Genomic DNA, 575,000 nt, shown 5'->3' with positions numbered 1-575,000 from the left:
TACAGGAACATCTGTGCCGAGTATAACCTAGAAGTCCCGAGGTCAAAATGGGAGATGCCCCCAAGGGTGGTGGAGAATGACCGAGCTAAGATCCTGTGGGACTTCCAGATACAGACGGACAAAATGGTGGTGGCTAACCAACCGGACATAGTGGTGGTAGACAGACAGAAGAAGACGGCCGTAGTGATCGATGTAGCGGTTCCGAATGACAGCAATATCAGGAAGAAGGAACACGAGAAGCTGGAGAAATACCAAGGGCTCAGAGAAGAGCTCGAGAGGATGTGGAGGGTGAAGGTAACGGTGGTCCCCGTGGTAATCGGAGCACTAGGTGCGGTGACTCCCAAGCTAGGCGAGTGGCTCCAGCAGATCCCGGGAATAACATCGGAGATCTCTGTCCAGAAGAGCGCAGTCCTGGGAACAGCTAAGATACTGCGCAGGACCCTCAAGCTCCCAGGCCTCTGGTAGAGGACCCGAGCTTGAAGGATAAACCGCCCGCAGGGGCGCGCTGGGTGTTTTTTTTTTTTGTATGTGTATATATATATATATATGTGTATATATATATATATATATGTCTCAACGCTGTTTCTCAATAATATTAAAAACCTAAAAACTATTGTTGTGGAAGATAGAAGTCACTGTGACAGCCCTCTGACTGTGGAGGACGTTTGTAATCCTATTTCTGCACTTAAGGCCAACAAATCTCCCGGCACAGATGGTTTAACTGCAGAGTTTTATGAATCATTTTCTAATCTCCTGGCTCCGTTCTTACTGCAGCTTTTCATAGGAAGTGTAGAGAATAACATCCTCCCTCCTACTCTTACTCAGGGTCTCATAACACTTATTCCAAAGCCAAACAAAGACTTACTTCTTATTGATAATTGGAGACCCATCTGTCTGCTCAATGATGACTATGAGATTAAGGCTTTAGTACTTGCTAACAGAATGAAAGAGTTCTTGGACACAATTATCGATGAGACACAATCAGGCTTTATGAGAAACAGACACCTTTCTAAGAACATGAGACTGGTTTTAGATCTACTTGATTACTCTGATTTGGTATCTGACTATAGCTTCATTCTCTTCCTGGATTTTTAAAAGGCTTTTGATACAATTGAACATCAATTTATTTTCCACTCTTTGGAAAAATTTGGCATTTTTCTGTAAAGCTATCAAAACCTTGTACACGAATGGCAATAGCTCAATTAAAATGATTAAGACTCCACCCCGAGATTTGACCTGTTATACAAGGAATCAGCACAGCTGATAAGGAGCTCATCATCAGCCAGCTAGCTGATGACACCACACTCTTCTTGAAGAATGCAAATCAAATCCGTCCAGCCCTTAGTGTTATTAGTGATTTCTCTGAGGCATGTTAATACTTTTAGCTATTTTATATCCATAAATCAATGGCGTGTCCAGCGGGGTGGCCTGGGGGGGCACAGGCCACCCCCCCAACCAGACTGGCCACCCCAGGTGCCACCCCAAAGGTAAAACAATAAAATTCAATCAAATATCAAATGTACGATTATGTTTTCACGGTGAAGCTCAGATATCCGAGTCTAAGTGAATGCAGCATCGGCTTCTGCGCTATGCGCATCACGTTAGCAAAGGTAGGTGAGCCAAGCACGAAGGACAACACTGCAGGAAACAATTTTTCGGTGAAAGAAAATGAGGACAGAATAAATGTCCCGGTAAGTAATATTAAGTTTGTTGAGTTTAGTAAACTTCAGTGAAATTAGAATCCCAAGGAAAAAAATAACTTAAAGAATTTTTGCAGCCGTCGAATATTTCAGACAGTATGCTACTGAGGGCAGCTAACATAAGAGTTATGAGTTATAAGATGCAGGTCGATGTGTAAAAATAACTCAGTTGTTTGGTGGTGGCTATGGCAGGGCTTCCACAGAGGCCAGCAGGGAAGGGGAGGCAGGAGGAGAGCCCCGAGGCGGCCACCAGTCCGAGTGTCAGGTGAACTGAACTTCAGGTAAGAAGTTATGACCTGCAGTCTATCTGGGTCAGATATAAACTAAGTTTAGGTGGAGTTTATTTTCGTTGTGCTGACTTTTTACCCTCAGTTGCAATAACTCGTACTGCGTTCTAGCCAGCTTGATGGAGTTTTTATACAGCTGGGTGGGTGCTATGATGTTACTGATAGTGAACTTTATTTTATTCATGCCAACGGCTCCTTAAAAAAATGGAATGGTCCCTCATTCAGAGAAAATATTACACGTTTCGTATTGAGCTGAGAAGAGACGCAGTTTGTCCCGGACTTTAGCTAGAATGGAAAAAGACACAAAGCTGGAGTTATTCTGTCTTTACGCTGCACAGCTGCCTCTTCTTCTCTCATTCTCTCACCCTCTCTCTCCTGCTGCTACTTCAATCATGAAACTGATCAATGATCAGCTGATCGGCTTTTCTCTCTCATTTATTTATCGCCCACTTTGCTGGTCATGATGTCGGTTTGTGTATATGTGGTGAGAGGGAAACATGAAGATGAAACCAGGAGATGTCCTTACTGAATCATCAGAGCTGAACAGGTGATGGAGAAACAGGTTTACCTTTTAGGTCACATGAATGAGTTGAAGGGAAGTTATGAACTGTTTCTGAGAGACAAACAACACCAGGATCCTTTTCTATGTAGCTGACAGCTGGTAACTGTGCAGGGGTGGATCTAGCAAATTTTTGCCAGGGGGCAGGTAGGGCATTAACAGGGAAAGGGGGCACAAAGAAATACTTTTCTTTCTTATTCTCATTTAAAATATCTAGCTTTTATTAAATAATTATCTAAATCTTACAACCAAAGTTTTTATCTGACGTAAAATGTATAGAAATCATACATATACCAACAAAACTGTACATCACTGTCACAACAGCATTTGTTTTCATTCAAAGGCTTTATGGCTTTAATACCTGGTGGGCCGGACTCTAGTCAAAATGCCCGATTTTCTGTACCGGTCCAGCCCTGCAGGTTAATACTGGCAGTGTCACCATGCCAGCTGACTGTATTTCATCATCAGCCAGTGCTGTTCTTTATCAATATTACCAAAGTTTACCATAAGGAAGCAAAGAAAGTATTTACTTGCTTTCAGGTTTTATTCAAATATTAGTCTTTTCAGTTGTTTCCCCACTTTTTCCCTGTTTCAAAATCAAACACCAGTTTGTGAGAAGATTATCTTCTTTTTTTTAACAGGCAGATAAAGTTTTGCATTGGCATTGGCTAATTTGTCAATTGTTTGCTACAAATGTTCGTATTTTAATATTAAAAAATGTTTTTGCCCAAAACATATGTGCACTATATGTCAGTAAAAACACTGCAAATATTGCTGTCCTTGAATGCTGAGTAAACACTGACAAAGCACTGATTGTATCTCTTGTACTTTATCAACGCAGTATCTAAAAACTTTGCACCGGAGTGGTTAAAATCTCATTCTAATAAGAGTTAAAAGCGCATTCGGTTATTAGGTTTACAGGATTATTGAATTATGGTTAATGGTTGGTAGAATTTTTTTTTAAACATTATCTGCCAATTACATCTGCCACCCTTCTCCAAATCTGTGCCCCTACCTGGCCCCCCCAACAAAAATTTTCTAGACACGCCACTGCCATGAATGTAAGTTTATTAATAAAACACCATATTTCTGCCGTTTTATAAGGATATGAATTGTACATACAATCAATTTCAGACTCAACCAACAAAAAGCCTCTCAGAACATTATTTATATTGTAACAGTTGCTATTGTAATGCAGTGTATCACCACATGGCGGCGCCTCCTGTCTCACAACTGGTGTCACCCCCTTTTTGTTCTTCTTCGCACTCCTCCTGTAATGGATGCTCCCGTGTGTACGCGGACTAGTGTGCTCTTTAGTAATGTGTGGTAGAGGTAGCACTTTTATTTGTGATATTGTAAATAAATGAGTACTTTTTGGAAAGTCAGAAGCTGTTGCTCATTCGCTATCCACCTGCACACCTCCGCGGCTGGCTTCATCTCCACTGCACGTTACAACTGGCGCCCGAACTTTTTCCCCTTGGACTTCAGACGATTTTTGCATCCCGCCGAGTAGAGCTGGGCGATATATCGAGTTTTTAAAACATATCGATATATTTTTATACGAGATATAAGATGTGACAATATCCTTTATATCGATATAGTCTATGTTACGTTATAACTATAGTTGTGGAGCCGCAAGTTTGCCTCTCTTTCGTCCACTTTTGTCTCTACGCAACGTTACTCCGCCTCGCCTTCACTGAAGACAACTCCCCCTCCTCCCCCATTGCTTCACGTGCAGGCAGCGACAAGATGGACACGGCAAATCTCCGTTAACGAGTTACTGCGCATCGACCAGTGAGTGGGGCTGGACGGCGTCAACGTGTTAACGAGCTAACCGCGCTAACCCTAAAATCCTTGCATTTTCTCAAAAGTTGACAGCGCACCTTATGTATGAATTCTGGTTGTGTTTGATGGCCGTGAACCGATTTTATGTGGTACACAGTGCTCAGCAATCTGTCAAAAATGTTTTATTACGACTTTGGTAAACTACGGTGCTGCACCGCTTGATAGTTTGTCGGCGCATTACGGCTACCGAGGAGCCTTCGCGGAGTGATACGTACTGTGCTTCAACGTAATATTACCCTACTGTGTATAAGGACCATAAATGGCACCTGTTCAGAGACGTGGTTACGAAGAGGATTTCAAACTCAATGCTGTCAGTCACAGAGTAGAAGTTGGGAACAGAGCAGCTGTGAAATCTGTCTTTGTTACTATGCTCAGCGTCTTTTAGTTTACATTTTGACTGCACAATTGTGAGCTTTTTGTTATGCACAAAAACAACATTGTTTTCTTTTATTTATGGAGCATTATTATTTAATAAATGCTCATAATTTATTTTTGAGTAAATTTTATGTACATCTGCTCTATGTTAATAAAAGTGCCTGTGTGACATCTGGGACACAGCTTTGACTAAGAACTCTCATTTTGTTCTTACTTTATGGCTTTTAAAAAAAAATATCGAGATATGAATTTTGGGTCATATCGCCCAGCCCTACCGCCGAGGATTCTTCTCTTCTAGCACGTGAACTGTCTCGGAAATCCCCCCAGTTTTGCGGACGCTCAGACGTTTTCTCCAGCCATGGCCGCAGCCTCAGCTCAGGTGGGACCCGACTAATTTCTGGATACCGTGGTGTGCCGCTGCTCCGCTTAGGAGAAAGAAAAAGAGAGAAGCTGACTCCGCGACGCGAATGGACTCCGTGGATTTGTTATTTGTTGTTGGTTTCGTCTTCTAAGGATTAATTCTTCTGTGGAGAGCCTGGACATGAACATTTCTGCTGGCTTTTCATTCCCCTTTCCCTCTGCTGAGACTGACTGTAGCACATGTAAGTGATAGCTTGGCCGACTACAACCGTTGGTGCTGGTCTTCGGCTCAGTATAACGAAACGACTTAAAACTAATCTTGCATTGAGCTCTAGTGTTGCAGACATGCTATTGTAATAACATGGTTCTGATCACTCCAGTCTAATTTCAGTTGTTGGGCGAAATTTTATATGTGGTTTTTCTAAATTTAATCTTGAACGCATTTTTGCAGTTTTGTCTTTCTAGTCTGACCTAACTGACTCTTTTACTGCTATATCAATAACTGCGCTGTGCCCTGGAGCGGCTTAATTTTTTTGAAATCGCAATGGCACACTGCCCAGACGACTCTGACTCAGACATGGAACTTACCTCGTTACCTATGATAGGTTTGTAGCTTGAACCCATCCGCTGGAACGTTGGAGACAATATAATTACACTGCAAAGCAAGACACAAGTAGGCAAGCTTCTTCATGTTTCTCGTGCACGGGAGAAAACCGGACAAAGCGCCGTCCCTTCGCTTAACCCCAGTTGCTCTCGTCCGTTCTCCCGTACCACTGTTCTTTTATTGAGGTTACATGAATATGCATAAGTTCATTAACATATGACGTCTACATACAAACAAAGAGTACCTTGCCTGTGTATGTGGGTGTGTGTGTGTGTATGTGGGTGTGTGATTTGTGTGTGTGTGAGAGATCTGTGTGGGGTCAAGATGTGACCCTATGTAGACTCTGGTGCTAGCTGGTGCCAGGACGTCTGGGTCCATCTAACAAAAGGCTCTTATACTTAAACAGATATACGTGTGCTTGCTATACCATAAATCAAAGATAAACTCTCCTAGGGAGTGTGATCCATGCCAGGACACTGTGCAGAGGAATGTATGCACCCCCCTCTACACAGAGTTAATACAGACCTCTTTTAGGATGAGACATCCTTTCAATCTACCAATGATTATATACTTCTAAGCATATATGAGTAAATGTTTCTAAGCATAAATGACAATCAACAATACAAAATCTAACATTCCCCCCTTATTGACGTTTATGCTTGAAAAGTCCCCAGTTACGAATACCTCATGTCTGACAGGTTCAATGCAAACATTGTTATATTCAGCATATGTCAAATCACCCTAAATTACTGAAAAAATACACAGTTTAACAAATGTATTAGCGGTTATCCCTAGGGATGGGTACCGGTGTCCGGTGCCATGATGGCACCGGTTCTGACATAAACGGTAGTAACCAGACCGAAAAGCAGCGCACATTTCGGTGCTTTATTTCGGTGCTTTTTTTTCCTGAGCTGTGATACACTTCTAGCCAATCATTTTACGTTTCCGAGGATAGTAGGCGGGTCCAGGTACGTACGTTCTTTTATGCAGAGCTACAGATTAAAAATGCCCAAGGCAAAGCGGTCAAAAGTCTGGCTGTACTTCACAGCAAAATATGCAAACTCAGCAGCAACAAGTGCTTTAAGCTGATACTGTGATACTGTCAAAGGAAGTAACACCTCGAATCCGATGAAACACCTGGCGACGCATAGCGTTTTTTTTTTTTAAAAGCCGAGAAATGCGCCGTATTGGATGGCAGCAGCAGCCGTTCTTCTCTGCGTGAGTAGCTTAATGTTGTTCGTGTGTAATTTACATTGAGTAGGCTAACCACGTTATTACATTAATGCATGTAAGGTGAACTAGCAAACATCATCATAGCTACATGCGGCTGTCTTCTTGTTTGATGGCAGATGCTCCCTTCACCCTGGCCAAAAAAGCTAAAACGACCAAAGAAAAAGTGGAAAACAGCTAAATATGAGAGGTTTTTGGACAAAGTTTGTATTTTTTCCATTGTTTAAGCACTGCTTCCAGCTAAGAGTGATACCATATATGCCCCATAGCTGCAGAAAAGGCTAACATTGTTATCTTTTTACAAAAAACCAGCTGAATATGAGAGGTTTTTGGACCAATTTTGTGTTCTCCATTCTTTAAGCACCGGTTCGAGCACCGTTTGAGCACCGGCACCGTTTCAAAAGTACCGATTTGGCACCGGTATTGGATAAAACCTAAACGATACCCATCCCTAGTTATCCCATTCAGTGATCTCATCTCATGGCAAACTGCATCCTACAAGCAAACAAAGAAATTGTTAATTTAATAGTGAAAATAAGAAAGTAACATTTTCAAAACCATCTCAGCTTGGTGGTGTTTTCTCTGGGTGTGCAAATCACATGTCTCTCTGCAGAGTGGTTTGAGTTCTGCAGGGCGTCATGAATGTCTCTTCCAGTTGTTTCCATCACTGTCCATAGGACCAGAGTCCGAATGTATGTAGAATAAACATTCAAACATACTAGTTAGTTTTGTTGTTTGTCAACATGGGTCTCAGCTATTTCCAAAGCTGCAGACCTCTCAGCACTCTAGTTTTATGGCCTCTACCAACCCCCATCACCTCATTCAAGCCTTCGTCCTGTGAGGGGGATATTTATGACTCCTTCATTGTCCACGCTCTGCAGAGAAACACCTCTGTGGAAAGGGTGCAGGGTTCCGTTATCTTACTGCTGTTGTGATCCCAGCAGTCTTCAGGGTATCATCGTATTCACAGTACAGTGGCACAGCATTAGGTGATGTTCATAGGAAACTGCTGTCATCACCACCATAGCTTCTGGTTCCTGTGCTTTTCACAGAATCATGATGTCATCCTCGAACTCCTTCTGCGCTGTCGATGGAGCCTGGCACGCTCCCGTCATCCCTCGAGTTTTCCTGTCCCAACGCTGCTGAAGATGATCTCTGATCCTCTTGAAGTCTCTCTCCTGGCCTCAGCTCCCATCCTGTGGACGATCCTCTCAGGCACTCCTTCTCGTCATGGATAGTCCTGATTTTGGGCCTGCTGGATCTGTCTCAAAACACTCAGCTTCTCTGCCTTCCTCCTGGTTCAGCTGATTCAGCTGTCACGCCTGGCACTTGGTTGCCCTAGAGTTGATCAGAGGCTGGAGGTTGAAGTGCGAGCTTACCCTACGGGGGCTCAATCAGCACTCCCCCCTCACCACCGAAACAACCAAGTGTGAGATTTCTCTATTGTGCTGTCTTGAGGGTGCTGGGGTTTCCTGGGACCTCGACCTCTTTGCAGTGGCTCTGATAAATCCAGGAGGGTCTCTCCGCTATTTTGCAGGCAGTTTCATGGTCCTTGCTGTGGCTCCAAGGTCTGATCTCATGCTGGGCCCCAAACAGCTTGACCTTTGTCCTCAACCACTGCCTGGGCTATGCCTGGAATGTTTCTCGCTTCTCACTGCTGCACCTGTATTTCAGAAAGATTTCTATTTGGAGAGCATGTCAACAATCATCAAACCACATTCTTTAGTTCAGTGAACTTCACTAATAGGCCATCAAAGCCTCATCTGAACATGGGTGCACCACTTGCATAGATTTAATACTTGTAAATAAACAGCTAATCACACAAATCACTGCAACAATAATAGTAAACATTGTTTAATGTTAATTCTGGACCCCACTTCTTGACGCATGGACAACCATGCGTCAACTCACCAAACCAGGATCCCTGTCTTAAAAACTGGCTCCACCAGGAGCCTGCATACAATAAAATCAACTTCACTCTTATAAACAATATATCAGAAGAGTAATAAGCATTCAACATCAGCAAGACAAGTGTCATGTGCAGGTTTTCTCAAATCGGGAAACTACAATTATTTCCCTAATTTGCCTCAGACATGGATCATCCCATGTGCTCAGTTAACATTAATGTAATCAGTGACTTCTCTTAAGCAAAGTCACTCCACTCATATATCCCTATGGGCTCAAAGTGGCCAGCTAAGAGCCCATATTCAACTTTCCCAGAAACACAGTAACCTCATATTTGTTTTACTCATGGCACTTGTCCGCTTCTGCCAAATCCTCCACAGCATTCTCAAAGAAACAAACATTAGCAATACACATTGACTGTGGTCAGACGGAGGTCAGACACAGGTCAACAGGTTCCAGAGGTACCATAAAAACACCATAAAGGTAGCCAACCCTAGCTGTGGAAAGAATGACAGTCACATATAAACCCAGAAATCCTGTAGTAGGAAAACATTAACTAATCCTCTTATAAATCACATGATCAAACACATGATTAATCATCTGCTGTAAAAAGAAATGTAAATGTTAGCGCTGCGCAGGTGTGTACACTTTCTCACAGTAATGTCTGTGAGCAACACAAGTTAGTGAATGACACACACATAGTAAATTCACAGACAGAAAAAATGGCATTTAAAAGATTAAATCGTCATGCAACTGCGAATGTTGCTGTCATCTTTCTGCTCCTGTAACAAAAAAAAACACATAAATTCATCCACCTTTTTGTCCTGTCTAGGTGGAGGTTAACCTTGAGTCGTGGTCATGTCCTGTCAGCTTTTACCAGTCAGTCAGTTTGTTCTTTATTTCCATTCATTCATTCATTCTTTGCTGATAGTGGAACCTGTCGTCGCATTTAGTTTCCACTTCCAGCAAAATGACGTCATTTCAAAAAGAAAAAGAACTTCTAGATCGGATTACCTTGCTGAATCCGGTTTAGGCTGGGACATTCATTTAATAATTGGCCCAAATAAGTGGCTTTCTCCTGAGCCCATTTTAATGTGGAGAAACCTCACTTGTAACGGCGTTCTCGACAGGTCGTATAGCACTTTTAATTTCTGACGTGCAGATCTGCTTAAAGAAAAGAAATAGACAAACAAAATCAGTGCCTGTTCAAAAGATAAAATGAAAAATAACAGATTATCAAACAAAACTTTCAGTGCACTGTGAAAGTATCAAAATAAAAAGGCCTTGTTAAGTCATGACACAAACTCCTCATCTCAGGAGGGTAAATCATACCATTAGCATGGTTCATCATACCATCATACTAATCGGCAGGCTCGACTTCACAACAGAAGAAAAATCATCAGCTAGATTCACTCCAAGCCAACCATCAGCTGCACAACACACAACATAACCCTAATGTCTTATTAGCTATGAGTTTAATCACCAGGTCTGTGCTCTTCACTCATTTAGGCCACAGATCTATTGTATTCAATTTTCCTTTTCCCTTCATCATAAAACATGTGACATGCTGTCATGCACTTCATAAAAGAAGTTTGTTCTGACATATTCAGAGTTGTGTATCTAGATACAGAATTCACTCGCACATCAAAGCAGGAAACTCAGTGTTTTAGAGTCTCCACTCAACACAACAACTCCAACACATCTCATTCACTCGTGCTAGAATTCAGTCACCTTTCATTAATCTAAAACCGATCAACTAATTTGCATATCAGCTATTAACCCACTAAGTTGACAGGACAACAGGAAAGCATGTTCAAAATAGTATCACAAAAGACAATTCCCCTCATACAGTAAATCACTTGCTGCATCAATCAAGCAGGAAGCTTCTCCCAATTTACCATTTTAACACTAAATTTATTGTCTGATCACTGGTTAGTCAAACCAGGATCTTTTTTTTCCCCACAAAGGTTAAATTGTTGTCCTGCAACCTAGAGAGTCAAATTTTTTTTTTTTTTTTTTAAGGATAAATTCAGTATTTGATAACAAGTGTCTGCTAAATTGACACTATTTTACACTGATGAATGATAACAAGCTAATTTTCATTGCATGGGTGTTTGTGTTATTAGGCAGGTCTAATGCATGTCTGTGGAGCTGCATATCCAGCAGAGCATCTTCTTAAAAGCTGCCTTTCCTACACACTTCTCTGCTATTATTTAATCATTTCTTAACTAATGTGCTATGAGTCTTCATGAGTCATTTTGTGTTTGGAATTGTTAGTAGGGTTAATTCATGTTCTGCTTGTTTGTGTGATTTTGTATGTTTCTATTTGTTTCAGACTCCTTCACAATTTTCCCACTTAAGCAGTCAGTTTTCTTTTCCCCAGGTTTGCTAACCCAAATTTTGATTTCCCACATTTAATAACAGCATTCCTCTGTGTTTCCACTTACTCTCACTCTGTTGTCATCTCACTCTTTCAACAGTCCACAGCCGGCAGTTCTCCTTCAGCTTTGTCCTGTGTTCCACTGTCTCTTCTTGCCATTTTACTCCACAGGTGGCAAATGTCAAACTCCAACAGTCTCCTCAGTTCTCCTCAAAAGTTTTCTTCACATGCATAGTGAAGTTGCAGCTTGTTGGAAACACAGTGCCATTCATCCGATCAGTCAGGATGATGGGTTTGCTCTTCTTCTCTGGTGATGTTTGTCCACATTGCTGCTGCTCGCTGGGACTTTTTGTTCAGGACTTTGCTGCTGTCTCTTTATCTGCCATGTTATTGCTCTTTGGAGCTGCATTCCTTGTCTTCAGGGAGGTGTGAGCTTGCTTGTGAGGTTGAGAAACACATGGTGCTGTAAATAAGTCAGCCAGAAACTTGGCCTGAACGTTTCCAATGATGTTAAACTATAACTTTCTTCCGACCGCTGCATGTGGAAAATTGATTCAGGTCTGCTTTTCACCTGAAAGTGACAAACTAAGACATGTTCATTATTATCATCACTGCTTAATCAACACATCTCTCTCCCTCTCTCTCTCTCTGTGTTTGTGTGAACAATCCTTTCTTAAAAGCAGAAAATGACATTGTAGTTGTTTTTCGGCTGATCAACACGAAACCTTTTTCCTATGATTATTTTTTTTCGTCTACAATGTAATTTGTCTCTTTTTCACTCTTTTTTTTTTTCCTTTACAATAGCTTGTGATCCGCAAAATCACCGCTCTCACTCACAATCAGAGGCAATTACTTTTGCACAGTGCACAAAAACACTGTGATGTCAGACACATTCACACTCACTTTGTCATCTGCATAAATAAATCATATGGCTGGAGATATGTGCCATGATGATCCATAGGCATGATCACATGTTTATTTAATTATTTTCAACCCAACAAAACAAATAAACAAAAACATGATGCTGATGCTATGAACACTCCACACACAAGAGTCAAGATGCAGGAAAACTGCTCATGGAAACGCTGCACACTCCAGTTATCATATGTCTGTGAAGGTTCTCAGTCATCCAGGTCATCGTAGTCAAAGGAGCTTGCAAAGAAAAGCGTCTGGACTTCTTTAAGTTGCTTGAAGACGTTTCACCTCTCATCCGAGAAGCTTCTTCAGTTCTAAGGTCAAATGGTGGAGAGTCCCAGATATAAACCTAGTGGGAGTGACCCCCCACAGAGGGACAAAAGGACCCCCTGATGATCCTCTAATCGCCTGAGCCAAGGTGTGAAATTGGGTGTGGGACCCAATCAGCCAGAGTTTCGGGTGTGTTAACACACACCCAGGAGTTGTTTGCTCAAACACTCTAAGAAATATCTGTGCTGTTAACACAGTTTCATGCTTCAAGAGACACTCTTTAAAGCCTCGTGCTTTGGCACAAACAGCTGGCTTTTCTTTTTCCCTCTTTTCAATGGCTTCCATCGTCAGCACTACATCAACGAAGAGGCCATCATCTGGTTTTCCAAAATGTCCAAAGATTTTCTGGAGGGCATCATGCTTGGCCCACCACCATGTCTCACCTATTGGACTGAGGCGTCTGTGTCTTGTGTTTTCGGTTTGTTTCTCCCACAGATTAACCCTGTGATAGGACTCCTTGATGAACACAGCTATGTCATTAAGTAAATTAAAGAGTGATCCACTTTCAATGACACTTTGTGTTATTATTTATTACTAGAGCTACACTAATAAAGCAAAGAGGAGGGGGAAGTAATAAATATGAAATAATGTATTTATGATGATTCCATTTGTTTCACTATCCACTCTGTGCAGGGCAAAGCTTATTACATGTTTAAACTGTAGAGATACAATCATTTTACTGCTGTAACATCCAAATGTTGTCTTATTTAAAATATAAATCTAATATAATCTGCTTCTTAATGTATGTTCTTTAAAATACAGCGTGTGTTTTTAATATATTATAATTATAATAATGCATAATTATGTGGACATGCATATTAGATCGTTTTTAGTGAAATATAATCCCTCCAGAAAGGCAGGAAAAGCCCGGAAACTTACTTTAAAACTAAATATGTTCCCTAAAACGGTGACAGAGCTACAGACCCATGACAGCCTTACAGAGGTAGCCAGCAGCTGTGACCAGCACTATCTGTGCAGTTAATAAAAGAACAGGTAATGTTTGTCGCGCTGTTGCACACACAGCACACTCGTTTGTTTCAGTTCGTCAGTTGCAACAAGACAGCTTACCAACGTGTATGTAATAAGCTAATACTCCTGGGTGCTACACACTACAGTGTGCGCTGTACACCTACTTACTGGTTGTGTCGCATCAGTCTGTGTCTCTGAGTTAACTTGTGTTTCTCCTACAGCTCCGGATTGCTAAAAATGCGCGTGCTCTTTGTGAGCTCGTTCCCGGCTCGTAACCACCGCGTTCTGCCGTCAAGGGCGACCATTGGTTAAATGTGATCATGTGACTGATGCAAGCCAGATCCTTTTATTTAGCAAAACTGTGATTAATAGTTAAATATTATTGTTGAGGGGCACAGACAGGACTCCGCACGCACACACACATTAAAAAAATAATAATAATAATTTTTAAAAAAAAAGTTGCCTCAACAAAAGGGCACCTTGGGCACCCATCAGGAAAGGGGCGGGTGCTCAAGCCCCTCTAGCCCCCCCCTCTGCACGTGCCTGCTGTTAGGTTAATTGTGCTGATCCTCGGGTTGGGGGATTTGTGTTTGTACTGGAGCGCAAAATTCAAACCAATGGAAGATGGACAACAAAAGTTCAAAGCCATCAGGTGCTCAGGTTAGAAAAAAGAGAAAAGATGCAGGTAAGCAGACGTGTGATTGGATAATGGCAGCTCATCCTGAACCAATCAGACTAAACTCCAAACAATACATTATGTTACAGATTTTAATATTAATTAGTCATTGTTACTTGTTGATTTGTCCTTTTCTCATTGTGTGACGAATTATGACAACTGTTTGGTAGCTGTTATTGTCTCTCTCTCTCTCTTCATGTGTGTTTCTCTGGTGAAACAATAGTTTTGTGTTAATGTTAGGGCTGCACGATTTTGCATAAAATGAGAATCACGATTTTTTGGCTTAGAATTGAGATCATGATTCTCTCATAACAATAAATAAACATAAAACAACAAATGTCTCACGTTTTGTTGTTGCAGCAAAATGTTGTCCTGCTTGAAATTCCGTCTCCACCGTTGCTCGACGCTGTGTGTACAGAGCAGGTAGTGCGACAATAGAAAAATAGTTGCGGGACGGCACTGTGTAGCGTTTGTCTAGGGTGTTGATCGTTTTCCTAAATCCCTCGTTTTGCACAGTGTTGATGGAGCCATATCTTTGGTCAGGTGATAAGTGATAGCCTCCGTAATGTCTTTGTGCCTGCGGGAGTTCGACGTGTATAGGGAAGCGCTGTATAAGGTTCCCGTTATTGATGTTTGGGTGGTTGACCGGGACGGATTTTCTCCTGTCACTTTCTCGTCATCCCTGACGTGATCTCCGTTGTTGTTTCCCTGCTAATTTTAGCATCACACGGCACAGCTTCTGTATCACGTGGTATAAGGCTCCGCCCTTGTCATTTGTTGAGCAGGAAGAGTGAGCGCTTGTTTTCATGCAGAGTACGTCCCGGATCAAAATGTGAAGTTTTACAAATCACCACTTCTTTAGTGAATATCATTTCAGTCTCAGACAATCTCGTTTCTCTTACAGAGGTTGAATGCACCTTCTGCGGATGGCGGTACCACACAGTGTGCGTGGACTTCCCCTGCACAGAAGGCAACTACAAATGCTGTGAATGCTAAATAAAGAGAAACAAATGATCCCTGTTGTCTTTGCTTGATGATTGGTTTGAGTCTTGACAATCCACATTGCTGGCGTTGCATCTTTCAATGGCAGCAATGGCACGTATCAGTGCTCAAACCTTTTGTGTTTGTTTCCAACAAGTTGCCCACCTCGGGAAACAAAAATGTGTTCTTTTACTTGTCAGATGAACATATGAGACACTTTGACTCTTCAGTGCAGTGTGGAGCCTAACAAAGATCTGTTTTGTGTCCCAGCTGATCAGCAGGAGGAGGAGAGTCTGACGGAGCAGCAGAGGAACATTTTCAGCTCCTTGGACTCAGCTCAGCCACTACAGAGGAAACGATGAGCTCAACACAGAAGGTGACAGACAGAGCAGGACCATATGACCAAAGATATTTATCACCATATACATTTGAACATTTGCCATAACGATGTAGCTGACGATAGAATTGACACCAGACAAAATACTTTACAGCTGCACAACTTTATTAAAAACCCATCAATGTATTTTCACTGAAACAAGCAGCTGTTGTTTATGTGCATTAAAGTTATATAAAAATGTAACAGTGCAAATGCAAATTCCTCGCTGACAGTTTAACCAAAAGGCGTTTCCAGTGGAAACTGGCCGACACATCCTGAGCATAACCATGTATAATATCCACTAAACTTCAGAAGAGGTTATACAGTCGTGGCCAAAAGCTTTGAGAATTGCATAAATATTGGAACCTGGAGAAGTTGCTGCTTAAGTTTTTATAATAGCATTTTGCCTGCACTCCAGAATGTTATGAGGAGTGATCAGATGAACTGCATCGTCCTTCTTTGCCATGAAAACGAACTTAATCCCCAAAAAGCCTTACCGCTGCATTTCATTGCTGTCATCAAAGGACCTGCTGAGACCATTTCAGTGATCGTCTTCTTAACTCAGGTGAGAATGTTGGCGAGCACGAGGCTGGAGATCATCATGGCTGTATCCCAATTCAGGTTCTGCAGCTTTAAAGTCCTCAAGGGCCGCGTACTCAAAGACCGCTAAGGCCGAAGTGCGAGGCTCGTAGGCTCGTGAAATGGGACGTCTAGCCTCCATCGCGCTGCCCAGGTTGCCTAGCAACCATGATACTAACAGCTGGAAACGTTTCATACAGCTTTGTTTGACAGAAATGAAGGAGAACATATTTAGTTCATTTGTTTCTACATGAGCTCTGTGTGATTTGATGAGTATCTGAGGCTGAGACCACAGGACTGTGAAACATGATTGTTGGGCTTCATTTCTGTGCTGAATAGTCGTTTAAGATTAGCTGTAAATAACAATTAGCTGCTGTTGTTCATGAGACTAAAGTCATCTCACTGTGGTAATGTAAATATAATATGGCCAATATTATAGTTATTATATTAATCACTTCACTCACAGACAAGTATCTGTGACAGTGTGTATACAGATGTATCATATTTAATAGACAAATATTGTTCCTTCAGTATGTTGGCATTATTACATTTGGCTCAATGCTTACATATATGTGTAAAAAGCAAATGTAGGAGCTGTGATAACTGTGTCTGATAGAATGAAGAGTAGACTGATATATGAAATATTCCTTTATTGGGTGAGAAAATCAGACCATGTCATAACTGCTTTAAGTCACACAGAATAGATATCAGAGCCTTAAACAGGCTGACTTCTGCTAAATGGGTCAAACTGGGCAGAAAGTCTACAAACACATAACATCCTTATAGAATATGATGTAACACTATAGATCAACTTAGCTCAGAATATATAAAGCATATAAACAGTTACAGCAATATGATGCAACAAACACAGCAGCTACTGATCCAAAATACTCAAAGCTTCATAGAACTGAAACAAACATTTATTTTTAGCTCCATTCTGCTGCTGATACAGACTTTAGGTTTCTGAACATTAAATTTATTGCTGCCTTTCATAGTGTGTAACTTGAAGGCCCTGAGTACTTTCTCCCACACTGGAAACGCTGGGATGATCACATTATTTGAACATTACCTAATAAGACTGATTCAGCACAGACAGTTATGTTAAACTTTCCTAGCAGTCCTTCACAAACAGGGAACAGTCTGTCTATTCTCTCCATCTGTCAGCTGCTGCTGGCTCTTCCTCTTCCTCACACACTGCTGAGTTTGTCCTGGTGGATCATCAGGGCTGCAAAGCCTCACAGATGATGTGCAGCAGTGGCTCCCTCAGTCTGTCCTCACTCTGGACACTTGCAGTCGTCACACATGGAAATCAAATGTGTGATAAGCTGCAGGATTCAAACACAAGTGTAACTTATAAACACATGTTCATACTTTTATTCTACAATCAGAGAGAAAGAAACAGAGAGAGAGTGCAGGACAGACAGACAGGTGACAGTCTCAGGTGTACACACTGCTACACAACAGCACCAGAGAAGCAGGATTTAGTGTTTGTGTTATTACGAGTGTAAACAAGAAGAGTTCCAGATGGTGCAGTGGACACATGTGTGACTGCTGTGATTAAAGCATCTTTCTTTCAGCTTAACGAGTGAACCGTCAGCTCGTTCAAACACACGTTAAAGTGCGTTTGGCTCGACACCACCGAACAGAGGCAGCAATATAACACAGCTCACATTAACAGTGCAGTGGATCCTGCTTGTGCCGTGATGTTCAGGACTGCAAACCGAGCAGCATCAGCTTGTTGTGTTTGTGGATATATGACTGACTTTAATTATCCACAAAATCATCACATTCTCTGTCAGATGAAGGTCGACTATTGAACAGCGTATATTTTAAAGGCTTTAAAACCAAGTTAACGCTGAAAGTACAAACATCACTAATGTCACATAACTCTGCCGACAATGGCTATGAAATGCTCTTTGTGTATCACTTCTTCATTATGAAAGATGTCATTAATGCACTAGTAACACACACCACATTTATTCTGCTCAGCTGCAGTATCCAGATGAAATACATCATCATATTACAGTTTTCAACAAGCTGCAATTTAGTAAATGCTCGAGTTAAAAGTAACGTTTTGTAAAACTGTTACATTTAGAGCAACTTTTAAGTGGAATAAGTTGCCTTAAAAAATTAGAGAATTATTCAAAACTTCAATGAAGACTTAAAATAAAAAATAGTGTGTGTGTGTGTGTGTGTGTGTGTGTGTGTGAATTCTTTGAATCTTTGGGCTGAAGGAAGGACAATACTCGGTGTATAAATGCTCAATCAACAATCATTTATTTCCATACAATTCAACAGTCAGAGCATTACAACGTCCGGACGGGAGAGATGCTACCAGAGGGTCAGGCACATGTCTCAAAATGGTGACGGGTTGCTCAGCTTTTTATAGTCTCTAGTGGCCCCCAGCTAGTCGTAAAAGCCAAAACATCACATTTTTTCTCTGTTACAGCGCCTAAGTTATGACCTCGGCAGTTGTTTCTCTGCTTTCTGTAAGGTGGGGGTGTGGAATGTGGTCTATCTATCTCCCCTGTCTTTAGACACAGAGTCTCCTGCTTACAACCTTCTCTTCATGATTCAACAATTAAGCATGTCAAGAAAACAGTGTAACACATTCCCAGCAGATCAAGGATACAGAGTGATGCACATTTATCTAATGAACTAATATGTGAATATGTTCTGTTAACTCAAAAGTATAATGAGAACTACACTACATACAGCTGACACACTCTATATTAAAGGGTATAATGTGATCTACAGCAGTATTCTAATTCAACTACTTTGATTACATATATAAGGTAACATATAATAACAGAATAATCTAATAGTACACAATCAGGAGGGATGGGCATGATTTTAGTGTTTGAACAGTCATGAATTATCTTTAACAGCAGGTTGGATGTAATGTGTTAGAACTACCAGCAGGTGGGGATAAGAGACCTTTAAGGTGTTTGGTGCCACGCTCCACCTTCAGGTTTAAAACTAGTGTTAATGGAGTTTGAAGGTTGAGTTTGTTCCACGACTGCATTTCACTCACTGCCTCTGTTTGTATCTCTGTCACTGCAGGACCAACATGGAGCCAGAAGTCAGCGCTCTCAGGAGGCCGACAAACCTCACAGAAGAAAGGGAGAGAAAAAACACACCTGTGACGAGTGTGGGATGGGTTTTACTGTGAGGGCTTCACTAAAACGGCATCAGGTCATCCACACTGGAGAGAGACCGTTCAGCTGTGACTTGTGTGGAAAGTCTTTTTCCTTCAAGGGTTCCCTAAAAAAACACCAACTCATCCACAGTGGAGTTAAAGCGTACAGCTGTGATCAGTGTGGCAGAGCTTTTACTCACAGTAGCAACTTACAGAGGCATCTAGTTACCCACTCTGGAATTAAGCCATACAGCTGTGACGAGTGTGGGAAGGAGTTTACTGAGAAGGCTAAACTAAAACAGCATCAGGTCATCCACACTGGAGAGAGACCGTTCAGCTGTGACTTGTGTGGAAAGTCTTTTTCCTTGAAGGGTTCCCTAAAAACACACCAACTCATCCACAGTGGAGTTAAAGCGTACAGCTGTGATCAGTGTGGCAGAGCTTTTACTCACAGTAGCAACTTACAGAGGCATCTAGTTACCCACTCTGGAATTAAGCCATACAGCTGTGATCAGTGTGGCAGAGCTTTTACTCACAGTAGAAACTTACAGAGTCATCTAGTTACCCACTCTGGAATTAAGCCATACAGCTGTGACGAGTGTGGGATGGAGTTTACTCTGAAGGCTTCACTAAAACAGCATCAGGTCATCCACACTGGAGAGAGACCGTTCAGCTGTGACTTGTGTGGAAAGTCTTTTTCCTTGAAGGGTTCCCTAAAAACACACCAACTCATCCACAGTGGAGTTAAAGCGTACAGCTGTGATCAGTGTGGCAGAGCTTTTACTCGCAGTAGCAGCTTGCAGAGTCATCTAGTTACCCACTCTGGAATTAAGCCATACAGCTGTGACATCTGTGGAAAAACTTTCAGCCAGAGAGGGTACCGAAATACACACCTACGCATTCACACCAGACATGATGTGTACTGCTGTGAACAGTGTGGCAAATACTTTACAAAATACGCACACTTACAACAACACATATTTACCCACACTGAGGAGAGACCTTATCGATGTGACCTGTGTGAGAAGACTTTTAAATGTCCACATCACTTGAGACGACACCAACAGATCCACACCAGAAAGAGACTCTACAAGTGCAGCTACTGTGAGAGAAGCTTCTCACAGTCACATAGTCGTAACATTCATGAACGTGCACACATGGAAGGAAACTACAGCTGTGATCAGTGTGACAAGAGCTTCAGGAATCTCAGTTCATACTCTGCACACAAACGATCCCACGTTACTAATAAACTGTTTCACTGTTACCAATGTGCCCAAACATTCACCTCATTGTCTGCTCTGTGCAAACATCAGCGCGATCACTCAGGGCTGAAATCACTCCCATCACTGGATCACAGTGAATCTGAAGACACAGAAAGATCCTCTGGTTTCTGTGTCGGACTCAAAAAGCTTGAGATCAGGCTCCACAGAGTTCAGATAGAATCATTTAAACTTGTGTTGAACTGAACTGGTTGCTGGGCTGAACTTCTACATAATACAGATCTACATGGGATCTTCTTTTGTTTTTTACTGAGTCAGTTTTGTCCTTTTTTCTCTGTCCTGGTTTTGCTCGTCTGTAAATGATTGAAACTCAGTCAAATAGTTCATTGTTCTCCAGCAAAACGTTTTGGAAACTCATGTTTAACCTTTAAAATGACACACTGCAAAAGCAACATATGCAAATTCACATACACAAACAGAAAATGCATTAACCTTATAAAGACAAGACAAGCTCATGGAGTTTAATGCATAGACACTGATTAAACCTGGCTAAGAACATAAACATATGCAATGAAGAACAGCTTGCTATTTTGTATGAATGATACAATGGTGTGAATGTTTAATAAAATGCATTTGAGTTTGTAATTGAGGAATAGAAGAAGCCATATGACAAAGGGAGTGAGTTATGTAAACAAAAAGTGATTAAAGTAGTTTTAAAAGAGTGACTTAGGAGTGCTCTCTCGTACTGAGTGATCAAAACCAGTGATCACTGTAGAAAGCTTCCGACCCCCAATTAATTGACCGAGCTCCAACTCTTTAATAAGCACAGATATGCATTGTGTATAAAATAGTCATAACTGCTTAAGGCCTTCTTAAAGCTATCTGTTACATTGTTAAAGCCTCGTCTTAGCCTGCTGCTCAAAATAACTTTCACTTCTGCAAAACTCTCCAAGCCTGTTTCCTGTCCTGTTACTTTTAGCCTTTCTGAAAGACACACTGTTTAAACCTCTAAACACAATATAAACTCCAGATTATATTATTAATGCAATGGTAATAATGATGATAATTTAACAATAGCAGTAAAATAATTTCCCTGCTCCACAACCATGAGAACAAAGGTTTTCAGTTCTTTCAAACAGAGTCTTGGAGATGTTTGATGTTTCTGTTTTTTCTACATAAAGGAATAAACTATTTTTCTTGCTTCATGTAGTGTGGAAGTTTTTAATGTTTCTTCATCTGTGATGTTCTTGAATGTGTTCACGTGAAGATGGTATAAATAAACTGTTGTCAGAGATTTACAGTTATCAAACAGTTAGGTGAATAAACAACACTGAGACACTTGGAGACGGTTAACGTGCTGCACGGGTGAGGGCTCAGAGAGGACTCACACCGAGCTGCAGTAGTCGTTTATTATTTATAGCAGGGTGAAACAAGCATAGCAGTTTCCTCTAATTTTGCATATATGTGTGTGTGTGCGTGTGTGTCTAAGTTCGTATAAATATCATAGGGTGAACTTCCTCTTTCTATAAACAGAGCGAGTAGTACATTTTGTTCTTTTCCTATTAAGAGTAAAATATGAACATGTACTTTAATGCAACATAAAACTCATAAAAGCGTTTCTTCTTTAACATCCCCTCCTGATGTTAATATTTTTCACTTAATCATACTTTATTATCAGCCAACAATCACTTGCTTATAACATTTTCAATTGTAGCATCATTCAGTATGTGTGTGTGTGTTTCTATACTAAATCTTCTTCATCCGGTTCATCTTCTAGTGGCAGTCCAACATAGGTAATTACTGTGGCCTGTACCATTTTGTCAATCATGGATCTTATGCATGGTAGGATACATGTAGAAAACAAGCATAATAATAGAAGCAGAACTCCTATCAGTACGAGTCCTTTTATCACGAGGGTCTTCCAGCTGCCACTCAGCAGCCAGGTCAGCCAGTCCTCATTGTTCGTGACATAGTCTTGTTGCTGCACATTACTCAGTTGTCGCAACTTGTCTAGGGCGGTGGTCATGGTCAAGGAGTGCACGTTGTCCGGGATATAGGTGCAACAAGTGGTGTTGAATAAGACACAGAGGCCCCCTCTCTCAGCGAGAATCATGTCCAGGGCGACCCTGTGTTGCATCACCACTATTCTGATCGCGTCGATTTCCTCATTCTGAGCCTTATTTATCTTTGTTGAGCTGTTCAGGAAAAGTCCAAATCGGTAGTCAAGAGTCTCAATTCTTAACGTGTTTTTTCCAGTTCCGACCCATGGGAACAGTGAGTGCAGGACCTTCTGTCCGGTGGTCCACAACTTGAACTCCGCTGGTACATCACTGCCCCAGATTGGGTCATGGGGTTGCACGTCATCAGTGTTCCTCTTGCGTCGTGGTTAGTTCTGATGACATGGTTGACCATAACATACTATTGGCGAGACTAGAGCACACTGTAGGCATCAAGGGCGCTGCCTTGGATTGGTTTAAATCTTATCTCTCCGATCGGCTCTCTTCGGTTCACTTGGCCACCTCCTCCTCCTCCGCTGTACCTGTTTGCTGTGGTGTCCCCCAGGGATCTGTGCTAGGCCCTACCCTGTTCTCACTGTATATGCTTCCTTTAAGTGTCATTTTTGAGAAATACTACATTGCCTTTCACTATTATGCTGATGACATCCAGATCTATTTTGAGCTGAATGATGATCTAGCTATGTCCGTGAGTAACTTTCGAGAGTGCATGTGTGAGGTCAAGCAATGGCTTCTGGCAAATTTTCTTAACCTTAACGATAAGAAAACTGAAATTATGATCTTTGGCAGTGACGCTCTTCGTGCCAAACTTCATGATGCTTTTGGTTTTCTCACTAGTTCTTTCCCTGACACTGTTAGGAATCTGGGTGTGCTACTTGACAGCTCATTTAAACTTGATAAACAAGTATCTGCTGTCGTCAGATCTAGTTTCTACCAACTTCGCCTTATTTCCAGGGCCAAACACTACATCCCGCACAATGACTTGGAAAAGCTTATCCATGCCTTTGTTACGTCAAGACTAGATTACTGTAATTCACTTTATTATGGTCTCCACTCTACCCTTTTACGCAGAGTCCGGTACAAGAAAAGCTCACAACTAAGACAAAGCTGCTCCTGCAAGGAAAGCTCACTGTTATGCATGCAAGGTGATCAGCTCTAGGTGAGAAGACATTTAAATCTCACACTTGTTCTGCTGCATTTTTGAAGCTCAATTCCAGGAACAGATCGCAGGGTTCATTTTTATATACACTGCAACTGCCATGAGGACAGGGCCATTTTTTTGTTGTTGTTTGTTTTTCCTTTTGCTCTGTGCAGCATTTTGGCAGCATTTTTAAATTTCTCTTTGTATTTTTTCTTTCTTTTACTAGTGAAGAGATGTAGCGTGAACAGTCTAAATATCCCATATGGGTCGTGTGAAATGGTGTTTTCAGTTTCATTCAGTTGAAGTAAAGAACGTTGAATATTTCTAAGTGTGCTGTTTTGAACCAACATGTCACAGTATGATCAGTGCTGTAATTTTTGACAGTCACTGTATCAATGTTATTTTTGCATCTCTTGAATAAAGGTTTTGACCTGCAAGTGCTAATTTCTTTAGTTATTGGGGTAAAATGGGTAATGTTAATAGGAAGGTGTTTGCCAATTCAGTAACCTAATTTAATGTTAATGGAAACTAACATTATCTCAAATTGTTTAGTTATAATTGTTGTTTAACTGAATCTTGATTTTTGATCTTGATTTGTTCTTTGCCAACATTTTTCAAAAGAAACAGTCTAATTTCTTTGCTGTGATTGATTCCAGAGAACACGGAAGAACTGACATTATTTAACTGTTGATTTATGTAGATTCAGTGGAGGAGTAATGTCAGTTTAATTCTTTACCTACTGTCAATGCAGTGAAATTAGACATTTTGTTTTGAAAGGTTACTGGTGGATGCCAGCAACCATCTTGGAAGAGAACAATATAATCTGTTATAAGGCCTCCATTTGAAAATTGTGTATTTGATACTAGAATATAATAGCAAAATGTAATTTGAAGATAACATGTAGTATTTAAGTGACCAAGTAGTATTGGGTAAAAGTTATTGAATGGTGTTGGGATAAAGTGAGAAAATTGTGAAGGATTAAAATATTCCAAGAGCTCAAATTACTTCATCAAAACATGTTTAAGTCAAATTTTATCAACACAAATTGCACAGGCTTATTGAACTTGAATAAATTGTGTTAATTTAACTCAATTGTTTAAGTTGCTGCCAAAGCAAAACATCTGTGTGCAACAAATGTCCACCATTGAATTAAGTAAATCCAACAACATATTTTTTTCAGTGTAGTTTGGACTTTATGATTTCTGTAACTGGAAAATATTATTTTGTTTAAAGACAGAAGTGACCGCATAGTTGCAACATCAAAGGGAAATATTAATTAATTAGCATCAAGTATATTTGTTGCTTAAGCGTTTGCACTATAACTTAAGTAGGATTATAACTTTTAAGGAAGGAAAGATTTCAGATATTTAGTTCACTGCTTCAGTTATTTTATATGAAATTAAAACATTTACGTTGGTCAAATATGATGCTCTAAATCAAATAAAAGTTTGAAAATAAATGATGTATTTTTAAATGCTGCAACAAATGTTCACAAAAAGTAACTATAATTAAAACCAGTTAAACAAAATCAAATGTTTGAATCTTGCTTAACCAAATGCCAGGCTGGAGAGCTGAACCTAAAGTATACGTAGAAAGATTTCAACACCTGAGCAGTTTTTAATGTTTTTATCACATATAAATGTCACAGCAGTGGGTCCTGGCCCAATGCTTTGTGTTTTTGGTTTTCTTTGACTCTTGTTTTTCTTGGTTTTTGTTCTTCTTATTTATCAGGCTCTCAGTAATCTTAGTTCTCCCTCCCTCAGTGTTCATTTCAGCCTGTGTTTAGTTTCTGTTCCCGTGTCCCACGTTTCATCGTTTCATGTCGAGTCAGCCCTGTCTCTCTGTTTCCTGTGTCTCCCCAGTCAGCCCCGCCTCCCTCGGGCACTCATGTGTGATACAGAGTAATAAACCTGACTACATTTGCTACACTCTCTTTATTACCTGTTACTTTAAAATTCATACACTAATTATGTCTGCCCATCTCTCTAATGTGAAGGTCAAAGGTCAACATCCCAGTGACATAAGAATAATCCCAAAGGGGCAAAGGCAGCGGTTAATTTAGCATATTTAGCATTAAGGGTACTGCAAGGATATACTTTTACTTATTGTGGCAGGGGTGTGGTCTCTGGCCTGCTGCAGTGGAGGCTGGTGGCGGGACGTTGGACGGCACAGGTGAGGGTGATGGAGCTCATGACTCTCCCCTTTATAGTGACGGAGGAGACTGGCGTGGGGGAAGCGTGTAGTGGAGGAAGCCGAGGAGAGAGCTGGTTTCTGGCTACAAAGACGGCGTCAAACCAGAAAAGATTGCTTGTGGTCAAATAATGTGTAATAATAATGAAATAAATAGGCCATTGGGAAAAACGGGATTTTGAAATAAAGACTGACTTTGAAAAAAAGGACATTTTGGATTAAAAATGGCTGGGAATAAATAAAATGCCTCAGGAATAATCTCTGTTATTGTGAAAAATAATGATCATGAAATAATATTTCACAATAATAAGTAAATTTACCGTATTTTCACGACCATAAGACACACTGTGCTAAAAGGCGCAGTCTCAGTTATGTGTGCCATTACTGTATTTAACACACACATAAGGCACATTGGATCATAGGGCGCATACAAGTACCATATGCGTATTTAAAAATAAAGCGGGAGCAAACCTGAGTTCGGTACCTTACTCACATTTTTATTACCAGTAATCGTCATCATCAACAACACACAAGCATACAAGTGTGCGTATTTAAAAATAAAGCAGGAGCAAAACAAAGTTTGGTACTCACATTTTTATCATCAATCAAACCCATCGAAGTCCTCATCCTCTGTGTCTGAATTGAACAGCTGCGCTAAATCTCCATCAAACATGCCAGGTTCACCTTCTTCACTGTCAGAGTCACTTTCCGTGCCGTGCGGCTCCTCGGAAATGATGCCGGCTTTTGCGAAAGCTCGAACAACAGTGCCAGCAGCCATGTTAGCCCAAGCATCTACAATCCATTGGCAAATTGTGGCGTAACTCGCCCGGCGCTGCCTTCCACTCTTGGTGAAACTGTGGTCTCCATCGGTCATCCATCGCTGGATGTGTTTGTCGCCGATGTGTTTGCTGCAGTAGGAGCGGAAGATGGCCAGCCGGGGTAGCGGTCATGTCCGGTTGGGGGCTCTGTTGGCTCTCAGGTGACTGTTTCCTCGCGGCTGCGTGCAGCGGGGCTAGGGGAGGGTCTGTGCTGACGGACGTGGGTTACTGACCTGGTAGCCTGGCTGCCCCTGGGTGGGTCCAGGATGGGCGTGAGGTTCTGGGGGCGCTCCGTCTCCGGGCTGGGGCCCGGGCCGGGCCTCGGGGGCTTGGGTCCTGGTTGGTGTGTTGCCGGGGTTGTGGGCGGGTGGGTGCATGGGGGCCCAGCCCTGGAGCAGGGTGCCGCCGGTGCGTCGAGCCACCTGGGGGGCTCTTCAACTGGTGGGGGAGATGGTCACATCTGCAGGAGCTTTCCTCTCTTCAGGGACTCTCTCTGCAGGAGGGGGAGATACAGGAGAGGTGGAGGAAGATCTCAGCCTGGGCGTTTACTGTCTTATGTAGTCTGGAAGATGAGTGGATGGTGGGGTGGGTGCAGTTTTCTCTGTGGTGGGGTTGGGTCAACTGTCCCGGGCTCTGTGGGGCCGGGAGGCGCTGCTGCACTGGGCCCCAGTCTGGATGGGCCTGGGCCCTCTTTCTCTGGCGGGTCGCGGAGTATGGGGGTGCCTACTGGGGTCAGCGGGGGAGCTGGCCCCAGGGAGGGGTTACCTGCCCCTCCCTTCCTTCCCTCCCCATCTCCAGCTGCCTCCCTCTTCCCGTTCCACCACAACCACCCACACATGCAGGGCCTTGGAGTAGGGGTATGTCACCAGGGTGCAGAGGAGGCTACCCCCCCCCCCCCCCTCTGTCCCCTTCCGGCTGCCTCTGCCTCAATTTTATCCCACAACTTAGACATTCACATTATTCACACTCTCATTACACATACATATAGGACCTTAGGGGTGGGCACAATCACGGAGTCCATATTACCATCAGGGTGTACACCTCACCCCTGGCGTCGTTGCCCACCTCTCAATTTTAAATACACTTAGACATTGAGGGCTATCAGGAGGGACTATGCGCTTACCTGCTGCTCTCTGGCAGGTAGCTCCATGCCCTCCTGGGTTTTAATTGCACCTTAGAACACACATGCATCAACACTACAATGAGCGGGTGGAGGGAGGTTTGGAGTCTTCTCCCACCCCCATTCTCTGCGGCCTGCTGGACCGGGAGGGCTAGGAGGAGTTGGCCGTCCGACTGCGGTCTGGAGTGTGGGGCCTCCCTGCTGCTACGGAGTCGGGGTGGTCTGCCTCTCCCCACCGCAGGGAAAAGGGTAACACCACCTGGGTCTGGGTGCAGTTCCCCCCTCCAGGGGCAATGGTACCTAGACCCGGTTTGTAGAGTATGCTTGGGGAGTGTGATCGTGTGTACAGCGTCTCTTTATGTCTGTCTCCACGTTGGTTGAGTGTGGAGTGAGTGCACATGAGAGCATGAGGGGGGGAATGGATGTTTGTGTCTGTGTGTGCCTGTATGTCTGTGTCTATATGTCAGGTTGGGTATCAGACACCACCTCTCTGGGGACACCTCGGGCCCTCCAAGGTTTGGAGGCCTATCTCCACCCACCACCACTTCCCCTGCCGGTGGCGGACTCCCTCAGGTGTCGGTGCGTTGGTGGTTCTTTGTGTCTGGGGATGGGCGCCCAGGTACACACCGGCTCACTCCTTGGCGGCCGCTTATCGGGGCCTGGAACCTGGGGCTCGCTCGGACCACTTCGGAGGTGGGGTGCCCCCGGCCTCTCGGCCTGGGGCTCGGTCACTCAGGCACAGCTGGCTGCCGGCGGAGCTCACGGGCGCCTCACTGCAACTCCCCCTGGCTTCTGCTCCGCGGCTGCTGAGTGAACCCTCATCTGGGACTCTCCTCAGCTCTTGCTGGGACAGTGGCGCGGCTGCCCCTCTGTTTGTTTTCCATGGTCTCTTGTGTTCTGGGGGCCTCTGGATGTCTGGAGTTTTGATCTCCTCCATACCTGCTTCATACCCTGGAGGACGGGGCTGTGGCCCCCCCCACACTCCCTAGCAGATCGTTACATGGAGAAACCTTTGGAATACAAGCACGCTGATCCACACAGGTATGCACACGGGTGTTCACTGCTCGTAGACTTAAATTACACCTTTCTTGGCTACTACTTCGAAGCACATCTGTCCTGCGTGCTGCACAACAACATTGAATATTTAGTATATACTGCTGTTTACACTTAGCTAGATTAATGCGATGGTGTTGTGTTTAGTATGTTGCTTTGTTTTTTTTGTCTTCTATTCTTCTCTCAACAGGTGATCCAGGAGATTTTTATTTTTTTTCTCCCCCCCTTTCTCACTGTCCCTCTCCCCTTCTGTTTTTCCTTTCCTTCCTCTTCCTTTCTCCCTTTCCTATCCCTCACTGATGTCTGTCCCGTCTGTAACATCTGAAAATAAAATATAATAAATAATAAAAACAAAGATCGACCAAATGGACCAATACAGCAATGCCACGAAGATCCATTTGGCAAAGTAAATCCATTGGGTATCCTTGTTGGTCTTCAAACAACAATTCTGATGGCTAAAGAACCAAATGGGACAGGCAAAAAAAAAAGAGGAAAAAAAAAAAAAGAGTAAGGCGATGCTGAATGATAGGCTATAGGCGAATTGCTAACTAGAACAACAATACGTCGTTCAAGTGGAACAGCGAAGCGCAATTACGAAAGCCAAGGGGTTGTCACATGATTTGGAAGGCATTGTGGGCATTGTAGGCTTGGCCAATCAGAGCCAGCAGATTTTATTACACGGGCAGAAATATTGCCGTTCAGCGCCTTCGTAACTTGAATTTTTCGTGACATGGGGTATTCGTAAGTCGGGGTTCCCCTGTATACATAAAAAAAGATCAAAAGTATACAGATAAATCGTTTCCCAAAGTGAAAATACTCATCTATAGATGAAAATTTAAAGCTAAAGTTATTTACTGTCTACAGACAAGTTTCCTTCTAAGTGCATAACAACATTTAAAAACATATCAAGTTGTAACAATCACGTGAGAGTCCAGCAGCAGGTGGAATAAAGAGTCTTGCTTAACAGCTCTAACAAAGGGATTTACAGCTCCTCAGGTCACACATGTTGAAAAGACCACATAGATTATACAGCAACATGCATTTGAAACATTGCAATGAACAGTTATGTTTCTACTTAATAAAGCCTGGAAAACACAAACACTTATGCAACATCAAATAAGGCTTTTAAAACATGTATCATGTATAATGGTAAATATACTGCTGGCTTTTTCTAATCTAATTCATAAACAATTAATGTCACTGATGTTAATGAAGAGCATGTGTCTCCAGTGTCAGCCTGCATGATTTCCTTGTTAATGCTTGGGTGAAAAACAGCATATTCCTTGTCTTTTTTTTTTTTTTTTACAACAAATGCGTAAAGCAGTGTACACAATCATTAACCCAAGCTTTACCGGCAAGCAGGTTTTCATTGAGGAGATCATGTTTTACACAATCAGTAAATGCAGAGGCTGGGATTACAGCGACAGTTCTTTCATGATAATGGTTTGTATAAAGATTAGATATGGCGGTAAGACTATCCTACTCTTTGAGCAGAGGGAAATTACAAGAGCAATGCGCTCCCCCCCCCCCCCCCCCCCTCTCATTTACCCTCTATCTAGCTGTAATTTTTTTTCATTTAATTTTAATAATTGACAGACATTCTGATACACGGTGTTCATTCTTCATTGGTTTTTGGTACTAATGTAAAAAGAAGAAAAAGAGAAAAAAAAAGAAAAAAAAAAGGAAGATGGCCAGCTTTTCCTTATAATCCGCTGGAAGTTGCTGCGCTACCGTAGTCCTGGTCCGGATGGAAAAATGGCACCATTTCATAAAAAGTGAAAGTGAAACTGCTTTTAGCCGAATGGTGACCGTCGAAACGCTTCTCCCGCTCGTTCTTTGCTCGATGACCGCCTTATGTCCGCGGAAACTCAGCTGCGTATTCTTGACCTGTCGGAGCTTGTTTTCCAGCTTCCTCCACTTGCGAACCATCGATTCATTAATCTTAAATTCTCTCGCCGCTGCTCGATTTCCATGTTCCTCCGCGTAGCTGATGGCCTTCAGTTTAAACTGTGCTTCGTAAGCGTGTCTCTTTGCCATTTTCAGGGTTGTTAAAACAACGGTGTCCTGCATAACGCACATACCTGTTCTTTTATATAGGTATGTGCAATAAAGTCAACGCACACCCTTTAGCGTTCTCATGGTGTTCTCTTTTTTTTTTTTTTTTTTTTTTTTTTAAGTTAACATGTTCTTTATTTCTTTTTTTCTTTTTTTTTTTGGCCTGTCCCGTTTGGCTCTTTTGCCATCAGAATTGTTGTCTAAAGGCAAAGAAAGATGCCCAACGGATTTACTTTACCAAACTGACCATCCCAGCCTTGCCGTAATGGTCCATTTGATTCACCTTTTATTGTTTATTTTATTTTCACTTACTGAATACGGGACAGACTTGACTGGGGGAAAGAAGGGGAGAAAGAAAGAGGGAAAGAGAAACAGCTGAGAAGAGGGACGGGGGAGAAGGGCAAAAGACAAAAACCAACAGAACGGGCAGAGAAAAAAAATGCATATATCAATCACCTGGATCACCTGCTGAGAAAGAAAAAAGAAAGCAAGCAGAAGAGAACAAGAGTAATAGAATAAACAACATCACAATGATATATGGGAATATGACAGTAAATACTAAATGTTAAACATTATTGTGCAGCACATAAGATCAACAGAACACAGTGTGCTTTGAGGTAGGAGCCAAAAAGGGTGTAGTTTGTGGGTGTGATCACCCGTGTGTACACCTGTGAGCATGGACGCGCTTGTTTTTTGTTTTTTAAAAGGTTCCTTCATGTAATAATCTGCTAGAGGGTGTGGGGGGGCCACAGCCCCGTCCTCCAGGGCGTGAAGCAGGTGTGGAGGAGATCAAAACTCCAGACATCCAGAGGCCCTCAGAACACAAGAGACCAAGGAAGACCCACAGAGGGGCAGCTGCGCCACTGTCCCGGAAAGAGCTGAGGAGAGTCCCAGATGAGGGCTCACTCAGCAGCCGCGGAGCAGAAGCCAGGGGGAGTTGCAGTGACGCGCCCGTGAGCTCCGCCGGCAGCCAGCTGCGCCTGAGTGACCGAGCCCCAGGCCGAGAGGCCGGGGGCACCCCACCTCCGAAGTGGCCCGAGCGAGCCCCAGGCTCCAGGCCCCGATAAGCGGCCGCCAAGGAGTGAGCCGGTGTGTACCTGGACGCCCATCCCCGGACACAAAGAACCACCAACGCACCGATGTCTGAGGGGGTCCGCCACTGGCAGGGGAAGTGGTGGTAGGGGGAGATAGGCCTCCAAACCTTGGAGGGCCTGAGATGTCCCCAGAGAGGTGGCGCCTGACACCCAACCTGACATATAGACACAGACATACAGGCACACACAGATACATGGTGTTCTCTACTACGTCCTCCTTACAATACAAAGGGCGCACTGCACTATAGGGCGCGCCGTACTTTTTGAAGAAAATCTAAGACTTTTAAGTGCGCCTTATGGTCGTGAAAATACGGTATATAGCAGAATGCAATATATTTCACAATAATGAGCTTTTTTTCAAAATGTGTTCAATTATTTCACAATATCATTCTCACATTACATATCTGTGTCTTATTTATTCACATAGTTATTTATTTCATCATGACTTATTTATTTATTTATTTAATTTTGAACACTTTGGAGTTCCATATGGTTGTAGTGGGCTTGTAATGTAAATGTGGTCTGATTAAATGTGACATTAATGCTGACGCTGCATAAACCTGATAAAACAGTTCTATTAGTGGGTCTGTGTGATCAGCATCAGTGGGTGAAGGTGAAGCCTTGACTAGTAGAACGTCATGTTGGTGTTTAACAACACATGAGCCAACATCAGACTCCGAGCGCTACGATGCTAAAGATCAGAAGATCCAGTGTGACATCATCGTTACCTGGCAACAGTAGCCCTCATCTGACTTTATTGGAGGATATTTACACCAGCAACACGGTTTAGTTTGATATGACGGATTAACAACATGCTGTGATATCCAGTTCATCTGTAATAGATACTGGATCTAATCAGTCAGCAGATATCTGATCAGCTTATTTATAATTATACTAGAAACAAATACAACTGTGTTGGTGATTCATGCAAACTTGCATATCAGCCTTTGAAGGTTTTGTAGTATTGAGAACAAAGAGGTTGTGTTAGGGCTGAAAAGCCCGACTTGTTCTCCTCTGCAGGTCATCAAATGCACCACAGAAGTTTGTATTTGCACAGCCTGTATATGTTTGATGGCTTTATTATTCTCTGTTCAAAGACAGTAAATATGGAAAATGTCTCATGTAGTATCAGCTTCATTTAAAATGACTGCAAACATTTAGAGAACATGTGCTGCTGTTTGTCCTACATTTCAACACTGAATGAACCCTTAAAACGTGATGGCAGCTGGCAGGTTGGAGTTCACATGAAATATCGGCTGTATGAAGACTGGAAATATAGATGATAAAAACATGCAGCCAAACATTTGTGGACATGAATAAACTATCTGATCCAAAAAGCAGGAAGTGACACAGCTAGAAAGTGTGTAACAGCTGAAGTCAAATGTAATGCAGAGTTGAATCTGCACTTGGATCCATCTGTGAAAGGTCCACATGTAGGGATCACATGAGTCCTGATGTTTGTCAGTCAGCTTGATAACTCCATCTACTGTGGGCTACATATACTGGACTGGTAGCTCCACAGTGTTGGAAAGAAACTATTAAATGTGCAAAGTTTAAAATCAGAGGCTCTTCTAACACAGGAGCCATGTTGAGTTTAGATCACAGCCGACCACCGGCAGTCTGAAATGGAATGAAGCCCATTGACAGCCAGCAGGTCTAAACAGGAACGCACCCATTTGTATGTGTGGCAATGATGTGGCTGCAGCTGACACAGGATTGGTTCAAACTAAACATCAGACACATTTCACAGAGTTCACAAATAAACTCACGTTTTTATTTTTGAAGATGATCATAAAGTAGAATTTATGGTCCAGTAGAAACAGCAGGAGGTTTGAGCCCTTCTGATGGCAAGGCAAGTTTATTTGTATAGCACAATTCCACAACAAGGTGATTCAAAGTGCTTTACAGAGACATTAGAAACAAAAACAAATAAAAAGCATGATTTAAAATTGATTAAAACAAGCAAACAAACTAACTAATTAACAAACAAACAAACAAACAAAACAGTATATAAAATCAAAACAGATCAGAACAGTAGATAAAATCAGTAGTTAAATGTAAGTTTTGAAATTTAAGCTTAAAAGTGTGGATTTGGTGCTTTATTCAAATGCAGCTGAGAACAGGTGAGTCTTCAACCTGGATTTAAATAAACTGAGTGTTTCAGCTTATCTGAGGCTTTCTGGGAGTTTGTTCCAGATATAAGGAGCATAAAAGCTGAATGCAGCTTCTCCGTGTCTGGTTCTGACTCTGGGAACTGATAAAAGACCGGATCCAGATGACCTGAGGGATCTGGAAGGTTCATACTGGGTCAGGAGGTCATTGATGTATTTTGGTCCTAAACCATTCAGAGCTTTATAGACCAGCATCAGAACTTTAAAGTCTATCCTCTGACGGACAGGCAGCCAGTGTAAAGACCTCAGAGCTGGACTGATGTGGTCCACTTTTTTGGTCTTAGTGAGGACTCGAGCAGCAGAGTTCTGAATGAGCTGTAGTTGTCTGACTGATGTTTTAGGTAGACCTGTAAAGATGCTGTTACAGTAGTCAAGCCTACTAAAGATGAATGCATGGACTAGTTTTTCCAGGTCCTGTTGAGACATCAGATCTTTTATCCTTGAAATATTCTTGAGGCGATAGTAAGCTGATTTTGTTATTGTCTTAATGTGTTTTTCTAAGTTTAGGTCTGCATCCATCACTACACCCAAATTTCTCACCTGGTTTGTGGTTTTTAGATGTATAGATTGAAGTTCTCTGGTGACCTGTAATCGTTTTTCTTTGGCGCCAAAGACTATTACCTCAGTTTTGTTTTGTTTAGCTGGAGAAAATTGTACGGGGCCTCGGTCTCCTGGTGACATTGTGATATATATTTGTGTGTCATCTGCATAGCTATGACAGTTTATTTTGTTGTTCTTTATAATCTGTGCCAGTGGGAGCATGTAAATGTTAAACAGAAAGGGTCCCAAGATGGAACCTTGGGGAACTCCACATGTGATACTTGTCTGCTCAGATGTGAAGTTACCTGTTGATACAAAGTATTTCCTGTTTTCTAAGTATGTTTTGAACCAGTTTAGTACAGTTCCTGAAAGACCTGTCCAGTTCTCCAGTCGTTTGAGTAATATGTTGTGGTCAACTGTATCAAATGCTGCACTGAGATCCAGTAAAACTAAAACTGACATTTTTCCACTGTCTGTATTCAGACATATGTCATTAAACAGCAGAAACAGGATTTGGAGGAAGATGTTAATAGATTAGAAAGAATTGTACACTGTGAATCAATGCAAGTCTTTCTATATAGACAGATCTGTAATAATCCCTCAGGTAGGTTCCTCTGGGACAGTCACAGATAGAGACACCAATTCTGACATCCTTTGAAAGCCTGACTTTGAATTTTCATCACTCGTCATGCACACAGATGTTAATTCTACATATTCCTGGTACTGAACTCTAAATCAATATGAAGAAAATGTTCCTGCTAATCTGCATCTATGTTGATATCAAATCCTTTTCCAGCACATGGATAAATCTCTATAAATCTTTCAGTCTGATCAGAATGGGCACAGTGTTGTTATTGCAGCTCCCTGATGTTTGAAAAGCTAAATGTCCATTTTAAAGTGCTCGTGTGTAGGATTGTGTTTCCTTCCTTTGTGCAGTTCTTACAGTAAACATGTTTGAATGTTTCCTGTTCATGTCATGACAAGTCATGTCAAGTCATGATGAAGAGATTGATTAGTCAGTCACAGTGTAAAGAGTCCTCCTGCCTGCATCGCTCGCCAGTATAAACAGACCTTTGCTCCTGGAAAACAAATATATCAAAGTCATGTTGTCCAAGAAATGCATTTTATCTCACCAGTGAATCAAAGAAAGTCTGTATAGTTTCTGAGAGTGAGAGGTGAACGTCAGACAGTTCTTAGAAAATGTAGTTTCTCTTTAAGCTTTTAACGTCTCTTTTACCCCCATTTGTCTAAAACTACTTGACAGCCCTTCATGTCAGAGGTTTATTATCTGTGCAGGATGGAGCACATGGTCTCAGTCAGGCTGGACACGATCACTCCTACAGGAAGTAAATGTGATTTTATTTCACCTGTGAAATGATGAAAAACAGCAGAATAGCTCACGCTAACAAACGGGTGTTGAAATGTTTCATTTTCTGCTGTTTCACAGGTCAAAAAGGGCATCGAACCAAACTGAAGCTGAGCTGCTGCTGCTGTTGTAGTGCAGCATCTGCTGTGTGCTTCATCAGAGAACCTTCTGTACACAGCAGACAGAGGCTGCTGGCTGAAGTCCATCTGCTAGAGAGCTTTAAACACTGGTTATTGAAGTGGCTTTGATGATACTGATACACAGTCTTTGCTGCTGTCACAGGACAGGGATCCACCAGGGAGTAGTTGTCAGGATAAAGAGCCTTCGCTTCTCTAAATATAAACTGGATACTTGTAGGAAACTTTGGGAAGCAGCATTTTTCCTCATATCGTCTAAACTGAAGTTAGCTCAGGTGCTTCTTCCATACTTGCTCTGCAGAAAGCCAAAGAGTTTGGAGCTCTGCAAACATATGCAGCACAGCTGGATGTTTGTAACTTTGGTCACCTCTGTATCATCCCTCAGATTCTTTCTGCACAGCTTTGAAACCATGACAGCACGAGTGATGCTGAGGAGACGTCCAGTTTAAACAGACCTTTATTCCTGGAACACAAACACATGAAGTGATGCTGCTAAAGAAGAACATTTAATCGCACTAATGAATCAAGCATCTGTCTGTTTGTCTGTCAGTCTGTCCACAGTTCCTCTGATCGACTTCAGACTTGGTGGGTATTTTGTTTTTGCAGCGGTCAAAGTCGATCAGCGTGTTGCTTTGTCTGCTGTAAATCTGCCTGTACAAAGGGAAACATGCATGTTTTTAGATGCAAACTCACAACATGGCTGCATTTTTGTGATTATGTGTATTTTATATTGATTTATTCTATTATGTTTTGTATATGAATCTTTACAAGTGTGTCGATACAGAGGCTTGATTAAAACAAAGGTCTCAGCTGTGCTGTTAGGGATGCTCTCATATTTGTTTCAAATGTAATAAATCAAAGGATTTCAGGCTTTTCATCCTTTTTATTTGTTTGGTTCTAACAGCAGCTGGATAAAAACATGCAGGTGATGAATATAATTGTGTGATATTATGAGCATTGTGAATAAAGAAAGAGCAGAGATAGTAAAAAGGAAACAGGTGATGGACATGAGATTTTCAGAACAAAAGCTCCTCAGTGAGACGATCACCTGGACACAAGGTCAGGCAGCTGGGACTCATCTAGAGAGCAAAATGGAAAAGTGATCTGTGCAGAACATCACTGTTGATTGCAGTTATTTACATCAGATTTCTTCTCTGAGATAAGAGCACCATTTGTGGGAAAGATGACAGTATTTCCAGGCTGGATGCTGTTTGCAGGGAGAACTGAATGAAAGTCTCCTGCACCTCAGCGCTGAGGTCCACACCTGTGAACACAGATGAGGTCAATCTGCTGCAGCACATAGAGCTTTACTGATCAGCAGGTTCAAAGGATTCAGCAGAGCGTAGAGTCAGAGCTAAATGCCACATCACCATAGAGTTTGTTAACAACAGCTTTCTTTGCCCTTTGTCTCGATGGACTGAATCAGGGATACTCGTCATACTTCACCTCAACCACGTCACTGAGAGACCCCAGCCTGACACAGCAGCAGAGATGATGAAAGCAGAAACAGCAAACAGATGCTTCAGTTGTGTTTCTCTCTGTGTGTGCGCTCACGCCCACTTGTGTGTGTGAACTTTCCACGTACCTCAGCTTGTTTCTCCAACATGAGCCATCAGGGCTGAAAAACATCACTAACACATGAATTCTTTCTCTTTTTGTTATCACCTGTGATCATGTGTCTTATGTTTCTGTCATTCACCAGTTCTTGTATAGTTACGTGTAACTAGACTTCTGTGGGACGTAAATGATTGTTTTGTATGCAGATCTGTACAAAGGATGTAAACACTTGATGGTAAATGGTAAATGGCCTGTATTTATATAGCGCTTTTACTAGTCCCTAAGGACCCCAAAGCGCTTTACATATCCAGTCATCCACCCATTCACGCACACATTCACACACTGGTGATGGCAAGCTACATTGTAGCCACAGCCACCCTGGGGCACACTGACAGAGGCGAGGCTGCCGGACACTGGCGCCACCGGGCCCTCTGACCACCACCAGTGATTACAAAGGAGATCTCAGCTGTGTTGTTATGGATGGACTTCAACGTATTTGTTAAAAAAGAGAATAAAGCAAAGTGTTTTAGCTGTTTGGGAGTTTTTGTTTGATTCGATTCAGTTTTATTTCTATGGAGTCAAATAATAAGAAAGGCTCTAGAACAGCCCTGAGTTTGTCCAGGTGACACTCCTCTGAAGAACAAAGACAAAGAGGAAGAAGGGGATTCGTTTTCAAGTCTTGTTTCTTTCAAAATAAAAGCTGAAATGTTTTGGAAGCATGATAATATTTTCAGCCAGGATGCCGTCTCCAAGGAGACCTGCACCTCAGCGCTGAGCTCCACATCACGCCCTGTGAAAGCACAGATATAAATCTGCTGCAGTGAGAAGAACTTTACCCAACACAAGTGTAGAAGTAGACATTTGACTTTACCTACAACCTGTTAACAACAAAGCTTTCATTGCCTCTGTTGTTGATGTCATGTAGGACTAATCATACTTCACATCAGCCATGCACACGTCAGAGGATCTCCAGGCTTTCAGTAATAAAGCCAAGCAGATGATGTGAACATAGCAATAGTAAAACATGCATCATAATCAGCTGTATGTGTCGACTATGTGGCACCTCAGTCTTGTTGGCATGAAGAAAAGTTGTGTAACATGTAGCATAAGGGCTGCAAAGACATCATGTAGACAGCAGTCGTCTGTTAGTCGTAACGTATCTCCTGTTAAAGAGTTAAATGTGCGTTCTCCATCTCTGTCCTCTCACAGCTCGCCGTACACCAACTCCAGCTGTGGTAACCATGGCTGTGCCCATCAACACGCTGAAGCTGAGACGCCACCCGTCACTATGGCGACTCCAATAGGGTTACCTGTCAGCTGTGGACGCATGAAAGGAAAACAGCAGAAACACAGACATGTTTACTGGAACATTTCCTATTGACAGCTTTATGGAAAAGTGGGTTTAAACACTTTTCTATGTTTTATTTTGTTTATTTATGGATTTATTGTGAAAGGAATTTCAAAGTTTTAATTTGACCTTTCCCCTGTTTTTCATACAGACTGGAGACGAATGGATGGTGCTTTCTTTGTTTGTCTAAAGATAATGAATAAAACTCTACACACATCTTAAACCACCCTCCTTTCTATATATTGTGTTATATAAATGGAAAGTATATAAGACACAAACTGAGCTTATATGATACTAAGGACCCTGGAGGTCAGTCCACCTTTATAATTCAGCACAGCCTGGAGTCTCTTAGTCAAGCTTGTTTGTGTTTTCTGTGAGGAAGTTTTCAGCAGCAGCTCTTTTCTTGGATGTTGGTTCCCTTTGTTTCCATCCTCTGTTAAGATGTTTCAGTAATGTTGAGGTCTGGGGAGGCCAATCCATGGCTGACGTCCTGTGATGCTGCATTAGCAGTTTGTTCATAGTGAAAAATGAAGCCACTGCCAATCAGACATTTGCACAGTGGATCAACTTCTGATGGTACTGTCCTGAATTCCACACCTATAATATGTTTGCACATCCTGATGAATATGTGCAGCTGATTTTCAGTCCAGTTCCTGTGTGACAGACGCCAGTCTTTCTGCCTGTGTCCTTCCTTAACAATAGAGCCATCCTTCCACTGAGACTGTTTCTGATGAGGCTTCACTGAGCAGTAGATGGATCCCTCAGCTCATCTAATCGTCCTATTTCTAACACATGACTGTCAGAAACTGTTAATCTGCTGCAGCTCTTTAACTCCTCCACTTCTTTTTTTGTAATCTCTTAGTTTCCTCATCTTTTAAGGTGGCACTGCACACCAGATCCAAAGTCAACATGCTGTTATATAATGGAGTTGAACCTGTAATGGAGTTTGATTTAAACCAATCAGCAATTAAGTGAATGATGATGAGCAAAGATGGTGGAGGTGGTGGATGAAGACCCGGACAGCTGTGGTTGGCTCCTCGTATAGAGCAGAGTGAGGTTGTGTTTGCACATTATTATAAAACCATGTTCACCATATATTTTAGCTGCAGACAATAACATGATTTCTTTGCTGTGGTGATTTTATTCCACTTTGGTAAAATGGGAAACCATCATTTCTTGCTGTAATTCACACATTATTCCAAGAGCCTCAACACAAGCCTTGTAGTCCGACCATATATAGACAAATCAATAGTTGTGTTTGTAACAGCTCATGAACATGAATCGTTCCACATTACTTTAAAATCATTGTAAACTAAACTGGAATAAATGAGTGTTTATATATAGTTTTGTCTCAGCTGTTCATACACAGTGTTTCAGTTCTTATCAGAGTCCCACCGTCTCACTGTGGTGAACCTTTAGCTCTGTTGTAAGCGTGTTGTTAGACCAGGTTTCCCTCATTTAAAAATAATCTCTCATTAGAAATGGACATGATGTCTAAGACATAGAAATGCTTATTATGGGTTCACTTGATGTCACTGAAAAGATGCACATGGGTAACGTGCAGGCCATCCAGCTCCGAGGTTTATCTCCTCACCTCGAGTCTGCGACACTCGCTCCGTGTCCTCTCAGATAAGGGCGCGCACATTTCTGCACCATCTTCTAAATTACAAAGAGCGATTCACAAAACAGAAGCTCACAAAACACTCATCACAAACCAAAAATGGCTCCACTGAGCGTCAAACTGTCACCAGAATTTACTGATAATCTAAAGACTCACAGAACTCATTTTGTCTCATTGTGTCTTAGTTTGAGACATAAGTGCATGATCATAATACTGTGTAGTTAGATGAGACAGAGCTGATGCTTGCTCTTAATTATCCTCTTCGTGTTTCCCGAGCCTCAGCAGTGGAAGCTACCATGGATAGAAAGACTATGACTCATCTTAAATCTCAAATCTTTGTCTCCAAAGAGCTGCTGATGTGTCCGATATGATCCACAAGCTTAAACTAGGATTATAAGTGTGTGCAGTGATGTGTGTGAAACCTCTGAGGACTCACACGTGTGTGCTTCAGCCCACACACACATATGAAGCACTGCGACCTCACACAGAAGTGTTTTACACATCCAACCTGAATCCTGATCATTTCTACAGTTTATTAAGTTCAGCTTCACCTGAACATCAGTGATGAAGCTGCTCTGACTCCATCACAGCTCACAGCTGTTGGAATGAGTCAAACAATGAAGAAGGTTCAGAAACAGCTGATGATTTTACAGAAACATGATGCAAACATGAGGATGGACACGTGATTTTTTATTAACAGACACTGTTTATGTTTCACTGTGCATGACGTCATCAACACTGACACCAGGGGGCGCTCATCACCAGCCTGAGGAAGTGTGATAATGGGGGGAGACGCAGTGTTGTGTGTACTGCAGTCGGACAGAAGGAAAAACTTCCTCCTGAAAACATTTTCATCCTTCCCAAAAGTGTTTGAGTCAAATGTTACAAATATATAAATACAATAAAACACAGGGTCTTACATAAAATTAGTGATGCAGTTGTGCACTGAGCACCTTTCCAATGTTCCTTCCTCAGATGAGTCCAGCTGCTGAACACATTAACATCTGTATGTAAATGTAGCCGAGAACCAACCTGAGCACTGCTGGGAAAATACAAAGGCAACCATCAAAGTGCTGTATTATCTTATTTATTCTGAATGTTGACTTAGATCCACACCACGATTTATGAAACTATAGAACTAAAATAACAACAATCGTCTGCTTCTTTAAAATTTCTTTCATTACATCAAACCAGTGAAAACTGAAGAAAACAAAGAGCTGTTAGCATGTTCAGACCAACTTTGAGACAGAGACTGTAAAGTTCTGCACTTTAAATCCTGCCTGTGTTCCTGCAAATGATTCACACTGAAAGTATCTTAGTTTAGTATTGAGTGAGCCACAAAGCAGCCTGATAGCTTTAAAACAGTAAAAGTAAATGAAATTGACAGTTTCAGTGTAGCTGGACCTATTATTGGGGGGTCATGGCCCCCGTAACCCCGCCTGGTCCTGAGGTCAAATCCACCATCTTTGTTTCAGAGCTTCATGTTCTCCCGTGTTTGTGTGCGTCCTCTCCGGTACTCCGGCTTCCTCCCACAGTCCAAACACATGCAGTTAGTGGGGTCAGGTTAGCTGTGAGTGGTTGTGTCTCTGTGTTATTCCACCTTAATAAATGACTTCCTGTTAGCATGAAGTGCTTCTGTAGGACTGATGTCATTTTCATGGTTGGATCATTTAAATGAAGCTGGACTCAGATGCAGTAAATAAGCTGATTGATCATTAATGAATAAAGCTGGTCAAACACATCACGTTCATGTGATTGTGTGTTGTAGTATTGATCCCAATGCTGGTATCAGTCCTGGATCAATAACACTGGATGGATGCGTTCAGCATGGAGCCCTGAGCTGTGTTACAGACAAACATGGAAACTGACAGGTCTGTGTCATTCACAGTCTGTAACACTTCTAAACAACAGAGGCTGACCCAAGTGCCTCAGAGCCAGGCACGCTCACATCACAGCTTTCTAAATAAGCCAGTTTCAAAATAAGAGCTGAAAGCTGTGTTTGCTTGTGTTAGCTCATTATTGTGGAGACTAACATTCAGTGATCATGTGTTCAGACTCATAATGATTACTCTCAGAAATCCTGATCTTTGTATTTACTGTGTGTTGGATCAATAACTGAGATTCATGGTATCACACAGCTGTGCTGCTGCTGATGTCAGCACATCTGGAACAATAATAATAATAATAATAATGGATACTTTATTGATCCCCATGGGGAAATTACTTGTTTTTCTCTGCATTTGACCCATTCACTCAGTGAAGCAGTGGGCAGCCCACTAAGCAGGTGCCCGGGGAGCAGTGTGTAGGGACGGTACCTTGCTCAGGGGTACCTCAGGGTAGCCGTTAAGTGGATTCGAACCGCCGACCTTCCGATCATGGGGCGACCACTTTACCTACTGAGCTATCCCTGCCCAAATACGAGGTATCTGCTACCAGACTGAGCAGGACGTGAGACCTGTGGACTGTTTAAAGCTGTCCCTCCACAGCTCACTCAGACCTGATCCACACCTCAGTGATATTCTCTGACTTCCTCAGTAGAGACAGAAACCATTCAGATCTGGGACCATCAGCTGACTGATGATGTCACACAGACTGTGTTTTTCAGGAACAGTGATTCTGATGTGAGCCTGCTAGCTGACAGCAGACCTGATGAAAGCACATGTTCACATCTGTGAGGACAGACTGGACTCTTTGACTGCACCTTGGTTCTCCTCAGAGGTCTGTACAGGAGCATGTCCACCCCCACTGAAGATCTCAGTCACTGTGAAACATAGAAAGCTGCTTGTGTGGCCTCTGCCTCACATGTAGATACAGCTACAGGTTTCTCTGTCAGTCAGACTGAAACAGTGTCCTGATGCTGCATCATTCAGCTCTGTGCCCCAGTCAGCATCACTGGGAGCTACCAGTGTTTCTGCCCTTTTCCTGTAACACTACACTCAGCACAGGCTCAGCTGGTATCCAGTGTTGGACTTTGGCTTCAGCTGCTGTGATAGATCCTCTAACATAGATCAGCTCTGCTACATGTTGTTAGATAAGTGCAGCTGCTGTCATGTCCTGATGTTTCTCTGGCTCAGCAGCTTCTCCATCAGAGGTTCACATGGAGCTGATCCAGTATCTCCAGTAACTGTGTTCTGTGCCTCACTGGTTCATCCTTCTGTCTGTGTGACGTCAGTCAGATGTTGAAGTTAAACTCTGTAATCTTCACTGTGTCACAGAGTTCAGTGAGTCCCGTTATTCACAGTATCAATCAGATCATCAGAGAACAGCTGATCAGCAATCAGTGGTGCCAACAGCGCCTCCTGTGGTGAGAGGATGCAATAATGCAATGTAGCATTTTTCCACTCAACACTTGCAGTCATGGAAACTGTCTGTTGGATCTGTGTGACGTTGCTTTCTTGGTTAGAGTTCCTCACAAATGTCCAGATGATTCTTCTAATGAGGCGTCGACCATGTTTGCAGCTCTTTGGAAGAAAACGTCGCCCTTTGCCATCCTTACTTTTCTTTGACTTCTTCAAATGCAGCTGAACTCCAGCTGGTATTTTCTTGGACTTTGCAGCTGTTTCTGCTCATCAGTTCATTCCTGCAAACCTCTGAAGCTGAACAACAATGATGCTGCATTGCTGGCTGATCCCAAAAGGTTGATTCTGTTCATCTGGACGTTTTCAGAAACGTTTGCTCACTGATCAGGTGACTTCTTCAGTCTCAGCTGACTGCAGCTTTACAAGCTTACAAACAGCACATTTGCACAATGACTGAAAGCAGCAGCACCTGATATATATGATACTAATATAATACATATACATATATAATCCATACTAATGATGAAGGAACTGAGCTCACAGTCCATTGTTCATTCAGTGAACTACTCAGTTTATTTTGGGCCTCAGAAATGCTCACTCTGTTTGTACATCACTGTCAGCAATAGACTCATTCTGCTGTGTGGACAGGAACACATGTGACATCACTTCCTGTTTGTTTGTGACTGAAGAAGTTTACAAGGAATCATTTAGAAGAGTTTCAAACATCAACTGATTGAATCCATGAATCTGAAAACGTGTTTGTGAGTGAAAGAGACAGACATGTACAGACTGAACTATCTGTTCAACAGTCAGAGTGTTTCTGTAACAGGAGACACTCTTTACACTCCACTCAGCACAGGGACACTGAGGCACCAGGAGACCAGAACCTAAACCCAGGATAAAGAGTTTGAGTGAATGTGGTGTTGAAGGTGTGGAGGTGGATCAGAGTGTCAGAGGAGACTCTGTAGAAGGACAGAGTGCCAGCAGGACAGTCCACATACACTGCTGCTCTGTTAGAGACAGAGGAGGAGGAGGAGGAGGAGGAGGTGGGTGTTAGTATCTTATTGTGCCAGACAGAACAAGGACCATCATCAGAGCATATCAGACTCCAGGACTGATCATTTCCTCCAAACAAACAGTCAGCACTGCCTCCTTTCCTTCTGATGCTTCTGTAACTCACTGATATATAAACGTCTCCTCTCCACTCGACCTCCCAGTAACAGCGACCAGTCAGACCATTTCTACACAGCAGCTGTTCATAAACATCAAATCTGTCTGGATGATCAGGATATGACTGAACCTCCTCCACACGTGTCACCTTCCTGTTGTTGTCAGACAGTTGGAGCTTTGTGTTCACTGTGTTTGTGTCGATTGTGAGTTGACAGGAATCTGATGGAGAGAACAAACACAATCCAGCTGCAGTTATTGATCCATCATCTGTTCATTGATTGACACTTTGATGATGACTCCTGACATGATGAAGATGGTTGAATGTGTGCTGCTTTGTTTTCATGAATCCCATTAAAAACACACTTACACTTCCTCAGACCTGGTCTCAACCATCGGACTCCAGCAGGCTCCACCCTGAAAGGAGGAGGGGGGTCAGAGCAGCACAGTCAGCATGCACACATGGACATTACATGGCTCTCACACACACACTGTTACACACTGAGCTCAAAGCTCGGCTCCACTGTTTTATTCAAAGAAATCTACATTTATTTATCAGCACATTTAAAAACAGCTTGAGCCAAAGTGCTGCACAGAGTAGAGAGAAAATAGGAAACATACACAGTAATGACTATAAAGACTGGTCAGGATTGAAAGCTACAGAGTACAAATGTGTTTCCAACCGGCTTTTAAAAATGTCCAGTGTTGGTGACGACCTGATGTGAAGGGCGACTGTTCCAGAGTTTGGCTGCAGCCATCGATAAAGCTCACCTCTGTTTTTACGTCTAGTTCTGGTCAGAAGCTGCTTATCTGCAGACCTGAGGGCTCCACTTGGATTCTTTTGTTAAAGAGAGATAAGATGGAGCCAATCCATTCACAGATTTAAAGACAACCAGATCTGGAAGTGGATTCTACCACGTACTGGTAACCAGTGGAAAAAGCTGGTGATGGGTCGTCTAGCACAGACCCACCGCTGGAACCAGACAATTGATGAGGGAGAGAACTGTGACAGCGCCGTTCCTTCACTTGACCTCAGTCGCTCTCGTCTGCTCCCTCGTAACACTGCTCTTTATTGAGCTTACATGAATATGCACAAGTTCATTATGACGTCTTACACAGGTATGAACAAAGAGTACCAGTCTGTGCATAGTGTGTGTGTGTGTGTGTCTGTGTGTGTGTGTGTCTGTGTGTCTGTGTGTGTGTGTGTGTGTGTGTCTGTGTGTGTGTGTGTGTGTCTGTGTCTGTGTGTGTGTGTGTCTGTGTGTGCGTGTGTGTCTGTGTCTGTGTGTGTGTCTGTGTCTGTGTGTGCGTGTGTGTGTGTGTCTGTGTCTGTGTGTGTGTCTGTGTCTGTGTGTGTCTGTGTCTGTGTCTGTGTGTGTGTCTGTGTCTGTCTGTGTGTGTGTGTGTGTGTCTGTGTGTCTGTGTGTGTGTGTGTCTGTGTGTGTGTGTGTGTGTGTCTGTGTGTGCGTGTGTGTGTGTGTCTGTGTCTGTGTCTGTGTCTGTGTCTGTGTGTGCGTGTGTGTGTGTGTCTGTGTCTGTGTGTGTGTCTGTGTCTGTCTGTGTGTGTGTGTGTGTGTGTGTCTGTGTCTGTGTGTGTCTGTGTGTGTGTGTGTCTGTGTCTGTGTGTGTGTGTGTGTGTGTCTGTGTGTGCGTGTGTGTCTGTGTCTGTGTGTGTGTCTGTGTCTGTGTGTGTGTGTGTGTGTGTGTGTGTGTGTGTGTGTTCCAGATGTGACCCTGTGACCCCAAAGCTGGTGCTAAGAGTCCAGCGGTCCCCCTAACAAAGGGCTCTTATACTTAACCAGACACAGAGTAGGTGTCCTCCTACACCAGGGGTCTCAAACTCGTGGCCCGTGGGCCAATTGCGGCCCGCAGGACGATAGTTTTTGGCCCCACCTTAATATGAAAATGTAATGTTAGTTTGATAATGTATGACACTTTACAGTGTTGTGGGCGGAGCTGAATTAACCCACCAATCAGGGTGGGATATGGATCTCAGGGGACACCAGCCGGGCTTGATGCAAGCAGGGAAACATTTCTCAGTGAGTCAAAGTTCCAGCAGCGTTGCCCTGGAGTGTTTCTTTCTTTCTTGTGCCTGGCTGGCTTCCTCCTTTCTATTGGGCAAACGCCGACATTCGCCCCAGCGCGCTGCGTTCACAACACTTCAAAAAAAGTTGTTTTTTTAAGTTGCTGCCCAGCGGGACATTATACGTATATAGATTTATACACACGTCAGTGGGATTTAAAGTTATTTTTCCACAGAGAGAGATCTCATATTAACTCTCACAGTGATGCGTAGGCGGCGGGATAAAAGAAAAGTCATGAACTCAATGCAGCCCAATTTAGTCTGCAGTCACATAGCAACACCTGTTCATCGGCAACAACAGTCCCCGGTAACCCGGACTAATTATAGGGTCGCACCGTAATTTGTGGCTCCATGTTTTTATTTGCATCACTGCGTTTGCATTGCAGCAAACATGAACATTACATATATTTCAATATAATGTAAAAGCAGTCAAAACAACTAACATCAGAAACAGCTGATGTTATTTGTTATATGTCACGGTGTCATTTCCGCTTCTTTCTCCTGTAACAACAGCCCGGCGCCGTGAGCAGTCGTCTTTTTTGCGCTCGCTATCCCTGCACTTTCTACCATCTGCAAACGCCACGGTGTTCGTGTCGTCATGAAAGACATGAACATCGAGCGTAAAAACAAAGGAGACTGCTACCGGCTTTTTATCTGCCGATCGCCGTGCTACGGTTGCAAGAAAAAGAAGCAGAGATGACGTTCTCTACGCGTTGAGACTCACAGTAATTCCAATGCATGGCCAGACCACCGCTCAGCAGATATTTACAAGCTGTGTGATGCCATTGAGAATGTTGGTTTGCCATGGAAGAGGTTTGTTGGAATAACAACAGATGGAGCGCCATCAATGACAGGGAGGAAACATGGACTGGTGGCACAAAACAAACTGGAAGAGGAAGGCGTGGAGGAGGCCATTGCTCTGCACTGCATCATCCATCAGCAGGTCCTTTGCAGCAAATGCCTGAAGTTTGACAATGTGATGTCTATTGTTGTGAAATGCATCAACCAAATCAGATCCAGGGGCTTAAAGCACCGAAGGTTCTGAGCTTTTTTAGAGGAAATGGAGTCAGAATATGGGGATGTGCTCAACTTCACTGAGGTACGTTGGCTCAGCAGGGGAAATGTATTAAAGAGACTTTTTGAGTTGAGAGCAGAAGTGAAGCCTTCATGGAGAAGGATGGAGTTAGTGTTCCTGTGCTAACTGATCCCAAATGGCTCATGGACTCAGCTTTTCTTGTTGATATGACACATGAGCTTAATGTACTGAACAAGACGTTACAAGGCCAGGGGCAACTTGTCAGTGCTGCCTATGACAACGTGAGAGCATTCTCCACAAAACTGGCGCTCTGGAAAGCTCAGCTCTCTCAGACAAACCTTTGCCATTTCCCAGCATGCAAGGCACTCGTGGATGCAGGCACACCATTCAGTGCTGACGAGTATGTTGATGTCATTTTGAGGCTACAGGAAGAATTTGATCACAGATTTGCTGACTTCAAGACACACAGAGCCACCTTTCAAATGTTTGCGGACCCCTTCTCCTTTGATGTGCAAGATGCCCCTTCTGTGCTTCAAATGGAGCTCATTGAGCTGCAGTGCAACTCTGAACTCAAAGCAACGTTCAGGGAGGTGAGTGGAAAAGCAGACAAGCTTGGACAATTTTTGAGAGACTTGAGCCCTAGTTTCCCTCGGCTTTCCCGAATGTTCAAGCGGACCATGTGCCTTTTTGGTAGCACATACTTGTGCCAAAAGCTCTTCTCCACTTTGAACTTCAATAAGTCCAAGTACAGGTCCAGACTTACGGATGATCATCTTCAAGACATACTGAGGGTCGCAACTGCTTCCTCCCTCAGGCCAAATCTGGCTCGGCTATGCGAGAGGAAACGCTGCCAGGTCTCTAGCAGCAAGGAGTAGGCAAGAGAAGCCATGTTCAGAAGAACAGTTCATTTTCTACAGTGTTCCATTCATGTTCAGAAGAAGGTTATAGAACTGTTAATACAGACATTTCAATCTAAATACAGCAGATATAGAAGACTGAAAAAAACACATAAGTTCACTGACTAAAAATATCTTATTATTATTTTATTTATGTATTACAGATTGATTTATTTTCTTATTAATTCTTAATTTGTTAATTTATTTTTCATATTTTCTGTTAAAAAATAAAAATAAAGAGATTTGAGAAGATTGGAATTTTTTTAACCATGCCTTTCTTGTGGAAAACCTAATGCAGCCCAGCCTCACCCAGACTCTGCCTGCAGCGGCCCCCAGCTAAATTGAGTTTGAGACCTCTGTCCTACACCATAAATCAGTAAGAGAGGGTACGACCTCTCTCATGGCCCCAAGTGGTGTGTACATGCCAGAGCACTCTGGAAGGCATACAGAGTCTTTACAGACTACTAAGGATCAAACCTCTATCATCATGCAATCGATTATACAACTCTAAGCATATATGAGTAAATATTTCTAAGCATAAATGACAGTCAACAATATAAACCTTACAGCTGGTTGTAATAACAGAATTCATTTGTTTCTCAAATGAGAAAGAGCTATCGAGAAACACTCCTAAATCTTTAGTTCTGAACTTTTCCAGTGGGGCAAGGTCAACATTATCTGCTAATGCAAAATTGGCTACTCTTATTAACTAATGCTAATTTGACGTGAATTAGCATTATGCACTAATGCTAACACTTACTTTTTTAACAATGTGAGTAGCTAATGCTAACACTATTTCCCTTAACTTTATAACAATGGGAACGGCTAATGCTAACACTCTTTTTCCTAGCATTACAACATCTGAGCTGCTAATGCTAAGTAGGTCGCCATTAGCACCTACGTCTAATTTAAGGCAAATACGCATTAGAACCTAATGCTCATATCGTTTTCCTTTGCTTTATAGCAATGTGAGCAGCTACTGCTAAATAGCATTAGCTAATAACAGCAGTCTAATTTAATGCAAGTTAGCATCATTTGAGTTATAACGATGTGAGGATTTAATGCTAAGTATGCTGCCATTAGTGGCTAATTCTAATTAGGGGTGAATAATTATTACCAGCTAATGCTAATATCGTTTTCTCTTCCCTTTTAACAATGTGAGCAGCTAGTGCTAGGTAGGCTGAAGCTAGCAGCTAATGCTAAAGCTAAAGATAATTTGATGTGAATTAGCATTACATTAGTGAGGAGTTAATGCTAAGTAGACTGCCATTAGTAGGTAATGCTAATTCTAGGTGAATAGGAATTGGCAGCTAATGCTAATACTATATTTTCTTGCTTTAACCCTTTAAAACTGGTCAGAGTGGGCACACTCCGTTTTGCGCAACTATTTTTAAATCCCGGTAGCACTGTAACCACGTGAGCTAGCGCAATAATTTTTTTTGCATATGAAACCTGAGGAGTTGTACTTACATCTTATGCCATCAGCTTGTCCTAGGTTACAGTTTCCTTCCACATATGCTTAGGACTCATATTGCACTGCTGGAAATAGTTTATTTTGATGCATATGCTGTTATTTTGCAAATTTGCAGTATAATATTCATTTTTGTTTTTCCTGCAGTATATAAAAATTGGTGTATTTCAAAAATAAAACTATGAAGGCACTCAAAATAATTTTCCTGTGGTAGGAAACTACCCAGATAGCAAGGAGACATTGAACAGATGTTGATTTTCCATCTGAACCATCAGAATCGTCAGGATTGAAATGTCAACACAAAACCAATGTTGAAACAACATTGAAATACTGATGAAACCTGACACTGACATTGAAATAACATTGATTCACTGTTGTTCTGTCATCGTTGATTGTTGATCTATTTATAGTTGACAAGGTGACAACAATCACGTTGAAAAACCATCGATTTATGGTTGAGCGGGAAATTAAAGCTGCTACCACTTGGACTATTCCGCAGCACCCCTCTCAGTGGTACATCCCTCCAGGTAACCATTGTCTTGTACAGTAGAGCGGGACATTAGATTTACTCTCAGCGGAATTGACCGGAGAAGGCATCAGTTCATGCACTGCACTGGCCTGCACCACGATTAGTATAAGGTAAGAATGAATGACTTTTGTTCTATTCGTTATTTCCACGGTTGCATTTGAATAACAGTAAAAAAAAAAAAAAAACTTGTTAATGTAAAGTTTCGGATAAAATGTGGGAGCCCGAAATTGTGTCTACTTTCATCTTACAATCTGGCAACAAATAAATTGCATTGCAAACAAAGTCTATCAACAAAGAAAACATTTTCGTTTCATACTTTTCCGTTATATTCCCTTACAAAGCTTATGTAGCAAGTACATAAGCTAAAATAATTTAAGTTGGTTATGAATAGTTGGGCTAATTCAGAAGATATCAGATTCGGCTCTAGGAGGTGAGTGAAGTACAATAAACGTACAACCACAGATATTGTGATTACAATTGTTATTTATAGTGAAAATAAAGTGCAATTACCAAACACCAATATTTACAAAATCTGCAGACAAGGAAAAATAAAACAATTCAAGCTTGTAAAATATCCGCTGCACGGCAGTGCAGGAACCTCGTCCAACCTCTGGCAACAATGTCCATAAAGTTTATTTCATGAGTGATATAAGTCCAACGCGTATGACAGTCTAGACAGGTTGAAATTTGAAGTAGGATGATCAGCACTAAGATTCCAAAGCTGAAATCTCAGAAGTGAGATTTAGGGGACTAAACCAAGAGGGGAGAGTGTAGGCCGCAGCAGCCTCCTACCAGACCGCAGGAAGTTGTAGCTGGGGTTCTGGCTCGTTGGGCCTAGCTCGCCATCCAAAGTAGTGGTGTCGCTGTGGTCTCTCCAGGGCACCACTAGCCTGCACATTCACTACGTGCGATGTCACAATCGAGCCCCACGCATCTACCCACGGCGGTATCAAAATACTGTTGCTTCCATCCGCTAACGCCTCTCCCCCGCGTCGTCTCGAGGCGACAACCCGGAAGGCATATATCGGTGCCTCGCGAATGTGATTGGTCACAACAGGCATGTGCAGACACGCGCCATGACGCGTCGCGATGCCTTCACGGGCACGCTCCCAATTGGAATTTAAAATTTCGGCTTAGTTATAGATGCAGCTCTTTTTATGTGGGTTACATCCTCCCCGCCTTAACCCATGCACGTCCCGTCGCATGTTAAACGCTAGACAACGTGAACAGACGAAGGACGGCTAGCATTATGGCCCAATGCATCGGAAAGACTATGCAACATCGTTTGAACAACGGAAATCAGAGGATTGCCACGAGTGAAATAGTGAAGTCGGTCAGGTGGTGCTCTTTGTCGTTGTGAACGTCTTAGCCCGTCACCTATGTCAGTGTCCTGCTCAATAACACTAGACTCTGCAGGAGAATCTTCAACAGCAACGACAGGAATGTCGACAAGTATGTCTCCATTTCCAAGTAAATTTTCAGGTAAGCCATTTCTGTTGTCAGGGTGACTTTCACCAAGTTCAAGTAGGATGTCTTCCACATCAGAGTCAGATTGCTCACCACCAGACTCCACTGCTGGAGGAAGAACACTGGACACAGAGGCTGGTTCCCCTTGCACTTCCACTTCAACTGAAGGATCCAAAATCAGTGGTCCTAGGCTCCCACTGTCAGATGAATCTGGAAATTGATTCTGTTTTTCCACAGTGAAGTGCAACGTTGGAGGATTAACATACAATGAAACCAAGCTTCCTGTGTCCTCATCCTCAACCAGAGGTTCTGTGAGGGAATTTAAATCCGGGTTCTGCTGCCGAGTTCTTGGTCTGTGCGGAAGCGATTGCTCTGGTGATTCCAAGTTAACCTCACTGCCCGTGAGGAGGCCGCATGGAAGGAGGAGGTCGCGGTGAAGGGTCCGCATAGGTCCATCGCTGTTCTCAGGTTTTACCTTGTAAACCGGGAGGTCCCCAGCCCGATGGACAACCACATAAACTTCTTCCTCCCATTTATCTGAAAGTTTATGCTTCCCTCGAAGGCGGACATTCCTCACAAGCACACGATCACCTGGTTCCAATGCTGATGATATCACACGATTGTCAAAGCGTTTCTTATTTCGGTCGGCAGCCTTTGTAGCGTTACTGGAGGCAATACTGAAACTTTCCTCCAATCTCGATTTGAGTGACTTAATGTACTGTGAGTGACTCTTTTGCTGGGATTCCCGCAGTGGCAGATTGAACGCCAGGTCCACAGGTAGACGAGGTGTTCTACCGAACATGAGTTCGTAAGGAGTAAACCCTGTAACCTCGTTCCTGGTACAATTATAGGCGTGAACCAGCGGTTTCACATGCTCTTTCCACCTTGTTTTTTGTTTTGTCTCCAAGGTCCCCAACATTGCCAGCAACGTCCTGTTAAATCGCTCCACTGGATTTCCCCTCGGATGGTAAGGGGTTGTACGGCTCTTCTGAATGCCTGCAAACTCACACAATTCTTTTACTAGTCTTGACTCAAAATCTTGCCCTTGGTCGGTATGAATTCGCTCAGGAATGCCATAATAAATGATATAATTCTCCCATAAACACTTCGCCACAGTTCTTGCCTTTTGATTGGGTGTTGGAATGGCAACAGCGAATTTAGTGAAATGGTCAGTCAGGACTAAGATATCACGAGTGCCACTAGTGTCAGGCTCAAGAGCAAGAAAATCCATACACAAAAGCTCAAGGGGTCGAGATGTTTTTATGCTGACAAGTGGAGCAGCTTTTTCCGGCAGGGCTTTTCGGCGCACACAGCGGCCACAAGTCTTAATCTTCTGCTCAACATCCTTTGCCATTTTAGGCCAGTAGAATCTCGTACGGACAAGGTCAAGTGTACGTTCAATCCCCATATGGCCCATATCCTCATGGAGGCTTTTCAGGACTGATGGTCGCAACTCCTCTGGAAGGACAAGCTGGTATGAAAGGTCTCCATTGTCCCGTCTCCTCCTGTACAGGACTCCATCCACCAGCTCCAACCTGGACCATTCTCTGAGCAGGAACGGAAGTTCAGGGAGCTCAGCTCTAGCTGTTGGTGGAACCCTCTCCCCCGTCTCAAGCTGGTGAATAAGCTCTCGAATGCAGGGATCTGAGTGTTGTTTCTCTTTGATGTTAAGAGTAGGAACGACAGGCAGCCGATGACAGTCCTCGGAACAGTAACTGTCAGGGATGGTATCCATTTGAACTGACAAAGACTCGACAAGTGTGAAGCCAACCTCACCGCAGTCACCCGGCCGTGTGGCTCTGACCAAATGACTTTGGCAGATTGCTCTCACAGTCTCTTCTGGAAGGACATCAGAATCAGCTGTGTGTTGAGAAATGAACTGACGAATGAGTTCATGGTCATTAGAAACTTCATCACTGGAGCAGGAGTAGGGTCGCCGCGAAAGCGCATCAGCGTCACAATTCTGTTTGCCAGCTCTGTACAGAAGTTTAAAGGAGTACGTTGACAATGCAGCCAACCAACGGTGTCCAGTAGCGTCCAGTTTAGCTGTTGTCAAAACGTAGGTCAGTGGATTACTGTCCGTCACCACTGTAAAATCTGCCCCGTACAGGTAATCTTGGAATTTCTCGGTCACACTCCACTTAAGGGCGAGGAATTCCAGCTTGTGGGCTGCATAACGGCTCTCACTCTGCGACAATCCGCGGCTAGCATAAGCTATGACCCGGAGTTTCTCCTCTTGCTCTTGATACAACACTGCTCCAAGTCCGGTCACACTCGCATCGGTGTGCAGAATGTATGAACGAGACGGGTCTGCAAACCCAAGAACCGGAGCAGTTGTAAGCTTCTCAATCAAGGTTTCAAATGCAACTTGACATTTGGTATCCCACCTCTCCCCGAAGGGTTGGTTTGGCCTGTAGGTGGGTATCTTGTGAGCTTTCAGAGTCTTTGATCTTTGAACTGGAGAATATCCACGAGTCAGGTCATTGAGAGGTTTGGCAATGACGGAATAGTCTTTTATAAACCGGCGGTAATAACCAGCGAAACCCAGAAAAGATCTTAATTGTTTCAGAGTCTGGGGAACCGGCCATGTCTTGATGGTCTCTATCTTCTCAGGATCTGTTTGAACTCCTTCCTCAGAGACAATATGACCCAAGTACTTTACAGACTTTTGGAAGAATCGACATTTCTCCGGTGCCAGTTTCAGCCCATATTCCTTCAACCGGTTCAGGACTCTCAGCAGCCTTCGTTCGTGTTCCTCAAGAGTGTCCGAATAGATGATTAAGTCATCCAGGAAAACGAGCACTTCCTTTAGGTGAAGGTCCCCCATGCATCGCTCCATCAAGCGCTGAAAGGTGCTTGGGGCGTTGGTAACACCTTGAGGCATTTGGTTAAACTCCCAGAACCCAAGAGGAGTCACAAAAGCAGTCTTTGCCTTGTCTTCCTCCTCCATCTGGATCTGGTAGTAACCGGACTTCAGGTCGAGCACTGAAAACCACTTAGAACCAGTGAGTGCTGAAAAGGATTCCTCCAAATTAGGTAAGGGGTATGCATCCTTGATGGTTTGAAGGTTTAGTTTCCGGTAGTCTATGCACAGCCGGACCTCACCGTTCTTCTTCCTGACCACCACGATAGGCGAAGCAAAAGGAGACGATGATTCCCTTATAATGCCGGCTTCCAGGAGCTCACGCAGGTGACGGCGGACAGCTTCGAAATCTTGTGGATGGATTGGCCGGGCACGTTGCTTGAATGGTGTATTGTCATGGAGTGGAATATGATGTTTGACAGCTGATGTACATCCAAAATCCAAGTCATGATGTGAAAAGACCTCCGAGATGTCATTCAGCTTGCCTATGACTCGCGTCCTCCATTCAGGTGACAGTGGAGAATCACCAAAATCAAAATTCAGGCTGGTGGTAGTGTTCCTGACTGGAAGATGGGTCACGCGATGTTCAGACAAGATGCAGTGGTAGGTTTCCAAATCCGCAATGACACTGTGAGGTGGAATGAAGGTATCTTGCTCCGACTCATTTGTAATAACCACAGGAACCTTGTATGGAGAAAGAGCTGGGAAGTTGATGAGACAACTGCTGACACACAACCCCCCAGGTAAGGTGGAAGCAGGATGCTGTAGGAGAACACTCTGGCTAAACAACGGGGTGGAAACTTTGGCAGAGCCCTGGATGACAATAGTGCGGCCGGCCGGAACACGCACTGGAGCTTTGCTTAGTAGCCTCACATTCCCAATGCTGCCATTCTCCTTCTGCTTGTGTGACAGCTGTAGTGTTTTCAACACCGCTCTGTACCCATGAGTGCTAGGCTGATAGCTCGGATGCTGGTTAAGATGCTGTTCATACAGGGGTTCCAGGGTGTTCATCCCAATTAGCACAGTAGCGGGGACGTCAGGGTGTACGTCCGGAACAACTAGAGCCAATGTTGTTACTTCATATTCTTCACCAACAAAATCTCTGGGGAACTTGACGGAAACCTCAATGTATCCAAGATATGGAATGGTTTGACCCGCAGCACCTTCCACCTGGAGAAGATCATGGAGTGGTTGAATTTGTTGGTCATGAAGATGATTGTTGTAAAAGGATACAGGTATTGTAGTAACCTGTGATCCTGTATCAAGCAGGCATTTCTGTGGATGGCCTGCTAGGGTCACCTCTGTTGTGCATCTTGACCCAACTAACCCATGAGGTAACATTGTAGTTGCCTTCGGACAAGTGTGTAGGTCTACACAGTGAACAATTTCCTCCTTGTTCCTTTCCTCCTTTGCGGGACAATGTGGGTCCTGCACAGTTCCTGTACGTCCCATTACAGAAACTGTATCTAGTTTAAATGTCCAGTTGATGAATTCCGCTTCTGCCATTTTGGTTTCTTTTCACTGAACTGTTTGCGTTTTGCATTGACCAATGTGGGATTGGGTCTGTTCTCACACTGTGGTCTAATGTGTCCATCTTCCCCACACCTGAAACAGAAACCAGGCTTGGGGTTAGATGATATATTCCCCTGTGTATCCGTTCTTTGCTTCGGGTGCTGCTTTGGAACAAGAGTACAGGACTGGTGAGACTGGGAGGCAGTTAAGGCGGCAAGTTGCTTTTGTATCTCCGCCATCTGCTGGGTGAGAGTGGACAACGCAGCACAGACCCCCTTTTCTTCTTCTACTGCGAACTGAGCTTGAGCTGCAACTCTGTGTCTTGGTGTTCCCAAATGTTGCTTCATCCTCAGAGTTTTGCTAGCTTCTCTGTCTTCTTCAGTTCTTAATAGGAGTAACAGTTCTGCAAAAGAAGGTGGGTTGGATTTTCTCTGCTTCAGCTGAAGCTCAGAGATAAGATTGCTATCCCAACATCCCCTACAGAATTGGCTGAGCAGGTGCCTGTTCACTTCACTCTGCTTGACTCCTCCCCGCTTGACAGCTAAACTCAGGGCCACCTGAAGTCGCTGTAGGTAGCCGGATGGCTTCTCACCCGAGTTCTGCAGCGTGTCCATGAACTTCGCATAAAGTTCTTCCCCGTCCTGTACAATTCCATAAGCAGAATCAAGATGTTGAATATAAGTCTCTGCTGGTAGGTCGGGGTTAAGGTGCTTGATTATGTCCGCTGCAGGTGGTAAAAGACTATCAAGGATGTGTCTGGATCTTCGCAGTTCTGAAATGGCTGGATCCTTTAAGATGAGATCCACTCCAGAGCGCCATGTATCATAGTCCACCTCATGCTGTGGGTGTGGTAGTCTCCCAGAAAACATGCGCAGCTTATGGGATGAGCGTATGTTTACATCTTCGCTCTTTACTATATGCTCCACAACATACCTCTGTACTTCAGGTGGATTCAACTCAGCCGCAGACATACTGATAGAATGTCCTTCTGTTGTTGTAGGATGTAGGGCAGCTGAAGAAGTGACAGGGCTAGCCATGTTGTGGGTTTGTCGATCCGGAATGGCAGCCATTTTGTGTTCAGATGCGGCAGTGCATTCCTGCTTGAGCCCTTCTGGTTTTCCTGGGCGCAATTCTGAAACAGCTCCATTTATTTGGGTCATTAGTTCTTGGAGAACTTCAGCAAAATCCTGACCAGACAGTTTTGCTACTTGTTTTAAGTCAGCTAAATAAGTCTTAGTCTTTGTGCACCCGACAGTAGCCGCATAGATTTTAGACAAGCTTTTTATATGATATTCATTATTTAAGGGCTTAAATGTATACGGCAGAATCGGACCCAATAAATCAAAAACAGACCCCGTTTTAAACTCAACAACGAGCATATTATTAAACTCAGAGCCGGGTGAGTTTATTGGCACGGAGCGTTCAATAGCACCATACTGGAGAAGAAAATCTTCAACCTCCTCAACCACATATGCGGGGACGCCACTGACCAACACCGCGTTTGGTATTTTAACACCTAATGACTCCAACAAGTCCATGTTCATAGTAATATGGTGAGATAGTGAGACTGAATGTACACAACAATATTATACTTGACACAACCTCCTGGCTGGCTCGCCACTAATTTGTCTTATGTAGCAAGTACATAAGCTAAAATAATTTAAGTTGGTTATGAATAGTTGGGCTAATTCAGAAGATATCAGATTCGGCTCTAGGAGGTGAGTGAAGTACAATAAACGTACAACCACAGATATTGTGATTACAATTGTTATTTATAGTGAAAATAAAGTGCAATTACCAAACACCAATATTTACAAAATCTGCAGACAAGGAAAAATAAAACAATTCAAGCTTGTAAAATATCCGCTGCACGGCAGTGCAGGAACCTCGTCCAACCTCTGGCAACAATGTCCATAAAGTTTATTTCATGAGTGATATAAGTCCAACGCGTATGACAGTCTAGACAGGTTGAAATTTGAAGTAGGATGATCAGCACTAAGATTCCAAAGCTGAAATCTCAGAAGTGAGATTTAGGGGACTAAACCAAGAGGGGAGAGTGTAGGCCGCAGCAGCCTCCTACCAGACCGCAGGAAGTTGTAGCTGGGGTTCTGGCTCGTTGGGCCTAGCTCGCCATCCAAAGTAGTGGTGTCGCTGTGGTCTCTCCAGGGCACCACTAGCCTGCACATTCACTACGTGCGATGTCACATACGAGCCCCACGCATCTACCCACGGCGGTATCAAAATACTGTTGCTTCCATCCGCTAACGCCTCTCCCCCGCGTCGTCTCGAGGCGACAACCCGGAAGGCATATATCGGTGCCTCGCGAATGTGATTGGTCACAACAGGCATGTGCAGACACGCGCCATGACGCGTCGCGATGCCTTCACGGGCACGCTCCCAATTGGAATTTAAAATTTCGGCTTAGTTATAGATGCAGCTCTTTTTATGTGGGTTACACTAGCTTTAACGCTTCGAGGGTTCCTTTGTTCTTGCCGTCGCCTCGGCGCTTGACCCAGACTTTCGCTCTGTAGTTGCTTTTTAGCATAGTACTACAAAAAATTGTAAATCTGTGATATATGATTGATAAACGTAAAGGTAACTGTATAAATATGTTCAATGACTTTGTTACTTTTAATGATTGGAGAGCACCCGCTTCGATTCGCACTCAATTCAAACTTTACGCTGCACGCTCACCTAACTTTACGCTGCACGCTCACCTAACTTGCGTTTGCACCTTTTGTCCACACGTAAACTGCGTTTAGCATTTACGTGTGGACGAGGAAGACTGAGAAAACGCAGCGTCAAAGGTGTGCGCCTATTTTGACGCCACACTGTGCGCCAAGTTTTTGTCTCGGTGCCATGAATTCCTACAATGGCAGACTTAGACAAAATACTGTTAATTTTATTATCTTCAGTGTTTAAATGCTTACATATACGGGTTTGCTTGTAATTGTTGCCTATATACATTTTAAGCTATTATTTATTATTTAGTTCAATCAATAGATCAAGTTTTGTAGTGACTATGAAATATATTGTAATTATCTGTTTCCTGTTTATCCTAGACAGGGCAAAAAAGGACTCCAAATTTAAAAAAAAAGATAAAAATGAAAGACTGGTGCATTGTGCAGTTTAGCACTGGTGGTACAGAAATAGTCCCTAGATCATGGATAAATGGGGAGAAATTGTCATGGCCTCCATACCCTCCGTGAGACACATTCAGGATCCACGACGCAGTAAAGAGGAGAGTTCATCCTGGTGCAACATGGCTCACCTATGCACCAGTCCGACTTCTAATAAGCCATGGTGGGTATCATCTGGATTGGTGTTGTATAAATGTAACAATAACAAGTTTTTCGTGTCCTAATTTATGTCTGGCCATACATTGTGTTTGTACTTCCAGACACATTTCACGAAGCAGAACGCAGTCTTCAGAAATATCTAAGTGAACACTGTGATACGTCTGACCTTCAGTCCGAAGCTGAAACTCAGACCAGTCATAAAAGAAAGCACAAGTAAAACTTTTTTTATTTCACAAACATATCTTTGATTGCTAAGAATTTATGATCTTGTCTTTTATACATATCTGTGGTGCTTGCATACTGCAATATCACCACATAATATAGTCCAAAAAGTGGAAGCTTGTAAACTTTTTATAAATGCAAAGCCGTGTACACTTGTGCACTTCAAAAATTCCTTGTATACTGTACCTTCTTGCACATCTCCGTTTCCTGTGTGTGTTGTTATAAATCAAACTGTAACTTTAGGAAAAAATATTCCAAAAGCACATTTGTAATTACTTATGACCGTTTTCAACTTTTTTTCTTTAGACCAAATCCCCTGTACACATATAGTGACTCAGAGGATGAGCAGCCCACAAAAAAAATGGTTTCCCCAGGCCCCTCGAGTGAAAATACCAGGTAATAAAATACTGTCTAGTGTCTTTGTACATATCTGTGTGTGACACAAGGAAACGTTTGACAAGTTGTCTGTATTCTTAAATACTTTAAAAAAAAAAGCATCTTTTTCTGTCAGACCTGACGAGAGCTGTTAACGAACTCCGTGAGGAGGTCAGAGCCATCCGCAATACCGGCTGCAATGAATCGGTAGATGCTGGGGTACTGCCTCTGGATTTGCCCTTGCACAACATTGAGGAGCTAAACAATGCAGAGGCAGCTCTTCAATCACAAGAGGCAAATAAGGCAATGGTAAGTATATAAAGGTTATGTACACTTTGTAACTATAAAGTGTAATAGCTGTCAGATGTGATTTAAATACATAACAACGGCCTGTTGGTTAAACACACAAGCACTTGCATACACATTTAAGACATGAGACACGCTAATTCCATCTCTTAAAATGTGTCTATAGGTGAGACGCTTTGCCTTGATTGGAGCCTGACGCAGCAGTTAGGGGCAAACTCTATGTCCGAGTTTGTCTTTGCACAAGCAGTGCAGAAATGGCTCCGATACGCCCCAGATCATTTGGGTGGTGCAGGACGCACATCATGCAAAAAATTACAAACTTCTGTGAATCATATAAACGTAAATCGGAAACTGTCTTTTAATAAAGTATTTAGCAAACGAAACATGCCTATTGACCTTTTTTTGTTTATTTTTTTCTCTGTTACATCACATGCAATGCTTTCTTATTTTAGGATATTAATATTGACATGATACATTGTGAGACATTTGGGGTTTTTTTTTATAAAGGGTGTCCAATTTAAGGAATAAGTACAATTATGTGTTTAGGTGGTTGAAGTATTGATGGAAACATGCAGTAGTTTAGTATTGGTTAAAATACCTATAAAGAAAGGTAGATTTCCAGTCATGATTTAACTGTTTTAATAAAAAGCAACTGTGCGAAAGAGGCGGAAAATCAACACCATAGCTCAACAGTGTTTCAATATCAGAATCTGACATTGTTTCAATGTCAGCAGTATTAGAAAATATAACGTTGAATCAACGTCAGGTTTCAACATTGATTCAACATCAAAACCTGACGTTGTTTCAACATTAAAAAAGGGTGCAAGAGTGACGTTAGGTCAACGTCACACTTCAACGTTGGTTCAATGACACAGCCTGATATTGACTCAACATTGTTTCAATGTTTCCTTGCTATCTGGGTATTTTGTGCAACTTTTTTGTATTTACAGTTTTGAGGGAAAAGCCTCTTAAATTTCTCTAACTAGAAATATATGTTAAAAAAAACAAAAACGATTTTCAATTTTTTTGTAGTTTATTGCACTTTTTTGCAATTTATGTAATTACTATGCACTTAATACATACATATTATTAAAATTTAGGCTGTAATGGTTGTATTGATGTATAGCAACTTGAAATGCTCCCAAAAATGGCTCTACAGCATGTAAAAATATAATACAAGCTCTGGTGGACTTGGTTCTATGGTAGGTCTTAAAGGGTTAAATCAATATCTTTATCTGGGCTGCAGAAGTGATAGGGTAACAGGGGCAGGGTACAGACTGGACAGGTCGCTATCATACAGAGACAAACAACCATTTGCACTTCAACACCTTTGGGTAATTTAGAATAACCAGCCCTTACAACTGCATGACTTTTAACTGTGAAGGAAACCAGAGTACACAGAGAGAACCCACTGCAAACTTCACCTCATTGCGGATTCGAACCCAGGACCTTCTTGCTCTGAGGTAACAGCACGAACCACCATGGCATTAATCTGTCAATACAGACTTAACAAAAGTAGGAAAGCTATGCTTGATGATGCTTTATGTTGTTGTCCTTGACAAGTTAAACCATACGAAATAGTAACAGCATACACGTGGTGTGGTTGTCTGCCTCTTGTAACCCCACTGATTTTCCTGTGGTTTGACATCTAATGTGATCTTGTGGATTTCGTGAGCTGACTCAAAAAAGTGAAATTGGGTGGTTGTTACATGCACAAGATCCAAACTTGTAATTTGAACTAAATAATTCCATGTTTCTATGGTGAACGTAATTGAATTATGTAGCATCTACATGAAATTCAGCAACGTAATTTGTTCTTGTTGAGATGACATCATACAATCTAGTAAGAGTGGCTGGATCCAGGCAACTAACCACTCTTACTCATCTCATCTGCATGTAACAACCACCCAATTTCATTTTTTTGAGTGTGCAAGTCTGCAAATTTCTTTATTAAATCATAAGATTCTTAAATTCATCAAGTCTCTCTCTGCCTGGGTCCTCGTCACAAAACATGACATCACTGTTTTGTACATTTTAACACAATTTAATCCCACATTTGTGAAAGAAAAGCAAAACACTTTTTTGAGAAGTCTGTAACAAAACCATCAAATCTGATAAAGGTTATTTAAATGATGCTCATAGTGAGTAAGAAGTAAACTGAGTGCATGTTTTGGACAGAGATTCACTTTTAATGTGTATGTATAATATAATACAGATACATAAAAAACACTCCCAAAACAGAATAAATTATTACAAAATATTAATAAAAACCTATTAAAATGGAGGCAACTTTGCCTGTGGTAGAATGTATATAATGTATGAAAAAATCTTTACTGCAGATACTAATTTAACTAATTTAATAATACTAATTTTGTGTTGTAAGATTTATGAGTTTCATGATTTCATAGTGGTACTTGGGAGAGCTTGACATTTTTCTCAGGTGGTACACACTGTAAAAAGTTTGAGAAACACTGAAAAGTGTTTCTCTGCTGCATAAGTCAGTATGCAGCAGTCAAACAGACACCTGGACGGTCCAAAAGTTGGCCTACCTGTTACTGGCTGAGGTTTTAGTGGAGTTGTGGCTGAACCACATAAAAATATATCATTAATTTTAATCTCCCCAATCAATGATCATGTTATGTTGGAATGTTGTTAAAGAGGGTCAAAAATGTTTCAACCCAGTTTGTTTTGCAGATTCTGTATAGCAGCTTTAATATAGGGAGGACACAACTTCCTGATTGTATGAATAAAATCAGGATTTTTCTCTTTGTCAGTTTAATAGTTTCTGTTGTGCTTGTCACTGTTCCCTGTCTGTTTTCTTACCTGGTTCTTCCTGACCTTGTACTTTCTCCTCATGTTCCCTCTTTCCTCTCTCCCTCTTTGGACTGACAATCATACACAAATAGATTGGATTCAATTAGATGAAAAAATTACATTAATATGAAAAAAAAAATTATTAAGATCACTAACAAAAAGTCCTCTCTCAGTCTACTTTCAACCAAAAGGCAAATAACCAAACCACATGAACATCTAATAAAAGATATAAAATATTGAAACACTGATCCAACATTATCCTTTATTGACGGATCATTTGTTCTTACACTTTTACCTGAATGTGGCTCCTGTTTTTGAAAAAACGTCCTTATATCCATTATGAACCTGTCTGTCTCTCTCTACACAAAAACACACACACAACAGCAGTTATAAGGTTAATGGGCATTCAGTCAGTTAGCTAGTTAGTATCCATTTCAAACAGGACAGTGGCAACAACAGCAGGCTGCGGACAATTTTAAGTTTTAGATTTTAAATAGGCTGTATACATTTCAATGGGAGCAACAGGACAGTCAGATGTCGCTGAATTTACTACAGAGCAGGACGGATTGTAGGGTAGCTAACATTGTTGGAAAACACTTTTTCAACACTGCAGGTTACCTGGTGTAAGGTTTTTCAGCTAAAAAGAAACATGACTCCTATCTAACTACATAAAGAGTAACTGAAGGTTAAATGCTGCTAATACGTCCTGTTTTAATCCAGGCACTCCACCTCCGCTCCGCTGCGTCTCAGCTACCATCGCTCTGGCAGCAACGACCCTAGAGCCAGAGTGGGGGAGAGCTGGAACAAACCATTTTGGGAGGGGGGAGGGGTTATCTATACTTTTGTTGTTAAAATGTTCCGTCTCAACCAAGTACTCTATGCTTTTTATATTTTTAGTAGTGTGTCACACAAACAGCAAATATTGATAAAAAAAAAAAAAGTAAGAAATCTTTGGGGGTGCTTTGATTCATTTTTGGGGGTGCTGAAGCACCCCCAAAAATGGGCTAAAATCGCCCCTGCTTGCATGCAAGGGCAGCCACAGAGCACTCACACTTGGAGTGAGGGCTCCGGGACTCGCACTCTGCCACTGCCCTGGTCTTTATTTATACACAAGAAGAGTAATACAACAGTGAATATGTTTGTTCAGTGGAATGTTGATGCGTGAGCATGTGCGGATATGGGTGTGTGTGTGTGCCAGGAGAGGCTCCTCTACCTGGTACAAAGTGAAACTGCTCATTAAGCTCTTATCTAGCAGGTACTGCTCCTTCCCTGCATGATAACGGGTCACAGTGAATCAAAAACAGTCTGAGTTATAAAGAGGTCATCATGCAGTATTCTATCATATGCAAACTTATATTATTAAAAGATTATACTGACTACAATTTTCTATTGACAACAAGGAAATTCTTTGTATATTTCATAAATCAGAGAAAGAGGTAAGAGGGCAGAAATGTTACGGTAGCAGGCTCGGGTGTGTACAGCATAGAAAGAGGAGGAGGATGCCCCCGTTTATTACCCGTCTAATTACGTGGGAATAAACTTCAGCTCATCTTTATTTTGTCTTAATAAGTAAATTCTCTCATTTTTTTCCTTCCCCTGAAGTGTAAATTTTTCTCCATCTGCCGCACACACGATATAACCAAAATGACATTAACTGTATGATTAGCTGTAGTTTTGATGCTGACAGAAAGGTGTGTGTGAAGAATATTAACGGCAGTGAGAACATTAAGAGAACAGTTTGATGTTAGTGACATCATCAACATGGATCATCTGCAGTTTTATTAACAGCACTCGCGTGCTCGTTTTATTTAATTATCTATCTATAACAGCGTGTCAACAGACTCCTGTCTCGTGTTATCGTAAATACATAAATGAATAAATAAACAATAATTTTAAGGGCGGAGTATTCATATTCAAGTACTGAATAGTACTGACCGGGTTTATTTCCTGTGCCTGATCGTCTTCTGTTATTCTGAGCCCAGTTCTTAACGTTCTTTAGTGTTTCACAGTCTGTTGCTGAGTGACGTGAAACTTGTTCGTTACTTTCAAAACTTTTCCCCCGGCGGAGTTCGTGAGGCACGCAGTGAAGTTTAGGGTGTGTCGGGAGGATACAGATCCTTGAATCCGGGGAAAACCACAACTTAGCACCGGAGTGACATCATCGGTGTCGGAATGTGAAAGTTCTTTCTTTTCTCAACATAGAGAGAACAGGAGGAGAGAGTGATGGAGCTTGTTGGGTTTAAATTCCCACTCTGTACATTCCAAGGAAACCACTCGACACAAAGAACAGACGGACACTCCAGCTGAGTTTTACTTGCAGCAAGGGGAGAAAGAAGCAAAGGTGTTTACAATCCTCCGTTCCTAGCACATCTCCGACTTCTTCTCCCCGCTCTGCTCTTTTTATTATGTGGTGGCAGATTTCTTTTCTCATGTATTAATCACATATTTAATCATATCACATTAGTTATAGTAATATCACTTTCTAACTTTACTATAGTAAGAGCACTCCTGTCACTAGTTTACATGCATGTGGAAAGTTACCACAGAGAGGCCATTGTAATGGGAGAAGTTAAACAGATAGTGAGACTCCTTCTGCTTAATAGGGATGTAAATCCTCAGAAAACAAGGTCATAAATCTCTCTGTGAGGGAGGAAGTATAGCCCCCCTGAGAGGGGCCAACATGTGAGTTTGTGGAATGTTCTTTGTCTGTGTGTCTGTATATAAGATGTAAGGGCGGTGGCCACAATTCAGAGATGGTCCTGGTGTTTCACTGGGATGCTCTCTCCACATTGCAATGTGTTTATTAAACCCACTTAAATCAAGCTCACTTAGTGTGTTGCAGGTTATTGTTAAAATTTCCATAACAATTATCTTAAAAGAAACACAAGCACATATTGTCTGCTTCCCTGACCTTGCCTGATAGTGTGTGTGTGTGTGTGTGTGTGTGTGTGTGTGTGTGTGTGTGTGTGTGTGTGTGTGTGTGTGTGTCCGCCCTAACATTCCCTCACTCTACAGTTCCAATAGTGAAAATTCCGGAACCTTCCCCCCTCTGTATGAAAGGGCCTCTCTTTACAGAAAGCAGCTGGGAGGTTGGAGGGAGTGGTCTTTGTTTTACAGAGCAGAGTGACGTCATCTCCCTCCATCACAGGGAGGACAGGACTCTGCAGGATCACTGATCCACCTCAACACAGAGACAAACTACAGCATTTCATCCATTTACACACAGCTTCATCAACACTAACTCCACACACTCAGCTTACCAGTGATTATAGTAATAGTAATAGGTCATAGTAATGTGTCATCTCAAACCCCATTGCTGTCATGTTTTCTGACCAGTTCATAGTGGAGCTGTTGTAACAGCTGGACACACATTCTGTCATGTTATCTTCACCTAGTATAGCTACATTGGGTAGCTGTGCTGTGCTGGATCATTGGTGTCTCTCTCCCCTCCCTCCAGGACATTTACAGCACCCGTCTCACTAAAAAAAGCCCTTTGCATAGCGGCTGATCCCACGCACCCAATGCAAAGCTTCTTCAAGCTGCTGCCGTCGGGGAGGAGACTGCGGAGTCTCCAGGCCAGGACCAGCAGGCTGAAGGACAGCTTCATCCATCAGGCTGTCAGGAAGCTTAACTCCCTCCCGATTCTGCCCCCTCTCCCCTCTCTCCTCCACGGTCTCACTGAACTCTGTCACACACACACAAACACACACACTCTCTGACTCACTCACTGGCCTGCACCAGTTACCAGTCACTTTGTGGAGCATTGGACTGCCATTACCTCACAAGACTTTGTTGTTACACTTTCTCTTACCGTACACTACTAAATCGCCATTTGCACTATTTGCCTATTTGCACTACTCTGCCTGGTTTACACTCAATGTCACTTACCCATTATATTGTATATTGTATAGCTTTCTTGTTATATGTAAAATTGTATTTATTTAAATTTTTACTTTTTAATTATTTTACTTGCATTTTTAATCACTTTTATATTTAAATATATTTAAATGTTCATTTGCTATTTATCTAGGGATTGAGAGTAACGCAATTTCTATTCTCTGTATGTCCTGTACATGTGGCAGAATCGACAAATAAAGTTGACTTTGACTTTGACTTTGACTTTGATACATATTATGCACTCTTTAACTGTAATACTTTTCACTGTACAGTTCCAGCTGGATGGAGACTCTCCATGACCACTGGTGTCAGTTTTGAATACACACATTTGGGTAAATTTTGGTAACAGTAGTGTTTTTAATGATTTGGGGAAATAAACTGCACATGGCACACTTGTGTCTGTGGTTTGGGATGCCTTATTACTCCTATAACCTACAGTTGTTTGCAAGTGTTAAGTTTGTATTCACTCACTGATTTTGGTTTCTAGGTGACTGGGGTGTGGATGTTGGCTCCAGGCAGAGCCAAGAGTTAGACCCACTTAACATGACATTAATATTAATTTCATTCTCTAACACAGGGTTTGCAGGGCTGGAGCGAATTTACTCAGGAGGAGAAGCCCTGATGTTGTCTGAGAAATGATCTAACTAATCTTTTCCTTTTTGTTATTCTCCTAGTTCTGATGAGTTGACTCATGGGAGAGAACATGTGTCAAAAGGAGGGATTCCAGAATAAACATGAAACAATGTTTTTCAAACGTTGTTTCAAAAACAATGTTTTTCATTAGTTTTTTATGATGTTTTTGTCTGTGGCTTTTTACTGTGATTTGTTGGATTAACAGTTCATGTACAGGTATTAATCTTATACAGGTGGTACACCCATGTTCAAATGAGGTTTTGATAACCTATAAGCAGTGATGGGAATAACGGCATTACTAACGGCGTTACTTTTTTCAGTAACGAGTAATCTAACTAATTACTATTTCTATCGTTACAACGCCATTACAGTTACTAACAAGAAAACGCGGTCCGTTACTATTTTTAAACAAACAGACAGTTGAAGCTGTGTTCAGCTTACCGCATCTTATATCAGTTGCACGGAAGTAGCTGTAAGTAATCTGGACGCTACAGCTTTAAGCAGCTGCGCGCTCCCGCGGGCGGTAATCACGATCGCTGTCTGGAGCACAACACCTGGAGCTAAGGGAGCAAAACAATCGCATGAGTGCTGCTGTTTGACTGAAGAAGGATAAAGTAGTCGCCGTTTTTTCCTGGGTTAGGGTTACTGCTGTCTCCAGGTAGAAAAAGGAGTGATACACCTGCTGCTGTCAGACCTGCAGGTATCAGGCTGTGATGTTCTCCTTTATAGTGGACAGATCTTTTTTTTTTCGGAGTGGCACAAATAATTTGTGTGGTATCTTATTGTGCCACCCAAGAGGGATCAGTGAATGAATGCAGATGACACCTGATTAAACAGTCAGGCAGTTTTGCCTGAAGTAGTTCTGTGTGTTTTTGAGTTAAGGTGGTCGTTGGTGTGAAGTTAATAATCATTTTATTAATGATATGCAATCACATGACTCTCCGAACATCACAAACTCTGTTAGAGTCCTGAACATGAGTAAAAGTGATTGGAGTAATTATAGCATGCAAGCTCTACAGCAACTTGTGCGCATTTTGTACGGTAGCTAGACTGATTTTCTAGCATGTCAGTTCCTGATGCGTAGGTGCATTAGGTCCTCATTGTCTGAGTAAACATAGTAACACAGTTGTGAGTTCTTTTGACATGTGTACTCAACTTTGACACATTGTTTAACACCCTAAAGGTAAGATTTTGAGTTCATCACATTTCATTGAGGGATTTTGATAGGTCTCAAACATGCTGGAAGCACCTAAAGAAGGACGTTGTTCTTCCAGAGGTAAATGTGGTTGTTTTGGTTTCCCACTGATGTGGGGTCAGTAAAGATCTTTTACACCTTTTAAATGGGCTGATGGCCCTACAACAGTGCAGAGTACAGTACACTGCATAGATAGAGAGGAAAGATCTATCACTCTGTTGTAAATTTAGCTCAGAAGTGTTTTACATATGTTGGCTGTGTGGAAATTCGTAGCTACTTCTGGATTTTACTCTAGAACTCGAGAAGCACTAACATTAGTGTTAGTTTATGTTTGTGGTATTCACTTACCTATAGGTACAAATATAGTCACTGTCCTTTATGGGAAACATCTGGACAGGCCAAAGAAAATGGCACAAAGGAGTGTGTGTGATGTTTGGTGAGGCATGTGTGCCTCAATCCCTAATAACACAGGGGATGAGGGGTTTGTTTTTTTTTTGTTTTTACAGGAACAGTTAATACATTGGGAAACATGGGTTGATGGATGTAATGATAAAGTGGGAAAATATATCACACACTGAAAAACTTCCTTATGTAAATAACAGGTTCTTGTGAAAGAGCACCTTTATGTAACTAAGGTTGAAGTTTTCTTTGCAAATGAACAACCAAGGCTTTTTCATTTTTGTATATGGTCTCATATTGTGTTTTCTTTTATGATATAACTGCCATCCTTCGAACAAAGGGTGGAGACCCAAATGGAGAGAAGATGACCATTGAATATGAATTTGTTGGTTCCTTCTGACTATAGGGAGGATGCACATTGTGAATTCCTTTAGTACACAAATCTCCATATGTTTTTATGTGATTCTTAATTAATTATTTTAAATTCTTAATTGTGGTATCACAAAGGGTGGAATGTGGTGGCAGATTTATTTTCTCATGTATTAATCACATATATAATCATATCACATTAGTTACAGTAATATCACTTCCTCACTTTACTATAGTATGAGCACTACTGTCACTAGTTTGGAATGTTAACACGGTGAGGCCATTGTAATGGAGGGTGTCCCAAATTCTTTTATTTGAGGATGAGAACAAAGAAACACTGGTCTTGTACAATGATTTTATTGAACACACGCGTGGGGAGATGTACGTGGGGCGCGTGGGGCGGCCAAGGAGAAAACAAGGTTATAATTCTCTCTGTTTGTTTTTTTGGTCCTTGGCTGACACTTGGTCTTCGCTCGCTCTGCTGTAGAGTATCACTTCCTGTTTCTGCTCAAACAAAGTGGTGTTTCTGAGTAGCTTATCTGCTTAGAAATTTAATTAAAAACTTTTAAATACATTCTTTTTTCATAGTATAATCTTCACGTGCTTCATCTGAAGCACCCTTTCTGTGTGATCACTACCTAATTCATAGCCAAAGTATTCACTCACTGTCTCTGTACACTGTTTCGCTAGCTTAGCTTAGCTCGTAGTCGACTCGTTAGCACCATGGCTACTTCACCTGTCCCTCCTGCACTTTCTTGCTCATTGTGTCAGATGTTTAGTTACTCCTCAGCCTCCTTTAGCAGTAATGATACCTGTAACAAATGTAGCATATTTGCAGCTCTGGAGGCCAGGATTACTGAATTGGAGACTCGGCTTCGCACCCTTCATTCACCTGTAGCTAGCCAGGCCCCTGTAGCTGGTGCAGCCGAAGATAGCGTAGGCCCCACTAGCTGTTCCCCGGCAGACCCCAAGCAGCTGGGGAAAGAGGGCGGCTGGGTGACGGTGAGGAGGAAGCATAGTCCTAAACAGAAGTCCCAGGTACACCACCATCATGTGTCTAACCATTTTTCCCCACTTGGCGACACACCCACCGGGGGTCAAACCCTGGTAATTGGTGATTCTGTTCTCAGACATGTGAAGCTAGAACCGGCAACCATAGTCAGTTGTCTTCCAGGGGACAGAGCAGGCGACATTGAAGGAAATTTAAAACTGCTGGCTAAGGGTAAACGTAAATACAGTAAGATCATAATTCACGTCGGCAGTAATGACACCCGGTTACGCCAATCAGAGGTCACTAAAATCAATATTGAATCGGTGTGTAACTTTGCCAAAACAATGTCGGACTTTGTAGTTTTCTCTGGGCCCCTCCCCAATCAGACCAGGAGTGACATGTTTAGCCGCATGTTCTCCTTAAATTGCTGGCTGTCTGAGTGGTGTCCCAGAAACGATGTGGGCTTCATAGATAATTGGCAAACCTTCTGGAGGAAACCTGGTCTTGTTAGGAGAGACGGCATCAATCCCACTTTGGATGGAGCAGTTCTCATTTCTAGAAATATGGACAAATTTATTAAACCCCCCAAAATATGTCTATCCAGAGTTGAGACCAGGAAGCAGAGTTGCAGTCTTACACGCCTCTCTGCAGCTTCTCTCCTCCTGTTACCCCCCCAAAAACCCATCTCCATTGAGACCGTGTCAGCTCCCAAACAGACAAAAAACAAACTAAAAAATCACAAAGAAAGAACAATACAGTATCCACATCTGAACCAAAGAGTAAAACAGTGAAATGTGGATTATTAAATATTAGGTCTCTCTCCTCCAAGTCTCTGTTAGTACATGACTTAATAATTGATCAACAAATCGATTTACTCTGCCTTACAGAAACCTGGTTGCAGCAGGATGATTATGTTAGTTTAAATGAATCAACACCCCCGAGTCATTCTAACTAGCAGAAACCTCGAAGCACAGGCCGAGGGGGCCGTGTGGCAGCAATTTTCCACACCAGCCTATTAATTAACGAAAGACCAAGACAGACTTTTAATTCATTTGAAAGCCTGATGCTTAGCCTTGTCCACCCCAGCTGTAAAACTCAGAAACCAGTCTTACTTGTTATCATATATCGCCCACCTGGGCCTTACACAGAGTTTCTCTCTGATTTCTCAGACTTTTTATCTGATTTAGTGCTCAGCTCACTAAAAATGACAGCCTCAACATGGCATTTAACCTGTTATTAGACTCAATTGGCTTCTCTCAAAATGTAAAAGAACCCACCCACCACTTTAATCACACTCTAGATCTTGTTTTAATATATGACACAGAAACTGAACATTTAACAGTGTTTCCTGAAAACCCTCTCCTGTCTAGGGATGGGTATTGTTTAGGTTTTATCCAATACCAGTACCAAACCGGTACTTTTGAAACGGTGCCGGTACTTAAACAGTGCTCAAACTGGTGATTAAAGAATGGAGAACACACACTTTGTCCAAAAACCTCTCATGTTCAGCTGTTTTTTTGTAAAAAGATAACAATGTTAGCCTTTTCTGCAGCTATAGGGCATATATGGTATCACTCTTGGCTGGAAGCAGTGCTTAAACAATGGAAAAAACACAAACTTTGTCCAAAAACCTCTCATGTTTAACTGTTTTCCACTTTTTCTTTGGTCGTTTTAGCTTTTTTGGCCAGGGTGAAGGGAGTATCTGCCATCAAACAAGAAGACAGCTGCATGTAGCTATGATGATGTTTGCTAGTTCACCTTACATGCATTAATGTAATAACGTGGTTAGCCTACTCAACGTAAATTACACACGAACAACATTAAGCTACTCACGCAGAGGAGAACGGCTGCTGCTGACATCATCATCCGTCATCATTTCTGCTACACTGGCAGGGCTAGGGGCCAGGACTCTCCTCTTCGGGTTTTTGGGGGATGTCGCTAACCGGATACCGGTACCCATCCCTACTCCTGTCTGATCATTTCCTGATAACATTTACAATAGTTGATTACACAGCAGTGGAGAGTAGACTTTATCACAGTAGATGTCTTTCTGAAAGTGCTGTAACTAAGTTTAAGAATATAATCCACCCACTGTTATCATCTTCAATGCGCTGTACCAACATAGAGCAGAGCAGCTATCTGAACGCTACTCCAACAGAGGTCGATTATCTTGTTAATAATTTTACCTCCTCACTACGTACGACTCTGGATACTGTAGCTCCTGTGAAAACTAAGGTCTCAAATCAGAAGTACCTGACTCCGTGGTATAATTCTCAAACACGTAGCCTAAAGTAGATAACTTGAAAGCTGGAGAGGAAATGGCGTGTCACCAATTTAGAGGATCATCATTTAGCTTGGAGAAATAGTTTGCTGCTTTATAAGAAAGCCCTCTGCAAAGCCAGAACATCTTACTATTCGTCACTGATTGAAGAAAATAGGAACAACCCCAGGTTTCTCTTCAGCACTGTAGCCAGGCTGACAAAAAGTCAGAGCTCTACTGAGCCAACAATCCCTTTAACGTTAACTAGTAATGACTTCATGAACTTCTTCACAAATAAAATTTCAATCATTATCAAAAAATTGCCAATAATCATCCAACAGATTTAATATTATCTATAGCTACTTTTAGTACCATTGATATTCATTTAGACTCTTTGTCTCCAATTGATCTTTCTGAGTTGACTTCAATAATTACTTCCTCCAAACCATCAACGTGTCTTGTCCTGCCATTAATTAATTCTTCAATCTTAAATATGATCAACCTATCTCTAATAATCGGCTATGTACCACAGGCCTTCAAGCTGGCTGTAGTTAAACCTTTACTCAAAAAGCATCTCTAGACCCAGCAGTCTTAGCTAATTATAGGCCAATCTCCAACCTTCCTTTCATATCAAACATCCTTGAAAGAGTAGTTGTCAAACAGCTAACAGATCATCTGCAGAGGAATGGCTTATTTGAAGAGTTTCAGTCAGGTTTCAGAGCTCATCACAGGACAGAAACAGCTTTAGTGAAGGTTACAAATGATCTTCTTATGGCCTCTGACAGTGGACTCATCTCTTTGCTTGTCCTGCTAGACCTCAGTGCAGCGTTCGATACTGTTGACCATAATATCCTATTAGAGTGATTAGAACATGCTGTAGGTATTACAGGTACTGTGCTGCAGTGGTTTGTATCATATCCATTTAATAGACTCCAATTTGTACATGTAAATGGAGAGTCCTCTTCACACACTAAGGTCAACTATGGAGTTCCACAGGGTTCAGTGCTAGGACCAATTCTGTTTACATTATACATGCTTCCCTTAGGCAGCATCATTAGAAGACATAGCATACATTTACACTGCTATGCTGATGACACCCAGCTCTATCTGTCCATGAAGCCAGATAACACACAACAATTAGTTAAACTGCAGGAATGTCTTAAAGACATAAAGACCTGGATGGCCGCTAACTTTCTGCTTCTTAATTCAGATAAAACTGAGGTTATTGTACTCGGCCCTGAAAATCTTAGAAATATGGTATCTAACCAGATTCTTACTCTGGATGGCATTACCTTGGCCTCCAGTAATGCTGTGAGGAACCTTGGAGTCATTTTTGACCAGGACATGTCCTTCAGCGCACATATTAAACAAATATGTAATACTGCGTTCTTCCATTTGCGCAACATCTCTAAATTAGAAATATCCTGTCTCAGAGTGACGCTGAAAAACTAGTTCATGCATTTATTACTTCCAGGCTGGACTACTGTAATTCATTATTGTCAGGATGTCCTAAAAACTCCCTGAAAAGTCTTCAGCTAATCCAAAATGCTGCAGCAAGAGTCCTGACAGGGTCTAGAAAGAGAGAGCAGATTTCTCCTGTTTTGGCTTCCCTTCATGGGCTTCCTGTTAAATCCAGAATTAAATTCAAAATCCTGCTCCTCACATACAAGGTCTTAAATAATCAGGCCCCATCTTATCTTAATGACCTTGTAGTACCATATCACCCTATTAGAGTACTTCGCTCTCGCACTGCAAGCCTACTTGCTGTTCCTAGAGTATTTAAAAGTAGAATGGGAGGGAGAGCCTTCAGTTTTCAGGCCCTTCTTCTGTGGAACCAGCTTCCAGTTTGGATTCAGGAGACAGACACTATCTCTACTTTTAAGATTAGGCTTCAAACTTTCCTTTTTGCTAAAGCATATAGTTAGGGCTGGACCAGGTGACCCTGAATCCTCCCTTAGTTATGCTGCAATAGATGTAGGCTGCCGGGGATTCCCTTGATGCATTGAGTTTTTCCTTTCCAGTCACCTTTCTCACTCAGTATGTGTTAATAGACCTCTCTGCATTGAATCATATCTGTGATTAATCTCCGTCTCTCTTCCACAGCATGTCTTTATCCTGTCTTCCTTCTCTCACCCCAACCGGTAGCAGCAGATGGCCCCGCCCCTCCCTGAGCCTGTTTCTGCCGGAGGTTTCTTCCTGTTAAAAGGGAGTTTTTCCTTCCCACTGTCGCCAAAGTGCTTGCTCATAGGGGGTCATATGATTGTTGGGTTTTTCTCTGTATCTACTGTACAATATAAAGCACCTTGAGACAACCTTTGTTGTGATTTGGTGTTATATAAATAAAACTGAATTGGATTTAATTGAATTAAGAGTTTTCGGAATGTTTTTTGTCTGTGCGTCTGTAAATAAGATGCAAAGGCGATGGCCACAATTCAGAGATGGTCCTGGTGTTTCACTGGGATGTTCTCTCCAGATTGCAATGTGTTTGAAATCCACTTCAAATCAAGCTCACTGGGTGTGTTGCAGGTTATTGTTAAATTTTCCACAACAATTATCTTGGTTAAAGAAACACAAGCACATATTGTCTGCTTCCCTGACCTTGCCTGATAGTGTGTGTGTGTGTGTGGGGGGGGGGGGGGGGGGGGGGGGTGTCTGTGAGTGGGGTAAAGCCTTGAGCATGTGAGTCTATATCTAACTGTTTTCTTCCCTCCTGTTTTTGATTTATTTTCTCATAGTCCCAATAGTGAATGTTCCAGAACCTTCCCCCTTGCATATGAAGGGGCTGTTATTAAGCCATCCACTCGGGTAATTTGCAGTCTTCACTTTCTCAATGCTCTTTCTCCTGCAGGAATGCTTCCTTCTCTTCCATGTGCCCTGTAATAGCTTACAGTGGAGATAAGGCGGACAAGTAGTGCCCTAGCACAAGGTATAAGGCATCAACCACACACTGAACAGTTTCCTCGCATGGGGTCATAGTAAGGTGTCATCTCAAACTCCATTGCTGTCATGTTTTCTGACCAGTTCATAGTGCAAATGTTGTAACAGCTGGACACACATTCTGTCATGTTATCTTCACCTAGTATAGCTACATTGGGTAGCTGTGCTGACATACATATTATGCACTCTCTAACTGTAATACTTCTCACTGTATAGTTTGCATACTTGGAAGTATGCAAACTATACAATGAGAAGTATTACAGTTAAAGACTCACCCATTCTGCTCTAAGGGGATTAGAAACTTCTCTTTCCTGCTTCCCATCTAAATGGCTGTCGTCACGTGGACCCCACCCTGACCCTATAGGGATTTGGAGTTGACGTCATGCCGCAGTGCATTGTGGGATCGCGGCGCTATGTCAGAAGGCAACAAATCAAAACAAACACACTGTGTTGGAAGCAGGACTGTCAGAACCATGCTTAAAATCAGCGCAAAAGACAAAGGGCTGTATCACGACTGATTGTGCCCAGACGCCAAGAGACAGTACTTGGAAAAAATAGTGTGCATCGGTAATGTGGACCCGTATGAAAAAAGGCAGTGGAGTGAAAACCCAGACAGCCTACCGCCTTTGTCCTATCCCAATATCTTCACGTTCCTTGTCTGTGGATTCAGCGCATACACGGCGAATCATTTTCGTAATTATAAATCCCTGGAGGCGCACATTTAATTCACAAACGGTTGAGTACAAGATTTGGCCGTTTTTAAGCCTCCACGTTGTGAGTACGTTGACCATATGACCAAGATACAGCCAGAGGTTGCACATAACATTGACTTCTCCTCAGCACCTGCCCCAAAATTTGCTCTAGATGAATGATTCACGATTGATGCCAGCTGTGCGTTGCCATGTAAATAGTTTGCATTTCATGTGTATGTACTTGCTAAGTACATGTGAACAGATCGTGAATAAAAAAAAAAATAAACATACTTTTTTTCTGTTTTATTGAATCCACTTTACAGAAAGTACAATTATTTACAATGAACTGTACATGCAACACAGCAGTTTTATGAATATTCAACAAGAGCAAGTTTCATTTGGCCCTGGTTTGACAACCACACTGGGGCACATATTCACCAAAACACAGCACACCTTAACAATCTTATCAAGCAGTGTTGTGTCTTCACCCTCACATGATATGAGTAATCGGATTGGCATTGTAGTGTGTAGCATTTTGAGCACAAACTACCTATTACTCGCTCAACATGAATTCTCAGGTGGGCAATTGCTCTCGTTTGGGGATGGCAGAGAACTCAATATCCGCTCGTCTGACCGATGCAATCCGAGCCTGACGTCTTCGTTTAGTATTATCAGATACACGAGATCCCTCCCGTTGCCTCCAGGAGGGGAAACGATGAAAAGACAGCCCATTTTCCAGCTTCTTGCCTTCCCTATTGTGTGATCTACCATTCCAACGGACAACACAGCAAGTACGAACCATAGCTGACGCTCCCGTGTGCTTTGCTTGGCCTACTGTCATGGAGGGAGGGACGTTGCCCCCCTCCCATGACATCACCCTCCAAAACCCTATAGTGAGTAATGTTACCAACGAAAGCAAGACCCAAAAATCACACGTCTCCCCGCCATTCTAAATGAGCCTGTGGATCAGTTGTTTTATTCACCAGTTTGAGACCGGAACGACACTAAAAGTCGCTCGCCGTTTGTAGCCGGACTTCCACCACTACCCTGTTTCGGCCGGGGAATTCTTTGACTACCTTACAATGGCTCAGGTGAACCCACGTCGGTCATTCAGCCATTTTCAAAGCTGTTGGGGTGGCCAGTAGAACCTAGAATGGTCCCTTCCACCGGGAGTTGGTCCAATGCTTCCTCTTAATCACTTTGATGAGCACCCGGCTCCCGACAGTCAGCTTTGGTACCTGTGAACACACAGCAGAACAAGGCAGCTTGTTTGCTTCAACCACTTCTTTTGTCCTTAATATTTTGCACATCTAGGGTTTGCAGTTTTTGCCTGTTGCTCATCCTGGCTCAACGCTAGAAGAGTAAACTGTCTACCATGAACTATTTCAAAAGGGGTCCACCTGCTGTAGTGGGTGTTATTCTCATGTAAAGTTTCAGAGCTTCTCTGAGAAGCAGCAAACAGCTAGATACACACTCATTTGCTCAAGACTGTGCCCCACTCATAGTGGAGACATAGTACCAGACACCTGCTGACGCGCTATTACACAATCTATATGCTGTCCTAGAAAACAAGTCAAAAAAACTCAAAACCTATTCACCCTGAAAGAGGTGGTACCAGGAGTAGGTGTGGTGGTGTGTTTGTCTAAAATAAAGCAAACACAATCATTAAGTTGTCGTCACATTGTGAATGTTGAAAGCTGCAGAAACACAGACAGGTGAGTGTGTCACCTGTGACAGTGATCCAGCTGGATGGAGACTCTCCATGACCGCTGATGTCACACTTGTAGAGGCCTTCATCAGACCTGGAAACATGCTGGATGGTCATGTGACCTGTAGGCTGCTTCCTGATGAGGGAGCCATCTTTATAGAAAGCAGCTGGGAGGTTGGAGGGAGTGGTCTTTGTTTTACAGAGCAGAGTGACGTCATCTCCCTCCATCACAGGGAGGACAGGACTCTGCAGGATCACTGATCCACCTCAACACAGAGACAAACTACAGCATTTCATCCATTTACACACAGCTTCATCAACACTAACTCCACACACTCAGCTTACCAGTGACTGTCAGGTTAACCATGTTACTGATGGGACCCTCTCTGGACTCACACCAGTAAACTCCACTGTCCTGTGTTAAGATGTAGCTCATGTTACAGGAACAATTACCTGAAGTAGCTTTTTTTCACCATTCAGCTTCACACTGAGTCCGCTGTGAGGATTAAAAAAGCGAACAAAGAAAACTTTTGGCCTGTTCTACTTTTGTGAACACTGATGTATGTAATTACTTTTCATTTCATTTCTGTTTTATTCCTGAGCTCCATTGTGAGACATGAACCCAATCAGGTCATATCAGTGAGCATTTATCAGGTTTAAACTGTGACAGAAGAAGGTTACTGACCTTGGTTTGTTGTGCAGCTCAGCAGTGAGATCAGAACTAAAGAGAAATGACACTCAGGTTAATTTGAAGTGAACATAAAGAACAACTCCACACAAACAGCTGACAAACACACAAACTCATCTCTCTCTGATTTATCTGCTCATTTTCTATTTGATTCCAGTGGGTGTGGGAGCTTGACAGGGAAACTGTGGTAGGCCAAGGGTACTGAAACAGAAGGAAAGGGTGGTCAGAGATGTCCAGTGAAAGGTTCAGTAATCAAACTGTGTTGCCTTATTTGCACGCAGATGGAGAGAAGCAAGAGGGGAGCGTGTGAGGCAGTGGTCCGGTTGAGTCCAGTGTGCTACGCTGGAGAGCAGAGAGGCAGGCAGGTGAGAGTGACAAGATCATCAGGGCTTTGTTACTGACAGCAGCAGTACAGTGGAGATCAGCATCCAATTAAGTGAGTACAGCGAGGTTTGAGAGGTGGTTTCCATGAACCTACTAACAAACAGAAGATCAAGGTAAGTACAAACAGTATGATAGAGAAGGGAGATGTGAGGCCGCAAACTAACATGGGTTACCCAACAACTTGGCAAAGACTAGTCGTGAGCAGTGGTCTTTTATACTGCCAGTATGATTGCCATGAGGTGGCAATCGAGAAAGGAGAGATGAGTACTTCACCCAGAGGAGGAGAGCAGATGCTGTGGAAAATTACCATGATACACCCTATTTCTTTTACTCTCTGTTTTTCAGCTCCATCTTTTCACCACTTCATTCACCACACCAAATTCTGCTCTACAAGCTGCGTAGAAGTTAGCTATAAAGTGTTTCTAGCAGCTGGTGTCATACTTGCTAGGCAAACTGAGCAGCAAGTCTCAGGCTAGACCATCCCATTTAACAGCCTTTTTGTTTTATTATATGATATAATACTTGTTCTGAAGGCAGGACTGTGTTGCAGTTTTTAGCCTCACCACTAGAGAGTGCGGCCATTTTGTGAGTAATGTTGTACTGTTCATGGAGGCAGTGTTAATGCAGAGTTATGCTTGGGAGTATTTGTGGGTACTTTGAGGGTGTGTATCCTTAAGACTGGTGATTTACAGGATATTTCTTGTTTAAGAATGTTAGCCTCTCTGGTTTATCGCTCTCGACATCTTCTGTCTGTACATTTCACTCACGCTAAGTTATTGCTAAACTAATTTAAGTTTGGCTAGGCCAAGCTAAGTATTGTTTTGAGCTGGTGATTTTATAATGTGTATTTGCCTTCTTTTTCTCTATTTAGCATCATAAGCAAGTGGGGCTCAAAATTTGAGTGATAGAAAGATATTTGTTTTGTTATTACCAAACACGGTTAATTCTATAAGCCTAGTAATAAGGTCTACAGGATAAGTATGTGGCTTTAATATTTTATGTAGTGATTCTTGTTGTCTACATTGGATTGTAATAATAATCAAAGTGTTTTTATTGAGTTTTCAGAAAGCATATCATTCATACAGAAAAGCTCGAACTCAAGTCCTACCACACAGTGCAAGACAGAACTATACCCAGACAGAAGAAGAAAAAAAAAAAAGGGGGGGGGGGAGTTGCCAGTTATGGAGTGGACGGAAACTCATCTTCAAAATAGGAAATGAAAGGCTGCCAGACCTTAAAGAATTTCTTGGTGTTGCCCTGTATAGTAAATCTGAGATGTTCTAATTTGAGGTGTGCCATCACCTCCTCCACCCAGCGTTTATGGGATGGCGGTGTTGCCTTTATCCAGTTAAATAGAATCAATCTCCTTGCCAGCAATGAGGCGAATGCTATTGCCTTCCTCTGAGAGGCTGTTAGTTGAGTTTCCCTCGGTGCCACACCAAAGATGGCTGTCAGAGGCATTGGTTCTATATCCTTATTAGAAATGAATGAGAATGTTCTAAAGATGTTAGCCCAAAAGTCTTTCAGCCTGGAACAAGACCAGAACATGTGGCATAAGTTGGCTGGCACCTGTTTACATCTGGGGCAGGTCGGATCGGCCCCCTGGTACATTCTTGCCAGTTTCTCCCTTGCCAAATGGAGTCTGTGCAACACCTTGAACTGTATCAATCCGTGTCTCACACATATAGAAACAGAGTGTACTAGATCTAAAGCCCCCCCCCCCAGTCAACCTCTGAAATGTCCAGCTCCAATTCTTCCTCCCATTTCCGTCTTACATTGTCCAGGGAGGGGGAAGCCACATTCTGAATACGTGCATATAGCGTGGAGATTGTCCCCTTAGCAGTCGGATCTGTGTCCATCAACTCGTCTATCCATCCGCTTTGTGGAAGCTCAAGGGAGGGGCTGAATGACTTTTTCACAAAGTCCCGAACCTGGAAATATCTAAAGTAATTAGTCTTGGAGGAGATTCCATAGTCCTTTTCCAGTTGAGCAGCAGACATAAAAGTACCATTTTTAAAAAGATCTTTGACACATTCCACCCCAGCTCTATGCCATTCCCTAAAGGCTGTTCCCCCGAGGGCTGGGGGAAACAAGTGATTTCCATAGATGGGAGCAGACAGGAGGGCGGTTCTGTTTTTAAAATGTGATCTAAATTGAGTCCAAATTTTCAGAGAATGAGATACCACCGGGTTGTTTGTGTAAAGATGTTTGCTCAAGGGTAGAGGAGCGCAGACCAGGGAGCGCAGGGACACTGGACTAGAAACATACCTTTCCATATGTACCCATATTAGGGTTTCATCCTCATCTAACTCTTTGACCCAAAATAACAACTTATGTATATTAGCAGCAAAATAATAGTGCATATAGTTCGGCAGAGCCAGGCCTCCCTCTTCTTTCTGTCTCTCAAGAAACTCCCGTCTTATTCTGGGGACAGTTTTTTTCCAAATAAAGGCAGACGTACATTTGTTCAATTCCTTAAAAAATGATTTAGGAATGAAAATCGGTATCGTCTGAAATAAATAGAGGAGCCGCGGCAGTATATTCATTTTAACAGAATTTACCTTCCCTGCTAATGATAAGGGGAGCGATGTCCACCTTTCCATATCTAATTTCGCTTTGTCCAGTGCAACTTTAAAGTTATAGTGGACTATAAGTATATAAGTAAATCTTTATACTTACTAGTTACATTAACACCTAAATATGTGAATCTATCCTTATGTATTGCAAAGGGATAGGCCCAGAAAGAAAGTTTCCTCGCCTGTTTATTAATGGGGAAAAGAACACTTTTGTCTAAATTAATTTTATAGCCCGACACCCTCCCAAAATCTTTGATAATACCAAGGGCCACCGGGATACTAGTGGCAGGGTTTGACAGAAAAAGGAGGAGATCGTCAGTATATAAGGACAGCCTATGGTTTTGTGTCCCCCTTTGTATCCCTACCAATCCAGCAGCCTGTCTCAGCATCATCGCAAGGGGTTCAATTGCCACATCAAAGAGCAGGGGTGACAGAGGGCACCCCTGCCTTGTTCCTCGGAATAGAGAGAAGGGTTCAGATATGATATTATTCGTTCTCACCATAGCCTGGGGGCTCGAATAAATTATTTTAATCCACGAGCAAAATGTTGGACCAAAGCCGAATCTTTCGAGGGCCGTAAATAGATAGTAATACTCTATTCTATCAAAGGCTTTGTGGGCATCTAAGGATATCACAATCTCTGGCATAATGTTATCTCCAGCAGTATATACTACATTGAACAGACGGCGGAGATTGCTGGAGAGTTGTCTACCTGCAACAAACCCTGTCTGATCAGGATGTATTATCTTACTTATGACAAGTTCAATTCTAGCTGCCAGTACCTTGGTCAGTATTTTATAATCACATCCAAGTAAACTTACTGGGTGATATGACTCACATTTAAGTGGGTCCTTATTCTTCTTAAGGAGTACAGAGATCAAGGCCTGTGACATTGTTTGGGGCAGAGCTTTTTTATCAAGAATTTCCTGAAATATTCTGCAAAGTAAGGGAATCAGTGCGGGAGCAAATGTCCTATAAAACTCACTTGGGTACCCATCAGGGCCCGGCGCTTTTCCTGTCTTCATACCCCGAATTGCTTTGTCTATCTCCATGACAGATATGGGTCCCTCTAACCTATCTCTATCTGCTGCCTCTAGTGGTGGTATTTCAAGGTTTTCAAAAAAATTCTTCACTCGGTCCCTATCATTTATTTCTGAGGTATACAAGTCCTCATAAAAAGATTTAAATTGATTGTTAATCCCCTTCTGATCTATAATTTTATTACCCACATTGTCTCCTATCTCTACTATCATACCAGCAGCTGCTGATTGTTTCAGCTGGTAGCTCAGGAGTTTGCCGGCGCGCTCACCATACTCATAGAGATCTTGTCTCGACCTAAGATATAAATCCTCCTCGCGCTGACTTGTCAGAATGTCATATTCAGTCTGGAGCAAAATCCTTTTTCTATGCAGCTCCGCAGATGGAGTCAAAGAATTTGCCCGGTCAACTTCTTTTATTGCTGTCATTAATTCTGTGGTACGTTTCATTCTTCTTTTCCTTTCACCAGCACTGTATGAAATAATTTGTCTGCGTACGTACGCTTTTAATGATTCCCATAAAATGCCACTGCTTATATCAGGAGTATAATTAACCCTTTAAGACCTACCATAGAACCAAGTCCGCCAGAGCTTATATTATATTTTTACATGCTGTGGAGCCATTTTTGGGAGCATTTCAAGTTGCTATACATCAATACAACCATTATAGCCCAGATTTTAATAATATGTATTCATTAAGTGCATAGTAATTACATAAATTGCAAAAAAGTGCAATAAACTACAAAAAAATTGAAAATCGTTTTTGATTTTTTAACATATATTTGTAGTTAGAGAAATTTAAGAGGCTTATCCCTCAAAACTGTAAATACAAAAAAGTTGCACAAAATAGTTTCCCACCACAGGAAATTTATTTTGAGTGTCTTCATAGTTTTATTTTTGAAATACACCAATTTTTATACACTGCAGGAAAAACGAAAATAAATATTATACTGCAAATTTGCAAAAAGGCAGCATATGCATCAAAATAAACTATTTCCAGCAGTGCAATATGAGTCCTAAACATCCCAGAAACGACACAGAAAGTCATAAAGTCAAAGATAACTTTTAAAAAGAGCAGTATAGGCCCTGAGGCCCTGATCGCAAAAAAGACTACATTTCCGCGAAAATGACGTCACTTCCGGTTTCGGCCAGGTAATGGCGGAAATGCAAAAGTTCGCGCTGACGTCTATTCCAACGTAGGAAGTGTTTTGAACAGCTGATCGGACCGGCAAAGCGTGTTTCTGGAATATTATGTTTTTGTTCCTGCAAGCGCTTTTTATGCAGTTTTTGCAAAGCTTTATGTGGAAGGAAACCGTGACCTAGGACAAGCTGATGGCACAATATGTAAGTACAACTCCTCCGGTTTCATATGCAAAAAAAATTTTTGCGCTAGCTTACGTGGTTGCAGTGCTACCGGGATTTAAAAATAGTTACGCATAACAGAGCGTTCCCGCTCCGATCGGCTCTAAAGGGTTAAGATCCAAAAAAAAAACTATTTGCGAATTGATGAATTCTTTAAAATCATCATCAGCCAACAATCTACTATTAAGACGCCACATCCTCTGAGGTGGTGTATAGTCAGGGAATTTAAGTTTCAGTGTGACCGGGCTATAGTCAGATAGTACTATACCAGGGTATTCTACATGCATTACCATTGGGGTCAATTTCTTGTCTAACAAAAGATAGTCGATTCTAGTATAAGTTAGGTGTGGCGGGGAATAAAAGGAGTACTGTCTAACAGTCGGATTTGCATATCTCCATGGATCGAATATACCATATGTTTCACAAAAGGAGTTAACGCATTGAGCAGATTTACTTAGCACACCAGGTGTTGGGCTAGAGCGGTCCAGAGTTAAATCTAGGACACAATTCAAGTCTCCCCCCAAAATCAAATTATGTGTGTCCAAGTTAGGTAGTAACGAAAACAAATCCTTAAAAAATTGAACATTATCCCAATTGGGTGCGTATATATTTGCCAACACTACTGGCATATTGAATAATTTCCCAGCTACAATAACATATCGACCATGTTTGTCTTTTATGGCGGTTGTTTCTATGAATTGTACATTCCTGTGTATAAGGATGGCCACTCCTCGACTCTTACTATCAAAATTTGAATGATAGATCTGGTTGAAACCCCCCCTACACAGTTTAAGGTGGTCCCTGTTTAAGAAATGTGTCTCTTGCAAATATACTATCTCTGCTCCCTGGTCTCTTAAATATGAAAAAACAGAAAAAATAAAGGGACGGTGTCTGGGAAAAAATGGGGAAACAACACACACACATACACAAGTAACACACAACACATTGCATATATGAATACGAACCCAAACACAGTGCTCATCAACAAGCACTCTCGTGGCCAACCGGTCCACCCTCTCCTACACACCAAGCCTACCGTGTGCGGCTCCGTGCAAAATATCCCATGGTTCTAAAAATATAATATCACCCTCTAAGCTACCCACCTCCTAAAAAGAGGGGGAAAGAAAAAAAAAACAGTCGGGGGAACTTGTAGCAAAGAGATCTTTGAAAATAAAATCCAGTAATACAAAAATAACATGTAAGTAGTATAAAGCAATTTCTTAAACAAAATATTCAAATATAAAACAATAAGATGAGGTGGTACTTCACCAATATTGCAAAATCCAATCACCAATATCTTTCCTGAGACATTTAAGTCCTTACACCAGTGTAGCCCTTATACGTAGCCAAGCTCAGACCAGCCCATATATTTCACCCGGGAGTCAGCGTCTTCTTGATGAACTCCATGGCGTCTTTTGGGGTCTCGAAGGTTTTCGTTTGTCCCCCTTCTGGTGTAATCACCAGCGTTGCCGGATAACGGAGCCCATATCTGACCCCCCCGTAGGTACGCAGGAGGCTCCTTGCTTCTTTGAAGGCTGCTCTCTTGTTTACTTCCTGGGTGTAGTCTGGGAAGATATGAATCCGTCCACTCCGACCTTCCGGCGTTCTCTCCATTTCCCTCACCTTCTTCAGTATCTCCTCCTTCTCTATATAGTAGTGGCATCTCACCACGAACGCTCTCGGTGGAGCCCCGGCTCCGTCTCGTCTCGCGCCGAGTGTTCGGTGTGCCCAGTCAAGCGTCGGTGTCACCGATAGCCCCAGTTTTTCTTTCAGCAGTCCAGCTATGAACTCCGACGGCGTCTTGCCCGTCTCAGCCCCTTCTCTTACCCCCACGATGCGTATGTTGTTGCGTCGTGATCTCGCCTCGAGATCTTCACTACGTCTCCTCAGCGTCAGCATCTCCTTCTCCAATTCTTTCAGTTTCGTCTCCATGCTGGTTATACTGTCAGACTGGTCGTTCAGCGTGTCATCCACTTCTTTTTTCCGCGCTTCCATCTCGTTAGCCAGACTGACGGACGTCTCGCTTATCAGTCTCACCTCCTCACGTAGCAACTCAAACTGAGCTTTAGTGTTATCTTCCACACTCTTAGCCCACTTTTCCATCTCGGCTTTTGACTCTTTTCTTCCTTTTTCTACTTCCTCCTTTCATCTCATGATCTCGGTTTTTGTCTCCTCTCTGTATTTTGTAATCTCAGCATTCGTTTTTTTGATCTCGGACATCATGTCTTGAGCCCACTGAGGCATGTTGTCGGCGTGTGCTGGGTTAGCAGTGGCCTTGCTAGCTGCGGCGGCAGGGTTGCTATCCGCATGCAACTTTTCTATGCCGGCACGGGTCTGTCGGTTGGACATTTTCGGTCATAAATTGCTCCGTGAGCACCCTCGTTCACTCCACAGCACGAATTGTATTAACCGAGCTTCCTCAAAATGGTAACGAACTGGCGATATCACTATTTTGACTACTTTTACACGGAGCCTCCGCACGCACGTCTTCACACGGCAAAGCACATCCGGAAGTCCTACATTGGATTGTAGTTTGTGTTCTGTTTGTTCATTCTGTTTTGTAGAACCACACACAAACCCACAGTAAATATTCCACTGAATCTGCCATTTGACAGCTGAACGACTATCACCTGGCCTTGTCATTTGCTGTAGGGTTATATTGACATTTGACCTGTGCACACCCTGCAATCGCCACCATAGAAAACTGAACCTGCTATCAGAAATCATAACAACAAATTGGTCCTTCAAGCCGGATAGAGGTGATTACAGAGTCAAGATGGGTTATGGCACCCAGAGAGCAGATGCAGGTCCACGGAGGGCTGTGCGACCACCAGGATGGATGACTTAGTATGAAGGCTACACACAGCTACACACTGCCATGTTGGAGCAGCATCAGACTAGAGAGGGATACGCCAAGATGTGGCCCTCACCCAGACACCTGGTTCTATCAGAGCTGCAAGACAGACACCAGTGTCATCCAGCATTCTTGAAGAGTTCATAAACATTGTGCAACAACTGCAGGAGGACAACAGGCAACTTCAGCTGATGGTAGGAGACATGAAGAGGCAGATAGGTCATAATGTCACCACGCTGGAATCCACTCGCCAACATTCTGCCCAGCAACCAAGGGGCTACGTTTCCGCTGATGATACTCGGGTCTCCACACCTCTAACTACCCAGCGTTTTCCCCTCAGACAAATGCAGCACAAAATATCCTCCATGCAGGATGCAGTTGAAGAATGGTCAGTGCCACCACCTCCAGTTTTCCTCCAGAGAGATCATCCTAATCTGCCAGAGGTACAGTCTGTTCCACCTCCACCACTACCACCGAGAGACAGCAGAAGCATGAAAAGAGATAAGAGATCCACTAAAAGGAGTACCACTATGCTGCTTGGCGTAACGCACAATGCTGCCCCCGAAAGGTCCTCAGCCATAATCCCTTCCACTTCTGAAGTCCAAGACAAGCCCACAACTTATTGTCCGTATTTTAATAACACTCTGCATTTCCTAAATCAATGTGTCAACTTCAAGATGCTGTCTAAGGAGCAGAAATACATTTGGATTAAGTCCAACAATCTCTACTGGCACCTAGAGGCCCTGCATGAGGTGAATCACAGACCTGCAGCACCCAATCTACCAATGGAAGTCGCTGAGCTGGGAAGTAAACCATCTACTGATGTGCTTTATCGGAACCAGCATGCTGGTGATTCTTAAGATAATTAAAGTGCTACTGCAGAATGGTGAAGACACCCTGGAGACATTCGCAATATTAGATGATGGATCAGAGAGGATGATTCTTCGGTAACAGACAGTTAAGGTGGGCAGCCAAACATCAAAGACCATCTTAGTGAGCACAGGCTCTCCTCAGGGGTGTGTCCTGAGCCAGCTGCTGTTTAGCCTGCTCACACATGACTGTACGGCCAGATTCAGCACTAACCACATTGTGAAGTCTGCAGACGACACAACTGTGGTTGGTCTCATCACTGACAATGACGAGTCTGCCTATAGAATGGACGTGGAGCAGCTTGGAGTGTGGTGCAGATCCCACAATCTCACCATCAATGTGGACAAAACAAAAGAGATGGTGATCGATTTCAGGAAGGCTGGTAGAGATCACCACACAGACCTCACCATAGATGGTGCTGCTGTGGAGAGGGTCAGCAGTGTTAAGTTTCTTGGTGTGCACCTTGCTGATGACCTGTGATTCTCCATTAACACCACAGCAGTTATCAAAAAAGCACAAAAGCGTCTCCACTCCCTCAGGAGTCTCAGGAAAGCAGGACTCTCCACACTTCATCTCACAACTTTCTACAGAAGCACAACTGAAAACATCCTGACGCAAAGTTTTACAGCTTGGTTTGGCAGCTGCAAGTCTTACGAGAATCGTCGACTTAATAGGATTGTTAAGACTGCCAACAGGTTTGTTGGTGCCCCGCTCTCATCAATGGAGGAGATCTACAAACAGCGCTGCACACGCAGAGCTATCTCCATCACCAGAGACTCCCACCACCCCTCTTATGGCCTGTTCTCACTCCTGCCGTCTGGCAAGAGGTACAGGAGCATCAGCTGCAGAACCACCAGGAGGGTGGAAGGGTTCTTTGCACAAGCTGTGAGACTGATAAATGGACTGTGCCCCCTCCCCACCCACACAGCCACACAGCCATCCACACAGCTACACTCTAAGATCAACAAGCAGACGGTGTTGCCCCTATCTACACACACACTCACACACACATACAATGCACTCCCCAGATACACACACTACCTAATTTTTCCATCCCCTTCTGTGAAAGGACCGCTGCTATGTACCTGAACGAATGTGACTGGAGTTTGTTTTAGAACTTAGATTTTATGCTATCTATGCCTTTTTCAAACTCAATCGTTTAAACTGTTATTCTATTTAAACTGTATTTATTCTTTTTAAACTGCATTGTTTATTGTACTGTAGAGGCTGGTGAGAAACAATATTTCATTTCAGGCTGGGTACGAAATGACAATAAACTTCTTGAGTTTTGATTCTTCTCCCTTAGGCCACTCAAAAACTGCAGCTACAGGACACCGGAGAGAGTCTTTCTTTATGTATGGTGAGACAAGGACTGAGAACATTGCCTGGTGCCTCAGTGACAGTCAAAGTCTCCCCTGCCAGCCAACCATCCAGAGCATTCACCATTGAGAGAGACTTCACCGCTGATGATCAAGGTTTGGCTGAACATTCATACCCTGCGAACGCACTTCAGCAGAAATACAGACACTTAAGAACGCTTCCCTTACAGCCCTTCAAAAATGCCCAGCCACTCCTGATCGGCTCTGACTGTCCTCACCTAGTAACGCCCATCAAACGTTTGCACTTAGGCCTACCTGGAGGACCAGCTGCAGTCAAGACTAGACTTGGTTGGGCACAACAAGGATCAGTCCACTCCCTTAAGCTCTCTGCTAAACCGCAACAATGCCTCTTCCTTTCAACTGCCTCTCCTCAATCAGAGCTTCATAGTCAAGTAGAAAGGCTTTGGCAACTCAACACTGCCATATCTAAGTGAGAAACTAGTGACACGGTCTCGGAGGGAAGAGAAAGCTATGGGACAACAAGACTGCATATCGAAGGAGTAAACAGAAATTCAACCCCCCCTTCTGCGCATCAGTGATATACCTACACTCAGGGTGCTGCCTGAAGCAGTGCTCCCCACCTGGTGACACACAACAGAAAGAACCATGTAATGTTTAATTGCTCATTCACCTACAGGGATCAGAACCTCAATGAGCTGCTGTTACCAGGCCCAAACCTGGGGACCTCTCTTCTTGGTGTGCTCCTAGGCTTCAGAGAATGATCCATCGCAGTTAGCAGTGACATCAAGGAGATGTTCCACCTGGTGAGACTACTGCCCTAAGACTGGCCACTACTTTTTTTTTCTTTTGCCTGTCCTGTTTGGGTTTTTTTTTAGCCACCAGAATTGATGTCTGAAAGCCAACAAAGATACCCAACGGATTTACTTTGCCAAGTGGATCAGCACAGCCTTGCCGTTTTGGTCCATTTGATCAACCTTTGTTGTTACTATTTATTTCATTTCATTTGTTTCGAACAAGACAGACATGGCTGGGGGATAGGACAGGAAGGAAGAAAGAGGAAGGAACAGAAAAAACAGAGGGGAAGAGGGACAGTGAAAAAGGACACTTTTAAAAGTAAAAATCTCCTGGATCGCCTGTTGAGAGAAAAGGAAAAAGAGAAAACAAGCAAAAAAAAAAAAAAGAGAGAGAGCAACATAATAAACACAGCACCATTGCATTAATCTAGCTAACTGTAAGTTATGGGACAAAAGCTGTGAGTGGGATGATCCACTGTTACCGAGTGACCTGCTCCCTCATAGAACGAATGGGAAGGTGAGCTGCAGCATCTGGACAACATCAGTCTACAACGTTGTCATGTAAGCCCAGAGCTGGACAAATCCGACAGCAGGCACATCTTTTGCGATGCATCTCAACAGGAATATGGGAGTGTTGCATACCCAAGGACAGAAAATGCTCCTGGAATGGTGGAAGTTGCTTTCCTGACTGCCTGCTCTAGGGTGGCTCTGAAACAAAAGTTGTCCATGTCACATCTGGAACTATGTGCGGCCTTGACTGGAGCTCAACTTACTAGCCTCCTGACCAAAGAGCTCACCTTGCCACTATGTAGAGTGGTGTTATGGACAGACTCTGCCACTGTCCTAACATGGATTCAGTCAGATTCCTTTCATTTCAAGGTGTTCGTGGGAACTTGGATAGCTGAGAACCAGGAACTAACGAACAACCAGCCTTGGCGTTATTTGACAAAATCTGAAAATCCAGCAGATGATCTAACTAGGGGTAAAAGGCTACAAGACCTCACGGTCCAGTCCCAGTGGGCATGTGGACCCCTGTTTTTGCAGCTACATCAAGACCAGTGGCTCTATTGGTCACACAATATGCAGACTTTGCTGAGGAGCAGCTTTCACATCTCCCTCTCTGCCTGGGCAGAGCTCCGACTGAGCTCCCGTAGGCTCCCTTGGCCTACGCACCTGTTGGCGTTTTGCTGCTAATCATGGGACCTCCTTAAGGCTAAGATGCTAACTTACTCGCTGCTGGAATATTGAGTAACTCATCCATACATTCATTTATTTTGTCTTGAGTGACCCCACATTATATTTTCATTCTTTCAGATGAATTACCTAAATACTGCACATACTGAAACCTATTGTCAGAGATATATTCCTCAAACTGCAGGATAAACAGACACTCACTCAAGAACGAGATCGCACAGCGCTCTTTGCTGCACTTGCCGCAAGAGAAGTAGCTGCCTCTGAACATCTTCAACTAGCTTCCCTCTGCAAGCTGCTTTTATTGGTTACACTAATGAATATGCATTTTACAACTACACAGGACATTCTTAAGCAGGCATATCTAAACAACATCAGTGTCTGTTTTCTGTGTTTGTGTGTGTGTGTGTGGGGGGGGGGGGGTGCACACGTGAGTGTGGGTGTTTCTGCGTGACTTCCTGCTCCACAAGGGTCAACTCCCCTCACCCAGTTTATGGCTTAATTCCTGTAGCGGTCCACTATACACAAGCACAGTCGAGGTCATAAAGGGCAGGAAGTTAAACATCCTCACTATACCATTCGACGAGCTGGGGAGGGGAACAGAAACAAAGGAATGTCTCTGATAGTGCTGTTTAGGACAAGGCTTACAACTTGAAGCACAACTATGACAACATTTAATGAAATCACTCTAACACCTATTATCTAAGTAACTGCTTAACCAGTTCAAGATGGAAATCTTGAAAGTCAAGACTGAACATTGCAGTGTCAAAAGCTTTTTTTTTTTTAAAAATCAATGAATACCCCATAGCACATTTATTGTTATGTGCTGCTAATGAAATGTCTTCAGTAGTACTCATTAATGCTATAGCTTTTGACCTGTTTCGTCGAAATCCATACTGACTGTTAAGTCTAATTGTTGAATGTTGTCATTGTGGTTCTTAAATTTGTAAAGTCTTAGTTCAAACTGTTGGATCAAGACATTCCTTTGTCCCCCTCTCCAGCCTCTCGGGGTTCTGGGGGGAGGCTGAAGTGTTTTATCACAGACACATCCCTTGTGAAGATTCTGTTTGATGTTTGGTAACCTCCCTGCCCTTTTTATGGCTCTACTGTGTTGTGTATGGTGAACCAATATAGGAATTGAACTATATATTGGGTGTGGGGGAGATTACCCCCTTTATGACCAAGGATGTTGTGATCAGAGACACACACACACACACACACGTTCTTGCACATTGTCATGAAATCAATATCCTTAGTATCCTTATTTTCCTATTATATTGTTTTATGTACTTTAATAATGAAGATTTGTAGAGCAAGGCCACTTATGACTCACAAACTAAGTGCTCAGCCAGACTGAAAAACAGGAAGTTTTAGTGCACAGGCATATTAATAGATAAGACACAGAAAAATTGAGCAGTTTTGTAGGAATGGGGTCTAATAGACACGTTGATGGTTTGGAGGAAGTAATTATTGAAGTTAACTCAAAAAGATCAATTGGAGAAAAAGAGTCTAACTTAACATCAATGGTACTAAAAGTAGCTGTAGATAATATTATATCTGTGGAATGATTATTGGTAATTTTTTCTCTAATGATAAAAATTGTATTTTTGAAGAAGTTCATGAAGTCATTACTAGTTAACGTTAAAGGGATTGTTGGCTCAGTAGAGCTCTGACTGTTTGTCAGCCTGGCTACAGTGCTGAAGAGAAACCTGGGGTTGTTCTTATTTTCTTCAATCAGTGATGAATAGTAAGATGTTCTGGCTTTCCGGAGGGCTTTCTTATAAAGCAGCAAACTATTTCTCCAGGCTAAATGATGATCCTCTAAATTTGTGACACGCCATTTCCTCTCCAGCTTTCAAGTCATCTGCTTTAGGGTACGTGTTTGAGAATTATACCACGGAGTCAGGTACTTCTGATTAGAGACCTTAGTTTTCACAGGAGCTACAGTATCCAGAGTCGTACGTAGTGAGGAGGTGAAATTATTAACAAGATAATCGACCTCTGGTGGTGGGTGGGTTCTTTTACATTTTGAGAGAAGCCAATTGAGTCTAATAACAGATTAAATGCCATGTTGAGGCTGTCATTTTTAGCATCTACATGGATGTTAAAATCACCCACAATAATTATTTTATCTGAGCTGAGCACTAAATCAGATAAAAAGTCTGAGAAATCAGAGAGAAACTCTGTGTAAGGCCCAGGTGGACGATAGATAATAACAAGTAAGACTGGTTTCTGAGTTTTACAGCTGGGGTGGACAAGGCAAAGCATCAGGCTATCAAATGAATTAAAAGTCTGTCTTAGTCTTTTGTTAATTAATAGGCTGGTGTGAAAAATTGCTGCCACACCGCCCCCTCGGCCTGTGCTTCGAGGTTTCTGGTAGTTAGTTTCTGGTAGACTCGGGGGTGTTGATTCATTTAAACTAACATACTCATCCTGCTGCAACCAGGTTTCTGTAAGGCAGAGTAAATCAATTTGTTGATCAATTATTAAGTCATGTACTAACAGAGACTTGGAGGAGAGAGACCTAATATTTAATAATCCACATTTCACTGTTTTACTCTTTGGTTCAGATGTGGATACTGTATTGTTCTTTCTTTGTGATTTATGTTTAAGTTGTTTGTTGCTGGTTTTTAGTTTGTTTTTTGTCTGTTTGGAAGCTGACACAGTCTCTATGGAGATGGGTTTTTGGGGGGGTAGCAGGAGGAGAGAAGCTGCAGAGAGGCGTGTAAGACTGCAACTCTGCTTCCTGGTCCCAACTCTGGATAGTCATATTTTGGGGGGTTTTGGCTTATTCGCTTTAATGCTGATTTTAACTGTTGTCAAGCTCACATCTGCAGGAGCTTTCCTCTCTTCAGGGACTCTCTCTGCAGGAGGGGGAGATACAGGAGAGGTGGAGGAAGATCTCAGCCTGGGCGTTTACTGTCTTATGTAGTCTGGAAGATGAGTGGATGGTGGGGTGGGTGCAGTTTTCTCTGTGGTGGGGTTGGGTCAACTGTCCCGGGCTCTGTGGGGCCGGGAGGCGCTGCTGCACTGGGCCCCGGTCTGGATGGGCCTGGGCCCCCTTTCCCTGGTGGGTCGCGGAGTGTGGGAGTGCCTACTGGGGTCAGCGGGGGAGCTGGCCCCAGGGAGGGGTTACCTGCCCCTCCCTTCCTTCCCTCCCCATCTCCAGCTGCCTCCCTCTTCCCGCTCCACCACAACCACCCACACATGCAGGGCCTTGGAGTAGGGGTATGTCACCAGGGTGCAGAGGAGGCTACACCCCCCCCCCCCCCCTCTGTCCCCTTCCGGCTGCCTCTGCCTCAATTTTATCCCACAACTTAGACATTCACATTACTCACACTCTCATTACACATACATATAGGATCTTGCTGCTACGAAGTCGGGGTGGTCTGCCTCTCCCCACCGCAGGGAAAAGGGTAACACCACCTGGGTCTGGGTGCAATTCCCCCCTCCAGGGGCAAGGGCACCTAGACCCGGTTTGTAGAGTACGCTTGGGGAGTGTGATCGTGTGTACAGCGTCTCTTTATGTCTGTCTCCACGTTGGTTGAGTGTGGAGTGAGTGTGAGTGTGGATGTTTGTGTCTGTGTGTGCCTGTATGTCTGTGTCTATATGTCAGGTTGGGTATCAGACACCACCTCTCTGGGGACATCTCAGGCCCTCCAAGGTTTGGAGGCCTATCTCCACCCACCACCACTTCCCCTGCCAGTGGCGGACTCCCTCAGGTGTCGGTGCGTTGGTGGTTCTTTGTGTCCGGGGATGGGCGTCCAGGCACACACCGGCTCACTCCTTGGCGGCCGCTTGTCGGGGCCTGGAACCTGGGGCTCGCTCGGGCCACTTCGGAGGTGGGGTGCCCCCGGCCTCTCGGCCTGGGGCTCGGTCACTCGGGCACAGCTGGCTGCCGGCGGAGCTCACGGGCGCGTCACTGCAACTCCCCCCTGCTTCTGCTCCGCGGCTGCTGGGTGAACCCTCATCTGGGACTCTCCTCAGCTCTTACTGGGACAGTGGCGCGGCTGCCCCTCTGTTGGTCTTCCATGGTCTCTTGTGTTCTGGGGGCCTCTGGATGTCTGGAGTTTTGATCTCCTCCATACCTGCTTCATACCCTGGAGGACGGGGCTGTGGCCCCCCCACACCCTCTAGCAGATCATTACATGGAGAAACCTTTGGAATACAAGCGCGCTGATCCACACAGGTATGCACACGGGTGTTCACTGCTCGTAGACCCAAATTACACCTTTCTTGGCTGCTACTTCGAAGCACATCTGTCCTGCGTGCTGCACAACAACATTGAATATTTAGTATTTACTGCTGTTTACACTTAGCTAGATTAATGCGATGGTGTTGTGTTTAGTATGTTGCTTTGTTTTTTTTGTTTTTTTGCTTGTTTTCTATTCTTCTCTCAACAGGTGATCCAGGAGATTTTTATTTTTTTTCTCCCCCCCTTTCTCACTGTCCCTCTCCCCTTCTGTTTTTCCTTTCCTTCCTCTTCCTTTCTCCCTTTCCTACCCCTCACTCATGTCTGTCCCGTCTGTAACATCTGAAAATAAAATATAATAAATAATAAAAACAAAGATCGACCAAATGGACCAATACGGCAATGCCACGATGATCCATTTGGCTAAGTAAATCCATTGGGTATCCTTGTTGGGCTTCAGACAACAATTCTGATGGCTAAAGAACCAAATGGGACAGGCAAAAATAAAAAAAATAAAAAAAATAAAAAATAACTGTTGTCAAGCTCTGTTTTGTAATTTTAACTTATTTTATGTATTTTATGACTACAGTTCCTTTTATTAATTGTGTTTTTTGTAAGGTGACCTTGGGTTTCTGAAAGGCGCCCTCAAATAAAATGTATTATTATTATTATTATTATTATTATTATTATTATTATTGTTAATAAAATTGTCCATATTTCTAGAAATGAGAGCTGCTCCATCCAAAGTGGGATGGATGCCGTCTCTCCTAACAAGACCAGGTTTCCTCCAGAAGGTTTGCCAATTATCTATGAAGCCCACATCGTTTCTGGGACACCACTCAGACAGCCAGCAATTTAAGGAGAACATGCGGCTGAACATGTCACTCCTGGTCTAAGTCCAGGACCCTGGGCCTAAGCAAACGGCCCGAACAACTGAACCTGGGAGGGAGAGAACAGGCAGAGGAAGCTCCATCCTGTGAACGAGGCTGGTGAAGGCAAGCAGGAAGGCAGGAGGAAGCTCAAACGGCAGTGGTCGGGGGGTAGTCCTGGGGGGAAAACCAGAGTCTGTTAAACCCATCGAAAGAGGGCGGCCATGGCGAGGGGCCTAGGCTGGCACTACATGACTGTCCGGAAGAACATGTGCAGGTTTAAATCTGTCAACCTACACAGTCTCCCTACGACCCCCAAAATCCAAAAAAAAAAATGTTTCTGGCCCGGTTCAATAACCCTAAATGGGCCGTCATACAGCGGCCGCAGCGGTGTTCTGTGGGCATCGTGTCTGACAAAAACAAACTTATCAGTCTCTAAAGTCTTTGGAACAAAAGTGTCAGGCAGGCAATGGTGCACCGGACCAGAAACCCAAAGCGAGTGCAATAGCGGGTTGAGGGATAGCACCGATGGATCGAAGCAGGGGGGAGGGTTCTCGGGCATGAATTCTCCAGGCATGCGGAGGGGTCAACCAAACACTAGTTCCAATAAAAGTCACAGTCATGAAAGCAAACAGTCGCTAACCTTTCACCGAAGGTTTTGATGGGGGAGCCATTAGCCGCAGTTAGCAGTGACCCACAGCCCTCAGCTAGCCTGTCCGAGCCAGCCAGGGGAAGAAGGCTCTTCTGTGAGCCAGAGTCCACCAGGAAACGCCTCCCTGAGCATGAGACCTTTATGAAAAGCAGCCTTTCCTTTTCACCAGCGGTCGCGGCTTCTACAGAGCACTGGTGGGCCTGTTTCCGTGGGTCTGGAAACTGCAAGGCGGCAGACAGCGCCGTGCCTTCGCTCCAAAATGCTGGTGATAAAAACAAAGCCCTTTTCCGCGGTGCCACGGTGCAGCGATTCCAGCCACCGTGGACGAGTCGGAGGGCCCCTGGAGCATCGGTGAGGGGGCGGGGGAAAACGCTGGTGAGTCCGGGACAATCGCCTGGATGCCGAAACTCCTGGTAGCCAGGAGGATGCGATCCGGCTCTTCCACAAGGGAGCGGTAATCCTTCGTGGCCAATAGCGGGGAGTTGGCAAGTCCAACAGCTGTCGGAGGAAGAGGTGGGTGAAGAGGAATCCTCCATCATCCGCGGCCATTAAGGACAGCATGCTCTCCATGACCTCAAAAGGAGTTGCTCAGCCCGCTCAGCATCAGAGAGGGAGTAACGCTGCAGCAACAGCGCCTTGAGGGCGGTGTATTTGCCTTGGGCTGGGGGGTCCTGGAGGAGAGTCATCAAGCGGTGGGTGGACAGAGGATCAAGTGAAGCCACCACATGGTGGTATTTGGTATCATCGGCTGAAACTCCACGAAGAGCAAACTAAGCTTCTACGTGCACGAACCATGAAGGAGGGTCATGAAGCCAAAAATCCAGCAATTTAAGTGCCACAGCAAACGCAGCCATTGGCAGAGGTGGAAGTCCGGCAGCAGCCGATGCTTCCAGGCCGGAGCTGGCTTTGTCTTCGAACCTTAGCATGTTCGCCACAGGGGTCTATGTAAAAACGACAGGAGAGGTCTCAGTGTCTCACTCCAACTTTATTAACTGAACCAGCAGAACTTCACATACAGAAAGCACCAAAATCTCCACCCCAGCACTTCCCTTCAACTTGGGTGTGAGTGGAGCCACCTGGTGGTCCACCAAAATATGAAATATTCCTTTATTGGGTGAGTGTCAATGGAAAATTGTACTTAGTAGTCAGTATAAGCTTTTAATGATATAAGTTTGCATATGATAGAATACTGTATGTTGACCTTTTGATGACTTAGACTGCTGTCCACTACAAGACTGTGTTATAAATTCTTTTCTACAGCTGAACAAGCTGTTATTATTTCACTCCTGCCAGGAAGAGGAGAGCTGGACACTCTTATCTTCACTCCCTACGCACTAACATTCCTCTGCCTATGAATAGGCGTATTCACTGCTGTATGGGCACCAGTGACTATAAATGCACAAATAAAGAAGTACACCGTGTGATTCTCATTTGAGACTTCACCCATGTACATGTGTTTAAGTATTTTGTCTCACTGTGTTTCTGTTTACAATTGGCAGATTTCTGTTTGGGATTTTTCCCTTAACAGTGAGAAAATCAGACCATGTCATAACTGCTTTAAGTCATACAGAATAGATATCAGAGCCTTAAACAGGCTGACTTCTGCTAAATGGGCAGAAAGTATACAAGAAGAAGAATCCTGCTTCTGCCGTGATATTCAGGACTGCAAACCGAACAGCATCACTGACTTTCAGCTTGTTGTGTTTGTGGATATATGACTGACTTTAATTATCCATAAAATCATCACATTCTCTGTAAGATTAATGTCAACTATTGAACTGCTATTGAACTAGCCAGAGTCAACCCACAGACCAGCACCAAAGACATACAGCATCATCTTGCAGCAGATTGAGTCACTGTGCATCGTTCAACCATTCGGTTCACTTTACACAAGGAGATGCTGTATGCGAGAGTGATGCAGAGGAAGCCTTTTCTCCGCCCACAGCACAAACAGAGCTTGAGGTTTGCTAAAGCACATTTGGACAAGCCAGCTTCATTCTGGAATAAGGTGCTGTGGACTGATGAAACTAAAATTAAGTTATTTGGGCATAACAAGGGGCGTTATGCATGGAGGAAAAAGAACACAGCATTCCAAGAAAAACAGCTGCTACCTACAGTAAAATATGGTGGTGGTTCCATCATGCTGTGGGGCTGTGTGGCCAGTGCAGGGACTGGGAATCTTGTCGAGGGACACATGGATTCCACTCAGTATCAGCAGATTCTGGAGACCAATGTCCAAGAATCAGTGACAAAGCTGAAGCTGCGCCTGGGCTGGATCTTTCACCAAGACAATGACCTGAAACACTGCTCAAAATCCACTAAGGCATTCATGCAGAGGAACAAGTACAATGTTCTGGAATGGTCATCTCAGTCCCCAGACCTGAATATTGTTGAAAATCTGTGGTGTGAGTTAAAGAGAGCTATCCATGCTCGGAAGCCATCAAACCTGAATGAACTAGAGATGTTTTGTAAAGAGGAATGGTCCAAAATACCTTCAACCACAATCCAGACTCTCATTGGAACCTACAGGAAGTGTTTAGAGGCTATAATTAAACGGTGGATCTACTAAATACACACACACACACACACACACACACACACACACACACACACACACACACACACATACATATCTATTAGGGCTGTCAGTCGATTAAAAATATTTAGTCGCGATTAATCGCATATTTATCAATAGTTAACTCAAGAGTAATCACAAATTAATCACAGATTTTCTTAAGATCTGTTCGAAAGAAACTAACAGGATACTCTTCGTGTTTCTAATACCCTTAACAGTATGGGAGTGAACAAATACACTTGCTTTATGCAAATATGTTTATTTTTATTGAAACAATTCAAAACAATGAAAAATCACGATGTAACTATTTAATTTACCATTAGACACTTAAGGCTTACAAAACATATTCTCATCTAAGTGGGATGAAAACAGGGAGACGCGATACACATTAAAAATAAAAATACAATAAATAAAATGCATATGTAACTGTGGGGAATGTAATACATAACCCTATAAAGTGCAGTTAGGCTATACCTTAATACTTCCAGTGTCTTTGAAAAAAAGAGTTTGGCTATACAGTGGGGCAAAAAAGTATTTAGTCAGCCACCGATTGTGCAAGTTCCCCCACTTAAAATGATGACAGAGGTCAGTAATTTGCACCAGAGGTACACTTCAACTGTGAGAGACAGAATGTGAAAAAAAATCCATGAATTCACATGGTAGGATTTGTAAAGAATTTATCCGTAAATCAGGGTGGAAAATAAGTATTTGGTCACCTCAAACATGGAAGATCTCTGGCTCTCACAGACCTGTAACGTCTTCTGTAAGACGCTTTTCTGTCCCCCACTCGTTACCTGTATGAATGGCACCTGTTTGAACTCATCATCTGTATAAAAGACACCTGTCCACAGCCTCAAACAGTCAGACTCCAAACTCCGCCATGGCCAAGACCAAAGAGCTCTCGAAGGACACCAGGAAAAGTATTGTAGACCTGCACCAGACTGGGAAGAGTGAATCTACAATAGGCAAGCAGCTTGGTGTGAAAAAATCAACTGTGGGAGCAATCATCAGAAAATGGAAGACATACAAGACCACTGATAATCTCCCTCGATCTGGGGCTCCACGCAAGATCTCATCCCGTGGGGTCAAAATGATCATGAGAACGGTGAGCAAAGATCCCAGAACCACACGGGGGGACCTGGTGAATGACCTGCAGAGAGCTGGGACCAAAGTAACAAAGGTCACCATCAGTAACACACTACAACGGCAGGGAATCAAATCCCGCAGTGCCAGACGTGTTCCGCTGCTGAAGCCAGTGCATGTCCAGGCCCGTCTGAAGTTTGCCAGAGAGCACATGGATGATACAGCAGAGGATTGGGAGAATGTCATGTGGTCAGATGAAACCAAAGTAGAACTTTTTGGTATAAACTCAACTCGTCGTGTTTGGAGGAAGAAGAATACTGAGTTGCATCCCAAGAACACCATACCTACTGTGAAGCATGGGGGTGGAAACATCATGCTATGGGACTGTTTTTCTGCCAAGGGGACAGGACGACTGATCCGTGTTAAGGACAGAATGAATGGGGCCATGTATCGTGAGATTTTGAGCCAAAACCTCCTTCCATCAGTGAGAACTTTGAAGATGAAACGAGGCTGGGTCTTCCAACATGACAATGATCCAAAACACACCGCCCGGGCAACAAAGGAGTGGCTCCGTAAGAAGCATTTGAAAGTCCTGGAGTGGCCTAGCCAGTCTCCAGACCTCAACCCCATAGAAAATCTGTGGCGGGAGTTGAAAGTCCGTGTTGCTCAGCGACAGCCCCAAAACATCACTGCTCTCGAGAAGATCTGCATGGAGGAATGGGCCAAAATACCAGCTACTGTGTGTGCAAACCTGGTAAAGACCTATAGTAAACGTTTGACCTCTGTTATTGCCAACAAAGGTTATGTTACAAAGTATTCTTTACAAATCCTACCATGTGAATTCATGGATTTTTTTTTCACATTCTGTCTCTCACATTTGACGTGTACCTCTGGTGCAAATTACTGACCTCTGTCATCATTTTAGGTGTGGGCACTTGCACAATCGGTGGCTGACTAAATACTTTTTTGCCCCACTGTACTTCTTGTTGCTCTCCAGTTGTATTTAGCAGAGGCTGAGCAACGCAACCTCCTTCCTTTGTCTGTTTTCTTAACAAAACATGAACATGGAAACACCACAAAGGAGAAAGGGGGAAAAAAAGAACTAAAAACATACAGAGCATGGGTTGTCCCTATTACTTTTGTTTCTTTGCACTGAACCAGTTGCTCAAACAGACAAGCATTTTGACATTTTCAGATTACAGGGCAGCTCGCTCCTTCTGAACAACATGCCCAGAAAGTGAAAATAACCTCTCACATGGTATGGATGTGTCAGGTGCTGCCAAGTACTTGCATGCAAGGTAGGCCATCTCAGTTTGTGCCTCTTATTGCTTGGACCACCATTTCTGGGGACAGTCCTCAATGTCAATAGTCGGCTCTGCCCTGTATCGCTCCACACATTTCTCATTACAGTCCTCCTCTTCATCAGATGACGAGTCTGAGGCAAGCATGAGAGCTGATCTTTTCTTAGATGGCTCATATGTTGCTAGTTGTTCAGGCTGTGAAGGCCTCTCCCTCTCCCTCAGCAACGCACTGATCAAGCGCCACACCTCAGCCCTGTCAGGTCTGCTCAGACACTTAAGATCCTTAAACCTAGGATCCAGTGCTGTTGCAACCCTGAGCCACACGATTTTAGTTTTTTCCTTTTGCTTCTCCATTTCTGCTTTCAAGGTCTCCTTGAACTTAACCATGTAAGCTGGGTCATCCTCGGAGACCTCCATCACTCGCGACTGGTGACACAAAGCTGGCAGCACCACTGAGCAGGAAACAAACTTCTCCCCTCAGAGAAATACACTTTATTAAGAATTTGTTACATTCACTCACATAAGGTTGAAATCCAGGGTACTGTTCCATCTTGTTGATACGTCCTGCATAAGTGACTCTTTCCTATGAAAATGTGCAATTTGCTGTTGTTCGCGCTCCAGTGCGTTTGGTGAGCTATGCTTGAAATGGCCTATGACCTTTCTGCATTTTGCCAATGCGCTGTTAAATGGACTGTTCTGTACAGAAACAGTGATGGCTCGATGGAGGCTGTATGGAGGCTGCAAGGCATGTGCTAAAATGGCAGCTGCCTGGCTGCTGCAACCATGTTGCGTGCACTGTCAGTGGTCAGCGTGCTGACTTTATGTTCAATTCCCCACTGTCTTACCTGCATAAAGTGCTCGGCGCACATGTCAGCGATCTGCCTCTCCTCCGTCTTCATAACTGTCAAAGCATGCGACTGAAGTTCCCACTCTGGTGAAAAATAATGCGCTTGTAACAGTCACAATGGTGTGGTGTCTCTTTAAGACAACTCAAGTCGAGGGTTAATGTTGTCATCAGTATGCGCCACTGCCCTCTCTCTGCTAAGCACTTCTGGATGGATGCAAACTGCATTTCGTTGCCCTGTACCTGTGCATGTGCAATGACAATAAAGTTGAATTCTAATTCTAATTCTAATTCTGATTGTGTGGACATGTGCTTGCACGCTAGAGCATGAGGAGGGACGGATTTTATGTTTTACCTCCCCAGACACCTTTCTTTTGCAACATTATGGGTTGTACAAACACTCTGCGCTATGTTTGTTAAGCTGCAGTCGTTCAACCGGGCTTATATGGTTGACAAAGAGAACGTGTATTAAAGAACACACTGTGGAATTTCCGATGCCAGCGTGAGTGTGTATTCTTTTGACTAGCCTGCTAAGTGTTTTGCCGCCTCCTCTCAACCACTAAACGCAACCCGACGTTACATGCTGTTACCCCAAGGTAACTGTGATTACTTAGAGAAGTCCAATAGTCTCCGGTGAGTGCAACTGTGTTGGTCTGCTCCAAAGCCTCAACTTTGGATTTCTCATATTCATACAAGTTGTGTATGTTGGTTACAGTGGTGACTCTCGAAGGCAATTCATATGTGCAGTTATTGGATGCTATGCGAATTATTTCAAGTAGCCCCTCATCCTCCACAATGTTAATTGCCATGCAAGCTGCAGCCACCCATTTTGCTATGGCTGTTGAAAGTTTGTTGGTTGTAGAATTGTCCAGACGTCTCTGTCACTACCCGATCCGTACCGGAAACCCGATCGGTACCCCACATGCGCGAACGGTGTCTACTTCCGGTCGAAGCGTTTTACGATAGTTACGGGTCAGAGTATCTGTTAAGATGTTAAGAATAATAAGTGTCTCTTAAAACGTTTCCGATAATGAAACATTTAATATAATGTAGAGAAAAATAAAAATAATAAAAAGATAGTTACGGATCAGGACTCCCCGATCCTTACTGCGCATGTGCAAAGTCAGACCGTACAAATCGGGTCTACCCGATCTGTACCGCGCATGTGCAGGGGTTTTCTTCTTCTTCTGTTCGTTTAATGGCAGTTTACTCCCCAGTGTACGAGGATACCGCCCCCTGCTGACCGAGCGAACGAACCGTATTGTAAACTGAATTAGCATCATTACAAACGTGTGTTAATTTTGATTTAGTGGTAGTCGAGTGTCTTTATGCTTGTCTGTGTGGAGAGGATTGATTGGAATAGTGATGATGATGTCCACTATCACTGTCAATTGTCAGTAAACACTTAATCTGGCTGATGAATCTTCACTTGACACATTGCTAAGTCAATATTATTAAGTCTGTAATTAGGCGCCATTCTTATTATTTTACAGAGCTTTTGTTCAATCGGGGGACGCTCTCTGTTGAGGATAAAAGCATGAATTTGTTTGTATACGGATTATCCATTGTTTAAATGTCCCGGGCAGTCGAAAAGGAGGCAGAGCTGTTGAGAAATGCTAGGAGCTAACTGGGCGCTAACCGTATCATTCAAATATATTGAATGTCGCAATGTTGGCAAAGAGAGGAAGTGACGTAAGATTTGCACATGCGGGGTACCTATCGAGTTTCCGGTACGGATCGGGTAGTGACAGTCTCCTTTGAAAACTATCCAGCGTGAACTCCCTTTAGCGAGAGGGATGAGGGCTCTCTGCGTTAGCTGTGTGCTTGGCTAGCAAGTGGTATTTGAGACTGGACGTACTACAGTGATAACTCAGTTCACATTGACAGTAAATACAAATTACTTTGGCCTTGTCAAGAGAACCATCTGGCATTGCTTGGAACTTAAAACTTGCCGTTCAAAAGAACCTTTTTTTATCCATTTCTGCTCACATCTATAACTGCCGCGTTGCTTCCTATTTTCTGAAAAAACGGTGCGGGCCTAAGGTCACAGGCCGGTGTGTGTGAGTGCGTTAATTCTGCGTTAAAATATTTTTGTTGCATTAACGCATTATTGCGTTAACTTTGACAGCCCTAATATATATATGTACTACGGGTGCAACAATACACAAAATTCACCGTTCGGTTCGGTTCGATAGTTTGGTGTCACGGTTCGATATTTTTTCGATGCAAAAAAATGTTCGTGCCTTCTTAATTTGTCATTTATTAAGATTATAAATATATACAGTATTTTAACTCAAAAGTACAGTTTTTAAATTTAATGTTGCTGAAACAAGAAAATAATTTAAAAAAAAAAATCTATCTGATCGAGAAATCACTCATCTTTGGAAAAGAGAGTTTATTACAGAGAAATGTCTCTTTCCAAAATAAAAGCTATACTATACGCTTCTTCTGGGCTGACTCGGGTAAGGAGAATCATGTGCTAACAGCTGTCTAAATGACTCGGGTAAAGTTTGCAGCATGCGTGCTTGTTGTTTTTGTCTGCTTCCACTTGTCTTTGCACTAGGATGATGTCGGCGTAAATGTGCAGTCATAATCGTTGTGTTCCCACTAGTGCTCTCAGCATTAATCTCGTTAAAATTACGTTAACGCCATAATGCGGTAAATCTCCCTTAACAAGTTACCGCGGATCGCCCCGTGCGTGGGGCTGGACGGCATCAACACGTTAACAAGCTAACTGCGCTAACGCACTAGTTCCCACAAATTGAGCATTGCGTGGCACATCCGACATACTGTTTTACTTTTGTCCATGATGCGCTTAATATCAGGGTCATGCTTCACATGAAAACCAAGATAGTTCCAAACGCCAGATCTGAATGAGGGTGGGGGAGGTTAAATTTTGTGTCACGTTGAGGCAGTTGCCATGTTGCAACGAGCTTAGCTTCTGTCTCGCTAGCCCCCCCCCACACACACACACACACACACACACACACAAGAGATAGCATCGTCAGAAGAAAAGTTGATAAAATAAATTAAAAATTTTGTAATGTTCGATACATATGCGTACCGAACCGAAAGCACTGTATCGAACGGTTCAATATCGATACGAATATTGTTGCACCCCTAATATATACATATACATACATACACACACACACACATGTATGTATGTATGTATGTATGTATGTATGTATGTATGTATGTAGGGTGAGGGAGGGCCTTCTCTCATCCCAACTGGCCAAAGAAGGAAAAACAAAAAGAACAAAAGACATGCTGTTGAAGAAAGCCAGAGATTAACAATAGCTAATGATTTTAAATGCAGAGAGCTGTATAAACACATAGACGAATACGATGACCTAGAAATAGTTTAGTTTTCCACATGACACTGATGAGAGAAACAAACTGAAAATATAAAAAGAGGTTTAAACTGATTACATATTTAGAAGTTTCTAATTGATGATAAGTTTGTAACAAAATAATAAACAGAAATTAAATCAAAACCTTCAAATGACAGAAACACTGGAAAACCTTGAGCAGGTATAAATGTAAATCTTTATTAACATAGATGAAGAAATTTGGATTTACAAAGATTCACTGGAGGAAATGTTAAATGAAAGGGGTTAGAAAGGTTCAGGATCAGAGAAGAAATATGAGTCTGTAACTACACAAATTTTTACTTTTACACAATTTTGCTCCGTAAGCTGTAAAATTCAACATTTTATACAAAAAGAGAATAATAAGTAATGTCAACCAAAGTGGTTGTAGCTGAACAATGAGCCAGATTATTAATAGTCTATAATTCACAGAACAACAATTATACTGTAACAGCTGATCTTTAGTTTTTCTTACAACCAGCCGCTGAACATGAAGCTAAAAAACAAAACGTGCATATATTCTGAGATAATATCATATAAATTCATTTATGTTTGTAACACAGTTTGACTTTGTGTCAGTAAATCTCATGAACAACATGAAGATGAATAAACTGTAGTTCAGGTTCACTGACAGACAGCACAGACACACACTGTTGGTCTGAGTCTGAACATGATGATCATCAGAGAAATGAGAAAGAAATCCAAACTCTGAGTGTTTGACGTCTATGATGTTTATTGGTTGATGATCTTAAGTCTGAAGAGGTTGTCCGCTCTGTTGTTCAGCAGAACGCTCATTTGAACCTTGAGACTGTTTTCTTCTTGTTGCTGCTGTTGTTGGTGTTTCTTTTCAAAAACCAACAACAGTAGCAGCAACAAGAAGCACAGCAGGAACTACCAGACCAGCTTTCAGTCCACCAGATCCTCCTTTCTGAGCTGCAGGTGAGAAACAGGTGTGAGGTGTCAGGTAGGTGATGAGTGAAGAACAGAACAGAATCCATTTCCTCTTCAAACTGCTGTCAGACATTATCTACTGCACTCTGATCACATCACTCAGACCAGCTGCTTTCTACAAAGTCTCATCAACAACATCTTTAGAAACAAACATCAACAACCAGGAAGCAGCTTCACCTCTGATCACACACTCAACTCTACTCACTCACCTGGAGGAACAACACGTGGAGGGTCAATTTTAACAGGTTTATTGTCTTTGTGTGCTCCTGATGAGAAAAAGGCATGAAAAAAAATTATTTTCAATGATCCCAAGTAAGCCATCACAAGATTGGTTCAGATCTCTAGACTCGTATATTTCTAAATTCCTTTGGAAAGATAAACCCCCGCATATCAGCTTAAAAACCAAAAGGACCAAGGATAAAGGAGGACTAGATCGGACTAACTTTAATCACTACTTTTTAGCCAACAGGCTTCAGTTCATCTCTAGATGGTTAAAACACACCTACTTAGATGAACCCCGGATAGATGTACACGGTGGGCCATTTATATGGATACACCGTAATAACATGGGAATGGTTGGTGATATTAAAGTCCTGTTTGTGGCACATTAGTATATGTAAGGGGGCAAACTCCTCAAGATGGGTGGTGACCATGGTAGCCATTACGGTGTTTCCATATAAATAGCCCAGCCTGTAGAACAGGCACTATGTAATAATCTAGAAATTTCAGACCTAACATTTATCAGCTCAAACATCAAACGACATGAATGCTTTAAAAGCATCAACATCAGCTCTTCTCTAACAGCATGGTGGGAGTTTTTAAAAATAACAGTCTTGGCCCTTGCCCTGGTGGGTTCCAGAGTGTGGGGATGCCTACTGGGGTCAGCTGAGTCCCTCTTCCTGCTCCACCACACCCACACATACGCAGGGCTTGGGGTGCAGGTGTGTCACCAGGGTGCAGGGGAGGCACTCCCCCTCTGTCCCCTTCTGGCTGCCTGTGCCTCAATTTTATTCCGTAACCTAGACATCCACATTACTCATACTCTCATAACACATACAAATAGGGCCTTGGGGCATGGGTACGTTACACAGTGTCCAGAGGATGGTCTGTGTATTCAAACCCACCTCTGGTGCTGGTGCCCTACCCTCAATTTTAAATGCATATAGACACTGATGGAGGAGCCGTGCTGCTCTCTGGCAAGAAGCACCATGCCCTCCTGTGTTTTAAATGCACTTTAGAACAGCACGCAGCAACACTACATATGAACGGGCGGAGGAAGGTTTGGGGTCTTCACTCACCCCCGTTTTGTTCACCGTTGGGGCTGGGAGGAGGTGCTGGCCGTCAGATTGGGGTCTGGGATGCGGGGCCTCCCTGCTACTGCCGATAAGGAGGCGGTCTGCTTTCCTCCACCCCAGACAGAAGGGTTACATCTCCTGGGTCTGGGTACAGTTTGCCCCCCTGGGGCAAACTGTACCCGGACCTGGGATATAGGGTATGTTTGCGGAGTGTGAATGTGTGTAAAGTGTCTATTTGTGTCTGTCTCCATTGGGTGAGTGCCGAGTATTTGGTTTTGTATATTCGGGTGGGAATGCATGTTTGTGTCTCCGTGCACCTGTTCGTCTATGTCAGCTTGGGTCTTAGACTTCACTGGGAACATCTCAGGCTCTCCGAGGTATGGAGGCCTATCTTCCCTCACCACACTCCCTGCCAGTGGCTGATGCCCTCAGACGTTGGTGTGTTGGTGGTTCTTGGTGTCTGGGGCTGGGCACTCATGTATGTACCGACTCACTCCAGGTGACCGATTGGCTGTCCCTGGCGCCTGTGGCCCGTCTGAGCCCCTTCAGGGGGGTGGGGTGCCCTCAGGCCTCTGGGCCTGAGGCCCGGTCCTCTGGTAGAGCTGGCTGCTGGCAGAGCCCGCGGACACGTCACTGCAACCCCCTCTCGCCTCCTCTCCTTTGCATGCTGGGTGACGTCTCGTTTGGGGCTCTCCGCAGCTCTTCCCAGGAGGGTGGCACGGTTGCCACCCTGGTGGTCCTCCTTGGGTCCTCGTATTCTGGGGTCTCTGGATGTCCATGGCCTGGATCTCCTCCATAAGTGCTTCATGCCCTCAGGGGACGGGGCTATGGCTCCCCACACTCCCTAGCAGATCGGGGTGGCTGTAGCTCAGGTGGCAGAGCCACTAACCAGAGGGTCAGTGGTTCAATCCCAGGCTGCTCTAGTCTGCATGCCAAGATACTAACCCCATGTTGCTCTCCGATGCATCCATTGGAGTGTGAATGTGTATGGATGGTAGACTACTTAGCACTTAAAAACTCAGAAAAAAGTGCTTGTGTGATTGGGTGAATGAATTAGATGTATAAAGTGCTTTGAGTGCTCAGACAGAGTAGAAAAGCACTATATAAGAGCCAGTCATGGACATGGAGAAACCTTTTGAATACAAGCGTGCTGATCCACACAGGTGTGCACACGGGTGTTCACAGACACAAGCTACACCGTTTTTGGCTGCTACCTCAAAGCACATTGTGCGCTGTCGACCTCTGTCTATTGTGTACTGCATAATAACATGTAATATTTAGTATCTACTGTTATCTACTGTTAGGTAGTATATTGTGATGGTGTTGTATTTATTATCTTGCTCTTTTCTCTTCTTTTTTTTCTTATCCCCATACAGGTGATCTAAGTGTTTTGGGGGTTTTCTTTTTCTTTCTCTCCCTCTCTTTCTTTCATTCTTTCTCCCTGTTCTATCCCCCAGTCATGTCTGTCCCGTCTGTAACAACCGAAAATAAAATAAATACATAATTATAATAAAGGTCAATCAAATGGACCAATATGGCAAGGCCATGATGATCCACTTGGCAAAGTAAATCCGCTTGGCATCTTTCTTGGCCTTCAGACAACAATTCTGATGGCTATAGATCCAAACGGGACAAGCAAAAAAAAAAAAAAAACCCAAAAATCCAACAACAACAACAGGTGTGAGGTGTCAGCTGTCAGGTAGGTGATGAGTGAAGAACAGAACAGAATCCATTTCGTCTTCAAACTGCTGTCAGACATTATCTACTGCACTCTGATCACATCACTCAGACCAGCTGCTTTCTACAAAGTCTCATCAACAACATCTTTAGAAACAAACATCAACAACCAGGAAGCAGCTTCACCTCTGATCACACACACACTCAACTCTACTCACTCACCTGGAGGAACAACATGGAGGTAGAAGACACTGACGGGTTTAGCGTCCTTGCGGTTTTTTCCTTCCATGTTGACACGACACTCGTATGTTCCAGTGTCACCAATTGTCACATCCTTCAGAATCAAAGACGCGTCTCCATCCATCATCCGTCTGTTCTGCAGATCCGCCCGGTTCCTAACAGATGGATGCTGGTGATCTGGTTTGAATTGGCCATTCTGGTACAAATAGACATTCTTATCTCCCAGGTCAGGTTTGCTCCATTCTAAAGTATTGATGTTGTTGTTTGGAGCTCGACATGTCAGAGTGACGTCCTGTCCAGATTCAGCTGTGATCAATTTCAGGTCTGAAAGAGGAAACAACACAGAGCAGAGAGGTTAAAGGTTAAAGGTCAAAGTGTCGCGGTCAGTGGGGGCAGACTGTGTGGAGGGTGTTTGAAGTACCCAGGTGCGGACACAGACGAAGGAGGCAAAACTTTAACTAAACTCAAAGTGAGCCAAACATAAACTAAGGCAATGACCTAAACAAAGAGCCTAAACTGGGAAACAACTAAAGACTAAGACAAACTAAGACTCGGACTATAACTGTAACTATGAGCTATGAACATGACATGAAAAAGCTATGAAAACATGAAAGGATCTGATTATTATGAACATGACCAGTAAAAGAATCTGAAATCATGACGTGTAGCTAGAGTGACAGGAATGGTAACAGATGATGCAACACAGACTGAATGAAACACAGAGACTAAATACCCACAGGGATGAGCAGGGGAAGTGGAAACACATGAGCAAGAACAGCTGACACACATGAACCTAATGACAGGACAGGGGCAGTGAAACTAAATACAATGAACAAAGAACACCAGACTCTTTCGAAATAAAACAGGAAACATGGAGACATAGACATGACACAAACTTGACAATAAGGACCACACAGACATAGACGCATGGACCAGGGAGACAGTACAGGGGGAGATGACAGAAACAACTAAGAAAAAAAGGACTAAACTGCAACCTAGAAATTAACTAGATGAGCTAAACTAGAACACAAATGAATACAAAAGATACATAAAAACTCAAACACTGGGTCGCACGACCCAGTACCGTGACACAAAGTACAATTATGATCAGAATGATTTAGTTTAAATATTTTGTTTATTTCCTTTAACATTTGAGTTTTTAGTCATGTTGGATTTAATGAACCTCTGAACATCCACCAAGTTACCTGTGACCGACTGAGGGGGAATTTTAGCCTCATGATAAACATGCAAAGTGTCAGAAACTACAAGATGTTAGCTTCCACACAACAAAAACATGTGCTGATAATAAGTGAACATAATGTGTGAGAGAAAGAAGCCTCACGTCATGTTTACACACACTGAAACAATGTACAAGAAATTAATAATAATATTAATAATAATATTTTGGTTAGTAACATGTAAACCACCTTTTGTTTATTCGTCTTTATCTCAGAGACAGACAGATTTGTGCCTTACAATTAAAGCTTACAGCAAACACGAAGATGCTGACAAACATCAAAGTGGAGCAGAGTGACGCAGTTAGCAGAGATGCTGCTGATCTGACTCTTAAGCTATAGAAACCTCTTTTTTTTCCATTTAAACTCGACTCAATTCATGGTTTAACTTGAGGTTTAAATAAAGGTGAAAATCACAGATTACGGTAACAGATATATCAACTGGCTCTGATCCCCCGACTTTGTCCTAAGGGACAGCAGGCTGATTAAAAAAAAGGGCGCAGCACCATAAAGAGACGATTAAAAGTGTTTCTACACGCTGCTGTTCTTTAACCAGCTGCACAGAATAAAATCACGTTCTGACAACTGAATGTAATATTCAGAAAATACAAGAGAAAGTCTCATTAGACTCTTAATGACTCCACCCAGTCTCTGCACACACGGACAAACTGAACCAGTATGAAAATAACTCTACTGAACACTGTTTATCTCACAGGAAAATATCGTTTAATTTATAACAATTTAAATTATAAAACCTCACCTGCAGATACAAACACAAAGACGCTGAAACACAGCAGAGTCCCGCAGAGTGTCGCAGTTACAGGAGACATGTCTGTGTTCTCGAGTTCTGCTGATCTGACTCTGTTTTTTCTAGATGTGTGAGTCTTCTGGAATTTTCACTGTATAAACGTGCTCATAAAAAAATTCAGTGAAAAATGATACTGATCTGAGAACCGTCATAAAGGCGGTCTCAACTACACTTTGAGCAGTGTTTCAAAATCACTGCACTTTAGAAGTGTTGAAACATCCTAACCCAGATCGCAAAATCACATTAAATTAATGTTGATTCTTTAACAGGATTATCATTATGGTCAAGATTTAAATCTCAGTCTTCAAATAAATGTTGATTCATTGTTAAAATACTTATTAAAGCTGACAGTGTAATGGTAATGACATTGTTAACATTAATTTAAAGTTATCCTGTTGTGAGTGAAGTAGCGGTTTTTGATACGGACGACACGGACGGGGGCGGCATCACGGGCATCAGCAAAAGATTTTTTTTTTTTTTTTTTACTGGTACTCATGCTGCCCCGACGTCAAGCCAGCGCATATTGGGAATGGCACAGGCGCCGATCGGTTTTCTATCGCCCAATTGCTGGGAGTAAGGGCGCCCTCCGTTTGCGAGGTGCGCAAGGGCTGGGCGGCGGAGGATTCACTGGCTGGCTGAAGCGGCATCTAATAACCAACTCGCTAAATTAAAAAACTTAAAACAAACCAACAAACACGAAAACAACAGACATTATGATACGGACTTATAATTTGCACCGATGCAAGGGCGTAGATTTGGTTTTGGCATTGGTGGGGACGGATGATTCAACCACTGAACCCTGCCCTGTTTCTTTTTTTTTCCCTTTTTGTCTTTGCTTCTTGATAAAAAAAAAAAAAGGGGGGGAGAAATATACTTGCTTACATAGCTGGACTGGCATACTGGGCTTTTTCCCGGTATGCCCGATACCGGCCCGATGGGCCGCTCGTGATTTTTCGTTTTTATGGGCCGATGGGGTTTTATTTCTTTTATTTTTTCAACGGTAAATGTCATTTGGCATTTTGTACAAATGTAGGCTGATAATAAATACATGATATCATTTCATTCATTTCAAAGGTTTATTTGCATGACGCACAAACAGACACAATTGAAAGGTACAAATGTGCATGACACGAATTCAAACGTGGTGCAGATGTGTGTCACAGGTTGATCTGGCTGTAGGCTGTGGCACTTGGCCAGAGGTGGCGCTGGTTGACTCGAGTCCATGTTAGTGCACAAAGTAAACAGCACGCTGTAGTTGTGAAGCAAAAACGCTGAATTCGGAGAAATAAACCGTGCGAGGGGAACGATGACGACGACAAGAGTCTCCCGATCGTTTACTCTTGCTGTCCTGTGAACAACATCGGCGTGGTGTTACTTATTTGCTGTTTTCGCGATCGCGTCGCGCATGAGGATATCACCAGGTGAACTCGCCACATTTGTAAACATTTTGTTGTTCAACAGCATCAAGACTGACTGAGTGTGTTTGAGATAACCTCACAAGTGTCACAGGTGACACATTTGGCGTTTTTTTGCTGGTTTGTCGGTAGCAGCTCCTGAAACGCAAGTCTGCCACACATCTGTTCGACCAACGCCAGTTGATCTAAACGCCAGTAGATCTGGAACACCGGCTCAGATATTTGAAGTTTACACAGCTACATTCTCGCCTGAAAATATGTTAAACGTCTATTTTGCGACCCAGAAACAGTAATGAGAGTAATATTAAAACTAAGTAGCTGCAGTAGTAGCAGCTATTGTTGGAAACTGGAATTGGCTGCGCCAATCTGAGATATGGGTTTTCAATTTTGTTGTCCGGGTGGAAAAACGGGGGAAATTGGGGAGAATGGTGGCTCCGGGAGATTTTCGGGAGCGGCACTGAAATTCGGGATTCTCCTGGAAAAATCGGGAGGGTTGGCATGTACGGCCTAGCATAGCCTGTAACGTTATTATGACGGACACATTTTATGAGTGAACTTGGCTTTAAGTGAGTTACAGGTTTCTTTGAAAAATACTTTGTTATATCCAGGTTCTTCCTTTGTGCTGCCATCCTCCTCTCCTCCTCACAGCGCAGGCTTGCCGCTGCTACAACTAAACAGAGCTCCCTGATAGGCACAGCCAATCACATTGGCCATATTTGTCACATGACGTAGGACTTCAGTAGAGAACGTAATTTAACTCTTTCTGCACCGCTGGGCGAATGAGACGTTGACAGATAGATTTTTTTCTTTCTATCGGTTTTGTTTTTCTTTACTCGAAGAGATCAAATTATTGGTGGGGACATGTGCCTTCCGTCCATGCCAAATCTACGCCCTTGGCCAGCAGTTTATCTCAGCTAATGAGAGGAGAAGGCATGTGTTTGGCTCCTTCACATAGTGGACATTGAGTTGTTGTGTGGGGCACCAGTAGTCCATGTCTGTTGCTGTAACAGTAGTTCATGTTTAGAATAAAAAATCCCAGCTCACTGATTTGATCGGGGCTATAGTGCCTAAAATGTTGCATAGTTTTGCTGAGAGATCTTTTACTTTGTGGTGATCTTAGATGAGTAGTTTTATGGAAAAAAACCAGCAGGTCATTCAGTGTTCCCTTAGTGCTAATGTATCAGATATGTTGGTGTACTATAACTGAAGTAATGTTGTTAAGTCCTTAAAGTCATATTCTTTTATTCTCATGACTGTATTTGAAGCGGTTTTTATTTTTGTATGATACCTGATTTATATGGAATATGGCTGAAGTAAACTAAAGCCTAAAATACTTCGTCATTTGTTTAATAGTAATTTAACATTATATAATTCACATATAAAACTATGAATTGTAATTTTAAATGGTTTAAAAGCATGTAGAATAACATATGTAAGCAAGTATATTTCTCCCTTTTTTTTTTTTATCAAGAAGCAAAGACAAAAAGGGGAAAAAAAGAAACAGGGCAGGGTTCAGTGGTTGAATCATCCGTCCCCACCAATGCCAAAACCAAATCTACGCCCTTGCGCACACACACACACACACACACAAAATGCATAAATGAACAGCTCTTTTTGCTTGTGATCTTTGCAACGAAAAATACTTTCTGTTTTGTCCTTTCTATTCTATCTCAGTTATCATTATTCTATTCTTCTATTCTAGGACTCATTTAAAGCAACTCTTATATGGGGAAACTTGTTTGCACCCTGGAAAAACACATTGTTTTTAAATTAGACTTCTGGGTTATTACTTCACAATTTTCCGTTACTACCACAAACTAATACGAAAAGTTATTTTCTCAAACAGGCAGTGGATCTGGACCAGTAAACAGCAGGCTCATTTTAGTCATGGAAATCATTTAACAACCAGGAGATGCCCCCTGCTGGCCACTAGAAATTATGCAGTTTTAAGACAATGTTTGAGTGCCCTGACACCTCTCAGCTTCCATAGCCATCCTTTGTGGATGAAGACCCAATAAAAACACAAGAAGTGAGCCTTATTTTGAATCTTGGAGACAGTTTATTGCCATCATGTTGTCTGCAGGTAGAGCCTGAGATTGGTTCCTGATACAAACAAAACAACAAAAGACAACCCAACACATACAGAGAGAAAAAACAACAATAACAAAAAAGCAACTGAGGGGGTCTGGGCCAACAGGAAGAGGGCTACACTATGATGTCATCATATCCATATCCGTGTTTCGAGTTCTGAAGCGACACTGCGCCGTAATGTCACAGATTCTGAGGTCATGATTAGAGCAGAGGTGCAGGGAATGGGCACAGCCTGTCAGTGAGGGGAGTTCTACAATGTTCTGGAATTCTGCCGAGTCATGGCTGCCATGGCAACACCCCACCCCCTCTAAGTCCCTCCCCCATTCCACCTCAAAAAACAACAAAACTAACCAAAGAAAAAGAATAATGACTAAAATCAGCTTTATGAAGTAAAACAAACTTTACTGTTTGATTCTAAATTAACCCACAAACACACACAAACAGACGCTCAACACACACACACACACACACACACACTAACTCAACGGTTTGTGTGAGGGCAAAGAAACTCCCTTTAGCAGCATCCACAATAACCAAATATTAATGACACGTATAACTTTAGGATAATTATATTAATAAGTGAAGATGACTGATGACATCATAAACCAAAGGTCAAACATGGAGGTTGGTTAAAATACGCAGTACATGATGTAATACACAAAGGAAAAACAAACAGCCAATCAGAGGCCCAAGCTGGAAATGAAAAAAACAAATCTAAAAAATAAAAATAAAAAAAACATATTTTCCCATCAGGCCCGGCAGTGGCAGCAGGATTAGCGATTGTCCTGTGATTGACCAATTCCAGAGATTCTGCTGACATCATGCTTCTCAGGCCAATTGCAATCACTTCTTTTGTTTTCATCACAATTATTGTCATCGTCATGGCGCTGACTCCCTCCTGCAGCGGGAAGGAGCACTGCCATTGGTTGGATCTAACCTTTTTATGAAAAAGCCTTAAAAGTCACAGAGCTCATAGTTGCTCCACTTGTTAACTCCCACAATCCTCTGCTTTGAGTGGGTGGAGTGTGCGCAGTATCGCCAACTCTCCCAGCTCCTCCTGGCAGTAAACTTGTCTTCATTAATTCAGTGCGAATAAAACGCACATAGGGTGCTGCGTTCGCTGGGACGCAGGAAGCTGGAAATTTGTTTCCTGTCTTACACATGTGAAGTGAACACAACACCAGCAAAAGTATGTGTGTGCAAATGTCATGTTTGAAAAACGAGAAGAAATTAAAAGCAACCTGAAACAGGTGGAGGCCACAATTTCCAGGATCCTGACGTCCCAGGAAGGCAGCAGTGAATTTTCCCATCCTTTTTGAATTGGACATAAAGTAAAAAGTGTCGCGTCCTTACAGCACGAATCTCGTATCACACCCGACATGCTGTAGTGTCTGTTACTTCTTCAAAAAAAAAAAAAAGCTTACTGTATATCAGCTTCTTCTTCTCTTCCTCAAAACCTTCTGCTTCTCAATACATCTCCCAGAATTCCTTCCTTATCCAGCCCTACATAAACTAATCCATCCCTTCAGGATTCTGTCTCAAAGCTCCCACATTTCCCACCTTGGGGCATCATCATGTGTTACGCATCACTTGCATTTCCCACGATTGCCAGAGACGGTGAACTTACCGTCAGCACGTTTCATGTGTTTAAAATCAGATTTAACACTTCAAATATACACACACAGCTCTTAAAAACAAACATCTGACAGATAAGACAAGCGCACCACCTACTCCTCTTCCTCTCTGCACCTCCTCTTCCTCAGGGGGGCATCTGCACTCGCCTTTCTCACCTGCTTCTCCATTTTTGGAACTCTGCGTGTTTTAGTGTTTTTACAAAAGCCACATTGGCACTTATTGTTCCTGCACTGATGCTTTTACCCTGACTAGGAGGCGCCACACAGCCGCTTTCTTTGGTTTGTAGCACTCAGCGATGCTGCATTCAAATCACATGGGAGAAGATGTAAATACAAGTTTCAAGCTTCAATCAAAAACAGATCACAGGTGGTAAATATGACAGGAAAAAAAGGCAACATTATCAGTGTGTTTTTCAAAGAATTAAATATTGAGAAAATGTACTCACATGTAATATATATGTTTCTGCATATTTTTTTCTCAAATTTAAATCAATATTTAAGTTGTTGAACTGTATACATTTTTTTTTGGTTTGCAGCAGATGCTAAATACAAGCACAGTGGGCTCTATTGTATTTATGATTAAATAAACGAGTAAAAATAAACTTCATTTTAATATTAATCACCATTTGGGAACTGCTCCAGATTAAACTCTTAATCATCAGTTTGAGGGTTGAAGTGAGTTAAACAAGCTGTACAATCTGTAATTCCCATGGAACTTGAATGCAGCGTAGGCTAGGCTAAGCTCACAATTTCACCTACTCTTCACTTGCTAACACTAAAAAAAAAAAAAAAAAAAAACTCTTCTAACCCAGAAACACCACCCTACTAACAAACATACTTGATCTTTAAAAAGAAAATTAGCTTCACCAGCAGACACGTTGGCTTTAAGGCACCTTGTTAACACGATGATCGACACCCGAACACCAGCCATCGGTGAAATTTAAAAAATAAAAAAAGGCTAAATTACTACGTGATCAAAGTCTGACAGAACAACATAACAGATAAAATAAAATAAAACAAATTCAAAATCACTTTTTGCACGTCAGTGTCGCTAACAGCTCACCTTTGCTAATTCAAGCTTCACACACACACACACAAGCACAAACACACGCAGCAGGACAGAGGATACAGGGTGTGTAAAAGTGCTCAATTGCACACACGCGCGCACACTCTCAGCCGATTCTCTACAGCATCAGGATCGCCCTGTGTCCCGCAGCCAATCAGGAGTCTCCGTATTCAGGAGGTCAGAGGTCAGATCGGCGTCTCCTTGTTGTTGTTTTTGAGGTCCGGTGCGCTGAACTGCCGCCTCATCCTGGGCGGAGTGTTGAAGCTCCACGCCCCCGGCGGTGGCATAATGCCAAGTAGCATGTCAGCAGGAAGGGGTGGAGCCCCTGAGCGCGGCAGGCTGTGGTAATGGGGGTGAGGGTGAGGTCCAGGCTGGAATGGTGCATTGTGGGGGTTGTAGTAGGGATGGTGGTGGTGGAACTGATGGTGCTGGCGTTGATTATAATGGAAGCCTCCATCTCTGTCTCTGTCCCTGTCTCTGCTTCCTCCTCTGCCTCCTCCTCCTCTCTCCCCACCTGGCCCAGGTCGAAATCCCCTCCTCTGTCTTGGTCACCCCTGGTGGCCACCATTGCCACCACTGCTGAAGTGCTGGTCATTGTCGTAGCTCCCGTTCCCCTGTGGCGAGCTGTCCAGGGAGTTGCGGCAGTAACGACGCTGCTGGTTTTGGTTGTTGCCCTGGTTGTTGTAGTGATAGCCACCCTGGTTGCCCTGGTTACGCTGCTGCCAGGCGCGATGAGGACTTGGGGTGCGCATGCGAGGGGGCTGAGCTGGGAAGGGGAGGGGCAAGAGACCAGGCAGTTGACCTTGTGGGGGAGGTGGAGGTGAGGGAGAACCTTTAGCTTCTCCTCCTCCATTCTCCTTCTGCTCAACACCATCACCTCCTCCTCCCTCCCCCAGACCGAGAGCTTGCAGAGCGGCACTGGCGGGTCCCCATGACAGCCGATGGGCAGGGTTACTCTTAAAGGGAAACTTGAACTTGCATTCCTGCGGAGGGATGAAGCGTTCTGACCTGGAGCTGGGGGAGGAGTAAAGTTAGGGACAGAGCACAGACTGTAAATTAAAGATGGTCACAGCATAAGCAACCGACTCGACTAAGTACAGATAAACAATCATTTGAAGGGTTTATTGATGACGATCGTTTGCAGTGACTTCTATTGGAACCCTCGCCATCACGGTATGGCCACACCCCCGAGCTCACCTTGGCTTTGGTTCTGTCCTCGCAGCTTCTTGGTGATGTTCTGCTGCTGCAGGTTCAGGAGGCGCTGCTGCTCCTTTTTCATCCAGCGGAGGCATCCTCTCCTGAACGCCGGGTCCTCCTCCATCAGCCGCTGAACTCTGACCTCTGGGTGGCTAGGGCATTCATCATCCCCGTCCCTATCTCCATCTCTCTCTCTCTCTGAGGGGACTCGCCTCCCTCGCCGTTCAAGTCGTCGTCCTGGAAACAAGTCAAACAACGGTTAACTCTGGTGGTGATGGGTTGAAGGGGCGGGACAGGAGGTGCGAACATACCTGAAGAGGTATGACGCTCTCTTGATCATTCTGTCTCTCAGAGCTTTGATCTCCTCGTCCTTCATGTTGTTCTGCAGCTTCACCTCCTGCAGGAGTCGCACACATTTAGCTCTGCTCCTCTAGCGCCTCTCAGGTCGTGAAGAAAACAAGATTAGCATAACTCACCTCCAAAATATCTGTCAGCTTATCGATGTGAGCCTTCAAGTCGTACACGCCTGCCTTTTCTCCACCTTCCCCTGTCTCTCCTCCTCCACTACCACCACTTCCTCCTCCTCCTCCCCCCTCTTCAGCGGGAGGGCTCCTCTCCTCTCCGATGCCCACAGTGTCGCAGACGTCCTGGGCCACAGCCCTCCCTCTCGTTGGTGTCCTTCTTGGCGTACATGCGGCACAGCTCCTTCATCTTGACAATGGAGAGCGCCTCGATCTCCTGACGGGAGTGACGGAAGTCTCCCAGAGCCACCTGAGGGGGGCGCCACATACAGAGGAACAGGTTTAAAAAAAGAAAAAAAAGCTCCTCCTCTAATGTCCTCTGGACTGTTTGTGCTGGTTAATTTTACTGTTCTCCAAATCTCTCCACAGACTGCTAAACAATCAGGAGTGGAGCAACCAAACTTGGCACGCAGGTACATATTAGGGTCCCGAGGTTCTTATCTACATCAGACACTATGACATAATCATGTGGCCTAGGAACCTCATATCGACTGGTTACAATAACCCATTTTTAGCATCTATGCACCTGTCCACTGTAAGGTTGCGTGACCACAACCTAGCAATGGACTTCAGTGGCATCTACACCGTAGAGCAGGGCCTGAGTGCACAGAACCCACAAAAATGGGCAAATCTGAACCCACTCAGGTTTATAATTTGCCTCTGTATGTTCTGGTGCGATATCTTAAGACGATCACATATTTTACCTCACACAGGCTGAACAGACCAATCAACACTGTGCCATGGGTACTAGCTCTACTACCAACCCTCCGAGAACTCTGTGCTCCAGTTTTAGTGAGTGGACTTATTTCTTTACACTTAATCGCAGGCACCAGTGTCAGTGTGACACTCCCGTACAGTCCACGGATGCATGTTTTTAACTCTTAAATGCTACAGTCCAGGCTTCAAAATTTGGAAAGGAAAAGGTAATGTGGCTTTACTATGACTACCTTTTTTAAAGAGTTTATGGTTACACAGCAAGGTCTGTAACAATCTAGTGATCCTGGTTTTATTGGAAAATGCATCATGTATGATTTTCACAATTTACCACTTATTTGTTGCGTTTGACTGGAGCTATGGAGTCTAACAACCAGAGTCTGTCTGACTTAGTCATGGACCAAATTGGTCCAACACTACAGACCAGTGTCAAGTGTCCACCTGGAGCCATCTCCAGGAGGGTTTGGGTTTTGAAAGGTCCAGTGTATTTTTCAAGGTAAAGTTTTAACCCTTTGCCCCTGAATGTAGAGATATAAGAGTATTTATGAGAATAACTTCTAAAATGTTTATCTGTCCCTCTGAAACCAGTCAGAGAACACTCTGATATCACGTGTGTGTTTGTGAGACCTCGTAGCAGATCTCTTTGACGGCCTGCATGCGGAGGTCCTCCATGGTCACCCGTTTGGGGTCTTTGCTGATCCTCCTCCTCTGAGGGATCTGATACACTCGCAGAGGCTCCCTCCTCTTCCCGCTGCTGGGCAGACCACAGCGTTTCACTATGGACTGCACCTGGACACAGACATACAGGTGAGACAGGTCAGCTCACAGGTACATTAATCTGCTCCAATGACTGTCCCTGTCAGCAGAAAAGCTTGCTTCACGATCCTATCAGGTCTCTATGGGATGTCACAGCTACATGAGGAGCTATGAACGAGGAGATTATGAGGAGCTGATACCTTGTTGGCTGGCAGCTTCTCTCTCAGGGAGGAGATGAGCCTCCAGCTCTCCTCACAGGATCGTTTGTCCGAGTCGTCCCCGCTGTCGCTGTCTGCGTAGGCTACTGCACACACAGAGAAGGTAAAACACCTGAAGCAGTCACCACACGAGCTCACCTGAAGGAGAAACTCACCAGTCTGTGCTGCTCCAGCAGCAGGTCAGCCTCCTCCTTCTCTTTACGGTACTGAGTCTCCACGTCCTGCAGTCTGCAGCACACACACGCACACACCAACCAACCAATCAGACGATCAATAATCAGGAAACAGCTCTGATATCTGACGTGGTTTACAGTGTGTCTACAGATGCTATCTGAAAACCACACTTCAGGGTGTAGTAAAGGTGCATCTACCTCTTCTCCATCTCCAGCTTGATGTCGATGCCTTGTTTCTCCAGCAGCTCTTTCTGCGCGTAGTTCCAGTCCTCCGGCTCCCCCTGCTGCTCCATCGTGGCGCTGCGCTCCCTGTCCAGCCTCGCCTGCTCCGGGTGGTTGAACCGAAACACGTGGTTCTTCCCAATCACAATGCGGTTACCTAGAGACGGAAACAGACAGGAAACGGAGTCTGAGGTCTCCTGCAGGTTTTGGGTGGTGTGTTTACTCCATCGATCAAACCTGCTTTGTTTTTCATGTTCGTGTGTAATAAGCTGTAAACTAAGAGTGCTCCAGAGTGACCACCACTGCCGAGGGAGACACAGACAGTCCAAGCAAAGCAAGAAAAACTCATCAGGAGAACTGAAACACAGCTCTGTGAAACACAAGGAGACCGGCTCTGTCTGATATGACACATGAGCATGAAACAGTCTGATGGGAGGACTCGCAGCAGTGACGGAGGCTTTATCATGGACCTTAATATCTGGGCTTGTATCCTGTAACATTACTAGAAAGGTTGATCCACAATCCAGAGACAGAGACCTGGATCTGAAAGGGGTATGTCCACAACTACAGAGGCCTCTCGGTCTCACATACAGACATGCACTGAAACCAGGGATCGTGCTACAGCGCACAGGGTAACAGCAGCAGACACACACACAGATATACAGACAGAGGGTGAGGAAGGGGTGTCTGGGACAGGAGGAGGGAGGCGGGGAAGGCACAGGAAACATGGGTGTGAACATGAGGATGATGTCACCATGACGAGTAGCAATGACTAATACCTGACAGATTTCCTGGCAGCTTTCACAGAAAGAGAAGAAGAAAGAGTCACTCACTGAGCGCGCACGCACACACACACACACACACACACACACACACACACCTGTTTATAACTTTTAATGAAAACAGGAAGAGAGCTGCAGCTTCAGACTCTACACACAGTCCGAGAACAAAGAACTACAGCCTGGACACAGACCAGACCTCTAAGGTGAGACGCTCATGGAAAAAAACAAAAAAACAAAACAGGAATTTTTGCCCCATAATCTAGTGTACATTTATGCAAATTAGCACAGATTTCATGACATATGTATATATAATACCACATTTGTATATTTAAAATGAAATTGCAATAGCAATCAAAACAATATTTTTAGTGTTAGTAACTAATTGAATCTATATATACATATATAAGTGCTCAAACTTTTCTTATCAGCATGTTCTGGCTGCAAAGTTTCGAATCCACACATCATGCGGAGCCATCATGTGGTACATAAAAGCACTGCAGGACCTTCTTTGTCCTTCTGGTCTCAAACTCTTCAGAAACCTTCTCAGAGAGGCTCGAGTGTGCTTTCAATATTTAAAGATGATTATAAGCCAGTGGAATCAGGAGGTGTAATGTGACAGAAGTCAAGAGCACATTTGTCTGCCACTGTGACTCATTCCAGACTTACACATGTTAATGATCAACTCAGCTGCCTGCAGGTCTGACTTTAACCCCGGCTGCTGCTGAAACATGTCAGAAACGTTACTTTGAGGAGTGATGCAAATCAAATCTGATTAAAAATGCATTTCCAGATCCATGTTTTTATTTCTGTTAGTCTCACACTGCCACAGCAGCTCAGCATGACTCACAGTTTAAAATCATTTTTATTTATGTCACACTGGCCCCTCTGTCTGAAACAAGCTGCTGTAGCTCCTTTCTTTGACGGCAGACTCCCCTCACAGGTATACTATTGATATGACCTCTTTATGACATCATATAGATCCTATAATAGAAACAAAAAGTGTGCGCTGTGCTTTGTGTGTAGGGCAGACTGCTCACAAGGATTACTGACAGCTATGCTCACTACATCATTAGAAACTCACACCACGTTTAATAAAAAGAAAAACTTCCAGCACTGGAACAGGAGATCTATGGCAGCAGATTGTAGAAGAGGCCAACTATGATGCAGCAGGTGGTAACGATGATAAGTAAGTAATTTGTACAAATGTAGTTTGTATTTTTATTCTTTTATAACTTCAGATGTTAAACAGCTTCAGGTAACGTGTAGAACATGTTTCTCTGGTGTGTATAAAGTACTGAAGGACCCATGGTTCATAATGAGGTTATTGCACAGTGAACTACAGGAGCTGATCAAACCACAGGACTGAGGCTGCTTAAACTCCGCACAATGAAGCTGTGTGACCACAAAACAGCAGTGCAGCAGAGCAGAGACAGCCAATCAGGCATCAGAGTGTCAGACATGTGAGCAAAGGTTTATGCAAGGAGTAAAAATCTCACCTTCTCCCTGCTCGTTGGTCTCACTGACAAAAACGCAGTGAATCTCCTTTATGAACTGACCCGACAGTTTAATGTCCACGTCCTGCTGCCCGACCCTGGCGCGCGCACACACACACAGACAGATGAAAAAACTAATGTAAACACCTGCCAAGCTAGTTATACAACTCCACCAGGAATAAAGATGAAGGTGCAACTTCTCCTGCAATAAAACTAACGGAGGAGCTTCTGATGTCCAACATCATAAAGTAGTTGTTAGATAACAGCGAGTGTCGTGTCTGATAAGATACGTAATGAAACTCATTGTTCTCCACGATGACTCTGTGGATCATTATCGGTGTGGTAACCTCTGCACGAGCAGATTTCTGCATGCACTACATGTAAACAGTGTCATTACTTTTTCTACTAATGAAGTAAAGCAGCTAAACTAGTGATGGACTTGTGTCTGTGTGTAATTTGTTGCTTTCACATGGAGATGAGCCGAGGCGTCTCTGACGTTTGGTCTCTGCACAGGATGGCTAAAACGTTTCACACTTTAGACTCAATTTATCAGATTTTCTGAGCAAAGACCAACAAAATGATCAAATAACTGATGAACTAAATGACCGATGATGAAATCACTGCTGACCTGGTCACTCCCTCCTTGATGTAATAGAGGAGGCACTCGGACATCAGAGGGTCTTCATTCAGGTTGACCAGGTGAGGCGTCTGTAACACACACAGACATTACATTAACTTTAGTTTTACATGATGGGGTCATCTTTTTCCCCCTTTAAAAGTGAGGCGGATCCACACAGTGAGAGTGGAAGATAGAAAACACTAAACACGATTGGATGCTGTTAACTTTTAACTAGTACTAAACATGTGACTGGAGCCAGGACTGCATTCAGTCAGATCCTTTTATAAGCACTTTTATAAACAGCATCATTTACCAAAGTGAACAACACACCATGAATGAAGACAACACTACTAAAGTGAATGTTGACACTGAGTCGAAGTTCACCTGAAGTCATTAAAGGTTGTCAGATGTCGTCTTTATGAGGGAAAGAGTTAAAGATGTTCGGTGTTGGTGAGGTGGTGGTACGGAGAGAAAAGCTGCTGCACGATTTATCGTCTCTGAGTTTTAATCTGGATTTCAAACATCTGCTCAGCAGACTGCAGCGATTTTACTGCAAAGACCAGAGAGACTTAAAATCAAACAGTGACATCATCACTTCTAAAGCTGAGTGCGCGTCGACACAGGTGCTTATGAGCAGCAGACACTCGGCTCTGACTGGACGAACACTCCCAGGCATGAAGTAAATTACATCTGGCTCTGTATTTAGATTATGTAATCATCTTATATTTTATATATTTGTAATTTATATTTTATTGTGATTTTACTGGAAAGCACTTTGGTGTACTTCGGTCTTAAAAATGTGCTATATAAATAAATTTTGATTGATTGATTGATTGTAAAATCAATTTATCGGCTGTTCTAACAAAACACACCAACTCAAAGAGTAGCTTTAACCTGACATAAAGGTGAATCCAAAAATTAAATACACTGTTTTAAAATACCAGCAGGAGTTACAGCTCCTAACAAATACCTGCATATCGTGTGTCAGCAGCCAGGGATCACACAATCCTAAAGTTAAAGTATTACTAAACCAGTCCCACAGACTGTCAGAGCTTACATAATAACATTTTCTGCAAAGATGTCTGCAGACACAGAACAGACTGACAACAGTATATATAGAGAGAAAGGGTTAAATATACACTCACTCCTTTAGGAGAGAAGACGCCCAGCGTTCCTCCATCTTCCTTTATGGACACGCCCATCTCTGCCAGCAGGGGCTCTCTGAGGGAGCGAGCGAGAGACAGAGACATCAATCATCATCCATTTTTTTTCTCCCTCTGTGTTCGTGTTTCCAAATGTTTTCATCTGTGAGTTAGTGAACAAACACACTCAGCTTTTCCACCTGTGCTGTAAACACTACAGTTCCCATGAGCCTCGTCTGCCACAGTGGATAAAGGGTCGTTAAACCTTTTTTTGCCTTCATGAACAGTGGGAAATGCCAAAAGATGTGTCACTCTGCTGACACAAAACCTCGCATGGTAGCTGTTGCCGGGTCACAGACATGAGTTGTTGTTTTTTATCAGTGTCAGTGCAGAAGCGCCAAGATTTCAAGCTAATACAGAGGACGATCCAGCAGCTTGAAAAGATGAGACTTTTTCCACTTCTACACCTGCCCTGAGGTTTTGTCTGAGTGGCTCAGGAGAAAAAGAGCTGCCCTCAGCAGCGGTATAAATGCTGATGTTCATGATATCGTCGTTACGTTTAAGAAAGTAACAGGTGACACCAAAACATGTTCACTATATTAACTACGGACAGAGGCAAACATGTAAAAAGCTCAGATTCAAATAAAACTAACCTCTCCAAACGAATAGATTCTGTTTTTCTCAGTTTCTCCTCCCACGTCTCGTTCAGCTCAGCGATGATTTTCTCTGTTTCCTACATGCAAAAACACACACATGTATTGTAAACATATACCAATAAAACTTCTTCATTCTCATTCAAAGAAGGTGAAATAGTGCTCAGCAACTCCTGTTTGCAGTGTAATCACAGATGTACAGAAAACTTTTGCTGAATTTCTCTTAAACTGAGAAAAACTAAAAATATGAGGATTCCCAGACACGTTCTGAAGTTTTAAGTCTGTTTTTTCTCATTCTTTTCAATCGATTTCCAGAAAACTATCAAAGAAGTAATAGATTTCTCTGACAGTGGAAGTCACACTGGATCTAAGAGTATATGTTTCTCAAATTTAGATATGATGGAATTATGACCCGGAAAAGTGCGAGGTGATAAAACGTCTCGCCCTACCATCAGTCTCTCAGCTGCTTCCTCTTTGCTGATGTTCTCTGTGGACTCTCCCTCCACCCTTTCCTCTCCATCCTCAATCAGCTGATCACGGTCAGCAGGCGTGTCACCTTCAGATGCCGGCTCAGCGCCTGCACAGGAAATAAAACATTTAATTATGAAAACATGATGAACCACTTCTGTATTTTTTAAATTTAAACTAGTAAAGACAAAGGCACAGTCTTTTTGGATTCCCAATAATCCACATAAACATATAGAGTGACCTGGAGGGGCGGAGCCATTCTCAGGTGTGATCCCATTGGATGTGAGAGCCAGCTGGAGAGGGGAGGGGGACGCACCTGCGACACCACCGGGGCCGTTGATGTTGTTGTTGTTGTTGTTGACTTTAAGAGACACAGAAAGAGAGCAGAGAAGAAGAAGTGAAGAGGAGGAGATTTAATTTCTAACATGCTGGAATCTCAGCAATCCTGGTTATGTAACGACAGCTTGTAAATATCTTCTCACACACACACAGTTGCTGTTGTCTGTAAATAACCGTCTCTACAGCATACTGCACATAGACGTGCTGTTCATACCAGGTCCAAATGAAAGAACAACAGCATGTGATGTGTACAGTTTATTAGGCCGTAAACAGACTGCATTCCATGTTTATATGAAGCACAGTCTGAGTATCACATCCACAGCGTTTGCGTGTTTAGCAATGCATAAGGTTCACAATAGAAATGAACTCTGCTGTCTGAGAGGAGCTTCTCTGCTTCTCCAGCTTTTTATGAGCAGTGTTGATGCGCAGCACATTTCTAAGCTTTTTCTTATAAATAATCATGATGGATTCACAGCATCGCAGACACCAGATATTTAAATGCTTCAGAAAAGAATCAATGTGCATGTGACACTTAGGAACGGGACTTTTTCATACCAAGAAATCAAAACCACACAGCAGCAAGTTAATGATTAACCTCATGTTGTGGATGTATTTAGAGTATTTAGAAATACTTCAGTCAGAGCATCATCTCATTAATTGTTTTTTTCATGTTTGTTTTGACGTTAAACTTTATTGTAAGACCTGCAAGAACAGACGCACTGATCCTGTTTTTGAAGCTGAAAGAATCTGAAAGAGAATTTGAACCCGAACGTCAGACTGAACAAGCAGATAAGGTTCATTATTCTGTATGTGTGCATACCAGCATTGTCCAGCAGCTCCTGCAGGCCCTGAGAGAACAGCAGGTTTCTCAGTCGCTCCACTTCGGCCTTCAGCTCTCTGATCAGTTTGGCATTTGGATCTTCATTGATCACAGCGTTACAGCGAATCTGTTTGGCACGGTCAGCATATCTGGAACCGAACCGGACCGAATTAGATTATATTAATCTGACTATGCCAGCTTTGCAACATACCCGCTGCCTGAAAACACATTAACTGATCCATAAAAAGCCTCATAGACAGATTACACCAAGTAACTGACCTCAGAGTGCTCAGTGTTTCTTCGTAGTTAATGTCAGCAGGACTTAGCGCAGCAATCATTGCTGTGCGAGAGTTTCCTCCTGAAAGAAGCACACATCAAACCTTTAAGGTACTTAAACTTTGCCTGATATTAACTCTGCAACTCTATACATGTCTGTGGGGTTAAAGTGTACTATTGGTCCTGATAGGTTAAAGTGTACTATTGGTCCTGATAGGTTAAGGTGTAGTTTTAGTCCTGACAGGTTAAAGTGTACTATTGGTCCTGATAGGTTAAGGTGTAGTTTTAGTCCTGACAGGTTAATGTGTAGTTTTAGTTCTGACAGGTTAAAGTGTACTATTGGTCCTGATAGGTTAAGGTGTAGTTTTAGTCCTGACAGGTTAAAGTGTACTATTGGTCCTGATAGGTTAAAGTGTACTATTGGTCCTGATAGGTTAAGGTGTAGTTTTAGTTCTGACAGGTTAAAGTGTACTATTGGTCCTGATAGGTTAAGGTGTACTATTGGTCCTGATAGGTTAAAGTGTACTATTGGTCCTGATAGGTTAAGGTGTAGTTTTAGTTCTGACAGGTTAAAGTGTACTATTGGTCCTGATAGGTTAAGGTGTACTATTGGTCCTGATAGGTTAAGGTGTAGTTTTAGTCCTGACAGGTTAAAGTGTACTATTGGTCCTGATAGGTTAAGGTGTACTATTGGTCCTGATAGGTTAAAGTGTACTATTAGTCCTGACAGGTTAAGGTGTACTATTGGTCCTGATAGGTTAAGGTGTACTATTGGTCCTGATAGGTTAAAGTGTACTATTAGTCCTGACAGGTTAAAGTGTACTATTGGTCCTGACAGGTTAAAGTGTACTATTGGTCCTGATAGGTTAAGGTGTAGTTTTGGTCCTGACAGGTTAAAGTGTACTATTGGTCCTGATAGGTTAAAGTGTACTATTGGTCCTGATAGGTTAAAGTGTACTATTGGTCCTGATAGGTTAAAGTGTACTATTGGTCCTGATAGGTTAAAGTGTAGTTTTAGTCCTGACAGGTTAAAGTGTACTATTGGTCCTGATAGGTTAAGGTGTAGTTTTAGTCCTGACAGGTTAAAGTGTACTATTGGTCCTGATAGGTTAAAGTGTACTATTAGTCCTGACAGGTTAAAGTGTACTATTGGTCCTGATAGGTTAAGGTGTAGTTTTAGTTCTGACAGGTTAAAGTGTACTATTGGTCCTGATAGGTTAAGGTGTACTATTGGTCCTGATAGGTTAAGGTGTACTATTGGTCCTGATAGGTTAAGGTGTAGTTTTAGTTCTGACAGGTTAAAGTGTACTATTGGTCCTGATAGGTTAAGGTGTACTATTGGTCCTGATAGGTTAAGGTGTAGTTTTAGTCCTGACAGGTTAAAGTGTACTATTGGTCCTGATAGGTTAAGGTGTACTATTGGTCCTGATAGGTTAAAGTGTACTATTAGTCCTGACAGGTTAAGGTGTACTATTGGTCCTGATAGGTTAAGGTGTACTATTGGTCCTGATAGGTTAAAGTGTACTATTAGTCCTGACAGGTTAAAGTGTACTATTGGTCCTGACAGGTTAAAGTGTACTATTGGTCCTGATAGGTTAAGGTGTAGTTTTGGTCCTGACAGGTTAAAGTGTACTATTGGTCCTGATAGGTTAAAGTGTACTATTGGTCCTGATAGGTTAAAGTGTACTATTGGTCCTGATAGGTTAAAGTGTAGTTTTAGTCCTGACAGGTTAAAGTGTACTATTGGTCCTGATAGGTTAAGGTGTAGTTTTAGTCCTGACAGGTTAAAGTGTACTATTGGTCCTGATAGGTTAAAGTGTACTATTAGTCCTGACAGGTTAAAGTGTACTATTGGTCCTGACAGGTTAAAGTGTACTATTAGTCCTGACAGATTAAGGTGTAGTTTTAGTCCTGACAGGTTAAGGTGTAGTTTTAGTTCTGACAGGTTAAAGTGTACTATTAGTCCTGACAGGTTAAAGTGTACTATTAGTCCTGACAGGTTAAAGTGTAGTTTTAGTCCTGACAGGTTAAAGTGTACTATTAGTTCTGACAGGTTAAGGTGTAGTTTTATTTCTGACAGGTTAAAGTGTAGTTTTAGTCCTGACAGGTTAAGGTGTAGTTTTAGTTCTGACAGGTTAAGGTGTACTATTGGTCCTGACAGGTTAAAGTGTACTATTAGTCCTGACAGGTTAAGGTGTAGTTTTAGTTCTGACAGGTTAAAGTGTAGTTTTAGTCCTGACAGGTTAAGGTGTAGTTTTAGTTCTGACAGGTTAAAGTGTACTATTGGTCCTGACAGGTTAAAGTGTACTATTGGTCCTGACAGGTTAAAGTGTACTATTAGTCCTGACAGGTTAAAGTGTACTATTAGTCCTGACAGGTTAAGGTGTAGTTTTAGTTCTGACAGGTTAAAGTGTAGTTTTAGTCCTGACAGGTTAAGGTGTAGTTTTAGTTCTGACAGGTTAAAGTGTACTATTGGTCCTGACAGGTTAAAGTGTACTATTAGTCCTGACAGGTTAAAGTGTAGTTTTAGTCCTGACAGGTTAAAGTGTAGTTTTAGTCCTGACAGGTTAAAGTGTACTATTAGTCCTGACAGGTTAAAGTGTACTATTGGTCCTGATAGGTTAAAGTGTACTATTAGTCCTGACAGGTTAAGGTGTAGTTTTAGTCCTGACAGGTTAAAGTGTACTATTGGTCCTGATAGGTTAAGGTGTACTATTGGTCCTGACAGGTTAATGTGTAGTTTTAGTTCTGACAGGTTAAAGTGTACTATTGGTCCTGATAGGTTAAGGTGTACTATTGGTCCTGATAGGTTAAGGTGTACTATTAGTCCTGACAGGTTAAAGTGTACTATTGGTCCTGACAGGTTAAGGTGTACTATTGGTCCTGATAGGTTAAGGTGTAGTTTTAGTCCTGACAGGTTAAAGTGTACTATTGGTCCTGATAGGTTAAAGTGTACTAGCACAAATCTTGTGTAGTCAGTGTGTAGTCAGTGTGTAGTCAGTGTGTAGTCAGTGTGTAGTTAGTGTGTAGTCAGTGTGTAGTCAGTGTGTAGTCAGTGTGTAGTCAGTGTGTAGTGTAGTCAATAGTTTTGTTGTGTGTGTCAGAACAATGGTTTACAGGTGTTACAGCAGTGATACATCTGCTGCTGTCAGGCCTGCAGGTATCAGGCTGTTGTTCTCCTTCATCTCATAGTGGACAGAAATTATTTTTTGGAGTGACACAAATAATTTGTGTGGCATCAGATTTGATGCAGAACAGCTGATTGTTCTGTAAATAGTTTGAAATGTTTGTTTAAAAAACACCTTGGCTGCATATTTAGATAAACAGCTGCAAAAAACTTTGTTTGCAAAACTCAGTTACTTTTTTGAAGAAGTAACTATATAATTAACTGCCCAACATTGGTCATTATTTACTGTATTTTGCAGACAGAGTTACAGACTCTCTCCCAGACCACAGACTCATAATACAAGTCAGAGCTTTACAAAAAAAAAAGAAAGAAAGTTGTGTTTTCAAAATTGAAGTTCAAGTTATTTTTCCTTCCAATAGTGTTAACATGCTACAGGTCATGAAGAAGATTGTTTTAATTTTCATTGTAAGTGGGCTAAAGCAGTTAATTAAGAGTAGTCTAACATAAATGCTGTAATTTGATTATTTTAATAAACATGTAACTTGGGTGCTGGCGTGACCACAGTGCACACGTCTGCTGTTGCTCACAGTGGTCCAAGGGACGCTCAGGGAGTTTGTGTGTTCGCTCAGACACGTGAAACATTACAGGGAACATTGCTCGCAAACACTGTTCACAAATCTGTCTAAATGTGTGTTAGTGAGAACTTCTCGTTAGCTGAGATAATCCATCCCACCTCACAGGTGTGGCATGTCAAGGTGCTGATTAGACAGCATGAATATTGCACAGGTGTGTCTGAGACTGCCCACAATAAAAGGCCACTCTGAAATATGCCGTACATGTGTAGCACAATGACACACATGTCGCAAAACCAGTCAGGATCCGGTTCAGCTCATGGAAACAAAAGTGTTGTGTTTATATTTGTGTTCAGTGCAACAAATACTGAGACGTGTAATAATGTCGTGTGTCGTTCATCTGAGGACGCTGCAAAGAACCAGATTATTTTTATTATCCTGTTTGTCTGTTATGTGAACCTTTAGAGCAGGGGTGCTCACACTTTTTCCGCATGTGAGCTACTTATAAAATGACCAAGTCAAAATGATCTACCCACTACAAAAATCCAAAACATATACTTATTTATAAATATATTGAGGATTCTTTATATCTACAATGTATATACATGCATAACCGCAATATCCAATATTTCACAACACAATTAACTATGTAAATTTTTTGTCATTACCTGAGTTTACTCTGATGACTTGCACTGAATTGAATCAGCCAGGGATGCATAGACAGTAGCTGCTGACGGCCAGGTTTAAGAGAAAAAACCGAGAGCTAAAAATTGGAGTTAACTCGCTGACTAGCTTGTCAGTTTTACTACACTTCGCGCCGCTGTTTGCGCATGCGCAGCGACCTAAGCGTCAGAAAAAATCTGATGTCATCTGACTGGCTTCCCTGTATCAATCAAGTGACGGGATGGATGATAGGCTGGCATCTATTTTTTTAATGCCATGCGATCTACCAATACTACCTTTGCGATCGACTGGTCGATCGCGATCGACGTATTGAGCACCCCTGCTTTAGAGGATGTACCTTATAATGACTGAGTGTGTTTATCGCACTATGTTAAATGTAACTGTGAGCGACACGAGGCTTACTGCTCATGGTTACCTCATCAGTGGTGAAGTCAGCCAGCTTGATGCAAGAAACAGGAAGAAGAAAAGGATGAAAGAGCAACACACAGATGAAAAACAAAAACAGACTTTCTAACCGACATAGCTGAAATCTGAACATGTCACCAGCTGCAGGAGGCAACGCTCTGAACCACGTCGTTCCTCCTCCAGATGGAGCTTTCACTGTCTATAGTCTCTTGACATACAATGGTTGGATTCTCCTATGATACTGTAAGGCTGAGCCTCAAATTCTTATGATCTCGAGCTTCTTCAGTCTCAGTGAATCCTTAGTTGGCTCAGATCCATCATCTGGTGTTTGAGTGTAACATGGTGGTTGTAACACAAAAGGAGTGTAAACAGGTGAGTGTGGTTTGTAGTGTAAACTAGGGCAGCGTGTCTAACCAACCACATCTCCATCGCTCCACAGCTGCTGAGGGAGCTACAGCCCTCATTCAGCCTTTCACAGACATACGGCAATGAACTGTATGAACAATAAACTTTATTCATACACACAAATCCCTTTAAGGTTGTGTCAGCGAGGGCAAACGTGCCACATCAAATACATGGAGCTACAAGCTGTGGTGACCCACTGTCAGTAAGGGAGCTTTATTACACACACACAGCATCACAACAACAGTTACCTCAAGCTGCTTCTATGTTATAAGGCAAAGACCCTGCAGTTACACAGGAAACATTAGGTGACCGTCTGTGAGCGACAGTGGGAACCAAAGCCTCTAACAAACATCCATCGATAGATGAGGGGCAGACGGACTGAATGCAGAGAGGTCTACTAACACATGTTGAGTGAAGAAGAAACACCCAGTGCATTATGGGGAACTTAGACCTATAACTTAGACCTGTGCGCCTTAGCATATGCTACTTCCGGCGCATAGCGCTTAGTTTCCGGTGTGATATTCGCTCCTTGTTCACGGTCGGGTTTTTCAACCAAATGGACGAATCAAGTGGCGATTTACATTTCTCGAGATGTCGAATGTATCTGTAGATGATGTTGATCGACTTGTCGATATTTTTCCCCCCGCGCCTCAGAGCAAACGAGAGAAAGGATTCAAATTTTATACTTCTCAGTATCTGTATACAGCGCTCCCTCGTTTATCGCGGGAGTTACGTTCTAAAAATAACCTGCGATTGGTGAAATCTGAAGTAGCCAACTTTATTTTTTACAATTATTATAGATGTTTTAAGGTAAAACCCGTCACTACACACTTTATACACTCAGACCGACATGAACATTTTCACACGTTTCTCTCCTGTTTAAGCTCTCAAAGCTCAAACCTTCGTAGACAAATAAGTCCAGTATTACAGAAACCAAAGATCAAACCGTGTTTTCAGGTCCAGCACATGAGAACAGAGCAGCTGAGAGATAATTCAACATCAACGAATCAATGAATCAGCGATTCTGTACTGTACAGGAGAGACGGCACGGAGGAGATCAACAATAGTCTGCAGCCAATCAGGACGCAGAACACAAAGCGCTGTGCGCATGCAAACTTGCACAAAAAAAATGTGCGAACCAGCGAGGCCGCGTTATAGCGAGGGACCGCTGTAATTTTGAAGGTACGTCACAACATACCCTTCGTAAATACTCATGCATAGAGACCCTTACCACGGTTTGTTGACATGCTGTGTAGGTGTGTACTTGACTAGCAGGGAAACCTTTGACTGTTGTTCACCTGTAGTTTGAATGCTGTTTAAATCATAAGAACTGTCACTATACAGAGATGTGCTTCTGATTCTGTAATGCACTTCTGCTTGTGTTGAGTGATGTAAACCACCAATCGATCTGCACGCTTCAAACGTCAAAACTGATCATTTGATTTTTTTTATGACACAGCAGTGGTGAGTGTTCCCACCTTCTGCTCTTTGTAACTTAACGCCATCTTTCTGTTCTCATATTTTGGACATGACTTTGGAGTCCATCTTTGCAGCAGCAATTGACCGCAAAGTAAAGCTACCGGAAATGTACAACCCTGCATCCGATCTTAAAACAGGAAGTTAGCATTTTCTCGTGCACAGGGTCTATTGCAGACTAATTAAGGTTGCTGATCCAACCCTAACTATGTGCTTTATCAAAGAGGAAAGTTTTGTCTGTCTCCTGAATCCAAACTGGAAGCTGGTTCCACAGAAGAGGGGCCTGAAAACTGAAGGCTCTGCCTCCCATTCTACTTTTAAATACTCTAGGAACAACAAGTAGGCCTGCAGAGCGAGAGCGAAGTGCTCTAATAGGGTGATATGGTACTACAAGGTCATTAAGATAAGATGGGGCCTGATTATTTAAGACCTTGAATGTGAGGAGCAGGATTTTGGATTCATGTTCCAGTTGATGCATCAGAGTCAATCTGGGATCCAGTGTGGAGCACATGGACACTTTTAAGGCTTAAAGAACAAACCGATGATTCGATTAGATACTCGGCTCCATCTCTGGAGTCACGGCCACCAAAGCTTTGTTTCTGCTAACACTGTAAACATATACAAATGCACATTAATAGTTGTTACTGCAGAAAGAGAAAAAGAAGCGTCAAAGACAGGAAGGAGATCTGCTCCACTGTGGAGAGAGCTGCACAACTTTGTTCCTGCAGAATTGTCACACAGTCAAACTGATAATTCTTCATTTTTCATTGATAGTTAAACAGACTGGTTCTTATAGCTCTGAACGTGCTTCACAGCACAGCAGCAGCAATTGTGTGTTTCAGGAAGAAACAACGTTACAATAGAGCAGACTCTCCTGACACTGACAGAAAACACCGCGTCTTTACATCAGTGCTGACCACGTCCTTCCAGTTTCATCTACATGAAGTATATATAAATAAAACAGCGCTGACTTCATGTCGGGACACCGACCTATTCTTGATGCTGATATTGAATAAGTGTGGTGTGTGTGTGTACCTCTAAAGATGTCTCTATAGATGACAAATACATGACTGTATACATGAAACTGACAGCAAGACGTGGGAAGGACACGGAGGCAGAGTGAGAGTTACCCTCTGAGCACTGATGAAGAGTCTGTGGATTATACTGCCAGCCAGGCCCTGGCCTGCTCCTGTCACTACCACCTCTGGTTCCTCCAGCAGGGAGCTCACAAACCTAGAGACAACACACAATGTGGAAAATGTTACAATATTCCCACAAAACAAAACACTTAAATAAGAACATGTAAAACCTGAAGACACCAAAACTATAAAATAAGACCACCAACATGAGCGAGAAAGAAACGTGTGAACTGACTGTGATCCTTCAGACGCCGTCTTTGTGAAACAGATTCATCGTGACAACCTGTTACTGACTAACTATCTGTAGTGACGGTGAAGACGGTTACATGTTACCAACAGCACAAACAAAGCTGTCAGTGAGCGCAGCTCAAACTCTGCGACTCACTTCTTCAGTTCATCAGCAGCCTCTCCGCTGTCGTCCTCAGGAACGGAGAACTTGGCCTTGAGCGAGCGAGCTTGAGTGATGACTGTCTCCATGCTCAGCAGCTGGTTAATGAAATCCTGCACACAGGACAAGAACAACTGTCTGCTCAATCCTGACAGCATGAGACCGCAAGACTGTCACATTTATACACATACGTGGTTTTTCCTACGTGGAACGTCATAGGCTGAGTCTCGGGGTGTAAAAGGCGTGTTTGGAGTCACAGTGGATACACGGCATACTTAAATGTACTTTGAGAAAGCCAAGAATACTTTTACACAACAAGACTGTCCAATCAAGCAAAACTAACATGGTGGGGTTTAGCTGTGCAGCTGTACAGTGACATTCAAAGAAAAGGGGCTGTATGGATACTGAGTGCTAGTGAGAAGAACATTTTTATATGTGAAGAAGTGATGATTGTTCTCAGACTTTAGGACAGTATTAAAGCAGGTGTTTAATGCACCTAACATGTGATCAAACTCAATAATAACAATCTCAGTCTCTGTTTTCGATCACTGATAAACACATCCGATATCAGCAGAGTATAAAAGCTTTGAGCCCAGGTGGGAACAGCCGAAGGAATTACCTAGGTTTAGAAAAAAGTTAGCCATCACTGAGGAAGCACTGGAGTTTGTTACTCCAGCTCCCACTACAATCCCACTGCACCACACCCCTGTTTTCATGGTTCAACCATCAATGGCCATAATAATTATCAGCCAAGTTCTCAGCCATGGTGCACACTGTCCAGTCTACGTACACCTCATGTACAGCACATACTCAACAACAACAAAAACACAGTTAACAATCAATCAATAATTTATTTAAAAACAAAACTTTTTTGGGTGAATCTAATGATACTTTCTTTTAAACTGAATTATTTGTGGAAAGTCCGGTCGAGTTTTCACTGACCTCTAACTTCTTGTAGTCCTGGTTGGGGGACTGCAGGAGCTTGCTCGCTTGAACTGTAGCTTGCTGAATGGTTTTTTGCACTGATGGAATATCTTCAGCAGACTCTGAAAGAGAAGAAATGACAGTGTTTCCAGAGTGACAGAAAGCTGTGATTAAAAGAAAGACCTGCCACGTTTGTAACCTCAATTACTGTTAACATGAGAAAAAGCCTAAAATCGAGTAAACCTGCAAACTATTATCTCACTAATACAGATCCTTTTGAAATAATCAAAACCTTCACATCATTTTATAATAATCTTTACAGAGATTAAAACATATCCACAAAGTCTTGATGGATTATTATTGGAGTTAATTAATCCAGCTATTTCAGAGGATCACAGAACACATCTGCAAATAGAAACTAAGCCTTTTGTCCAGGAATATACCCACATGTGCTTTGGCACAAGGAAAAACTCCCTTTAAACAGGAAGAAACCTTCAGCAGAGCCAGGCTCAGGGAGGGGCGGGGCCATCTGCAATAACCGAGTACAATAACCTCAGTTTGATCTGAATTAAGAAGCAGAAAGTTAGCGGCCATCCAGGTCTTTGTGTCTTTAAGACATTCCTGCAGTTTAACTCATTGGTGTGTGTTATCTGGCTTCATGGACAGATAGAGCTGGGTGTCATCTGCATAGCAGTGTAAATGTATGCTATGTCTTCTAATGATGCTGCCTAAGGGAAGCATGTATAATGTAAACAGAATTGGTCCTAGCACTGAACCCTGTGGAACTCCATAATTAACCTCAGTGTGTGAAGAGGACTCTCCATTTACATGCACAAACTGGAGTCTATTAGATAGATATGATACAAACCTTCACACATTCACGTGTTATCAGCACGGAGCGTCTCTGTCAACCTCTGGAAGTAAAGCTTTTAGTAAGTGTCATAAGATCAAAATACATTTTTTAAAGAAGTGAAACGAGGACATTATTGTTGTGTCCAAGCTATGTTTTGTATTTTGTAGTCCAGACTTAATCAGAATTAATTTGCATACAACCTGGATAGGCACCAAAGCATTTCTGACCTGCTGAAACATTCTGGGATATTACAGAATAAATGAAAACTAGCTTTCTGGTTTAATTAGAGAAAAGGTCTGAGTATCACAGCAGGACGTTAGCTGATTGAGGTTTCTCCAAAGTACTGAAAACTCTCCTCAGTGATGTCCTTACTAGTGTCTCTCATTGGCTGTCTCTAGACTCAGAACTGGTCTTAGCAGTATACCGTCAACTTAGAGACGATCCAGAAACTAAGACCTGTTATAATTATACGTGAACTCTCATTAGCTAAATTGATGGTTGCACTGCAGGTGTCAGGGAACAACAGCAACACGACTGAAAGATCTTTAGCTTCTTCTAAAAACCAAATCAAATTATGCCCTGCTCCAGATGTGACAGTCTGAAGACGAAATCTAGACTTTTCTGTATCCTGGATTAATTATCAATTTATTGTGTGTAGAATAAAATAAAGAGTGGGTTTTATCTGATTTCTGATCATTGACTGAAAGAAATTCATGTTGGGGAAACTTTCCAGGCTCCTTTCACAGTGAGGGTTGGGTAGCTAGTTAGAGTAAACAAACTAAATCACATTTACCTGCATTTTAACACCAGGGTCATGTTCTACCCATCATGCCTACGCAGCCCTGAAAATATCACTTGTCCATCTCTGATACTTATAAGAGCTCAAAACTGGCCCAAACCCTGATGGAGTCCAAGGGCCTGCAGTGCAGAACACATCTTGAGCCCAAATCTTGGAGGGCTCAGGATTTGGGCTTTTTCTGCAGCTCATGGGCTGCATTCACTGAACCGACCACAAACTCATCTGTGCACCAAAGTACACAGTGAGACGTCCTTTACCCTCACATCACTGGACACTTCCAGGTTCTGGGTTCCAGTCACTCTATACCAGTGGTGCCCAAATCTTTTTGCATCACAGCTGTGATACAGAACGGCTGTGTGGGCGGAGCCTGTTTCGCTTCAGTGCCGGAAAAAAGGGGTTGTATTTTGATGTAATGACTGTGTCGATGCAATCAGTCATTACATCACTCAGCTCAGGACTGAGCTGTCTAGACGCCAGCGTGTATCATACAGTGCATCCACTTGCAGCCCTCCTCGTTTCCCAGCCGTCGCGCCCCCGTCTGCACGTCCCCACACAGTCCTCACGTTTCACAGTCAGTCATTGTAAAGAGTTCCTCTGCAGTGGCTCTGCCAGGAGCCTGTCTGCAGAGAAGTCATTCCTTTGTCACTATCAGTGGCTTCATCCACCTGCAGAGGAAAGCAGCTACCATGCACCTTATCATTAAGCACTCGATAGGCAACTTTACAGGAGCAGAGCACAGATGCAGTTTTAGCAGAGACACTGTTGAGCACGACGGTTTAGAAGTGTGTGTCTGAAAAAGCCCTCTGACTTGTCTTTGTGCTCTGGATGTTTGGCGTCTTAGCTTGTTAAGCTTTAAACTGTCACAAACTTGCACTTTAAGACAGACTCGCTGCGGCCTCTCCTCATCACCCACCGCTGCGCAGGTATGCTTCATCTTATCTTCTTTGGTTTGGAAACATATTTGGTGATGCTTCATCCTCTGCTTTGTGTTTGTGTGCGAGCCCCGTCAAAAGCCTGTTCATTGTGCTGGCAGCGTCCAAGATTTCTACTTTTTTATTCATGCAGCTTCTGGGTTTTTTTCTCCATTAACAGCTCGGGTTGCATGTCATTTTCTTAGTACTTATTTTAATATCTTTAGTTTTTTGTATTTCGGTCTGACTGTAATTTACCTGCTGTGGGCTCAGAGTTATTTTCCCTGATTTTATTTCATATAAACGTGTTTCTCAACCAAACGGTGAGGACTTACCTTCTTCCTTCAACTTCAGAATAGTTGCATGAAGTATACAGGGCAGGAGGTGACTGGCCAGGTCTGCAGGTTTCTGCATCGCCATGTAGTGCAGAACCTAATGACAAACCCCAAAAAGTTTAGTTTGCCTGGCTTCTGTTTTCCTTTTGCTCTTTCAGATCAACAGAATATTTTTGCACAGCCAACAGGCTGCCTCTGAAGAAGACTCCAGATAAACGGTGACCTTTCTCTATGATGATTATTCACAGAGGGACCAGTCATACCCAGATCTTTAAATCTGTCATAAGACTATCAGTGAGCATTATTTTTATCCATCCATCCACTGGCTTCCGCTTATCTTTTTCAGGGTCGCGGGGGGCGCTGGAGCCTATCCCAGCTGTCGAAAGGCGGGGTACACCCTGGACAGGTCGCCAGTCTGTCGCAGGGCTAACACATAGGGTCAGACAACCATTCACACTCACATTCACTCGCACATTCACACCTAGTGGCAATTTGGATTATCCAATTAACCTATCCCCACAAGCTGCATGTCTTTGGACGGTGGGAGGAAGCCGGAGTACCCGGAAGAAACCCACGCAGACACGGGGAGAACATGCAAACTCCACACAGAAAGACCTGATGGTGGAATTGAACTCAGGACCTTCTTGCTGTGCTGCAACAGCACTAACCACCGTGCTGCATTATTTTTAACTTTCTCTTTTTGGATAAACAATGTCTTTAAAAGACAGGCAACATTTTCAGTGATGGTGCAAACTGGAGCGCCGAGCTCTGCTTTCATATGTGCAGGAAGAACATGCAAACGCTTGGCAGGGACCTGCCCGGGTCCAAATCCAGGACCCTCTTTGGGTGAGGAAACAACTAACCCCAGTTACTGTTTGTCCCTTTCCCATAAAGCCGACCGGATCATTAATAGAAGCTGGTTTAAAGTTGTTCTTCATTTAACACCATCACACCACAGAGAGCTGCTGTGTGTCAGTTAAACATCGTGTGTGACAGCATCAGATCCTTTTTCATCAACATGTGAAAATGCTTCAACATGTCTGTGAGCACAGATCTGTGTTAAACTGACTTCTCCAACATACATGAGCCAAAACGGCCCCATGGCAGAAGCGGATCCGGAAAATCAGCAGAAACATTCATGAAAACACTTTGTGATCCACTTAGTAAACACGTTTGGCTTAAAACACGCATGTGGCAAAACGAACGACCTGCTTCAGACCTTCTCGGCCTCCTTGGTGTCATCAAAAAGTCTTTTTTGGCGTCGTGCAGGTGTGACCCTGGCAGTCTCCCAAGCCTCCACCCACATGTTGCCTGGGATCTTCATCCTGGGACTGAGTGTCCCCGTCACCATCGTGTTGCCCTTCTCATCGACCACTTCCTCTTCTACGTAATCCCGAGGTGAATACCAGCGCACAAAATCCTCCAGGACACAGCCGGGGTTGGCTGCCTGTGGACAGAGACACAAACTCGTCCTTTAAATGAAGTAATGTGTAAATATATTCACTGACACCTCATACTGGCACTGACGACTCGAACAGGGCCCACTCACGACACCACTGCATTCATGGACCCAAGCACACCAGGCTGTCACTGAACATAAAATGTCATTTAGGCATCAAAACGATTTCCTTCTGTTCAGGACTGGAAGTAAATATGTGTGATCTGGCAACAAAAATGTTTTACTTTTTTGTGTAAGAGTAAATCTGAAAATCTATGAATAACAAATCAATTGTATTTTAGTATTAAAACCAGTTCAGACTGAATAAAGAGCTCGTCCACACTGGATCAGAAACATAGAGACATGGTGGGAATAACCAACACTGTAGATTCAGGGCAGCTGCAGCATGACTTACACTGTGTGCTGGTCATTATCACTGCATTACTGCCTCAGGTCTGCAGGTCTCTGCAAAGACAAGGTTCAAATAACCTCTGAAGATGATTTATAAAACTGCAATGAGCTGTTTGAAAACTGACGACCACGTGATCGTCTGGTGATCAGAGGTTTCTGCACTCACGTAGCTTCTCCCAGCATGACTGCATCCATCATGCCACACTGTCAGTGACAGAGTCACAGCTTTCCACAGCGTAGGCTGATCAACAGTCCTCTTATTTCACACTAGTTTACTTGTAAAAGCCTACGTGACATTTTTTATTAATTCATCATTAACTGCACAGAGAAGACGTCGTTTTCTTTAAGCTAACAGTATTATTAAAGTTCTTCATGACTGGGCCCAGTGTCCTCTTTATGGTCACCCTACCACAGCGGTACTCTCTGACTACTGTGTGTGTGTGTGTGTGTCTGCACAGTTATGTTCACTGCAGGCAGTTCACACACACACACAAAACATCCTGAACAGTAAAACTAGCAGACATGTAGCAACTCGAGGGCACACTGACGCTAATGTGTGTATAAGAATTTATTTTATTTATGTATTATTCATATTATGTTATTGTATGATGCCTTGGTGCCACTGGATTTTAGCATGTCTCACACTCATGCAGTTAGACAGATGGTGGGAGTCTGGTAAGGAAGTTGGGGGAAGCAGAACTCCACAGGAAGAATCTTTTGTCTCTTCGAGGACTCTGGGAGGCAGCGAGGGAGTGTGGACCTTAAGGTGTGAAACAGCGGTGCACTGCCTTCTGTTCCTGAAGAAGGTTTTTAACTGAGAGCCATGCTAGGCTCAGGGAGACTCTGCTGACCGTCTGCCCCGCGATCATGCAGGCTCTCCACCAAGCTTGGTTTTCTGTTCTTTGTTTTGATTAAAGAATGTTAGCTACCGCTCGTCTGCAGGCTTTATTTAATGGAAAACTTCCACAACATGTGGCTAATGCTGAAGGCTAACGGGTGGCTGTAGCTCATTAGCAGGTCATCTACTGATCAGAAGGTCGTGGTTCAATCCCTGGTTCCTCCAGTCTGCAGGCCAAGTATCTTTAGCCAAGATACTAACCCCAAGCTGCTCTCCGATGTGTCCGCCTAAGTGTGGATGTTAGACAGGAAGCACTAAGAAACTTAGGAGACAGCTGACCCAGAGTGTGTCCGACTCACTTTGAAGGACTCCATGTCAGATAGCAGACAGGCACTCTGCATCCGAGCACGCAGGTGGGTACCTTCAGCTGATGTGCCCAGTTTGGTCAGTACCTCTGACTGCTCTGCTAACAGGTCCTCTGTCATTGGAGCAGGTTCCTGAAAATGAAACATGATGCACAGATATCAGACTCAGTCAGCTTCAGCTGAGCTTAATGACATTTCTGTGAACCACTTATATGAGATCTGCTTTCATGGTTTTGTCACACAAAGGTCGCCTCTGTACTGTTACAACCGCTTTCTTTTAGTTCTAATTATTAACTGCACGTCTTTGAACATGGAGCGAGTGGGGTTGGGTTAACTCTGACTCTGAACTGCCCACAGGTGTGAATGAGAGCATAAATCAGAGGTGTCCAACTCCAGGCCTCGAGGGCCGGTGTCCTGCAGGTTTTAGATGCGTCCTTGATCCAACACAGCTGATTTAAATGGCTAAACGACCTCCTCAACGTGTCTTGGGTTAGGGCTATCCTTTGTTGCTAGTTAGCCTGACCTGTATCCCCAATGTTAAGTTTGTACATTGTATGTATGGTCGATTAGGTCATCTCAGTTGCAGGCAACCAACAAATAAAGCTTATCCTTATCGTGGAAGTTCTCCAGAGGCTGAACTAACCATCTGATTCAGGTGTGTTGACACAGGGTGAGATCTGCAGGACGCCGGCCCTCGAGGCCTGGAGTTGCCCACCCCTGGGTTAAATGTTTGTCTGTCTCTCTGTGTTCGCCCTGCGACTGGCGACCTGTCCAGGGTGAACCCCGCCTCTCGCCCTATGGTATGGGATAGGCTCCACCCCGTGTGACCCCGACTATTATTTTCAACATGCTGTATTTGGAATAAATAACAGCATATGATGTGTTTGCACAGTGAGGCAGTGACTCTGACCTGTGTGGTGACCTGTGAACATAGAGAGGCTCTGCAGAGTTGAGCTGAGTCATGTTGTTGTAGGGGTGCAGCCTGCCCTCAGCTCTGCCCTCAGCTTGTGTCGCCTCAGTCTCGCCCTGGTCACTCAGGCACTCGAAGAATTCCTCCTCGCTGTCACTCCACGACTCCCAGGATTTTCCTTGAGACATCTCTCTTGTTGAACTGGAAGCACTGGTTGCACACTCTGGTCCTTGGCGGCTCTTCTGGCAGGCACCTGAGACCCTGTGTTCCTTTTCTTTCCCCTCGGGTACCTTGTGAGATTCATCTCTGGCCTTCTTCCTTTCGATACAACAATTCAGCATCTGTCCAGGAACAAAAACTCTTTTCACACATGGAAACATAACACTGCTACTTGTGTTCAACAGACAACACGACATAAACAGGTGTTTGGGAGTTTGAAGATGCTGTATCACACTGAGCATCAGCTCTCAGAATTCATTTTTCTCTTTATCACCTAAACATCGTTCCAATTATCAAAGTTAACACAACACTTTTGATAAACCACTGGAATTAAAGCTGCAAGTCTACAAATGTGCATGATGTTGTTTTTTGTCTTTTAAATCGTTCGATTAGTCCTTGATCTTTGTGCACTTTGTGTGGCTACCTGGAACTTCTGATGCAAAAGACAACAGCGAAGATCAGGAGCTGCACCTGCCAGCCTGCAGATTAGGAAGCACAGAGATGGATATGAGTGAACACCAGTGTGTTAACAGAGAAACAAATACTGCTTAAACAATTTCAAGCAAAGTTTTAGTTAGAGCACGGCACAAACACTGCAGGGGCTTTTGTGCCTGGTATTATGTGCTTGGATTTTTACATTTTGGTCATTTGTCTGTTATTAGAGACGGACGGAGATCCAACATGACTGACAACAAGACCAAAGCCTGATTCTAAAGTGTCTGCTCAGCTGGACAGCTGAAGCTGGACAAAGTACAGACATCCAGCATTTGACTTTATTTATATGGCACAGGATAAGAACCACAGAGTGCTTCACAATAATATGGAACAGCACAAATCTAGTTCAAAGCCAGGCTAAATAAATGAGTCTCAAGCTGCTGTTTATAAAAATAAATGCAATCAAGGCAACATAATGATGGAGGCAAAGCACTCCACAGCCTGGGGGCCCCCGCTCTGACAGATCCATCTCCTCTGGTCTCAAAATGTGTTTCTGTCTTCTGTCTGTGTCCAAGTCAACAGTCTAACGAGGTCCCACAAATGTCTGCAAATAGGTTCTGCTCTTCCACGAAGTCCTTTGAGATCCCGACTGAAATCGGCTGGTGCCAATATCTGCTGAGTGTTGGCCACGAATAAAGCAGCAATAACAGAGTTCAACGAGAACAACAACTTTTCATTATCACTTATTCTTCACTCTCTCCACAGCTGACGGACCAACAGCAGCACACAGAGGACAGTGGTACCAGATACTTTGTATGCCGTCACCATCTGACAGAGGAGCTGCAGGGCTGAAAATATATCCTCAACCTCAGGTTCAACTAACGAACTGACCCAGTCACAGACTTCCAGGGAGGCTTTGGAGTATCATTCCCAAGTTCAAGCACAGCCCCTAGTCCCACTTCTTAGAAAGGGAAACCGCTACTGTAGTCTGCTTATCCCGAGGTGGGAAACCAGGACAGTCCAACAACATCCACAGACTCAGTGGGACTCGCACCTCCAGCCCAGGAGTCCTGCCACCAAAGAGTCATGTAACTCGTCACAGACCTCGCCAATTAATATCAAATCAAATATCAGCTGGTTCAGTCCCAACTGATGGTCTCATTATTCAGGTTTCACACAAGAAACGTCTCATGACGGGTAAAAACAACGAGCTCTCTCAAGACTTTTGCAAAACATGCTGGTGGCAGTGGTCACAGTAGAACTACTGAAGGTTCCAGCGCACTTTTGGTAAAGTGGAAAGAATATTATTTCACCATAAACGGGCCACGACCAGGTGCTTCCCACAAGATTTCACACAGACCAGTGAAAAGAATTATCAGAAGAGTCAAGGCCCAGTTATGAAGAGCCACAGAAAGGCCTGGAATCAGCAGGTACGACTGTTTCAAAGAAAACTATATGTGCGCAAGAGCCACAGAAAAAAAGAGAAGCGTGAAGTGTGTTTAAAGTTTGCTGAACAAGTCTGTGAAACGCTGGCAGAATATTATCATCTGCATTCATAAAGTATCCACAGGCGTCTTTGCCTGCTCTCCTGTACACTCATGAGTTCACACCTACCTGCCCCTCTAACACCATCGTTACATTTGCTGATGATGCGACAATCATCAGTGGAGAAGACGGCGAACAGGCAGGAGGTTAAAAACCTGACAGGCTGCTGCAATGAACACAACCGTCTGCTCGGCGCCATCAAAACTAAGGAGATGTGACCTCAGCAGAGGGAAACACGTTCCTCTCCACATCAAGCAGACTGTGTTCAGCGAGTGTCCTCGTTCCTGGGGACTCACGTAGCTGAGGACCTCTCATGGTCCAAAGTCAAAGACTCCACCTCAGGATGCTGAGGAGGAGGAACCATCTGGAGAAGAAAGTCTTGGTGGCTTTTTTACCACAGCACCATAGTGTGTCCCCACCTACTGCTAACAGCTTGGTATGCTAACTGCTCAGTGGCTCATTAAGACAGCACAGAAGAATAGTGCCTGTCCCTTTCCTTCCCTGGAGGACATGGTCAGCACTCGCTGTCTCAGGAGAGCCAATCAAATCTCATCTCATCCTGGACAGCACCTGTTCAAGAAACAGGACAGCCAGGCTAAGAAAACAGCTTTTCCCCTGGACCATCGATCACTGAACACTAAGCTCAGTGGATGGACCAAGTGAGCCTCCCTCCTACCTGAGACACTCCTGTGTAACATTCAGTATAATGTTCACTAATGCTGCCAAATGTAAGCTTACATCTAATACAAAACACCAGCATAACACGGGACAATTACACCCTCCCTCCATGGCTGCTGCCATCCAATCAGTGCAATACTCCTCTGGTTAAATGGTAAATGGACTGGTTCTTATAAAGCGCTTTTCTACTCTTCTGAGCACTCAAAGCGCTTTACACAACTTGTGCATTCACCCATTCGCACAAGCACATTTTTCTAGGTGCTTTCTAAGTAACATTCTCTCTCTCACACACACACACACACACACACACACACACACACTCCGATGAACGCATCGGAGAGCAATTTGGGGTTAGTATCTTGCCCAAGGATATTTGGCATGCAGCCTGGGGGAAGCCAGGAATTGAACCTTCCGATCAGTAGACGACCCGCTCTAACGCCTGAGCTGCAGCCACCCTATTTTATTGCTATTTTATTCAGTTTGACGAATGAATGATGAGTGTAAGCAGGTAAGAATGTATGTAAGCTCTGCTCCAGTGTAATGCATAGGTACAACAATACGCTTTAACTTTAATATAGTTTGGTCATTTAATTCAATTCAATAAAACTTTATTGATCCTGAAGGCTGACCCCGATGGAAATTGGGTTAAGGCTGCCGACCTTTGCCAGCGCCATCTTACCCTTCTGACCATACATACATGACACAAACATCACATGGGGAAGACAGGTCAGAGAGGTATAACAATGGAAAATGCACCACATGAGGAAAGGAGAAAAAAATAACTCCCCCCAGACTGAGCTCCAACAGGGAGATCAGTTTGAGAACAGAAACACCTCTGCACATGAAAAAACTGTTAATACACGAAAGAAACACATGACAAGCAACAGGGGTGGGTAAAGGGTGAGAGACAGCCAGTGTAGACAGTACATCCGGGCCTGCGTGCGCTGGTCTCCTTGATCCACCGTCAGCATCGGAGGGGAATAAGCGTCGAAGGCGTTTGGAGGGGGAGGAGTGTACATCTGCATGTGTATATATGTCTGTGTCTGTATGTGTGTGTGTGTCCAGAGTTCAGCTGAGACAGTGTCCTCCTCCCTGCCAGGCTAAGTAAACAGTCTTCCAGCCAACCCAGGTGACCTTGCATGGAACGGGAAGAACAGTCTAAACACAGTCGTTATCAGGGAGTTGTTGTTCGGCCCCAGCCTTGAGCCCACGGCTGGGGCCGAAGGGGTATCCGCGTAAGTGATGGAGGTTTTTACTTTAGTGCGAACAGCTCATATGAATTTCAAAGCTGTTCTAACACTCCGACACTGGTCTCTCAATCTCCCATTGGAGAGCCGTGAGCTTCTCCATGATGTTATCAAACTTGCGCTCCGTGATGTTGTCATTCTTGTGCTCAGAGAGCCGATTCTGAGAACTCAAAGACACGACGTCGTAGTCTCACTCCAAGCGCTTTATTTGTTACGCCATTTTTCTCCACACCAACAACAACCCTTCGCGGGCAACAGTACTCTCGCAGTATAACAGAAAATAACAAGTTAACAACGACCGCAGTGAGCTTCTCCAAGATCTTATCCATGCTGCGTTCAATGAGCCCATTTTGAGAAACTCACGCCTCTTCCCATCGTTTGAATCCCAGCGGGCAGCCTTGTGGGGGTTTGAACAGCCGGTTCCGCTTTCTTAATTCTTCGATAAGTCAGGGCCAAGCCAGCTCCGATCAGCCAGAACCCTGTTATCATGGCTCCAAATAGGTAGATATCTTCAGCACTCAGGCTCACCCGAGCCCAGACTTCTCGTTGAGAAAGGGGTGTCAATTGCATTCAGGGAGCAGTTGATCCAACCCATAATTCCTCTTTTAGGTTTTAGAGAACAGACTGTGAGAGAGTGTTCCAGGGAAAAATAATACAAAAAACACGAGACTAGACAAGGACACAAGAGGCTAAGCAGGGAAGCTAAGGGGGAGGAGAAAAGTGCGACTGCCTTTGTTAAGAGCAAAACTCTCTGAATGCTGTAAACACACCGTGTTTGGGTGGCTGCATCCCAAAAACACCACAGCAACACTGAAGTCTGGAGGTGGGAGCATTATGATTTTGATGTTCCCAAAAAAATGTGTGATTGCTTAGAAAAGTTATGCATAAAAACTTTATAACAAGCTGCAAAAGGGACTGAGCCATTAAATCTAACTCCAGGAAGGATGAATGGAGACATTGTTGATTAAAATCTGCTGCCATCTACCAGGATGATGAAGATGAAACAAGGATGGATGTTTCAGCAAGACCATGATCACAAACACAGCCGATGGAAACTGTTGGTTTCAGAGGAATCAAGTAAAGCTGCTGGAACGGCCCAGCCAATCACCTGAGCTGAATCTGTGGGAAGGATCCACGGAGCATTCGGGATTTATAGACTGTTTGTGTGGTGAGTGGGTCAAAGTCATGAGCAATGATGGGACTGGTTTCTCCATACAGAAGCTGCCATGAACTGTCATCACCAACATTTGTATAAAGTAATAAATAAATGTCTGTGTGTTTAATGTTCCCGTGTTACCAACATCTGGTGATAATTTCACATCAAAGCACCTTTAGAAATATATTTGCTTAGAGAACTGCTGACGTGTTCAATACTTATTTTACCTGCTATAAAAGGAAAATGTTAATATGTGTGACATCTTTAAAATCAAAGCAGCACGAGCCTGTGAGGTACCCACCCACAAATAAGATGGTTATTTTCCCACCGGTAACGCAACTCAAGGACAAACTCCTGCCAGAGGTGTCCAACAGCCCACCGTAGTAATAGTTGACCAGACACACACACAGAGCCAGACGGTAGGTCAGACTGTCACTGGGGGCTGACTTCAGCTGGTGGAAAAGGTTCTACAACGAGGGAAAAGACCAGCATGAAATCAAACAGCAGGACACCAAATTTAATACATTCTAATAAAAATCCTGACAAAGTACTGACAGCACTGAGCCCGTCTTCACTCTGAAACTTATGTTGGACCTGACCTGAGTGTAACCTTGAGTGTGCGAGTGGTGAAGAGGCAAACATACATAATCAGAGGTTTCCTCTTGCTCCGATGTCCCACTGGAGTTGGACAGCTGAGTGTTATTCTTACAGTCAGACTTCTCCACAGCAGCATCTGGAAACAGAGACACAAACACAAATAAATAAGTCTGTCATTTAGAAACTCTGTTGTTTTATAGATGTTAGAAGAATTAAACAAGTGCAGCTCACGTAGTCAGCACTTCATGATAAAACACAGGATGCTGATCGCTCAGTGGCAAAAGCAGGATGTGACCAGAAGTAGACAATAAAAATAAGAACGCTGCCTGATATCCTGTTTAAGACGACGCTCTTGTGCTTTACTGAGCTGCTGTCAGATGGGATCAATATCTGTGGCCAGCACTCTAAGACATAAATGCAATTACGGCTGTAGTTTGAAGATTCAAGGCTGTCTTAGCTCGAGCTTCTGAGTGTGACGGGCTCAACAGTGACCAGGAAGGAAAAACTGTTTGTGAAAAGAAGCAGAGGAGCCACATCAGTACGAGTCAAACTACCACACGCTGCGAGGTCTCTGCTGCTCTGAATATCACGCTCACCGTCTCCTAACACGGGATCCACACCTCTTCTGTCAGAATCTGTTTCCTCATAAAATGAGCTGAAACCATTAAAACTCAGTCAAGTATCAGTCAAGTCCGACTAGTTAATGCCTTTTAAACAGGTTACATGATTAACTCTTACCAGAAGGACAGAATTGAGTATCTCGGTGTTAAGGGGCGACTCATCGATGCGTCGATGGCGGCGAATGTGCTTCCGGGCACTGTGCACCATGTTGGAGACAGACAGTTTGGAAATGGGCACAGTTGCTGCTGGCTCGGTCAGCTTGGACAAAGCAGAGCTGATATCACTGTTTTCTACAGACGACAAACACATCCAAGAGTTTCTGTTCAATTGCTGAGGCCCGGGTCAGCACAGATGCCCAGATCTCCCAGTAAGCTACGCACGTTTCCAGAATGCAGTATGGTCACTCAACAAGTAAAGCCAGGAACCTGACCTTTGCCCTCATCTTCAGCGTCTCCTCTTCAGGAATCTCCTCTGTAGACTCAGTCCTACAGCAGAGTTTAAAGAGCTCTGTCACAGCCTCACCTACAGGGAACACAAACAGTTACTGACCTGATATTTTCTTATTCAAACTTTCCATGAAGCACACGCTTCAGCACAGCGAAGCAGGACAACATCTGTGTAACATTTTCTAAATCATGGACGTGGCAACAAAAGAAAAGTCCACTTTACATCACATGTAAAGTGCTTGGGGCTGTCATGAGAGGCGGGGCACACCCTGGACAGGTCGCCAGTCTGTCGCAGGGCAAACAGAGACAGACATTCACACCGTGGGAAATTTAGAGCCCCAATGAACCTGTCCCCACTAACTGCATGTCTTTGGACTGTGGGAGGAAGTAGGAGGCCCACACAGAGAACAATGAGGAAAAAAGACACTTTATTTGTCCTTTACTATGTTCTTTCTATCGGAAGCTTGATTACATCCGTCTTATCTGCTGCGCATCATTTGATGCATGAATTTTAGCCTCTTGGCTTAGAAATAGTTTCCTCTGTGCTGTTTGGACAAAAAACAAAGCCATAAAAAGTCTTCACACATCCCACAACAATGTGTATGTTTGTAATGGATCCAAGTGTATTAGCAACCAGAAAAATACAACATGTAGTATGTAGCGGTGTGTTTGAAATCTGTACTGACTAGTAAAACCTCTGTGGTCTGCCCCAAAGCATCATGGTCTCTGTCCCTGAGTGTCCCACTGATCAGTTTAACTTACCCAGTAAACACTGAGGATTTTCAGCCGTCCTGACTCGAACTGAGCAGTGAGGAGCTTGAAGAGGGTCGAGGTCACTGTTGGGTGATAAACAGAGTAAACAGTAGAGGAGAGTTTCTGATACACTTTTAGTTAAAGGGTTTTTATAAGTAATGAGTCATGTTTGATTACATGTGACGTAGTCCTTCACCAGTAATCAAGATAATTACACATGTAAGCATTTCCTTATGTCACACTCAGTTTGTCCCTTCATGCTTGTTAGACCTGTGCCAGCTCTGTTTGGGCCGTACAATCAAACCCATGTACGTTTACCCTTTTAATAAACTGCTCCACCCATTTCCTACTTTACGAGTGAAATATGAAGCAATGCAGTGTGTACACGGATGCAACACTCAGTGCTCAGCGCAGCGTTTTGTGTGCTATAGTGCAAGTGAACAGCTCACTCCCATCAAAGCTTTTCCATTGGATCGTTAACACAAACACCAAATGTCAGGAGGACATGCGCCTCAAACTGGAGTTGTCGTTCTAGCCCGGGTATTGTGTTATCCTTGTCTGTATACCGAGCTTCTTATTAATAAGCAGCTCTGCACAGGAGCAGAAGCAGAGTCCAGCCTGTTGCTCTTACAGTATAATACTCATAATAAAAGCACAGTAACCGTGGTTAGTCACTGAGCAGCCCGGTGCGTTTCTCTTGATTTCTTTAGTCAGGGTAAATTCATTCACCTGCACGGGTTAGCTAAACGAACTTTACAAAACAAGTTTCCCCTACAGCCGAGTGCTCACCTAAGGACCTAAGTTACGGATTAGCTTACACACACATTTAACTTACCGAAAATAATACGGTGGGGCCTCAGGTCCTCCTGTCTGGTAGTCCAATTTACTGAAGAACACCTCAGGCTGTCACTTTGAAATAGTCGGTAATGTAAACGCTGGACCTCTCAGCATCTGCCATTCCCGAACAGACACATGCAAGTCTGTCCGTGACCGCAGCCGCGCTGTACATTTATTTCAGTTTCAATATTTTTTTCAGTTTCAATATTTTTTTCGGTTTCATTTCAAGGTGGCATCGTTCTGATCCCATACACACACACAAATCCTGATTTACAAGTACACAATATTTATGACCACAATTTGAGCCCATATCCTCTCTCTACCACAGCTGCCTTTGAACTTGCCTGGGCCAGGTCTGAGTCCAGCTTTGCTACTCCTGCCAGGTCACATGACACAGGGGTGTGCTCTGATGTCAGCAGGCAGGTCAGTGGAGCCCTCTGGTGGTGGATATATGGCAGTGAAACAGGAGGAGGCCTGAGAACAGACAGCAGGCTTAACTAGCAGGACAAAGTAGCATGTAGTACTTGAAGGAGTCGTCACAGCCAATCAGCTCTCAGGAAAATGGAACATCACATAAATATTTCTCTTCTTTGATTTTCATCAATTATTTCCTTTGATAGATTTTCCGTCAACACTTCTGCTTGATTAGAAGCTCATAGGCAGTTCCTGTCACTCTACAATAACACAATGTAAAGGCTGCGCTCTCTGCCCTCCATAATTTGACATATTTTGTTATTTTGTGTGTGTTTGTTTGTGTGAAGTTTTGATGTGTATGTGAAAAACAATTTTGAAAACACTGGAAAAAGACCTCAAGACATGTTTTCCTTTACTTTCTATGAAACAACAATTCCCACCAAGGCTTTTCAGGGTGAAATTTAGTGCATAGAAAAACCTGTGCCAGGTTGTCTCCATCTAGTGGTGAACATGGCCTCACCACTACATCAGGTGAGCTTTTCACTGTGCAGTGACACAAAAGTCATTTAACAATTTAAAAAAAAGCAATGTTACAGATTCAGTAAGAACTGAAGTTTATCATAATCCTTCAAGTTTCACTCAGTAACAGCAGCTTTTTAATATTATTGGCTATATTTTAGAGTCACATTTATATGAAATGTCAAACAATCACAGAGTGACACTGAACTAAACAATCAATGCCATGTGAGTTGCTCTTGTTTGTTCTTTATCTCGGATTTATTGTAAGCAGCGGGAGTAGAAGCTAAAGAAAAATAGTAAAGATATGAATGAATCTCTGCTCTTACAGCTTTTATTGTGCCATAATGTCTGCTTTGAAACCGTCCTCTTGCTCGTCTCTTGGATGCTCACCTCTTCTTCACCTGTTCCTTTCACCAAACTGCTGCACTCTCGTTCTCTGCTCTCGCCTCCTCTTCTGGTTATAATTAGGATGCAGTCAGCATGTGCCAAACAAACTCCCCCCAAATCGATCATGTTTGATATGATGATGACGTTTTTAACATCTTATTTATGCACTTGTTGGGTGGGAAAGAGTAAACAAAGATGGGGCATAGAAGCAGAACTGATACGTGTTGAGGGACAGTAACTGTGTGTGTGTATGTGTAAGCATTTAAACACTGCAGAGAGTCAAATTAACAGTAACACTATTTTGTCTAAGTCCGCCATTGTAGAAATTCATTTCACCGAAACAATAACATGGCGCACAATGTGACAATAAACGTATAAAACACAAATTCTTACCTAGCAGGAGAATAAATAATCAGTATTTTAAGGCTACTGCATGTATAGATGTCACTGCTGGCTCACATAAGCTAGCTCTGAGACCCGCCAGAGTTTACGCCACAGTTGACTGTCGCGAAAGAGTCGTAAATCACCGGCATTGTAAAACTTAAACTGATTCCAGGGCATGTTATAAAACACCCAATAGATGTGCTGGATATTAAACGGTATCAAACGACTAAATGAACACAGGGTTAAAATTACGTGCTCACGTCGTCACATCGAGAGTTTATTCATTAATCATCAGAGTTCAACAATGTTACATCCAGTTGGAAACAGCTTCACTAACGCCAGCAAAACAGGCTAACAGTATATAAGAGCACAGAAACAGCCGTGCTTATCAACAGCTCGACATATCCTCAACAACTCACCTCAGTATGTGTAACCCGTTCATGTGTTACGCCTGTTGTTCTTGCGTTGTGTTCTGGCGTGAAAGTAAGAGGCAGGAGACAGTACTGGGTCTTTGGCTCTTTACTGCACATCTGCAACACAGAAACATTGTGTCTGATCTGTGTGTGTCACGCGACTGCCAGTACACCTCTCCTCCGGCCATGCTGAAAGCAGCTGTGTCTGCAGCTTCATTAACACTACAATAATATAATGAATCAAATACAACAAATTGTTTTAAAACATTAACTTAAGCTCTCAAAAACAAAAAGCACAAAATAAATAATATGTCACTGAAAAAACATCAAAAACAACTTATAAGAACAATAAACAAAATAATTCAAAAACAAATAAACAGTCAGATAAATACAATTCAATAACCAGGACCCAATATTCTGGTACTTATAGTTCAAACATTATACTTCAGTACAATTATATTAATAACCGCCATCTAACAGGCAATACAACACTGTACTTATAAAAACAATGAATGAAAGACAGCATCTCCAAAACATAAGAACATCTCCATACCTGCAACACAGAAATAAGTGTCTGATCTGTGTGTGTCACGCGACTGCCAGTACACCTCTCCTGACGAAGGAAAAAAGAGTGCATGCTGTTAAAAAAAGACTGCCGCGAGTAGCCGCTAGCAATCAGGCTAACTTAGCATGCTAGCATTTTAGCTGCGTTCTCGGCTAAAACTCATAAGCGTATATTAGTGAACTCCGCCCTCCACAAAACTTATCCCGAATGAGTCTCTTAATGACAAACAAAAACGCGGCGGTTTGGCTGTATTCACATTGCAGCTTGGGATCTGAACAAACTTTAATTAGCTGAGAGCAACGTGGCAGTGACTTACCTCCGGCCATGCTGAAAGGAGCTGTGACCGGGGCACACATGCACGCGCCTACGTCACCACGCAGCGCACACACACACATGAACGCACTATACACATATGCAGCATATTTATTTTACTTGGTTTTAGAGTTGGAGTATTTACATATTGATCTGAAATATTTTGCTGCTGAGCAGCAGAGCTCCAAAGCGTCCCCCTGTAACCATGGTTACGCAGATGCGTTCCGACTGTCACGTCACCGAGGAGAACCTGTTTCAAATGTATACCTGGATCAACCTGGAATCAGTTTGAAAAGTTTTCTGCTGAGATCCGCGGCTCGACTTCCTGGCATCCCGGGATAAGATGAGTTGCTGTGTTTTTCACGGAGAAAAAATAATTAACATGGAATAACGTCAGTGTTAGATGAAAAAAAAGATGCAAGCAGAAAAGGACAGCAGATTGAGAAGAGATTTCTTCAAACGGTATCCTTACCGTTTAAAGAAATCTCTTTTTTTTATGTTTATTTTATTCTATTTGATCTCAAAAAGCTCCTAAAACAGTCAGTGATCACTGTTGACCTCCCTCGGCTTTTATTACCGCTAATCATTTATTTAAGCTCAGTTTTTAAAACCTTAGGATGTAACTACAGCCCAGCCCATGCAGCAGTATATGAATGACTAACCTCGTATTGTGGATGGATTATCTCAGTTGTTCTCCTGGCTGAAGTTTGGTCCTTTTACAGCATCCTGCCATGCGATTACATTTGTTCCTGACCACCGAGAACACTCACGGTAACTTTTATCTAGTGGGAAAAAAGTTAGCTTGTTTATATTATGCTAACATAGCTGTGTCGCTAGCGGTCACGTAGCACATCATTATATACCAGCTAGCCCAACTTCAGTAACCCTACAAACGTCACTGCTGTTTAGTTTTCTGTCTTCATTTATGCTGGAAGTGATAGCAGAGCTGTACGTTTTAATTTGTTTCCAAAACCCCGCAGTCAGGACATGCTATATTGTATTTAGATAGAAGCTAGCGAGCTAACTCCCTGCTAACTTCTAACTCCGTTAAATGTCATAAATTCCGTTTTCATGGATGCCTGGATGTTAAACTCAATTGTTACACCTGGTAGAGCAGAACGCTGATCATTTTATTAAAGATGAAAGACTTTAGACAGTTTTTCAACTCTCAGTAATCTCACAACAAATTTGGTCCTATGATGCTTTAATCCGTTGATCCGCAAAAGTCTATAAATAGGGGTGAAGAGCACTGACTTTTAGTTCATTAATTGCAGCATTTATGTTAGCAGAATTGAAACGTTCACCAAAGAGGTATTTTGAAACACCTGGATCCTTTTTGGAGTAGCTGTTTACAGATTCGAACATGTCTCGGAGGAAACAACCCTACAGATTTCTAAGGTAAGTTTGGTGCCGGTGCCGGTGTTGTGCCAAAAAGTGATTGTCTGCCAAAAACTGATTTCCAGTGTTTCTGTGTATTTTTTATGTGTAATATCTTTACGTATGTTCGTAAATAGACTTCAGTGAACAGGGGATACAAAGGGGTTACATAAAGAATTAAAAAATTATCTGTTTTTTAAGTATCTTTACAACTTGTACTTACATTATAACCAATCCGGTCCTTTATCCCCGCTTAAAATATTTTTACAGAACTATTGTAATATTTGCTGCCGTTTCTGCTGTCCTGTTGGGCAACTTACTCTTACAAAATACATTTTTAATGTTAATGAGATTTTTTTTACTGCATAAATAAAGGTTATATAAAAGTCGCTGCCAAAAACTGATTGCGGCTTGTATCTTGTTACACGAATGTTGTTTGTGGCTCAAGATGACTTTATGTCATCCATAAGGGATGCATTTGACATATGTTTAACATATTATAGCCCAACAAGTTACTTATACCACTTTAAATATGAGCAATCGCTTTTTGGCAAATACCGGAAATCAGTTTTTGGCAGACAATCACTTTTTGGCACAACACCGGTCCTCACCTCTGCAGTGCTGCCGTCTCCTGTAGCGCTGCGTGGTTCTTAGCTAAGTTTCCTTTCCTTTTTCTGTTCTCCTAGTTTTTGTCCTCAGGTTTGAAGTGTCTGTGTTGTGCAGCTGGTCTGGTCTGTCTCTAGACAGTTCAGGCTGCACCCACCAGTAAATGGTGGAGGCTCACAGCGACATACTCAACACACAAGTTTCTGAACTCTGCATGAGGGTTTCTCCGACGAAGTGAGGGCCGTGAGGCACAGCTCCCCGTCCCCCGGTGACCCTGCTAGGTCCACCTTCTTAGGGAAACCCTCTGCAGAGGAGCTGACACAGCCAGGAACTTGTGAGTTGTGTGTGTCCACTCAGGCATCATTCATACTTGTTCTGTAGGCAGTTCCTGTCAGAAGGAGGAGGCACAGCAGGAGCGTCGGGGGGCGGAAGACGGTGCCTCAGTGCCTCTCTCCTTCTGACATTGTTAAAGAAAACCCAACAAATGTATAATTATTTATATATTTACATGTAGGTAATGTCCTCAAGTTCTGTATAACCACTTTTTCCTCTCTGTGTGTTTGTTTCTCGTCTGTTGTTGTGTGTGTTTGTGTGTATTTGTCTCTTTCAAACAGGTGCCGGTCCTCACCTCTGCAGTGCTGCCGTCTCCTGTAGCGCTGCATGGTTCTAAGCTAAGTTTCCTTTCCTTTTTCTGTTCTCCTAGTTTTTGTCCTCAGGTTTGAAGTGTCTGTGTTGTGCAGCTGGTCTGGTCTGTCTCTAGACAGTTCAGGCTGCACCCACCAGTAAATGGTGGAGGCTCACAAAGACATACTCAACACACAAGTTTCTGAACTCTGCATGAGGGTTTCTCCGACGAAGTGAGGGCCATGAGGCACAGCTCCCCGTCCCCCGGTGACCCTGCTAGGTCTACCTTCTTAGGGAAACCCTCTGCAGAGGAGCTGACAGAGCCAGGAACTTGTGAGTTGTGTGTGTCCACTCAGGCATCATTCATACTTGTTCTGTAGGCAGTTCCTGTCAGAAGGAGGAGGCACAGCAGGAGCGTCGGGGGGCGGAAGACGGTGCCTCAGTGCCTCTCTCCTTCTGACATTGTTAAAGAAAACCCAACAAATTTATAATTATTTATATATTTACATGTAGGTAATGTCCTCAAGTTCTGTATAACCACTTTTTCCTCTCTCTGTGTTTGTTTCTCGTCTGTTGTTGTGTGTTTGTGTGTATTTGTCTCTTTCAAACAGGTGCCGGTCCTCACCTCTGCAGTGCTGCCGTCTCCTGTAGCGCTGCATGGTTCTAAGCTAAGTTTCCTTTCCTTTTTCTGTTCTCCTAGTTTTTGTCCTCAGGTTTGAAGTGTCTGTGTTGTGCAGCTGGTCTGGTCTGTCTCTAGACAGTTCAGGCTGCAGCCACCAGTAAATGGTGGAGGCTCACAGCGACATACTCAACACACAAGTTTCTGAACTCTGCATGAGGGTTTCTCCGACGAAGTGAGGGCCATGAGGCACAGCTCCCCGTCCCCCGGTGACCCTGCTAGGTCCACCTTCTTAGGGAAACCCTCTGCAGAGGAGCTGACACAGCCAGGAACTTGTGAGTTGTGTTTGTCCACTCAGGCATCATTCATACTTGTTCTGTAGGCAGTTCCTGTCAGAAGGAGGAGGCACAGCAGGAGCGTCGGGGGGTGGAAGACGGTGCCTCAGTGCCTCTCTCCTTCTGACATTGTTAAAGAAAACCCAACAAATGTATAATTACAGTATTTATATATTTACATGTAGGTAATGTCCTCAAGTTCTGTATAACCACTCTTTCCTCTCTCTGTGTTTGTTTCTCGTCTGTTGTTGTGTGTGTTTGTGTGTATTTGTCTCTTTCAAACAGGTGCCGGTCCTCACCTCTGCAGTGCTGCCGTCTCCTGTAGCGCTGCGTGGTTCTAAGCTAAGTTTCCTTTCCTTTTTCTGTTCTCCTAGTTTTTGTCCTCAGGTTTGAAGTGTCTGTGTTGTGCAGCTGGTCTGGTCTGTCTCTAGACAGTTCAGGCTGCACCCACCAGTAAATGGTGGAGGCTCAAAGCGACATACTCAACACACAAGTTTCTGAACTCTGCATGAGGGTTTCTCCGACGAAGTGAGGGCCGTGAGGCACAGCTCCCCGTCCCCCGGTGACCCTGCTAGGTCCACCTTCTTAGGGAAACCCTCTGCAGAGGAGCTGACAGAGCCAGGAACTTGTGAGTTGTGTGTGTCCACTCAGGCATCATTCATACTTGTTCTGTAGGCAGTTCCTGTCAGAAGGAGGAGGCACAGCAGGAGCGTCGGGGGGCGGAAGACGGTGCCTCAGTGCCTCTCTCCTTCTGACATTGTTAAAGAAAACCCAACAAATGTATAATTATTTATATATTTACATGTAGGTAATGTCCTCAAGTTCTGTATAACCACTCTTTCCTCTCTCTGTGTTTGTTTCTCGTCTGTTGTTGTGTGTGTTTGTGTGTATTTGTCTCTTTCAAACAGGTGCCGGTCCTCACCTCTGCAGTGCTGCCGTCTCCTGTAGCGCTGCATGGTTCTAAGCTAAGTTTCCTTTCCTTTTTCTGTTCTCCTAGTTTTTGTCCTCAGGTTTGAAGTGTCTGTGTTGTGCAGCTGGTCTGGTCTGTCTCTAGACAGTTCAGGCTGCACCCACCAGTAAATGGTGGAGGCTCACAGCGACATACTCAACACACAAGTTTCTGAACTCTGCATGAGGGTTTCTCCGACGAAGTGAGGGCCGTGAGGCACAGCTCCCCGTCCCCCGGTGACCCTGCTAGGTCCACCTTCTTAGGGAAACCCTCTGCAGAGGAGCTGACAGAGCCAGGAACTTGTGAGTTGTGTGTGTCCACTCAGGCATCATTCATACTTGTTCTGTAGGCAGTTCCTGTCAGAAGGAGGAGGCACAGCAGGAGCGTCGGGGGGCGGAAGACGGTGCCTCAGTGCCTCTCTCCTTCTGACATTGTTAAAGAAAACCCAACAAATGTATAATTATTTATATATTTACATGTAGGTAATGTCCTCAAGTTCTGTATAACCACTCTTTCCTCTCTCTGTGTTTGTTTCTCGTCTGTTGTTGTGTGTGTTTGTGTGTATTTGTCTCTTTCAAACAGGTGCCGGTCCTCACCTCTGCAGTGCTGCCGTCTCCTGTAGCGCTGCATGGTTCTAAGCTAAGTTTCCTTTCCTTTTTCTGTTCTCCTAGTTTTTGTCCTCAGGTTTGAAGTGTCTGTGTTGTGCAGCTGGTCTGGTCTGTCTCTAGACAGTTCAGGCTGCACCCACCAGTAAATGGTGGAGGCTCACAAAGACATACTCAACACACAAGTTTCTGAACTCTGCATGAGGGTTTCTCCGACGAAGTGAGGGCCGTGAGGCACAGCTCCCCGTCCCCCGGTGACCCTGCTAGGTCCACCTTCTTAGGGAAACCCTCTGCAGAGGAGCTGACAGAGCCAGGAACTTGTGAGTTGTGTGTGTCCACTCAGGCATCATTCATACTTGTTCTGTAGGCAGTTCCTGTCAGAAGGAGGAGGCACAGCAGGAGCGTCGGGGGGCGGAAGACGGTGCCTCAGTGCGTCTCTCCTTCTGACATTGTTAAAGAAAACCCAACAAATTTATAATTATTTATATATTTACATGTAGGTAATGTCCTCAAGTTCTGTATAACCACTTTTTCCTCTCTCTGTATTTGTTTCTCGTCTGTTGTTGTGTGTGTTTGTGTGTATTTGTCTCTTTCAAACAGGTGCCGGTCCTCACCTCTGCAGTGCTGCCGTCTCCTGTAGCGCTGCATGGTTCTAAGCTAAGTTTCCTTTCCTTTTTCTGTTCTCTTAGATTTGTCCTCAGGTTTGAAGTGTCTGTGTTGTGCAGCTGGTCTGGTCTGTCTCTAGACAGTTCAGGCTGCACCCACCAGTAAATGGTGGAGGCTCACAGCGACATACTCAACACACAAGTTTCTGAACTCTGCATGAGGGTTTCTCCGACGAAGTGAGGGCCGTGAGGCACAGCTCCCCGTCCCCCGGTGACCCTGCTAGGTCCACCTTCTTAGGGAAACCCTCTGCAGAGGAGCTGACAGAGCCAGGAACTTGTGAATTGTGTGTGTCCACTCGGGCATCATTCATGCTTGTTCTGTAGGCAGTTCCTGTCAGAAGGAGGAGGCACAGCAGGAGCGTCGGGGGGCGGAAGACGGTGCCTCAGTGCCTCTCTCCTTCTGACATTGTTAAAGAAAACCCAACAAATGTATAATTATTTATATATTTACATGTAGGTAATGTCCTCAAGTTCTGTATAACCACTCTTTCCTCTCTCTGTGTTTGTTTCTCGTCTGTTGTTGTGTGTGTTTGTGTGTATTTGTCTCTTTCAAACAGGTGCCGGTCCTCACCTCTGCAGTGCTGCCGTCTCCTGTAGCGCTGCATGGTTCTAAGCTAAGTTTCCTTTCCTTTTTCTGTTCTCCTAGTTTTTGTCCTCAGGTTTGAAGTGTCTGTGTTGTGCAGCTGGTCTGGTCTGTCTCTAGACAGTTCAGGCTGCACCCACCAGTAAATGGTGGAGGCTCACAGCGACATACTCAACACACAAGTTTCTGAACTCTGCATGAGGGTTTCTCCGACGAAGTGAGGGCCGTGAGGCACAGCTCCCTGTCCCCCGGTGACCCTGCTAGGTCCACCTTCTTAGGGAAATCCTCTGCAGAGGAGCTGACAGAGCCAGGAATTTGTGAGTTGTGTGTGTCCACTCAGGCATCATTCATGCTTGTTCTGTAGGCAGTTCCTGTCAGAAGGAGGAGGCACAGCAGGAGCGTCGGGGGGCGGAAGACGGTGCCTCAGTGCCTCTCTCCTTCTGACATTGTTAAAGAAAACCCAACAAATTTATAATTATTTATATATTTACATGTAGGTAATGTCCTCAAGTTCTGTATAACCACTTTTTCCTCTCTCTGTGTTTGTTTCTTGTCTGTTGTTGTGTGTGTTTGTGTGTATTTGTCTCTTTCAAACAGGTGCCGGTCCTCACCTCTGCAGTGCTGCCGTCTCCTGTAGCGCTGCATGGTTCTAAGCTAAGTTTCCTTTCCTTTTTCTGTTCTCCTAGTTTTTGTCCTCAGGTTTGAAGTGTCTGTGTTGTGCAGCTGGTCTGGTCTGTCTCTAGACAGTTCAGGCTGCACCCACCAGTAAATGGTGGAGGCTCACAGCGACATACTCAACACACAAGTTTCTGAACTCTGCATGAGGGTTTCTCCGACGAAGTGAGGGCCGTGAGGCACAGCTCCCCGTCCCCCGGTGACCCTGCTAGGTCCACCTTCTTAGGGAAACCCTCTGCAGAGGAGCTGACAGAGCCAGGAACTTGTGAGTTGTGTGTGTCCACTCGGGCATCATTCATACTTGTTCTGTAGGCAGTTCCTGTCAGAAGGAGGAGGCACAGCAGGAGCGTCGGGGGGCGGAAGACGGTGCCTCAGTGCCACTCTCCTTCTGACATTGTTAATGAAAACCCAACAAATGTATAATTATTTATATATTTACATGTAGGTAATGTCCTCAAGTTCTGTATAACCACTTTTTCCTCTCTCTGTGTGTGTTTCTCGTCTGTTGTTGTGTGTGTTTGTGTGTATTTGTCTCTTTCAAACAGGTGCCGGTCCTCACCTCTGCAGTGCTGCCGTCTCCTGTAGCGCTGCATGGTTCTAAGCTAAGTTTCCTTTCCTTTTTCTGTTCTCCTAGTTTTTGTCCTCAGGTTTGAAGTGTCTGTGTTGTGCAGCTGGTCTGGTCTGTCTCTAGACAGTTCAGGCTGCACCCACCAGTAAATGGTGGAGGCTCACAGCGACATACTCAACACACAAGTTTCTGAACTCTGCATGAGGGTTTCTCCGACGAAGTGAGGGCCATGAGGCACAGCTCCCCGTCCCCCGGTGACCCTGCTAGGTCCACCTTCTTAGGGAAACCCTCTGCAGAGGAGCTGACAGAGCCAGGAACTTGTGAGTTGTGTGTGTCCACTCGGGCATCATTCATGCTTGTTCTGTAGGCAGTTCCTGTCAGAAGGAGGAGGCACAGCAGGAGCGTCGGGGGGCGGAAGACGGTGCCTCAGTGCCTCTCTCCTTCTGACATTGTTAAAGAAAACCCAACAAATGTATAATTATTTATATATTTACATGTAGGTAATGTCCTCAAGTTCTGTATAACCACTCTTTCCTCTCTCTGTGTTTGTTTCTCGTCTGTTGTTGTGTGTGTTTGTGTGTATTTGTCTCTTTCAAACAGGTGCCGGTCCTCACCTCTGCAGTGCTGCCGTCTCCTGTAGCGCTGCATGGTTCTAAGCTAAGTTTCCTTTCCTTTTTCTGTTCTCCTAGTTTTTGTCCTGAGGTTTGAAGTGTCTGTGTTGTGCAGCTGGTCTGGTCTGTCTCTAGACAGTTCAGGCTGCACCCACCAGTAAATGGTGGAGGCTCACAAAGACATACTCAACACACAAGTTTCTGAACTCTGCATGAGGGTTTCTCCGACGAAGTGAGGGCCGTGAGGCACAGCTCCCCGTCCCCCGGTGACCCTGCTAGGTCCACCTTCTTAGGGAAACCCTCTGCAGAGGAGCTGACACAGCCAGGAACTTGTGAGTTGTGTGTGTCCACTCAGGCATCATTCATACTTGTTCTGTAGGCAGTTCCTGTCAGAAGGAGGAGGCACAGCAGGAGCGTCGGGGGGCGGAAGACGGTGCCTCAGTGCCTCTCTCCTTCTGACATTGTTAAAGAAAACCCAACAAATGTATAATTATTTATATATTTACATGTAGGTAATGTCCTCAAGTTCTGTATAACCACTTTTTCCTCTCTGTGTGTTTGTTTCTCGTCTGTTGTTGTGTGTGTTTGTGTGTATTTGTCTCTTTCAAACAGGTGCCGGTCCTCACCTCTGCAGTGCTGCCGTCTCCTGTAGCGCTGCATGGTTCTAAGCTAAGTTTCCTTTCCTTTTTCTGTTCTCCTAGTTTTTGTCCTCAGGTTTGAAGTGTCTGTGTTGTGCAGCTGGTCTGGTCTGTCTCTAGACAGTTCAGGCTGCACCCACCAGTAAATGGTGGAGGCTCACAGCGACATACTCAACACACAAGTTTCTGAACTCTGCATGAGGGTTTCTCCGACGAAGTGAGGGCCGTGAGGCACAGCTCCCCGTCCCCCGGTGACCCTGCTAGGTCCACCTTCTTAGGGAAACCCTCTGCAGAGGAGCTGACAGAGCCAGGAACTTGTGAGTTGTGTGTGTCCACTCGGGCATCATTCATGCTTGTTCTGTAGGCAGTTCCTGTCAGAAGGAGGAGGCACAGCAGGAGCGTCGGGGGGCGGAAGACGGTGCCTCAGTGCCTCTCTCCTTCTGACATTGTTAAAGAAAACCCAACAAATGTATAATTATTTATATATTTACATGTAGGTAATGTCCTCAAGTTCTGTATAACCACTCTTTCCTCTCTCTGTGTTTGTTTCTCGTCTGTTGTTGTGTGTGTTTGTGTGTATTTGTCTCTTTCAAACAGGTGCCGGTCCTCACCTCTGCAGTGCTGCCGTCTCCTGTAGCGCTGCATGGTTCTAAGCTAAGTTTCCTTTCCTTTTTCTGTTCTCCTAGTTTTTGTCCTCAGGTTTGAAGTGTCTGTGTTGTGCAGCTGGTCTGGTCTGTCTCTAGACAGTTCAGGCTGCACCCACCAGTAAATGGTGGAGGCTCACAGCGACATACTCAACACACAAGTTTCTGAACTCTGCATGAGGGTTTCTCCGACGAAGTGAGGGCCGTGAGGCACAGCTCCCCGTCCCCCGGTGACCCTGCTAGGTCCACCTTCTTAGGGAAACCCTCTGCAGAGGAGCTGACAGAGCCAGGAACTTGTGAGTTGTGTGTGTCCACTCAGGCATCATTCATGCTTGTTCTGTAGGCAGTTCCTGTCAGAAGGAGGAGGCACAGCAGGAGCGTCGGGGGGCGGAAGACGGTGCCTCAGTGCCTCTCTCCTTCTGACATTGTTAAAGAAAACCCAACAAATGTATAATTATTTATATATTTACATGTAGGTAATGTCCTCAAGTTCTGTATAACCACTTTTTCCTCTCTCTGTGTTTGTTTCTCGTCGGTTGTTGTTGTGTGTTTGTGTGTATTTGTCTCTTTCAAACAGGTGCCGGTCCTCACCTCTGCAGTGCTGCCGTCTCCTGTAGCGCTGCATGGTTCTAAGCTAAGTTTCCTTTCCTTTTTCTGTTCTCCTAGTTTTTGTCCTCAGGTTTGAAGTGTCTGTGTTGTGCAGCTGGTCTGGTCTGTCTCTAGACAGTTCAGGCTGCACCCACCAGTAAATGGTGGAGGCTCACAAAGACATACTCAACACACAAGTTTCTGAACTCTGCATGAGGGTTTCTCCGACGAAGTGAGGGCCATGAGGCACAGCTCCCCGTCCCCCGGTGACCCTGCTAGGTCCACCTTCTTAGGGAAACCCTCTGCAGAGGAGCTGACAGAGCCAGGAACTTGTGAGTTGTGTGTGTCCACTCAGGCATCATTCATACTTGTTCTGTAGGCAGTTCCTGTCAGAAGGAGGAGGCACAGCAGGAGCGTCGGGGGGTGGAAGACGGTGCCTCAGTGCCTCTCTCCTTCTGACATTGTTAAAGAAAACCCAACAAATGTATAATTACAGTATTTATATATTTACATGTAGGTAATGTCCTCAAGTTCTGTATAACCACTCTTTCCTCTCTGTGTGTTTGTTTCTCGTCTGTTGTTGTGTGTGTTTGTGTGTATTTGTCTCTTTCAAACAGGTGCCGGTCCTCACCTCTGCAGTGCTGCCGTCTCCTGTAGCGCTGCATGGTTCTAAGCTAAGTTTCCTTTCCTTTTTCTGTTCTCCTAGTTTTTGTCCTCAGGTTTGAAGTGTCTGTGTTGTGCAGCTGGTCTGGTCTGTCTCTAGACAGTTCAGGCTGCACCCACCAGTAAATGGTGGAGGCTCACAGCGACATACTCAACACACAAGTTTCTGAACTCGCATGAGGGTTTCTCCGACGAAGTGAGGGCCGTGAGGCACAGCTCCCCGTCCCCCGGTGACCCTGCTAGGTCCACCTTCTTAGGGAAACCCTCTGCAGAGGAGCTGACAGAGCCAGGAACTTGTGAGTTGTGTGTGTCCACTCGGGCATCATTCATGCTTGTTCTGTAGGCAGTTCCTGTCAGAAGGAGGAGGCACAGCAGGAGCGTCGGGGGGCGGAAGACGGTGCCTCAGTGCCTCTCTCCTTCTGACATTGTTAAAGAAAACCCAACAAATTTATAATTATTTATATATTTACATGTAGGTAATGTCCTCAAGTTCTGTATAACCACTCTTTCCTCTCTCTGTGTTTGTTTCTCGTCTGTTGTTGTGTGTTTGTGTGTATTTGTCTCTTTCAAACAGGTGCCGGTCCTCACCTCTGCAGTGCTGCCGTCTCCTGTAGCGCTGCATGGTTCTAAGCTAAGTTTCCTTTCCTTTTTCTGTTCTCCTAGTTTTTGTCCTCAGGTTTGAAGTGTCTGTGTTGTGCAGCTGGTCTGGTCTGTCTCTAGACAGTTCAGGCTGCACCCACCAGTAAATGGTGGAGGCTCACAGCGACATACTCAACACACAAGTTTCTGAACTCTGCATGAGGGTTTCTCCGACGAAGTGAGGGCCGTGAGGCACAGCTCCCCGTCCCCCGGTGACCCTGCTAGGTCCACCTTCTTAGGGAAACCCTCTGCAGAGGAGCTGACAGAGCCAGGAACTTGTGAGTTGTGTGTGTCCACTCAGGCATCATTCATGCTTGTTCTGTAGGCAGTTCCTGTCAGAAGGAGGAGGCACAGCAGGAGCGTCGGGGGGCGGAAGACGGTGCCTCAGTGCCTCTCTCCTTCTGACATTGTTAAAGAAAACCCAACAAATTTATAATTATTTATATATTTACATGTAGGTAATGTCCTCAAGTTCTGTATAACCACTCTTTCCTCTCTCTGTGTTTGTTTCTCGTCGGTTGTTGTTGTGTGTTTGTGTGTATTTGTCTCTTTCAAACAGGTGCCGGTCCTCACCTCTGCAGTGCTGCCGTCTCCTGTAGCGCTGCATGGTTCTAAGCTAAGTTTCCTTTCCTTTTTCTGTTCTCCTAGTTTTTGTCCTCAGGTTTGAAGTGTCTGTGTTGTGCAGCTGGTCTGGTCTGTCTCTAGACAGTTCAGGCTGCACCCACCAGTAAATGGTGGAGGCTCACAAAGACATACTCAACACACAAGTTTCTGAACTCTGCATGAGGGTTTCTCCGACGAAGTGAGGGCCATGAGGCACAGCTCCCCGTCCCCCGGTGACCCTGCTAGGTCCACCTTCTTAGGGAAACCCTCTGCAGAGGAGCTGACAGAGCCAGGAACTTGTGAGTTGTGTGTGTCCACTCAGGCATCATTCATACTTGTTCTGTAGGCAGTTCCTGTCAGAAGGAGGAGGCACAGCAGGAGCGTCGGGGGGTGGAAGACGGTGCCTCAGTGCCTCTCTCCTTCTGACATTGTTAAAGAAAACCCAACAAATGTATAATTACAGTATTTATATATTTACATGTAGGTAATGTCCTCAAGTTCTGTATAACCACTCTTTCCTCTCTGTGTGTTTGTTTCTCGTCTGTTGTTGTGTGTGTTTGTGTGTATTTGTCTCTTTCAAACAGGTGCCGGTCCTCACCTCTGCAGTGCTGCCGTCTCCTGTAGCGCTGCATGGTTCTAAGCTAAGTTTCCTTTCCTTTTTCTGTTCTCCTAGTTTTTGTCCTCAGGTTTGAAGTGTCTGTGTTGTGCAGCTGGTCTGGTCTGTCTCTAGACAGTTCAGGCTGCACCCACCAGTAAATGGTGGAGGCTCACAGCGACATACTCAACACACAAGTTTCTGAACTCGCATGAGGGTTTCTCCGACGAAGTGAGGGCCGTGAGGCACAGCTCCCCGTCCCCCGGTGACCCTGCTAGGTCCACCTTCTTAGGGAAACCCTCTGCAGAGGAGCTGACAGAGCCAGGAACTTGTGAGTTGTGTGTGTCCACTCGGGCATCATTCATGCTTGTTCTGTAGGCAGTTCCTGTCAGAAGGAGGAGGCACAGCAGGAGCGTCGGGGGGCGGAAGACGGTGCCTCAGTGCCTCTCTCCTTCTGACATTGTTAAAGAAAACCCAACAAATTTATAATTATTTATATATTTACATGTAGGTAATGTCCTCAAGTTCTGTATAACCACTCTTTCCTCTCTCTGTGTTTGTTTCTCGTCTGTTGTTGTGTGTTTGTGTGTATTTGTCTCTTTCAAACAGGTGCCGGTCCTCACCTCTGCAGTGCTGCCGTCTCCTGTAGCGCTGCATGGTTCTAAGCTAAGTTTCCTTTCCTTTTTCTGTTCTCCTAGTTTTTGTCCTCAGGTTTGAATTGTCTGTGTTGTGCAGCTGGTCTGGTCTGTCTCTAGACAGTTCAGGCTGCACCCACCAGTAAATGGTGGAGGCTCACAGCGACATACTCAACACACAAGTTTCTGAACTTGCATGAGGGTTTCTCCGACGAAGTGAGGGCCGTGAGGCACAGCTCCCCGTCCCCCGGTGACCCTGCTAGGTCCACCTTCTTAGGGAAACCCTCTGCAGAGGAGCTGACAGAGCCAGGAACTTGTGAGTTGTGTGTGTCCACTCAGGCATCATTCATACTTGTTCTGTAGGCAGTTCCTGTCAGAAGGAGGAGGCACAGCAGGAGCGTCGGGGGGCGGAAGACGGTGCCTCAGTGCCTCTCTCCTTCTGACATTGTTAAAGAAAACCCAACAAATGTATAATTATTTATATATTTACATGTAGGTAATGTCCTCAAGTTCTGTATAACCACTCTTTCCTCTCTCTGTGTGTGTTTCTCGTCTGTTGTTGTGTGTGTTTGTGTGTATTTGTCTCTTTCAAACAGGTGCCGGTCCTCACCTCTGCAGTGCTGCCGTCTCCTGTAGCGCTGCATGGTTCTAAGCTAAGTTTCCTTTCCTTTTTCTGTTCTCCTAGTTTTTGTCCTCAGGTTTGAAGTGTCTGTGTTGTGCAGCTGGTCTGGTCTGTCTCTAGACAGTTCAGGCTGCACCCACCAGTAAATGGTGGAGGCTCACAGCGACATACTCAACACACAAGTTTCTGAACTCTGCATGAGGGTTTCTCCGACGAAGTGAGGGCCATGAGGCACAGCTCCCCGTCCCCCGGTGACCCTGCTAGGTCCACCTTCTTAGGGAAACCCTCTGCAGAGGAGCTGACAGAGCCAGGAACTTGTGAGTTGTGTGTGTCCACTCGGGCATCATTCATACTTGTTCTGTAGGCAGTTCCTGTCAGAAGGAGGAGGCACAGCAGGAGCGTCGGGGGGTGGAAGACGGTGCCTCAGTGCCTCTCTCCTTCTGACATTGTTAAAGAAAACCCAACAAATGTATAATTACAGTATTTATATATTTACATGTAGGTAATGTCCTCAAGTTCTGTATAACCACTTTTTCCTCTCTCTGTGTTTGTTTCTTGTCTGTTGTTGTGTGTGTTTGTGTGTATTTGTCTCTTTCAAACAGGTGCCGGTCCTCACCTCTGCAGTGCTGCCGTCTCCTGTAGCGCTGCATGGTTCTAAGCTAAGTTTCCTTTCCTTTTTCTGTTCTCCTAGTTTTTGTCCTCAGGTTTGAAGTGTCTGTGTTGTGCAGCTGGTCTGGTCTGTCTCTAGACAGTTCAGGCTGCACCCACCAGTAAATGGTGGAGGCTCACAGCGACATACTCAACACACAAGTTTCTGAACTCTGCATGAGGGTTTCTCCGACGAAGTGAGGGCCGTGAGGCACAGCTCCCCGTCCCCCGGTGACCCTGCTAGGTCCACCTTCTTAGGGAAACCCTCTGCAGAGGAGCTGACAGAGCCAGGAACTTGTGAGTTGTGTGTGTCCACTCGGGCATCATTCATACTTGTTCTGTAGGCAGTTCCTGTCAGAAGGAGGAGGCACAGCAGGAGCGTCGGGGGGCGGAAGACGGTGCCTCAGTGCCTCTCTCCTTCTGACATTGTTAATGAAAACCCAACAAATGTATAATTATTTATATATTTACATGTAGGTAATGTCCTCAAGTTCTGTATAACCACTCTTTCCTCTCTGTGTGTTTGTTTCTCGTCTGTTGTTGTGTGTGTTTGTGTGTATTTGTCTCTTTCAAACAGGTGCCGGTCCTCACCTCTGCAGTGCTGCCGTCTCCTGTAGCGCTGCATGGTTCTAAGCTAAGTTTCCTTTCCTTTTTCTGTTCTCCTAGTTTTTGTCCTCAGGTTTGAAGTGTCTGTGTTGTGCAGCTGGTCTGGTCTGTCTCTAGACAGTTCAGGCTGCACCCACCAGTAAATGGTGGAGGCTCACAGCGACATACTCAACACACAAGTTTCTGAACTCGCATGAGGGTTTCTCCGACGAAGTGAGGGCCGTGAGGCACAGCTCCCCGTCCCCCGGTGACCCTGCTAGGTCCACCTTCTTAGGGAAACCCTCTGCAGAGGAGCTGACAGAGCCAGGAACTTGTGAGTTGTGTGTGTCCACTCGGGCATCATTCATACTTGTTCTGTAGGCAGTTCCTGTCAGAAGGAGGAGGCACAGCAGGAGCGTCGGGGGGCGGAAGACGGTGCCTCAGTGCCACTCTCCTTCTGACATTGTTAAAGAAAACCCAACAAATTTATAATTATTTATATATTTACATGTAGGTAATGTCCTCAAGTTCTGTATAACCACTCTTTCCTCTCTCTGTGTTTGTTTCTCGTCTGTTGTTGTGTGTTTGTGTGTATTTGTCTCTTTCAAACAGGTGCCGGTCCTCACCTCTGCAGTGCTGCCGTCTCCTGTAGCGCTGCATGGTTCTAAGCTAAGTTTCCTTTCCTTTTTCTGTTCTCCTAGTTTTTGTCCTCAGGTTTGAAGTGTCTGTGTTGTGCAGCTGGTCTGGTCTGTCTCTAGACAGTTCAGGCTGCACCCACCAGTAAATGGTGGAGGCTCACAGCGACATACTCAACACACAAGTTTCTGAACTCTGCATGAGGGTTTCTCCGACGAAGTGAGGGCCGTGAGGCACAGCTCCCCGTCCCCCGGTGACCCTGCTAGGTCCACCTTCTTAGGGAAACCCTCTGCAGAGGAGCTGACAGAGCCAGGAACTTGTGAGTTGTGTGTGTCCACTCGGGCATCATTCATACTTGTTCTGTAGGCAGTTCCTGTCAGAAGGAGGAGGCACAGCAGGAGCGTCGGGGGGCGGAAGACGGTGCCTCAGTGCCTCTCTCCTTCTGACATTGTTAATGAAAACCCAACAAATGTATAATTATTTATATATTTACATGTAGGTAATGTCCTCAAGTTCTGTATAACCACTCTTTCCTCTCTGTGTGTTTGTTTCTCGTCTGTTGTTGTGTGTGTTTGTGTGTATTTGTCTCTTTCAAACAGGTGCCGGTCCTCACCTCTGCAGTGCTGCCGTCTCCTGTAGCGCTGCATGGTTCTAAGCTAAGTTTCCTTTCCTTTTTCTGTTCTCCTAGTTTTTGTCCTCAGGTTTGAAGTGTCTGTGTTGTGCAGCTGGTCTGGTCTGTCTCTAGACAGTTCAGGCTGCACCCACCAGTAAATGGTGGAGGCTCACAGCGACATACTCAACACACAAGTTTCTGAACTCGCATGAGGGTTTCTCCGACGAAGTGAGGGCCGTGAGGCACAGCTCCCCGTCCCCCGGTGACCCTGCTAGGTCCACCTTCTTAGGGAAACCCTCTGCAGAGGAGCTGACAGAGCCAGGAACTTGTGAGTTGTGTGTGTCCACTCGGGCATCATTCATACTTGTTCTGTAGGCAGTTCCTGTCAGAAGGAGGAGGCACAGCAGGAGCGTCGGGGGGCGGAAGACGGTGCCTCAGTGCCACTCTCCTTCTGACATTGTTAAAGAAAACCCAACAAATTTATAATTATTTATATATTTACATGTAGGTAATGTCCTCAAGTTCTGTATAACCACTCTTTCCTCTCTCTGTGTTTGTTTCTCGTCTGTTGTTGTGTGTTTGTGTGTATTTGTCTCTTTCAAACAGGTGCCGGTCCTCACCTCTGCAGTGCTGCCGTCTCCTGTAGCGCTGCATGGTTCTAAGCTAAGTTTCCTTTCCTTTTTCTGTTCTCCTAGTTTTTGTCCTCAGGTTTGAAGTGTCTGTGTTGTGCAGCTGGTCTGGTCTGTCTCTAGACAGTTCAGGCTGCACCCACCAGTAAATGGTGGAGGCTCACAGCGACATACTCAACACACAAGTTTCTGAACTCTGCATGAGGGTTTCTCCGACGAAGTGAGGGCCGTGAGGCACAGCTCCCCGTCCCCCGGTGACCCTGCTAGGTCCACCTTCTTAGGGAAACCCTCTGCAGAGGAGCTGACAGAGCCAGGAATTTGTGAGTTGTGTGTGTCCACTCAGGCATCATTCATACTTGTTCTGTAGGCAGTTCCTGTCAGAAGGAGGAGGCACAGCAGGAGCGTCGGGGGGCGGAAGACGGTGCCTCAGTGCCTCTCTCCTTCTGACATTGTTAAAGAAAACCCAACAAATGTATAATTATTTATATATTTACATGTAGGTAATGTCCTCAAGTTCTGTATAACCACTCTTTCCTCTCTCTGTGTTTGTTTCTCGTCTGTTGTTGTGTGTTTGTGTGTATTTGTCTCTTTCAAACAGGTGCCGGTCCTCACCTCTGCAGGTCGCCAGTCTGTCGCAGGGCCAACACACAGGGACAGACAACCATTCGCACTCACATTCATACCTAGTGACAATTTATATTATCCAATTAACCTATCCCCATAAGCTGCATGTCTTTGGACGGTGGGATGAAGCCGGGGTACCCGGAGGGAACCCACACAAACACGGGGAGAACATGCAAACTCCACACAGAAAGACCCCGGCCTGATGGTGGAATTGAACTCAGGACCTTCTTGCTGTGCGGCAACAGTGCTAACCACCGTGCCACTGTGCTGCAGAGCTGTACGTTTTAATTTGTTTCCAAAACCCCGCAGTCAGGACATGCTACATTGTATTTAGATGGAAGCTAGCGAGCTAACTTCCTGCTAACTTCTCACTCTGTTAAATGTCGTAAATTCCGTTTTCACGGATGCCTGGATGTTAAACTCAGTTGTTACACCTGGTGTTATGGAACGCCAGGACTGCCATAATGAATTAATTAAATACACCATTAAATAATTAATTAAATGTGGCAATAATTAATTAAAATCGGAAATAATTAATTACATAAATATTTACGACACATGCTATTAATTAATTATTTACACATTTAATTAATTATTTACACATTTAATTATTTATTTATTTCACATTTTAATTAATTATTGCCACATTTAAATAATTATTTAATGGTGTATTTAATTCTCTATATAATAATATAATAATGTATTTAATTCCTCCTTAAACATGTTTTTAATGTTAGTTATAATTCAGAATTGGCGACTGAAACACGTAGGACACATAAGAACATCAGGAAATAAAACACCGATAAATATAACCTCAGTAAAAGAAGTCAGCGGGGGTTATTACAGCTGTGTACCGGGGCCTGCGCTTTGTCGGTGGTAATAACAGCTCGATTGCTTGCGAGGCGACCGGGTTTGCCGTGAGACTGGGCAGACATCTCCGAAATCATCGAAGCACTTTTGCAAAGAGGCTGTATCTTGACAAACCGACCAGACACATGAAGATTAAACCACCAAAATATTAAAACGGTATTTGGTGACACACAAACAGAGTTTAGTTTAGTTCTGTTAGTTTCCACAAGCTGGCTGTTGTGTGCTAAAAACAATGGCCACCAGGCCAAAGCAATGGTTTAGCCTCGATCAGCATTAGCCCCGCCCCCTGAGTTTGATGGGTGAGGCTGACAGATAAAATTATTTCATGGTGAGACCTGAAGGAGTCAACTGTGCCAAAATGAATTAATTAAATACACCATTAAATAATTATTTAAATGTGTCAATAATTAATTAAACTGTGTAATTAATTAATTAATTAAATGTGTCAATAATTGATTAATTACGTGTGTCGTAAATATTTATGTAACTTACTTATTTCCGATTTTAATTAATTATTGACACATTTAATTAATTATTTAATGGTGTATTTAATTAATTCATTATCGCAGTCCTGGCGTTCCATATGGTAGAGGAGAACGCTGATAATTTTATTAAAGATGAAAGACTTAAGACAGTGTTTGAACTCTCAGTAATGCCACAGTGATCATTTGATATATGGACCTGCAGCAGAGTTTAGGCCCAGACACGGCTAGTGACGTCACTTTGAACGATCGGATAATTATTCACCCCTAATTAGAATTAGCCGCTAATGGCAGCATTATTTGCATTAACTCCTCACATCGTTATAATGCAAATGATGCTAACTTGCATTGAATTAGACTGCTGTTATTAGCTAATGCTATTTAGCAGTAGCTGCTCACATTGTTATAAAGCAAAGGAAAACGATATGAGCATTAGGTTCTAATGCGTATTTGCCTTAAATTAGACATAGGTGCTAATAGGGGCCTACGTCAGCTCAATGTTGTGATGCCGTTATTAGTTAATAACGGCAGCTTATTTAGCATTAGCAGATAATGTTGACCTTGGCCCACTGGAAAAGTTCAGAACTAAAGATTTAGGAGTGTTTCTCGATAGCTCTTTCTCATTTGAGAAACAAATAAATTCTGCTTTTAAAACCAGCTGTAAGGTTTATATTGTTGATTGTCATTTATGCTTAGAAATATTTAATCATATATGCTTAGAGTTGTATAATCGATTGCATGATGATAGAGGTTTGATCCTCAGTAGTCTGTAAAGACTCTGTGTGCCTTCCAGAGTGCTCTGGCATGCACACCACAGTCTTCTATATCTGCTGTATTTAGATTGAAATGTCTGTATTAACAGTTCTATAACCTTCTTCTGAACATGAATGGAACACTGTAGAAAATGAACTGTTCTTCTGAACATGGCTTCTCTTGCCTACTCCTTGCTGCTAGAGACCTGGCAGCGTTTCCTCTCGCATAGCCGAGCCAGATTTGGCCTGAGGGAGGAAGCAGTTGCGACCCTCAGTATGTCTTGAAGATGATCATCCGTAAGTCTGGACCTGTACTTGGACTTATTGAAGTTCAAAGTGGAGAAGAGCTTTTGGCACAAGTATGTGCTACCAAAAAGGCACATGGTCCGCTTGAACATTCGGGAAAGCCGAGGGAAACTAGGGCTCAATTCTCTCAAAAATTGTCCAAGCTTCTCTGCTTTTCCACTCACCTCCCTGAACTTTGCTTTGAGTTCAGAGTTGCACTGCAGCTCAATGAGCTCCATTTGAAGCACAGAAGGGGCATCTTGCACATCAAAGGAGAAGGGGTCCGCAAACATTTGAAAGGTGGCTCTGTGTGTCTTGAAGTCAGCAAATCTGTGATCAAATTCCTCCTGTAGCATCAAAATGACATCAACATACTCGTCAGCACTGAATGGTGTGCCTGCATCCACGAGTGCCTTGCATGCTGGGAAGTGGCAAAGGTTTGTCTGAGAGAGCTGAGCTTTCCAGAGCGCCAGTTTTGTGGAGAATGCTCTCACGTTGTCATAGGCAGCACTGACAAGTTGCCCCTGGCTTTGTAACGTCTTGTTCAGTACATTAAGCTCATGTGTCATATCAACAAGAAAAGCTGAGTCCATGAGCCATTTGGGATCAGTTAGCACAGGAACACTAACTCCATCCTTCTCCATGAAGGCTTCACTTCTGCTCTCAACTCAAAAAGTCTCTTTAATACATTTCCCCTGCTGAGCCAACGTACCTCAGTGAAGTCGAGCACATCCCCATATTCTGACTCCATTTCCTCTAAAAAAGCACAGAACCTTCGGTGCTTTAAGCCCCTGGATCTGATTTGGTTGATGCATTTCACAACAATAGACATCACATTGTCAAACTTCAGGCATTTGCTGCAAAGGACCTGCTGATGGATGATGCAGTGCAGAGCAATGGCCTCCTCCACGCCTCTGTCATGTTTGACATCAGCAGGACTTTAAAATGAGGAAATGCCGGGCGGGTGTTTCCCCACACCTGACCCTCATGAAGACTGAAAAGACAAACAAAGTAAGAACAAATGACTTAATCTGTAACATAATAAGATGTAAAGAAACATGTAACTGAGTATTCAGCTTCATTTGCAGAATGTTTGATTTGCCAGCAACTGAATGCTTCCACACACAAACCCGGCATAGTGAGTGAAGCAATGTTACTTAACAAATAGCAAATCATAGCAAATACATAGAAACAGAATAATGTGTTTAATATGCAAAAGAAGAAGAAGAAGTAAACACATATGGGACAAATGGAGACCATTGCAGCTCATCCACCAGTGGGGTAAAAAGAGCAACCAAGAAAGTGGCAGCCTGCACGGCCACAGATGTGCTGGAGGAGCTAGAAGCTCTACCCATGGAGAAACTCCTGGAGAACCTTGCTAAGCCTAACAGGGGACAGGTACTTCTGCCCAACCTGGCAGCCACAAAGTGAACTCATTTAGGTAAAGATAACCACATGCACCTAACCAGCCTGCACCAGCCTGACATTTCTTCCTCCTAAGTAAAAACGAATGGATGGATTGAACTTAGAGTCTCAGCTCAGTTTTCTATTTTGACCACCTACACCCCAAGATACTCTTTTAAAAAGTGTTGTTTTCAGATCCCTTTGAAGTTCATAAAGGGCCTGTTCATTTTCATTCAAATGTTTTATTACATAAATGTTACTGTTTTCTTTTGATTTATGCTCCCACTACACTGCACCTCTACAAACAACAATGCCACGGACTGTCAGCTGCTTTTACATGCTGTGAACATGAGTAGGTTTGATCAGAGTTTCAATTATCAAAGAAAAGACAAACTGAGCAAAAAGAAGGAAAAAAAGACCAACTTCTTCCCAACTGACAAGAAAAATACTCGTCATGTTTTCATAATAAAGGATCAGGCTCCCCATTTATGACAGCTTGGACCAATAATGTATGTTACACTGATGCTACTGTAGAGACAGGGTCAACATCTCTATTTAAATATAATTAATATACAAAACACAATAAAAGTTATACATGAATTATTCATTATTTTTACTATTGATAAAATTCATGTATACTAATCAAAGTAAAAAATCAAATCAAATCACTTTTATTGTCACATCACATGTGCAGGCACACTGGCACAGCACATGCGAGTGAAATTCTTGTGTGCGAGCCCCACAAGCAACAGAGATGTGCAAACACAACAACACAAACGAGCAAAATACAAGAATGGCCAACCTGAAACTAATAAATATATGTACAATATATAATAGTGTATGCATTTCTGGATGTGTATACTAAATATTTTCCTACGTGTGTGTGTGTGTGTGTATACACATTTTTACAAATTAAATAGTAAAAAAATAATAATAAATAAAATATATAAAATATACAGAGTTGAATATGTGCAAAACAAGTGGCATTTATATACAGTGTGGAGTGCATAATGTTGAAGTTCCAGTAGTGAAGCTGAGGTGTCTATGACGTGTTCAGCAGTCTGATGGCCTGATGGAAAAAGCTGTCTCTCAGTCTGCTGGTTCGGGACCGGATGCTGCAGAACCTCCTTCCTGATGGAAGCAGTCTGAACAGTTTATGGCTGGGGTGACTGGAGTCCTTGATGATCCTCCCCGTTGTAGGCGGTGCTGTTGCCATACCAGGTGGTGATGCATCCAGTGAGGATGCTCTCAATGGCACAGTGATAGAAGGTCCTGAGGATGCGGGGGCTCATGCCGAATCTTTTCAGTCTCCTGAGAAAGAAGAGGCGCTGCTGCGCCTTCTTCACTGTTTTGTTTGTGTGTACTGACCACGTAAGATCCTCAGCCAGATGTACTCCAAGGAAACGGAAGTTGCTCACTCTCTCCACAGCAGCGCCGTTGATGGTGATGGGGGTGTGTACTTCTCTGCACCTCCGGAAGTCCACTATCAACTCCTTTGTCTTTGCTATGTTGAGGGTGAGATGGTTGTCTTGACACCAGTGGGTCAGGGCGCTGACCTCCTCCCTGTAAGCCATCTCATCACCTTTGGTGATAAGACCCACCACTGTAGTGTCGTCCGCAAACTTCACAATGATGTTGGAGCTGTTAGTGGCTATGCAGTCGTAGGTGTAGAGTGAGTACAGGAGAGGGCTCAGTACACACCCCTGTGGAGCACCAGTGTTCAGTGTGATGGGGGATGAGGTGATGCTGCCCAGTCTGACCACTTGGCGTCTGTCAGACAGGAAGCTAAGGATCCAGCTGCAGAGGGAGCTGCTCAGTCCTAGATCCTGCAGTTTCCTGTCCAGCTTCGAGGGAACGATGGTATTGAATGCTGAGCTGTAATCTACAAACAGCATCCTCACATACGTGTCTCTCTTCTCCAGGTGTGACAGGGCAGTGTGTAGTGTCAGGGCTATGGCATCATCAGTGGACCTGTTGTGGCGGTATGCGAACTGTAGAGGGTCCAGTGAGTCGGGTAGTGCAGAGCGGATGAAGTCCCTGACCAGCTTCTCGAAGCATTTGCTCATGATGGGGGTCAGGGCTACAGGTCGCCAGTCGTTCAATGAGGAGATGGTGGAGGATTTGGGTACAGGGACGATGGTGGCCATTTTGAAGTAGGCTGGGACTACAGACAGAGAGAGGGAAAGGTTGAAGATGTGTGTGAACACTCCAGCCAGCTGAGCCGCGCATGACTTGAGGACGCGGCCGGGAATCCCGTCCGGAGGCGACGGAGAGCGCGCACACGCAGCTGGGGGCGGAGAAACGCGGATCCCGGGGCGTACTACGGAGCCCATAGGCTTAGGCCGCCGCTCGGCGTCCCTCTCCCGCAAGCGTCTATCGATCCTACGGGCGAGGGAGGCTAATTCTTCAAAGGATCTGGTCTCCTCGTGAAATGCTAGTTGGTCCTTCATCTGGTCGTTTAATGACCGTAAAAAAAACCCACGAAGGGCCGAATCGGGCCAACCTACGGCGACCGCTCGGGTACGGAATTCAACTAGGTACTCCGCAATACTGCACCGCCCCTGACGGAGCCCCAGCAACTTCTGCGCGGCATCGTCCTCCGAAACCGGAGGGGAAAACGTAGCCTGGAACTCCTCCAGGAATTCATCGTAATCACAATCACGAATGGGGTGAGAGTTTAAGTAAGCTTCAGCCCATGCTAGAGCACGCCCCTGTAACAATCCCACGAAGTGGGAGATCTTAGCAGCATCCGTGGGAAACGCGTGAGGCGTGCGACTGAAAAACAAGGAGCACTGGAAAAGGAACCCCCCACACAGGTCCAACTCCGCGTGGAAGGGTTCCAGCGGCGGAGGTGAAACGCCGCGGTGCACGGGGTCGGGAGGCCTAGTTTGTAACTTATTCTGAGTGTCACTCAGCTCTTGACAACGGTCTTGGAGAGACTGGAGCTGCTGATCGTGGCGACCGAGGATAGCGCCCTGTTTATTAATAGCGGAGCGGAGTGGATCTGCTGGGTCCATACTGGCCAGTCCGTACTGTCATGAACCGAAGTTCCGAGCGCAGGCTGGACTCAGTAGCAGAACACACACACCAGGGTAGGAGAGAATAAAGAAAGTACATTTTATTACAACTAAAGGTGTCCCATGAGGGTAGCCGGAAAAACAACGTATGGAACCAGAAGAAACCGAGGGCCTGGGAAGGTGAACCGCGCAGGGAACGCCGAGAGCGGGGCTGTGAGAGGCTGTAAAACAAAAAGAGAAACAGATTACTGGGGTGCGGAAAAAAAAGGCAGCATACGAGGGAAGGTGGAGTATGCGTCTCACGGTGATAGCCGGGCTGAGTGAACCAGAGGGGGGGGGAGCTCCAAAGGGGTCGAGACGGCGAGGCTGATGGTGATCTGAATCTCAGACGGACAGGTGGACAGGCAGGTGGCTCGTAAAAAACGCCGAGTTGTGATCTGGGTACACAGGGCAAAAAAAACAGTGTTAGTTCCGATGGAGAGTTTGTCATAAGAGTTTTTCCCGCAGGTGTACGTTACCGCTGAGAGGCGACTACGGACTGGCGTGGAGCAGCAGGTAGGGCAGGATTAAATAGTCCACCTGGTGATCGCTTGGGATGGGGTGCAGGTGTGGGGTTAGCAGCCACGCCCGTGGGCATCCCAACAGCACCCCGGACGCCGGGCCGCGGACCATGACATAACCTTGTAGACTTCATTATGTTCCAGCTGCTCTACAGACGCTGTGACCTCCAACTTAAGCAGGTCGTAAAGTATGTGCAGCTCAATAACTTCATAATCAGACCCTGTGGTATTTAGGCAGCAGAACAACTAAGAATAACAACTACAAATAATGTTTTTAGGTTTCTGTTGTACTGCAAGGTTCTGTACAGGAGAACCAAACCAAGAGCAAATATTACGTCTCATTTACACCTGAGCACGAAGAGCCATCAACATTTAGCAAATTGAATCATCTTTGTTTAGATGCAAGAAGAATCATATAGAAATGAAAAAGTAGAAATAGAAATCCAGAGCAAAGATATCCTCTAATTCAGCGTAGCACATGTGCAGCTGCTGCGATTCACGTAAGCATTCGGCTCGTCGCTGTTGCAGATTTTTCTCTCGCTGTTCTGGCTCACAGCGCTGCAAACACAAAAATAAATATCCCCAAAGGTGTGAAAGGCAGCTAATTAGTAAGAGTATTGTTACTCTCCGCAGGAGTAGTCCAGCAGTAGAAATCAGTCCAATAACAAGGTGTGTAACATCTAGCAGGGTGACAGAAAAACCCAGGGTAACTTCTAAGGACCTCAACGTCTCTCTCACATTGTGTTTTTTAAACATGCTTCCATTTGTCACTTCAGTCTTTACTCTGAAATACAGGAAGAGAAATCATGGCTGAAACAATTTCTCATGAAACCAGGGGTGTGGTCCAACAGTCAGTTTGGTGAGGAAGGTTCCTAACTGAGAGAAGTGACCCAGAAGTATCTGTGTAGCAGCCACAATGAATCCAGATCATGAGCTTTATTAACTGATCAAAGTCTCTTCTTTCATCTTCTGTATCATTCAGTTTGCATTGGTAATGCCCATTATTGTAATGCTTTTTTAAGACGAGCAAAACTTTATTTCACTTTGGGTTAGCTGGGATAAGTGATGGATGGAGGGAATTTTACTTCAGCCACAGAAATCCTAAACAGGAAGGAGGAGCAGAGTTACAGTGGATCACTATCCAGCAGGGAAACAAGGTTTATTTCAATTTCTTGGCCATGAGTGAGATTTACTGAGTGGGCAAATTAGGGAGACGACACCATCAGATCCCGAGCCCTCCATGTGTTAATCAAGAGACGGCTGCTGTGCTACAACCATAAATAATGAATAAATTAGGAGCTAAAGCTGAAAGGACAGTTTATTTGTACCATCTTCACGTGAACACATTCAAGAACATCACAGATGAAGAAACATTAAAAACTTCCACACTACATAAAGCAAGAAAAATAGTTTTTCTTTCAGGTGGTTTCAGAAAAACAGAAACATCAAACATCTCCAAGACTCTCTTTGAAAGAACTAAAAACCTTTGTTCTCATGGTCCAATCATGAGTGAACTCCCCGATGAAGCCTTGTGTGCTAAAACATGTCAGAGTTTTAAAGGTTAAACATGAGTTTCCAAAACGTTTTGCTGGAGAACAATGAACTATTTGACTGAGTTTCAATCATTTACAGACGAGCAAAACCAGGACAGAGAAAAAAGGACAAAACTGACTCAGTAAAACAACAGAAAAGAAGATCCCATGTAGATCTGTATTATGTAGAAGTTCAGCCCAGCAACCAGTTCAGTTCAACACAAGTTTAAATGATTCTATCTGAACTCTGTGGAGCCTGATCTCAAGCTTTTTGAGTCTGACACAGAAACCAGAGGATCTTTCTGTGTCTTCAGATTCACTGTGATCCAGTGATGGGAGTGATTTCAGCCCTGAGTGATCGCGCTGATGTTTGCACAGAGCAGACAATGAGGTGAATGTTTGGGCACATTGGTAACAGTGAAACAGTTTATTAGTAACGTGGGATCGTTTGTGTGCAGAGTATGAACTGAGATTCCTGAAGCTCTTGTCACACTGGTCACAGCTGTAGTTTCCTTCCATGTGTGCACGTTCATGCCTGTTACGATTACTTGACTGTGAGAAGCTTCTCTCACAGTGTCTGCACTTGTGTGGTTTCTCTCCTGTGTGGACTCGTTTGTGTGATTTAAGCTCACCTTCAGTAGTGAAGGATGACCCACACTGATCACAGAGGTGCTTTTTAACCCCACTGTGAAACAGTTCATGTCGTTTTAACTCACTTGTTGTGGAGAAGCTTCTCCCACATTCTTTGCAGTATTTCAGTTTGTCTCCAGTGTGTCTACGTTGATGTAGTTTTAGGGTATTTTGCCGACTGAAAGTTTTTCCACAGAGGTCACAATGAAAGTCTTTCCCACCACCACAGTGATGACAGGGTTGAGAACTGGATCCATCTGTGTCGCTCTGCTTCTAAACAAAGACACAAAGACAGTGTAAGTCAGTCCTTCAACATTTGTATCCTGAACGTCGCCTGAAATAAAGAGCATCTCTGCAGACGTCCAACTACATTTGACTGTTTCAGTTAACACACTCAGTTTACTGGGCTGCAATAACTACAATACTACCACCATAATACTACAGTAATACTAAAATCATAACTGAAAGGAAAATCTGAATAATCACTCAGAGCTGCTTTTCCATGCAGTAGAATTGCTAACATGCTAACACAGTTTAATGAGCAGAGTTGTTCCAAACAGTCAGGCTAAAATGACAAGATAACAATATAAATACATACCTCACAGTAGCTGCACTTGTAGAGTCTCTTTCTGGTGTGGATCTGTTGGTGTCGTCTCAGGTGCTGTGGAGATTTAAAAGTCTTCTCACACAGGTCACATTGATAAGGTCTCTCCTCAGTGTGGGTAAACATGTGTCGTTGTAAGTGTGTGTGAGTTATAAACTCTTTGCCACACTGTTCACAGCAGTACACATCATGTCTGGTGTGAATGCGTAGGTGTGTATTTCGGCTCCCTCTCCGGCTGAAAGTTTTTCCACAGATGTCACAGCTGTATGCCTTAATTCCAGAGTGGGTAACTAGATGCCTCTGTAAGTGGCTACTGCGAGTAAAAGCTCTGCCACACCGATCACAGCTGTACGCTTTAACTCCACTGTGGATGAGTTGGTGTGTTTTTAGGGAACCCTTCAAGGAAAAAGACTTTCCACACAAGTGACAGCTGAACGGTCTCTCTCCAGTGTGGATGACCTGATGATGTTTTAGTGAAGCCTTCAGAGTAAACTCCATCCCACACTCGTCACAGGTGTATGCCTTAATTCCAGAGTGGGTAACTAGATGACTCTGTAAGTGGCTACTGCGAGTAAAAGCTCTGCCACACTGATCACAGCTGTATGCTTTAATTCCAGAGTGGGTAACTAGATGCTTCTGTAAGCTGCTACTTTGAGTAAAAGCTCTGCCACACTGATCACAGCTGTACGCTTTAACTCCACTGTGGATGAGTTGGTGTGTTTTTAGGTAACCCTTCAAGGAAAAAGACTTTCCACACAAGTCACAGCTGAACGGTCTCTCTCCAGTGTGGATGACCTGATGCTGTTTTAGTGAAGCCTTCAGAGTAAACTCCATCCCACACTCGTCACAGCTGTATGCCTTAATTCCAGAGTGGGTAACTAGATGCCTCTGTAAGCTGCTACTGTGAGTAAAAGCTCTGCCACACTGATCACAGCTGTACGCTTTAACTCCACTGTGGATGAGTTGGTGTGTTTTTAGGGAACCCTTCAAGGAAAAAGACTTTCCACACAAGTGACAGCTGAACGGTCTCTCTCCAGTGTGGATGACCTGATGCTGTTTTAGTTTAGCCCTCAGAGTAAAACCCTTCCCACACTCGTCACAGGTGTGTTTTTTCTCTCCCTTTCTTCTGTGAGGTTTGTCGGCCTCCTGAGAGCGCTGACTTCTGGCTCCATGTTGGTCCTGCAGTGACAGAGATACAAACAGAGGCAGTGAGTGAAATGCAGTCGTGGAACAAACTCAACCTTCAAACTCCATTAACACTAGTTTTAAACCTGAAGGTGGAGCGTGGCACCAAACACCTTAAAGGTCTCTTATCCCCACCTGCTGGTAGTTCTAACACATTACATCCAACCTGCTGTTAAAGATAATTCATGACTGTTCAAACACTAAAATCATGCACACACACACACACACACACACACACACACACACACACACACACACACACACACACACACACACTTTTATAATTTAGATCATTTTGTTGTTTCCTATTACATATTTCTATAATTTGTATAGATTTATACAGAATTATTCAGTGATAATAAATCCTATGTTTGTTTATTCTAAAGGAACCCCGTTAGCTTCCACAACAGATGTTGCTCGTCTTCCGTCAAATACTCACATAAAATATTACACAATAAAGTGGATTCAAGATATCCACATAATTTCACTCTTACATCCACAGTGAGGTTTCACAATTGTTCAAATATAAGCAATCAATAATAATAATAATAATAATATCAATAACATTGAGGCACATTACACAAATTTCAAGAACAAATCATGTCTTACAATATTTACAACAACTAAAAGCTCTGTAAATCGGCTTTTAAGTGTTCATTGAAGTTTTGAATAATTCTCTAATTTTTTAAGGCAACTTATTCCACTTAAAAGTTGCTCTAAATGTAACAGTTTTACAAAACGTTACTTTTAACTCGAGCATTTACTAAATTGCAGCTTGTTGAAAACTGTGTAATATGATGATGTATTTCATCTGGATACTGCAGCTGAGCAGAATAAATGTGGTGTGTTTAACAGAATTGCTTTCTTTAGAACTACAAGTAAGCCATAGAATATTTTAGCCTGTACAGGAAGCCAAGAAAGGTTATTATGCATTTTATCAATATTAGTATAGTATGAACATCTTCACACTAATCTGGACGCCTTATTCTGGACTAACTGAAGTCTGTTAAGATCTGTCTTATTAGCTGCTGACCAAATGATTGAACAATACTCCAGATGAGACATTACTAGTGCATTAATGACATCTTTCATAATGAAGAAGTGATACACAAAGAGCATTTCATAGCCATAGCTATGCTTTGTCGGCAGAGTTATGTGACATTAGTGATGTTTGTACTTTCAGCGTTAACTTGGTTTTAAAGCCTTTAAAATATACGCCGTTCAATAGTCGACCTTAATCTGACAGAGAATGTGATGATTTTGTGGATAATTAAAGTCAGTCATATATCCACAAACACAACAAGCTGAAAGTCAGTGATGCTGCTCGGTTTGCAGTCCTGAACATCACGGCACAAGCAGGATTCACAGCACTGTTAATGTTAGCTGTGTTATATTGCTGCCTCTGTTCGGTGGTGTCGAGCCAAACGCACTTTAACGTGTGTTTGAACGAGCTGACGGTTCACTCGTTAAGCTGAAAGAAAGATGCTTTAATCACAGCAGTCACACATGTGTCCACTGCACCATCTGGAACTCTTCTTGCTTACACTCGTAATAACACAAACACTAAATCCTGCTTCTCTGGTGCTGTTGTGTAGCAGTGTGTACACCTGAGACTGTCACCTGTCTGTCTGTCCTGCACTCTCTCTCTGTTTCTTTCTCTCTGATTGTGGAATAAAAGTATGAACATGTGTTTATAAGTTACACTTGTGTTTGAATCCTGCAGCTTATCACACATTTGATTTCCATGTGTGACGACTGCAAGTGTCCAGAGTGAGGACAGACTAAGGGAGCCACTGCTGCACATCATCTGTGAGGCTTTGCAGCCCTGATGATCCACCAGGACAAACTCAGCAGTGTGTGAGGAAGAGGAGGAGGAAGAGCCAGCAGCAGCTGACAGATGGAGAGAATAGACAGACTGTTCCCTGTTTGTGAAGGACTGCTAGAAAAGTTTAACATAACTGTCTGTGCTGAATCAGTCTTATTAGGTAATGTTCAAATAATGTGATCATCCCAGTGTTTCCAGTGTGGGAGAAAGTACTCAGGGCCTTCAAGTTACACACTATGAAAGGCAGCAACAAGTTTAATGTTCAGAAACCTAAAGTCTGTATCAGCAGCAGAATGGAGCTAAAAATAAATGTTGGTTTCAGTTCTATGAAGCTTTGAGTATTTTGGATCAGTAGCTGCTGTGTTTGTTGCATCATATTGCTGTAACTGTTTATATGCTTTATATATTCTGAGCTAAGTTGATCTATAGTGTTACATCATATTCTATAAGGATGTTATGTGTTTGTAGACTTTCTGCCCAGTTTGACCCATTTAGCAGAAGTCAGCCTGTTTAAGGCTCTGATATCTATTCTGTGTGACTTAAAGCAGTTATGACATGGTCTGATTTTCTCACCCAATAAAGGAATATTTCATCTATCAGTCTACTCTTCATTCTATCAGACACAGTTATCACAGCTCCTACATTTGCTTTTACACATATATGTAAGCACTGAGCCAAATTTAGTAATGCCAACAATATAATAACTATAATATTGGCCATATTATATTTACATTACCACAGTGAGATGACTTTAGTCTCATGAACAACATCAGCTAATTGTTATTTACAGCTAATCTTAAACGACTGTTCAGCACAGAAATGAAGCCCAACAATCATGTTTCACAGTCCTGTGGTCTCAGCCTCAGATACTCATCAAATCACACAGAGCTCATGTAGAAACAAATGAACTAAATATGTTCTCCATCATTTCTGTCAAACAAAGCTGTATGAAACGTTTCCAGCTGTTAGTATCATGGTTGCTAGGCAACCTGGGCAGCGCGACGGAGGCTAGACGTCCCATTTCACGAGCCTACGAGCCTCGCACTTCGGCCTTAGCGGTCTTTGAGTACGCGGCCCTTGAGGACTTTAAAGCTGCAGAACCTGAATCGGGATACAGCCATGATGATCTCCAGCCTCGTGCTCGCCAACATTCTCACCTGAGTTAAGAAGACGATCACTGAAATGGTCTCAGCAGGTCCTTTGATGACAGCAATGAAATGCAGTGGTAAGGCTTTTTGGGGATTAAGTTCGTTTTCATGGCAAAGAAGGACGATGCAGTTCATCTGATCACTCCTCATAACATTCTGGAGTGCAGGCAAAATGCTATTATAAAAACTTAAGCAGCAACTTCTCCAGGTTCCAATATTTATGCAATTCTCAAACCTTTTGGCCACGACTGTATAACCTCTTCTGAAGTTTAGTGGATATTATACATGGTTATGCTCAGGATGTGTCGGCCAGTTTCCACTGGAAACGCCTTTTGGTTAAACTGTCAGCGAGGAATTTGCATTTGCACTGTTACATTTTTATATAACTTTAATGTACATAAACAACAGCTGCTTGTTTCAGTGAAAATACATTGATGGGTTTTTAATAAAGTTGTGCAGCTGTAAAGTATTTTGTCTGGTGTCAATTCTATCGTCAGCTACATCGTTATGGCAAATGTTCAGATGTATATGGTGATAAATATCTTTGGTCATATGGTCCTGCTCTGTCTGTCACCTTCTGTGTTGAGCTCATTGTTTCCTCTGTAGTGGCTGAGCTGAGTCCAAGTAGCTGAAAATGTTCCTCTGCTGCTCCGTCAGACTCTCCTCCTCCTGCTGATCAGCTGGGACACAAAACAGATCTTTGTTAGGCTCCACACTGCACTGAAGAGTCAAAGTGTCTCATATGTTCATCTGACAAGTAAAAGAACACATTTTTGTTTCCCGAGGTGGGCAACTTGTTGGAAACAAACACAAAAGGTTTGAGCACTGATACCTGCCATTGCTGCCATTGAAAGATGCAACGCCAGCAATGTGGATTGTCAAGACTCAAACCAATCATCAAGCAAAGACAACAGGGATCAAATGTACCGCATTTTGATCTGGGACGTACTCCGTATGAAAACAAGCGCTCACTCTTCCTGCTCAACAAATGACAAGGGCGGAGCCTTATACCACGTGATACAGAAGCTGTGCCGTGTGATGCTAAAATTAGCAGGGAAACAACAACGGAGAGCACGTCAGGGATGACGAGAAAGTGACAGGAGAAAATCCGTCCCGGTCAACCACCCAAACATCAATAACGGGAACCTTATACAGCGCTTCCCTATACACGTCGAACTCCCGCAGGCACAAAGACATTACGGAGGCTATCACTTATCACCTGACCAAAGATATGGCTCCATCAACACTGTGCAAAACGAGGGATTTAGGAAAACGATCAACACCCTAGACAAACGCTACACAGTGCCGTCCCGCAACTATTTTTCTATTGTTGCACTACCTGCTCTGTACACGCAGCGTCGAGCAACGGTGGAGACGGAATTTCAAGCAGGACAACATTTTGCTGCAACAACAAAACATGAGACATTTGTTGTTTTATGTTTATTTATTGTTATGAGAGAATCATGATCTCAATTCTAAGCCAAAAAATCGTGATTCTCATTTTATGCAAAATCGTGCAGCCCTAACATTAACACAAAACTATTGTTTCACCAGAGAAACACACATGAAGAGAGAGAGAGAGACAATAACAGCTACCAAACAGTCGTCATAATTCGTCACACAATGAGAAAAGGACAAATCAACAAGTAACAATGACTAATTAATATTAAAATCTGTAACATAATGTATTGTTTGGAGTTTAGTCTGATTGGTTCAGGATGACCTGCCATTATCCAATCACACGTCTGCTTACCTGCATCTTTTCTCTTTTTTCTAACCTGAGCACCTGATGGCTTTGAACTTTTATTGTCCATCTTCCATTGGTTTGAATTTTGCGCTCCAGTACAAACACAAATCCCCCAACCCGAGGATCAGCACAATTAACCTAACAGACCTACACCTTAGTTCACAGATTCACTTTGTCTAAGGTTGATTTCTGGGATTTCACACAACCCAGGATTCAGATCGTGAATCCATGATGGGCTTGGATTTACATCATTATAAATGAAATGTGCTCTACTTGGAAGCAGCCGGCCCCGCCCCTTTTGACGGGTTGTGTGAGACTTTAAATCATCAAACTGTAAATTATAAATTTAAATTGTTATTGATCCTTTACCCCGAGTCCTAAAGTGTAGATTTATTTTCTTACGGTGTGTTCACACCGAACGCGATGGACGCGAATAGAGCGTCAGGTTTACATGTAAAGTCAATGGAAAGGCGCGATGACGCGCGATTGCGGGTCCCGCGAAAATTCGGAAGCAGATTTGCGTCGCGAAAACGCGTGAAACGCGCGTCAGTGTAGCGCGTCTGGCGCGTTTGACGCGCGAATAAAACCACGCGCGTGAGTTTTTGTGTTGCATTTTGTGCATACGCGTTTCGCGTCTACCGCTCGAGTTGGAAAAAGCTGAACTCCAGCGTCAAATCGCGCCACGACAACCAATCAGGAGCCTGGTGACGTGGCTGTGACCTAGGTCAAAGGGGCAGATCCAGCCAAATCCCTTCATACTTCAATGGAGGGAAGGCTAATCAACGCGTAGCAAACAACTCGGAGCTGTACGACACCAGCTGCTTTCTGTACCGAGACAGGAATAAAAAGGACCGAGCTTGGAGGAAGATATGTGAAGAGATCGGGCAACCTGGTAAGTTCATTCATTTCTCTTTTGAAAGTTTTCACTGACCCGGGGAAGCCGCACAAAAGCTAGCAAGCCACTGCTATTTTCCCACTGACGTACAAATACCGTTCTGCTTTTATGAATGTTGTCATATAGGAATATATATTTTTTATTAATAAACAGCACACAGTGGTCCCGCTCATCCGTCACTGCTTCGCTTTTTCGCTGATTTTTTTATTGCACCGTACAGCATTGCATTCTGCAGCCTGATTGACAAATCTGCTCCGTGTCGTGTCTCCTGCGCTTGCCAAATTTATCATGTTTGGTTTTGATAACCATCGCGTCCAATAGAAAAAACAGCACAAAAACACCCATAACTATGAGCCTCATTCGGAAATAGACACCTGCACCGCGAGGGAAAAAGGTGCACGAAAGTGGCGGGCAGATGAAGACAAACCGCGGCATAATAATACTTTTACGTTTTGCAATCTACAAAGGTTTGCACTTTGAGAATCAATTGTGAGAACTGTGACCAATGTTCATGTGTGTGTGTGGAAAAAAGTGTATAAAGTGCGTGGCCAGGGGCTAGTTATTCTGAGAACCCCTGCTGCAATAAATGAGGGACCACTGTCTACTCTACGATTATTATATCTTGCTTGGGTGTATCTACGGTATGAGAATACTGTATTTTATATGTATTTCTATCTTTTATATCCTATCATTATAGTTTTTAAGTATTTAATTATAGTTTTTAAGTATTTATCTTTTGTGATGTTGCACTGACCAGAGACATCTTTCAATTTCATTGTACCTGTGACAATGACAATAAAGAATATTCATTCATATCCAACCTGTTAACATTTAATACTGTATTGATAGAACCAACTGATTCTGCAGCAGAGCATCCCCAGTCCCTGAGCTCCTGCTGCTGCACCCACAGATATGTACAGCAAGCACTGATACCTTTTTAGTCGGTGGGATTGCCTTGTGATCACCTTTACTAAATATCTACAACCAATCTGATTATATCCTGTTTTTGTTTTTTTCAATGTTGAAATTAAAATCTAGTAGCAGCCTTCTCATTTCTTTGTGTTTTGTGCTGTTTTACAGGCCCACAGAGGAGGACGGCTCCGAGGCAGATGAGGGACGGGTCCCAGGACGGTCCATCGGCGGTGGAGCTGGCCATCCTGGAGTCCCTGAAGAGTTCACACCAGTCTCCAATGGAGCATTTCCTCCTCAGCCTTGTTCCTGCTCTGGAGAGCAGCTGGTCCTTTTTATTCCTGTCTCTCTGTAAATTCTTATATTTTATATATTTATGTTTAATGTTTTTCTGTTTGAGAATTTTAATATTATTTCAAATAAATTTTTATAATGACTGATGTCTCAGTTCTACTACACAGCAAATGTTGGCACACGACTTGACACATGTAGAATTTATTTCATATTATACTAATGACAAAATATACTAATACAGTGGGATGCAAAAGTTTGGGCAACCTTGTTAATAGACATTTTCCTGTATAAATCGTTGGTTGTTACAATAAAAAATGTCAGTTAAATATCATACAGGAGACACACACAGTGATATTTGAGAAGTGAAAAGAAGTTTACTGGATTTACAGAAAGTGTGCAATAATTGTTCAAACAAAATCAAGCAGGTGCATAAATTTGGGCACCACAAAAAAGAAATGAAATAAATATTTAGTGTATATCAATGTGTGTGTCTCCTATATGATATATGGGGTGCCTTTGTCTGGATGTGCTTCCCATCCAGAGCTGCACAGCACAGAGGGAAGTTCCAGCGCTCCTGGAATCCCTCTGTGATGGACCGCCAGTCTCCAGGTGAAGGCACAGCCATGAAGTCGTCCACTAGACAGTCCCAGATGGACGTCGCTGCCTGGGGGGTGATCTGGCTCACCGTGGACACACCGACTCTGTAACTGAACGCTTGGTGCTGAAGGAGTCCGCGGTGACAAGGAACCTGGACAAAATTGTTCAAAATCAGTATTATGTGTGCTGCAGTTACAAAATACATTATTCAAATTCCAAAATACTTTTTTGATGTCAGATTTAAATCACAAAACTTAAATCTTACATAAAACATTTTGTAATTATAAGGATAATTACAAAATGTATATTAGATAATATCTAAAACAGTTGTTTTGTTTTAACTTTAACATATCATAATTTGATTGGTAGCAACTTTCACAACTACAGTGAGCCAATCACTCATAATTCCTAAACATGTCAATCAGGTAGGAATGAAGTAAGACATTAATAGAAATAAAGAGTTGTATGTTGACATGTAGCCCTTTCCTTGCTTAAATCATTAATATTTTTGAAAAATTAATCTGTGATAAGACAGCTTATCAAGATAGAACCATGTAACTAAAGATGAACCAAACTGTTCAGTTTTATCTAACTCTGTTTTAATAAAGGCTGTGACCCCTGCTATAGAGTCTGACAGCTGCAGGGATTATATACAAACATTCAACTATCCCAGAATTAAACCAGGTCTAAATATAAAGGAGTGAGTATCACTACAAGGTTAACTCAGTGGTCCTAATGCTACAGTTTGATATCAGCAAACACCGAGCGCATACATTGATGTGACACCACAGCCATGCTATCATTGCAAACACTGATAACAGCATAAATCGAATTAAATCGGGACTTGATGAGACCTTCTGAGTATCACTAGAAATATTATAAAGAGTCGTCTCTGTACCACAGTTTTCTTTCAGTAAACACCGACAGCATTCACTGTTAGCATAGCACATCCATGTTAGCAGTGTATAAATGGATGGTTTAGCATATATTAGCACAGGTATCATTAAAGAACTACCGTATTAAATACTTTTACTAACCTCAGGCAGACGGACAGGCGCTTTGCAGGTGGGATTGAGCGCCTGTAGTTGGTGTCTAGGCGGGCGATTCTGGGACCGACGAGGGAAAGCAGGTCCTCAAACTGGCCGACGGTGATAGCGCTGGAATCGGCCGTCATCCAGGCGCAGCTCCTGGAGCAAATGGTGAAACTCACCAAACTGCTCACGCCTCTGGAGGACCTGATGGACCCAGGTACGGCGAGGACGTCTTTTACGCTGCTGCTCTGCTCTCCACAGTACATAGAGAAGGGAGAGTCTCTCTTCAAGCGCTAGCTCGACAGCTGCCATCTTGCAAAGATGTCTGGCACAACTTCCTCCCACATTCCTCCCACATTTCCGGTTGACGATGGATTTTTCTTGGACACGCGTTGAGACGCGAATGTGCACGCGTCAAATTAGGGGCGTTTGGGGCGTTTTATTCGCGTCCATCGCGTTCGGTGTGAACACACCGTTACTCTTCTTATATTTATTGTTTGTGTACTTGCACCGCTGTAACTGCAGCCTCGTCGTCTCGTCTCTCTATATGCTGGACTGTCTGTAGCGGAGATGACAATAAAGTTTACTTTGACTTCAGCAGCTCGCAGGTGCACCGAGGGCTCTCGCGCTCACTTTATAGAATTTAGAAAAAACATCGGTGCAGATTATAAGTCTGTATCATAATATCTGTTTGTTGTGTTGTTTTTATTTTGTTTTGCGAGTTGGTTATTAGATGCCGCTCCAGCCAGCCAGAGACTCCCCGCCGCCCCGCCCTCTCCTCCCTGTGCCGCCAGCAGCAGGCGCACCTCGCAAACGGAGGGCGCCCTTACTCCCAGCAAATGGCTGATAGAAAACCGATCGGTGCCTACGAATTTCCCAATATGCGCTGGCATGACGTCGGGGAAGCATGGGTACGACCGATTATTTTATTTTTTTCTTGCCAATGCCCGTGATGCCCCCCCACCACGATGCATTCTATTGGTTTGCACACTTACACACACCCAGCTGTGGTTTCCTGTTTTGCTGGACTCTGGAGAGCCCCGCCTTTAACGCTCTTCTCTCACAGAGAGCAACAGAAAACTTGGAAAAACTCCAGATTGACTGAACTCAGTTCAAAGTTACCTTGACACCTTTAGATGTGAGACGTAGTGATGGTCCGCTTGAAGCTGACGCTCCGGTGCGTGTGTCAGAAAGATCAACGCGCTGCTTCAGAAGCACCGTGTCGAGGCTTGATTCGTTTGGCCAGAGTCACGTGATCAGTGACGTCTGAAGCTTCGTTTAGAACGTACCTTTTTTTAAATCGAACTTTATTGAAACACAATGAGTATACAACATACAAACAGATGAAGTTTACAAAAGAACAGAACATGAACATACAGAACCAGGAGTAAAAAAATTATGATATGAGTAGGCGAAAAAAATCAACATATTGTAACGTGCAGTGGAGATGAAGCCAGCCGCGGAGGTGTGCAGGTGGATAGCGAATGAGCAACAGCTTCTGACTTTCCAAAAAGTACTCATTTATTTACAATATCAAAAATAAAAGTGCTACCTCTACCACACATTACTAAAGAGCACACTAGTCCGCGTACACACGGGAGCATCCATTACAGGAGGAGTGCGAAGAAGAACAAAAAGGGGGTGACACCAGTCGTGAGACAAGAGGCGCCGCCATGTGGTGATACACTGCATTACAATAGCAACTGTTATATAGTCCCCCCCTGGTGAGAAAAAGGCTGTCCTCAGCCGTACACAGCTGAAAAAGCACACACCACACCAAACAGTACCCTATACATAGAGGTTACAGCTAAGATTGGTGCACACACACAGGGCAAAAGACCATTTAAAAATGAAATTGGTGAAAATAAGACAAATATGTACAGTTTTTTTCACTTTTTTCTTTTGTTCTCTTTTTTTTCTAAGTAAATGCCAAGAATGAACCAAACAGAAACATCTACATATCATGACTCAAAGTAGCAATGCAACAAGACAGCATCAAACAGGTTTAACCAAAACATTTCACTTCAGATCAAGCCTGGTTGTGTGAAAATCATTAGTCCATCTTTTGTTGCTCCAGCCAGACGTAACTCTGGGGCAACGTCTGGGCCTGAGATTGTAATGTCCACCAGCAGCTGGGTGCTGGACAGATCTGGGTGAAACACTCTCTGGAACAGCGCCCACACCAGAAGAAGAGTCAATGTCCGGTAAATCAAAGGGGAATGGCTCAGAGTCAATGTCAGTGTCTGCAGGGGGGCCAGGGAGTTCAGACCCTCTGCGGTCTCTCTCTCAGCAGGCAATGAAACAGAATGTTCTTTGGAAGTGAGAGAGTCCCGGGTATGGAACGGTTGCATGTTCACAACATGATAAACACCTGCATCCACACCGGAGTCCACCCAAGTGAGCCTGTAATTAACATCACTGAGTCTCTGAGATACACACAATGGTCCCTGAAACAGTGGTGCAAGTTTAGCAGTAAAGTTAGACTGAGCGTCTGACCTGGGGTGCGTCTTAACTCTCACAAGGTCACCAACACGAAACGTGGCATGTCGATGTCTCAAGTCATAGTAATGTTTTTGTCTGTCATGGCTATAGTCCAAAGCTGCTTTGGCGTGGTCGTGAGCTTCCTGCAGGGAGGCTCTCAGAGTCTCAGGGTAAGGCACACCCGGTTCATCAACACCTGCTGTAGAAGGCTGAGTGATAAGGTCAAGCGGGGTGTCTAACTCACGACCATAAAGCATCATGGCAGGAGTCATACCTGTACTGTCATGGGGGGCGGTGCGCAGAGCAAAGCAAATCTGAGGGAGAAACTTGTCCCATGATGTGTGCTTATCACCTACATAAGCGCGGATTGCAGTTTTCAGAGTCCGGTTGACGCGTTCAGTAGCATTTGTCTGAGGGTGATATGCCGTAGTGAGTCTGTGCACCGAGCCTAAGGCAGAAACAACATGTTCAAAAAGCTCACTCACAAAAGGAGACCCTCTGTCAGAAATGAGGTAAGTGGGTGTACCATGCCTAGCAAAAATGTCAGTGACGAATTTACCAGCTGCTACCTGAGATGTAGCTTCTTTGACAGCACTGGCTTCAACCCATTTAGTCAAATAGTCAACAAACACAATCAAATAAGCATTACCAGTGGGGGTGCGGGGAAGTGGCCCAACAAAATCCACACCCACATACTCCCAGGGTTTCTGGGGGACAATGGGAACCAAAAGACCGGCTGCTTTTTTCTGACTTGGCTTGGTGAGTTGGCACACTGAGCATGAAATCACATAGCGTTTCACATCAGCTGCCATTTTGGGCCAGAAAAACCTAAAACGCAGTCTAGCCAATGTCTTAGAAACACCCAAGTGACCTGCTGTGGGGTGGTCATGGTAATAGTCCAGCAAGGTGCCTTTCATGGAAGTAGGGGCAAACAGTTTCAGCTCTTTCAAAGGGTGCAAAGCACATGTGGACTTGGGTTCTCTGTGATACAAAAGAGAGTCATACACAACATACTGTAACAAGGTGGCATTGTCCGAGCTGTTCAGAGAGTCTGCTTCAATGTCTCTGAGGAGTGGACCTGTGACATGATCGTCTAACTGCAGCTGTCTGAATTGTGAACGGTCAGCCAGAATGACGGGGGGCAGAGTACGAATGTCCAGGCTGCCCATGACAGCATGATCTGGTAAAAGATCAGTCGGCCTGTCACAGGTCAGAGGCAAAGGGTTGCGTGACAGTGCGTCGGGAACTTTGTTCTGTGCACCAGGTTTGTGCACTATTGTGAAATCAAAGTCCTGCAAACGAAGTGACCAGCGGGCGAGTCGGCCCGTTGGGTTTTGACGAGACATGAGCCACCTGAGACTGTTGTGGTCAGTGAAGATAGTAACATGAACACCTTCAACATATGGGCGGAAGTGTTCCAGAGCCCATATCACAGCGAGGCACTCCTTCTCTGAAGTGCAGTAGGGGAGTTCAGCTTTGTGAAGGGAGCGACTAGCAAAAGCCACAACGTACTCACGACCCTTGTCATCCTTTTTCATCAACACTGCCCCAAGACCAATGTCACATGCATCGGACTCAGGACTTCTCATGTGATCAATGTCACATATAAGTGAATTTCTCCCAAGCCCATTATAATCATGGAGAAAAACACTTTGCCACTGTTTCCAGTAAGAATATTTTATAGCGCTTTAAAGTTCAACCTCTCAGGTCTGGATTAAAGAGCTGATTTGTTAAATCGGGAACTCACAAAATACCAAAATATCACCAGCGGTGGATCACACCTCTCAGATGTTCTTATCTCAGTGCACTGTAACAAAAGCACAAACAAACGCAACCAATAAAATACTAATAAAGTAACAAATACTGGGGCCCATTGCAAACATGTCCAAGCATAAAACCATCTTTCTCTCTCTTAGAGAAAGAAAACAATCCAAACCTCACTGATAAAATCAACCTAGTGTCAAGCAAAACCCAAAAATCAACCAAAACTTCACCAGAAAGTTTTCCTCCCTCCCGGGACAATATTGTGCAGGAATACAGGCACCGTAACTCCTTTTGCACTGACAAAAACATGTTGGATTGACTTGATTCAATAGTGGACACTGGTTGCACACAAAGGTTTTGCTTTGGCAGAAACTTAAACAACTGAGTTAAATCAACACAACCTTTTCATATTCAGTAAAGCTGCATGTTGTGTTCATAAAACACGATTGAAACATGTTCAGATGGAGTAAGTTGAGCTCCTGGAACATTTTAATCCTTCAATTGAAATTGAATGGGTCTACAACAACTACCATCCTCCTATCTCTATCCTGGTTGCAGCAGGGCTGGGAAATAACCCTGAAGTGATAGGTTACCAGGCAGGGTACACCCTGGACAGCTCACCAGTCTATCAGATAGAAACACACAGCCGTTTACATTCATGGATAATTTAGCCCAGGACCTTCTTACTGTGGAGCAACAGCACTAACCAGCATGCCAACAATGGAGGAAATACAGGAAAGCTATGATTTCCTGTATTTGAGGCAGAATTATTTTGTTCTGGCCCTTGACAGGTTAATCCACAATAAATAGCAACAGCATGCATGTGGTGTGTGTGTGTCGTTGTCTGCCTCTTATAACTCCAGTGATTTTCCTGTAGTTTGAAATCTTATGCGGTGTTGACACAATAATTTGTTGTAAACCAGGAAATTCCCAACTGTGGTAGAAAGCACAGCTTAGCCTCAGCAAATGTTCAAAGAAAAGTCGTCACTTCCTGATTTCTGCTTCACTGATAAATATTGTCACACTGGGGTTTTTGCAAATGATATCAGTGAGCACTGTGTGGCAGCTGGAGTCAGACAACTGAAGCTCCCACAATCAAGACCACAAACAGCTTTCAAAGGAGATTTGAAGCTTTTCTGGCAGCAAGCTTCATGATTTATGGGACTGGAACTGGAACAGAAACTACCTGATCACCAATGGTGAGCTGGCATGGAATTATTTTTATGACATTTTATCAAAGTTATAAATAAGCATGCCCATTAACACATAGTGAGTGAGCATGTTGTCTTCCCACGCAGTGAACAGCGGACGCTAATGTTTTTGTCACTTTTTACAGAGTCAAACTCAAAGTAAGGTCAGTGCTTCCACGCTTTAAACGCTGCACGCTCACACTCTCTCCACACTCGATAGATTATCCATTGTTCATCTGCACACAGCTGCGGTTTTAGTAACGCAGTAACGCAGCGTGCTTACGGGAAAGTAACAGTAATCTAATTACCTTTTTTGCAATAGTAATCCCTCACTTTACTCGTTTTTTGAAAAAAGTAATCGGATTACTGCCCATCTCTGGTCGGAGCTGTGCACTTGTGGGTTCCACCTTGTGTACACGTTTATCTTTGCTGTGTGTACTTGTACCTCTGAGTGGAAGCTGAACTCTTGAGTTCGAGTATCGAAGCATCAGCTGTGACGTTAAAGTCCAAACAGCTCGTTCATTTGACGTGCAAATGAACGAAGGTAACGCCGTTTTCATGTGGATGTGTCACTGAGACACTTTCCACATCCACAGCTCACAAAATGGGAAAACTATAGAAGTATAACAATGAAGAAGTTACTATGTTACGGGTCCCAAGGATGAAGACCTCGATGACAAATATGTTACCTGTAAAAGCAGGTGAAGAGCAGAGTAAGGAAGACACGATGCGTCTCTGCTTTCCTCCAGAACGTGTCTGAGTCTGATTTATTTCACACAAATAAATGCTATAAAACACTAAACATGAGCTTTCAATATACTGTTCAGCTGGTTCCTCATTCACATCAATTACATTTACTTATTTCACAACATCAGTGAAATATACTCTTTTTAACTGGTTCAGTTTCTCAAGTTCACACTTCTTTCCATAACAGCTACATCCTTTTATCATATCAATAAACACATCACATTGTCTTCTGCAGTGTCTTACTGGCTAAACAGTTCTATTCAATAACAGCATTGGTAAATACATTACATTTGTTCCCTCCAGTAATTTACTGGCAAAATCACTATTTAGTGCATCATGAAACACAGCTTGTTGAATCAACCCATGAATGCCTCTGTTAGCTACACAGAGTTGCTCAGAGTGCTTGTGTTACACTAGCTAATCTACTCAGTCACTTTAACAGAACTATTAACATTCACATCTCACAGAACTGATTTGATTGGAGCATTACAACACGTTTGCACAGAGCATAGGAGCGCACTGACTCTGCTTCACGAGCGCTCCACCTAACGAGCGGGCTCGCGGTGCGGTCGCGCGGGACACTCCTCTGGTTTTCTCCCGTGTTTACATATAAATAACTTTGGCGGACCGCCTTAACTCTCCCATTCACATTAACGTGGGTAACCATGGTGACAATAAACAACATTTTCGGTGCGAGCACCGTGTACCGACCTGTAAAAGCAGGTGAAGAGCAGAGTAAGGAAGACACGATGCGTCTCTGCTTTCCTCCAGAACGTGTCTGAGGAAGCAGCGGAAGGTGGGCTCCACTTACTGCTCCCCGAAACCCCGGAGCAAGCACCAAAGTTCCGCCCTCACTGCTTTCTAACATAAAATGAATCCCTGTTACATGGATTTTCTATCCTCTTAAAGAAACTGAAAATAAATACATATAGCAATGAAAAATGTCCCGTTACATGAGTGTTTTACACAAAATAATATTCATGTGGTCATTCCCTCACAGGGGTGCCACAACTACACTGCTGTTTTGACAGAGACACAGTGTGTTTATCTAACTTGGCTGAAGCCAAAGTTCTCCAGACAAATTCAGTCTGTTTCTGCCAAGTGTGAACTCACTGGATGAGCGCCAGATACACAGAATCAAAAAGGGATAAATTACTTTTCTTATGTCATGTTCCCGTCACAAACTGGCTCAAGGAGAGGGGAAGCAGGAGTCCACAGATGAAATGTTCCTATAAATAAAGTGGAATTTATTCAAACTTTACCAAAACTTCAACACATCAAATACAAGCAGTTCAGCAGGGAGTGGATGTGTGTTGCATGTGCCAGGTGGATGCAGAGAGAGGCCAGGGCCACGTTCAAACCTGAACACGCTGCACAGTGTTTTGTTCCATTTGTTAGGGATGAATGAAATGCTTCCTTGAAAGGATGTGTGCAGTCACCAGTGGGCGTGGAAGCATGTGCGCCCTCATTTGGTGGGTGTGCAAGAAAAGTCATCCTGTCACACAGCAATGCCTACATAAATCACACCACTCTGCTTAAAATAATAATGTTTAGTGAAGCAGGTGAAGCAAAGGGCTGCTTTTAATAGGCTGGGAGACCCAGGTGTGCTGCTTTAGCTGCTGAGCCTCTTATGACAGAACAGCGGAGAGTGGTAAGAAGGGAGGAGGGGGTCTGGCTGTGTTTGTGAACGATAGATGGTGTAACTCTGGGCATTTCTCTATCAAAGAGACGCTATGCTGTAAGGACATTGAGCTGCTAGCGGTTAGCATGAGACCGTACTATCTACCACGAGAGTTTACACACGTGATTATGATAGCTGTGTATGTCCCGCCCTCTGCTAACGCTGCAGCAGCCTGTGAGGTCCTGCACACTGTAACCAGCAGACTCCAAACACAGCACCCTCAGGCCCTTTTCCTGATCTCTGGGGAATTTAAAGATGATGTAACCATTTAATTATGGTTACATAATTAATTATGTAATTAATTATGCAAAATGCAAAACGCTCAGCTGTGTCTCCAATCAAAGCTCTGTAACTTCAGAGGTGATGTTCATATGTTGACTAATGGTTTTCTTTCATTTTTGATGTACTGCAGAATATTTGTATAAAATCCAGGCCAGGAAAATCTCCTTCATGTGTTTCTGTGTTTTGTCTTCAGCTACGTTGACACAAAGGCCTCTGCTGTGACGCTCACACCTTTGATAAAGTCTGGAGAGTGTCAGCTTCCTGTTTATAGATACAAAAATATGTAATGTTGTGAACTCTGGCCGCAGCGGCGCAAGAAAAAGGAGAATTACGGGAAGCACTCACAACAGGTAAAATCAAAATAACAAAGTAAAGTAGGATAAAATAAAAACCAACAAAAGAACAACACAATATACTTCCCCGTACTGTTACTGCTAACCTCTGTTAACCTAGTAACTCTTACCTTCTAACTGACAGCTGGTCAATAAACGAGCTCCATAAACGCTCCATATTCACCTTTACATGGAATATAAAGGGAAAAGAAGAAACACAGTGCTGTGTCAGCGTTAGACATATAGATATATCCTTGCTTTTAATACATTTGAAGGTGGGTGGGAGAGGTGCTTCTCCGCGTAGTCTACGGTCTCTTTGGGATGGGTAAAGCTTTTCCTCACATCACCATGGGTCACTAACAGCTTTGCAGGGTATAGCAGTCTGTACCTGACGCCGGTCATCCCACGTAGTCTTCCTCTCATATTTGCAAATGCGGCTCTGCGTTTCCAACAGAGGGAGGGAAATCTGGGAGGATGTTTATTTTAAAAACCCTTATACATCAGGTTCTTGTTCTCTGCAGCTTTCAGCAGAATTTCCTCACCAATGTGGTAGTAGTGCAATCTCAAGATGATGGGCCGAGGAAGATGACTTTGTTTGGGACGCTGGCGATTCACTCTATGTGCTCGATCGATGAGTGGCTTCTCCTCGAGAGATAGCGCCTCCGCCAACAGGTGTGAACCAACTCAGTCATCTTGGGTCCCTCTGTGCCTTCTGGTATTCCTGCAGTTCTTAAATTATTCCTCCTGGAGTGCCTCAAGAGCTCCACATCTCTCATCTAACTTCTTTACCTCCGCAGACAAACGCTCCACAGTGGCCTGGAGAGTGGCGATGGTGTCAGAGTGGTTCGAGGCACAGTCCTGCAGTTCAGTCAAAGTGTTATCATGCCTGGCCACGTCGCTTTTTATGTCCGAAATTGAGGGCTGGATGCTCTGGTTCAAGGATGATATCTCGCCTCCTATGGTGGTAGAAATCTCTAATATGCAAGTGTCCAGTGCTAGTTAGTTAGTTCTAGTTCTAGTGGTTAGTGGGGCTTTATTTGATGATTCTAGTGTGTGTTACATTGTTGTCATATTGTTGAGTCGCAGAGCTGTACAGTGTTACAGTTTCTGTAGAGTCTGGTATAAGGAACTCAGATCCCTCTGTGAATAATGTTCACTGAAACTGATCTGTAGTTAATGAACTAGTCAGGATTTACACTAGAGAATGTTTCAGGGATAGGGTTATATCACTCAGCGCTCGCTGCTGTTATTGAATCCACTTTTTACTGTCCGTGCAATCAAGCTCCTCTGCAGAGCTAGAAAATATCTTCGAACCAGTTTATGTGTTAGGGGATCCTTTGCAGCTGTGACTGTTGCCTCTGTTTTTGTCCTTTGGTTCCTGGGAGCCTTTTACATTTCCATCAGCAACAAATATCTGAACAGGCTTTATTGTAGGAAATACAGGATTAAATAGTTGTCATTATTTATTAGATGTTGTTAAAGATGATCAGCTTTTGACACTGTTGATCATGCAGTCCTAAAAAACAGACTGCTCAGCCTTGGATTGTCAGAACATGCATTAGCGTGGTTCTCAAATTATCTGAAAAATAGAACCCAGTGCATTAAACTTGAAGGTCTTTGTTCTAAATTTGTTGCTGTCCACAAGGGGGTGCCACAGGGCTCAGTTTTGGGTCCCCTTCTGTTCCTTTTATATATCAATGACTTGGGTCAAAATGTCTCAGACACAAATTTGCATTTTTATGCTGACGACACAGTTATTTACTGTTATGGATCATCTCTTGCTCAGGCCATTGAAACTTTACAGAAAGCCTTTGTTGCTTTCCAGCATTCACTTATTCAGCTAAAATTAGTTCTCAATGCTGACAAGACTAAGCTAATGTTGTTTTCCAAGTCAAAGAAGGTCCCGGAGCCTATTCCAGTGGTGTCCACCCTTGAAGGAAATGTCATAGAGATAGTTCATGAATATAAATACCTTGGTGTCTGGATTGATGACTCCTTCACCTTTAAACCACATATAGAGAGACTAGTAAAGAAACTGAGACTTAAACTTCGTTTTTTCTTCCGTAATAAACAGTGCTTTTCTTTTGCAGTAAAAAAACGTCTTGTCACTGCAACCTTTTTATCTGTGTTAGATTATGGTGACATTCTGTATATGAACGCTTCTTCTTCATGTCTTCTAATGTTGGACACGATGTATCATGCTTCCTTGAGGTTTATTACCAATTGTAAATACCTGACCCATCACTGTGATTTGTACTTAAGAGTAAAATTTTTGGCCATTAGAAGACAGGGGCATTGGTACACTTTTATTTACAAAGCTATGCTTGGATTGCTGCCTCCTTATATTTGTACTTTGGTCACAAGGACAAATAGTGGTTCTTACTCCTTGCGCTCAAATGATTAGCTGCTGTTGTCTGTTCCCCTTGTCCGCACAGAGCTGGGTAAGAAAGCCTTTGTCCACTCTGCGCCTTTTTCATGGAACATGTTACAGAAAGACTGGAAACTAACTGAATTGTTGTCTTTAAATGTTTTTAAAACTAAACTCAAAGGCCTACAGGCTGCCTCAATAATGTGTAATTGTTTTGTGTAATTTTAACTTTGTTTGTTCGTATGTATTTGTCTTGAAATGTGCTGCCTCTTGGCCAGGACTCCCTTGAAAAAGAGGTCTTTGATCTCAACGGGATATTCCTGGTTAAATAAAGGTTAAATAAAATAAAATTAAAAAAAGATGCTTGTTTAGTTTAATGCTGTGGCTTCAGTCAGCATCACTGTGCTGTATAGTTTTATTTTTCTGATCCTTCTGTTAAAGTTGCTGAATAAAAGCTGGTTGGTCTGCACCTCACCGCTGCCTCGAGCCTCCTTCTTTAAAGCAGCAGAGGCTCTTCATTCAGGTATCACAGCTCGAGTTGTTCTGCAGGAGACCCAGAGTACTGTCCTTGGTCCATAATGACATTAACTTTGATTCATGTCAACACGAAGCCTGAACGTCTGTGATGAACACACTATCAGCATCACTGACATATTTCATCATTTAAAATCACTTCCTGTCACTGTGGTGGTTACAGTGACATCGTGCAGTTTGTGCGTTGACCTCCAGAGGGCGACAAATCAGCACAGACAGAGAGCTCCATTCAAACTTTGCTGCCATCAGGAATAATTCTTCAAATATAATCATCAGTGTTTGAGCAGTTATGATATCAGGGACAATCTAGACATGTGTGACAATACTGAACATGTCACATGACACACCTCAAACATCATGTGATCCACTCTCAGTCTGCACTTTCATTCATGACTTCATGAATTTATGATCAGTTTACTCCTGAAATATTCAAATGCTGCAGGGTGAAGAACAACAAAGTGCTGACACATGTTTGTGTTTCAAACAGGAAAACCAGCAGAAATAAATCATCTTTGGACAACATGACAGAGATTAGTGAGTTTCCTTTTTTTTTTTTTTTTTTTTTTTTCTTTTTTTTTAAAATGACATCAGAAACAGCAGTATGCGACATTACGTGATGGCAGAGCTTCAGTTCATCCTTTGTCATTTTTTTTTTTTTTTTTTTTTTTTTTTTAATAAATAGGACAGGGGGAATGAATGAGAGAGAGAGGGGGAGAGAAAGAAAGAAAACCCAAGGGGAGAAGAGACGGTGAGAAGGGGGGGGAAGAGAGACAAAAAAAAAAAAAACAAAAAAAACAAACTCCTGGGTCACCTGTATGGAGAAAAAACAAACAAACAAACAAACAAACAAACAAACAAACAAACAGAGGAGACAGCAAACAACAAAGAGCAACATAATAATAGAGAAAACAAAGCACCATCACAATAAACTAGCTAGTCATAGGTATCAGTATTTACTAAGTAATAAACGATATTGTGCAGCACGCAAGATAGACAGCGCACAGTGTGCTTTGAGGCAGCAGCCAAGAAAGCTTTAGTCCGCGTCTGTGAATACCCATGTGTGCATACCTGTGTGGATCAGCATGCTTGCATTCCAAAGGTTTCTCCATGTAATGATCTGCTAGGGAGTGTGGGGGGGCCACAGCCCCGTCCTCCAGGGTGTGAAGCGGGTATGGAGGAGATCAAAACTCCAGACATCCAGAGGCCCCCAGAACACAAGAGACCATGGAAGACCAACAGAGGGGCAGCCGCGCCACTGTTGCAGTAAGAGCTGAGGAGAGTCCCAGATGAGGGCTCACTCAGCAGCCGCGGAGCAGAAGCCAGGGGGGGTTGCAGTGACGCGCCCGTGAGCTCCGCCGGCCCCCAGCTGCGCCTGAGTGACCGAGCCCTAGGCCGAGAGGCCGGGGGCACCCCACCTCCAAAGGGGCCCGAGCGAGCCCCAGGCCCCAGGCCCCGACAAGCGGCCGCCAAGGAGTGAGCCGGTGTGTACCCGGACGCCCACCCCCAGACACAAAGAACCACCAACACACCGACACCTGAGGGAGTCCGCCACCGGCAGGGGAAGTGGTGGTGGGTGGAGATAGGCCTCCAAACCTTGGAGGGCCTGAGGTGTCCCCAGAGAGGTGGCGTCTGATACCCAACCTGACATATAGACACAGACATACAGGCACACACAGACACAAACATCCATTCCCACCCTCATGCTCTCATATGCACTCACTCCACACTCAACCAACGTGGAGACAGACATAAAGAGACGCTGTACACACAATCACACTCCCCAAGCGTACTCTACAAACCGGGTCTAGGTACCCTTGCCCCTGGAGGGGGGAATTGCACCCAGACCCAGGTGGTGTTACCCTTTTCCCTGCGGTGGGGAGAGGCAGACCACCCCGACTCCGCAGCAGCAGGGAGGCCCCACACCCCAGACCGCAGTCGGACGGCCAACTCCTCCTACTAGCCCTCCCGCTCCAGCAGGCCGCAGAGAATGGGGGTGGGAGAAGACTCCAAACCTCCCTCCACCCGCTCATTGTAGTGTTGATGCATATGTGTTCTAAGGTGCAATTAAAACCCAGGAGGGCATGGAGCTACCTGCCAGAGAGCAGCAGGTAAGCGCATAGTCCCTCCTGCTAACCCTCAATGACTAAGTGTATTTAAAATTGAGAGGTGGGCAACGACGTCAGGGGTGAGGTGTACACCCTGATGGTGATTTGGACTCCGTGATTGTGCCCACCCCCAAGATCCTATATGTATGTGTAATGAGAGTGTGAATAATGTGAATGTCTAAGTTGTGGGATAAAATTGAGGCAGAGGCAGCCAGAAGGGGACAGGGGGGGGGGGGGGGGGGGGGTAGCCTCCTCTGCACCCTGGTGACATACCCCCACTCCAAGGCCCTGCATGTGTGGGTGGTTGTGGAGGAGCGGGAAGAGGGAGGCAGCTGGAGATGGGGAGGGAAGTCAAAGAAGGTCCCGGAGCCTATTCCAGTGGTGTCCACCCTTGAAGGAAATGTCATAGAGATAGTTCATGAATATAAATACCTTGGTGTCTGGATTGATGACTCCTTCACCTTTAAACCACATATAGAGAGACTAGTAAAGAAACTGAGACTTAAACTTCGTTTTTTCTTCCGTAATAAACAGTGCTTTTCTTTTGCAGTAAAAAAACGTCTTGTCACTGCAACCTTTTTATCTGTGTTAGATTATGGTGACATTCTGTATATGAACGCTTCTTCTTCATGTCTTCTAATGTTGGACACGATGTATCATGCTTCCTTGAGGTTTATTACCAATTGTAAATACCTGACCCATCACTGTGATTTGTACTTAAGAGTAAAATTTTTGGCCATTAGAAGACAGGGGCATTGGTACACTTTTATTTACAAAGCTATGCTTGGATTGCTGCCTCCTTATATTTGTACTTTGGTCACAAGGACAAATAGTGGTTCTTACTCCTTGCGCTCAAATGATTAGCTGCTGTTGTCTGTTCCCCTTGTCCGCACAGAGCTGGGTAAGAAAGCCTTTGTCCACTCTGCGCCTTTTTCATGGAACATGTTACAGAAAGACTGGAAACTAACTGAATTGTTGTCTTTAAATGTTTTTAAAACTAAACTCAAAGGCCTACAGGCTGCCTCAATAATGTGTAATTGTTTTGTGTAATTTTAACTTTGTTTGTTCGTATGTATTTGTCTTGAAATGTGCTGCCTCTTGGCCAGGACTCCCTTGAAAAAGAGGTCTTTGATCTCAACGGGATATTCCTGGTTAAATAAAGGTTAAATAAAATAAAATTAAAAAAAGATGCTTGTTTAGTTTAATGCTGTGGCTTCAGTCAGCATCACTGTGCTGTATAGTTTTATTTTTCTGATCCTTCTGTTAAAGTTGCTGAATAAAAGCTGGTTGGTCTGCACCTCACCGCTGCCTCGAGCCTCCTTCTTTAAAGCAGCAGAGGCTCTTCATTCAGGTATCACAGCTCGAGTTGTTCTGCAGGAGACCCAGAGTACTGTCCTTGGTCCATAATGACATTAACTTTGATTCATGTCAACACGAAGCCTGAACGTCTGTGATGAACACACTATCAGCATCACTGACATATTTCATCATTTAAAATCACTTCCTGTCTCTGTGGTGGTTACAGTGACATCATGCAGTTTGTGCTTTGACCTCCAGAGGGCGACAAATCAGCACAGACAGAGAGCTCCATTCAAACTTTGCTGCCATCAGGAATAATTCTTCAAATATAATCATCAGTGTTTGAGCAGTTATGATATCAGGGACAATCTAGACATGTGTGACAATACTGAACATGTCACATGACACACCTCAAACATCATGTGATCCACTCTCAGTCTGCACTTTCATTCATGACTTCATGAATTTATGATCAGTTTACTCCTGAAATATTCAAATGCTGCAGGGTGAAGAACAACAAAGTGCTGACACATGTTTGTGTTTCAAACAAGAAAACCAGCAGAAATAAATCATCTTTGGACAACATGACAGAGATTAGTGAGTTTCCAACTTGCACTTGAATGCAGCACAGACAGATTCTGATGTTCGTGGTTGTAAACGTGTCCTCAAACGCCTCTCTGACTCTTTCCTTCCTGCTCAAAGTTCCTCTTTTCTGAACTTGGTGTTTGTGCCTGACGCTGATCGTCTCCGTGTGGAGCTCCGTGTGAAGGTAACGTTAGCAGTGTGTAATGTTTCCTGGCTAACATCAGCTGTGTGCAGCTCAGTTCCAGCACAAATCTGCCGCTCCATAGTTCACGGTAACGGACTCATGAGGTCGACCGTTAAACGCTCTCCCGCCATTTTGTCTGTGTGCGCGGATGTGTACGTTTTTGTTACCACTGTCATCTCATCAATAGCCTATTTGTAAAAGATCTCTGTTCATAGTTTAGTTGGATTTTAAAACTCTGTAGTTGGACAGTTTTATTTTGGACTGATGCTAAAATTCTTGCTGATTGTTTCTGTCGAGGTTTTGTACTTGACATCCGCCATTTTGGATGTGATAAGCTGTAGAGAGTGCGTCCAAAAAGAGAAACCAGAAAGAGAACCTGTTTTATTAATAACCTCTTGCAAATAGAAGAATATGAAAAAAACAACAGCAAATAGGATAAAACCTTTAAATTACTTGAATTTTTAAAATCACCATCATCTGTTAACACAAATTTGATCATTTCAAATTTTTGTTTTCATTTTCTCTTCCCAGTTACTTCTTTCTCATTCTCTTCATTCTCCTTGTCACCTTACGTCTCACTCCTTAACTGAAGTTGTAGTTCTAACATAAGAAGTCCCACCAACGTCCTTTATTTAATCTCTGTGTTGTCACAGTTATTATCATCAGATCAGACATGAGACCCAGACAACAACATAAGTTTACAAGCTAACATCATGTCAGCTAACATTAGACGATAGCATCATAAACTTTAAATTACTTTGCCTCTGATCAACAGTTTGATTACATTCTCACATCACAAGTTTATTTGCTAAGTGTGAGTCCGCCCACATTAGATCCACTTTTCAGCAGGTGGAATAATTTGTAGTATATAGGTAATACATCAACAATGCTGCCGTGGCTGAGTTAGGAATATTTAAAATGTCATTTCCAAAACTTGCATATGATCTGCAATTTGTAGCAGATCTACTGACTGTCACAGAGCAGCTGGAGCAGTCTCAAATGCAGGTCAGTCCACTGCTGCCCCCTGTGGCCAAGTGCCATAGCTACTGCTGGATGAACTCGTGACACATCTGCGCCTGTTTCTATGAACACATTGAGTCTGAGTGGCTGCACTTACACTGGTGCATTCAAACATATTGAAAGATGGCAGCAATGTGGATTGTCAAGACTCAAACCAACCATTGAGCAAAGACAGCAGCATCACTTGTTTCTGTTTGTTATACAGCCAGATTTACTCGTGACACACATGTGCAGCTGCTTTATCACCTATTCTGAATTTGTTTCAAGCACAATACATTTGTTACACATGTTGGGATATTGTGTTTGTTTTAAATGTTATATACCTGTGTGGTATGTGACTTGTGTTGCCATGACGCCAGGTCTCTCTTGGAAATGAGATTTTTAATCTCAATGAGATTTTTTTTACCTGGATAAATAAAGGACTAATTTGTAACTTTCAGTGTTTTCCGGTCTTCCAAAAGAAAAAAAACCTTCAACTACATGACATGCAGTTGTGTATTTGTTTTCACCTTATCATACACTTGAAGTTTTACAAATCACCACTTCTTTAGTGAATATCATTTCAGTCTCAGACAATCTCGTTTCTCTTACAGAGGTTGAATGCACCTTCTGCGGATGGCGGTACCACACAGTGTGCGTGGACTTCCCCTGCACAGAAGGCAACTACAAATGCTGTGAATGCTAAATAAACAGAAACAAATGATCCCTGTTGTCTTTGCTTGATGATTGGTTTGAGTCTTGACAATCCACATTGCTGGCGTTGCATCTTTCAATGGCAGCAATGGCAGGTATCAGTGCTCAAACCTGTTGTGTTTGTTTCCAACAAGTTGCCCACCTCGGGAAACAAAAATGTGTTCTTTTACTTGTCAGATGAACATATGAGACACTTTGACTCTTCAGTGCAGTGTGGAGCCTAACAAAGATCTGTTTTGTGTCCCAGCTGATCAGCAGGAGGAGGAGAGTCTGACGGAGCAGCAGAGGAACATTTTCAGCTACTTGGACTCAGCTCAGCCACTACAGAGGAAACAATGAGCTCAACACAGAAGGTGACAGACAGAGCAGGACCATATGACCAAAGATATTTATCACCATATACATTTGAACATTTGCCATAACGATGTAGCTGACGATAGAATTGACACCAGACAAAATACTTTACAGCTGCACAACTTTATTAAAAACCCATCAATGTATTTTCACTGAAACAAGCAGCTGTTGTTTATGTGCATTAAAGTTATATAAAAATGTAACCGTGCAAATGCAAATTCCTCGCTGACAGTTTAACCAAAAGGCGTTTCCAGTGGAAACTGGCCGACACATCCTGAGCATAACCATGTATAATATCCACTAAACTTCAGAAGAGGTTATACAGTCGTGGCCAAAAGGTTTGAGAATTGCATAAATATTGGAACCTGGAGAAGTTGCTGCTTAAGTTTTTATAATAGCATTTTGCCTGCACTCCAGAATGTTATGAGGAGTGATCAGATGAACTGCATCGTCCTTCTTTGCCATGAAAACGAACTTAATCCCCAAAAAGCCTTACCACTGCATTTCATTGCTGTCATCAAAGGACCTGCTGAGACCATTTCAGTGATCGTCTTCTTAACTCAGGTGAGAATGTTGGCGAGCACGAGGCTGGAGATCATCATGGCTGTATCCCGATTCAGGTTCTGCAGCTTTAAAGTCCTCAAGGGCCGCGTACTCAAAGACCGCTATCATCATCGTCCTTCTTTTTATAATACAGATTTGTACTTTATTTCAAATTGAACCTTTAAAGGGGCATTTCTGGACTTTTAAATACCAGTAATGTACTTTTAAGGGAACATTTAAAAAAAATGTTCCTATAGGTACAAAAATGTTCTTCTCTCGTACCTCTATTTCTGAGAGTGTATCATGTAACACTATAGATCAACTTAGCTCAGAATATATAAAGCATATAAACAGTTACAGCAATATGATGCAACAAACACAGCAGCTACTGATCCAAAACACTCAAAGCTTCATAGAACTGAAACCAACATTTATTTTTAGCTCCATCCTGCTGCTGATACAGACTTTAGGTTTCTGAACATTAAACTTGTTGCTGCCTTTCATAGTGTGTAACTTGAAGGCCCTGAGTACTTTCTCCCACACTGGAAACACTGGGATGATCACATTATTTGAACATTACCTAATAAGACTGATTCAGCACAGACAGTTATGTTAAACTTTCCTAGCAGTCCTTCACAAACAGGGAACAGTCTGTCTATTCTCTCCATCTGTCAGCTGCTGCTGGCTCTTCCTCCTCCTCTTCCTCACACACTGCTGAGTTTGTCCTGGTGGATCATCAGGGCTGCAAAGCCTCACAGATGATGTGCAGCAGTGGCTCCCTCAGTCTGTCCTCACTCTGGACACTTGCAGTCGTCACACATGGAAATCAAATGTGTGATAAGCTGCAGGATTCAAACACAAGTGTAACTTATAACCACACGTTCATACTTTAATTCCACAATCAGAGAGAAAGAAACAGAGAGAGAGTGCAGGACAGACAGACAGGTGACAGTCTCAGGTGTACACACTGCTACACAACAGCAGCAGAGAAGCAGGATTTAGTGTTTGTGTTATTACGAGTGTAAACAAGAAGAGTTCCAGATGGTGCAGTGGACACATGTGTGACTGCTGTGATTAAAGCATCTTTCTTTCAGCTTAACGAGTGAACCGTCAGCTCGTTCAAACACACGTTAAAGTGCGTTTGGCTCGACACCACCGAACAGAGGCAGCAATATAACACAGCTAACATTAACAGTGCAGTGAATCCTGCTTGTGCCGTGATGTTCAGGACTGCAAACCGAGCAGCATCACTGACTTTCAGCTTGTTGTGTTTGTGGATATATGACTGACTTTAATTATCCACAAAATCATCACATTCTCTGTCAGATTAAGGTCGACTATTGAACGGCGTATATTTTAAAGGCTTTAAAACCAAGTTAACGCTGAAAGTACAAACATCACTAATGTCACATAACTCTGCCGACAAGGCATAGCTATGGCTATGAAATGCTCTTTGTGTATCACTTCTTCATTATGAAAGATGTCATTAATGCACTAGTAATGTCTCATCTGGAGTATTGTTCAATCATTTGGTCAGCAGCTAATAAGACAGATCTTAACAGACTTCAGTTAGTCCAGAATAAGGCGTCCAGATTAGTGTGAAGATGTTCATACTATACTAATATTGATCAAATGCATAATAACCTTTCTTGGCTTCCTGTACAGGCTAAAATATTCTATGGCTTACTTGTAGTTCTAAAGAAAGCAATTCTGTTGAACACACCACATTTATTCTGCTCAGCTGCAGTATCCAGATGAAATACATCATCATATTACACAGTTTTCAACAAGCTGCAATTTAGTAAATGCTCGAGTTAAAAGTAACGTTTTGTAAAACTGTTACATTTAGAGCAACTTTTAAGTGGAATAAGTTGCCTTAAAAAATTAGAGAATTATTCAAAACTTCAATGAACACTTAAAAGCCGATTTACAGAGCTTTTAGTTGTTGTAAATATTGTAAGACATGATTTGTTTTTGAAATTTGTGTAATGTGCCTCAATGTTATTGATATTATTATTATTATTATTGATTGCTTATATTTTAACAATTGTGAAACCTCACTGTAGATGTAAGAGTGAAATTATGTGGATATCTTGAATCCACTTTATTGTGTAATATTTTATGTGAGTATTTGACGGAAGACGAGCAACATCTGTTGTGGAAGCTAACGGGGTTCCTTTAGAATAAACAAACATAGGATTTATTATCACTGAATAATTCTGTATAAATCTATACAAATTATAGAAATATGTAATAGGAAACAACAAAATAATCTAAATTATAAAATAATGTGTGTGTGTGTGTGTGTGTGTGTGTGTGTGTGTGTGTGTGTGTGTGTGTGTGTGTGTGTGTGTGTGTGTGTACAATCAGGAGGGATGGGCATGATTTTAGTGTTTGAACAGTCATGAATTATCTTTAACAGCAGGTTGGATGTAATGTGTTAGAACTACCAGCAGGTGGGGATAAGAGACCTTTAAGGTGTTTGGTGCCACGCTCCACCTTCAGGTTTAAAACTAGTGTTAATGGAGTTTGAAGGTTGAGTTTGTTCCACGACTGCATTTCACTCACTGCCTCTGTTTGTATCTCTGTCACTGCAGGACCAACATGGAGCCAGAAGTCAGCGCTCTCAGGAGGCCGACAAACCTCACAGAAGAAAGGGAGAGAAAAAACACACCTGTGACGAGTGTGGGAAGGGTTTTACTGTGAGGGCTAAACTAAAACGGCATCAGGTCATCCACACTGGAGAGAGACCGTTCAGCTGTGACTTGTGTGGAAAGTCTTTTTCCTTGAAGGGTTCCCTAAAAACACACCAACTCATCCACAGTGGAGTTAAAGCGTACAGCTGTGATCAGTGTGGCAGAGCTTTTACTCGCAGTAGCCACTTACAGAGGCATCTAGTTACCCACTCTGGAATTAAGCCATACAGCTGTGATCAGTGTGGCAGAGCTTTTACTCACAGTAGCAGCTTACAGAGTCATCTAGTTACCCACTCTGGAATTAAGCCATACAGCTGTGACGAGTGTGGGAAGGGTTTTACTGTGAGGGCTAAACTAAAACGGCATCAGGTCATCCACACTGGAGAGAGACCGTTCAGCTGTGACTTGTGTGGAAATTCTTTTTCCAGGAAGGGTTACCTAAAAAAACACCAACTCATCCACAGTGGAGTTAAAGCATACAGCTGTGATCAGTGTGGCAGAGCTTTTACTCAAAGTAGCCACTTACAGAGTCATCTAGTTACCCACTCTGGAATTAAGCCATACAGCTGTGATCAGTGTGGCAGAGCTTTTACTCACAGTAGCAGCTTACAGAGTCATCTAGTTACCCACTCTGGAATTAAGCCATACAGCTGTGATCAGTGTGGCAGAGCTTTTACTCACAGTAGCAGCTTACAGAAGCATCTAGTTACCCACTCTGGAATTAAGCCATACAGCTGTGACATCTGTGGAAAAACTTTCAGCCAGAGAGGGAGCCGAAATACACACCTACGCATTCACAACAGACATGATGTGTACTGCTGTGAACAGTGTGGCAAAGAGTTTATAACTCACACAGACTTACAACGACACATGTTTACCCACACTGAGGAGAGACCTTATCAATGTGACCTGTGTGAGAAGACTTTTAAATCTCCACGTCACCTGAGACAACACCAACAGATCCACACCAGAAAGAGACTCTACAAGTGCAGCTACTGTGAGGTATGTATTTATATTGTTATCTTGTCATTTTAGCCTGACTGTTTGGAACAACTCTGCTCATTAAACTGTGTTAGCATGTTAGCAATTCTACTGCATGGAAAAGCAGCTCTGAGTGATTATTCAGATTTTCCTTTCAGTTATGATTTTAGTATTACTGTAGTATTATGGTGGTAGTATTGTAGTTATTGCAGCCCAGTAAACTGAGTGTGTTAACTGAAACAGTCAAATGTAGTTGGACGTCTGCAGAGATGCTCTTTATTTCAGGCGACGTTCAGGATACAAATGTTGAAGGACTGACTTACACTGTCTTTGTGTCTTTGTTTAGAAGCAGAGCGACACAGATGGATCCAGTTCTCAACCCTGTCATCAATGTGGTGGTGGGAAAGACTTTCATTGTGACCTCTGTGGAAAAACTTTCAGTCGGCAAAAGACCCTAAAAGTACATCAACATAGACACACTGGAGACAAACTGAAATACTGCAAAGAATGTGGGAGAAGCTTCACCACACCAATAGATTTAAAACAACATGAACTGATTCACAGTGGGGTTAAAAAGCACCTCTGTGATCAGTGTGGGTCATCCTTCACCACTGAAAGTCAGCTTAAATCACACAAACGAGTCCACACAGGAGAGAAACCACACAAGTGCAGACACTGTGACAGAAGCTTCTCACAGTCAGGTCATCGTAACATTCATGAACGTACACACATGGAAGGAAACTACAGCTGTGACCAGTGTGACAAGAGCTTCAGGAATCTCAGTTCATACTCTGCACACAAACGATCCCACGTTACTAATAAACTGTTTCACTGTTACCAATGTGCCCAAACATTCACCTCATTGTCTGCTCTGTGCAAACATCAGCGCGATCACTCAGGGCTGAAATCACTCCCATCACTGGATCACAGTGAATCTGAAGACACAGAAAGATCCTCTGGTTTCTGTGTCAGACTCAAAAAGCTTGAGATCAGGCTCCACAGAGTTCAGATAGAATCATTTAAACTTGTGTTGAACTGAACTGGTTGCTGGGCTGAACTTCTACATAATACAGATCTACATGGGATCTTCTTTTCTGTTGTTTTACTGAGTCAGTTTTGTCCTTTTTTTCTCTGTCCTGGTTTTGCTCGTCTGTAAATGATTGAAACTCAGTCAAATAGTTCATTGTTCTCCAGCAAAACGTTTTGGAAACTCATGTTTAACCTTTAAAACTCTGACATGTTTTAGCACACAAGGCTTCATCGGGGAGTTCACTCATGATTGGACCATGAGAACAAAGGTTTTTAGTTCTTTCAAAGAGAGTCTTGGAGATGTTTGATGTTTCTGTTTTTTCTACATAAAGGAATAAACTATTTTTCTTGCTTCATGTAGTGTGGAAGTTTTTAATGTTTCTTCATCTGTTATGTTCTTGAATGTGTTCACGTGAAGATGGTATAAATAAACTGTTGTCAGAGATTTACAGTTATCAAACAGGTGAATAAACAACACTGAGACACTTGGAGACGGTTAACGTGCTGCACGGGTGAGGGCTCAGAGAGGACTCACACCGAGCTGCAGTAGTCGTTTATTATTTATAGCAGGGTGAAACAAGCATAGCAGTTTCCTCTAATTTTGCATATATGTGTGTGTGTGTGTCTAAGTTCGTATAAATGTCATAGGGTGAACTTCCTCTTTCTATAAACAGAGCGAGTAGTACATTTTGTTCTTTTCCTATTAAGAGTAAAATATGAACATATACTTTAATGCAACATAAAACTCATTAAAGCGTTTCTTCTTTAACATCCCCTCCTGATGTTAATATTTTTCACTTAATCATACTTTATTATCAGCCAACAATCACTTGATTATAACATTTTCAATTGTAGCATCATTCAGTATGTGTGTGTGTGTTTCTATACTAAATCTTCTTCATCCGGTTCATCTTCTAGTGGCAGTCCAACATAGGTAATTACTGTGGCCTGTACCATTTTGTCAATCATGGATCTTATGCATGGTAGGATACATGTAGAAAACAAGCACAATAATAGAAGCAGAACTCCTATCAGTACGAGTCCTTTTATCACGAGGGTCTTCCAGCTGCCACTCAGCAGCCAGGTCAGCCAGTCCTCATTGTTCGTGACAGTCTTGTTGCTGCGCATTACTCAGTTGTCGCAACTTGTCTAGGGCGGTGGTCATGGTCAAGGAGTGCACGTTGTCCGGGATATAGGTGCAACAAGTGGTGTTGAATAAGACACAGAGGCCCCCTCTCTCAGCGAGAATCATGTCCAGGGCGACCCTGTGTTGCATGACCACTATTCTGATCACGTCGATTTCCTCATTCTGAGCCTTATTTATCTTTGTTGAGCTGTTCAGGAAAAGTCCAAATCGGTAGTCAAGAGTCTCAATTCTTAACGTGTTTTTTCCAGTTCCGACCCATGGGAACAGTGAGTGCTGGACCTTCTGTCCGGTGGTCCACGACTTGAACTCCGCTGGTACATCACTGCCCCAGATTGGGTCATGGGGTTGCACGTCATCAGTGTTCCTCTTGCGTCGTGGTTGGTTCTGATGGAATACTCTGAAGGTGTGGTCTGACACTAAAATTGGGGCGCAGAGTCCGGTACAGGAAAAGCTCACAACTAAGACAAAACTGCTCCTGCAAGGAAAGCTCACTGTTATGCATGCAAGGTGATCAGCTCTAGGTGAGAAGACATTTAAATCTCACACTTGTTCTGCTGCATTTTTGAAGCTCAATTCCAGGAACAGATCGCAGGGTTCATTTTTATATACACTGCAACTGCCATGAGGACAGGGCCGTTTTTTTGTTGTTGTTTGTTTTTCCTTTTGCTCTGTGCAGCATTTTGGCAGCATTTTTAAATTTCTCTTTGTATTTTTTCTTTCTTTTACTAGTGAAGAGATGTAGCGTGAACAGTTATACAGTCTAAATATCCCATATGGGTCGTGTGAAATGGTGTTTTCAGTTTCATTCAGTTGAAGTAAAGAATGTTGAATATTTCTAAGTGTGCTGTTTTGAACCAACATGTCACAGTATGATCAGTGCTGTAATTTTTGACAGTCACTGTATCAATGTTATTTTTGCATCTCTTGAATAAAGGTTTTGACCTGCAAGTGCTAATTTCTTTAGTTATTGGGGTAAAATGGGTAATGTTAATAGGAAGGTGTTTGCCAATTCAGTAACCTAATTTAATGTTAATGGAAACTAACATTATCTCAAATTGTTTAGTTATAATTGTTGTTTAACTGAATCTTGATTTTTGATCTTGATTTGTTCTTTCCCAACATTTTTCAAAAGAAACAGTCTAATTTCTTTGCTGTGATTGATTCCAGAGAACACGGAAGAACTGACATTATTTAACTGTTGATTTATGTAGATTCAGTGGAGGAGTAATGTCAGTTTAATTCTTTACCTACTGTCAATGCAGTGAAATTAGACATTTTGTTTTGAAAGGTTACTGGTGGATGCCAGCAACCATCTTGGAAGAGAACAATATAATCTGTTATAAGGCCTCCATTTGGAAATTGTGTATTTGATACTAGAATATAATAGCAAAATGTAATTTGAAGATAACATGTAGTATTTAAGTGACCAAGTAGTATTGGGTAAAAGTTATTGAATGGTGTTGGGATAAAGTGAGAAAATTGTGAAGGATTAAAATATTCCAAGAGCTCAAATTACTTCATCAAAACATGTTTAAGTCACATTTTATCAACACAAATTGCACAGGCTTATTGAACATGAATAAATTGTGTTAATTTAACTCAATTGTTTAAGTTGCTGCCGAAGCAAAACATCTGTGTGCAACAAATGTCCACCATTGAATTAAGTAAATCCAACAACATATTTTTTTCAGTGTAGTTTGGACTTTATGATTTCTGTAGCTGGAAAATATTATTTTGTTTAAAGACAGAAGTGACCGCATAGTTGCAACATCAAAGGGAAATATTAATTAATTAGCATCAAGTATATTTGTTGCTTAAGCGTTTGCACTATAACTTAAGTAGGATTATAACTTTTAAGGAAGGAAAGATTTCAGATATTTAGTTCACTGTTTCAGTTATTTTATATGAAATTAAAACATTTACGTTGGTCAAATATGATGCTCTAAATCAAATAAAAGTTTGAAAATAAATGATGTATTTTTAAATGCTGCAACAAATGTTCACAAAAAGTAACTATAATTAAAACCAGTTAAACAAAATCAAATGTTTGAATCATGCTTAACCAAATGCCAGGCTGGAGAGCTGAACCTAAAGTATACGTAGAAAGATTTCAACATCTGAGCAGTTTTTAATGTTTTTATCACATATAAATGTCACAGCAGTGGGTCCTGGCCCAAAGCTTTGTGTTTTTGGTTTTCTTTGACTCTTGTTTTTCTTGGTTTTTGTTCTTCTTATTTATCAGGCTCTCAGTAATCTTAGTTCTCCCTCCCTCAGTGTTCATTTCAGCCTGTGTTTAGTTTCTGTTCCCGTGTCCCACGTTTCATCGTTTCATGTCGAGTCAGCCCTGTCTCTCTGTTTCCTGTGTCTCCCCAGTCAGCCCCGCCTCCCTCGGGCACTCATGTGTGATACAGAGTAATAAACCTGACTACATTTGCTACACTCTCTTTATTACCTGTTACTTTAAAATTCATACACTAATTATGTCTGCCCATCTCTCTAATGTGAAGGTCAAAGGTCAACATCCCAGTGACATAAGAATAATCCCAAAGGGGCAAAGGCAGCGGTTAATTTAGCACATTTAGCATTAAGGGTACAGCAAGGATATACTTTTACTTATTGTGGCAGGGGTGTGGTCTCTGGCCTGCTGCAGTGGAGGCTGGTGGCGGGACGTTGGACGGCACAGGTGATGGAGCTCATGACTCTCCCCTTTATAGTGACGGAGGAGACTGGCGTGGGGGAAGCGTGTAGTGGAGGAAGCCGAGGAGAGAGCTGGTTTCTGGCTACAAAGACGGCGTCAAACCAGAAAATATTGCTTGTGGTCAAATAATGTGTAATAATAATGAAATAAATAGGCCATTGGGAAAAACGGGATTTTGAAATAAAGACTGACTTTGAAAAAAAGGACATTTTGGATTAAAAATGGCTGGGAATAAATAAAATGCCTCAGGAATAATCTCTGTTATTGTGAAAAATAATGATCATGAAATAATATTTCACAATAATAAGTAAATTTATATAGCAGAATGCAATATATTTCACAATAATGAGCTTTTTTTCAAAATGTGTTCAATTATTTCACAATATCATTCTCACCTTACATATCTGTGTCTTATTTATTCACATAGTTATTTATTTCATCATGACTTATTTATTTATTTAATTTTGAACACTTTGGAGTTCCATATGGTTGTAGTGGGCTTGTAATGTAAATGTGGTCTGATTAAATGTGACATTAATGCTGTTGCTGCTTAAACCTGATAAAACAGTTCTATTAGTGGGTCTGTGTGATCAGCATCAGTGGGTGAAGCTGAGGCCTTGACTAGTAGAACGTCATGTTGGTGTTTAACAACACATGAGCCAACATCAGACTCCGAGCGCTACGATGCTAAAGATCAGAAGATCCAGTGTGACATCATCGTTACCTGGCAACAGTAGCCCTCATCTGACTTTATTGGAGGATATTTACACCAGCAACACGGTTTAGTTTGATATGACGGATTAACAACATGCGCTGTGATATCCAGTTCATCTGTAACAGATACTGGATCTAATCAGTCAGCAGATATTTGATCAGTTTATTTATAACTATACTAGAAACAAACACAACTGTGTTGGTGATTCATGCAAACTTGCATATCAGCCTTTGAAGGTTTTGTAGTATTGAGAACAAAGAGGTTGTGTTAGGGCTGAAAAGCCTGACTTGTTCTCCTCTGCAGGTCATCAAATGCACCACAGAAGTTTGTATTTGCACAGCCTGTATATGTTTGCTGGCTTTATTATTCTCTGTTCAAAGACAGTAAATGTGGAAAATGTCTCATGTAGTATCAGCTTCATTTAAAATGTCTGCAAACATTTAGAGAACATGTGCTGCTGTTTGTCCTACATTTCAACACTGAATGAACCCTGAAAACATGATGGCAGCTGGCAGGTTGGAGTTCACATGAAATATCGGCTGTATGAAGACTGGAAATATAGATGATAAAAACATGCAGCCAAACATTTGTGGTCATGGATAAACTATCTGATCCAAAAAGCAGGAAGTGACACAGCTAGAAAGTGTGTAACAGCTGAAGTCAAATGTGATGCAGAGTTGAATCTGCACTTGGATCCATCTATGAAAGGTCCACATGTAGTAATCACATGAGTCCTGATGTTTGTCAGTCAGCTTGATAACTCCATCTACTGTGGCTACATATACTGGGCTGGTAGCTCCACAGTGTTGGAAAGAAACTATTAAATGTGCAAAGTTTAAAATCAGAGGCTCTTCTAACACAGGAGCCATGTTGAGTTTAGATCACAGCCGACCACCGGCAGTCTGAAATGGAATGAAGCCCATTGACAGCCAGCAGGTCTAAACAGGAACGCACCCATTTGTATGTGTGGCAATGATGTGGCTGCAGCTGACACAGGATTGGTTCAAACTAAACATCAGACACATTTCACAGAGTTCACAAATAAACTCACGTTTTTATTTTTGAAGATGATCATAAAGTAGAATTTATGGTCCAGTAGAAACAGCAGGAGGTTTGAGCCCTACTGATGGCAAGGCAAGGCAAGTTTATTTGTATAGCACAATTCAACAACAAGGTGATTCAAAGTGCTTTACAGAGACATTAGAAACAAAAACAAATAAAAAGCATGATTTAAAATTGATTAAAACAAGCAAACAAACAAACTAACTAATTAACAAACAAACAAACAAAACAGTATATAAAATCAAAACAGATCAGAACAGTAGATAAAATCAGTAGTTAAATGTAAGTTTTGAAATTTAAGCTTAAAAGTGTGGACTTGGTGCTTTATTCAAATGCAGCTGAGAACAGGTGAGTCTTCAACCTGGATTTAAATAAACTGAGTGTTTCAGCTGATCTGAGGCTTTCTGGGAGTTTGTTCCAGATATAAGGAGCATAAAAGCTGAATGCAGCTTCTCTGTGTCTGGTTCTGACTCTGGAAACTGATAAAAGACCGGATCCAGATGACCTGAGGGATCTGGAAGGTTCATACTGGGTCAGGAGGTCACTGATGTATTTTGGTCCTAAACCATTCAGAGCTTTATAGACCAGCATCAGAACTTTAAAGTCTATCCTCTGACGGACAGGCAGCCAGTGTAAAGACCTCAGAGCTGGACTGATGTGGTCCACTTTTTTGGTCTTAGTGAGGACTCGAGCAGCAGAGTTCTGAATGAGCTGTAGTTGTCTGACTGATGTTTTAGGTAGACCTGTAAAGATGCTGTTACAGTAGTCAAGCCTACTAAAGATGAATGCATGGACTAGTTTTTCCAGGTCCTGTTGAGACATCAGATCTTTTATCCTTGAAATATTCTTGAGGTGATAGTAAGCTGACTTTGTTATTGTCTTAATGTGTTTTTCTAAGTTTAGGTCTGCATCCATCACTACACCCAAATTTCTCGCCTGGTTTGTGGTTTTTAGATGTATAGATTGAAGTTCTCTGGTGACCTGTAATCGTTTTTCTTTGGCGCCAAAGACTATTACCTCAGTTTGTTTTTGTTTAGCTGGAGAAAATTGTACGGGGCCTTGGTCTCCTGGTGACATTGTGATATATATTTGTGTGTCATCTGCATAGCTATGACAGTTTATTTTGTTGTTCTTTATAATCTGTGCCAGTGGGAGCATGTAAATGTTAAACAGAAAGGGTCCCAAGATGGAACCTTGGGGAACTCCACATGTGATACTTGTCTGCTCAGATGTGAAGTTACCTATTGATACAAAGTATTTCCTGTTTTCTAAGTATGTTTTGAACCAGTTTAGTACAGTTCCTGAAAGACCTGTCCAGTTCTCCAGTCGTTTGAGTAATATGTTGTGGTCAACTGTATCAAATGCTGCACTGAGATCCAGTAAAACTAAAACTGACATTTTTCCACTGTCTGTATTCAGACATATGTCATTAAACAGCAGAAACAGGATTTGGAGGAAGATGTTAATAGATTAGAAAGAATTGTACACTGTGAATCAATGCAAGTCTTTCTATATAGACAGATCTGTAATAATCCCTCAGGTAGGTTCCTCTGGGACAGTCACAGATAGAGACACCAATTCTGACATCCTTTGAAAGCCTGACTTTGAATTTTCATCACTCGTCATGCACACAGATGTTAATTCTACATATTCCTGGTACTGAACTCTAAATCAATATGAAGAAAATGCTCCTGCTAATCTGCATCTATGTTGATATCAAATCCTTTTCCAGCACATGGATAAATCTCTATAAATCTTTCAGTCTGATCAGAATGGGCACAGTGTTGTTATTGCAGCTCCCTGATGTTTGAAAAGCTAAATGTCCATTTTAAAGTGCTCGTGTGTAAGATTGTGTTTTCTTCCTTTGTGCAGTTCTCACAGTAAACATGTTTGAATGTTTCCTGTTCCCCTGATGCTTCTTCCTGTTGGATAAAATTGGTTTGAATAACATGTTCTTATAGGTTTTAATGAACTTCAAACTGGGATCCACTTACAAAACTGTCTCATTTTATTGGAACGATCCACATTTGCATCCATTCACGGTACATTTGACATCTGAACACGTTTGTACACATGATGAAAGGACAGATGGTGTTTGTGTGTCCTTCTTAAACTTAGTGTGGATGTTTCATCATGTAGAACTACTTAGAACAAAGTCTTTGGAACATTTGGAGAACACGTTTAGGAAAGTAACATCCTGGTAGAACATTTTCTTAAAGCAGAGCAGAGCTGCAACATAACTGTGAGGATTCAGAAGAATAAAGTCAGAATACTTTATTATTATGAAGACTAAAGTGCACCTTAATGCTGCCGATGAACACACATGTTCTTTGTGAAAGCATGTGTGAGCACAGCTGACGTGCACCACACTGACCCCACTCGCCCCATTTCTTCATCCACTTCTTGCTCTTGTGCTTGAAATGAGACACAGCAAAAGTCAGAGGCTCTAAAATCCACAAAAAGGGGGCTCGTTAGATCAGGATACTGGATGTGATCCATAGAAAACATGGATAATACACCACTTTATTTGAAGCATCTGTAGCACTGCCTCAGTTCTGGATGTTTCCACAGACTCCTCTGTGCACCTAAAGAAAAGGTCAAGGGTCAGCAGCACATGTAGTTGGGACAATTCTTCAGTCGCACAAACTACATAATCATTTTCCTCCAATGACGACTTTTCACTTGCAGAAATGGTCCTGTGTGATTTCCAGGCTGTGATATAAAAACTAGTTCCTAATGGCAGCGACTCACTCAGTAAACATGTGTTTCCTTCACCAACCTCACACACAGATCCAATAAGATCAGGAAGTGGGCAGTATAGTACAATATGTGTTATTCTGTGCTGCACTGCCCAAACTAAAGATCTGCTGAAGTGTTGGAAATGATCCAGATGTTTATTTTGGACGATACAGCAGAAGATCAGACATGAAAGTGGAGATAACACAGAAGACCTGCAGCAAAGGTCAGAGGTCAGACTGGGCCCCTGGATTCAACAATGAGCCAATGATCATCAAGCAGTGACTAAAGCAGAGCCCTGACGTTCTGACATTCATCACACAGTCAGAACAAATGTCTGCTGATGACTTCATCTCATGAAACGACTGATAGATGTCAGTTCATTGATCAGCTGAGCTGCTGATCTTCATCGTCACAGAAACATTCAGCTTGTTTCAATCAGTAAATAACTCCCACTACTCCCAGTTTGAACTGTTCCCACTCAAAATGCTGTGAGAACAATGATCATTGTAGAACTTCACAAACATCACGTGTTGTTTTCCACATGTAAGATCAGCAAACACACAGAAACTTCCTGTTGCCACACACGGCCTCTAAAATCTCTTCCACGCTTTCTGTCTGAAGTCCACTCTCTGTGTCGGATCCACAGGAAACAACAAGATCTTATTAACATGGTTTTCAATGTGTCTCCTTCCAAACAGTCCAACCAATGAACAAATGTGTGTATTTGTGGAGGCCGAACAAAAGCATGACACATTTCTCTGTTTCTATAAACTGGAGTCAAACACAAACATGAAGAGTTTCACTGACAGACTCCAAAATGCCCCCACAGTGGATCAAAGGGAAATCCTACAGTGTGGCCAGAGACTCTTAATGGCTCCAACATCAACACATCCACAATGTTGGATCCAGTTCTGCCTCACAGAGTTACTAAGACACACCCTCTGCCAGCATCACAACAGCTCCACCTGCTTCACCTGCCTCCTCAGCATCTGTACACCTGAAGAGAAAAGAAAGGCTCCAACAGCTCAAATCTACAAAGGATTCATGAAGTTTCATCCAACAATAACATGTTTGCCTTCCACAGTGTGCTGTTAGACACCACTGTACCTCTGCCATTTCAAAAAGAGCAGCTTGGGAACATTTTGGCTCCAAACACTTTGTGTTTAAGTTCTTTGTTTTCTTTGTGAAGCCGACAACATCTGGAGCTTTGTGACTCATAGAAACATCATTTTGTTCTTTAGATGACAGCAGATTGGGACTGAATAATCAATCACTATCAAACCAATAAAGACAAACATGCTGATTTTACAGGAACTTTGTTGGAGAAGCTGCAAAGACATGAAACTGGTGGAGATCCCAAACCAGTTGATAGTGCTGGTTATTCCAAATAAAGCTGTTTCCCTTTGAGATGAAATGACTTTCTGTCCTGATATATAATAAAGATGTTGTTGTTTTTGAGCCCCTGTATTAAAAGTAGTTTAAAGTCAGCTTGAGTTTGATGTCTTTATGTCAAAGCTGCTCATGATGTTGAGCTGCTGATGGAATAAAAACAATATAAAAGCATGTAGTCCAGACTTAAATGTAGCCTGTTGTTAGCTGAGGTCCACACACAGTGTTTGACAGTGTAAAGTGTGTGAAAGGGCTGCTGGTGGAGCTCACTAGGATGAGCAGGTGACCACGAGGTGGAGAGCAGCTGGCCTGGCTTTGACCCGGGCCACGCCCCCTTTCTCTCTGCTTTGCTGTCACTTATCTTCACTGCTCTGTCCAATAAAGCTGAAAAAGGCCCCGAATCAAAGAAATCTGCTGCAGCCTCTGAAATGTCTTCTGTTTCCTTCCCGACGGCTTTTTCACCGTCAGCCCATCAGACAGTCCAGCAGCATTTATGATGATGTCATGATGTTGAAGAGGCTGCTACGGTGGCCTCCCATGACCCCCAGCCTCATCACAGCTGAGATGCAGACATTTGAAAACATTCAGCAGACAACTGAATAACAGTCCAACACAACAGTCTGTGTGCAGACACACACTGACCTTTCATATAGTCAAACACAGCTGGTTGAGTCATTTCTCTGTGAGTCTAAAGTGAATCTAGTATTTGAAAGTCCACTTCCTGTATTTGTTGTTGAAGACTTCTTCAGCTTCTTCTCAAGGACATCAGCTGCTTGTTTGGCAGCAGAGGCAGTTAAGAAGCTTCCTGAAAAACACTGAACAGTGAGTTCACTGTGGCATATGACAGATTCAGCTTTCTGTGTGCAAATGTGTCTGTGTCGACCTTTCAAATGCTGTTGAATCCAAAACATCAGCGGCTCCTCGGCTGCTCACTTCATGCACTTCTGTCTGTGTGACAGTCCAATGACATCACAGCTGTTTCCAGCCCCAGTGTCTCAGGACTGGACACCTTTAAACATGTCGAGGATCAAACAGCGTCCAGCTAAACACACATGAAACTATCAGAGCTGACAATCATTCCAATAACATCTAATGGTTCATGTATGTAGACACAGGACTACAAGGAAATGGCTCTCAGCATCTGGCTGTGGGAACACATGAGTCCCTGTTTGTGTTCAGATTGTGTGCATGTTTTAGACGTGTGTCACATGTAGAAACACAACAATCCCACAATGACACACAGATGTGTTTGACACAGCTGTGCAGCTGTAAGTTGTTTCTAATGATTCATTGAAGCTCTTCTAACATTCTGGAGACGATCAGTACATGAATCTGTTCAACACGACAACAATTTGACTTCAGTGTGAACGTTTGCATTAAATAACCTTCTTCATCCAGCTGACAGCATCTTCATCCTATGATGTGAACAGTTCCTCCTGTTGATGACAAACCTCTGACAGGATCTGCTTGAGGAGCTTTTTCATGTGCAGCTCTCTGAGCTCAGGGCTGAGCTGCTGTTTCATCTTTAAGAGCTGCTGCCTCCTCGCCGGACTTGTTCTCCTCTTCTTCTCCTAATGACACCATTTCTGCTTCATATTAAATTCAATAAAGATGCTGACATGTATCTGTAGCAACAACATCATTGAATCTGTAACAACTGGAGCCAAACCAGTGGCTCTGCTGGGATCACTGGTGAGCCAACACTTCCTTGTTGATGCAGATTTCAGGGCTTCCTTTTGCTCCTCCGTTATAACTGTTCTCTCTTCTCAACACATGATGACACAAAGGAATCAGCAGTGACAAAGATGATGCTGAAGAGAAGCACACACTTCACACATATAACAGACCAGTGCAGTTACACACACCTCTGCTCGACATCAGGCCTCAAACAAAGACACAAAACACTAACTTGACTCTAAACAGAAGAAACGAGCAGCTGTTTCTGTTCTGTGCTTATTTATATTTGACACACATGCTTCTCTTTGTGCAAACACACATCGCACTATAAGGGTAACCTCGCACACAATGATTGGACAGCACAGTGATGATGCTGGGAGATCCTATACGCAGCAACACAGAAACACTGAGAACTTTAAACAATGATGGAAAGTGTTATAAATGACTTGTTGGCCTCTGATCTGTCACAAACAGCTGAAACGTGTCTCTCATGAGTCACATGAAGGTTTTTGACAGAAAGGACAAAAAGTAGCTGCAGTCAGTTTGTGTCATTTTTATATTTATTCATCTGGGAGAAAAATCTGAGGGACATTGTTGTTAATGACAAGTAGTTAAACATATGCCATTTTATGACCAGTAGTCAAGGTAGTAAATTAGCTTAACAGCTGCAGGCCATATATTATCCTTTAGTTCTAATGGTGTGCTATGTATGTAGTTTAGTCTCTATTATACTCTTGAATAAAAGAAACATAATCATTTGTAGTTTATTAGACAAAATGTGCATTACTCTGTATCCTTGATCAGCTGTGAATGTCTGACACTGTCTTCTTGAGAATGTTTTACTGCTGAATCATGTGAAGAAGGCCATAAGAGGGAGACTAGGTGTCTGGGCAGAAGAGATAAAACCACATTCTTTACCCCCCTTCCACTTTCACACAGAAAGACAGGGAGGCAAGGTCAGGAGCCAGGCTCACTAAGAATTAGAAAAACATGTGAAGATGCAGCTTTTATGACAAAGAGGGGGGCTGGGATTAGCTATAAAAGTCTGTGAAAGTTGCCACCATTTTGAGACATGCTGTCGAACCTCTGCAGGCATCTCTCCCGTCCGGACGTTGTAATGCTCTTATTGTGAATTGTACCGAAATAAATGTTTGTTGATTGAGCATATATACACCGAGTATTGTCCTTCCTTCAGCCCAAGATTCAAAGAACTGCGTGTTTTCAACAACTTGGTGCCGTGACCCGGATCTTTGGTGTGCTGAGGAGGTGCAGATTTGGCCTTTGGTGAGATCGTGGGGCAAGGCGAACGGAAGACCGGTCTAACAACAAAAAGGTAAGCACAACCTGTTGTATTATACCAAATGTGCATATTGGGCTTTCCAAATTAATCTGTTCGCTGAGTCACATGTATTTTCACAGTAAATTTGTCGGTGTCTGGTTTTTGGCGCAAGATACTAACAACATAAGTTGAGGCTGAATTCCAGTGTGTTAAATAAACTGCTTCTACCGAGATACTAATAACATACTACGTTGGTCTAGATTGCAGTAATCTGCTTCTACCGAGATACTAATAACATACTACGTTGGTCTAGATTGCAGCCACTTTACCTTCCACATTTAATTTTGTCTAATACTGGCTTCTGTAGCAATAATACGTTAGAATTTCTTCTGAAGACGCGGCCATTAGTTCAGTACATTGAAGTCGAGGTTTGAAGTTTGTTTATGGTGTCGGTTACGTCCTGGCTCTTGCCGGCTATGAAATAGAAGTTGATTTAAGGAAAAGCAGATGCTGGCTTCACGGTGCGGTTAAACACTGGCAACGCGAGAGCGAAACACGTCCGTAGGTTTGGTTTATGATACGGCGTGTTCCGGTGATATGCGGCTGTGAAGTGCAGTAGTGGTTGGTGCTAATTTTAGTACATTGAACAGAGGTTTGACGGTGGTTTGTGGCGTCAGTCGAGTTTTTTTTTTAAGGGCTGCGGTCATAAAACAAAGTAAAATTTTACTTGCCAAGAAGTACATAGAGCAAAACCTGGTTTATGATGTCTGGTATAACTTCGGGGATGCAAGCATCACTTTTATGATGCGACTTTGCTCCGTTGTGGCGGTCATAAGCGCAGAGAAAAGGGTATTTTGGTCTATGGTGCAGTGTGCTTTAAGAAGATCTAATAGTTGAGCTCAGAGGTTTCTGTGTAAAATTCCCGCTGAGGAAAAGTGTTGTGTGTGAGTGTCAAAGCGCGCTCTGGGTGAGAGAGTGTGTGTGAAGCTGCGAGGCGCGCTCTGGGTGCTGTCTTGTGGGTGAAGCGCGCACTGAGTGAGAGTGTGAGTGAGGCGCGCTCTGAGTGTGTTTTGTGTGGAGTGTGAAGCGTGAACACAGTGACAGTGACGGTTAATGTCACAGGCTGGGTCTCCGACCCAGCACTCTGAGTTTTCTTTGTATTTGTCTCATTTTGTTATGTGATCAGTTTTGTGTTATTTCCTATTTTCCTTTAGTTTAGGCAGTTATTATTCTTGGTTTTCTATGTTTTGGGGTTTTGTAATTATTCATCACGTATTAGGTCTGTTAAGTTGTGTTGTCATGTTTTAGTATTTCCTGTTTTATTCTGGCAATGTCATGTGTTCTTTGTTTATTGCTTTCCTCTCCTGGTCCTGTCATTAGGTTTATGTCTGTCAGCTGTTTTCCCCCATGTGTCGCCACTTCCCCTGATCACCTCATGTCTGTATTTAAGCCTTTTGTTTTCTCCACGCCATTGTCGGTTCGTCTGTTTACATCACCGCAGTCATGGTTATAGTTTTCGTCTGTTTAATCTCACCTCAGTCATAGTTATAGTTTTTTTGGTCTTAGTACCTTTAGTGTTTTGTTTCTTAGTGTTTTTGCCAGCTTATTTTGGTCTCTTGGTTTATTTCCTGCCGGCATCGCAATAAAGCTTCACCTTCTGTTAAAACCTTACTACTCCTCATCGTCATCTGCTTTTGGGTCCTCTTTCCACACACACACCGGCGCACCCCGCCGTGACAGAACGAACCGACCAGTATGGACCCAGCGGATGCTGCTCTCACCGAGTGTCTGGAGGAGACTGCTCGGATCCAAGTGATCCTCGACCGCATCCTTACAGCGCCCGATTTAAAGAGCAAGCAGGTAATGATTAGCGTTGCTGAAGCTATCATGGAGAGGGATCCCCGCCTTCTCCAGCTCCCGGACTCACCTGCCATACTTGATGCCTTTACTAAGATAAAGGAGATGCTGCAGGCCCAGGGATTGTCGAGTCAGGAAAAGGCTTCCAGCACCCACCAGTCACAACAACCCCACAATCAGTCATCTCCATTGCTGCCTCCGGAACCTGAGTGTGTTCGTGTCGGTTCGCTGAGATTCGCCGCAGCGTCACCACCTCTCAGCTCACCAGTTTCCACGCCCTCATCACAGTTTCGCCATACTCCTGTCACAGTTCAGCGCGAGGAAGCGCCGGACACCATAGACTTGGACGACGACGAGCGCCAGTCTATATTCTGCGCTCTCTTGGAGGAGGAGCTCCGGTGGAAGCCGTGGCTCATTCCGGAGCACGAGCACTCTTTCCGGGGAACTCGACTGGCTCTCGGGGGACCTCGGAGTTACCAGGGACTTCCACCTATTTCACCGCCGTCTTCCACTCCTAAGAAAAAACGGCGTGCGCGCCGCCGACGCTCCATTACACAAACACAAGTGAGTGACTATATCTTGGCACCTCATGTTTTTTCTCCGGAGGTTATGGAAACTGACACTACTTTTCCGGTTAATGAGCCCGGCTATACAGAGACTGTTTGCCCTGGAAAAGCTAGCCATCAGGCTCAGCTAAGCTGCTGTGGGACTGCTATCCAGGCTGGTTTGGAGACGGAGGTACAGCTGGTGCAGCCAATTTCAGTGTCAGTCGGAGGGCCCGGGGAGCCCGTCCGGCCTCATGTTTCGTCTGCTGGAGGTTCAGGAGAACCCAGCCAGCCTCATGTTTCGTCTGCTGGAGGTTCAGGAGAACCCAGCCAGCCTCATGTTTCGTCTGCTGGAGGTTCAGGAGAACCCAGCCAGCCTCCTGTTTCGTCTGCTGGAGGTTCAGGAGAACCCAGCCAGCCTCATGTTTCGTCTGCTGAAGGTTCAGGAGAACCCAGCCAGCCTCATGTTTCGTCTGCTGGAGGTTCAGGAGAACCCAGCCAGCCTCATGTTTCGTCTGCTGGAGGTTCAGAAGAACCCAGCCAGCTTCATGCTTCGTCTGCTGGAGGTTCAGAAGACTCCAGCCAGCTTCATGCTTCGTTTGCTGGAGGTTCAGAAGAATCCAGCCAGCTTCGTGCTTCGTCTGCTGGAGGTTCAGTTGAACCCAGCCGGCTTCAAGTTTCGTCTGCTGGAGGGCCCGAGGCGCCCGTCCAGCCTCATGCCACGTCTGCTGGGGGTTCAGGAGAACCCCTCCAGCCTCATGCCACGTCTGCTGGCGGGCCCGAGGAGCTCGTCCAGCCACCTTCTGCTTCTGCTACGCCTGTTCCAGCTTCAGCCTGTGCTTCTGCTTCGCCTGGTCCAGCTTCAGCCTGTGCTTCTGCTTTGCCTGGTCCAGCTTCAGCCTGTGCTTCTGCTTTGCCTGGTCCAGCTTCAGCCTGTGCTTCTGCTTTGCCTGGTCCAGTTCCGGCCTGTGCTTCGTCTGCTGCGGCTCCGGCCTGTGCTTCGTCTGCTGCGGCTCCGGCCTGTGCTTCGTCTGCTGCGGCTCCGGCCTGTGCTTCGTCTGCTGCGGCTCCGGCCTGTGCTTCGTCTGCTGCGGCCTCCGCCTCTGCAGCTCCGCCTGGTCCGGCCTCAGCCTCTGCAGCTCCGCCTGGTCCGGCCTCAGCCTCTGCAGCTCCGCCTGGTCCGGCCTCAGCCTCTGCAGCTCCGCCTGGTCCGGCCTCAGCCTCTGCAGCTCCGCCTGGTCCGGCCTCCGAGTGTTCAGCTTCGTCTGCTCCTGCTCGTCCCGTCCGGCCTGCTCGTCCCGTCCGGCCTGCTCGTCCTGCTCGTCCCGTCCGGCCTGCTCGTCCTGCTCGTCCCGTCCGGCCTGCTCGTCCCGTCCGGCCTGCACGTCCCGTCCGGCCTGCACGTCCCGTCCGGCCTGCACGTCCTGTCCGGCCTGCTCGTCCTGCACGTTCTGTCCGGCCGATGACTGGACGTCGTTGCCATCATGGACAGCCCTCTGAACTACGCCGCCGTCGTGGACGGCCCCCTGAACTGCTACGCCACCAGTGCCTCCCGCCCGGCCGGCCTCCTGACCTGCTCGGTCGCCGTCGCTGCCTCCCGCCCGGTCGGCCTCCTGATCTGCTCCGTCGCCACCGGTGCCTTCTACCTGGCCAGCCTCCTGAACTGTTTTCTGGGTTCTTGGACCGTTGGCCTCCGGGTCGGCCCCCTGAGCTCGTGGATTTTGGACTGCTGGACCGTTGGCCTCCTGGTCGGCCTCCTGAACTTTTGAACTGTCTTTTGTTTTGTTGTCGGCCTCCGGGGCGGCCACCTGAACCGCTTCGCCATTCGCTCCTGTTCTGCCGGGTTCATGGTCGCCCTCCTGAAGTCGGGTCTCGGACTTTTTGTGCCATTGTTGTGTTTGCTCTGTGTGTTTTCGTTTCTTTGTTTTTTGTGGCCTTGTTTCTGGCCCTCCGTCCTGGGCCCCCGCCGCCCGCCCTTGGTGGGTTGTTGTGGTTTTGTTTTCTGGGTGTTTTCGGGCGTCTGGAATCCGCCCTTGAGGGGGGGGCTCTGTCACAGGCTGGGTCTCCGACCCAGCACTCTGAGTTTTCTTTGTATTTGTCTCATTTTGTTATGTGATCAGTTTTGTGTTATTTCCTATTTTCCTTTAGTTTAGGCAGTTATTATTCTTGGTTTTCTATGTTTTGGGGTTTTGTAATTATTCATCACGTATTAGGTCTGTTAAGTTGTGTTGTCATGTTTTAGTATTTCCTGTTTTATTCTGGCAATGTCATGTGTTCTTTGTTTATTGCTTTCCTCTCCTGGTCCTGTCATTAGGTTTATGTCTGTCAGCTGTTTTCCCCCATGTGTCGCCACTTCCCCTGATCACCTCATGTCTGTATTTAAGCCTTTTGTTTTCTCCACGCCATTGTCGGTTCGTCTGTTTACATCACCGCAGTCATGGTTATAGTTTTCGTCTGTTTAATCTCACCTCAGTCATAGTTATAGTTTTTTTGGTCTTAGTACCTTTAGTGTTTTGTTTCTTAGTGTTTTTGCCAGCTTATTTTGGTCTCTTGGTTTATTTCCTGCCGGCATCGCAATAAAGCTTCACCTTCTGTTAAAACCTTACTACTCCTCATCGTCATCTGCTTTTGGGTCCTCTTTCCACACACACACCGGCGCACCCCGCCGTGACAGTTAATGTGTTTGATTAGGAGGACATTAGAGCAAATACACATTTTAGGATCAAAGGTTGATGCCTAGTGTACCTGTGGAACTTTGCCCTAGGAGTGGCGACCCTCCTGTCCGTGGACGCGTGGCCAGGACCGGCGTTGTCCGGGTGCCGAGGTGGTGACTTGGGGAGGTGAGGGCCCCCGCATAGCTACGGAAATAACACTGGAACGGCCGTGTAATCACGGGTTCACATTTATTTCCGGACTAGAACAAGACACATTTTGCGAACAAACGTTGAGTCTAGATTAGTAAAGAAATATAAAAAGGTTGAATTCTTCGTTTCAGTGGTTGAAATTGTTGTGTGCCTGTCCCCTGACGAGTGTGAAATTAGAATAAAGAGGGAATTCGGAGCCACATAGAGATAGACGGGCATAATTGGGTGTATTACTCTGTGGTGTAAACATTTAAAGTATTAAAAATATAAAAAAAGGAGTGAAAGGGCGAGAAGTGTGTGGTGTTGTGAATATGTCGGGTCTTAAATCTGACATAGAAAGAGGAGAAATGCAGGGTGAGTGGAAAACTGTTGATGAGCAGGTGAAGGAGTTGTTGTGGGCGCTGAGGGTCATGCGACCTGGCAGCGTGGGTGAGAAAAAATCAAAGGCTGCAGCTGTGGCAGCCAAAGTCAAAAAGTTGTGTGATAAGGAAGGAGTGAGAGGAGAAACAAGAAGTTCGTTGGCAAAATTACTTCTGGGAATAGCACAGAAGCGCCAGGAAGAAGAACAGGACATTAGTACACAGTTAGAGGAGGCTGCTTTTTGGAACAGGCGCAGATTAGGAAAAAAGTTGCAGGAAATTCAGGAGGAGAAAGCCCGTGTAACGAGGTGGGCTGTGACATGCCAGGGGGTGGAGCACTGGATGAGGGAGAGAAGGGAGGAGCCTGAGAAGCTGATGCTGCCGGCTTCTCCGGTGAAGTCATCGCTCACTGGCTTTCCCCCTCCCTATCAGGCCCCCGCCCCCCTCTACCCTGTGCTGAGGGTGGAGCAGGGCTGTCTCTCTAGTGAAAATGGCCAAGTTTTAGAAGTGACAGGAGGCTATGTAGATTGTGATATATCTAAAGAGCCCAAACGACCTACTCCACCCGTGAGGGGTGAAAGAATAAAACAAAGCTCAACTTTTGTTAATGAAGAGGGAGCTTGTGGCGGAGTGCAGACACCGCCCATGAAACAGTCTCCCCAGCAGGCAGAGTCTGAAGAAGAGCGGGCTGTGCGGCTGCTTGAAACAGCTATAATAACTCTAGAGCAGCGTCATCAAATTTCTGAGGATGAGACATGTAGTGGAGTAGTTGTTGCACCACAGGTTGAGAAAGGTGAGGTGTGCGGGCCCGATGGGGACGCATACGAGGGCTGGTTATCAGGCACACTGGATGATAATACACCAGTAAGTGTCTGGGAAAAGCAGAAATTAGATGCAGTGCCGGAGCTAGAAGAGGCCTTTTACAATAGAGCAGCTAGAGAAAAAGCAGGAAGAGGCAGAGTAGTTAAACCTAAACTTGCAAACAAACCACACCCCATGACACGTCGGAGCCAGGATGACAGGGACACTTTGTCTCTGCCGGGATCATTTCCCCTGGTGGTGACCGCTGGGGGTCACATGAAATACAAGCCATACGGGGTGGGAGATGTAACTGCATTGATTGAGTTATTACCTCCTATTACAGACGGAGGTGCAGGGTGGTTGAGAGAATTTGATAGAGCAACAACAGGTGTTCAACTGGCCCTAGGTGATTTCAGAGCTGTGGTGGCCAGATGTGTTAAAGGCACAGCACTGGATGACATAGAAAAAATAGCAGGTACAGCATTGATGGCTGATAGCATCCCGTTTTGCCGTGTTGTGAATGAAATATCTCATGCATTACGTGAAAAATATCCCACTCCAAATGCTGCTAAGATTTTGAAGTTGTTGTGGAAGCCTGATCAAACTCCAAGGGAGTACATAGAACAGGCTAAAGCCACATGGGCCCTTAACACTGGCCAGCATCCTGGTAGAGAGGGGATGCAACAATTGTGGTTTAGAGACGCTGTGTTAAAAGGTGTGCCCGAAAAGGTCAGAGTGGCCATGACTGATAATCCCGACATGGAGGGAGCAGAGTCTCATGTGTGGGAGAAACATCTGGTGCATCGCCTGCAGACAGCTCATGATGAGGTTATGGCTAAAACTGAGGAGACAGATAGCATGAAAGAGCAATTGTTGAAATTACAGCTGGGTGAAATGAGGGGAAAAGCAAATGACAAGAAAAAGGATGAAAAAATAGCAAAAGTAATGGTAGCTCAAGGTTTCCAGCAAATGGGGACTGATGTTGATCCTAATGCATTGCCAGTAGACACACCGGGACCCGCGCGAGGCACAAATTGGGGTGGCCGTGGGGTCGGTAGAGGAAATTGGGGCTCACGTGGTGGTCAACGGGGAGGAGGCGGCGGCATGGGCAGGCAAAGGGGTGCGCCAAGAGGAGGTTTATATGTGCCAGGGACTGTGTGCTTCAACTGTGGTCAGACTGGACATTGGTTTCGAGAGTGCCCAGAACCACCTCAGCCGTTCACCAACAACATGCCACGTTCAGCCAGAAGGGGGCGTGGACAATGGTCGGCCCCCAACTCACAGATGGCTCCACCAGGCCAGTACTCAGTGGAATACTGGCAGCAGGGACAATACTGACACACCCCACAGAGAGGCCTGGAAATAGGGGGAGGGGCAGACCCCCTGTTGCCACTAAGGGTTCATGGACGTAACCTGCCCTTTTTAGTGGACACAGGAGCAACGTATTCCACCATTCGTACGGCTCCTGACGACATCCCACTCACAGACACAAAAATCAGTGTTATCGGCTTCTCTGGGGTAACCATGACTTTGCCAGTGACTGTCCCTCTAAAGACGGAGTTAGGACGCCAGTCCTTAACACATTCATACATGATTTCATCACAAGTTCCAGTTAATCTGTTGGGCAGGGACCTGCTCATTAAGCTGGGAGCTACTATCATGTGTGGAGCTGATGGATTGACAGTGACTTTGAGAGATGGCACACAGCTGTCCTGTTTGCAATCAGGAATGAGAGGACAGTGGCTGTTATCTGAGGATTGTGAACGTACAGCGCAGATTTACTGGGCGAGACTGACCACATCAGATGGAATTCTGGCACAGTACCAACTCTGGCGTCCCTGGATAATGTCCATGTCTGTTTACTCTCCCTTGCGTGACCCCTACCACGTGACCTTGTTTTATGATCGCGAACGCACTGAGTGCTTTGAGGAATTGTTTAACGAGTGTTTAGATGAGACAACTTGGGAGCTTAACTCTCAGGACATTTATGTTGGTACACCTGGAGTGGCAGCGTTTGTTCCACTCCCTGAAGATAAAATGAGTTGGTATAGAATGGGGGATGAAGCGGTTCCCCATGTGTCTTTGGCAGTACACGAGGGTCATCAAGCAAAAGATTTAGGCCCCATGGTGAGAACAGCCACGAGGGCCACAGATTGGCAACAAACACAACTTACTGATGTCTCATACTCACCCAGTTGTAAAACATATCGAATTTCTGTGACTGCTACTGATCAGAGTGTGTTAGAGCACAAATTTTTAAAGCGCACACATGGCAGGGAGAAATCTGATCACGAGGAAGCTGTTAAAGGCTTAACAGAACTCCCAGACACTCTGTGGTCTAAAGGTCCAACTGATGTGGGTTTAACATTTTGTTCACCCATCACATTTGAGTTAAAGGATGACACCCCTATTTGGCGTTCACAATACAGACACAGTCCAGAGGCAGATAATGGCATTGCAGAAACTATTTCAGGGCTCCTGCGGGTGGGTGTGCTGGAGTCGTCTTCCTCTGCATGGAACACTCCGATCCTCCCAGTTGAAAAGTCAGGCACGGGCAAGTATCGCATGGCACATGACCTTAGGGCAATAAACGCTGTCCTTAAGACACAAACAGTACCTGTACCAAACCCCTACACAGCTCTGACTAATTTATCTCCAGATCAGCGGTGGTTCACATGCATAGATTTGGCAAATGCTTTCTTTTGTCTCCCTCTGCATCCATCTTTAAGAGATATTTTCTCATTCACATACAGGGGCCAGCAGCTGCGTTACACACGGCTGCCGCAGGGTTTTGCCCTTTCACCTGGCATTTTCAATCAGGTACTAAAAAATGCTCTTTCTCCATGTGTTTTACCTGAAGGATGCACACTGATCCAATATGTGGACGATTTGCTGATTGCCGCTAAGACAGCTGATGCTTGTTTTCAAGCGACACTGACGGTGCTTCGCCAGCTGGCTAAAACAGGCTTTAAAGTAAGTAGAGAAAAACTCCAACTTGTCAGAACTGAAGTTACATTTCTAGGTCGTGTGGTGGCGATGCAGACGGTGGGCATGTTGGCGTCCCAGAGGGAAACAATTATGTCACACCCCCAGCCACGTACAGTTAAAGAAATGTTGTCATTTCTTGGGCTCACAGGTTACAGCAGACATTACATTCCTGACTATGTGGGCAAAACCAAACCTCTGAGGGATTTGGTAAGAGAGCACGGCATGAGAGATCTCACAGCTAATCTCAACTGGACCACTGAAGCTGAAATGCGGTTCATTGAATTAAAGCAGGCCCTGTCTCGTGCAGCAGATTTGGCAATCCCCGATTATAACTCTGATTTCTCAGTTGATGTTTCTGAAACAAATGGAGTAGTAAATGGTGTGTTGTTTCAGAAAAAAGGGGGAAAGAGACAAGTACTGATGTATATCAGCATTGGCCTGGATAACACAGAAAAAAGACACCCCATGTGCACACAACATGCAGCAGGGGTAGCAAAAATAATTCAGAAAGTGGCTCACATTGTAAGAGGGCACCCACTGAAAGTGCTCACAACACACAGTGTGGTGGCCTATGTGAACTCACAGGCATTTACAATGACCCCATTGAGACAACAGAGACTGACTAAGATTCTGGAGTCTCCAAACTTGACCTTCACACATGAAGGGATTAACATGGCAGATCAAATGGGGGGGGGGGAACACCTCATGACTGTACACAAATAGTAGAGGTTGAAGAGAAAGTAAGATCTGATTTGAGAGCAGAACCGGTGAGTGAGGCAGATGATTACTTTACAGATGGATGTTGTTTTAGAGATCCGAGTGAAGGATTGAAAACAGGCTATGCAGTGATGAAAGGAGTTGGAGAACAGCTGCTGGTGGAGAAATCAGGAACGTTAGAAGGGCCTCAGTCAGCACAGAGAGCAGAGCTTATTGCAGTGATAGAAGCTCTGAGATTAGGGAAAGGAAAAAGAGTTAACATTTATACTGACTCAGCATATGTTTTCGGAGCAGCACATGTAGAGTTGGGGCAATGGAGAAGGGCTGGATTCAGAACAGCCACAAATAAACCGATCAAACATGAGGAGGAAATGAGACAGCTGGAGGACGCTCTGAAAGAGCCTCTGGAGGTCGCTATCATAAAGTGTAAAGGGCATGACGACTCTGACACTTGGGTGGCGAAAGGAAACAGAGCAGCCGACGAGGAAGCAAAACGGGCGGCAGGCTATAAGGAAGGAAAACAAATGGTAAGTATGGGTATGGAATGGGGAGACCTGCCAGCCCAAAAGCGAGAGGACATCGAAAAGGCGCAAGGAGGAGCCTCACCCGAGGAAAAGGCGGTGTGGCAGGAAAGAGGGGCTGTACAATCAGAAGGATTGTGGAGAGGGCCCGACGGGCGACCAGTGCTCGCAGCAGGAGTGGCCCAGGAGAAAATCAAAGAAGCTCATGGGTTAGGTCATGTGGGAGTGGCCCAGATGGAAAGGGATTTGTGTCATTGGTGGCATCCCTACATGAAAAACCTGGTAAGGGAACATGTGAGAGCCTGCCTGATTTGTGGACAACACAATCCGAAGCCCACCGTGAAACCAGAAATGGGTAAGTTTCCTTTGCCAGAAAGACCAGGCCAGGAAATTGTGATTGATTACACTGACATGATAACCGCTGTTCGAGGGTGTAGATATCTGTTGGTGTGTGTGGATGGATTGACTGGTTGGCCAGAGGCGTGGCCTACCCGCAGAGAGGATAGCAAAACAGTGATCAAATGTCTGGTGAATTATTATGTCCCTTGGCATGGATTCCCAGAGAAGGTAAGATCAGATAATGGCACTCACTTTAAAAATCGAGATCTCGCTGAGGTGGAATGTATGTTGGGGTTGCAACATAGATATGGTACAGTTTACCATCCACAGTCTCAGGGAAAAGTGGAGAGAATGAACCAAAATCTTAAAAACAAATTGGCAAAAATCTGTGCACAGACTAACATGAATTGGGTTGATGCTCTTCCCATAGCCTTAATGAGTGTAAGGTGCGCCGTTAATCAGCGCACTGGGTTCACTCCATATGAGCTGCTGACAGGAAGACAATTTCCAGGCCCTGCAGCAGGTGTAAGAGAATTAAGAGAGGAAGTAAAAGTGTCTGAACATGTGAAACAGTTTAAAGCACTAAAAGCTCTTGTCTCTAGTTTCACTACGCAGGTGGGAGATCCAACAGGAAAGGAGGTGACCACGCCAGAGGCGAAGTGGGTGTGGCTGAAGGTGTATAAGCGAAAGTGGGACGAGCCCAGGTGGACGGGACCTTTCGAGGTGACCACTCGAACCTCTCACGCGGTCCAGCTGAGGGGCAAAGGCGACACCTGGTACCACTGGAGCCAGTGTGCAGCGGCGGAGGAGCCTAGGCGATCGGAGAGGCTCTTGGCGAAAAAGGGGGACACGGCTGTGACCCCAAAAAACACAGATCTTAGTATAGAAGGGCCAGAATAATACCCTGATCTGTGTAACGACCAAAGGGTAGTCTACCCCTGAGGTTGAAGAAAGAAGTCGAGAATCACCCGACGAGAAGATAGTATAAGCTACAGCAAAAAAAAAAAAAAAAAAAAGTGCCGTAGGCCTAAAGCTCTAGTTTAGAAGTTATTAGCAGGTATTAAAATGGGGGAGGAAAAGTCTAATGCAAAAATGAAGCTTCTGGAGAATTGGAAATTGATGGGAGTGTTAGCTATGATCACTATTGGTGTGCTAACTACTGTTTTCCTGTTGTGTGAGTTGCCCAGTTACAGAACTCATCCACCTCCTCTTCCTCTCGCGGACCCTGTGGCGACCAGCTCTGAACGTGATGTAGGTGAGAAACCAGATCCTTGTTTGGAGTATTATGGAGGCATAGAGGTGGATTACGTTAGAGGATCCACCACAGCCTTCACTTTTGATCTGTGTTCCGTGATAGACTGTGGAAAGGATCAGACCAGTTGGCGCGGGTACGAAGTATGGACATGTCATGACATAAGATTCACAAATGCTTGTCTTATAGGTAAACCCACCGCCACGGGGTACACCCCGTGTGAGGAGTGGGACATGGTGACCGGTTACACCCTCCCAGGATGGGATACACGGGGCCGTTGGGAGGGGTTTGCAATTCAGCGTGATTTCAGTAACACACAAAATCCACTTACAATGTCTATTGGTGGGTGGCAGGTTACACCGCAGCGGTACCGGAAAGAAGATAAAGTGTTTTAGGAGTAGATGTATTTGGGAAGGACCCAAGGGGCATAATAAAGATAAACTTTAAAGATCCATCCTGTAAATTGCCCAGCCACAACGCCACATTAAGCTGTAATTTATCTAGCAGCGACACCGCATCAACCAAAGCCCCACCTTCCGTGTCTAAGGTAACAAAAATGGACTACACAAAGTGGAAACCCCGACAGCTGATGTCTCGTGCCACAGGCTATGTGGACAGCAACCTGTGGTTGGACTGGCTGATTGAAACTACAAAAGAGCAAAAGGTGTCGGATTGTGTGGCATGCGCTACAGCACGCCCACGTTTATTTATTGAACCGGCACCTCTGTATCCAGAGGACCCCTGGGGTTTTGATTGCATGCTCCGACTTACTCGGAGAGCAGTAAATACAGGAAAATGTGCTCCATTATCTGCTTTATTTCCCCCAATAGATAATAACACCATTCCCGGACCATTCACACCTAGGAAAGCTAATTATACTTGTTTCAATTTTACTGCAGATGATCCTGGAGAGCAGGAGTATGACGCTGGAGAGATCCCGGCTGATTGGTGTGAGGCCACATTTCCAGGAAGAGGAGAGGCAGCGCGTGCGGGCGCCACGGTCGTGGGTACTTGGGCTCGAGCCGGTTTGTACTATTATTGTGGAGGTGGGAGTCTGCATGTGCGAATACCAAATGAAGCGGTTGGTGTTTGTGCCATGGTCAGACTAGGAGCGCCTCTGCTGATAATAGGGGGTAAGGATAATTCTGAGAGGGTAGAGGGACATGCGCGACGACCACCTTGACGCCTGGTCAAGGGTGGCCTAAAGGATCATCTTGGTCGTTTGATTTAACTGTTAATTCACCCACATATATAGATTCTATCGGTGTTCCGCGTGGCGTTCCAAATGAGTTTAAATTAGTAGATCAGATAGCAGCCGGTTTTGAAAACATTCCAGTACTTTCTGCCTTGTTTCCCGTCACCCCCAACAAAAACGTAGATAGAATTAACTATGTGCACTATAACGTTCTCCGACTGTCAAATTTGACCCGTGATGCAATTCAGGGTTTAGCAGAACAAGTAGGTCCAACCTCTCTGATGGCAGTGCAGAACCGGATGGCGCTGGATATGGTTCTGGCTGAAAAAGGAGGGGTTTGTGAAATGTTTGGACAAATGTGTTGTACTTTTATTCCCAATAATACAGCTCCGGATGGCTCTGTAACTCGAGCACTGGAGGGGCTACGGACTCTGGCCCATAATATGCATGAACATTCAGGTATCGACAATCCGCTGGAGGAATGGATGACTTCTGTTTTTGGGCAATGGAAGGGATTTGTTATGTCAATCTTGGTCTCACTGTCTGTTTTTACTGCTGTCTTAACCACATGTGGTTGTTGTTTGATCCCATGCCTCAGAGCTCTAGTAGTTCGTCTTATTGACAGGGCCGTAACCTCAGGGCCGGAGGGCCGGGGGGTTATGATGCCTCTGTTAAAGGATGATCCTGAGGAATGGAGAGACGTGGACCTTGTGACCCTGGAATGCGTCTTGTAAGTGATCTCTTTGAGAAAAGAGATCAAAGGGGGTGTTGTTAATGACAAGTAGTTAAACATATGCCATTTTATGACCAGTAGTCAAGGTAGTAAATTAGCTTAACAGCTGCAGGCCATATATTATCCTTTAGTTCTAATGGTGTGCTATGTATGTAGTTTAGTCTCTATTATACTCTTGAATAAAAGAAACATAATCATTTGTAGTTTATTAGACAAAATGTGCATTACTCTGTATCCTTGATCAGCTGTGAATGTCTGACACTGTCTTCTTGAGAATGTTTTACTGCTGAATCATGTGAAGAAGGCCATAAGAGGGAGACTAGGTGTCTGGGCAGAAGAGATAAAACCACATTCTTTACCCCCCTTCCACTTTCACACAGAAAGACAGGGAGGCAAGGTCAGGAGCCAGGCTCACTAAGAATTAGAAAAACATGTGAAGATGCAGCTTTTATGACAAAGAGGGGGGCTGGGATTAGCTATAAAAGTCTGTGAAAGTTGCCACCATTTTGAGACATGCTGTCGAACCTCTGCAGGCATCTCTCCCGTCCGGACGTTGTAATGCTCTTATTGTGAATTGTACCGAAATAAATGTTTGTTGATTGAGCATATATACACCGAGTATTGTCCTTCCTTCAGCCCAAAGATTCAAAGAACTGCGTGTTTTCAACAACATTAAAATGTGTTTTCAACAGAGACAAGAACATGAATATAACAGAACAGGTAAATGAACATGTTTCAAGTAAACAGCTGGACTGATCAGGTCCAAACACAGAGTGATAAACTTGTCAAACAGCTGTCATATCTTTATATAGAAGCTCTTTATAAATGCTGCTCACTGCAGTCTGTTTACTAATAATGTCAAAGTGTTAGAAACACAGAAACATCAGAATGGTCTTTGTTCACAGAAACCTGTCTGGGATCCTTTGTTGTTCTTTTGATGCAGAGTTACATTATAAATATAAAGAGTTATTTCAGAGTCTCATCAGTTTTCCTGCATGTCTTTATTTAACACATCAGCAGGGCTGAAGCTCTCATGTTAAACACACACTGATCTATGGACACGTTCATGTGTTTCTAACAGAACCAGGCTGTTATCAGCCTGCACTAACATTATGTCACACACACTGAATGTAACAGTGACAGTTTACATCATCACACAATCAGCTGTGATTGTTTCACTGTCATCAAACGAGTCAACAGGAAGTAGAATCAATAGAAACCAATCATTTCCTGACAGCATGTCTGATGGAAATAAGTGCAGATTATGTATGAAGTCTAACTGCACACAGTAACTGTGTTACAATAAGGACTTAACAGCGCCCTCTGCTGGAGTGTTTCAGTACTGCGTTAACTACAATACACCACCTCCTCCTCACACCACCTGCTACAGCTCTACTCTTCTATGACTACAGTCATCCACAGCACTGATGTGAGGTCACATGGTTCATATGTAAGGAGCACAGCTGACCTCAGGTCAGTTTAATGACTGTGAGCAGCAGCTGTGTTATTGTCACTGTGACAGGGAGACACTCTCAGACACAGCGCTCATGTCAGCTTGTTCTCATGCAGGAGGATCAGGAGCTCCATGTTTGTCTTTCTGTTTGAATCATGATGTGTTTGTGCCATCAGAGTCTGTCATGAGTACTCAGGGTTTCACAGCAGCTCTTCTGGATGCTGACGAGGACTCCAACCTCATGTTTCACCTCTCTGAGCTTCTGATGTCTGTGAACACTCGTGTTTCTTCTCTGGGCTCATCTGGACAAAAACACCTTTCTGTGTTTGGCTGCAGCCTCATTCTGACTGACAGGAAGTGTGTTATCCATGAGCTGCACTTCTGTGAGGAAGTTTCCTGCTGTGTTTCCTGTCTGTGGACAAACACGAGTGTTCCAGCTGAGGACTTGGTTCCTTCCACCTGTCCATACAGGACATCACGCTGTCTGCAGCTCTGTAAATGCAGCTCCAGGTCCTTCCACGTGCTGCTCTGTATTTGTGCAGTTTGTAGTGTGTCCTGGGAAACGTAGCACACATGGTGTTCTTCTGCTGTTTCCTCCTTTCACTGAGTGTGAAACACTGACGCTGTGCTGTTGTTCACAGAGGGGAGCTGATTCTAGCTGCAGCTGGACTCTGTCATCTAACTGAATGTGTTGGTGCTGATCACGGGGCTCTGAGGGGGGAGCAGCAGGAGGACTCTGGATGCTGACGTCAGTGTATCTGTGGAAGCTCCCACAGCGTGTCTGTCATTCAATATTGTGCTGTATATTGTATCTATGCAAAGATGAACAGACTGTGTGTTCACTGGTCTCTGTGCTGCAGCTCTGATGTCATCATCACTCCCTCCTCCACCCTCAGCAGTCCCAGCATGCTGCTGTGGTGCACCCCACCCTCACTCTACACCTGAGCCACAGACCACACCCTCCACCTCAATATACACCACAGTTTTCTCTGCTGTGGAAATGAGATCAGGAGGAAATCATCATTATTATTATTTAATAAACGCTCACATTAATGTGGGCTTATTTGTTTCATATTAGAAACATTAGTTGAGTGTTTTTAGTATAAAATGGTCAAAGTCCCTCTTTTTGCTCCTCCCCTCACCTGTGGATGGGCGGTGCTGTTACCGTGGTGACAGCTTGGATGTGTTTCAGTCCTGCCTGGTTATCACTGCAGGAATCTTTCACATTTATTACAGGTAATAACTCTGATTTTTCTGTGTATTATGAACTAAATGTATCCTGATACACACAGAGATGGATGAGCAGAGGTCACATGATGAAAGAACAAACATGGAGTCTTTGATTTATTTAGATATTTATTGATGAATGCAAACAAACCTGACACTGAACCATCGTCCAGCAGAACAAACCTGATCACATGACCTGCTGACCCAAACAGTGCAAAGCTCCATGGCAACAACAACAAACAGCCTCACATATGTTAACAGAGGCTGTTAGAAGCACAGAGTCTTTACAGTCTTTCTCCTGTTTGGACACAGATCTCTGCACATCTTCATCACAGTTACTCACAGACGTGCAGAGTGTGTGGATATCAAAGCTAAGTTTCCACCATGTTTGTAGTCTGTACTGGGACTCATGGAGCATCTCTCTATGAGCACTCAGTGCTTTAAACAGTGAGTCCCAGTTTAACCAGCAGCCTTCACACCACACATCACACAGACATGGAAACTTCAAACCTCAGACTGAAGACACCATAAGAAATAAACAGATTGTGATGAAGATGAAGAACTGGACCAGTTTGCTGTGGTTTCTTCTGTTCCTGTCAGAAATAAGAGTCTGGCAGCACTTTGCTCTCCTTCCACATGTTTAAGGAGGAAGTGAAGAAGAGCGAGTGAGTCGTCTTCCTCTGTGGGCCCAACATCAGGCAGCAGCCACGTATTTTTAAAAACCCAGCACACTGCTTCAGAAACACTGAGTCCAGGTGACCAGAGTCATGTGATCAGTCAGGTCTTCACTCAGGACGTCACTGCTTCAGGACCTGATTCAGAGGTTTATAAGGACGTGGATCATTGGTGCTGATGTTGTGTGAGAGCTGGTGAACCATGGGGAACATAAATAACAACCAGGCCATCAGCAGTTCTACCCCCAGCTCTAACACCTACATAATACACTATACATATAGTTATTGTTAAGGTTCAAATATTGAGGAAGGAGAGTACAAACAACCAGGTCCAGAAGAGCTTGGTCAAACAATTGATTTTAATGAACACAGGCGTGGGGGGACCAGCGCCGTACGCAGACAGCGCTGATCTCCGACTAATCAAAGCATAAACAGATATTTTATACCATCGGGGTTTGAATTTAATGACGCCCCTTCAACGTCACACAGATACATACATACATACGTCAAATCAAAACCACAATGACTTTTAACACAGTTTGAAAAGAACATTATCTCTATCTTCATGGCAGATGTTTCCTGTCAACCTTTTGACTGCCGCTTCTCCAAAACCACAGACCATGCTCTGCAGTAAGATACCACTTCTGCACGCCCGCAGTTGCAAGCAAACATGATTAACCTCTCACCTATAACTGAATGTATCTACTATGTCTGTGTGTGTGTGTGTCACGACCTCACTTGGCACTCTGTGTCACCTCTCACCTACTAACGCTCGCAGTCAAACAGAGGCCACTCTCACATGTGTCAGCAGTTTACTAAAACTATATATGTAGTATATTGAATAAATGTTTTAATCAAGAACCTCTACTAGAAGCTTAATAAAAGAATATAAAAGTATAAAAGATAATAATGAACAACCTGGTTATTCAAATAGCATCATCCAAACAGCTCCTCAGAATAAGCTGCACTTACACTCTGCTTTTAGTTTCACTTTTGCAAAAGCACGCTCTGCAAACCTGCAGTTTCCTGTCAAGACTTTGCACAGAGTGTCCTCAGAATCAACAGAATCAGCCCATACACACTTAAGATTATAACAAGCATTCAAAAGCATTTAAGATCATAGATTCAACTCAACAGTTTAAAGTGGTTATAACTGCACCTGTAGTAAAGGCTAATTGGGTACCAAAATGTTTAAACATCTGAATGCAATATCAATGCTGTAGATTATATTATTAATGCAATGGTAATGATGATGATTATTAACAGTAGCAACAAAATAATTTCCCTGATCTCCACATTATATAGGTTATAGTATGTTATATATAAACGTAGCTGAAGCAGTTTCATTTGTAGCTTCACGCTGCACTTCACATGTTTGTCCACCAGATGGCAGCACAGAGGCCTGTGTTGGAAAGCTTTGAGTAATGAAGCGTTTTCAATCCAAGCTTCAGAAAGCTTCATGTGGTCATCAAGGAAGCAACCAGGAAATATCTGCTGTGTGTAAAAACAGCAACACAAGAATCCAGGATGAAGACAAGAAACTCAAAGCTCACAAAACAGGTGGAGCTAATTTTGTGACGTGTTTCTGTAAAAACACCACAGAAGTGAATCATCAAAGTTTCCATGTGAGCTGATGATGCTGCTGCAGAGTTTCTGTGAACCTCCTGTGACCCCGCCTCCTCATACAGAGACATCTGATTGCTCTTCAAACTGCATCACGTGGACACATGTGATTGTGTGTTGTAGTATTGATCCCAATGCTGGTATCAGTCCTGGATCAATAACACTGGATGGATGCGTTCAGCATGGAGCCCCTGAGCTGTGTTACAGACAAACATGGAAACTGACAGGTCTGTGTCATTCACAGTCTGTAACACTTCTAAACAACAGAGGCTGACCCAAGTGCCTCAGAGCCAGGCACGCTCACATCACAGCTCTCTAAATAAGCCAGTTTCAAAATAAGAGCTGAAAGCTGTGTTTGCTTGTGTTAGCTTATTATTGTGGAGACTAACATTCAGTGATCATGTGTTCAGACTCATAATGATTACTCTCAGAAATCCTGATCTTTGTATTTACTGTGTGTTGGATCAATAACTGAGATTCATGGTATCACACAGCTGTGCTGCTGCTGATGTCAGCACATCTGGAACAATACGAGGTATCTGCTACCAGACTGAGCAGGACGTGAGACCTGTGGACTGTTTAAAGCTGTCCCTCCACAGCTCACTCAGACCTGATCCACACCTCAGTGATATTCTCTGACTTCCTCAGTAGAGACAGAAACCATTCAGATCTGGGACCATCAGCTGACTGATGATGTCACACAGACTGTGTTTTTCAGGAACAGTGATTCTGATGTGAGCCTGCTAGCTGACAGCAGACCTGATGAAAGCACATGTTCACATCTGTGAGGACAGACTGGACTCTTTGACTGCACCTTGGTTCTCCTCAGAGGTCTGTACAGGAGCATGTCCACCCCACTGAAGATCTCAGTCACTGTGAAACATAGAAAGCTGCTTGTGTGGCCTCTGCCTCACATGTAGATACAGCTACAGGTTTCTCTGTCAGTCAGACTGAAACAGTGTCCTGATGCTGCATCATTCAGCTCTGTGCCCCAGTCAGCATCACTGGGAGCTACCAGTGTTTCTGCCCTTTTCCTGTAACACTACACTCAGCACAGGCTCAGCTGGTATCCAGTGTTGGACTTTGGCTTCAGCTGCTGTGATAGATCCTCTAACATAGATCAGCTCTGCTACATGTTGTTAGATAAGTGCAGCTGCTGTCATGTCCTGATGTTTCTCTGGCTCAGCAGCTTCTCCATCAGAGGTTCACATGGAGCTGATCCAGTATCTCCAGTAACTGTGTTCTGTGCCTCACTGGTTCATCCTTCTGTCTGTGTGACGTCAGTCAGATGTTGAAGTTAAACTCTGTAATCTTCACTGTGTCACAGAGTTCAGTGAGTCCCGTTATTCACAGTATCAATCAGATCATCAGAGAACAGCTGATCAGCAATCAGTGGTGCCAACAGCGCCTCCTGTGGTGAGAGGATGCAATAATGCAATGTAGCATTTTTCCACTCAACACTTGCAGTCATGGAAACTGTCTGTTGGATCTGTGTGACGTTGCTTTCTTGGTTAGAGTTCCTCACAAATGTCCAGATGATTCTTCTAATGAGGCGTCGACCATGTTTGCAGCTCTTTGGAAGAAAACGTCGCCCTTTGCCATCCTTACTTTTCTTTGACTTCTTCAAATGCAGCTGAACTCCAGCTGGTATTTTCTTGGACTTTGCAGCTGTTTCTGCTCATCAGTTCATTCCTGCAAACCTCTGAAGCTGAACAACAATGATGCTGCATTGCTGGCTGATCCCAAAAGGTTGATTCTGTTCATCTGGACGTTTTCAGAAACGTTTGCTCACTGATCAGGTGACTTCTTCAGTCTCAGCTGACTGCAGCTTTACAAGCTTACAAACAGCACATTTGCACAATGACTGAAAGCAGCAGCACCTGATATATATGATACTAATATAATACATATACATATATAATCCATACTAATGATGAAGGAACTGAGCTCACAGTCCATTGTTCATTCAGTGAACTACTCAGTTTATTTTGGGCCTCAGAAATGCTCACTCTGTTTGTACATCACTGTCAGCAATAGACTCATTCTGCTGTGTGGACAGGAACACATGTGACATCACTTCCTGTTTGTTTGTGACTGAAGAGGAAGAAGTTTACAAGGAATCATTTAGAAGAGTTTCAAACATCAACTGATTGAATCCATGAATCTGAAAACGTGTTTGTGAGTGAAAGAGACAGACATGTACAGACTGAACTATCTGTTCAACAGTCAGAGTGTTTCTGTAACAGGAGACACTCTTTACACTCCACTCAGCACAGGGACACTGAGGAACCAGGAGACCAGGGAAACCTAAACCCAGGATAAAGAGTTTGAGTGAATGTGGTGTTGAAGGTGTGGAGGTGGATCAGAGTGTCAGAGGAGACTCTGTAGAAGGACAGAGTGCCAGCAGGACAGTCCACATACACTGCTGCTCTGTTAGAGACAGAGGAGGAGGAGGAGGAGGAGGAGGAGATGGATGTTTCTCTGTTATTGTGCCTGACATAATCAGGACCATCATCAGAGCAGAACAGACTCCAGGACTGATCATTGCGTCCAAACACACAGTCAGCACTGTCTCCTTTCCTTCTGATGCTTCTGTAACTCACTGATATATAAACGCCTCCTCTCCACTCGACCTCCCAGTAACAGCGACCAGTCAGACCATTTCTACACAGCAGCTGATAAAAAACATCAAATCTGTCTGGATGATCAGGATATGACTGAACCTCCTCCACACGTGTCACCTTCCTGTTGTTGTCAGACAGTTGGAGCTTTGTGTTCACTGTGTTTGTGTCGATTGTGAGTTGACAGGAATCTGATGGAGAGAACAAACACAATCCAGCTGCAGTTATTGATCCATCATCTGTTCATTGATTGACACTTTGATGATTACTCCTGACATGATGAAGATGGTTGAATGTGTGCTGCTTTGTTTTCATGAATCCCATTAAAAACACACTTACACTTCCTCAGACCTGGTCTCAACCATCGGACTCCAGCAGGCTCCGCCCTGAAAGGAGGAGGGGGGTCAGAGCAGCACAGTTAGCATGCACACATGGACATTACATGGCTCTCACACACACACTGTTACACACTGAGCTCAAAGCTCGGCTCCACTGTTTTATTCAAAGAAATCTACATTTATTTATCAGCACATTTAAAAACAGCTTGAGCCAAAGTGCTGCACAGAGTAGAGAGAAAATAGGAAACATACACAGTAATGACTATAAAGACTGGTCAGGATTGAAAGCTACAGAGTACAAATGTGTTTCCAACCGGCTTTTAAAAATGTCCAGTGTTGGTGACGACCTGATGTGAAGGGCGACTGTTCCAGAGTTTGGCTGCAGCCATCGATAAAGCTCACCTCTGTTTTTACGTCTAGTTCTGGTCAGAAGCTGCTTATCTGCAGACCTGAGGGCTCCACTTGGATTCTTTTGTTAAAGAGAGATAAGATGGAGCCAATCCATTCACAGATTTAAAGACAACCAGATCTGGAAGTGGATTCTACCACGTACTGGTAACCAGTGGAAAAAGCTGGTGATGGGTCGTCTAGCACAGACCCACCGCTGGAACCAGACAATTGATGAGGGAGAGAACTGTGACAGCGCCGTTCCTTCACTTGACCTCAGTCGCTCTCGTCTGCTCCCTCGTAACACTGCTCTTTATTGAGCTTACATGAATATGCACAAGTTCATTATGACGTCTTACACAGGTATGAACAAAGAGTACCAGTCTGTGCATAGTGTGTGTCTGTGTGTGTGTGTGTGTGTCTGTCTGTGTGTGTCTGTGTGTGTGTCTGTGTGTGTGTGTGTGTGTCTGTGCATAGTGTGTGTCTGTGTGTGTGTGTCTGTGTGTGTCTGTGTGTGTGTGTCTGTGTGTGTCTGTGTGTGTGTGTGTGTGTCTGTGCATAGTGTGTGTGTGTGTGTCTGTGCATAGTGTGTGTGTGTGTCTGTGTCTCTGTGTGCGTCTCTGTGTGTGTGTCTGTGCATAGTGTGTGTGTGTGTCTGTGCATAGTGTGTGTGTGTGTCTGTGCATAGTGTGTGTGTGTGTGTGTGTCTGTGTGTGTGTGTCTCTGTGTGTGTGTCTGTGCATAGTGTGTGTGTGTGTCTGTGCATAGTGTGTGTGTGTGTCTGTGCATAGTGTGTGTGTGTGTGTGTGTCTGTGCATAGTGTGTGTCTGTGTGTGTGTGTGTGTGTCTGTGTGTGTGTCTGTGTGTGTGTGTCTGTGTGTGTCTGTGTGTGTCTGTGTGTGTCTGTGTGTGTGTGTGTGTGTGTCTGTGTGTGTGTGTCTGTGTCTGTGTGTCTGTGTCTGTGTGTGTGTGTCTGTGTCTGTGTGTCTGTGTGTGTGTCTGTGTGTGTGTGTGTGTCTGTGTGTGTGTCTGTGTGTGTGTGTGTGTGTCTGTCTGTGTGTGTGTGTGTGTGTGTGTTCCAGATGTGACCCTGTGACCCCAAAGCTGGTGCTAAGAGTCCAGCGGTCCCCCTAACAAAGGGCTCTTATACTTAACCAGACACAGAGCAGGTGTCCTCCTACACCAGGGGTCTCAAACTCGCGGCCCGCGGGCCAATTGCGGCCCGCAGGACGATAGTTTTTGGCCCCACCTTAATATGAAAATGTAATGTTAGTTTGATAATGTATGACACTTTACAGTGTTGTGGGCGGAGCTGAATTAACCCACCAATCAGGGTGGGATATGGATCTCAGGGGACACCAGCCGGGCTTGATGCAAGCAGGGAAACATTTCTCAATGAGTCAAAGTTCCAGCAGCGTTGCCCTGGAGTGTTTCTTTCTTTCCTGTGCCTGGCTGGCTTCCTCCTTTCTATTGGGCAAACGCCGACATTCGCCCCAGCGCGCTGCATTCACAACACTTCAAAAAAAGTTCTTTTTTTAAGTTGCTGCCCAGCGGGACATTATACGTATATAGATTTATACACACGTCAGTGGGATTTAAAGTTATTTTTCCACAGAGAGAGATCTCATATTAACTCTCACAGTGATGCGTAGGCGGCGGGATAAAAGAAAAGTCATGAACTCAATGCAGCCCAATTTAGTCTGCAGTCACATAGCGACACCTGTTCATCGGCAACAACAGTCCCCGGTAACCCGGACTAATTATAGGGTCGCACCGTAATTTGTGGCTCGATGTTTTTATTTGCATCACTGCGTTTGCATTGCAGCAAACATGAACATTACATATATTTCATTATAATGTAAAAGCAGTCAAAACAACTAACATCAGAAACAGCTGATGTTATTTGTTATATGTCACAGTGTCATTTCCGCTTCTTTCTCCTGTAACAACAGCCCGGCGCCGTGAGCAGTCGCCTTTTTTGCGCTCGCTATCCCTGCACTTTCTACCATCTGCAAACGCCACGGTGTTCGTGTCGTCATGAAAGACATGAACATCGAGCGTAAAAACAAAGGAGACTGCTACCGGCTTTTTATCTGCCGATCGCCGTGCTACGGTTGCAAGAAAAAGAAGCAGAAATGACGTTCTCTATGCGTTGAGACGTTCCCCGTCCGTCGGCTAAACGCTTGATTGAAACTTCAATGCGACAGTGACACCAAGTAGAATTATAAATGTCACATAGCCCCAAACATGTCTTTTTCAAAGCCTGCGGTGAAGAGAAAGGTTGGTGATGAGCACCGACAATTTCAGGAAAAGTGGGAAATGCAATATTTCTTTGTTGAGCACAGGGGCACCCCGACCTGTCTTATTTGCACAGAGAAAGTTGCGCTGCACAAGGAATACAATTTGAAACGTCATTACACAACTAGACATGCTGAGCTGGATGCAAAATACCAGGGAGACGAGAGAGCGAACCGGGTTGCCAGTCTTAAAACAGATCTACTGAGGCAGCAAGATTTCTCCAAGAAAGCAACCAAAGAGAATAATGCAGCAGTCGGAGCCACGTGGTTAGTGAGATGATTGCTAAAGCAGGGAAGCCATTCACAGAAGGTGCATTTGTCTAAAAGTGCATATTGCAGGCTGCAAATATAGTCTGTCCGGGAAAGAAAGGTCAGTTTAGCAACATCAGCCTTTCTGCCAACACCGCAGCAGATCGCATTTCTGACCTGTCAAGTGACATTTATGACCAACTGTGTGAGAAAGCCAAATGTTTCAGTGTATACTCAGTCGCTCTTGATGAGACCACAGACATCACCGACACTGCCCAGCTCCCAATGTATGTCCGTGGTGTTGATGACAGTTTTGAAGTGATGGAGGAGCTGCTCACAGTAATTCCAATGCATGGCCAGACCACCGCTCAGCAGATATTTACAAGCTGTGTGATGCCATTGAGAATGTTGGTTTGCCATGGAAGAGGTTTGTTGGAATAACAACAGATGGAGCGCCATCAATGACAGGGAGGAAACATGGACTGGTGGCACAAAACAAACTGGAAGAGGAAGGCGTGGAGGAGGCCATTGCTCTGCACTGCATCATCCATCAGCAGGTCCTTTGCAGCAAATGCCTGAAGTTTGACAATGTGATGTCTATTGTTGTGAAATGCATCAACCAAATCAGATCCAGGGGCTTAAAGCACCGAAGGTTCTGTGCTTTTTTAGAGGAAATGGAGTCAGAATATGGGGATGTGCTCGACTTCACTGAGGTACGTTGGCTCAGCAGGGGAAATGTATTAAAGAGACTTTTTGAGTTGAGAGCAGAAGTGAAGCCTTCATGGAGAAGGATGGAGTTAGTGTTCCTGTGCTAACTGATCCCAAATGGCTCATGGACTCAGCTTTTCTTGTTGATATGACACATGAGCTTAATGTACTGAACAAGACGTTACAAGGCCAGGGGCAACTTGTCAGTGCTGCCTATGACAACGTGAGAGCATTCTCCACAAAACTGGCGCTCTGGAAAGCTCAGCTCTCTCAGACAAACCTTTGCCATTTCCCAGCATGCAAGGCACTCGTGGATGCAGGCACACCATTCAGTGCTGACGAGTATGTTGATGTCATTTTGAGGCTACAGGAGGAATTTGATCCCAGATTTGCTGACTTCAAGACACACAGAGCCACCTTTCACATTTTTGCAGACCCCTTCTCCTTTGATGTGCAAGATGCCCCTTCTGTGCTTCAAATGGAGCTCATTGAGCTGCAGTGCAACTCTGAACTCAAAGCAAAGTTCAGGGAGGTGAGTGGAAAAGCAGACAAGCTTGGACAATTTTTGAGAGACTTGAGCCCTAGTTTCCCTCGGCTTTCCCGAATGTTCAAGCGGACCATGTGCCTTTTTGGTAGCACATACTTGTGCCAAAAGCTCTTCTCCACTTTGAACTTCAATAAGTCCAAGTACAGGTCCAGACTTACGGATGATCATCTTCAAGACATACTGAGGGTCGCAACTGCTTCCTCCCTCAGGCCAAATCTGGCTCGGCTATGCGAGAGGAAACGCTGCCAGGTCTCTAGCAGCAAGGAGTAGGCAAGAGAAGCCATGTTCAGAAGAACAGTTCATTTTCTCCAGTGTTCCATTCATGTTCAGAAGAAGGTTATAGAACTGTTAATACAGACATTTCAATCTAAACACAGCAGATATAGAAGACTGAAAAATATCTTATTATTATTTTATTTATGTATTACAGATTGATTTATTTTCTTATTAATTCTTAATTTGTTTATTTATTTTTCATATTTTATGTTAAAAAAAATAAAAAATAAAAAATAAAAGCCCTTTATGGGCCCTGTTAGAATCAATATTTCATTCTCATTCTGTTGTTTGAGAACAATAACAGAAAAATGTGCACTTGAGAACAAATTTATTGTGAATTCAGCTGTTCAGCCTATTCAGCCTTGTTTCATCCTTCTGTCAGTGTCACTGACTGTCACTGTGACTGTGGACATACAGCATGGGAAACATACACATGGCTGACACCTTATTAAGTACACAGTGGCCACTATCTCAGGTATAGTACACCTGTGACCTAATAAAGTGTATCTAAAGTTACAAAATGTTGTCTCTGTCCAAATATTTACGGACCTAACTGTAGGTCTACTTTTAATGAAACTCTCAACATATCAGTTATCATTAATGTTCCTGCAAACAGACTCCTTGGAGACCCCTACATAAATATCCATGAACTATCCAGCTAGACTAGTGTGTCTGTCCCTGAAAATATTCCTGCATGTGTGATTGTTCATGTGTCATCTGCAGGAAACAAACAGGAAGTGAGTGAAAGACACAGGAAATGTTTCCAGCTCTTCCTCCTCTATCAGATTTTCTCTCCATACCTGAGAGTGTCCAGTCTCCAGCCTGGATCCTTCAGTCCAGCCGACAGCAGCTTCATTCCTGAGGGACCTGGATGATTGTAGCTCAGGTCCAGCTCTCTCAGATGGGAGGGGTTGGAGCTCAGAGCTGAGGCCAGAGAAGTACAGCCTTCGTCTGTGATCAGACAGCCTGACAGACTGCAGACACACAAAACAACAATCTATCTGACAACAGTTGTTTTCTCTTTGTCACAATAACATCTATCCATCCATTGTAACTTTATTTATAAGTGACAATACCCAACAGACAACAACAGTCATCTGAAGCTGTTTAACAGTGTAAGGTAACCGCCTCCACTGTGAGCAGCACTTGGTGATGGTGGGAAGAAGAACTCCCTTTGACACAAAGATCCTCCCAGTGAAAACAGGCTCCAGGAGGAGCATCTACCATGACTGGTTGCAGGGTGAGGGGAAAGAGAAGAGATGAGCTCAGAGAGACAAGAACAAAACAGAGAGACAAAAGTTAAGGACATGCAGTAGTGACATATAAAAGCATCAGGAGTGAAAAGAGGGGAGAAGAGAGCAGAGCATCATGGGAAGTCCACCAACAGCCTGAGCCTATAGCAGCATAACTAAGGGATGGTTCAGGGTCACCTGATCCAGCTCGAACTATAAGTTTTATCAAAAAGGAAAGTTTGAAGCTGATCTTCAAAGTAGAGAGGGTGTCTGTCTCCTGAACTCAAACTGGGAGCTGCTGCCACACCCAGTCCAACATAGCCAGGCTTTCTTTGCTGCTTTGACAAAACCTCAAATCCCAGTCAGAGATGATGAGCATCACCACAGTGATGATCATTTCTCTGTAACCCAGGCTTTCTGCTTCAGGATCTGTGCACGCTCACAGGACAAGGAGACCTTTAAACATCATTTCACTAACTGGATGGACTGAGCTCAGCCTACAGATGAACTGGTGCCAGAGATCATAAAGAACATCAAACAGTCAAATTCAACACTTTAATGGAAATATGAGATTAATGCTGCAGACAATCATGAAGCTGCTGAATTCATGAACATCAAGAATGCAGCGAGTGGTAAAATAAAGATTTGACCTCAGTGTGCTCAGTGTTCCTGTCTATTCCTAACATATTCCTAACATGATAGCTGCACTTTAGAGCTCTAAAACTGGAACTGACACATGTTTAAACTCTACATGTTACTCAGTACATTCAGTTCTGACACTCGCCCACAGTCCAACAAAGGAAACATGGAGATCACATCAGTTTGTCATCAAAGTCTAATTATTAGGGCAACTTAACCTGTTATAATCTCGTTAACTCATTAATTGATTAACGTCAGCAATTATTTTAATCACAGTTTTTAAAATCATGATTATTGTGAAAGTGCTCACTGGCTCTGAATATACTGTAGCTGTGTAACCATGGTTACCTGGGAGTTACAGAAAGGTGCAGAACATGTGATTCATGTTGCACAGCAGTGGGACATTTGAAATAAAGTCAGCACACTCAGTACAGATAGTGCATCAAATATGATGCTGCTGCCAGACGTCTGCCTTTGAACACGTCCCTGCATCGCGCACAACACCAAGGTTGCCATGGCAATCACAGCTGACAGGGACAAAGTGCACAGCTGGAAGCCTGCAGGTATATTTAACATGATGTATTTCTCAGTGTCCTGATTAGATTAGATTAGATTCATGTTTCAGCTCAGACTGACAGAAATATTTGAACTGCTGCTGTGTTAAAGGGAACACTGCTGTTAGAAAGCACCTGATCTGTTTCTGCACACTGAATTTTTTTTTTCTTTTTATAGTTACTAAATAATAAACGATATTGTGCAACACTCAAGACAGACAGCGCACAGTGTGCTTTGAGGCAGCAGCCAAGAAAGCTGTAGTCCGCGTCTGTGAATACCCATGTGTACACCTGTGTGCATACCTGTGTGGATCAGCATGCTTGCATTCCAAAGGTTTCTCCATGTAATGATCTGCTAGGGAGTGTGGGGAGCCACAGCCCTGTCCTCTATGGTATGAAGCAGGTATGGAGGAGATCAAAACTCCAGACATCCAGAGGCCCCCAGAACACAAGAGACCAAGGAAGACCCACAGAGGGGCAGCTGCGCCACTGTCCCAGTTAGAGCTAAGGAGAGTCCCAGATGAGGGCTCATTCAGCAGCCGCGGAGCAGAAGCCAGGGGGAGTTGCAGTGACGCGCCCGTGAGCTCCGCCGGCAGCCAGCTGTGCCTGAGTGACCGAGCCCCAGGCCGAGAGGCCGGGGGCACCCCACCTCCGAAATGGCCCGAGCGAGCCCCAATAAGTGGCCGCCAAGGAGTGAGCCGGTATGTACCCGGACGCCCACCCCCAGATACAAAGAACCACCAACGCACCGACACCTGAGGGAGTCCGCCACCGGCAGGGGAAGTGGTGGTGGGTGGAGATAGGCCTCCAAACCTTGGAGGGCCCGAGATGTCCCCAGAGAGGTGGCGTCTGATACCCAACCTGACATATAGACACAAACATACAGGCACACACAGACACAAACATCCATTCCCACCCTCATGCTCTCATGTGCACTTCACACTCAACCGACGTGGAGACAGACATAAAGAGACGCTGTACACACGATCACACTCCCCAAGCGTACTCTACCAACCGGGTCTAGGTACCCTTGCCCCTGGAGGGGGGAACTGCACCCAGACCCAGGTGGTGTTACCCTTTTCCCTGCGGTGGGGAGAGGCAGACCGACCCGACTCCGCAGCAGCAGGGAGGCCCCACACCCCAGACCGCAGCCGGACAGCCAACTCCTCCTACTAGCCCCCCCGCTCCAGCAGGCCGCAGAGAACGGGGGTGAGAGAAGACTCCAAACCTCCCTCCACCCGCTCATTGTAGTGTTGATGCATGTGTGTTCTAAGGTGCAATTAAAACCCAGGAGGGCATGGAGCTACCTGCCAGAGAGCAGCAGGTAAGCACATAGTCCCTCCTGTTAGCCCTCAATGTCTACGTGTATTTAAAATTGAGATAAATGCAGTTCATGTTGTCAACTCAACCTGGACTGTTGAAAGAGTTTTTCTTTGTCTTGTTTCTGACTGAGATTCTCCAAAGGAAATCCAGCACAAACACACACTCAAAGTCCTGCACAGTAAATGAGCTGATGAGCGTTTGTGCTGCTGCCTGATAACAGAACAATAGTTCTGCTGCTTCCTGTTCTGGAAACACACATTTATAAATGTTCACTTGCTGTTGATCAAAGGTATGTTGGTGGCTCTGGACGCTGAGGGAACTTTGTAAAAAACTAGATTAAAGTCTGACTCCATCCTCCATTTAAATAACTCACAGCAACAACTGAATAGCTTTGCCTTTGTGTAGCTGACACTTCATTTTAATGTCCTTCTATTCTGGTTCATCTGGTCTCAGTTTCTATAAGCACACAGGTTTCATCAGTGACTCTATGACCTCAGTAATCTTTGCTGGGCCTTAATGCTCTGAACAAAGCTGCACAGCACAAGACTAAATAGAAATGAATCAGTCTTTCATTCTCACTGCTGTTTGACTTCAGCTCTCAATGTCCCACCATAACCCATGGAAAGAATTACTGTCCATCCAGGCTGCTGAACATGAAGCTGAAGAAGGTGGAGTATTGTGAGGGCTGATGGAGATGATGATGAGGAATCCAGGAGCAGTGGGTGGATGGCAGCATCAGCATGAAGGATCAGTGTGAGAACACATCATCATCCACAAAGGAAACCAGTCTGAGTGTCTGACGCTCTTGTTAGAAAGACGCAGTCCCAGCAGTTAGCTTGTCTGCTAGTTAGCTGAGAGCTAACTCACTTGTACATTGAATACCAAACTGTGTAAACCAGGGGTGTCAAACATATGGCCCGTGGGCCAAATCCAGCCCTTGAGATAATTTCATATGTCAAATATTGATGAATTTTCAGGCTTGCTGATAATCAATGTGAGCACGGCTGAGATTTTATTCTGATGAGCAAACCATGTGGCCAAACACTTTAAGAGACAGACTGGGATCATACCATTATGTGAAAGAAGACATGTCCCATAGACAGCAAGGGTGGTGGTAGAGACCAGTACACAGAGAAATGGGAGCTGTACTGAAATGCAAGCGTGTCAGGAAAGAGTGAAAAGGCAAAATGAGCAGCATCTGGCTGCATTTCAGTGATATTGGAGACCACAAAGCTGAGTGCAACATTTATACAGGAGATATACAGGAGACGCTGAGAGTAGAACTGATAAAATTAGGAGCTGGCTAAAGTGAGACCCATTTTTATTTCCACCCATTTTCCACTGTGGAGGACAAAAGGTTTCAAACTGGTCCAGGTCTTAAACCTCACGTGTTCTTCCTAATAGCAGTAAATGGATAAAAATAAGGCTTTTATGAAAACACTGAATAAAACTTGCTGCCTTTAAAAAGACTAAATGTACAGTTCAGTATTGAATACTACATAAAATAAACTATATATAAAGTGTGTCTGAATGGCAGAGATGCAGAACTATGTGCATGTAGCACAGAGCCACGGCTCAGTGTCTGAATGAGTCTCACAGACCTGAATGTGCTGTTGAAGCCATTTATAATTATAACGTAATTCTTTACTCGTTTGATCTGCTCCTTACCACAAGCCACCAGACGTAGAAGGTTTTGGACTTTTAACTATATTTTCTGAAGTTTTACAACTTTTCTTACTGTTAAAAACCTCGTTATGGCCGTTCATGCTGTACAAAGTAATTAGACATGTGTGGTATCTACAGAAACGTCAGAATCTCAGCTAAAAGTTCACAAAACCATCTCAACAACCACCAAACAGCTGAAACAGCAGGTGAACAGATCACACAAAAAAGATGTAAACACAAATCCCCCTGATCATCTGTTTTTTAAACATGAAGCGTAGTTTTGGACGTTCATTTACTGCTGGTTCAGTGAATTTTGGTTGGACAGTGATGAAACTTGCAGCCTCAGAATCTGTGAGAAGTCTGCTTTCAGCACGCAACAGCATTGTTGTGTTGTGTGGATCCACCTCTGCAAACTCATCACTGTTTCACCATCATATTTTCTACTTAGACAATAACAAAGGAAGCAGTTCCCAGGAACTACTTCCTGTCTTGTTAACATAAGAGTACGTTGCCCTTCAAAACACCTCCACTTCTCCTCTTATTAGAGGACTGCCTTATTATTAATCTGCTAATTCTGTCAGTTGATGAAAGAAAAATGCTTGATCTCACCTGAGAGTTTCCAGTGTACAGTGTGGACTCTTCAGTCCTTCAGACAGAAGCTTCACGCCTGAATCCTTCAGGTTGATGTTACTCAGGTCCAGCTGTCTCAGATTAGAGGTCTGAGAGCTGAGACCTGAGGCCAGAGCTTCACAGCTTCTCTCTGACAGGTCACAGTGACTCAGTCTGAAAAATAACAGATAAACAATTACAAAAATAAAACACTTATGTTGAAGTGTAATGAGATACTATTATATTTAGCAATATTTCATCTTGTTTTGTCAGGAAACTGAGCACTGATGCAGAGCAACATGTGGAGAGAATCAGAGGAGAAGAAGTGAAGAGAGAACAGCAGTAAAACAACACTGAATTGTTCAGTGTGCTTTTGATATCAACAGAATGTGTCAAATTTCTTTATTTTGTATTTGTTTTAGTAGAATTGATGATTATCACTTAGATAACAACCACAGGCCAGGTCTAAATTGCACTTTGGTGACAGTTACACCCAGAAATATTTCAGAAATGTGGACAATTTGTGCTCCATTGTATTCAGTATTGAACAAACTGAGTACCGATGACCACTTAATATTTTTGATATTTTATTTGAGTTGTTCCACCTGATCTGTGTTAACTAGAATAAACATTTAAAAGCTAAAGCTATGATCACATATGTACTTACAGAGCTTTGTTGGAGGCTTTGACCACTGGCAGCAGCCTCAGTAGAGCCTTTTTAAAGGCTCGTGTTCACACTTAGATCATCGATTTCTACTTACATTTCTTTCTGGGAAAAATGGAGATTACTTTGAAAACGAAAACAATTTTCCCCAAAAATCAGCCCTGGATTAGTAAATCACTCCAACATGTTCTCAGGCAGAAGAAGCTGTCTTGTTATGAGGGAGAGAAGAAAAGCAGCTAAAATCAGGTGTAAAAGTAAAGCAGAGGATGAGCTGAATAAAGGACACTCAAGGCTGGCTTGGAAAGGAATGAAGTCCATGGTGGGGATGCAGAACAAGGAGCAAAGATGAATGTGATGCTGAATCAGCAGAAGACTTGGACTCATTTGATTCCAGCTTTGATATCATTGATTTCAATGAAGAGCTTTGTGATTGTAGCAAAGGGCTGGTGTTTGTGAAGGTTCGCAGTTATCTAAAGAGCTTAGAAAAAAAGGCATCTGGACTTCTTTAAGTTTTTTGAAGACGTTTCGCCTTTCACCTCTCATCCAAGAAGCTTCTTTATTTCTAGGGTCAAATGGTGGAGAGTCCCAGATTAGCCTGTGTACAAACAGACTTCAGCCATATGAGAGTGAGTGTGAGTGAATGAGAGCACACACAGGACACTCTGATCTCTGAATGTGTGTGACGCAGTGAAAAAGAGGATTGTACTGGATATACTGTGACTGACAAACAGAGTTTAAAGAGAAAGGTGTTTGGATTAAAATGGATTATGCTAAAGTGAACGTGCTAATGAAATCTGGACTGACTGAAATGTGAAGTGAAGATAATTCAGATGTAAAAGAGAGAGAAACTGATAATAAGGTGGGGCTGGAGATCAGTGAAGGGCATGTAAACACCCAATTGGTTGAGTAGATATCAGATCGACAGTTTCACAGTTTTCCCTGTGGATTATAACTTTAAGAAAATGTGACATTCATCAAGGAATCCTGCTCTCCGGATTATTTCCATGAACACTGAGCTGGATCACATCTACAGTGCTGGAAGTGCCCGTCTCACCACCAACCTCTCTGTGCACATTCACTTTTTAACCCTTTGTGAGACACTAAAGGTGTAAATCTGAGTATTTATCTATGTTAGGGCAAACACCTCTAATAGGTTGGTTTAGTCTTTCCAAGTCATATCTTCCCTTAGATCTGCGGTCCAGGCTCCTAAAATCATCCTAGTTTAACAAGCACTACAATCTAGAGGAGAGCTGCACTAACAGGTGTGACTGATGAGATCTGACCTGCAAGGATACTCATGTTTATGTATATCAGGACAAGCAGGGAAGACCTGGACATCAACTCTGTCAGGCTGCCTGAGTCCTCTCACCCACATCAGCTCAGAACTCTGCATTATCTACTGAGTCAGACTCAGAGGATCAGGGATCAGAAGTTCTACAAAGAGTAGAACCAGACTTCCTGTATAGAGGTGTGTGGGCCTACTGATCCACAGTGTCAGCACAACTTTCACATCATATTCATCTCAGCACAACTAAACCATGAGACTGACCTCAGAGTTTCAAATCGACATCGTGGATTCTCCAGAAGAACACACAGCTGCTTCACTCCTGAATCCTGCAGGTTGTTGCAGTCTGCACTCAGGTCCAGCACTCTGGGATACGAGGGGTTGGACTTCAGCGCTGCTGCCAGATAATCACAGCTGATCTCTGACAAATCACAGTCCTTCAATCTGAATAAAAAATGAAAGATGTAAGTTTATTAGACAAAGTGTGAGCTTGAAATCATTCAGTGTTTCATCATCTGTTCAGAGCTGAAGAAGGTTCAGAATGTAGAAGTTTAGAAAATGGAAACTCCAAACAGCTGAAGCCAACAGGAAGCAGCTTCAAACAAACACAACAAGAGAAAAAACTCTGAATGTTTCACATTAAAGTCGTACATTTATCATAAAAACAGGACAAAGACTTGAAAAAGTCGTGTTTTTCCTTCCAGGAACAACAAGGCTTCACTTTTAAAGGTGAAGTGTGAAAGAAATGGACATATTTGAAGTCCAACACCTTTTTCCAGTCACATTATTAAAGCAGACAAACTACAAGCTCATTTTCATTCCATCAAGTCATCTTCTGACCTGGACTAACAACACTGGTCTCTATGTGCAGCTGGCTGTGAGACCAGTGCTCAGGGAGCGTCTACAAAGTGCAACACTGAAAGAACATCACACACTCATTTGCTTCCATCATCCAACCTGAAGAGGAAACAGAGACGGCTCCCCTTCAAAGTAAAAGCTGCTCCTTTTGGACACAGTATCAAAGAAAGTCTACAGTATAACATAGAAAAGACAGAACAAAGTTTTGGTTGTTTTTAAATTGTGCAGAAATGAAACTACACTAAGCTCAATTATGTGACAGACATTTCATCCCATGTCAGTTTGGCCTCATCCTGGGCCGGATTATCCAGCACACACTCTGACCACAGGCCCAGGGGCCAACCACAGCTGGGCTCCATCCAAGAGACAGGAAACAAACCAACACAATAATAAAAAGCACCATGTGATCTTCTTACATCTTCAAGACAAACATAGTAAAAACATGAGCATATTGGCATCGTTCTAATCCCATATGGGAGCTGCCAGTCACTGACTCACACTGCAAAACAGAATTGTTGAAGATTTAATTTTAATTTCAATTGAGATTTGATTTTTTTCTTGTGTGCAACACAGATTTTCTGTGTGCAGAGACGTGCCAGCAGCGCGCAGTTGCACGAGCGCAGCTTAGAGGGAACATTGGGCACCACCACAGTTCACTTCAACAAAACTTTACTTCAGATTTGTTTTCATGTTTTGATCCAGTGATGAGAGCCGTTTCCCCCATGTCCAGTCCTTGTACTAAGCTAGGCTAAACATGTCCAGGGCCTGTCTCTGTGCAGCTTTTAATCTGATGTTAATAAGGTAGAAATGGAGGAAGAAGAAAATGACTTCATCAATCAACATGCAGCTACCAACCCAAATGGTGAGGTGGTGGTTAGTTATTACTGTTGTTTCTGATCCCCTACATTATCCTACATTCAAATATATTCTCCAGCTACAATAGTGTTTGTGTTCCTAAAAGGATTTCATGAATGTGTTACTGTTCATGTCACATCTGTATGAAACAAAGAGGAAGTGAGGTTTATCCTTCATGATCACAAACTGTTCCAGCATGTAAACCTGAGATCTGTGTGGAGCAGCTGACCTGTACGATGTGCTCAACACAAACATTATTTACCATCAGTTACTGTGTGACTGAACCACGTGGGTGTATGAAACATCGCTTTCAGTTTTAATAGCACATGGCAACATTCAGACCTGAATCTATACAGTAACACTTTGATTTGTTACAGTGAGGAGACTGTTGAAGGAACGATGAGGGGAAACTGTAACAGCAGCAACAGAAACCAGGAGACAAAGCTGAGGTCTGGGTTCCTCTATGCTACACACAGCCTCCTGCTCCTGGACTTTAGTAAACACATAAATGTCTCCAAGTACACTTACTTCAGAAACTCTATTAAACTCATTACAAGTTTACTTCAGCTTTAAATTACTCACAACATCAGCACACATGAGTAAACAAAGTAACTCACAGCTACTGTTCAAGTTTAGTCATCTTTAATACAAATATACCTCATTATTATGAATCTCACAGCTACCTGCTCATTGAACTGAACAATAATTCTGTTTGACCATTAAAACAAAATATGTGACTGTAAAAAATGTTCAGACAGTAATTAAGAATCTCCTAAGCAATCCAAAGACAAAGAAAAGTTCACCTGCCAATTCTATAAAGCTTGGTTGTTTGTACAATAATATCATTTAATGATATGTTTGGATCCTGACCTGAGAGTTTCCAGTGTACAATGTGGACTCTGCAGTGCAGCAGACAGAAGTTTCACCCCTGAATCCCGCAGGTCATTGTTACTCAGGTCCAGCTCTTTCAGACTAGAGGACTGGGAGTTGAGAACTGAGGACAGAGCATCACAGCTTCTCTCTGAGAGGTTACAGCCACTCAGTCTGGAAGAAAACAAACAAACAATTAAATCAGTCAAATGAAACATTTTTAATGCCAGCATGCAATACAATTATTGGTTAACTAAATAGCTTCATTAAAACACAACTCTTCTTCTATAGCAGCACTTACTCCTTGTAAGCTCCACCTGATCCACCTTCTGAGTCAGAAGACATGAAAACAAACTGTAAATCTAGTAGAAACATGATTGGAAATCTTCTCAGATCCATTTGTACATTTAGAGCCTGATCCTGAAATATAGCAGCACGGACATTCACAGCAGCAAAGGGTTCTTGCTGATCTGAGCTGGCTTGGCCCTGGCTTATTGAAGATTAAAGAAAGTGGAATCAGCTGTTCAAACCCCCACAAGGCTGCCCGCTGTGGCTGAAACAATGGGACGGGTCGTGACTTCTCAAAATGGGCTCATTGAACGCAGCACGGATAAGATCTTGAAGAAGCTCATGGTGGTCATGAGTTCTCAGACTTTGCTCTTTGAGCGCAAAACCGATAACCTCTCGGAGAAGCTCGTGGCTCTCCAACGGGAGATTGAGAGACGAGTGACGGACTGTTAGATCAGCTGTCAAATTGACATGCAGTTGTTCGCACCAAAGAAAGCCACCATCATTTCATGCGGCTAACATACCGGCGCGAGCTGTGGTCTCAAGGCTGGAGCTGAACATAACAAATCTCACCCTGATAACAGACGGTGTTTAGACTGTTCCTTCCCATCCTAAGCATGCTTATCCCCTCCCGGTGCAGACAGTGGGTCGAGGGGACCAGCGCAAATGCTGCAGGCCCGGGTGCGCTGTCTACACCGGCTGTCTCTCACCTTTTACCCATCCCTGTTGCTTGTCATGTGCTTCTATGGCGCATTAAGAGTTTTCATGTGTTCTGCGCTAAGGTCATTTTTTTTGTCTGTTCTCAAACTGATCTCCCTGTTGGAGCTCAGTCTGGGAGGAGTTCTTTTTTCTCCTCATCTTTCCTGATGTTGTGCATTTTCTGCTGTTCGGTTCCGGGTCGCTGCTCTAGCGGCTGACCGGCCAGCTACCTAGCCTGACCCGTCTCCCCAATGTGATGTTTGTGTATTGTATGTATGGTTGGAAAGCTCAGTATCCTAATTGCCCCTTGAAAATAAATACAGTGTTCTGAATCTGAATCTGAAAAGATTACAGAAGACGACTCTGTTCAGTAAATATTACGCTCATGCTGTCAAGAAATACCAAAGGTAGGTAAAACTCTGGTTGTTGCAGCCATCCAGTATGACATGCTTTGTACTGTCCTGCTGCAGTTTGTGACACCTGGTTGATGAGTTGTGAAGGATGATGAAACAAACACTTCACTCAATGTTTGTCTTCTAAACTGGATGTAATTTGGGCAGCCGATAGTTTTTCTTAATCTATCCCAGCTGCAAATAGGAACACAACAAATAAATAACTTTACCCACTTGGATCCTTATCATTCAAGATTGTGAAAAGAGTCACTACTCAGAGAATACTGGAGATTTTAGATGAGAGAGATTGAAGGTGATGAAGGGGAAGAGTTTTCACAACTTGAGGCCTTTTGTCTTCACTGTATAGGGCAAAGAAGACAGGAAGGGAGGGAGAAGTGAGGAGAATAACACACAGGAAATGGTCTTGGGCAGACTCAAACCAGGCCCTGGAGTCACGACTCTAACCTTCAGTGCATGGGTCACCTGCTCAGCCAGGTAAGCTACAGCAGTCAGCAGTGTGTGAGTTAATTTGAAGACAATGATGACTATAAGTCAGGTAAAAAAAATACTATCATCAACCAACAAGGGGAAAACAGTGAGCTTGAATGACCAAGCTTTGACCAAGGGTGGCTCACTCCTCTGTCTTCTTGCCCAAGGAGTGAACCACCATCAAGTCTGACTTTAGTTTACTTTTTTTGTTCTTTTTTTAAAATCAAGATTAAATTTTATAGCAACCACAGCAGAGATGACCAGGGAAGGTGTGCTTGAGGGGATATAGCTACAACAGCTGGTTTCAGACTGAAGATGAACTGAGGTGCTGCACCCAAGTCTGCAGGTTCAGGGAGGGACAAACATCTGCTGCAACCAGATTGGAGTGAGAGGAGAGAGCAGGCCAACAACAACAAAGAAACAACAAACACACTGTGGAAGACCGAAGCAGAGTTTAGTTTAAAGTGGAACTAAGGATGTTTCTCTGGCTGCCAGGATTCACTGAGTAATTCAAATGCTTTCTTTAATGCAGGACCCACCATGCATGTAAAAGCAAGTGTTTCACCAACATTTGTGACTAAAATAGACCTGCAGTAGAAATGTATCTAGGAGCATGCATGTGAATATAAAGTATCACAACATCAGGCACATGCAGCCTAAGTGTTTAAACAAAGACTGATAACATAACAGCAGCAGTGATGATCAGAGTTTATGGTGAATCCAGCGTCTCGAGTTCTGGAGGCATCAAAGAGGTCACAGTTGTTTTGGAGAAATCCCAAAACTTTACAAATTCATACAAAGACAGAAAACCTGGTGAAATAAATTACTGACACAGTTGGATGTTAAAAGTAAAGACATGAGTACAAATGTACTCACAGAGCTTTGTTGGAGGCTTTGACCACTGGCAGCAGCCTCAGAAGAGCCTCCTCTGAAGCTGAGTATTTCTTCAGGTCAAGCACATCCAGATCTTTTTCTGATGACAGTAAGATGAAGACCAGAGCTGACCACTGAGCAGGAGACAGTTTATCTGTGGAGAGACGTCCTGATCTCAGGGACTGTTGGATCTCCTCCACTAGAGAACGATCATTCAGTTCATTCAGACAGTGGAACAGATTGATGCTTTTCTCTGCAGACAGATTCTCACTGAGCTTCTTCTTGATGTACTGGACTGTTTTCTTATTGGTCTGTGAGCTACTTCCTGTCTGTGTCAGCAGACCTCGTAGGAGAGTCTGATTGGTCTGCAGTGAAAGACCCAGGAGGAAGCGGAGGAACAAGTCCAGGTGTCCATTTGGACTCTGCAAGGCCTTGTTCACAGCACTCTGGTGGAGAGATTGTAGGTTTAGTTTGTTAAATAATTTAGATTTCTTGGAGGTTGTTTGTTGTTGTTCCAGCAGATTGAGTCCAGAGTTGATGAAGGTCAGATGGACATGAAGAGCAGCCAGCAACTCCTGAACACTCAGATGGATGAAGCAGAACACCTTGTCCTGGTACAGTCCTCTCTCCTCTTTAAAGATCTGTGTGAACACTCCTGAGTACACTGAGGCTGCTCTGATATCGATGCCACACTCTGTCAGGTCTGATTCATAGAAGATCAGGTTTCCTTTCTGCAGCTGATCAAAAGCCAGTTTTCCCAGAGACTCCATCATCTTCCTGCTCTCTGGACTCCAGTGTGGATCTGTCTCAGCTCCTCCATCATACTTGACCTTCTTCACTTTGGCCTGAACCACCAGGAAGTGGATGTACATCTCAGTCAGGGTGTTGGGCAGCTGTCCTCCCTCTCTGGTTTCCAGCACATCCTCCAGAACTGTAGCAGTGATCCAGCAGAAGACTGGGATGTGACACATGATGTGGAGGCTTCGTGATGTCTTGATGTGGGAGATGATCCTGCTGGCCTGCTCCTCATCTCTGAATCTCTTCCTGAAGTACTCCTCCTTCTGTGGGTCGGTGAACCCTCTGACCTCTGTCACCATGCCAACACAGTCAGGAGGGATCTGATTGGCTGCTGCAGGTCGTGTGGTTATCCAGAGGCGAGCAGAGGGAAGCAGTTTCCCCCTGATGAGGTTTATCAGCAGCACATCCACTGAGGTGGACTTTCTAGGGTCAGTTAGGATTGTAGTTTTGTGGAAGTCCAAAGGAGGTCGACACTCATCCAGACCATCAAAGATGAACACAACCTGGAAGTCTTCAAAGCTGCAGATTCCTGCTTCTTTGGTTTCAGTAAAGAAGTGATGAACAAGTCCCACCAAGCTGAACTTTTCCTCTTTCAGCACATTCAGCTCTCTGAAAGTGAATGGAAATATGAACTGGATGTCCTGGTTGGCTTTGTCTTCAGCCCAGTCCAGGCTGTATTTCTGTGTTAAGACCGTTTTCCCAATGCCAGCCACTCCCTTTGTCAGCACTGTTCTGATTGGTTCATCTCTTCCAGGTGAGGCTTTAAAGATGTCTTCTTGTCTGATGGTTGTTTCTGGTCTGTCTGGTTTCCTGGATGCTGTTTCAATCTGTCTGACCTCATGTTCATCATTGACCTCTGCAGTCCCTCCCTCTGTGATGTAGAGCTCTGTGTAGATCTGATTCAGGAGGGTTGGGTTTCCTGCTTTAGCGATGCCCTCAAACACACACTGGAACTTCTTCTTCAGGGTGGATTTAAGGTTACGATGACAAACTGGAGCTTGAAGTTCTGAATGAGAAGAAAAACAAACACTCAATTCCAAAAAGAACTAATCTTTAAAACATGTTGCTCCATCTTCCATCTCTGGAAAATGTTCATTTATCCAGCAGCTTAAATCTTTAGATAAATCCTCTTACTGCTCTGCAGACGGTCAGCCAGCTCCTCCTGCTTCATTCTCCTCAGGAAGTCCACTGTGATCTTCACAAATGCCTCTCTGCTGCTGCTCCTCTGACTCTCTAAGCATTCTGGGTAATCTGGACTCAGAACCTTCTGGATCTTCTTCAGCTCGTTCTTCACAAAAGTGATGATGTTGTCCTCCAGCAGCTGGAACAGAATATTTATGAATGAGCCAATCAGACTGAAATCATGGAGCCAAACATCAGATCCATGTTGGACACACTGACGATCCACTGGTCTACAAAGAGCAGCATGGAGATGACTGTGAACAGAACAGATGTAACAGTAGTTGTTGTACATGTACAGACCATAAATATGGAGTCCAGCTGTGTTTGATGCTGCTGGGCAGACTGACCACTGGGAACCTCTGAGCTCTGCTGGTCCACTCTGTGGAGGAACCATGAAGGATTAGATCAACACAGGATAAAGATCCAGGAGTTTCTGCTCAAATAACTTCATCTGAATCAAGTCTGTCAAGTTTTAAACTCTCAGATTGTGAACATATCAGTAATTTTCAGTCTGTTTTCATGGACGTCCTTTCAGTGGTGATGTCAGGGATGATTTTGAAGAAGCTCATCAAACTGAACCATCAGCAGATCACTGCTCCAAAACCAGAACATGATCCGAGTCTCCCTCCACCACCAGAACACCAGCTTTACTAACGTGGTAGATCAGTGTAGTACAGATCAATAACTGATGAGTCATTTGATCAAAATCACTGAGTGCTTCACGTCTGACCCTCTGATGCTTCTGTAGACATTTTGCATATTTAATGAATGTCTGACAGTTTTACATTCATTCTATGAACACAGTGGAAATGTTGTGTTATAGTCTCCATGTTGTTTCCAGCATCATAAATTCTTAAGTTCAGAAAATTAGATTCTTTCTTCACAGCTGAAAAACAACAACATTTATTCTCTATTGAAATCTGCATCGTCCACTCCAAAGGTCACAATCTGAAGGTAACATCTGGTTTTGTTCCCTGTGGTTAACTCTGAGCATCAGTATGGTGGGATTTATCCACTACATCCACACCACTGTGGTTCAGTGTTGTCCTGATGGAGTAACAGCAGCCAGTATGATCCAGGCTTTAGCTGCTGGGTCTCTGTGTGACCTCTCAGACTGTTTAACAGATCAGACACAAAGAGAATCAGAGCAGCTCTGTTCTTTAAAGACAAACATGAACCCACTCAGGTCACACTTTCCCCACAGATATGAGCATCACTGTCCTCAAACAGCAAATGACCAAGTCGAACATTTGGATCTTTTCTCTTTCATTGTTTTCTTTTTAATGAATCTTTGTAACAATCTGAGGATGTTTCAGGTCATATTTATCCAGGAAACACAAACATGTAAAGGAGTCATCACAGCTCTCTGACCTCGTTGCTCCAGGTTCACCACTGAAGTCTGGGGGTGGAGTTTTGGACCGGTCACTCCTCACAGACGGACAGCTGGACCCTGCAGACTGTGACCTCTGACCTCTGCAGACACAAACATGATTGAAGCAGCTGTGATCACACAGACTGCAGATAATGCAGCTGTTTCCTGTCAGTAACATCCTCTTAGATTAGAGTTCAGCTTTTTACAGGAAAACTGGACAAAACTGATTTTTGTTACAAACTCATTTTCATTTCCTCTCAGCTCACAAACACAGTCAGACAATCAACCAGAGTCAACACTGATTATAATGTCAGTGCAGAATTATTTCTGTTACTCAGTGAGTTCAGCTCTCTGACCTCGTTGCTCCAGGTTCACCACTGAAGTCTGGATTATAATCTTTGGACCGGTCACTCCTCACAGACGGACAGCTGGACCCTGCAGACTCTGCTCTGTCCTCCTCTTCCTCCATCATCATCTTTAGTCAGTCTGAGAGGTAAACCACAAACACTCAGTGAGTTCACATTAACAGGAGGAACTGACCTCTGACCTGTCATGTGACCATGAAACCAGGTCAATATGTCTGTAGGTTCAGTCATCCAGGTCATGTGATCTAAGGAGCTTGGAGAGAAAAGAGACGTCTTTAAGTTTCTGGAAGACGTTTCATCTGAGAAGCTTCTTCAGCTCTAAAACCAAACGGTGGAGAGTCCCAGATATTTAAACCTGAGAGGGAAAGAAAGCATGTCGCTGACCCACCACTGATGTTATTTCAAGGAGGAAACTGAGAGCCTTTGCACCAGGAGCACAAACATCAGCTCCAGCAATGATCCACTGATGTGTTTTTATTCCATGTATGAATGTTGTTATTGACAGAGATGACGTTTGTGTGTCAGTGATGCAGTGACTGTTGTTGTTACCTGTACAGGCTGGTTAGACTCTATGAAACAGATCATACAGATCTCTGCATGTTAGAAGAGACTATTAAAGGTCATGAATGAGACAAAGGCAGGGAGGCGTCCTTTACAGCTAAACAGCAGAGTGAGAGAACAGCCAGCACCTCTACATTTATCACATTATACAGCACATGTATGATACTGACAGGGATGAGAAGAATTTAGTGATTCTGATCCCATCATTGATATTACTTATTGATTCTCAGTAGCTCTGCTCTGACAGTCACCACCATCACTGAGCAGCATATCAAAGACATTTGTGCACATTAACTGCATGTTGTGGCTCAAATGTTTGTGCATGTTGGAGGCATTTCCTCTTTGTTGTGATCAGTGTTGGTCATTACTCAAAACAGTCATTATTACACATATTACACAGAACACTTTAATTAAAAGTAATGGAGTACGTTACTTCATTACTCCTCATAACATTACTTTGATGTTAAAATGAACAAATGAGCATGTAACAACATAAAGCTGAGGTACAGCCCCACACACCAACACAGATCCTGATGAGGTCACGTGATGTTTCTCTGAGTGTTTATGAACACAAATCAAAGATGAAACAGCACAAAGACACTTCAAAGTGATTCTACTGTAGAAACATGAACAGGTAGAAACCTGCAGCCTGACTGCTCATCACTTTGTTACCTGTTCAAGTTCAGCAGCAGCAGCTCACTTTATCACGGTGCTGGTCTGGGGTCAGTGTTTACTCAGCTTTAACTCACTCTGGGTTCTTGGCTAGCTTAGCGTTAGCTTAGTGTTAGCATGCTGTGTGCTAGCTTAGCGTCAGAGCTCTGCAGGTGTCTCCTGTGTAAATATTAATCACAGTGACAGTAAAGGAGGTAAAGGGCTGTGACGTCATCACGTACGCTGCGTCCTCTGTGGGCTCTGAGTGAACTCAAAGTACAAACTACAAGTACACAAACACGAACGTAGCTCAGAGTGGCGGACACACTCGGCCTCGTTGGTCCAGCTGTGAGTCCGTTACCGTGAACTATGGAGCGGCAGATTTGTGCTGAACTAAGCTGCACACAGCTGATGTTAGCCAGGAAACATTACACACTGACTTTAATGGAGAGACCGGAAATACAAACACACACAGTTTGTTGTGTGAAGAAATCAAACACGAGCTGAACAAACAGTAAAGTTCCTAAAGACAAACTGTTAAAGGAGGAAACAAAGCAAACTTACAGTTTCTTCACACACCAACAACAAGCTCCACTCCACACCTGGACACTAAACACGGACACACAGGTGAGCTGCTTCCTGGAAGGAGGTGGGGCTCCACCTGAAACTCAGCACAGGTGGGAGGGGCTCAGCTCTGTGTGTGCTGATGTGTTAACTTTAAAAATATGCCGTCTGACTGCTCAGACTGAGTCAGAGTAAAGTTCACATGCTGACGTGTGGAGACATGAAACCTTGTTGTAGCTGCAGGTGTGAACACACTGATCCCAGATCAGCTCTGCTGTATTTGTAACATGAACATTTCTGCTGCAAAGCTTCAAATGTTCAGCATGTTTCTCTGTTTCCAGTCTATAGATCCAGTCACACTTTCTACCTTCACCTGTGCAGTAAAGACTGAGAGCAGAGCTGAAACCAAGCGTCCAATCAGTGAGCAGCATCAAAACCTGAGCTTCATTCAGACTCTGTTATTGAAGATGTTGTTGGTACAAAGTTCATCTGCTGCTCACATGAATCCATGAAAGATTTATTTCACTGAATGTTTCTTCAAAGCTCATTTCAACCTGTTGAAGTCATGAATGAAAGTGCAGACTGAGAGTGGATCACATGATGTTTGAGGTGTGTCATGTGACATGTTCAGTATTGTCACACATGTCTAGATTGTCCCTGATATCATAACTGCTCAAACACTGATGATTATATTTGAAGAATTATTCCTGATGGCAGCAAAGTTTGAATGGAGCTCTCTGTCTGTGCTGATTTGTCGCCCTCTGGAGGTCAAAGCACAAACTGCATGATGTCACTGTAACCACCACAGAGACAGGAAGTGTTTTTATGACTGAAACACTGAAATGATGCTAACGGCTGTCGTTAGGCTCACTGACAGCAGTGCTGATGTGTTCATGTCAAACACTGGCTCAGGTCAGACTCCTTCATCCTTCTCCAGCGTGAGGCCGCCCTCAGACCCACAGGAGCTCTGACCTTTGACCTCCTGACCCTAACCATTTTAGTCTTGTTGCATCTGCAAATCCATCCAAACTGTAGCCGAGCAAAAGAAGCTGGAAGTTGTTCTATGAATGATGTTGTTGAAGGAGCTTGGAAAGAAAAGCGTCTGGACTTCTTTAAGTTGCTTGAAGAGGGACATGGACGTCTTAACGCCCACTCACATCCTGGGACATTTGATCACAGGAAATCACATGATAGCGTGGGGCTAGATCTCACAATGGGTTCACCCAAAACCTTGGCTGATTGTGACCCACACCCGTTCTCACACCGTGGCTCGTGTGATTAGGTAGAGGATCAACAGGGGCTCCGTGTCCCTGAATTTAAACTGAATCTAAACACACCGTGCACAATGCCAAGTTAGATAATGGTTAAAAGAACAAGATAAGAATAAATAAAAAGATAAAATAAGGATAAAAAATAACTTAAAAAAATAAAATAAAAAGATAAATAACTGCAAATAAGTACAAATAAGTAACTGAAGACACGTGTGGTCTGCAGATGTCGATGTACATGGATGTACATGGAGTTTAATGTGCAAAATGAACTTAGTGTGCAAAGTGACCTGATGTGCAAACTGCAGTTTGAGGTCGGTCAGCTGTTCAGGAGTCTGATAGCAGTGGGGAAGATGGAGTTGTTGAGTCTGGATGTTCTACATTTCACACTTCTGAACCTTCGTCTCGAGGGCAGAGGTGTGTCTCTCCTCTGGACTCTGTGATGGTAGCTGCTCTGCAGAGAGGGCAGCGGGGTCCTGATGATCTTCTCCACAGTTGTTATCACTCTCTGCAGGCGTTTGCGGTTTGCAGTAGTGCTGCCGTACCATGCAGTGATGCAGCTGTCAGGCTGCTCTCCACAGTGCAGCTGTAGAACCTGCTGAGGATCTTGGCCAACATACCAAATTTCCTCAGCCTCCTCAGGAAATACAGCAGCTGCTGAGCCTTCTTGACCAGCTGTGTGAGTTTGAGTCCCTCACTGACTCAAACTCCTTCAGTGACACTTGCAGCCTTGCAGATTAGTTTGCTGATCCTGATGCATCTCTGGAGCTGATGCTGTCCCCCAGCAGACAACAACAACATAGATGCTCTCACTAGTCCACTTTACCCTCTAATCACATCTCTGACATCTGCAGGTTGCTCCATAGAGACTCTTGTGCAATGCCAGGTGTTTGTGTTTGTCTGTAGGTACACATTAGATATGACCATAGACGCACACACACAAGTGAACACAGCAGCACAGATGGTTTCCACCTGCTTCCCTCTTTCTTCACACAACTGTGAGGATGATGAAGAGGTTTCAGGACGAGGTGGTCAGCAAGCACAGGATAAAGCAGGGCCATGAAACTCTCTGGTGCAGCAGATGTTTAATCAGACTCAGCTTTAGGCTTCTTTTCCACCTGGCAGCAAAGTAACAGCTTCACTAATGTGAACAGTCACAATGTGTCAGAGTATTTTTGCTTTCTAAGATTTTATTATTCATATAATAATCAGCTAAGAGTGTTTATATTTCTGTTCTGTACTCAACTAGCTGCATATTTTAATTGCTGGCTCCCTACTTTATAACGGAAACTGCTTGCCTTCACATTATCAGTCTTTGCCTTCACATTGTCACTGTTTGCCTTCACACTAGCAGGAAACCGCCACCCACGAGTAAGAAACAACCTTGTAGAGAACACGAAGTTTTTTGATAAACCACACCTGTTTTCTTGACAAGATAAGGATGATATTTCCTTTTTTGTATGCTTCATGATGTGTATAAATAAAGCCAGACTGCACCAAGGAGGTGTGTGAGTCTCTCCCTGAGTCTCTCACCCGTGCACGTTTAAAACTGCTCTAAGTGTCTGAGTGATATTTCATTGCATCTGAGTACTTTGATAATAGAATATCTTTAACATTTAATTGGTCCTTCGAGCCGGAGTGGACATTGATATTTTTTTCAATGCTCCAATAGGAGACCTTCGTCAAGTCCTGACGTCGTGAGAAGCCCACGCTGTCGACTCCTCTCCAGGCAGAGGATAAAGTCCAGAGACGTGACGTTCGGGTTCTGGCCAGCATTCTTATAAGAGGTCCACGACTTCAGGGGTTGATGAAGGAAACCAAAGCAACCACACAATAACTCAGGTGAATATTTAGCACTCACTCACATCTTGCGCAAAACGACTGAGGCAACCTGTGGTCTATACATTAAATAGTTTCCCGTCAATGTATGACAGATTAATTAAGTAACATTCTCGTCTGAAAAAGGACTGGTAGAGGTTACAGCTCGCCTGAAAGAGGGCTTGGAGCAAGTTTAATGTCAAAATACGACAGGATAGTAACATTCTCGTCTGAAAAAGGACTCGTAGAGGTTACGAAGCAGCTCGCCTGAAAGAGGGCTTGGAGCAATGTAGAAAGACACAGTGTTGCCCAGAATAAAAAACTCATTACGCGTATAATCTGTTGTTTTACTGTTTTGTTGGTGGAGTAAGTTGATTTTACAGCACATTAAGGAGGCTGAACTACTCCACCGAATTGTTTACCGTTGGTTGCTCGAGTTCTGGTGGAACGGGAAAAGGTTGTGTTTCATCACATAAAATTGACACCGCTTTCAAGGCTAGCTTGAAAGTAGAAGGCCGTGTCAATAGCCTCTCCCATTCCTCGTGCCAGAGAAAGCACCACGGGTGTGTATGTGTGTGTGTAAACGTAAATATATCTATGAGCTAATAAAAATAATAAGAAAGAAAAATGGGTAATAAATCAACAAAACTCACTGCTGACGAGCAGTGGCTAGAGAAAAATGTCCAGGCGCCGGACAAACTGCAGTGACTGATAAAACCCTTATTAAGTGAAAACTAGAGATCAAAGTAGTTTAAAAAGGTTGGAAACAGACCTCAACGAATAGATATAAATATAAGAAGTACAAAAATAAAATAAATAAAGACAAAATTACATTAGAACTTATTTTTAATGTATTGAAACTAATAATAGGAAGGATAACAACCTGTAAACTTATATTAACAATGAAACATAGTTGGCAAGACGTTCATGCCCAGAATGTATAAAATAAATAAAAGGAAATAATTCACACGAAAACCTTTTAAATAAAATAGAGAGATGCATAAGGTACATTAAGGCTGTGTCATTGGTCAGCCAAGGAAAGTGTGTGAAAAGGTAAATGTCTCCAGCTTGGGAAAAGGTGAAGCTGCAGATCACCCGAAGCCCTTGATGGACACAAAATAAAATATAAAATATATAATAATAAATTGCTTGGTTAGACATGCAACAGAAAGAATGAAAGTGACCGAAGGTTGGATCTGAGATGAGGCAAACAGAAGACCAGTCTAAAAGTAGGCACAAACCTGTTCAGAGAAGAAGCAAATTTGTACAGATTGGATGAATTCTAAGTTATCTGTTTGCTGAGTAAGATGATCCCAACTATTAAATTGGCTCAGTAGTAGTATAGTAATATACACTTTTATATACACTGATAAAATGTTGTAATATACTGTTGTTATTATATGGAAAGAAAAAGATGATAATAATAAGAAGTAACCTAGTCAGTATGATGTGAGATGGACAATTGTTATGAAGTAGTCTGCATCAAGCTTAAGGTTTGCTCAAACTCAGTATAATGACATAGGAGATGAAGAAAATAAAGGAAATATCTAAACTACTTAGGTGCATAGAGGCACTTGACATGCTTGAAAACCTGGATAAAATATTACTGAGATATAGAGCACATCTATAGTAACAACTAATAAGCCAAACCCTGTAGACAACAGCTAAAGTTACAGGATTGTGAAGCTGAATTAAATATGTGGACACCGCTAAGTTGATGAGCATGTTACACATTTTCTTTTATTTTTTATTTATTTGTTTTTAGAGCAGAAGCTGCATAAAAGCCAACACATGCAGCTGTCTGTGAGCTCAGTTTTCCCTCACATGTCTGCTCTGTTTCAGTAGCAGCATTTTTCTTTTTGGGTCCTGACTCATGTATGTTTTCGGTTTTGTTTGATTATTTTATTTTGTTGATTTGGAAACAAATTTGTGACAATACTTGTTTAAAATATGTAAGATGTGTGAGATGTGTGAATTCTTTGAAAAACTAGAAATTATCTAAAAATGCCTCAAGTGAGAATGTAATGTTCCATCTATAGAGAAGAAAAAAAAAATCTTGCTGGAAGTGATCACCTTGCCAAAACAATTGGCACTGTGCACATGTGGAGCACATCAAAAAGACAATTATATTGTCACAAAAGGAAATAATTTTGCAGAACAAGCAGCAAAACAGGCTGCAAACAATCGGCAGAGCTACTAGAAACCAACTACTGCCTACAAATACCACTTGATGTACTAAAAACCGAACAACAAGCTGCAACAATCACTGAACAAAACAAGTGGCTGAAATGTGGAGTAAACTGAAAGATGACTTAATGGTCTGTGATGGAAAACCTATATTAACAGAGTCATTACACAGGACAGCGGTTGTAGTGACACATGAGGTAAACACCTGTGTCAACAGGAGGGAGATATAGTATAGATAAACAATGCAATACACACTATAAATTTTGAAACTTTAGCGAATAATTTGTAAGAACATGCCTATTCTGTCAAAAAACAAAAAACAAAAAAAACAACACAACTCACAAGGAAACCCACATGGATTTTATTGAACTTAACGAATGCCAAGCATCAAGATATGCTCTAGTAATTATAGATGTATTTTCAAAATGGCCAGAAATCTATCCAGTAAAAAAGAGCAGATGCAATATCAGTGGCAAAGTGTTTATGCAATCACTTCATCCCCACATATGGCATTCCCAGTCTGATAAGGTCAGACAATGGAACACATTTTGTTAATGACATCATCAGCAAAGTCTCTGAAGCTCTAGGATTTAGCATCAAACATCACTGTGCATATCACCCACAAAGCGCAGGATTAGTGGAAAGAACTAACGGCACAATAAAACAGAGATTAAGAAAATGCATGGAAGAAACAGGAAGACCATGGCCTGAATGTCTAGGCCTAGTAAAGATGTGGATGAGAATAACACAAGGTTCTCAGAAACTTACACCTTTTGAAATCATCCACGGGAGAGCGTTTCCATTGCCAATTACCAGTGAACCTATTAATAAATCAATAAGGGAAACTACCCTAGCAGAATGGATGACTAAACTGTTTGAAAATAAAGAGATTGTGTTAAACAACCAACTGCCGAGTGATTTCTCTCCAGTGTCTTGCAGGTTACAACCAGGTGATTGGATCCTGATCAAAGTACTCCAGAGAAAGAATTGGAGTTCACCAAGGTGGGAGGGCCCATACCAAGTCCTACTTACCACACCCACCGCCTGCAAAATAGCAGAAAGACCATCTTGGATCCACCAAAGCCACTGTAAAAAAGTGAGTGACAATCCAGACGCTTAGACGCCGGCTCCCCTGGCTTCTAGGTGATCTATTGGTGAAGGGAAGGGCTGATTGGGTATATCCCGCCCTTTTTTACTTCTCGCCAATAGTCTACTCACCAGAAGTCTAGGTGTGCCTGGTCATCATGAAGACACTTGTCCTCCTAGTGGCCAGCATTGCGCTCCTAGTGAGCCTACTAACACTCACCCAGATGAGAGGAAATAAACAACACCACCTGCAAAAAAGATGGACACATGATAATTCGCATCTGCGTGACCTGAACCAAGACCATAACCACCCATGGATGAACAACGCGTGGTATAGATATGTGTATGATAGAACACGCACCGACAACAGCACGGAATGCTATGTATGTTCACATATGCCAACAACAGCCGTACACGCAACAATATATGGAAAGGCACCTGAACTTGACGAAGCGATGTGTGTGTTCAACAAAGCAACAACTGGCAATTGCACACGCAGAGATTTGATGGCAACAGGACTGACCCTAAAAGGTCAAAGCACAAAGAAAGAAGACCTAATTCCATGGTGTAGTGACACAGACGTCAAACGTGTCACGAAACCACTTTCACAACGACGTATTCTAATTGAACAGACAACCCCTTGTGCCTACAACCTGACGAACTGGAACTACACCTGCAACGAAAAACATTGGGTAAACGTCAAAGCCAACAACACAAAAAACAAATCATTCGCCATAGTTTTGCCGCCGGACATACAGCACCCAATGTGTTTCAACTTCTCCGATGGAAACAGGAAACTTGGACGAAACCGCAACTGCACACAGACACTTGACCTGACCCAATCCAAAGGAATACACACCTTCAAAAATGGAACTTTCTGGGTCCAGAGAGCCGCTTGGGCCTGCGGGCCTAAAACCTACTTCATGCTCCCACCGAACTCCACCGGTCTGTGTGCACCAGTACTAATTTCAGACCACACCTTCAAGATCACAGCAGAAACACACACGTCAAGAGCAAAACGTGAAGTTGCTGAAGTCACTGAAGTAATGCCACATGACTCAATCTATGGATCAGATGTGCCCAAGAACTTCAAACTATGGACTGATGGTCAGAAAGTCCTCCACTCCTTGTTCCCTTGGGTAGGAGTTGGGAAAAACATGCTGAGGATCGAGACACTTGACTATCGATTTGGACTGTTCCTAAATGCTTCAATGAAAATCAACAAAGCGCAAAATGAAGAAATCGACGCAATACGCATTGTAGTGATGCAACACAGAGTCGCACTAGACATGATTCTAGCTGAAAAAGGAGGTTTGTGTGTATTGTTTGACACTACATGTTGTACATACATCCCAGACAACATACACTCACAAAACATGACCGACGCTTTGAACACCTTGAGAAAGATTAAAGATGCTGAACAACAAGACTATGTCACAAGCACTGATGATTGGTTGACATGGTTACTAGGTGGTTCATGGAAGTCCCTTCTGATTAAAGGACTTGTTGGAATAGCATTTTTGCTTTTACTGTTATGTGTTTTCACAACATGTGTAGTACCCTGTCTGAAGAAAATGGTATCAAACATGGTGACAACTTCTATCAATGCTTATGTGATGACGTCTCAAATGGAAGAAATTTTGAAAGATGATCCATACAGTAATGTTTAGTCTAATTGAACACAGGACTGTTTTATGACGTTCAAACCGAAAATGTTTAGACAAGAGGTTATGAACTGACAAAAATAACAGTACTGTCATGTGAGAAATCTAAACAACAGGAGGGAATGTCAGAGTATTTTTGCTTTCTAAGATTTTATTATTCATATAATAATCAGCTAAGAGTGTTTATATTTCTGTTCTGTACTCAACCAGCTGCATATTTTAATTGCTGGCTCCCTACTTTATAACGGAAACTGCTTGCCTTCACATTATCAGTCTTTGCCTTCACATTGTCACTGTTTGCCTTCACACTAGCAGGAAACCGCCACCCACGAGTAAGAAACAACCTTGTAGAGAACACGAAGTTTTTTGATAAACCACACCTGTTTTCTTGACAAGATAAGGATGATATTTCCTTTTTTGTATGCTTCATGATGTGTATAAATAAAGCCAGACTGCACCAAGGAGGTGTGTGAGTCTCTCCCTGAGTCTCTCACCCGTGCACGTTTAAAACTGCTCTAAGTGTCTGAGTGATATTTCATTGCATCTGAGTACTTTGATAATAGAATATCTTTAACACAATGTTAAACGTTTCTATATCTTCATATATTTTTATCTGTTGATGCTGCAGAATAAAGTCTGTTAACAGAGTGCAGGATGTGTAGAGCAGGTCCAGCTCTCCCTTTACTGTGTCCACTTTCATCAGCCCCTGTGAAGTGACACAGAGTGCATGTGTGTCTGTCAGCTGTTGTTTGTTGTGAAGGATGGAACAAATGAACACACACTTTTAGAGAAATCTGAAAAAGCAACACGTGCTTGGGCTCCTTCTGTGCTCGTCTTCATTAATGCTGATCTTTCTTTCCTGTTTGTTCTTTGGCACAAGCTTCAGTCTTTTCTCCCAGGGCTCCTTCACACTTAGAAACACACCTACATTCATTTATACACAAACATCATGAAACAAAGGCTTTGTAAAAGAGGACATGAGATCCTCTCTGAACAGCACATTCATATCAAACACAGGACTGAACAGGATATACTGAGTCTGTGCTGTTTTCATTGTTACTTGCTGAGTATTTTTCCAGTGTTTGAAATGTGACTCAAGTCTGATTCTTCTACTGTGTGTGAACTCTAAGCAGCTGCATTAAACAGCTGCTTTTCAAACCAGGCTCAATCCTATGACTCTGTGAATGTAAACTTTTGTCACCTGCATGAATAACAATCCTTGATCTATCAGGACTGCAGTGCTCCTGTGATCCCAGCTTATAGATGGAGGCTAGCATGAGAGGCTCAGCAGCTAAAGCAGCACACCTGGGTCTCCCAGCCTATTAAAAGCAGCCCTTTGCTTCACCTGCTTCACTAAACATTATTATTATTATTTAAGCAGAGTGGTGTGATTCATGTAGGCATTGCTGTGTGACAGGAGGACTTTTCTTGAAACAGCTCGTGTGACGTGAGCTGACGTAAAAACAGTGATGTTAGCTTGATTCTCTTGGCTAAAACTATTTTAAAAAGAGGGTCAATCATGCAAATCTGCCAATAGAAGCCAAAGTTACAGCCCCTCAGAGTTTAAAGAGAAAAGGCCCGTTTCCAACACTCGGTTGTGCAAAGGGAAACAGGCCCACAGTGCCTGAGTGTGTGGGTAATTCTTCAAATAATATTCAAAAGCAAACATTTTTAAGCATGTAAATAAAATTCAATCATTTCTGCTCTTCAATACCTAAGAAATGAAAACTGGCAGATGGTCCCAAAATGTGAAACGCCTGGCTATCTGTGCATTTAGTGCTGCAAGTTTTCACTGTTTACCTTCAGAAGCATAAATCTCTGCACAGATAATGTTCATATGTGGATTCCTGGTTTTCTGCAGTTAATTGTGACCCAAAGCGTATTTTTAAAGTGGTTCCAGGCAATAAAGTCTAAAAATAAATACATCTACTTCCTTTTTCTGTGTTCCAGCCTCAGTGACTCTGACACAGTGCTGTAATATTTACACCTCTGATGAAAGCAGAGTTTGTAGTTGCAGAGAAATACTCGACTCATTTTGGGCATTTACGAGCAGGAACCTCAGAAAGCCCCTCGCTGCTTCACTGGTTAAGAAGCAAAGCAAACATTAGTTCACAGTGATGTTAATTAAGGCCCAAAGTTTAGGAACGAACGTCAGCACTTCACTAATGAATGTAATGCTGATTCATGTGCTTGTTTTGTAATGTGCATGTTGTGCGTTGCTATTTCCCATATTCTTTGGCACTGATAGATGAAGAGTCTCAGGCAGGACCGAGGCTGCCAGCTGCTGACAGTGAGCAGGGAGAGAGCAGCAGAAGCTGGGCAAGAGCAGGGCACCTTCAGCCCCCTTCATCAGTCAGAAATCATTTGGGTGTCTGTGTGAAATGTCTGATTTTAAAAATCTTTTTGTAGACATATTTATTAAATGTTTAACAATTATATAGAAGAAAGACAATGTAAAGAACAAAACATGACAAAACAAAAATGAGTTGAAGTTATGAACTGTTTCTGAGAGACAAATAACACCAGGATCCTTTTTGTGTAGCTGACAGCTGGTAACTGTGCAGGGGCGGGTCTAGCAAAGTGTTGCCAGGGGGGCAGGTAGGGCATTAACAGGGAGAGGGGGGCACAAAGACATACTTTTCTTTCTTGTTCTCATTCAAAATGTCTCACTTTTAATAAATAATTATCTGAATCTTACAACAAACGTTTCCATCTGATGTAAAATGTATAGAAATCCATTATTGTACATAGTCATTTTTTAGGGTCCCATCATAATTTCTTCAGAAGTAAGTACTGCATATGATGCCAGTGTTTCCCACATTTTCTAGATTCTGCACCAGTACTGTGTGTAAAATGCATCAAAAAGTCCGTTTGATTCTTTCTCAGCTGTCTTTCTGTCTCCTTTCACTTTTTAAAGGTTGCCATGTTAGAAAACATATTTTGCCCTGCCGTGCTGTTTATTGATGTGGCAAATGAAAGGTTTATGAAAATATATCTAAATCTGTCATCAGTAATCAGCAATGATCATGTCTCACCTCTAGTCTCTGTCTTAATGTCAGGTTTCCACCGTGTGTTGTAGATGTTCAGGAGGTTAACTCGACCAACAGTCTACTTCCTGTTTAGAATACCAGGACAGGGAGGATGGTGCAGGTTTAAGTTTATTAGACTGATGCATGTATACCAACAAGACAGCGTCCATCACTGTGACAACAGCGTTTGTTTTCATTCAAAGGCTTCATGGTTTTTCCTTTAATACCTGGGGGGCCGGTCTCCAGTCAAAATGCCCGGGACCATTTTTTGTCCCAGTCCAGCCCTGGTGTTAGATCTGCATGCAGTGTCAATGAGACGATCAACAACAGATCAGACAAAACACTCAGGCGGACACTCCTCTGTAGAAGGAAACATGGAAAGTGTGAGGTAATCAGTGCACAACATCACTTTGTATTTCAGGCTGTTTTTATATAGAACTTCAGCACCAATGTAAAAGTTCTGGTTTTAGGAAGATGAAGAACATTTTCAGGAAGGATGCCGTCTGCAAGCAGAGCTGCTTGAACCTCAGCGCTGAGGTCCAGACTACTTCCTGTGAAGCCACGTGATGTAAATCTGCTGCTGTAACTTCACAGTTTACTGAAGCTAAATGCAACGTTACCATATAATCTGTTTTCAACAAAGGTTTCACTCCGTCCGGTGTTGATGGAATGATTCAGGCCGTACTCGTCAGGCTTCCCGTCGACCACACGCATTTCAGTCACAAACCCCGTGACTGACAACAAGGGAAACAGCAGAAGAAAAGATGTGAAAAATACTGGATGATGATGATGGAGGATTAACCGCGGTGGCTAAACTGTTTCCTGTCTTTGTGGGCGTACTCACAGGGAAGTTTCCAGGCACGTCAGTCTTGGTGGCTAAAGTCTCCATTTTCCAACATGTATCGCTACAGGTGCAAAGACACAACATTAATCATCAGTGTAAATATTTTAATGCTGTCCAAACGGTGTTTGCTTTGTCTGTCCTCTCGCGCTCACAGAGGAAACGAGGACGCCACCTTCAACCCATCTTCAGTTGGCTCAACCATGGCCGGACTTCCTGTTGGCTTTGTGACAGCAAACCACTTGAAATGAGAGCAAACTGCAGTCAAGCAGCACTTACAGCAACCTGTGGACACGCAAATGGAAAGCACTGAGAATCATACAGAAGCATAAGAGCTGTTTATTGTAACACGTGTGTGTGTGTGTGTGTGTGTGTGTGTGTGTGTGTGTGTGTGTGTGTGTGTGTGTGTGTGTGTGTGTGTGTGTGTGTGTGTGTGTGTGCACATTAATAACACACTGATGTATGTTAGTTTGATTTATGCTATATCTGAGAAAACAACTGCAGAATTTTACATCAAAGTTTCCAAAGCTGATGTTTTGTTGTTCACTCTGTTTTATATTCATATAGTTTGTTGTTTTTAAATCAGTGGACAAAATAAATATTATCACACAAAATCCAGGGTGAAACATAACCAAATAACCTAAATGGTGAAGTCATTATAGAAGTACATGTTGCAAAGGTCAGCCTCCTGTATAGACTGCTAAACTGTCTGGGGGGGCCCTGCCTGTCCTCGTTGGTTAAGCTCCACCCCTTTTCCATAAGACGGAGACATTTGTATGAAAATAGATGGGCAGTAAAATAAAAAATAAAAAATATTATGGATGACTCTGTAAATCAAAGTCCGCCTGAGGCAGAAGCACCACTCGCAGAAGGGCACGAAGTGAAGCCATAGCTGCTGAAGAGTGAAGACGTGATGATGGAGGAGATCACAGATGAAGATCTGCTGCCTGCTGACTCTTTATATAGAAGAGTGAGACTATCTCCCCACCAGCAGCTGCACTTATACAAACCCCAGGTGCTGGGATGGCTTTGAACATGTGACATTTTCTGCAAACACATGGACAGTTTCATAACCACAAAGATTATTCCTGCAGCGGCAGAATCGTATCCACTGTGTGAGAGGTGAACGTCAGACAGTTCTTAGAAAATGTAGTTTCTCTTTAAGCTTTTAACGTCTCTTTTACCCCCATTTGTTTAAAACTACTTGACAGCCCTTCATGTCAGAGGTTTATTACCTGTGCAGGATGGAGCACATGGTCTCAGTCAGGCTGGACACGATCACTCCTACAGGAAGTAAATGTGATTTTATTTCACCTGTGAAATGATGAAAAACAGCAGAATAGCTCACGCTAACAAACGGGTGTTGAAATGTTTCATTTTCTGCTGTTTCACAGGTCAAAAAGGGCGTCGAAGCAAACTGAAGCTGAGCTGCTGCTGCTGTTGTAGTGCAGCATCTGCTGTGTGCTTCATCAGAGAACCTTCTGTACACAGCAGACAGAGGCTGCTGCCACTGAAGTCCATCTGCTAGAGAGCTTTAAACACTGGTTATTGAAGTGGCTTTGATGATACTGATACACAGTCTTTGCTGCTGTCACAGGACAGGGATCCACCAGGGAGTAGTTGTCAGGATAAAGAGCCTTCGCTTCTCTAAATATAAACTGGATACTTGTAGGAAACTTTGGGAAGCAGCATTTTTCCTCATATCGTCTAAACTGAAGTTAGCTCAGGTGCTTCTTCCATACTTGCTCTGCAGAAAGCCAAAGAGTTTGGAGCTCTGCAAACATTTGCAGCACAGCTGGATGTTTGTAACTTTGGTCACCTCTGTATCATCCCTCAGATTCTTTCTGCACAGCTTTGAAACCACGACAGCACGAGTGATGCTGAGGAGACGTCCAGTTTAAACAGACCTTTATTCCTGGAACACAAACACATGAAGTGATGCTGCTAAAGAAGAACATTTAATCGCACTAATGAATCAAGCATCTGTTTGTCTGTCAGTCTGTCAACAGTTCCTCTGATCGACTTCAGACTTGGTGGGTATTTTGTTTTTGCAGCGGTCAAAGTCGATCAGCGTGTTGCTTTGTCTGCTGTAAATCTGCCTGTACAAAGGGAAACATGCATGTTTTAGATGCAAACTCACAACATGGCTGCATTTTTGTGATTATGTGTATTTTATATTGATTTATTCTATTATGTTTTGTATATGAATCTTTACAAGTGTGTCGATACAAAGGCTTGATTAAAACAAAGGTCTCAGCTGTGCTGTTAGGGATGCTCTCATATTTGTTTCAAATGTAATAAATCAAAGGATTTCAGGCTTTTCATCCTTTTTATTTGTTTGGTTCTAACAGCAGGTGGATAAAAACATGCAGGTGATGAATATAATTGTGTGATATTATGAGCATTGTGAATAAAGAAAGAGCAGAGATAGTAAAAAGGAAACAGGTGATGGACGTGAGATTTTCAGAACAAAAGCTCCTCAGTGAGACGATCACCTGGACACAAGGTCAGGCAGCTGGGACTCATCTAGAGAGCAAAATGGAAAAGTGATCTGTGCAGAACATCACTGTTGATTGCAGTTATTTACATCAGACTTCTCTGAGATAAGAGCACCATTTGTGGGAAAGATGACAGTATTTCCAGGCTGGATGCTGTTTGCAGGGAGAACTGAATGAAAGTCTCCTGCACCTCAGCGCTGAGGTCCACACCTGTGAACACAGATGAGGTCAATCTGCTGCAGCATGTAGAGCTTTACTGATCAGCAGGTTCAAAGGATTCAGCAGAGCGTAGAGTCAGAGCTAAACCTGGGAGTCACTCACGCAGTCCGGCTGGCGCATCTCCATCTGAACACCTCCGGTGTCGCGGCGCGGGCGTCTCAGATGGCCAACAGCCCCCGGTGGCACCTCCTCTCTCCACGCTGGTCCTCGGGGATTCCATCGTCAGGAATGTGCGGATGAGGGGGGCGCTCACGCTGTCGTTCCCGGGAGCCACTGTTGTTGACATAGTGGACAGAATTCCCAACATTCTGGCATCCCACCCACAGGTTAACCGGCTCATCATCCACATCGGCACCAATGACATCCCCAAACAGCAATCTGAGCTGCTGAAGTTGGACTTCCTCCAACTCTTCAGCCTCCTTGGTCAGTTGCAGGTGAGTGCTTTTATCTCTGGGCCCACCCCCACCTGTGGCAGAGGGATAGGCCGTTTCAGCCGGCTGCTCAGCCTTAACACCTGGCTTTCCTCCGCCTGTGTCTCCCACGGCTTGGGTTTTATTAACAACTTTGATGCCTTCTGGGAGAGGAGGCATCTTTTTGGGGCAGACGGGCTCCACCTCAACGCCTGGGGACGCCGTTTGCTGTCCGCCAATTTGGCATTTGGCGTACAGCACTGCCGCACATCGCCCTGTCACTACCCCAAACTGACATTACCTGCTGATCCGTCTGCTACTGACTGATGTCCCCTTGGTCCCAGCTCCTATATTTGTTCCACTTTTAACAGTAATACACAAAACTCTGGACTCGGACCTCTCTCTCCCACAGTCAACACAATTGTTATGATATTTTGATACCACGGTAAGCATTTACAGGATATTGTTTTATACAGGAAAACTGTTACTCAATAAGGCCAATCTACTAGTTGTTTTTCTCTTTCTCTGTGACCCAAGAATTAATGTGTAGGACTCACAAGCTGGTACCCCAAGGTCGAAAACACCACAGAGATGAGACCACTTCCTTACTCCCATCCTCCCTTTTTCTTTATCTCCTGGAAAAGGCTCGTTAAAGGCTAGGTGGTTTGTTTCAGAATTCACTAATGAAAGAACTCTGTATTCTATGTCTAGGAGTGTATTTTGCTGGGATGATCATAAATTGTAGCTGAGCTGATAAACTACACACAGGATACTTCTTTGCTCACAAGGCAGGAAGACGTTTCCTTATTTAGTCTGTACCGGTTTGAACTGGGAAAGCTGACACACGAACCTTTTTTCATCTATATAAACTGCTGTGTATCAAATAAACCTTTGAGTCGATTGGGAAGGCAACCTAAAGCAGTCTCTGTTTTCTTGTTCTCCCAAGCTGCTCCCGAGCTCGTACTAACACGCTGAATGGCATACCTGAGTGTTACTTTAAATAATTAGGAATCTTAGAAGGAAAGGACAAAACTCTGCTTATCGCTCACGCCACGGAGGAAACCCGGGACGGCAATTTCCTTCAATTTTGGTGTCAGAAGTGGGATTGCTGACAGAAGGTAAATATGCGTCTTTCATATTTATATAAAGACCTATTATACCTCTCTCAGTGATCGATCCATAAAAAAACGGGATATGCTGACGAAGTTTCACTTAGTGATCCAGAGAGATACACTGACTGACTTCCTCAGTCCCCGAATAAAGTAAATTAACCCTTGTGTGGTGTTGGTGGACACAGGAAGTTGCCTGTTGTCTTGAATATTTTAATTTTGTTTAAGTTGCTCACTCAGAAAGAGTGACACAGGAAGTTGCCTGTTGTCTTAAATACTTCTCGTTAAGTGAGAAGTTGCTCACCAAAGAGTGACACAGGAAGTTGCCTGTTGTCTTAAATACTTCTCGTTAAGTGAGAAGTTGCTCACCAAAGAGTGACACAGGGAGAAGTTGAACGGGTCTCACAGACCCGATTACCATACAAGGGTTAAAAGCAGTAAATTAAAAGCAGAAAGACACAGGAAGTTGCCTGTTGTTTTACGAGAAGTTGCTCGTTAAGCGAGAAGTTGCTCGCTAAGTGAGAGTTGCTCACACAAACAAAAAATTGCTAGCAATAAATTTGAAGTGACCTCAGCTGTGCCGCAGCGAAAATACTAACCTAAATCCTCCTAGCGTGTAAACCCCTCTGGAAATCACTGAACATGAGTCAGAATTATTCAAAGACCACAGACAGGTCCGATAAAAAATCTAAAGTACCTGTAAAACCAAAAATTAATAAAATACAAAATAAAGTCTCAAATAACGGCTCAGTATAACTCCCATTTCCGGTTACGTGTAACCTACGTCCGCGAATCGGTGAAGACGTCCATGATCACGTATCCAGAACATGCGGGAGTGCTTATGTGACTGACTTTGTTTACAACTTAAGAAGTTCAATGCATTCTAATTTATTTCCGGAGCCTTATCCCGAACGATTATCGCCAGAAAACAGGTCAGTAGAAATGTTGAATATCATTTGTGATAAGAAAAGTAGTCTGCTTAAAAAGTCCTGTAGAAAATATATGATAGAATGCCGCGACGTGATGCATCAAATGTTACCGCTATGGACAAAAGGAGGGTAAATAATGACAAAGTCGCCGATTTCTTTAAGAATCTAAAGAAATTCCTGCTAACAATGTCCAGAGACAAAATTGACTTAAATGCAGTAACTATGTGTAAACAGAAGCCTGATGAATCTATCCTAGTATTCATAAAACGCTTTATGCACTGTTGGACAAGCTAGAGGTGCAAATTTAGCTCAGTTTTCCAGCAGCCGCAGACACCCAAAGCAAAAATGAATTTGTGTATTTAATTTAACACAAAGGGTGAAATGTTTGCTGACACTGATAACAGCTTATGTTTTCTCTGCCCTATGTACCGACATGATGGAGAAGGAACATCCTCTGTGTCAGCTGGACCCTCAGCAGAGAATGAACTCAACATCCTTTTTGTCCGGTACTCTATGTCACACACTGTGCCAAAAAAACGTGTACAGACGCCACTAACAGGTAATCCCATGACTGGGAGCCACACTTTTGTTTCTCTCACACTGTTCAACAACATGATAACTGCTCACACAAGTGAAGGTCAAACAGTGATTTTGTCACATAACTCAGACATAGGTTACGAAATATGTCGTCACATACATCTAACCTACCCTATCCACTGTACTATTTCTGCAGTTACATTGCCAGCTGAATACCAGAATATGACATTATGGTCAAGAAGTGAGAATGATATAGGATTTATTGACTGTACACTTTATCACGTACACCTATTAAAACACAACAAGCAGTATATGTCAAGCAGCATCCCATTTCCACGGAAAAAGCCGCAGCCCTAGATGTCATGATAGGAGATTTATTGACTACAGGAGCAATAAAGCCCACACTCCTGTCAATCCTGTGCCAAAGCCTAACAAACCTGGCGTATGGCGTTTCACACAAGACTTAAGGCAAATTAATGCAGTCAACATTCCTCTGCCACCTCTCGTTTCAGATGTTCACAGCATATTGACATGCATTGCATACACATTTTACCGTGGTGGATTTATGCTCCGCTCCTTTTTCTCAGTACCTGTGACACACAGCCGTTATTTGCATTCACACATAGAAATAAGCAGTACACTTGGACTCGTTTGCCCCAAGGCATGATAGACAGCTCTGCTGCTTTCTCAATGGTGCTTCACTCCTCCAGGGCTGCACCCTGATCCACATGTGGATGACCTCCTCCTCTGTGCTGAAAGTGAAAAACTATGTCAAACTGCTACACACATGCTTCTCCAGCACCTCCAAAAGACTGGCCACAAAGCATCAGCAAAGAAAATGCAGTACTGTCAGACTTCTGTTCAATATTTGGGATTCACACTGTCTCACGGAAAACGTTCCATGACTGCAGACAGGGTCAAAGCTGTGACCTCCGTCCCTCGTCCCACTACACAGAAGGAAATGTTGTCCTTCCTGGGCATGGTGAACTATTGCAGACAGTGGATACCAGACTGTTCTTTTCATGACCACATTCTGCGTGACTGTTGTAAAAAAGAGAAGCCTCCTCGAATACTGTGGTCCACAGAAATGACTGCCTCTTTCAATGCATTACAGGGAGTGCTGACCTCCGCCACTCAAAGGTGCTGCCTGAATTGTTCAGGAATGCCGGCCTGCCTGAGGGCAGTAGCAGCTTGCTCTATCATGATAAGGGACTGCGAGAAGCTCACACTCTCACATGACACTATTCTACACACCAATCACCAGGTCACGACCATTCTAGCAAACATAACTACACAACACATGACCGCACAACGTCGCTCAGGTTATGAAGCTACACTGACCTCCACAGCAAACCTCACCATAAAAGCGAGCAGCACACCCAATTCGCCAGCACATTTATTGATCCATATGCTGTGTTCTTCTGACCGACAGGATGGCTCAGACAGGCTTGATGTTCATGACTGCATGACACGTATACAGGAATCCACAGCACCACGTCCAGATTTAGAGCAAACACCTATCCCAGACTCAGCCACAGTTTATGTGGACGGGTCCTGTTCAAGGCCGAATGACAACTCATTTCTTTGTGGCTATTCAGTGGTGACATTGCCTGACATCATACTAGAGGCTCACTCATTACCATTTCACTCAGCACAAAAAGCAGAGCTCATGGCTTTAATACGCGCCTGTGAGCTACATTTGGATAAGCATGTGACAATTTACGCAGACAGCCGCTATGCATTTGGCGTTGTGCATGACTTTGGCACATTGTGGAGACAGAGAGGATTTAGATCTGCTGATGGAAAATAAATTGCTAAATTGTGATTTTGTTAAAAGACTTTTTCAGGCTATACAGCTGCCATCGGCCGTTGCAGTTGTAAAAACGAAAGGACACAGTACAGCTGACACAGACGAAGCAACAGGTAATGCCTTAGCAGACGTGACAGCCAAGGCTGCAGCTGCATCACAGCTCCCACCTCCACAGGAAGTATTATCTGTGCCCCTACAGCTGCCACTTGTTACACTCCCAGACTATTTAGACACAAATGTTGATTTAAAATTCATACAAGAGCAAGCCTCTGCATGTGATTACACCTATTGTGAGAATAATGACTGTACCTTAGAAGACAGAGATGGCTTATACAAAATCTTAAGGGTTTGATTGCCCTCCCATATTCCCTGATGCCAGTCCTTGCCCGACATTTTCACTGTGTGAGTCATGTCGGACAAAGAGGGGTAATAGGGGCAATAAAATCAAGATTTGTAATTGAGAAAACATCACATGCAGTAAAAAGCATATTAGCAACCTGCCTAACATGTGCGCGAACTAATGTAGGTAGCTCAAAAGCAAAACATCAGCATTTACCACAACCAGATTTTCCATTTCATACATTACAAATTGATTTTACACACATGCCAGCGCAAGGAAGCATCAAGTACTTACTGGTAATAGTGGATCAATTTAGTAAATGAGTAGAAGCTTATCCAACATCAAAAGAAACTGCAGAAGTAGTCTGTCAAAAGTTGAGCAATGAAATAATACCCAGATTCGGAATACCTCACCAGATTAACAGTGATAGAGGATCTTCATTCACATTAGAAGTAATTCAAAAGTGTGCTAAAACTTTAATGACCTGGGTCAAATTACTTCCTCAAGTCCTGTGTGAGATTAGAATGACTCAATCTACAGTAACCAAATTATTTCCATTTGAAATAAGACTATTTCCAACACCATGGTCAGCTTCCAGAGGGGCACCGCTAGTAGAAGGTGATGTATATTGCATTGTCCACTGATGTTCACAACCTGGTAGAAAAACTGAATAATAACTATCAGAAAGTTTGTCTCTCTCAGCCTTTCCCCTCCACAGTTCCACCAGTGGAGACAAGGAGACGCATGTTGGAGAAGTCACTAAACCCAAGGACACTCTGGGAGGCCGCGCGTGTTCCAGCCCCCAGGCTTTACTGGCAGTGACGAAGAACCAGCATCCTCACAGACGGACAACCTCAGTGGATTCATGCCAGCAGGGTTAAGACCAGCCCAATCGGACCATCTCAGGCGTCGGATCAAGCAGACGACATCTCCGGCGAGCCAGCGCCCGGAACTAGAGCAAATAAACACACACGGGTAGATGACATCTCCGGCGAGCCAGCGCCCGGATCCAATGTACATACACACACAATCACTGATTAACACACAACGCCTGAAAGAACAACAACAAGGTACTCAAACATCCAGCAGGAACAGAAAGCCAAAAGTACCACATGATGTCTAACCTGATAAAGCCAGACTCATTTCATCCTGATAATGGAGAAAATGAAATGCCCATTGTCATCATACGACGCTTATTCTGTGTCTCTCGAACCTGGGACCAGGCCAGGAGACGACTGAAGAACTGTTTTTCTTATATATTGTCTTATATATTTAGGTTATTTATCATATCTATCGCATTAACCTTAGGATTTCTCTTTGCTATTTTGTATTGTAAACTGCAACCCTGTTCACATTTCTGCAGGTCATATTTTGCTGACTATACCTCATGCTCCATTTTGCAAGACACCTACTTAATGCACTCCTCACGCTCCCTAAAATCAGTAAATAGCAACATAGACGCCACTAATAAACCATCTTATGCGCCCTCTAGAACAGGAGCTAACGCCTGGTATGAAAATGCCAGAACAGCCGCTCGTGATTTAGGAAACAGTAACTGTTATGTCTGTTCAAAGGCTAATCCAGAACAGGTAATAGTAGGATACCCCATATCCGGTTTCCCCCTCACTGAGGGACTAGAGAAAATCAGCGGAGATAATGCTCTCTTTAAAGACGCTTTACAGTTGACTCTGAGCCCTCTCGACTGCTTACTTAGACACACACACACACCAACTAACCCTGAGACTCCATTAGGCGAATTATTGAAGTTATCTAATGACACCGCAGGGACCTGCGCCCCAATGAAACGCCCTAAGAATAGGTTAAAGCCCTCACTGCCCTTAGGACAGATCCCTCTCCATTTTAATACTAGTATGATATGTCTGCGCAGACTAAAGTTAACTGGCCCAGACACACACATAGATTATACAAAGGATAACTACACATTCTTCTCTGACTCCCCAGGTGCACGCTGTAATGAGACATGGCTAGCTGTCTCTGTGGCTGAAGTTGTATCATATCTGGAGGAACACACACACAGTTCAAGTTCGAGCAGAGAATCGATCATTGTTCCCCCAGACGGTGTATTAAATGACACTGACTGGGGGGAGTTAGTTAAATCACACATGGTCACGCGCCTAACTAGAGCAATCCCACATGCTTATTGGATGTGCAATAATACTCTTAGATTAGCTTTACCTGTTAATTGGACCGGTACCTGTGGTCTAGTAACCGTTGATGTATGCTGTACTTTCATTCCCAATAATACCGCTCCTAACGGTTCATTCACACAAGCTATGAATAAACTTGAAGCATTGCAGATAGAACTAATTGCCAATGCAGGTCACGGTCAGTGGCTACATAAGTGGCTACAGGACACGTTTGGAAGATGGAAGAAACTAATTGTAGCCTTTGTAACCGTTGCAGCATGTTTTTGATGATTATTGTCTGTTGTGTGATACCATGTATACGCTCTCGGAATTTTTGATATTAAGCTTCCTCGAAGGACTAGTTACATTTATGATTTGTTTCACATTTATGATTTATCTTTATATTATGTTATTACATTCTGTCTTTATACTATGTTATCATTTCATGATAAAAGGGGAGAACTGTTATGATATTTTGATACCATAGTAGCATTTACAGGATATTGTTTTATACAGGAAAACTGTTACTCAATAAGGCCAATCTACTAGTTGTTTTTCTCTTTCTCTGTGACCCAAGAATTAATGTGTAGGACTCACAAGCTGGTACCCCAAGGTCGAAAACACCACAGAGATGAGACCACTTCCTTACTCCCATCCTCCCTTTTTCTTTATCTCCTGGAAAAGGCTCGTTAAAGGCTAGGTGGTTTGTTTCAGAATTCACTAATGAAAGAACTCTGTATTCTATGTCTAGGAGTGTATTTTGCTGGGATGATCATAAATTGTAGCTGAGCTGATAAACTACACACAGGATACTTCTTTGCTCACAAGGCAGGAAGACGTTTCCTTATTTAGTCTGTACCGGTTTGAACTGGGAAAGCTGACACACGAACCTTTTTTCATCTATATAAACTGCTGTGTATCAAATAAACCTTTGAGTCGATTGGGAAGGCAACCTAAAGCAGTCTCTGTTTTCTTGTTCTCCCAAGCTGCTCCCGAGCTCGTACTAACACGCTGAATGGCATACCTGAGTGTTACTTTAAATAATTAGGAATCTTAGAAGGAAAGGACAAAACTCTGCTTATCGCTCACGCCACGGAGGAAACCCGGGACGGCAATTTCCTTCAACAATACCCGTCATAATCACAAACAGAGAGCAACAGAATTATCATAAATCCAGTAACTCCAAAAACAGTAATAACCTCCGGCCTCTTCAAAAATATCAACATCCATTCAACTCTATTGTCAAAAATCCACCAGTCTCAATCAGTATGGCACTTTTAAATGTCCGCTCTCTGTCGAACAAGTCTTTTATTATTAATGATTTAATTTTAGATAATAAACTTGACTGTTTATTTTTAACTGAAACATGGCTGGGCTCGGATGCACCAGTTGTTCTCACTGAGGCCTCCCCACCAAATTTTAATTTCTCTTTTTCTATTAGAAGTGGTGAGAGAGGTGGTGGGACTGCATCTTTAGCCAACAACACACTCACCTCCAAACAAATTTTATTTGATCATTTTACCACTTTTGAATTCCATGCTATTGTTTTCAGCAGCCCTCCAGTTTTATCTGTCACAATTTATAGACCACCTAAAGACAGCGCTGCTTTTATCAAGGAATTCTCAGAATTTTTAACAAACATACATTCAAAATATAACATGATAATTTTAACCGGTGATTTTAACCTGCACATAGATCATCCTTCTGACCCTGCAACAAAAGAATTCTTAAACATTCTTCACTGTTTGGATTTTATCCAGCACGTCACGCAGCCGACTCACAACAGAGGACACACTCTGGACCTGGTCATCACCCATGGGCTGTCCACCAGCGTGTCCTCTGTTGTTGACTTGGCTGTCTCTGACCACTACTGTGTGTTTTTTAACATCACCGGTTTTATTCAGCGGGAGACCTCGGTGCGAACTGTGAGGAGGCGCTATCTAACCTCTGAAGTGGCTGCAAATTTTACCAGGGTTTTAGACGAATGCCCCCCTGTGATTTTACCTGCACCCTGCGATTTGATTTTTAGTTATTTTAACAGCAAACTGAAGAAAAGCCTTGACTCCGTTGCTCCACTCACCACCAAAAAGATTAACGTAAAACATGCATCACCCTGGAGAAACGAAGAAGTCAAAACACTCAAAAGAAATTGCAGGGCAGCAGAAAGGAGATGGAGGAAAAATAAAAATACTATCAACCATCAAATATTTTGCGAGCAACTTAAAATGTACAATAATACATTAAGGAAGTCAAGAAATTCATACTTCGCCAAAATAATCAGTAATAACAAAAATAATCCCAAGGTCCTCTTTTCCACCATAGATCATTTATTTAACCCTGATTTTAACAGCTCCCAAAGAAGCCCCACAGACTCGCTCTGTGAGCAGTTTGCAGACCACTTCAGGGGAAAGATCAGCGCCATCAGATCTGATATTTTATCTAATCGTGATATGATTGTAAACACATCTGAGGGCTCGATTGTACCTGAGGAGACACTGGACAGCTTTGTCCTGGTTAATGCTGAGAACCTTCAGAAAGTTTTCTCCACAGTGAGACCCACCACATGTCTTTTAGATCCAATCCCTTCTTCACTCTTTAAAACACTTTATGGATTTTTTGAGGCTGAGCTTTTATACATGATGAATTGCTCTCTTCAGTTGGGTGTCTTCCCTGCTGCCTTTAAAACGGCGGTGGTGAGGCCCCTTCTGAAGAAGAGCAATTTGGATTGTAATGATTTTAATAACTACAGACCTGTATCCAACTCACCATTTTTAAGTAAAATCTTAGAAAAACTTATTTTTACTCAGATTACTGATTTTCTGAATGATAGACAGATCCTGGAGATATTCCAGTCTGGATTTAGGGTGAACCACAGCACAGAGACGGCTCTCCTAAAGGTTTAAAGGTAATAACCTAAAGGTAATAACTATTGCATTTATTAAACTGATTTGCATTAGACTGCTGATTTATTGTGAATGAATGATATTGTTTTATGATGCATTATACTGCTGAGTTATAAGAAATACTGTTCACAGAAAGTCATCGCCTTATTTGTCTGATTAGAAGAGAACAGCCTAACTAAGCCTAACAGGGGACAGGTACTTCTGCCCAACCTGGCAGCCACAAAGTGAACTCATTTAGGTAAAGATAACCACATGCACCTAACCAGCCTGCACCAGCCTGACATTTCTTCCTCCTAAGTAAAAACCAATGGATGGATTGAACTTAGAGTCTCAGCTCAGTTTTCTATTTTGACCACCTACACCCCAAGATACTCTTTTAAAAAGTGTTGTTTTCAGATCCCTTTAAAGTTCATAAAGGGCCTGTTCATTTTCATTCAGATGTTTTATTACATAAATGTTACTGTTTTCTTTTGATTTATGCTCCCACTACACTGCACCTCTACAAACAACAATGCCACGGACTGTCAGCTGCTTTTACATGCTGTGAACATGAGTAGGTTTGATCAGAGTTTCAATTATCAAAGAAAAGACAAACTGAGCAAAAAGAAGGAAAAAAAGACCAACTTCTTCCCAACTGACAAGAAAAATACTCGTCATGTTTTCATAATAAAGGATCAGGCTCCCCATTTATGACAGCTTGGACCAATAATGTATGTTACACTGATGCTACTGTAGAGACAGGGTCAACATCTCTATTTAAATATAATTAATATACAAAACACAATAAAAGTTATACATGAATTATTCATTATTTTTACTATTGATAAAATTCATGTATACTAATCAAAGTTATACATGAGTAACGACATTATTAATAATGATTAATAATAATAATTCTAATGCCAACATGATGACTGTTCATAGCTCCTGCTTTGAAATACTGAACTTAAACACTGACCCGATGAAAGATCACAATTCACAGTGGCCCACTGTCAGAATCATTCTGAATATAAACTCATCGAGTTAATCTGAACCTTTCTCAAATGTGCTGTGAATAAATGCTGCTGCAAGCCACTGTGGGAAAGCTGTGTTATTATCATGGAAACATCTGTGACACATTCACAGAGGACGAGGACACAAAGGGACGACACGCAGAGGCTGTGTTAAAGTCAAAAATCCAAATCTTTAGTCCTAAACAGGCAGTGGTTACAAACAGGAAGACGAGCAGTCCATTAAACAGTCTACAGGGTCAAACATACAGAGAATTCAAACAGCTATTAAAAACAAATAACTGGACACTGAAAAACTTCAGTGATGTGTGAGGCACCAAAGGGAAGCAGCTGAGTATATTCAATGAATTCTCTTCAAATACAAAGACAGAAACTCCTACAGGCAGCATGCAAACTGAGCAGGATACACAAAGATCAGAGATTACAAAAGAAATCAGAAAAGGATTTCAAACTTACTGAGAGCAAGGCCTCTGTTACAAATCTGTCTAATAGAAAAACATGCTGTACAGATACAATACGCTCAGTGTTCATGGTCATTTAAAAACTGGCTCTACCTGAACCACTTCAATATTTTATGAAGTCACTGAGTCGACCATTTCTACAGTTTGTTTCCTTCATTGCAGTTAGAGTGCGGCTGGTAAGGATGAAAACACACACAGAGCGTAAATTGTCTTTGTTAGTAACAAACGTCAGCAAAGAAAAGACAAAACACACAAACACTCTCATGATATTCATGAATCATTAGAAAGCATCCAAACATTCTGCTCGTGGACTTTTACAGTCTTATTTGCACTCGCTCATCTTCATAATCATCCTGATCAATACATGACAGGGGAGGCTTTGAGGTAGGCGGGGCTCTCTGCTGATGTCAGCATGAAAGGCAGGACCAGCGTCTGCCACATGTTGGTGAAACATCACAGTACACTGGCGTGGTTTCCTTTCCAGATGTTGGACGTTTGACACTTCAACGTTGAGGCCAACAAGAAGACACAGTTTTGGGTCGGGTTGCTGCAGGGTTTCTAACTGAGCAAAAGCAGAAGCACACAGACCAACAGGGATCAGATGCTGAGTGTTAGAGGAACATCTGTGCTGATCACTGAATGCTGCTGTGGTCTCTTGTTGAAGTTGGCTGGTGGGACAGTCTAATAGTGATATCCTGCCCATCGGAGGAACAGTTTTAAAAACACATGCAATACTTTGTTTGTATTACAGTCACAGTTTATCTTATTTTTGTCCTTTAAAAGTGTTGCTGTACTATAAAGTCCTATAATTTGAGGCTAAAATGGCTCAGAGAGTCTCTCTCTCAGAGGATCTCCTTTGAAAGTGGAGACGGCTTTATCCGCTGATCCACGTCACTTTACCTGGATGTTTTCTTTGAAGCTGGATGAAGACTCCTCTCCCTCACTCCTGCTGCAGCTGTGTGGTCCAGTTGGCCTCTGAGGTCACAGTCAACATCTGTAGCAGAAGAGGGGAAATAAAAGTCCAGGTTACCAAAACTGGGAGCTTTTCCAAAATAGAGCGTAACTGGACTTTTTCAGCCTTACAGGCAGATAGTCGTCTGAAGCTGCAGCTTTTTCTTTTTAGCTTTTTCCAATCTCTGCTCTCGGCTTTCTTTGAGAACATGTCTGCTTTCTTGGCATGGGTCTGTCTGCTGTTGGTGAAGAGACTAAATCCACATACTCGCTACTAAGATCTCCTCAAGTAGTCTCAACCAGATTACAGTTTAAGAGTAAATGTCTCCTGAGAGTTTCACCTTGGGGAGATGCTGTCTTGCTAACATGCAATCATGAGCATTAATCTATGAGGTGAAAAAGTAATTTTAAAAGCTCCAGCCACAAGTTTTATTTCATCTGTGTTTTGGTCAGAGTCCCATCAGACCTCCAGAATGGTGTCAGAGTGTTTTCTATCCACGTGATGAGCACAGGCCTCAGGTCCAGACATCCACGGGCACCATAGCCTCTTTGGAGCTAATAAATGGCCTGCATTTGTATAGCGCTTTTCTAGTCCCTAAGGACCCCAAAGCGCTTCACACTACATTCAGTCATTCACCCATTCACACACACATTCACACACTGGCGATGGCAAGCTACATTGTAGCCACAGCTACAAGCTAATAGGTGCAAGAAGGTTTTGTTGGGATAGGAACTGAAGAGGAAACTGACGAGGAAGGCAAGGATCTTCTTCAGCTCCTCCGAGCCGGGACCTCTTTGTGTAGGCCAGCATTGGCCAGGTAGCCCTCCAGCATCGCTGGATGGCCGACAGTGGAAAACCTAGAGGAGGAGGAGAGAAACAGCAGCTTGGAGCATGTCTTTATACTGTTTAGTTTTTAGAGCCACAGACTTTCTTTTAATGTCATTGTTCAGGATCTATGACTGATTATGTATTTATTGTATTCCTCCATGACTGTGTGACAGCAAGTGGAAAAAACCAGCTTCACCTTTGTTGATATGCTTGTAATTTTAATATTGATTAAATGGCCCATGAAATAATAGAAAGCTCATATATGAAAATGTATTTTAAGAAGTAAAATGTTAATCTGAGTACAAAGGAGTACACTCACCTTCTGGTAGATGGAGGTGTAGCGAGCGCTGGTGAACATCCAGGCCTCCTCGTAGAACTGATCACTGATTGGATCCAAAACATCGATGGAGGATCTGTGTAAGCGCTGAGGATCATCCTGATGGACAGAACAGAAGGAGAGTGAGACAAGTGAAGATATACTAAATAACACTGTGACATGAACTGAGCCACACACAGTTTGATTCACAGGTGATTGACACATTATTTGACCACGAGCAATCTTTTCTGGTTTGACGCCGTCTTTGTAGCCAGAAACCAGCTCTCTCCTCGGCTTCCTCCACTACACGCTTCCCCCACGCCAGTCTCCTCCGTCACTATAAAGGGGAGAGTCATGAGCTCCATCACCCTCACCTGTGCCGTCCAACGTCCCGCCACCAGCCTCCACTGCAGCAGGCCAGAGACCACACCCCTGCCACAAGAAGTAAAAGTATATCCTTGCTGTACCCTTAATGCTAAATGTGCTAAATTAACCGCTGCCTTTGCCCCTTTGGGATTATTCTTATGTCACTGGGATGTTGACCTTTGACCTTCACATTAGAGAGATGGGCAGACATAATTAGTGTATGAATTTTAAAGTAACAGGTAATAAAGAGAGTGTAGCAAATGTAGTCAGGTTTATTACTCTGTATCACACATGAGTGCCCGAGGGAGGCGGGGCTGACTGGGGAGACACAGGAAACAGAGAGACAGGGCTGACTCGACATGAAACGATGAAACGTGGGACACGGGAACAGAAACTAAACACAGGCTGAAATGAACACTGAGGGAGGGAGAACTAAGATTACTGAGAGCCTGATAAATAAGAAGAACAAAAACCAAGAAAAACAAGAGTCAAAGAAAACCAAAAACACAAAGCATTGGGCCAGGACCCACTGCTGTGACAGTTATATGTGATAAAAACATTAAAAACTGCTCACATGTTGAAATCTTTCTACGTATACTTTAGGTTCAGCTCTCCAGCCTGGCATTTGGTTAAGCATGATTCAAACATTTGATTTTGTTTAACTGGTTTTAATTATAGTTACTTTTTGTGAACATTTGTTGCAGCATTTATTTTCAAACTTTTATTTGATTTAGAGCATCATATTTGACCAACGTAAATGTTTTAATTTCATATAAAATAACTGAAACAGTGAACTAAATATCTGAAATCTTTCCTTCCTTAAAAGTTATAATCCTACTTAAGTTATAGTGCAAACGCTTAAGCAACAAATATACTTGATGCTAATTAATTAATATTTCCCTTTGATGTTGCAACTATGCGGTCACTTCTGTCTTTAAACAAAATAATATTTTCCAGTTACAGAAATCATAAAGTCCAAACTACACTGAAAAAAATATGTTGTTGGATTTACTTAATTCAATGGTGGACATTTGTTGCACACAGATGTTTTGCTTTGGCAGCAACTTAAACAATTGAGTTAAATTAACACAATTTATTCAAGTTCAATAAGCCTGTGCAATTTGTGTTGATAAAATGTGACTTAAACATGTTTTGATGAAGTAATTTGAGCTCTTGGAATATTTTAATCCTTCACAATTTTCTCACTTTATCCCAACACCATTCAATAACTTTTACCCAATACTACTTGGTCACTTAAATACTACATGTTATCTTCAAATTACATTTTGCTATTATATTCTAGTATCAAATACACAATTTTCAAATGGAGGCCTTATAACAGATTATATTGTTCTCTTCCAAGATGGTTGCTGGCATCCACCAGTAACCTTTCAAAACAAAATGTCTAATTTCACTGCATTGACAGTAGGTAAAGAATTAAACTGACATTACTCCTCCACTGAATCTACATAAATCAACAGTTAAATAATGTCAGTTCTTCCGTGTTCTCTGGAATCAATCACAGCAAAGAAATTAGACTGTTTCTTTTGAAAAATGTTGGGAAAGAACAAATCAAGATCAAAAATCAAGATTCAGTTAAACAACAATTATAACTAAACAATTTGAGATAATGTTAGTTTCCATTAACATTAAATTAGGTTACTGAATTGGCAAACACCTTCCTATTAACATTACCCATTTTACCCCAATAACTAAAGAAATTAGCACTTGCAGGTCAAAACCTTTATTCAAGAGATGCAAAAATAACATTGATACAGTGACTGTCAAAAATTACAGCACTGATCATACTGTGACATGTTGGTTCAAAACAGCACACTTAGAAATATTCAACGTTCTTTACTTCAACTGAATGAAACTGAAAACACCATTTCACACGACCCATATGGGATATTTAGACTGTATAACTGTTCACGCTACATCTCTTCACTAGTAAAAGAAAGAAAAAATACAAAGAGAAATTTAAAAATGCTGCCAAAATGCTGCACAGAGCAAAAGGAAAAACAAACAACAACAAAAAAATGGCCCTGTCCTCATGGCAGTTGCAGTGTATATACCCAGATAGCAAGGAGACATTGAACAGATGTTGATTTTCCATCTGAATCATCAGAATCATCAGGATTGAAATGTCAACACAAAACCAATGTTGAAACAACATTGAAATACTGATGAAACCTGACACTGACATTGAAATAACATTGATTCACTGTTGTTCTGTCATCGTTGATTGTTGATCTATTTATAGTTGACAAGGTGACAACAATCACGTTGAAAAATCATCAATTTATGGTTGAGCGGGAAATTAAAGCTGCTACCACTTGGACTATTCCGCAGCACCCCTATCACATTGGTACGTCCCTCCAGGTAACCATTGTCTTGTACAGTAGAGCGGGACATTAGATTTACTCTCAGTGGAATTGACCGGAGAAGGCATCAGTTCATGCACCGCACTGGCCTGCACCACGATTAGTATAAGGTAAGAATGAATGACTTTTGTTCTATTCGTTATTTCCATGGTTGCATTTGAATAACAGTAAAAAAAACAAAACAAACTTGTTAATGTAAAGTTTCGGATAAGATGTGGGAGCCCGATATTGTGTCTACTTTCATCTTACAATCCGGCAACAAATAAATTGCACTGCAAACAAAGTCTATCAACAAAGAAAACATTTTCGTTTCATACTTTTCCGTTATATTCCCTTACAAAGCTAGCTTTAACGCTTCGAGGGTTCCTTTGTTCTTGCCGTCGCCTCGGCGCTTGACCCAGACTTTCGCTCTGTAGTTGCTTTTTAGCATAGTACTACAAAAAATTGTAAATCTGTGATATATGATTGATAAACGTAAAGGTAACTGTATAAATGTGTTCAATGACTTTGTTACTTTTAATGATTGGAGAGCACCCGCTTCGATTCGCACTCAATTCAAACTTTACGCTACACGCTCACCTACCTTGCGTTTGCACCTTTTGTCCACACGTAAACTGCGTTTCATCAACTGAAAACTGAGATTTTTAAAGACGCCTGCCAGGGCGGATATTTTCGAAAACTCTGCTTTAGCATTTACGTGTGGACGAGGAAGACGGAGAAAACGCAGCGTCAAAGGTGTGCGCCTATTTTGATGCCACACTGTGCGCCAAGTTTTTGTCTCGGTGCCATGAATTCCTACAATGGCAGACTTAGACAAAATACTGTTAATTTTATTATCTTCAGTGTTTAAATGCTTACATATACACACGCAGTTGTATGTTAAATGTTAAATCAAACTGTAACTTTAGGAAATAATATTCCAAAAGCACATTTGTAATTACTTATGACCGTTTTCAACTTTTTTTCTTTAGACAAAATCCCCTGTACACATATAGTGACTCAGAGGATGAGCAGCCCACAAAAAAACGGTTTCCCCAGCCCCCTCGAGTGAAAATACCAGGTAATAAAATACTGTCTTGTGTCTTTGTACATATCTGTGTGTGACACAAGGAAACTTTTGACAAGTTGTCTGTATTCTTAAATACTTAAAAAAAATTATCTTTTTCTGTCAGACCTGACGAGAGCTGTTAACGAACTCTGTGAGGAGGTCAGAGCCATCCGCCGTCCCTGCTGCAATGAATCGGTAGATGCTGGGGTACTGCCTCTGGATTTGCCCTTGCACAACATTGAGGAGCTAAACAATGCAGAGGCAGCTCTTCAATCACAAGAGGCAAATAAGGCAATGGTAAGTATATAAAGGTTATGTACACTTTGTAACTATAAAGTGTAATAGCTGTCAGATGTGATTTAAATACATAACAACGGCCTGTTGATTAAACACACAAGCACTTGCATACACATTAAAGACATGAGACACGCTAATTCCATCTCTTAAAATGTGTCTATAGGTGAGACGCTTTGCCTTGATTGGAGGGACCACACTGGAGGTGCGAGTCCGCCGTGTAATGGCTTATGCCATTACAAACGAGCTGGCCTCAGTACTAAACTGGGCAGGGAAAAAAACCAAGGACCAGACAAAGCAAAAAAGGGCATTTAAAGATACAGCGCTCTGCAAATGCATATTTGGTAATTTTTACCGTTTTTTTGCTATATTACTTTGTCCTTCTTAATAACAAGACTTTCATGTCCGGTTAATCTGGAGATGGAGTCTTTGGTCTTTGGCTTGTTTAGTCCTCGGGTTGTAGTTTGTACAGCCCGAGGACCCCATGTTTATTTTGTTTTAAAGACAGTTAACACGAGCTTATTCATGTGCTCTAATTCACTTTTTTTGTTTGTGTGTGTGTATTTTTGTCCTAGATGGCCTGACGCAGCAGTTAGGGGCAAACTCTATGTCCGAGTTTGTCTTTGCACAAGCAGTGCAGAAATGGCTCCGATACGCCCCAAATCGTTTGGGTGGTGCAGGACGCACATCCATGCATCCCCATCCCAGAGTAAAAAATTACAAACTTCTGTGAAACATATAAATGGAAATAGGAAACTGTCTTTTAATAAAGTATTTAGCAAACGAAACATGCCTATTGACCTTTTTTTGTTTAGTTTTTTCTCTGTTACATCACATGCAATACTTTCTTATTTTAGGATATTAATATTGACATGATACATTGTGAGACATTTGTTGTTGTTTTTTAAAGGGTGTCCAATTTGAGGAATAAGTACAATTATGTGATTAGGTGGTTTAAGTATTGATGGAAACATGCAGTAGTTTAGTATTGGTTAAAATACCTATAAAGAGAGGTAGATTTCCAGTCATGATTTAACTGTTGTTTTAATAAAAAGCAACTGTGCGAAAGAGGTGGAAAATCAACACCATAGCTCAACAGTGTTTCAATATCAGAATCTGACATTGTTTCAATGTCAACAGTATTAGAAAATATAACGTTGAATCAATGTCAGGTTTCAACATTGATTCAACATCAAAACCTGACGTTGTTTCAACATTAAAAAAGGGTGCAAGAGTGACGTTAGGTCAACGTCACACTTCAACGTTGATTCAATGACACAGCCTGATATTGACTCAACATTGTTTCAATGTTTCCTTGCTATCTGGGTAAAAATGAGCCCTGCGATCTGTTCCTGGAATTGAGCTTCAAAAATGCAGCAGAACAAGTGTGAGATTTAAATGTCTTCTCACCTAGAGCTGATCACCTTGCATGCATAACAGTGAGCTTTCCTTGCAGGAGCAGTTTTGTCTTAGTTGTGAGCTTTTCTTGTACCGGACTCTGCGCCCCAATTTTAGTGTCAGACCACACCTTCAGAGTATTCCATCAGAACCAACCACGACGCAAGAGGAACACTGATGACGTGCAACCCCATGACCCAATCTGGGGCAGTGATGTACCAGCGGAGTTCAAGTTGTGGACCACCGGACAGAAGGTCCTGCACTCACTGTTCCCATGGGTCGGAACTGGAAAAAACACTTTAAGAATTGAGACTCTTGACTACCGATTTGGACTTTTCCTGAACAGCTCAACAAAGATAAATAAGGCTCAGAATGAGGAAATCGACGCGATCAGAATAGTGGTCATGCAACACAGGGTCGCCCTGGACATGATTCTCGCTGAGAGAGGGGGCCTCTGTGTCTTATTCAACACCACTTGTTGAACCTATATCCCGGACAACGTGCACTCCTTGACCATGACCACCGCCCTAGACAAGTTGCGACAACTGAGTAATGCGCAGCAACAAGACTATGTCACGAACAATGAGGACTGGCTGACCTGGCTGCTGAGTGGCAGCTGGAAGACCCTCGTGATAAAAGGACTCGTACTGATAGGAGTTCTGCTTCTATTATTGTGCTTGTTTTCTACATGTATCCTACCATGCATAAGATCCATGATTGACAAAATGGTACAGGCCACAGTAATTACCTATGTTGGACTGCCACTAGAAGATGAACCGGATGAAGAAGATTTAGTATAGAAACACACACACACATACTGAATGATGCTACAATTGAAAATGTTATAAGCAAGTGATTGTTGGCTGATAATAAAGTATGATTAAGTGAAAAATATTAACATCAGGAGGGGATGTTAAAGAAGAAACGCTTTAATGAGTTTTATGTTGCATTAAAGTATATGTTCATATTTTACCCTTAATAGGAAAAGAACAAAATGTACTACTCGCTCTGTTTATAGAAAGAGGAAGTTCACCCTATGACATTTATACGAACTTAGACACACACACACACATATATGCAAAATTAGAGGAAACTGCTATGCTTGTTTCACCCTGCTATAAATAATAAACGACTACTGCAGCTCGGTGTGAGTCCTCTCTGAGCCCTCACCCGTGCAGCACGTTAACCGTCTCCAAGTGTCTCAGTGTTGTTTATTCACCTGTTTGATAACTGTAAATCTCTGACAACAGTTTATTTATATCATCTTCACGTGAACACATTCAAGAACATAACAGATGAAGAAACATTAAAAACTTCCACACTACATGAAGCAAGAAAAATAGTTTATTCCTTTATGTAGAAAAAACAGAAACATCAAACATCTCCAAGACTCTCTTTGAAAGAACTAAAAACCTTTGTTCTCATGGTCCAATCATGAGTGAACTCCCCGATGAAGCCTTGTGTGCTAAAACATGTCAGAGTTTTAAAGGTTAAACATGAGTTTCCAAAACGTTTTGCTGGAGAACAATGAACTATTTGACTGAGTTTCAATCATTTACAGACGAGCAAAACCAGGACAGAGAAAAAAGGACAAAACTGACTCAGTAAAAAACAGAAAAGAAGATCCCATGTAGATCTGTATTATGTAGAAGTTCAGCCCAGCAACCAGTTCAGTTCAACACAAGTTTAAATGATTCTATCTGAACTCTGTGGAGCCTGAGCTCAAGCTTTTTGAGTCTGACACAGAAACCAGAGGATCTTTCTGTGTCTTCAGATTCACTGTGATCCAGTGATGGGAGTGATTTCAGCCCTGAGTGATCGCGCTGATGTTTGCACAGAGCAGACAATGAGGTGAATGTTTGGGCACATTGGTAACAGTGAAACAGTTTATTAGTAACGTGGGATCGTTTGTGTGCAGAGTATGAACTGAGATTCCTGAAGCTCTTGTCACACTGGTCACGGCTGTAGTTTCCTTCCATGTGTGCACGTTCATGAATGTTACGATTACCTGACTGTGAGAAGCTTCTGTCACAGTGTCTGCACTTGTGTGGTTTCTCACCTGTGTGGACTCGTTTGTGTGATTTAAGCTGACCTTCAGTGGTGAAGGATGACCCACACTGATCACAGAGGTGCTTTTTAACCCCACTGTGAATCAGTTCATGTCGTTTTAACTCACTTGGTGTGGTGAAGCTTCTCCCACATTCTTTGCAGTATTTCAGTTTGTCTCCAGTGTGTCTACGTTGATGTAGTTTTAGGGTCTTTTGCCGACTGAAAGTTTTTCCACAGAGGTCACAATGAAAGTCTTTCCCACCACCTCAGTGATGACAGGGTTGAGAACTGGATCCATCTGTGTCGCTCTGCTTCTAAACAAAGACACAAAGACAGTGTAAGTCAGTCCTTCAACATTTGTATCCTGAACATCGCCTGAAATAAAGAGCATCTCTGCAGACGTCCAACTACATTTGACTGTTTCAGTTAACACACTCAGTTTACTGGGCTGCAATAACTACAATACTACCACCATAATACTACAGTAATACTAAAATTATAACTGAAAGGAAAATCTGAATAATCACTCAGAGCTGCTTTTCCATGCAGTAGAATTGCTAACATGCTAACACAGTTTAATGAGCAGAGTTGTTCCAAACAGTCAGGCTAAAATGACAAGATAACAATATAAATACAGACCTCACAGTAGCTGCACTTGTAGAGTCTCTTTCTGGTGTGGATCTGTTGGTGTCGTCTCAGGTGCTGTGGAGTTTTAAAAGTCTTCTCACACAGGTCACATTGATAAGGTCTCTCCTCAGTGTGGGTAAACATGTGTTGTTGTAAGTGTGCGTCTGTTGTAAAGTATTTGCCACACTGTTCACAGCAGTACACATCATGTCTGGTGTGAATGCGTAGGTGTGTATTTCGGTACCCTCTCTGGCTGAAAGTTTTTCCACAGATGTCACAGCTGTATGCCTTAATTCCAGAGTGGGTAACTAGATGCTTCTGTAAGGTGCTACTGTCAGTAAAAGCTCTGCCACACTGATCACAGCTGTACGCTTTAACTCCACTGTGGATGAGTTGGTGTTTTTTTAGGGAACCCTTCAAGGAAAAAGACTTTCCACACATGTCACAGCTGAACGGTCTCTCTCCAGTGTGGATGACCTGATGCTGTTTTAGTGAAGCCTTCACAGTAAACTCCATCCCACACTCGTCACAGCTGTACGCTTTAACTCCACTGTGGATGAGTTGGTGTTTTTTTAGGGAACCCTTCCTGGAAAAAGAATTTCCACACAAGTCACAGCTGAACGGTCTCTCTCCAGTGTGGATGACCTGATGCTGTTTTAGTTTAGCCCTCACAGTAAAACCCTTCCCACACTCATCACAGCTGTATGGCTTAATTCCAGAGTGGGTAACTAGATGACTCTGTAAGTGGCTACTGTGAGTAAAAGCTCTGCCACACTGATCACAGCTGTACACTTTAACTCCACTGTGGATGAGTTGGTGTCTTTTTAGGGAACACTTGAAGGAAAAAGACTTTCCACACATGTCACAGCTGAACGGTCTCTCTCCAGTGTGGATGACCTGATGCTGTTTTAGTGAAGCCTTCACAGTAAACTCCATCCCACACTCGTCACAGCTGTACGCTTTAACTCCACTGTGGATGAGTTGGTGTTTTTTTTAGGGAACCCTTCCTGGAAAAAGAATTTCCACACAAGTCACAGCTGAACGGTCTCTCTCCAGTGTGGATGACCTGATGCTGTCTTAGTGAAGCCTTCAGAGTAAACTCCTTCCCACACTCGTCACAGCTGTATGCCTTAATTCCAGAGTGGGTAACTAGATGACTCTGTAAGCTGCTACTGCGAGTAAAAGCTCTGCCACACTGATCACAGCTGTACGCTTTAACTCCACTGTGGATGAGTTGGTGTTTTTTTAGGGAACCCTTGAAGGAAAAAGACTTTCCACACAAGTCACAGCTGAACGGTCTCTCTCCAGTGTGGATGACCTGATGCTGTTTTAGTGAAGCCTTCTCAGTAAAACCCTTCCCACACTCGTCACAGGTGTGTTTTTTCTCTCCCTTTCTTCTGTGAGGTTTGTCGGCCTCCTGAGAGCGCTGACTTCTGGCTCCATGTTGGTCCTGCAGTGACAGAGATACAAACAGAGGCAGTGAGTGAAATGCAGTCGTGGAACAAACTCAACCTTCAAACTCCATTAACACTAGTTTTAAACCTGAAGGTGGAGCGTGGCACCAAACACCTTAAAGGTCTCTTATCCCCACCTGCTGGTAGTTCTAACACATTACATCCAACCTGCTGTTAAAGATAATTCATGACTGTTCAAACACTAAAATCATGCCCATCCCTCCTGATTGTACACACACACACACACACACACACATTATTTTATAATTTAGATTATTTTGTTGTTTCCTATTACATATTTCTATAATTTGTATAGATTTATACAGAATTATTCAGTGATAATAAATCCTATGTTTGTTTATTCTAAAGGAACCCCGTTAGCTTCCACAACAGATGTTGCTCGTCTTCCGTCAAATACTCACATAAAATATTACACAATAAAGTGGATTCAAGATATCCACATAATTTCACTCTTACATCCACAGTGAGGTTTCACAATTGTTCAAATATAAGCAATCAATAATAATAATAATAATATCAATAACATTGAGGCACATTACACAAATTTCAAAAACAAATCATGTCTTACAATATTTACAACAACTAAAAGCTCTGTAAATCGGCTTTTAAGTGTTCATTGAAGTTTTGAATAATTCTCTAATTTTTTAAGGCAACTTATTCCACTTAAAAGTTGCTCTAAATGTAACAGTTTTACAAAACGTTACTTTTAACTCGAGCATTTACTAAATTGCAGCTTGTTGAAAACTGTGTAATATGATGATGTATTTCATCTGGATACTGCAGCTGAGCAGAATAAATGTGGTGTGTTTAACAGAATTGCTTTCTTTAGAACTACAAGTAAGCCATAGAATATTTTAGCCTGTACAGGAAGCCAAGAAAGGTTATTATGCATTTTATCAATATTAGTATAGTATGAACATCTTCACACTAATCTGGACGCCTTATTCTGGACTAACTGAAGTCTGTTAAGATCTGTCTTATTAGCTGCTGACCAAATGATTGAACAATACTCCAGATGAGACATTACTAGTGCATTAATGACATCTTTCATAATGAAGAAGTGATACACAAAGAGCATTTCATAGCCATAGCTATGCCTTGTCGGCAGAGTTATGTGACATTAGTGATGTTTGTACTTTCAGCGTTAACTTGGTTTTAAAGCCTTTAAAATATACGCCGTTCAATAGTCGACCTTAATCTGACAGAGAATGTGATGATTTTGTGGATAATTAAAGTCAGTCATATATCCACAAACACAACAAGCTGAAAGTCAGTGATGCTGCTCGGTTTGCAGTCCTGAACATCACGGCACAAGCAGGATTTACTGCACTGTTAATGTTAGCTGTGTTATATTGCTGCCTCTGTTCGGTGGTGTCGAGCCAAACGCACTTTAACGTGTGTTTGAACGAGCTGACGGTTCACTCGTTAAGCTGAAAGAAAGATGCTTTAATCACAGCAGTCGCACATGTGTCCACTGCACCATCTGGAACTCTTCTTGTTTACACTCGTAATAACACAAACACTAAATGCTGCTTCTCTGGTGCTGTTGTGTAGCAGTGTGTACACCTGAGACTGTCACCTGTCTGTCTGTCCTGCACTCTCTCTCTGTTTCTTTCTCTCTGATTGTGGAATAAAAGTATGAACATGTGGTTATAAGTTACACTTGTGTTTGAATCCTGCAGCTTATCACACATTTGATTTCCATGTGTGACGACTGCAAGTGTCCAGAGTGAGGACAGACTGAGGGAGCCACTGCTGCACATCATCTGTGAGGCTTTGCAGCCCTGATGATCCACCAGGACAAACTCAGCAGTGTGTGAGGAAGAGGAGGAGGAAGAGCCAGCAGCAGCTGACAGATGGAGAGAATAGACAGACTGTTCCCTGTTTGTGAAGGACTGCTAGGAAAGTTTAACATAACTGTCTGTGCTGAATCAGTCTTATTAGGTAATGTTCAAATAATGTGATCATCCCAGTGTTTTCAGTGTGGGAGAAAGTACTCAGGGCCTTCAAGTTACACACTATGAAAGGCAGCAACAAGTTTAATGTTCAGAAACCTAAAGTATGTATCAGCAGCAGGATGGAGCTAAAAATAAATGTTGGTTTCAGTTCTATGAAGCTTTGAGTATTTTGGATCAGTAGCTGCTGTGTTTGTTGCATCATATTGCTGTAACTGTTTATATGCTTTATATATTCTGAGCTAAGTTGATCTATAGTGTTACATCATATTCTATAAGGATGTTATGTGTTTGTAGACTTTCTGCCCAGTTTGACCCATTTAGCAGAAGTCAGCCTGTTTAAGGCTCTGATATCTATTCTGTGTGACTTACAGCAGTTATGACATGGTCTGATTTTCTCACCCAATAAAGGAATATTTCATATATCAGTCGACTCTTCATTCTATCAGACACAGTTATCACAGCTCCTACATTTGCTTTTTACACATATATGTAAGCACTGAGCCAAATTTAGTAACAACATACTGAAGTAACAACATTTGTCTCTTATATATGATACATCTGTATACACACTGTCACAGATACTTGTCTGTGAGTGAAGTGATTAATATAATAACTATAATATTGGCCATATTATATTTACATTACCACAGTGAGATGACTTTAGTCTCATGAACAACATCAGCTAATTGTTATTTACAGCTAATCTTAAACGACTGTTCAGCACAGAAATGAAGCCCAACAATCATGTTTCACAGTCCTGTGGTCTCAGCCTCAGATACTCATCAAATCACACAGAGCTCATGTAGAAACAAATGAACTAAATATGTTCTCCTTCATTTCTGTCAAACAAAGCTGTATGAAACGTTTCCAGCTGTTAGTATCATGGTTGCTAGGCAACCTGGGCAGCGCGACGGAGGATAGACGTCCCATTTCACGAGCCTACGAGCCTCGCACTTCGGCCTTAGCGGTCTTTGAGTACGCGGCCCTTGAGGACTTTAAAGCTGCAGAACCTGAATCGGGATACAGCCATGATGATCTCCAGCCTCGTGCTCGCCAACATTCTCACCTGAGTTAAGAAGACGATCACTGAAATGGTCTCAGCAGGTCCTCTGATGACAGCAATGAAATGCAGTGGTAAGGCTTTTTGGGGATTAAGTTCGTTTTCATGGCAAAGAAGGACGATGCAGTTCATCTGATCACTCCTCATAACATTCTGGAGTGCAGGCAAAATGCTATTATAAAAACTTAAGCAGCAACTTCTCCAGGTTCCAATATTTATGCAATTCTCAAACCTTTTGGCCACGACTGTATAACCTCTTCTGAAGTTTAGTGGATATTATACATGGTTATGCTCAGGATGTGTCGGCCAGTTTCCACTGGAAACGCCTTTTGGTTAAACTGTCAGCGAGGAATTTGCATTTGCACTGTTACATTTTTATATAACTTTAATGCACATAAACAACAGCTGCTTGTTTCAGTGAAAATACATTGATGGGTTTTTAATAAAGTTGTGCAGCTGTAAAGTATTTTGTCTGGTGTCAATTCTATCGTCAGCTACATCGTTATGGCAAATGTTCAAATGTATATGGTGATAAATATCTTTGGTCATATGGTCCTGCTCTGTCTGTCACCTTCTGTGTTGAGCTCATTGTTTCCTCTGTAGTGGCTGAGCTGAGTCCAAGTAGCTGAAAATGTTCCTCTGCTGCTCCGTCAGACTCTCCTCCTCCTGCTGATCAGCTGGGACACAAAACAGATCTTTGTTAGGCTCCACACTGCACTGAAGAGTCAAAGTGTCTCATATGTTCATCTGACAAGTAAAAGAACACATTTTTGTTTCCCGAGGTGGGCAACTTGTTGGAAACAAACACAAAAGGTTTGAGCACTGATACCTGCCATTGCTGCCATTGAAAGATGCAACGCCAGCAATGTGGATTGTCAAGACTCAAACCAATCATCAAGCAAAGACAACAGGGATCATTTGTTTCTCTTTATTTAGCATTCACAGCATTTGTAGTTGCCTTCTGTGCAGGGGAAGTCCACGCACACTGTGTGGTACCGCCATCCGCAGAAGGTGCATTCAACCTCTGTAAGAGAAACGAGATTGTCTGAGACTGAAATTATATTCACTAAAGAAGTGGTGATTTGTAAAACTTCAAGTGTATGATAAGGTGAAAACAAATACACAACTGCATGTCATGTAGTTGAAGGTTTTTTTTCCTTTGGAAGACCGGAAAACACTGAAAGTTACAAATTAGTCCTTTATTTATCCAGGTAAAAAAAAATCTCATTGAGATTAAAAATCTCATTTCCAAGAGAGACCTGGCGTCATGGCAACACAAGTCACATACCACACAGGTATATAACATTTAAAACAAACACAATATCCCAACATGTGTAACAAATGTATTGTGCTTGAAACAAATTCAGAATAGGTGATAAAGCAGCTGCACATGTGTGTCACGAGTAAATCTGGCTGTATAACAAACAGAAACAAGTGATCTGCTGTCTTTGCTCAATGGTTGGTTTGAGTCTTGACAATCCACATTGCTGCCATCTTTCAATATGTTGAATGCACCAGTGTAAGTGCAGCCACTCAGACTCAATGTGTTCATAGAAACAGGTGCAGATGTGTCACGAGTTCATCCAGCAGTAGCTATGGCACTTGGCCACAGGGGGCAGCAGTGGACTGACCTGCATTCGAGACTGCTCCAGCTGCTCTGTGACAGTCAGTAGATCTGCTACAAACTGCAGATCATATGCAAGTTTTGGAAATGACATTATAAATATTCCTAACTTAGCCACGGCAGCATTGTTGATGTATTACCTATATACTACAAATTATTCCACCTGCTGAAAAGTGGATCTAATGTGGGCGGACTCACACTTAGCAAATAAACCTGTGATGTGAGAATGTAATCAAACTGTTGATCAGAGGCAAAGTAATTTAAAGTTTATGATGCTATCGTCTAATGTTAGCTGACATGATGTTAGCTTGTAAACTTATGTTGTTGTCTGGGTCTCATGTCTGATCTGATGATAATAACTGTGACAACACAGAGCTTAAATAAAGGACGTTGGTGGGACTTCTTATGTTAGAACTATAACTTCAGTTAAGGAGTGAGACGTAAGGCGACAAGGAGAATGAAGAGAATGAGAAAGAAGTAACTGGGAAGAGAAAATGAAAACAAAAATTTGAAATGATCAAATTTGTGTTAACAGATGATGGTGATTTTAAAAATTCAAGTAATTTAAAGGTTTTATCCTATTTGTTGTTGTTTTTTTTCATATTCTTCTATTTGCAAGAGGTTATTAATAAAACAGGTTCTCTTTCTGGTTTCTCTTTTTGGACGCACTCTCTACAGCTTATCACATCCAAAATGGCGGATGTCAAGTACAAAACCTCGACAGAAACAATCAGCAAGAATTTTAGCATCAGTCCAAAATAAAACTGTCCAACTACAGAGTTTTAAAATCCAACTAAACTATGAACAGAGATCTTTTACAAATAGGCTATTGATGAGATGACAGTGGTAACAAAAACGTACACATCCGCGCACACAGACAAAATGGCGGGAGAGCGTTTAACGGTCGACCTCATGAGTCCGTTACCGTGAACTATGGAGCGGCAGATTTGTGCTGGAACTGAGCTGCACACAGCTGATGTTAGCCAGGAAACATTACACACTGCTAACGTTACCTTCACACGGAGCTCCACACGGAGACGATCAGCGTCAGGCACAAACACCAAGTTCAGAAAAGAGGAACTTTGAGCAGGAAGGAAAGAGTCAGAGCAGCGTTTGAGGACACGTTTACAACCACGAACATCAGAATCTGTCTGTGCTGCATTCAAGTGCAAGTTGGAAACTCACTAATCTCTGTCATGTTGTCCAAAGATGATTTATTTCTGCTGGTTTTCTTGTTTGAAACACAAACATGTGTCAGCACTTTGTTGTTCTTCACCCTGCAGCATTTGAATATTTCAGGAGTAAACTGATCATAAATTCATGAAGTCATGACTGAAAGTGCAGACTGAGAGTGGATCACATGATGTTTGAGGTGTGTCATGTGACATGTTCAGTATTGTCACACATGTCTAGATTGTCCCTGATATCATAACTGCTCAAACACTGATGATTATATTTGAAGAATTATTCCTGATGGCAGCAAAGTTTGAATGGAGCTCTCTGTCTGTGCTGATTTGTCGCCCTCTGGAGGTCAAAGCACAAACTGCATGATGTCACTGTAACCACCACGGTGACAGGAAGTGTTTTTAAATGATGAAATATGTCAGTGATGCTGATAGTGTGTTCATCACAGACGTTCAGGCTTCGTGTTGACATGAATCAAAGTTAATGTCATTATGGACCAAGGACAGTACTCTGGGTCTCCTGCAGAACAACTCGAGCTGTGATACCTGAATGAAGAGCCTCTGCTGCTTTAAAGAAGGAGGCTCGAGGCAGAGGTGAGGTGCAGACCAACCAGCTTTTATTCAGCAACTTTAACAGAAGGATCAGAAAAATAAAACTATACAGCACAGTGATGCTGACTGAAGCCACAGCATTAAACTAAACAAGCATCTGATCATCTTTAACAACATCTAATAAATAATGACAACTATTTAATCCTGTATTTCCTACAATAAAGCCTGTTCAGATATTTGTTGCTGATGGAAATGTAAAACAACAACAACAACAACCTTTATTTATAGAGCACATTAAAAGCCTAGGCATACCAAAGTGCTTTACAGAAAAACAATAAAATAATACAGTTAAGAACATTAATATCAAATATAATAAGAACAGCAGACAATGTTCACAGTAGAAAGCCACTAATAAAATGGACTGCAGCACATAGATTATAGCAGACCCAGTGCCGCATGATAGAGAACACCAATAATGAAGGAATAGTAAAAAGTTAATGCAATAGGTCGCAGTTAACAGTCAGCATTTAACGGGTAGAAAAGGCAAGTTCAAAAAGATAAGTTTTAAGGCGTGCTTTAAAAGAAAAAATAGAATCAGACTCCCGAATGCCAATCGGGAGGCTGTTCCATAACTCAGGTGCAGCAAAGGCAAACGATCGATCGCCTCTAGATTTCAACCGAGATCTGGGCTGAACTAACAATAACTGCGAGGATGACCTTAAAGCCCTGGCAGGGACATAAGGGTTTAAAAGTTCCTTAAGATAGGTTGGTGCAGTATTATTGATAATTTTAAAAGTAAGCAGCAAAATTTTAAATTGAATACGGTATTTGATAGGCAGCCAATGCAGCTCAGCAAGAACCGGAGTAATATGGTCAAACTTCTTGGTTTTAGTTAGAATACGTGCCGCAGCATTCTGAACTGTCTGTAATCTATGTAGAAGGGTAGCATGGAGACCAGAATAGAGTGAGTTACAGTAATCTAGTCTTGACGTTACAAAAGCATGAATGAGCTTTTCTAAGTCATTATACGGGATATAGTGTCTGGCCCTGGAGATGAGACGAAGCTGATAAAAACTAGATCTGACAACAGCAGACACCTGTTTATCAAGTTTAAAGGAGCTGTCAAACAAGACACCCAGATTCCTGACAGTATCAGAGAAAGAACTAGTAAGAAAGCCAAAGGCATCTTGAAGTTTGGCGCGAAGGGCATTACTGCCAAAAATCATGATTTCAGTCTTTTTTTCATTGAGAATAAGAGTATTTGCCAACAGCCATTTCTTGACCTCACTCATGCACTCACGAAAGTTATTTAAAGATAAAGCGAGATCATCATGTAACTCAAAATAAATCTGGATGTCATCCGCATAATAGTGAAAAGCAATGTGGTATTTCTCAAAGATAGCGCTTAAAGGAAGCATATACAGTGAGAAAAGGGTCGGGCCTAACACAGAACCCTGGGGGACACCACAGCAAACAGGTACAGGGGAAGAGGAAGATGAGGCCAGATGTACCGAAGAAAGCCGATTGGAGAGGTAAGATTTGAACCAGTCCAAGGCAGTGCCCTTAATGCCAACAGAGTGCTCTAATCTTGCGACTAGGATGTTATGGTCAACCATATCAAATGCAGATGAAAGATCCAATAGAACTAAAACAGAAGGACGACCATTATCAGCCATAAGTAAAAGATCATTAAAAACACGAAGCAGCGCTGATTCAGTGCTATGATGTTGTTTAAAGGCTGATTGGAATTTATCATTTATATTATTCTCGTCCAGGTAGGTCTGCAGTTGAAGTAGAACCACCTTCTCAAGGATTTTAGCCAAGAAAGGAAGCTTGGAAATCGGTCTATAGTTGGCAAAATCACTATGATCCAGGTTATTTTTCTTTAAAACGGGTTGAATAAAAGCATGTTTAAGAACTGAAGGTACATAACCAGAAAGCAAGGAGAGGTTCAATATAGACAATAGACAGGGTCCAATTACATTAAAACAATCCTTGACTATACGAGATGGAAGAACATCATGTACACAATTAGTATTGTTTAGTTTCTCAGTTATACGCTTCAGAGTGGGAAGTGAAATTAATTCAAATTGATGTAAGGCAGCAGAACAGTCAGGATTAGACATACTGTCAGCCACCAAAGGAAGCGTAGATCTAAGAGATAAAACTTTATCTAGAAAGTAGTTTGAAAATTTTTCACAGAGACCTGGGGAGCACGAGAGTGGCATAGAGGGACGAGGATTCACCACTGAGTTAAAAATTTTAAATAGGATGCGAGGATTGTCACCATTAGAAGTAATAATCTTAGCGAAGAAGGCTGCTTTAGCCATTCTGGCAGCAGATTGGAATTTCGAGCGGCTAATACGTAAAATGTCATATGATGACTGGAGTCTATCATTCCTCCACCTCCTCTCATCGCGCCTGCACAAACGCCGTAGAACACGGACAGAGTCGTTTAACCAGCATTGCGAGTAGGTTCTGGGGCGTTTGTGTTTGATAGGTGCAATAGTGTTAAGAATCGAGGAACATGTAGTTAAAAAAGTATTGGTAAAATTCTCAAGTGTGTGTGGGATAAAACAGTCCGACATATTAAATGAAGAATTAACAAAAGATGTAGAGAAGTTGACCACAGTATCGGCGTTAATAGTCCGAGTAGGATGGAGAGGAACCTCCAAGTAAGGGTCAGTGATACCCAGGTCAACGTCAAAGATGACCGGGGAATGATCAGAAAGTCCAGTATTTCTAATTTCCTTAATGCATATATCCACGTTAAATGAAAAAACCAGATCAAGGGTGTGACCCTTAACATGAGTAGGTTCATTTACCCACTGGGTAAGATTAAAAGAGTCAGTCAGTGCAGAAAAATCTTTAGACAGGTGGTCATCCATACAACAAACATGAATATTGAAGTCACCAGAAATAACTACAGAATCATATTTAAAAAGAATAGAACCCAAAAAATCTGCAAATTCAGAAATGAACATCTTATGATATTTAGGCGGACGATAAGCCACGACACACAGAGTAGTTCGAGGGCCAGTCAATTCCAATAGCTGAGCTTCAAAGCTAGAATAGGTTGGGGAGGGTAGCAGCCGTGCCTCAAGTTTATTTCTAAAAACCGAGGCTAAGCCACCACCTCTACCAGTAAGCCTCGATGAGCTAAAAAAGGCACAGTCAGAAGGGAGAAGTTCAGAGAAGGGGATGAACTCACCCGGAGAGGTCCATGTCTCAGTCAAAAATAAAACATCCAGACCCGAGGAGAGAAAAAAATCATTTAAGAGGAAGGCCTTATTAGAAAGAGACCTAACATTAAATAAGGCCATCCGAGTCCGAGGAGTCCTGTCCTTAGTAGTAGCTCGTTTGAGGGTACTGAGGTTGTTTTGCTGAACACCACGGCCAGGCAGTGATATCCAAGAACGAGCAGAGTGGAAGGCCACTGGACAGGCAGGATAGGACTGAGGGCCAACGGGACATATCCAACGGTGGTTGAGCAGTTTAGCCGCAAAGCGGCTACCAAGATGGTGGATGAAACGAGAAAATTCACAGCTAGTAGGGGGGTAATCCGTAGCCATGGCTCTGATATAAGCCTTGAAGCGGACACGGACACCACTCCTTCTACCCCGTCTCCTGGGGCGTATCCTGCGGGGCATGTGAAGAGGTAAATCGGTCAGATGAGTGGGAGAGACGGGCATCAGGGGAATGGCATCACCCGCGGTCCCAAGACAGTTCGGTCGTTGAGAACAGGAGAAACGAAGATTCAGGAGCGTGTTTCTATCATAGGTTATTAGCGTACAATCACCTAGAGAACAAAGTGCCAAAGATAAAGACACAAGGAGTACAACGCCGAGGCGCAGACGGAGTCGAAGACGGCCAGCCATGCACACCGGCGCCATCTTGGATGGATAAAAGGCTCCCAGGAACCAAAGGACAAAAACAGAGGCAACAGTCACAGCTGCAAAGGATCCCCTAACACATAAACTGGTTCGAAGATATTTTCTAGCTCTGCAGAGGAGCTTGATTGCACGGACAGTAAAAAGTGGATTCAATAACAGCAGCGAGCGCTGAGTGATATAACGGTGCTGCGAGCAGCAGTGCAAAGGCTCACACAGAGACAGCAGCTACACTGTGTGTGGATGTGATCCACAGTCACAGCTGTGGGTTTCAGTCAGTGTGTCTCTAACTTCATGGTCACATTTCAAAGCTTATTGGAGCCAGAAGATGTTCAAGTAAAAGATTTATTGCTGTACTCGTCTACCAGGATAACAGGAGGTTCATAAAGCTGTGTAATACTTCAGCTTTCCATCATGGAGTAGTAGTTGTGTCCCTTTGTGTTTATTAGTGTGTTCACACGTCTACTTTAACTTCACTCTGTAATGAAAGGATTCAAATCACTGATAAATACATACATGCTGACTCTGAGTCTCAGTGAAGGAGGAAAGGATGGATGAAGGCAGCCTAGTGTGGGTCATGTGTGTCCAGCAGTCATCCAGGGCCTGGATCCATCTGTAACAGGAAGACAAAGTCCAGCCTGTAATCATCCTATCAGGCACAGCGTTTCCATCCAGCATCCTGACGACGCTAACAACCCGTCAAACGTCTCCTCTGGTCCACAGAAGTCACACTTCCTGTGTCATGTTTACCTTTTTAAGTGTGCTATTCAAGCCTGTGTGACCAACTCTGACTCTCCAGATTCCATCCTGGTCTCTGCTGCAGCTTCTTCTACACGACTGTTTTCTGTATAATAATATCTGCCTTTCCCGTCTCTGTCCCAGTGTGCCTGCCACTCGTCCTTCATCTTTACCTTCATTATACTCTTCACCTCACTTTCACTGTATTTTATAGTCAAACCTGCACGACTTCTTCTTGCTGCACCTTTTTAAACTTATCGTCCTGTTCATTGCATCAACACCCATATTCACAGGGAGCCATAAGAAATCCACTTCTATCCCTCTGTGTTTGATTCTATACAGTAAATGAAGTATATCAAAAACAATATGTTGCCTAGAGTCTGAAGACATATCACCTGTGCTCACTAGCACGCTGCTAGAGTCCCAGCAAACCACATACCTCCATATTAGTGCGTCCTCCACGCAGTTCAAGCCAGTAACATCACTACCAGCTCCCAGTATAAACTGCCACATCATCTGTAATTCTTTTACTCATCACCAAACTTATTTGTGGGAGAACAAATGCAGCAGCCGTTCTTTTATCTGACAGTGTTGACGCATCAGTAAATATCCTCACATGACCTGAGGACTTTCCCACTATATGAACCTGCTTTTAGTCGCCCCTCCTCCCTCGCCACAAGCTTCCTTTACAACATAACTTATAAAAAACAACTTTATTGACAATCAGCAATAACAATTACAGACAGTCTAGAAGAAGAATCACATGATCAAGGAGCAGAAGTTTATGGTTTTAATAGCTTTTACATTTTGGGAAAGTTTTAAAAACATTGTTTGGTTTTCTTTCTAAAGCGTTGAAAGGACGGCTTTGCATCAGAAAAGTAAGATCAGCAAATGAATCCATTAAAGTTCTTTTGCCTTGTTTGCAAAAGAAGCCAAACAACATTTGTGTTACAAAGAGAGACTTCAGAACAGATCAAAGATCACAAACATCAGGCACTGATGGAAACAGCCAAACACAGAAACAGAGGCACCAGCAGGTGAAGGAGGCCTGTTGTAGAAATGACTCTGAGTGCTCAGGTAGAAACGCATGAAGAACCAGTGCGTCTAATATTTGGAGACCAATCTGTGTTTGAGCGTCCTGGATGAAACACAGATCATGTTGCAGAGCGAGGACGTCGTCTTTCCTCCCGAGTGTGTAACTACAGGACGTGTGCAGAAGGTTTAATCGTCCTCCTGACAGTTACTGATGAACGAGTCCTTCAGGGAGGCTCCAGGATCACTGTGGCTTTTACCAGCTGCTGCTAAACTGAGAGGTGTTGCTGCTTCATGTGTGAAGATGTTTGCATGGCTTTAACAGTGCAGACGTTCCTCATGTGCACCCATTTCATATGTTTTATTGTGATGTTTAGTAACATCTGCTTCCCTCCTTCAGGCAGACGATAAAGTGAGCTCAGCCTTAAACATGTGGAGAGAACGTTTGACCGACAGTCCTGGGACGACTGCAGAACAATGGTTTGTTTTTAATGATAAAGTTTCATAATGGAAATAAATGCTGAGCCTGTTTCATGATGTTGGCCCTGCAGCATCAGGCAGGATTAATACTGTAACAAACGTGTGTCACAGTTATAATGACTTTAAATGAAGACTTGGGTTGGATGGAGATGTCAGCTGGATTTGTGCTGACTGTCACTTTAAATGTTTTCAGTTCAGCTTCTAAATCTACTTTTGTATAATGTTTGCTGAGTTTTGCACTTCATGACGCTTTTAAGAAGAGCCAATAAATCCTGACTTTACACAAAAATAAAGGTTTAATGTGTTTAGTGTGACAGTGGAGGAGAGCGCACATAATAAGAGTCATTAACAGAATGGTGACAATTATAATCTGTCTCATTTTAGGAGCAGCTCACAGGCACAACAGACTACAGAGCAATCAAAGCACCAGTTAAACGTCCATGTGACCGGCTTACAGCCAATGAACAATCAGTCCCCACTGTCCCCACCAACATCACTGTACTGGAAAGACTGTGCTGCCATGGTCAGAGATGAACTGGTACTAAAATGTAAGGCAGCTGATGTGTGTGGCCTTAGCAGCACAAATGCATCACGGCTGCAACGCTGCAGTGTGTTTAAACATTTGAACATTTCTGTGGCTTCAAACCAGCAGCTCCTCTGTACTCAGTCGTGTTTGTGTGTCTGTCAAAGTGATTGTTGTCTTTAAAAAGCCTTTTGTGTTTGAGTTTTGTGAGCCGAGCTTCTCTTTAGTCTAAGCTGAGTCGATATATTTGATTCCATGTTTGGTGTGATTTTCAAAGTCAGCAGCAGCAAACGCTGAACAAGCAAAGTTTGGGCCCATCAGAGACAGCAGTGGATCTGCTGACCTGTAGGTGTTGGAGGTGTTTGTGTGCAGCTGTTGGTCAGTCAGCTTTATTTCACTTATCCATGACAGAGCACTGTTAGCTGTGAGTTAGCATCCACTGAGCTGTTTCATCTACTCTGTCACTGCCAGCAAGCAGAGCCCAGGGTTGGCTTCAGAAGCTGGACGTGGCCTTGCTCAAGGGCAATTTAGCAGCACGTTCCCAGCAGTAACAGAGGGATTCAAACTGGTGACCCTGGAGTAGGAATCACCCAGAAAAGTCACCTTATGCCAGAAGTTTTAGTGAGACGGGAACAACATTACAGCTCTGATGTCATTGACCTGTGCAGTGAGGACATATTGAACTGTGAGGACACAGCTTATAGGTTCAACACTGACCCTGGGTCAGCATGTGCAGGTGACATGGTGTTGGTGTCACCACTACAGACAGCTCAGGTTCAACTGGTTCTTCTTTGATTTGCTTCTATAGCACAAAGGTTGACACCAGTCTGGTCCAGTTAGCATCTGAATCCATAAACGTGTGAGCTCGTCCCACCAGAGGACGTCAGCATCATGGGGATAATGTCTACAGAAGGAAACCACAGGGACAGTTGGGTTTGCTGCACATCTGGAACACACAGTTAGCTCAGATATGTTCATGTCGCTAACACCAATACAGTGACTGAGTGCTCTATAGCAGCTAATGCTAACAACTGTAACACTGCTGTTTGTCATGGTTTTCAGACCAAATGATAACAAACGTTGGGAAAAGTGAAATATTGGAACATGAAATCATAAATTATTACATTTAAACAACAATAATACAGCTAAATTTCCCCTGTTGGCTCATAAGCTGCTCACCTGGATGCTACATCAGTGCAGTCCTCTCTGAACATTAGATAATCAACACACACACACTTATTGTTGAGAGGCTGACTTCACTAAACTCACAGAAACTCTTAAGAAGCTCCTCAAATGATGACTTTGGAGTTTTGTGTTACTGTCAGTGTATAAAAGCTAGAAAAGGAAGAAAAGCAGGAGAAATGATCAAAGTGCTGCTGTGTGCAGGAAGAACTACAACATGTTAGTGAGAAACACAAACAGGGTGTGAAACACCCTCCAGAGGAAACGCTGTGTGCAGGCTGTCTGTGACTTCCTGTATCTCTGCCACAGACTGGGACAGACACCAGTGAAACCAGTCACTGTGGTCATGTGCTTGTAGCCAGCAGCCTGTGATGTGAGGCTGCTTGAGTCAGTCGTCTGCTTCCACCATGTAAACCTTGGTGTCTCCTACATGCACAGATGTTTCCTGCAGACTGTGCTGCTCCAGCTGTCACACAGATGTTGAATCAGCAACATCTGTGTCACGTCCTCCCTGGTCCCACAGATAACAGGCTGCATACAAGAGGCTCACCTCTGCTACCTGCTGCTCCACTCCCCATCGCTGTTTTGGCCACGCCTCCCGTTGGTCAGCAGGTAAAGGTGAAGCCTGGGACATGGAAGCCTTTACAGCAGAGCTTCATGGGCCTGTCCAGCAGCAGGCTGAGGAGAGAAAGGTGACAGAGTTCGCTGTTACAAACAGTTTCTCAGCTTTGATCTAAAAGAGCTTCTTTCCTGTTAAAGCAGCTGAGAGTGAGCACATGTTCTCCCCCTGAGGTTCTCATGACAGAGGAAGAACTCACAGCTGAGGAGGACCAGGATCTCCATCCACTCACAGTCCCTGCAAACAAAACCACCATTTGAACTTTAACATTTGTTGTCAGTTCTTGTGTCACTCAGCACATCTCAGCTGTTCCTCTGAGTTTCTTCTGAAAGTCTTCCTGTGATTGGCTGTTCACAGACACATGACTACATGAATCAGCTCCACATGTTCTCAGCAGCAACATCTGGGCAGCTGTGACAGGTTAAAGACAACATGTTTCTAAGTGCAATTAGAAGAAGAAGCCAGTAAAGACGCGTCTGTGATGCAAAGCAACAGAAGAGCAACGTGAGCCACAGTAAGTGATGGAGGATGAACTGGTCCTGTCTCTGTTGGTGGGCTCGTATACTGGCAGGAAGGAAGCTTCTCTGGGATTTCTCCCTCAGCACCAGTGAAGCCTCTGTTTCTGTCACTATTGTCTCTTTGAACTGTGATTATTTTGTGCTTTCACAGCATTTTCCTGTTTCATGGTGTTTTAGAAGCAGCAGTGTGTGTGAGCTCTCAGGGCCACCGTCCATCCTGTATACTTGTTGTTTGTAGTGTCACCAGTGCAGTGATGACCACAGGGTGGCGCTGTGCTGCATCACAGGCAGCCTGCGCTGGGCCTGTTCCATATAACATATATATCAGATGATGATATGAAACATCGTTTGTTTCATGGTGTAAAATATGTTACATGGTTGTGATGCTCACTGTAGTGTCTGTATTAAAGTTCTCTCTTTCTCTTATATTTAATATAACCACACTACGGACGCTCGTTAGCAACAACGACGGTAAAACCATCGCGTGGCTCCGCCGTCCGCTTCTTTATTTTCCACATAAACCTTTCACAATAAAGCTCAAGATCCTATTGAGACTTTTCAAAATAAAACGAATCACATGAAAGAGCATGCAGAGAGTTTAGGGATGAAAAGCCAAAAAGAGCCGTCAGGGGCTAAAACATGAATGTTACAACAGGCTTTTCCCCGCAGCACGCCGTGTGATAAATACTCACAAAGACTCACAAACGTGTCGTTTCATGCGTCGGTCAAACACTCAACACCCAGCTGGAAACACTTCAGGGAAGTTCATCTGCCCGAGATTCAGAAAATCGCCATAAACGCTCCATATTCACCTTTACATGGAATATAAAGGGAAAAGAAGAAACACAGTGCTGTGTCAGCGTTAGACATATAGATATATCCTTGCTTTTAATACATTTGAAGGTGGGTGGGAGAGGTGCTTCTCCGCGTAGTCTACGGTCTCTTTGGGATCGGTAAAGCTTTTCCTCACATCACCATGGGTCACTAACAGCTTTGCAGGGTATAGCAGTCTGTACCTGACGCCGGTCATCCCACGTAGTCTTCCTCTCATATTTGCAAATGCGGCTCTGCGTTTCCAACAGAGGGAGGGAAATCTGGGAGGATGTTTATTTTAAAAACCCTTATACATCAGGTTCTTGTTCTCTGCAGCTTTCAGCAGAATTTCCTCACCAATGTGGTAGTAGTGCAATCTCAAGATGATGGGCCGAGGAAGATGACTTTGTTTGGGACGCTGGCGATTCGCTCTATGTGCTCGATCGATGAGTGGCTTCTCCTCGAGAGATAGCGCCTCCGCCAACAGGTGTGAACCAACTCAGTCATCTTGGGTCCCTCTGTGCCTTCTGGTATTCCTGCAGTTCTTAAATTATTCCTCCTGGAGTGCCTCAAGAGCTCCACATCTCTCATCTAACTTCTTTACCTCCGCAGACAAACGCTCCACAGTGGCCTGGAGAGTGGCAATGGTGTCAGAGTGGTTCGAGGCACAGTCCTGCAGTTCAGTCAAAGTGTTATCATGCCTGGCCACGTCGCTTTTTATGTCCGAAATTGAGGGCTGGATGCTCTGGTTCAAGGATGATATCTCGCCTCCTATGGTGGTAGAAATCTCTAATATGCAAGTGTCCAGTGCTAGTTAGTTAGTTCTAGTTCTAGTGGTTAGTGGGGCTTTATTTGATGATTCTAGTGTGTGTTACATTGTTGTCATATTGTTGAGTCGCAGAGCTGTACAGTGTTACAGTTTCTGTAGAGTCTGGTATAAGGAACTCCCTCTGTGAATAATGTTCACTGAAACTGATCTGTAGTTAATGAACTAGTCAGGATTTACACTAGAGAATGTTTCTGCCATTACATGGCCTGTATTTGTAGAGCGCTTTACTCGTCCCTAAGGACCCCAAAGTGCTTTACACATCCAGTCATCCACCCATTCACACACTGGTGATGGCAAGCTTGTAGCCACAGCCACCCTGGGGCGCACCGACAGAGGCGAGGCTGCCGGACACTGGCGCCACCGGGCCCTCTGACCACCACCAGTAGGCAACGGGTGAAGTGTCTCGCCCAAGGACACAACGACCGAGACTGTCCAAGCCGGGGCTCGAACCGGCAACCTTCCGATTACAAGACGAGCTGCCAACTCTTGAGCCACGATCGGCCCACATATTGTTGTCTTTTGTTGCAGACACCAAGTGTTGAGATCCTGTCTCAACCTCCTACATTCTTCCAGCAGGTTACACATTATTTTTTGTATTTGGAATCAAATATATGTGTCAGTTGGGCCTAGTGCAGGGGTCAGCAACCTTTAACACCCAAAGAGCCTTTTGGACCCGGTTTCCACGCAAAGGGTCAGGGTTCGGGAAAACACTGGGAGCCGCAAATACTTTGTGACATCTAAAATGAAGATAACACTGTGTATATTGTTTTTACCTTTATGCTTTGTGTGAACAACTACAGTGTGTTGCTTATGAAATCCATGAAGTGCTACAGAGAAAATTACATTTGATTTATGTAATGAACACATTTTGAGCTCTTAAAGAAATATAACAAAGGAAAGCTGAACTACAATGATCCATGTAGCAAACACAAACTGTTATATCGCCTTTGGGCTTTTGGAGCCCTGACCTGACTTTTAAAAAATAATTGGAAAAAAGCTCTATGCTGCTACAAAATGAAAAATAGATATTTGCAAAATTCTGCCCAAGTATGTATTTTACCTGGTTACTGCGTGTGGTGGGCGTGGTCTGCAGCGCCGCTGCAGGGGAGGCGGACGCACCTGAGCGGCACCCGCAATCACGCCTTAACGTCTGTGCTCTCTCTGCTGTTGTTGGTGTGTGTCGGGCTGTGAGCTGCAAAGCTACAGCCGGCTGTGTGCGCACAGCAACCGTGTGTGTAAAGTGGTCAATAAAGAGATGCTGAAAAGCGCGTTCATGCAAACATCGTCGGGTCTGCCGTGATATGTTTACAACGGGACTTCTGCTCCTGAACCTCTGCGCACAGCGTCTGCAGGTCGGGGCTGTACGAAGTCACTTTCTCTCTACAGGACTGTAAGCTGTCGTCTGTGAGGCGTGAGCGTGTTTGTTTGAACACAGTTCACCGTGGAGAACAGCTGCTGACATAATGTGGATCCGAAGATCCATAACTGGCCTACCTGGGGCTGAAAGTCTCCATAAATGCAGGCGTTTCGGCGGCTACACCGGCTTCCACGAGTGTGACGCTTATTTTGAGAAAATAATAGAATATAAATGTATTTTTATATTTCAATATCACAATAATCTTCCAATGTAGAACTAAAAGTTAAAAAAGAACTAACATAAATCAAATCCACTTCAGCTAAATACTTCTCATTTATTTCCATCTTACATGCTGTGACTGCAGCCATTCCCACATCTCTGTGAATGGGACTCATGGACATGGATCAGTGGTTGTTGATCAATGGTCCTGAGAATCTGCATAATTAAGATGAAGGAACGGAGCTCCCAGCCCATCGTTCCTGCAGCTGCTTTCAGTCTTTATGCAAATGTCCTGTTTGTAAGACTGAAACCTGCAGCTGAGACTGAAGACGTCACCTGATGATGACGACACGTTTCTCCCACAAAACGCTGCGTCCAGATGAACAGAAGCAACAGACTCACTTTCCTGGATGATTGAGATGCATCAAGACTTCATTGTGTGTTACTTCTCATTCAGCACAGACACATTATTCCTGTTAGGTCATGTCAGCTGTCACTCAGTACAAGCACAACTGTGAACAACACAAACTTCTCTTCAATGTGTCACAGAAACACTAAGTGTGAGAGCCTGTATGACACACAGGACAGACTGTAAGCTCTGCTGGCTGCACAGCACTTTGTAGCAGTTTTCCAACATGTCCTCCACCCGTGATGTCAGTGGTGGGACCCCAGTCACAGCACTCAGCACCACCTCCTTTAAATGGATTTTATAGCAGTTCCTCCCGTTACTCGGTGCAACGCTTCTTAAATGTGTTTTTGCAGGATAAAACACAGCAGGTGGTGTAGAGAGGACGTCAGCTGACGGAGCAGAGGGAGGCAGACTGTGGATAAATGACAGAGTGAGAGGAGAGCAACCATGACAGAAGCACAGGTGTGGCAGATAGAAGTGGCTTTATAGACACTTATTGTCAGTCCTCGTGCATGCTGTGGAAATAAGTGTCTGTGTCATGAGGTGACATGTGAGCTTATCTTTGGTCAATAAAGCTGAACGACCAGTTTTCACTTTGCTTGTTACGCTTGTTTAGTGACGTCTGGGTTTCTGTGGAGCCCGAATTTTGATGAGTTCTGGTGAAATCATCTGAGATCATCTGAGCATCGGTGAAGAGTCAGCAGAGAAAGTGTGGGACAGAAGTTTGCTTTGGACACATGGACTGAAATCAAAAAGTAACAAACAGGATTTCCAATGGACAGTATGGAGAAGTGAAAGTACACAAAGGCTGTGCTGGAACACGTGTGTTACACTTTTTGACAGCTGAGAACAAAACACAATATTTTGCATCATCTCTGCAGTGTCTCTTCTTTCCTCTGCTGTTGTGCTTTTAGCTCCAAACTTTTTCAAATGGTTTGTCAGCAAGCTGACCTCTGACCTCTGCAGTACTAACTCCTGACCCGTACAAAGAGCGGGCGTTTCTGACCTTTGACCTGCAGCTGTATGTCTCTCAGTCTCAGTTCTTCTCTCCGTCACTGATGGAGCAGGTGTAGTTGCTGCTGACAGTCAGTCGTTTGTTTTCTCAGAGTGAGGCTGAAGTCTGAACTGTTCAGAGCATCAGGTCTCATCAACGTGCGCTGCTGTAACGCCGCTTTGTCCTCTGAGATCACCAGGTATGAAACCTGAGTGCTGACAGAGCAGCATGTTCCCCCTCATTCACCTCCACCACCACAGCCAAGGCATGCTGGGAAACTGAGGACACACAGACGGAGAACTGAAGTGTCTGCTGTGTGTTCATCTCAGAGTCCTCACAGGTGACACATTAGCTCCAGAACACCAAGCCAGGTGTTTGAAGCCTGACAGGGATTCTTCCCATCCAGAGGGAGGATTTAGCTGCACAACAATGAACATTAGTGTGTAGTTTAGAAACACAGACTGTGCCTGCACTGCATCTAGTGAAGAAAAGTGTTACTGCGAGAGAACGAGGCTCCTTTAAAGCAGCTGATATTAAGGTTGAAAAATCAACAATAAGCTGATGTAATCAACGTTTCACAAAATGGTCAGCAGCTAAAATCTGGAGCCGTTCTTTGGTGGTAATTAACAGTTTGTTCTTGTTAGCTAATTATGTCATTAAAGGTAGCAGCAGAAGCCTTGTGTTGAAAGCCCATTCACTCACACATTCACACAGTATGTGTGTGTCTGTGTTACACTGTGGACATCCCTTCTGTTGGAGCGCCATCTTGTGGCAGGTTTAAGAAATGTTCTTCTTGTAAATCCAAACTGATGCACCTCCATAGCAGACTGTGGAGGCTTTCAGTGACATGAAGACTTGATTTATACTGTCATATTCTCCTGTTACACAAAGCACAGCACGCTGAACATGGATGAACTGAAACTCCCAGCATCTGACTGAGGAAAAGCACAAATCATTCTCACACTGACTCCTGCTTGATTTTAGATTTGCTTTCAAATCCTCACACTTTCATATGAAGCACTAAATGGGCTCCAGACTGTTTATCTCAGCTTCCTGTCAAACACACTGCTGCTCACACCGAGGCTCAGTTTACTCCTCCAGCCTGGCTTAACCTGCTGTCTGTTAAAAACAGTCCCACACTCCTCTGTTTAATCCTTCTGATCAGACTCTTTGATTTTGTATTGTTTTTACCTGAAGTTGTGTTTTTGACATGGTTCTGTCTGTGAAATAAAGCTCACACACACACTGCTACAGTCCTTCATACACTTAGAAACGAAGCTGCTCCTTTCCTCAGTGCTGACACATAAAGAAGAGTTGCTTTTATATCCAACACGTCTCTGTTCCAGAAAACAGCTTCAGCAGCCTCTGAGTCTGAACTTGGAGTTGGTTATAAGCCACAGGCCTGTGTGCACAGCAATGAGGAAATATAATGCAGTAAGTGAAACATGGATGTGTGGAACAGATTATCCCAAAGGTTGATTCTGTTCATCTGGACGTTCTCAGTGAAACATTTGGTCTCTCGGTCAGGTGACTCCTTCAGTCTCAGCTGACTGCAGCTTTACAAGCTTACAAACAGCACATTTGCACAATGACTGAAAGCAGCAGCACCTGATATATATGATACTAATATAATACATATACATATATAATCCATACTGAATGTGACAGGTGAGACCTGGAGATTTGGGACCGCCCCTGGTGGGCGGAGCTGGTCTTCGCTCCTTTCATAAGCGCAGGTGTGGGCAATTGGGGATTTCTTTTGCAAACCTGAAGCTGCGAGTGCTTGGTCCGAGTTGGGCAAGTTGGTGTTTCTTTACTATGAAAGTCTGATATGCGTCCTTCCCCTAAACTTCTGTTAGAACGGTAGGTTACACAAAAATGTACCACTTGAGCTCTGGCTGTTGGCAGAGGTTTACAGTTATTTGCACCCTTGTAGGTGGGAAACATTGCTCCCGTGAGAACGGTATAGTGGACTTCATCGCCACTGACCCACATTTATTAGGGTGTGACACGAACTTGTGGACAGGTAACAAAACCAATTCAGTGGAGGAATATTCCTGTGTTTTATTGTCCAGCTAGTGATCTCCTGTCTTTTATTCACAGAGTACCGAGCTGCTGCTTTGCCAGGTGGATTTCTGGCTGCGGGCAAAGGACCCGACACATCAGTGTGTTTTAATTTGTTTTAAACTGGTGTAAGCCGACAGACTGACTGTTGCGGCTGTCGATGGTTTTGGTTTTTGGTTTTACTTTTTCTGTATCAGTAGGCACCACAGATATTGATCCTTTTAGTATTTTAACCCCTTTATTTATATATATATATATATATTGTCGCAGACGGTGAAGGCGCTGCAGGGAAAACAAATCCTTTTTTTTGTCTCCCCGCTTTTGCATGCACAGCGGTGGGCCCGAGTGAAGACGGCACTGAAGATTTGACTTTTTTTCTATAGTGTTTTACCCATTTGGGGTCATGTGTGAGTTGCCGTCCATGTTTAACCTGTGTGCTATGTCGATTTGTTTTTAAACGGTTCCCCGCAGCGCTTGTCCAGTCTCACGGGCAATCGCACAGTTTTATCGTTTTTTAATAAGGTAACGTTTTAATTGTTTTTAGGTGCTGCTGTTACACTGTTTCTTTTATTTTGTATTAAAGATTAAACTTTTTTTAACTGACTGTGCGCCTACGGCTCTGTCCTATTTTAAATAGGTACCTACCACGGGTCACAAATTGGCGTTGTCGGACAGGACGAGCCTCTAGGTGTGCACAGCGATTAGTCAGTTGGTGTGTGTAAAATTTTTATTTTTATGGGTGTGTGTTTTTAAACTGTTTTATATTTGTATTTATTTTTTTTAGGCAAAGCAGCAGCTGGTAAATCCTAGTGGTAACAAAGTGTAACCTGCATTTAAACACAGTAGGCACTTACTGTTGAGGGTTTTTATTTTTTATTATGGAGTCCCAATCAGGCATTTCTAGCCCCTGTAGACCTCGTGACTCTACCCCTATGGAGGGCTCTCTCCAAGAGAGGCTGGTTTATATCCCTAGAGAGAGGTCGTGCCCCCTGTTTAGTGGAACTGGGGAAATTAGTGTCCAAAGTTGGGTGGAGGAAATAAAATCTGTGATGCGCACTCGTAGACTTGCCCCTGTTGATAGAGCCCATTATATCTATGATCATTTGACTGGTGATGCTCGTGAGGAAATAAAATATAGGTCCCAGCAAGTAAGAGAAGATCCAGACCGCATTTTTGGTATTCTCCTTAGCCAGTATGGTTGCCCCATGTCCTTTATTGCTGTTAAGGAAGCTTTTTATGCAAGAAGGCAGCAAGAAGGAGAGTCACTGAGGGAATTCTCACATGCATTGTTTTCTCTCATGGACAAAATGATCCAAAGTTGTCCAGAGAGGCGAATTCCTGAGGCTGCTAGACTGCTTTCTGATCAGTTTGTAGAGGGTGTCCGGGATGGAAATTTGAGCCGCGAGCTTAAAAGGATTGTTCGCGAACATCCAGATTATGACCTCCATACTTTAAGAGATGAAGGCCTCAGATGGGAGCGGGAAGGCAGAGTAGGAGTAGAACCCGGCCGGTTCAGGACTTATTCTGTCCCAGCAGTCTACAGCATTCAGCATACAGGACAAACAAAGGGGCCAAGGGATACTATTGGGTCAGAATTAGCAGAGGTTAAGGAAATGTTAAAACGGCAGCAGGCCCAGATTGATCAGCTTACACATGAGTTGAGAGTTGCCCATACATCAAGTAAGTCTAGGTTCACGCAGAGAGGAAGGCAGGTTATTTGCAGACGGTGTCAGAAGCCTGGCCATTTTGCTAAAGACTGTGATAATGAGAGGGTAGTAGCCTTTGAATCTACAGCCCCTAGCAGGAGCTCATCTGGGCAGGGTACGTTTTCCATGCAGGCGGAAAACTAGCACCCTCTGTTATGCTGAGCCACATATCAGATGGGGACATAACTGGCTCCAACAGTTGTAATGCTCAAATGTCTGGTCCCCCACCCAAGTTGGTAGGCTCCTGTCCAAAGGTTACCATTAATATGGGAGGGGTAGATGTCTCCTGTTTATTAGACACTGGATCCATGGTCACTACCATCACGGAGAGTTTTTTTGCCAAACATTTTAAGAACTGGGGTCCAGAGAAACTGAAAGCATGCCATTGGCTGCGGTTACGGGCAGCTAATGGGCTAGATATTCCCTATGTTGGCTACCTGGAGCTTGATTGCCAAGTGTTAGGGAGGCAAATACCGAAACGTGGTGTGTTAGTTGTTAGAGATCCTTTGGAGCCCAGCCCCAACTCAGAAATATGTGGAGTACTCGGCATGAATGTGATCCGTGAGTGTTATAGGGAGCTGTTTTTGGAACATGGCTCTGCTCTTTTTGACCTTCCTTTAGTGCAGGAGGATCCTTGGCAGCAGGCTTTGCAGCGTTGCCATACAGCGCAGCTACAGCCTGAAGCACAAGTTAGTGGCCCAGTGAGAGTTAAGGGTAGGAGAAAAATTTGCATCCCCGCAGGCACAATGAAGTTTGTACCAACTACATGTCGGAAAGTCCCTTCAGCACACACTGGAACAGCGCTTTTCGAACCATTAGATGCCGGTTTGCCTCATGGTCTCCTTTCTTCTCCAGCTTTGGTCCAGGTGGTCAGTGGCACTGCATTTATCCCAGTTACCAATGTGGGATTAACTGAGGCCATTTTGCCACCTCGCAGTCAGCTTGGCACCTTGTGCCAAGTTGAAATTGTCAGCCAATCGGATGGCTCGACCAGGCTCTTGGAAGATTTGGGAGAGGAAAAACGTGTTACCATGGCAACCCAGAGTGTGGAATCCAACCCTCTGAAAACTGCAATTAATGCAATTGATCTCTCAGCCCTCACTGTACAGGATCAGGACAGGGTAAGGGCCCTGTTGCGTGACTACCAATCTGTTTTTTTCTTCACATGATGGTGACTTAGGGTGTACCAATTTAATGACTCATGAGATCCCACTTTTAGATGAGACTCCGGTCCGCCAGCGGTATCGACGGATTCCACCTTCAGAGTATGAGAGCGTTAAGGCCCATATTCAACACCTGTTGGAGAGTCAGGTGATCAGAGAAAGTTGTAGCCCTTTTGCATCCCCAATCGTGGTAGTACGAAAGAAGGACTCCAGTATTAGGCTTTGTGTGGATTACCGTCTGCTGAACTCAAGGACTAGGAAGGATGCTTTTCCCTTGCCCCGAATTGAGGAGTCCTTGGATGTGTTGTCAGGTGCATGTTGGTTCTCTACCTTGGACTTGGCTAGTGGCTACAATCAGGTCCCTGTTGCTGAGCCAGACAAAAAGAAAACTGCTTTCTGTACTCCTTTTGGGTTATTTGAGTTCAACCGCATGCCGTTTGGCCTCTGTAATGCACCAAGCACTTTTCAGAGATTGATGGAGCGAATGTTTGGTTCCCAGAATCACCAGTCTTTGTTGTTGTACTTGGATGATGTGATTGTCTTCTCTACCACAGTAGAGGAGCATATTCAGCGCCTAGGAGCAGTACTGGAGACCTTGCGGGTACAAAACTTGAAGGCCAAGTTGGAAAAATGCTGTTTTCTGCAGACAGAGGTAAAGTACCTTGGGCATGTGATCTCCAAGGACGGGGTAGCCACGGACCCAGACAAAATATCTGCGGTGTCTAATTGGCAAACTCCTAGCTCTGTTGCTGAATTGAGATCATTCTTAGGGTTTGCTAGTTACTATCGCCGCTTTGTTCCAGGTTTTGCATCCCTAGCTGCTCCGCTCCACCAGCTGGTGGCCGAACTGGCTGGGACTAAGCACAAACGCCCCTCCAAGCGTGCATTGCAGGAAGTTTGGACCGAGCAGTGTGAAAATAGCTTTCAAGAGTTGAAAGCTCGGTTGGTGCATTCCCCCGTATTGGCTTATGCTAATTTTTCACAACCTTTTATCTTGGAGGTTGATGCCAGCCACTGGGGTCTGGGGGCAGTGCTTTCACAACAGCAAGCTGATGGCAAGGTGCGTCCTATAGCTTATGCTAGTCGAGGGCTAAAGCCCACGGAACGTAACATGTCCAATTACAGCTCCATGAAACTTGAATTCCTAGCCTTGAAATGGGCTATGACTGAAAAATTCAGAGAATATTTGCTGGGTAACAGGTGTGTTGTCTATACAGACAACAACCCCTTGAGCCATCTGACTACAGCAAAGCTTGGAGCTTTGGAACAGCGCTGGGCGGCTCAGCTCTCTTCTTTTGATTTTTCAATTAAGTATCGTCCGGGTCGTACAAATGGCAATGCAGATGCTTTGTCTCGACAGTGTCAGCCATCCGATCAAACTGTGTCTTTAGAAACACTGCTTCCTGGTACTTCCCTTCCAGACTCTTTAGTGCAAACAGTTTTACCACCCCAGCAAGTAATCCAATCTATGATTTCGGTTTTACCCTCTCATTCACTTGCAGACCTTGCTACTTTGCAGAGGGAGGACCCCACGACTAGTGGTTTTTTGAAGTTTTGGCGCAGAGGAACTGGCCCTACTCGCCAGGAGAGAAGAGATTTGCCAGCAGCAGTGCTGGAAATGTTGCGCCAGTGGAGGAAACTGGTAGAAAAGGAGGGCGTCCTTTATCGGCAGATCTTTCAGCCAGATGGGGGGGAACCAGTGTGCCAATTAGTGGTCCCTCAGAGTCTCAAGAATGAGGTTTTACATGGCTTGCATAATGACCATGGTCATCAGGGAACTGACAGGACTGCAGACTTGATACGCAAGAGGTGTTATTGGCCAGGTATGTCTAAGGAGGTTCAGGATTACTGTCAGCAATGTGAACGTTGTGCGCAGGCTAAAGCAGTTTATCCCAAACCTAAAACAACCATGGGTCACCTCATGGCTGCGAGGCCCAATCAGATTCTGGCAATTGATTTCACATGCCTTGAACCCTCCGTTGATGGCCGTGAAAATGTATTGATTCTTACTGATGTGTTTTCAAAGTTCACTCAGGCCATTTCTACTAAGGATCAAAAGGCAACTACTGTGGCCAGTGTTTTGGTTTATGAGTGGTTTTATCGCTTTGGTGTTCCCTCTAGGATCCACTCCGATCAGGGGAGGAGTTTTGAAGGAGCATTAGTTCAGCAGCTATGCCAGTTATATGGTGTGGAAAAGACTCGCACCACTCCTTACCACCCACAAGGTAATGGCCAGTGTGAGCGTTTTAATCGGACTCTGCATGATCTGTTGAGAACCCTGCCCCCTGAGCAAAAGCGTCATTGGCCCATGTATTTACAGCAGCTCACCTTTTCTTACAATACCACAATCCATCAAACTACGGGTGAGTCACCCTATTTTCTTATGTTTGGCCAAGAGCCCCAGCTCCCAGTTGACTTCCTGTTAGGCAGAGTGGAGGAACCCACCCACGGCCCGGTACACACTTGGGTCCAAGAGCATCAGAAACGTCTAGATGTAGCTTATAAAGGTGTGAGTAACCGCACCAAAGCAGCAGCGACGCTGCGTGCAGATCGTCAACCTGCCCCAGCTTCTGACCCCTTGCCATTGCATCAGTTAGTGTATTTGAGAGATCATAGCATTCGGGGACGGAATAAAATCCAAGATTTTTGGGGCGTTACACCGTATTGTATTGTCCGTGCCCCTGCTGATGCTGGTCCTGTGTATACAGTGGCCCCACTCAATGATCCAGAACAGAAAAGACAGGTTAATAGACAATTTATCAAGCCGATCCCTGCTGATATCTGTGAGAAAATAAGGGCAGAGCTCCAGCAAACTGCTAACCCTAGAAGTTCACCTGACCGGTTACCCCCGTCTGAGAATGAGGGAGACTTTTATGTGTGGCAACGAAGGGAGTCCCCAAGAGGTGACCCCCAAAGTGTACAAACTGATTCTGCACCTTGTCCCCAACAACTCCCAGAGGACCTGGCTATAGTAATGAGGCCGCAGTCCAGAAGGACTAATCCTGGTACCCTGACTCCACAGTGTAGTGTCCCCACTCCATTAGCTGAAAGTGGTACAGTTAGAAGAACGACACGCTCAACAGCTGGCCACCATTCCAATCCACACCATCTGCCCCAATCAGCTGAAGCCAGGCCACCTAGTGTACATTCAGTTACAGCTTTTTATAGACCGTGGCTTTAAGGTTCCATTGTCGGGTCGCCAATGCAAAAACCAGGGGGGAGAATGTGACAGGTGAGACCTGGAGATTTGGGACCGCCCCTGGTGGGCGGAGCTGGTCTTCGCTCCTTTCATAAGCGCAGGTGTGGGCAATTGGGGATTTCTTTTGCAAACCTGAAGCTGCGAGTGCTTGGTCCGAGTTGGGCAAGTTGGTGTTTCTTTACTATGAAAGTCTGATATGCGTCCTTCCCCTAAACTTCTGTTAGAACGGTAGGTTACACAAAAATGTACCACTTGAGCTCTGGCTGTTGGCAGAGGTTTACAGTTATTTGCACCCTTGTAGGTGGGAAACATTGCTCCCGTGAGAACGGTATAGTGGACTTCATCGCCACTGACCCACATTTATTAGGGTGTGACACGAACTTGTGGACAGGTAACAAAACCAATTCAGTGGAGGAATATTCCTGTGTTTTATTGTCCAGCTAGTGATCTCCTGTCTTTTATTCACAGAGTACCGAGCTGCTGCTTTGCCAGGTGGATTTCTGGCTGCGGGCAAAGGACCCGACACATCAGTGTGTTTTAATTTGTTTTAAACTGGTGTAAGCCGACAGACTGACTGTTGCGGCTGTCGATGGTTTTGGTTTTTGGTTTTACTTTTTCTGTATCAGTAGGCACCACAGATATTGATCCTTTTAGTATTTTAACCCCTTTATTTATATATATATATATATTGTCGCAGACGGTGAAGGCGCTGCAGGGAAAACAAATCCTTTTTTTTGTCTCCCCGCTTTTGCATGCACAGCGGTGGGCCCGAGTGAAGACGGCACTGAAGATTTGACTTTTTTTCTATAGTGTTTTACCCATTTGGGGTCATGTGTGAGTTGCCGTCCATGTTTAACCTGTGTGCTATGTCGATTTGTTTTTAAACGGTTCCCCGCAGCGCTTGTCCAGTCTCACGGGCAATCGCACAGTTTTATCGTTTTTTAATAAGGTAACGTTTTAATTGTTTTTAGGTGCTGCTGTTACACTGTTTCTTTTATTTTGTATTAAAGATTAAACTTTTTTTAACTGACTGTGCGCCTACGGCTCTGTCCTATTTTAAATAGGTACCTACCACGGGTCACATAATGATGAAGGAACTGAGCTCACAGTCCATTGTTCATTCAGTGAACTACTCAGTTTATTTTGGGCCTCAGAAATGCTCACTCTGTTTGTACATCACTGTCAGCAATAGACTCATTCTGCTGTGTGGACAGGAACACATGTGACATCACTTCCTGTTTGTTTGTGACTGAAGAAGTTTACAAGGAATCATTTAGAAGAGTTTCAAACATCAACTGATTGAATCCATGAATCTGAAAACGTGTTTGTGAGTGAAAGAGACAGACATGTACAGACTGAACTATCTGTTCAACAGTCAGAGTGTTTCTGTAACAGGAGACACTCTTTACACTCCACTCAGCACAGGGACACTGAGGAACCAGGAGACCAGACCCAAAACCCAGGATAAAGAGTTTGAGTGAATGTGGTGTTGAAGGTGTGGAGGTGGATCAGAGTGTCAGAGGAGACTCTGTAGAAGGACAGAGTGCCAGCAGGACAGTCCACATACACTGCTGCTCTGTTAGAGACAGAGGAGGAGGAGGAGGAGATGGATGTTAGTCTGTTATTGTGCCTGACAGACTGAGGACCATCATTATAACAGATCAGGCTCCAGGACTGATCATTGCATCCAAACACACAGTCATTACTGCGTCCTTTCCTTCTGATGCTTCTGTAACTCACTGATATATAAACGTTTCCTCTCCACTCGACCTCCCAGTAACAGCGACCAGTCAGACCATTTCTACACAGCAGCTGATAATCATCAAATCTGTCTGGATGATCAGGATATGACTGAACCTCCTCCACACGTGTCACCTTCCTGTTGTTGTCAGACAGTTGGAGCTTTGTGTTCACTGTGTTTGTGTCGATTGTGAGTTGACAGGAATCTGATGGAGAGAACAAACACAATCCAGCTGCAGTTATTGATCCATCATCTGTTCATTGATTGACACTTTGATGATGACTCCTGACATGATGAAGATGGTTGAATGTGTGCTGCTTTGTTTTCATGAATCCCATTAAAAACACACTTACACTTCCTCAGACCTGGTCTCAACCATCGGACTCCAGCAGGCTCCACCCTGAAAGGAGGAGGGGGGTCAGAGCAGCACAGTCAGCATGCACACATGGACATTACATGGCTCTCACACACACACTGTTACACACTGAGCTCAAAGCTCGGCTCCACTGTTTTATTCAAAGAAATCTACATTTATTTATCAGCACATTTAAAAACAGCTTGAGCCAAAGTGCTGCACAGAGTAGAGAGAAAATAGGAAACATACACAGTAATGACTATAAAGACTGGTCAGGATTGAAAGCTACAGAGTACAAATGTGTTTCCAACCGGCTTTTAAAAATGTCCAGTGTTGGTGACGACCTGATGTGAAGGGCGACTGTTCCAGAGTTTGGCTGCAGCCATCGATAAAGCTCACCTCTGTTTTTACGTCTAGTTCTGGTCAGAAGCTGCTTATCTGCAGACCTGAGGGCTCCACTTGGATTCTTTTGTTAAAGAGAGATAAGATGGAGCCAATCCATTCACAGATTTAAAGACAACCAGATCTGGAAGTGGATTCTACCACGTACTGGTAACCAGTGGAAAAAGCTGGTGATGGGTCGTCGAGCACAGACCCACCGCTGGAACCAGACAATTGATGAGGGAGAGAACTGTGACAGCGCCGTTCCTTCACTTGACCTCAGTCACTCTCGTCTGCTCCCTCGTAACACTGCTCTTTATTGAGCTTACATGAATATGCACAAGTTCATTATGACGTCTTACACAGGTATGAACAAAGAGTACCAGTCTGTGCATAGTGTGTGTGTGTCTGTCTGTCTGTCTGTCTGTCTGTGTGTGTGTGTGTGTGTGTCTGTGTGTGTGTGTGTGTGTGTGTGTGTTCCAGATGTGACCCTGTGACCCCAAAGCTGGTGCTAAGAGTCCAGCGGTCCCCCTAACAAAGGGCTCTTATACTTAACCAGACACAGAGTAGGTGTCCTCCTACACCAGGGGTCTCAAACTCGCGGCCCGCGGGCCAATTGCGGCCTGCCGGACGATAGTTTTTGGCCACACCTTAATATGAAAATGTAATGTTAGTTTGATAATGTATGACACTTTACAGTGTTGTGGGCGGAGCTGAATTAACCCACCAATCAGGGTGGGATATGGATCTCAGGGGACACCAGCCGGGCTTGATGCAAGCAGGGAAACATTTCTCAATGAGTCAAAGTTCCAGCAGCGTTGCCCTGGAGTGTTTCTTTCTTTCCTGTGCCTGGCTGGCTTCCTCCTTTCTATTGGGCAAACGCCGACATTCGCCCCAGCGCGCTGCGTTCACAACACTTCAAAAAAAGTTTTTTTAAGTTGCTGCCCAGCGGGACATTATACGTATATAGATTTATACACACGTCAGTGGGATTTAAAGTTATTTTTCCACAGAGAGAGATCTCATATTAACTCTCACAGTGATGCGTAGGCGGCGGGATAAAAGAAAAGTCATGAACTCAATGCAGCCCAATTTAGTCTGCAGTCACATAGCGACACCTGTTCATCGGCAACAACAGTCCCCGGTAACCCGGACTAATTATAGGGTCGCACCGTAATTTGTGGCTCGATGTTTTTATTTGCATCACTGCGTTTGCATTGCAGCAAACATGAACATTACATTATATTTCAATATAATGTAAAAGCAGTCAAAACAACTAACATCAGAAACAGCTGATGTTATTTGTTATATGTCACGGTGTCATTTCCGCTTCTTTCTCCTGTAACAACAGCCCGGCGCCGTGAGCAGTCGCCTTTTTTTGCGCTCGCTATCCCTGCACTTTCTACCATCTCCAAACGCCACGGTGTTCGTGTTGTCATGAAAGACATGAACATCGAGCGTAAAAACAAAGGAGACTGCTACCGGCTTTTTATCTGCCGATCGCCGTGCTACGGTTGCAAGAAAAAGAAGCAGAAATGACGTTCTCTACGCGTTGAGACGTTCCCCGTCCGTCGGCTAAACGCTTGATTGAAACTTCAATGCGACAGTGACACCAAGTAGAATTATAAATGTCACATAGCCCCAAACATGTCTTTTTCAAAGCCTGCGGTGAAGAGAAAGGTTGGTGATGAGCACCGACAATTTCAGGAAAAGTGGGAAATGCAATATTTCTTTGTTGAGCACAGGGACACCCCGACCTGTCTTATTTGCACAGAGAAAGTTGCGCTGCACAAGGAATACAATTTGAAACGTCATTACACAACTAGACATGCTGAGGTGGATGCAGAATACCAGGGAGACGAGAGAGCGAACCGGGTTGCCAGTCTTAAAACAGATCTACTGAGGCAGCAAGATTTCTCCAAGAAAGCAACCAAAGAGAATAATGCAGCAGTCGGAGCCACGTGGTTAGTGAGATGATTGCTAAAGCAGGGAAGCCATTCACAGAAGGTGCATTTGTCTAAAAGTGCATGTTGCAGGCTGCAAATATAGTCTGTCCGGGAAAGAAAGGTCAGTTTAGCAACATCAGCCTTTCTGCCAACACCGCAGCAGATCGCATTTCTGACCTGTCAAGTGACATTTATGACAAACTGTGTGAGAAAGCCAAATGTTTCAGTGTATACTCAGTCGCTCTTGATGAGACCACAGACATCACCGACACTGCCCAGCTCCCAATGTATGTCCGTGGTGTTGATGACAGTTTTGAAGTGATGGAGGAGCTGCTCACAGTAATTCCAATGCATGGCCAGACCACCGCTCAGCAGATATTTACAAGCTGTGTGATGCCATTGAGAATGTTGGTTTGCCATGGAAGAGGTTTGTTGGAATAACAACAGATGGAGCGCCATCAATGACAGGGAGGGAAAATGGACTGGTGGCACAAAACAAACTGGAAGAGGAAGGCGTGGAGGAGGCCATTGCTCTGCACTGCATCATCCATCAGCAGGTCCTTTGCAGCAAATGCCTGAAGTTTGACAATGTGATGTCTATTGTTGTGAAATGCATCAACCAAATCAGATCCAGGGGCTTAAAGCACCGAAGGTTCTGTGCTTTTTTAGAGGAAATGGAGTCAGAATATGGGGATGTGCTCGACTTCACTGAGGTAGGTTGGCTCAGCAGGGGAAATGTATTAAAGAGACTTTTTGAGTTGAGAGCAGAAGTGAAGCCTTCATGGAGAAGGATGGAGTTAGTGTTCCTGTGCTAACTGATCCCAAATGGCTCATGGACTCAGCTTTTCTTGTTGATATGACACATGAGCTTAATGTACTGAACAAGACGTTACAAGGCCAGGGGCAACTTGTCAGTGCTGCCTATGACAACGTGAGAGCATTCTCCACAAAACTGGCGCTCTGGAAAGCTCAGCTCTCTCAGACAAACCTTTGCCATTTCCCAGCATGCAAGGCACTCGTGGATGCAGGCACACCATTCAGTGCTGACGAGTATGTTGATGTCATTTTGAGGCTACAGGAGGAATTTGATCACAGATTTGCTGACTTCAAGACACACAGAGCCACCTTTCACATTTTTGCGGACCCCTTCTCCTTTGATGTGCAAGATGCCCCTTCTGTGCTTCAAATGGAGCTCATTGAGCTGCAGTGCAACTCTGAACTCAAAGCAAAGTTCAGGGAGGTGAGTGGAAAAGCAGACAAGCTTGGACAATTTTTGAGAGGATTGAGCCCTAGTTTCCCTCGGCTTTCCCGAATGTTCAAGTGGACCATGTGCCTTTTTGGTAGCACATACTTGTGCCAAAAGCTCTTCTCCACTTTGAACTTCAATAAGTCCAAGTACAGGTCCAGACTTACGGATGATCATCTTCAAGACATACTGAGGGTCGCAACTGCTTCCTCCCTCAGGCCAAATCTGGCTCGGCTATGCGAGAGGAAACGCTGCCAGGTCTCTAGCAGCAAGGAGTAGGCAAGAGAAGCCATGTTCAGAAGAACAGTTCATTTTCTACAGTGTTCCATTCATGTTCAGAAGAAGGTTATAGAACTGTTAATACAGACATTTCAATCTAAATACAGCAGATATAGAAGACTGAAAGAAACACACAAGTTCACTGACTAAAAATATCTTATTATTATTTTATTTATGTATTACAGATTGATTGATTTTCTTATTAATTCTTAATTTGTTTATTTATTTTTCATATTTTGTATTAAAAAATAAAAATAAAGAGATTTGAGAGGATTGGAATTTTTTTAACCATGCCTTTCTTGTGGAAAACCTAATGCGGCCCAGCCTCACCCAGACTCTGCCTGCAGCGGCCCCCAGCTAAATTGAGTTTGAGACCCCTGTCCTACACCATAAATCAGTAAGAGAGGGTACGACCTCTCTCATGGCCCCAAGTGGTGTGTGCATGCCAGAGCACTCTGGAAGGCACACAGAGTCTTTACAGACTACTAAGGATCAAACCTCTATCATCATGCAATCGATTATACAACTCTAAGCATATATGAGTAAATATTTCTAAGCATAAATGACAATCAACAATATAAACCTTACAGCTGGTTTTAATAACAGAATTTATTTGTTTCTCAAACGAGAAAGAGCTATCGAGAAACACTCCTAAATCTTTAGTTCTGAACTTTTCCAGTGGGCCAAGGTCAACATTATCTGCTAATGCTAAATAGGCTGCCGTTATTAACTAATGCTAATTTGATGTGAATTAGCATTATGCACTAATGCTAACACTTTTTAACAATGTGAGTAGCTAATGCTAACACTATTTCCCTTAACTTTATAACATTGTGAACGGCTAATGCTAACACTCTTTTCCCTAGCATTACAACATCTGAGCTGCTAATGCTAAGTAGGCCGCCATTAGCACCTACGTCTATCCATCCATCCATCCATTCGCTTCCGCTTATCCTTTTCAGGGTCGCGGGGGGCGCTGGAGCCTATCCCAGCTGTCATAGGGCGAAATGCGGGGTACACCCTGGACAGGTCGCCAGTCTGTCGCAGGGCTAACACACAGGGACAGACAACCATTCACACTCACATTCACTCGCACATTCACACCTAGTGGCAATTTGGATTATCCAATTAACCTATCCCCACAAGCTGCATGTCTTTGGACGGTGGGAGGAAGCCGGAGTACCCGGAGGGAACCCACGCAAACACGGGGAGAACATGCAAACTCCACACAGAAAGACCCCGGCCTGATGGTGGAATTGAACTCAGGACCTTCTTGCTGTGCGGCAACAGTGCTAACCATCGTGCCACCGTGCTGCCCACCTACGTCTAATTTAAGGCAAATACGCATTAGAACCTAATGCTCATATCGTTTTCCTTTGCTTTATAGCAATGTGAGCAGCTACTGCTAAATAGCATTAGCTAATAACAGCAGTCTAATTTAATGCAAGTTAGCATCATTTGCATTATAACGATGTGAGGAGTTAATGCTAAGTATGCTGCCATTAGTGGCTAATTCTAATTAGGGGTGAATAATTATTACAAGCTAATGCTAATATCGTTTTCTCTTCCCTTTTAACAATGTGAGCAGCTAGTGCTAGGTAGGCTGAAGCTAGCAGCTAATGCTAAAGCTAAAGATAATTTGATGTGAATTAGCATTACATTAGTGAGGAGTTAATGCTAAGTAGACTGCCATTAGCAGGTAATGCTAATTTAAGGTTAATAGGAATTGGCATCTAATGCTAATACCATATTTTCTTGCTTTAACCCTTTAAAACTGGTCAGAGTGGGCACACTCCGTTTTGCGCAACTATTTTTAAATCCCGGTAGCACTGTAATCACGTGAGCTAGCGCAATAATTTTTTTTGCATATGAAACCTGAGGAGTTGTATTTACATCTTATGCCATCAGCTTGTCCTAGGTTACAGTTTCCTTCCACATATGCTTAGGACTCATATTGCTCTGCTGGAAATAGTTTATTTTGATGCATATGCTGTTATTTTGCAAATTTGCAGTATAATATTTATTTTCGTTTTTCCTGCAGTATATATAAATTGGTGTATTTCAAAAATAAAACTATGAAGGCACTCAAAATAAATTTCCTGAGGTGGGAAACTATTTTGTGCAACTTTTTTGTATTTACAGTTTTGAGGGATAAGCCTCTTAAATTTCTCTAACTAGAAATATATGTTAAAAAAACAAAAACGATTTTCAATTTTTTTGTAGTTTATTGCACTTTTTTGCAATTTATGTAATTACTATGCACTTAATACATACATATTATTAAAATTTAGGCTGTAATGGTTGTATTGATGTATAGCAACTTGAAATGCTCCCAAAAATGGCTCTACAGCATGTAAAAATATAATATAAGCTCTGGCGGACTTGGTTCTATGGTAGGTCTTAAAGGGTTAAATCAATATCAGTAGCTAATCCGATTGCTCAGTCTGACGTCAGGTGAAGTCATTTTTATGCATTTAAGAGCTGTGTTGAATTCAACATTACAAACTGAACATTAGAACTATCCTCTTCTCCAGGATTTTCCTGATTTAACATTTCAATATGATATTTCCAGCGCTTTGTTTTCTCTGCTCACAGACAAAACAGATACACGCATGTATATACAGCCCACGTCCAGCTCTGCATGCACTCCTGCTCCATTTCTATAGAGAATAAACAACGTAACACAATCATTCTCCATTGTTTTCAACTCAACCAGCTGCATTTAATGAAGGAGTTTGAATTTACTTTACAACAGCTGCTGTTGTTTCCTGTCTGCATTCATGTTCTTAACTGTACTCCACACATTCTGAACTGGTGTACCGTAATTGTCGGGCTATAAGCTGCTACTTTTTGCACAAGCTTTGAGCCCTGCGGCTTTTAGTCAGGTGCGGCTTTTCTATGGATTGTCCATGAGCGGATTTGTTTTGTTTGTTCCGCTGTTGTACGGCACTACGTTGCCTGGCGGAAGGATCGGGGTTCAAGAGTGGTATGTTGGTCACATGTCCATCCGTCAGGCAACGTAGTGCAGTACGAGGTAGCGCGAAAAACAAACTTCAAAGTAGCGCTACCCGTTCAGCTGGAGGCCTGGATGATGAGCGGCGATAAACTTGCAAAAAGCAAGTTATGCCCAACTCCACCATTGGATTCTGACAGCGTGGAAAAGTGTGAAAACATCCACGATCACCAACAGATTTCGAAGGGCTGAATGCTGCATGATGGAGAGGAGGACACCGCCACGGCCCTTCTGAGGGTGTTCGACTCTGACACTGACAACGAGGATTTCTTTGGTTTTGAAAGTGACAACGAAGGAAAGAAGCTGAGAGTGGATGACGAAGCCACCCTGAGCCTGTTTGTTTCCGACACTGGAGGAGAGGACTTTGGTGGTTTTAGTGCGCAGGAAGATGGTGGTGAATGACTGACTTTTCTTCTTGTTAAAGCCGTGTCACTGCACCTGAGCCTAAAAGGTAGTCCGAATCAATTGTTCTGGTGTGCTGTAGGTTATTGTTATGTACTACATTTGTTACTCATTTATGAAGCACAGTACATGTTTTGTACTTGTAATTACCGCTACTTGTACATATACCTAAAAAGTTATGCAAATATGTACCCATAACTTGTTTTTCAAAATATTAATAAAAGGGGTGTGTCTCCAAACAGCCATCTCTTTCCTGACAATTCGCTTTGTGCATATTCTCTTACATATGATAAGTCAACATTGAAACACCTGCGGCTTTTAGTCAGGTGCGGCTAATGTATGTACAAAACAGGATTTTCCCCTGATTTTAGCTTGTGCGGCTAATATTCAGGTGCGCTCTGTAGTCTGGGAAATACGGTAGTTCTTCCTAAAGTACTGCAGTATTCCTGCCAGTACATCCTTTTAGTTTTCCTAACTGTTTCCTCTGATGCTCGTTGCTATTCTTTCCTCAATGCAAATTCATGCTAAGCTCCTTCATATCCATCCCTGTTTCTAAACCTGTAATAATTGCTTTAATGTGTCTTTGGCCTAATTATGAGTCTGTCCATATGTTTGTAGTTCCCCACTTGCTTTGGTTTCTTAGCTCTGATTCTCTGAAATTTATCCTTGAAATCATTTACTGGCATCTCTCCCTCTCACTCCCACTATCCCCAGAACACCAGAGTATTCATCTCCTGGCCTCTTTGCATTTTCTCCAATCATCCCTGTTTCTAGAGTCTCACCCCATCTGCAGGCAGTCCAAGAGAAACTGCCTCTGCCATTTTCTTCTTCTTAATCTTTGATTTTTCTCTTCACTTTCTCCATTGGGTCTTCTTAGACGCACTTTCCAGAAAGCAGCAACATTTTTTGTGCCCCATTTTTCAAATTGTGCATCTTACTTCAGCTTAATGTGTTTCCTGTTTTGTTTTTACACAGGTCATGTAAAAGAAATCCTACCAGAGACTCGACAAAGCTGAACTGAAAGACAGCACAGGCAATAAATCAGAGCAGCACAGAACTTAAGCTCATGGTCCATAGAAGCTGGGCTCTACAGGTGTACCAGGACAAGCTTAGTGTAAGTCCCTCGAAAAAGTTTCACTTGTGCTGTTTCGGTGTAAATTACTGGTTTGTTTGAACAATTTCATCAGCTGAACCATAAATACTCCAAAACAATTTCTTTGTGACTCAGTGTGATTTTTCATTTTGTAATATTAGCATGTCAAACTCTACATTCTCTACACAGATGAGAAATGAAGTGTATTTAATAATAAAAGTTATCTCTCAGAGACAAAGTTAGTGTCTCATTCAGGTCTGTATCTGAGTAGCCTCAGACACATGCAGTGCTCATATTTTCTGTTTTGTGTGTCACTCAGACCTCTTCCTGACAGGGGCAGCAATTTCATTTAAAGTCCCATTCACTGATACAGGCTGCTGGAGCTCCAACCAGGAGGGTACACACATGATCCAGGGAAAAAAATTATATATGGTCTCTTAGATAAATATTAAGAGGTCCTGTGTTTTACTAAAAAATCAAAGTAGTAAAACACAGGACCTTTGGGTTAGATATAAGGTGATTTGACAAATCATGTCTGTTGTAAATGAGTAAGCCATTTATCGACCTGACTCAGGTTTTAAATCATCATCAGAAAAGACTGAATCCTGACCTGAGAATTGTACACTTTGGACTCTCCACTGCAGAAAATAGAAGCTTCAGTCCTGAATCCTGCAGGTTGTTGTTACCCAGATCCAGCTCTGTCAGACGGGAGGACTGGGAGCTCAGGACTGAGGACAGAGCTTCACAGCTTCTGTCTGACAGGTTACAGCCACTCAGTCTGAAGAAAGGATGACAAGAAGACATGAAACACTTGTGTTAAAGTATATTCATGGTGCCATGAGGAGCTACTACATTTACAATATTTCAACACTGTTTCAGGACATGCTGGAATCCTTATTGCCTCATGTTACAAAAGACAAATGTGGCAGTTTACTGTGACTTGCATGGATTCATTAAAAAAACAAAACATAAACACTGTTAATTTTTTCCAAATGAAATTGATTAAATGATGTTAATTGATGAAAAAAAAATCGATATTGCTTGATCTGACCTCAGCGTTTCCAGTTTGCAGTATTGACTCTTCATCCCAGCAGACAGAAGCTTCAGTCCTGAATCCTGCAGGTTGTTGTTACCCAGGTCCAGCTCTGTCAGATGGGAGGACTGGGAGCTCAGGACTGAGGACAGAGCTTCACAGCTTCTGTCTGACAGGTTACAGCCACTCAGTCTGAAATCAAGGTGGAAGGGAGACAAGATCAACCAAACAAATCAGAGCTTTATTGCTTTTTCATTGTTTTTAAGCAGAAATCAGTGAGGTGCTGGTAGATTCTGTTCTTTTGGTTTATTACCCAACAACACACACATACACTAATATTTGTGACTTTTGTAATAGTAGCATTTACAATGCAAAGCAACAGCGATCACAGATTGAAGGGGCCTGAATAAAACTACAATGCAGTGATTTTTAGGATGACCTGTTCTTCCAATTTCCAAAAACAGATTTCTCCAACCTTACAGTTAAAAATAATTCTTTATCTCATACTGAATCTTGGTGCAACTCCCCCCAGTTTATTAAAATGGAGTGGTACTGAAGTTGCTGTAAGTGATGTGTGATGCCACTGATTTCCTTTCTGATCCAATACAAAGTAAAATTCAGGCTGGTATCTGCGATACTGATGAAAACTATTCCTTCAGAATCAATACAAGACATAAGAAAATATGTTTTGTATAACATAAAAAGCCTGAATTTTAAAATATTCAGTTAATAATCAAAAACAGATGTGACTGAAAATAATAAAACTGAGAAACATTTTATGGCCATTCGATCCTTTTACAACCATTGCAAGAGCTTGGTTGGCATAGCCGGCAATACGTTGGATAGTAATAAGTCCGGTGGGTGATGGGCTCCACCAGGGCTGCCCTTTGTCACCGATTCTGTTCATAAATTTTATGTTTAAAGGCTGTATCAAAAGTTCATTCAAGTTACAATATTGTGGTCAAAAGTTCTCCTTTTTTCTTTTATACTATACAACTACGCTGTCTCATGGTTTTAGGACATGGATCTGTCATGGAAGAAATCTATGACCACTTTTAATCAACATTTTAAAAATAAACATGATCACAGATTTACTCACAGAGCCTTGTTGGAGGCTTTGACCACTGGCAGCAGCCTCAGAAGAGCCTCCTCTGAAGCAGAGTATTTCTTGAGGTCAAACACATCCAGATCTTCTTCTGATGACAGTAAGATGAAGACCAGAGCTGACCACTGAGCAGGAGACAGTTCACCTGTGGAGAGACTTCCTGATCTCAGGGACTGTTGGATCTCCTCCACTAGAGAACGATCATTCAGTTCATTCAGACAGTGGATCAGATTGATGCTTTTCTCTGCAGACAGATTCTCACTGAGCTTCTTCTTGATGTACTGGACTGTTTCCTGATTGGTCTGTGAGCTACTTCCTGTCTGTGTCAGCAGACCTCGTAGGAGAGTCTGATTGGTCTGCAGTGAAAGACCCAGGAGGAAGCGGAGGAACAAGTCCAGGTGTCCATTTGGACTCTGTAAGGCCTTGTTCACAGCACTCTGGTGGAGAGATTGAAGTTTTAGTTTGTTAAATAGTTTAGACCATGTAGAGGTTGTTTGTTGTTGTTCCAGCAGATTGAGTCCAGAGTTGATGAAGGTCAGATGGACATGAAGAGCAGCCAGAAACTCCTGAACACTCAGATGGATGAAGCAGAACACCTTGTCCTGGTACAGTCCTCTCTCCTCTTTAAAGATCTGTGTGAACACTCCTGAGTACACTGAGGCTGCTCTGATATCGATGCCACACTCTGTCAGGTCTGATTCATAGAAGATCAGGTTTCCTTTCTGCAGCTGATCAAAAGCCAGTTTTCCCAGAGACTCCATCATCTTCCTGCTCTCTGGACTCCAGTGTGGATCTGTCTCAGCTCCTCCATCATACTTGACCTTCTTCACTTTGGCCTGAACCACCAGGAAGTGGATGTACATCTCAGTCAGGGTCTTGGGCAGCTGTCCTCCCTCTCTGGTTTCCAGCACATCCTCCAGAACTGTAGCAGTGATCCAGCAGAAGACTGGGATGTGGCACATGATGTGGAGGCTTCGTGATGTCTTGATGTGGGAGATGATCCTGCTGGCCTGCTCCTCATCTCTGAATCTCTTCCTGAAGTACTCCTCCTTCTGTGGGTCAGTGAACCCTCTGACCTCTGTCACCATGCCAACACAGTCAGGAGGGATCTGATTGGCTGCTGCAGGTCGTGTGGTTATCCAGAGGCGAGCAGAGGGAAGCAGTTTCCCCCTGATGAGGTTTATCAGCAGCACATCCACTGAGGTGGACTTTCTAGGGTCAGTTAGGATTGTAGTTTTGTGGAAGTCCAGAGGAAGTCGACACTCATCCAGACCATCAAAGATGAACACAACCTGGAAGTCTTCAAAGCTGCAGATTCCTGCTTCTTTGGTTTCAGTAAAGAAGTGATGAACAAGTCCCACCAAGCTGAACTTTTCCTCTTTCAGCACATTCAGCTCTCTGAAAGTGAATGGAAATATGAACTGGATGTCCTGGTTGGCTTTGTCTTCAGCCCAGTCCAGGCTGTATTTCTGTGTTAAGACTGTTTTCCCAATGCCAGCCACTCCCTTTGTCAGCACTGTTCTGATTGGTTCATCTCTTCCAGGTGAGGCTTTAAAGATGTCTTCTTGTCTGATGGTTGTTTCTGGTCTGTCTGGTTTCCTGGATGCTGTTTCAATCTGTCTGACCTCATGTTCATCATTGACCTCTGCAGTCCCTCCCTCTGTGATGTAGAGCTCTGTGTAGATCTGATTCAGGAGGGTTGGGTTTCCTGCTTTAGCGATGCCCTCAAACACACACTGGAACTTCTTCTTCAGCTTAGACTTAAGGTTACGATGACAAACAGCAGCTGGAAGTTCTGAATAATAATAATAAAAATACAACTTTAACAATCATATTTTACAAAATGCTGATGACAATTTCTGACCCACTGAGAAATGACTGAACACACTGGTGTCACAAGTCTCTCATTTATCCAGCAGCTTAAATCTTTAGATAAATCCTCTTACTGCTCTGCAGACGGTCAGCCAGCTCCTCCTGCTTCATTCTCCTCAGGAAGTCCACTGTGATCTTGCCCTGTACCAACACAGAGCAAAGCAGCTATCTGAACGCTACCCCAACAGAGGTCGATTATCTTGTTAATAATTTCACCTCCTCACTACGTACGACTCTGGATACTGTAGCTCTTGTGAAAACTAAGGCCTCAAATCAGAAGTACCTGACTCCGTGGTATAATTCTGAAACACGTACCCTAAAGCAGATGACTCGTAATCTGGAGAGGAAATGGCGTGTCACAAATCTAGAGGATCATCATTTAGCCTGGAGAAATAGTTTGCTGCTTTATAAGAAAGCCCTCCGCAAAGCCAGAACATCTTACTATTCATCACTGATTGAAGAAAATAAGAACAACCCTAGGTTTCTCTTCAGCACTGTAGCCAGGCTGACAAAAAGTCAGAGCTCTTTTGAGCCAACCATCCCTTTAACGTTAACTAGTAATGACTTCATGAACTTCTTCACAAATAAAATTTTTATCATTAGAGAAAAAATTACCAATAATCATCCCACAGATGTAATATTATCTACAGCTACTCTTAGTACCATTGATATTAAGTTAGACTCTTTTTCTCCAATTGATCTTTCTGAGTTAACTTCAATAATTACTTCCTCCAAACCATCAACGTGTCTTTTAGACCCCATTCCTACAAAACTGCTCAAAGAAGTCCTGCCATTAATTAATTCTTCGATCTTAAATATGATCAACCTATCTCTAATAATCGGCTATGTACCACAGGCCTTCAAGCTGGCTGTAGTTAAACCTTTACTCAAAAAGCCATCTCTAGACCCAGCAGTCTTAGCTAATTATAGGCCAATCTCCAACCTTCCTTTCATATCAAAAATCCTTGAAAGAGTAGTTGTCAAACAGCTAACAGATCATCTGCAGAGGAATGGTTTATTTGAAGAGTTTCAGTCAGGTTTCAGAGCTCAGCACAGCACAGAAACAGCTTTAGTGAAGGTTACAAATGATCTTCTTATGGCCTCTGACAGTGGACTCATCTCTGTGCTTGTCCTGCTAGACCTCAGTGCAGCGTTCGATACTGTTGATCATAATATCCTATTAGAGCGATTAGAACATGCTGTAGGTATTACAAGTACTGCGCTGCAGTGGTTTGTATCATATCTATCTAATAGACTCCAATTCGTGCATGTAAATGGAGAGTCCTCTTCACACACTGAGGTTAATTATGGAGTTCCACAGGGTTCAGTGCTAGGACCAATTCTGTTTACATTATACATGCTTCCCTTAGGCAGTATCATTAGAAGACATAGCATACATTTTCACTGCTATGCAGATGACACCCAGCTCTATCTGTCCATGAAGCCAGATAACACACACCAATTAGTTAAACTGCAGGAATGTCTTAAAGACATAAAGACCTGGATGGCCGCTAACTTTCTGCTTCTTAATTCAGATAAAACTGAGGTTATTGTACTCGGCCCTGAAAATCTTAGAAATATGGTATCTAATCAGATTCTTACTCTGGATGGCATTACCTTGGCCTCCAGTAACGCGGTGAGGAACCTTGGAGTCATTTTTGACCAGGACATGTCCTTCAACGCACATATTAAACAAATATGTAAGACTGCTTTCTTCCATTTGCGCAACATCTCTAAAATTAGAAATATCCTGTCTCAGAGTGACGCTGAAAAACTAGTTCATGCATTTATTACTTCCAGGCTGGACTACTGTAATTCATTATTATCAGGATGTCCAAAAAACTCACTGAAAAGCCTTCAGCTAATCCAAAATGCTGCAGCAAGAGTCCTGACAGGGACTAGAAAGAGAGAGCATATTTCTCCTGTTTTGGCTTCCCTTCATTGGCTTCCTGTTAAATCCAGAATTGAATTCAAAATCCTGCTCCTCACATACAAGGTCTTAAATAATCAGGCCCCATCTTATCTTAATGACCTTGTAGTACCATATCACCCTATTAGAGCGCTCCGCTCTCGCTCTGCAGGCCTACTTGTTGTTCCTAGAGTATTTAAAAGTAGAATGGGAGGGAGAGCCTTCAGTTTTCAGGCCCCTCTTCTGTGGAACCAGCTTCCAGTTTGGATTCGGGAGACAGACACTATCTCTACTTTTAAGATTAGGCTTAAAACTTTCCTTTTTTCTAAAGCATATAGTTAGGGCTGGACCAGGTGACCCTGAATCCTCCCTTTGTTATGCTGCAATAGATGTAGGCTGCCGGGGGATTCCCATGATGCATTGAGTTTTTCCTTTCCAGTCACCTTTCTCACTCACTATGTATTAATAGACCTCTCTGCATTGAATCATATCTGTTATTAACCTCTGTCTCTCTTCCACAGCATGTCTTTATCCTGTCTTCCTTCTCTCACCCCAACCGGTCGCAGCAGATGGCCCCGCCCCTCCCTGAGCCTGGTTCTGCCGGAGGTTTCTTCCTGTTAAAAGGGAGTTTTTCCTTCCCACTGTCGCCAAAGTGCTTGCTCATAGGGGGTCATATGATTGTTGGGTTTTTCTCTGTATCTATGAAGCGCCTTGAGGCGACTTTTGTTGTGATTTGGCGCTATATAAATAAAATTGAATTGAATTGAATTCACAAATGCCTCTCTGCTGTTTCTCCTCTGCTCATCATCCTCCCTCTGAAACTCCAAGCACTGGGGCTTATTTGGATTCAGAGCCTTCTGGATCTTCTTCAGCTCGTTCTTCACAAAAGTGATGATGTTGTCCTCCAGCAGCTGGAACAGAATACTTTATGAATGACCCACCACTCTGAACTTTAGTCCACACAACATCCACTTCTTTACGATCAAGGGGCATATCATCCGCGAACTCTTTACCAATTATAGGTTTGACTTTATCTGATTAACTGAGACTTTGTCCACAACTCCATGATCCCAAAACGTTGATGCTGTTCATATGAATGCAGCGATTTCAGTGGGAGAAACATTTCACTGGTGTTCAGAGCTGAACTACCAACAGGTTGATGATCAAAGCCAGAAACTTGGAGATGTTTCAGGTGACTGAGTTGATCGTACAGACAACTGGTCTTAAAGGTTCACTCTGTTTACACATACAGATCAGTATTTAAGGTTTGACTCTCATCATCCACTGGGGCACAAACTGGGCGTCATCAGGACACTACAACACAGAACAAACACCATCCCCACAGACACAGCAGCCAGGGAAGCAGAAGAACTTCACATCAAGAAGGTCCTGAGTAAATGTGAACGCTGGTTTGAGGGCGGAGTCAAGGAGGCCATTTATGTGAAAAGGAAAGACCATCTCTGAATGGAGGAGGGGCCCAAGGGTACAACTGTCACCATCTTACATGCTGTGATTGCAGCCATTCCCCAGCTCTCTGTGAACTGGACTCATGACCATTGATCAACAACCATTGATCAATGGTCCTGACAATATGCGTACCAATGATCAATGAACTGACCTCCCAGCCCATTGTTCCTTCAGTGGGCTGGTTTCAGTCATACAAATGTCCTGTTTATAAGATTGAAACCTGCAGTCAGCTGAGACTGAAGAAGTCACCTGATGATGATGAAACGTTTCTCCCACTGAAAACATCCAGATGAACAGAATCAAGCTTTTTGGGATTTACGTACCTGGATGATTGAGCATCAAGACACAACTCTGTGACTTTTCTCAGATGAATAAATCCTCTCCTCCAGCTTTGTTTACATCTACCAGCCCTGTGGCGCTGCCCAGGGACAATAATCTATGTGAGAGGTGGAAAGTCATACAGGTGTCTGCTCCTGCCTTCAGTTATCTTTATCTACTGTGTGTCAACTGGCTGAACCTCCTCCAACTGTCTACTGTCTCCCTAAACTCAACAATGACTTCGTGATCTATCCATTCTCTGACCAAACACATCCTGCTGCAGGAGGTTAACATAGCAGCCAATGATGATCCCACTCACTGTGAACAACACATTTGGACCTGATTTGCTGCTCTGGTTTACACGTGAACTTTGACTGCTGTCACCAAGTTGAGAGGCTCTACAGAAAAACTGGACTTGTCCATAAAAATCATAAACTACATTATAAGGACAGCATTGCTCAATCAACTCTAATTACTATGACCATGTTATCTCTTCTAACTAAGGTACAGACACTCAAACTTGCTGCTTTCAGTGAGAAGTCAAATGTCTGAATATGAGCTGGAAGCCGCTGAGAGTCCTCCTCCTTCCCGTGGGGTTTACTTTCTCTACTACTTTCAATATAAACACGCCCCTTTCATGCACCTGCAGAGGGCCACCAGCAGATGGAGCTGTCTTAAACAAATCCACTTGGATAGTTAGCTGTAGATGACTTTATCAGTATGATTGTAGGACTTTGAGTTATTCTTCAGATTTATTTAAACTCCTATATTGTGCACAAGTGTTGAGCGACCCATAATTTCTCTGTACTTTTCATAAGAGCAGCCAGACTTTCAGCTAGTTTTTGTTTTTTAAGAGCTCAAAGTTATTGAAGAAACAGTTATTCAGCTTCATCCCCACTGATCTCGACTACAAACTGTTTCACTTTGGTTTCTGTTTAAAGCCTCGATGTTTAAAACGTTTCCCTGTGATCACATTTGCACCGTCTGATTTCAAAGTTTGTTTTCTTTTGGTCATTTAGTCCACAGAGTCCTTGGTGTTCTGAAAGGGACCTATAAATAAATGCATTATTATTAATATTAATAATAAAGTAGTTGTTGTACATGTACAGACCATAAATATGGAGTCCAGCTGTGTTTGATGCTGCTGGGCAGACTGACCACTGGGAACCTCTGAGCTCTGCTGGTCCACTCTGTGGAAGAACCATGAAGGATTAGATCAACACAGGATAACGATCCAGGAGTTTCTGCTCAAATAACTTCATCTGAATCAAGTCTGTCAAGTTTTAGACTCTCAGATTCTGAAGATATATTTTCTGTTTTCTATGAACTTTCTTTCATCAGTGATGGAAGTGATGATGCTGCAGAAGCTCAGAGGAAACTTTGAGAAAACTGTGATGAACCATCAACTAATGCTCTCAGGAGGCCAAAGGTCCCTGAATGTAACTGTGCAGTAGATTCATCGAGTGTTTGAAACCTGACCACTTCCACATGTTTTCATTCTAACACAAGAAGTCCTTTTCTCATGGCTTTGATTTGAGTTTTCATTTGAGTTTTCCGAGTCTCGTATTTGGAGTCGAGTCTAATCAATGATCTGACAGAAGAACATTAAAAAGGAGTTACCAGTGCTGTCAAAATTAACATGTAGGGTTAGGGGTTCATCTGTTATCATGATTAACATGATAAAAACCTTTAACACGACACATCTGGAGACCAGAACGACTCAAAATCCCTGAAATGTTTCTATCAACGCACTTCGGGCAGTTTGTCCGAGTAGAGTTACCTTTGCACACGTGCAGATGTGCAGCACATCTGTTAGTGACGGCAGCTGAACCAATCAGCTCAATATGGAAGATGATAAACACACACTGACCTCTCGATGGAAAGTTTGAGTATTAAAAAAATAACAAGACGGACCAGCCGACCAACATGAAGGATTCTGCACATCGTGACAGAAGGAATTTTCTTTTCACCGAAGCACTTCCAGCTTAAAATATCACAACAATGCAAAGCACTGATGACACAACTGCCAAGTGGACAAACTGCAGACCTGTTAGTGTTGTTAATAACATAGTTTTGGTTCCTCGTGTCAAAGACTTGAAGAAGAGTGACAGAGTGTTAGACTGCTGCAGGATCAGTGCCACCTCCACACACCTGTGAAGAAAATGATTGTTTGACAGATGGGCTCAGATTCAGGATCAGCTGAGGAGTTTGTGGCTGACAGAATCCTGCAGGTACAGAGCAGAGCCCATCATTAGCATGCAGGACTGTCCCTGGGGGGGTCGGCTCATTCAGGAGGTTAATCAATGTTTACATGTTCAATAAACATGTTAAGTGTGTAAATTTGCCCTTTTCTCTCGAGTCTGTTTGCTCATGAAATGAACTTTGATTCGTTTACATTAAAAATGATGTTTAATGGTGATTAATCCAAATGAATCCACAGTAACCCTGTGATGAGTCTGATTAAACATTTTCATTAACAGCAGTAATATAGATTATATATTATTATATATTAGTGCACACTTAGCTTTTAGTATATATGTTTGTTACAAAGTTGTATTTACAGCAGAGAAGCTGAGTTAAAGACTGAAAACTATTCAAAGTCTCTTTGAATTGAAGCGTTTAACATTCTTTGTGTTTATTCTGCATTGACTTCATTATATGGTGTAAACGTCTGTTACAGGCTTAAATATAAAGTTGGAAAAATGTAACTGCAGCTATTGATCAAGTAATTGTGATTAATCAGGATTAATGACAGAAGATTGTGTCATTAATTAGTCATTTTTAATCTACTGACAGCACTAGTGTTCACTCTGGTGCCTCCAACTGTTTTACGCCCTTTCAACACCTTCGTGGTCAAAAGTGTACACGCACAAAATCTACAATAAAATCCTCATGCAGCAATAGGACAGACACACAATCCATTTATCTCTGTGTCTCAAACACACACACGTGTACTCAAAGCCTCGATTTGTTCATATTTCATCTGTTGTGTTTTTATCTTCAGCGTTTTCAGTGTTGCTGCATTTACACCAAAAATGTTTCCATTGATGAATCAGATTGATTTGAATGTGTTTCATCCATACAAATCCCTCCCTGGTGGTCACATGACTCTATAACATAACAGGAGTCATGTGACAAGAGTTTCATGCTGTAAAATGTCAAAATGGTTGAATGTGGTGGAGTAAAAATGTGAGATATCAACTACTTTTCTTCAATATGAAATGTTTGCAGGGCCTGACAGGAAGTGGACGGACGCTCTGATCACTTCCTGTTTGCTGAAGTGGGTTTTCAGTTGTTTAGAAACCAAAGGCTTGTTTTAAAAGACAGTTTAAATGGGACTGAGGGAATGACGTGTTTGTAGTTTATATCCAACAACATCGAGCAGTTTAATCAAAGAGTTCATGTTACTAACAGCTCACCTCTCTGCAGCAGACACAGGCTGGACTTTAAAATCAATGGGAAGACCTTTAGACCGGTCACTCTGTAAGGACACAGAGCTGGGTGGTTTCTGATTGACGCTAAAAGTAAGTGAACATGAAACATGTGTCACATCCAATGTGTCCAATACATTACATAAAAAGTATAAATAAAGCATAAATTGTTAAATAGTAAAAGCTGATTAAAATTTCAAACATTTTAATACTGACATGAACTTACTTTTCGTCAGATGACTTTTTTTGCCCTAAATTACGAAAGAAATGCTTCACCCGTTTGCTCTTAGAGGACACAGAGCTGGGTGGAGGTCCAGGCTGGTTCCTGTGAATAATGATGGAGCAGTGATGTGAGTGCTGAGCTGTGACATGGAGAAGAGTCATGGACAGTTAGAGATGGTCATCTCACCTCTGAGCTTTGGTCTGGCTCTCATGTTCCCCACACAGAGTGCTTTTAGAGGGAGGGACTCCCTCCTCTCTGTCCTCACACTGATCCATGCTGCTCAATTCACATCAGCTCACACACACTTTCTACCTGCAGAGGAAACACAAATCATTCATGTGCACATCAGCTGAAATCCTCCTTTCATCATGTGTGCTGTCCAAATATCAGCTGCTTCTTTCCTGCTTCATCTCAGTGTCAGCTGGATGCAGTCAGACAGCAGTGTGAGGCAGAGGAAGCTGCCATCAGCTGCTCTGCTATCAGTCCACTAGATGGAGCCTGAAGCACACACGATGCATTCACTGACACACACTGATTCACTGTGACTGGAAGCTTCAGTCAGTCCAACACGTGTGAACAACATTTTAAACCTTTCAGCTGATCCAGGATTCAAAGAGGATCAGCAGAGTTAAAGCTTCACACTAATTCTTCCTGCTGAGTTTGCAGAGAACTGCACACACACTGATTCACTGCTAATGAGAAGCTTCTTCCATCCAGTAATTCATCATCCATCAGCTCTGCTGCTGCTCTCAGTCCTGGACTCTGATCACAAACTAAAAGCAGCTTTTTAACTCGTGTCTGTAAGAACTCTTAGTGTTAGCTTAGCGTTAGCTTAGCTTTAGCTTAGTGTTAGCTTAGTGTTAGCTTAGCGTTAGCTTAGCGTTAGCATGCTGTGTGCTAGCTCAGCGTCAGAGCTCTGCAGGTGTCTCGTGTGTAAATATTAATCACAGTGACAGTAAAGGAGGTAAAGGGCTGTGACGTCATCACGTACGCTGCGTCCTCTGTGGGCTCTGAGTGAACTCAAAGTACAAACTACAAGTACACAAACACGAACGTAGCTCAGAGTGGCGGACACACTCGGCCTCGTTGGTCCAGCTGTGAGTCCGTTACCGTGAACTATGGAGCGGCAGATTTGTGCTGAACTAAGCTGCACACAGCTGATGTTAGCCAGGAAACATTACACACTGACTTTAATGGAGAGACCGGAAATACAAACACACACAGTTTGTTGTGTGAAGAAATCAAACACGAGCTGAACAAACAGTAAAGTTCCTAAAGACAAACTGTTAAAGGAGGAAACAAAGCAAACTTACAGTTTCTTCACACACCAACAACAAGCTCCACTCCACACCTGGACACTAAACACGGACACACAGGTGAGCTGCTTCCTGGAAGGAGGCGGGGCTCCACCTGAAACTCAGCACAGGTGGGAGGGGCTCAGCTCTGTGTGTGCTGATGTGTTAACTTTAAAAATATGCCGTCTGACTGCTCAGACTGAGTCAGAGTAAAGTTCACATGCTGACGTGTGGAGACATGAAACCTTGTTGTAGCTGCAGGTGTGAACACACTGATCCCAGATCAGCTCTGCTGTATTTGTAACATGAACATTTCTGCTGCAAAGCTTCAAATGTTCAGCATGTTTCTCTGTTTCCAGTCTATAGATCCAGTCACACTTTCTACCTTCACCTGTGCAGTAAAGACTGAGAGCAGAGCTGAAAGCAAGCGTCCAATCAGTGAGCAGCATCAACACCTGAGCTTCATTCAGACTCTGTTATTGAAGATGTTGTTGGTACAAAGTTCATCTGCTGCTCACATGAATCCATGAAAGATTTATTTCACTGAATGTTTCTTCAAAGCTCATTTCAACCTGTTGAAGTCATGAATGAAAGTGCAGACTGAGAGTGGATCACATGATGTTTGAGGTGTGTCATGTGACATGTTCAGTATTGTCACACATGTCTAGATTGTCCCTGATATCATAACTGCTCAAACACTGATGATTATATTTGAAGAATTATTCCTGATGGCAGCAAAGTTTGAATGGAGCTCTCTGTCTGTGCTGATTTGTCGCCCTCTGGAGGTCAAAGCACAAACTGCATGATGTCACTGTAACCACCACAGTGACAGGAAGTGTTTTTATGACTGAAACACTGAAATGATGCTAACGGCTGTCGTTAGGCTCACTGACAGCAGTGCTGATGTGTTCATGTCAAACACTGGCTCAGGTCAGGCTCCTTCATCCTTCTCCAGCGTGAGGCCGCCCTCAGACCCACAGGAGCTCTGACCTTTGACCTCCTGACCCTAACCATTTTAGTCTTGTTGCATCTGCAAATCCATCCAAACTGTAGCCGAGCAAAAGAAGCTGGAAGCTGTTCTATGAATGATGTTGTTGAAGGAGCTTGGAAAGAAAAGCGTCTGGACTTCTTTAAGTTGCTTGAAGAGGGACATGGACGTCTTAACGCCCACTCACATCCTGGGACATTTGATCACAGGAAATCACATGATAGGGTGGGGCTAGATCTCACAATGGGTTCACCCAAAACCTTGGCTGATTGAGACCCACACCCGTTTTCACACCGTAGCTCGTGTGATTAGGTAGAGGATCAACAGGGGCTCCGTGTCCCTGAATTTAAACTGAATCTAAACACACCGTGCACAATGCCAAGTTAGATAATGGTTAAAAGAACAAGATAAGAATAAATAAAAAGATAAAATAAGGATAAGAAATAACTTAAAAAAATAAAATAAAAAGATAAATAACTGCAAATAAGTACAAATAAGTAACTGAAGACACGTGTGGTCTGCAGATGTCGATGTACATGGATGTACATGGAGTTTAATGTGCAAAATGAACTTAGTGTGCAAAGTGACCTGATGTGCAAACTGCAGTTTGAGGTCGGTCAGCTGTTCAGGAGTCTGATAGCAGTGGGGAAGATGGAGTTGTTGAGTCTGGATGTTCTACATTTCACACTTCTGAACCTTCGTCTCGAGGGCAGAGGTGTGTCTCTCCTCTGGACTCTGTGATGGTAGCTGCTCTGCAGAGAGGGCAGCGGGGTCCTGATGATCTTCTCCACAGTTGTTATCACTCTCTGCAGGCGTTTGCGGTTTGCAGTAGTGCTGCCGTACCATGCAGTGATGCAGCTGGTCAGGCTGCTCTCCACAGTGCAGCTGTAGAACCTGCTGAGGATCTTGGCCAACATACCAAATTTCCTCAGCCTCCTCAGGAAATACAGCAGCTGCTGAGCCTTCTTGACCAGCTGTGTGAGTTTGAGTCCCTCACTGACTCAAACTCCTTCAGTGACACTTGTAGCCTTGCAGATTAGTTTGCTGATCCTGATGCATCTCTGGAGCTGATGCTGTCCCCCAGCAGACAACAACAACATAGATGCTCTCACTAGTCCACTTTACCCTCTAATCACATCTCTGACATCTGCAGGTTGCTCCATAGAGACTCTTGTGCAATGCCAGGTGTTTGTGTTTGTGTTTGTCTGTAGGTACACATTAGATATGACCATAGACGCACACACACAAGTGAACACAGCAGCACAGATGGTTTCCACCTGCTTCCCTCTTTCTTCACACAACTGTGAGGATGATGAAGAGGTTTCAGGACGAGGTGGTCAGCAAGCACAGGATAAAGCAGGGCCATGAAACTCTCTGGTGCAGCAGATGTTTAATCAGACTCAGCTTTAGGCTTCTTTTCCACCTGGCAGCAAAGTAACAGCTTCACTAATGTGAACAGTCACAATGTGTCAGAGTATTTTTGCTTTCTAAGATTTTATTATTCATATAATAATCAGCTAAGAGTGTTTATATTTCTGTTCTGTACTCAACCAGCTGCATATTTTAATTGCTGGCTCCCTACTTTATAACGGAAACTGCTTGCCTTCACATTATCAGTCTTTGCCTTCACATTGTCACTGTTTGCCTTCACACTAGCAGGAAACCGCCACCCACGAGTAAGAAACAACCTTGTAGAGAACACGAAGTTTTTTGATAAACCACACCTGTTTTCTTGACAAGATAAGGATGATATTTCCTTTTTTGTATGCTTCATGATGTGTATAAATAAAGCCAGACTGCACCAAGGAGGTGTGTGAGTCTCTCCCTGAGTCTCTCACCCGTGCACGTTTAAAACTGCTCTAAGTGTCTGAGTGATATTTCATTGCATCTGAGTACTTTGATAATAGAATATCTTTAACATTTAATTGGTCCTTCGAGCCGGAGTGGACATTGATATTTTTTTCAATGCTCCAATAGGAGACCTTCGTCAAGTCCTGACGTCGTGAGAAGCCCACGCTGTCGACTCCTCTCCAGGCAGAGGATAAAGTCCAGAGACGTGACGTTCGGGTTCTGGCCAGCGTTCTTATAAGAGGTCCACGACTTCAGGGGTTGATGAAGGAAACCAAAGCAACCACACAATAACTCAGGTGAATATTTAGCACTCACTCACATCTTGCGCAAAACGACTGAGGCAACCTGTGGTCTATACATTAAATAGTTTCCCATCAATGTATGACAGATTAATTAAGTAACATTCTCGTCTGAAAAAGGACTGGTAGAGGTTACAGCTCGCCTGAAAGAGGGCTTGGAGCAAGTTTAATGTCAAAATACGACAGGATAGTAACATTCTCGTCTGAAAAAGGACTCGTAGAGGTTACGAAGCAGCTCGCCTGAAAGAGGGCTTGGAGCAATGTAGAAAGACACAGTGTTGCCCAGAATAAAAAACTCATTACGCGTATAATCTGTTGTTTTACTGTTTTGTTGGTGGAGTAAGTTGATTTTACAGCACATTAAGGAGGCTGAACTACTCCACCGAATTGTTTACCGTTGGTTGCTCGAGTTCTGGTGGAACGGGAAAAGGTTGTGTTTCATCACATAAAATTGACACCGCTTTCAAGGCTAGCTTGAAAGTAGAAGGCCGTGTCAATAGCCTCTCCCATTCCTCGTGCCAGAGAAAGCACCACGGGTGTGTATGTGTGTGTGTAAACGTAAATATATCTATGAGCTAATAAAAATAATAAGAAAGAAAAATGGGTAATAAATCAACAAAACTCACTGCTGACGAGCAGTGGCTAGAGAAAAAATGTCCAGGCGCCGGACAAACTGCAGTGACTGATAAAACCCTTATTAAGTGAAAACTAGAGATCAAAGTAGTTTAAAAAGGTTGGAAACAGACCTCAACGAATAGATATAAATATAAGAAGTACAAAAATAAAATAAATAAAGACAAAATTACATTAGAACTTATTTTTAATGTATTGAAACTAATAATAGGAAGGATAACAACCTGTAAACTTATATTAACAATGAAACATAGTTGGCAAGACGTTCATGCCCAGAATGTATAAAATAAATAAAAGGAAATAATTCACATGAAAACCTTTTAAATAAAATAGAGAGATGCATAAGGTACATTAAGGCTGTGTCATTGGTCAGCCAAGGAAAGTGTGTGAAAAGGTAAATGTCTCCAGCTTGGGAAAAGGTGAAGCTGCAGATCACCCGAAGCCCTTGATGGACACAAAATAAAATATAAAATATATAATAATAAATTGCTTGGTTAGACATGCAACAGAAAGAATGAAAGTGACCGAAGGTTGGATCTGAGATGAGGCAAACAGAAGACCAGTCTAAAAAGTAGGCACAAACCTGTTCAGAGAAGAAGCAAATTTGTACAGATTGGATGAATTCTAAGTTATCTGTTTGCTGAGTAAGATGATCCCAACTATTAAATTGGCTCAGTAGTAGTATAGTAATATACACTTTTATATACACTGATAAAATGTTGTAATATACTGTTGTTATTATATGGAAAGAAAAAGATGATAATAATAAGAAGTAACCTAGTCAGTATGATGTGAGATGGACAATTGTTATGAAGTAGTCTGCATCAAGCTTAAGGTTTGCTCAAACTCAGTATAATGACATAGGAGATGAAGAAAATAAAGGAAATATCTAAACTACTTAGGTGCATAGAGGCACTTGACATGCTTGAAAACCTGGATAAAATATTACTGAGATATAGAGCACATCTATAGTAACAACTAATAAGCCAAACCCTGTAGACAACAGCTAAAGTTACAGGATTGTGAAGCTGAATTAAATATGTGGACACCGCTAAGTTGATGAGCATGTTACACATTTTCTTTTATTTTTTATTTATTTGTTTTTAGAGCAGAAGCTGCATAAAAGCCAACACATGCAGCTGTCTGTGAGCTCAGTTTTCCCTCACATGTCTGCTCTGTTTCAGTAGCAGCATTTTTCTTTTTGGGTCCTGACTCATGTATGTTTTCGGTTTTGTTTGATTATTTTATTTTGTTGATTTGGAAACAAATTTGTGACAATACTTGTTTAAAATATGTAAGATGTGTGAGATGTGTGAATTCTTTGAAAAACTAGAAATTATCTAAAAATGCCTCAAGTGAGAATGTAATGTTCCATCTATAGAGAAGAAAAAAAAAATTTTGCTGGAAGTGATCACCTTGCCAAAACAATTGGCACTGTGCACATGTGGAGCACATCAAAAAGACAATTATATTGTCACAAAAGGAAATAATTTTGCAGAACAAGCAGCAAAACAGGCTGCAAACAATCGGCAGAGCTACTAGAAACCAACTACTGCCCACAAATACCACTTGATGTACTAAAAACCGAACAACAAGCTGCAACAATCACTGAACAAAACAAGTGGCTGAAATGTGGAGTAAACTGAAAGATGACTTAATGGTCTGTGATGGAAAACCTATATTAACAGAGTCATTACACAGGACAGCGGTTGTAGTGACACATGAGGTAAACACCTGTGTCAACAGGAGGGAGATATAGTATAGATAAACAATGCAATACACACTATAAATTTTGAAACTTTAGCGAATAATTTGTAAGAACATGCCTATTCTGTCAAAAAACAAAAAACAAAAAAAACAACACAACTCACAAGGAAACCCACATGGATTTTATTGAACTTAACGAATGCCAAGCATCAAGATATGCTCTAGTAATTATAGATGTATTTTCAAAATGGCCAGAAATCTATCCAGTAAAAAAGAGCAGATGCAATATCAGTGGCAAAGTGTTTATGCAATCACTTCATCCCCACATATGGCATTCCCAGTCTGATAAGGTCAGACAATGGAACACATTTTGTTAATGACATCATCAGCAAAGTCTCTGAAGCTCTAGGATTTAGCATCAAACATCACTGTGCATATCACCCACAAAGCGCAGGATTAGTGGAAAGAACTAACGGCACAATAAAACAGAGATTAAGAAAATGCATGGAAGAAACAGGAAGACCATGGCCTGAATGTCTAGGCCTAGTAAAGATGTGGATGAGAATAACACAAGGTTCTCAGAAACTTACACCTTTTGAAATCATCCACGGGAGAGCGTTTCCATTGCCAATTACCAGTGAACCTATTAATAAATCAATAAGGGAAACTACCCTAGCAGAATGGATGACTAAACTGTTTGAAAATAAAGAGATTGTGTTAAACAACCAACTGCCGAGTGATTTCTCTCCAGTGTCTTGCAGGTTACAACCAGGTGATTGGATCCTGATCAAAGTACTCCAGAGAAAGAATTGGAGTTCACCAAGGTGGGAGGGCCCATACCAAGTCCTACTTACCACACCCACCGCCTGCAAAATAGCAGAAAGACCATCTTGGATCCACCAAAGCCACTGTAAAAAAGTGAGTGACAATCCAGACGCTTAGACGCCGGCTCCCCTGGCTTCTAGGTGATCTATTGGTGAAGGGAAGGGCTGATTGGGTATATCCCGCCCTTTTTTACTTCTCGCCAATAGTCTACTCACCAGAAGTCTAGGTGTGCCTGGTCATCATGAAGACACTTGTCCTCCTAGTGGCCAGCATTGCGCTCCTAGTGAGCCTACTAACACTCACCCAGATGAGAGGAAATAAACAACACCACCTGCAAAAAAGATGGACACATGATAATTCGCATCTGCGTGACCTGAACCAAGACCATAACCACCCATGGATGAACAACGCGTGGTATAGATATGTGTATGATAGAACACGCACCGACAACAGCACGGAATGCTATGTATGTTCACATATGCCAACAACAGCCGTACACGCAACAATATATGGAAAGGCACCTGAACTTGACGAAGCGATGTGTGTGTTCAACAAAGCAACAACTGGCAATTGCACACGCAGAGATTTGATGGCAACAGGACTGACCCTAAAAGGTCAAAGCACAAAGAAAGAAGACCTAATTCCATGGTGTAGTGACACAGACGTCAAACGTGTCACGAAACCACTTTCACAACGACGTATCCTAATTGAACAGACAACCCCTTGTGCCTACAACCTGACGAACTGGAACTACACCTGCAACGAAAAACATTGGGTAAACGTCAAAGCCAACAACACAAAAAACAAATCATTCGCCATAGTTTTGCCGCCGGACATACAGCACCCAATGTGTTTCAACTTCTCCGATGGAAACAGGAAACTTGGACGAAACCGCAACTGCACACAGACACTTGACCTGACCCAATCCAAAGGAATACACACCTTCAAAAATGGAACTTTCTGGGTCCAGGGAGCCGCTTGGGCCTGCGGGCCTAAAACCTACTTCATGCTCCCACCGAACTCCACCGGTCTGTGTGCACCAGTACTAATTTCAGACCACACCTTCAAGATCACAGCAGAAACACACACGTCAAGAGCAAAACGTGAAGTTGCTGAAGTCACTGAAGTAATGCCACATGACTCAATCTATGGATCAGATGTGCCCAAGAACTTCAAACTATGGACTGATGGTCAGAAAGTCCTCCACTCCTTGTTCCCTTGGGTAGGAGTTGGGAAAAACATGCTGAGGATCGAGACACTTGACTATCGATTTGGACTGTTCCTAAATGCTTCAATGAAAATCAACAAAGTGCAAAATGAAGAAATCGACGCAATACGCATTGTAGTGATGCAACACAGAGTCGCACTAGACATGATTCTAGCTGAAAAAGGAGGTTTGTGTGTATTGTTTGACACTACATGTTGTACATACATCCCAGACAACATACACTCACAAAACATGACCGACGCTTTGAACACCTTGAGAAAGATTAAAGATGCTGAACAACAAGACTATGTCACAAGCACTGATGATTGGTTGACATGGTTACTAGGTGGTTCATGGAAGTCCCTTCTGATTAAAGGACTTGTTGGAATAGCATTTTTGCTTTTACTGTTATGTGTTTTCACAACATGTGTAGTACCCTGTCTGAAGAAAATGGTATCAAACATGGTGACAACTTCTATCAATGCTTATGTGATGACGTCTCAAATGGAAGAAATTTTGAAAGATGATCCATACAGTAATGTTTAGTCTAATTGAACACAGGACTGTTTTATGACGTTCAAACCGAAAATGTTTAGACAAGAGGTTATGAACTGACAAAAATAACAGTACTGTCATGTGAGAAATCTAAACAACAGGAGGGAATGTCAGAGTATTTTTGCTTTCTAAGATTTTATTATTCATATAATAATCAGCTAAGAGTGTTTATATTTCTGTTCTGTACTCAACCAGCTGCATATTTTAATTGCTGGCTCCCTACTTTATAACGGAAACTGCTTGCCTTCACATTATCAGTCTTTGCCTTCACATTGTCACTGTTTGCCTTCACACTAGCAGGAAACCGCCACCCACGAGTAAGAAACAACCTTGTAGAGAACACGAAGTTTTTTGATAAACCACACCTGTTTTCTTGACAAGATAAGGATGATATTTCCTTTTTTGTATGCTTCATGATGTGTATAAATAAAGCCAGACTGCACCAAGGAGGTGTGTGAGTCTCTCCCTGAGTCTCTCACCCGTGCACGTTTAAAACTGCTCTAAGTGTCTGAGTGATATTTCATTGCATCTGAGTACTTTGATAATAGAATATCTTTAACACAATGTTAAACGTTTCTATATCTTCATATATTTTTATCTGTTGATGCTGCAGAATAAAGTCTGTTAACAGAGTGCAGGATGTGTAGAGCAGGTCCAGCTCTCCCTTTACTGTGTCCACTTTCATCAGCCCCTGTGAAGTGACACAGAGTGCATGTGTGTCTGTCAGCTGTTGTTTGTTGTGAAGGATGGAACAAATGAACACACACTTTTAGAGAAATCTGAAAAAGCAACACGTGCTTGGGCTCCTTCTGTGCTCGTCTTCATTAATGCTGATCTTTCTTTCCTGTTTGTTCTTTGGCACAAGCTTCAGTCTTTTCTCCCAGGGCTCCTTCACACTTAGAAACACACCTACATTCATTTATACACAAACATCATGAAACAAAGGCTTTGTAAAAGAGGACACGAGATCCTCTCTGAACAGCACATTCATATCAAACACAGGACTGAACAGGATATACTGAGTCTGTGCTGTTTTCATTGTTACTTGCTGAGTATTTTTCCAGTGTTTGAAATGTGACTCAAGTCTGATTCTTCTACTGTGTGTGAACTCTAAGCAGCTGCATTAAACAGCTGCTTTTCAAACCAGGCTCAATCCTATGACTCTGTGAATGTAAACTTTTGTCACCTGCATGAATAACAATCCTTGATCTAGTCAGGACTGCAGTGCTCCTGTGATCCCAGCTTATAGATGGAGGCTAGCATGAGAGGCTCAGCAGCTAAAGCAGCACACCTGGGTCTCCCAGCCTATTAAAAGCAGCCCTTTGCTTCACCTGCTTCACTAAACATTATTATTATTATTTAAGCAGAGTGGTGTGATTCATGTAGGCATTGCTGTGTGACAGGAGGACTTTTCTTGAAACAGCTCGTGTGACGTGAGCTGACGTAAAAACAGTGATGTTAGCTTGATTCTCTTGGCTAAAACTATTTTAAAAAGAGGGTCAATCATGCAAATCTGCCAATAGAAGCCAAAGTTACAGCCCCTCAGAGTTTAAAGAGAAAAGGCCCGTTTCCAACACTCGGTTGTGCAAAGGGAAACAGGCCCACAGTGCCTGAGTGTGTGGGTAATTCTTCAAATAATATTCAAAAGCAAACATTTTTAAGCATGTAAATAAAATTCAATCATTTCTGCTCTTCAATACCTAAGAAATGAAAACTGGCAGATGGTCCCAAAATGTGAAACGCCTGGCTATCTGTGCATTTAGTGCTGCAAGTTTTCACTGTTTACCTTCAGAAGCATAAATCTCTGCACAGATAATGTTCATATGTGGATTCCTGGTTTCTGCAGTTAATTGTGACCCAAAGCGTATTTTTAAAGTGGTTCCAGGCAATAAAGTCTAAAAATAAATACATCTACTTCCTTTTTCTGTGTTCCAGCCTCAGTGACTCTGACACAGTGCTGTAATATTTACACCTCTGATGAAAGCAGAGTTTGTAGTTGCAGAGAAATACTCGACTCATTTTGGGCATTTACGAGCAGGAACCTCAGAAAGCCCCTCGCTGCTTCACTGGTTAAGAAGCAAAGCAAACATTAGTTCACAGTGATGTTAATTAAGGCCCAAAGTTTAGGAACGAACGTCAGCACTTCACTAATGAATGTAATGCTGATTCATGTGCTTGTTTTGTAATGTGCATGTTGTGCGTTGCTATTTCCCATATTCTTTGGCACTGATAGATGAAGAGTCTCAGGCAGGACCGAGGCTGCCAGCTGCTGACAGTGAGCAGGGAGAGAGCAGCAGAAGCTGGGCAAGAGCAGGGCACCTTCAGCCCCCTTCATCAGTCAGAAATCATTTGGGTGTCTGTGTGAAATGTCTGATTTTTAAAATCTTTTTGTAGACATATTTATTAAATGTTTAACAATTATGTAGAAGAAAGACAATGTAAAGAACAAAACATGACAAAACAAAAATGAGTTGAAGTTATGAACTGTTTCTGAGAGACAAATAACACCAGGATCCTTTTTGTGTAGCTGACAGCTGGTAACTGTGCAGGGGCGGGTCTAGCAAAGTGTTGCCAGGGGGACAGGTAGGGCATTAACAGGGAGAGGGGGGCACAAAGACATACTTTTCTTTCTTGTTCTCATTTAAAATGTCTCACTTTTAATAAATAATTATCTGAATCTTACAACAAACGTTTTCATCTGATGTAAAATGTATAGAAATCCATTATTGTACATAGTCATTTTTTAGGGTCCCATCATAATTTCTTCAGAAGTAAGTACTGCATATGATGCCAGTGTTTCCCACATTTTCTAGATTCTGCACCAGTACTGTGTGTAAAATGCATCAAAAAGTCCGTTTGATTCTTTCTCACCTGTCTTTCTGTCTCCTTTCACTTTTTAAAGGTTGCCATGTTAGAAAACATATTTTGCCCTGCCGTGCTGTTTATTGATGTGGCAAATGAAAGGTTTATGAAAACATATCTAAATCTGTCATCAGTAATCAGCAATGATCATGTCTCACCTCTAGTCTCTGTCTTAATGTCAGGTTTCCACCGTGTGTTGTAGATGTTCAGGAGGTTAACTCGAGCAACAGTCTACTTCCTGTTTAGAATACCAGGACAGGGAGGATGGTGCAGGTTTAAGTTTATTAGACTGATGCATGTATACCAACAAGACAGCGTCCATCACTGTGACAACAGCGTTTGTTTTCATTCAAAGGCTTCATGGTTTTTCCTTTAATACCTGGGGGGCCGGTCTCCAGTCAAAATGCCCGGGACCATTTTTTGTCCCAGTCCAGCCCTGGTGTCAGATCTGCATGCAGTGTCAATGAGACGATCAACAACAGATCAGACAAAACACTCCGGCGGACACTCCTCTGTAGAAGGAAACATGGAAAGTGTGAGGTAATCAGTGCACAACATCACTTTGTATTTCAGGCTGTTTTTATATAGAACTTCAGCACCAATGTAAAAGTTCTGGTTTTAGGAAGATGAAGAACATTTTCAGGAAGGATGCCGTCTGCAAGCAGAGCTGCTTGAACCTCAGCGCTGAGGTCCAGACTACTTCCTGTGAAGCCACGTGATGTAAATCTGCTGCTGTAACTTCACAGTTTACTGAAGCTAAATGCAACGTTACCATATAATCTGTTTTCAACAAAGGTTTCACTCCGTCCGGTGTTGATGGAATGATTCAGGCCGTACTCGTCAGGCTTCCCGTCGACCACACGCATTTCAGTCACAAACCCGTGACTGACAACAAGGGAAACAGCAGAAGAAAAGATGTGAAAAATACTGGATGATGATGATGGAGGATTAACCGCGGTGGCTAAACTGTTTCCTGTCTTTGTGGGCGTACTCACAGGGAAGTTTCCAGGCACGTCAGTCTTGGTGGCTAAAGTCTCCATTTTCCAACATGTATCGCTACAGGTGCAAAGACACAACATTAATCATCAGTGTAAATATTTTAATGCTGTCCAAACGGTGTTTGCTTTGTCTGTCCTCTCGCACTCACAGAGGAAACGAGGACGCCACCTTCAACCCATCTTCAGTTGGCTCAACCATGGCCGGACTTCCTGTTGGCTTTGTGACAGCAAACCACTTGAAATGAGAGCAAACTGCAGTCAAGCACCACTTACAGCAACCTGTGGACACGCAAATGGAAAGCACTGAGAATCATACAGAAGCATAAGAGCTGTTTATTGTAACACGTGTGTGTTTGTGTGTGTGTGTGTGTCTGTGTGTGTGTGTGTGTGTGTGTGTGTGTGCACATTAATAACACACTGATGTATGTTAGTTTGATTTATGCTATATCTGAGAAAACAATTGCAGAATTTTACATCAAAGTTTCCAAAGCTGATGTTTTTTTGTTCACTCTGTTTTATATTCATATAGTTTGTTGTTTTTAAATCAGTGGACAAAATAAATATTATCACACAAAATCCAGGGTGAAACATAACCAAATAACCTAAATGGTGAAGTCATTATAGAAGTACATGTTGCAAAGGTCAGCCTCCTGTATAGACTGCTAAACTGTCTGGGGGGGCCCTGCCTGTCCTCGTTGGATAAGCTCCACCCCTTTTCCATAAGACGGAGACATTTGTATGAAAATAGATGGGCAGTAAAATAAAAAATAAAAAATATTATGGATGACTCTGTAAATCAAAGTCCGCCTGAGGCAGAAGCAGAAACCATGAGGAGCACAGCACCACTCGCAGAAGGGCACGAAGTGAAGCCATAGCTGCTGAAGAGTGAAGACGTGATGATGGAGGAGATCACAGATGAAGATCTGCTGCCTGCTGACTCTTTATATAGAAGAGTGAGACTATCTCCCCACCAACAGCTGCACTTATACAAACCCCAGGTGCTGGGATGGCTTTGAACATGTGACATTTTCTGCAAACACATGGACAGTTTCATAAGCACAAAGATTATTCCTGCAGCGGCAGAATCGTATCCACTGTGTGAGAGGTGAACGTCAGACAGTTCTTAGAAAATGTAGTTTCTCTTTAAGCTTTTAACGTCTCTTTTACCCCCATTTGTCTAAAACTACTTGACAGCCCTTCATGTCAGAGGTTTATTACCTGTGCAGGATGGAGCACATGGTCTCAGTCAGGCTGGACACGATCACTCCTACAGGAAGTAAATGTGATTTTATTTCACCTGTGAAATGATGAAAAACAGCAGAATAGCTCACGCTAACAAACGGGTGTTGAAATGTTTCATTTTCTGCTGTTTCACAGGTCAAAAAGGGCGTCGAAGCAAACTGAAGCTGAGCTGCTGCTGCTGTTGTAGTGCAGCATCTGCTGTGTGCTTCATCAGAGAACCTTCTGTACACAGCAGACAGAGGCTGCTGCCACTGAAGTCCATCCGCTAGAGAGCTTTAAACACTGGTTATTGAAGTGGCTTTGATGATACTGATACACAGTCTTTGCTGCTGTCACAGGACAGGGATCCACCAGGGAGTAGTTGTCAGGATAAAGAGCCTTCGCTTCTCTAAATATAAACTGGATACTTGTAGGAAACTTTGGGAAGCAGCATTTTTCCTCATATCGTCTAAACTGAAGTTAGCTCAGGTGCTTCTTCCATACTTGCTCTGCAGAAAGCCAAAGAGTTTGGAGCTCTGCAAACATTTGCAGCACAGCTGGATGTTTGTAACTTTGCTCACCTCTGTATCATCCCTCAGATTCTTTCTGCACAGCTTTGAAACCACGACAGCACGAGTGATGCTGAGGAGACGTCCAGTTTAAACAGACCTTTATTCCTGGAACACAAACACATGAAGTGATGCTGCTAAAGAAGAACATTTAATCGCACTAATGAATCAAGCATCTGTTTGTCTGTCAGTCTGTCAACAGTTCCTCTGATCGACTTCAGACTTGGTGGGTATTTTGTTTTTGCAGCGGTCAAAGTCGATCAGCGTGTTGCTTTGTCTGCTGTAAATCTGCCTGTACAAAGGGAAACATGCATGTTTTAGATGCAAACTCACAACATGGCTGCATTTTTGTGATTATGTGTATTTTATATTGATTTATTCTATTATGTTTTGTATATGAATCTTTACAAGTGTGTCGATACAAAGGCTTGATTAAAACAAAGGTCTCAGCTGTGCTGTTAGGGATGCTCTCATATTTGTTTCAAATGTAATAAATCAAAGGATTTCAGGCTTTTCATCCTTTTTATTTGTTTGGTTCTAACAGCAGCTGGATAAAAACATGCAGGTGATGAATATAATTGTGTGATATTATGAGCATTGTGAATAAAGAAAGAGCAGAGATAGTAAAAAGGAAACAGGTGATGGACGTGAGATTTTCAGAACAAAAGCTCCTCAGTGAGACGATCACCTGGACACAAGGTCAGGCAGCTGGGACTCATCTAGAGAGCAAAATGGAAAAGTGATCTGTGCAGAACATCACTGTTGATTGCAGTTATTTACATCAGACTTCTTCTCTGAGATAAGAGCACCATTTGTGGGAAAGATGACAGTATTTCCAGGCTGGATGCTGTTTGCAGGGAGAACTGAATGAAAGTCTCCTGCACCTCAGCGCTGAGGTCCACACCTGTGAACACAGATGAGGTCAATCTGCTGCAGCACGTAGAGCTTTACTGATCAGCAGGTTCAAAGGATTCAGCAGAGCGTAGAGTCAGAGCTAAATGCCACATCACCATAGAGTTTGTTAACAACAGCTTTCTTTGCCCTTTGTCTCGATGGACTGAATCAGGGATACTCGTCATACTTCACCTCAACCACGTCACTGAGAGACCCCAGCCTGACACAGCAGCAGAGATGATGAAAGCAGAAACAGCAAACAGATGCTTCAGTTGTGTTTCTCTCTGTGTGTGCGCTCACGCCCACTTGTGTGTGTGAACTTTCCACGTACCTCAGCTTGTTTCTCCAACATGAGCCATCAGGGCTGAAAAACATCACTAACACATGAATTCTTTCTCTTTTTGTTATCACCTGTGATCATGTGTCTCATGTTTCTGTCATTCACCAGTTCTTGTATAGTTACGTGTAACTAGACTTCTGTGGGACGTAAATGATTGTTTTGTATGCAGATCTGTACAAAGGATGTAAACACTTGATTACAAAGGAGATCTCAGCTGTGTTGTTGTGGATGGACTTCAACGTATTTGTTAAAAAAGAGAATAAAGCAAAGTGTTTTAGCTGTTTGGGAGTTTTTGTTTGATTCCATTCAGTTTTATTTCTATGGAGTCAAATAATAAGAAAGGCTCTAGAACAGCCCTGAGTTTGTCCAGGTGACACTCCTCTGAAGAACAAAGACAAAGAGGAAGAAGGGGATTCGTTTTCAAGTCTTGTTTCTTTCAAAATAAAAGCTGAAATGTTTTGGAAGCATGATAATATTTCAGCCAGGATGCCGTCTCCAAGGAGACCTGCACCTCAGCGCTGAGCTCCACATCACGCCCTGTGAAAGCACAGATATAAATCTGCTGCAGTGAGAAGAACTTTACCCAACACAAGTGTAGAAGTAGACATTTGACTTTACCTACAACCTGTTAACAACAAAGCTTTCATTGCCTCTGTTGTTGATGTCATGTAGGACTAATCATACTTCACATCAGCCATGCACACGTCAGAGGATCTCCAGGCTTTCAGTAATAAAGCCAAGCAGATGATGTGAACATAGCAATAGTAAAACATGCATCATAATCAGCTGTACAGTGGGGCAAAAAAGTATTTAGTCAGCCACCGATTGTGCAAGTTCCCCCACTTAAAATGATGACAGAGGTCAGTAATTTGCACCAGAGGTACACTTCAACTGTGAGAGACAGAATGTGAAAAAAAAAATCCATGAATTCACATGGTAGGATTTGTAAAGAATTTATTCGTAAATCAGGGTGGAAAATAAGTATTTAAGTTTATTACTCTGTATCACACATGAGTGCCCGAGGGAGGCGGGGCTGACTGGGGAGACACAGGAAACAGAGAGACAGGGCTGACTCGACATGAAACGATGAAACGTGGGACACGGGAACAGAAACTAAACACAGGCTGAAATGAACACTGAGGGAGGGAGAACTAAGATTACTGAGAGCCTGATAAATAAGAAGAACAAAAACCAAGAAAAACAAGAGTCAAAGAAAACCAAAAACACAAAGCATTGGGCCAGGACCCACTGCTGTGACATTTATATGTGATAAAAACATTAAAAACTGCTCACATGTTGAAATCTTTCTACGTATACTTTAGGTTCAGCTCTCCAGCCTGGCATTTGGTTAAGCATGATTCAAACATTTGATTTTGTTTAACTGGTTTTAATTATAGTTACTTTTTGTGAACATTTGTTGCAGCATTTAAAAATACATCATTTATTTTCAAACTTTTATTTGATTTAGAGCATCATATTTGACCAACGTAAATGTTTTAATTTCATATAAAATAACTGAAGCAGTGAACTAAATATCTGAAATCTTTCCTTCCTTAAAAGTTATAATCCTACTTAAGTTATAGTGCAAACGCTTAAGCAACAAATATACTTGATGCTAATTAATTAATATTTCCCTTTGATGTTGCAACTATGCGGTCACTTCTGTCTTTAAACAAAATAATATTTTCCAGTTACAGAAATCATAAAGTCCAAACTAAAGTGCTACTGTTGCTATATGCATTTTATATAAATCATGGATGATGGTCCTGACATGAAGGAAGAGAAAGTTACAGGTTGCATCCTTTGACTTTGTCTCCGTGCCTTTGGGCCATTTTCAGAAGGACAGATGTTTCTGTTCAATTCTTAAATCAATTTTTTCAAACACAAACACTATTTTAAAGCTTGTAGAGAGTAAAATATTAATGATAATTATAATAACAATAATAAAAACAAAAGCTCTCAGATCCATCAAACCAAGCAGCAGAAAGAACAATAACTGAAGAGAAAACTTTAACCTTGTAGACTTCATTATGTTCCAGCTGCTCTACAGACGCTGTGACCTCGAACTTAAGCAGGTCGTAAAGTATGGGCAGCTCAATAACTTCATAATCAGACCCTGTGGTATTTAGGCAGCAGAACAACTAAGAATAACAACTACAAATAATGTTTTTAGGTTTCTGTTGTACTGCAAGGTTCTGTACAGGAGAACCAAACCAAGAGCAAATATTACGTCTCATTTACACCTGAGCACGAAGAGCCATCAACATTTAGCAAATTGAATCATCTTTGTTTAGATGCAAGAAGAATCATATAGAAATGAAAAAGTAGAAATAGAAATCCAGAGCAAAGATATCCTCTAATTCAGCGTAGCACATGTGCAGCTGCTGCGATTCACGTAAGCATTCGGCTCGTCGCTGTTGCAGATTTTTCTCTCGCTGTTCTGGCTCACAGCGCTGCAAACACAAAAATAAATATCCCCAAAGCTGTGAAAGGGAGCTAATTAGTAAGAGTATTGTTACTCTCCGCAGGAGTAGTCCAGCAGTAGAAATCAGTCCAATAACAAGGTGTGTAACATCTAGCAGGGTGACAGAAAAACCCAGGGTAACTTCTAAGGACCTCAACGTCTCTCACATTGTGTTTTTTAAACATGCTTCCATTTGTCACTTCAGTCTTTACTCTGAAATACAGGAAGAGAAATCATGGCTGAAACAATTTCTCATGAAACCAGGGGTGTGGTCCAACAGTCAGTTTGGTGAGGAAGGTTCCTAACTGAGAGAAGTGACCCAGAAGTATCTGTGTAGCAGCCACAATGAATCCAGATCATGAGCTTTATTAACTGATCAAAGTCTCTTCTTTCATCTTCTGTATCATTCAGTTTGCATTGGTAATGCCCATTATTGTAATGCTTTTTTAAGACCAGCAAAACTTTATTTCACTTTGGGTTAGCTGGGATAAGTGATGGATGGAGGGAATTTTACTTCAGCCACAGAAATCCTAAACAGGAAGGAGGAGCAGAGTTACAGTGGATCACTATCCAGCAGGGAAACAAGGTTTATTTCAATTTCTTGGCCATGAGTGAGATTTACTGAGTGGGCAAATTAGGGAGACGACACCATCAGATCCCGAGCCCTCCATGTGTTAATCAAGAGACGGCTGCTGTGCTACATCCATAAATAATGAATAAATTAGGAGCTAAAGCTGAAAGGACAGTTTATTTGTACCATCTTCACGTGAACACATTCAAGAACATCACAGATGAAGAAACATTAAAAACTTCCACACTACATAAAGCAAGAAAAATAGTTTTTCTTTCAGGTGGTTTCAGAAAAACAGAAACATCAAACATCTCCAAGACTCTCTTTGAAAGAACTAAAAACCTTTGTTCTCATGGTCCAATCATGAGTGAACTCCCCGATGAAGCCTTGTGTGCTAAAACATGTCAGAGTTTTAAAGGTTAAACATGAGTTTCCAAAACGTTTTGCTGGAGAACAATGAACTATTTGACTGAGTTTCAATCATTTACAGACGAGCAAAACCAGGACAGAGAAAAAAGGACAAAACTGACTCAGTAAAACAACAGAAAAGAAGATCCCATGTAGATCTGTATTATGTAGAAGTTCAGCCCAGCAACCAGTTCAGTTCAACACAAGTTTAAATGATTCTATCTGAACTCTGTGGAGCCTGATCTCAAGCTTTTTGAGTCTGACACAGAAACCAGAGGATCTTTCTGTGTCTTCAGATTCACTGTGATCCAGTGATGGGAGTGATTTCAGCCCTGAGTGATCACGCTGATGTTTGCACAGAGCAGACAATGAGGTGAATGTTTGGGCACATTGGTAACAGTGAAACAGTTTATTAGTAACGTGGGATCGTTTGTGTGCAGAGTATGAACTGAGATTCCTGAAGCTCTTGTCACACTGGTCACAGCTGTAGTTTCCTTCCATGTGTGCACGTTCATGAATGTTACGATTACCTGACTGTGAGAAGCTTCTCTCACAGTGTCTGCACTTGTGTGGTTTCTCTCCTGTGTGGACTCCTTTGTGTGATTTAAGCTGACCTGCAGTGGTGAAGGATGACCCACACTGATCACAGAGGTGCTTTTTAACCCCACTGTGAATCAGTTCATGTCGTTTTAAATCTCTTGTTGTGGTGAAGCTTCTCCCACATTCTTTGCAGTATTTCAGTTTGTCTCCAGTGTGTCTACGTTGATGTGCTTTAAGGGCAGCTTGCCAACTGAAAGTTTTTCCACAGAGGTCACAATGAAAGTCTTTCCCACCACCACAGTGATGACAGGGTTGAGAACTGGATCCATCTTTGTCGCTCTGCTTCTAAACAAAGACACAAAGACAGTGTAAGTCAGTCCTTCAACATTTGTATCCTGAACGTCGCCTGAAATAAAGAGCATCTCTGCAGACGTCCAACTACATTTGACTGTTTCAGTTAACACACTCAGTTTACTGGGCTGCAATAACTACAATACTACCACCACAATACTACAGTAATACTAAAATCATAACTGAAAGGAAAATCTGAATAATCACTCAGAGCTGCTTTTCCATGCAGTAGAATTGCTAACATGCTAACACAGTTTAATGAGCAGACTTGTTCCAAACAGTCAGGCTAAAATGACAAGATAACAATATAAATACATACCTCACAGTAGCTGCACTTGTAGAGTCTCTTTCTGGTGTGGATCTGTTGGTGTTGTCTCAGGTGATGTGGAGCTTTAAAAGTCTTCTCACACAGGTCACATTGATAAGGTCTCTCCTCAGTGTGGGTAAACATGTGCTGTTGTAAGTGTGCGTCTGTTGTAAACTCTTTGCCACACTGTTCACAGCAGTACACATCATGTCTGGTATGAATGCGTAGGTGTGTATTTCGTCTCCCTCTCTGGCTGAAAGTTTTTCCACAGATGTCACAGCTGTATGCCTTAATTCCAGAGTGGGTAACTAGATGACTCTGTAAGCTGCTACTGTGAGTAAAAGCTCTGCCACACTGATCACAGCTGTATGCCTTAATTCCAGAGTGGGTAACTAGATGCCTCTGTAAGTGGCTACTGTGAGTAAAAGCTCTGCCACACTGATCACAGCTGTACGCTTTAACTCCACTGTGGATGAGTTGGTGTTTTTTTAGGGAACCCTTCAAGGAAAAAGACTTTCCACACAAGTCACAGCTGAACGGTCTCTCTCCAGTGTGGATGACCTGATGCTGTTTTAGTGAAGCCCTCACAGTAAAACCCTTCCCACACTCGTCACAGGTGTGTTTTTTCTCTCCCTTTCTTCTGTGAGGTTTGTCGGCCTCCTGAGAGCGCTGACTTCTGGCTCCATGTTGGTCCTGCAGTGACAGAGATACAAACAGAGGCAGTGAGTGAAATGCAGTCGTGGAACAAACTCAACCTTCAAACTCCATTAACACTAGTTTTAAACCTGAAGGTGGAGCGTGGCACCAAACACATTAAAGGTCTCTTATCCCCACCTGCTGGTAGTTCTAACACATTACATCCAACCTGCTGTTAAAGATAATTCATGACTGTTCAAACACTAAAATCATGCACACACACACACACACACACACACACACACACACACACACACACACACACACACATTATTTTATAAATTAGATTATTTTGTTGTTTCCTATTACATATTTCTATAATTTGTATAGATTTATACAGAATTATTCAGTGATAATAAATCCTATGTTTGTTTATTCTAAAGGAACCCCGTTAGCTTCCACAACAGATGTTGCTCGTCTTCCGTCAAATACTCACATAAAATATTACACAATAAAGTGGATTCAAGATATCCACATAATTTCACTCTTACATCCACAGTGAGGTTTCACAATTGTTCAAATATAAGCAATCAATAATAATAATAATAATAATATCAATAACATTGAGGCACATTACACAAATTTCAAAAACAAATCATGTCTTACAATATTTACAACAACTAAAAGCTCTGTAAATCGGCTTTTAAGTGTTCATTGAAGTTTTGAATAATTCTCTAATTTTTTAAGGCAACTTATTCCACTTAAAAGTTGCTCTAAATGTAACAGTTTTACAAAACGTTACTTTTAACTCGAGCATTTACTAAATTGCAGCTTGTTGAAAACTGTGTAATATGATGATGTATTTCATCTGGATACTGCAGCTGAGCAGAATAAATGTGGTGTGTTTAACAGAATTGCTTTCTTTAGAACTACAAGTAAGCCATAGAATATTTTAGCCTGTACAGGAAGCCAAGAAAGGTTATTATGCATTTTATCAATATTAGTATAGTATGAACATCTTCACACTAATCTGGACGCCTTATTCTGGACTAACTGAAGTCTGTTAAGATCTGTCTTATTAGCTGCTGACCAAATGATTGAACAATACTCCAGATGAGACATTACTAGTGCATTAATGACATCTTTCATAATGAAGAAGTGATACACAAAGAGCATTTCATAGCCATAGCTATGCCTTGTCGGCAGAGTTATGTGACATTAGTGATGTTTGTACTTTCAGCGTTAACTTGGTTTTAAAGCCTTTAAAATATACGCCGTTCAATAGTCGACCTTAATCTGACAGAGAATGTGATGATTTTGTGGATAATTAAAGTCAGTCATATATCCACAAACACAACAAGCTGAAAGTCAGTGATGCTGCTCGGTTTGCAGTCCTGAACATCACGGCACAAGCAGGATTCACTGCACTGTTAATGTTAGCTGTGTTATATTGCTGCCTCTGTTCGGTGGTGTCGAGCCAAACGCACTTTAACGTGTGTTTGAACGAGCTGACGGTTCACTCGTTAAGCTGAAAGAAAGATGCTTTAATCACAGCAGTCACACATGTGTCCACTGCACCATCTGGAACTCTTCTTGTTTACACTCGTAATAACACAAACACTAAATCCTGCTTCTCTGGTGCTGTTGTGTAGCAGTGTGTACACCTGAGACTGTCACCTGTCTGTCTGTCCTGCACTCTCTCTCTGTTTCTTTCTCTCTGATTGTGGAATAAAAGTATGAACATGTGTTTATAAGTTACACTTGTGTTTGAATCCTGCAGCTTATCACACATTTGATTTCCATGTGTGACGACTGCAAGTGTCCAGAGTGAGGACAGACTGAGGGAGCCACTGCTGCACATCATCTGTGAGGCATTGCAGCCCTGATGAATCAGTCTTATTAGGTAATGTTCAAATAATGTGATCATCCCAGTGTTTTCAGTGTGGGAGAAAGTACTCAGGGCCTTCAAGTTACACACTATGAAAGGCAGCAACAAGTTTAATGTTCAGAAACCTAAAGTCTGTATCAGCAGCAGGATGGAGCTAAAAATAAATGTTGGTTTCAGTTCTATGAAGCTTTGAGTGTTTTGGATCAGTAGCTGCTGTGTTTGTTGCATCATATTGCTGTAACTGTTTATATGCTTTATATATTCTGAGGTAAGTTGATCTATAGTGTTACATCATATTCTATAAGGATGTTATGTGTTTGTAGACTTTCTGCCCAGTTTGACCCATTTAGCAGAAGTCAGCCTGTTTAAGGCTCTGATATCTATTCTGTGTGACTTAAAGCAGTTATGACATGGTCTGATTTTCTCACCCAATAAAGGAATATTTCATATATCAGTCTACTCTTCATTCTATCAGACACAGTTATCACACCACAGTTATCACCCCACTTCCCCTGCCGGTGGCAGACTCCCTCGGGTGTCGGTGTGTTGGTGGTTCTTTGTATCTGGGGGTGGGCGTCCGGGTACACACCGGCTCACTCCTTGGCGGCCGCTTATTGGGGCTCGCTCGGGCCATTTCAGAGGTGGGGTGCCCCCGGCCTCTCGGCCTGGGGCTCAGTCACTCAGGCACAGCTGGCTGCCGGCGGAGCTCACGGGCGCGTCACTGCAACTCCCCCTGGCTTCTGCTCCGCGGCTGCTGAGTGAGCCCTCATCTGGGACTCTCCTCAGCTCTTACTGGGACAGTGGCGCGGCTGCCCCTCTGTGGGTCTTCCTTGGTCTCTTGTGTTCTGGGGGCCTCTGGATGTCTGGAGTTTTGATCTCCTCCATACATGCTTGATACCATAAAGGACGGGGCTGTGGCTCCCCACACTCCCTAGCAGATCATTACATGGAGAAACCTTTGGAATGCAAGCATGCTGATCCACACAGGTATGCACACAGGTGTACACACAGGTATTCACAGACGCGGACTACAGCTTTCTTGGCTGCTGCCTCAAAGCACACTGTGCGCTGTCTATCTTGAGTGTTGCACAATATCGTTTATTATTTAGTATCTACTGATATCTACTGCTAGCTAGTTTATTGTGATGGTGCTTTTTTTTTCTATTATTATGTTGCTCTTTGTTGTTTGCTGTCTCCCCTGTTTTTTTTTTCTCCATACAGGTGACCCAGGAGTTTTTTTTGTTTGTTTTTTGTTTGTTTTTTTTCTCTCTTCCCCCCCTTCTCACCGTCTCTTCTCCCCTTTGGTTTTCTTTCTTTCTCTCCCCCTCTTTCTTTCATTCTTTCCCCCTGTCCTATCCCACAGTTATGTCTGTCCCGTTTGCAACTGAAAATAAAATAAATTCATAATTATAATAAAGATCAATCAAATGGACCAATATGGCAAGGCCATGAAATTCAAATTCAAATTTTATTTGTCACGTACACAGTCATACACAGTACGATATGTAGTGAAATGCTTGGACAACTGCTCGTGACCTAAAGAAAACAAAAAAGGAAAAGGCTATGAATAAGATAGGAAATAAATATGAAAAATTAAAAAGGGTAAATTTAACTAGGAAGGAATAAAATATAAATTAAGGTTAAAAATGAAATAACTGTACAACACAAATTAGAATGAAGGGTAAATTTAACTGGGAAGAATAAGATAAAATATATAAATTAAAGTTGAAAATAAAATAACTGTACAACAAAATACACAATACACAATATAGAACTATATAAGAATGTATGAAGAAATCTAAATATAAATAAATATATACACAATAACAGCAGCTGTACAAGTATTAACCGGAAATGAAGAATATAGTGACCAGTGTTGTGCAAAACGAAAGTCCAGTGTGTGTAAGAACTGTATGTGTGGGTCAGTACTGTGTGGTGGTGTGATTGAGAGACCGTATCGCCTGCGGGAAGAAGCTCCTCCTCAGTCTCTCTGTGTTGGTCTTCAGGGAGCGGAATCGCTTTCCTGACCTCAACAGAGAGAACAGTCTGTTGTTGGGATGGCTGAGGTCCTTCACGATCTTCCTGGCCTTGGTCCAGCACCGCCTGCTGTAGATTGAGTGCAGGTCAGGGAGCTCGGAGCGGATGGTGCGCTCAGCTGACCGCACAACCCTCTGTAGAGCTCGTCTGTCCTGCATGGTGCTGTTCCCGAACCAGGTTAAGATGTTTCCCGCCAGGATGCTCTCTATGGTGCACGAGTAAAAGTTCCTGAGCACCTTGGAGGGCAGTTGGAAGTCTCTCAAGCGTCTGAGGTGGTAGAGACGCTGTCGGGCCTTTTTCACCACGGTGTTGATGTGACAGGACCATGACAGGTCCTGCGTGATGTGAACTCCGAGGTATTTGAAGCTGTCCACTCTCTCCACTGGGCACTCGTTGATGACGGGGGTCTGGTAGTTCCTCTCCTGCTTAGTGCTGAAGTCCACTATCAGCTCCTTTGTCTTACTGACGTTTAGAAGGAGGTTGTTCCTCTGGCACCAGTTCTCCAGATTCCTAATCTCCTTCAGGTAGGCCGTTTCGTTGTTATCAGAGATCAGGCCCACCACGACGGTGTCGTCAGCAAACTTGATGATGGTGGTGGAGCTGGTAGTGGCCACACAGTCATATGTGTACAAAGAGTACAGCAGGGGGCTCAGAACACACCCCTGGGGGGCTCCAGTGCTGAGAGTGGTGGAGGCTGAGACATGTCCGCCCATCCTTACTGCCTGTGGTCTGCCAGTTAGGAAGTTGGAGATCCACTGACACATAGATGAGCTGAGTCCCAGATGCTCCAGCTTGGTGGTGAGTGTGGAGGGAATTATGGTGTTAAATGCAGAGCTGTAGTCTATGAAGAGCATTTTAACATAATTCCCCCTTCTAGTGTCCAAGTGAGTGAGTGATGTGTGGAGGAGATGAGAGATGGCATCGTCTGTGGAACGATTTGGACGGTAAGCGAACTGTAGTGGGTCCAGTGTGTCTGGTAGTGAAGAAATGATGAAGTCTCTGACCAGGCGTTCAAAGCACTTCATCACTACTGAGGTGAGGGCTACAGGGCGATAGTCATTGAGAGAAGCAGGGTGGGGTTTCTTCGGGACAGGAACAATGATGGACTCTTTGAAGCATGTGGGGATCACCGACTGAGATAAAGAGATGTTGAATATCTCAGTGAACACAGGAGCTAGCTGGTATGCGCAGTCTCTGAGGATACGACCTGGGATGCCGTCTGGTCCTGCTGCTTTCCTGGTGTTCACTCTCTTGAAGGCTCTCCTTACTTCATGCTCGGAGATGACGAGCACGTTTCCGGTGCTGGCAGTATCTTCCTGTCTGCAGCCGTTAGCGCCGCTAACACAAGCATTGTTGGAGACCTTAGCTGCAGCCTCGAAGCGAGCATAGAAAGTGTTCAGCTCGTCTGCCAGAGTCACGGCCGCGTTCGTCATACCGGTTGTTGGTGCTTTATAGTCCGTTATTGTCCTTAGTCCCCGCCACAGGCTCCTAGAGTCACTCTGTTGGAGTTGTGACTCTAGTTTCCTCCCGTAGCGCTGCTTCGCCTCTTTCACCACCCTCCGCACGTTATATGACGCGGCTTTGTACGGGTCCATGTCCCCCGTCATGAGTCCCGTGTTGTAGGCAGCGGTGCGGGATCTCAGAGCGTCGCGGATGGTTTTATCCACCCACGGCTTCTGGTTGGGAAACGTTGTGATAGTCTTTGTCTCCACGGTATCATCCGCTAGTTTCCCGATGAATCCCACAACCGCTTCCGTAAACACGTTGACGTCATCGTCGGAGTTGTTTCTGAACATGCCCCAGTCTGCGTCATCGAGTGCGTCCTGTAACGCGGCCACCGATTGATCCGTCCAGCGCGCGACCTTCCTCTGAACCGGAACTTCCTGTTTCAGCCTTTGTTTGTATTTTGGCATGAGGAAGATGGCGGCGTGATCAGATTTGCCAAACGGGGGGCGGGATTGTGCCTTGTAGCCGTCCTTGACCGTAGTGTAGCAGTGGTCCAGTGTCCTTTCACCCCTGGTGGGGCAGGTGATGTGTTGATAAAAGTTCGGCGCTGCGCGTTTGAGGTTGGCGCTATTAAAGTCCCCCGTCACAATAAGCGCAGCGTCCCGGTGTTGTGTCTGGTGCTGTGTGAGTGCCTCATGCAGCTCGCATAAGGCGGTGACCGTGTCCGCTTGTGGTGGAATATAAACGGCACTTACAATGACCGATGTAAATTCCCGAGGTAGATAAAAAGGACGACACATGATGGACAGTAGTTCCAGATTTGGTGTGCAGGAGCGTGTGAGAGGAACAACGTTCGCACTGTTGCACCAGTTGTTGTTCACCATTAAACACACGCCGCCTCCCCTTGACTTCCCCGAGTCCCGTGTCCTGTCCATGCGGTGAACCGAGAAGAACTCGGCCGGCTGGATGGCGTGGTCCGGCACCTCTGGGTTCAGCCATGTCTCGGTGAAGCAGAGGAGATTGCAGTCCCGAATGTCTCTCTGGAACTTTATCCTGGCCCTGAGGTCGTCAAGCTTGTTCTCCAGTGACTGGACGTTGGCGAGCAGGATGCTAGGCAGAGGTGTGCGGTGTGCACGAGCTCTCAGCCTGTTCCTGACGCCGGCTCGCTTCCCTCTAGGCCGCCGCCGCTTCCCTTTGTTCTCCCTCGAGATCTCACTCGGCCAGCTCGGATCCGGAGTTAAAAACTTCGAATTGTGAGTACATTGTAAACCAATAGAAACAAGAGTGTCACTGTCATACCTAATGTACCCAATGGTGATGATTTTGCCGATTTAGAAACACTGAAAACTAACTTAAAAAAACAAAGACAAAGAAAAAGTGGTCGGAGCAGTCGTGACGGCAGCCGACCTCACCGGCGCCATCTTAATTCAATGATGATCCACTTGGTAAAATAAATCCGCTTGGCATCTTTCTTGGCCTCAAGACAACAATTCTGATGGCTATAGATCCAAACGGGACAAAAAAAAAAAAAAAAAAGAAGACAGTTATCACAGCTCCTACGTTTGCTTTTTACACATACCGTATTTTCACGACCATAAGGCGCACTTAAAAGTCTTAGATTTTCTTCAAAAAGTACGGCGCGCCCTATAGCGCAGTGCGCCCTACTATAGCGCAGTGCGCCCTATACCTGTTCTTTTATACCTGTATAAAAGAACAGGTATGTGCATTATGCAGAACATCGTTGTTTTAACAACCCTGAAAATGCCAAAGAGACACGCTTGCGAAGCACAGTTTAAACTGAAGGCCATCAGCTACGCGGAGGAACATGGAAATCGAGCAGCGGCGAGAGAATTTAAGATTAACAAATCGATGGTTTGCAAATGGAGGAAGCTAGAAAACAAGCTCCGGCAGGTCAAGAAAACGCAGCTGAGTTTCCGCGGACATAAGGCGAGGAGGCCCGAGTTGGAGGAAAGACTCGAGCGGTGGATCATCGAGCAAAGAACGAGCGGGAGAAGCGTTTCGACGGTCACCATTCGGCTAAAAGCAGTTTCACTAGCTGAAGAGATGAACATTGAACATTTCCAAGGAGGCCCGTCTTGGTGCTTTCGTTTGATGAAACGGTGCCATTTTTCCATCCGGACCAGGACTACGGTAGCGCAGCAACTTCCAGCGGATTATAAGGAAAAGCTGGCCATCTTCTGCTCCTACTGCAGCAAACACATCGGCGACAAAAACATCCAGCCCAGCCACATCACAAACATGGACGAGGTCCCGCTCACTTTTGACATCCCGGTGAGTCACACTGTGGAGAAGCAGGGGACCAGCACGGTAGCGATACGCACAACGGGGTATGAAAAGTCTTCTTTTACTGTTGTGCTTGGCTGCCATGCTAATGGACAGAAACTGCCGCCTATGGTGATTTTTAAGCGAAAGACTTTGCCTAAAGAGAAGTTTCCAGCAGGAATCATCATTAAGGCAAATGAAAAGGGCTGGATGGATGAGGAAATGATGAAAGACTGGCTGAGGGAGGTGTATGTAAGGAGACCAGGTGGTTTTTTTCCACGCATCACCATCGCTGTTGATCTGTGACTCTATGCGTGCCCATCTCACAGCCGATGTGAAAAAACTAGTGAAACAAATGAACTGTGAGCTTTGCTGTCATTCCGGGAGGCCTGACAAAGGAACTCCAACCGCTGGACATCGGTGTGAACCGCCCGTTCAAAGTAAGGCTGCGAGCGGCCTGGGAGCGATGGATGACCGATGGAGACCACAGTTTCACCAAGAGTGGAAGGCAGCGCCGGGCGAGTTACGCCACAATTTGCCAATGGATTGTAGATGCTTGGGCTAACATGGCTGCTGGCTCTGTTGTTCGAGCTTTCGCAAAAGCCGGCATCGTTTCCGAGGAGCCGCACGGCACGGAAAGTGACTCTGACAGTGAAGAAAGTGAACCTGGCATGTTTGATGGAGATTTAGCGCAGCTGTTCAATTCAGACACAGAGGATGAGGACTTCGATGGGTTTGATTGATGATAAAAATGTGAGTACCAAACTTTGTTTTGCTCCTGCTTTATTTTTAAATATGCACACTTGTATGCTTGTGTGTTGTTGATGATGACGATTACTGGTAATAAAAATGTGAGTACCGAACTCAGGTTTGCTCCTGCTTTATTTTTAAATACGCATACGGTACTTGTATGCGCCCTATGATCCAGTGCGCCTTATGTGTGTGTTAAATACAGTAAAGGCACACATAACTGAGACATGATACATAGATATGATACATCTGTATACACACTGTCACAGATACTTGTCTGTGAGTGAAGTGATTAATATGATAACTATAATATTGGCCATATCATATTTACACTGACTTTAGTCTCATGAACAACATCAGCTAATTGTTATTTACAGCTAATCTTAAACGACTGTTCAGCACAGAAATGAAGCCCAACAATCATGTTTCACAGTCCTGTGGTCTCAGCCTCAGATACTCATCAAATCACACAGAGCTCATGTAGAAACAAATGAACTAAATATGTTCTCCTTCATTTCTGTCAAACAAAGCTGTATGAAACGTTTCCAGCTGTTAGTATCATGGTTGCTAGGCAACCTGGGCAGCGCGACGGAGGCTAGACGTCCCATTTCATGAGCCTACGAGCCTCGCACTTCGGCCTTAGCGGTCTTTGAGTACGCGGCCCTTGAGGACTTTAAAGCTGCAGAACCTGAATCGGGATACAGCCATGATGATCTCCAGCCTCGTGCTCGCCAACATTCTCACCTGAGTTAAGAAGACGATCACTGAAATGGTCTCAGCAGGTCCTTTGATGACAGCAATGAAATGCAGTGGTAAGGCTTTTTGGGGATTAAGTTCGTTTTCATGGCAAAGAAGGACGATGCAGTTCATCTGATCACTCCTCATAACATTCTGGAGTGCAGGCAAAATGCTATTATAAAAACTTAAGCAGCAACTTCTCCAGGTTCCAATATTTATGCAATTCTCAAACCTTTTGGCCACGACTGTATAACCTCTTCTGAAGTTTAGTGGATATTATACATGGTTATGCTCAGGATGTGTCGGCCAGTTTCCACTGGAAACGCCTTTTGGTTAAACTGTCAGCGAGGAATTTGCATTTGCACTGTTACATTTTTATATAACTTTAATGCACATAAACAACAGCTGCTTGTTTCAGTGAAAATACATTGATGGGTTTTTAATAAAGTTGTGCAGCTGTAAAGTATTTTGTCTGCTGTCAATTCTATCGTCAGCTACATCGTTATGGCAAATGTTCAAATGTATATGGTGATAAATATCTTTGGTCATATGGTCCTGCTCTGTCTGTCACCTTCTGTGTTGAGCTCATTGTTTCCTCTGTAGTGGCTGAGCTGAGTCCAAGTAGCTGAAAATGTTCCTCTGCTGCTCCGTCAGACTCTCCTCCTCCTGCTGATCAGCTGGGACACAAAACAGATCTTTGTTAGGCTCCACACTGCACTGAAGAGTCAAAGTGTCTCATATGTTCATCTGACAAGTAAAAGAACACATTTTTGTTTCCCGAGGTGGGCAACTTGTTGGAAACAAACACAAAAGCTTTGAGCACTGATACCTGCCATTGCTGGCATTGAAAGATGCAACGCCAGCAATGTGGATTGGTTTGAGTCTTGACAATCCACATTGCTGGCATCTTTCAATATGTTTGAATGCACCAGTGTAAGTGCAGCCACTCAGACTCAATGTGTTCATAGAAACAGGTGCACATGTGTCAGGAGTTCATCCAGCAGTAGCTATGGCACTTGGCCACAGGGGGCAGCAGTGGACTGACCTGCATTTGAGACTGCTCCAGCTGCTCTGTGACAGTTAGTAGATCTGCTACAAATTGCAGATCACATGCAAGTTTTGGAAATGACATTATAAATATTCCTAACTTAGCCACGGCAGCCATGTTGATGTATTACCTATATTGGCTGAAAATGTTCATTTGCAGAGAAAAGACTGAATAACAGGAGTGGTGATTCCTGTAACTTTGTGTATATAATTTGGCATTTCTTACTGATGTAGGCCAAAAATAAATACATAAACTGAGCACCTGATGGCTTTGAACTTTTGTTGTCCATCTTCCATTGGTTTGAATTTTGCGCTCCAGTACAAACACAAATCCCCCAACCCGAGGATCAGCACAATTAACCTAACAGACCTACACCTTAGTTCACAGATTCACTTTGTCTAAGGTTGATTTCTGGGATTTCACACAACCCAGGATTCAGATCGTGAATCCATGATGGGCTTGGATTTACATCATTATCAATGAAATGTGCTCTACTTGGAAGCAGCCGGCCCCGCCCCTTTTGACGGGTTGTGTGAGACTTTAAATCATCAAACTGTAAATTATAAATTAAATTGTTATTGATCCTTTACCCCGAGTCCTAAAGTGTAGATTTATTTTCTTACTCTTCTTATATTTATTGTTTGTTTACTTGCACCGCTGTAACTGCAGCCTCGTCGTCTCGTCTCTCTATCCGGTTGTTCAGTGATGACAAGACGAATCCTACTTCCGGGCCTAAAGTAGTCTGCGTTTAATATAGCTTTGTGTTGTTAACATGTTTAATGTTATGTATTTTCTTCTATTTGATCTCAAAAAGCTCCTAAAACAGTCAGCGATCACTATTGACCTCCCTCGGCTTTTATTACCGCTAATCATTTATTTAAGCTCAGTTTTTAAAACCTTAGGATGTAACTACAGCCCAGCCCATGCAGCAGTATATGAATGACTAACCTCGTATTGTGGATAGATTATCTCAGTTGTTCTCCTGGCTGAAGTTTGGTCCTTTTACAGCATCCTGCCATGCGATTACATTTGTTCCTGACCACCGAGAACACTCACGTTAACTTTTATCGAGTGGAAAAAAAGTTAGCTTGTTTATATTATGCTAACATAGCTGTGTTGCTAACGGTCACGTAGCACATCATTATATACCAGCTAGCCCAACTTCAGTAACCCTACAAACGCCACTGCTGTTTAGTTTTCTGTCTTCATTTATGCTGGAAGTGATAGCAGAGCTGTACGTTTGAATTTGTTTCCAAAACCCCGCAGTCAGGACATGCTATATTGTATTTAGATAGAAGCTAGCGAGCTAACTCCCTGCTAACTTCTAACTCCGTTAAATGTCATAAATTCCGTTTTCATGGATGCCTGGATGTTAAACTCAATTGTTACACCTGGTAGAGCAGAACGCTGATCATTTTATTAAAGATGAAAGACTTTAGACAGTTTTTCAACTCTCAGTAATGCCATAGTGATCGTTTGATATATGGACCTGCAGCGGAGTTTAGGCCCAGACACGGCTAGTGACGTCAGACTGAACAACCGGATATGCTGGACTGTCTGTAGCGGAGATGACAATAAAGTTTATGTCTGTGAAGGTTCTCAGTCATCCAGGTCATCGTAGTCAAAGGAGCTTGCATAGAAAAGCGTCTGGACTTCTTTAAGTTACTTGAAGACGTTTCACCTCTCATCCGAGAAGCTTCTTCAGTTCTAAGGTCAAATGGTGGAGAGTCCCAGATATAAACCTAGTGGGAGTGACCCCCCACAGAGGGACAAAAGAAGAAGCTTCTCGGATGAGAGGTGAAACGTCTTCAAGTAACTTAAAGAAGTCCAGACGCTTTTCTATGCAAGCTCCTTTGACAATAAAGTTTACTTTGACTTCAGCAGCGCGCAGGCGCACCGAGGGCTCTCGTGCTCACTTTATATAATTTAGAAAAAACATCGGTGCAGATTATAAGTCTGTATCATAATATCTGTTTGTTGTGTTGTTTTTATTTTGTTTTGCGAGTTGGTTATTAGATGCCGCTCCAGCCAGCCAGAGACTCCCCGCCATAATAAACTACGTATTCTCTTATTGCTGTTACCAAGTTCCTGTGAAAAGCAGATTTTTCCCACTGCTGACTCAGCTGGATCAGGGAGAGTGACTGAGGCAGATATTGAGCTGTCAGTGTTTTTATATAACATTAAAGTCCCTGAGGGTATGGCACCAAGCACCATTGAGAATTCCCCAACACTGTTTGACAAGTTTGACGAGCATCTTGACTTTTGGTCTTTGGATATTAACAGTCCTGGGTATGTGACTTCTTGTTTAACAGAAATGTTACAGAGAGCATTTGCAGTGCAGCCTTTAATTGCTAGTAATTCACATTTTTTTAGATTTAGACATAAAGCAGATGCCTCAGAGAAATCACTAATAACACTAAGGGCTGGACGGATTTGATTTGCATTCTTCAAGAAGAGTGTGGTGTCATCAGCTAGCTGGCTGATGATGAGCTCCTTATCAGCTGTGCTGATTCCTTGTATAACAGGTCAAATCTCGGGGTGGAGTCTTAATCATTTTAATTGAGCTATTGCCATTCGTGTACAAGGTTTTGATAGCTTTACAGAAAAATGCCAAATTTTTCCAAAGAGTGGAAAATAAATTGATGTTCAATTGTATCAAAAGCCTTTTAAAAATCCAGGAAGAGAATGAAGCTATAGTCAGATACCAAATCAGAGTAATCAAGTAGATCTAAAACCAGTCTCATGTTCTTAGAAAGGTGTCTGTTTCTCATAAAGCCTGATTGTGTCTCATCGATAATTGTGTCCAAGAACTCTTTCATTCTGTTAGCAAGTACTAAAGCCATAATCTCATAGTCATCATTAGGGATGGGTATCGTTTAGGTTTTATCCAATACCGGTGCCAAATCGGTACTTTTGAAACGTTGCCGGTGCTCAAACGGTGCTCAAACCGGTGCTTAAAGAATGGAGAACACAAAATTGGTCCAAAAACCTCTCATGTTCAGCTGGTTTTGTGTAAAAAGATAACAATGTTAGCCTTTTCTGCAGCTATGGGGCATATATGGTATCACTCTTAGCTGGAAGCAGTGCTTAACCAATGGAAAAAATACAAACTTTATCCAAAAACCTCTCGTTTAACTGTTTCCCTCTTTTTCTTTGGTCATTTTAGCCTTTTTGGCCAGGGTGAAGGGAGTATCTGCCATCAAACAAGAAGACAGCCGCATGTAGCTATGATGATGTTTGCTAGTTCACCTTATATGCATTAATGTAATAACGTGGTTAGCCTACTCAACGTAAATTACACGCGAACAACAGAGAAGAACGGCTGCTGCTGCCATCAAATACGGTGCATTTCTCGGCTTTAAAAAACCCGCTATGCGTCGCCAGGTGTTTCATCGGATTTGAGGTGTTACCTTCTTTGACAGTATCACAGTATCAGCTTAAAGCACTTGTTGCAGGCTGCTGAGTTTGCATATTTTGCTGTGAAGTACAGCCAGACTTTTGACCGCTTCGTCTTGGGCATTTCTAATCGGTAGCTGTGCTCTAACAGAACGTACGTACCTGGCCCCGCCTACTATCCTCGGAAACGTAAAATGATTGGCTAGAAGTGTATCAAGGCTCAGGAAAAAAAGCACCGAAATAAAGCACCGAAATGTGCGCTGCTTTTCGGTCTGGTTACTACCGTTTATGTCAGAACCGGTGCCATCATGGCACCGGACACCGGTACCCATCCCTAGTCATCATTGAGCAGACAGATGGGTCTCCAATTATCAATAAGAAGTAAGTCTTTGTTTGGCTTTGGAATAAGTGTTATGAGACCCTGAGTAAGAGTAGGAGGGAGGATGTTATTCTCTACACTTCCTATGAAAAGCTGCAGTAAGAACGGAGCCAGGAGATTAGAAAATGATTCATAAAACTCTGCAGTTAAACCATCTGTGCCGGGAGATTTGTTGGCCTTAAGTGCAGAAATAGGATTACAAACGTCCTCCACAGTCAGAGGGCTGTCACAGTGACTTCTATCTTCCACAACAATAGTTTTTAGGTTTTTAATATTATTGAGAAACAACGTTGAGACACATATATATATATATATATATTCTACTTTTCTAAATGATTGACTATTTCAATGGAGAACCTAAATGACACGGACCCATGTTTGTTATTACATATCTCTATTTTGAATGTGACAAGTCTATCATTGCCTGTTATTCATAGGTATTAACAGAGTTTTTGGCCTTTTTTTCCTCTATAACAGTTAATTGACTCTTTACAGTGGCCTGCTATGGTTAATAATAACATGTTCAGTCATGAGTGAAATCAAAGCTTTTCTTCACTTTAGCATTTAACATTCCCAACAATATAATGTGATACCTTAATTAAAACACAATTTTCTTAATGCAAACATCAGTGACTCAACATTAGCAACCAAAGGGTTCAGTCTGCAGCTCACACTCATGTGAAGCTACAGCCTCCCCCTTTAGTCTCTGTCATCCTTCTGCTCCTGAACAAACAAAGCAAGACAAAACCTCCACCCTTCTTCTACAGGCTGGGTGAATTGTTGTGGACATTCACTAATCCTAAAGTCGGCACCGTTTTTGTCTCAGTATCAAGTCAGTTAAACTTTTAGTCGTCAGTCCGTCACAGTCCAGTCACATGCATACATCCACACACATTCATACCAGATATTGCTGATAATGGAGTCTCACGCGCAGCCTATTCGAGCCTCCATCACCAGCAAGATGACGTCATCATTTTAAAGGAAAACAGTTCCTTGTTTTTGGACTGGATTGACTCGCTGCAATCCTTTTAGGCTCAGGACTTCTCATGTGATCAATGTCACATATAAGTGAATTTCTCCAAAGCCCATTATAATCATGGAGAAAAACACTTTGCCACTGTTTCCAATACTGGGGCCCATTGCAAACATGTCCAAGCATAAAACCATCTTTCTCTCTCTTAGAGAAAGAAAACAATCCAAACCTCACTGATAAAATCAACCTAGTGTCAAGCAAAACCCAAAAATCAACCAAAACTTCACCAGAAAGTTTTCCTCTCTCCCGGGACAATATTGTGCAGGAATACAGGCACCGTAACTCCTTTTGCACTGACAAAAACATGTTGGATTTACTTGATTCAATAGTGGACACTGGTTGCACACAAAGGTTTTGCTTTGGCAGAAACTTAAACAACTGAGTTAAATCAACACAACCTTTTCATATTCAGTAAACCTGCATGTTGTGTTCATAAAACACGATTGAAACATGTTCAGATGGAGTAAGTTGAGCTCCTGGAACATTTTAATCCTTCAATTGAAATTGAATGGGTCTACAACAACTACCATCCTCCTATCTCTATCCTGGTTGCAGCAGGGCTGGGAAATAACCCTGAAGTGATAGGTTACCAGGCAGGGTACACCCTGGACAGCTCACCAGTCTATCAGATAGAAAAACACAGCCGTTTACATTCATGGATAATTTAGCCCAGGACCTTCTTACTGTGGAGCAACAGCACTAACCAGCATGCCAACAATGGAGGAAATACAGGAAAGCTATGATTTCCTGTATTTGAGGCAGAATTCTTTTGTTCTTGCCCTTGACAGGTTAATCCACAATAAATAGCAACAGCATGCATGTGGTGTGTGTGTCGTTGTCTGCCTCTTATAACTCCAGTGATTTTCCTGTAGTTTGAAATCTTATGCGGTGTTGACACAATAATTTGTTGTAAACCAGGAAATTCCCAACTGTGGTAGAAAGCACAGCTTAGCCTTAGCAAATGTTCAAAGAAAAGTCGTCACTTCCTGATTTCTGCTTCACTGATAAATATTGTCACACTGGGGTTTTTGCAAATGATATCAGTGAGCACTGTGTGGCAGCTGGAGTCAGACAACTGAAGCTCCCACAATCAAGACCACAAACAGCTTTCAAAGGAGATTTGAAGGTTTTCTGGCAGCAAGCTTCATGATTTATGGGACTGGAACTGGAACAGAAACTACCTGATCACCAATGGTGAGCTGGCATGGAATTATTTTTATGACATTTTATCAAAGTTATAAATAAGCGTGCCCATTAACACATAGTGAGTGAGCATGTTGTCTTCCCACGCAGTGAACAGCGGATGCTAATGTTTTTGTCACTTTTTACAGAGTCAAACTCAAAGTAAGGTCAGTGCTTCCACGCTTTAAACGCTGCACGCTCACACTCTCTCCACACTCGATAGATTATCCATTGTTCATCTGCACACAGCTGCGGTTTTAGTAACGCAGTAACGCAGCGTGCTTACGGGAAAGTAACAGTAATCTAATTACCTTTTTTGCAATAGTAATCCCTCACTTTACTCGTTTCTTGAAAAAAGTAATCGGATTACTGCCCATCTCTGGTCGGAGCTGTGCACTTGTGGGTTCCACCTTGTGTACACGTTTATCTTTGCTGTGTGTACTTGTACCTCTGAGTGGAAGCTGAACTCTTGAGTTCGAGTATCGAAGCATCAGCTGTGACGTTAAAGTCCAAACAGCTCGTTCATTTGACGTGCAAATGAACGAAGGTAACGCCGTTTTCATGTGGATGTGTCACTGAGACACTTTCCACATCCACAGCTCACAAAATGGGAAAACTATAGAAGTATAACAATGAAGAAGTTACTATGTTACGGGTCCCAAGGATGAAGACCTCGATGACAAATATGTTACCTGTAAAAGCAGGTGAAGAGCAGAGTAAGGAAGACACGATGCGTCTCTGCTTTCCTCCAGAACGTGTCTGAGTCTGATTTATTTCACACAAATAAATGCTATAAAACACTAAACATGAGCTTTCAATATACTGTTCAGCTGGTTCCTCATTCACATCAATTACATTTACTTATTTCACAACATCAGTGAAATATACTCTTTTTAACTGGTTCAGTTTCTCAAGTTCACACTTCTTTCCATAACAGCTACATCCTTTTATCATATCAATAAACACATCACATTGTCTTCTGCAGTGTCTTACTGGCTAAACAGTTCTATTCAATAACAGCATTGGTAAATACATTACATTTGTTCCCTCCAGTAATTTACTGGCAAAATCACTATTTAGTGCATCATGAAACACAGCTTGTTGAATCAACCCATGAATGCCTCTGTTAGCTACACAGAGTTGCTCAGAGTGCTTGTGTTACACTAGCTAATCTACTCAGTCACTTTAACAGAACTATTAACATTCACATCTCACAGAACTGATTTGATTGGAGCATTACAACACGTTTGCACAGAGCATAGGAGCGCACTGACTCTGCTTCACGAGCGCTCCACCTAACGAGCGGGCTCGCGGTGCGGTCGCGCGGGACACTCCTCTGGTTTTCTCCCGTGTTTACATATAAATAACTTTGGCGGACCGCCTTAACTCTCCCATTCACATTAACGTGGGTAACCATGGTGACAATAAACAACATTTTCGGTGCGAGCACCGTGTACCGACCTGTAAAAGCAGGTGAAGAGCAGAGTAAGGAAGACACGATGCGTCTCTGCTTTCCTCCAGAACGTGTCTGAGGAAGCAGCGGAAGGTGGGCTCCACTTACTGCTCCCCGAAACCCCGGAGCAAGCACCAAAGTTCCGCCCTCACTGCTTTCTAACATAAAATGAATCCCTGTTACATGGATTTTCTATCCTCTTAAAGAAACTGAAAATAAATACATATAGCAATGAAAAATGTCCCGTTACATGAGTGTTTTACACAAAATAATATTCATGTGGTCATTCCCTCACAGGGGTGCCACAACTACACTGCTGTTTTGACAGAGACACAGTGTGTTTATCTAACTTGGCTGAAGCCAAAGTTCTCCAGACAAATTCAGTCTGTTTCTGCCAAGTGTGAACTCACTGGATGAGCGCCAGATACACAGAATCAAAAAGGGATAAATTACTTTTCTTATGTCATGTTCCCGTCACAAACTGGCTCAAGGAGAGGGGAAGCAGGAGTCCACAGATGAAATGTTCCTATAAATAAAGTGGAATTTATTCAAACTTTACCAAAACTTCAACACATCAAATACAAGCAGTTCAGCAGGGAGTGGATGTGTGTTGCATGTGCCAGGTGGATGCAGAGAGAGGCCAGGGCCACGTTCAAACCTGAACACGCTGCACAGTGTTTTCTTCCATTTGTTAGGGATGAATGAAATGCTTCCTTGAAAGGATGTGTGCAGTCACCAGTGGGCGTGGAAGCATGTGCGCCCTCATTTGGTGGGTGTGCAAGAAAAGTCATCCTGTCTGTTACTTGTGTTTTGAACAAATGTCTAAACCCCTGACACTGTCACACAGCAATGCCTACATAAATCACACCACTCTGCTTAAAATAATAATGTTTAGTGAAGCAGGTGAAGCAAAGGGCTGCTTTTAATAGGCTGGGAGACCCAGGTGTGCTGCTTTAGCTGCTGAGCCTCTTATGACAGAACAGCGGAGAGTGGTAAGAAGGGAGGAGGGGGTCTGGCTGTGTTTGTGAACGATAGATGGTGTAACTCTGGGCATTTCTCTATCAAAGAGACGCTATGCTGTAAGGACATTGAGCTGCTAGCGGTTAGCATGAGACCGTACTATCTACCACGAGAGTTTACACACGTGATTATGATAGCTGTGTATGTCCCGCCCTCTGCTAACGCTGCAGCAGCCTGTGAGGTCCTGCACACTGTAACCAGCAGACTCCAAACACAGCACCCTCAGGCCCTTTTCCTGATCTCTGGGGACTTTAAAGATGATGTAACCATTTAATTATGGTTACATAATTAATTATGTAATTAATTATGCAAAATGCAAAACGCTCAGCTGTGTCTCCAATCAAAGCTCTGTAACTTCAGAGGTGATGTTCATATGTTGACTAATGGTTTTCTTTCATTTTTGATGTACTGCAGAATATTTGTATAAAATCCAGGCCAGGAAAATCTCCTTCATGTGTTTCTGTGTTTTGTCTTCAGCTACGTTGACACAAAGGCCTCTGCTGTGACGCTCACACCTTTGATAAAGTCTGGAGAGTGTCAGCTTCCTGTTTATAGATACAAAAATATGTAATGTTGTGAACTCTGGCCGCAGCGGCGCAAGAAAAAGGAGAATTACGGGAAGCACTCACAACAGGTAAAATCAAAATAACAAAGTAAAGTAGGATAAAATAAAAAACAACAAAAGAACAACACAATATACTTCCCCGTACTGTTACTGCTAACCTCTGTTAACCTAGTAACTCTTACCTTCTAACTGACAGCTGGTCAATAAACGAGCTCCATAAACGCTCCATATTCACCTTTACATGGAATATAAAGGGAAAAGAAGAAACACAGTGCTGTGTCAGCGTTAGACATATAGATATATCCTTGCTTTTAATACATTTGAAGGTGGGTGGGAGAGGTGCTTCTCCGCGTAGTCTACGGTCTCTTTGGGATCGGTAAAGCTTTTCCTCACATCACCATGGGTCACTAACAGCTTTGCAGGGTATAGCAGTCTGTACCTGACGCCGGTCATCCCACGTAGTCTTCCTCTCATATTTGCAAATGCGGCTCTGCGTTTCCAATAGAGGGAGGGAAATCTGGGAGGATGTTTATTTTAAAAACCCTTATACATCAGGTTCTTGTTCTCTGCAGCTTTCAGCAGAATCTCCTCACCAATGTGGTAGTAGTGCAATCTCAAGATGATGGGCCGAGGAAGATGACTTTGTTTGGGACGCTGGCGATTCACTCTATGTGCTCGATCGATGAGTGGCTTCTCCTGGAGAGATAGCGCCTCCGCCAACAGGTGTGAACCAACTCAGTCATCTTGGGTCCCTCTGTGCCTTCTGGTATTCCTGCAGTTCTTAAATTATTCCTCCTGGAGTGCCTCAAGAGCTCCACATCTCTCATCTAACTTCTTTACCTCCGCAGACAAACGCTCCACAGTGGCCTGGAGAGTGGCGATGGTGTCAGAGTGGTTCGAGGCACAGTCCTGCAGTTCAGTCAAAGTGTTATCATGCCTGGCCACGTCGCTTTTTATGTCCGAAATTGAGGGCTGGATGCTCTGGTTCAAGGATGATATCTCGCCTCCTATGGTGGTAGAAATCTCTAATATGCAAGTGTCCAGTGCTAGTTAGTTAGTTCTAGTTCTAGTGGTTAGTGGGGCTTTATTTGATGATTCTAGTGTGTGTTACATTGTTGTCATATTGTTGAGTCGCAGAGCTGTACAGTGTTACAGTTTCTGTAGAGTCTGGTATAAGGAACTCAGATCCCTCTGTGAATAATGTTCACTGAAACTGATCTGTAGTTAATGAACTAGTCAGGATTTACACTAGAGAATGTTTCTGCCATTACATGGCCTGTATTTGTAGAGCGCTTTACTCGTCCCTAAGGACCCCAAAGTGCTTTTTTGCCCAAGGACACAACATGTCCAAGCCGGGGCTCGAACCGGCAACCTTCCGATTACAAGACGAGCTGCCAACTCTTGAGCCACGATCGCCCCACATATTGTTGTCTTTTGTTGCAGACACCAAGTGTTGAGATCCTGTCTCAACCTCCTACATTCTTCCAGCAGGTTACACATTATTTTTTGTATTTGGAATCAAATATATGTGTCAGTTGGGCCTAGTGCAGGGGTCAGCAACCTTTAACACCCAAAGAGCCTTTTGGACCCGGTTTCCACGCAAAGGGTCAGGGTTCGGGAAAACACTGGGAGCCGCAAATACTTTGTGACATCTAAAATGAAGATAACACTGTGTATATTGTTTTTATCTTTATGCTTTGTGTGAACAACTACAGTGTGTTGCTTATGAAATCCATGAAGTGCTACAGAGAAAATTACATTTGATTTATGTAATGAACACATTTTGAGCTCTTAAAGAAATATAACAAAGGAAAGCTGAACTACAATGATCCATGTAGCAAACACAAACTGTTATATCGCCTTTGGGCTTTTGGAGCCTTGACCTGACTTTTAAAAAATAATTGGAAAAAAGCTCTATGCTGCTACAAAATGAAAAATAGATATTTGCAAAATTCTGCCTAAGTATGTATTTTATGCTGACATAATGTGGATCCAAGATCCATAACTGGCCTACCTGGGGCTGAAAGTCTCCATAAATGCAGGCGTTTCGGCGGCTACACCGGCTTCCACGAGTGTGACGCTTATTTTGAGAAAATAATAGAATATAAATGTATTTTTATATTTCAATATCACAATAATCTTCCAATGTAGAACTACAAGTTAAAAAAGAAGTAACATAAATCAAATCCACTTCAGCTAAATACTTCTCATTTATTTCCATCTTACATGCTGTGACTGCAGCCATTCCCACATCTCTGTGAATGGGACTCATGGACATGGATCAGTGGTTGTTGATCAATGGTCCTGAGAATCTGCATAATTAAGATGAAGGAACGGAGCTCCCAGCCCATCGTTCCTGCAGCTGCTTTCAGTCTTTATGCAAATGTCCTGTTTGTAAGACTGAAACCTGCAGCTGAGACTGAAGACGTCACCTGATGATGACGACACGTTTCTCCCACAAAACGCTGCGTCCAGATGAACAGAAGCAACAGACTCACTTTCCTGGATGATTGAGATGCATCAAGACTTCATTGTGTGTTACTTCTCATTCAGCACAGACACATTATTCCTGTTAGGTCATGTCAGCTGTCACTCAGTACAAGCACAACTGTGAACAACACAAACTTCTCTTCAATGTGTCACAGAAACACTAAGTGTGAGAGCCTGTATGACACACAGGACAGACTGTAAGCTCTGCTGGCTGCACAGCACTTTGTAGCAGTTTTCCAACATGTCCTCCACCCGTGATGTCAGTGGTGGGACCCCAGTCACAGCACTCAGCACCACCTCCTTTAAATGTATTTTATACCAGTTACTCCCGTTACTCGGTGCAACGCTTCTTAAATGTGTTTTTGCAGGATAAAACACAGCAGGTGGTGTAGAGAGGACGTCAGCTGACGGAGCAGAGGGAGGCAGACTGTGGATAAATGACAGAGTGAGAGGAGAGCAACCATGACAGAAGCACAGGTGTGGCAGATAGAAGTGGCTTTATAGACACTTATTGTCAGTCCTCGTGCATGCTGTGGAAATAAGTGTCTGTGTCATGAGGTGACATGTGAGCTTATCTTTGGTCAATAAAGCTGAACGACCAGTTTTCACTTTGCTTGTTACGCTTGTTTAGTGACGTCTGGGTTTCTGTGGAGCCCGAATTTTGATGAGTTCTGGTGAAATCATCTGAGATCATCTGAGCATCGGTGAAGAGTCAGCAGAGAAAGTGTGGGACAGACGTTTGCTTTGGACACATGGACTGAAATCAAAAAGTAACAAACAGGATTTCCAATGGACAGTATGGAGAAGTGAAAGTACACAAAGGCTGTGCTGGAACACGTGTGTTACACTTTTTGACAGCTGAGAACAAAACACAATATTTTGCATCATCTCTGCAGTGTCTCTTCTTTCCTCTGCTGTTGTGCTTTTAGCTCCAAACTGTTTCAAATGGTTTGTCAGCAAGCTGACCTCTGACCTCTGCAGTACTAACTCCTGACCCGTACAAAGAGCGGGCGTTTCTGACCTTTGACCTGCAGCTGTATGTCTCTCAGTCTCAGTTCTTCTCTCCGTCACTGATGGAGCAGGTGTAGTTGCTGCTGACAGTCAGTCGTTTGTTTTCTCAGAGTGAGGCTGAAGTCTGAACTGTTCAGAGCATCAGGTCTCATCAACGTGCGCTGCTGTAACGCCGCTTTGTCCTCTGAGATCACCAGGTATGAAACCTGAGTGCTGACAGAGCAGCATGTTCCCCCTCATTCACCTCCACCACCACAGCCAAGGCATGCTGGGAAACTGAGGACACACAGACGGAGAACTGAAGTGTCTGCTGTGTGTTCATCTCAGAGTCCTCACAGGTGACACATTAGCTCCAGAACACCAAGCCAGGTGTTTGAAGCCTGACAGGGATTCTTCCCATCCAGAGGGAGGATTTAGCTGCACAACAATGAACATTAGTGTGTAGTTTAGAAACACAGACTGTGCCTGCACTGCATCTAGTGAAGAAAAGTGTTACTGCCAGAGAACCAGGCTCCTTTAAAGCAGCTGATATTAAGGTTGAAAAATCAACAATAAGCTGATGTAATCAACGTTTCACAAAATGGTCAGCAGCTAAAATCTGGAGCCGTTCTTTGGTGGTAATTAACAGTTTGTTCTTGTTAGCTAATTATGTCATTAAAGGTAGCAGCAGAAGCCTTGTGTTGAAAGCCCATTCACTCACACATTCACACAGTATGTGTGTGTCTGTGTTACACTGTGGACATCCCTTCTGTTGGAGCGCCATCTTGTGGCAGGTTTAAGAAATGTTCTTCTTGTAAATCCAAACTGATGCACCTCCATAGCAGACTGTGGAGGCTTTCAGTGACATGAAGACTTGATTTATACTGTCATATTCTCCTGTTACACAAAGCACAGCACGCTGAACATGGATGAACTGAAACTCCCAGCATCTGACTGAGGAAAAGCACAAATCATTCTCACACTGACTCCTGCTTGATTTTAGATTTGCTTTCAAATCCTCACACTTTCATATGAAGCACTAAATGGGCTCCAGACTGTTTATCTCAGCTTCCTGTCAAACACACTGCTGCTCACACCGAGGCTCAGTTTACTCCTCCAGCCTGGCTTAACCTGCTGTCTGTTAAAAACAGTCCCACACTCCTCTGTTTAATCCTTCTGATCAGACTCTTTGATTTTGTATTGTTTTTACCTGAAGTTGTGTTTTTGACATGGTTCTGTCTGTGAAATAAAGCTCACACACACACTGCTACAGTCCTTCATACACTTAGAAACGAAGCTGCTCCTTTCCTCAGTGCTGACACATAAAGAAGAGTTGGTTTTATATCCAACACGTCTCTGTTCCAGAAAACAGCTTCAGCAGCCTCTGAGTCTGAACTTGGAGTTGGTTATAAGCCACAGGCCTGTGTGCACAGCAATGAGGAAATATAATGCAGTAAGTGAAACATGGATGTGTGGAACAGATTATCCCAAAGGTTGATTCTGTTCATCTGGACGTTCTCAGTGAAACATTTGGTCTCTCGGTCAGGTGACTCCTTTAGTCTCAGCTGACTGCAGCTTTCCAAACCTTTGTCACTGGATCACTCACTTCATCTCCAACGTGTCCCTGACACAGACAGCTGGAGCCGTTACAGCAAAATCATTGATCATCGTTTTTAGAACATTAGCTGGTGTTGGTGGGCAGGCTAGCAGTGCTAATTGTTAGCACTAGTTCTGCTGCTCTCCCTTTGTCTCTGTTATTGTTGGTCTTTAGTGAACAATAGAAAGTGTCTTCATGAGACTGTTGCCTAATGTTCAAATGTAGATAACACCACCTGCACCAACCTGTTACACAGCACAACCCTCTGGTGTAGCTTTGGCTGGAGCACATATTGGCAGCTCCAGTGACATCACCACTCCATGGTGACATCATCTCTACAGACTGTGGCTGTTACATATCCTCACCTGGTAATAATAAGACTGTCCTCAGCTGCACACAGCTCCAAGATGAACAAACTGAAGTAAATACAAATTAGAGTTACGATAGATTGAAATCTTGTAATCAGAGCTAATTCTTAGTGAAACTCTCACAACATCATATCATGATCCTGGGTTAGTGTCTCGGTCTCAGATCACAACATCAGCACAGGCTTGGCTTGGGTGAGGTATTGAGTGGTTCTTGTCCATGACAGCTGCAGGTACAGTGCCATCAGCCATGCTGCACCACATGTCTGCCCAGGAACATTAGTGTGGCTGAGTCTCATGTAAACATTGTGCTAAAGTGGTGGGAAAGTGGCTGCAAGCTGGCTGCACTGTGTCCAATACTCTCAGTATGATATCCACAAACCTCTGAGTGTCACAGAGTGGGCCTGTGCTCAGCTCACTGTGCCCCATTCAATTCTACTTGCATAGTTTTACAAGTAAAATTAAAAGTTGCTCAATGATAAGTTATTGTAGTAACAACTAAGTCCATGGTCATTATTTGTTAATAGTAGCTTAAAGCTTCTGCACCAATCATGGAGCAGCAGGTTTAGAGCATGTGGATCTACAAAAGTAAGTCCCAGTAAGATGGGCTGAGCCTTACATACTAGAAGAAACATGTCATTCCCAGCAGATGAAGCGCCCTTTAAAGCAGGATCTCACTTTAAACCTAAAGAACTTGCTATGAGCATGCAGTGCATTCATGGTTATTATTCATACGATTGTGGGTCGCTAATAAAGTGCAACTATCACATTACATTTTATTATTAAATTGTTGTTAACAATCCCTTCACTTCTGCTTATCTAATTCATGGTTGCAGGATGGCTGACAGCTTCCATTAGGCAGGAGGTAATGTCCATTCTGGCCACAGTGCAACCCACAATGTGTAACTGACACTATTATATTGCATTATGCCACATTGTTACATCTTTTTAATAAATGATGACAGTCAGCTGAATTTGCTGCCCCCTTGGTGGAGGACATCAGGATCAGCAGCTGCTGCTCCATCACAAACACCACAGAAGAAGAACAACACTGGATCAGATTATCTGGACGTGTTTGACAGGGACAGTGTTCATGTTCATGGACATCAGGACAAAAACAGACGATGGAAACCTGCCAGATTTGAGCTAAACTGCTCGTTTCCATGTGTAGTCCCTGGGAGGTCACATGACCAACAAAGACACACAAGCTGTGTCCCAAAACGTCGGCTGCATCCTCCGGAGGCCGCATTTGAAGGCCGATGACGTCACAGCCAGGCGACGAAGGCTGTCCCGATTCCTCGACTCCTTCAAATGCGTCCTTCATTCCCCCGAGTTTGAAGGATGGGTCGGGTGTGTCCTTCGTGGCCCACCATATCCCAGAATTCATAGCGCGGCCCAGCCAAATTTCAGCTGCCAACAATGGCGGCCGCTACTAAGTTTTAAAATTTAACGAGGGAGTACTACTTACTTACAATGAATTCCTTACACTATATAATTTTCCCGTCAGTGTTGGGGAATTCTCAATGGTGCTTGGTGCCATACCCTCAGGGACTTTAATGTTATATAAAAACACTGACAGCTCAATATCTGCCTCAGTCATTCTCCCTGATCCAGCTGAGTCAGCAGTGGGAAAAATCTGCTTTTCACAGGAACTTGGTAACAGCAATAAGAGAATACGTAGTTTATTCCAAGAAGATATCATGTCTCTCCCATATATAGAATATCTTACTGGAACCGACATGTTCCAGATATCACCTGGAAGACAGTCTGGATGATCCCATAAATATCTAATTGTGAACAAGGTGAAGGAAATCTCATATAAAATTCTTCATAAATGTTACAATGACATTAAAAGAGTCTGTGGCTCTAATAACTAAACAGTATAAAGACATGCTCCAAGCTGCTGTTTCTCTCCTTGTTACACCCCGGCCTAGGCAACCGGGGTGTAACGTAGAAAAACAAAGATAAGGAAAATAAAACCACGAAGGCTCTCCACCAAAATCCCAAAACGAAAATATCCCATGACGAAAGTATTAACAAACCCATTCACAACTATTTACAACAGACTATTTATTTACAACAAAACACCAAACTATTTACAACACGGGGGAGATCGCGACCATGACACACTGAAACACAGGGTTTAAATACATAGAGGGAGCAATCAGGAAATGGACCACAGGAGGGAAACACAGCTGGGGCAAATTAGAACTGACGAGACAGGGAAAATGTAAACTGAACACACTAAGATAACACAGACTTTCAAAGTAAAGCAGGAAATACATAAGTCATGCAAATACAAAACACTGACACACCGAAACGTAACATTTCCCCCTACCCAAAAATCAAACATGTAACCCCAAGTGAAAAGTTTGATTCAGACAAACGAAGGCTGAAGTGAAGGCAGACGAAGCTGATGGAGGCTGGAGCGGTCCCACGGACCCTCCAGCAGACGACGAAGGCTGGGGCGGTCCCTCGGACCCTCCAGCGAAGGCGGATGAAGGCTGGAGCGGTCCCACGGACCCTCCAGCGAAGGCGGACGAGCAGCTCACTAGCTGCACACATGGACACGCAGCCCACCAGCTGCACACACGGACACGCAGCCCACCAGCTGCAGAAGGCTGGAGCGGTCCCTCGGATCCTCCAGTGAAGGCGGATGAAGGCTGGAGCGGTCCCACGGACCCTCCAGCAGACGACGAAGGCTGAGGCGGTCCCACGGACCCTCCAGCGGAGGCAGATGAAACTGATGGAGGCTGGAGCGGTCCCCCTGACCCTCCAGCAGACGACGAAGGCTGGAGTGGTCCCACGGACCCTCCAACGAAGGCGGATGAAGGCTGGAGCGGTCCCCGGGCCCTCCAACGAAGGCGGATGAAGGCTGGAGCGGTCCCCGGGCCCTCCAGCGAAGACAGACGGAGGCTGAAGCGGTCCCCGGACCCTCCAGCGAAGACAGAAGGCCAAAGCTGTCCCTCCTTCGGACCCTCCAGCGATTGGACGAGCCCCCATATGTTACACCCCGGCCTAGGCAACCGGGGTGCAACGTAGAAAAACAAAGATAAGGAAAATAAAACCACGAAGGCTCTCCACCAAAATCCCAAAACGAAAATATCCCATGACGAAAGTATTAACAAACCCATTCACAACTATTTACAACAGACTATTTATTTACAACAAACCACCAAACTATTTACAACACGGGGGAGATCACGACCATGACACACTGAAACACAGGGTTTAAATACATAGAGGGAGCAATCAGGAAATGGACCACAGGAGGGAAACACAGCTGGGGCAAATTAGAACTGACGAGACAGGGAAAATGTAAACTGAACACACTAAGATAACACAGACTTTCAAAGTAAAGCAGGAAATACATAAGTCATGCAAAAACAAAACACTGACACACCGAAACGTAACACTCCTACTCCTCCAGGTTTTCCACTGTCGGCCATCCAGCGATGCTGGAGGGCTACCTGGCCAATGCTGGCCTACACAAAGAGGTCCCGGCTCGGAGGAGCTGAAGAAGATCCTTGCCTTCCTCGTCAGTTTCCTCTTCAGTTCCTATCCCAACAAAACCTTCTTGCACCTATTAGCTCCAAAGAGGCTATGGTGCCCGTGGAGGTCTGGACCTGAGGCCTGTGCTCATCACGTGGATAGAAAACACTCTGACACCATTCTGGAGGTCTGATGGGACTCTGACCAAAACACAGATGAAATAAAACTTGTGGCTGGAGCTTTTAAAATTACTTTTTCACCTCATAGATTAATGCTCATGATTGCATGTTAGCAAGACAGCATCTCCCCAAGGTGAAACTCTCAGGAGACATTTACTCTTAAACTGTAATCTGGTTGAGACTACTTGAGGAGATCTTAGTAGCGAGTATGTGGATTTAGTCTCTTCACCAACAGCAGACAGACCCATGCCAAGAAAGCAGACATGTTCTCAAAGAAAGCCGAGAGCAGAGATTGGAAAAAGCTAAAAAGAAAAAGCTGCAGCTTCAGACGACTATCTGCCTGTAAGGCTGAAAAAGTCCAGTTACGCTCTATTTTGGAAAAGCTCCCAGTTTTGGTAACCTGGACTTTTATTTCCCCTCTTCTGCTACAGATGTTGACTGTGACCTCAGAGGCCAACTGGACCACACAGCTGCAGCAGGAGTGAGGGAGAGGAGTCTTCATCCAGCTTCAAAGAAAACATCCAGGTAAAGTGACGTGGATCAGCGGATAAAGCCGTCTCCACTTTCAAAGGAGATCCTCTGAGAGAGAGACTCTCTGAGCCGTTTTAGCCTCAAATTATAGGACTTTATAGTACAGCAACACTTTTAAAGGACAAAAATAACATAAACTGTGACTGTAATACAAACAAAGTATTGCATGTGTTTTTAAAAGTGTTCCTCCGATGGGCAGGATATCACTATTAGACTGTCCCACCAGCCAACTTCAACAAGAGACCACAGCAGCATTCAGTGATCAGCACAGATGTTCCTCTAACACTCAGCATCTGATCCCTGTTGGTCTGTGTGCTTCTGCTTTTGCTCAGTTAGAAACCCTGCAGCAACCCGACCCAAAACTGTGTCTTCTTGTTGGCCTCAACGTTGAAGTGTCAAACGTCCAACATCTGGAAAGGAAACCACGCCAGTGTACTGTGATGTTTCACCAACATGTGGCAGACGCTGGTCCTGCCTTTCATGCTGACATCAGCAGAGAGCCCCGCCTACCTCAAAGCCTCCCCTGTCATGTATTGATCAGGATGATTATGAAGATGAGCGAGTGCAAATAAGACTGTAAAAGTCCACGAGCAGAATGTTTGGATGCTTTCTAATGATTCATGAATATCATGAGAGTGTTTGTGTGTTTTGTCTTTTCTTTGCTGACGTTTGTTACTAACAAAGACAATTTACGCTCTGTGTGTGTTTTCATCCTTACCAGCCGCACTCTAACTGCAATGAAGGAAACAAACTGTAGAAATGGTCGACTCAGTGACTTCATAAAATATTGAAGTGGTTCAGGTAGAGCCAGTTTTTAAATGACCATGAACACTGAGCGTATTGTATCTGTACAGCATGTTTTTCTATTAGACAGATTTGTAACAGAGGCCTTGCTCTCAGTAAGTTTGAAATCCTTTTCTGATTTATTTTGTAATCTCTGATCTTTGTGTATCCTGCTCAGTTTGCATGCTGCCTGTAGGAGTTTCTGTCTTTGTATTTGAAGAGAATTCATTGAATATACTCAGCTGCTTCCCTTTGGTGCCTCACACATCACTGAAGTTTTTCAGTGTCCAGTTATTTGTTTTTAATAGCTGTTTGAATTCTCTGTATGTTTGACCCTGTAGACTGTTTAATGGACTGCTCGTCTTCCTGTTTGTAACCACTGCCTGTTTAGGACTAAAGATTTGGATTTTTGACTTTAACACAGCCTCTGCGTGTCGTCCCTTTGTGTCCTCGTCCTCTGTGAATGTGTCACAGATGTTTCCATGATAATAACACAGCTTTCCCACAGTGGCTTGCAGCAGCATTTATTCACAGCACATTTGAGAAAGGTTCAGATTAACTCGATGAGTTTATATTCAGAATGATTCTGACAGTGGGCCACTGTGAATTGTGATCTTTCATCAGGTCAATGTTTAAGTTCAGTATTTCAAAGCAGGAGCTATGAACAGTCATCATGTTGGCATTAGAATTATTATTATTAATCATTATTAATAATGTCGTTACTCATGTATAACTTTGATTAGTATACATGAATTTTATCAATAGTCAAAATAATGAATAATTCATGTATAACTTTTATTGTGTTTTGTATATTAATTATATTTAAATAGAGATGTTGACCCTGTCTCTACAGTAGCATCAGTGTAACATACATTATTGGTCCAAGCTGTCATAAATGGGGAGCCTGATCCTTTATTATGAAAACATGACGAGTATTTTTCTTGTCAGTTGGGAAGAAGTTGGTCTTTTTTTCCTTCTTTTTGCTCAGTTTGTCTTTTCTTTGATAATTGAAACTCTGATCAAACCTACTCATGTTCACAGCATGTAAAAGCAGCTGACAGTCCGTGGCATTGTTGTTTGTAGAGGTGCAGTGTAGTGGGAGCATAAATCAAAAGAAAACAGTAACATTTATGTAATAAAACATCTGAATGAAAATGAACAGGCCCTTTATGAACTTCAAAGGGATCTGAAAACAAGACTTTTTAAAAGAGTATCTTGGGGTGTAGGTGGTCAAAATAGAAAACTGAGCTGAGACTCTAAGTTCAATCCATCCATTGGTTTTTACTTAGGAGGAAGAAATGTCAGGCTGGTGCAGGCTGGTTAGGTGCATGTGGTTATCTTTACCTAAATGAGTTCACTTTGTGGCTGCCAGGTTGGGCAGAAGTACCTGTCCCCTGTTAGGCTTAGCAAGGTTCTCCAGGAGTTTCTCCATGGGTAGAGCTTCTAGCTCCTCCAGCACATCTGTGGCCGTGCAGGCTGCCACTTTCTTGGTTGCTCTTTTTACCCCACTGGTGGATGAGCTGCAATGGTCTCCATTTGTCCCATATGTGTTTACTTCTTTTTCTTCTTTTGCATATTAAACACATTATTCTGTTTCTATGTATTTGCTATGATTTGCTATTTGTTAAGTAACATTGCTTCACTCACTATGCCGGGTTTGTGTGTGGAAGCATTCAGTTGCTGGCAAATCAAACATTCTGCAAATGAAGCTGAATACTCAGTTACATGTTTCTTTACATTTTATTATGTTACAGATTAAGTCATTTGTTCTTACTTTGTTTGTCTTTTCAGTCTTCATGAGGGTCAGGTGTGGGGAAACGCCCGCCCGGCATTTCCTCATTTTAAAGTCCTGCTGATGTCACACATGACATCAGCAGGTCAAACCAAGTGGAGGGGTTTGTTTGTCCATAGAGATGCTTCCTTTTGTTTGTTTTAAGGTTTAAATGGATTTGTTGAATGTGTTTCTTTTCATCAATACTGCCATTTAGTTGTGTAAATGTGCATGTTAGAAGTGTGAAGAGGTGTTGTGTTTAGAAATGTATAGAAACCAATCATTTACTGACAGCATGTCTGATGGAAATAAGTGCAGATTATGTATGAAGTCTAACTGCACACAGTAACTGTGTTACAATAAGGACTTAACAGCGCCCTCTGCTGGAGTGTTTCAGTACTGCGTTAACTAGAATACACCACCTCCTCCTCACACCACCTGCTACAGCTCTACTCTTCTATGACTACAGTCATCCACAGCACTGATGTGAGGTCACATGGTTCATATGTAAGGAGCACAGCTGACCTCAGGTCAGTTTAATGACTGTGAGCAGCAGCTGTGTTATTGTCACTGTGACAGGGAGACACTCTCAGACACAGCGCTCATGTCAGCTTGTTCTCATGCAGGAGGATCAGGAGCTCCATGTTTGTCTTTCTGTTTGAATCATGATGTGTTTGTGCCATCAGAGTCTGTCATGAGTACTCAGGGTTTCACAGCAGCTCTTCTGGATGCTGACGAGGACTCCAACCTCATGTTTCACCTCTCTGAGCTTCTGATGTCTGTGAACACTCGTGTTTCTTCTCTGGGCTCATCTGGACAAAAACACCTTTCTGTGTTTGGCTGCAGCCTCATTCTGACTGACAGGAAGTGTGTTATCCATGAGCTGCACTTCTGTGAGGAAGTTTCCTGCTGTGTTTCCTGTCTGTGGACAAACACGAGTGTTCCAGCTGAGGACTTGGTTCCTTCCACCTGTCCATACAGGACATCACGCTGTCTGCAGCTCTGTAAATGCAGCTCCAGGTCCTTCCACGTGCTGCTCTGTATTTGTGCAGTTTGTAGTGTGTCCTGGGAAACGTAGCACACATGGTGTTCTTCTGCTGTTTCCTCCTTTCACTGAGTGTGAAACACTGACGCTGTGCTGTTGTTCACAGAGGGGAGCTGATTCTAGCTGCAGCTGGACTCTGTCATCTAACTGAATGTGTTGGTGCTGATCACGGGGCTCTGAGGGGGGAGCAGCAGGAGGACTCTGGATGCTGACGTCAGTGTATCTGTGGAAGCTCCCACAGCGTGTCTGTCATTCAATATTGTGCTGTATATTGTATCTATGCAAAGATGAACAGACTGTGTGTTCACTGGTCTCTGTGCTGCAGCTCTGATGTCATCATCACTCCCTCCTCCACCCTCAGCAGTCCCAGCATGCTGCTGTGGTGCACCCCACCCTCACTCTACACCTGAGCCACAGACCACACCCTCCACCTCAATATACACCACAGTTTTCTCTGCTGTGGAAATGAGATCAGGAGGAAATCATCATTATTATTATTTAATAAACGCTCACATTAATGTGGGCTTATTTGTTTCATATTAGAAACATTAGTTGAGTGTTTTTAGTATAAAATGGTCAAAGTCCCTCTTTTTGCTCCTCCCCTCACCTGTGGATGGGCGGTGCTGTTACCGTGGTGACAGCTTGGATGTGTTTCAGTCCTGCCTGGTTATCACTGCAGGAATCTTTCACATTTATTACAGGTAATAACTCTGATTTTTCTGTGTATTATGAACCAAATGTATCCTGATACACACAGAGATGGATGAGCAGAGGTTTTTTTTGCAGTTTATGTAGTTACTATGGACTTAATGCATACATATTATTAAAATTAGGGCTATAACAGTTGTATTGATGTATAGCAACTTGAAATGCTCCCACAAATGGCTCCACAGCATGTAAAAATATAACAAAAGCTCTGGCGGACTTGGTTCTGTGGTCAGTCTTAAAGGGTGAAGTTAAACTCTGTAATCTTCACTGTGTCACAGAGTTCAGTGAGTCCCGTTATTCACAGTATCAATCAGATCATCAGAGAACAGCTGATCAGCAATCAGTGGTGCCAACAGCGCCTCCTGTGGTGAGAGGATGCAATAATGCAATGTAGCATTTTTCCACTCAACACTTGTAGTCATGGAAACTGTCTGTTGGATCTGTGTGACGTTGCTTTCTTGGTTAGAGTTCCTCACAAATGTCCAGATGATTCTTCTAATGAGGCGTCGACCATGTTTGCAGCTCTTTGGAAGAAAACGTCGCCCTTTGCCATCCTTACTTTTCTTTGACTTCTTCAAATGCAGCTGAACTCCAGCTGGTATTTTCTTGGACTTTGCAGCTGTTTCTGGTCATCAGTTCATTCCTGCAAACCTCTGAAGCTGAACAACAATGATGCTGCATTGCTGGCTGATCCCAAAAGGTTGATTCTGTTCATCTGGACGTTTTCAGAAACGTTTGCTCACTGATCAGGTGACTTCTTCAGTCTCAGCTGACTGCAGCTTTACAAGCTTACAAACAGCACATTTGCACAATGACTGAAAGCAGCAGCACCTGATATATATGATACTAATATAATACATATACATATATAATCCATACTAATGATGAAGGAACTGAGCTCACAGTCCATTGTTCATTCAGTGAACTACTCAGTTTATTTTGGGCCTCAGAAATGCTCACTCTGTTTGTACATCACTGTCAGCAATAGACTCATTCTGCTGTGTGGACAGGAACACATGTGACATCACTTCCTGTTTGTTTGTGACTGAAGAAGTTTACAAGGAATCATTTAGAAGAGTTTCAAACATCAACTGATTGAATCCATGAATCTGAAAACGTGTTTGTGAGTGAAAGAGACAGACATGTACAGACTGAACTATCTGTTCAACAGTCAGAGTGTTTCTGTAACAGGAGACACTCTTTACACTCCACTCAGCACAGGGACACTGAGCCACCAGGATAGAACCTAAACCCAGGATAAAGAGTTTGAGTGAATGTGGTGTTGAAGGTGTGGAGGTGGATCAGAGTGTCAGAGGAGACTCTGTAGAAGGACAGAGTGCCAGCAGGACAGTCCACATACACTGCTGCTCTGTTAGAGACAGAGGAGGAGGAGGAGGAGGAGGATGTTACTCTGTTATTGTGCCAGACAGTAAAGGGATCATCATCATCGTCTTCATCACACTCCAGACTCCAGGACTGATCATTGTATCCAAACACACAGTCATCACTGCCTCCTTTCCTTCTGATGTTTCTGTAACTCACTGATATAAAAACGTTTCCTCTCCACTCGACCTCCCAGTAACAGCGACCAGTCAGACCATTTCTACACAGCAGCTGATAAACATCAAATCTGTCTGGATGATCAGGATATGACTGAAACTCCTCCACACGTGTCACCTTCCTGTTGTTGTCAGACAGTTGGAGCTTTGTGTTCACTGTGTTTGTGTCGATTGTGAGTTGACAGGAATCTGATGGAGAGAACAAACACAATCCAGCTGCAGTTATTGATCCATCATCTGTTCATTGATTGACACTTTGATGATGACTCCTGACATGATGAAGATGGTTGAATGTGTGCTGCTTTGTTTTCATGAATCCCATTAAAAACACACTTACACTTCCTCAGACCTGGTCTCAACCATCGGACTCCAGCAGGCTCCACCCTGAAAGGAGGAGGGGGGTCAGAGCAGCACAGTCAGCATGCACACATGGACATTACATGGCTCTCACACACACACTGTTACACACTGAGCTCAAAGCTCGGCTCCACTGTTTTATTCAAAGAAATCTACATTTATTTATCAGCACATTTAAAAACAGCTTGAGCCAAAGTGCTGCACAGAGTAGAGAGAAAATAGGAAACATACACAGTAATGACTATAAAGACTGGTCAGGATTGAAAGCTACAGAGTACAAATGTGTTTCCAACCGGCTTTTAAAAATGTCTAGTGTTGGTGACGACCTGATGTGAAGGGCGACTGTTCCAGAGTTTGGCTGCAGCCATCGATAAAGCTCACCTCTGTTTTTACGTCTAGTTCTGGTCAGAAGCTGCTTATCTGCAGACCTGAGGGCTCCACTTGGATTCTTTTGTTAAAGAGAGATAAGATGGAGCCAATCCATTCACAGATTTAAAGACAACCAGATCTGGAAGTGGATTCTACCACGTACTGGTAACCAGTGGAAAAAGCTGGTGATGGGTCGTCTAGCACAGACCCACCGCTGGAACCAGACAATTGATGAGGGAGAGAACTGTGACAGCGCCGTTCCTTCACTTGACCTCAGTCGCTCTCGTCTGCTCCCTCGTAACACTGCTCTTTATTGAGCTTACATGAATATGCACAAGTTCATTATGACGTCTTACACAGGTATGAACAAAGAGTACCAGTCTGTGCATAGTGTGTGTGTGTGTGTGTGTGTGTGTGTGTGTGTGTGTGTGTGCGTGTGTGTGTCTGTGTGTGTGTGTGTCTGTGTGTGTGTGTGTGTCTGTGTGTGTCTGTGTGTGTTCCAGATGTGACCCTGTGACCCCAAAGCTGGTGCTAAGAGTCCAGCGGTCCCCCTAACAAAGGGCTCTTATACTTAACCAGACACAGAGCAGGTGTCCTCCTACACCAGGGGTCTCAAACTCGCGGCCCGCGGGCCAATTGCGGCCCGCAGGACGATAGTTTTTGGCCCCACCTTAATATGAAAATGTAATGTTAGTTTGATAATGTATGACACTTTACAGTGTTGTGGGCGGAGCTGAATTAACCCACCAATCAGGGTGGGATATGGATCTCAGGGGACACCAGCCGGGCTTGATGCAAGCAGGGAAACATTTCTCAATGAGTCAAAGTTCCAGCAGCGTTGCCCTGGAGTGTTTCTTTCTTTCCTGTGCCTGGCTGGCTTCCTCCTTTCTATTGGGCAAACGCCGACATTCGCCCCAGCGCGCTGCGTTCACAACACTTCAAAAAAAGTTGTTTTTTTAAGTTGCTGCCCAGCGGGACATTATACGTATATAGATTTATACACACGTCAGTGGGATTTAAAGTTATTTTTCCACAGAGAGAGATCTCATATTAACTCTCACAGTGATGCGTAGGCGGCGGGATAAAAGAAAAGTCATGAACTCAATGCAGCCCAATTTAGTCTGCAGTCACATAGCGACACCTGTTCATCGGCAACAACAGTCCCCGGTAACCCGGACTAATTATAGGGTCGCACCGTAATTTGTGGCTCCATGTTTTTATTTGCATCACTGCGTTTGCATTGCAGCAAACATGAACATTACATATATTTCAATATAATGTAAAAGCAGTCAAAACAACTAACATCAGAAACAGCTGATGTTATTTGTTATATGTCACGGTGTCATTTCCGCTTCTTTCTCCTGTAACAACAGCCCGGCGCCGTGAGCAGTCGCCTTTTTTGCGCTCGCTATCCCTGCACTTTCTACCATCTGCAAACGCCACGGTGTTCGTGTCGTCATGAAAGACATGAACATCGAGCGTAAAAACAAAGGAGACTGCTACCGGCTTTTTATCTGCCGATCGCCGTGCTACGGTTGCAAGAAAAAGAAGCAGAAATGACGTTCTCTACGCGTTGAGACGTTCCCCGTCCGTCGGCTAAACGCTTGATTGAAACTTCAATGCGACAGTGACACCAAGTAGAATTATAAATGTCACATAGCCCCAAACATGTCTTTTTCAAAGCCTGCGGTGAAGAGAAAGGTTGGTGATGAGCACCGACAATTTCAGGAAAAGTGGGAAATGCAATATTTCTTTGTTGAGCACAGGGGCACCCCGACCTGTCTTATTTGCACAGAGAAAGTTGCGCTGCACAAGGAATACAATTTGAAACGTCATTACACAACTAGACATGCTGAGCTGGATGCAGAATACCAGGGAGACGAGAGAGCGAACCGGGTTGCCAGTCTTAAAACAGATCTACTGAGGCAGCAAGATTTCTCCAAGAAAGCAACCAAAGAGAATAATGCAGCAGTCGGAGCCACGTGGTTAGTGAGATGATTGCTAAAGCAGGGAAGCCATTCTCAGAAGGTGCATTTGTCTAAAAGTGCATATTGCAGGCTGCAAATATAGTCTGTCCGGGAAAGAAAGGTCAGTTTAGCAACATCAGCCTTTCTGCCAACACCGCAGCAGATCGCATTTCTGACCTGTCAAGTGACATTTATGACCAACTGTGTGAGAAAGCCAAATGTTTCAGTGTATACTCAGTCGCTCTTGATGAGACCACAGACATCACCGACACTGCCCAGCTCCCAATGTATGTCCGTGGTGTTGATGACAGTTTTGAAGTGATGGAGGAGCTGCTCACAGTAATTCCAATGCATGGCCAGACCACCGCTCAGCAGATATTTACAAGCTGTGTGATGCCATTGAGAATGTTGGTTTGCCATGGAAGAGGTTTGTTGGAATAACAACAGATGGAGCGCCATAAATGACAGGGAGGGAAAATGGACTGGTGGCACAAAACAAACTGGAAGAGGAAGGCGTGGAGGAGGCCATTGCTCTGCACTGCATCATCCATCAGCAGGTCCTTTGCAGCAAATGCCTGAAGTTTGACGATGTGATGTCTATTGTTGTGAAATGCATCAACCAAATCAGATCCAGGGGCTTAAAGCACCGAAGGTTCTGTGCTTTTTTAGAGGAAATGGAGTCAGAATATGGGGATGTGCTCGACTTCACTGAGGTACGTTGGCTCAGCAGGGGAAATGTATTAAAGAGACTTTTTGAGTTGAGAGCAGAAGTGAAGCCTTCATGGAGAAGGATGGAGTTAGTGTTCCTGTGCTAACTGATCCCAAATGGCTCATGGACTCAGCTTTTCTTGTTGATATGACACATGAGCTTAATGTACTGAACAAGACGTTACAAGGCCAGGGGCAACTTGTCAGTGCTGCCTATGACAACGTGAGAGCATTCTCCACAAAACTGGCGCTCTGGAAAGCTCAGCTCTCTCAGACAAACCTTTGCCATTTCCCAGCATGCAAGGCTCTCGTGGATGCAGGCACACCATTCAGTGCTGACGAGTATGTTGATGTCATTTTGAGGCTACAGGAGGAATTTGATCACAGATTTGCTGACTTCAAGACACACAGAGCCACCTTTCACATTTTTGCGGACCCCTTCTCCTTTGATGTGCAAGATGCCCCTTCTGTGCTTCAAATGGAGCTCATTGAGCTGCAGTGCAACTCTGAACTCAAAGCAAAGTTCAGGGAGGTGAGTGGAAAAGCAGACAAGCTTGGACAATTTTTGAGAGACTTGAGCCCTAGTTTCCCTCGGCTTTCCCGAATGTTCAAGCGGACCATGTGCCTTTTTGGTAGCACATACTTGTGCCAAAAGCTCTTCTCCACTTTGAACTTCAATAAGTCCAAGTACAGGTCCAGACTTACGGATGATCATCTTCAAGACATACTGAGGGTCGCAACTGCTTCCTCCCTCAGGCCAAATCTGGCTCGGCTATGCGAGAGGAAACGCTGCCAGGTCTCTAGCAGCAAGGAGTAGGCAAGAGAAGCCATGTTCAGAAGAACAGTTCATTTTCTACAGTGTTCCATTCATGTTCAGAAGAAGGTTATAGAACTGTTAATACAGACATTTCAATCTAAACACAGCAGATATAGAAGACTGAAAGAAACACACAAGTTCACTGACTAAAAACATCTTATTATTATTTTATTTATGTATTACAGATTGATTTATTTTCTTATTAATTCTTAATTTGTTTATTTATTTTTCATATTTTGTGTTAAAAAATAAAAATAAAGAGATTTGAGAAGATTGGAATTTTTTAACCATGCCTTTCTTGTGGAAAACCTAATGCGGCCCAGCCTCACCCAGACTCTGCCTGCAGCGGCCCCCAGCTAAATTGAGTTTGAGACCCCTGTCCTACACCATAAATCAGTAAGAGAGGGTACGACCTCTCTCATGGCCCCAAGTGGTGTGTGCATGCCAGAGCACTCTGGAAGGCACACAGAGTCTTTACAGACTACTCAGGATCAAACCTCTATCATTATGCAATCGATTATACAACTCTAAGCATATATGAGTAAATATTTCTAAGCATAAATGACAATCAACAATATAAACCTTACAGCTGGTTTTAATAACAGAATTCATTTGTTTCTCAAACGAGAAAGAGCTATCGAGAAACACTCCTAAATCTTTAGTTCTTAACTTTTCCAGTGGGCCAAGGTCAACATTATCTGCTAATGCTAAATAGGCTGCCGTTATTAACTAATGCTAATTTGACATGAATTAGCATTATGCACTAATGCTAACACTTACTTTTTTTTAAAAATGTGAGTAGCTAATGCTAACACTCTTTTTCCTAGCATTATAACATCTGAGCTGCTAATGCTAAGTAGGCTGCCATTAGCACCTACGTCTAATTTAAGGCAAATACGCATTAGAACCTAATGCTCATATCGTTTTCCTTTGCTTTATAGCAATGTGAGCAGCTACTGCTAAATAGCATTAGCTAATAACAGCAGTCTAATTTAATGCAAGTTAGCCTCATTTGCATTACAACGATGTGAGGAGTTAACGCTAAGTATGCTGCCATTAGTGGCTAATTCTAATTAGGGGTGAATAAATATTACCAGCTAATGCTAATATCGTATTCTCTTCCCTTTTAACAATGTGAGCAGCTAGTGCTAGGTAGGCTGATGCTAGCAGCTAATGCTAAAGCTAATTTAATGTGAATTAGCATCACATTAGTGAGGAGTTAATGCTAAGTAGACTGCCATTAGCAGGTAATGCTAATTTTAGGTGAATAGGAATTGGCAGATAATGCTAATACCATATTTTCTTGCTTTATAACAATGTGACCAGCTAATGCTATGTAGGTTGCCGTTATTAGCTAATACTAATTTGAGGTGAATTAGCATTATCCCCTTATGCTAACAATGTTTTTTCTTACTTTTTAACAATACAAGTAGCTAATGTGAACACTTTTTTTTTTTATTGAATTCTAATTTTTCCCTTGCGATGTGAAGAGTTAATGCTAAATAGGATGCCATTAGTGGCTAATTCTAATTTTAGATGAGAAAGCATTAGAAGCTAATGCTAATACCATATTTTCTTGCTTTATATCAATATTAGTAGGTAATGCTAAGTACGTAGCCATTATTAGCTAATGCTAATTTAGGTGAATTAGCATTATCCACTAATGCTAACACTGTTTTTGCCAACTCTTTTCCCTTGCATTATAACAATATGAGCAGCTAATGCTAAGAAGGCTGCCATTATTAGGTAATGCTAATTATTATGTGTGTTAGCATTATCCGCTGCTGCTAGCAATGTTTTATCTTACCTTTTAACAATATCAGCAGCTAATGCTAACACTACTTTAATTTCAGTTAAACCTACTTAGCATTAATTAACTTCATTTAGCATTAAGAAGTTTTTGCTATAGGCTACCATTAGTGGCTAATGCTAATTTTAGGTAAATAGAAATTGGCAGCTAATGCTAATACCATATTTTCTTGCCTTATAACAATGTGACCAGCTAATGCTAAGCAGGTGCCATTATTAGCTAATACTAATTTGAGATGAATTAGCATTATCCGCTTATGCTAACAATGTTTTTTCTTACTTTTTAACAATACGCCATTAGTGGCTAATTCTAATTTTAGATGAAAAAGGATTAACAGCTAATGCTCATACTGTTTGCTTTGTAAGAATGACAGCAGCTAATGATATGAAGTCTACCGTTATTAACTAATGCTAATTTGATGAGAATTAGCATTATCCGATAATGGTAACTCTTTTCCCCTGCATTATAACAATGTCAGGAGTTAATGCTAAGTAGACTGCCATTAGGGGCTAACTCTAATTAGGGGTGAATAATTATTAGCAGCTAATACTAATACCGTTTTCTCTTTTTCCTTATAACAACTTGAGCAGCTAATGCTAATTTGATGCGAATTAGCATTATATTAGTGAGCAGTTAATGCTAAGTAGGCTGCCATTATTAACTAATACTACGTTGACGTGAATTAGCATTATGCGCTACTGCTAATACTGTTTTCTCTTACTTATTAAAAATGATAGTAGCTAATACTAATACTCTTTTCCGTTGTGTAACAACAAAGTGAGGAATTAATGCTAAGTTGGCTGCTTTTAGCGGCTTATTCTAATTAGAGGTGAATAATTATTAGCAGCAAATGCTAATACCGTTTTCTCTTTCCTTATAACAATATGAGCAGTTAATGCTAATTTGATGTAAATTAGCATTATATTAGTGAGGAGTTAATGCTAAGTAGGCTGCCATTAGCAGCTAAAGGTAATTTGAGGTGAATAAGCACTAGTAGCTAATGCCAATACCCTTTTCTCTTGTGTTATAATGATGTGAAACATTAATATTGTTCTCAAACAACAGAATGAGAATGAAATATTGATTCTAACAGGGCCCATAAACAGCATTGGCTTAGCAGCATTAGCTTATCAGAGTCTCCATCATGGTCACACAAATCCTTAGCGGAGCAAAGTGGCCTACTTAGCAATAGCTGCTGTAGAAAGCAAAGGGAAAACAGTATTAGCATTAGCTGCTAAATGTGCACTTGAGAACAAATCTATTGTGAATTCAGCCGTGAATGTAGTGTTTCCAGTAAGCTTCCATTTCCAAATGTTAGCTGCTCCTGTCTGCCTCTTTGTCACACACACAGACTGAAATGATTCACAGCCTTGTTTCATCCTTCTGTCAGTGTCACTGACTGTCACTGTGACTGTGGACATACAGCATGGGAAACACACACATGGCTGATACTTGTATCTAAAGTTACAAAATGTTGTCTCTGTCCAAATATTACCTAACTGTAAGTCTACTTTTAATGAAACTCTCAACATGACTTATCAGTTATCATTAATGTTCCTGCAAACAGACTCCTTGAAGACCCCCTACATAAATATCCATGTACTATCCAGCTAGACTAGTGTGTCTGTCCCTGAAAATATTCCTGCATGTGTGATTGTTCATGTCTCATCTGCAGGAAACAAACAGGAAGTGAGTGAAAGACACAGGAAATGATTCCAGCTCTTCCTCCTATATCAGACATTCTCTCCATACCTGAGAGTGTCCAGTCTCCAGCCTGGATCCTTCAGTCCAGCCGACAGAAGCTTCATTCCTGAGAGACCTGGATGATTGTAGCTCAGGTCCAGCTCTCTCAGATGGGAGGGGTTGGAGGTCAGAGCTGAGGCCAGAGAAGTACAGCCTTCCTCTGTGATCAGACAGCCTGACAGACTGCAGACACACAAAACAACAATCCATCTGTTATCCATCTCTATAGCAGCATAACTAAGTGATGGTTCAGGGTCACCTGATCCAGCTCTAACTATAAGTTTTATCAAAAAGGAAAGTTTGAAGCTGATCGTCAAAGTAGAGAGGGTGTCTGTCTCCTGAACTCAAACTGGGAGCTGCTTCCACACCCAGTCCAACATAGCCAGGCTTTCTTTGCTGCTTTGACAAAACCTCAAATCCCAGTCAGAGATGGTGAGCATCATCACAGTGATGATCATTTCTCTGTTAACCCAGGCTTTCTGCTTCAGGATCTGTGCACGCTCACAGAACAAGGAGACCTTTAAACATCATTTCACTAAATGGATGGACTGAGCTCAGCCTACAGATGAACTGGATAAATAAAGATTTGACCTCAGTGTGCTCAGTGTTCCTGTCTATTCCTAACATATTCCTAACATGATAGCTGCACTTTAGAGCTCTAAAACTGGAACTGACACATATTTAAACTCCACATGTTACTCAGTACATTCAGTTCTGACACTCGCCCACAGTCCAACAAAGGAAACATGGAGATCACATCAGTTTGTCACCAAAGTCTAATTATTCCAGAGGGCAGTGTTGATACAACTAAAGTTATTTTTAAGCAAAGTTGAGTTTTTTATTGTCGCAGTACTTCATGTCTGAAGTATCACTTAAATGCATTACACGCTGTTGATGGCAGCAAACAAACCACCCAAACAAACAGAGGTGGGAGGCTTGGGCAGACTACGTAGGATCAGCTTGTGGGAGGAGTCAGGATAAAACCAAAGAAAGACAAGCTAACAAACACCACAGTGAAGTGAGTAGCTACAAACTGCAGGCCGATTAGTGTTGTTGAAGAAGTCGGTCTGAGGAACGTTCTTAGGATCAACAAATGACGGCATGTATGAGCCTCCCTCAAGACGCACCGTCACAAGAAGAACACATGAGCTGTAGAAAAAGGAGAGACTATGAAAGCCACGGCGTTACAACGTGCACCAGCTGTTGGTCTCTCTGGAGACTACTGGGCGTGGCTGGGTAACCATGGTTACTTGGGAGTTACAGTACATGATATTAATGAAGAGTGGGAGCTGCGTTCTATAGCAAACAATTTGTTATGAGGTAATCAGCTGATCTTAGTTTAACCGGAAGCCCTTCACAATAATTGCAATGCCTTTATTTTGTACAACTACCATCAGTTTGTCTGTACTGATGGTAACTTAAAGTCACACTAATGTCGTTTAGTTTCTATAGTTTATGTAGTGGAAGTATACTACAGTACCCTGATCACTGATAGGACAGATTTATGTAGATATACACCTTTGTGTTTAACATTACTGCATTATAGTACTGTGATCTTTGTCCTTATATATGGCTATATTAGCTATACTGATGTACGTACATATAACTGGATATGTAACTTATCTATTCATCTTATTTGTCATGTATTTGTATTGTGTACTTCCTTTTTGTAAGAAACCACACACATGATCACAGCCGCAAGAATCAATCAGTGAAAGAATAAAGTGTCTCAAACCAAACCTTAAGCTCTTTATTCCACATGCTGGGATCATTTGGCCTTCAGTGGTGTTCTGGCTGACACACCGGAGTGACCAGAGTGCTAAAGAGTGAATCGGACACACCAGTGTCATCTCTGATATCTCCACTACATTTAATCGTCCTTCAGCTTGTGGCTGCCGTTAGCTGGTCTGCTAGTTAGCTGATTTGCTATTTAGCTGGTGTGCTAGTTAGCCAGTGTGCTAGTTAGCCGGTTCGCTAGTCAGCTGGTGTGCTGACCAGCGAACCAGTAGGTTACAAGATGAGCTTGTCTGTCTGATGAGCCAGCTCTCTCTGTCTTGGTCATTTTGTCCTTGGGCAAAACCTAACCTACCACTACAACTGTAGCTTACCTCCACCAGTGTGTGAATGTGAGAGTGAATGAATACAGGGAGTGCAGAATTATTAGGCAAATGAGTATTTTGTCCACATCATCCTCTTCATGCATGTTGTCTTACTCCAAGCTGTATAGGCTCGAAAGCCTACTACCAATTAAGCATATTAGGTGATGTGCATCTCTGTAATGAGAAGGGGTGTGGTCTAATGACATCAACACCCTATATCAGGTGTGCATAATTATTAGGTAACGTCCTTTCCTTTGGCAAAATGGGTCAAAAGAAGGACTTGACAGGCTCAGAAAAGTCAAAAATAGTGAGATATCTTGCAGAGGGATGCAGCAGTCTCAAAATTGCAAAGCTTCTGAAGCGTGATCATCGAACAATCAAGCGTTTCATTCAAAATAGTCAACAGGGTCGCAAGAAGCGTGTGGAAAAACCAAGGCACAAAATAACTGCCCATGAACTGAGAAAAGTCAAGCGTGCAGCTGCCAAGATGCCACTTGCCACCAGTTTGGCCATATTTTGGAGCTGCAACATCACTGGAGTGCCCAAGAGCACAAGGTGTGCAATACTCAGAGACATGGCCAAGGTAAGAAAGGCTGAAAGACGACCACCACTGAACAAGACACACAAGCTGAAACGTCAAGACTGGGCCAAGAAATATCTCAAGACTGGTTTTTCTAAGGTTTTATGGACTGATGAAATGAGAGTGAGTCTTGATGGGCCAGATGGATGGGCCCGTGGCTGGATTGGTAAAGGGCAGAGAGCTCCAGTCCCACTCAGACGCCAGCAAGGTGGAGGTGGAGTACTGGTTTGGGCTGGTATCATCAAAGATGAGCTTGTGGGGCCTTTTCGGGTTGAGGATGGAGTCAAGCTCAACTCCCAGTCCTACTGCCAGTTTCTGGAAGACACCTTCTTCAAGCAGTGGTACAGGAAGAAGTCTGCATCCTTCAAGAAAAACATGATTTTCATGCAGGACAATGCTCCATCACACGCGTCCAAGTACTCCACAGCGTGGCTGGCAAGAAAGGGTATAAAAGAAGAAAAACTAATGACATGGCCTCCTTGTTCACCTGATCTGAACCCCATTGAGAACCTGTGGTCCATCATCAAATGTGAGATTTACAAGGAGGGAAAACAGTACACCTCTCTGAACAGTGTCTGGGAGGCTGTGGTTGCTGCTGCACGCAATGTTGATGGTGAACAGATCAAAACACTGACAGAATCCATGGATGGCAGGCTTTTGAGTGTCCTTGCAAAGAAAGGTGGCTATATTGGTCGCTGATTTGTTTTTGTTTTGTTTTTGAATGTCAGAAATGTATATTTGTGAATGTGGAGATGTTATATTGGTGTCACTGGTAAAAATAAATAAATGAAATGGGTATATATTTGTTTTTTGTTAAGTTGCCTAATAATTCTGCACAGTAATAGTCACCTGCACACACAGATATCCCCCTAAAATAGCTAAAACTAAAAACAAACTAAAAACTACTTCCAAAAACATTCAGCTTTGATATTAATGAGTTTTTTGGGTTCATTGAGAACATGGTTGTTGTTCAATAATAAAATTATTCCTCAAAAATACAACTTGCCTAATAATTCTGCACTCCCTGTAGTGGGATTGTAAAGGGTCTTTGAGGGTCTCGAAAAGCGCTATATAAATGCAATCCATTATTATTATTAAGAGCATCTTTAGGCCTGACTGTGCTCATCCTTCCTCCAACCTCTCCTTACCAAAGATAACAACTACATCAGTATTAGCTCAATAACAATTTCTGCAATTCAATTGTGGACATTCATTTTTAAACCTTGTGTAAAACGATAAAACCTCAAAGTCTGAGCATTATTCTTTGTGCAAACAGCTCTTGCAGGTTCCCCCGGACTTAGGTTATTTTTATTATTTAATTACTTTCCTTTAAGCAGCTGTTCAGGCTACTAAACTCATCCCAGAAATAACAAGTGACACCATTAATAGTAGAGGTGGGAATCACCATACAACTCGCGATACGATATTATCACAATACTTAACGCACGATACGATATTATTGCGATTTTTTAAAATATTTTGCGATATTTAAATTCTGCACATAAAGGTAAACTTTATCAATATTCATTTTATCTAATATCAAAGTCTCACACTCAGTCTTTCTCTCATTTCAGTCAGTTTTATTGTTGACAAACTGAACGGTTTGTATTACAGTCTAGTCCAACTTAACTGAATGCAACCATCTGGTACAATTATAGCTATTCTGAACTATGCAATTTATGAAAACTATGCAGCCCCTTCAGCAACTGAAGAATTTGAAAGTAAATTTAAAAAAATATATAATTTTACATTAAATAAAAAAGTTTCAAACTTAATTAAAATTAAACATGTCTTAAATTAAAATAAGTAAACTGTCATGTTTATTGCTGCCAAAAAAAAAGTTAAACACATTTGGACAGTGAAGGAATGTCAGGATTGTTGCTCAGAAAAAGGATCAACATGCTCTGAAGTCAACATGCTCTGACTCCAGAGCATGTTGACTTCAGAGAAAAAATTGTTTGTAACAAAATATCGATTTCTGCTGTCCCTGTATCGATACATTATTAGCAAACAAAATATCACGATACTACACAGTGTCGATTTTTTCCCCCACCCCTAATTAATAGTGGAGCTAACTTTAACAGGTGAAACTGATTTGACCTATAAGGCTACTGCAGTTACTTGTTATCAGGTTTAGTAGGGAAGACATCTGGATGAGGTAGTTAGTAGTATGTAGTTAGTACCGGGCGACTCCCCTCCCCCACATCGGCACCAGAACCCTGTATTATCTACAGGGTAAGACTGCCTGTTTTATCAAACTATGGCCATTACTACTGTGATCATTTGCAGCCCAGTGTGCCGCTCTCTCTGCTGGGATGAACCACTGGAGCTCACCCAGTCATCCCTTTCTTTCTCTCAAGAAGAAGTGAAATAAATATATTTATTATGTTACGAGTCTAATATTCTTTAAATCAAACTGTAATGAATAAATCAAGCAAGAGGATTTGGTGGCTTCACGTGTTGTAGAAGAAAAGATAAACATCTCATTTTGAGAAATCAGCCTTTAAAATTAAGTACTGTGAATAAAAAACAAACAGCGAGCCAATCAGCAGTCGCCAATATCCTCCTAATTTCATTCACAAAGAAATCAAATATATATATTATGGGCCCAAAGGAGCCTAAATCTTTAAATTAGGCAGTGCATGAAGTATTTTTTTAAATAAACAGAGACATGACTATAACAACTTTTAGTAATTCAGAGTCCAATTATCCACTCAAATGTAAATAAAAGTTCACTTGACAGCTGTAAAAGTTACCTGTTTATACAATAATATAAATCACATTTCAAATGATCATCTGTGGAAAAGTTTGAATCCTGACCTGAGAGTTTCCACTGCACACTGTGAACTCTTTAGTCCAGCGGACAGAAGCTTCACTCCTGAATCCTGCAGGTCAGAGTTACTCAGGTCCAGCTCTCTCAGACTGGAGGACTGGGAGCTGAGGACTGAGCACAGAGCTTCACAGCTTCTCTCTGACAGGTTACAGCCACTCAGTCTGAAAAATAAAAGACAATCTATAAAACAAGTACTCATGTAGAGTTTGTTAATACATTTCACAACATTAAATGTTGACTTTCTATTTTTTAAAGGAAACATAAACATACTAAGATACAACATCATATGTATGAACTTTAATTAATAATGCTAAAAACTAAATGTTTTCTGATCTGACCTCAGAGTATTCAGTTTACAGTTTAAACGTTGTAGTCCAGCAGACAGAAGCTTCACTCCTGAATCCTGTAGCTTTCTGATACTCAGGTCCAGCTCTGTCAGACTAGAGGACTGCGAGCTGAGAACTGAGGACAGAGCTTCACAGTTTTCCTCTGAGAGTTCACAGATGTTAAGTCTGAAGATAAAAACATGAATAAAGATTGTTGTTAAAGTGTAATCAAGGTGCAATAGCTTATTGTCTTGTGCTGAGCAGGTTAGTAAAACTTCTGTTTAACTTTGAAATAAAATAAAAATGCTATGAAACAAGGATAACTGGATAAAGACATAAACAAAAACAAACATCAAACACATAAACAAACAGAACTAAACAGAATACAAATTGATCTGACCTCAGAACATTCAGTTTGGCATGTGGACTCTCCACTGCAGCAGACAGAAGCTTTACTGCTGAAGCCTTCAGGCTGTTGGTACTCAGGTCCAGCTCTCTCAGACTACAGGACTGGGAGCTGACCACTGACAACAAATTTTCACAGCCTTCCTCTGAGACGTTACAGCTGCTCAGTCTGTGAGAGAAAGGGAAAAAACCACAACAAAAAAAACAAAGAATATATGTGATCAAATTAAATTTGTTTATATGTTGAACCCTTTTTTTAAAAAATGTATTTAAACCTATGAGACTATGAGTGCTACCAGTCCAGTGCACATGATTGGTACCTTGATGGTACCTTGCTCAGGGGTACCACAAGGTAACTATTCGGTGGATTCGACCCCTGACCTTATGATCATGGGGCGACCACTCTGCCTACTGAGCTAATAATTCTGTGTACACTGTCATACAATATTAACTAAAACAATTATTTTAGAAAATTTTAGTAATTCAATAATCATGCTCATTACCTGTGTATTGTGAATAACACTGGATTTTAAACACTAGCTGTATAAAACTCTTCCTGTTAAAGGTGTGTATAAAGGAAATGAGCTGAAATGCAGACTTCATGGAGAATGTTTGCTGTCAGCATATATCAAAGACAAAGCAGAGATCCATCCAGTCTCTTCCACTAAGCCCACAGAGGGACAGACAACCACTCTCACTCACACCTGCATGAAGTTTAGATCACCAGGTAACCTAACTGCATGTCTGTGGACAGTGGGAAGAAACTGTAGAGGACCCAGAGTGAACCCACTGTAATTCTGTGATAACACTGGTTATGGAAGCCTTACAGTTACATATGGTTACTGACAAGAAACACGACCTTAGAGGCAATTTCAGTAATGAAGACCGAGTTTCTCCCTCCATACAGGATGAAAACATGACAGCACAGCAGAGATTTATATTTAAAAAGGGAGAGTGTGCACTGAAAGTGAGATACAAACTTGAACTTAAATTATGAACATCAGAAAAAGATGTAGGTGAAGTCTGGCAGGTGAAGTTTGTGCTTTAGAATAAAACAACCAAACTCCTGGAGTTGGAGACAAATGAACAAGCTGAGGATAATAAACCTGTCAGAGGGGCTGAAGCATCAGAGCTCATGTTCTTATAGGCTGGGTCTGGATTGTCCTTTGATAAGAGTTACAGAACAAAGTGTGTTTTAGAAATGCTGGAGTGAAACATTAAAACTACCATATATTTACCGAGTGACTGATGATCATTTAATTTACTATTTTAAAAAAATGTTACAGTGCTCTTTGAACTCAGCATTTCTGATTTATTTCCCATGATTTTAACAATGAAGCGATGACAACATGTTTACTCACAGAGCTTTGTTGGAGGCTTTGACCACTGGCAGCAGCCTCAGAAGAGCCTCCTCTGAAGCAGAGTATTTCTGCAGGTCAAACACATCCAGATCTTCTTCTGATGACAGTAAGATGAAGACCAGAGCTGACCACTGAGCAGGAGACAGTTTACCTGTGGAGAGACTTCCTGATCTCAGGGACTGTTGGATCTCCTCCACTAGAGAACGATCATTCAGTTCATTCAGACAGTGGATCAGATTGATGCTTTTCTCTGCAGACAGATTCTCACTGAGCTTCTTCTTGATGTACTGGACTGTTTCCTGATTGGTCAGTGAGCTACTTCCTGTCTGTGTCATCAGGGCTCGTAGGAGAGTCTGATTGGTCTGCAGGGAAAGACCCAGGAGGAAGCGGAGGAACAAGTCCAGGTGTCCATTTGGACTCTGTAAGGCCTTGTTCACAGCACTCTGGTAGAAGTGTTTCTTTGCAGATTCTCCTGTTTCAGACTTCTGGGAGGTTGTTTGTTGTTGTTCCAGCAGATTGAGTCCAGAGTTGATGAAGGTCAGATGGACATGAAGAGCAGCCAGAAACTCCTGAACACTCAGATGGATGAAGCAGAACACCTTGTCCTGGTACAGTCCTCTCTCCTCTTTAAAGATCTGTGTGAACACTCCTGAGTACACTGAGGCTGCTCTGATATCGATGCCACACTCTGTCAGGTCTGATTCATAGAAGATCAGGTTTCCTTTCTGCAGCTGATCAAAAGCCAGTTTTCCCAGAGACTCCATCATCTTCCTGCTCTCAGGACTCCAGTGTGGATCTGTCTCAGCTCCTCCATCATACTTGACCTTCTTCACTTTGGCCTGAACCACCAGGAAGTGGATGTACATCTCAGTCAGGGTCTTGGGCAGCTGTCCTCCCTCTCTGGTTTCCAGCACATCCTCCAGAACTGTAGCAGTGATCCAGCAGAAGACTGGGATGTGACACATGATGTGGAGGCTTCGTGATGTCTTGATGTGGGAGATGATGCTGCTGGCCTGCTCCTCATCTCTGAATCTCTTCCTGAAGTACTCCTCCTTCTGTGGGTCAGTGAACCCTCTGACCTCTGTCACCATGCCAACACAGTCAGGAGGGATCTGATTGGCTGCTGCAGGTCGTGTGGTTATCCAGAGGTGAGCAGAGGGAAGCAGTTTCCCCCTGATGAGGTTTATCAGCAGCACATCCACTGAGGTGGACTTTCTAGGGTCAGTTAGGATTGTAGTTTTGTGGAAGTCCAGAGGAAGTCGACACTCATCCAGACCATCAAAGATGAACACAACCTGGAAGTCTTCAAAGCTGCAGATTCCTGCTTCTTTGGTTTCAGTAAAGAAGTGATGAACAAGTCCCACCAAGCTGAACTTTTCCTCTTTCAGCACATTCAGCTCTCTGAAAGTGAATGGAAATATGAACTGGATGTCCTGGTTGGCTTTGTCTTCAGCCCAGTCCAGGCTGTATTTCTGTGTTAAGACTGTTTTCCCAATGCCAGCCACTCCCTTTGTCAGCACTGTTCTGATTGGTTCATCTCTTCCAGGTGAGGCTTTAAAGATGTCTTCTTGTCTGATGGTTGTTTCTGGTCTGTCTGGTTTCCTGGATGCTGTTTCAGTCTGTCTGACCTCATGTTCATCATTGACCTCTGCAGTCCCTCCCTCTGTGATGTAGAGCTCTGTGTAGATCTGATTCAGGAGGGTTGGGTTTCCTGCTTTAGCGATGCCCTCAAACACACACTGGAACTTCTCCTTCAGCTTAGACTTAAGGTTACGATGACAAACAGCAGCTGGAAGTTCTGAATAATAATAATAATAAAAATACAACTTTAACAATCATATTTTACAAAATGCTGATGACAATTTCTGACCCACTGAGAAATGACCGAACACACTGGTGTCACAAGTCTCTCATTTATCCAGCAGCTTAAATCTTTAGATAAATCCTCTTACGTCTCTGCAGACGGTCAGCCAGCTCCTCCTGCTTCATTCTCCTCAGGAAGTCCACTGTGATCTTCACAAATGCGTCTCTGCTGTTTCTCCTCTGCTCATCATCCTCCCTCTGAAACTCCAAGCACTGGGGCTTATTTGGATTCAGAGCCTTCTGGATCTTCTTCAGCTCGTTCTTCACAAAAGTGATGATGTTGTCCTCCAGCAGCTGGAACAGAATATTTATGAATGACCCACCACTCTGAACTTTAGTCCACACAACATCCACTTCTTTACCATCAAGGGGCATATCATCCACGACCTCTTCACCAATTATAGGTTTGACTTTATCTGATTAACTGAGACTTTGTCCACAACTCCATGATCCCAAAACGTTGATGCTGTTCATATGAATGCAGCGATTTCAGTGGGAGAAACATTTCACTGGTGTTCAGAGCTGAACTACCAACAGGTTGATGATCAAAGCCAGAAACTTGGAGATGTTTCAGGTGACTGAGTTGATCGTACAGACAACTGGTCTTAAAGGTTCACTCTGTTTACACATACAGATCAGTATTTAAGGTTTGACTCTCATCATCCACTGGGGCACAAACTGGGCGTCATCAGGACGCTACAACACAGAACAAACACCATCCCCACAGACACAGCAGCCAGCGAAGCAGAAGAACTTCACATCAAGAAGGTCCTGAGTAAATGTGAACGCTGGTTTGAGGGCGGAGTCAAGGAGGCCATTTATGTGAAAAGGAAAGACCATCTCTGAATGGAGGAGGGGCCCAAGGGTACAACTGTCACCATCTTACAATGCTGTGATTGCAGCCATTCCCCAGCTCTCTGTGAACTGGACTCATGAACATTGATCAACAACCATTGATCAATGGTCCTGACAATATGCGTACCAATGATCAATGAACTGACCTCCCAGCCCATTGTTCCTTCAGTGGGCTGGTTTCAGTCATACAAATGTCCTGTTTATGAGATTGAAACCTGCAGTCAGCTGAGACTGAAGAAGTCACCTGATGATGATGAAACGTTTCTCCCACTGAAAACATCCAGATGAACAGAATCAAGCTTTTTGGGATTTACGTACCTGGATGATTGAGCATCAAGACACAACTCTGTGACTTTTCTCAGATGAATCAATCCTCTCCTCCAGCTTTGTTTACATCTACCAGCCCTGTGGCGCTGCCCAGGGAAATAATCTATGTGAGAGGTGGAAAGTCATACAGGTGTCTGCTCCTGCCTTCAGTTATTTTTATCTACTGTGTGTCAACTGGCTGAACCTCCTCCAACTGTCTACTGTCTCCCTAAACTCAACAATGACTTAGTGATCTATCCATTCTCTGACCAAAGACATCCTGCTGCAGGAGGTTAACATAGCAGCCAATGATGATCCCACTCACTGTGAACAACACATTTGGACCTGATTTGCTGCTCTGGTTTACACGTGAACTTCCACTGCTGCTGTCACCAACTTGAGAGGCTCTACAGAAAAACTGGACTTGTCCATAAAAATCATAAACTACATTATAAGGACAGCATTGCTCAATCAACTCTAATTACTATGACCATGTTATCTCTTCTAACTAAGGTACAGACACTCAAACTTGCTGCTTTCAGTGAGAAGTCAAATGTCTGAATATGAGCTGGAAGCTGCTGAGAGTCCTCCTCCTTCCCGTGGGGTTTACTTTCTCTACTACTTTCAATATAAACACGCCCCTTTCATGCACCTGCAGAGGGCCACCAGCAGATGGAGCTGTCTTAAACAAATCCACTTGGATAGTTAGCTGTAGATGACTTTATCAGTATGATTGTAGGATTTTGAGTTATTCTTCAGATTTATTTAAACTCTTATATTGTGCACAAGTGTTGAGCGACCCATAATTTCTCTGTACTTTTCATAAGAGCAGCCAGACTTTCAGCTAGTTTTTGTTTTTTTAAGAGCTCAAAGATATTGAAGAAACAGTTATTCAGCTTCATTCCCACTGATCTCGACTACAAACTGTTTCACTTTGGTTTCTGTTTAAAGCCTCGATGTTTAAAACGTTTCCCTGTGATCACATTTGCTCCGTCTGATTTCAAAGTTTGTTTTCTTTTGGTCATTTAGTCCACAGAGTCCTTGGTGTTCTGAAAGGGACCTATAAATAAATGCATTATTATTAATAATAAAGTAGTTGTTGTACATGTACAGACCATAAATATGGAGTCCAGCTGTGTTTGATGCTGCTGGGCAGACTGACCACTGGGAACCTCTGAGCTCTGCTGCTCCACTCTGTGGAAGAACCATGAAGGATTAGATCAACACAGGATAAAGATCCAGGAGTTTCTGCTCAAATAACTTCATCTGAATCAAGTCTGTCAAGTTTTAGACTCTCAGATTCTGAAGATATATTTTCTGTTTTCTATGAACTTTCTTTCATCAGTGATGGAAGTGATGATGCTGCAGAAGCTCAGAGGAAACTTTGAGAAAACTGTGATGAACCATCAACTAATGCTCTCAGGAGGCCAAAGGTCCCTGAATGTAACTGTGCAGTAGATTCAACGAGTGTTTGAAACCTGACCACTTCCATATGTTTTCATTCTAACACAAGAAGTCCTTTTCTCATTGCTTTGATTTGAGTTTTCATTTGAGTTTTCTGAGTCTCGTATTTGGAGTCGAGTCTAATCAATGATCTGACAGAAGAACATTAAAAAGGATTTAGCAGTGCTGTCAAAATTAACATGTAGGGTTAGGGGTTCATCTGTTATCATGATTAACATGATAAAAACCTTTAACACGACACATCTGGAGAGCAGAACGACTCAAAATCCCTGAAATGTTTCAAAAAAATAACAACGACCAACATGAAGGATTCTGCACATCGTGACAGAAGGAATTTTCTTTTCACCGAAGCACTTCCAGCTTAAAATATCACAACAATGCAAAGCACTGATGACACAACTGCCAAGTGGACAAACTGCAGACCTGTTAGTGTTGTTAATGACATAGTTTTGGTTCCTCGTGTCAAAGACTTGAAGAAGAGTGACAGAGAGTGTTAGACTGCTGCAGGATCAGTGCCACCTCCACAGACCTGTGAAGAAAATGATTGTTTGACAGATGGGCTCAGATTCAGGATCAGCTGAGGAGTTTGTGGCTGACAGAATCCTGCAGGTACAGAGCAGAGCCCATCATTAGCATGCAGGACTGTCCCTGGGGGGGTCGGCTCATTCAGGAGGTTAATCAATGTTTACATGTTCAATAAACATGTTAAGTGTGTAAATTTGCCCTTTTCTCTCGAGTCTGTTTGCTCATGAAATGAACTTTGATTCGTTTACATTAAAAATGATGTTTAATGGTGATTAATCCAAATTAATCCACAGTAACCCTGTGATGAGTCTGATTAAACATTTTCATTAACAGCAGTAATATAGATTATATATTATTATATATTAGTGCACACTTAGCTTTTAGTATATATGTTTGTTACAAAGTTGTATTTACAGCAGAGAAGCTGAGTTAAAGACTGAAAACTATTCAAAGTCTCTTTGAATTGAAGCGTTTAACATTCTTTGTGTTTATTCTGCATTGACTTCATTATATGGTGTAAACGTCTGTTACAGGCTTAAATATAAAGTTGGAAAAATGTAACTGCAGCTATTGATCAAGTAATTGTGATTAATCAGGATTAATGACAGAAGATTGTGTCATTAATTAGTCATGTTTTAATCTACTGACAGCACTAGTGTTCACTCTGGTGCCTCCAACTGTTTTACGCCCTTTCAACACCTTCGTGGTCAAAAGTGTACACGCACAAAATCTACAATAAAACCCTCACGCAGCAATAGGACAGACACACAATCCATTTATCTCTGTGTCTCAAACACACACACGTGTATTCAAAGCCTCGATTTGTTCATATTTCATCTGTTGTGTTTTTATCTTCAGCGTTTTCAGTGTTGCTGCATTTACACCAAAAATGTTTCCATTGATGAATCAGATTGATTTGAATGTGTTTCATCCATACAAATCCCTCCCTGGTGGTCACATGACTCTATAACATAACAGGAGTCATGTGACAAGAGTTTCATGCTGTAAAATGTCAAAATGGTTGAATGTGGTGGAGTAAAAATGTGAGATGTCAGCTACTTTTCTTCAATATGAAATGTTTGCAGGGCCTGACAGGAAGTGGACGGACGCTCTGATCACTTCCTGTTTGCTGAAGTGGGTTTTCAGTTGTTTAGAAACCAAAGGCTTGTTTTAAAAGACAGTTTAAATGGGACTGAGGGAACGACGTGTTTGTAGTTTATATCCAACAACATCGAGCAGTTTAATCAAAGAGTTCATGTTGCTAACAGCTCACCTCTCTGCAGCAGACACAGGCTGCACTTTAAAATGAATGGGATGACCTTTAGACGCGTCACTCTGTAAGGACACAGAGCTGGGTGGAGGTCCAGGCTGGTTCCTGTGAATAATGATGCAGCAGTGATGTGAGTGCTGAGCTGTGACATGGAGAAGAGTCATGGACAGTTAGAGATGGTCATCTCACCTCTGAGCTTTGGTCTGACTCTCATGTTCCCCACACAGAGTGCTTTTAGAGGGAGGGACTCCCTCCTCTCTGTCCTCACACTGATCCATGCTGCTCAATTCACATCAGCTCACACACACTTTCTACCTGCAGAGGAAACACAAATCATTCATGTGCACATCAGCTGAAATCCTCCTTTCATCATGTGTGCTGTCCAAATATCAGCTGCTTCTTTCCTGCTTCATCTCAGTGTCAGCTGGATGCAGTCAGACAGCAGTGTGAGGCAGAGGAAGCTGCCATCAGCTGCTCTGCTATCAGTCCACTAGATGGAGCCTGAAGCACACACGATGCATTCACTGACACACACTGATTCACTGTGACTGGAAGCTTCAGTCAGTCCAACACGTGTGAACAACATTTTAAACATTTCATCTGATCCAGGATTCAAAGAGGATCAGCAGAGTTAAAGCTTCAAACTAATTCTTCCTGCTGAGTTTGCAGAGAACTGCACACACACTGATTCACTGCTAATGAGAAGCTTCTTCCATCCAGTAATTCATCATCCATCAGCTCTGCTGCTGCTCTCAGTCCTGGACTCTGATCACACACTAAAAGCAGCTTTTTAACTCGTGTCTGTAAGAACTCTTAGTGTTAGCTTAGTGTTAGCTTAGCTTTAGCTTAGTGTTAGCATGCTGTGTGCTAGCTTAGCGTCAGAGCTCTGCAGGTGTCTCGTGTGTAAATATTAATCACAGTGACAGTAAAGGAGGTAAAGGGCTGTGACGTCATCACGTACGCTGCGTCCTCTGTGGGCTCTGAGTGAACTCAAAGTACAAACTACAAGTACACAAACACGAACGTAGCTCAGAGTGGCGGACACACTCGGCCTCGTTGGTCCAGCTGTGAGTCCGTTACCGTGAACTATGGAGCGGCAGATTTGTGCTGAACTAAGCTGCACACAGCTGATGTTAGCCAGGAAACATTACACACTGACTTTAATGGAGAGACCGGAAATACAAACACACACAGTTTGTTGTGTGAAGAAATCAAACACGAGCTGAACAAACAGTAAAGTTCCTAAAGACAAACTGTTAAAGGAGGAAACAAAGCAAACTTACAGTTTCTTCACACCAACAACAAGCTCCACTCCACGAAGTTCAGGAAGTGAAATTAAACTTTGAGCAGGAAGGAAACACCCAAAGAGACGTTTGCGGACAATAAGGAGCATCGGGACACTGTGCTGCGTTCAGGTGCACCTGGGAAACTCCAAACCTCTGGCAGGCTGTGATTTATTTCTGCTGGTTTTCCTGTTTGAAGCACAAACATCCGTCATCACTTTGTTGTTCTTCTTCCTGCAGCGTTTAAATGTTTCAGCACTGACCTGATGTTTCTTCAAAGCTCATTTCAACCTGTTGAAGTCATGAATGAAAGTGCAGACTGAGAGTGGATCACATGATGTTTGAGGTGTGTCATGTGACATGTTCAGTATTGTCACACATGTCTAGATTGTCCCTGATATCATAACTGCTCAAACACTGATGATTATATTTGAAGAATTATTCCTGATGGCAGCAAAGTTTGAATGGAGCTCTCTGTCTGTGCTGATTTGTCGCCCTCTGGAGGTCAAAGCACAAACTGCATGATGTCACTGTAACCACCACAGAGACAGGAAGTGTTTTTATGACTGAAACACTGAAATGATGCTAACGGCTGTCGTTAGGCTCACTGACAGCAGTGCTGATGTGTTCATGTCAAACACTGGCTCAGGTCAGACTCCTTCATCCTTCTCCAGCGTGAGGCCGCCCTCAGACCCACAGGAGCTCTGACCTTTGACCTCCTGACCCTAACCATTTTAGTCTTGTTGCATCTTTAAATGCAAATCCATCCAAACTGTAGCCGAGCAAAAGAAGCTGGAAGTTGTTCTATGAATGATGTTGTCGAAGGAGCTTGGAAAGAAAAGCGTCTGGACTTCTTTAAGTTGCTTGAAGAGGGACATGGACGTCTTAACGCCCACTCACATCCTGGGACATTTGATCACAGGAAATCACATGATAGCGTGGGGCTAGATCTCACAATGGGTTCACCCAAGACACGAGTAGTTCTTTATGTTTCTCGTGCACGGGAGAGACCTGGACCAATGCCGTTCCTTCGCTTGACCACAGTCGCTCTCGTCCGTTCCCTCGTAACACTGCTCTTTTATTGAGGTTACATGAACATACATAGGTTCATTAACATACACGTGAACAAAGGTACCAGTCTGTATGTTATGTAGGTGTGTGTGTGTGTGTGTGTGTGTGTGTGTGTGTGTGTGTGTGTGTGTGTGTGTGTGTGTGTGTGTGTGTGTGTGTGTGTGGAGTCAGAGTGTGACCCCATAAACGACTTCCCTAAACCTGCTGGTCTGGAAGTCCAGCAGTTCATCTAAACAAAAGGCACTTAGACTAAAACAGACATCCTACCACAAAACAATAAGAAGGTAGCACCTCTCCCATGATCCCAGGACGTGGGTGTGAATGCCAGAACGCTCTGGAGTCACACAAAGTCTTTAAAGACTACTATCATTACACAATTGGTTCTACACCTCTGAGCATATATGGTCAGATATTCCCCAATAACAATGACAATGATAAAATATAAATCCAACAATGGTTTTCAGGGTTTTTATCGTTAACTTCGTTTCCCTGGGTCTTTCCCGTGTTGTAGTCGTGTGTCTTATTTTGAAAGAAATGTTTACGCGTTACCATAGTGACCAGAGAGCATTAAGGCTGCAGACAGGTGCATCCAACAACATTTTATTTTCCCTTATTTGATTTATGGACCTAACTGTATGAACTGGACTTTGGCTTTAATGCTGCTCCTCTTCATCATTGCTGTGTTGCATTTCCATCATTCTGCTGCTGGATTCACTGCAGGCTTTAACAAACACTCCTTTGGGTCCAGGCCCAGCCACGTGTTTGTAAGCTGCTGTGCTCCTCACAAATAAAGCCTGAAGCAGCTCAGACTGTTAGAAGCAGCACTGAGCCCTGTTACAGTTATAGTGTTAGAGCAGCGGCTGCAGCCTACAGCATTTAAACTAGCTGACAGTAAACACATCAGTCCAGATGTTACCACATTACTTTGTGATGCTGAGAGTTAAAGGAGACTGGCTGATTAAAATCCCATTCCTTACATCACCGTCCTCTGCTCTGACTGCTTTCATTTAATCACAATCAGAATACTTTTTTGATCCCAGGGGAAATTATTTAGGTTACAGTGCTGCAGCACAAACAGGAACAAAGACACAACACACTAAGTAAGAAATAGCACAACATACACAATATATACATGCATACATATGAGTCACTTATAAGTAACATGTGAGTGCTGGGGTCTATGACAGCAGGCAGGTCTGTATTTATGTCCAGGCTGACATGAACAGCTAGTAGTTCAGGGTTCAACACTCAGGAAAGTGTGTGACCTTCCACACTGACAGAAGATGCTAAACATGACTTTAAACTGTTGTTTGTTAAAGCCTCACAGATCTGAGAGCAGGGCTCAGTGGGTACATGAGCCTTTATACATGAAGGCTTTCTGTTTCCAGGAGAGGAAACATGTGATCCAGCTGTGTTTGGTCACATGGATCTGCTCTGCATGGATCACCTGACTAAAACATGTTGTTATTATTGTTCTTACAGTCTTAAATCGGTACATCAGGCGGGTCACATGACACCCGGGGGTGACAGCAACATCTTTCCTCTTTAGAAAGCTGCTCTCTGTCCCAGGAGCTGTTGTCACAGTAACAGCAGGAACAGGAAGTCACATGCTCTCTGCTCTGTGATTGGCTGCTTCTTATCTCAGCTTCCTGCAGAGGGTGGGGTCTGCTGATGACGCACACCAACAGAAGTGTGACTTTCACTTCCTGTTTATTGCTGTTGTTCTTAAAGCTCTCAGGCGATGCTGCAGCGCCCCCTGCTGACACAAACTCCTCCCTCTGTCTCAGAGGTCACAGGTCAGCCTGCTGCAGAGGGTCTGCCTGTTCATGGACTTCCTGTTACAGAGACGGGTCTCAGCGTCAACACTAGTTTCTGATTGGACGGTGTGGAAAATGTTACGAGTTCAAAATATTGGGGATGGAGACAAGAGAAAAACCACAATAACAACACTGGTCCGGTCGGGTTGAGTCAAACGATGATTTTAATGATCACACACGTGGGAGATGGACACTGATGCAGACAGCCTCTGATCTCAAAATGGTGGAGCATTGCTCAAACTTTTATAGCCTCTGGTGCCTCCACCTTATCATAAAAGCCTAAACATTCACATGCTTTCTCTCACACGGCGCCTAAGCTACGACCTTGGCTCCCTGTTTATCTGCTCCTGCTGAGATGGGGCAGAAAACTCCAGCATGTTCTCTTCTAATCAGACAAATAAGGCGATGACTTTCTGCAAACAGTATTTCTTATAACTCAGCAGTATAATGCATCATAAACAATATCATTCATTCACAATAAGTCAGCAGTTTAATATAATGCACATCAGTTTAACTAATGCAATAGTTATCAGCTTCCTCTAATTCAGGAGAATAATGCAAACTAAAACTACATAATAATTCACAATCTTTAATTAGGGGTCTAACATGGCATAAAATAATATTATAATCTAACAAAACCCAGCTTCCTCCAGCCGAGTGATGTGTGGATTCATCACTCTCTGTGGATCAGTGTAAGTCTGTGTGTGGGTCAGCTGCAGGACTTGTTTGACCTTTGACCCTGGCAGACAGAGCTGGTTACTGCTGTGTGACTCCTGCCGTCGCTCCACTTTAAATTTTACTTAAAATAAGTCCTGACATGGCCCCGCCCCCTCTGACCTGCTGCTCCTGGATGTGCTGAGGACACAGCGGAGGCTCAGAGGGGGCGGGGCTTTTCCCGTGGCGGTAACCAAACTGCATTAGGTCGCTGCACTGCCAGTGTTTAACCACACCTCTTCTGACTGACCTTTGACCTCTGACATGTTGATTCGATCCTTATTTAATGACGTCTTTTATCTAGTGATTTAATTCTGTGTATTTATATGTGATGGTGTTCCTGCGTTCAGCCTCAGCTGATATCCACAGACGCTCCTATTGGCTGGTTTTAAAAACACATTTTTCCATTAAAGAGACTCTTTTAAAAACACGTCTGCCTGAAATTCACATTTCATTTATTTTGGGGGATTTTAACAGAGAGATAGAACTTTATGAATCCCTCATGTTTATCCTCCAGGAAATCCAGTTTGTAGCAGCAGAACACCGACAAACTTTTACACAGCACAGAATTAGGATATCAAATAAAGGGGAATAAGAGAATATGAATATAAGCATAAATATGTACATATATACACAGACCTCACACAGAGACAGCAGCTACACTGTGTGTGGATGTGATCCACAGTCACAGCTGTGGGTTTCAGTCAGTGTGTCTCTGACTTCATGGTCACATTTCAAAGCTTATTGGAGCCAGAAGATGTTCAAGTAAAAGATTTATTGCTGTACTCGTCTACCAGGATAACAGGAGGTTCATAAAGCTGTGTAATACTTCAGCTTTACATCATGCAGTAGTAGTTTATTAAACCCCCCAAAATATGACTATCCAGAGTTGGGACCAGGAAGCAGAGTTGCAGTCTTACACGCCTCTCTGCAGCTTCTCTCCTCCTGCTACCCCCCAAAAACCCGTCTCCATAGAGACTGTGTCAGCTCCCAAACAGACAAAAAACAAACTAAAAACCAGCAACAAACAACTTAAACATAAACAATCACAAAGAAAGAACAATACAGTATCCACATCTGAACCAAAGAGTAAAACAGTGAAATGTGGATTATTAAACATTAGGTCTCTCTCCTCCAAGTCTCTGTTAGTACATGTTAGTAAAAACATTTCTGCATTTTACCCATATTTTATTTTTAACTCAAAATCAAAGATTCCAGATTCTCCTACATGTTGGTTTTGAATCAGATAGGACGACAGATTTCAGGTGGCCCTGTGTCTTTCTCTATTACATTTGCCACTGTGTAACTCAAAGTTATTTAAGGACTAGTTTATTTCAATGGATGAGTTTACTGACTGACGCGCAGAAGAAATAGTTCTTTATGGAGCCTAGATGGTGTGAATGATGAGACCAAAGACTGCAATATCTTGTACCAAAAATATATTGAATAAATGGAGGAAAGGGGAAATGGAACAAAATAATTAACACAACACACAACATAAATGCCCACAATTAAATAATAAATCAATGCTGTGATCTTTCTGTGCAAAAGTCCTTTTTGGTCCTCTTCTTTTTAAAGTTCACTTTTAAGGTATTCCTCCTTAGAGTCCAGCTTCATACAAATGGGGAAATATGTCCGTAATCCAAAGACGGCTAAGTGGGGGAAAGAGGGGAAACAAAGAATGGTCCTACCGGCTCGCCACTTCAATATGAAGAAGATTAATTCAAAGGGAGGGAACAAAACCTGACCTGTAGGTCAGAAAAACGTCCATTAGCACATCAAGTTCGATTCAGTTTACCGGTAAACAAATATATTTTTCTGCAAGCCTATGTAACAATGCAAATCATCATCAACCAACGTACAACAGTTAAATTATTAATTATCTTGGCTACGTAGCTTAATCTATACATTCCAGTAGCGTTCGCTACAAACAATACAAAAACAACAATAAAGGAAAACAACTGTCTAACAGACAGCATAGCCGAATTCAAGGCAACACATAACAATAATCATTCAATCGCACTTTGTTTCAAAGTAAGCCCATTAAAATGCTTAAGTAAATAAAAGTGTTCAAAAACAGCGGTTTTTGAGCCGGAGTTCTGCTCGCGGTGGGAACGCCGCCGCACAAAGTCATTTTTTAATCGCGAAAACGATCGACTGGTTACTGACAACCAAAAGGTTGTTTTTGGTAGATATTAAAGATCATGGGTGGGCGGGGCAAATGGAGCAGTTTTCTACAGTCGAGTAAAATTCCAGGAAAGAGCTGGGTGTGGCTTTCCTTTAAATCACATGATCAACAGCTTTAAGATGGAGGCAACTCGCTCAGTGTTTCCTGTTTCATTCTTAGACTGTGGCGATGGTAAGTAGCAGCTTTTCACTTGTTACCTGGCATCTTTTCAGCCACCAATGATAGTCATTGTATGTTATCAACATTTCACTAACTATGTTTGCTCTCATGTTTAAAATAGGCCGACCAAGAGCAAAATAGGTATGTCTGCAGACTCTGCTGTAGCCAAAGTTATCAGATCTCCTGTGTTTTTAAATCCCTAACTGCTCGATCATTATCATTTTAGAAGACAACAATTTCTCAAAGGAGGTTCAAAACTAATGCCTACAAGATTACCAAGAGGATGGTTCGGGGCTCTTACATGACTCCGGGAAGTCAACACTTGGTGGATGAGGTGTGTTACCTTTGACACTTTTAAGACAGTCCTGTTTATCACTACTAACAATAAGCAAATATGTTTTCACTCAACAGATCCTTCACAGCATGTTGTTTCTGGGCAAAATCAACAACATCCCCTTTTCTCCAGAAGAAATCTTCCCTAATCCTTTTGTTTTGGGTTCTTTAATGAGAAGATATCCCAGGCCTTTAAAGTTGTATTCGACTCAGCTTCCCAGGCGAAGTCCCTTCTCCTGTGTGCTCGACATGGTAAGATAACTCTTCTCACATTGTCAGTCAATCTGACAAACTTCCAGTTTTTAGGAAAGTATAATGCAAAGTGCTTTTTTACTGAGAAATCCAAAGAAAATCCATACTGTACCTTATACTTCAACATATGCTTCTAGCTATACTTCTCCACCAAACACAGAGACTGCAGGAGAGCTGGAGACTTGCTTCAGAATTTGTTAGTTCTAAATAATGTCTAACAGACTCATTATTGGAGATGCTTACAGTCTTCAAGGCGTATATGATGCTGTCACTGTGTAGCTGCTGGATCTGTTAAGCTCAAAGACTCTAAATTCAGCGTGTTTTGACAGCCCGGCATAGCAAAATAGAAAAAAAAAGGTCAATTAGCAAATTTAATTATAAATTAGTGAGAACAAAGATGGATTTTTGCTTATTGATTTAAAATTAAATAGATTTTTGTGACTTGTTTCACCCCCTATCTTAAAATGTCTAAACCAAAAGCATCCAATGGTCCTGCATAGTTAAATAAGTCAAGCAGCGAAACAAACATGTTGATCAACTTTCTATGAAAAACAACTATATAATCAGGTGCAACACTTTGACCAGATCTGTAACTGTTTTCAGATCGTCCTGCAAAATAACTCAGAGAATGAAGAGCAAATAAAGCAGAGTCTGCAAGATCTCCTCACAGACTTGGACTTAGAAGAGAATAATAAAAAAACAGCTTTCGTCTCGTCCACCATCTGCATTTCTCAAAAATCCCAAACCAACAAATCAGAAAGGTACTGCGGAGTCTCCATGTCCACCAAAGGTCCTAACGCTGGCAAAATTATGATTGCTGCCTCCTGTCTTAGCAAATGGCATAAATATGTATCTGGTGCGGTGATGACCTATTATCCAAACACAGTCCAGAAAGATTACTTTGATGGAACAATTGAAGTACCTGGAAATATCAGGTGTGAGGCTTTTTGTCTCCGTGATGGTGCCAGAATGAAGCCTTGCAGATCATGTAAGAATTTGTTTGGCTTGAACACAGAAGACCTCAGAGAGTGGCCATATGGTAACTGTGCTGAAGCTGAGAGCCTGAGCAATTTGCTTGAAAATGAGAGAGAAGTTGAAACACATGTGGATGAATACTCAGCTGAAAAGGACAACAGGCAGAGAGCTGAGGATGAGGTTGGTAAGGTTCTTAGAACTGTGTTGCAAAGGATTCGGTTTAACTGGACAGGTGAATTTTACAACCCAGAACAAGAGTGAGATTTCATGAAATCATTTGCATTCATCATTCTGATAAATCAAAGATTCTCTGCTCTGACAGCATCTGTGTGGATTTTCTGTAATCACAGAGACGTGTATAAGCATGTTTACTTTCCATCTCCATGTAATTGTCACATTTAATAATTAAAACTGGCTTCTATGGGTTTTTGTTTGTTTGCTTACATATCTAGTGTTTAATGCAATATGAAGCATTATCAGACAGCATTTATTGGGAAGAATCCCATATTTATACTGGTCTGTACCCAGGGTACACAGAAAATAAAAACACATGTTTTCTTATTATGATCCCAACTATAATTTACTTAAGCAAAAGCACTACATGTGTAGTTATAATATTTATAGCAGTTACTGTTGAGCTTTAAATTTATCATCTTAAATGTTTATATGCTGATTATATTGCTTTATATAAGAAAGGCCTAACTCTGAGTACACTCTGTGCCAAAAAGTGCTGACAGGAAACTGCATGCTTTTGCAGAAACGTGCTTTTGCAGCTAGAAAGTGAAGCTGATATATATCAGTTTTAATTAGTTTTTACCAACTGCTTGCTAGGGCAATCCCACGAGTTTGGTGTTTTTGTATTGAACATGATTCCAAGTGCTTTCTATAACACATAGCAGAGGTGCCACAACAAAGACTGAGAAGAGGACAGGAAGAGACAGTGAAAGAGATGCACTCCTTCGCCATTCATGTTAAAGCGTTGCATAGCTTTAATTTTAGAGAGTGTTGCATAACTTTAGTCATTTTTCTACCACAGGTGAAGCCAAGAATTGTGAAGCTCTCTTTTGGCCAAATACCAGAATCTGTAAGAAGAAGAAGAAACAAACAATCAAATAGGTCATTATTAAGAGGACAACAATCTCTTGATGATTATCCACAGTGTCTTTGATAACTCTGAGATACAAACTGTCAAGGATATACACATCCCAGCAAACAATAGCTGTGTTTGACTAAAGCGATTAATAACAAGGACAGAGCTACAATCACTACAGTCAAACATAAAGGGCTTAATCCTGAATCCAAGTCTGAGCTGTGATGCCGTTGGTGCTGAAAGCTGCTCAGATCCTGAAGCTGCACGTTTTGTCTCTCTCTAACCAAACCAGCAGCAAAAGAAGACACATTTCGCTTGACATAAACATTGTCATGAATTCCCTCTTACTTTTGCTGGTTTGCTTCCACCACCATTAAAACACACACAGAAAAACAACACAGCACAGCTCTCTGCCTCTCTCAGTGTACTTTAAGAACACCGTTTCCCATCTCAAATCTCTGTTTTTGGCATTATTCGCTTGCTTGTTATGAAGCAGTCTACCGTTGCTTACAGCCATTTTTTTTAATGACTTCCGACAAGACAGCCTCATTTCTGCTGTTCAATACCAAATTTTATTTATTTTTTTCAAATTAAGTGAAACTGCAAAATGCTCTGCTGTGTCTCTATTAAAACCTCTTATTAAAACCTCTGAATCACTTCAGCAGCATCAGCCAATGTACATTTGTTGAGTCGTGGTTCTCGTCTGCTTTTGTTCTACTGCAGAATAATATTTTTAAGGTTATCTACTGTAAAAAGCTAGGCCAGGAAAATCTGCTTCATGGTTTTGTGTTTTATCCTCAGTTACTTTGACACAAAAGCATCTGCTGTGATGCTCACACCTCTGATGAAGTTTCACAAGTGTCAGTACTGATAAATGATCAGAATTATAATGTTTCTGACTCTCTGAGTAAGAATTAAATGGAATCTAATTGGGACCTTGTGAATTGGAATTGAACAGGTTCTAGAAATCAGTGATGATACTCAGCTCCAATACCCACCTATGATATGAGGCTTACGAACGCTGACTGGGTTTCATTTACCAGCTTTATGTTCTTCCTGCAGTTTCCTCCCCACATCACTCATCTTAACTTTTTTCCAGTCCTCCTCAGTCTAAACAGAACACACAACAATACAAAGAAAAGCTCAGGTGATTGATCTCTAACACTAGGCATCCCCAGTCTTATTCTTAGCAGTCTAACTTCTCACCATATCTTTGAAGGCCTCTCCATTGTAGTAGCGCTTGGATGCTGGATACTCTATCGTTTTGTCACATAGTTCCAGGAAACTGGAAGCCACCAGATGCAGCTCCTCTCCGTCATAGCCGTACAGCTTTTTGTCCTCACGCGTCATCAGCACAAGCTCGTCACATGGACATGAGGTGCCCTTTACCACACCAATAACCTGCATTTTTACAATCTCGGGAAGGTAGAATTTTCCCCAGGCGTTAACTTCATCATCATCCCCGTTGTATTTGGTGTTCTCAAGCTCTTCTATCCACAGGTCAGCACCACTTGGCTTCTTCAGGTGAACGCACATGCTTTTGTTTTTGGAAACAAAATCTTTCACCCATTTCAGGTACTTTTCACCTGGAAAGAAGCAGACAAGGAAATATGGATGAATGTAGAAGTGTTGGAAAAGACAAATAGCAAGGTTATCCTACAGCAGTTTGTGAAAATGTTGTATCTTGAAATAAGCAGGCAAAATGAGGATCTCACTTATCTCATATGTTCTGATACCGACTTTCTTCAGTTAAAGGACAAAAAAAGGGCACACTGGAGGCTGACAGAGTGTGCAATGGTGGGAATCATTTTGCAGAACTCACTAAAGTTTGTTTCTCCTGGAACAAGCTTTTTACACTTCGGCAAATGAAAATACTGTGTTAAACTAAAAAAGAGCACCAGACCAAGGTCTACAGTACTAACAGAAAAGCATGCCGTTACCTGTTGCCTGTCGACACAGCTGCTGATCTTCCTCACCAAAAAAATGAGGATCCCTGAAAGGAATAGAAAGGTTATGTTAAAATGAATGACTGTCACGGTGATCATGGGAAGCTCCGAAATATCACAACAATAGCTACGAAATCACAAAATGCAGTGTGATGTCTGTAAGCACCAAACATGACATCTCTGCAAATTCATCTTGAAATATGTAGGTACCTCACACGTACAGCTGCAGCCATCTCAGCCATTTATCACTGTGGCTGCCAAGTGGCTGCCACTTCACAAGCGCATGGCACAACATAGAAGAGCCACCTCCACAGGACAAGACTCAGCAGTCCATCTGCATCTTAAGGATAAAGGACACTCTTTGAGGATGCTAATGTTCACATTTTGGACAGAGGACAGATGGTTTGAAAGAGGAGTGAAAGAAGCATCTATGTCCACTGTGAGCGACCATCTTTGAACAGAGGCGGGGTTTACGACACCAACTCTCTGCCATCTATAATCCAGTTTTGAGATCCCTTCCCAGACGCCTTAATGCCCACTCACATCCTGGGCCATCTGACCTCAGGAATTCGCATGATAAGGTGGGGCCAGGTTTCACAATGAACTCACCCGAAACTCTGGCTGATTGGGACCCACACCCAGTTTCACACCTTGGCTCAGGTGATTAGAGGATCATCAGGGGGTCCTTTTGTCCCTCTGTGGGGGGAAACTCCCACTAGGCTTATATCTGGGACTCTCCACCATTTGACCTTAGAACTGAAGAAGCTTCTCGGATGAGAGGTGAAACGTCTTCAAGTAACTTAAAGAAGTCCAGACGCTTTTCTTTGCAAGCTCCTTTGACTACGATGACCTGGATGACTGAGAACCTTCACAGACATAAGGTGAATGTGACAAACAAAGCGCCTTCTTGTTCTCTGTGATAATGTAAAGTTATTAATGAAAAAACAAACGAGTAAAAAACGGACTGGAAACATGTCTTCAATCAAAACTCGACAAAAACAAAGAAACAGCCTCACTTCTCTGCGACGCTCCCTAAAAATGACGTTACGTGTTACGTACCAGAGATTTCTATACAGCCCTTTATCAAGCCGAGAGAAAGTGACGCAAAACCCTCCAACTAATAACGACTAGCAGAGAGGCTCAGCTGAGTGTAGTTACCTGGTTTGCAGACGCATACAGACGTTTCCTGTCCTCTCGGACGCAGCTGTGATAGAACATGTGGTGCATTACCGCCACCAACTGGCTTGGAGTGAGGACCGGAAATCGCTCATGCCAAATCAAAAAAAAAAAAACCATAAAGAAAGATTAAGTGAAGAGATAAATGAATACATTAAATCAAGAAGAAAAAAACCCACCACCGGACATATACATCCTCATATCCTTCTGTACAAATGAGTTTGTTTTAGAAACTGAAAAAAGCCACAAAACCTTCACATCTAGAAATCCTTTGCAGTAAAACTTGTTTTTTGGCAGGTTCCACAGGTTTTGAATCAGTTTTCTTCTTTATTCCTGATAATTTTGACAATGAAAAAGAACATGTTCTATAGGGCTTTGGAGTTGACGTCACGCCGCAATGCATTGTGGGAGCGCGGCACCATTTTCGAGGTCTACGAATCAAAACAAACACACTGTGTTGGAACGACGATTACAAGATGCTTAAAAGCAGCTCAAAAGAGAACGGACTGTATAGAGACCGATTGCATCCAGAGGCGAAGCGGCAGTACTTGCAGAAAATAGCGTGCAGTGGAAATGTGGACCCGTATGAAATACGGCCGTGGAGTAGAAACCCTGAAGACGTAGCCTGATATATTTTCGTACCTTATCTGTGGAGTCAGCGCGTACAAGTCGTCATTCAAACAAAGGTAAGTCAGCTCGAGTACTGCGTGTGAAATGCGTTTGATTTCCCTGCAAACATTCACATTAGTGCAGCATAAATTCATTCATGAGGGGAAATTACAGTGAGAACATGTGGAGGCTGTTAGAGGGAGAAGATAGTGAGTTCAGTGCAGGGCTGTGCAGAGAGGTTTAAAGGGGCGGGTGCTCAAAGTTAAAAAGGGGCACATTGAACCAGGCTGAATAACAACAACACACATTCATCAAGAATCTAATATGGGAAGGGCAGGGCTGTGTTGGTCTGAGACTGTAGACATTAAAAAGTCCACAGGAGAGATGGTAGCTGATTAAACAAGTGTCATGAGATAATAACAAAATGCAAAGATTGGTGACAGCGCTTGGAACCATAAGGCAACAAAAAACTATGTATGTAAAAAAAAAAAATATATATATATATATATTTTTTTTTTTTTTATATATACACACACATACATACAGTGGGGCAAAAAAGTATTTAGTCAGCCACCGATTGTGCAAGTTCCCCCACCTAAAATGATGACAGAGGTCAGTAATTTGCACCAGAGGTACACTTCAACTGTGAGAGACAGAATGTGAAAAAAAAAATCCATGAATCCACATGGTAGGATTTGTAAAGAATTTATCCGTAAATCAGGGTGGCAAATAAGTATTTGGTCACCTCAAACATGGAAAATCTCTGGCTCTCACAGACCTGTAACATCTTCTGTAAGAAGCTTTTCTGTCCCCCACTCGTTACCTGTATGAATGGCACCTGTTTGAACTCATCATCTGTATAAAAGACACCTGTCCACAGCCTCAAACAGTCAGACTCCAAACTCCGCCATGGCCAAGACCAAAGAGCTCTCGAAGGACACCAGGAAAAGTATTGTAGACCTGCACCAGACTGGGAAGAGTGAATCTACAATAGGCAAGCAGCTTGGTGTGAAGAAATCAACTGTGGGAGCAATCATCAGAAAATGGAAGACATACAAGACCACTGATAATCTCCCTCGATCTGGGGCTCCACGCAAGATCTCATCCCGTGGGGTCAAAATGATCATGAGAACGGTGAGCAAAGATCCCAGAACCACACGGGGGGACCTGGTGAATGACCTGCAGAGAGCTGGGACCAAAGTAACAAAGGTCACCATCAGTAACACACTACAACGGCAGGGAATCAAATCCCGCAGTGCCAGACGTGTTCCGCTGCTGAAGCCAGTGCATGTCCAGGCCCGTCTGAAGTTTGCCAGAGAGCACATGGATGATACAGCAGAGGATTGGGAGAATGTCATGTGGTCAGATGAAACCAAAGTAGAACTTTTTGGTATAAACTCAACTCGTCGTGTTTGGAGGACGAAGAATACTGAGTTGCATCCCAAGAACACCATACCTACTGTGAAGCATGGGGGTGGAAACATCATGCTATGGGGCTGTTTTTCTGCCAAGGGGACAGGACGACTGATCCGTGTTAAGGACAGAATGAATGGGGCCATGTATCATGAGATTTTGAGCCAAAACCTCCTTCCATCAGTGAGAACTTTGAAGATGAAACGAGGCTGGGTCTTCCAACATGACAATGATCCAAAACACACCGCCCGGGCAACAAAGGAGTGGCTCCGTAAGAAGCATTTGAAAGTCCTGGAGTGGCCTAGCCAGTCTCCAGACCTCAACCCCATAGAAAATCTGTGGCGGGAGTTGAAAGTCCGTGTTGCTCGGCAACAGCCCCAAAACATCACTGCTCTCGAGAAGATCTGCATGGAGGAATGGGCCAAAATACCAGCTACTGTGTGTGCAAACCTGGTAAAGACCTATAGTAAACGTTTGACCTCTGTTATTGCCAACAAAGGTTATGTTACAAAGTATTGAGTTGTATTTTTGTTATTGACCAAATACTTATTTTCCACCCTGATTTACCAATAAATTCTTTACAAATCCTACCATGTGAATTCATGGATTTTTTTTCACATTCTGTCTCTCACAGTTGACGTGTACCTCTGGTGCAAATTACTGACCTCTGTGCAAGTTCCCCCACCTAAAATGATGACAATCGGTGGCTGACTAAATACTTTTTTGCCCCACTGTATATATCAGCAATCAATCAGAAAATCATTGGTTCATATTACAATTAAATATGAACAGGCTCCTTAGATGTAAGCAGTTCAGATCTGATGTCATTTACATTCTTCACACAGCACATTCGTCCAGGCTGACAGGTAAACATAGAACTAATCTCAGGTAACATGACTCATAGTAGAGATCCAGTAAGAAAGATTGCAGGCTCTAATATTATTACCACACAATCCAAGGACACACCAACAGCTCAGATTTGTAGAACTATTTAAACAAATGTCTTCTGAATATTCAATTCAGGTTCACAGTGGGGGGGGGGGGGGGGTTCGTGGAATTTTTTAAATAAAGTCTGCAACACAGAAAGAGCTGTGATCAAGCTATTTATTACTGCGCCAACACACATCAAACATCACAGTTCAGTCATGTCAGCGCTGCCACAGAAGTCGTGCTCCTCCTCCTTTACGCCTTCCAAGGAAGAGGGAGGAAGTTACAAACTGATCCTACCACACTTCACGTGTCTCGCTATGAAACCTAACGCATCAATGGTTGTGCTGTTTTGTGCTCTTGGCCTTATCAGCACCTGTAAAGGGAGTTGTTTTCTCAAACTGCTGAAGTAAGTTCATCTAGTTTTAGCAACTTTCACTGAACAGTAACAGTGTCACAACTAAGCATATGCATAAGCACTTAAACACTTTAAATGAGAATAACAGAACATTTCTATTACAGAGGCTGGAACCTGTCCCAGTAGTAGGTAGAGCACACCTGGACAGGTCACCAGTCTGTCAGAGGACTAACACAGAGACAGACATCAGAGTAACAAATCTATTTAAAATTAATGTAAGTTTGCTGCAGCTGTATGTATGAACATGTGTTTCTGTGCTCACAGTCCACCTCTCAGGAACCTGCAGTTCACTTTTAGTCTACTTTAAACAGACCTCACAAAAGGCTGATGTGGCTGGATCAGTAGTCTGATTTGAGTACGATACCTTTGGCCAGGGATTCATCTGGTGCATCGCTTCACTGCAGTCTTACGTATTTTCCCCACACCTGAATAAAAAAATACTGATATATACAAATAACAGCTTCAGCTGATGCAGCCTGACTCAATCCTAGATGTTCAGCACACAGAGACACAGAGGTGCCGTTTAAAGTTTAGTGTTAACCTGAGTCACTGATCATTTGCAGTATTACAGAGTCTGGCAGTCTTTGCATGATGTCCACGTCACTGTAAGTTTCTAGCTGACTTCACTGCAATTTCAATTTCAATTTCTGCTGTTCACAAACGCTGTCCATCTAATCTGACTGAGCTGGAGCTGTTTTGCAAAGAAGAATGGGCAAAGATTTCAGTCTGTAGATGTGCAAAGCTGGCAGAGACAGACCCTAAAAGACTGGCAGCTGGAACTGCAGCAAAAGCTGGTTCTACAAAGTGTTGACTCAGGGGGCTGAATAATTACGCACACCCCACTTTGCAGTTATTTATTTGTAAAAAATGTTTGGAATCATGTATGATTTTCGTTCCACTTCTCACGTGTGCACCACTTTGTGTTGGTCTTTCACCTGGAAGTCCAATAACATTGATTCATGTTTGTGGCTGTAATGTGACAAAATGTGGGAAAGTTCAAGGGGGCCGAATACTTTTGAAAGCCACTGTATATGTAGACACAGGACTACAAGTAGAAGATCAGACATGAAAGTGGAGATAACACAGAAGACCTGCAGCAAAGGTCAGAGGTCAGACTGGGCCCCTGGATTCAACAATGAGCCAATGATCATCAAGCAGTGACTAAAGCAGAGCCCTGACGTTCTGACATTCATCACACAGTCAGAACAAATGTCTGCTGATGACTTCATCTCATGAAACGACTGATAGATGTCAGTTCATTGATCAGCTGAGCTGCTGATCTTCATCGTCACAGAAACATTCAGCTTGTTTCAATCAGTAAATAACTCCCACTACTCCCAGTTTGAACTGTTCCCACTCAAAATGCTGTGAGAACAATGATCATTGTAGAACTTCACAAACATCACGTGTTGTTTTCCACATGTAAGATCAGCAAACACACAGAAACTTCCTGTTGCCACACACGGCCTCTAAAATCTCTTCCACGCTTTCTGTCTGAAGTCCACTCTCTGTGTCGGATCCACAGGAAACAACAAGATCTTATTAACATGGTTTTCAATGTGTCTCCTTCCAAAAAGTCCAACCAATGAACAAATGTGTGTATTTGTGGAGGCCGAACAAAAGCATGACACATTTCTCTGTTTCTATAAACTGGAGTCAAACACAAACATGAAGAGTTTCACTGACAGACTCCAAAATGCCCCCACAGTGGATCAAAGGGAAATCCTACAGTGTGGCCAGAGACTCTTAATGGCTCCAACATCAACACATCCACAATGTTGGATCCAGTTCTGCCTCACAGAGTTACTAAGACACACCCTCTGCCAGCATCACAACAGCTCCACCTGCTCCACCTGCCTCCTCAGCATCTGTACACCTGAAGAGAAAAGAAAGGCTCCAACAGCTCAAATCTACAAAGGATTCATGAAGTTTCATCCAACAATAACATGTTTGCCTTCCACAGTGTGCTGTTAGACACCACTGTACCTCTGCCATTTCAAAAAGAGCAGCTTGGGAACATTTTGGCTCCAAACACTTTGTGTTTAAGTTCTTTGTTTTCTTTGTGAAGCCGACAACATCTGGAGCTTTGTGACTCATAGAAACATCATTTTGTTCTTTAGATGACAGCAGATTGGGACTGAATAATCAATCACTATCAAACCAATAAAGACAAACATGCTGATTTTACAGGAACTTTGTTGGAGAAGCTGCAAAGACATGAAACTGGTGGAGATCCCAAACCAGTTGATAGTGCTGGTTATTCCAAATAAAGCTGTTTCCCTTTGAGATGAAATGACTTTGTGTCCTGATATATAATAAAGATGTTGTTGTTTTTGAGCCCCTGTATTAAAAGTAGTTTAAAGTCAGCTTGAGTTTGATGTCTTTATGTCAAAGCTGCTCATGATGTTGAGCTGCTGATGGAATAAAAACAATATAAAAGCATGTAGTCCAGACTTAAATGTAGCCTGTTGTTAGCTGAGGTCCACACACAGTGTTTGACAGTGTAAAGTGTGTGAAAGGGCTGCTGGTGGAGCTCACTAGGATGAGCAGGTGACCACGAGGTGGAGAGCAGCTGGCCTGGCTTTGACCCGGGCCACGCCCCCTTTCTCTCTGCTTTGCTGTCACTTATCTTCACTGCTCTGTCCAATAAAGCTGAAAAAGGCCCCGAATCAAAGAAATCTGCTGCAGCCTCTGAAATGTCTTCTGTTTCCTTCCCGACGGCTTTTTCACCGTCAGCCCATCAGACAGTCCAGCAGCATTTATGATGATGTCATGATGTTGAAGAGGCTGCTACGGTGGCCTCCCATGACCCCCAGCCTCATCACAGCTGAGATGCAGACATTTGAAAACATTCAGCAGACAACTGAATAACAGTCCAACACAACAGTCTGTGTGCAGACACACACTGACCTTTCATATAGTCAAACACAGCTGGTTGAGTCATTTCTCTGTGAGTCTAAAGTGAATCTAGTATTTGAAAGTCCACTTCCTGTATTTGTTGTTGAAGACTTCTTCAGCTTCTTCTCGAGGACATCAGCTGCTTGTTTGGCAGCAGAGGCAGTTAAGAAGCTTCCTGAAAAACACTGAACAGTGAGTTCACTGTGGCATATGACAGATTCAGCTTTCTGTGTGCAAATGTGTCTGTGTCGACCTTTCAAATGCTGTTGAATCCAAAACATCAGCGGCTCCTCGGCTGCTCACTTCATGCACTTCTGTCTGTGTGACAGTCCAATGACATCACAGCTGTTTCCAGCCCCAGTGTCTCAGGACTGGACACCTTTAAACATGTCGAGGATCAAACAGCGTCCAGCTAAACACACATGAAACTATCAGAGCTGACAATCATTCCAATAACATCTAATGGTTCATGTATGTAGACACAGGACTACAAGGAAATGGCTCTCAGCATCTGGCTGTGGGAACACATGAGTCCCTGTTTGTGTTCAGATTGTGTGCATGTTTTAGACGTGTGTCACATGTAGAAACACAACAATCCCACAATGACACACAGATGTGTTTGACACAGCTGTGCAGCTGTAAGTTGTTTCTAATGATTCATTGAAGCTCTTCTAACATTCTGGAGACGATCAGTACATGAATCTGTTCAACACGACAACAATTTGACTTCAGTGTGAACGTTTGCATTAAATAACCTTCTTCATCCAGCTGACAGCATCTTCATCCTATGATGTGAACAGTTCCTCCTGTTGATGACAAACCTCTGACAGGATCTGCTTGAGGAGCTTTTTCATGTGCAGCTCTCTGAGCTCAGGGCTGAGCTGCTGTTTCATCTTTAAGAGCTGCTGCCTCCTCGCCGGACTTGTTCTCCTCTTCTTCTCCTAATGACACCATTTCTGCTTCATATAAAATTCAATAAAGATGCTGACATGTGTCTGTAGCAACAACATCATTGAATCTAGAACAACTGGAGCCAAACCAGTGGCTCTGCTGGGATCACTGGTGAGCCAACACTTCCTTGTTGATGCAGATTTCAGGGCTTCCTTTTGCTCCTCCGTTATAACTGTTCTCTCTTCTCAACACATGATGACACAAAGGAATCAGCAGTGACAAAGATGATGCTGAAGAGAAGCACACACTTCACACATATAACAGACCAGTGCAGTTACACACACCTCTGCTCGACATCAGGCCTCAAACAAAGACACAAAACACTAACTTGACTCTAAACAGAAGAAACGAGCAGCTGTTTCTGTTCTGTGCTTATTTATATTTGACACACATGCTTCTCTTTGTGCAAACACACATCGCACTATAAGGGTAACCTCGCACACAATGATTGGACAGCACAGTGATGATGCTGGGAGATCCTATACGCAGCAACACAGAAACACTGAGAACTTTAAACAATGATGGAAAGTGTTATAAATGACTTGTTGGCCTCTGATCTGTCACAAACAGCTGAAACGTGTCTCTCATGAGTCACATGAAGGTTTTTGACAGAAAGGACAAAAAGTAGCTGCAGTCAGTTTGTGTCATTTTTATATTTATTCATCTGGGAGAAAAATCTGAGGGACATTAAAATGTGTTTTCAACAGAGACAAGAACATGAATATAACAGAACAGGTAAATGAACATGTTTCAAGTAAACAGCTGGACTGATCAGGTCCAAACACAGAGTGATAAACTTGTCAAACAGCTGTCATATCTTTATATAGAAGCTCTTTATAAATGCTGCTCACTGCAGTCTGTTTACTAATAATGTCAAAGTGTTAGAAACACAGAAACATCAGAATGGTCTTTGTTCACAGAAACCTGTCTGGGATCCTTTGTTGTTCTTTTGATGCAGAGTTACATTATAAATATAAAGAGTTATTTCAGAGTCTCATCAGTTTTCCTGCATGTCTTTATTTAACACATCAGCAGGGCTGAAGCTCTCATGTTAAACACACACTGATCTATGGACACGTTCATGTGTTTCTAACAGAACCAGGCTGTTATCAGCCTGCACTAACATTATGTCACACACACTGAATGTAACAGTGACAGTTTACATCATCACACAATCAGCTGTGATTGTTTCACTGTCATCAAACGAGTCAACAGGAAGTAGAATCAATAGAAACCAATCATTTACTGACAGCATGTCTGATGGAAATAAGTGCAGATTATGTATGAAGTCTAACTGCACACAGTAACTGTGTTACAATAAGGACTTAACAGCGCCCTCTGCTGGAGTGTTTCAGTACTGCGTTAACTAGAATACACCACCTCCTCCTCACACCACCTGCTACAGCTCTACTCTTCTATGACTACAGTCATCCACAGCACTGATGTGAGGTCACATGGTTCATATGTAAGGAGCACAGCTGACCTCAGGTCAGTTTAATGACTGTGAGCAGCAGCTGTGTTATTGTCACTGTGACAGGGAGACACTCTCAGACACAGCGCTCATGTCAGCTTGTTCTCATGCAGGAGGATCAGGAGCTCCATGTTTGTCTTTCTGTTTGAATCATGATGTGTTTGTGCCATCAGAGTCTGTCATGAGTACTCAGGGTTTCACAGCAGCTCTTCTGGATGCTGACGAGGACTCCAACCTCATGTTTCACCTCTCTGAGCTTCTGATGTCTGTGAACACTCGTGTTTCTTCTCTGGGCTCATCTGGACAAAAACACCTTTCTGTGTTTGGCTGCAGCCTCATTCTGACTGACAGGAAGTGTGTTATCCATGAGCTGCACTTCTGTGAGGAAGTTTCCTGCTGTGTTTCCTGTCTGTGGACAAACACGAGTGTTCCAGCTGAGGACTTGGTTCCTTCCACCTGTCCATACAGGACATCACGCTGTCTGCAGCTCTGTAAATGCAGCTCCAGGTCCTTCCACGTGCTGCTCTGTATTTGTGCAGTTTGTAGTGTGTCCTGGGAAACGTAGCACACATGGTGTTCTTCTGCTGTTTCCTCCTTTCACTGAGTGTGAAACACTGACGCTGTGCTGTTGTTCACAGAGGGGAGCTGATTCTAGCTGCAGCTGGACTCTGTCATCTAACTGAATGTGTTGGTGCTGATCACGGGGCTCTGAGGGGGGAGCAGCAGGAGGACTCTGGATGCTGACGTCAGTGTATCTGTGGAAGCTCCCACAGCGTGTCTGTCATTCAATATTGTGCTGTATATTGTATCTATGCAAAGATGAACAGACTGTGTGTTCACTGGTCTCTGTGCTGCAGCTCTGATGTCATCATCACTCCCTCCTCCACCCTCAGCAGTCCCAGCATGCTGCTGTGGTGCACCCCACCCTCACTCTACACCTGAGCCACAGACCACACCCTCCACCTCAATATACACCACAGTTTTCTCTGCTGTGGAAATGAGATCAGGAGGAAATCATCATTATTATTATTTAATAAACGCTCACATTAATGTGGGCTTATTTGTTTCATATTAGAAACATTAGTTGAGTGTTTTTAGTATAAAATGGTCAAAGTCCCTCTTTTTGCTCCTCCCCTCACCTGTGGATGGGCGGTGCTGTTACCGTGGTGACAGCTTGGATGTGTTTCAGTCCTGCCTGGTTATCACTGCAGGAATCTGTCACATTTATTACAGGTAATAACTCTGATTTTTCTGTGTATTATGAACCAAATGTATCCTGATACACACAGAGATGGATGAGCAGAGGTTTTTTTTGCAGTTTATGTAGTTACTATGGACTTAATGCATACATATTATTAAAATTAGGGCTATAACAGTTGTATTGATGTATAGCAACTTGAAATGCTCCCACAAATGGCTCCACAGCATGTAAAAATATAACAAAAGCTCTGGCGGACTTGGTTCTGTGGTCAGTCTTAAAGGGTGAAGTTAAACTCTGTAATCTTCACTGTGTCACAGAGTTCAGTGAGTCCCGTTATTCACAGTATCAATCAGATCATCAGAGAACAGCTGATCAGCAATCAGTGGTGCCAACAGCGCCTCCTGTGGTGAGAGGATGCAATAATGCAATGTAGCATTTTTCCACTCAACACTTGCAGTCATGGAAACTGTCTGTTGGATCTGTGTGACGTTGCTTTCTTGGTTAGAGTTCCTCACAAATGTCCAGATGATTCTTCTAATGAGGCGTCGACCATGTTTGCAGCTCTTTGGAAGAAAACGTCGCCCTTTGCCATCCTTACTTTTCTTTGACTTCTTCAAATGCAGCTGAACTCCAGCTGGTATTTTCTTGGACTTTGCAGCTGTTTCTGGTCATCAGTTCATTCCTGCAAACCTCTGAAGCTGAACAACAATGATGCTGCATTGCTGGCTGATCCCAAAAGGTTGATTCTGTTCATCTGGACGTTTTCAGAAACGTTTGCTCACTGATCAGGTGACTTCTTCAGTCTCAGCTGACTGCAGCTTTACAAGCTTACAAACAGCACATTTGCACAATGACTGAAAGCAGCAGCACCTGATATATATGATACTAATATAATACATATACATATATAATCCATACTAATGATGAAGGAACTGAGCTCACAGTCCATTGTTCATTCAGTGAACTACTCAGTTTATTTTGGGCCTCAGAAATGCTCACTCTGTTTGTACATCACTGTCAGCAATAGACTCATTCTGCTGTGTGGACAGGAACACATGTGACATCACTTCCTGTTTGTTTGTGACTGAAGAAGTTTACAAGGAATCATTTAGAAGAGTTTCAAACATCAACTGATTGAATCCATGAATCTGAAAACGTGTTTGTGAGTGAAAGAGACAGACATGTACAGACTGAACTATCTGTTCAACAGTCAGAGTGTTTCTGTAACAGGAGACACTCTTTACACTCCACTCAGCACAGGGACACTGAGGCACCAGGAGACCAGACATAAAACCCAGGATAAAGAGTTTGAGTGAATGTGGTGTTGAAGGTGTGGAGGTGGATCAGAGTGTCAGAGGAGACTCTGTAGAAGGACAGAGTGCCAGCAGGACAGTCCACATACACTGCTGCTCTGTTAGAGACAGAGGAGGAGGAGGAGGAGGAGGAGGAGATGGATGTTTGTATCTTATTGTGCCAGACATGACGAGGACCATTATAATCACAGTACAGACTCCAGGACTGATCATTGTATCCAAACACACAGTCTCTGCCTCCTTTCCTTCTGATGCTTCTGTAACTCACTGATATAGAAACGTCTCCTCTCCACTCGACCTCCCAGTAACAGCGACCAGTCAGACCATTTCTACACAGCAGCTGATAATTAAAACCATCAAATCTGTCTGGATGATCAGGATATGACTGAACCTCCTCCACACGTGTCACCTTCCTGTTGTTGTCAGACAGTTGGAGCTCTGTGTTCACTGTGTTTGTGTCGATTGTGAGTTGACAGGAATCTGATGGAGAGAACAAACACAATCCAGCTGCAGTTATTGATCCATCATCTGTTCATTGATTGACACTTTGATGATGACTCCTGACATGATGAAGATGGTTGAATGTGTGCTGCTTTGTTTTCATGAATCCCATTAAAAACACACTTACACTTCCTCAGACCTGGTCTCAACCATCGGACTCCAGCAGGCTCCACCCTGAAAGGAGGAGGGGGGTCAGAGCAGCACAGTCAGCATGCACACATGGACATTACATGGCTCTCACACACACACTGTTACACACTGAGCTCAAAGCTCGGCTCCACTGTTTTATTCAAAGAAATCTACATTTATTTATCAGCACATTTAAAAACAGCTTGAGCCAAAGTGCTGCACAGAGTAGAGAGAAAATAGGAAACATACACAGTAATGACTATAAAGACTGGTCAGGATTGAAAGCTACAGAGTACAAATGTGTTTCCAACCGGCTTTTAAAAATGTCCAGTGTTGGTGACGACCTGATGTGAAGGGCGACTGTTCCAGAGTTTGGCTGCAGCCATCGATAAAGCTCACCTCTGTTTTTACGTCTAGTTCTGGTCAGAAGCTGCTTATCTGCAGACCTGAGGGCTCCACTTGGATTCTTTTGTTAAAGAGAGATAAGATGGAGCCAATCCATTCACAGATTTAAAGACAACCAGATCTGGAAGTGGATTCTACCACGTACTGGTAACCAGTGGAAAAAGCTGGTGATGGGTCGTCTAGCACAGACCCACCGCTGGAACCAGACAATTGATGAGGGAGAGAACTGTGACAGCGCCGTTCCTTCACTTGACCTCAGTCGCTCTCGTCTGCTCCCTCGTAACACTGCTCTTTATTGAGCTTACATGAATATGCACAAGTTCATTATGACGTCTTACACAGGTATGAACAAAGAGTACCAGTCTGTGCATAGTGTGTGTGTGTGTGTGTGTGTGTGTGTGTGTGTTCCAGATGTGACCCTGTGACCCCAAAGCTGGTGCTAAGAGTCCAGCGGTCCCCCTAACAAAGGGCTCTTATACTTAACCAGACACAGAGTAGGTGTCCTCCTACACCAGGGGTCTCAAACTCGCGGCCCGCGGGCCAATTGTGGCCCGCAGGACGATAGTTTTTGGCCCCACCTTAATATGAAAATGTAATGTTAGTTTGATAATGTATGACACTTTACACTCACATAGACACGTGGGAACGTGCACATGTAGGCATTCACGTGCTCGTGCACATAGACACAGACAGAGTTTGCAGCACACCGTAGGGGGTTTTATAATGGGGTCACTTCTATAAAGCTGGCTGTAACTAACAAAGGGGTGAAGATTTTTGCAGAGGGACACCGGCCTCATCTTCCCTTCTAGAAGTGCATGCTTAAATGAAGATGAATAAAGATTTTGTAAAAATGACTACTGAGTCCGGTGCCATCTCTGGATGCTCGAGGAATAAAAAGAACCGGGGTAAAACTGATTTCGTAACAACTGCTACCGGCTTTTTATCTGCCGATCGCCGTGCTACGGTTGCAAGAAAAAGAAGCAGAAATGACGTTCTCTACGCGTTGAGACGTTCCCCGTCCGTCGGCTAAACGCTTGATTGAAACTTCAATGCGACAGTGACACCAAGTAGAATTATAAATGTCACATAGCCCCAAACATGTCTTTTTCAAAGCCTGCGGTGAAGAGAAAGGTTGGTGATGAGCACCGACAATTTCAGGAAAAGTGGGAAATGCAATATTTCTTTGTTGAGCACAGGGGCACCCCGACCTGTCTTATTTGCACAGAGAAAGTTGCGCTGCACAAGGAATACAATTTGAAACGTCATTACACAACTAGACATGCTGAGCTGGATGCAAAATACCAGGGAGACGAGAGAGCGAACCGGGTTGCCAGTCTTAAAACAGATCTACTGAGGCAGCAAGATTTCTCCAAGAAAGCAACCAAAGAGAATAATGCAGCAGTCGGAGCCACGTGGTTAGTGAAATGATTGCTAAAGCAGGGAAGCCATTCACAGAAGGTGCATTTGTCTAAAAGTGCATATTGCAGGCTGCAAATATAGTCTGTCCGGGAAAGAAAGGTCAGTTTAGCAACATCAGCCTTTCTGCCAACACCGCAGCAGATCGCATTTCTGACCTGTCAAGTGACATTTATGACCAACTGTGTGAGAAAGCCAAATGTTTCAGTGTATACTCAGTCGCTCTTGATGAGACCACAGACATCACCGACACTGCCCAGCTCCCAATGTATGTCCGTGGTGTTGATGACAGTTTTGAAGTGATGGAGGAGCTGCTCACAGTAATTCCAATGCATGGCCAGACCACCGCTCAGCAGATATTTACAAGCTGTGTGATGCCATTGAGAATGTTGGTTTGCCATGGAAGAGGTTTGTTGGAATAACAACAGATGGAGCGCCATCAATGACAGGGAGGAAACATGGACTGGTGGCACAAAACAAACTGGAAGAGGAAGGCGTGGAGGAGGCCATTGCTCTGCACTGCATCATCCATCAGCAGGTCCTTTGCAGCAAATGCCTGAAGTTTGACAATGTGATGTCTATTGTTGTGAAATGCATCAACCAAATCAGATCCAGGGGCTTAAAGCACCGAAGGTTCTGAGCTTTTTTAGAGGAAATGGAGTCAGAATATGGGGATGTGCTCAACTTCACTGAGGTACGTTGGCTCAGCAGGGGAAATGTATTAAAGAGACTTTTTGAGTTGAGAGCAGAAGTGAAGCCTTCATGGAGAAGGATGGAGTTAGTGTTCCTGTGCTAACTGATCCCAAATGGCTCATGGACTCAGCTTTTCTTGTTGATATGACACATGAGCTTAATGTACTGAACAAGACGTTACAAGGCCAGGGGCAACTTGTCAGTGCTGCCTATGACAACGTGAGAGCATTCTCCACAAAACTGGCGCTCTGGAAACCTCAGCTCTCTCAGACAAACCTTTGCCATTTCCCAGCATGCAAGGCACTCGTGGATGCAGGCACACCATTCAGTGCTGACGAGTATGTTGATGTCACTTTGAGGCTACAGGAGGAATTTGATCACAGGTTTGCTGACTTCAAGACACACAGAGCCACCTTTCACATTTTTGCGGACCCCTTCTCCTTTGATGTGCAAGATGCCCCTTCTGTGCTTCAAATGGAGCTCATTGAGCTGCAGTGCAACTCTGAACTCAAAGCAAAGTTCAGGGAGGTGAGTGGAAAAGCAGACAAGCTTGGACAATTTTTGAGAGAATTGAGCCCTAGTTTCCCTCGGCTTTCCCGAATGTTCAAGCGGACCATGTGCCTTTTTGGTAGCACATACTTGTGCCAAAAGCTCTTCTCCACTTTGAACTTCAATAAGTCCAAGTACAGGTCCAGACTTACGGATGATCATCTTCAAGACATACTGAGGGTCGCAACTGCTTCCTCCCTCAGGCCAAATCTGGCTCGGCTATGCGAGAGGAAACGCTGCCAGGTCTCTAGCAGCAAGGAGTAGGCAAGAGAAGCCATGTTCAGAAGAACAGTTCATTTTCTCCAGTGTTCCATTCATGTTCAGAAGAAGGTTATAGAACTGTTAATACAGACATTTCAATCTAAATACAGCAGATATAGAAGACTGAAAGAAACACATAAGTTCACTGACTAAAAATATCTTATTATTATTTTATTTATGTATTACAGATTGATTTATTTTCTTATTAATTCTTAATTTGTTTATTCATTTTTCATATTTTGTGTTAAAAAATAAAAATAAAGAGATTTGAGAAGATTGGAATTTTTTAACCATGCCTTTCTTGTAGAAAACCTAATGCGGCCCAGCCTCACCCAGACTCTGCCTGCAGCGGCCCCCAGCTAAATTGAGTTTGAGACCCCTGTCCTACACCATAAATCAGTAAGAGAGGGTACGACCTCTCTCATGGCCCCAAGTGGTGTGTGCATGCCAGAGCACTCTGGAAGGCACACATAGTCTTTACAGACTACTCAGGATCAAACCTCTATCATCATGCAATCGATTATACAACTCTAAGCATATATGAGTAAATATTTCTAAGCATAAATGACAATCAACAATATAAACCTTACAGCTGGTTTTAATAACAGAATTCATTTGTTTCTCAAATGAGAAAGAGCTATCGAGAAACACTCCTAAATCTTTAGTTCTGAACTTTTCCAGTGGGCCAAGGTCAACATTATCTGCTAATGCTAAATAGGCTGCCGTTATTAACTAATGCTAATTTGATGTGAATTAGCATTATGCACTAATGCTAACACTTTTTAACAATGTGAGTAGCTAATGCTAACACTATTTCCCTTAACTTTATAACATTGTGAACGGCTAATGCTAACACTCTTTTTCCTAGCATTACAACATCTGAGCTGCTAATGCTAAGTAGTCCGCCATTAGCACCTACGTCTATCCATCCATCCATTCGCTTCCGCTTATCCTTTTCAGGGTCGCGGGGGGCGCTGGAGCCTATCCCAGCTGTCATAGGGCGAAAGGCGGGGTACACCCTGGACAGGTCGCCAGTCTGTCGCAGGGCTAACACACAGGGGCAGACAACCATTCACACTCACATTCACACCTAATGGCAATTTGGATTATCCAATTAACCTATCCCCACAAGCTGCATGTCTTTGGACGGTGGGAGGAAGCCGGAGTACCCGGAGGGAACCCACGCAAACACGGGGAGAACATGCAAACTCCACACAGAAAGACCCCGGCCTGATGGTGGAATTGAACTCAGGACCTTCTTGCTGTGCGGCAACAGTGCTAACCATCGTGCCACCGTGCTGCCCACCTACGTCTAATTTAAGGCAAATACGCATTAGAACCTAATGCTCATATCGTTTTCCTTTGCTTTATAGCAATGTGAGCAGCTACTGCTAAATAGCATTAGCTAATAACAGCAGTCTAATTTAATGCAAGTTATTATCATTTGCATTATAACGATGTGAGGAGTTAATGCTAAGTATGCTGCCATTAGTGGCTAATTCTAATTAGGGGTGAATAATTATTACAAGCTAATGCTAATATCGTTTTCTCTTCCCTTTTAACAATGTGAGCAGCTAGTGCTAGGTAGGCTGAAGCTAGCAGCTAATGCTAAAGCTAAAGATAATTTGATGTGAATTAGCATTACATTAGTGAGGAGTTAATGCTAAGTAGACTGCCATTAGCAGGTAATGCTAATTTAAGGTTAATAGGAATTGGCATCTAATGCTAATACCATATTTTCTTGCTTTAACCCTTTAAAACTGGTCAGAGTGGGCACACTCCGTTTTGCGCAACTATTTTTAAATCCCGGTAGCACTGTAAGGGAAGCAAAGGACACCTACAGGAGGAAGGTGGAGCAGAAGTTGGAGAGGAACAATATGAGGGAGGTCTGGAATGGTGTGAAAACCATCACAGGCCACAACACCAAGAAAAGCACAGTGGGGGGGACTGTGGAGAAGGCAAACGAACTCAACAACTTCTTCAACAGGTTTGACCAGCCCACAACCCCCCCCCCCCCAGCCTCCCTCGCTTCCCCCCCTTCCTGACACCATGACACCCCCCTCCTCGAATCCCTCTCTCAGCAGCAAGACATCTCCCCCCCTCCCCTCCTCCCAAACATCTCCCAGTGTCACAGTGGATCAGGTCAGGAGGCAACTGAGGAAGCTTCGCCCCAGAAAGGCAGCAGGCCCAGACAAGGTGTGTCCTAGGATGCTAAAGGCATGTGCTGCTGAACTTGGGGAGCCGCTACAACGAGTCTTCAACCTCAGTCTGCGACTGGGGAGAGTGCCCGCCCTATGGAAGACATCCTGCATCGTCCCGGTCCCCAAAAAGAACCGGCCCAATGAGCTGAATGACTTCCGACCGGTGGCACTGACGTCACATCTTATGAAGACTCTAGAGCGGCTCTTCCTCAACTTCCTCCGACCACAGGTACAACATGCCCAGGACCCACTACAGTTTGCATACAAGGCGGGTGTCGGAGTGGAGGATGCCATCCTGTACCTCCTACACAGAGCCCACTCACACCTGGATGGGGGAAAAGGCACGGTCAGGATACTGTTTCTTGACTTTTCCAGTGCCTTTAATACCATCCGGCCCTGTATGCTTCAGGAAAAACTGAACAGGATGGAGGTGGACCCCTGCCTGGTGGCTTGGATCTCCGACTACCTCACCGACAGACCACAGTACGTCAGGCTGAAGGACATCACGTCTGACACTGTGGTCAGCAGCACAGGAGCACCACAGGGAACTGTGCTGTCCCCTCTTCTCTTCACCCTGTACACCTCTGACTTCTGCTACAACTCTGAATTATGCCACATTCAGAAGTTTGCAGATGACACGGCCATCATGGGGTGTATCTGGGATGATCAGGAAGAGGAGTACAGAAGTCTGGTGAGGAACTTTGTCGCATGGAGTCACACAAACCACCTTCAACTCAACACCTCAAAGACTAAGGAACTGGTTGTGGACTTCGGGAGGTCCACAGAAGGTCCACTGCCGGTTCAGATAGAGGGGGAGGAGGTGGAGGTGGTCAACAAGTACAAGTACCTCGGGCTGTGGGTGGACAATAAACTGGACTGGTTGCTGGAGTACTTTTCTATGCTGTGGTGTGCTGGGGGAGCAGCACAGCAAAGAAGGACTCATCCAGGCTGGAGAAACTGATCAGGAAGGCTAGCTCTGTGGTCGGCATGAAGCTGGACACTCTGGTGACAGTGGCAGAGAAAAGGACATTAAAGAAACTGATGGACATTATGAACAATGCTGGGCATCCTCTGCACACGGCCATTAACAACCAGAAGAGTCTGTTCAGTGACAGGTTGCTTCTCCCCAAGACAAGAACTAACAGACTTAAAAACTCCTTTGTCCCACACGCCATCAGACTGTTTAACTCCTCTCTGGAGGGGAGAGGGAGGGGAAACAGGAGGACAAAGGAGGGGGGAACAACTAAGCTGTAGTGCCTCTTCACCTCACTGTACAATACCTTGTGCAATACTTTTGTAAATAGTCAACAGTGCAATAGACTCAATACTTGAAATGTGCAATTCACTTGTATTTTTATTTTTATTCCTATTTATTCTATTTATCCCCTTTGTATATTTTATTTATATTTGTCTCTGTATTTATATATGTGTGTGTGTGTGTGTGTGTGTGTGTGTGTGTGTGTGTGTGTGTGTGTGTGTGTGTGTATATATATATATATATATATATAACAATTCTGTAACTGTAACTTCGGTCGTTGCTGTGCTTTTTGGAAGTCGAATTTCCCAGAGGAACCCACCCGAGGGATTAATAAAGTTCTATCTTATCTTATCTTAATCACGTGAGCTAGCGCAATAATTTTTTTTGCATATGAAACCTGAGGAGTTGTATTTACATCTTATGCCATCAGCTTGTCCTAGGTTACAGTTTCCTTCCACATATGCTTAGGACTCATATTGCTCTGCTGGAAATAGTTTATTTTGATGCATATGCTGTTATTTTGCAAATTTGCAGTATAATATTTATTTTCGTTTTTCCTGCAGTATATAAAAATTGGTGTATTTCAAAAATAAAACTATGAAGGCACTCAAAATAAATTTCCTGAGGTGGGAAACTATTTTGTGCAACTTTTTTGTATTTACAGTTTTGAGGGATAAGCCTCTTAAATTTCTCTAACTAGAAATATATGTTAAAAAAACAAAAACGATTTTCAATTTTTTTGTAGTTTATTGCACTTTTTTGCAATTTATGTAATTACTATGCACTTAATACATACATATTATTAAAATTTAGGCTGTAATGGTTGTATTGATGTATAGCAACTTGAAATGCTCCCAAAAATGGCTCTACAGCATGTAAAAATATAATATAAGCTCTGGCGGACTTGGTTCAATGGTAGGTCTTAAAGGGTTAAATCAATATCAGTAGCTAATCCGATTGCTCAGTCTGACGTCAGGTGAAGTCATTTTTATGCATTTAAGAGCTGTGTTGAATTCAACATTACAAACTGAACATTAGAACTATCCTCTTCTCCAGGATTTTCCTGATTTAACATTTCAATATGACATTTCCAGCGCTTTGTTTTCTCTGCTCACAGACAAAACAGATACACGCATGTATATACAGCCCACGTCCAGCTCTGCATGCACTCCTGCTCCATTTCTATAGAGAATAAACAACGTAACACAATCAGTCTCCATTGTTTTCAACTCAACCAGCTGCATTTAATGAAGGAGTTTGAATTTACTTTACAACAGCTGCTGTTGTTTCCTGTCTGCATTCATGTTCTTAACTGTACTCCACACATTCTGAACTGGTGCAGTTCTTCCTAAAGTACTGCAGTATTCCTGCCAGTACATCCAGTACATTACCGTAATTGTCGGGCTATAAGCCGCTACTTTTTGCACAAGCTTTGAGCCCTGCGGCTTTTAGTCAGGTGCGGCTTTTCTATGGATTGTCCATGAGCGGATTTGTTTTGTTTGTTCCGCTGTTGTACGGCACTACGTTGCCTGGCGGAAGGATCGGGGTTCAAGAGTGGTATGTTGGTCACATGTCCATCCGTCAGGCAACGTAGTGCAGTACGAGGTAGCGCGAAAAACAAGCTTCAAAGTAGCGCTACCCGTTCAGCTGGAGGCCTGGATGATGAGCGGCGATAAACTTGCAAAAAGCAAGTTATGCCCAACTCCACCATTGGATTCTGACAGCGTGGAAAAGTGTGAAAACATCCACGATCACCAACAGATTTCGAAGGGCTGAATGCTGCATGATGGAGAGGAGGACACCGCCACGGCCCTTCTGAGGGTGTTCGACTCTGACACTGACAACGAGGATTTCTTTGGTTTTGAAAGTGACAACGAAAGAAAGAAGCTGAGAGTGGATGACGAAGCCACCCTGAGCCTGTTTGTTTCCGACACTGGAGGAGAGGACTTTGGTGGTATTAGTGCGCAGGAAGATGGTGGTGAATGACTGACTTTTCTTCTTGTTAAAGCCGTGTCACTGCACCTGAGCCTAAAAGGTAGTCCGAATCAATTGTTCTGGTGTGCTGTAGGTTATTGTTATGTACTACATTTGTTACTCATTTATGAAGCACAGTACATGTTTTGTACTTGTAATTACCGCTACTTGTACATATACCTAAAAAGTTATGCAAATATGTACCCATAACTTGTTTTTCAAAATATTAATAAAAGGGGTGTGTCTCCAAACAGCCATCTCTTTCCTGACAATTCGCTTTGTGCATATTCTCTTACATATGATAAGTCAACATTGAAACACCTGCGGCTTTTAGTCAGGTGCGGCTAATGTATGTACAAAACAGGATTTTCCCCTGATTTTAGCTTGTGCGGCTAATATTCAGGTGCGCTCTGTAGTCTGGGAAATACGGTAGTTCTTCCTAAAGTACTGCAGTATTCCTGCCAGTACATCCTTTTAGTTTTCCTAACTGTTTCCTCTGATGCTCGTTGCTATTCTTTCCTCAATGCAAATTCATGCTAAGCTCCTTCATATCCATCCCTGTTTCTAAACCTGTAATAATTGCTTTAATGTGTCTTTGGCCTAATTATGAGTCTGTCCATATGTTTGTAGTTCCCCACTTGCTTTGGTTTCTTAGCTCTGATTCTCTCAAATTTATCCTTGAAATCATTTACTGGCATCTCTCCCTCTCACTCCCACTATCCCCAGAACACCAGAGTATTCATCTCCTGGTTTATCCTATGGCCTCTTTGCATTTTCTCCAATCATCCCTGTTTCTAGAGTCTCACCCCATCTGCAGGCAGTCCAAGAGAAACTGCCTCTGCCATTTTCTTCTTCTTAATCTTTGATTTTTCTCTTCACTTTCTCCATTGGGTCTTCTTAGACGCACTTTCCAGAAAGCAGCAACATTTTTTGTGCCCCATTTTTCAAATTGTGCATCTTACTTCAGCTTAATGTGTTTCCTGTTTTGTTTTTACACAGGTCATGTAAAAGAAATCCTACCAGAGACTCGACAAAGCTGAACTGAAAGACAGCACAGGCAATAAATCAGAGCAGCACAGAACTTAAGCTCATGGTCCATAGAAGCTGGGCTCTACAGGTGTACCAGGACAAGCTTAGTGTAAGTCCCTCGAAAAAGTTTCACTTGTGCTGTTTCGGTGTAAATTACTGGTTTGTTTGAACAATTTCATCAGCTGAACCATAAATACTCCAAAACAATTTCTTTGTGACTCAGTGTGATTTTTCATTTTGTAATATTAGCATGTCAAACTCTACATTCTCTACACAGATGAGAAATGAAGTGTATTTAATAATAAAAGTTATCTCTCAGAGACAAAGTTAGTGTCTCATTCAGGTCTGTATCTGAGTAGCCTCAGACACATGCAGTGCTCATATTTTCTGTTTTGTGTGTCACTCAGACCTCTTCCTGACAGGGGCAGCAATTTCATTTAAAGTCCCATTCACTGATACAGGCTGCTGGAGCTCCAACCAGGAGGGTACACACATGATCCAGGGAAAAAAATTATATATGGTCTCTTAGATAAATATTAAGAGGTCCTGTGTTTTACTAAAAAATCAAAGTAGTAAAACACAGGACCTTTGGGTTAGATATAAGGTGATTTGACAAATCATGTCTGTTGTAAATGAGTAAGCCATTTATCGACCTGACTCAGGTTTTAAATCATCATCAGAAAAGACTGAATCCTGACCTGAGAATCCCAAGTGTACACTTTGGACTCTCCACTGCAGAAAATAGAAGCTTCAGTCCTGAATCCTGCAGGTTGTTTTTACCCAGATCCAGCTCTGTCAGACGGGAGGACTGGGAGCTCAGGACTGAGGACAGAGCTTCACAGCTTCTGTCTGACAGGTTACAGCCACTCAGTCTGAAGAAAGGATGACAAGAAGACATGAAACACTTGTGTTAAAGTATATTCATGGTGCCATGAGGAGCTACTACATTTACAATATTTCAACACTGTTTCAGGACATGCTGGAATCCTTATTGCCTCATGTTACAAAAGACAAATGTGGCAGTTTAGTGTGATTTGGATGGATTCATTAAAAAAACAAAACATAAACACTGTTAATTTTTTCCAAATGAAATTGATTAAATGATGTTAATTGATGAAAAAAAAATCGATATTGCTTGATCTGACCTCAGCGTTTCCAGTTTGCAGTATTGACTCTTCATCCCAGCAGACAGAAGCTTCACTCCTGAATCCTGCAGGTTGTTGTTACCCAGGTCCAGCTCTGTCAGATGGGAGGACTGGGAGCTCAGGACTGAGGACAGAGCTTCACAGCTTCTGTCTGACAGGTTACAGCCACTCAGTCTGAAATCAAGCGGGAAGGGAGACAAGATCAACCAAACAAATCAGAGCTTTATTGCTTTTTTATTGTTTTTAAGCAGAAATCAGTGAGGTGCTGGTAGATTCTGTTCTTTTGGTTTATTACCCAACAACACACACATACACTAATATTTGTGACTTTTGTAATAGTAGCATTTACAATGCAAAGCAACAGCGATCACAGATTGAAGGGGCCTGAATAAAACTACAATGCAGTGATTTTTAAGATGACCTGTTCTTCCAATTTCCAACAACAGATTTCTCCAACCTTACAGTTAAAAATAATTCTTTATCTCATACTGAATCTTGGTGCACCTCCCCCCAGTTTATTAAAATGGAGTGGTACTGAAGTTGCTGTAAGTGATGTGTGATGCCACTGATTTCCTTTCTGATCCAATACAAAGTAAAATTCAGGCTGGTATCTGCGATACTGATGAAAACTATTCCTTCAGAATCAATACAAGACATCATAAGAAAATATGATGTTTTGTATAACATAAAAAGCCTGAATTTTAAAATATTCAGTTAATAATCAAAAACAGATGTGACTGAAAATAATAAAACTGAGAAACATTTTATGGCCATTCGATCCTTTTACAACCATTGCAAGAGCTTGGTTGGCATAGCCGGCAATACGTTGGATAGTAATAAGTCCGGTGGGTGATGGGCTCCACCAGGGCTGCCCTTTGTCACCGATTCTGTTCATAAATTTTATATTTAAAGGCTGTATCAAAAGTTCATTCAAGTTACAATATTGTGTTCAAAAGTTCTCCTTTTTTCTTTTATACTATACAACTACGCTGGCTCGTGGTTTTAGGACATGGATCTGTCATGGAAGAAATCTATGACCACTTTTAATCAACATTTTAAAAATAAACATGATCACAGATTTACTCACAGAGCCTTGTTGGAGGCTTTGACCACTGGCAGCATTCTCAGAAGAGCCTCCTCTGAAGCAGAGTATTTCTTCAGGTCAAACACATCCAGATCTTTTTCTGATGACAGTAAAATGAAGACCAGAGCTGACCACTGAGCAGGAGACAGTTCACCTGTGGAGAGACTTCCTGATCTCAGGGACTGTTGGATCTCCTCCACTAGAGAACGATCATCCAGTTCATTCAGACAGTGGATCAGATTGATGCTTTTCTCTGCAGACAGATTCTCACTGAGCTTCTTCTTGATGTACTGGACTGTTTCCTGATTGGTCTGTGAGCTACTTCCTGTCTGTGTCAGCAGACCTCGTAGGAGAGTCTGATTGGTCTGCAGTGAAAGACCCAGGAGGAAGCGGAGGAACAAGTCCAGGTGTCCATTTGGACTCTGTAAGGCCTTGTTCACAGCACTCTGGTAGAAGTGTTTCTTTGCAGATTCTCCTGTTTCAGACTTCTTGGATGTTGTTTGTTGTTGTTCCAGCAGATTGAGTCCAGAGTTGCTGAAGGTCAGATGGACATGAAGAGCAGCCAGAAACTCCTGAACACTCAGATGGATGAAGCAGAACACCTTGTCCTGGTACAGTCCTCTCTCCTCTTTAAAGATCTGTGTGAACACTCCTGAGTACACTGAGGCTGCTCTGATATCGATGCCACACTCTGTCAGGTCTGATTCATAGAAGATCAGGTATCCTTTCTGCAGCTGATCAAAAGCCAGTTTTCCCAGAGACTCCATCATCTTCCTGCTCTCTGGACTCCAGTGTGGATCTGTCTCAGCTCCTCCATCATACTTGACCTTCTTCACTTTGGCCTGAACCACCAGGAAGTGGATGTACATCTCAGTCAGGGTCTTGGGCAGCTCTCCTCCCTCTCTGGTTTCCAGCACATCCTCCAGAACTGTAGCAGTGATCCAGCAGAAGACTGGGATGTGACACATGATGTGGAGGCTTCGTGATGTCTTGATGTGGGAGATGATGCTGCTGGCCTGCTCCTCATCTCTGAATCTCTTCCTGAAGTACTCCTCCTTCTGTGGGTCAGTGAACCCTCTGACCTCTGTCACCATGCCAACACAGTCAGGAGGGATCTGATTGGCTGCTGCAGGTCGTGTGGTTATCCAGAGGCGAGCAGAGGGAAGCAGTTTCCCCCTGATGAGGTTTATCAGCAGCACATCCACTGAGGTGGACTTTCTAGGGTCAGTTAGGATTGTAGTTTTGTGGAAGTCCAGAGGAAGTCGACACTCATCCAGACCATCAAAGATGAACACAACCTGGAAGTCTTCAAAGCTGCAGATTCCTGCTTCTTTGGTTTCAGTAAAGAAGTGATGAACAAGTCCCACCAAGCTGAACTTTTCCTCTTTCAGCACATTCAGCTCTCTGAAAGTGAATGGAAATATGAACTGGATGTCCTGGTTGGCTTTGTCTTCAGCCCAGTCCAGGCTGTATTTCTGTGTTAAGACTGTTTTCCCAATGCCAGCCACTCCCTTTGTCAGCACTGATCTGATTGGTTCATCTCTTCCAGGTGAGGCTTTAAAGATGTCTTCTTGTCTGATGGTTGTTTCTGGTCTGTCTGGTTTCCTGGATGCTGTTTCAATCTGTCTGACCTCATGTTCATCATTGACCTCTGCAGTCCCTCCCTCTGTGATGTAGAGCTCTGTGTAGATCTGATTCAGGAGGGTTGGGTTTCCTGCTTTAGCGATGCCCTCAAACACACACTGGAACTTCTTCTTCAGCTTAGACTTAAGGTTACGATGACAAACAGCAGCTGGAAGTTCTGAATGAGAAGAAAAATAAACACTCAATTCCAAAAAGAACTAATCTTTAAAACATGTTGCTCCATCTTCCATCTCTGGAAAATGTTCATTTATCCAGCAGCTTAAATCTTTAGATAAATCCTCTTACGTCTCTGCAGACGGTCAGCCAGCTCCTCCTGCTTCATTCTCCTCAGGAAGTCCACTGTGATCTTCACAAATGCCTCTCTGCTGCTGCTCCTCTGACTCTCTAAGCATTCTGGGTAACCTGGACTCAGAACCTTCTGGATCTTCTTCAGCTCGTTCTTCACAAAAGTGATGATGTTGTCCTCCAGCAGCTGGAACAGAATATTTATGAATGAGCCAATCAGACTGAAATCATGGAGCCAAACATCAGATCCATGTTGGACACACTGACGATCCACTGGTCTACAAAGAGCAGCATGGAGATGACTGTGAACAGAACAGATGTAACAGTAGTTGTTGTACATGTACAGACCATAAATATGGAGTCCAGCTGTGTTTGATGCTGCTGGGCAGACTGACCACTGGGAACCTCTGAGCTCTGCTGGTCCACTCTGTGGAGGAACCATGAAGGATTAGATCAACACAGGATAAAGATCCAGGAGTTTCTGCTCAAATAACTTCATCTGAATCAAGTCTGTCAAGTTTTAAACTCTCAGATTGTGAACATATCAGTAATTTTCAGTCTGTTTTCATGGACGTCCTTTCAGTGGTGATGTCAGGGATGATTTTGAAGAAGCTCATCAAACTGAACCATCAGCAGATCACTGCTCCAAAACCAGAACATGATCCGAGTCTCCCTCCACCACCAGAACACCAGCTTTACTAACGTGGTAGATCAGTGTAGTACAGATCAATAACTGATGAGTCATTTGATCAAAATCACTGAGTGCTTCACGTCTGACCCTCTGATGCTTCTGTAGACATTTTGCATATTTAATGAATGTCTGACAGTTTTACATTCATTCTATGAACACAGTGGAAATGTTGTGTTATAGTCTCCATGTTGTTTCCAGCATCATAAATTCTTAAGTTCAGAAAATTAGATTCTTTCTTCACAGCTGAAAAACAACAACATTTATTCTCTATTGAAATCTGCATCGTCCACTCCAAAGGTCACAATCTGAAGGTAACATCTGGTTTTGTTCCCTGTGGTTAACTCTGAGCATCAGTATGGTGGGATTTATCCACTACATCCACACCACTGTGGTTCAGTGTTGTCCTGATGGAGTAACAGCAGCCAGTATGATCCAGGCTTTAGCTGCTGGGTCTCTGTGTGACCTCTCAGACTGTTTAACAGATCAGACACAAAGAGAATCAGAGCAGCTCTGTTCTTTAAAGACAAACATGAACCCACTCAGGTCACACTTTCCCCACAGATATGAGCATCACTGTCCTCAAACAGCAAATGACCAAGTCGAACATTTGGATCTTTTCTCTTTCATTGTTTTCTTTTTAATGAATCTTTGTAACAATCTGAGGATGTTTCAGGTCATATTTATCCAGGAAACACAAACATGTAAAGGAGTCATCACAGCTCTCTGACCTCGTTGCTCCAGGTTCACCACTGAAGTCTGGATTATGATGTTTGGACCAGTCACTCCTCACAGACGGACAGCTGGACCCTGCAGACTGTGACCTCTGACCTCTGCAGACACAAACATGATTGAAGCAGCTGTGATCACACAGACTGCAGATAATGCAGCTGTTTCCTGTCAGTAACATCCTCTTAGATTAGAGTTCAGCTTTTTACAGGAAAACTGGACAAAACTGATTTTTGTTACAAACTCATTTTCATTTCCTCTCAGCTCACAAACACAGTCAGACAATCAACCAGAGTCAACACTGATTATAATGTCAGTGCAGAATTATTTCTGTTACTCAGTGAGTTCAGCTCTCTGACCTCGTTGCTCCAGGTTCACCACTGAAGCCTGGATTTGGATCTTTGGACCGGTCACTCCTCACAGACGGACAGCTGGACCCTGCAGACTCTGCTCTGTCCTCCTCTTCCTCCATCATCATCTTCAATCAGTCTGAGAGGTAAACCACAAACACTCAGTGAGTTCACATTAACAGGAGGAACTGAGTTACAGTCGCTGACCTCTGACCTGTCATGTGACCATGAAACCAGGTCAATATGTCTGTAGGGTCAGTCATCCAGGTCATGTGATCTAAGGAGCTTGGAGAGAAAAGAGACGTCTTTAAGTTTCTGGAAGACGTTTCATCAGAGAAGCTTCTTCAGCTCTAAAACCAAACGGTGGAGAGTCCCAGATATTTAAACCTGAGAGGGAAAGAAAGCATGTCGCTGACCCACCACTGATGTTATTTCAAGGAGGAAACTGAGAGCCTTTGCACCAGGAGCACAAACATCAGCTCCAGCAATGATCCACTGATGTGTTTTTATTCCATGTATGAATGTTGTTATTGACAGAGATGACGTTTGTGTGTCAGTGATGCAGTGACTGTTGTTGTTACCTGTACAGGCTGGTTAGACTCTATGAAACAGATCATACAGATCTCTGCATGTTAGAAGAGACTATTAAAGGTCATGAATGAGACAAAGGCAGGGAGGCGTCCTTTACAGCTAAACAGCAGAGTGAGAGAACAGCCAGCACCTCTACATTTATCACATTATACAGCACATGTATGATACTGACAGGGATGAGAAGAATTTAGTGATTCTGATCCCATCATTGATATTACTTATTGATTCTCAGTAGCTCTGCTCTGACAGTCACCACCATCACTGAGCAGCATATCAAAGACATTTGTGCACATTAACTGCATGTTGTGGCTCAAATGTTTGTGCATGTTGGAGGCATTTCCTCTTTGTTGTGATCAGTGTTGGTCATTACTCAAAACAGTCATTATTACACATATTACACAGAACACTTTAATTAAAAGTAATGGAGTACGTTACTTCATTACTCCTCATAACATTACTTTGATGTTAAAATGAACAAATGAGCATGTAACAACATAAAGCTGAGGTACAGCCCCACACACCAACACAGATCCTGATGAGGTCACGTGATGTTTCTCTGAGTGTTTATGAACACAAATCAAAGATGAAACAGCACAAAGACACTTCAAAGTGATTCTACTGTAGAAACATGAACAGGTAGAAACCTGCAGCCTGACTGCTCATCACTTTGTTACCTGTTCAAGTTCAGCAGCAGCAGCTCACTTTATCACGGTGCTGGTCTGGGGTCAGTGTTTACTCAGCTTTAACCTCACTCTGGGCTCTTGGCTAGCCTAGCTTTAGCTTAGTGTTACCTTAGCGTTAGCTGAACGTTAGCTTAGTGTTAGCATGCTGTGTGCTAGCTTAGCGTCAGAGCTCTGCAGGTGTCTCCTGTGTAAATATTAATCACAGTGACAGTAAAGGAGGTAAAGGGCTGTGACGTCATCACGTACGCTGCGTCCTCTGTGGGCTCTGAGTGAACTCAAAGTACAAACTACAAGTACACAAACACGAACGTAGCTCAGAGTGGCGGACACACTCGGCCTCGTTGGTCCAGCTGTGAGTCCGTTACCGTGAACTATGGAGCGGCAGATTTGTGCTGAACTAAGCTGCACACAGCTGATGTTAGCCAGGAAACATTACACACTGACTTTAATGGAGAGACCGGAAATACAAACACACACAGTTTGTTGTGTGAAGAAATCAAACACGAGCTGAACAAACAGTAAAGTTCCTAAAGACAAACTGTTAAAGGAGGAAACAAAGCAAACTTACAGTTTCTTCACACACCAACAACAAGCTCCACTCCACACCTGGACACTAAACACGGACACACAGGTGAGCTGCTTCCTGGAAGGAGGCGGGACTCCACCTGAAACTCAGCACAGGTGGGAGGGGCTCAGCTCTGTGTGTGCTGATGTGTTAACTTTAAAAATATGCCGTCTGACTGCTCAGACTGAGTCAGAGTAAAGTTCACATGCTGACGTGTGGAGACATGAAACCTTGTTGTAGCTGCAGGTGTGAACACACTGATCCCAGATCAGCTCTGCTGTATTTGTAACATGAACATTTCTGCTGCAAAGCTTCAAATGTTCAGCATGTTTCTCTGTTTCCAGTCTATAGATCCAGTCACACTTTCTACCTTCACCTGTGCAGTAAAGACTGAGAGCAGAGCTGAAAGCAAGCGTCCAATCAGTGAGCAGCATCAACACCTGAGCTTCATTCAGACTCTGTTATTGAAGATGTTGTTGGTACAAAGTTCATCTGCTGCTCACATGAATCCATGAAAGATTTATTTCACTGAATGTTTCTTCAAAGCTCATTTCAACCTGTTGAAGTCATGAATGAAAGTGCAGACTGAGAGTGGATCACATGATGTTTGAGGTGTGTCATGTGACATGTTCAGTATTGTCACACATGTCTAGATTGTCCCTGATATCATAACTGCTCAAACACTGATGATTATATTTGAAGAATTATTCCTGATGGCAGCAAAGTTTGAATGGAGCTCTCTGTCTGTGCTGATTTGTCGCCCTCTGGAGGTCAAAGCACAAACTGCATGATGTCACTGTAACCACCACAGAGACAGGAAGTGTTTTTATGACTGAAACACTGAAATGATGCTAACGGCTGTCGTTAGGCTCACTGACAGCAGTGCTGATGTGTTCATGTCAAACACTGGCTCAGGTCAGACTCCTTCATCCTTCTCCAGCGTGAGGCCGCCCTCAGACCCACAGGAGCTCTGACCTTTGACCTCCTGACCCTAACCATTTTAGTCTTGTTGCATCTGCAAATCCATCCAAACTGTAGCCGAGCAAAAGAAGCTGGAAGTTGTTCTATGAATGATGTTGTTGAAGGAGCTTGGAAAGAAAAGCGTCTGGACTTCTTTAAGTTGCTTGAAGAGGGACATGGACGTCTTAACGCCCACTCACATCCTGGGACATTTGATCACAGGAAATCACATGATAGCGTGGGGCTAGATCTCACAATGGGTTCACCCAAGACCTTGGCTGATTGTGACCCACACCCGTTCTCACACCGTGGCTCGTGTGATTAGGTAGAGGATCAACAGGGGCTCCGTGTCCCTGAATTTAAACTGAATCTAAACACACCGTGCACAATGCCAAGTTAGATAATGGTTAAAAGAACAAGATAAGAATAAATAAAAAGATAAAATAAGGATAAAAAATAACTTAAAAAAATAAAATAAAAAGATAAATAACTGCAAATAAGTACAAATAAGTAACTGAAGACACGTGTGGTCTGCAGATGTCGATGTACATGGATGTACATGGAGTTTAATGTGCAAAATGAACTTAGTGTGCAAAGTGACCTGATGTGCAAACTGCAGTTTGAGGTCGGTCAGCTGTTCAGGAGTCTGATAGCAGTGGGGAAGATGGAGTTGTTGAGTCTGGATGTTCTACATTTCACACTTCTGAACCTTCGTCTCGAGGGCAGAGGTGTGTCTCTCCTCTGGACTCTGTGATGGTAGCTGCTCTGCAGAGAGGGCAGCGGGGTCCTGATGATCTTCTCCACAGTTGTTATCACTCTCTGCAGGCGTTTGCGGTTTGCAGTAGTGCTGCCGTACCATGCAGTGATGCAGCTGGTCAGGCTGCTCTCCACAGTGCAGCTGTAGAACCTGCTGAGGATCTTGGCCAACATACCAAATTTCCTCAGCCTCCTCAGGAAATATAGCAGCTGCTGAGCCTTCTTGACCAGCTGTGTGAGTTTGAGTCCCTCACTGACTCAAACTCCTTCAGTGACACTTGCAGCCTTGCAGATTAGTTTGCTGATCCTGATGCATCTCTGGAGCTGATGCTGTCCCCCAGCAGACAACAACAACATAGATGCTCTCACTAGTCCACTTTACCCTCTAATCACATCTCTGACATCTGCAGGTTGCTCCATAGAGACTCTTGTGCAATGCCAGGTGTTTGTGTTTGTCTGTAGGTACACATTAGATATGACCATAGACGCACACACACAAGTGAACACAGCAGCACAGATGGTTTCCACCTGCTTCCCTCTTTCTTCACACAACTGTGAGGATGATGAAGAGGTTTCAGGACGAGGTGGTCAGCAAGCACAGGATAAAGCAGGGCCATGAAACTCTCTGGTGCAGCAGATGTTTAATCAGACTCAGCTTTAGGCTTCTTTTCCCACCTGGCAGCAAAGTAACAGCTTCACTAACGTGAACAGTCACAATGTTAAACGTTTCTATATCTTCATATATTTTTATCTGTTGATGCTGCAGAATAAAGTCTGTTAACAGAGTGCAGGATGTGTAGAGCAGGTCCAGCTCTCCCTTTACTGTGTCCACTTTCATCAGCCCCTGTGAAGTGACACAGAGTGCATGTGTGTCTGTCAGCTGTTGTTTGTTGTGAAGGATGGAACAAATGAACACACACTTTTAGAGAAATCTGAAAAAGCAACACGTGCTTGGGCTCCTTCTGTGCTCGTCTTCATTAATGCTGATCTTTATTTCCTGTTTGTTCTTTGGCACAAGCTTCAGTCTTTTCTCCCAGGGCTCCTTCACACTTAGAAACACACCTACATTCATTTATACACAAACATCATGAAACAAAGGCTTTGTAAAAGAGGACATGAGATCCTCTCTGAACAGCACATTCATATCAAACACAGGACTGAACAGGATATACTGAGTCTGTGCTGTTTTCATTGTTACTTGCTGAGTATTTTTCCAGTGTTTGAAATGTGACTCAAGTCTGATTCTTCTACTGTGTGTGAACTCTAAGCAGCTGCATTAAACAGCTGCTTTTCAAACCAGGCTCAATCCTATGACTCTGTGAATGTAAACTTTTGTCACCTGCATGAATAACAATCCTTGATCTAGTCAGGACTGCAGTGCTCCTGTGATCCCAGCTTATAGATGGAGGCTAGCATGAGAGGCTCAGCAGCTAAAGCAGCACACCTGGGTCTCCCAGCCTATTAAAAGCAGCCCTTTGCTTCACCTGCTTCACTAAACATTATTATTATTATTTAAGCAGAGTGGTGTGATTCATGTAGGCATTGCTGTGTGACAGGAGGACTTTTCTTGAAACAGCTCGTGTGACGTGAGCTGACGTAAAAACAGTGATGTTAGCTTGATTCTCTTGGCTAAAACTATTTTAAAAAGAGGGTCAATCATGCAAATCTGCCAATAGAAGCCAAAGTTACAGCCCCTCAGAGTTTAAAGAGAAAAGGCCCGTTTCCAACACTCGGTTGTGCAAAGGGAAACAGGCCCACAGTGCCTGAGTGTGTGGGTAATTCTTCAAATAATATTCAAAAGCAAACATTTTTAAGCATGTAAATAAAATTCAATCATTTCTGCTCTTCAATACCTAAGAAATGAAAACTGGCAGATGGTCCCAAAATGTGAAACGCCTGGCTATCTGTGCATTTAGTGCTGCAAGTTTTCACTGTTTACCTTCAGAAGCATAAATCTCTGCACAGATAATGTTCATATGTGGATTCCTGGTTTCTGCAGTTAATTGTGACCCAAAGCGTATTTTTAAAGTGGTTCCAGGCAATAAAGTCTAAAAATAAATACATCTACTTCCTTTTTCTGTGTTCCAGCCTCAGTGACTCTGACACAGTGCTGTAATATTTACACCTCTGATGAAAGCAGAGTTTGTAGTTGCAGAGAAATACTCGACTCATTTTGGGCATTTACGAGCAGGAGCCTCAGAAAGCCCCTCGCTGCTTCACTGGTTAAGAAGCAAAGCAAACATTAGTTCACAGTGATGTTAATTAAGGCCCAAAGTTTAGGAACGAACGTCAGCACTTCACTAATGAATGTAATGCTGATTCATGTGCTTGTTTTGTAATGTGCATGTTGTGCGTTGCTATTTCCCATATTCTTTGGCACTGATAGATGAAGAGTCTCAGGCAGGACCGAGGCTGCCAGCTGCTGACAGTGAGCAGGGAGAGAGCAGCAGAAGCTGGGCAAGAGCAGGGCACCTTCAGCCCCCTTCATCAGTCAGAAATCATTTGGGTGTCTGTGTGAAATGTCTGATTTTTAAAATCTTTTTGTAGACATATTTATTAAATGTTTAACAATTATATAGAAGAAAGACAATGTAAAGAACAAAACATGACAAAACAAAAATGAGTTGAAGTTATGAACTGTTTCTGAGAGACAAATAACACCAGGATCCTTTTTGTGTAGCTGACAGCTGGTAACTGTGCAGGGGCGGGTCTAGCAAAGTGTTGCCAGGGGGGCAGGCAGGGCATTAACAGGGAGAGGGGGGCACAAAGACATACTTTTCTTTCTTGTTCTCATTTAAAATGTCTCACTTTTAATAAATAATTATCTGAATCTTACAACAAACGTTTTCATCTGATGTAAAATGTATAGAAATCCATTATTGTACATAGTCATTTTTAGGGTCCCATCATAATTTCTTCAGAAGTAAGTACTGCATATGATGCCAGTGTTTCCCACATTTTCTAGATTCTGCACCAGTACTGTGTGTAAAATGCATCAAAAAGTCCGTTTGATTCTTTCTCAGCTGTCTTTCTGTCTCCTTTCACTTTTTAAAGGTTGCCATGTTAGAAAACATATTTTGCCCTGCCGTGCTGTTTATTGATGTGGCAAATGAAAGGTTTATGAAAATATATCTAAATCTGTCATCAGTAATCAGCAATGATCATGTCTCACCTCTAGTCTCTGTCTTAATTTCAGGTTTCCACCGTGTGTTGTAGATGTTCAGGAGGTTAACTCGACCAACAGTCTACTTCCTGTTTAGAATACCAGGACAGGGAGGATGGTGCAGGTTTAAGTTTATTAGACTGATGCATGTATACCAACAAGACAGCGTCCATCACTGTGACAACAGCGTTTGTTTTCATTCAAAGGCTTCATGGTTTTTCCTTTAATACCTGGGGGGCCGGTCTCCAGTCAAAATGCCCGGGACCATTTTTTGTCCCAGTCCAGCCCTGGTGTCAGATCTGCATGCAGTGTCAATGAGACGATCAACAACAGATCAGACAAAACACTCAGGCGGACACTCCTCTGTAGAAGGAAACATGGAAAGTGTGAGGTAATCAGTGCACAACATCACTTTGTATTTCAGGCTGTTTTTATATAGAACTTCAGCACCAATGTAAAAGTTCTGGTTTTAGGAAGATGAAGAACATTTTCAGGAAGGATGCCGTCTGCAAGCAGAGCTGCTTGAACCTCAGCGCTGAGGTCCAGACTACTTCCTGTGAAGCCACGTGATGTAAATCTGCTGCTGTAACTTCACAGTTTACTGAAGCTAAATGCAACGTTACCATATAATCTGTTTTCAACAAAGGTTTCACTCCGTCCGGTGTTGATGGAATGATTCAGGCCGTACTCGTCAGGCTTCCCATCGACCACACGCATTTCAGTCACAAACCCCGTGACTGACAACAAGGGAAACAGCAGAAGAAAAGATGTGAAAAATACTGGATGATGATGATGGAGGATTAACCGCGGTGGCTAAACTGTTTCCTGTCTTTGTGGGCGTACTCACAGGGAAGTTTCCAGGCACGTCAGTCTTGGTGGCTAAAGTCTCCATTTTCCAACATGTATCGCTACAGGTGCAAAGACACAACATTAATCATCAGTGTAAATATTTTAATGCTGTCCAAACGGTGTTTGCTTTGTCTGTCCTCTCGCACTCACAGAGGAAACGAGGACGCCACCTTCAACCCATCTTCAGTTGGCTCAACCATGGCCGGACTTCCTGTTGGCTTTGTGACAGCAAACCACTTGAAATGAGAGCAAACTGCAGTCAAGCACCACTTACAGCAACCTGTGGACACGCAAATGGAAAGCACTGAGAATCATACAGAAGCATAAGAGCTGTTTATTGTAACACGTGTGTGTGTGTGTGTGTGTGTGTGTGTGTGTGTGTGTGTGTGTGTGTGTGTGCACATTAATAACACACTGATGTATGTTAGTTTGATTTATGCTATATCTGAGAAAACAACTGCAGAATTTTACATCAAAGTTTCCAAAGCTGATGTTTTGTTGTTCACTCTGTTTTATATTCATATAGTTTGTTGTTTTTAAATCAGTGGACAAAATAAATATTATCACACAAAATCCAGGGTGAAACATAACCAAATAACCTAAATGGTGAAGTCATTATAGAAGTACATGTTGCAAAGGTCAGCCTCCTGTATAGACTGCTAAACTGTCTGGGGGGGCCTGCCTGTCCTCGTTGGATAAGCTCCACCCCTTTTCCATAAGACGGAGACATTTGTATGAAAATAGATGGGCAGTAAAATAAAAAATAAAAAATATTATGGATGACTCTGTAAATCAAAGTCCGCCTGAGGCAGAAGCAGAAACCATGAGGAGCACAGCACCACTCCCACAAGGGCACGAAGTGAAGCCATAGCTGCTGAAGAGTGAAGACGTGATGATGGAGGAGATCACAGATGAAGATCTGCTGCCTGCTGACTCTTTATATAGAAGAGTGAGACTATCTCCCCACCAACAGCTGCACTTATACAAACCCCAGGTGCTGGGATGGCTTTGAACATGTGACATTTTCTGCAAACACATGGACAGTTTCATAACCACAAAGATTATTCCTGCAGCGGCAGAATCGTATCCACTGTGTGAGAGGTGAACGTCAGACAGTTCTTAGAAAATGTAGTTTCTCTTTAAGCTTTTAACGTCTCTTTTACCCCCATTTGTCTAAAACTACTTGACAGCCCTTCATGTCAGAGGTTTATTACCTGTGCAGGATGGAGCACATGGTCTCAGTCAGGCTGGACACGATCACTCCTACAGGAAGTAAATGTGATTTTATTTCACCTGTGAAATGATGAAAAACAGCAGAATAGCTCATGCTAACAAACGGGTGTTGAAATGTTTCATTTTCTGCTGTTTCACAGGTCAAAAAGGGCGTCGAAGCAAACTGAAGCTGAGCTGCTGCTGCTGTTGTAGTGCAGCATCTGCTGTGTGCTTCATCAGAGAACCTTCTGTACACAGCAGACAGAGGCTGCTGCCACTGAAGTCCATCTGCTAGAGAGCTTTAAACACTGGTTATTGAAGTGGCTTTGATGATACTGATACACAGTCTTTGCTGCTGTCACAGGACAGGGATCCACCAGGGAGTAGTTGTCAGGATAAAGAGCCTTCGCTTCTCTAAATATAAACTGGATACTTGTAGGAAACTTTGGGAAGCAGCATTTTTCCTCATATCGTCTAAACTGAAGTTAGCTCAGGTGCTTCTTCCATACTTGCTCTGCAGAAAGCCAAAGAGTTTGGAGCTCTGCAAACATTTGCAGCACAGCTGGATGTTTGTAACTTTGGTCACCTCTGTATCATCCCTCAGATTCTTTCTGCACAGCTTTGAAACCATGACAGCACGAGTGATGCTGAGGAGACGTCCAGTTTAAACAGACCTTTATTCCTGGAACACAAACACATGAAGTGATGCTGCTAAAGAAGAACATTTAATCGCACTAATGAATCAAGCATCTGTTTGTCTGTCAGTCTGTCAACAGTTCCTCTGATCGACTTCAGACTTGGTGGGTATTTTGTTTTTGCAGCGGTCAAAGTCGATCAGCGTGTTGCTTTGTCTGCTGTAAATCTGCCTGTACAAAGGGAAACATGCATGTTTTAGATGCAAACTCACAACATGGCTGCATTTTTGTGATTATGTGTATTTTATATTGATTTATTCTATTATGTTTTGTATATGAATCTTTACAAGTGTGTCGATACAAAGGCTTGATTAAAACAAAGGTCTCAGCTGTGCTGTTAGGGATGCTCTCATATTTGTTTCAAATGTAATAAATCAAAGGATTTCAGGCTTTTCATCCTTTTTATTTGTTTGGTTCTAACAGCAGCTGGATAAAAACATGCAGGTGATGAATATAATTGTGTGATATTATGAGCATTGTGAATAAAGAAAGAGCAGAGATAGTAAAAAGGAAACAGGTGATGGACGTGAGATTTTCAGAACAAAAGCTCCTCAGTGAGACGATCACCTGGACACAAGGTCAGGCAGCTGGGACTCATCTAGAGAGCAAAATGGAAAAGTGATCTGTGCAGAACATCACTGTTGATTGCAGTTATTTACATCAGACTTCTTCTCTGAGATAAGAGCACCATTTGTGGGAAAGATGACAGTATTTCCAGGCTGGATGCTGTTTGCAGGGAGAACTGAATGAAAGTCTCCTGCACCTCAGCGCTGAGGTCCACACCTGTGAACACAGATGAGGTCAATCTGCTGCAGCACGTAGAGCTTTACTGATCAGCAGGTTCAAAGGATTCAGCAGAGCGTAGAGTCAGAGCTAAATGCCACATCACCATAGAGTTTGTTAACAACAGCTTTCTTTGCCCTTTGTCTCGATGGACTGAATCAGGGATACTCGTCATACTTCACCTCAACCACGTCACTGAGAGACCCCAGCCTGACACAGCAGCAGAGATGATGAAAGCAGAAACAGCAAACAGATGCTTCAGTTGTGTTTCTCTCTGTGTGTGCGCTCACGCCCACTTGTGTGTGTGAACTTTCCACGTACCTCAGCTTGTTTCTCCAACATGAGCCATCAGGGCTGAAAAACATCACTAACACATGAATTCTTTCTCTTTTTGTTATCACCTGTGATCATGTGTCTCATGTTTCTGTCATTCACCAGTTCTTGTATAGTTACGTGTAACTAGACTTCTGTGGGACGTAAATGATTGTTTTGTATGCAGATCTGTACAAAGGATGTAAACACTTGATTACAAAGGAGATCTCAGCTGTGTTGTTGTGGATGGACTTCAACGTATTTGTTAAAAAAGAGAATAAAGCAAAGTGTTTTAGCTGTTTGGGAGTTTTTGTTTGATTCGATTCAGTTTTATTTCTATGGAGTCAAATAATAAGAAAGGCTCTAGAACAGCCCTGAGTTTGTCCAGGTGACACTCCTCTGAAGAACAAAGACAAAGAGGAAGAAGGGGATTCGTTTTCAAGTCTTGTTTCTTTCAAAATAAAAGCTGAAATATTTTGGAAGCATGATAATATTTCAGCCAGGATGCCGTCTCCAAGGAGACCTGCACCTCAGCGCTGAGCTCCACATCACGCCCTGTGAAAGCACAGATATAAATCTGCTGCAGGGAGAAGAACTTTACCCAACACAAGTGTAGAAGTAGACATTTGACTTTACCTACAACCTGTTAACAACAAAGCTTTCATTGCCTCTGTTGTTGATGTCATGTAGGACTAATCATACTTCACATCAGCCATGCACACGTCAGAGGATCTCCAGGCTTTCAGTAATAAAGCCAAGCAGATGATGTGAACATAGCAATAGTAAAACATGCATCATAATCAGCTGTATGTGTCGACTATGTGGCACCTCAGTCTTGTTGGCATGAAGAAAAGTTGTGTAACATGTAGCATAAGGGCTGCAAAGACATCATGTAGACAGCAGTCGTCTGTTAGTCGTAACGTATCTCCTGTTAAAGAGTTAAATGTGCGTTCTCCATCTCTGTCCTCTCACAGCTCGCCGTACACCAACTCCAGCTGTGGTAACCATGGCTGTGCCCATCAACACGCTGAAGCTGAGACGCCACCCGTCACTATGGCGACTCCAATAGGGTTACCTGTCAGCTGTGGACGCATGAAAGGAAAACAGCAGAAACACAGACATGTTTACTGGAACATTTCCTATTGACAGCTTTATGGAAAAGTGGGTTTAAACACTTTTCTGTTTTATTTTGTTTATTTATGGATTTATTGTGAAAGGAATTTCAAAGGTTTAATTTGACCTTTCCCCTGTTTTTCATACAGACTGGAGACGAATGGATGGTGCTTTCTTTGTTTGTCTAAAGATAATGAATAAAACTCTACACACATCTTAAACCACCCTCCTTTCTATATATTTTGTTATATAAATGGAAAGTATATAAGACACAAACTGAGCTTATATGATACTAAGGACCCTGGAGGTCAGTCCACCTTTATAATTCAGCACAGCCTGGAGTCTCTTAGTCAAGCTTGTTTGTGTTTTCTGTGAGGAAGTTTTCAGCAGCAGCTCTTTTCTTGGATGTTGGTTCCCTTTGTTTCCATCCTCTGTTAAGATGTTTCAGTAATGTTGAGGTCTGGGGAGGCCAATCCATGGCTGACGTCCTGTGATGCTGCATTAGCAGTTTGTTCATAGTGAAAAATGAAGCCACTGCCAATCAGACATTTGCACAGTGGATCAACTTCTGATGGTACTGTCCTGAATTCCACACCTATAATATGTTTGCACATACTGATGAATATGTGCAGCTGATTTTCAGTCCAGTTCCTGTGTGACAGACGCCAGTCTTTCTGCCTGTGTCCTTCCTTAACAATAGAGCCATCCTTCCACTGAGACTGTTTCTGATGAGGCTTCACTGAGCAGTAGATGGATCCCTCAGCTCATCTAATCGTCCTATTTCTAACACATGACTGTCAGAAACTGTTAATCTGCTGCAGCTCTTTAACTCCTCCACTTCTTTTTTTGTAATCTCTTAGTTTCCTCATCTTTTAAGGTGGCACTGCACACCAGATCCAAAGTCAACATGCTGTTATATGATGGAGTTGAACCTGTAATGGAGTTTGATTTAAACCAATCAGCAATTAAGTGAATGATGATGAGCAAAGATGGTGGAGGTGGTGGATGAAGACCCGGACAGCTGTGGTTGGCTCCTCGTATAGAGCAGAGTGAGGTTGTGTCTGCACATTATTATAAAACCATGTTCACCATATATTTTAGCTGCAGACAATAACATGATTTCTTTGCTGTGGTGATTTTATTCCACTTTGGTAAAATGGAAAACCATCATTTCTTGCTGTAATTCACACATTATTCCAAGAGCCTCAACACGAGCCTTGTAGTCCGACCATATATAGACAAATCAATAGTTGTGTTTGTAACAGCTCACGAACATGAATCGTTCCACTTTGAAATCATTGTAAACTAAACTGGAATAAATGAGTGTTTATATATAGTTTTGTCTCAGCTGTTCATACACAGTGTTTCAGTTCTTATCAGAGTCCCACCGTCTCACTGTGGTGAACCTTTAGCTCTGTTGGAAGCGTGTTGTTAGACCAGGTTTCCCTCATTTAAAAATAATCTCTCATTAGAAATGGACATGATGTCTAAGACATAGAAATGCTTATTATGGGTTCACTTGATGTCACTGAAAAGATGCACATGGGTAACGTGCAGGCCATCCTGCTCCGAGGTTTATCTCCTCACCTCGAGTCTGCGACACTCTCTCCGTGTCCTCTCAGATAAGGGCGCGCACATTTCTGCACCATCTTCTAAATTACAAAGAGCGATTCACAAAACAGAAGCTCACAAAACACTCATCACAAACCAAAAATGGCTCCACTGAGCGTCAAACTGTCACCAGAATTTACTGATAATCTAAAGACTCACAGAACTCATTTTGTCTCATTGTGTCTTAGTTTGAGACATAAGTGCATGATCATAATACTGTGTAGTTAGATGAGACAGAGCTGATGCTTGCTCTTAATTATCCTCTTCATGTTTCCCGAGCCTCAGCAGTGGAAGCTACCATGGATAGAAAGACTATGACTCATCTTAAATCTCAAATCTTTGTCTCCAAAGAGCTGCTGATGTGTCCGATATGATCCACAAGCTTAAACTAGGATTATAAGTGTGTGCAGTGATGTGTGTGAAACCTCTGAGGACTCACACGTGTGTGCTTCAGCCCACACACACATATGAAGCACTGCGACCTCACACAGAAGTGTTTTACACATCCAACCTGAATCCTGATCATTTCTACAGTTTATTAAGTTCAGCTTCACCTGAACATCAGTGAGGAAGCTGCTCTGACTCCATCACAGCTCACAGCTGTTGGAATGAGTCAAACAATGAAGAAGGTTCAGAAACAGCTGATGATTTTACAGAAACATGATGCAAACATGAAAATGGACACATGATTTTTTATTAACAGACACTGTTTATGTTTCACTGTGCATGACGTCATCAACACTGACACCAGGGGGCGCTCATCAGCAGCCTGAGGAAGTGTGATAATGGGGGGAGACGCAGTGTTGTGTGTACTGCAGTCGGACAGAAGGAAAAACTTCCTCCTGAAAACATTTTCATCCTTCCCAAAAGTGTTTGAGTCAAATGTTACAAATATATAAATACAATAAAACACAGGGTCTTACATAAAATTAGTGATGCAGTTGTGCACTGAGCACCTTTCCAATGTTCCTTCCTCAGATGAGTCCAGCTGCTGAACACATTAACATCTGTATGTAAATGTAGCCGAGAACCAACCTGAGCACTGCTGGGAAAATACAAAGGCAACCATCAAAGTGCTGTATTATCTTATTTATTCTGAATGTTGACTTAGATCCACACCACGATTTATGAAACTATAGAACTAAAATAACAACAATCGTCTGCTTCTTTAAAATTTCTTTCATTACATCAAACCAGTGAAAACTGAAAAAAACAAAGAGCTGTTAGCATGTTCAGACCAACTTTGAGACAGAGACTGTAAAGTTCTGCACTTTAAATCCTGCCTGTGTTCCTGCAAATGATTCACACTGAAAGTATCTTAGTTTAGTATTGAGTGAGCCACAAAGCAGCCTGATAGCTTTAAAACAGTAAAAGTAAATGAAATTGACAGTTTCAGTGTAGCTGGATCTATTATTGGGGGGTCATGACCCCTGTAACCCTGCCTGGTCCTGAGGTCAAATCCACCATCTTTGTTTCAGTGCTTCATGTTCTCCCGTGTTTGTGTGCGTCCTCTCCGGTACTCCGGCTTCCTCCCACAGTCCAAACACATGCAGTTAGTGGGGTCAGGTTAGCTGTGAGTGGTTGTGTCTCTGTGTTATTCCACCTTAATAAATGACTTCCTGTTAGCATGAAGTGCTTCTGTAGGACTGATGTCATTTTCATGGTTGGATCATTTAAATGAAGCTGGACTCAGATGCAGTAAATAAGCTGATTGATCATTAATGAATAAAGCTGGTCAAACACATCACGTGGACACATGTGATTGTGTGTTGTAGTATTGATCCCAATGCTGGTATCAGTCCTGGATCAATAACACTGGATGGATGCGTTCAGCATGGAGCCCCTGAGCTGTGTTACAGACAAACATGGAAACTGACAGGTCTGTGTCATTCACAGTCTGTAACACTTCTAAACAACAGAGGCTGACCCAAGTGCCTCAGAGCCAGGCACGCTCACATCACAGCTCTCTAAATAAGCCAGTTTCAAAATAAGAGCTGAAAGCTGTGTTTGCTTGTGTTAGCTTATTATTGTGGAGACTAACATTCAGTGATCATGTGTTCAGACTCATAATGATTACTCTCAGAAATCCTGATCTTTGTATTTACTGTGTGTTGGATCAATAACTGAGATTCATGGTATCACACAGCTGTGCTGCTGCTGATGTCAGCACATCTGGAACAATACGAGGTATCTGCTACCAGACTGAGCAGGACGTGAGACCTGTGGACTGTTTAAAGCTGTCCCTCCACAGCTCACTCAGACCTGATCCACACCTCAGTGATATTCTCTGACTTCCTCAGTAGAGACAGAAACCATTCAGATCTGGGACCATCAGCTGACTGATGATGTCACACAGACTGTGTTTTTCAGGAACAGTGATTCTGATGTGAGCCTGCTAGCTGACAGCAGACCTGATGAAAGCACATGTTCACATCTGTGAGGACAGACTGGACTCTTTGACTGCACCTTGGTTCTCCTCAGAGGTCTGTACAGGAGCATGTCCACCCCCACTGAAGATCTCAGTCACTGTGAAACATAGAAAGCTGCTTGTGTGGCCTCTGCCTCACATGTAGATACAGCTACAGGTTTCTCTGTCAGTCAGACTGAAACAGTGTCCTGATGCTGCATCATTCAGCTCTGTGCCCCAGTCAGCATCACTGGGAGCTACCAGTGTTTCTGCCCTTTTCCTGTAACACTACACTCAGCACAGGCTCAGCTGGTATCCAGTGTTGGACTTTGGCTTCAGCTGCTGTGATAGATCCTCTAACATAGATCAGCTCTGCTACATGTTGTTAGATAAGTGCAGCTGCTGTCATGTCCTGATGTTTCTCTGGCTCAGCAGCTTCTCCATCAGAGGTTCACATGGAGCTGATCCAGTATCTCCAGTAACTGTGTTCTGTGCCTCACTGGTTCATCCTTCTGTCTGTGTGACGTCAGTCAGATGTTGAAGTTAAACTCTGTAATCTTCACTGTGTCACAGAGTTCAGTGAGTCCCGTTATTCACAGTATCAATCAGATCATCAGAGAACAGCTGATCAGCAATCAGTGGTGCCAACAGCGCCTCCTGTGGTGAGAGGATGCAATAATGCAATGTAGCATTTTTCCACTCAACACTTGCAGTCATGGAAACTGTCTGTTGGATCTGTGTGACGTTGCTTTCTTGGTTAGAGTTCCTCACAAATGTCCAGATGATTCTTCTAATGAGGCGTCGACCATGTTTGCAGCTCTTTGGAAGAAAACGTCGCCCTTTGCCATCCTTACTTTTCTTTGACTTCTTCAAATGCAGCTGAACTCCAGCTGGTATTTTCTTGGACTTTGCAGCTGTTTCTGGTCATCAGTTCATTCCTGCAAACCTCTGAAGCTGAACAACAATGATGCTGCATTGCTGGCTGATCCCAAAAGGTTGATTCTGTTCATCTGGACGTTTTCAGAAACGTTTGCTCACTGATCAGGTGACTTCTTCAGTCTCAGCTGACTGCAGCTTTACAAGCTTACAAACAGCACATTTGCACAATGACTGAAAGCAGCAGCACCTGATATATATGATACTAATATAATACATATACATATATAATCCATACTAATGATGAAGGAACTGAGCTCACAGTCCATTGTTCATTCAGTGAACTACTCAGTTTATTTTGGGCCTCAGAAATGCTCACTCTGTTTGTACATCACTGTCAGCAATAGACTCATTCTGCTGTGTGGACAGGAACACATGTGACATCACTTCCTGTTTGTTTGTGACTGAAGAAGTTTACAAGGAATCATTTAGAAGAGTTTCAAACATCAACTGATTGAATCCATGAATCTGAAAACGTGTTTGTGAGTGAAAGAGACAGACATGTACAGACTGAACTATCTGTTCAACAGTCAGAGTGTTTCTGTAACAGGAGACACTCTTTACACTCCACTCAGCACAGGGACACTGAGGCACCACGAGACCAGACTCTAAACCCAGGATAAAGAGTTTGAGTGAATGTGGTGTTGAAGGTGTGGAGGTGGATCAGAGTGTCAGAGGAGACTCTGTAGAAGGACAGAGTGCCAGCAGGACAGTCCACATACACTGCTGCTCTGTTAGAGACAGAGGAGGAGGAGATGGATGTTGATCTGTTATTGTGCCTGACAGAACGAGGACCATCATCAGAGCAGCTCAGACTCCAGGACTGATCATTGTTTCCAAACACACAGTCTCTGCCTCCTTTCCTTCTGATGCTTCTGTAACTCACTGATATATAAACTCTTCCTCTCCACTCGACCTCCCAGTAACAGCGACCAGTCAGACCATTTCTACACAGCAGGTGAGGATAAAAACCATCAAATCTGTCTGGATGATCAGGATATGACTGAACCTCCTCCACACAATGTGCCTCAATGTTATTGATATTATTATTAACATTGTTATATAATAATAAAACCTTTATAATAAAACCACTAAAAACCTTTGTTCTCATGGTCCAATCATGAGTGAACTCCCCGATGAAGCCTTGTGTGCTAAAACATGTCAGAGTTTTAAAGGTTAAACATGAGTTTCCAAAACGTTTTGCTGGAGAACAATGAACTATTTGACTGAGTTTCAATCATTTACAGACGAGCAAAACCAGGACAGAGAAAAAAGGACAAAACTGACTCAGTAAAACAACAGAAAAGAAGATCCCATGTAGATCTGTATTATGTAGAAGTTCAGCCCAGCAACCAGTTCAGTTCAACACAAGTTTAAATGATTCTATCTGAACTCTGTGGAGCCTGATCTCAAGCTTTTTGAGTCTGACACAGAAACCAGAGGATCTTTCTGTGTCTTCAGATTCACTGTGATCCAGTGATGGGAGTGATTTCAGCCCTGAGTGATCGCGCTGATGTTTGCACAGAGCAGACAATGAGGTGAATGTTTGGGCACATTGGTAACAGTGAAACAGTTTATTAGTAACGTGGGATCGTTTGTGTGCAGAGTATGAACTGAGATTCCTGAAGCTCTTGTCACACTGGTCACAGCTGTAGTTTCCTTCCATGTGTTTACGTTCATGAATGTTACGATTACCTGAATGTGAGAAGCTTCTCTCACAGTGTCTGCACTTGTGTGGTTTCTCTCCTGTGTGGACTCGTTTGTGTGATTTAAGGTCCCTTGCAGTGGTGAAGGATGACCCACACTGATCACAGAGGTGCTTTTTAACCCCACTGTGAATCAGTTCATGTCGTTTTAAATCACTTGGTGTGGTGAAGCTTCTCCCACATTCTTTGCAGTATTTCAGTTTGTCTCCAGTGTGTCTATGTTGATGTACTTTTAGGGTCTTTTGCCGACTGAAAGTTTTTCCACAGAGGTCACAATGAAAGTCTTTCCCACCACCACAGTGATGACAGGGTTGAGAACTGGATCCATCTGTGTCGCTCTGCTTCTAAACAAAGACACAAAGACAGTGTAAGTCAGTCCTTCAACATTTGTATCCTGAACATCGCCTGAAATAAAGAGCATCTCTGCAGACGTCCAACTACATTTGACTGTTTCAGTTAACACACTCAGTTTACTGGGCTGCAATAACTACAATACTACCACCATAATACTACAGTAATACTAAAATCATAACTGAAAGGAAAATCTGAATAATCACTCAGAGCTGCTTTTCCATGCAGTAGAATTGCTAACATGCTAACACAGTTTAATGAGCAGAGTTGTTCCAAACAGTCAGGCTAAAATGACAAGATAACAATATAAATACTAGGGGTGCAACGATACTCGCAATCGATATTGAACCGTTCGATACAGTGCTTTTGGTTCGTACGCATATGTATCGAACAATACAAAATTTGTAATTTATTTTATCAACTTTCCGTCTGACGATGCTGTCTGTGTTGAGCGCTCAGAGAATCTGCTTTCGACTACTCCGCCTAGGCTGCACTGTCGAACGCAGATCCACTGAGCGTTCAACACAGACAGCATTGCCAGAATGAAGAGTGCAGGGAGACAGAAGTTAAGCTCTCCTTGCAACATGGCAAATTGAACCTCCCCCACCCTCATTCAGATCTGGCGTTTGGAAAGTAAGTGACGGAAGTGACGAGTAAGGTAAGCGACCCATGTTGTAGGTGACGTCAGACGCCGGAGAATTGGCGGAAAAAAAAAAAAAAAGCAAATGGTAGCATAGAGTTTAACAAAGGTTTTTCAAGCTTCAGTATTACCAAATATACTAATCAATTGTCATATAACTAACAACATCTGTTCTATCATCTCTAACACCCTGGAGGACAACGGGGGGTGTTTAGACGCTCTCAAAGATTACATCGACCGCTGTTTTCAAGATTTAGTAATGAAGAAGGCCCTCAGTGCATCCTCCCCGACCAAAATTGAGACGCCGTCATCGAAGAGATGTCGCCCGGCAGACTCCCCCGGTACAACATTGCCCGCCGGCAAAGACATCGTAGACATCCTGGAGTCAATCGACAAGCGATTGTCCAGTTTCAATGCGAGGCTGTCCCTGGTGGAGATTTTACACCGGGAATTTAAATCTCTGAGAGAATCCCTGGAATTCAGCCAGCAGCAGGTGGAAACGCTTGCCGCTGAAAATACCACTCTACGGGAGTTGGTCAAATCTCTCACCGATAACGTGACCCAGCTGAACATTGAAAATAAAAAAATAAAAGAGTCCGTTATCGATCTACAAGCCCGTAGCATGAGAGATAGTCTTGTGTTTTCTGGTATTCCAGAATCTGCCGGAGAGGACGCGGAGGCAACGGTGAACAGCTTCATTAAAATCCACCTGAAGCTGCCGGAGGACACCGTAAAGAACATCGACTTCCATAGAGTACATCGCTTGGGGGACGTGAGGTCGCGGACCGGGAGACCACGGCCTATTGTGGCCAAATTCGGTCAATTCAAACAGAAGGAACAGGTGAAGAGTTGCGGCAGAGAGCTGAAAGGAACGGACTTCAGCGTGAACGACCAGTTCCCCAAAGAGATCCTGGAACGATGCAAGGTCCTGTTCCCAGTTCGACGTAGCTTCATCCAGAAAGGCTCCCGTGCTGTCATCGCCGTGGACGGACAGCTCTACCGACCCCGGCACCACACCGTGGTTATATTGACTCTCTTTCTTGGCTCTCGGTGAAGGCGGTCGCACTTTTCTCCTCTCCTCCTTCCCCTTATCTTCCCTGCTTAGCCTCTTGTGTCCTGTCTTGTCTCGCGTGCACTATTTTTCCCTCGAACAGTCTCTCACTGTCGTTCTCTAAAACCTAACAGAGAATTATGGATTTGATCAACTGGTCTCTGAATGCTATTGACACCCTCTTCTCAACGAGAAGTCTGGGCTCGGGAGAGCCCGAGTGCCCTGGAGGGACTTTCCCTGCCGGTTACACGATGGATGGGTGGCAGACCTGGAGGATCTTGTGCCTGGCGGGACTGTCTATCGAGGACGCTGAGGATATTTACCTATTCGGAACCATGATAACAGGGTTCTTGCTGATCGGAGCTGGCTTGGCCCTGACTTATCGGAGAAATAAGAGAGCGGAATCAGCTGTTCAAACCCCCCCTAAGCTGACCGCTGGAATTGAAGCGATGGGACGAGGCGCGGCCTCCCACACCGAACGCAGCATGGTTAACACCTTGGAGACGCTTACAGCTGCCGTGAAGACTCAAACTAACACCATTGAGCGTATGATGGGATACATCAGAGAGGGGCCTGCTCACAATAACACCCTTGAGCGAAAGTTGGATAACATCGCAGAACGGTTCACTGCAGCTGTGGGGTCTCAGAACCAAAAGAACGAGAACACCACGGAACAGAAGCTTGATACCATCATGGGGAGGCTCGCGGCTCTCCAACGGGAAATCGAGGCCCCAGTGTCAGAGTGCTAAATTCGCTGCTCGCATAAAGGAGAAATCAACAATATTCTACATTTGGACACCACGGCGCCAGCTGCTCAGGCCCAAGGCTGGAGCCCACCAAAACAACTCCCTGATAACGACTGTGTGATGACTATTCTTCCCATCCCATGAAGGACACCTGGATCGGCTGGAGGACTGTTTACTTAGCCTGATAGGCCGAAGGACACTGTCTCAGCTGAACTATGGACACGCACACACATACACTTACACTGATAAGCACGCACTCATCCCCCCTCCCTTCCCAACGCCTTCGATGCTTGTTTCCTGCGAGGGAACACGGCGGGTCTGCGTGCCGCGCTGGAATGGTAGCGCTGTGCGGGGCGGCTGCTGTGTTCGCTTCGGATTACCCCTCACCCCCCTCCCACCCCTGTGGCTTGTCATGTCTTCACAATGTTGTGCTGTGGACATTTATGTGCTTTTTGTGCAGAGGAGTTTTTTTGTTTCCTGTTCTCATGCTGTCCTACCATGGAATCATAGCATGAGTAGGGGTCTCTTTTTTTCCTCTTGTACTTTCCCCACTGTAGTGTATATTTCAATGTTTTTCTGATTCTACCAATCTCCGACCTGTATCCCCATGTAATGTTTGTGTTATATTAGTGCGCATGCGCCAACCAGCGTGCAGCCTGTTACAGTCGCTCCTGCTTTTCTCTTAGTTTAGCTTTTTTTTCCTTACGTATTCTTTTTTTTCCTGACTTGTATTTTCCTCCGTTTTCTATCTCTTACTCAATCATGTGGATTGAGAGAGTTTTTGTTCTTCTGGTGGCCGTGGAACTGTTACTTTTATCAAGGAACGGGACCGCGGCACATCTCCTACACGCACGGACTGTTTACTCCAGAGATCAGCTGATCGCCCTGATGCCGGCCGGCTCGCTGGCCAGGCCCGCAGAAGTACCAGCTGAAATTTGGAGGAAAACACATCGGGGATGCAGAGGTCAAGGACAGAAGAGAAGAAAAAAGGTGACGGTGAGACAGCGGAGGCTCGAAGCGAGGAGGAGGTTTAAACCGTGTCTGCCGTCTATCGTGATGGGTAATGTGCGATCGTTGGCAATTAAAATCGACGAGCTCTCAGCACTGGTACGGAGTCAGAGGGAATACCGAGAGTGTAGCCTGATGTGTTTCACCGAATCATGGATGCACCAGGACATTCCCGATGAGAATGCTTCCGTGGAAGGCTTCCACACTGTTCGGGCGGACAGGGACAGCATCGCTAGCGGTAAGCGTAAAGGAGGTGGGCTTGCTGTTTTAGTTAACAACCGGTGGTGTAACCCTGCCAACATAACAATCAAAGAAAGGATTTGTTGCCCGGACACTGAACTGTGTGCTGTTGGACTCAGGCCGTATTATTTACCCAGGGAATTCTCTCACGTCATCTTGGTGGCTGTCTATGTTCCCCCCTCTGCTAACCCCACAGCTGCATGTGACACTATCCACTCTGCCATAGCTCGGCTACAGACTCAGCACCCGAGTGCCTTTATTGTGATCTCGGGTGACTTCAACCATGTATCACTGGACAATACACTACCAACATTCAAACAATATGTGGACTGTCCCACCAGGGGAGAGAAAACTTTAGACTTACTGTATGCTAACGTCAAGGATGCATACAGCTCCTCCTCCCTCCCCCCACTTGGTAGGTCAGATCATAACCTGATTCACCTCACCCCCCGCTATGTGCCAATTGTGAGGAGGGAACCTGTGACCACCAGGACTGTCAGGAGGTGGTCAGAGGAGGCCTTAGCAGAACTACAGGGCTGTTTCGAGGTGACCGACTGGGAAACACTCTGTGAGCCTCACGCCGAGGACATCAATGGGCTTACTGAGTGTATCACAGACTACATAACTTTCTGCACCGACTCCATTGTTCCAGCTCAGACTGTTCATTGTTACCCAAATAACAAGCCGTGGGTGACTAAGGACATCAAAGCCCTCCTCAACAACAAGAAGAGGGCTTTCAGAGGGGGCAACAAAGAGGAGGTGAGGAAGATCCAGGTGTTACTAAAGGACAAGATCAGAGAGGCTAAGGACAATTACAGGAGGAAGCTGGAGTGGAAACTCCAGCAGAACAGCATGAGAGAGGTGTGGAGGGGCATGAAGACCATCACTGGATTCAGGCCAACCAACAGCAGGGGAACTGAGGGAGGTGAGAATAGAGCCAATGAGTTGAATCTGTTTTTCAATAGATTTGACACCACAGTGTCTGCTCCCACCCCCACAACCTCACCTGTAGTCAGCCTGGAATCCAGAGCCACACCACTGTGCCAGCCTCTCTCTTCACATGTTGCCTCCTGTGAGAGTCCTGACACCCCTCCCCCACCCATCACCTTCACTCAATACCAGGTTGAGATGCAAATGAGGAGACTTCACTCAGGCAAGTCTGCTGGACCAGACGGAGTGAGTCCCCTTGTCCTCAAGACCTGTGCCCCCCAGCTGTGTGGAGTCTTTCATAAACTGTTTATGCTGAGTCTGAGTCTGCAGAGGGTCCCGGTGATGTGGAAGACATCATGCCTCATCCCTGTACCAAAGACGCCTCGTCCCAGTGGCCCCCAGGATTACAGGCCCGTGGCACTGACCTCCCACATCATGAAGACCCTGGAAAGGCTCATCCTGGACCAGCTGCGACCCATAGTAAGACCACACCTGGATCCCCTTCAGTTCGCTTATCAGCCTCGTCTCGGAACTGAGGACGCCATCATCTACCTGCTCAATCGTGTCTACACCCATCTGGACCAGCCGGCGAGCACTGTGAGGGTCATGTTTTTTGACTTTTCCAGTGCTTTCAACACCATCAGGCCGACCCTCCTGGGTGATAAGTTAGCAGCGATGCAGGTGGATGCTTCTCTGGTGTCCTGGATTGTTGATTACCTGACAGGAAGACCACAATATGTACGTCTCCCACAGTGTGTGTCTGACAAGGTGATCAGCAACACAGGGGCACCACAGGGGACTGTCCTCTCCCCCTTCCTCTTCACCCTCTACACCACAGACTTCAGCCACTGCACAGAGATCTGCCATCTTCAGAAGTTCTCTGATGACTCTGCGGTGGTTGGATGCATCAGCAGGGATGATGAGACAGAGTACCGGGCTGTGGTCGACTCCTTTGTCACGTGGTGTGAGCAGAATCATCTGCAGCTCAACGTGGCAAAGACCAAGGAACTGATCGTGGACTTCAGGAAGACCAGGAAACACTTGACCCCTGTTTCAATTCAGGGGGTCAGTGTTGACATTGTGGAGGACTATAAATACCTTGGAGTACACATTGACAATAAACTGGACTGGGCTAAAAACACCACAGCACTTTACAGGAAGGGCCAGAGTCGTCTCTATTTTTTGAGGCGACTGAGGTCCTTCAACATCTGCCAGAAAATGCTGAGGATTTTCTATGAGTCTGTTGTGGCCAGTGCGATCCTCTATGCTGTTGCATGCTGGGGGAGCAGGCTGAGGGTCGCAGATGCCAACAGACTTAATAAACTAATCCGTAAGGCCAGCAATGTTGTGGGGATGGAGCTGGACTCCCTCAAGGTGGTGTCGGAGAGGCGGATGCTGTCCAAGATAAAGACAATGTTGGATAACACCTCCCACCCACTCCATGACATGCTGGTCAGTCACAGGAGCACGTTCAGTGAGAGACTGAGATTACCGAAAAGCACCACTGAACGACACAGGAAATCATTCCTGCCTGTGGCCATCTCCCTGTACAACGCATCCACTTAACACACTGTTTGCTGCTACAACTACACGTTTCTTTTCCAACTATTTATTTATGAGTGACTTATGTATGTATGTATGTATATATATGTATATATTGTACTATTCTTAGTTAGTGTATTGTCTGTCTTGTCTTAATGTTGGTTTAAAATGGAGCACTGTAACAAAAAATAATTTCCCCCAGGGATCAATAAAGTATTCTGATTCTGATTCTGATATATGTACGGTCGGGGGGGGGGGTCCCATTTCACTGCAGGGCAACCTGCATGTGACGAATAAAAGCTTGATTGATTGATTGATTCCAGATAAGAACCCGCTACACTCTTTTCTTATTCATTCACACTTTCTCCTCTAAAATGGGTTTAACCTAGTAATATCAGTAGGATGTCATAGCAGATATAACACCGTCACCCTCCGTCATTGCTTTAATTGGAATGTTTCTGTTTCGTTTCCTTTTTTTGTTGTCGCTCACAGTTCATGTGGTTTCTTTCTTTCTCTTGTCTTTCACTGCTGTGTTCACCTACTTCCCCACTCACCTACAAACAACACCCTCTATTTCTCCATATTTTCACACCACGATCACGCAAACACATCCGCTCAATGGCAGCACATTCACAACAGCCTCACAGCACGCACAGACTTGCAGGACACATAACACAAGCCACGCTTGTTCATATTAGTGAATATTCACACACATAGTCAGACTTATGGAGCCTCTCACCACACTTTTTCTCTCTCTCTTTCTATTTACAAACAAGGGATGTTTCCACACTCTCTCCACCTGTCTAAACGAAACACCCAGCGTACATCATTAGACATACACACACAATTATGGGCATGCTGAGGTTTGTCACATGGAATGTAAATGGAGCTGGCACCAGAGGAAAGAGGTTAAAGATATTTAACCAGCTTAAAAAACTACAGGCAGATGTTGTTTTATTACAAGAAACTCACAGACCTGTCACAGGTTTAAACGAACTTAAAACACCTGAGTTTCCTAACGTGTTTGCAGCCTGTTATAATTCTAGACAACGGGGAGTAGCAATTTTAATACATAAAAATGTTAATTTTACAGTACTCGATACAGTTATAGATCCAGAGGGTAGATTTCTAATTATTAAACTATCAATATTGAACAAAAAACTATGTATTGTAAGTATATATGGTCCAAATGTTGATGAACCCTCATTCTTCCACGGATTTTTTAGTACACTCTCTGAACACCTCGATTGCGCACTCATTCTTGGCGGTGACCTCAACCTTGGACTAAATGAAGAAATGGATAGGCTCAACACAACAGGAACTCAGCGCAATTGGCAATCCACAAATATAATCAAACAGTATATGAGCGACTTTGGCCTTCGCGATGCATGGCGCTCCCTTCCCCCCAACAGTAAGGAATATACTTTTTTCTTGCATGTTCATCACTCTTACTCTCGTCTGGATTATTTTTTGGTCAGCAGCTCACTGCTGAGAAACATTTCAGACACTGAGATTCATCCTATAGCTGTCAGCGATCATGCTTCTGTATCTTTAACACTAATGCACAAGAATAATACTACGCCAAGTAAAAACTGGTGATTTAATACATCACTGCTTAAAGATGAAGACTTTATTAAATATTTTAAAAAGGAATGGACTTCATATTTAGACTTTAATGACACTCCCGGAATATCTGCTTCTGTTCTATGGGAAGCAGGGAAAGCTGTGATGAGAGGTAAAATAATTTCTTTCTCATCACACAAAAAGAAAGAAGAAAACAAATATATTCAGGAATTAGAAAAAACCATCAAATCACTAGAAGAAGCCTACGCGTGCGACCAAGATCAGGAAACATTGAACAAAATACGCAAGACAAAACTAGAATTAAATGAAACTATTAATAAAAAAAAAACAAAACACAATTCCTTATACAAAGACTTCGCTTGCAGAATTTTGAACACAGTAACAAATCAGGTCGATTTCTAGCTAACCAGTTAAAAATAAAGAAAGAAAAAAACAACTATATGTGCTGCTAAAGATTTATCGGGGAACACAATATATGACCCTGGAAGAATAAACAACATTTTTAGGGATTTCTATGAAACTTTATACTCACCACAAATAAACCCATCTAAAAATGAAATTGACCTGTTTCTTGACAACTTTACTCTTCCAAAATTACTAGACAGTCAAGCAATGGAACTGGATTCGCCACTGACGCCAAGTGAATTCCAGGAAGCCCTGATAAGTATGCCCAATAATAAGGCTCCAGGTCCAGACGGCTTCCCTGCAGAATTCTACAAAGAATTCTGGACAATTCTGGCACCAGTATTCCACGGAATGTTGCAGGAAATCGAGGAAAATGGCAGACTACCACCAAACATGAATTCTGCCAACATTAGTCTCCTGCTAAAACCAGGCAAAGACCCTTTATTTCCCTCAAGCTATCGTCCAATTTCTCTTTTAAATGTAGACCTTAAAATAATCTGCAAAGCTCTCTCAAAGAGATTAGAGAAAATAACCCCCCTCTTAATTCATCCTGACCAAACTGGTTTCATAAAAGGTCGGCACTCCTCAACAAACACTCGTAGATTACTTAATTTAATAGACTACTCATACAATAAAAACATCGAAACCATAATATTATCTCTAGATGCAGAAAAAGCATTTGACAGAGTTAACTGGAAATTTTTATTCGCAACTTTACACAAATTTGGTTTTGGAAACTCTTTCATAAACTGGATAAGAATATTATACAATTCCCCAACAGCTCGTATCAGAACAAATGACCAGACATCCTCCAGCTTCTGTCTCCTGAGGGGCACCAGACAGGGATGCCCACTCTCTCCTTCACTTTTTGCAATTTTTATCGAACCTCTAGCAGCAGCATTTAGACAGGCTACAACAATTAAGGGCATAAAATGTAAGAACATAGAACATAAAATCAGTCTCTATGCGGATGATGTGTTGCTTTTTCTGCAAAACACACAAACCAACCTCTCTGAGGTAATTACTCTAATAAACTGGTTTTCAAGAGTTTCAGATTATTCAATTAACTGGCCAAAATCTACAGTTCTCCCCATTAACTGCTCCTTCCATAATACTTCCTCTGCCCCACTGCAATCCGGAACTATTAAATATTTAGGTATTAATGTTTCTCCTAAGCTTTCAGACTTAACTAAATTAAACCACATCCCACTTCTAAAGAAAGTAGAAGGCGATCTGACTAGATGGAAATCTTTACCCATATCACTCATGGGAAGGGTCGCCACTATAAAAATGATGATCTTGCCAAAAATAAATTACTTATTTTTGATGATCCCTAACAAACCATCACAAGATTGGTTCAGATCTCTGGATTCATATATTTCCAAATTCCTTTGGAAAGATAAACCCCCGCATATCAGCTTAAAAATGCTACAAAAAAAAGGGATAGAGGAGGATTAGAACTGCCTAATTTTCACCAATACTTCTTAGCCAACAGGCTTCAGTTCATCTCGGAATTGTTAAAACATACCTTCTTAGATGAGCCCTGGCTAGATGTTGAACAGGCACTATGCAAGGATCTAGAGATTTCAGACCTACCATTTATTAGCTCAAACATCAAAAGACATGAATGCTTTAAAAGTATCAACATCAGCTTTTCTCTGACAGCATGGTGGGAGTTTCTAAAAATAACGAAGTCTTCATTAATCCCATGCAAACGTACACCTATCTGGAATAACCCTGACATATTACAAAACAATAATATGATTAATTTCCCAGAATGGAGTTGTAAAGGAATTAAACACTTAGAACATACATTAGAGGGAACAGAATTTATTCCATTTGACAGACTAGTTGCACAATATGGGATCAACAAGAAAAGATTTTTAGAATATCAACAAATTAAATCCATAATAAAAAAGAAATTTAACCTCAGTCAAGTTGAATTACAAACACCACCAAGTGCAGCACATTTCCTTACTCTTAAATCCCCCAAATTATTATCTAAAATATACAGAACACTTTCTAAATTAGATGAATCAATATCACTTCCTATTGCAAAGTGGGAAGCAGATTTATCAGTCAGTTTAGACCAAAACTTCTGGTCTCAGGTATGCTTAAAAACCTTTAAATTGATTAAAAATCCCAGTCTGCAATTAATACAATACAAAATACTACATAGAGTGCAGTATACAGGTCATCGGATGTTCAAGATAGGCTTTACATCTTCCAACAACTGCTCACACTGTCAAGGCAATACACCAGACAATTACATTCACGCTCTTTGGTTCTGTCCACCAGTGCAGAAGTTTTGGCGCGAGATATGTGAAGACTTATCAAAATGTCTGAAATGTAACATTCCAACTTCCCCCTTAGTGTGTTTGTTGGGCAGCTTAGATAATGTCACTTCAGAAAAGAATATCGCCCATATGGTTTTCACTGCCCTATGCATAGCCAAGAAAACTGTCCTCATGAACTGGAAAAATAAAAACAATCTTAATTCTAACCAATATAGAAATTATCTATTAGATTACATTAGTCTTGATACAGCCTCGGCCACCACATCAGATCAATTGCTCTGGGCTCCTTTGATCAGCTCCATCACCTAGTGGGGGTGGGGGGGGTCATAGTTAGGTCCCGCCTTCACTGTTGTGATTGGTGTGGGGGTAGGGACAGGCTTAGGGCGTCGGGGGGTTCCCCGGAGGCATCTTCCTTGGGGGGCTCAACCCGGGGTAGCGGTCATGTCCGGTTGGGGGCTCTTCTGGCTCTCAGGTGACTGTTTCCTCGTGGCTGCGTGCAGCGGGGCTAAGGGAGGGTCTTTGCTGACGGACGTGGGTTACTGACCTGGTAGCCTGGCTGCCCCTGGGTGGGTCCGGGATGGGCGTGAGGTTCTGGGGGCGCTCCGTCTCTGGGCTGGGGCCCTGGCCGGGCCTCGGGGCCTTGGATCCTGGTTGGTGTGTTGCCGGGGTTGAGGGCGGGTGGGTGCATGGGGGCCCATCCCTGGCGCAGGGTGCCGCTGGTGCGTCGAGCCACCTGGGGGGCTCTTCAACTGGTGGGGGAGATTGTCACACCTTGCAGGAGCTTTCCTCTCCTCAGGAACTCTCTGCAGGAGGGGGAGATACAGGAGAGGTGGAGGAAGATCTCAGCCTGGGTGTCTATTGTCTCATGTAGTCTGGAAGATGAGTGGATGGTGGGGTGGGTGCAGTTTTCTCTGTGGTGGGGTTGGGTGGACTGTCCCGGGGCTGGGGGGCGCTGCTGCGCTGGGTCCCGGTCTGGATGGGCCTGGGCCCCGTTTCCCTGGCGGGTCGCGGAGTATGGGAGTGCCTACTGGGGTCAGCGGGGGAGCTGGCCCCGCGTAGGGGTCACCTGCCCCTCCCTTCCTTCGCTCCCCATCTCCAGCTGCCTCCCTCTTCCCGCTCCACCACAACCACCCACACATGCAGGGCCTTGGAGTAGGGGTATGTCACCAGGGTGCAGAGGAGGCTACCCCCCACCCCTCTGTCCCCTTCTGGCTGCCTCTGCCTCAATTTTATCCCACATCTTAGACAATCACATTACTCACACTCTCATTACACATACATATAGGATCTTGGGGGTGGGCACGATACACGGAGTCTAAATTACCATCAGGGTTGTACACCTCACCCCTGGCGTCGTTGCCCACCTCTCAATTTTAAATACACGTGCGACATTGAGGGCTAGCAGGAGGGACTATGCGCTTACCTGCTGCTCTCTGGCAGGTAGCTCCATGCCCTCCTGGGTTTTAAATGCACCTTAGAACACACATGCATCAACACTACAAAGATGCGGGTGGAGGGAGGCTTGGAGTCTTCTCTCACCCCCATTCTCTGCGGCCTGCTGGAGCGGGGGGGCTAGGAGGAGTTGGCCGTCCGACTGCAGTCTGGAGTGTGGGGCCTCCCTGCTGCTGCGGAGTCGGGGCGGTCTGCCTCTCCCCACCACAGGGAAAAGGGTAACACCACCTGGGTCTGGGTGCAGTTCCCCCCTCCAGGGGCAAGGGTACCTAGACCTGGTTCGTAGAGTACGCTTGGGGAGTGTGTACAGCGTCTCTTTATGTCCCAACCACATTGGTTGAGTGTGGAGTAAGTGCATATGAGAGCATGAGGGTGGGAATGGATGTTTGTGTCTGTGTGTTCCTGTATGTCTGTGTCTATATGTCAGGTTGGGTATCAGACGCCACATCTCTGGGGACATCTCAGGCCCTCCAAGGTTTGGAGGCCTATCTCCACCACCACCATTTCCCCTGCCGGTGGCGGACTCCCTCAGGTGTCGGTGCGTTGGTGGTTCTTTGTGTTTGGGGGTGGGCATCCGGGTACACACCGGCTCACTCCTTGGCGGCCGCTTATCGGGGCCTGGAGCCTGGGGCTCGCTCGGGCCACTTCGAAGGTGGGGTGCCCCCGGCCTCTCAGCCTGGGGCTCGGTCACTCAGGCACGGCTGGCTGCCGGCGGAGCTCACGGGCGCGTCACTGCAACTCCCCCTGGCTTCTGCTCCGCGGCTGCTGAGTGAGCCCTCATCTGGGACTCTCCTCAGCTCTTACTGGGACAGTGGCGCGGCTGCCCCTCTGTTGGTCTTCCTTGGTCTCTTGTGCTCTGGGAGCCTCTGGATGTCTGGAGGTTTGATCTCCTCCATACCGGCTTCATACCCTGGAGGACAGGGCTGTGGCTCCCCACACTCCCTAGCAGATCGTTACATGGAGAAACCTTTGGAATGCAAGCATGCTGATCCACACAGGTATGCACACAGGTGTACACACGGATATTCACAGACGCGGACTACAGCTTTCTTGGCTGCTGCCTCAAAGCACATTGTGCGCTGTTTATCTTGCGTGCTGCACAATATCGTTTATTATTTAGTAACTATTGATATCTATGGCTAGCTAGTTTATTGTGATTGTGCTGTTTTTTTTATTATATTGCTCTTTGTTGTTTGCTTTCTCTTCTGTTTTTTTCCCTCCATACAGGTGACCCAGGTGTTTTATTTGTTTGTGTTTTTTTTTTCTTTCTTCCACCCCTTCTCACCGTCTCTTCTCCCCTTTGGTTTTCTTTCTCTCCCTCTCTTTCTTTCATTCTTTCTCCCTGTCCTATCCCCCAGTCATGTCTGTCCCATTTGTAGCAACTGAAAATAAAATAAATTCATATTTATAATAGAGATGGACCGATCCGATATTACGTATCGGTATCGGTCCGATACTGACCTAAATTACTGGATCGGATATCGGAGAAAAATAAAAAAATGTAATCCGATCCATTAAATATCACGAAAGCACCTCACAAAACTTGCAACACGCCGTAACTCGCCTCAGAACGTTAGCACGTCGGAGCAGTATGCATCACGTGATAGAGCGGCTGTGGCATGCGGGACCGTCGGTGGTCTGGATAGCATGTGGAGCTTCGCTAGCAACCTGGCATTTCATCTCCGACAAAGTTATCCCCGAGAGAAGTGAAGCAAGTGTGTAAGTCCATCTCTGAATGTTTGTAAAGCTTTCCCAAGTTAAGCTTAACAAGCGACTGCCTCTCGCTCTCCGGCTGCTACTTCAATCGTGAAACTGCTCAATGATCAGCTGATCGGCTTTTCTGTCGCGAGTCCGTCTCTCTTGTTTGTTTTTGGCCCACTTTGCACCAGAAAGAGGAAACCAGCGGCTGAACAACAGCAGCACGTTTAAGCTTGATAAGCTGTTGTTACAATTTATTTAATATTACTTTCTACACCAGGATCTTTTTCTATGTAGCTGACGGCTGGTAACTGTGCAGGGGCGAATCTAGCAAAGTTTAACCAGGGGGGCATTAACTGGGAAAAGGGGGCACAAAGACATACTTTTCTTTCTTATTCTCATTTAAAATGTCTAGCTTTTAATAAATAATTATCTGACACCCAAAGTTTTAATTTGATGTAAAATGAATAGAAGTCAATTACTGTATATAGTGACTATTAAGTCTAATATATATACCCTAGTAAGCTATAGTACTTTTTCCTTTGGGAAGGTACCATCTGTGCAGTCTGCAATTTTGTTGAAGAAAGATGTTGAATCTATTTAATATTTCTTGAAAAATAATTGATTTCTGTGCATTTTTTTTTCACACTGCATCAAATTAAGGTTGATTACGTCGATTAAGCATCATGGGGTGGCGCGTGAGGGGTGGTTACCTATTTTTTATTTATTTATTTTTGTTGTTGCTGGGAGTTGGAACCCTATTAGTTAGGTTGCTTAATATTTACGCTAAGTACTCTTTAAAATACCAGAATAGGGAGGATGGTGTAGGTTTAAGTTTATTAAACCTCCAACTTGTTTTATTCCATACGTTATCCATCTGTGCTTGGTGCCAAGGCTGAGATAAACGAGGAGTTATCTCATAAAGAGGAACAAACAGTACTCCAAGAACAGACAAAGCCCAGCAGAAACCTTGAGGAGGAGCTCCATTTGCCCCCACCCGGGAAGAGCCTCAGAAAGGCAAGAAAAGGGGTCCCTATTTGCCTCCAACTCTCTCAACAACACCAACGACCAGGACAAGGGACCACAACCTTCCCCAGTCCCCCAAACCCCTGACAGGCCATCACCCTCCTCCCCCTCCCTTTCTCCCTCCCCCCCACATCTGAAATTCACTGAGGAGATGATGGAGCGGGTCAATGCTGGGCTCAGATCTACCCCCCGTCCCAATCCCTTTTTGTCCCCCATAAACCCCCCACCAGAGCGGCCAAAGGTTCGCCATCGAGCCCCACCCTCAACAGAGCAATCGAAGTCACATTGCCCAGCCTCGCCCCCCTTAGTTCCTCTTTACCACCTTCATGCTCTGTCTCCGCAGTCTGATGTGTGATGTGTGAAGGGTCCGGGCTATGAGGATTATGGCAGTGGTGACTTTTCCCAGGAGAAGCTGGGACCCTGTTTACTAGAAGGTTTTAAAATCTCTGTACTTTTAGGTGACAGAAGGAGACATGTGGCCTGGTCAAAACACAGAGAGCTGCACTCTAAAAGATCTTTAAACATAGTAAACATACCTTGTGTGCCACAGACTGCTCCCAAACACGAGGGGACAAGTAATGCCTCTAAAACACTTAAGTTGGCTTTATTAAACGTTAGATCTTTAGCTGGGAAAACATTTTTAATTAATGATTTAATCACTGAGCACAGCCTTGATTTTATGTTTTTAACTGAAACTTGGTTGGACCAAAGTAACAGTGGAGCTGTTCTCATCGAGACGACCCCTCCTAACTACAGTTTTATCAGTGAGGCCAGGGTGAGCAGGAGAGGAGGAGGGGTTGCTGTCTTATTTAATGAATCATTTCAATGTAAGCAGCTATCTCCTGGAAGTTTTCAGTCTTTTGAATATGTGGCTTTACAGCTGAAGGCCCCATCCAAAGTTGTGTTTCTTAATGTTTACAGGCCTCCCAAATACTGCACAGACTTTTTTAATGACCTCAGTGAACTGCTGTCTGTGATCTGTGTTGATTTTGACTGTGTAATTATTGTTGGGGATTTTAACATTCATGTGGACAACCCTCAGGACAAAGGGACTAAAGACCTGAGTAACACTCTGGGCAACTTTGGGCTGACTCAGCATGTAACAGAGGCCACACATAATAGAGGACACACTCTTGACCTACTGATCTCCAAAGGCCTGAGCATTTCAAAGGTTACTGTGTCTGATGTGGGCCTGTCTGATCATTACTGTGTTTTCTTTGAAAGTAAAATCTCAGCCCACACAAATATATCAACAACAGTGATCACAAAACGGTGTATAACTGAACACAGTAGTGCAATTTTTAACCAGGTCTTCCCATTAACACCTGACCTGTCCAGAGGGTCAGTCAATGAGCTCGTCAATAGCTTCAATGCTAACATGTTAAATGTAATGGACACCATTGCTCCCATTAAGGTGAAGGTTATCTCTGGAAGGAAAAAGTCTCCATGGAGAAACTCCACACTGGTGAAAAATGAAAAAAGAGAGTGTAGGAAAGCTGAGCGCAGATGGAGAAAAACAAACCTCCAGGTTCATTATGACATTTATAAAGAGAAACTTCACAATTATAATTTACAACTGAGGAGTGCAAGGAGGTCCTACTTCTCTGACATCATCACTAAAAACAGCCATAATGCTCGGGTCTTATTTTCTACAGTTGACAGGCTAACAAACCCTCCTGTGCCAGTGGCAGCTGAACTTCATTCGACCATGGCCTGCAATGACTTTGCCAAATTCTTCACAGAAAAAATCCAAAAAATTAGACAAGCAATTGGTACATCAACAGCAGATCCAGGATATGTACTGTGTCCACCAAAAAACTGTTTAAACACCATGAAACAGTTTCAACCTATTAACAGCAAAGACCTGAGGACATCTTAGGTCAACTGAACTCCTCCTCCTGCTGTTTAGATGTCCTGCCAACAAGTTTTTTCAAAAAGGTCTCAAAGACTTTAGAGTCAGACCTGTTACAGATCGTCAACTTTTCTTTATTATCTGGTGTGTTTCCAGAATCACTAAAAACTGCTGTAATCAAACCTATACTGAAAAAGGACAATCTTGACAAGACACAAATGAACAACTACAGGCCGATCTCAAATCTCCCATTTTTAAGTAAGATCATTGAAAAAGCAGTTTCTCAACAGCTCAATTACTTCTTAAAACAGAATAATTGCTACGATGCCTTCCAGTCAGGTTTTAGACAGAACCACAGCACTGAAACCGCTCTGACCAAAGTGTTTAATGACATATGTCTGAATACAGACAGTGGAAAAATGTCAGTCCTAGTTTTACTGGATCTCAGTGCAGCATTTGATACAGTTGACCACAACATATTACTCAAACGACTGGAGAACTGGACAGGTCTTTCAGGAACTGTACTAAACTGGTTCAAAACATACGTAGAAAACAGGAAATACTTTGTATCAATAGGTAACTTCACATCTGAGCAGACAAGTATCACATGTGGAGTTCCCCAAGGTTCCATCTTGGGACCCCTTCTGTTTAACATTTACATGCTCCCACTGGCACAGATTATAAACAACAACAAAATAAACTATCACAGCTATGCAGATGACACACAAATATATATCACAATGTCACCAGGAGACCAAGGCCCTGTGCATGCTCTTGGTAAATGCATTGAGGAAATCAATGACTGGTTGTGCCACAATTTTCTCCAGCTAAACAAAAACAAAACTGAGGTAATAGTCTTTGGCGCCAAAGAAAAACGATTACAGGTCACCAGAGAACTTCAATCTATACATCTAAAAACCACAAACCAGGCGAGAAATTTGGGTGTAGTGATGGATGCAGACCTAAACTTAGAAAAACACATTAAGACAATAACAAAGTCAGCTTACTATCACCTCAAGAATATTTCAAGGATAAAAGATCTGATGTCTCAACAGGACCTGGAAAAACTAGTCCATGCATTCATCTTTAGTAGGCTTGATTACTGTAACAGCATCTTTACAGGTCTACCTAAAAAAATCAGTCAGACAACTACAGCTCATTCAGAACTCTGCTGCTCGAGTCCTCACTAAGACCAAAAAAGTGGACCACATCAGTCCAGCTCTGAGGTCTTTACACTGGCTGCCTGTCCGTCAGAGGATAGACTTTAAAGTTCTGATGCTGGTCTATAAAGCTCTGAATGGTTTAGGACCAAAATACATCAGTGACCTCCTGACCCAGTATGAGCCTTCCAGATCCCTCAGGTCATCTGGATCCGGTCTTTTATCAGTTCCCAGAGTCAGAACCAGACACGGAGAAGCTGCATTCAGCTTTTATGCTCCTTATATCTGGAACAAACTCCCAGAAAGCCTCAGATCAGCTGAAACACTCAGTTTATTTAAATCCAGGTTGAAGACTCACCTGTTCTCAGCTGCATTTGAATAAAGCACCAAATCCACACTTTAAGCTTAAATTTCAAAACTTACATTTAACTACTGATTTTATCTACTGTTCTGATTTTATCTGTTTTGATTTTATATACTGTTTTGTTTGTTTGTTTGTTAATTAGTTAGTTAGTTTATTTGCTTGTTTTAATCAATTTTAAATCATGCTTTTTATTTGTTTCTGTTCCTAATGTCTCTGTAAAGCACTTTGAATCACCTTGTTGTTGAATTGTGCTATACAAATAAACTTGCCTTGCCTTGCCTATTAGATTGATCAGTATTGCTGAACTATGAAATATTTTTTTTGTATACAGGTATAACAGAATAGTTTTAGTGTAGTTGTTGTTTTAAACTTGATTATGAACTTGCAGACTTTCAAAATGCAGCAAGATATTTAAAAAACAGTTTTGTTGATTAAAAAACACTATATCGGATTCATATCAGTATCGGCAGATATCCAAATTTATGATATCGGTATCGGACATAAAAAAGTGGTATCGTGCCATCTCTAATTTATAATAAAGGTCAATCAAATGGACCAATATGGCAAGGCCATGATGATCCACTTGGTAAAATAAATCCGCTTGGCATTTTTCTTGGCCTTAAGACAACAATTCTGATGGCTAAAGACCCAACGGGACAAAAAAAATAAATAAATAAAAGATCTGGCGTTTGGAACTATTTTGGTTTTCATGTGACGTATGACCCTGAAGGTAAGCGTGTCATGGACTAAAGTAAAACAGTATGTTGGATGTGCCACGCAATGCTCAATTACATGGGTGGGAACTAGTGTGTCAGCGCAGTTGGCTCGTTAACGTGTTGGCCGTCTAGCCCCACGCACGGGGCGATCAGGGGTAGCTCGTTAACGGAGATTTGCCGTGTTGTGGTGTTAACATCATTTCAACGAGATTAACGCTGACAGCACTAGTGGGAACACAACGAATATGACTGCACATTTACGCCGACATCATCCTAGTGCAAAGACAAGTGGAAGCAGACAAAAACAACAAGCATGCATGCTACAAACTTTACCCGAGTCATTTAGACAGCCGTTAGCACAGGATTCTCCTTATGGGGACCTGATATGTTTAATATTGTGGCGAGCTCAGACAAGGAGGAGACTGAGGTGTCGTTTGGTCTTGCTTCCCGTGAGCTAGCCAGGGAGCACAGCCGTTTATTAACATCTGCAGAAGAACACTGCCGCTAGCTAACTGCTCAGCGCGGCAACCGCACAGCAACAACAACACACAGGGCGCCCTCTGACCCCGGAAGGACACACCATCGCAGCGAGAGGGCGTCACCCGTCACTATGGCAACATAAACAAAACATAACTGTACAAACAGAACCCCGACCAGCCCTGACCCGCTACATAGCCCCAACCTAAGGGGTCAGTCGTCCCCGACGACCCCATTACCCCACACAAAGTCCTGCAAATGTCCAGGTGCCTTCTTTTGGCGCACCAGCCGGTCACGACCGGCGGGGGGAAAGTCACTCGGGTCAGAACATGGGGTGCCACCATCATCCCACTTCTGACACCAATGTGGCGAGCTCAGACAAGGAGGAGACGGAGGTGTCGTTTGGTCTTGCTTCCCGTGAGCTAGCCAGGGAGCACAGCCGTTTATTGACATCTGCCGAAGAACACTGCCGCTAGCTAACTGCTCAGCGCGGCAACCGCACAGCAACAACAACACACAGGGCGCCCTCTGACCCCGGAAGGACACACCGTCGCAGTGAGAGGGCGTCACCCGTCACTATGGCAACATAAACAAAACATAACTGTACAAACAGAATCCCGAACAGCCCTGACCCGCTACAATATGCTGCTGAGAATATAGCCCAGAAGAAGCGTATAGTATAGCTTTTATTTTGGAAAGAGCCATTTCTCTGTAATAAACTCTCTTTTCCAAAGATGAGTGATTCCTCAATCAGATACAGGGCTTGCAAAATTGCTAGTCCGATGTCCTGGGGCTAGCGATTTTTCCAGTCGGGCTACCAAAATCTATCTCTTCCCTGCCCGTCGGGCTATTGTAGGAAGGAAAAATATATGTCAATGCTTTTGCATTCTTTCAGAAATGTAGCTGGGTAATTATGTCATTGGCATCGGTGAGCCACTGTCAATATGTGACATATTGAAATCGCGTTTGAATTTGCGCTTGTTTTTTGCTTTCACTTTGCAATCGCGCGAACTGTGTATAGAGAGCGACAGCACTGATCTGTGAGTGGTGATAATTTGTGCACCAATTCCTCTGACATCATCTTATCAATCGTTAGCTTACTATGCAAACATGACAAGTGAAATCTCCCGCAGCTTAAACATGTGAGAGGTTGATCGCGCAGATAATCGCTGAGCGTTATGTGTGTGTGTGTGTAAAAGCAGCAGGATATATATTTTAGTTCTGCTGAGCCAAATAAGACAGGTCAGGGTGAAGAAGTGACAGCCAAAGAAAAGTTTACCACAAAACGGAAAAGTTATGACAAATCAGACTATAAGGCAAAAAGAAAGTGCAGCTTTATGGTTTCATGGACAAAAGAATTTCTGTGGCTGCAATATGATGAGCTATATAACCGGGGCTGCACATAAGTGGTCCGCAGGTGCGCATTCGCTGTCCAAAAAAAAAAAAAAAAACGCGCACAAGATATGAAGTTGCAATGCGTGTTTGCATACATACAGTGGGGCAAAAAAGTATTTAGTCAGCGACCGATTGTGCAAGTTCCCCCACCTAAAATGATGACAGAGGTCAGTAATTTGCACCAGAGGTACACTTCAACTGTGAGAGACAGAATGTGAAAAAAAAATCCATGAATCCACATGGTAGGATTTGTAAAGAATTTATCCGTAAATCAGGGTGGAAAATAAGTATTTGGTCACCTCAAACATGGAAAATCTCTGGCTCTCACAGACCTGTAACGTCTTCTGTAAGAAGCTTTTCTGTCCCCCACTCGTTACCTGTATGAATGGCACCTGTTTGAACTCATCATCTGTATAAAAGACACCTGTCCACAGCCTCAAACAGTCAGACTCCAAACTCCGCCATGGCCAAGACCAAAGAGCTCTCGAAGGACACCAGGAAAAGTATTGTAGACCTGCACCAGACTGGGAAGAGTGAATCTACAATAGGCAAGCAGCTTGGTGTGAAGAAATCAACTGTGGGAGCAATCATCAGAAAATGGAAGACATACAAGACCACTGATAATCTCCCTCGATCTGGGGCTCCACGCAAGATCTCATCCCGTGGGGTCAAAATGATCATGAGAACGGTGAGCAAAGATCCCAGAACCACACGGGGGGACCTGGTGAATGACCTGCAGAGAGCTGGGACCAAAGTAACAAAGGTCACCATCAGTAACACACTACAACGGCAGGGAATCAAATCCCGCAGTGCCAGACGTGTTCCGCTGCTGAAGCCAGTGCATGTCCAGGCCCGTCTGAAGTTTGCCAGAGAGCACATGGATGATACAGCAGAGGATTGGGAGAATGTCATGTGGTCAGATGAAACCAAAGTAGAACTTTTTGGTATAAACTCAACTCGTCGTGTTTGGAGGACGAAGAATACTGAGTTGCATCCCAAGAACACCATACCTACTGTGAAGCATGGGGGTGGAAACATCATGCTATGGGGCTGTTTTTCTGCCAAGGGGACAGGACGACTGATCCGTGTTAAGGACAGAATGAATGGGGCCATGTATCGTGAGATTTTGAGCCAAAACCTCCTTCCATCAGTGAGAACTTTGAAGATGAAACGAGGCTGGGTCTTCCAACATGACAATGATCCAAAACACACCGCCCGGGCAACAAAGGAGTGGCTCCGTAAGAAGCATTTGAAAGTCCTGGAGTGGCCTAGCCAGTCTCCAGACCTCAACCCCATAGAAAATCTGTGGCGGGAGTTGAAAGTCCGTGTTGCTCGGCGACAACCCCAAAACATCACTGCTCTCGAGAAGATCTGCATGGAGGAATGGGCCAAAATAGCAGCTACTGTGTGTGCAAACCTGGTAAAGACCTATAGTAAACGTTTGACCTCTGTTATTGCCAACAAAGGTTATGTTACAAAGTATTGAGTTGTATTTTTGTTATTGACCAAATACTTATTTTCCACCCTGATTTACCAATAAATTCTTTACAAATCCTACCATGTGAATTCATGGATTTTTTTTTCACATTCTGTCTCTCACAGTTGAAGTGTACCTCTGGTGCAAATTACTGACCTCTGTCATCATTTTAGGTGGGGGAACTTGCACAATCGGTGGCTGACTAAATACTTTTTTGCCCCACTGTAAGATTTTCTGGAGGAGGACAGACATTTGTTTAGAACTCTTAAAGATGTCGAAGAAGCAAGCTCCTTTAAGCAATTACTTTGGTGTTCCTCCACCTCCAAAGAAATGTCAGAAGGAGTCCGAACCACAAAAGAAGCACGTATTCTCGGAAAAGTGGTTGCAGGAGATGAGCTGGCTTCAAACAAATGATGAACGCACAGAGATGTGGTGCGGAATGTGCCGTGAAAATCCCACTCTAGCGGACAAAAACACTGCCTTTTATATGGACGCAAACGCACGCTGCAACTTCTTATCTGGTGCGTGTCTTTTATTTTGACAGCGAATGCGCACATCCGGACCACTTATGTGGACCCGTGTAAATAACATAATGTTCTGCCGGGTGTGTCGTTGGTTTTCTTTCAATTGCTGAGTCAACAAGCGCCTTTGTTACTGGGACCAGTCATTCTAAGAAAGGCCCCCATTAGAACCCATGAGAAATGCAAGAAATGCATTATTGCTCAGTCTGCAATATCTTTCCCAGAACAAACACCAATTGCAAATAACATACTAAAAATAAACCTGAAAAAATCTGTTTAGAACAGCGTACTATGTTGCAAAGAGTGAACTACCACTGGCACAATTTAGCAGTCTTTGCAAAGTTCAAAAAGCAAATGGCCTTGATCTTGGTTCCACTTGTTCTTACCCGTGACTTCAGTGGAAATTTCAAATTCAGGATCTGACACAGACTGATTCATGTCCTACAGAGTTCTTACAAGTTCATAGAAATTTCTGTTCAATTAGAACCAAGTATTTGAGTTGATGATTGTAATTTTTATACAATGTTGTAATTTGTTTTTCAACAATTTTTTCAACAATATTGTAAAGGAAACAAAACATCAATCAAAAAATTGCTTTCTTTTTTATTCTACTTACATTTATTTTGGGCTACCAAAAACTGAAGAGTCCCTGCCCGAAGGGCTACCAGGGATTTTGAAATTTTGAGAGCCCTGAGATATATTTATTTTTTAAATTACTTTTGTTTCAGCAACATTAAATTTAAAAACTGTACTTTTGAGTTAAAATATATATTTACAAGTTTAATAAATGACAAATTAAAAAGGCATGAACATTTTTTGTATCGAAAAAATATCGAACCGAACCGAACCGTGAATTTTGTGTATCGTTGCACCCCTAATAAATACATACCTTACAGTAGCTGCACTTGTAGAGTCTCTTTCTGGTGTGGATCTGTTGGTGTCGTCTCAGGTGATGTGGAGATTTAAAAGTCTTCTCACACAGGTCACATTCATAAGGTCTCTCCTCAGTGTGGGTAAACATGTGTCGTTGTAAGACTGCGTCTGTTGTAAACTGTTTGCCACACTGTTCACAGCAGTACACATCATGTCCGGTGTGAATGCGTAGGTGTGTATTTCGGCTCCCTCTCTGGCTGAAAGTTTTTCCACAGATGTCACAGCTGTATGCCTTAATTCCAGAGTGGGTAACTAGATGCCTCTGTAAACTGCTACTTTGAGTAAAAGCTCTGCCACACTGATCACAGCTGTGCACTTTAACTCCACTGTGGATGAGTTGGTGTGTTTTTAGGTAACCCTTCAAGGAAAAAGACTTTCCACACTGTTCACAGCTGAACGGTCTCTCTCCAGTGTGGATGACCTGATGCTGTTTTAGTGAAGCCTTCAGAGTAAACTCCATCCCACACTCGTCACAGCTGTATGCCTTAATTCCAGAGTGGGTAACTAGATGCCTCTGTAAGCTGCTACTGTGAGTAAAAGCTCTGCCACACTGATCACAGCTGTGCACTTTAACTCCACTGTGGATGAGTTGGTGTTGTTTTAGGTAACCCTTCAAGGAAAAAGACTTTCCACACAAGTCACAGCTGAACGGTCTCTCTCCAGTGTGGATGACCTGATGCTGTTTTAGGTAACCCTTCTCAGTAAAACCCTTCCCACACTCGTCACAGCTGTATGCCTTAATTCCAGAGTGGGTAACTAGATGCCTCTGTAAGTTGCTACTGTGAGTAAAAGCTCTGCCACATTGATCACAGCTGTACGCTCTAACTCCACTGTGGATGAGTTGGTGTCTTGTTAGGGAACCCTTCCTGGAAAAAGACTTTCCACACAAGTCACAGCTGAACGGTCTCTCTCCAGTGTGGATGACCTGATGCTGTTTTAGTGAAGCCCTCACAGTAAAACCCTTCCCACACTCGTCACAGGTGTGTTTTTTCTCTCCCTTTCTTCTGTGAGGTTTGTCGGCCTCCTGAGAGCGCTGACTTCTGGCTCCATGTTGGTCCTGCAGTGACAGAGATACAAACAGAGGCAGTGAGTGAAATGCAGTCGTGGAACAAACTCAACCTTCAAACTCCATTAACACTAGTTTTAAACCTGAAGGTGGAGCGTGGCACCAAACACCTTAAAGGTCTCTTATCCCCACCTGCTGGTAGTTCTAACACATTACATCCAACCTGCTGTTAACCCTTTAAGACCTACCATAGAACCAAGTCCGCCAGAGCTTATATTATATTTTTACATGCTGTGGAGCCATTTTTGGGAGCATTTCAAGTTGCTATACATCAATACAACCATTATAGCCCAGATTTTAATAATATGTATTCATTAAGTGCATAGTAATTACATAAATTGCAAAAAAGTGCAATAAACTACAAAAAAATTGAAAATCGTTTTTGATTTTTTAACATATTTGTAGTTAGAGAAATTTAAGAGGCTTATCCCTCAAAACTGTAAATACAAAAAAGTTGCACAAAATAGTTTCCCACCACAGGAAATTTATTTTGAGTGTCTTCATAGTTTTATTTTTGAAATACACCAATTTTTATACACTGCAGGAAAAACGAAAATAAATATTATACTGCAAATTTGCAAAAAAGCAGCATATGCATCAAAATAAACTATTTCCAGCAGTGCAATATGAGTCCTAAGCATCCCAGAAACGACACAGAAAGTCATAAAGTCAAAGATAACTTTTAAAAAGAGCAGTATAGGCCCTGAGGCCCTGATCGCAAAAAAGACTACATTACCGCGAAAATGACGTCACTTCCGGTTTCGGGCAGGTAATGGCGGAAATGCAAAAGTTCGCGCTGACGTCTATTCCAACGTAGGAAGTGTTTTGAACAGCTGATCTTATCGGTAAAGCGTGTTTCTGGAATATTATGTTTTTGTTCCTGCAAGCGCTTTTTATGCAGTTTTTGCAAAGCTTTATGTGGAAGGAAACCGTGACCTAGGACAAGCTGATGGCATCAGATTTAAGTACAACTCCGGTTTCATATGCAAAAAAAATTTTTGCGCTAGCTTACATGGTTGCAGTGCTACCGGGATTTAAAAATAGTTACGCATAACAGAGCGTTCCCGCTCCGATCGGCTCTAAAGGGTTAAAGATAATTCATGACTGTTCAAACACTAAAATCATGCACACACACACACACACACACACACACACACACACACACACACACACACTGTTTTATAATTTAGATTATTTTGTTGTTTCCTATTACATATTTCTATAATTTGTATAGATTTATACAGAATTATTCAGTGATAATAAATCCTATGTTTGTTTATTCTAAAGGAACCCTGTTAGCTTCCACAACAGATGTTGCTCGTCTTCTGTCAAATACTCACATAAAATATTACACAATAAAGTGGATTCAAGATACCCACATAATTTCACTCTTACATCCACAGTGAGGTTTCACAATTGTTCAAATATAAGCAATCAATAATAAGCAATCAATAATAATAATATTTCTCTGTCAGCCTTCTCGGTTACGAATCGTCTTCTGCTCCTCTGTCATGCGGCGTCCCACAGGGCTCAATTTTAGGGCCACTGCTCTTTTCACTGTATCCATTGCCTCTGGGTTCTATCCTTAGAAGGCATGGGATCTCATTTCATTGTTATGCCGATGACTGCCAACTTTATTTGCCACTAAAACACAAGGATGGCATCTCCATAAAACCTCCCTTGACATGTCTAGATGACATTAAAGCTTGTTTGGCTCTAAACTTTTTAAATTTTAATGAAAAGAAAACAGAGCTGTTGGTGTTTGGACCCAGTGGTCCCTGTGAGTCCTCCTCTATTGTTTTAGGATCCCTGGAAGTCTACTTTAAATCTGTTGTTACTGACCTTGGTTTTAAGTTGGACAGTGATTTTAAATTGGACAACCAAATCAGAGCAGTGGTGAAGTCCAGTTTTTATCATTTAAGGCGACTGGCAAGAGTAAAATCTTTTCTTTCGAGGCAGCACCTTGAAACAGTGATCCATGCTTTTATTTCTTCCCGCCTGGACTACTGTAACTCACTTTATGTGGGGGTCAGTCAGTCATTGCTCTCACGTCTGCAGCTGGTTCAAAATGCGGCTGCACGACTCCTAACAGGAACTTAAAAAAGAGAGCATATAACCCCCGTGCTAGCCTCTCTGCACTGGCTGCCTGTGTCTTTTAGAGTTCATTTTAAAATTCTTATGTTTGTTTTTAAATGCCTTCACAGTCTTGCCCCGCCTTACCTCTCTGAGCTTCTTCATCTCCACACACCCTGTGGGTCTCTCAGGTCAGCTGACCAGCTGCTCCTGGAGGTACCGAGATCCAGGAGGAAGCTCAGAGGGGGCGGGGCCTTCTCTATTGTGGCTCCAAAGTTATGGAATGATTTGCCCATGCATGTTAGAGAGGCCCCTTCACTGTCCACTTTTAAATCACGTCTTAAAACCCACTTTTATTCCTTGGCTTTTAACCTCAGTGAGACTTAGTTTCTCTTTTAATTGAAGTAGTTATTTAATTAATGATTTCACTCTTCTTTTATTTGTGTTTTATTTATGGCTCATGTAATTTTATTTTACAGTTCCAATGTACAGCACTTTGTGTCAGCTGTGGTTGTTTTAAAGTGCTTTATAAATAAAGTTGATGATGTTGATGATGAATATCAATAACATTGAGGCACATTACACAAATTTCAAAAACAAATCATGTCTTACAATATTTACAACAACTAAAAGCTCTGTAAATCGGCTTTTAAGTGTTCATTGAAGTTTTTAATAATTCTCTAATTTTTTAAGGCAACTTATTCCACTTAAAAGTTGCTCTAAATGTAACAGTTTTACAAAACGTTACTTTTAACTCGAGCATTTACTAAATTGCAGTTTGTTGAAAACTGTGTAATATGATGATGTATTTCATCTGGATACTGCAGCTGAGCAGAATAAATGTGGTGTGTTTAACAGAATTGCTTTCTTTAGAACTACAAGTAAGCCATAGAATATTTTAGCCTGTACAGGAAGCCAAGAAAGGTTATTATGCATTTGATCAATATTAGTATAGTATGAACATCTTCACACTAATCTGGACGCCTTATTCTGGACTAACTGAAGTCTGTTAAGATCTGTCTTATTAGCTGCTGACCAAATGATTGAACAATACTCCAGATGAGACATTACTAGTGCATTAATGACATCTTTCATAATGAAGAAGTGATACACAAAGAGCATTTCATAGCCATAGCTATGCCTTGTCAGCAGAGTTATGTGACATTAGTGATGTTTGTACTTTCAGCGTTAACTTGGTTTTAAAGCCTTTAAAATATACGCCGTTCAATAGTCGACCTTAATCTGACAGAGAATGTGATGATTTTGTGGATAATTAAAGTCAGTCATATATCCACAAACACAACAAGCTGAAAGTCAGTGATGCTGCTCGGTTTGCAGCCCTGAACATCACGGCACAAGCAGGATTCACTGCACTGTTAATGTTAGCTGTGTTATATTGCTGCCTCTGTTCGGTGGTGTCGAGCCAAACGCACTTTAACGTGTGTTTGAACGAGCTGACGGTTCACTCGTTAAGCTGAAAGAAAGATGCTTTAATCACAGCAGTCACACATGTGTCCACTGCACCATCTGGAACTCTTCTTGTTTACACTCGTAATAACACAAACACTAAATCCTGCTTCTCTGGTGCTGTTGTGTAGCAGTGTGTACACCTGAGACTGTCACCTGTCTGTCTGTCCTGCACTCTCTCTGTTTCTTTCTCTCTGATTGTGGAATAAAAGTATGAACATGTGTTTATAAGTTACACTTGTGTTTGAATCCTGCAGCTTATCACACATTTGATTTCCATGTGTGACGACTGCAAGTGTCCAGAGTGAGGACAGACTGAGGGAGCCACTGCTGCACATCATCTGTGAGGCTTTGCAGCCCTGATGATCCACCAGGACAAACTCAGCAGTGTGTGAGGAAGAGGAGGAGGGAGAGCCAGCAGCAGCTGACAGATGGAGAGAATAGACAGACTGTTCCCTGTTTGTGAAGGACTGCTAGGAAAGTTTAACATAACTGTCTGTCCTGAATCAGTGTTGGTCAAGTTACTTGAAAAAAGTAATCAGTAACTAATTACTGATTACTTCCCAAAAAAGTAATCCCGTTACTTTACTGATTACTTTTTTTCAAAAGTAATTAATTACTTAGTTACTTAGTTACTTTTTAAAAACACGATTCTACATAATCCATCATATAAAATGTAATCAAATGGAAAAGTCTCTTTTTTTAAACTTGTTTTATTAGTTTTAATCTAAACTTTATGCATCAAGCAAAAATTTAATTATATGCAACATTCTCTGACTGGAAGAAATTAGTTTAACATTGAAACCTATTTTCTGCACATTCCAGCACATAAAATAAAATATTTTTTGTGTTTACACTCAGTCTTTCAAATAGATGCAAGTAAAACACAGCAGAACATAAATAAAGTCAAAGACTCAGCGGTCCTGTTGCTCTATTTTCACCTGTAAAGCAGGAGTTGGGTAGGCGGAGGTTTACCCTGGTGCAGGTGTGCCGCGGTCAGTGGAAGAATCCGCGAGTTTCTCTGTGAGTTTCCCATTACGTCGTAGCTACTCGGTGCTTGCTTGGAAGTTTAGGGGTTTTTTTCCGCTGTAAAAAGAAGTTTTCTTCCCACGCACGATGGACGCTAATGTTTTTGTCACTTCTTATGGAATCAAACTCAAAGTAAGGTCAGTACTTCCACGCTTTAAACGCTGCACGCTCATACTCTCTCCCACAATCGATATATGATCCAATGTTGATCTCCACACAGCTGTTGTCACTAACGGCGCACTCGCTTACGTCACTGTCGTGAGACATTCTCGCAAAGAAATCACGGTTTTAGTAACGCAGCGTTCCTACGGGAAAGTAACGGTAATCTAATTACCGTTTTTGCAATAGTAATCCCTTACTTGGGTTACAAGTAACGCGTTACTGCCCATCTCTGGTCCTGAATCAGTCTTATTAGGTAATGTTCAAATAATGTGATCATCCCAGTGTTTTCAGTGTGGGAGAAAGTACTCAGGGCCTTCAAGTTACACACTATGAAAGGCAGCAACAAGTTTAATGTTCAGAAACCTAAAGTCTGTATCAGCAGCAGAATGGAGCTAAAAATAAATGTTGGTTTCAGTTCTATGAAGGTTTGAGTATTTTGGATCAGTAGCTGCTGTGTTTGTTGCATCACATTGCTGTAACTGTTTATATGCTTTATATATTCTGAGCTAAGTTGATCTATAGTGTTACATCATATTCTATAAGGATGTTATGTGTTTGTAGACTTTCTGCCCAGTTTGACCCATTTAGCAGAAGTCAGCCTGTTTAAGGCTCTGATATCTATTCTGTGTGACTTACAGCAGTTATGACATGGTCTGATTTTCTCACCCAATAAAGGAATATTTCATATATCAGTCTACTCTTCATTCTATCAGACACAGTTATCACAGCTCCTACATTTGCTTTTTACACATATATGTAAGCATTGAGCCACATTTAGTACCAACATATTAAATGAACAATATTTGTCCCTTATATATGATACATCTATATACACACTGTCACAGATACTTTTCTGTGAGTGAAGTGATTAATATAATAACTATAATATTGGCCATATTATATTTACATTACCACAGTGAGATGACTTTAGTCTCATGAACAACATCAGCTAATTGTTATTTACAGCTAATCTTAAACGACTGTTCAGCACAGAAATGAAGCCCAACAATCATGTTTCACAGTCCTGTGGTCTCAGCCTCAGATACTCATCAAATCACACAGAGCTCATGTAGAAACAAATGAACTAAATATGTTCTCCTTCATTTCTGTCAAACAAAGCTGTATGAAACGTTTCCAGCTGTTAGTATCATGGTTGCTAGGCAACCTGGGCAGCGCGACGGAGGCTAGACGTCCCATTTCACGAGCCTACGAGCCTCGCACTTCGGCCTTAGCGGTCTTTGAGTACGCGGCCCTTGAGGACTTTAAAGCTGCAGAACCTGAATCGGGATACAGCCATGATGATCTCCAGCCTCGTGCTCGCCAACATTCTCACCTGAGTTAAGAAGACGATCACTGAAATGGTCTCAGCAGCTCCTTTGATGACAGCAATGAAATGCAGCGGTAAGGCTTTTTGGGGATTAAGTTCGTTTTCATGGCAAAGAAGGACGATGCAGTTCATCTGATCACTCCTCATAACATTCTGGAGTGCAGGCAAAATGCTATTATAAAAACTTAAGCAGCAACTTCTCCAGGTTCCAATATTTATGCAATTCTCAAACCTTTTGGCCACGACTGTATAACCTCTTCTGAAGTTTAGTGGATATTATACATGGTTATGCTCAGGATGTGTCGGCCAGTTTCCACTGGAAACGCCTTTTGGTTAAACTGTCAGCGAGGAATTTGCATTTGCACTGTTACATTTTTATATAACTTTAATGCACATAAACAACAGCTGCTTGTTTCAGTGAAAATACATTGATGGGTTTTTAATAAAGTTGTGCAGCTGTAAAGTATTTTGTCTGGTGTCAATTCTATCGTCAGCTACATCGTTATGGCAAATGTTCAGATGTATATGGTGATAAATATCTTTGGTTATATGGTCCTGCTCTGTCTGTCACCTTCTGTGTTGAGCTCATTGTTTCCTCTGTAGTGGCTGAGCTGAGTCCAAGTAGCTGAAAATGTTCCTCTGCTTCTCCGTCAGACTCTCCTCCTCCTGCTGATCAGCTGGGACACAAAACAGATCTTTGTTAGGCTCCACACTGCACTGAAGAGTCAAAGTGTCTCATATGTTCATCTGACAAGTAAAAGAACACATTTTTGTTTCCCGAGGTGGGCAACTTGTTGGAAACAAACACAAAAGGTTTGAGCACTGATACCTGCCATTGCTGGCATTGAAAGATGCAACGCCAGCAATGTGGATTGTCAAGACTCAAACCAATCATCAAGCAAAGACAACAGGGATCAAATGTACCGCATTTTGATCCGGGACGTACTCTGCATGAAAACAAGCGCTCACTCTTCCTGCTCAACAAATGACAAGGGCGGAGCCTTATACCACGTGATACAGCAGCTGTGCCGTGTGATGCTAAAATTAGCAGGGAAAAAACCACGGAGAGCACGTCAGGGATGACGAGAAAGTGACAGGAGAAAATCCGTCCCGGTCAACCACCCAAACATCAATAACGGGAACCTTATACAGCGCTGCCCTATACACGTCGAACTCCCGCAGGCACAAAGACATCACGGAGGCTATCACTTATCACCTGACCAAAGATATGGCTCCATCAACACTGTGCAAAGCGAGGGATTTAGGAAAACGATCAACACCCTAGACAAACGCTACACAGTGCCGTCCCGCAACTATTTTTCTATTGTTGCACTACCTGCTCTGTACACGCAGCGTCGAGCAACGGTGGAGACGGAATTTCAAGCAGGACAACATTTTGCTGCAACAACAAAACGTGAGACATTTGTTGTTTTATGTTTATTTATTGTTATGAGAGAATCATGATCTCAATTCTAAGCCAAAAAATCGTGATTCTCATTTTATGCAAAATCGTGCAGCCCTAACATTAACACAAAACTATTGTTTCACCAGAGAAACACACATGAAGAGAGAGAGAGAGACAATAACAGCTACCAAACAGTCGTCATAATTCGTCACACAATGAGAAAAGGACAAATCAACAAGTAACAATGACTAATTAATATTAAAATCTGTAACATAATGTATTGTTTGGAGTTTAGTCTGATTGGTTCAGGATGACCTGCCATTATCCAATCACACGTCTGCTTACCTGCATCTTTTCTCTTTTTTCTAACCTGAGCACCTGATGGCTTTGAACTTTTGTTGTCCATCTTCCATTGGTTTGAATTTTGCGCTCCAGTACAAACACAAATCCCCCAACCCGAGGATCAGCACAATTAACCTAACAGACCTACACCTTAGTTCACAGATTCACTTTGTCTAAGGTTGATTTCTGGGATTTCACACAACCCAGGATTCAGATCGTGAATCCATGATGGGCTTGGATTTACATCATTATAAATGAAATGTGCTCTACTTGGAAGCAGCCGGCCCCGCCCCTTTTGACGGGTTGTGTGAGACTTTAAATCATCAAACTGTAAATTATAAATTTAAATTGTTATTGATCCTTTACCCCGAGTCCTAAAGTGTAGATTTATTTTCTTACTCTTCTTATATTTATTGTTTGTTTACTTGCACCGCTGTAACTGCAGCCTCGTCGTCTCGTCTCTCTATATGCTGGACTGTCTGTAGCGGAGATGACAATAAAGTTTACTTTGACTTCAGCAGCGCGCAGGCGCACCGAGGGCTCTCGCGCTCACTTTATAGAATTTAGAAAAAACATGGGTGCAGATTATAAGTCTGTATCATAATATCTGTTTGTTGTTTTTATTTTGTTTTGCGAGTTGGTTATTAGATGCCGCTCCAGCCAGCCAGAGACTCCCCGCCGCCCCGCCCTCTCCTCCCTGTGCCGCCAGCAGCAGGCGCACCTCGCAAACGGAGGGCGCCCTTACTCCCAGCAAATGGCTGATAGAAAACCGATCGGTGCCTACGAATTTCCCAATATGCGCTGGCATGACGTCGGGGAAGCATGGGTACGACCGATTATTTTATTTTTTTCTTGCCCGTGATGCCCCCCCCCCACCACGATGCATTCTATTGGTTTGCACACTTACACACACCCAGCTGTGGTTTCCTGTTTTGCTGGACTCTGGAGAGCCCCGCCTTTAACGCTCTTCTCTCACAGAGAGCAACAGAAAACTTGGAAAAACTCCAGATTGACTGAACTCAGTTCAAAGTTACCTTGACACCTTTAGATGTGAGACGTAGTGATGGTCCGCTTGAAGCTGACGCTCCGGTGCGTGTGTCAGAAAGATCAACGCGCTGCTTCAGAAGCACCGTGTCGAGGCTTGATTCGTTTGGCCAGAGTCACGTGATCAGTGACGTCTGAAGCTTCGTTTAGAACGTACCTTTTTTAAATCGAACTTTATTGAAACACAATGAGTATACAACATACAAACAGATGAAGTTTACAAAAGAACAGAACATGAACATACAGAACCAGGAGTAAAAAAAATTAGTAGGCGAAAAAAATCAACATATTGTAACGTGCAGTGGAGATGAAGCCAGCCGCGGAGGTGTGCAGGTGGATAGCGAATGAGCAACAGCTTCTGACTTTCCAAAAAGTACTCATTTATTTACAATATCAAAAATAAAAGTGCTACCTCTACCACACATTACTAAAGAGCACACTAGTCCGCGTACACACGGGAGCATCCATTACAGGAGGAGTGCGAAGAAGAACAAAAAGGGGGTGACACCAGTCGTGAGACAGGAGGCGCCGCCATGTGGTGATACACTGCATTACAATAGCAACTGTTACAATATAAATATTGTTCTGAGAGGCTTTTTGTTGGTTGAGTCTGAAATTGATTGTATGTACAATTCATATCCTTATAAAACGGCAGAAATATGGTGTTTTATTAATAAACTTACCTTTATGGATATAAAATAGCTAAAAGTATTAACAAATATTTTATAAAAAAACATTTATCATTCTTCCTGGGGAACTTAAAGAAAAAGAATAAAACATTTTCCATCGTAAAGAAAACTCCCTTAAAATATGGACAATAACAAAACTGCTAAATTCTTCCAGGATCTCTGTGTAGAGGAACCAAAAGAGATGTGCCACAGTTTCTGGATGATCCCCACAGAAAGTTCAATTAGTATTTATGTCTCTTTTAAATGTTACCATATAGTGACTGGCTGGGTAACATTTATGAAGAATTTTATAGGAGATTTCCTTCACCTTGTTCACAATTAGATATTTATGGGATCATCCAGACTGTCTTCCAGGTGATATCTGGAACATGTCGGTTCCAGTAAGATATTCTATATATGGGAGAGACATGATATCTTCTTGGAATAAACTACGTATTCTCTTATTGCTGTTACCAAGTTCCTGTGAAAAGCAGATTTTTCCCACTGCTGACTCAGCTGGATCAGGGAGAGTGACTGAGGCAGATATTGAGCTGTCAGTGTTTTTATATAACATTAAAGTCCCTGAGGGTATGGCACCAAGCACCATTGAGAATTCCCCAACACTGTTTGACAAGTTTGACGAGCATCTTGACTTTTGGTCTTTGGATATTAACAGTCCTGGATATGTGACTTCTTGTTTAACAGAAATGTTACAGAGAGCATTTGCAGTGCAGCCTTTAATTGCTAGTAATTCACATTTTTTTAGATTTCGACATAAAGCAGATGCCTCAGAGAAATCACTAATAACTCTAAGGGCTGGACGGATTAGATTTGCATTCTTCAAGAAGAGTGTGGTGTCATCAGCTAGCTGGCTGATGATGAGCTCCTTATCAGCTGTGCTGATTCCTTGTATAACAGGTCAAATCTCGGGGTGGAGTCTTAATCATTTTAATTGAGCTATTGCCATTCGTGTACAAGGTTTTGATAGCTTTACAGAAAAATGCCAAATTTTTCCAAAGAGTGGAAAATAAATTGATGTTCAATTGTATCAAAAGCCTTTTAAAAATCCAGGAAGAGAATGAAGCTATAGTCAGATACCAAATCAGAGTAATCAAGTAGATCTAAAACCAGTCTCATGTTCTTAGAAAGGTGTCTGTTTCTCATAAAGCCTGATTGTGTCTCATCGATAATTGTGTCCAAGAACTCTTTCATTCTGTTAGCAAGTACTAAAGCCATAATCTCATAGTCATCATTGAGCAGACAGATGGGTCTCCAATTATCAATAAGAAGTAAGTCTTTGTTTGGCTTTGGAATAAGTGTTATGAGACCCTGAGTAAGAGTAGGAGGGAGGATGTTATTCTCTACACTTCCTATGAAAAGCTGCAGTAAGAACGGAGCCAGGAGATTAGAAAATGATTCATAAAACTCTGCAGTTAAACCATCTGTGCCGGGAGATTTGTTGGCCTTAAGTGCAGAAATAGGATTACAAACGTCCTCCACAGTCAGAGGGCTGTCACAGTGACTTCTATCTTCCACAACAATAGTTTTTAGGTTTTTAATATTATTGAGAAACAGCGTTGAGACATATATATATATATATTCTACTTTTCTAAATGATTGACTATTTCAATGGAGAACCTAAATGACACGGACCCGTGTTTGTTATTACATATCTCTATTTTGAATGTGACAAGTCTATCATTCCCTGTTATTCATAGGTATTCACAGAGTTTTTGGCCTTTTTTTCCTCTATAACAGTTAATTGACTCTTTACAGTGGCCTGCTATGGTTAATAATAACATGTTCAGTCATGAGTGAAATCAAAGCTTTTCTTCACTTTAGCATTTAACATTCCCAACAATATAATGTGATACCTTAATTAAAACACAGCTAATAAAACACAATTTTCTTAATGCAAACATCAGTGACTCAACATTAGCAACCAAAGGGTTCAGTCTGCAGCTCACACTCATGTGAAGCTACAGCCTCCCCCTTTAGTCTCTGTCATCCTTCTGCTCCTGCACAAACAAAGCAAGACAAAACCTCCACCCTTCTTCTACAGGCTGGGTGAATTGTTGTGGACATTCACTAATCCTAAAGTCGGCACCGTTTTTCTCTCAGTATCAAGTCAGTTAAACTTTTAGTCGTCAGTCCGTCACAGTCCAGTCACATGCATACATCCACACACATTCATACCAGATATTGCTGATAATGGAGTCTCACGCGCAGCCTATTCGAGCCTCCATCACCAGCAAGATGACGTCATCATTTTAAAGGAAAACAGCTCCTTGTTTTTGGACTGGATTGACTCGCTGCAATCCTTTTAGGCTCAGGACTTCTCATGTGATCAATGTCACATATAAGTGAATTTCTCCCAAGCCCATTATAATCATGGAGAAAAACACTTTGCCACTATTTCCAGTAAGAATATTTTATAGCGCTTTAAAGTTCAATCTCTCAGGTCTGGATTAAAGAGCTGATTTGTTAAATCGGGAACTCACAAAATACCAAAATATCACCACCGGTGGATCACACCTCTCAGATGTTCTTATCTCAGTGCACTGTAACAAAAGCACAAACAAACGCAACCAATAAAATACTAATAAAGTAACAAATACTGGGGCCCATTGCAAACATGTCCAAGCATAAAACCATCTTTCTCTCTCTTAGAGAAAGAAAACAATCCAAACCTCACTGATAAAATCAACCTAGTGTCAAGCAAAACCCAAAAATCAACCAAAACTTCACCAGAAAGTTTTCCTCCCTCCCGGGACAATATTGTGCAGGAATACAGGCACCGTAACTCCTTTTGCACTGACAAAAACATGTTGGATTTACTTGATTCAATAGTGGACACTGGTTGCACACAAAGGTTTTGCTTTGGCAGAAACTTAAACAACTGAGTTAAATCAACACAACCTTTTCATATTCAGTAAACCTGCATGTTGTGTTCATAAAACACGATTGAAACATGTTCAGATGGAGTAAGTTGAGCTCCTGGAACATTTTAATCCTTCAATTGAAATTGAATGGGTCTACAACAACTACCATCCTCCTATCTCTATCCTGGTTGCAGCAGGGCTGGGAAATAACCCTGAAGTGATAGGTTACCAGGCAGGGTACACCCTGGACAGCTCACCAGTCTATCAGATAGAAAAACACAGCCGTTTACATTCATGGATAATTTAGCCCAGGACCTTCTTACTGTGGAGCAACAGCACTAACCAGCATGCCAACAATGGAGGAAATACAGGAAAGCTATGATTTCCTGTATTTGAGGCAGAATTATTTTGTTCTTGCCCTTGACAGGTTAATCCACAATAAATAGCAACAGCATGCATGTGGTGTGTGTGTCGTTGTCTGCCTCTTATAACTCCAGTGATTTTCCTGTAGTTTGAAATCTTATGCGGTGTTGACACAATAATTTGTTGTAAACCAGGAAATTCCCAACTGTGGTAGAAAGCACAGCTTAGCCTTAGCAAATGTTCAAAGAAAAGTCGTCACTTCCTGATTTCTGCTTCACTGATAAATATTGTCACACTGGGGTTTTTGCAAATGATATCAGTGAGCACTGTGTGGCAGCTGGAGTCAGACAACTGAAGCTCCCACAATCAAGACCACAAACAGCTTTCAAAGGAGATTTGAAGCTTTTCTGGCAGCAAGCTTCATGATTTATGGGACTGGAACTGGAACAGAAACTACCTGATCACCAATGGTGAGCTGGCATGGAATTATTTTTATGACATTTTATCAAAGTTATAAATAAGCATGCCCATTAACACATAGTGAGTGAGCATGTTGTCTTCCCACGCAGTGAACAGCGGATGCTAATGTTTTTGTCACTTTTTACAGAGTCAAACTCAAAGTAAGGTCAGTGCTTCCACGCTTTAAACGCTGCACGCTCACACTCTCTCCACACTCGATAGATTATCCATTGTTCATCTGCACACAGCTGCGGTTTTAGTAACGCAGTAACGCAGCGTGCTTACGGCAAAGTAACAGTAATCTAATTACCTTTTTTGCAATAGTAATCCCTCACTTTACTCGTTTCTTGAAAAAAGTAATCGGATTACTTCCCATCTCTGGTTGGAGCTGTGCACTTGTGGGTTCCACCTTGTGTACACGTTTATCTTTGCTGTGTGTACTTGTACCTCTGAGTGGAAGCTGAACTCTTGAGTTCGAGTATCGAAGCATCAGCTGTGACGTTAAAGTCCAAACAGCTCGTTCATTTGACGTGCAAATGAACGAAGGTAACGCCGTTTTCATGTGGATGTGTCACTGAGACACTTTCCACATCCACAGCTCACAAAATGGGAAAACTATAGAAGTATAACAATGAAGAAGTTACTATGTTACGGGTCCCAAGGATGAAGACCTCGATGACAAATATGTTACCTGTAAAAGCAGGTGAAGAGCAGAGTAAGGAAGACACGATGCGTCTCTGCTTTCCTCCAGAACGTGTCTGAGTCTGATTTATTTCACACAAATAAATGCTATAAAACACTAAACATGAGCTTTCAATATACTGTTCAGCTGGTTCCTCATTCACATCAATTACATTTACTTATTTCACAACATCAGTGAAATATACTCTTTTTAACTGGTTCAGTTTCTCAAGTTCACACTTCTTTCCATAACAGCTACATCCTTTTATCATATCAATAAACACATCACATTGTCTTCTGCAGTGTCTTACTGGCTAAACAGTTCTATTCAATAACAGCATTGGTAAATACATTACATTTGTTCCCTCCAGTAATTTACTGGCAAAATCACTATTTAGTGCATCATGAAACACAGCTTGTTGAATCAACCCATGAATGCCTCTGTTAGCTACACAGAGTTGCTCAGAGTGCTTGTGTTACACTAGCTAATCTACTCAGTCACTTTAACAGAACTATTAACATTCACATCTCACAGAACTGATTTGATTGGAGCATTACAACACGTTTGCACAGAGCATAGGAGCGCACTGACTCTGCTTCACGAGCGCTCCACCTAACGAGCGGGCTCGCGGTGCGGTCGCGCGGGACACTCCTCTGGTTTTCTCCCGTGTTTACATATAAATAACTTTGGCGGACCGCCTTAACTCTCCCATTCACATTAACGTGGGTAACCATGGTGACAATAAACAACATTTTCGGTGCGAGCACCGTGTACCGACCTGTAAAAGCAGGTGAAGAGCAGAGTAAGGAAGACACGATGCGTCTCTGCTTTCCTCCAGAACGTGTCTGAGGAAGCAGCGGAAGGTGGGCTCCACTTACTGCACCCCGAAACCCCGGAGCAAGCACCAAAGTTCCGCCCTCACTGCTTTCTAACATAAAATGAATCCCTGTTACATGGATTTTCTATCCTCTTAAAGAAACTGAAAATAAATACATATAGCAATGAAAAATGTCCCGTTACATGAGTGTTTTACACAAAATAATATTCATGTGGTCATTCCCTCACAGGGGTGCCACAACTACACTGCTGTTTTGACAGAGACACAGTGTGTTTATCTAACTTGGCTGAAGCCAAAGTTCTCCAGACAAATTCAGTCTGTTTCTGCCAAGTGTGAACTCACTGGATGAGCGCCAGATACACAGAATCAAAAAGGGATAAATTACTTTTCTTATGTCATGTTCCCGTCGCAAACTGGCTCAAGGAGAGGGGAAGCAGGAGTCCACAGATGAAATGTTCCTATAAATAAAGTGGAATTTATTCAAACTTTACCAAAACTTCAACACATCAAATACAAGCAGTTCAGCAGGGAGTGGATGTGTGTTGCATGTGCCAGGTGGATGCAGAGAGAGGCCAGGGCCACGTTCAAACCTGAACACGCTGCACAGTGTTTTGTTCCATTTGTTAGGGATGAATGAAATGCTTCCTTGAAAGGATGTGTGCAGTCACCAGTGGGCGTGGAAGCATGTGCGCCCTCATTTGGTGGGTGTGCAAGAAAAGTCATCCTGTCACACAGCAATGCCTACATAAATCACACCACTCTGCTTAAAATAATAATGTTTAGTGAAGCAGGTGAAGCAAAGGGCTGCTTTTAATAGGCTGGGAGACCCAGGTGTGCTGCTTTAGCTGCTGAGCCTCTTATGACAGAACAGCGGAGAGTGGTAAGAAGGGAGGAGGGGGTCTGGCTGTGTTTGTGAACGATAGATGGTGTAACTCTGGGCATTTCTCTATCAAAGAGACGCTATGCTGTAAGGACATTGAGCTGCTAGCGGTTAGCATGAGACCGTACTATCTACCACGAGAGTTTACACACGTGATTATGATAGCTGTGTATGTCCCGCCCTCTGCTAACGCTGCAGCAGCCTGTGAGGTCCTGCACACTGTAACCAGCAGACTCCAAACACAGCACCCTCAGGCCCTTTTCCTGATCTCTGGGGACTTTAAAGATGATGTAACCATTTAATTATGGTTACATAATTAATTATGTAATTAATTATGCAAAATGCAAAACGCTCAGCTGTGTCTCCAATCAAAGCTCTGTAACTTCAGAGGTGATGTTCATATGTTGACTAATGGTTTTCTTTCATTTTTGATGTACTGCAGAATATTTGTATAAAATCCAGGCCAGGAAAATCTCCTTCATGTGTTTCTGTGTTTTGTCTTCAGCTACGTTGACACAAAGGCCTCTGCTGTGACGCTCACACCTTTGATAAAGTCTGGAGAGTGTCAGCTTCCTGTTTATAGATACAAAAATATGTAATGTTGTGAACTCTGGCCGCAGCGGCGCAAGAAAAAGGAGAATTACGGGAAGCACTCACAACAGGTAAAATCAAAATAACAAAGTAAAGTACGATAAAATAAAAACCAACAAAAGAACAACACAATATACTTCCCCGTACTGTTACTGCTAACCTCTGTTAACCTAGTAACTCTTACCTTCTAACTGACAGCTGGTCAATAAACGAGCTCCATAAACGCTCCATATTCACCTTTACATGGAATATAAAGGGAAAAGAAGAAACACAGTGCTGTGTCAGCGTTAGACATATAGATATATCCTTGCTTTTAATACATTTGAAGGTGGGTGGGAGAGGTGCTTCTCCGCGTAGTCTACGGTCTCTTTGGGATGGGTAAAGCTTTTCCTCACATCACCATGGGTCACTAACAGCTTTGCAGGGTATAGCAGTCTGTACCTGACGCCGGTCATCCCACGTAGTCTTCCTCTCATATTTGCAAATGCGGCTCTGCGTTTCCAACAGAGGAGGGAAATCTGGGAGGATGTTTATTTTAAAAACCCTTATACATCAGGTTCTTGTTCTCTGCAGCTTTCAGCAGAATTTCCTCACCAATGTGGTAGTAGTGCAATCTCAAGATGATGGGCCGAGGAAGATGACTTTGTTTGGGACGCTGGCGATTCACTCTGTGCTCGATCGATGAGTGGCTTCTCCTTGAGAGATAGCGCCTCCGCCAACAGGTGTGAACCAACTCAGTCATCTTGGGTCCCTCTGTGCCTTCTGGTATTCCTGCAGTTCTTAAATGATTCCTCCTGGAGTGCCTCAAGAGCTCCACATCTCTCATCTAACTTCTTTACCTCCGCAGACAAATGCTCCACAGTGGCCTGGAGAGTGGCGATGGTGTCAGAGTGGTTCGAGGCACAGTCCTGCAGTTCAGTCAAAGTGTTATCATGCCTGGCCACGTCGCTTTTTATGTCCGAAATTGAGGGCTGGATGCTCTGGTTCAAGGATGATATCTCGCCTCCTATGGTGGTAGAAATCTCTAATATGCAAGTGTCCAGTGCTAGTTAGTTAGTTCTAGTTCTAGTGGGGCTTTATTTGATGATTCTAGTGTGTGTTACATTGTTGTCATATTGTTGAGTCGCAGAGCTGCACAGTGTTACAGTTTCTGTAGAGTCTGGTATAAGGAACTCAGATCCCTCTGTGAATAATGTTCACTGAAACTGATCTGTAGTTAATGAACTAGTCAGGATTTACACTAGAGAACGTTTCTGCCATTACATGGCCTGTATTTGTAGAGCGCTTTACTCGTCCCTAAGGACCCCAAAGTGCTTTTTTGCCCAAGGACACAACGACCGAGACTGTCCAAGCCGGGGCTCGAACCGGCAACCTTCCGATTACAAGACGAGCTGCCAACTCTTGAGCCACGATCGGCCCACATATTGTTGTCTTTTGTTGCAGACACCAAGTGTTGAGATCCTGTCTCAACCTCCTACATTCTTCCAGCAGGTTACACATTATTTTTTGTATTTGGAATCAAATATATGTGTCAGTTGGGCCTAGTGCAGGGGTCAGCAACCTTTAACACCCAAAGAGCCTTTTGGACCCGGTTTCCACGCAAAGGGTCAGGGTTCGGGAAAACACTGGGAGCCGCAAATACTTTGTGACATCTAAAATGAAGATAACACTGTGTATATTGTTTTTACCTTTATGCTTTGTGTGAACAACTACAGTGTGTTGCTTATGAAATCCATGAAGTGCTACAGAGAAAATTACATTTGATTTATGTAATGAAGACATTTTGAGCTCTTAAAGAAATATAACAAAGGAAAGCTGAACTACAATGATCCATGTAGCAAACACAAACTGTTATATCGCCTTTGGGCTTTTGGAGCCTCGACCTGACTTTTAAAAAAAGCGCGTTCATGCAAACATCGTCGGGTCTGCCGTGATATGTTTACAACGGGACTTCTGCTCCTGAACCTCTGCGCACAGCGTCTGCAGGTCGGGGCTGTACGAAGTCACTTTATCTCTACAGGACTGTAAGCTGTCGTCTGTGAGGCGTGAGCGTGTTTGTTTGAACACAGTTCACGGTGGAGAACAGCTGCTGACATAATGTGGATCCAAGATCCATAACTGGCCTACCTGGGGCTGAAAGTCTCCATAAATGCAGGCGTTTCGGCGGCTACACCGGCTTCCACGAGTGTGACGCTTATTTTGAGAAAATAATAGAATATAAATGTATTTTTATATTTCAATATCACAATAATCTTCCAATGTAGAACTACAAGTTAAAAAAGAAGTAACATAAATCAAATCCACTTCAGCTAAATACTTCTCATTTATTTCCATCTTACATGCTGTGACTGCAGCCATTCCCACATCTCTGTGAATGGGACTCATGGACATGGATCAGTGGTTGTTGATCAATGGTCCTGAGAATCTGCATAATTAAGATGAAGGAACGGAGCTCCCAGCCCATCGTTCCTGCAGCTGCTTTCAGTCTTTATGCAAATGTCCTGTTTGTAAGACTGAAACCTGCAGCTGAGACTGAAGACGTCACCTGATGATGACGACACGTTTCTCCCACAAAACGCTGCGTCCAGATGAACAGAAGCAACAGACTCACTTTCCTGGATGATTGAGATGCATCAAGACTTCATTGTGTGTTACTTCTCATTCAGCACAGACACATTATTCCTGTTAGGTCATGTCAGCTGTCACTCAGTACAAGCACAACTGTGAACAACACAAACTTCTCTTCAATGTGTCACAGAAACACTAAGTGTGAGAGCCTGTATGACACACAGGACAGACTGTAAGCTCTGCTGGCTGCACAGCACTTTGTAGCAGTTTTCCAACATGTCCTCCACCCGTGATGTCAGTGGTGGGACCCCAGTCACAGCACTCAGCACCACCTCCTTTAAATGGATTTTATAGCAGTTCCTCCCGTTACTCGGTGCAACGCTTCTTAAATGTGTTTTTGCAGGATAAAACACAGCAGGTGGTGTAGAGAGGACGTCAGCTGACGGAGCAGAGGGAGGCAGACTGTGGATAAATGACAGAGTGAGAGGAGAGCAACCATGACAGAAGCACAGGTGTGGCAGATAGAAGTGGCTTTATAGACACTTATTGTCAGTCCTCGTGCATGCTGTGGAAATAAGTGTCTGTGTCATGAGGTGACATGTGAGCTTATCTTTGGTCAATAAAGCTGAACGACCAGTTTTCACTTTGCTTGTTACGCTTGTTTAGTGATGTCTGGGTTTCTGTGGAGCCCGAATTTTGATGAGTTCTGGTGAAATCATCTGAGATCATCTGAGCATCGGTGAAGAGTCAGCAGAGAAAGTGTGGGACAGAAGTTTGCTTTGGACACATGGACTGAAATCAAAAAGTAACAAACAGGATTTCCAATGGACAGTATGGAGAAGTGAAAGTACACAAAGGCTGTGCTGGAACACGTGTGTTACACTTTTTGACAGCTGAGAACAAAACACAATATTTTGCATCATCTCTGCAGTGTCTCTTCTTTCCTCTGCTGTTGTGCTTTTAGCTCCAAACTGTTTCAAATGGTTTGTCAGCAAGCTGACCTCTGACCTCTGCAGTACTAACTCCTGACCCGTACAAAGAGCGGGCGTTTCTGACCTTTGACCTGCAGCTGTATGTCTCTCAGTCTCAGTTCTTCTCTCCGTCACTGATGGAGCAGGTGTAGTTGCTGCTGACAGTCAGTCGTTTGTTTTCTCAGAGTGAGGCTGAAGTCTGAACTGTTCAGAGCATCAGGTCTCATCAACGTGCGCTGCTGTAACGCCGCTTTGTCCTCTGAGATCACCAGGTATGAAACCTGAGTGCTGACAGAGCAGCATGTTCCCCCTCATTCACCTCCACCACCACAGCCAAGGCATGCTGGGAAACTGAGGACACACAGACGGAGAACTGAAGTGTCTGCTGTGTGTTCATCTCAGAGTCCTCACAGGTGACACATTAGCTCCAGAACACCAAGCCAGGTGTTTGAAGCCTGACAGGGATTCTTCCCATCCAGAGGGAGGATTTAGCTGCACAACAATGAACATTAGTGTGTAGTTTAGAAACACAGACTGTGCCTGCACTGCATCTAGTGAAGAAAAGTGTTACTGCCAGAGAACCAGGCTCCTTTAAAGCAGCTGATATTAAGGTTGAAAAATCAACAATAAGCTGATGTAATCAACGTTTCACAAAATGGTCAGCAGCTAAAATCTGGAGCCGTTCTTTGGTGGTAATTAACAGTTTGTTCTTGTTAGCTAATTATGTCATTAAAGGTAGCAGCAGAAGCCTTGTGTTGAAAGCCCATTCACTCACACATTCACACAGTATGTGTGTGTCTGTGTTACACTGTGGACATCCCTTCTGTTGGAGCGCCATCTTGTGGCAGGTTTAAGAAATGTTCTTCTTGTAAATCCAAACTGATGCACCTCCATAGCAGACTGTGGAGGCTTTCAGTGACATGAAGACTTGATTTATACTGTCATATTCTCCTGTTACACAAAGCACAGCACGCTGAACATGGATGAACTGAAACTCCCAGCATCTGACTGAGGAAAAGCACAAATCATTCTCACACTGACTCCTGCTTGATTTTAGATTTGCTTTCAAATCCTCACACTTTCATATGAAGCACTAAATGGGCTCCAGACTGTTTATCTCAGCTTCCTGTCAAACACACTGCTGCTCACACCGAGGCTCAGTTTACTCCTCCAGCCTGGCTTAACCTGCTGTCTGTTAAAAACAGTCCCACACTCCTCTGTTTAATCCTTCTGATCAGACTCTTTGATTTTGTATTGTTTTTACCTGAAGTTGTGTTTTTGACATGGTTCTGTCTGTGAAATAAAGCTCACACACACACTGCTACAGTCCTTCATACACTTAGAAACGAAGCTGCTCCTTTCCTCAGTGCTGACACATAAAGAAGAGTTGCTTTTATATCCAACACGTCTCTGTTCCAGAAAACAGCTTCAGCAGCCTCTGAGTCTGAACTTGGAGTTGGTTATAAGCCACAGGCCTGTGTGCACAGCAATGAGGAAATATAATGCAGTAAGTGAAACATGGATGTGTGGAACAGATTATCCCAAAGGTTGATTCTGTTCATCTGGACGTTCTCAGTGAAACATTTGGTCTCTCGGTCAGGTGACTCCTTTAGTCTCAGCTGACTGCAGCTTTCCAAACCTTTGTCACTGGATCACTCACTTCATCTCCAACGTGTCCCTGACACAGACAGCTGGAGCCGTTACAGCAAAATCATTGATCATCGTTTTTAGAACATTAGCTGGTGTTGGTGGGCAGGCTAGCAGTGCTAATTGTTAGCACTAGTTCTGCTGCTCTCCCTTTGTCTCTGTTATTGTTGGTCTTTAGTGAACAATAGAAAGTGTCTTCATGAGACTGTTGCCTAATGTTCAAATGTAGATAACACCACCTGCACCAACCTGTTACACAGCACAACCCTCTGGTGTAGCTTTGGCTGGAGCACATATTGGCAGCTCCAGTGACATCACCACTCCATGGTGACATCATCTCTACAGACTGTGGCTGTTACATATCCTCACCTGGTAATAATAAGACTGTCCTCAGCTGCACACAGCTCCAAGATGAACAAACTGAAGTAAATACAAATTAGAGTTACGATAGATTGAAATCTTGTAATCAGAGCTAATTCTTAGTGAAACTCTCACAACATCATATCATGATCCTGGGTTAGTGTCTCGGTCTCAGATCACAACATCAGCACAGGCTTGGCTTGGGTGAGGTATTGAGTGGTTCTTGTCCATGACAGCTGCAGGTACAGTGCCATCAGCCATGCTGCACCACATGTCTGCCCAGGAACATTAGTGTGGCTGAGTCTCATGTAAACATTGTGCTAAAGTGGTGGGAAAGTGGCTGCAAGCTGGCTGCACTGTGTCCAATACTCTCAGTATGATATCCACAAACCTCTGAGTGTCACAGAGTGGGCCTGTGCTCAGCTCACTGTGCCCCATTCAATTCTACTTGCATAGTTTTACAAGTAAAATTAAAAGTTGCTCAATGATAAGTTATTGTAGTAACAACTAAGTCCATGGTTATTATTTGTTAATAGTAGCTTAAAGCTTCTGCACCAATCATGGAGCAGCAGGTTTAGAGCATGTGGATCTACAAAAGTAAGTCCCAGTAAGATGGGCTGAGCCTTACATACTAGAAGAAACATGTCATTCCCAGCAGATGAAGCGCCCTTTAAAGCAGGATCTCACTTTAAACCTAAAGAACTTGCTATGAGCATGCAGTGCATTCATGGTTATTATTCATACGATTGTGGGGAGCTAATAAAGTGCAACTATCACATTACATTTTATTATTAAATTGTTGTTAACAATCCCTTCACTTCTGCTTATCTAATTCATGGTTGCAGGATGGCTGACAGCTTCCATTAGGCAGGAGGTAATGTCCATTCTGGCCACAGTGCAACCCACAATGTGTAACTGACACTATTATATTGCATTATGTCACATTGTTACATCTTTTTAATAAATGATGACAGTCAGCTGAATTTGCTGCCCCCTTGGTGGAGGACATCAGGATCAGCAGCTGCTGCTCCATCACAAACACCACAGAAGAAGAAGAACACTGGATCAGATTATCTGGACGTGTTTGACAGGGACAGTGTTCATGTTCATGGACATCAGGACAAAAACAGACGATGGAAACCTGCCAGATTTGAGCTAAACTGCTCGTTTCCATGTGTAGTCCCTGGGAGGTCACATAACCAACAAAGACACACAAGCTGTGTCCCAAAACGTCGGCTGCATCCTCCGGAGGCCGCATTTGAAGGCCGATGACGTCACAGCCAGGCGACGAAGGCTGTCCCGATTCCTCGACTCCTTCAAATGCGTCCTTCATTCCCCCGAGTTTGAAGGATGGGTCGGGTGTGTCCTTCGTGGCCCACCATATCCCAGAATTCATAGCGCGGCCCAGCCAAATTTCAGCTGCCAACAATGGCGGCCGCTACTAAGTTTTAAAATTTAACGAGGGAGCACTACTTACTTACAATGAATTCCTTACACTATATAATTTTCCCGTCAGTGTTGGGGAATTCTCAATGGTGCTTGGTGCCATACCCTCAGGGACTTTAATGTTATATAAAAACACTGACAGCTCAATATCTGCCTCAGTCACTCTCCCTGATCCAGCTGAGTCAGCAGTGGGAAAAATCTGCTTTTCACAGGAACTTGGTAACAGCAATAAGAGAATACGTAGTTTATTCCAAGAAGATATCATGTCTCTCCCATATATAGAATATCTTACTGGAACCGACATGTTCCAGATATCACCTGGAAGACAGTCTGGATGATCCCATAAATATCTAATTGTGAACAAGGTGAAGGAAATCTCCTATAAAATTCTTCATAAATGTGACCCAGCCAGTCACTATATGGTAACATTTAAAAGAGACATAAATACTAATTGAACTTTCTGTGGGGATCATCCAGAAACTGTGGCACATCTCTTTTGGTTCCTCTACACAGAGATTCTGGAAGAATTTAGCAGTTTTGTTATTGTCCATATTTTAAGGGAGTTTTCTTTACGATGGGAAAATGTTTTATTCTGTTTCTTTAAGTTCCCCAGGAAGAATGATAAATGTTTTTTATAAAATATTTGTTAATACTTTTAGCTATTTTATATCCATAAATGTAAGTTTATTAATAAAACACCATATTTCTGCCGTTTTATAAGGATATGAATTGTACATACAATCAATTTCAGACTCAACCAACAAAAAGCCTCTCAGAACAACATTTATATGTTGAATTTTTTCGCCTACTCATATCATCATTTTTTTACTCCTGGTTCTGTATGTTCATGTTCTGTTCTTTTGTAAACTTCATCTGTTTGTATGTTGTATACTCATTGTGTTTCAATAAAGTTCGATTTAAAAAAAGGTACGTTCTAAACGAAGCTTCAGACGTCACTGATCACGTGACTCTGGCCAAACGAATCAAGCCTCGACACGGTGCTTCTGAAGCAGCGCGTTGATCTTTCTGACACACGCACCGGAGCGTCAGCTTCAAGCGGACCATCACTACGTCTCACATCTAAAGGTGTCAAGGTAACTTTGAACTGAGTTCAGTCAATCTGGAGTTTTTCCAAGTTTTCTGTTGCTCTCTGTGAGAGAAGAGCGTTAAAGGCGGGGCTCTCCAGAGTCCAGCAAAACAGGAAACCACAGCTGGGTGTGTGTAAGTGTGCAAACCAATAGAATGCATCGTGGTGGGGGGCATCACGGGCAAGAAAAAAATAAAATAATCGGTCGTACCCATGCTTCCCCGACGTCATGCCAGCGCATATTGGGAAATTCGTAGGCACCGATCGGTTTTCTATCAGCCATTTGCTGGGAGTAAGGGCGCCCTCCGTTTGCGAGGTGCGCCTGCTGCTGGCGGCACAGGGAGGAGAGGGCGGGGCGGCGGGGAGTCTCTGGCTGGCTGGAGCGGCATCTAATAACCAACTCGCAAAACAAAATAAAAACAACAAACAGATATTATGATACAGACTTATAATCTGCACCGATGTTTTTTCTGAATTCTATAAAGTGAGCGCGAGAGCCCTCGGTGCGCCTGCGCGCTGCTGAAGTCAAAGTAAACTTTATTGTCATCTCCGCTACAGACAGTCCAGCATATAGAGAGACGAGACGACAAGGCTGCAGTTACAGCGGTGCAAGTAAACAAACAATAAATATAAGAAGAGTAAGAAAATAAATCTACACTTTAGGACTCGGGGTAAAGGATCAATAACAATTTAAATTTATAATTTACAGTTTGATGATTTAAAGTCTCACACAACCCGTCAAAAGGGGCGGGGCCGGCTGCTTCCAAGTAGAGCACATTTCATTTATAATGATGTAAATCCAAGCCCATCATGGATTCATGATCTGAATCCTGGGTTGTGTGAAATCCCAGAAATCAACCTTAGACAAAGTGAATCTGTGAACTAAGGTGTAGGTCTGTTAGGCAGGGCTGTGCAGAGAGGTTTAAAGGGGCGGGTGCTCAAAGTTAAAAAGGGGCACATTGAACCAGGCTGAATAACAACAACACACTTTCATCAAGAATCTAATATGGGCAACAAGGCAAAGCAAACGTAGCCGATGCTTTACCTGATGGGTACAATGTTGCTGTTGAGGGGTTGCTGTGGATAGTGCTGGAGGGCAGGCAGGGCTGGACTGGGACAAAAAATCGGCCTTTGACTGGAGACCGGCCCACCAAAAATGTGACGTCATTCATGGATAAAACCGCAAAGGATTCTGGGAACTTTTGGCAAGCGGTACTAGCGCATGCAGGCTTTCAATTGAACTCAGTTACACAGCGATAAAAAGAAACACAAAAAATGGCAAGAAGCTGCTGTATTATTAACTGCAATAGCCGGTGTTGTGCCAAAAAGTGATTGTCTGCCAAAAACTGATTTCCGGTATTTGCAAAGAAACTGATTGCTCGTATTTAAATTGCTATAAGTAACTTGTTGGGCTATAATATGTGAAACATATGTCAAATGCATCCCTCATGGATGACATAAAGTCATACTGAGCTACAAACAACATTAGTGTAACAAGGTAGAAGCCGCAATCAGTCTGTGGCAGTGACTTTTATATAACCTTTATTTATGCCGTAAAAAAAATCTAATTAACATTAAAAATGTATTTTGTAAGAAGTAGTTGGACAGCAGAAATGGCTCAAATATTACAATTATTTTTCAACTACTAATTAATTACCGTTGAGCTCAAAGGTTATATTAATACACGGTTAACGAATGTGTATTTATGACGACGATTTGTGAGACGAACAAAGGTAAACTTACCTTTGTTCGTACGATGGTCTTTCGGTGCATTTCAAGGTCCTGTACCCATCCGTCGGTAAACTGTACCTGGGCTTGTTGCAGTGAGCTGAAGTTACTAAACTTCATGAGTGTATGCACTCACTCCAAGAAGCGTATAATTATAAATCTGAGCGTGGTGAAAGTTGGGCAGCACGCTGACGTCTTTTGTCCCTCTGTGTGCTCGTAAGGGTCTGACCCTTTCACTCCTTTGATTTTTCCTCGTATCTTTTCTTTGTCTTTTCGTCGAGTCTGTCTTTGTACGGACCGGCATTGTTCTCCGTCGTTTTGTACATACCTTTTTTGTGCGGCAAAGAAAAAACAAGAAGGTATTGGAACCGGAGAATGAACGTTTTGTAGTGCTGCAATTGCAAATGCTTGTATTTGATGCGGTACTTGGATTGTTTTGCCAGGAGTTCCCGGCATGCAATGCGCAAAGTCACGTGGTCTGTCAATCGCTATAGGAAAAACCATAAAGCCTTTGCATGAAAACAACTGCTTTGATGTACACTGCCTTGTTGGTATATATGTATCAATCTAATAAAGTTAAACCTACACCATTCTCCCTATTCGGGATTTTAAACAGTACATAGCGGAAACAAAAAGACTGCTTGGTAGAGTTAACCTCCTGAACTATCTACAACACATGGTAGAAACCTGAAATTAAGACCAAGAACACTAGAGGTGAGACATGATCATTAATTAATATTAAAATTAATAAATGACAGATTTAGGGATATTTTCATAAAGTATTTATTTACCAAAACAATAGAAAACAGCATGGTAGCACAATATATTTTGTTAACACAGCAACCTTTAAATATGAAAGGAGACAGAGAAAGAAAGGTGAGAAAGAAGAATAAGAATAACACTTAATTGAGTTTTTGATGGCATTTTACACACAGTACTAATACAGTATCTAGAAAATATGGGAAAATACTGGCATCATATACAGTACTTACTTCTGAAGAAATTATATGCGACCCTGAAAAACAGGACACAAGTGAAAGGACAAAGAACTGTGAATGGCAATTGATGGACTTGCTCAGATGATCACAGTACTGGCATCTTTATTCCAGAAAGGAATTAGAGAAATCATATACACTAGTACTTACGTTGATGAACTTAAAAAGTTGAACGGTCTCGAACCTCTTAAACAAACAATGTATGATCAGACCCTGACAAACAGGACAGAAAGGAATAAAGATTAGATGAATATTAAAATCTATAAAGGACAGATTATGATTGAATTGTATCACCAAAGACTATTCACTCATCAATAAAAGGTCACCTACAACACTTCCACAGCAGCAACACTGAACATATCTTAAGACATGGAAACCTTTATGAAGTGAAAGGACAGACAGTGAAGGTTGAGAAAGAATTGTACTTAATAGATTTTTACAGACGATGACAGTACTGGTATGCTTACTCTAGAAAAATGGTTGAATCATATTCCATATAGTACTTACTTAAAATGAACACACTTCAGTCCTCCTAAAATGACTGACAGCATCTGAAATGAAACAATGACAGATTAAGACTGTAAGAATATATGTTTATAAATGCCTAATACTCCAATCTCATATTTATTCTATCTATTAAGATGGACAAATTCTAAGCATTTACCAATCACTTGACTTGTTTGAAGTGAAGGTAGATACTAAATGTATTCGTTTAGGCAATAACAATAAAGCTGAATTTAATATTAACAATAGATAATTAGGAATGTTTTGCTCATTTTTATTTCACCTCACCAGGTTACAAAAGGAGCTTTCTCAGCAGGTCACTCTTCTCAGCTACCCTGTCAATGACCATGTCAGAGTCCAATGACATGAGAATGTCCTTTTCAGTGGCCATCAGCATAAACATCTCCAGCTTGTTTGCAGACAGGCTGCTTCGGAGTCTGCTTTTAATGAAGTTGAGTGTAGAGAACGTTCTTTCACAGGCAACCTGAGTGAGGGAGAGGGTCAGCAGGTACTTGTATGCCAGCCCAAGGAGACGATAGGCATCAGACAGCATGTTGAACCGCCTGAGTATTTGATAGCAGCACAGTGGGCAATTTTTGCAAGAACCACAGCTTTCGGTCACAATTTCACTTTCTTCGTCCCATTCTTCAGATCTGTCCTTTGCTGTTCTGGTCGTGTACTCATCTACATGTGATGTCTTAAGCCTTTCCCACTGTTCAGCAAAACGTTTCAGTTCTGACTGAAGGTTATTAACTGTAGCCCTGCTGTCAAATTTAAGTAGACAGGCGCTGAGGTTCTGAAATGCATTACTTGGAAGAGAAACTGTTCTGACCTGGCTAAACTTCCTGGGGTCCAACCATGCCAAATCGGCAAGAAGAGGGCCATGTATGACAAATCGTCTGTGGATTGCTTCAATAACTGTGTCCAGGATGATGTTGTGCACTTTCACCTCATATGATTTCTCAGCATTGATTTGCAACTCATCTTCAGGCATCTCTCCGGCCATGCCTTTTCTCTTTTTGGCTCTCTTTTTAGGTAGTTCAGCCTCCACTTCCATGTCTGTGTTGTTCTCCCTCTCCTCTAGTTTTTGATTTGTCTGTTTCACAAATGTGTCTGCAGCTGTCTTCACAGTTGGAAAGTCCCTGGCAATACTTTTGAGGCCATCTTGTGTGGCAGTCACCATATGATGGGCAGAGAGAATGTCCATCCCCTTTGACTGGAGGTACTTTGAAAGAGGAGTTGTTGCTCAAACACTCTAAGAAATATCTGTGCTGTTAACACAGTTTCATGCTTCAAGAGACACTCTTTAAAGCCTCGTGCTTTGGCACGAACAGCTGGCTTTTCTTTTTCCCTCTTTTCAATGGCTTCCATCGTCAGCACTACATCAACGAAGAGGCCATCATCTGGTTTTCCAAAATGTCCAAAGATTTTCTGGAGGGCATCATGCTTGGCCCACCACCGTGTCTCACCTATTGGACTGAGGCATCTGTGTCTTGTGTTTTCGGTTTGTTTCTCCCACAGATTAAGCCTGTGATAGGACTCCTTGATGAACACAGCTATGTCATTAAGTAAATTAAAGAGTGATCCACTTTCAATGACACTTTGTGTTGTGTCAGCAATCACAAGATTAAGTATGTGTGCATAGCACCACACATGCACATGAGTTGGAGACTGGGCAGTCATAAGTGCTGAAAAGCCTTTGTACTGGCCCTGCATATTTGAAGCACCATCTGTTGCATTCCCAGTGCACATGGCCTTGTCTAGATTCAGATGCTCTAAAACTCCGGAAAGCAAGTTTACAAAGTACTGCCCCGTGGATGCTTCGCACCTCACTATGGAGACAAGCCTCTCCTGCACAGACTCAGTAACATACCTGATGATTACTGAACACTGATCATAACCTGTGATGTCTTGGGTTGTGTCTAGCTGAACAGAAAACATCCCAGCTTTCTGGACATCACTGGCGATGCTCTCTTGAAGGAGATGGCCAAGTGCATCAATCACTGAGTTGACAGTTGTTTTGGAGAGTAGGGTGATGAGAGATCCTCTACCTCTTGATCCACTGGTCTGATGCAACTTCTTGCTTTTTTCAATGCAGTCATTCAAATGTTCTCCAAGGCACATATCATACTTGCCTAATAACACAATCAGTTCCAGAAAGTTACCATGATCGATGGTGTTATCACCTAAAGTGTATGCAGCCTCATTCTCCACATGCCTATAGCTGAGTCCCCTCTTCCCAAGTACTTTGATCACATCCACTATACGCTCTAAAACTTGCCGTCTCTTTTTCACTTGTGCTCTGTGAGCTGACAACTGACTGCCAGCAAACAAGCTCCTGATGTTGCCTTTTGAGCACCTTAAGAAAAAAGCTTCAGCACAGGTCTGGTGTGTAGTGCTCTTTTCATGCTCCTCTGTGCGCAGATGTATATGTCGCCAGTCACTCATGCCTGTTATAAATGTGCTGGTGTCAGTCAGCCTTGCAAATGCCAGACACACAAAGCAGAACAATAAATGGCGTTCTTTGCAATAAGTAAGCCACTTCCTGTTGGTGCCATCTTTACAGCTGAACACCCTCATCACAACTGCACTGCTACTGTTCTGCTGTGGGTGGTAATCTAAGAAGGCCTGTAATATGGCAGGTTCAGGGCGAGCAAAGTCATCGATGCCCTGGCTCTCTCTCTCTTGCTCTTCCATCTCTCTCTCTTGCTCTTCCATCTCTCTCTCTTGCTCTTCCATCTCTCTCTCTTGCTCCATCTCTCTCTCTTGCTCCATCTCTCTCTCTTGCTCTTCCATCTCTCTCTCTTGCACTTCCATCTCTCTCTCTTGCTCTTCCATCTCTCTCTCTTGCTCTTCCATCTCTCTCTCCTGCTCTTCCATCTCTCTCTCCTGCTCTTCCATCTCTCTCTCTTGCTCCATCTCTCTCTCTTGCTCTTCCATCTCTCTCTCTTGCTCTTCCATCTCTCTCTCTTGCTCCATCTCTCTCTCTTGCTCTTCCATCTCTCTCTCTTGCACTTCCATCTCTCTCTCTTGCTCTTCCATCTCTCTCTCTTGCTCTTCCATCTCTCTCTCCTGCTCTTCCATCTCTCTCTCCTGCTCTTCCATCTCTCTCTCTTGCTCTTCCATCTCTCTCTCTCTTGCTCTTCCATCTCTCTCTCTCTTGCTCTTCCATCTCTCTCTCTCTTGCTCCATCTCTCTCTCTTGCTCCATCTCTCTCTCTTGCTCTTCCATCTCTCTCTCTTGCTCTTCCATCTCTCTCTCTTGCACTTCCATCTCTCTCTCTTGCTCTTCCATCTCTCTCTCTTGCTCTTCCATCTCTCTCTCCTGCTCTTCCATCTCTCTCTCCTGCTCTTCCATCTCTCTCTCTTGCTCCATCTCTCTCTCTTGCTCTTCCATCTCTCTCTCTTGCTCCATCTCTCTCTCTTGCTCTTCCATCTCTTTCTCTTGCTCTTCCATCTCTCTCTCCTGCTCTTCCATCTCTCTCTCTTGCTCCATCTCTCTCTCTTGCTCTTCCATCTCTCTCTCTTGCTCTTCCATCTCTCTCTCTTGCTCTTCCATCTCTCTCTCTTGCTCTTCCATCTCTCTCTCCTGCTCTTCCATCTCTCTCTCTTGCTCCATCTCTCTCTCTTGCACTTCCATCTCTCTCTCTTGCTCTTCCATCTCTCTCTCTTGCTCTTCCATCTCTCTCTCTTGCTCTTCCATCTCTCTCTCTTGCTCTTCCATCTCTCTCTCTTGCTCCATCTCTCTCTCTTGCTCTTCCATCTCTCTCTCTTGCACTTCCATCTCTCTCTCTTGCTCTTCCATCTCTCTCTCTTGCTCTTCCATCTCTCTCTCCTGCTCTTCCATCTCTCTCTCTTGCTCCATCTCTCTCTCTTGCTCTTCCATCTCTCTCTCTTGCTCTTCCATCTCTCTCTCTTGCTCTTCCATCTCTCTCTCTTGCTCTTCCATCTCTCTCTCTTGCACTTCCATCTCTCTCTCTTGCACTTCCATCTCTCTCTCTTGCACTTCCATCTCTCTCTCCTGCTCTTCCATCTCTCTCTCTTGCTCTTCCATCTCTCTCTCTTGCTCTTCCATCTCTCTCTCTTGCTCTTCCATCTCACTCTCTTGCTCCATCTCTCTCTCTTGCTCTTCCATCTCTCTCTCCTGCTCTTCTGTCTCCTCTGTCACAGACTTCTCCACTTTTGATGATAAATCAGCTGGTGCAACATGTAAGGATTGGCACAATTTGTTAAGATTTTGAGAAATTTGAGAAACTAACCTTAAGCATAAAATAAAATTTACTATCAGTAACTTCATAGCACCCGCCCAGCAGTATATAAACTCCGTCATGCTAGTTACGCTGTACGAGTTATTAACCTGTGCAGTTAATAAAAGGACAGGTAATGTTTGTCACGCTGTTGCACACACAGCACGCTCGTTTGTTTCAGTTTGTCAGTAGCAACAAGACAGCTTACCAACGTGTACGTAATAAGCTAATACTCCTGGGTGCTACACACTACAGTGCACGCTGTGCACCTACTTACTGGTTGTGTGGCATCAGTCTGTGTCTCTGAGTTAACTTGTGTTTCTCCTACAGCTCCGGACCGCAACAAATGCGCGTGCTCTTTGTGAGCTCGTTCCCGGCTCGTAACCACCGCGTTCTGCTGTCAAGGGTGATCATTGGTTAAATGTGATCATGTGACTGATGCAAGCCAGATCCTTTTATTTAGCAAAACTGTGATTAATAGTTAAATATTATTGTTGAGGGGCACAGACAGGACTCCGCACCCACACACACATTAAAAAAATAATAATAATATTTTAAAAAAAAAAGTTGCCTCAACAAAAGGGCACCTTGGGCACCCATCAGGAAAGGGGCGGGTGCTCAAGCCCCTCTAACCCCCCCCCCCCCCCTGCACGTGCCTGCTGTTAGGTTAATTGTGCTGATCCTCGGGTTGGGGGATTTGCGTTTGTACTGGAGCGCAAAATTCAATCCAATGGAAGATGGACAACAAAAGTTCAAAGCCATCAGGTGCTCAGGTTAGAAAAAAGAGAAAAGATGCAGGTAAGCAGACGTGTGATTGGATAATGGCAGCTCATCCTGAACCAATCAGACTAAACGCCAAACAATACATTATGTTACAGATTTTAATATTAATTAGTCATTGTTACTTGTTGATTTGTCCTTTTCTCATTGTGTGACGAATTATGACGACTGTTTGGTAGCTGTTATTGTCTCTCTCTCTTCATGTGTGTTTCTCTGGTGAAACAATAGTTTTGTGTTAATGTTAGGGCTGCACGATTTTGCATAAAATGAGAATCACGATTTTTTGGCTTAGAATTGAGATCATGATTCTCTCATAACAATAAATAAACATAAAACAACAAATGTCTCACGTTTTGTTGTTGCAGCAAAATGTTGTCCTGCTTGAAATTCCGTCTCCACCGTTGCTCGACGCTGCGTGTACAGAGCAGGTAGTGCAACAATAGAAAAATAGTTGCGGGACGGCACTGTGTAGCGTTTGTCTAGGGTGTTGATCGTTTTCCTAAATCCCTCGTTTTGCACAGTGTTGATGGAGCCATATCTTTGGTCAGGTGATAAGTGATAGCCTCCGTAATGTCTTTGTGCCTGCGGGAGTTCGACGCGTATAGGGAAGCGCTGTATAAGGTTCCGTTATTGATGTTTGGGTGGTTGACCGGGACGGATTTTCTCCTGTCACTTTCTCGTCATCCCTGACGTGCTCTCCGTGGTTTTTTCCCTGCTAATTTTAGCATCACACGGCACAGCTTCTGTATCACGTGGTATAAGGCTCCGCCCTTATCATTTGTTGAGCAGGAAGAGTGAGCGCTTGTTTTCATGTAGAGTACGTCCCGGATCAAAATGCGGTACATTTGATCTCTGTTGTTTTTGCCTGATGATTGGTTTGAGTCTTGACAATCCACATTGCTGGCGTTGCATCTTTCAATGCCAGCAATGGCAGGTATCAGTGCTCAAACCTTTTGTGTTTGTTTCCAACAAGTTGCCCACCTCGGGAAACAAAAATGTGTTCTTTTACTTGTCAGATGAACATATGAGCCACTTTGACTCTTCAGTGCAGTGTGGAGCCTAACAAAGATCTGTTTTGTGTCCCAGCTGATCAGCAGGAGGAGGAGAGTCTGACGGAGCAGCAGAGGAACATTTTCAGCTACTTGGACTCAGCTCAGCCACTACAGAGGAAACAATGAGCTCAACACAGAAGGTGACAGACAGAGCAGGACCATATGACCAAAGATATTTATCACCATATACATTTGAACATTTGCCATAACGATGTAGCTGACGATAGAATTGACACCAGACAAAATACTTTACAGCTGCACAACTTTATTAAAAAGCCATCAATGTATTTTCACTGAAACAAGCAGCTGTTGTTTATGTGCATTAAAGTTATATAAAAATGTAACAGTGCAAATGCAAATTCCTCGCTGACAGTTTAACCAAAAGGCGTTTCCAGTGGAAACTGGCCGACACATCCTGAGCATAACCATGTATAATATCCACTAAACTTCAGAAGAGGTTATACAGTCGTGGCCAAAAGGTTTGAGAATTGCATAAATATTGGAACCTGGAGAAGTTGCTGCTTAAGTTTTTATAATAGCATTTTGCCTGCACTCCAGAATGTTATGAGGAGTGATCAGATGAACTGCATCGTCCTTCTTTGCCATGAAAACGAACTTAATCCCCAAAAAGCCTTACCACTGCATTTCATTGCTGTCATCAAAGGACCTGCTGAGACCATTTCAGTGATCGTCTTCTTAACTCAGGTGAGAATGTTGGCGAGCACGAGGCTGGAGATCATCATGGCTGTATCCCGATTCAGGTTCTGCAGCTTTAAAGTCCTCAAGGGCCGCGTACTCAAAGACCGCTAAGGCCGAAGTGCGAGGCTCGTAGGCTCGTGAAATGGGACGTCTAGCCTCCGTCGCGCTGCCCAGGTTGCCTAGCAACCATGATACTAACAGCTGGAAACGTTTCATACAGCTTTGTTTGACAGAAATGAAGGAGAACATATTTAGTTCATTTGTTTCTACATGAGCTCTGTGTGATTTGATGAGTATCTGAGGCTGAGACCACAGGACTGTGAAACATGATTGTTGGGCTTCATTTCTGTGCTGAACAGTCGTTTAAGATTAGCTGTAAATAACAATTAGCTGATGTTGTTCATGAGACTAAAGTCACCTCACTGTGGTAATATAAATATAATATGGCCAATATTATAGTTATTATATTGTTGGCATTACTAAATTTGGCTCAGTGCTTACATATATGTGTAAAAAGCAAATGTAGGAGCTGTGATAACTGTGTCTGATAGAATGAAGAGTAGACTGATATATGAAATATTCCTTTATTGGGTGAGAAAATCAGACCATGTCATAACTGCTGTAAGTCACACAGAATAGATATCAGAGCCTTAAACAGGCTGACTTCTGCTAAATGGGTCAAACTGGGCAGAAAGTCTACAAACACATAACATCCTTATAGAATATGATGTAACACTATAGATCAACTTAGCTCAGAATATATAAAGCATATAAACAGTTACAGCAATATGATGCAACAAACACAGCAGCTACTGATCCAAAATACTCAAAGCTTCATAGAACTGAAACCAACATTTATTTTAGCTCCATTCTGCTGCTGATACAGACTTTAGGTTTCTGAACATTAAACTTGTTGCTGCCTTTCATAGTGTGTAACTTGAAGGCCCTGAGTACTTTCTCCCACACTGGAAACACTGGGATGATCACATTATTTGAACATTACCTAATAAGACTGATTCAGGACAGACAGTTATGTTAAACTTTCCTAGCAGTCCTTCACAAACAGGGAACAGTCTGTCTATTCTCTCCATCTGTCAGCTGCTGCTGGCTCTTCCTCCTCCTCTTCCTCACACACTGCTGAGTTTGTCCTGGTGGATCATCAGGGGTGCAAAGCCTCACAGATGATGTGCAGCAGTGGCTCCCTCAGTCTGTCCTCACTCTGGACACTTGCAGTCGTCACACATGGAAATCAAATGTGTGATAAGCTGCAGGATTCAAACACAAGTGTAACTTATAAACACATGTTCATACTTTTATTCCACAATCAGAGAGAAAGAAACAGAGAGAGAGTGCAGGACAGACAGACAGGTGACAGTCTCAGGTGTACACACTGCTACACAACAGCACCAGAGAAGCAGGATTTAGTGTTTGTGTTATTACGAGTGTAAACAAGAAGAGTTCCAGATGGTGCAGTGGACACATGTGTGACTGCTGTGATTAAAGCATCTTTCTTTCAGCTTAACGAGTGAACCGTCAGCTCGTTCAAACACACGTTAAAGTGCGTTTGGCTCGACACCACCGAACAGAGGCAGCAATATAACACAGCTCACATTAACAGTGCAGTGGATCCTGCTTGTGCCGTGATGTTCAGGACTGCAAACCGAGCAGCATCACTGACTTTCAGCTTGTTGTGTTTGTGGATATATGACTGACTTTAATTATCCACAAAATCATCACATTCTCTGTTAGATTAAGGTCGACTATTGAACGGCGTATATTTTAAAGGCTTTAAAACCAAGTTAACGCTGAAAGTACAAACATCACTAATGTCACATAACTCTGCCGACAAGGCATAGCTATGGCTATGAAATGCTCTTTGTGTATCACTTCTTCATTATGAAAGATGTCATTAATGCACTAGTAATGTCTCATCTGGAGTATTGTTCAATCATTTGGTCAGCAGCTAATAAGACAGATCTTAACAGACTTCAGTTAGTCCAGAATAAGGCGTCCAGATTAGTGTGAAGATGTTCATACTATACTAATATTGATAAAATGCATAATAACCTTTCTTGGCTTCCTGTACAGGCTAAAATATTCTATGGCTTACTTGTAGTTCTAAAGAAAGCAATTCTGTTAAACACACCACATTTATTCTGCTCAGCTGCAGTATCCAGATGAAATACATCATCATATTACACAGTTTTCAACAAGCTGCAATTTAGTAAATGCTCGAGTTAAAAGTAACGTTTTGTAAAACTGTTACATTTAGAGCAACTTTTAAGTGGAATAAGTTGCCTTAAAAAATTAGAGAATTATTCAAAACTTCAATGAACACTTAAAAGCCGATTTACAGAGCTTTTAGTTGTTGTAAATATTGTAAGACATGATTTGTTTTTGAAATTTGTGTAATGTGCCTCAATGTTATTGATATTATTATTATTATTATTGATTGCTTATATTTGAACAATTGTGAAACCTCACTGTGGATGTAAGAGTGAAATTATGTGGATATCTTGAATCCACTTTATTGTGTAATATTTTATGTGAGTATTTGACGGAAGACGAGCAACATCTGTTGTGGAAGCTAACGGGGTTCCTTTAGAATAAACAAACATAGGATTTATTATCACTGAATAATTCTGTATAAATCTATACAAATTATAGAAATATGTAATAGGAAACAACAAAATAATCTAAATTATAAAATAATGTGTGTGTGTGTGTGTGTGTGTGTGTGTGTGTACAATCAGGAGGGATGGGCATGATTTTAGTGTTTGAACAGTCATGAATTATCTTTAACAGCAGGTTGGATGTAATGTGTTAGAACTACCAGCAGGTGGGGATAAGAGACCTTTAAGGTGTTTGGTGCCACGCTCCACCTTCAGGTTTAAAACTAGTGTTAATGGAGTTTGAAGGTTGAGTTTGTTCCACGACTGCATTTCACTCACTGCCTCTGTTTGTATCTCTGTCACTGCAGGACCAACATGGAGCCAGAAGTCAGCGCTCTCAGGAGGCCGACAAACCTCACAGAAGAAAGGGAGAGAAAAAACACACCTGTGACGAGTGTGGGAAGGGTTTTACTGTGAGGGCTTCACTAAAACAGCATCAGGTCATCCACACTGGAGAGAGACCGTTCAGCTGTGACTTGTGTGGAAAGTCTTTTTCCAGGAAGGGTTACCTAAAAAAACACCAACTCATCCACAGTGGAGTTAAAGCGTACAGCTGTGATCAGTGTGGCAGAGCTTTTACTCAAAGTAGCCACTTACAGAAGCATCTAGTTACCCACTCTGGAATTAAGGCATACAGCTGTGACGAGTGTGGGATGGAGTTTACTCTGAAGGCTTCACTAAAACAGCATCAGGTCATCCACACTGGAGAGAGACCGTTCAGCTGTGACATGTGTGGAAAGTCTTTTTCCAGGAAGGATTCCCTAAAACAACACCAACTCATCCACAGTGGAGTTAAAGCGTACAGCTGTGATCAGTGTGGCAGAGCTTTTACTCGCAGTAGCCACTTACAGAGTCATCTAGTTACCCACTCTGGAATTAAGCCATACAGCTGTGATCAGTGTGGCAGAGCTTTTACTCACAGTAGCAGCTTACAGAAGCATCTAGTTACCCACTCTGGAATTAAGGCATACAGCTGTGACGAGTGTGGGAAGGGTTTTACTGAGAAGGCTTCACTAAAACAGCATCAGGTCATCCACACTGGAGAGAGACCGTTCAGCTGTGACTTGTGTGGAAAGTCTTTTTCCTTCAAGCGTTCCCTAAAAGAACACCAACTCATCCACAGTGGAGTTAAAGCGTACAGCTGTGATCAGTGTGGCAGAGCTTTTACTCACAGTAGCAGCTTACAGAAGCATCTAGTTACCCACTCTGGAATTAAGGCATACAGCTGTGACATCTGTGGAAAAACCTTCAGCCAGAGAGGGAGCCGAAATACACACCTACGCATTCACACTAGACATGATGTGTACTGCTGTGAACAGTGTGGCAAACAGTTTACAACAGACGCACAGTTACAACAACACATATTTACCCACACTGAGGAGAGACCTTATCAATGTGACCTGTGTGAGAAGACTTTTAAATCTCCACATGACCTGAGACGACACCAACAGATCCACACCAGAAAGAGACTCTACAAGTGCAGCTACTGTGAGGTATGTATTTATATTGTTATCTTGTCATTTTAGCCTGACTGTTTGGAACAACTCTGCTCATTAAACTGTGTTAGCATGTTAGCAATTCTACTGCATGGAAAAGCAGCTCAGAGTGATTATTCAGATTTTCCTTTCAGTTATGATTTTAGTATTACTGTAGTATTATGGTGGTAGTATTGTAGTTATTGCAGCCCAGTAAACTGAGTGTGTTAACTGAAACAGTCAAATGTAGTTGGACGTCTGCAGAGATGCTCTTTATTTCAGGCGACGTTCAGGATACAAATGTTGAAGGACTGACTTACACTGTCTTTGTGTCTTTGTTTAGAAGCAGAGCGACACAGATGGATCCAGTTCTCAACCCTGTCATCACTGTGGTGGTGGGAAAGACTTTCATTGTGACCTCTGTGGAAAAACTTTCAGTCGGCAAAAGACCCTAAAAGTACATCAACGTAGACACACTGGAGACAAACTGAAATACTGCAAAGAATGTGGGAGAAGCTTCACCACAACAAATCACTTAAAACAACATGAACTGATTCACAGTGGGGTTAAAAAGCACCTCTGTGATCAGTGTGGGTCATCCTTCACCACTGCATGGAAGCTTAAAACACACAAACGAGTCCACACAGGAGAGAAACCACACAAGTGCAGACACTGTGAGAGAAGCTTCTCACGGTCAGGTAGTCGTAACATTCATGAACGTGCACACATGGAAGGAAACTACAGCTGTGACCAGTGTGACAAGAGCTTCAGGAATCTCAGATCATACTCTGCACACAAACGATCCCACGTTACTAATAAACTGTTTCACTGTTACCAATGTGCCCAAACATTCACCTCATTGTCTGCTCTGTGCAAACATCAGCGCGATCACTCAGGGCTGAAATCACTCCCATCACTGGATCACAGTGAATCTGAAGACACAGAAAGATCCTCTGGTTTCTGTGTCAGACTCAAAAAGCTTGAGATCAGGCTCCACAGAGTTCAGATAGAATCATTTAAACTTGTGTTGAACTGAACTGGTTGCTGGGCTGAACTTCTACATAATACAGATCTACAAGGGATCTTCTTTTCTGTTTTACTGGGTCAGTTTTGTCCTTTTTTCTCTGTCCTGGTTTTGCTTGTCTGTAAATGATTGAAACTCAGTCAAATAGTTCATTGTTCTCCAGCAAAACGTTTTGGAAACTCATGTTTAACCTTTAAAACTCTGACATGTTTTAGCACACAAGGCTTCATCGGGGAGTTCACTCATGATTGGACCATGAGAACAAAGGTTTTTAGTTCTTTCAAAGAGAGTCTTGGAGATGTTTGATGTTTCTGTTTTTCTGAAACCACCTGAAAGAAAAACTATTTTTCTTGCTTTATGTAGTGTGGAAGTTTTTAATGTTTCTTCATCTGTGATGTTCTTGAATGTGTTCACGTGAAGATGGTATAAATAAACTGTTGTCAGAGATTTACAGTTATCAAACAGTTAGGTGAATAAACAACACTGAGACACTTGGAGACGGTTAACGTGCTGCACGGGTGAGGGCTCAGAGAGGACTCACTCCGAGCTGCAGTAGTCGTTTATTATTTATAGCAGGGTGAAACAAGCATAGCAGTTTCCTCTAATTTTGCATATATGTGTGTGTGTGTGTGTGTGTGTGTGTGTCTAAGTTCGTATAAATGTCATAGGGTGAACTTCCTCTTTCTATAAACAGAGCGAGTAGTACATTTTGTTCTTTTCCTATTAAGAGTAAAATATGAACATATACTTTAATGCAACATAAAACTCATAAAAGCGTTTCTTCTTTAACATCCCCTCCTGATGTTAATATTTTTCACTTAATCATACTTTATTATCAGCCAACAATCACTTGCTTATAACATTTTCAATTGTAGCATCATTCAGTATGTGTGTGTGTGTTTCTATACTAAATCTTCTTCATCCGGTTCATCTTCTAGTGGCAGTCCAACATAGGTAATTACTGTGGCCTGTACCATTTTGTCAATCATGGATCTTATGCATGGTAGGATACATGTAGAAAACAAGCACAATAATAGAAGCAGAACTCCTATCAGTACGAGTCCTTTTATCACGAGGGTCTTCCAGCTGCCACTCAGCAGCCAGGTCAGCCAGTCCTCATTGTTCGTGACATAGTCTTGTTGCTGCGCATTACTCAGTTGTCGCAACTTGTCTAGGGCGGTGGTCATGGTCAAGGAGTGCACGTTGTCTGGGATATAGGTGCAACAAGTGGTGTTGAATAAGACACAGAGGCCCCCTCTCTCAGCGAGAATCATGTCCAGGGCGACCCTGTGTTGCATGACCACTATTCTGATCGCGTCGATTTCCTCATTCTGAGCCTTATTTATCTTTGTTGAGCTGTTCAGGAAAAGTCCAAATCGGTAGTCAAGAGTCTCAATTCTTAACGTGTTTCTTCCAGTTCCGACCCATGGGAACAGTGAGTGCAGGACCTTCTGTCCGGTGGTCCACAACTTGAACTCCGCTGGTACATCACTGCCCCAGATTGGGTCATGGGGTTGCATGTCATCAGTGTTCCTCTTGCGTCGTGGTTGGTTCTGATGGAATACTCTGAAGGTGTGGTCTGACACTAAAATTGGGGCGCAGAGTCCGGTACAAGAAAAGCTCACAACTAAGACAAAACTGCTCCTGCAAGGAAAGCTCACTGTTATGCATGCAAGGTGATCAGCTCTAGGTGAGAAGACATTTAAATCTCACACTTGTTCTGCTGCATTTTTGAAGCTCAATTCCAGGAACAGATCGCAGGGTTCATTTTTATATACACTGCAACTGCCATGAGGTCAGGGCCATTTTTGTTGTTGTTTGTTTTTCCTTTTGCTCTGTGCAGCATTTTGGCAGCATTTTTAAATTTCTCTTTGTATTTTTTCTTTCTTTTACTAGTGAAGAGATGTAGCGTGAACAGTTATACAGTCTAAATATCCCATATGGGTCGTGTGAAATGGTGTTTTCAGTTTCATTCAGTTGAAGTAAAGAACGTTGAATATTTCTAAGTGTGCTGTTTTGAACCAACATGTCACAGTATGATCAGTGCTGTAATTTTTGACAGTCACTGTATCAATGTTATTTTTGCATCTCTTGAATAAAGGTTTTGACCTGCAAGTGCTAATTTCTTTAGTTATTGGGGTAAAATGGGTAATGTTAATAGGAAGGTGTTTGCCAATTCAGTAACCTAATTTAATGTTAATGGAAACTATCATTATCTCAAATTGTTTAGTTATAATTGTTGTTTAACTGAATCTTGATTTTTGATCTTGATTTGTTCTTTCCCAACATTTTTCAAAAGAAACAGTCTAATTTCTTTGCTGTGATTGATTCCAGAGAACACGGAAGAACTGACATTATTTAACTGTTGATTTATGTAGATTCAGTGGAGGAGTAATGTCAGTTTAATTCTTTACCTACTGTCAATGCAGTGAAATTAGACATTTTGTTTTGAAAGGTTACTGGTGGATGCCAGCAACCATCTTGGAAGAGAACAATATAATGTGTTATAAGGCCTCCATTTGAAAATTGTGTATTTGATACTAGAATATAATAGCAAAATGTAATTTGAAGATAACATGTAGTATTTAAGTGACCAAGTAGTATTGGGTAAAAGTTATTGAATGGTGTTGGGATAAAGTGAGAAAATTGTGAAGGATTAAAATATTCCAAGAGCTCAAATTACTTCATCAAAACATGTTTAAGTCACATTTTATCAACACAAATTGCACAGGCTTATTGAACATGAATAAATTGTGTTAATTTAACTCAATTGTTTAAGTTGCTGCCAAAGCAAAACATCTGTGTGCAACAAATGTCCACCATTGAATTAAGTAAATCCAACAACATATTTTTTTCAGTGTAGTTTGGACTTTATGATTTCTGTAACTGGAAAATATTATTTTGTTTAAAGACAGAAGTGACCGCATAGTTGCAACATCAAAGGGAAATATTAATTAATTAGCATCAAGTATATTTGTTGCTTAAGCGTTTGCACTATAACTTAAGTAGGATTATAACTTTTAAGGAAGGAAAGATTTCAGATATTTAGTTCACTGCTTCAGTTATTTTATATGAAATTAAAACATTTACGTTGGTCAAATATGATGCTCTAAATCAAATAAAAGTTTGAAAATAAATGATGTATTTTTAAATGCTGCAACAAATGTTCACAAAAAGTAACTATAATTAAAACCAGTTAAACAAAATCAAATGTTTGAATCATGCTTAACCAAATGCCAGGCTGGAGAGCTGAACCTAAAGTATACGTAGAAAGATTTCAACATCTGAGCAGTTTTTAATGTTTTTATCACATATAAATGTCACAGCAGTGGGTCCTGGCCCAATGCTTTGTGTTTTTGGTTTTCTTTGACTCTTGTTTTTCTTGGTTTTTGTTCTTCTTATTTATCAGTGTGGTGGGGCGTGGTCTGCGGTGCCATGCGGACGCACCTGCACGGCATCCGCAATCACGCCCGCCGTGTTAAAACACGGGGACTCAGGGGTTGGTGGTTGTGTGGTGTGACGTCTGAGGTGGCAGCGAGGCTGGACTAGCCAGCCCGCCGACCCCCGGCCTAGTGGGGCTGTCCCGCTCCTCTGCCTCCAACTCCGGCTGCCCTGGAGCAGGGACCTCCGTCTCCTCGCACAGCTGCTCCGCCACCGCCTCCGCCACTCCCGTTTGGAGCGGCTCCCCGCACTGCGCCTCCGCCCCCAGCAGGCACAGCCCCTCGTCCACCTCTTGGTGGAGCGACTCCTCTGCCTCCGGCAGGTATAGACCCTCGCCCGCCTCGTCCTCGGCCTCCGATTGGAGCGGCTCCTCCACCGCTCCCGGCAGGAGCAGCCCTTCACCCGGCTGCTCCTCCTTAGTTTCTGTTCCCGTGTCCCACGTTTCATCGTTTCATGTCGAGTCAGCCCTGTCTCTCTGTTTCCTGTGTCTCCCCAGTCAGCCCCGCCTCCCTCGGGCACTCATGTGTGATACAGAGTAATAAACCTGACTACATTTGCTGCACTCTCTTTATTACCTGTTACTTTAAAATTCATACACTAATTATGTCTGCCCATCTCTCTAATGTGAAGGTCAAAGGTCAACATCCCAGTGACATAAGAATAATCCCAAAGGGGCAAAGGCAGCGGTTAATTTAGCACATTTAGCATTAAGGGTACAGCAAGGATATACTTTTACTTATTGTGGCAGGGGTGTGGTCTCTGGCCTGCTGCAGTGGAGGCTGGTGGCGGGACATTGGACGGCACAGGTGAGGGTGATGGAGCTCATGACTCTCCCCTTTATAGTGACGGAGGAGACTGGCGTGGGGGAAGCGTGTAGTGGAGGAAGCCGAGGAGAGAGCTGGTTTCTGGCTACAAAGACGGCGTCAAACCAGAAAAGATTGCTCGTGGTCAAATAATGTGTCAATCAGCTGTGAATCAAACTGTGTGTGGCTCAGTTCATGTCACAGTGTTGTTTAGTATATCTTCACTTGTCTCACTCTCCTTCTGTTCTGTCCATCAGGACGATCCTCAGCGCTTACACAGATCCTCCATCGATGTTTTGGATCCAATCAGTGATCAGTTCTACGAGGAGGCCTGGATGTTCACCAGCACTCGCTACACCTCCATCTACCAGAAGGTGAGTGTACTCCTTTGTACTCAGATTAACATTTTACTTCTTAAAATACATTTTCATATATGAGCTTTCTATTATTTCATGGGCCATTTAATCAATATTAAAATTACAAGCATATCAACAAAGGTGAAGCTGGTTTTTTCCACTTGCTGTCACACAGTCATGGAGGAATACAATAAATACATAATCAGTCATAGATCCTGAACAATGACATTAAAAGAAAGTCTGTGGCTCTAAAAACTAAACAGTATAAAGACATGCTCCAAGCTGCTGTTTCTCTCCTACTCCTCCAGGTTTTCCACTGTCGGCCATCCAGCGATGCTGGAGGGCTACCTGGCCAATGCTGGCCTACACAAAGAGGTCCCGGCTCGGAGGAGCTGAAGAAGATCCTTGCCTTCCTCGTCAGTTTCCTCTTCAGTTCCTATCCCAACAAAACCTTCTTGCACCTATTAGCTCCAAAGAGGCTATGGTGCCCGTGGAGGTCTGGACCTGAGGCCTGTGCTCATCACGTGGATAGAAAACACTCTGACACCATTCTGGAGGTCTGATGGGACTCTGACCAAAACACAGATGAAATAAAACTTGTGGCTGGAGCTTTTAAAATGACTTTTTCACCTCATAGATTAATGCTCATGATTGCATGTTAGCAAGACAGCATCTCCCCAAGGTGAAACTCTCAGGAGACATTTACTCTTAAACTGTAATCTGGTTGAGACTACTTGAGGAGATCTTAGTAGCGAGTATGTGGATTTAGTCTCTTCACCAACAGCAGACAGACCCATGCCAAGAAAGCAGACATGTTCTCAAAGAAAGCCGAGAGCAGAGATTGGAAAAAGCTAAAAAGAAAAAGCTGCAGCTTCAGACGACTATCTGCCTGTAAGGCTGAAAAAGTCCAGTTACGCTCTATTTTGGAAAAGCTCCCAGTTTTGGTGACCTGGACTTTTATTTCCCCTCTTCTGCTACAGATGTTGACTGTGACCTCAGAGGCCAACTGGACCACACAGCTGCAGCAGGAGTGAGGGAGAGGAGTCTTCATCCAGCTTCAAAGAAAACATCCAGGTAAAGTGACGTGGATCAGCGGATAAAGCCGTCTCCACTTTCAAAGGAGATCCTCTGAGAGAGAGACTCTCTGAGCCATTTTAGCCTCAAATTATAGGACTTTATAGTACAGCAACACTTTTAAAGGACAAAAATAACATAAACTGTGACTGTAACACAAACAAAGTATTGCATGTGTTTTTAAAAGTGTTCCTCCGATGGGCAGGATATCACTATTAGACTGTCCCACCAGCCAACTTCAACAAGAGACCACAGCAGCATTCAGTGATCAGCACAGATGTTCCTCTAACACTCAGCATCTGATCCCTGTTGGTCTGTGTGCTTCTGCTTTTGCTCAGTTAGAAACCCTGCAGCAACCCGACCCAAAACTGTGTCTTCTTGTTGGCCTCAACGTTGAAGTGTCAAACGTCCAACATCTGGAAAGGAAACCACGCCAGTGTACTGTGATGTTTCACCAACATGTGGCAGACGCTGGTCCTGCCTTTCATGCTGACATCAGCAGAGAGCCCCGCCTACCTCAAAGCCTCCCCTGTCATGTATTGATCAGGATGATTATGAAGATGAGCGAGTGCAAATAAGACTGTAAAAGTCCACGAGCAGAATGTTTGGATGCTTTCTAATGATTCATGAATATCATGAGAGTGTTTGTGTGTTTTGTCTTTTCTTTGCTGACGTTTCTTACTAACAAAGACAATTTACGCTCTGTGTGTGTTTTCATCCTTACCAGCCGCACTCTAACTGCAATGAAGGAAACAAACTGTAGAAATGGTCGACTCAGTGACTTCATAAAATATTGAAGTGGTTCAGGTAGAGCCAGTTTTTAAATGACCATGAACACTGAGCGTATTGTATCTGTACAGCATGTTTTTCTATTAGACAGATTTGTAACAGAGGCCTTGCTCTCAGTAAGTTTGAAATCCTTTTCTGATTTCTTTTGTAATCTCTGATCTTTGTGTATCCTGCTCAGTTTGCATGCTGCCTGTAGGAGTTTCTGTCTTTGTATTTGAAGATAATTCATTGAATATACTCAGCTGCTTCCCTTTGGTGCCTCACACATCACTGAAGTTTTTCAGTGTCCAGTTATTTGTTTTTAATAGCTGTTTGAATTCTCTGTATGTTTGACCCTGTAGACTGTTTAATGGACTGCTCGTCTTCCTGTTTGTAACCACTGCCTGTTTAGGACTAAAGATTTGGATTTTTGACTTTAACACAGCCTCTGCGTGTCGTCCCTTTGTGTCCTCGTCCTCTGTGTCACAGATGTTTCCATGATAATAACACAGCTTTCCCACAGTGGCTTGCAGCAGCATTTATTCACAGCACATTTGAGAAAGGTTCAGATTAACTCGATGAGTTTATATTCAGAATGATTCTGACAGTGGGCCACTGTGAATTGTGATCTTTCATCAGGTCAATGTTTAAGTTCAGTATTTCAAAGCAGGAGCTATGAACAGTCATCATGTTGGCATTAGAATTATTATTATTAATCATTATTAATAATGTCGTTACTCATGTATAACTTTGATTAGTATACATGAATTTTATCAATAGTAAAAATAATGAATAATTCATGTATAACTTTTATTGTGTTTTGTATATTAATTATATTTAAATAGAGATGTTGACCCTGTCTCTACAGTAGCATCAGTGTAACAGACATTATTGGTCCAAGCTGTCATAAATGGGGAGCCTGATCCTTTATTATGAAAACATGACGAGTATTTTTCTTGTCAGTTGGGAAGAAGTTGGTCTTTTTTTCCTTCTTTTTGCTCAGTTTGTCTTTTCTTTGATAATTGAAACTCTGATCAAACCTACTCATGTTCACAGCATGTAAAAGCAGCTGACAGTCCGTGGCATTGTTGTTTGTAGAGGTGCAGTGTAGTGGGAGCATAAATCAAAAGAAAACAGTAACATTTATGTAATAAAACATCTGAATGAAAATGAACAGGCCCTTTATGAACTTTAAAGGGATCTGAAAACAACACTTTTTAAAAGAGTATCTTGGGGTGTAGGTGGTCAAAATAGAAAACTGAGCTGAGACTCTAAGTTCAATCCATCCATTGGTTTTTACTTAGGAGGAAGAAATGTCAGGCTGGTGCAGGCTGGTTAGGTGCATGTGGTTATCTTTACCTAAATGAGTTCACTTTGTGGCTGCCAGGTTGGGCAGAAGTACCTGTCCCCTGTTAGGCTTAGCAAGGTTCTCCAGGAGTTTCTCCATGGGTAGAGCTTCTAGCTCCTCCAGCACATCTGTGGCCGTGCAGGCTGCCACTTTCTTGGTTGCTCTTTTTACCCCACTGGTGGATGAGCTGCAATGGTCTCCATTTGTCCCATATGTGTTTACTTCTTCTTCTTCTTTTGCATATTAAACACATTATTCTGTTTCTATGTATTTGCTATGATTTGCTATTTGTTAAGTAACATTGCTTCACTCACTATGCCGGGTTTGTGTGTGGAAGCATTCAGTTGCTGGCAAATCAAACATTCTGCAAATGAAGCTGAATACTCAGTTACATGTTTCTTTACATTTTATTATGTTACAGATTAAGTCATTTGTTCTTACTTTGTTTGTCTTTTCAGTCTTCATGAGGGTCAGGTGTGGGGAAACGCCCGCCCGGCATTTCCTCATTTTAAAGTCCTGCTTGTGACATCAGCAGGTCAAACCAAGTGGAGGGGTTTGTTTGTCCATAGAGATGCTTCCTTTTGTTTGTTTTAAGGTTTAAATGGATTTGTTGAATGTGTTTCTTTTCATCAATACTGCCATTTAGTTGTGTAAATGTGCATGTTAGAAGTGTGAAGAGGTTTTGTGTTTAGAAATGTATAGAAACCAATCATTTACTGACAGCATGTCTGATGGAAATAAGTGCAGATTATGTATGAAGTCTAACTGCACACAGTAACTGTGTTACAATAAGGACTTAACAGCGCCCTCTGCTGGAGTGTTTCAGTACTGCGTTAACTAGAATACACCACCTCCTCCTCACACCACCTGCTACAGCTCTACTCTTCTATGACTACAGTCATCCACAGCACTGATGTGAGGTCACATGGTTCATATGTAAGGAGCACAGCTGACCTCAGGTCAGTTTAATGACTGTGAGCAGCAGCTGTGTTATTGTCACTGTGACAGGGAGACACTCTCAGACACAGCGCTCATGTCAGCTTGTTCTCATGCAGGAGGATCAGGAGCTCCATGTTTGTCTTTCTGTTTGAATCATGATGTGTTTGTGCCATCAGAGTCTGTCATGAGTACTCAGGGTTTCACAGCAGCTCTTCTGGATGCTGACGAGGACTCCAACCTCATGTTTCACCTCTCTGAGCTTCTGATGTCTGTGAACACTCGTGTTTCTTCTCTGGGCTCATCTGGACAAAAACACCTTTCTGTGTTTGGCTGCAGCCTCATTCTGACTGACAGGAAGTGTGTTATCCATGAGCTGCACTTCTGTGAGGAAGTTTCCTGCTGTGTTTCCTGTCTGTGGACAAACACGAGTGTTCCAGCTGAGGACTTGGTTCCTTCCACCTGTCCATACAGGACATCACGCTGTCTGCAGCTCTGTAAATGCAGCTCCAGGTCCTTCCACGTGCTGCTCTGTATTTGTGCAGTTTGTAGTGTGTCCTGGGAAACGTAGCACACATGGTGTTCTTCTGCTGTTTCCTCCTTTCACTGAGTGTGAAACACTGACGCTGTGCTGTTGTTCACAGAGGGGAGCTGATTCTAGCTGCAGCTGGACTCTGTCATCTAACTGAATGTGTTGGTGCTGATCACGGGGCTCTGAGGGGGGAGCAGCAGGAGGACTCTGGATGCTGACGTCAGTGTATCTGTGGAAGCTCCCACAGCGTGTCTGTCATTCAATATTGTGCTGTATATTGTATCTATGCAAAGATGAACAGACTGTGTGTTCACTGGTCTCTGTGCTGCAGCTCTGATGTCATCATCACTCCCTCCTCCACCCTCAGCAGTCCCAGCATGCTGCTGTGGTGCACCCCACCCTCACTCTACACCTGAGCCACAGACCACACCCTCCACCTCAATATACACCACAGTTTTCTCTGCTGTGGAAATGAGATCAGGAGGAAATCATCATTATTATTATTTAATAAACGCTCACATTAATGTGGGCTTATTTGTTTCATATTAGAAACATTAGTTGAGTGTTTTTAGTATAAAATGGTCAAAGTCCCTCTTTTTGCTCCTCCCCTCACCTGTGGATGGGCGCTGCTGTTACCGTGGTGACAGCTTGGATGTGTTTCAGTCCTGCCTGGTTATCACTGCAGGAATCTTTCACATTTATTACAGGTAATAACTCTGATTTTTCTGTGTATTATGAACCAAATGTATCCTGATACACACAGAGATGGATGAGCAGAGGTTTTTTTTGCAATTTATGTAGTTACTATGGACTTAATGCATACATATTATTAAAATTAGGGCTATAACAGTTGTATTGATGTATAGCAACTTGAAATGCTCCCACAAATGGCTCCACAGCATGTAAAAATATAACAAAAGCTCTGGCGGACTTGGTTCTGTGGTCAGTCTTAAAGGGTGAAGTTAAACT

The 575,000-nt window shown here is 43.1% G+C and overlaps 14 protein-coding genes, 12 long non-coding RNA genes and 2 pseudogenes across 30 annotated transcripts; 13 read left to right on the top strand and 15 right to left on the bottom strand.

The window, feature by feature from the left end:
- Window positions 1-1,458: 1,458 nt before the first annotated feature.
- Window positions 1,459-24,587, top strand: LOC146577239 (uncharacterized). Of its 2 annotated transcripts, XM_085252486.1 has the most exons (3): window positions 1,459-1,981; window positions 15,387-15,492; window positions 19,135-24,587. In XM_085252486.1, exons 2-3 carry the CDS (start codon window positions 15,475-15,477, stop codon window positions 20,674-20,676), a joined length of 1,560 nt encoding a protein of 519 aa, XP_085108612.1. In that variant the 5' UTR covers window positions 1,459-1,981; window positions 15,387-15,474; the 3' UTR covers window positions 20,677-24,587. The 2 variants fall into 2 exon arrangements, with proteins under 2 accessions (XP_085108612.1, XP_085108602.1); XM_085252476.1 differs by lacking the exon at window positions 1,459-1,981 and having other exon boundaries at window positions 15,219-15,492.
- A 35,607-nt stretch (window positions 24,588-60,194) lies between these two features.
- On the top strand, window positions 60,195-61,453 carry LOC146577238 (uncharacterized). Its single transcript, XR_014891638.1, has 5 exons — window positions 60,195-60,282; window positions 60,380-60,491; window positions 60,807-60,896; window positions 61,012-61,184; window positions 61,348-61,453. It is a non-coding gene; the product is annotated as an uncharacterized LOC146577238 (long non-coding RNA).
- A 2,563-nt stretch (window positions 61,454-64,016) lies between these two features.
- LOC146577237 (uncharacterized) lies at window positions 64,017-65,992 on the bottom strand. The gene is made up of 3 exons (XR_014891637.1): window positions 65,931-65,992; window positions 64,291-64,354; window positions 64,017-64,066 (listed from the first exon to the last, which is right to left on the bottom strand). It is a non-coding gene; the product is annotated as an uncharacterized LOC146577237 (long non-coding RNA).
- Window positions 65,993-71,205: 5,213 nt separating this feature from the next.
- LOC146577236 (uncharacterized) lies at window positions 71,206-76,619 on the top strand. Its single transcript, XM_085267640.1, has 2 exons — window positions 71,206-72,103; window positions 76,588-76,619. The coding sequence occupies exons 1-2, from the start codon at window positions 71,212-71,214 to the stop codon at window positions 76,617-76,619; spliced, it is 924 nt and encodes a 307-aa protein (XP_085123766.1). The 5' UTR covers window positions 71,206-71,211.
- Window positions 76,620-78,524: 1,905 nt separating this feature from the next.
- On the bottom strand, window positions 78,525-79,526 carry LOC146577235 (Fc receptor-like B). The gene is made up of 3 exons (XM_085269403.1): window positions 79,422-79,526; window positions 79,097-79,342; window positions 78,525-78,606 (listed from the first exon to the last, which is right to left on the bottom strand). Exons 1-3 carry the CDS (start codon window positions 79,510-79,512, stop codon window positions 78,560-78,562), a joined length of 384 nt encoding a protein of 127 aa, XP_085125529.1. The 5' UTR covers window positions 79,513-79,526; the 3' UTR covers window positions 78,525-78,559.
- A 27,692-nt stretch (window positions 79,527-107,218) lies between these two features.
- LOC146577234 (butyrophilin subfamily 1 member A1-like) lies at window positions 107,219-113,376 on the bottom strand. Its single transcript, XM_085252466.1, has 4 exons — window positions 113,218-113,376; window positions 111,205-111,546; window positions 108,220-108,276; window positions 107,219-107,992 (listed from the first exon to the last, which is right to left on the bottom strand). Exons 1-4 carry the CDS (start codon window positions 113,285-113,287, stop codon window positions 107,907-107,909), a joined length of 555 nt encoding a protein of 184 aa, XP_085108592.1. The 5' UTR covers window positions 113,288-113,376; the 3' UTR covers window positions 107,219-107,906.
- Window positions 113,377-116,395: 3,019 nt separating this feature from the next.
- On the bottom strand, window positions 116,396-145,982 carry LOC146577233 (kinesin-like protein KIF1C; annotated as a pseudogene). The gene is made up of 22 exons (XR_014889255.1): window positions 145,845-145,982; window positions 144,929-145,066; window positions 143,102-143,329; window positions 141,883-141,979; window positions 139,003-139,106; window positions 137,664-137,766; window positions 129,868-129,946; window positions 129,589-129,737; window positions 128,671-128,790; window positions 128,411-128,538; window positions 127,962-128,041; window positions 127,312-127,387; window positions 126,176-126,255; window positions 125,551-125,645; window positions 123,249-123,429; window positions 123,029-123,105; window positions 122,860-122,960; window positions 122,531-122,692; window positions 121,145-121,439; window positions 120,976-121,065; window positions 120,632-120,905; window positions 116,396-120,479 (listed from the first exon to the last, which is right to left on the bottom strand). The product of XR_014889255.1 is annotated as a kinesin-like protein KIF1C (transcript).
- Window positions 145,983-146,102: 120 nt separating this feature from the next.
- LOC146577232 (uncharacterized) lies at window positions 146,103-157,579 on the bottom strand (annotated as a pseudogene). The gene is made up of 10 exons (XR_014891323.1): window positions 157,518-157,579; window positions 154,723-154,852; window positions 154,377-154,444; window positions 153,551-153,624; window positions 152,773-152,864; window positions 152,460-152,632; window positions 151,769-151,857; window positions 151,426-151,591; window positions 146,488-146,542; window positions 146,103-146,185 (listed from the first exon to the last, which is right to left on the bottom strand). The product of XR_014891323.1 is annotated as an uncharacterized LOC146577232 (transcript).
- Window positions 157,580-160,383: 2,804 nt separating this feature from the next.
- On the top strand, window positions 160,384-165,674 carry LOC146577231 (uncharacterized). Its single transcript, XR_014889253.1, has 3 exons — window positions 160,384-160,492; window positions 161,119-162,566; window positions 163,189-165,674. It is a non-coding gene; the product is annotated as an uncharacterized LOC146577231 (long non-coding RNA).
- Window positions 165,675-185,246: 19,572 nt separating this feature from the next.
- On the bottom strand, window positions 185,247-185,935 carry LOC146577230 (uncharacterized; the record flags this gene model as incomplete). The annotated part of the gene is made up of 1 exon (XM_085267639.1): window positions 185,247-185,935. A coding segment is annotated over exon 1 (675 nt), but the record flags the coding sequence as incomplete, so codon positions are not given.
- A 52-nt stretch (window positions 185,936-185,987) lies between these two features.
- On the bottom strand, window positions 185,988-196,166 carry LOC146577228 (uncharacterized). The gene is made up of 3 exons (XR_014889245.1): window positions 195,841-196,166; window positions 189,820-189,925; window positions 185,988-186,266 (listed from the first exon to the last, which is right to left on the bottom strand). It is a non-coding gene; the product is annotated as an uncharacterized LOC146577228 (long non-coding RNA).
- On the bottom strand, window positions 193,276-195,473 carry LOC146577229 (uncharacterized). The gene is made up of 2 exons (XR_014891636.1): window positions 194,725-195,473; window positions 193,276-193,838 (listed from the first exon to the last, which is right to left on the bottom strand). It is a non-coding gene; the product is annotated as an uncharacterized LOC146577229 (long non-coding RNA).
- Window positions 196,167-215,555: 19,389 nt separating the features above from the next.
- LOC146577227 (uncharacterized) lies at window positions 215,556-218,782 on the top strand (the record flags this gene model as incomplete). Its single annotated transcript, XM_085267638.1, has 4 exons — window positions 215,556-215,657; window positions 215,745-216,578; window positions 216,904-217,253; window positions 218,722-218,782. Coding segments are annotated over 4 exons (1,347 nt in total), but the record flags the coding sequence as incomplete, so codon positions are not given.
- Window positions 218,783-257,644: 38,862 nt separating this feature from the next.
- Window positions 257,645-441,890, bottom strand: LOC146577218 (protein NLRC3-like). Its single transcript, XM_085252228.1, has 7 exons — window positions 441,678-441,890; window positions 441,492-441,593; window positions 361,039-361,117; window positions 272,091-272,277; window positions 270,162-271,962; window positions 262,886-263,059; window positions 257,645-257,837 (listed from the first exon to the last, which is right to left on the bottom strand). The coding sequence occupies exons 1-7, from the start codon at window positions 441,764-441,766 to the stop codon at window positions 257,645-257,647; spliced, it is 2,625 nt and encodes an 874-aa protein (XP_085108354.1). The 5' UTR covers window positions 441,767-441,890.
- LOC146577226 (uncharacterized) lies at window positions 278,157-284,188 on the top strand. The gene is made up of 2 exons (XM_085252280.1): window positions 278,157-278,761; window positions 281,854-284,188. Exon 2 carries the CDS (start codon window positions 282,169-282,171, stop codon window positions 283,678-283,680), a length of 1,512 nt encoding a protein of 503 aa, XP_085108406.1. The 5' UTR covers window positions 278,157-278,761; window positions 281,854-282,168; the 3' UTR covers window positions 283,681-284,188.
- Window positions 301,610-319,402, bottom strand: LOC146577224 (uncharacterized). Of its 2 annotated transcripts, XR_014889242.1 has the most exons (4): window positions 319,310-319,402; window positions 317,244-317,349; window positions 302,818-302,911; window positions 301,610-302,475 (listed from the first exon to the last, which is right to left on the bottom strand). It is a non-coding gene; the product is annotated as an uncharacterized LOC146577224 (long non-coding RNA). The 2 variants fall into 2 exon arrangements; XR_014889241.1 differs by lacking the exons at window positions 317,244-317,349; window positions 319,310-319,402 and having other exon boundaries at window positions 302,818-303,385.
- LOC146577225 (uncharacterized) lies at window positions 310,830-312,334 on the bottom strand. Its single transcript, XR_014889250.1, has 2 exons — window positions 312,192-312,334; window positions 310,830-311,866 (listed from the first exon to the last, which is right to left on the bottom strand). It is a non-coding gene; the product is annotated as an uncharacterized LOC146577225 (long non-coding RNA).
- On the top strand, window positions 335,408-337,092 carry LOC146577223 (uncharacterized). The gene is made up of 3 exons (XR_014889247.1): window positions 335,408-335,498; window positions 335,572-335,661; window positions 335,739-337,092. It is a non-coding gene; the product is annotated as an uncharacterized LOC146577223 (long non-coding RNA).
- Window positions 341,905-342,888, top strand: LOC146577222 (uncharacterized). Its single transcript, XR_014889248.1, has 3 exons — window positions 341,905-341,995; window positions 342,069-342,158; window positions 342,236-342,888. It is a non-coding gene; the product is annotated as an uncharacterized LOC146577222 (long non-coding RNA).
- LOC146577221 (protein NLRC3-like) lies at window positions 351,803-359,135 on the bottom strand. The gene is made up of 3 exons (XM_085269721.1): window positions 359,084-359,135; window positions 354,644-356,006; window positions 351,803-351,917 (listed from the first exon to the last, which is right to left on the bottom strand). Exons 1-3 carry the CDS (start codon window positions 359,133-359,135, stop codon window positions 351,803-351,805), a joined length of 1,530 nt encoding a protein of 509 aa, XP_085125847.1.
- On the top strand, window positions 367,360-373,440 carry LOC146577220 (uncharacterized). The gene is made up of 2 exons (XM_085252105.1): window positions 367,360-368,011; window positions 371,106-373,440. The coding sequence occupies exon 2, from the start codon at window positions 371,421-371,423 to the stop codon at window positions 372,930-372,932; it is 1,512 nt and encodes a 503-aa protein (XP_085108231.1). The 5' UTR covers window positions 367,360-368,011; window positions 371,106-371,420; the 3' UTR covers window positions 372,933-373,440.
- On the top strand, window positions 413,197-415,166 carry LOC146577219 (uncharacterized). Its single transcript, XR_014889214.1, has 2 exons — window positions 413,197-413,958; window positions 414,301-415,166. It is a non-coding gene; the product is annotated as an uncharacterized LOC146577219 (long non-coding RNA).
- A 6,687-nt stretch (window positions 441,891-448,577) lies between the features above and the next one.
- LOC146577217 (uncharacterized) lies at window positions 448,578-450,706 on the top strand. Its single transcript, XM_085267637.1, has 4 exons — window positions 448,578-448,640; window positions 448,947-449,054; window positions 449,132-449,305; window positions 449,909-450,706. Exons 1-4 carry the CDS (start codon window positions 448,578-448,580, stop codon window positions 450,539-450,541), a joined length of 978 nt encoding a protein of 325 aa, XP_085123763.1. The 3' UTR covers window positions 450,542-450,706.
- A 1,696-nt stretch (window positions 450,707-452,402) lies between these two features.
- LOC146577216 (protein NLRC3-like) lies at window positions 452,403-489,801 on the bottom strand. Its single transcript, XM_085267636.1, has 10 exons — window positions 489,752-489,801; window positions 480,616-480,694; window positions 480,268-480,454; window positions 479,970-480,139; window positions 478,342-479,849; window positions 477,255-477,428; window positions 476,808-476,981; window positions 453,311-453,363; window positions 452,577-452,956; window positions 452,403-452,480 (listed from the first exon to the last, which is right to left on the bottom strand). The coding sequence occupies exons 1-10, from the start codon at window positions 489,799-489,801 to the stop codon at window positions 452,403-452,405; spliced, it is 2,853 nt and encodes a 950-aa protein (XP_085123762.1).
- A 5,490-nt stretch (window positions 489,802-495,291) lies between these two features.
- On the bottom strand, window positions 495,292-524,974 carry LOC146577215 (uncharacterized). The gene is made up of 3 exons (XM_085267634.1): window positions 524,198-524,974; window positions 500,366-500,720; window positions 495,292-495,368 (listed from the first exon to the last, which is right to left on the bottom strand). The coding sequence occupies exons 1-3, from the start codon at window positions 524,699-524,701 to the stop codon at window positions 495,292-495,294; spliced, it is 936 nt and encodes a 311-aa protein (XP_085123760.1). The 5' UTR covers window positions 524,702-524,974.
- Window positions 524,975-525,181: 207 nt separating this feature from the next.
- Window positions 525,182-539,276, bottom strand: LOC146577214 (uncharacterized). The gene is made up of 3 exons (XR_014891635.1): window positions 539,220-539,276; window positions 531,937-532,042; window positions 525,182-525,298 (listed from the first exon to the last, which is right to left on the bottom strand). It is a non-coding gene; the product is annotated as an uncharacterized LOC146577214 (long non-coding RNA).
- A 10,154-nt stretch (window positions 539,277-549,430) lies between these two features.
- LOC146577213 (uncharacterized) lies at window positions 549,431-565,991 on the top strand. Its single transcript, XM_085267633.1, has 6 exons — window positions 549,431-549,605; window positions 558,938-559,043; window positions 562,583-562,882; window positions 562,967-563,767; window positions 564,093-564,442; window positions 565,931-565,991. The coding sequence occupies exons 2-6, from the start codon at window positions 559,026-559,028 to the stop codon at window positions 565,989-565,991; spliced, it is 1,530 nt and encodes a 509-aa protein (XP_085123759.1). The 5' UTR covers window positions 549,431-549,605; window positions 558,938-559,025.
- Window positions 565,992-570,332: 4,341 nt separating this feature from the next.
- On the top strand, window positions 570,333-571,655 carry LOC146577212 (uncharacterized). The gene is made up of 2 exons (XR_014889213.1): window positions 570,333-570,447; window positions 570,790-571,655. It is a non-coding gene; the product is annotated as an uncharacterized LOC146577212 (long non-coding RNA).
- The last annotated feature ends 3,345 nt before the right edge of the window (window positions 571,656-575,000 follow it).

The sequence above is a fragment of the Mchenga conophoros genome, linkage group LG3, assembly GCF_057382185.1.
Source record: "Mchenga conophoros isolate Kocher_MC1m ecotype Shallow Benthic linkage group LG3, M_conophoros_male_GT1.1, whole genome shotgun sequence".
Taxonomy (NCBI): Eukaryota; Metazoa; Chordata; class Actinopteri; order Cichliformes; family Cichlidae; genus Mchenga; species Mchenga conophoros.
The sequence above is the reverse complement of the archived record's forward strand: the minus strand, read 5'-3'. Positions and strand labels throughout refer to the sequence as shown.

Bases quoted from the DNA above. Each gene is read 5' to 3' on its own strand.
- LOC146577236 (XM_085267640.1), top strand. From the start codon at position 71,212: ATGGCTACTTCACCTGTCCCTCCTGCACTTTCTTGCTCATTGTGTCAG. The intron at 72,104-76,587 runs GTTGCAGTCTTA...TTTCTCCTGCAG, and splicing joins AGTTGAGACCAGGAAGCAGA to GAATGCTTCCTTCTCTTCCA.
- LOC146577235 (XM_085269403.1), bottom strand. From the start codon at position 79,512: ATGAGCTACATCTTAACACAGGACAGTGGAGTTTACTGGTGTGAGTCC. The intron at 79,343-79,421 runs GTAAGCTGAGTG...CTCTGTGTTGAG, and splicing joins GGTTAACCTGACAGTCACTG to GTGGATCAGTGATCCTGCAG. The intron at 78,607-79,096 runs GTGACACACTCA...GTGTGTTCACAG, and splicing joins CAGCTGGATCACTGTCACAG to GTACCAAAGCTGACTGTCGG.
- LOC146577234 (XM_085252466.1), bottom strand. From the start codon at position 113,287: ATGTCTCCTGTAACTGCGACACTCTGCGGGACTCTGCTGTGTTTCAGC. The intron at 108,277-111,204 runs GTGAGTGAGTAG...TTTTCTCATCAG, and splicing joins CCTCCATGTTGTTCCTCCAG to GAGCACACAAAGACAATAAA. The intron at 107,993-108,219 runs GTGAGTGAGTAG...TCTCACCTGCAG, and splicing joins TCCACGTGTTGTTCCTCCAG to CTCAGAAAGGAGGATCTGGT.
- LOC146577226 (XM_085252280.1), top strand. From the start codon at position 282,169: ATGAAGACACTTGTCCTCCTAGTGGCCAGCATTGCGCTCCTAGTGAGC.
- LOC146577221 (XM_085269721.1), bottom strand. From the start codon at position 359,135: ATGCCCCTTGATCGTAAAGAAGTGGATGTTGTGTGGACTAAAGTTCAG. The intron at 356,007-359,083 runs GTGGGTCATTCA...GAGGGACTGCAG, and splicing joins GTGGACTAAAGTTCAGAGTG to AGGTCAATGATGAACATGAG. The intron at 351,918-354,643 runs GTACATCAAGAA...GACTGCCTGCAG, and splicing joins ACCAATCAGGAAACAGTCCA to ATGGGGTGAGACTCTAGAAA.
- LOC146577220 (XM_085252105.1), top strand. From the start codon at position 371,421: ATGAAGACACTTGTCCTCCTAGTGGCCAGCATTGCGCTCCTAGTGAGC.
- LOC146577218 (XM_085252228.1), bottom strand. From the start codon at position 441,766: ATGGATCAGTGTGAGGACAGAGAGGAGGGAGTCCCTCCCTCTAAAAGC. The intron at 441,594-441,677 runs GTGAGATGACCA...CATTATTCACAG, and splicing joins AGTCAGACCAAAGCTCAGAG to GAACCAGCCTGGACCTCCAC. The intron at 257,838-262,885 runs GTGAGATCAAGC...GTGTGTCTGCAG, and splicing joins TGTACACTGGAAACTCTCAG to TCTGTCAGGCTGTCTGATCA.
- LOC146577217 (XM_085267637.1), top strand. From the start codon at position 448,578: ATGGGTGGGCGGGGCAAATGGAGCAGTTTTCTACAGTCGAGTAAAATT. The intron at 448,641-448,946 runs GTGTGGCTTTCC...TTATCATTTTAG, and splicing joins AAATTCCAGGAAAGAGCTGG to AAGACAACAATTTCTCAAAG. The intron at 449,055-449,131 runs GTGTGTTACCTT...TTCACTCAACAG, and splicing joins GTCAACACTTGGTGGATGAG to ATCCTTCACAGCATGTTGTT.
- LOC146577216 (XM_085267636.1), bottom strand. From the start codon at position 489,801: ATGGTTGAGCCAACTGAAGATGGGTTGAAGGTGGCGTCCTCGTTTCCT. The intron at 480,140-480,267 runs GTAAGAGGATTT...CTTCTCATTCAG, and splicing joins GGCTGACCGTCTGCAGAGAC to AACTTCCAGCTGCTGTTTGT. The intron at 452,481-452,576 runs GTGAGAAGTTAG...TGTTCTGTTTAG, and splicing joins GAGAGGCCTTCAAAGATATG to ACTGAGGAGGACTGGAAAAA.
- LOC146577215 (XM_085267634.1), bottom strand. From the start codon at position 524,701: ATGGAGTTTACTCTGAAGGCTTCACTAAAACAGCATCAGGTCATCCAC. The intron at 500,721-524,197 runs GTATGTATTTAT...GTCTTTGTTTAG, and splicing joins ACAAGTGCAGCTACTGTAAG to AAGCAGAGCGACACAGATGG. The intron at 495,369-500,365 runs GTAATCGTAACA...TTTGTAATTTAG, and splicing joins GAGAAGCTTCTCACATTCAG to AAGATGGTGCAGAAATGTGC.
- LOC146577213 (XM_085267633.1), top strand. The intron at 562,883-562,966 runs GTTACCCACTCT...AAACAGCATCAG, and splicing joins GCCACTTACAGAAGCATCTA to GTCATCCACACTGGAGAGAG. The intron at 563,768-564,092 runs GTATGTATTTAT...GTCTTTGTTTAG, and splicing joins ACAAGTGCAGCTACTGTGAG to AAGCAGAGCGACACAGATGG.